The sequence below is a fragment of the Haliotis asinina genome, chromosome 9, assembly GCF_037392515.1.
Source record: "Haliotis asinina isolate JCU_RB_2024 chromosome 9, JCU_Hal_asi_v2, whole genome shotgun sequence".
Taxonomy (NCBI): domain Eukaryota; kingdom Metazoa; phylum Mollusca; class Gastropoda; order Lepetellida; family Haliotidae; genus Haliotis; species Haliotis asinina.
The window spans coordinates 55,045,107-55,621,822 of NC_090288.1; the positions used below are offsets into that span (position 1 = coordinate 55,045,107).

At 40.2% G+C, this 576,716-nt stretch overlaps 10 protein-coding genes across 14 annotated transcripts; 4 read left to right on the forward strand and 6 right to left on the reverse strand.

The window, feature by feature from the left end:
- Nucleotides 1-10,575: 10,575 nt before the first annotated feature.
- On the reverse strand, nucleotides 10,576-51,469 carry LOC137295718 (cytosolic 10-formyltetrahydrofolate dehydrogenase-like). Of its 3 annotated transcripts, none has more exons than XM_067827235.1 (25): nucleotides 51,369-51,469; nucleotides 39,126-39,267; nucleotides 37,696-37,930; nucleotides 36,986-37,151; nucleotides 36,474-36,575; nucleotides 36,049-36,138; nucleotides 35,345-35,479; nucleotides 34,678-34,806; nucleotides 34,440-34,525; nucleotides 34,015-34,162; nucleotides 33,490-33,609; nucleotides 33,081-33,143; nucleotides 31,602-31,666; nucleotides 30,210-30,360; nucleotides 29,650-29,720; nucleotides 28,409-28,514; nucleotides 26,987-27,074; nucleotides 25,884-25,977; nucleotides 25,228-25,327; nucleotides 24,495-24,593; nucleotides 23,893-24,058; nucleotides 23,589-23,694; nucleotides 23,045-23,244; nucleotides 21,945-22,012; nucleotides 10,576-14,654 (listed from the first exon to the last, which is right to left on the reverse strand). In XM_067827235.1, exons 1-24 carry the CDS (start codon nucleotides 51,411-51,413, stop codon nucleotides 21,954-21,956), a joined length of 2,766 nt encoding a protein of 921 aa, XP_067683336.1. In that variant the 5' UTR covers nucleotides 51,414-51,469; the 3' UTR covers nucleotides 10,576-14,654; nucleotides 21,945-21,953. The 3 variants fall into 3 exon arrangements, with proteins under 3 accessions (XP_067683336.1, XP_067683338.1, XP_067683337.1); XM_067827237.1 differs by lacking the exon at nucleotides 51,369-51,469 and adding an exon at nucleotides 43,151-43,289; XM_067827236.1 differs by having other exon boundaries at nucleotides 14,558-14,648.
- LOC137297331 (uncharacterized) lies at nucleotides 16,901-18,376 on the reverse strand. The gene has a single exon (XM_067829342.1). The coding sequence runs from the start codon at nucleotides 18,374-18,376 to the stop codon at nucleotides 16,901-16,903; it is 1,476 nt and encodes a 491-aa protein (XP_067685443.1).
- A 2,617-nt stretch (nucleotides 51,470-54,086) lies between the features above and the next one.
- Nucleotides 54,087-73,116, forward strand: LOC137295537 (N-fatty-acyl-amino acid synthase/hydrolase PM20D1-like). Its single transcript, XM_067826920.1, has 11 exons — nucleotides 54,087-54,354; nucleotides 59,848-60,080; nucleotides 60,563-60,649; nucleotides 61,217-61,353; nucleotides 62,568-62,687; nucleotides 63,360-63,435; nucleotides 64,576-64,637; nucleotides 65,145-65,223; nucleotides 66,899-66,970; nucleotides 67,739-67,904; nucleotides 68,473-73,116. The coding sequence occupies exons 1-11, from the start codon at nucleotides 54,087-54,089 to the stop codon at nucleotides 68,697-68,699; spliced, it is 1,527 nt and encodes a 508-aa protein (XP_067683021.1). The 3' UTR covers nucleotides 68,700-73,116.
- Nucleotides 73,117-75,374: 2,258 nt separating this feature from the next.
- LOC137295535 (stabilin-2-like) lies at nucleotides 75,375-283,924 on the reverse strand. The gene is made up of 43 exons (XM_067826919.1): nucleotides 283,419-283,924; nucleotides 255,819-255,904; nucleotides 254,570-254,639; nucleotides 253,987-254,082; nucleotides 239,928-240,047; nucleotides 236,595-236,791; nucleotides 235,790-235,920; nucleotides 235,134-235,194; nucleotides 234,276-234,440; nucleotides 233,558-233,704; nucleotides 232,699-232,842; nucleotides 231,302-231,364; nucleotides 230,887-231,051; nucleotides 227,024-227,104; nucleotides 226,198-226,353; nucleotides 225,759-225,818; nucleotides 224,881-224,973; nucleotides 223,979-224,065; nucleotides 218,898-219,009; nucleotides 169,202-169,382; nucleotides 160,906-160,999; nucleotides 157,247-157,399; nucleotides 156,231-156,326; nucleotides 155,524-155,667; nucleotides 104,867-105,012; nucleotides 94,367-94,484; nucleotides 93,661-93,753; nucleotides 93,135-93,230; nucleotides 91,939-92,031; nucleotides 89,991-90,119; nucleotides 88,708-88,836; nucleotides 87,890-88,057; nucleotides 87,719-87,761; nucleotides 86,707-86,859; nucleotides 86,120-86,298; nucleotides 85,236-85,371; nucleotides 84,192-84,319; nucleotides 83,461-83,577; nucleotides 82,808-82,942; nucleotides 82,099-82,197; nucleotides 79,365-79,406; nucleotides 78,459-78,590; nucleotides 75,375-75,917 (listed from the first exon to the last, which is right to left on the reverse strand). Exons 1-43 carry the CDS (start codon nucleotides 283,750-283,752, stop codon nucleotides 75,789-75,791), a joined length of 5,301 nt encoding a protein of 1,766 aa, XP_067683020.1. The 5' UTR covers nucleotides 283,753-283,924; the 3' UTR covers nucleotides 75,375-75,788.
- Nucleotides 175,696-176,787, forward strand: LOC137295538 (sex peptide receptor-related protein 2-like). Its single transcript, XM_067826921.1, has one exon. It carries the CDS (start codon nucleotides 175,696-175,698, stop codon nucleotides 176,785-176,787), a length of 1,092 nt encoding a protein of 363 aa, XP_067683022.1.
- Nucleotides 283,571-350,506, forward strand: LOC137295539 (cysteine-rich DPF motif domain-containing protein 1-like). 2 transcript variants are annotated; one of them, XM_067826922.1, is made up of 6 exons: nucleotides 283,571-283,868; nucleotides 288,319-288,448; nucleotides 294,679-294,787; nucleotides 295,313-295,396; nucleotides 313,303-313,362; nucleotides 348,744-350,506. In XM_067826922.1, exons 1-5 carry the CDS (start codon nucleotides 283,751-283,753, stop codon nucleotides 313,339-313,341), a joined length of 480 nt encoding a protein of 159 aa, XP_067683023.1. In that variant the 5' UTR covers nucleotides 283,571-283,750; the 3' UTR covers nucleotides 313,342-313,362; nucleotides 348,744-350,506. The 2 variants fall into 2 exon arrangements, with proteins under 2 accessions (XP_067683023.1, XP_067683024.1); XM_067826923.1 differs by lacking the exons at nucleotides 283,571-283,868; nucleotides 348,744-350,506 and adding an exon at nucleotides 326,598-326,645 and having other exon boundaries at nucleotides 288,316-288,448.
- Nucleotides 350,507-353,239: 2,733 nt separating this feature from the next.
- Nucleotides 353,240-394,039, reverse strand: LOC137296037 (YY1-associated factor 2-like). The gene is made up of 4 exons (XM_067827677.1): nucleotides 393,926-394,039; nucleotides 393,607-393,732; nucleotides 371,336-371,473; nucleotides 353,240-360,731 (listed from the first exon to the last, which is right to left on the reverse strand). Exons 1-4 carry the CDS (start codon nucleotides 393,949-393,951, stop codon nucleotides 360,506-360,508), a joined length of 516 nt encoding a protein of 171 aa, XP_067683778.1. The 5' UTR covers nucleotides 393,952-394,039; the 3' UTR covers nucleotides 353,240-360,505.
- Nucleotides 394,040-402,312: 8,273 nt separating this feature from the next.
- On the reverse strand, nucleotides 402,313-402,696 carry LOC137297332 (KH domain-containing protein 3-like). The gene has a single exon (XM_067829343.1). It carries the CDS (start codon nucleotides 402,694-402,696, stop codon nucleotides 402,313-402,315), a length of 384 nt encoding a protein of 127 aa, XP_067685444.1.
- Nucleotides 402,697-408,423: 5,727 nt separating this feature from the next.
- On the forward strand, nucleotides 408,424-410,338 carry LOC137297333 (DNA-directed RNA polymerase II subunit RPB1-like). The gene is made up of 2 exons (XM_067829344.1): nucleotides 408,424-408,476; nucleotides 409,390-410,338. Exons 1-2 carry the CDS (start codon nucleotides 408,424-408,426, stop codon nucleotides 410,336-410,338), a joined length of 1,002 nt encoding a protein of 333 aa, XP_067685445.1.
- A 57,478-nt stretch (nucleotides 410,339-467,816) lies between these two features.
- Nucleotides 467,817-540,866, reverse strand: LOC137296318 (cytochrome P450 7A1-like). Of its 2 annotated transcripts, none has more exons than XM_067828088.1 (5): nucleotides 474,130-474,434; nucleotides 472,173-472,397; nucleotides 470,396-471,330; nucleotides 470,063-470,241; nucleotides 467,817-469,302 (listed from the first exon to the last, which is right to left on the reverse strand). In XM_067828088.1, the coding sequence occupies exons 2-5, from the start codon at nucleotides 472,250-472,252 to the stop codon at nucleotides 469,000-469,002; spliced, it is 1,497 nt and encodes a 498-aa protein (XP_067684189.1). In that variant the 5' UTR covers nucleotides 472,253-472,397; nucleotides 474,130-474,434; the 3' UTR covers nucleotides 467,817-468,999. The 2 variants fall into 2 exon arrangements, with proteins under 2 accessions (XP_067684189.1, XP_067684190.1); XM_067828089.1 differs by lacking the exon at nucleotides 474,130-474,434 and adding an exon at nucleotides 540,685-540,866 and having other exon boundaries at nucleotides 467,818-469,302.
- Nucleotides 540,867-576,716: the final 35,850 nt, after the last annotated feature.

Consider the following 576,716-nt stretch of genomic DNA (forward strand, 5'->3'; position numbering starts at 1 on the left):
AGTACGCTAATGTGCCGTAACAGGTGAAGGATAGTAATGAGAAACACTTTTTTTCTGCTTTTCGGGGGGCTGTGGGGTAGCCTTGTGTTAAAAGCATTCGCTCGTCACGCCGAAGACCCGGGTTCGATTCCTCACAGGGGTGCAATGTGTGAAGCCCATTTCTGATGTCCCTGCAGCGATATAGCTGGAATATTGCTTAAAGCGGCGTAATCTAAACTAAACTCACCCACTCTACTTTCTAGAACAGTATCTGCTGTGAGGCGACGACATGTTCAAGATTATTACAGTTGAATCATCATGGTAGTATTACTTTAGGTAATAGGTGATGAGTTAGGTAATTATACACATGCAGTTATCAAACTGAGTATTCTTTCAAACTGAACTTGACCCGTGAAGGGCCGGGGTAGAATAGGCCTTCAGCAACCCATGCTTGCCAGAAAAGGCGACTCTGCTTGTCGTAAGAGGCGACTAACGGGATCGCGTAGTCATGTTCGCTGATTTGGTTGACACATGTCATCGGTTCTCAATTGTGCAGATCGATGCTCATGCTGTTGATCACTGGATTGTCTGGTTCAGAGTCGAATATTTACAGACTGCCGCCGTATAGCTGGGATATTGCTGAGAGCGACGTAAAACTCAACTCACTGAAACTGAACTTAGCGGTAGTGGCGTTCTGTATCCCTCCTCCGATTTGAACGATTCTCGACCTCTTTCATCTCATGCAGTCACAGCCTTGTGACGTCACTGTGCATTACTGTAGCATGTATTGATTACAGGGGGCAGATTGATCCTTAATAATTGCATTTCATTTTTACGTTGTTCGTTGAAGAGAGCACATCGTATGGCCCACGCGCCTCATGCAGACATCAACATCAACGCAAATGTTAAAAGCAGTCTCCATATCGGTTTCCTCATCAGATGTACTGTAATGTGGCAAATGTCTCGTAAAATTGAAACTCTATAATTAGCTTGCCCTTCAAAGTTTAGGGTTTAAACAAGAGTTTAAACAGATTCTCCAATCAGCGAAATACACCATCGTAAAATATTTACGACAAAGCCATGAATCCTAGCATTGGCAAGATATACTTCTACTGTTAGTGGCAGCGGGGTGGCCTAGTGGTTAAAGCGTTCGTTTCTCACACCGAAGACTCAGGTTCGATTTCCAACATGGGTACGTTGTGCAAAGCCAGGTTTTTGTGTCCCCCGCCGTGATATTGCCGGACTATTTTGGTATAAATGGAGGGAATCGGGGTCTTCAGCGCGACGAGTGGACGCCTGAACCATTAGGTACGCCACCGGTTCAGCATCATTAGTGCATTGGTTCATGTTAACCATAAGAGATTGTTACAATAGCTGTGTGCAGATTGTAGATTTTTGTGAAGATTTTTCCAAGGAACGACCAGTTTCATATTCACGAAAGTTTTGGTTGCTCTATGTTTTCAATCATTTTTAATAATGTGTTTAACGCCGCGTGGAACTTTCCCGTTGTTGTATCATGGCGAATCTGGCTGACAGGTTGGACAGATTAAATTGACAGACGTTTATGACGTACAGATACAGGGTTTACCAAAACTCTAACACCCTTGCCGTTAAATGAAGAATGGCTGAATACTAACTAGACTTTTCAGTTTATCTATATTTAGTTCTCACTGTTCAAAATGAAGGATTTTAGTAACATTCATTTCTGTCTCGTATTTGATTCTGACTAAATTTCGCTTTGTTGTTCTGTTTGTCTTCTATACTAGTGTTACCTGCAGATCCAGATGTGATATGATGGATTCGAGATAAATAATCACAGTGTCGGTAACAGTGGGGGTTTCAGTACCGGAATATCAAGTAAGTCACTGAGGCCAGATCCCGTTATTCAGGGCCTAATCATATATAAGTAGTAGGAGCTTTACTTATAAAGATGTGAAGGTCATTTTTCGGCTGTAATAGTCTTATCAGATGCAGTTGAAACCCCCTCCCACTTTATAACATGAGTGATTGAGTATAGGTTTACGATGCTTCGAACCTGGGTGACGCACGAGCGCTTTAACCACCAGGGCCGCGTTCCTCAAGGCGATGGTGGAGCTACGACAGTTTTAACTCCCATACTTTAACAATGACTTACGACTATCGTTGTGCTACGATCGCCTTTAGGAACGGGGCCCAGGCTACCCGACCGCTCCCTGATCATAACGGCTGTATTAAAACTGGCGGCCCAGGTTACAAGAGATATCAGCACATAACAAGTAATACACGGACCAAAGAGAAACGCAAATTTCGAAAAAAAATGAAATCTCATAGAAGTGCTCATCTTCATATCGTCTAATTGAAAACTTGACCAAAAAACACAGTTGCGTTTCTTTTGCTGGTACTTTTGCGTTGCCTTTAGCTCATATGTACCCCTAGATGATACCCCTAGATGTAAAAGACAAGGTCATATTACGTTAATATTGCATCCTTTCGTAGATAGGTTATTTTTGCATCTGTGTATATAGATTTTTCTACAACACCACAATGCTCGACGGTTGGTATGGACTAATGTCACGTGATTACATACATCTGGCCCGCCGCTCATTTTTGTCTCCTGAACCCATAATTCGCCCTTTTTTAGCGTAAATGTGCCGCGAACTAACCATTGTGGGAAATCTTTGGCAAGTGGCGTCATTAATTATTCAAACCAGTGAGGTCCTATCACAACAGCTGATTAGGTCATGTAGTAGAAAGGTGTTTTGCCACTAGGTGATAATCATGTTTCCATTTTCGTCTTTCAATCTACATTCGGCTATTTACACAGACAAACAGGAAAGGCAAGCCACCCTTCAGTTCTTGATACACTCTCGTTCAATACAACTTCACTTCGGATCGGCAACGGACCATTTGTCAAATCACTGCTCATAGTTTGCACCACGTGCAGCTTCTCAGAGAAGGACTATGCGTCCTTTATTCCAGTATAAACAAACGTGACGTTAGAACTCACTCACACAGCTTAGCGTGAGACATCGTAGAAAAACTGTACATTTTTATACCACATTTACTGAAACAATATAGAATATATACCACGCTAGTTAGGACTGGGACAACATGATAAAATTATGCATTGACATACCACATTAATTGAAACAACGTTGACAAAATATACCACACAAGCTCAGAGTGAGATATCACGATATGACCATACACTAATATTTCACATCAACAGTCATCGTCAATCCATGAGTCCCGACGGACCAGTGAACAACGTATTTATCTTACAGAACACCTCAATGTTAATTTTGAACTGTTTGATGCATGGGCGCCGGATCGTATACGTGCATTTCAGCCAACCAGTGTTACTCAAACAATGCGAATCTTGCATCCTGCTGTTTTTATCTTAGTAAAGTCAACGCGGTGTAATTCCCCTTTATAATATTCACAGGGACTACATCTGAACGTTTGGTCGAAATTTATTTATTTATTGGAATGCGAGACAAATCTAGTCATCGCTAGATTTTGCAGACGACACAGGAAAACCGATTTAGAGTTATCTCCCTTCCACCTTTTTGCATTCACAAAACATCGGCAATTTCCGTGCATCATGCGTGATTCAATGGTATTCTAGATAAAGAAATACCAGTACGAAGTACCGAATGAGTTGCCATTGGCAGCACTTTGAAATGTACATCGAAAGTAATGGAAGGGCGCTTAACCAATGAGATAACGACAGTCATGCGTGAGGTAAGATAAACACCAACGTAACAAGGGAGACAGGTACCGCATATACATCAGTGTAACAGACACAGATAACGGATATACTATTTATAAGGTATTTATCAGAGCACACTTTGAATATGCTTGTGAATTATGGGATGGTTGTACCGTAGAACAGAAAAAAAGCACTTTGAGAAACTTCAGTTAGAAGCTGCCAAATAGTTACGGATCTACCTAGATATATCTCACAGCAAATTCTTCTTTTTACTGTGGCAATGCTTGTGAAAATGTACATCACTTCCTGTTAACTGTACAACCTTCAAAGAGAGAAATTAATGTTAAATTTAAAAAAAGTATCGTAGAACGCGACTTTCCAATTACATTGTCATTGATGTTATTTGGAAGTCCTGGTATGACCTTTCAACATGAATATGTTAACTTTTTAAATGTGTGCAAACGTTTATTCATCAATCAAAACGTTTTGTGTGATCACAACAGTTGTGTCCCTTCCTCTCTATACCTTTCTTGTCTCCTCTTATTTGTATGATGTATATAATTGAAAATGTATGTATTTAAATAGGGAGCGGGTATATCATATTGGATAATTTGTCCCCAATCCCTTTCACATTTGTGAATAAAATACGTTTAAATCAAATCAACGGATATTCACCGACGTAACAGAGACACAGATAATGGATATACACCAGCGTAACAGAGACAGAGGGCGGATATACACCAATGTAACGGAGACAGAGCGGATATACACCAATGTAACAGAGACACAGACAGCGGATGTACACCAGTGTAACAGAGGCAGAGGGCGGATGTACATCAATGCAACACAGACAGAGAGCGGATATACACCAATGTAACAGAGACACAGCGGATATACACCAGTGTAGCAGAAACACAGAGCGGATATACACCAATGTAACAGAAACACAGAGCGGATATACACCAATGTAATAGAGACACGGCGGATATACACCAGTGTAACAGAGACACGGATAGCGGATATACACCAGTGTAACAGAGACACGGATAGCGGATATACACCAGTGTAACAGAGACAGAGAGCGGATATACATCAATGCAACAAAGACAGAGAGCGGATATACGCCAATGTGACAGAGACACAGCGGACATACACAAATGTAGCAGAGACACAGATGGCAGATTTACAACATTGTATCAAAGACACAGCGGATATGCACCAGGGCCCTTCTTCTCGAAACGTTCGTAGCCCTAAGAATTCTTAACTTTGGTCGTAGCCAATGTGTTAAGAATGGGCTTAAGAACTTCGTAAGGCTACGAACGTTTCGGGAATACCTGGCCTGAACACCACACTGAGACACTGTGCACATACCTCCAGCAGTACATATAAATCGTTATCACTAAAGACAGATACCACAACCAGTGCTGTTATGTCCACAGTGAATGAACAACCACATTCCTCATTCATCACCGACCCAACTGCATCAGGGGAGTTAACTCCGGGAGAATGGTCACTCTCCACATTAATCTGTTATGACAGCTTTTCCCAAAAGGCAGCTTCATTACGTCACTGGCAGGGTTAAGGGTTCGATCCCGACAAAACACAGGGGAGCTGAACGAGTTTTATGGCATGTTTTAAGAGTTGCAGCCTTGGAAATATTGACGAATACTAACCATCAACGCGTACGTGAGATTAGAGAGATCCCTTGATGAGACAAAATGCTGATACAACATTTAGGAATGGAAAGCAGACATGTATATTGTACCATGGGATTAACGAGGGTCCTCTTCTCGTGTTTATACAGTTATGCTATATTGTCTGAAGTATTTCAGTTAAGTAGTCATTGCAAAGATGGTCTTACAGTTGTAAGAAAGCAATTAGTACGTTTGACCTATACATTTTAAGCTGCTACTGATAACTCTGCCTTAAAGGGGCGGTGGGGTACCAAAGTTTCTAAAGCGTTAAAATTCGCTCGTGACACAGAAAACCCGGGTTCGATACCCACATGGGTACAATATTTGACGCCCATTTCCAGTGTCCCCCGGTGTGATGTTGTTGGAATATTGGTGAAAGTGGTGTAAAGTTAAACTCACTCACTATTCTGCTTCGGGGGTTCGAGGTGTCTGAGGCAACCAAATGATTATTGTGGTTGGATTAATCTAACTGTGAGAGGAACAGACTGCATTCATGCAGATCGTGGCAGATCGAATCCGGGTCTTTAGAGTGACGAGCTGGGTCTTCAGAGTGACTACAAGGCTACCCCACCGGTGCGGCATTGCAGTCTGGGGTGATAAGGGATGCCCCTAAAAGGTTGTCAGAAAGTTGATATGGGGAGGTGTGGCGGTACAGTACAGACATGTGTCCTCACCGAGTCTCACTCATATAACGCATGGACATTTTGTTACAGGAATGAGGTTTACGCCACTTTCAACAATATTTCCCCGAAGTCAGACCAAGCATCAATAAAGGCTATACAGAAATTGGCGTAATACACAGGCAGATTTGGTTCATAGTCACTCATTCTCAGGCAGATTTGGTTCATAGTCACTCATTCTCAGACAGATTTGGTTCATAGTCACTCATTCTCAGGCAGTTTTGGTTCATAGTCACTCATTCTCCGGCAGATTTGGTTCATAGTCACTCATTCTCAGGCAGATTTGGTTCATAGTCACTCATTCTCAGGCAGATTTGGTTCATAGTCACTCATTCTCAGGCAGAGTTGGTTCATAGTCACTCATTCTCAGACAGCTTTGGTTCATAGTCACTGATTCTCAGGCAGATTTGGTTCATAGTCACTCATTCTCAGGCAGAGTTGGTTCATAGTCAGTCATTCTCAGTTTAACGTGGACTATTGCTGTCGCCAACTTTTAGGCTTCCAAAAGATTGCACTATGTCGTACTGCTGCTTCAGAAGCGAATTTTGGTTCCATGGAGGCAGTTTTGCTATGTCAGTAGTGCGTATTCTTTGTATTTAAGCATGCTGTAAAATTTTATCCAACAGAAGTTTGGTTGTATTTAGTGTCATGAAAGAACCAAAATACATACGGGTTAAATTGCCCTGGTTAGCATGTCGATGGCGCACCAAGCAAACTCCAAACACACGTTTAGATTATATCGGTAGTAAAGGTAAATTAACATTACCGCTTTGCAGCTTTTCTTGTGGTGCATCATCGCACACACCAACATGATCACTTTTCTTGATTGACCTGTTCATCTAATCCCGGTATGTTAAAACATATAGTTTCGTTAACATTGATTTTTCTTACAATATGGAAATATATACTCGACATACGAAGAGGTTTTGTTTTAGCAAATAATCACACATTACTGTCATAACTCAAATTCTAGCATGCCAGTAATAGTCTTCTTTCGTGTACATTTGGTGCTCGGCAGTTGCTATATACGTGCCCCAAGCAAACACTCTGTATTTATTCATCTTGAAATAGCATTATTCATGACCAGGACTAACTTACGTCACCGCCACATTTGGAAATATGGACGAAACTCGCGTGTTTTGTTGTCTGGTATTGCTTAAATATCAACAATGTGGATCCAGCTTTGACAAGTGAAAAACGTTTTAGGTATTTAACGTCCTTTATGTATAATTAAGGTAAATTACATTGCGATAGTGTAAATTACATTGCATTGTAAATTACGTCGATGAATTATGAACGATGTTAGTTTTCTATGCACAATGGTTTCAATTCTTACAGTGTTAGGAATTGGAATTAGGTATCTAAATATGCTATTTGTTGAATGGATTGTGGTAGGGTTATCTTTCTGAATGCTGAAATAAACTTCTAATTGTGATAATTACAGTAAGTGACTTTCAGACAGTATCAATATGTTTGAGTTTTATTTCAAACTCTTCGGTGAAGGGGTTTGTGACTGAAATAATCCATCGAAAATATCAATTCATTCAGTTATGTGCATTCACAAATGCTGGTAAACACATCATTATCGTAACGTAAATTACTTCATTACCTCAGATATTCAGGTATGCTACGTGAGAGTAGCATACATTTGTATCTCAAAATGGAGATATACGAGTTGTGTCGTAGTTGTGTCGTTTTCAATAAAAGATAATTGTTACATACTGATTAAAAGTTTTCTTACTGAGATAAAATTTAATTGTTACCAAAAGTGGGTGTCATTACTGAAGTATGTTAACGATAGTAATTTACGCTACAGACGAACAATATCATTGTCTTGAACAACCAACAGAAATAGTTACAATTGTCGATTGTTTGTCATCAAGTAGCTTCGCAGTTTTGGACTCGGGTACACAACTTTCAACTAGTATTTCCATTTTTGATTAATATTGTTTGTTATGATATTATTATAAGGCTAAATACACAGTTTACAATGCTGATTATTTTATTTGTTGTCACATCAGATTCGCTTCAAAAGCTCGCTGAATTTGTGTATAATTTTGATCTACGAACGCCCGAGCGTATCACGCAATTCGATTTGAATGAAAAGATCGTAAGCATATAGGGATACTGTAACATAAAATACAACAGGAATTGGTGGTCATATATTTGTGGACAAACAGTGAGAAATCTGGTCGTGACCGAGTGTGAATATTTTGCAAAAAGTTAGTTCAGATGTGGTACTAACTGGAAACATGACTGCATTGCGGATTTCATTGACATGATTGTTTTCATAGTTGCATATAAGAATGGTCCCAGTTAACTGAGAATGGGTGAGTATGATACTCGTAGATTCGGATCTGGGGTCTTTTTCGTTAAAACTAAAGACTCATTTGACATTAACAAAATTTTGTATACGAGAATATGCAGCTTTTACTCTCATAACTGCTGTAAGTCTCCCAGATTGATTGATGCCAAACCCAAACAAATAATACACCAGCGAATCCTGATGTTAACCATTCCCCGTTATCGAGTGTACTGCATATTCTTTAGGTTGCGATACATATCGGTGGATATCGTAGAATCGTGAAGCTGTAGATCCACTAGACATACAATAACCATCCAAGGATTAAGACAATAACCCAAAAGTCGAACTTACAGTTAAGATCAAGACAGACTAGACATACGGTTGCACTCAGACTTAAAGCGGGCATTTTTTGCTGTTAAATGCTGCACTCAGCAATATTCCAGTTATATCTGGCGGTCCTCTGTAGATAATCGAGTCTGGACCAGTGATCAAGATCATGAGCATCGATCTAACCACGATGACGCGCCAACCAAGTCAGCTTGGGTTGCTAATGGATCTGAAGGGGCACTCGTCTCCAACTGTTCGGGGAGGTTCGTTGCATCTGCAATAGTTTATCTCAGTAGATACCTGGATCGACTGGTTCGCGATCTCTTTTGCGCCATCTCCGAGGACCGTTCAAAACGTATGGCTATATGATGTAATGATGATTCTTATAGCGAATCCTGACTTCCATCCTCAAATCTATGTACAAAGTAACATATGTCATATTTGGGATTTCACTTTTTTGGTAAAGTACAAATTCTAGTACTTTTTTTCGGTTGAGTCCCATTCGGGATTCGAACCCGCACCCTCAGAGTCAGGCACCTAATCGCCAGCACACAAAGTCAGCCTGTGTGCTGGCGATTAGGTGCCTGACTCTGAGGGTGCGGGTTCGAATCCCGAATGGGACTCAACCGAAAAAAAGTACTAGAATTTGTACTTTACCAAGAAAGTGAAATCCCAAATATGACATATGTTGCATTTGACCACTTTCTAAATGGCATCGTGTAATCATATGTACAAAGTGCCCCCGCCTCCCTCGTGCTGTTATCGAAATCAATGAGACAGAGTACACGTGTATAAACTGATGATCCTCAACATCCCCAGAACAAAATATGTAACATCACCGACCAGCCATAAATTGTTAACGGTCCCTATGCGCAGTTTACACAATAAGCCTATATATCTCCTCATTATTCAACAAAGATGACTCACACTCTCGTCTTGGAATTACTTGGGAAATTAGTTATCTTTGTGACCACTTGAAATACGGTGGTATTCACCAGCAAGGAATTACTCAAGTTTGGACACACAACAAAAAACAATACTGATACAGGTATGTTTATTTCGTGTATGTTTCGTAACATCACTTCACGCTTCCACCGTCACCTAAAGCTGAAGAGCCGATTGGCCACTTGCCATGCTGTTACGTATCTATTAACGCTGGTACTGGCAATAAAGAACATTGTACAAGTCAAGGATGGGTCATGCTGTAATCTCCATTACATAACCCTGACAGTGAGTCTGACAATAGCCTCCACGAACACTTCCAGTAGCCTGTCCTATCAGTATTACAGTCATCATCGTATTGTCATTATTCTTTGAGGAACATGCAGTTTTTGGATTATATGGTGCAGACTTATGTCACTCTGCAGTACATCCATCTCAGAACATATTCCTGCCAATACCCATAGATAGTTTTATAGTACCTAATTTCGAATTAATATTGCTTAATACCAACAAAAACGTGACACCTGGTCCACATCAAACCGAAGGGTCATGACTATAAAAGATCTTTTGTTTGCTACGACTGAGAGTAAATATTTTAAAATGGCAGTACGCCACTTTAACTTTATACTAGTCATGTCACCATGGGCACCAGAACATGGCTTTACATAATGCACCCATGTAAGCAATCGAACCTACGTGTGACCAAATAAGTACCTTGATCAATACAATTATGGTCAGTTTGACGCAGGTTCCATTCATTCACTACCTCACTATTTAGCTAAAAAATAATTCTTCAGTCTTTGTAATGTATATATCCATTTGAACTGAAATTTCCCATCCTCAGTGTATTTAATGATTCCTAAAGGTTATCCAAGATCTGCTTCCTGGACACATCTAACACACACAGGGACAAACATCAGTTTGTATCAAGGGAAAATCTGTAGTATAACAATAAAATTACAAAAATAGTCTTTATTGTATTTACAAAAACCTGCATGGTTACAATGCAGCAGGCAGAATGTAAGGTCTATATACAGATGAAAGAAAACACTTTCACATCAGTGCCACATTTCATTGCATAATCACATATACAATATCTATTACCTAGTTTAATTGTAATGTGCAGTGGGAATAACAGTTTTGAATGCATTTCATATTTGTAAATCAGTTATCTATTTTATGGTTGAACAACCATCTTTGATGTCACAGAGCAACATATTGTGCCATCAACAACAGATTCATACACAATGAAGTGATGTCCTCAAAGTCAATTAAATACACATATAAATGTATCTCCAGTGTAATAATGTATTTGACGCAAGATTACAGTCATCTCTCCCGATTATTTCAAATGAACCATATTTAATAATAAACATAAGCTTTTCTCTATTCAGCTGAACTGCTGATACCATTAACAGAAACCTGCTGCTCATTTCATGGTAAATGCAAGTAAGGCGTATACAACTTTTAGCAATGTTCAACCCACGACCTAATGAATAAACACTTGAACCACAGCCCCCCCCACCCTCGCTGGATAAATGTGCTTCAAAGGGATCATTTATAGTAGATGACTTTTTCGTAATGTTGAACATACACACTTGGTACTGACCTGGCCCCTTCCAACACAAACAATGGACTGAAGTATTCCCAGAAAACAACAGGTTGTAGATGGACACATTGTCTGCCTATTGTCTCATAATATACACCAGGACCCATCGTCCTAACATCAGTTGCCAGGACCAACCAACAATAATCCTTAGCAGACAATGAGTACATTTACAGGGAGGCTAACTATAGACAAGGCAATATTTAAATTGATTCTCACTCTGGGGAAAAGGTAAGCACTTCTGCAAGACTGTTGTTCTGGTAGAAATAATCTGTATTTTCTTGTCTAATTATCTCCATCACACTTCACATACACCATCACCAGCCTAATCGGCACAATAGTCACAAAGGCTCCTGAACAACACAGTGACAACTATATTGGCAACTACTTCGGCAGAGTGTAACAGTGTTTTTCAGATGTATTTTTATTAACCACTCTTCAATGAAAGGATCACCTCTCATAGCCATAATGCAATACAAAACACAAATGCAACATGACACTCCTCAACTGTCAAGACTGAGAGCATGTAAGCCTTTATTCCACACCTGGGCAATATAACATGTAACACGAATAATATTACAATAACACTTCGCAATGGTTCTGTGTACATTTTTCAACAATAGCATCTCCAGGTTCACAATACTATATAGCCTGTGAAACTATTACCCTTAGCAGTATGGATTTGATTATCACAATTACCTGGAACTAAATAATAACATGAGTACACAAAAAACCACACAACATAAGGAAGTTAAAGAATGCCCGATTCTTTCATATTAATATGATCAATCAGTTAAGTGATAGCAGATTAACTGTTGTAGTATACATAATTTGGTGTAAGTCAGCCTTTTTTTTGTCAGTGACATAGTGTGTTATGTTACATCATAAATCAGTTACTAAAATGTACAATGCTAATTACTGACAACATACGTATTGTTCTAACACATTAGTGAGGCAGGACCAAAACAAACAAAAATTAACAAACTCTACCATCCAGACGAAATAATGGGTACAATGTTTACTTCATAAATACACACACAAAAACTAAAATAGTAGGTAAGCATTTCCCATTTCTGGCTCAGCACTAAGTATGGTAACATTGTAACAAATACAGCACTTGTCATAATGAATAAAACATTCATTGTCATAACAAACAGCACTTTTCTCGTTATAAAACACATAAAACAAAAAGACACTATCAGCTTCCTACTTGGACGTCAAAGTTTATTTTAAAACCTTCTGTCTCGTGGTATCACAGACATAACACAAACTGATAAAGGTTTAAAACTCTGATACTTTTAACAACTTGTGTGGGTACTTCATAATATTTTAATGTTTTGGAATTAAAAAATCCAAAATGATCCTCCCAAATATTTATATTTATCAACAAAAATAAACAATATCTTGAGTATGAAAAGTACAGTTATCTTCAGTGGCAGATGGATTAATGATGTCATTTGATAGTGATGTCATGGTAATGATGACATCACAATGGACTGCAAAACATTGAGAAAGAATTTCATCTCAGTCAAGAGATCTCCACTGAAAGCCAGTTCAGATGATAGAAGAAAAAAAACAAAGGTTACAGAATGAAGTGAGACAACACTAGCAGATGCACCAAGTCTGCTAATGAGAAAATATATTTCATAATTTAGCTATTACATATCCAATCGACATACGTTGTCAAGGAGGCCCTCAGTTATCAAAAACAACAAAATCAACTTTCATAACAAGCCGACAGACAAAGCTCATCATTTCAATTATCTTACAAAACCATGTTTATACACATAATGCTCCAGATTATATCACTAAGTTTAATATACTAAGTTTTAATAAACTATCTACTCTTGTCTTAGTATACAACTACAAACTACTGAAGTATATTTACTTCATTTTACCCCTGAATCCAAGAGAGGGGTTGAAAAATGCATACATAAAATACAATGATGGTATTATTTTTAAGCCTGGTGTGGCTTTGAGCATGCTCAAAGACAATCTTTCCCTCACTAAAATTAACAAAAGCACGTGAGTATGCTTTCATGCAGCTTTCAGCAATATCACGGCAAGGGATACCAGAAATGATCTTAACACACATTGTGTGGGGGGAATCAAATCCGGGCCTTCAGTGTGATAAGCGGATGCCAGTAGGCTACAACACTGCCCCAATTAACAAAATACGATCATGAAATACTTAAGTTATCTAGTCAGTCAGTCAGTACTGTGATTCGGCCAAAACAATGACTCTCACACTGTAACCACCAAATCATGTTATCACCGAGCATACCATCACAGTAGTTGGTACAGATACCAAGCCCCATTAAGTAGTACTCCAGATGCAGTGGAGCAAGATGCTGGAAGCCACCATATGTTCAGTTCATCAACAGATGCTTGCAAATCAATGTTAAATGTTGTTCTTTTTTCTTCTCAAAATAGTGACAAATCAATAAAATATTGACCCTTAAACTTAAAAATATGAATATGAAAAAGTTCCAGTCTAACATCCTTCTACCAGCTGTGTAGAAATATAAATTAAATTTCTTCAACAGGATGTCAAGACAGTGTGTGGTATCCCTGATGCCCTCAGAACCTACCTGAATCTTTCTCTGTATTGGAATCATCCTAGCGGTATAGCTCTCTGTGTTTTCTATTTAACAACTTGACAAAAAAGTATTGTTTCTATTGCTGTTAAGTATATGTTAGCACAGGCTGATTATAGAGGGCATGACCACTTGAGGAAAAGGCTTCAGCAAACACAACATGTAATCTTTGTTTTTATCGATATGTGTATGCATTTAAAAAAGAGACAAGCACAGCAGACAGAGGGCCCTGTAAATATGGGTCCCAGACATGATCATTGTCAATGACAAATGAAATACTGTCTCCATGACAACACTTAATGAGGAGATATTGAGCAGCATATTTGGTTTTGGAATTATCTAAGTGACATCCTTACTCACAAGCAATGCAGTTCACAAGCTTATTTCTATAACGAAAGCTAGTAGTTAACATCGGAAATCATCTTGTACATAGTCAAGTTTCTACTACTCTCGATATATTAGAAATTACAAAAATAATGCCGAATTTGCACACAGAGAATTAAAAACTCAGACCTAGTTTTGATTTGGGTCGTTGACTGAAGCAGCGTCTTCACAAACACCAGAAATATGTCATGAAACTATTTCTCAAGTACCTCTATCATACAAGTCTTGCTTTCTGTATCTCTGAACTAAAGCCTGTATAAGTAAACAATCTGTGACAACCCAAGACTCCTGGACTCTAACTGTCTGTGATGCTGACCTCCATTACAGTTTCTTCAGGACTAAGCAGAGTGGCAGGCATATATAGTCTTTGGCAGAAGCAGATAACACAGCACTAGGAGGCGTTCACTGCACCATCACCACTTCACCAGGCACTCATGGACGTTCTGCAACTGAACAGAAAGAAAAATCTACAGGAATGTTTTTGGCAATACGAGTGGTAGGTAGGTAAGTGGCAAAAGCGCTTGTTGGTTACAAGTAAAATTCTGGTTTAATTCCAATCATTGGTGCAAAGTACTAATCCATTTCTGATGCCCCTCCATGTTCTGTGCTGTAAAATGAATAAACCATTAGAACATAGGAATCATTCTGTCAGATATTAAAGTTTTCTTGTACAGAATATTGCACTGGGTTTATCATTTATATGAATCTTGTCTTATGTCTCACTCATCAATATTTCAGCTATATGTGAGTGACCTGTGCAAACACTAACCTGGACAGACAAAGTGACTGAGTGCGCAAGTAAGGTTTCACCACTTTTAGCAATATTCCAGCAACAATTTGGAAACCAGAAAAGGGCTTCACACTTTGTTCCTTTGTGAGGAAACGAACCCTGGTCTTCAGCGTGACAGTGGCTTTAACCATTCGAACAAACCTGTAGAGGTTGCAGATTCTTTGAATAGAGTCCTCCTTGGGGTACTTATAACCATTTAAATGTTCTTTAAATTCTCGCGACAGTTGTAACTATATTTTTTCAATAAAATATATACAAAACAAAAACATCGTTTTTGTCTTGTGAGACCACCCCTACAGGGCCCCTGGCCCCGTGACAGCCAAGAGCAGGTAACTCTTCAGACTATAGCCTCCAGCAAAACACTTCCGTTCTGTAAGCAATACAGACAGAATGTGGGGAGGTGGGTGGCCTTACCCCAAGGAGGACTCTATTCAAAGAATCTGCAACCTCTACAGGTTTGTTCGATTCTTTTTCATAGAGATCCTCCTTGGGGTACTTATAAGCATAAGACAGACTCCTAAAGACTGATCTTAGGGAGAGGCAATTCTGTCTGCTCATAAACCTGACATAAGATGATAACCTTTATTACGTTTAACTGAAAGTAACAAGGAATCAAACTTACCTGGTCACGTGACCTTCTATGCCTTGCGGCGGGGGTGCGGACCAGGGTCAGGCTATTACACGGTCTAACCCTACATTTCTATGAGAAAGTCGTAGGGTGCTTATAAAAAATACCCCCCCCCCTTTTTTTTTCACAAAAAACGGGAGTCAAACCAGGCGTCCGATATATCAGGGTCCATTCTCGTGCACTGGCCAAGGTGCTAGGGAAGACCTGAAAACAGTCTAGACCGGTAAAGCAAAAAATACCACCACCATAATAGAGCCCACCACCGGGATAAAAGATGGAAAGTATACAGTAAGACACCACCACCAGTCTACTTGTTGCAGCTACAATGTCAAATGATCGTTCGTCAAATGATCGTTCGTCAAATGCAAGGGTAGCTCAATCAGCTAGGGCACTCGTGCCCTGCCCACTGGTGAGAACTGACTGGCCAAACCGAGCACGCTCGCTTGACAGTCTGTCTAACTGGTAATGACGGATGATCGTGCTCGGTCGGCTCCAAATAGCCGCGGAGCAGATCTCCTCAATGGGCAAGGCAGACGCATATGCCTTAGACGTCGCCACAGCCCTAACCGAATGAGCTTTCAAACCCTCAGGGGGCGTACGACCTTTCGAGGTGTATCCCATACAAATGGCAGAGACAAGCCACCTAGATATGGTCTGCTTGTTCGCCGGAAGGCCAGCCTTGCCGCCACCATAACAGCAGAACAATTGATCATTCTTCCGAATGTCTTTTGTTCGTTTGATATAAGCCTTAAGGGTCTTACGGACATCTAAGACGTGAGCACGTCGAAGAGAGGTACCAGGCGGCGAAGGCTGCGTGAAAGCGGGAAGCTCAATAGGCTCCGTAACGTGAAAGGTGCTATCTCTCTTAGGACGGTAAGTCTCTGGCAATCGAATGCTCACTCCGTCTTTGTGAAACACCGTTAATTCAGGGTTGGCGGACATAGCGTGTATGTCGTCTACCCGCCTGCCAGAGGTTACCGCCACAAGAAAAGCAGTCTTCCATGTCAACAGCTGGAGGGACAAAGCCGACAGGTTGTGAAAAAGAGGACCGGACAGCCAATCAAGAACGACTGGCAAGTCCCACGGGGGACTAATCCGCCGGACAGACGGACGGATTCTGTCCACGCCTGCAAGAAAGCGCTGAACTAGAGGGTGCTGCCCCAATAATGCACCATCGACAGGAATGTGGAAGGCAGAGATTGCCGTGGAGTAACCTCTAACTGTAGAAGCGGCCAGACCGGCTTCCAGTTTAGATTGCAGAAACTCCAACACAGATACTAGATCTGCAGAAAAGGGATCGAGAATCCCCCTGTCGACACACCAGTGAGCATAACAGGCCCATCTATCCTCATATTGAACGTTCGTCGAATCCCTCCACGAAGCCAGAATTGTGTCTGCAACTGGTGCAGGAATTCCTCTCGCATGGAGGCGACTCCGGACAGCAGCCAAGCCACCCACTGAATCCTGGGATTGGGGTGTGGCGCTCCGTTCTGGGATAGTAAGTCCGGTCGAAAGGGTAATAGTACAGGAGGCTGAGCCAGAAACCTGAGAATTACCGGAAACCCGCTTTGAGCCGACCAAAGCGGTGCCAGAAGCACAAGCAGCCAAGCCAGTTGTGCGGTCAGCTGCAAGAGGACTCTCGAGATCAGAGGAACTGGTGGGAACCGCACAGCACTCTGTCTGTCCAATCGAGCAGAAAGGCGTTGTTGGCTTATCGCTCTCGGATCTGGTATCCTTGAGCAAGACACAGGAATCTGATTCGTCGCCCCAGAGGCAAACAGATCTACCTGGAACGACCCGAACCACTGGGAAATAATCCCGAATATCCCCCGATGCAGCATCCACTTGTGTGGGGCTAGTATACGTCTCGATAGCGCATCTGCGCGGACGTTGTCTATGCCCGGGAGAAAAAAGGGGAGTACCCGAATGTCGAACTGGTCGCACCACAGCAAAAACTGCCACGCCTCCTGAAGGAGGGACGGAGACACTGTGCCGCCTTGCTTCAGGATATACGTCATAGCAGTCTGGTTGTCCATCTCTAGGCGAACCACTTGACCCCGCACTGACTCCACAAAGCTCCCGAACACCCGGCGGACTGCTCTCAATTCCAACACATTGATGTGTAGGGTAACTTCGTCCTCAGCCCAACGGCCCGAGACCGATAGTTCGCCCAGGACGCCCCCCCAGCCTGTGAGGGAGGCGTCCGTCTGAATCGAGAGGGAAGGTGTCGGTGTCTCTAAGGGGATCCCCCTGGACAGATTTCCGACTTCCGTCCACCACTGCAGGTGAGGAATCAACCAAGCGGGAGTCTCGAGAATAGTCTCGTAGCTCTCCGAATGGGACCACAACTGGGCTAATGCCTGTTGAATGGGTCGCATCCTCAACCTCGCACGCCAGACCACGTCCACTGTAGCCGCCATAGTGCCCAGCAAATGAAGCCAAGTTCTTGCTGTGGCTCTGGGGAACTCGAGAAACTGAAATACAGTTCTCTGAACTTTGACGATGCGGTCTGGGGCTAGGGAAACAATCCCCTGAGCCGTATTGAACCGTGCCCCCAAGAACACCAGATCCTGCATAGGGGTCAGGTCTGATTTCTTGAGATTGATGATCCAGCCGAGCTTCAACAGGATGTCCATCACTTGTTGTGTGGCATCGTGTGATAACAGGAGTCTGAGGGCCCTCAAAAGCCAATCGTCCAGGTATGGATGACAACATCTGCCCTGTGACCTGGCCAGCTGAGCCGGAATCAACATAAGTTTGGTGAACACCCTCGGCGCCGTGGAGATGCCGAAGGGTAGAACCCGAAACTGATAACACTTCCCGTCGAACGAAAACCGATGGTATTTCTTGAACTCGGAGTGTATCGGAACATGGAGGTAAGCGTCCTTGAGATCGATTGACGTGAGTCAATCCCCTGTCTCTGAGGAAGAGATCACTGACCGCAGTGTCTCCATCCTGAAGGACAGAACCTCTATGAACTTGTTCAGCCCTTTGAGATTCAAGATCGGTCTGAACCCTCCGTCCTTCTTGGTCACAAGGAAGTACGTGGAATAAAACCCGTCTTCTTGTTGACCTTCCGGAACCATCTCGATGGCAGCCTTGTCCAGTAACGTCTGGACCTCGGCACGGAGGACCTCTGCTTTTTCCCGGGAGAACGGCACCGGCGTGTGCCAAATCCCTGAGAAGCGTGGAGGGTCTCGCTTCCACTGTGGCATATGGCCATCCCTGACTGTGGACAGGACCCAGGGATTTGAAGTAACTGCCTGCAATTCCGAAAGGAATAGTGACAGCCTGCCGCCTACAGGGACTTCTGGCGCAAGGCAATGTACCCCCACCGTCGGCAGTTCTCCGCCTGCATGTGTGGGGGACACCAAAGGCTCTGGGCAAATGTTTAACGGGAAGCCGGGGCAGGCTTCCCTGTGCCCCGAAAAGGCTGCTGTTGCTGCGACTGCTGCAACGCAGGCCCCTTGCCTTTGCCTTTCGCCCTCTTGCTTCGTTTGTGCTGCAGCGAAGCAGTCCACTTAGCACCTTCCTTCGCTGGCGCCGAAGGGTAAGCTGAAGCAAGAGTGGGAGGCCGTTGGCGAGAGGAGGGTTGCTCTAACAAGGGCTTAGAGTCCTTGAAAGTGCTAACAGCCTCCGCGGCCTCCCGCACAACCTGTAGTGCCCCAGGGAAGAGGGAAGATCCCAAGCTGTAGGGCAGAGCCAGGAGTGCCTGCTGGGTAGCGGGAGAGTACCTGGCTACGGATAGCCATAGCCGACGCAACCCCATGACGGCCTCCATCATCTGGCTAGCACAGCACCTAATGCTGTCCCTCGCCAGATGAGAGTGCATGTCCGTAAGCTGCCGGCCCAACACTGCCGACGGAGAGTCGTCAGCAGCGCTCCCATGATCCAACAGCTGCCCCTGCAAAGCAGAAAGGTAATCTGAATGGACCACTACTCTCAGGTGCTGGGCCGCACACCTATATTGCTCCTCAAAGAACGATAGGCGGACCTTAGCACTGGAGCGGCCGTGGAGAAGGGCGGCGGCCGCTGGCCCTGCCTGGCCGAGGCCAGGGAAGAGGAGGAGGACCCCCCCAGGGTGACCGAGGCGTACACACACTCGTCCACCACCGGCGGTTCGAATAGCGAATCCTCATCCAGTTGATACTGGCGGCTAATCTCCGGGAGATCAAAGCACGACCGGGTACCCGAAAGGAGCGGATTCACTACCTCCCCGACCAGCGATGGGAGCAGGCGCAACCTCGCCTCGGCGACCTTTGTAGACGCGAACGCCTCCCCGGGGAGCCGAAACTCCAAGGGGTCGGGCTCCGACACAGGAATAGAAACCTGAGGTAAGACCTCGGCAATTTTCTCTCTAACCTGTCTGAGGGACGAACCGAACGAGTACGTGACCTCAGACTCGCACTCCTCCCCAGTCCCCTCCTCCTCGATATCCATCTCCTCACGCTCCTCAGACAGGGAACCTTCACCGTAAAGCGAACCTGTCGAGGGCGATACCGAGACGGAACTCGAAGGAGCAGAGAGACTAAGAAGGGCCGAGCCGCTAGGTTCGCCCCTGCCAGAGCCCGAACTAGGTCGCCTGGGCAACTGGGGCAAGCCCCCCACCGGAGGGTGACCCGAAACCCAGGAAATGGATAGGATGTCGATGCCCCCAGCGGCTGGGCAGCACTAGGCTGCCTGCCCACCGTGGCACTAGGCGCGCTGACCGCGGTCAAGCCGCCGACACCGGGCGTCGTTGACCCACTTGCTTCACGGGACAAGCTGGGGTCGACTGCCCTAGGCACATCCGCCTGAACGCCCGAAGCGCAGGACGGCTGCCCAGAGGGAGGAGCGTTCTCCGAGCCTAAGCCCGGGCCGCGGCCTCCCTCAACTGAACCACCATGGCTGCTCAATGAAGATCGGGCGTCCAGTTCCTTTCGGAAACCAGACAGCGCCGAATCTATCATTGATTGTACCGAAGACATCTGTTGCTGAAACAAGGCATTAATTGAATCAACAGAGATTAATGGTGCTTGCGAAGTAGGGGTAGGTGCTGAGGATACAACGGCAGAAGAAGGGGAAGGGTCCCTAGACACTCTGGCCTTCTTAACCGACCCCTCCGAAGAAGAAGCTGCGCCTTTCTTTTTGTGGGAGCGCTTAGATGGAGGGTCCTGAGCCCAGATATCCCCGCCCCCCCCCCCCCCCGCCTTCAGTAGGTTGGAATAGAACAAGAAGTCCGCGTGTCTAGACTTTCTGGTCTGAGGGGTAAACCCCGCGCGCACATCACAAGACTGATCGTCATGATGACATTCCACTAGGCATCTTAGACATACATCATGCAGGTCTTTAGCCGGAATGGAGGATTTGCATGTTGAGCAGGATTTAAACTGCAAGGCAACAAATAACCTCCTAGTGTTGCATAATAAACAACAATAAAACAAGACACGCATGGGCGCAAAGCTAAAACTAAAACTACATACATAGTTAAGGTAAAAGCTAAGTGTCACGACACCATAGTTTACGACATATTTTTTATAAAAATAGTAGTAAATATGGAGATAACATGAATAAAGTACATAAAAGCATAGCTACACAAGCTTACTTTTTTTAAAAAAGACCGCCATAAAACTAAAAAGTTTTGGCGGGAAAAAAGGTTTGCCTTCCACCATTACGCTAACCACGTGGCTACCAACAGGGACGGCAAAAGTTACAACAGTTTGACAAGTAAACTGTAAAAAATGATTCCTAATGCGCCCATGCGTCTAATAAAGAAACCATACATACAGTTTGAGCCTCTGAGGTACTCATCTTAGTACTTGTCTTTGTCTTTGGTAAGCAAGAATCTCTGTGAACGCTGAAGCACGTCTGCATAGGCGAGCGACAGAAAAGGAAGTGTTTTGCTGGAGGCTATAGTCTGAAGAGTTACCTGCTCTTGGCTGTCACGGGGCCAGGGGCCCTGTAGGGGTGGTCTCACAAGACAAAAACGATGTTTTTGTTTTGTATATATTTTATTGAAAAAATATAGTTACAACTGTCGCGAGAATTTAAAGAACATTTAAATGCTTATAAGTACCCCAAGGAGGATCTCTATGAAAAAGAATAGACTATCCCACCACTCCTAACCTGGCCAGACAATCCAGTGACTGAAGTCTTGAGGAACAACCTAGACTCTCGGAGTCAGATGACACACAGTGAACCAAGTCACCAAGCCCATCCATGAAATAACACTTGCCAGCTATCTTATGTTGTTTGAGGTCAGTTGAAACCCAGAATCCCAGCAGAAAGGAAGTTAGTCCACACATTCAAAGAGTTGACAGAAACAACATTTTGAATCCTTACCAAGATCACCTAGTGGTACTCCACTGTCACTGCCTTTGTCTTGAGGTATTCATTGAGTGCCTCTTGACCTACAACAAAGAGAAATATGTATACAGGCATGACATTATCTACATGCTCTTTGAATTATTGACCCGTGAAGGTCCCGGGGTAGAATAGGCCTTCAGCAACCCATGCTTGCCATAAAAGGTGACTATGCTTGTCGTAAGAGGCGACTAACGGGATCGGGTGGTCAGGCTCGCTGACTTGGTTGACACATGTCATCGGTTCCCCATTGCGCAGATCGATGCTCATGTTGTTGATCACTGGATTGTCTGGTCCAGACTCGATTATTTACAGACCGTCGCCATATAGCTGGAATATTGCTAAGTGTGACGTAAAACTTAACTCACTCACTCACTCAATTTGAATTATCAACATCAGGGGAGATAATCAGTCAGAACTGCACAACTACCATGTTGTTTTCAATACACATAATCGTTGTCTAAGGAACGTACAACATGAAATGTATTTGTGAGTTAAGTGTATCAAGTTACTTACAGGATGCAACATAAAACAGACAGTGTCACTCATGTATGCTTCATCAATAATTCCACTGACATCAGAACATCATTCCGGTTACATTTTGAGGTAGGAAAGAGACACAAGTCTTAAGAGGACCTGGGCCTTCTTTCACATTTCACAAAGCACTAAGGGGAACATAAGTCACTAAGTCAACATTCGTGCAGTGTTAAAGAACGGGAATGAAGGTTAACCTTAGTAAAGGTTGCCTCTGTGAAAGGACACCATGGTCCTGACCAACACAGTCAGGGTGAACCCTGACCCTAGCACAGTTGGCAGCTACACTTGGTGGCAATGATAGAACAGAGTTCAGCAACTGATATATATATATATCACTGCGAGGAGCTTGAAGTCTGTATGTGGCCACAGTGCTGAAAGAGTTACTTCCCCTTACCTAACATGAGGTGATTCCTCAGACAAGATTTATTGAATGAACTTCATTTCTTCTTTTGTATGAGTATAGTTCTTCAGAAACATATTTAATTCATAACCTGCAATTGCTGCAGTGTTAGATCAACAATAATCTGCAGGCAATATGTTACCCAAATCTTTCCCAAATCCGGACTGCTTGAAGCCCCCAAATGGAGCCGCCACATCAGTCTTGTTGTAGGTGTTCACGAAGACGGTGCCAGCCTGGATACTGTCGGCAACATGGAGAGCCTTGTTTATGTCCTTGGTGAACACACCTGAGGCCAAGCCATACTCAGTGTCATTGGCTCGACGGATCACACCTTCTACGTCCCTGGAAGACAGACATATGAGTGAGGAAACAAACCTAGGATTCAAACCCACAACTACAAGCTTCAGGGATACATGACATCAGAAGGTGAACTGGTCAGAAGGTTGATGTGGCAAAATGCAGTGGAGTATTACTGGATACTCCCCTGGGAGCTGAGAATGTAAAATATTCCAATGCATGAGGGTTAGCACTGAAATGAATCAGATTCCCTATAAATCACTACAGAAAATGAAGATATGTATCATATGTGATAAATAATACTAATACTACTAAAGATGACAACGATGATGGTTACAATGACGATAACGACGATGATTATGATTTATTGAAAGGACACTGATACTGACCCATCAGGGAAGGTGGAGATTATCATTATAGGGCCGAATGATTCTTCTTCAGCGATGAACATGTGATCCTCGACACCTGTAAACACTGTCGGCTCCAGAAACAGCCCTGTAACAGGTTGAAGTCACATGATTTCATTTCCCCCTATATGCACATTGGAAACAGATTGGGATGAACTTGGCATAAGAACTGTCAGTGCAAATTGTTGTTGTTGTTGTTGATGTTGTTATTGTTCAGAATATGGACAGAGCAAATATTCACTGAAACCAAGACACGTCTGGCTCCTATCTTCACCACACAACTCACCTGGCCTGTCAACCTGTTTGCCTCCATACACCAACTTGGCTCCCTCCTTCACCCCTGTGTCGATGTACTCCAGCAGCTTGTTGAAGTGAGCTCTGTGATTCTGGGGTCCATGGTCAGTAGATCTGTTCAGTGGGTCGCCAATCTTCATCTTCTTGATTTCTTCAATCTAGCAACAGATGATTTCCTCAAGGTTTCTTTCTACACAACACTATGTACACAATAATTAACATGTTCAGAAGTGAACTCATATCAGATTACTGTTATCAGATTGCTATTAGCAGTTCGCAGAGAAGTAACGAACCAGTACCACAATACAGAAGCAATAAAATCATCATAACATTACTGAAATATGCTGAGGGAAACAAATAAGGGATCACATAAAGCACAAGTGTTCCTCTATTTTTGTTCCAGGTTTCTTCACAAGCTTTGTATTGTACAGTATGTGAAGAAACCTGGAACAAAACCCATAATGGAACTCTCATGCTTTCATGAGATCCCTTATTTATTTCCCTCTGTATATGTGAAACATTCTTCAGCTGAAAGCAGGACGGTCCTGCTCAGCTGATTGTTACAATCCTCCAACAGCATCAAGCTCCACTCACCACTCGACGGACATATTCATCATGTATGGACTCTTCTACAAACAGTCGTCCAGCTGCAATGCAGTTCTCTCCCTTGTTGAAGAACACAGAGCTCAATCCCTAGAAACAACAATGTCAAGTTATATGTTAGCTTAGCCTTGTAATGAAGCTGAACTTTTCAACTTTCAAACAACATCTCCCAAGAGAATCAGATGCAGTGGCATCACACAGAAATGCTTTGCAAGTCACCTTAATGTTGTCAGTTAACAGTAAATCTTAATAGGAAGTAAAGAGTTACTTCCCCTTACTGAACATGAAGTAATTCCACAGACAAGGTTTTTTGAACAAAATTCATGTCTAAAGTATGAGTGTACTAGCAATATTCTAGAAATATCATGCCTGAAAAAACAAGGGATTTACACATTGCCCCAAAAACTGTTTTTTGGTATGAGAATCAAGTGCATTAACCACTAGGCTACCCCACAACCCCTCATAATTATCAAGAGACTTACCAAAATTGTTGAGTGAGAATGTATGATAAACAGAATACTACATTCAAATACTTATATCAATAGTGTGATGCATATAAAAGTCCTTCGCAGACCTATTAATCTGAAATTTAATTGGCTCATTTTGACATCAAAATACACATGGGTAAAATAAATTTATAATCCATATCCATTTTTTAACCTATAATACTTGGGTGAGACTAAAGCTGTGAACATCTACTTAATGACAACTGGATGCTGCCTACCATCCTGACGGCCTTGTCCATGTCGCAGTCATTGAAGATGATGAGGGGGGACTTGCCTCCCAGCTCCAGGGACACCTTCTTCAGGTTGGCCTTGGCACAGCTGTCAACAGATTCAAACTACAGTTGGATCTCAGTATCATGTTACACACTGACTCATGGTCAGGAGACTGTGTCTTTGGGACATGTGTACCAGAGTTTGACATGAGATTCAATGAAAATATGAATGTTTCATGGTAATTTAGGATTGATAGAGCTATCTCACTGCAATCTGCATTTTACACGCTCTGGGCCAGACAAACCATTACCATTCATACATTCCCAATAACTGTCCTGGTTAAACACCTAAACTAAAACTCAATGTCCAACAAATCTCAGACCAATACCAACATTTAGAAACTTTCTGATCAAAAAGGAGGAATCTAATGAAGTCAACATAGATGTATGCCAGATTTAACAATATTCCATCAATATATTGGTACAGGACATGAGTAAGAAGACCCAGCAAATTGTACGCTGGAGAGAATCAAACCCAACCCAACAACTAAATGCAGCTCTTGCTTTAGCCACTAGATTACCTCTAAAGAATTCTATGAAGAGACGCAAAGCCATCACACACATCACAAGTGTTACAATCTCCATGTAGTCTCCCATCTTACCTAGCCATGATTGTCTTGCCGATGGGTGTGGATCCAGTAAACCCAAGCTTCCTGACATCAGGGTGGTCCGACAGAGCCTGCCCCACCTTAGAACCTAGGACCAATTGGTGAGTGAGTGAGGCTGACTTCAAACATTTCCACCATATCACAACATGTCAGTCTAATGAAGGAGTAAGCTCAAACCAAAGACATATCAAGCTTTCACACAAAACATTTCAGTAATATTCGTGTGTATAGAAAAAAGTGGAATTGGGATTTTTAAACAGTTTACTGCATTTAATAAGGAAGCCTCAGCATTCAACACAAACTAAGTATAGTCTCTCTGTCGCTAAAAGTTCTAACAAGATCAACATGAACTGTGATGGGCTGAAGATTTTGGGATGGTAAGGTTTTGACAACCTCTGCATTAAATGCATGACTATTCATCAGTGAAAAATGTAATGGTCTGTTCATCAATGATCCCTATGGTACATGTCAGCTATTCTGGACCCAGTGTATATGTGACTTGTCTCATGAAAGATTTCAACTCCGATCAATCTGGCATCAGAGCTGTTGAACATCTTGTCATGAGGTCATGTTGTTCCTCCACACCCAAACAGGAGCAGACAACTCTTGGTCAACCCTGTCCCGTTAAAGTAGAGGTTCAGATATCTTGATCCAACTCTTGTCCAATCACTGACCCTACACTTAACAAGTTATGACATTTACTCTGTCCTTAATTTAAAAAAACAGAAAAAATAAGTAAAAAAAAAAAGAAGAAAAAAAAAGATGGAATCATATTTAATCATTTGTTAAAGCATTTTTTTCTTAAGTTTTCACATCAATCACAATAAATGAATACACAGAATTGTTAAGATAGTGGTCAAATGTAATTTGTTATGCTTGGCATTAAATGCTTTCATAAAAGTAGAGATTCTAGTACTCACCCAACGTCCCAGAACAAAATGTGTATACTTTTCGGTACACTTTCCTATTAAGCTACAGATTCTAGTACATATTTTAGGTTAAGCACTATCTACATAAGTTGCTTGGAATTTCAACATTTGACAGCAATCATTTCTGTGCATCACTGGGAATCTCTAGTTACACAGGACCACACCCACCTGCCCCCGGGACGATGTTGACGACTCCAGGAGGGAACCCAGCCTTCACCACCAGCTCTGCAAACTTCAATGCTGTCAGTGGTGTCACCTGAAAGTGAAACAATACTTTCATGTTTTCTGATGACTGAGTTGTCCATGTGAGTATGTCACATTCATTATAACAATGGCCACATTAATGATACTCACCTGTGCAGCCAAATCAATGACACTCACCTGAGGCACAAACCTACTGACATTTACCTGTGCTAAGTAATGAATGACGAATACCCATGCAGAAAACCTAACGAAGCCTCACCACTAGGGTGCTGTTAACCACAGGCAAACTGTAGCGCAAATATGGTTGCACAGCATAGAGAATATGACAAGTCTTGTTATATGCGAGCGAAGCAAGCAAAGGTTGGCTACGTACTTTCCTCCCTTCGGATCGATAAATATTTTTCATGTCAAAATGAAATATTGCCACCATCAAATGTACTCTCCCATTTCCTCACTTGGTTGTGCTCTCACATTTCTTACCCCATGTTTAGTAATTACTCATGTGAAATACGTTTTATTCAACATTTTAACCACCACTCGTGGTATTCAAGTCGTTCTTTGCCTCCATTACCCCTGCCAGCTTCCAGTTGAACGGAGTGATGGAACAAAATACAAGCCGAAATTAAAAAGAAATACCACATTGCCTAATTTTATCATGAACCTGTTGGAGTTTATTTGTCTTACTTGTCGTCGCTATTGTTAGAATTTTTGTAACATTTATTCTACATAAAACCACTTCTGGCGTAATGGGTGAATGAAGAAGGGGAGGCAACTGTATGTATTCCATATAGAGTAATACCCTCCTGTTTCTTCACTCCGTTGACACGGAAGCTGGAAGGGGGAATGGAGGTGAAGAACGGTCTGGTACACCATGAGTTACAATGAGCTTAAAATGTTGAATAAAAAATATTTCATGTGAGTAATTGTTCAGCATGGGGTTGGAAATGTGAGAGCACATCCCAGTGATAAAATGGGTGTATACTCTTGATGGTGGCAATGTTTTATTTGGACATGAAAAATATTTTTCGAATCGAAGCAAGGAAAGTATGTTGCCAACCTTTGCTCACTTTGCTCGCATGTAAGAAGACAGCCATTTTCTGTATGCTGTGCAACCCATTTGCGCTACAGTTAGCCTCTGTGTCACAGAAGCTCACTTGGAAAAATATGTAAAGGTACTCACCCGGCACCGATTAACTGAAGCTCACCTGGAGGTGTATCTAACAGTACAGACCTAGCACTGATTGGTTTAAGCTCACCTGGATGTATCTAATGAAGTGCACCTTGATGTGAATCAAACGATACTTATCTTCAATGGTCTCTTGACAACTGACATTGATCACTAATGTACTAATTCAGGCCAACAGGCATGCATCTAATGTAGCTCACCTGAGCAGGTTTCAGCACGACTGTGTTCCCTGCAGCCAGGCAGGCAGCCATCTTCCATGCCAGCATCATTAGTGGGTAGTTCCATGGCACCACGATACCACACACACTGTACACAAAGTCAGACCATGGGACAGTGAGTGAGTGAATGAGGTTATAAAAACAGAGGGACACCAAGCAGGGATTTCTACCTATGACAAACATGGGAAAATGACCCTTGGTCCAAAGTGTAACATAAAATCATCAGCAGGCGTGACTAGGGGGACATTGTTAAGGTGACATGAAATGGGTGTGAATATAACGTTCCAAGGTTCTTGCACTTATATTGTGACATATATTTGTGGCTGCACTTGACTGCCCCTTCCAGCTCTATCACATTAGTCTGTAAATAATCGAGACTGAACCAGACAATCCAGTGTTCATCATCATGAGCATCGATCCTTGCAATTGGGATACGATGACATGTCAACCGAGTCAGCGAATCTGACCACTCAGTTACTTCAGGCATCGGTTTCAAAGACTAATTCTAAACCAGATCTTAACAAGGCAGTGTTCACAAATAGCGTCTGACCCTTTGACAAATCTGGCAGATTCTCCAGTGGTCAGACAGAAATCACCAACCCACCAGCCCCAATGTCTGACTGAATATTTCACAATGTCTTTGTGTGAAGTTTTTATTTGTGGCATGTGACACTTGTTTGCTGTTTATAAATCTTATATTTGTTATCATATAATGTTAAAAATTTCAATGTCAGTTATAAGAAATGTTAAATCTAAAATGTTTGTTTAACTTAATTCTGTGGGTCCTGTGAATTTTCAGTGGGTCAGACAGACATCTGAAGCTTACAGGACCCAATGTCCTGTTACTTTGAAACACCATCGTGAACACTGACAAGGACAGAATTAGTCTTACATAATAGGCTTAAGTTCCTTCACAACTAACGCTTTCTAATCACTCAACATTATGATAAGACAGAAAAAGCTTCCTTAACTTCCTTAATCCTAGACCAACTAAAGAACAAAGGTCATGGAGTATTTACACTAAGGAATTAACTAAAGTTTCTATTTGTGTTAGGAACATTCAACCAAACAAAATCAGAGCCATCATTCAACACAATGAGGAATCAGATGTTTGGTAATGGGTACGACTGAATAATTCAGCTGATGACAGCTGCTAGATTTCTCAATCAAGTCCACAAAATCATTTGCAGTTATCTTTCTAGAGATATACACAACAAACTCACCCAATTGGCTCTCTCTTGGTGTAGGTAAGGTTCTTGCTGGGCCGGGCATGGTTGATGGGGATTGTGAGGCCCTGGGGGATACAACACAACAAAAGTCAGACGTGAGACACATCACCAGCAGTCAGTGGTTACCCCTATGTTTAAGCAATTGAGTTTGTTTTTGTTATGACCAAAGCAAATCATTCATGTCGGTGAGATTGATCTGGTAATTATGTTTTGTGCAACTGTTCCAATGACAAGAAACACTACCATTAAACATTCATGATGCCTGTCAAGTATTGCAGGTTTCAGGGTGAAAATAGTATGACTTTTGACATGAAAGGGTCCAAATCTGATCAATCTGGCATCAGAGTTGTTGAACATCTTGACATGATGCTATGTTGTTCCTCCACACCGAAACAGGAGCAGACAACTCTTGGTCTTGCATATTCAGGCAAAGCATGGAGCATAGCTATTCCCAACCCACTTCCTGTAAAGGAAGTCACACAATCCAAGTTTGGCATGATTCTTAACTGATGCTCAGTTAATGCTAATTAACTCTTCAATATCTGGAGATTTACCTGAATCTTGTCGCACCAACCAGCGAAGTAGCGGAATGTCTGTATGGACATGCCCACGTGGGTCTTCAGTGCAAGTGTGTACACAGCGCCAGAGTCAATGCTCTCGATAGTCGCCAGCTCTTCCTCGTGTTGTTCCATCAAGTCTGCCAGTCTGAAACAAGGGGGATATCCATGATAACACACATCAACAAACATTTCAAGAACCAATACTTGCCTTCTAACATGGGGTTCAGACTCACTGACCTGTTTGATTCATGTCACTGTATAATGACTGAGTATGATTTTATGCCGCTTTTAACAATATTCCAGCAACACAGCAGGGCACAAAAGAAATGGGCTTCATGCAATGTACCCATGATGTGTGGAATTGAACCCGGATCTTCAGCATGACGAGTGAAAACTTTAACCACTAGGCTACCCCACAGCCCATATTGTATAACAATTGTATTAACTATTGTATTGTGTAGGTGAATGCTCATGTTGTCATTTAGTTGAATGCAGATTAAACACACAACTAACATGAATGTCACAAATTATTGCTCTGATGGTACCAACTGATAGTTCACCAGTGTGTCAGTCATGGATGTCAGAAGTCAACAATATTACAATTACAACATGTAACGTTTTAGCACAGCAGCTCTACTGCAAAGAGTCAAATCTATTTGACAGTTTTCTTGTTCATGCTAGTCAAACATCTCCATCTTAATTTTGCCCTTATAAGAATGTTTGAGAAATGCCATAATGCCCAGAGTCACATTCTGAGCCTGTATTACGCATGGAAGTATGGGATATGTAAATGTTATTCTCATTGTTGGTGTAATATCACAATAACCTATCAGCTCATCAGTTGATTTTTCAGTTTTACACAGCATTTAGCATTAATCGAGCAATATCACAACGGAGGACACCAGAAGCATGATCAGAATCGTGCACACCCATGAGCAATACTGACAGCTGCCTCACCAAGTGAACCAAGATGGTGACCGTATATAATACCATTTGAGAAAAACAAAAAAAAAGAAGAAAAGCAACATTCATGGATGTCAACTTCTTTACTGTGTATAACACGATGGTCCTGAGCACATGCTTGCTCCTTCATCAGGTGCTGTAATGTCCTTCATCACCACTCAACCCTGTCCCTAATTTCCAACAATAAGACAAGAACGTATTCAGCTTGTCCTGGAATAACACGAGTTGGTCACGAATGGTCTCATGTAACCAATCGCTTGTGTCTGTTCAGGGCCAATGCAAAACCATTGGGCTACCCCATCATCACCACATTCATCTCAACAAGAAGAATAACACTGTATCTCTGTTGTGACCCAAGCTGAAACCCACAGGTCAAGTCTGTCTTTGCCTATGATACAAGTCAATTAAAGATCACCAACTGACCTGTACATGAGAGTTCCCCGATCCCGGGCATTCATTTTGCCCCAAGGTCCCTCCTCAAACGCTTCCTAGAACAGGCATTATCATAAAAATCAGTCATCTTATATGATATTGGGCAAAACACTCATTTGATTTCACACTTTATTCAAAGAACAAACTGTCCTCAGGCCAAAAATTCTCTAATCTTTGATGCCAACACTGCCGATTTCTCCTACTTCATTATTGGACACAAGCTGGGAATATACTCTTTTCTCCAACACGTTTTAGTAATGAAATCACAAATCTATTTTCAGACACAATTCGACATGTAAATATATGGCAAATATAATCTTCATCAACATTTATCATCTTCACAAGATCAGTATTCTGTGAAAACCTCTTTCCTTGTTAGACGTCATTTCATAAATGTCTTGTGCCCTGCATCGTGTCTTCTTATGCCCTGTTTGTTTCAGTGTCCTGCAGTAAATATTTTCGGCCTAATGTTCTGTTCTATGTACCTGCATTCGATATTCTACACTCAATGTTTAACATTCACGTTTTATGTCCTGTCCTCAATATTCTATGCTTTACGCTGTTTAATGTCCCACATTCAGTATCCAATGCTCCAGGCTTAATATCCTATGCCTTTTACTCTCTGTTCCATGTCCTACATTCAATATTCTATGCTCAGTATTCACATTCAATGGCCTCCACTCAGTATTCCACGAGTGAGTGAGTTTAGTTTTACGCCACATTTTTGCAATATTCCAGCAATATCACAACGAGGGACACCAGAAATTGGGCTTCACACATTGTACCCATGTGCGGAATCGAACCCGGGTCTTCGGCGTGACGAGTAAACTCTTTAACCACTAGACTACCCCACCGCACCCAGTATTCTATGACTCAGGCTCTCTTCAGTGTCCTACATTCAGTATTATACGCTCCATATGCCGTTCCTTATGCTCTCTGTTCCATGTCCCTAAATTCAGTAATTTATGCTGTATGTTAAGTATTCACATTCAATGTCCGGTACTCAATATTCTATGCCTCATGCTCTGTTTAATGTCCTATATTCAATATTCTATGCCTCATGCTCTGTTTAATGTCCTATATTCAATATTCTATGCCTCATGCTCTGTTTAATGTCCTATATTCAATATTCTATGCCTCATGCTCTGTTTAATGTCCTATATTCAATATTCTAAGCCTCATGCTCTGTTTAATGTCTTATATTCAATATTCTATGCCTCATGCTCTGTTTAATGTCCTATATTCAATATTCTATGCCTCATGCTCTGTTTAATGTCCTATATTCAATATTTTATGCTCCATGCTCAGTATGCCATTAGTTACACATTCTGTTTCATGTCCCTACATTTAATATTCTATGCTCTATGCCCATTATATTATGCCTAAAATTCTACAATCTTTGCCCCTTTGCAGTACATCCTGAGCCCTACTCTCAATGTCCTAGGCTCCATGCTCTGCTCAATGTCTCACCTTTGCTGCCTCCACAGCTCGGTTGACATCTTCCGTGGTGGACAGCGACACGTCACAGATTTCCTGTAACAAGGATACGGGACAACATAGAGGCAGACGCACAAAACATCCTCAACATAACTGGTCAATCCAAGAAAAGCTTCTGTTTTGACAACCACCCTGTGACATAGCATCAAACTAAACCACACATTCAGGTAAATACAGCAAGTAGCATGGCTGCCTGTGGTTTGATCACCTTGTCTTCAATTAAATAACTAGAAGCCTGCATAACTTCTCGGAACAGGGTTTGGTGTGCAAGTTCTTCAGCTAGCCTACCATTATCATGCATGTCATCCGTTTACCTATAACACTGTTACCGACAGCACTGAATCTGTAAGAGGTAACTCAGCAGAGATACTGTTCCACTCACAGACTCATCAGCTGGGTTGATGGACTTGTAGGTCTTGCCATCAGAGGAGTTGATGAACTCATTGTCTATAAACACCTGGTGCGGCATGCTTATGTCCATGTTGTTGATGTGCTTCTCCACCTGAAGATAAACATAAACTTGAAAAACAACTGAATAAATGCATGAACTCAAAAAAAGACATTTATGCTACATAAAAATACAACTGCTGCTTAACAGTGATGACCTCGAACAGAAGAAACAGGATCACTTGCTGGATCCAACAGTTTCTCAGGGGAGTGAATGCCACTGGTAGGCAATATTCTAGTAATATCACAGTTATCTGTGAATTACTATGTCTGGACAAGACATAGCTATGAATGACATGATGAGCACCACACCTTATCCCTCGTTTCAGGGTGATGGAGACACACCTATCCCAGTATCCCCACATGATGAGCACCACACCCTATCCCTCGTTTCAGGGTGATGGAGACACATCTATCCCAGTATCCCGACATGATCAGAGAGTAAGGCAGTGTCACTTACTGCATCAAATGTGAAGGGTTCCTTGTCCTCTATGCCTCGTCCCCGCTTGATGACGCAGGTGGTGAAGTCATCAAACACGGTGTTCATGTAGACATCCTCGGGCTGGAGTCGGATGTCGTTGCACTTTTCTCTCACCTCCTCCACTAGCCTGCATTGTGTATCAGCGTGAGTGGAATGAGGCATATTTAAAACAAATTCATCTTCATTCTTTCAGTGATACCAAATGTCATCTATTATGATTTCCAAAGTAATGTTCAACATGTCTTCGTCACTAAACAGCTAAACAAGGGCCATAACTTTGTACATTATCAATTGTCAAGGCTGATTTGTAAATTTTATCATCTTTGATGAGTTTTTCTATGATTCAATTCATTAATTTTTTCTACATTTTTAACAACTACTTCATAAAATAAATTACATCTAACCTGACAACATCCATGGATCCGGCTCCGGACTTGAAGAAATCTGTCTGGTCTTCGATGTCGATGTTCAAGATGCCATTCCACACATCCTACATATGACAATGTAATGTGAGCATCAAACATGGCCTTGATTTTTGCCTTAATTCATAAAATTAAACATATTACAAACATTTGTAATATTCATTTTTATGTTGGAATTCATTATATTACATGTACTTCATATTCAAGGGAGACAACTCACCTTCAGAGCTGTAACCATGTTTATCTCTTCCTGAGTGAGCTCCAGTTTTTCAGTAGACTGGTCATCCTTGCCAAACTTGGAGGCAGGGATCATCTTGCCACTTTCCAGCTGCACCTGGCTAACATTCACCTGACACACAAACAAGGAATTTAACTACAAATCCTGACAGGCAGCAGTGTTATGCAAATTCATGAACAGCTGACAATCAATAATAAGTACCAAACAATCAATAAAATATTTGCGTCTAGAAAGAGTTTCCAATGAATTTCATCTAAAACACATAGCAACAATCATTCTCAATCAACCACATTATTCTATTACTTATGTACTTCGGGTTCCACCAAACAAATCAACCCGCTTATTCGTTTATCATGTGTTTCAATGTTACATGACATTAAACTAGGTTCATGACTCAAATACACTACTGCAAAAGAGAAGATGGGGAACACTAACACTAGTTTCTTTCTCATCACTATATACAGCTCAGATACTATAGCAATATAAGAATTGGTTGTATCCAAACTAATTGGAGTAGGCAGTCAGACAGACATACAGATAGAAAAACAGACCAAAACATGCATTCTAACAGATTTATGAATGTAGTCCAAAAATTTCACACCAGTTCCTCACAATGAGATACCAGATTATGGTAGGATGTCAAACTGACCATTTTCCCATCGTTTCCGAAGAAGACCATTCCCTTCTTGTGGACTATAGCTGCCTTGCTGGCACCAGGTATGTCCACAGTTGTCCCCCTTGGTTCCATCTTCCTCCAGAGACGAGATCCATACAGGGTCACTTTCTGCACAGAAAACAACCATCAGCTAAGAAGATGTCTTACTTGAAGAAAATTACCAACGTTTATGGCATACTATTGCAGTAATGTTTATTTTCAGACTATGGACCCAAAGTGTAAAGAATTACGCCAAATTGTCCAAGACAGAAGAAACATCAGAGAGCATCCGATCCCCCAGTTCGATTGGCCAATCAAAATGTATTGAAATGATTGTCTGACCTTGACAAAGACACTTCTATTTGGAGATAATCCTATTGTGTTTACATTTTGGAAGTGATTATGGCTGGCTGAACACTGCTAAATGTCATTTAAAACCGAACACGTCAAAATTTTCCTCCATATCCCACCCAAAGACATCAAAGAAATCGCCGACGTCAAACGTAACAGTTTCAGGCGTGACAGACGACATGTTTGTTTACCTTTGTAAAGCTTAATGAGCGCAGTGAACCGGCTGTCAGAAGTGGTTATTGAAAATTTTCACTTCTAATTTTTGAGTAACAGCCAATCAAAAACAAATAAAACAATGTCATGGTAGAATTCCATATATTGGCTTAGTCTATCAGCAAAGAAGTTACCTCGCCATTGATTGTAGTCCAGGCACCTGGAACTTTGTCATTGCCACGGATGTAGTTGTGTATAGCTTCCGTGGACTGGTCCATGTTGATCTAAAATGGAGTATTTGGTATAAATACTACAAATTGTGTGGCAGGAACACACAGCATTATACATAAATACTACCCATTTTATGCCAGGAGCCCATGTATCCTTGAGCAAGAGACTTTCTTCTGACTCTGCTCATTCTGCAGTGAACAGGTACCTGGTAGGATGAGATTGTAATATTGATCTTGTAATGTCTCATGAGGCAGCTTGTATGTATACTTCCCAGGGAGGTGAGAATGAAATTCAAGAGTATACTGAGCCACTGTTCAGGGTAATTATGCATCACTTAAACTAAGGATACTGATTAGGCACATTAGAAATATGCACATTAGACTTCTACCTGCACTTTGTCTTTCTTGATCATGGGGTCATAGGTGGCGCCCTCTTCTGGCTGAGTTATCCTTGGGGCCTTCCCATCATTAATCAGTTGAACAGCTTCGCCCTGATTTCATACAAAAATATTAAAGCTTAAATCACATGTATTATTAAACATATATGATTAATCAAAGTGACGTAAAAAGAGAGGTACCAATAATTGCTGGAAACCTGCTGATACTGCTGAACCTGAATCCCTCACTTCATTAAATTATCAACATATGAAAACACCCCACCCTTCACCCAGCATCCAGCATCACAGCCAGCGTAACCCTTAAGCCACCATAACTATTGGTTACAACCTTGGTCATACACTGTCCATGGCCTGGACCCCAAAATCATAGCCCTCACCTTTACCCCACTATTGCTATTGGTTACAACCACGATCACTGACCCACCGTGGCCTTGACCCCAATATCACAGCTATGATCTTCACCCCACCATTACTATCAGTTACAACCTTGATCTTTCACCCACCATAGCCTTGACCCCCTCTGGGAAGAGGAAGCGGTTGTAAATCGAATCAATGGTGTCGTTCTCTTCCACATATGTCTGTTTCTGCAGCAAGATGGGTCCAGTGTCAAGGCCATCGTCTGCCCAGAAGACGGTAAAGCCAGCCCGCTTGTCACCAGACATTAGGGTCCTTTAAATTTATACAATAGAAATCATAAACATTTTAAAAAATTGCTGTAAGGAAATAACAAGACATGGATATTTGTCTAATTTGCATGTGTGGTTTGCTGTTTACCATCTCACTCAGCAATAATCCATTGATGTGGTGGCATGCATTGTTAAGGCCATTTACAACAATGTTCTGTAACTGAGTCTGGACCAGACAATCACATGATTGATACTGCGAGCAATGTTCCATGCTGTCAGTGTCCAATGACACACAACCATGTCACTGAGTCTGACCATCCAATACATCTGGACGCGAGTGATTGAGCAAGGGAGTTTAAATTTAATCTATGGATTTTTTTTCCCAAAATTCCAGCAACATCATGGCAGGGGACGCCAGTAATGCATTTCACACACTGTACCCATGTGGAGAATCAAACCCAGTCTCTAGCATGACTAGCAAACACTTTCACCAGACTACTGTCCCTCCGATGAACGAGCAAACACAACAAGGAAACGCCCCAAGCCCCTTCCACAGAGGTGCATCTATTGACCAACACTTTACCCACCAGTTGATGGCCGAGGCTCCCCGATGCAGTGGCAGAATGGAAGGATGGTAGATGATGGACTGGTTTTTGGGGAATGTGATTACGTCCATCGGGATGAATTGTGAGCAGAACGGCAGAACGTTGAGCTCAGCACCCACGGACTTGTACTCCTCCAGAACCTCGGGGATTGCCTTCTTCTTCAGCTGCCACCGCTTGTACTTGAAGACAGGGATCCCATCTTTCTCTGCCGCCAGGGCTGGGAACACATAGACATAGTCAGAGAGTATTCTGTTTACCTGAGGTGTTATACATAGAACAATACTGACCAGATGAATCTCATTTGAGTGTCATACAATTTCTTCAAAAATAAATAATGCATTATCTTGTACATGGGGCATTTCAGCAATAATTTAAAAACAGGGATGCGGGCAAGTAAAAAATTTTGTTTAATGGCAATACCAAATTGTTTAATGGCATCACCAAAGTGACCCTACTTGACGTGTCTAGTTCTATCCCAATCTGTACCTACCAAAAGTGTTTTGTTCCATCCTTTGCTGAGGAATCTGAACCTACGAGTAAGCTCTCATTCCACCCTTTGTTCCACAATCAGATTTACCATCAGATCTTACTGCAAGCGTTTCAACCTACTACAAGGGTCTCAACCTACCATGAGGGACTCAACCTAGCAATACGGTCTCAACCTGCCCCAAGGGTGTCAAAATACCACAATTGTCTCCATCCTACAACAAGGGTCTCAACCTGCAAGGGTCTCAACCTACAAGGGTTTCAACCTACCAAGAGAATTTTAACCTGCCATGAGGGTCTCAACATAACAAGAGGTTCTCAACCTGCCACAAGGGTTTCAACCTGTCACAAGGGTCTCAACCTACCATGTGGGTCTCAACCTACCACAAGGGTCTGAACCTGTCACGAGGGTCTCATCCTACCATGTGGCTCTGATCCTACCACGTGGGTCTCAACCTGCCACAAGGGTCTCAACCTGCAACAAGGGTCTCAACCTACCACAAGGGTCTCAACCTGCCCAGAGGTCTCAACCTTCCACGAGGGTCTCAACCTGCCACAAGGGTCTCATCCTACCACATGTGTCTCATCCTACCACGTGAGTTTCAACCTACCACAAGGGTCTCAACCTGCCACGAGGGTCTATTTCCTACCACAAGGGTCTCAACCTGCCAAGACTGTCTCAACCCAAAAGAGGGTCTCACGAGGGTCTGAACCTGCCACGAGGGTCTACACTTACCAAGAGGGTCTCAACGTACCATGAAGGTCTCAACCTGCCACAAGGGTCTCAACTTACCAAGACGGTTTCAACCTGCCAAGAGGGTCTCAACCTAAAATTAAGGTCTCAACCTACCATGAGGGTCTCAACCTACCACGAGGGTCTCAACCTGCCACGAGGGTCTCAACTTAGCAAGAGGATCTCGACCTACCGAGAGGGTCAGCTTTCCCATTGACGTCCGGGACAGTGAAGACACCCACCACATGGTGGCCATCTTTCTGTAACAGCCTAAAGACCTCCGCCCCGAACAGAGACTGACCAATCACAGCAATCTTCATCCTGCTAAACACGTGCTGAAACATACAATGAAACAAAATGAACTGCTAGACAAAAATGTGGGTTGAGAAGGCAATGCAAAACGTAATTTAGTAACAAAGCACCTCTGGAGGTGAAGAATGATACACTATTTCAGCTTCTATGTTTTACATCTGTCATCTTCAGCAAGATGATTTGACCAGAGAAAGACCATACCCGAAATAGCAGTATTGAGGGAGAAACAGCTATTGCAATAACGATAGTCTATTGCAACCAACTATTGCAATACTATTGATATAGTTTATTTGTCTCCTTGAATTGCCTCATTTGAAGTCATTTCCCAAATGAATGCATTCTTTACATGAAATAAAGAAAATAAGCTGCAGCTTTCAGCCTCTTTTAATAACTTACAAGAAACTTGAAACTCAGATCAAGTAAACTGTTAAAACGAACTCAATGGAACTGCAAGTCTGCACACAAAGATCCGATATTTAGTGCCATCGCATTTATCAACGGAAGTCAATAAGAAAACTATCAACAGTCACACTTACTATTGATGTATCGACAGTTTTACATGTCTACCATTGATTAAATGCTATCAGAGACTCAACAATGCAATCCATCAATACAGCCATAAAACATGAGAACGACACATTAAAGGTCAACACAGCAGGATCTCAAGATCTTCATGGACATTGTACAATATGTATGCATTGAAATGGTTGGTTGTGTGTCATTGGACACTGACAGCATGGAACATTGCTCACAATATCAATCACCAGATTGTCTGGTCCAGATTTAGTTACTTCATGTTCTGAATGAATGATGAAATTCATCTTACTAATCTGACCATGAAAAACTGACTATTCCAAAATTACACTTGAGACACTCCCTATACCAAGGCTTGGCCATTGTTTTCACAACTGATAAATTATGAATGAAAGTCAGCATGTTATCAAGAACATCCTCCCATGGACACTGATGACCTTGAAGCGGGACTATCAACAGGCAAACTAGTAAACACAAACTATCATTAAAATATTCACAGTTCACTATAAGTTATAAGGGAGGGAGGCAGAGACAGAGACAGCCAGGTGTGCAAGAGAAGATGGAGATCGTACAGCACACCTTAATGAATCAATAACTTTGTGAGCACTTGTGCATGTGCTCCTCAAACACCTGGCTGTCCCTTTCTCTGCATTCCTCCCTTGTAACAAATAGTGAACTGAGTCAGTATATTAATGAAAGTTTGTTAAACAACTTTTTCAGTTTTAGGACATACATTCTGCAAAAAGTCACAGAGCTGGTCTGATGTTTTGAATGTGATTGAGTGTTTTATGTTTATTATTTTTCAAGTTAGATTGCAATTCACTGGTAATCTCTTGAGCTACACAGGCTGTAGTTTGTCTGCTTACTCTCTGTTATTTATTAAAATGAATCAAATGGTTTGTCACTATCCAAATCAAGTTAAAGAAATGAGTTATTTATTGCCCTGTGTACAGAAGCGCACCACATATAAAAGCACAGTAATTCTTTATCAGTCCTTAATTTATCATACTGTAGGGCAAGGTCACATTGCTTGCAGTCACCATGCCCTAATCGCAAAATGCTACTCCTGAATTGCCTGGTCTAGACTTAACAAAAACATCAGCTAAAATGGATCTAACTTGAATACTGAAAAGAGTGAGTATAGTTTTATGCCACTTTTAGCAATATTCCACTTCAGCAATATCATGGTGGTGGGACACGGGACAGAATATTGAAAAGAAACCAATACATCTTTAGCAGGTACCACACTGATATCGCCTGTAGACCTGCTTCTACACACTGCATAATTCACACTGTTTACGCAACTACTCAGACACGCTTAATGCCCTACATTTTCAGCGTGTACTGCTTGTTGAGTAATATGGCAGGTCAACAGTTTATTTTCCGTGACAAATTTCAAAGTATATATCAAAGAGTCACTGTTATAATTAGCAATAAAACACAAGAATTACAATCCTTACAAAGAATCAGTTTCTTATCATCACAGATAAAGTCTTCACTAACATCAGATGAAAATTAGAATTATTGCTGTTGACATGGTCCCTCCCAGGTCACCGCTACTTAATTCCATGTTAGTCAGGAGATAAAGTTGTTTTGTCCCAAAGCTGTGTCTCCTAAACCCACTTGTTCTACAAGCATCAGCCATGATTACGGGGACGGTATCCATCAACAGTGTCATGTGATGGTGCAATGTCATGGAGTGCTTATCTTCAGATTATTTTAGTTTCAGATCTAGGTTATTTTAGACAGTTTGTTCCATGACGATAAACTAACCCTATAAGAAACAAGAAAATAACACTTTTACATTTTGTGGTAGGGTCTGGCCTGGCCAAGGGACAAAAGTTTGCACAGTGAGTAAGTGGGAGAGAAAGTGTGTGAGTAAATAAGTGGGTGGGAGAGAGAGTGAGTGAGTGAATGAAAAAGTGGGCGGGTGGGTGAGTGGGAGAGTGAGTCCGGAGGAAAAGTGAATAAGTGAGTAAATAAGTGGGTGGGTGAGTAAATAAGGGTAAATGAGTGAGAGAATGAGTGGCTGAGTCAGTGGGAGAGAAAGTGAGTGAGTTGTCCCATTTGAAATATTTCTAGGATATAAGAAAAATTGATGAAATGTGACAGCAGATCTGTCATAGTCTGCTGCGCACAGTTGCTTCCTTTAGACATGCAGCATGTGCTCTGCTCATATCTTCAGGCTTTCCAGCACCATTTCTTTGAGTAAGTTTGCTTTCTTCATGCCCAGAAGTGATCCCTGCTGCTATTCTCACAGTTGGCTAACAAGACCATAATTAATTGCGCGAGTAATACAGATCTCCCTTGACAAATATAATAGCACCTCTGACAGCTGATTGGCTAAATATTAAGCCAAAATATGTCTCTACACACAGATCTGAAACTGTCAGTGGGCACTGACAACGACAGCTTCACAACCATCACTATCTTCCTAGAAAACATGAATTCTTTGGGTGCTACGTTTCCAGAAAAGAGTTTATTTAAAGAATATTTCAGCAAACCATATTTGTTAAAGCAGGTGACAAACAGTATCAGGTGGTCGGGCCTGCTAACCTGCTCCATCCAAATTATCATTTCTAATGGTTGAGATCGATGTTCGTGATGTTAATCACTGGATTGTCTGATCCACACTCCAAAACTGACATCACACAGCTGGTCTATTGCCAACTGCAGAATTAAACACAAAACAAATATACACTGACATGACAAAACAAAATAATAACTGCCCACATGCAACTGTGTGCATACATGCCTGTGTGTGCTTGCATGTGTGACTGTTGACTAACTGCACCTGGTTTGACAGAAAACAGAATCAAAAGGCCAGACTGACTACTGGAGGCCAGTGTGGCAATAACAGTCAACCATGCAACTGTACTGTAACCCAATCCTCTTTAGTCACCCCAGATAACAAACGAGGCCACTTAACACACATTTTGACACAAAACTCCTACAGCTTTAAACTACTTTGTTCATATTTACAAACACTCTGCAAATAATTAAGTCACCACAACTGAAAGACATCACCAGCATCTATTCACAAATTGACATATAATCTGCAATCATCTAAGCAAATCACCTAATTCATAGTACATAGCTAGAATATCCAGACTATTAACTCACAGATTGAAACAGTCTCTTGCAACAAGCTGGGGACTATAGTTTGAATCCCTGGCAAAAAGTTGTCAAAAAGTATGGAGTTGAGCATGGCAAATTATTCTGCCACAAAACAATATAGAACATTACTATTCCTTCAGTTATCTGCACATAAACAATGATAACAATGGCACACAATTACAACAATGACACAACATAACCCAAAATAACATCAAATACAAAGAACCCCTGGCAGAGCAGTTTTTACAGACCCACCTCTCAAATACACCACAGCTCTCTGACTGACCAGGTAACTTGCTAGTATAAGTCGTAACTGCCTTGAACCAGTGTAAGACGGTAAGATGATAACGTCATCGCTCTCCCACCCACCTCACATTAATGCAACGGGGTGTATGCCTCGTCTTATCTGTACAGCTTGTCACGTGTCCCCTTTACCCATTGTGATTCTATATTTATTATTTTGATTCAGTGATTTAGTATTTATGAAAAACATTTCACTTGAACTTTACTCTAGACTAACAACAGGTCTCTGAAATGAACATATTTTACAGAAAGAAAAGTTCATATTAAAAAAAAAAATTACAATGAAAAGGAGCCTCTTTCTTTATTTTCAGAGCTGTGGAAATCTAGACTGCTCACATTTTCTACACTTGCATGGGCTTTCTTGAATATATTTTCTTCAGGGTATGTATGATCACTAACTTTATTCACACAGATTATTGCAACTGTGTCAGACACACCTGTGAATGCTTACACTGCTGAGATTGTATTCCAGTTTCTCTCTCCACACAGTATTTTGTCTTTTTAATGCTGCCTCCATATATCTCCACACACCTTGGCATATACATCACTGTTACATAGAAAACCATTTTCATACCACTGTTAGAGACTGAATATAAGGTCACATGATTGGTAAGTTACTATTGCAAGATCAGTTTCAGAAAAACTTTAAAACATGATTCTAAAATGACAGCAACAAAATGATTTTTAAACTGTCACTTCAAAATCAATTTTAAAATGACTTTAAAACTTTATTTGAAAATTACTGTTTCCATACGATTTTAAAATTACATTTCAAGATCAATTCTGAAATGACTGTAAAGCTTAATCAACACTATAAACTAGGTAGTACTTGCTATGACCCAAACACTTGGGTCACAATGACATAGATAATACACAGGCCTTGATGTGCATTTGTAACTCCCCTGTTCTCTAACGTTGATTTACAGCCACCACTGACATGCACTTTGGAATCAAACTGGACCCATTTCTACATTTGTTATTTAACAATATCATTAATTTCACCAAATGGATTATTGTATTTTGGAACAATTACCGAGTAGTTTTTACTCAGTCAAAATGTCCTCTCGTCAAATGGCATCACTAACATTTTTGCGAAATGAAGATTATGTTCCTACAGTGTTTGCATTAGGTTTTGTTAGAGTGCATGCGTTCTGAAATGAAATTATATATGTAGTCCAAACTTTTGCGCATTAAAATTTCATTTCAGTCAAGAATCATTTCAAAATTTCTTTTTTTTTAAATATGTTGTTGTTTTAGAGTAATTTTAAACTCAAGCATATCAGAATCTATGCATCTAAGACATGCACTCAAAGTAATAATTGCATGTTTTTGTTATTTTCTTGCATGAAAAAAGCTGATTTCTTCGTTAACATGAACACTGTTATTTATGGGTTCAAAAATCCGATCGCCCGACGCCTGGGACAGGTCAGTTTTCATTTCAGGCAATCAAATGATGATATCTCAAGTAGTCGGTGTAGTCTTATGGTTTCAAACTGCAAATAATCTTGGATTTCATTCATATCTGCTCATAATGAAGCTATTAAAGTTAACTTTAATAATAAAGTAGAGCTAGTAGACAGTGAAATTATCACTATTCGATAAATAGTCCAGTAAACATAACATCACGCATTGTGTCATAAAATCAGACCAAGTGGAAAATTAGTCAGGACAAGTTACTTTCTTGAAGTCACTTGCCCGGTGGCAAGTGGTTTTTCAAAATATTTTTGAATCCCTGCTACTGCTGGAGTATCAGTCATAGTCATACAGCTAGATACATTCTCCAGCAATGATCTCATAAAACATCTCCATCACAGGAGCAGGAATAATTCCTGGTGTCACACTACACGTCAGAAACTGGAATACAGGTGACAAGTGGGAACAGATTCAACAGGTTGGTACAGAGGTAATAGTGGAGAACACAAGAAACTGCTACACGAGATAAGTGGGACACAACAGTGAGGGAGTATGGTTTTAGGCCACTTTTATCAATTGTTACGGTTAATAAATTGCCGTGACATAGGGTATACGAAATCCCCTTTGAACCAGCAAAATATAACACAAACAAGATTCAAATATTCAATAATATATTGACCAAACAATGAGCTAGTTACAGTGAATCACAATACAGATTTCTAGGACGATGCAACTGTCACAAATATAAGGCAATGGGTCACAAATATGAAATATTAACTCAACAGAATGTTAGCATTTACAATGAGAGCTTGTTTACGAAGTCAGTGGTCATGCAGACTGTGTCAAATGATGGTGATGCACTGATGTAGATTAAGACAGACAATTACTGTAGACAGAAAGGCGAGGTAGATGTACACAATTCCGTTATATTAAGTGTAATTGTAAGTCTCTGTGTTAGTCCAAATGTGATTTTCCATGTCGCACAACACAACAACCAACCTTTATATGTATGACACACAGTCAAGAACATTTGAGCAAAATATGACTGTCTTCATTAACTTAGAACTTTCTTGAACAGGAAGTAAACAATAGCTTGCCAAGGAGAGGTAACTACTGATATGAAATGTGACCTACTAATATGAAATGTGACCTAACTCAAAACTCTAAACACTGTGACACATTGATAATCATCACTTTATCAAGGATAATACAAATTACTGAAAACAATCTTGTAACACAATATTCCAGAAATATCATGACATGACCCATGACACATGAGCTTCACCCATTGCACCCATGTTGGAAATCAAATCCAGGACCTTGATTTTTTAAGCTCTCTTAATGCTGAGAGCGCTGTAGGTTAATGTTAATGTATGGCACTTAGGACTATCTTAGCGCTAAGTGAGCCTCGAAAATCTCGGCCCAGGTCTTTGGCAAAGATGAGTGAAAGCTTAAACCACTAGGCTACCCCACTACTCCATGAACACAAACTGATACAGGTGATAATGAGGACACAGGTAAGAACCTGATACACAGGTGGTCAATGCAAGCATGAAGTTGTTTCACAGGTGTTAAGGTACTACACAGTAAGAATCTATTACATGGATATAAGGTGGACAAAGAAATTCACAGAATAACAGATATTGACTCTATAATCAACAGATACTTGCATGTGTAAGGGAAGTAACTCTCCACAATCTGATTCAATAAAACTCCCTCATATGGACTTATGATGACAGACTAATCACCTAAATGAGAGGAAATATGGAAGGTCTGAGAATTAGACAGTCGCATGGCTTGGGATCAAGACTGTACAATGAATGAGATGCCAATATGCACCATGCCCTTAAGACAGGTCAGAGGTGCATGGCATATTTGTATGTGTCTGTGTGTTGTTGTATGTCTGACACCTGCAAGTATTCCAGTGAATGATATTGTGTGAAAAGTTCCAATGACAAAATCAGTGATGCTGACAAGCTAATCCACAAGTATCTCAGCACTATCATGGGTTCCCTTGTGCCAATTCGATGGGGTATTGTTACCCCCATGGGGTATTGCTGGCTTGGTGACAGTTTGCTTTTTGTCATTAAAGGGGTGTAAAAACAAGCATTTACGAGATTGTCAGGTTTTCAGAAAGACATCTGGTGTCATGGGAGCAGTGGGGTAGCCTCGTGGTTAAAGCATTAGCTCATCACACCAAAGACCTAAGTTGGATTCCCCCAACATGGGTACAATGTAACCAGCTCATTTCTGGTGTTCCCCACAGTGGTATTGCTGGAATATTGCTAAACAATACTCATTTACTCTGGTGTCATGTTCACTGCTTTCTTTGATATTCAGGGCTCCAGATAAGGGCTGTATCACCATATGTGTGGATGAAAAATATGTATGATATGGTAGGAATAAAACAGAAAATCAGATATGCACTACATCAATGGTGTACAGTCTTAGGATCATTTATGGACGTATTTATCTGTTGTTTTATTGTCTATTGACCTGTTTATATAAGAGTAGCAATGTTGTGGAACACAGATGAAGTGCAACACAAGATTACTGACATGCCATTAAATCCTACTCAGTGCTCTAAACGGACTCTTCAGTTTTCCAGCACTACTATATAGAGATATCTGGAGCCCTGATATTGCTTGACTATTACTGTTTAAAAAATACACATCCCCATGAAGATCCAGGTTTGAATTGCTCTTCAGGAGCACAAGCTTGTCAGATAACTCCAGGGTCTGCTGGTCAGACTGATCTATGCACAATGGATATGATGACAAGCAATGGTCATTACATCAGCCTGTCTGGCCCTGACTACTTTTTAAAATATCACCTTCAGACAGCTAGAATATCATCATAAGAGGCAACTACAAGGGATTGCGTAGTTCAACTCACTGACTTAGTTGACACTAATGTTCTTTAAGAAGCATTTTAGTGTGTGAGCGAGTATGGCTTTCTGACTCCGTACCATTTCTTGGTTGGTACACAGATTGAAATATTTCGGCAAGTTCGTGCTTTTTAATATGGTCGGTTAGTCTTTTGGCAACAATTCACTCCATACACTTACAGGCAAAGGAAACGTTAGAGACTGGCCTAAAAATTTCAGAAGTCATCAGGGTCTAATGATTAGTAATGGTGTGATTACGGCTTGTTTGTAGGCACTGGGTACCTCACCACTGTTGAAGGAAATGTTGAAAATTCAAGCAAATGAGGCAAAGATGGTCTATGGTTGACTTGGTGAGCCATATTGGTATAACATCAAGTGATGATATCTTTGTCGTAGCTCAGTCTTAGCAATAGTCTTCTTGAGTTCCTGGTTTGTGATGGTGTTAAGTGTGTCCCCGCCAAACTGCAGATCATCTGTGTTGGAAAATCCCTGGTTACTTTCTAGGTCAGCGTGAATGCTGTCAATTTTGCTGGAGAAGAAGTTCACAAATCTTTCTTCCAGATCCTTTGCATTGCTGTGCACAGAAAGTGTGAATGTGGCATTATGTTTGAGCAGGTTATTGAGGAGCAGGTATAGCTGTCATGGATTGTACTAGTTATCCTGGATATTCTACGAAATGAAAGACTGTTTTGTGGATCTTAGTAATTTTTTTTGGTAAACATGATTCCTGGCTTTTGCATAAAGTAGACGAAGGACTTTGAGCCCAGTGTTGAGACAGATGACTACTGTACCTGTTATCCAGCAGGAATGTGGTTCACAGAATCTGTCAATAATATGTCATGGGATCCCCATTGCGTAGACAGATACTCAGGTTGCTGATCTCTGGATTGTGTGGTCCAGACTTGATTATTTACAGACTGCGACCATATATCTAGAACTTTGATGAGTGCACTGTTGAGTACCTGGATACTGAACTTGTGAAGTTATTCTCTTCAGCACATTTTCATTAGGTTTGAAAAGGGAACACTGTCCAAGAATTGCACTTGTGTGGTCCTTGATCAAAGATAACATCTTATTACATGAGAAAGCATGTATAAATGATTCGGACTACTCTATCCATGGCCAGTATGTGAATTAGTTCTTAGATTCCCATATTCTCCTGCCAGAATTTAATGCTCTTTCAACAAAAAATAGAATGACTAATTTTCAGCAATTAAATCACATGATGAATAGATGAACATTTAGACAGTTTGAATGTGTATCTTAATGTGAACAACACCTGGTTGACATAGCAGTAATATAAATGAAAATGAATAGATCTTTTAGGATGAAACTTTCTTTTTTGGTAAGGAACTGTCAGAATAATGATGCAAGGTTTATCCAAATTTAGAACTGACATGGTATATATTTGTTTTCACAATTTTCACAGAAATATAATTGCAGTTTGATATCATGTTGTCACAATATTTTCAAATCGAATTTGATTTGATGGCCAATTGTAAAACGTTTGTGACATACATGCCCCTGACCAATCAATATGCATCATTGTTTTGTCTAAAACAACAAAAAGAAATTTATTGAACAAGAATATTCCTTTCAATATGTGTGCATATACATTTCATAAATATGTAGGCTAAATTAAATCGCTGTTCATTAACCTGTTCATACAGAACTGCAATATTGGTCCCAATATTGAATATTGCACTTCATAGGAACTATGGTACATGTTCATATCTGTTTTCACAATTTTTTGTGGAAACAGAGTTAATGTTTGATATCCTACCATCAGTATATTTTAGTTCAGCATACCTACCCAAACACTTTAAATCTCTAAAATTAAAAAAAAAGTAGAAAAATTTCAAATCTTGATAAGCTTTCAAAATTCTTTTTTCATACATGATAAAGTCTGCTGTGACAAAAAAAGAACTAATCCATGCCATTTTTTCATAACTGAAAAAGAATTTTACTTTTCAAACAATAAATCCACTTTCATGATTATTTATTACCTATTGATCCAATGTTCAGAAAAGCAATCTGCCTATCTCTCTTACTCATGTACCAGGAGTGCTGAAGTAGCCAAGTGATTAAAGCATTTGCCAATCAGTCTGAAAACCTAGGTCTGATTACCCACATGGGTACAGCATGTAAAGCCCATTTCTGTTGTCACCAGCTTGGATATTGCTGAAACATTGCTAAAAGCATCATAAAACCAAATTCACTCCCTCATTCATTTGGGGGCTGAAGGATTTTTTGAGACTTTGAATTGAGACTCATTCATTATATGCTAACCACAAGTTGCTGCTAAATTCTTACACCAAACATTTAACACATTCAAATGTCACTTGTAGTAGTTATGAAACATCTGTGACATCACCACAGACAGGTCAAATCCAAGCTACTAGTTGGGGCAAATGAGTAACATTGCTTATGAAGCTTATGTTTGCAACTATATTTCTGTCGTGCATTGGGCTTCCCCTGCAGTGTAGGCATCTGGAAACTTGTGTTCTCTTTCCTAAAACCTGTCCATAGATTCTGCAGTTTTCTGTGTCATATTCTCACAGCACCTCTTCTGAACAGATTGACAATGGCACATATGTGTAATGTGTCAACATGTTTACTTACGATCAGATCTCCTGCCTCGGTACCCTACCCTGCACTTTTCCCTTGCAGCAAACAAATGCTGAATAACGGATGGTGCTCGATTTCAAGACAGAAGCACTCGGATTGTTTCATTATTATCGGAGGGGGGGTTGCTTTAATACAGCTACATATATCAATTACTTGACCTGAATGGCACTAATCTTCATACCATGTAGGTTCTAACATACAATATTGTGATCATAACTATTTATGCTCTATCAAATACGCAAATGCATTGACAGTAATATGAACGTTTGATGGCTACCCACCACAAACAAAAAGTTGACAATGCGGTATTGTGCACCAATTATTAGCCAATCATTAGACAGTGAGGAGACACACCTTCGTGACATAACCTTGACCTGTGACATTCATCACAGTTAAGCACGGATCCTGAAGTACTTGTGTAAAATATGTACAACATTGTGTCGACGCACATGGAATACATTGACAAGCGCCGTACTGAGACAAAACGCGCTATCTGTACAACACTGTGTGTATATACATTGTGACAGGGCGTTTCACTGCACATGTTTATAAATATGAAATTGCAAAAACAACAAAAATGAATATTTGTTCCGAAGTTTTTTACAGAAGAAATAGTCCCTATGTTGAATGGCAATATTATTACGCGTCGTGAATGGAGTATAAAAGTATCATTATCAAAGCAAATTAGTTTAGTTAGTGAATGTTCTTATCTTTTTTAAATATCTAGATCTATGTCGAGTTACACAGGTGAAGAGTTCTCAGAAGATGCGTAGATTCGAGTAACAAAACACATATACTACGTATTTTCTAATCTCGTCAGAAACATGTGCAATTTGTGTATCAGCTGCACTCACACTTGATAATACTCTACTTCCGTGTAAGGATAAAAAGACATAGTTTCCCTATAACGTGAGATTTCGGAATCGGACTTGCATCATCTCGCAACGTGGACGGTTTCATTATACCGCGGAAGGTTAACAGCTGACAATGTACCATACTGTTTAATATTATTAAGAAACATGCACTTTTGTGATCATAAAAAATAATATACAAACATACAACAGAATCGCTTCACAGATGCTAATACAAGGTGAGCTATCCACCGGTACGATTATAAAACAGCAGAAAAATAAACGCGTTTTTCGCACATCCATACTCATAGTCTGCAGGCCATGCCTGATCTGAGCCGAACTCGTGCTTGGACATTTATCAGTAAATGACCCGACAGTCACTATGACCTACCTGTGACGTGCTGAAGCATCTCACTAGTCGAGTTACACCGAACATAAGATAATCGTTTATCAGCACCGGGTCAGTCCTGTAGACAACGAGCGGATACACACAACACTGAGGCTGACCCAGGGGTCAAGGCCGCGCTATGCTGGGTTTGACATGGCGGGAAAATTGAAATTCCGCACACCGTGAACACGTGCGCAGGTGATGTCTGATAGAGATTGTATGATTCAAGATGATTGTACTTGTGTAATTAAGTTAAGTACACATGTTGTCCGTGCGTGCGTGCGTTCGTGTGCGGACAGACATTTTTTTATTAGAGCAAACGGCTGAGATACGATGTCGCAAGTTTACGGACATCCCACTGAAAGTATGCCACTGAAACCAATCTTGTTACAAACTTCAGACACAGTAACACTAAGTACATCTACCAATATTGATATAAGGTAAGCTACATTTACAAACAACATGTTTTTGAAAGATAAAAGTTTCGGAATGATGGAACTGCTGCCTCGATCAAGGGTATTAGTAGAGTGATAAGATAGCACGTGACAAAATTGTTTCTATATTATTGCAGCTGGTCAATAGCTGTCTTGTCCATACAACCTCTTTGGTGATTCTGGCACGCGATATATGCAAGTCTGACCACCGGCACTTTTAAATATCCTTCAACTTTGAAGATCCCGGTTAATACTGGTCTTCAGTAGTTCATGTTTGTCATAATCAGGTGGTTAGGCTTTACTGACATGTATCCCAGTAGCGGAGATCGATGTTCATGCTGTTGATCACTGGATTGTTTCGTCAAGACTACACCATTTACAGATTGACACCATATGGCTGGAATATTGCTGAATGCATCCTTAAATAACAGCAGCAGCAAAAACAAAATGATTCTTCATTTCTAAGCCATAATCATTCGCTAAAGGGTTTTCGAAAATCTGAATCACATGGAGATTTCTGTAGACTCCCAGTACTAGCCGACGTTAAAATGATTCAATACACATTCATCGATACAGTTGTATTATTATGGATTGCGGCAGGCTACACTTGTACGAGTAGACTATAGGTAAAAGGGTTCGTAAGGCCGTAGACTGGGATTCGATTCCCATATGGGTGTGAAGCCCATTTCCGGTGCCAGCAAATATTCCAGCAACATCACTGCGTGTGCGCTGGGGGCATCAGGAATGGGCTTTACGCATTGTAATCACGTGGGGAATCGAACCCGGGTCTTCAGCGCATTAACCCCTATTCCCTTCCCACCCTCTTTCTCTTTCGCGGAGCTTGAAACAGTATGCCTGCCCGAAGTATGAGGTCGTGAGCAATAGTCTAATCTTGGTTGTGTACACATACAAGTAAATAATCTACTCGTTACATTAAAAACAACAACTGTTCATTGTGGTAAACAGCCTCTGTCACAGAGAAAGCTCAATGTCTGGTTTATTGACACCCATTTGTCTGTCTGCCTGTCTGCTAAAGACAATATGCAATATCATTGACCACACGCAATTTGAACTTAACACGTATTAGGCCAAACGCCATAAACAAAATAAATTGATTTATGACAAGTGCAACCAAGTACTGTCTCTGACACATTATGTAACTAGACAGGTGTGATACTTGTACATATGACATGTTTTTATGTCTGTGGGTTGCAAACAAACTTTTCTCTGATGACTGGATCTGACGGAAACTGGTGCAAACTATTGTCCGTTTCAAGTCCTGCTTTGTACTTGAACGAATGACAGTTTCCAGCCACGCAGTAGTTCACCATCTCTACTGGGATGATTTTTGATTGGATCGAACGAAAATTCAGAGAACATGTATTTACAAAACCCAACATCTCTATATACATTCTTTATGGATAACAACTTCCTCTAGTGTATATGATTTTGTTTGACAAAGGTCTATGAATCCATTCCATAACGACGCATCAATTACATTAAAAAAAGTTATGATCCATAAAGAATCTTACTTTCCAGTGACTCACCATACTTCATCTTTCTGTGCACACAATGAGCCCTCAGCGTATCTGCAAATGAACCTTAGAATGTTGTAATTTACCAACTTACACCACGAGGGCAATATTTACTTATTTAATACGCGTGTAATGTATTGGGCATGATGAGCATCAAAATAAGTTAAATTTTATTTTACTTTTCTTTAAATAGAAATAATTGCCGTAGTTCAGTTAATCAGTGATGCTAATATAGCACTTCCTAAAACAATGGGCATAACTTACCCTAATGCTTGCTTTAAATTAAGCAGAACTTAGAACCCGTCGTTTGATCTGCGCTCTACCTTATTTACTGTTTGTTTGTACAATCATAAAGACATTAAAGTGACAACCATGCACAAATTACACCCCTTGTTATATCCTTTTTACTGAACCATTCTAATGAAAAAAGTTTGAAAACACTAATGGTTTCATCAAAGTTTTGCTTAGAGTGGAGGCAGATTTTGAATATTTATATATGAAAGTTCCATCACAACCCATAACGCTCTCTCAAAAAAACCATAACGCACAAACACATGTATTTACACATAAATCGTCAGTGGATTTGACTGTCAATATTTTACGGTGCTTCAGTCATTAAGCAGACCTGGTTTGACCGGATTTTTTTCTCATATGCGACACCGCGTTAACAGGCTTATCTGAAGCAGCCGTCATAAGTATCCGTCGAGTCAATTTCAGACCTTTGAACCCAGCTATTGTCATGTGATCTCAAAATGGCGGCCTCCACATGTCGTCTTGTGTTGACAATTTTATGCAGCGTTGTTTTCGTCTTGGCAGCTATAGTTATCATACGGACTTTCACGCTGTCCGTCCGGATGGACGATATTCAGATTTGTGATTCGAAAGATGATGATTTCATAGAAGCAACAGATGAAATAATTCAAAAATTTAGGACAGCTTTAAGGTTCAAAACAGTCTCATTAGAAGCGGGAATATACGACAGAGATGAACTGTTCAAAATGGTTGAATTTATCAAATCAGGTATTTGTGTTTTTGAATGAAAAGATATTACACCCCCACCCGAGTTCCCAACCCCAACCCCAACCAATCAAAATATATCCTTGTCACCTCTGTCTCATACCTATATCCTAGTTGCTGGAGAGACTCCGCCTTACCTTGACATATCCTTGTTACTTCTGTCGTACACTGACATCCATGTGGGAGAGACCCTGCTTTGCATTTGATATATCCTTGTATACAGTCAAATACAATGTAAAACACAACTTGGCAGATTGTGATACCTTTCGGTAAGCACTTACCAAAACAAGTGATAAAAAATGCCAATTCAGCCTATAAAATTGTGGAAAAAATGTGAGGAAAAAAAGCCCGTGAAATCGTAGTTCAAACAAATCACAAATTTTTTCCTAGCGCTGGGGGAAAAAGTGGTTTCAATAGCCCTGCTGCGCTGCGCTGTGCTCATAATGCACGTGCAGTGAATAGGTTCACGAAGCTTGAAGTTCGTGACTCTATCACAGAGAAAACTCAGTGTCTGGTTTATTGATACCTATGTCTGCCTGTCTGCTAATATGCAAGGCACAACTTCAGTCACTGACCACATGCAATTTGAAATTAACACCTGTCGGGCTTATAAGCCATAAACAATGAGCTGGCTAAACGTATCAGCAAATGAACCAGTGGCCAGTGAAAAGGTTCCCTTACATCTGAGTGCACACCCGCCGGCTCTGACTGGGTTTAGTATCGTGGCGAAGGAGGTAAACCTGAGTACAAAATATTGCACTTTTGATTTGCGATTATATGCTTATAAATTTGTTTATTTGATTTTTCTTGATCAGAAATGCTTTTTATATGTTGTGAATAGGTGATAACTGTGTTTTAATTATTGATTGCATGTGACCTTTAAGGGACCCTGTCTTACACTTACATATCTTTGTTACTGAAAAAAATCTAAAATTCTCTAAAAATGTCTCTAAAATTCACTCTCTACCTGCTTATTACTAAGGTTTTGCGCTCTTTTTGGGTTCCAGCACATGGCTGTTGCCCCCTACTTTGGGTAGGTTTACTAGGATTGGCGTTACAACTTTATATTATTGACTAATTAACCCTTCATTAGTCTCAGGTAGCTGTGACCCACTTTTTCACCTGTTCAACAGGTAGCACAGGCTGGAGTGAGTGGGGCTTACACACCGACAGACCCTCCAATCCCGGAGCTTCCGTCTTCACGGATACTTCGGGTTCGTGACACACTCCAAACCCTCCGTGTATCGAACTTTTGGGTACTGAACCCTCTGGATTTATGTGTGGACAAATCATTCAGGGTATTAACAGTCCATACTCGTATGGGTAGTTGCTCCACGGATGTCCGCAACTCAACCTATTATGGATCTGTTCTACACCCCCTACTGTGGGACTCGTAAGAGTCAGGAAAACCTTCATGCGGTCTTCAGGGGGTGCAAACCAATGTGTGCGGCTGATTCCCATTGCTCGGAATCTGATCCGGAATTCAAGGCCTACTTGGCCGCCATCCGGAGATCCGAACAGGCTACGGCTACCTCCCCAGCTTCCTCCACCTCCTCGAGGGTTTCTAACTTTCCATCTCCTCATACTCCCCTTTCAACTCTGGTCTTGGCAGGTGGGGACGAGATCGTTATTCGGGAGCAGTTAAAGGAGTTCGACCTTGAAAGTGAGCAGGAAGCACTTACGGACACCCTGATGAGCCGTTCACCAGTTTGGGCCCTTCTCATGCTCGGGGGACTTCCTGCAGCATCTCCCCTTCACCTACTCTGGACAGAGGAGGAGGAAAAAGAGATCCAAAAGGAGTAGGTCAAACGAAGTTTCTCTGACCGCTAGGGTACTTGACTCAGTGAAGACACTCGTCTCAAGCCTTCTAGACCAGCAGCTGGACCCTCCGAACCCCCCGCCAAGGTCCCTCTCCCCCATACGTGAATCTTCCCATTCACCCCGGAGAGTGGAACGGTTGGCTTCCCCCATCAGACAGCCTAACCCTCAGGATGAGGTGGATATATATAACACTTCCCTCATTCGCATCCTTCCGGAGGCTGAGGATGCTACCCCTCCACCTACGGGAGATCCAATAGCTCACCTAGCGGCTGTGGCGGAATTTTCAGGGTTACCTGTGGTGGAACTTGAGGACCACCCGTCTGCCGCCAAGAGGGTTAGGGTGGCTACCTTTAGTTGTGAGGATTCCCTCCATTCCCCTCAGAAGGCCCTCCTACCCATTGTCTTCTTCAGGAGGCGGGAAGTGACTTTCAATCGGAGGTGGCTGCAGTGGGACCTGGTCATCTCCTTCCTTCGTTATTCCTTATGGACAGACAACGTCACAAAATCCCCTTGGCTAACTCCCCAATACCACTAGACCCCCCATGTTGGACCAGGGCATCAATCGGATTGCTTCCAGGCAGGTACCTCATAAGGTTTCCGATGCACACTTGTCACACCTTGACAAGGAGGCATGGTCTATCTTACGTTCAACCAGTTACTTAGCCCACGCCTGTCAGGCCATGGCAACTTTTGCCAAGGAAGCAGGCATGGAAGACGGTGCAGAGTCTATATACCGTGTATTCGGATCCATGGCAGGAGGCATAACCCAAATCTGCCTGTCTGCAAGACATATTTCGGCAGACATCACTAATCTCCAACATGAGGGGTTCCCTGGAAGACCGATCTCCCGACGGAGATCAGGGATTGTCTCTGCCATGCCTCCCCTCTGCCTGAACTCTCTTTGCAGATTCCGGATGCCCTTTGTTCGAGGCAGGAATATCAGCAACAGGAGTTGACTAACAGACGCGCCTCGACCAGAGGGAGAGGTCGTTCGCAGCCACGGCAGTGGTCCAACCGAACCCCCAAAAGACGGAGTCTACTCCCCAAAAAACCGGACAGGACAAGTGTCCTTTCGGAATGGAGGAGGGAAGGAAGACCACAGGGGTTCCACTCCTTCCTCCACTCCCAGGAAGAAACTTGGTGGGCCCAAGCGCGGAGGCAAACCTCCCCGAATCCCGGAGCACAATTGACGGATGGGTCCCGCCAGTCCTTCCCCGTGCGATAGTAGATCCTTCCATAGGGCCTGTAGGGTGTCAGCTCTCAAAATGTGTACCCAACTGGGTTCAGCTCGGACTGGACAAGTTCGTATGTCAGATTCTTGTGTCGGGCTTCTACATCCCTGGCTCCTCCCCTCCACCTCTCATCTGCCATCCGGTCGAACATCTACCTGATCCGGACAGGTTCGAATTGATATTGGAACAGGTGGAAACTCTCATTGCCAAGGAGGCAGTGGAGGAACTCCCTCTCGAGAATCTGACTCCCGGCTATTACTCTCCGGTATTTCTCAGGCCCCAAAAGAACTCGGGAAAATGGCGGCTAATTCATGATTTGGAGGAGTTCAACTCCTCCTTCCTCGTACAGCCGCCATATTTTCGACTTTTGACACTCGAATCAGTCATGCAGTCGCTGGAGCCCTCAGACTACATTATATCCCTCAACTTCCAGGATGTGTACCATGCACATCCCAATCTATACACCCGATCACAGATACCTCCGTTTCATCCTGGGAGGTCTCCACTTTCAGTGGAAGGTCCTTCCTTTTTGGTCCACTTCCTTCACGAACACGGGGTCCTGTTTGTGATGTATTTGGACGATGGGTTCAATCACGACCATTCGCTGGCCACTCTGGAAGCACAACGGGACTTTGTAATTCTGCTCCAGCGGTTAGGATGGCTTGTAAACTTAGACTAGTCAGACCTAGTGCCGACAAAATCTTTACAGTTTCTTGGGGCCATCTTAGACACAGCTTGGTTCAGAGCCTTCATGCCACACGAACGAATGACAAGACTCCAGTCTCTGATGACCCAGGCTCTGAACGGACCTCTGTCCCTCCCTCAGTGGTAGAAGCTACTGGGTCTCCTGACGTCCACACAAGACCTAACGGTCAGGGGGCAACTCATTCTCCGACCTCTTCAGCTCTTCCTGAACCATCACATCAGGAAGGTGCACTGCACCCACCCCATCTTCTCCATTTCCTCAAATGGTGGAACCGAGATGAGAATGTATTCAGGGTTGTTTTTGGTTCTTGACCTGCAGCTAGTTATAAGAAATCGTTCACACGATGTGGTTTAAACATATTTATTTCATGTAGTCAGAAAATTAAAATCATGATGGTTTTTATACGTTTATGTCGCTTGCAGTTGGGATTCATGGCACTAAGTTTGCACTGTATGTTGATAAGGTAGAAGTTGTAGACACTTAGAAATACCTTGGAACTATACTGCACAGAAATGGCCATATGACTCATACCCAATCTTAATAATTAGTTACTTTCATTAGTCCCTTTCCGAAACTTTATCGGTACCATCAAATTCTTCAAGTATCAAATATCTTCGTTAATTAACTTAAAGCCATCAATCAACGAAACACTGACATATCTGACAGAATATCAAATAATATTTCCGACTTGTAGGCTCCAGAAGATACTTAAAACAAATTATTTCCGATTCTCTGCGTGTCCCATTTTTTGACAAACTGACCACTAGTATCCGAATGTCCATCCGCCTAATCATGTAGAATTACAAAGTCCTAGTTTATGTTACTTCAGAGAAATTGCCATTTCCCCACAGAAAAGTGAATCCATAAAAATTTGGTTACTTGGTCAATGCATTTTCCCAGTACATTGACCCTACCTAACTTGACTTCAATTTTTCCTTATATATTTATCAATGTTTTATAAACTTTTTAACTCTAAATGTCCTGGTTATACTAAACAAAACCTCAAATTACTATGTCTGGCTAAGTCGGATGTTCTCTGTAAGTACGCATTGCCTGATGTTTTTGACAGTCATCATCATGGTTCCTTTCTAATCTTGAATCAATCTTACAATCATGGATTGGTCATATGCAAATTTCCTATAAAGGAATTTGAAGTGCTCTCCCAAATTTGAACAATATCTGCTTCTCCCAGATGATATTTTCTATGATATTTTATTCTCCTAAAATTTAGAACATGTAACCTTAATGTTTCCATAGAAAGTGGGAGATGGCAAAATACCCCAAAACAACAAAGATTTTGTAGCTTTTGCGATTCACATTTTAATTGAATTTCTGTAATTATTTTAATGTAATTATTTTGCAGGCATACATAAATCATTAATAAAAGAACCATATTGTTCCTGGACAAATTTGTCAAGTTGCACCTGCTTTTCTCAAGTTAAATATCTACCCTTTAAAATGTATACAAGTTCATTAAGACTGTTGGCAAACACTTTAATTCATGTATCATTCGGTGGTGCATTATTTTGAGCAATATTAATGAGTGATGTTATTATCAGTGATGACACTGGTGACATAACTTCCCAAATAATGCTTGGTCCAGTGTTGTTAGAATGGATATTTAATTCCCAAGGGAATCGAGGATGGTGGATTAAACTTATGTCAGTAATGTAACTTACTTATTTGATTCTTGTGTCAGTAACTTAAATCATTCATTTCACACTGCTGTCTTTTCAGCCTTCCCTGTAGTACACTCGTCTCCGCTTGTGGAGTTTGAGGTCATCAACAACTATAGCCTGCTTTACTCTGTGAAAGGCATGGATGAGTCGCTAACGCCGTACATGTTAACAAGTCACCTAGATGTTGTGCCTGCTGAGCCAGAAAAGTGGGAGGTGCTGCCATTTTCTGCTGAGATCAAGGATGGATTCATTTATGGGCGTGGCACCATTGATGACAAACATGGAGTGATGGTTTGTTTGTTTCTTGCTTATCACTGCGCTAATCAATATTCCAGCAATAAGGTAGCTGAGTTTGGACCAGACAATCCAGTGAGTAACGTCATGAGCATCGATGACCCAGTTCAGTGAGTCTGACCACCTGATCCTGTTAGTCACCTCGTATGACAAGCATGGGTTGTTTGAGACTGGTTCTAACCCAGATCATCACGTGTGGAGTGGTGGTAATGACATCATAGAGGTGAAGGTCAAACTCGTCTACTGGCATATCCAGCAGACTATAGTTAACAATGTCGTTGCTCCAGTGATTGTGCATTGAAATGATTTTGCAATTGCTGATCACTAGTGTTCTTAACTTCTTGTGAGTAGTATATGTGACCCCCCTTCAGTACCAGCAGATGAATTTCTAACAAGTTCATCTGCTGTAACATAGTTAAGAGTTTATTTGTGAATATCAGTATTTTTTTACAGATTCAGATATGTATTTTGTTGTTAAGGCAATCCTTGAGGCGATGGAGTTCCTATTTATGAGAGGATTTCAGCCCGTGAGGTCCTTCTATGTCGGATTTGGTCATGACGAGGAGGTGAGTGTAAACAGAGACTTGCGGATTTGCAAAGTTCAAAATATCCCACATCCAGTCATTAGATGTCTTGGTAGTTTACCAGCAGGTGTTCCAAATGTGCAGGTAGCCTCTCACACCTTGGTATATGCTACAGGTAGCCAGTCACACCTGGGTATATGCTGCAGGTAGCCACTCACACCTAGGTATATGCTGCAGGTAGCCAGTCACACCTAGGTATATGCTGCAGGTAGCCACTCACACCTGGGTATATGCTACAGGTAGCCAGTCACACCTGGGTATATGCTGCAGGTAGCCACTCACACCTTGGTATATGCTGCAGGTAGCCACTCACACCTAGGTGTATGCTGCAGGTAGCCAGTCACACCTAGGTATATGCTGCAGGTAGCCTCTCACACCTTGGTATATGCTACAGGTAGCCAGTCACACCTGGGTACATGCTGCAGGTAGCCAGTCACACCTTGGTATATGCTGCAGGTAGCCACTCACACCTAGGTATATGCTGCAGGTAGCCAGTCACACCTGGGTATATGCTGCAGGTAGCCACTCACACCTTGGTATATTTTGCAGGTTGCTGGAACTGACGGAGCACTTGCCATTGCACAGCGTCTCACTCAGAAGGGTGTGACAAAACTGGAGTTCCTGTCTGATGAGGGCTTGTGTGTGCTGGATGGTATTGTCCCAGGGATGAAGACAACAACATCACTGTAGGTAATCAACTCACAAGTAAGGTCATTATGAAAATATGAGATGGTGGTGTTGTTCAGTCGCTTAAGCCTTCACACATCATGCCAAAGACCGTGTTCGATTCCCCACATGGGTGCAATGTGTGAAGAACATTTCTGGTGTTTTCCGCTTTTGACATTGCTGGAATATTGTCGAAAGCAGTGTAAAACTAAACTCACTCACCCCTTTATGAGAATCTTTTGTTGTGACTCCACTGACAGGATGATGTATGTCATAGTTTGATTCCTTCTTATCTGCAGTAGAGTTTTTACCATTTCTCATTCATCATCTAGCTAGTCGTCATATTGTCGCAATGCCTACAAAGTACACACGTGTAGCGTCCTCTTGACTGCACATTGAACACAGCCCTGCAACCACATGAAAATACTTTTTGTTTCCATAAAAAATGTATATATAGATGTTGGATTTTGTAGATACATGTCCTCTGAATTTGCGTTCGATTCAATCAAAAATCATCTCTGTAGAGATGGTGAACTACTGCGTGGCTGGAAACTGTCATTCGTCCAAGTACAAAGCAGAACTTGAAACTGACAAGAGTTTGCACCAGTTTCCGTCAGATCCAGTCATCCGAGAAAAATGGATGTACACGTAGTTTGTTTGCAACCCACAGACATAAAAAACATGTCATGTGTACAAGTATCACACCTGTCTAATTACATAATGTGGCAGAGACCAGACTCAGGTGCACGAGTCATAAATCAATTTATTTTGTTTATGGCGTATAGCCTGATAGGTGTTAAAATTGCGTGTGGTCAATGATTGAAGCTGTGTATTGCATATTCTTTTATGTAACAAGTAGATTATTTACTTGTTTGTGTACACAACCAAGACTAGACTACTGCTCACAACCTCATACTCTGTTGAAACCACTTTTTCCCCCAGCGCTGGGGTAAATCTAGTGAATAGTTTGAACTCCGATTTCGCAGGCTTTTTTTGCATCACGTTTTTTTCAACTTTATAGGTTGAATTGGCATTTTTGATGATTTGTTTTGGTAAGTGCATACCGAAAGGTATCAGAATCTGCAAAGTTGTACTTTACGTTGCATGTGACCTTTAAATTTAACCCAATACACTTTGACACAGAAGAAAATGTTGAAGTAGGGATCATTGGGAAAGGAATATTGCACTGTACGTGTGGTCTGAATGTCTCTTTTATTGTTTCTTCTGTTAACAGAATTGGGACATCAGAGAAAGGTCAGGTCATCTTGAGGTTAAGGGTCAAGGGCAGCGCTGGTCATTCGTCCATGCCACCCCGGGAGAGTTCCATTGGAATCCTAGCAAGAGCCGTGCAACGGTACTGTGAGCAATTGTTTCTGTAATCATTATAACATAGGTTTGAGCTTAATCTGTCCATAAGGACATGAATGCCATAATGGAGTTTGAAAATCGAAACTGTTACAATTTGTTACAGACTTATGGCCCTTGTGATGCATTTCCTATGGGGACAGATTTTCTCTGAAACTGTTATAGATAGGGAAACCAAATTTGATATGTGTTTTGAGGAAATGACTGCCGTAATGGAGTTTGAAAATGGAAACGTTTTTCTTGACACAGCATATGTTTTACCTAATGTGGACATATTTCTCAGTGTTTGGCACTGTGTGGCTCTTTACAATGAGTGCAGGTCAGGTATGTTGGTGGTCAAGGAGATTCCATAGATCTGTGTCGGCTTGGGAGAAGATGGACTCACGGTTAACCTTCTAGTACCTCACAGACAGGTTGTAATACATACTGATCCACTGACCATGGTGATAATATTTGCATTGAGCATGCACCTTGTGTATGGAAGTTAGAGCAGTGTAAGTAGCATATTTCCTCTAATAAACTTATTAATAAAGCAAACTCTCTAACCAGGAGTTTCATTGGAGACCAAAGCTTAGTTCTTGAACAGTTGCTACACCCCTATACTTATTAGAGGCCAGTGCTTTTTAGAAGAAATACAGTACTCAATATTATTGTGCTACAGGCTGGAGTCGATTGGACACCCCAGCATGTTTGGACATGGGCCAGAGAAGGACACGTTTGAACACCTGTCCTCACAGGTAACAACACATCCAGCACCTATAGTTCTCAGTGACCACCATCTTGATTCTTGGCCCTGAAAGTTTCTTAAAGGATGGAAATTAAATTACCAAGTTATAAGACATACAAATACATGTAGATAAGAAGTAAAAGAAAGTGTTAATTCTCATTAAGTACGTTTGATAAAAATATTGAACAAACCTTTCGAAAATACAGTCAAATCCTTTTCATTGCCGGCATCTTTAATATTATGCATAAGTCGAGGAATGTGCATCTAATGACAAGCTTGGGAGAAAGTAAAGCCAGTAACAATCTCCAACTGATGCTGCGATGCTGGATTCGTTCTGACAGAGGCCACACTCTCCAAACACCCTATGTGAATCTGAGGGTGAAGTTGACATCCCCCAAGCCAGATTACATGTACTTCCAGGTGATGTGACTATGTATGTGTCAATGACAACTTTGACAAAATGTGCCCCTTCATCTGATGCCGATATCAACAAATTATTGCTAGGTCCAAGGACCTGTCACAACGACTCGTCTGATGATGAAGGCAGAACACAGCCTGCTGTCAAACCACCACCATCGGTGTCGGAAACATTAAAGTTTTGTCAAGGACTGTAGTAATTTCTTGAGTCAGTCTCAGGTACAAGCAGTTATCATTTTTATCACTTGGCAAGTGTCCTTGAATTTGTGGATAAATGTAACAGTAATTCACAGACACAAAGTTTAACGTGAGAGTTTGCGTTTTCCTTTCAACAAGATTCAAGATGGTACCACGTATATCTGTCGATTGCTAATAGATTTTGTTCATGGATTCTAAGAGTTACATGTATTTCTTATTTCATTGTGCTAGTATTGAAATGTGTTTATATTCATATGCTATTTGTTTTCATTATCTACGTCACCTAATGTATTGGCATGCTATATTTTGATATGATGTGCTGAATAAGGGAATTGTTCAATGTTCCATATCTTTCTTTTCTACCTTATATGATATACATATATCTTGAATACATCAATAAGTCAAATTTATTACTTGGTCCCCAGCAACTTGTCTCATCAGGATTTAACTGTATGTCAGTCATGATAGCGAAACATAATTGAGAAAAAGTGCATTTTGATCATAATGTCTGTCAAACTGTAGTGTCTTATTGCAGATGTACTTCCCACATCGTGTAGTCATGTCCAACCTGTGGCTGTTCACCCCGCTTGTATCATGGTAGGTACATAACTTGTTTAGTAATGTGAATGTCAGATATGATCTTCTACCATGTAACTGTTCAGAGCTGTGTTCCTTTGCTACTCATGAATATGCTGACTCCAGGTTTTCATTCCCAGATTCTATCTGATTATAATTGTTTGACAGTGGGCACCAGAACCTATTTCATTATGGGTTTTCCTTCACAGTGAGATATATATGTGATAGATGCTTTAAAAAGCAGCATTGAACACTCACTCACACATTTACTGACTCATTTACTCATTCACTCACCCATACCCTCACGCACCCACAACTCACTCTCATTTACTCACTCACTCACCCACGTACTCGCATGCCTCCCCACCCACTCACTCACTCACCCACCATTCACTCACTCCACTGAGTATGTATAGAAGCTAGATAAGCTTTGAACATGCAAAAAGGAATATTTGGTGTTTTCTGGTCAAAGGGATGATTTGATTTGCCACAGTGGTTGAGCACTGTATGTTTCTGATTGTGTTTCAGGATTTTGTCGAGGAAGCCATCAACTAACGCTGTGTTACGGACAGTGACATCAGTCACAAGGTTCGATGCAGGGATCAAGGTCAGTTGGGACACCATGCATGTACATCACATATACAACTATTCATTTAAGACAGATGTAAATCAGTAAATCTTTTTCTAAGGATCATGTATAAAAGTAATTGTTTATGGTTAGGTTCGATTTGAGTTGATAACAAACAAACTATACACATCCCATCACCCGATACCCAGGACAAGTCAGTTTTAGTTTTGGGCAATCAAATAATGATATCTTACTTGTCGGTAGACTACTAGATAATTTCTGCTTATGGTTTCAAACTGCAAATAAACTTGGAGTTCATGTCACATCTGCTCCAAATGTAGCTATTAAATTACACAATGATAATAAGGAAGAGTTATCTTTCTTTGCTATCTGTCACTTCTCAATAAATAGTCCATTAAACATTACCATCAAATAATTTGTTGATTTATTCTTTCATAATTACATTATTATGATTATGTCATAAGAATCAGTGCAAGTTGAAGACAAGTCAGGAAAAGTCACTTTCGTAAAATCACTTGTCCTGTGGAAAGAGGCTTTTAAAAGAAATTTCATAAAAGAAATTGAACCCCTGCTATATATTGAAGTTGATCATGTCTGCCACAAAATTCCAGTTATACACTTTGTAGATATGACTATTGATCTTGATGTCCAGTATATCAGTATATCAATATTCCAGTATTGGAAATATATATTGATAGGTATGGTTGCCATAGTGTCGAATCTTCATGTCATATTGTCGAATCTTCATGTCATAGTGTCGAATCTTCATGCCATAGTATTGAGTGTTTATGCCATTGTGTGAGGTCTTCATGCTATGTCCAGTCTTCATGCCATAGTGTCGCGTCTTCATGTTGTAGTTTGTGTCAAGTCTTCATGTCAGTGTCAAGTCTTAATGTCACAGTGACAAGTCTTTGTGTCATTGTGTTGAGTGTTCGTGTCATAATGTCAAGTCTTCATGTTACAGTGTCAAGTCTTTGTGTCATTGTGTTGAGTGTTCATGTCATAATGTCAAGTCTTCATGTCACAGAGAAAAGTCTTTGTGTCATTGTGTTGAGTGTTCGTGTCATAATGTCAAGTCTTCATGTCACAGTGACAAGTCTTTGTGTCATTGTGTTGAGTCTTCATGTCATAATGTCAAGTCTTCATGTTACAGTGACAAGTCTTTGTGTCATTGTGTTGAGTGTTCGTGTCATAATGTCAAGTCTTCATGTTACAGTGTCAAGTCTTTGTGTCGTTGTGTTGAGTGTTCGTGTCATAATGTCAAGTCTTCATGTCACAGTGACAAGTCTTTGTGTCATTGTGTTGAGTGTTTGTGTCATAATGTCAAGTCTTCATGTCACAGTGACAAGTCTTAGTGTCATTGTGTTGAGTGTTTGTGTCATAATGTCAAGTCTTCATGTCACAGTGACAAGTCTTTGTGTCGTTGTGTTGAGTGTTGTGTCATAATGTCAAGTCTTCATGTTACAGTGTCAAGTCTTTGTGTCATGGCATTGAGTCTTCATGTCATAATGTCATGTCTTCATACGAGAATGTCAATTCTTCATATCATAGTATCAATTCTGCATGACATAGTGTCAAGTCTTCATATGAGATTGTGAAGTCTTCATGTCATGTCAGTTCTTCATGTCATAGTGGATGTTTTGCTCTTCAGTTTATTTCAAAATTTAACCATTGTGTTTTTTATATACTGCAGGACAATGTATTGCCTCCCGAGGCCGTCGCCATTGTCAATCACCGCATTCACCCAGCACAGACTGTCCAAGAGGTAGGACACACCTGCAGTTTTTTAACTCACCTGTAACTGCCCATTTCTGATTGACTGAGTGTTCTCCTATCATATCTATTGTTTTCTGTTGGGAATGCCCAACTGAGGGTACTGTGTGTTAGTACTTCTTTATCTCAAATAACTGAGTGACGTATGATGTACAGAGATTACTGATGTTTTGCAAATGCAAACCAATGGAAGCGAGATAACACTAAATTTGTTTTTGTTGTCTGTTAGATTCCATGTCAACTGAAAATGGAGTAAAGGTTAATTGCCTAATCTTGGTGCACCTGAGGCGATGGGGTAGCCTAGTGGTTAAGGCTCGTCATGCTTAGGATCTGGGTTCCATTCTCCACATGGGTACATCGTGTGAACCCCTTCTGTGGTGTCATATGCCTTGATACTGTTGGAATATTCCTATAGGCAATGTAAAACTAAACTCACACTCACTCACTCTGGTGCACCATATTATTATCAGATACCCATGCTTGACACAGTACAAAATTAAAATTGAGATGTTCGGTAAGGAATATACGTTGTTCACTGGCTCCCTCTGAACACAGAGGGCATCAGCCCATGCACCATCATGACCAGTGAACAACTTATATTATCTTCCTTAGTTTACAGATATGAGATGTGTGTTATTGTGACTGTGCTGTAGATGTATTGGTAACTGGAGAAGACATGCCCTCACTATCTGAAACTGACTGTTGCAGATGTGTCCACTCTATGTTAATCAGTTACACAATCCAACTCTGTTGTAAACAGGTGATAGACTATGACCGCTTTTTGATCAATGATGACCGAGTTCAGATTGAAGTGAAGTATGCACAAGAATCTCTTCCCATGTCACCATACGGGTCTGACGACTTCGGCTACCAGGTTATCAAAAACAGCATCCGTCAAGTGTGGAAGGACACAGTGGTAGCCCCAGGTATTGTACAGTGTGCAGTGTGCAGTGGCAGCCATAGGTAGAGAGGATAAAGTGTGGCAGGACACAATAGTAGCCATAGGTAGGGAAGGGGAAGTGTGTCAGTGTGAAAGACACCATGGCAGCCATGGGTAGAAAGGATAAAGTGTGGCAGGAGACCATAGTAGCCTCAGGGATGGAGGGAACAGTGTGGCAGGACACCATAGTAGCCCCAGGTATTGTACAGTGTGAAAGACACCATGGCAGCCATAGGTAGAAAGGATAAAGTGTGGCAGGACACCATAGTAGCCCCAGGAAGGGAGGGGAAGTGTCAGGACACTATAGTAACCACAGACAGAAAGGATAAAGTGCAGCAGGATACCATAGTAGCCCAAGATAGGGAGGGAACAGTGTGGCAGGACACCATAGTAGCCCCATTTAGGGAGGGAAAAGTGTGGCAGGACACCATAGAACATATCACAAACTAAATGGGGTAATCTTGACCACAACATGATGCCCGTATCATGTGATCCCACTTCAGTGTCCATGATCTGGAGCCTGAAAGTGTGATCTGCGTTTCCTTTACCTCCAGGTGTGATGATAGGCAACACAGACACTCGTCACTACGTCAACCTCACCCACAACATCTACAGGTTCTCACCCACATACATGTACCCTGATGACGTGGCACGCTTCCATGGCGACAATGAAAGGATATCAGTGAAGAACTATGAGCAGGCTATCAACTTCTTCTACCATCTGATCCAGAATGCAAACAAACCTGGGCTGAAGCCATCCCACAGTCACAGCGAACTGTAGCACGGTTACTTATGTCTGGAGCAAGGAGCTGCGAGTCTTGGTACAATCGTCATCGGGGTAAACAACCCAAGCTGCAGGAGGTAGTTGATGGTTTACAAACATATCGAGATCTCATCCTACCTGATACCCATTTACTGCTTAAAAATGTTTCAAAGAGTCACATGAGCTTCAGTCTTGTACACACAGAGACCGAAGTTTAAGCATTTAAAGTCATGTGATTTTAACCTGTCTGAGACCTTCACTCTCCTCCTTCAGATCAGACTTCATTTGCATGTTTTATCAGACCTTTCCTCACCTGTAACAGACCTTTCCTCCCCTGTAACAGACATAAATTCACCTGTAACAGACTATCACTCACTTGTAACCCTTGACCATGTGGTGTATCGGGCTTCCACCCAAATGTTGGTTATATATTTGAATGACCCTTTTTGAATGGCTCCCTTGATCCTCCATCAAGAGAATATAAAATTTTTGTCATTCTGGTCAAAAGTTTGAAAGACACATGGTGTCCAGAAATATGATGTTGTTAATTATATTCCAGTATAGTTTAACATTCCTACTGATCTACTGAAATAGACTGTGCCTACCTCTCGCATATATTTACATTTTACAAACTTCAGTGTTACACATGTATATTTATTCCAACATGCAGGTCTGTGATGTGATGATCCTGACTTCAGAAACCGAGACAATGGAAAATAGGATCATATGATTTATGTGTTTTTCAATGAGGCCTGTTACGTGTCCTCTGAACACAAGACGTAGCCAAGATTTCACATGTATAGTACTGGCTGCATATGGGAAGAGCACATGGCCAGGAGGAGGTAACTCTAGTAGCTTTTACTCTACCAGTAGGGGGAAAGTATCGAAGGCAGTATATGTCACATCATAGAGAGTGGAAGTGTAACAAAGTACACAGGTCGTTGTGTGAATTTGAGATAGAGCTGTTTCTCAATTCAGATGATGTCAGGGTGGTTGGGTAGCCTAGTGGTTGCGGCTTTAGCTCAACACACTGAACACCTAGGTTTGATTCCACACATGGGTATGTTGTGTGAAACCTTGTGTGACCCTCATAATATTTTTGGAATATTGCTAAAAGCGGCATAAAACCCATCTTACTCATTCACTCAGATGATGTCCTTAACTGACTCCATGACTAATGTTATCATCACAGTGAAGGATGAATAACAAAGAGCCAAGTTGTCAGACCCACAAGTCCTTAAACTGGGTCATATTTTTAGTTTATTAGTATGATGAACTGTTAATGTGTTTTTAAAGTTATTCTCATTTTTTTTCATCATGTTATTCTTCTTCTGAAGATGTATATCATCAAACTTTCTGTAAAATGGCCACAATATGACCATTCACAACGGACATACAGTGGTTATATGTTCCTGAAGTGCCACTGTAGCAGCAACTGACAGTCCGAAGTTTGAACAATAATTTTCCTTACGCATATGTGAGCTTTCAATGTTTTCATACTAATAATCAAATTGGTCATTCCATACACACTGATCTCATTCATATTTTGTATCATCGTAACTGGCACTGGGTTATGTCCCTTTGGTGTGCCTGGAACCTGTGATCAAAGGTTTGAATCCCATTGTGCTTTCATTGTGTTTGTAGGAAGGGTATCATCAAAATGGCTGGCTTTCCACTCAGATCAAGCTGACATGCTGTGATAGAGCTGACTGATAAACTGTTAAAGATATCCTCCATAATCTCAAGGATATATGCTCAGATAAATCTCGACTTGTACCTACTAGTAGTTGCATCCGCCACTTGGCCCGATAATTGGATTAACTCCCTTTGCTGGCTTATTATCCAATCGGGTGTCTAATTGGGTAGTTGCCAATCACGAGGTTTCTATCATAGTTGACATCTGCTTCAACTGTAAACAGTAACAATAGTGGCAGAAACAACTGACTTTGATAGGTTGTGTCCTCGTGCCCACATGAAAGAGTTCACTTTCCTTTCAAATCTGAGTAGCACAGTCTGCAAACCTTTGCTGTAGAACTTTAGATTTATTGGAACATATACCCTGGACATTATCGAGATAGCACTGTGCCAAACTCACTTGTACCTTAGCAGGGAGGTGGTTGTTTGGGTCACAGTCATTTACTTTGAGAACAAAATCAGCAATATGAACATTATGTTTCCAGTTTATACTACAACGGAACAGTTCCATTTTTAACATATCAATCTTTGAGTCAGTACACAGTGATGTGTAAGTTTATAGTCACACTCAGGATGTAGGTCTGAGTGAAGTTTACAGTATTATTGGTGTTGCCTGTTGTAATGCTGAAGTCAACAGATTTATCATACGTCCATTACTTTCATCAATGGAGGGGCGGTGAGGTAGTCTAGCGGTTAAAGCGTCTGTTCATCATGCCGAAAGTCTAGGTTTGATTCCCCACGTGGGTATATATGTAATATGTGAAGCCCATTTCTGGTGATATTTCTGGAATATTGCTAAAAGGGGTGTACAACCAACTTACTTACCACTCCTCAATGGGGATCTGAGTATACGTCCCCAGCAACCTTTGCTAGTCATGAAGATGACTTGATGGATTCCACGATTCCTTGACTGTTGATACCATGTCATCCACCTTTACTCCTTTGACTCCATTCTCAGAATTATAATTAGGAAATTTCCAATTTTCACATCTCTACCAGATTTTTGCACCTACTTCAATGTTACATCAGAAGGGATCTTTACAAATTGATTTTTGTCCATCCTTCAGTTGCTTTGGAAAAGGAATAACTAAATGTGCATGCTTAGCTTTTTCCACAAACTGCATATCATATGTTATTATAGCTTTGGGTATAACTGTTTGATTGGCACTTTAGAAGTTTGTATTTAACAGTAAGGCCAAACCAGTTTTATTTTTGGTATTGAAGATCCACCAATCGTACTTTTCAAAAAGATATATTTTTTTCTCTCAAAGAATAAACATCTAATGTTCTTACATGCCAAAAATGTAGACTTACAAGAAAATATTATTTAGATTGTTAATTCCCCATATACACTTTTATAAATGGTATTGCCAAAAGTGACATACTTGTGGAATTTAAAAGGAAAATTACTTATTACATCAAAATCTTTTTCTTGTTAACTCCATCCCGGGTTTAGGTTTTCTTAAGACTAAAATCCATAAAACAAGAAAAAAAAATTGGTCTGGCCTAAAGGCAAAACACTTTATGAATAATAACATCTCTATTCTATTGTGATACCAGTATATTAATTCTTATACCATAGTAAGACAGCAGCATACAGCACATCATAATAGAACAAAGATCTTGTACTTGTTAAAATATTTTGACTTTAAAACTTTTGCGTTGTTGTTTTTCTACATGTATGCATTCTGTCTGAACACATTTTCAGAGATTTAATGATTATATTGTTCTTTGTGTATATGTTTGTTTGCATCCTGGTACAAGGTCACAAATTATACTTATTCCCAGATACCAGTTTGTATTAAGTTGTGTATACATGCTTGTGTTCATTTGATGTACAGATTGGTCAAGATTTATCTTTAACAAAAGTAGGGGATGTTGGATTTACAAGATTGAGAAGATTAAAATTTTAACGCCAAGGAGGAAACAGATGAGGGAGAGAATTTGAGGGAAATGTGATATTTTATTTCATCCCTTTGGAAATGTTCATCTGTATGGATGTATGTGTTATGTATTATAATATCTCATACACATTTTTCTTGTGGTATGCTTGCAAAATTGAATATCCCCTACCTTTTTTAATGGTATACATGCAAGGTAACAATACTTTCAGGGTTCATTTGAGATAAATAGTATAAAACAAAATCATGAGATAAATATATTTTTATGCTTATTCTTCACATATTGCATACATGTTTTAAATTTGTTTCATTTAGTTTCTAGACCAGTTTGCAGTGTATGAAGTAAATCATAATTACATCAATTTTAAATGAAGTCCATAGTTTTTTAAAATTACAAATCATATCACCTGTTGCAAAGGAAGATTAACTAGACGGTCCAGGCTAACACTCTCTCAGCAGGATTTTGACAAAGATTTAATAAATTGTGTGAACGTGCTGTAGCTGCTAGCTATATTTCTTTGTTTTTTTTTGTAAATGAACAGTTGTTAATCACAAAACATAAATCTGGATGAAAATATATCAGTACATTGACTATTGCCTTGACATGCATTTATTCAGTTATTCAGATTCTTGTTTGTTGGTAATTTATGGAATAAAGGGAAAATAAAACATTTCTCAAAAATCCCACATTTTAATCCAGCTTTCTTCACCCCAAACAAATATATTGTATACATACTAAAAGCCAACTGTATACCATACTTGGAGATATTTATTTTCAGAATTCCAACAAATATTGGCACATTTCCATGATGCATTGAAATAAAGAAGCATACAAGTTTATTTGACATTTTGTTCAATTGAACACATAGAACGGCCAGCTGTTGAAGCAAGGTAACTGTTCGGTGACTGGTTAGAATTGATCTTCAGCAGTCCATGCTTGTCGGAACAGGTGACTAACAGGATCAGGTGGTCAGGTTCACTGACATAGTTGACACAGGTCATAATATCCCAATTGTGATCATGCTGCTTCATCACTGGACTGTCTGGTCAAGATTTATTATTTACAGACTGCTGCCATACAGCAGAAATATTGCTGAGTAAGTCACTGACTAACTCGATGTTCGGTGAGTGGTGGAACTAGGACATGGTATGTACCTGTAGTAGCACTTGGCATTTAAAGGCGTAAATGTGAAGGGAATAAATACAAGAATCGTATGTCCTTAACACACTGACTGACTCTCACAAGTTTACTGGTTTCAGTTCTGGTCCACCATCTCTTGGTGTTCTTTGCTCGGAGATGATTGCTTTTTGTGCCTGTTTTGCCAGCATGTGAAACTTGCTTTAAAATAACACTGATATAGCTACGAGATAACTTATAGTGGCAAATTTGAGCAGACATTGACACTGTGAGTATACTTGTGGTGGCAGTCAACATGTAAACTTCTTTAGAGTAGTGTAAAAATGGGATCAATACACATTCCAGAAACTGAAACAACATCTTATTGCTGTGATGAGGTATCAATAATCAAGAATATGTTCAGGTTTCAAATCCTGTTTCACTAAGGTTTTCTTTAACCAATCAAACTGAAGCATACACAGTCAGATTTGATACATCTGAATCAGTGACTCACTAGAATTGTTAATTGACTTGTATGAACAGCTCAATAACAGGCTTATAATTCACAAAACAAGATGGCTGCCTTGCTCACAAGGGAACTTGGAAAACATTCTAAAAAATACCACTTTTCTTCTTCTTGACAAACCAAATTTATCTTTATGGGAACCTTGAAAATCAGCTGAAAATAACTACATTTCTGCAATTTTAATTGTTGCCTTGTTATATCAAACACTGTACATGTAAAGTAAACTTCAAGCAATCACACATATGAATGTACATTTACTAATATTCTACTTAACATTTACAGAGGTGAGAGGGGCAGTTTAGTAGCCTAGTAGTTGAAGTACTTGCTAATAACACCATAAACCCAGGTTCGATTCCCACCAAGAGAACACTTTTTGAAGCTCATTTCTGGTGTCCCCTGCCATGAAATTGCTTGAATATTGCTAAAAGCGGATAAAACTAGAGGAGAGCCCATTGTGATGCAAATGGTTACAGTTTAAGTGGAACTAAGTTGTACAAGAATGGGTTTAGCGCTGAAAATCCTAGAAGCATAATCATGACAAACGGATTCAAACCCACAGTCATGTCACCACTGTACAGCACATTGTCAGCCTAGGCCACCGGGCCATCCACAACCAGGTTGTGCTAAGAAACTGACAGACACATCACAATTTTCTCAACAAAATCAGACCAGCTGACATCTGAGAAAACTTTATGAATCAAGAAAATTTTGTGTAAATCAAGAAAATTGATTTAATTGTATGAATCAAGTATAACTAATCATACCTTTGTCAACATGGGTGGTGGCTATGTACATGCCAAACAATACATGAATAAGATAGGCAGTGATCTCAGAATGTAGAGCTTAGCAAAAAAATATAAAATGATTTAACCTAAAAATTGAAAGCAATAATATACAATTAGAAAAGCACTACATACTTATCTGAACCTGCATGTTCTCCACAAAGCTACTGTACACACAGATAAACTACAAGTCAACAGGTGAAGCTTGGTTAAACAATAAACTGGAAACTCTTGAACTGAAACTGACATACTACAGACACAGAGTCAACAGCAAGTCAAGGATCATCCAAGAAACTTCTCATACATTCCACAAATATACCACTAAAGATTGCATAGGGATAGGAGAATATATTATTATAGACTGGCGATGAGGTCAATAGTTGTTTTTTTGACCAAAGCAATTTTTATTATTAAAAGCAATGTTGACCTCAGAACTTCACTGATGATCAATATTGCTTTTTGCAGGGTCATAAAATCATGTATTAACGATATTCACCAGTTTATAACTGTTCTATTACGTAATTACCAAAAAGCTTCTAATAACCAAATCATGTCCACTTAGTCAAGAAAAGTAATGTAATTTTCACTATAACTAATAACGTTATGTCAACAGTACTATGACATGTATGGGAATGCCATTGAACAAAGCAATTTCATTGGTTGAATCATGGTCCCCATCCAGGTCCCTTCAGATGTATTTTTAGTAAAGTCAGTCTGAGTTTTGGTTAGATCTGGGTTGGTGTCAATAGTGCTTTTCTATTGATGTCACGTGACCGCCTCTTTCTTGACCAATTAGACAGCCTGAAAAATATGCTTTCATAATGATTTGATAATTTGATCAGTTGTCATGAAAATAGCTTTTAATAATGGGATGGACCTGAAGCATGTGCAGCTTTGTTTTGTATTTTTATGAAAAAGACAGTTCATTAATTTGCTGTCACATTACATTACAGTTAGAAATATCTCAGTGTCCCTATCAAAATTTGAGTAGTATTATCTATAATTGCTACAGACAGTAAGTGCTATACAGTTGTTGGCTCCACGTTGTAATAATCAAAGTCTCTGTTCACATCTCTCTCCTCCGTCTCAGCTGTCGTCGCTGGTGCGGCTGCTGTAGAGGGGGTTGTGAAAGTTGATGTTGTCGGGGTGCTGGAACGTCCCTGAGTCGTCCTGCTGAGCCTGGAGGCGAGCAAACGATAAACTGCTGTCTGATCCCTGGGAGACGAGAACGGCATTATTATCTCGAACAAAACATGCTGTTGTTTAACGGTCTCCACAGACCTCAACTGCAAGAACCTTAATTCTGGCAACAATACTTGTGACAATACAAGGTTTCAAGAATTGCTGACTTGCATGACAGATCAAATAATCAGCCAATCACAAATCTTAAGGTACACATACTTCTTTATTTACAAATAGATCTAAGGACTTGCTGATCAAAATGTAGATTTCTTGAAGTTAACATTTATGACGAGAAAGTCCATTGTTCTAAAGGTGCTCACTTACAGTGTTCCCAGAAATTATTGAGAAAATCTTTGTTGTTTTTTTCTAATGATGCTAAGATTGGAAAAAGGGCTTTCACTACGCACTAAGCATACTAAATAAGGGAGACAACTCTTGAAGGCTTAGAAGGCAGCTCATTACGTCAAGAGTTATCTCCCTTGTCTGAGCAGATGGCTTCCTGTGTTCACATGGCAGAATTTACAGCAAGAGAGATAAGAAAGCTCATTCTAGATGATTTTGAAAGGGGTGAGGCTGATGCTAAAGTGTTAGCTTGTAGACATGGTATTCCTCTGTCTACAGTATACAGAACTTTGAAGAATATTCAAACAGGAACCGGGATAGAGCACAAAGCAGGGGCAGGTCGGCCTAGGAAATTCAGTGTTGTGGATCGCCGAAGACTTGGGCAGATTGTGAGTAGGGGCAAATTGAAAAGTGTTGAGAACATCAGAAATGAAATGATTAGCAGAGGAAGTCCTCAGGTATGCAATGAAACAGTTAGGCAGGAATTACAGAGACTTAATTGGGTGAAAAAACGTGGAATTCCCTCGCCGTTGATGAAAGATGCACAAAAGGAAAAACGTTTAAACAGGTGTCGGGCTCATGAAAATCAAGATTGGGATAATGTTTTCTTTTCGGATGAAAGTTCTGTTTGGCTTTTCCCTAATTGTGTGAAAATTTGGACCAAAGATACTGTCAAACCTATCTACCAGCGACCAAAACATAGCCCGAAGTTTCACATGTGGGGTGGCATATCGGCTCGCGGAGTGACGCCATTGTGTGTTTTCACGGGAAACTTGACAAAAGAAAGATACGTTGACATTCTAAATGGTCACCTTCTTCCTACAGCACAAACATTGTATGAAGATGATTGGATTTTCCAGCATGATAATGACCCAAAACACACTGCGCGCTACACAAAACAGTGGTTGTCAGGCGAAAATGTTCAAGTTTTAGACTGGCCCAGTTACAGCCCAGACCTAAACCCAATTGAGAATGTGTGGGGAGTCATGAAGGACAGAATAAACCCAAAGGGACTGAGAAATATTGAAGATATGAAGGCCGAGGTGGTCCAATATTGGGATACCCTGTCACACGATTACCTACAAACTTTGATGGGTAGTGTGCCTAGGCGTATTCAGGCATGCATTGCTGAGCGAGGAGGTCTAACAAAGTACTAAAACAAGACTGAGACTGTAAAAGGATGATGTTTTAACATGTTTATGTAAGTAAAACGCCAGAAGTTAATAAACGTAATATGTTACATGACGCAACATGATTCTCAATAATTTCTGGGAATACTATATATGAGGAAGGGATTTCTCATTAAATAAATGAATTTTTCTTCTAAGAAAATTAATTGTTTTTACAAGATGAATAACTCTTTTAAGAATACTGGTAAGTCATTTCAATAAAAAAACATGAAGGTTTATGTTTGAAAAATATACACCACATGATACTACAAAAACTGATTTGTTGAAGGAAACAGATGAGAAAATAAGGCCTCACTGATGAAAAAAGCTGTGCAATAACAAATAAGAGAGTGTCACTATCAAGGAAACTTATCATGATCAGTGTTAGAGCTGGTCTTTAGCAACCCATGCTTGTTGTAAGACGAAATAAAGGGATTGAGTGGTCAGGCACATCACTGTATGCCAATTGTGTTACTGTAGAACAATGCTCATGATGTTGATCATTGGATAGTCTGGTCTTGACTCGATAATTTACAGACTGCTACCATATAGCTGGAATATTGCTGACAGTGGTGTTAAAGAACAAACCAAACCAATCTATCGAGGAACATACATTTGTCATCAAGGTGATTGAATGATGACAAGAATGGTCGATCCCTAAATGCACTAAATGTAGAGGAATGCACTGAAAGGGTCAGTTTCACATAAGTTATTTTATGCTATGAAGTGTTCGAAATAGTTGCTGCCCAGTATCCCATGGCTGGTAAAAATCAAGTAGGTCCAGTGAATGTTACGAGTCACTAGCCCGACAGGATAATGACTTTTCATGGGGTCATGCAGACAATATCTTACTCTCATCTATTTTTGTAATCTTTTGGTTTGTTTCTACATTTAAATTTTGGGCTACTATACTGAATTATTTTGTGGGCTAGTAACTTTCAAGCATAGCTAAGTAGACTAGCTAGTAGAATTTGGAAACTATTTCACACACTGATTCTATTACTGTTGTAACTCCCATAGCTCAACATAGAGTTACACCAGTGGTTCACAGGACATGACTGACCTTTCTCAATCTCCTCCAGACATCCATGAACCCTGTGACCTTTGACCTGCGATACACTATTACAGCGATGATGATCGTGACGATGATGAGGAAGATGAGAACACCAATGACGACACCAACCACCTTGCCAGTCTGTAACAGATGACTTCTTCATTGCAGGCATGTCCTTTGTACAATACAAACAATGGTCAAACTGCCCTAAATAATGGCAGTGGCTGTCAGGAAATAAAAAATCAAGTTTAAAAATTGAACCCCAGCTAACAAGAATTTGATCCTTTAAAAACACTTGTGTGGACAGTGATTATGAATGTCATGACAAAGCCATCTCCCTTAACTTGTACCTGGTGTGTTAAGGGATATGGTTCTTGGGCATGTGAGTATGTTCAAAATTGCCTGTTCACTAAGCTTTGAATGGGTACCCATTGGGATAAGCAGTATTTACCTTCTAGCATCACACAGACAGTCTCACTACTGAACATTATTTTGCATGCATTTAATGATGCAGTTTAATGATGAAACCATGTCTACATTCAAATTTTGGGCTAGGGAATTAGTTTGTGGGCTAGGACCAGTAACTTTCAGGCACAGCTGGCCTGAGTGGCTAGCAAAACTTGGAAACTACAAATATACATATTTTGCACACTTCACACTGCAAATAAGTGGGCTTATCATTATTATTATCATATGACTCAAAGGATCTTAAAACTTGTTGCCCTGACAGTGAAGGAGGGACGTCTGTGTTGATGACAATGCTTGCTGTCATCACTGACAATGCCACGTGATCATCTTTCAGCCGTATCTTCATCACTCTGTTCTATAACAACCTACACTTAATGAATAGCAACACATGTCACCAATCATCACTTGCATTGGTGACCATTCTTAGATACAGGTACATATACTTACTCCTGCCTTGCCTGTGGTAGGACCTGTTTTCACTCCAGGTTTCTGTAAGCATGATATATATGTTATATACGCTAATTACATGGGGGGGTATATCATCCATCTACTGTAGGTTCATGTGTCGATACATGATATATATGTTACATACTCTAATTACATGGGGGGGTATATCATCCATCTACTGTAGGTTCATGTGTCGATACATGATATATATGTTATATACTCTAATTACATGGGGTATATCATCCATCTACTGTAAGTTCATGTGTCGATACATGATATATATGTTACATACTCTAATTACATGGGGGGGTATATCATCCATCTACTGTAGGTTCATGTGTCGATACATGATATATATGTTATATACTCTAATTACAAGGGGTATATCATCCATCTACTGTAAGTTCATGTGTCGATACATGATATATATGTTACATACTCTAATTACAAGGGGTATATCATCCATCTACTGTAAGTTCATGTGTTGATACATGATATATATGTTACATACTGTAATTACAAGGGGTATATCATCCATCTACTGTAGGTTCATGTGTCGATACATGATATATATGTTATATACTCTAATTACAAGGGGTATATCATCCATCTACTGTAAGTTCATGTGTTGATACATGATATATATGTTATATACTCTAATTACAAGGGGTATATCATCCATCTACTGTAAGTTCATGTGTTGATACATGATATATATGTTACATACTCTAATTACATGGGGGGGTATATCATCCATCTATTGTAAGTTCATGTGTTGATACATGATATATATGTTATATACTCTAATTACAAGGGGTATATCATCCATCTATTGTAAGTTCATGTGTTGATACATGATATATATGTTACATACTCTAATTACAAGGGGTATATCATCCATCTATTGTAAGTTCATGTGTTGATACATGATATATATGTTACATACTCTAATTACAAGGGGTATATCATCCATCTATTGTAAGTTCATGTGTTGATACATGATATATATGTTATATACTCTAATTACAAGGGGTATATCATCCATCTACTGTAAGTTCATGTGTTGATACATGATATATATGTTATATACTCTAATTACACGGGGTATATCATCCATCTATTGTAGGTTCATGTGTCGATACATGATATATATGTTATATACTCTAATTACATGGGGTATATCATCCATCTACTGTAGGTTCATGTGTTGATACATGATATATATGTTACATACTCTAATTACAAGGGGTATATCATCCATCTATTGTAAGTTCATGTGTTGATACATGATATATATGTTATATACTCTAATTACAAGGGGTATATCATCCATCTACTGTAAGTTCATGTGTTGATACATGATATATATGTTATATACTCTAATTACACGGGGTATATCATCCATCTATTGTAGGTTCATGTGTCGATACATGATATATATGTTATATACTCTAATTACATGGGGTATATCATCCATCTACTGTAGGTTCATGTGTTGATACATGATATATATGTTACATACTCTAATTACAAGGGGTATATCATCCATCTACTGTAAGTTCATGTGTTGATACATGATATATATGTTACATACTCTAATTACATGGGGTATATCATCCATCTACTGTAAGTTCATGTGTCGATACATGATATATATGTTACATACTCTAATTACATGGGGTATATCATCCATCTACTGTAAGTTCATGTGTTGATACATGATATATATGTTATATACTCTAATTACACGGGGTATATCATCCATCTACTGTAGGTTCATGTGTCGATACATGATATATATGTTACATACTCTAATTACATGGGGTATATCATCCATCTACTGTAAGTTCATGTGTTGATACATGATATATATGTTACATACTCTAATTACATGGGGTATATCATCCATCTACTGTAAGTTCATGTGTTGATACATGATATATATGTTATATACTCTAATTACACGGGGTATATCATCCATCTATTGTAAGTTCATGTGTTGATACATGATATATATGTTATATACTCTAATTACATGGGGTATATCATCCATCTATTGTAAGTTCATGTGTTGATACATGATATATATGTTATATACTCTGTTTATATGGGGTATATCATCCATATACTGTAAACTCATGTGTTTATAAAACATGATATATATTCTGTGTACCCTGTTTACACAGGGTATATCATCCTTGTTCTGTAAGTTGATCTGTTGATACAATATGATACATATGCTATACACTGTGTTTACATGAGGTATATCATCCACATACTGCATGTTCATCTACTGATACCACACGATATATATGTCAGTTATACTTACTATATGACCCTTTCACTGTTAGGTCGTCTGTTATCACAACATGATACATCTCCGACATGAACCACTTACATGAGATATATCACCATGGTTGTACCATCTAGGTCGTCTATTGATACAAAATGATATATCTGTGATATATGTCATCCCAAGACACATACCGGTAACTAAAGCTACTAGATAGAATCAGCTGTTCCTTAACCCCTTTTGAGTAGTATAACTCTAAAGGTAATGTTTCCTAACATAATGTATGTACAAGCACAAATAACATCAAGCAAGTCAGATTTCCATTCAGTAAAACTTCACTGCAAGCCCATTTTTTTCACTCTCCATAAAATGACAAGGATTTTTTCTGTATTGTAACTAAAAATGCACAACAATGATCTACTATACGTGTGAATAACTTACATTGTTTGCATCAGCCCACAGGGGGCGATGTATAAGGTGGATATAGCCATTCAGTGTCTGTATGTTGGGGTCAACAATCTTGATGCCATTCACTTGATACTGAAATCAGAAAACACCATGTTTCATTGCTCCTTGCCTTACAGTGCCGTTTCCATGAATATAGTTGTTATGGCAACATTAAAATGAATTACCAGTGTCTGAAAGGCAGATTTTAAGCTTTACTGTACTGGCAAACAAGGATTAGTTGAGCACCAACCTGACAAATGGCCTGTATTAGTATATATGAGTGCCACCCACTGCATGAAGGTGCCCTAGTTGAGAGTCTTATGGGCAAGGTGTGTGCAGCTATGCGCTGAATCAGTTACATATATCGTCATGCACAGCTTGTGCACTAGCCCACATCTGCTCTCCCATTCACAAATGAAGTGGGTCTGCTCATTGCCTTTCTCTGTACCAGTCCAACTTATCCTTGTTTGCTAGTAGCATAATGTTTATCAAATTAAACCTGTGTTAAATATACTTTTGTAGAACAATATCAAATATGAAGACACTTGACTGCCAGAAAAATTCACCTAAGCTTATTCACAGTGAAAATGAACTAGGAAAACGAGCATATGGTGCAGGCCACAGAGTACACAGGCCAGGGTGTAACTCTCTTGGCACACTTATATTGCAATCCAAGCATGTAGTTGACATACATACTACTTACATACGACCCATTCTGAGTGATGACGAGTGGCTGATCATCTAGTGAATCCAGTATTAGCGGGAGGGACACTGACGTGTTCAGGTACACACGTGTGTTGTTAACAACATGGTTATTCAGGTCCCGAAGGCTCAGCATCTGTAACAGAGGAAGCAAAACAAACGCTAAATATCAGGCAGGTAGATATAAGGAGATGGATGCAGACAGAGGCGCATAATTGATTAAGACGTGGAATACAAGTATCCAGAATTGAAGTGTCAGGGTTGATCGAGACGTTGACTGCTAAGTGTGATCAAGCTTAAGTCAGATACAGAGTTGGATCCAGATGTTGGATCCAGTATTGGGGTGCACAGGTGGATCGGTATTAGGTTCAGTGGTATGCTGTATTTAGAAGACACCATGGTGAGAAGAGGAACAATTTTTTTATGGATAGACAATCTTGTTTATGGACATGCATGCAACTGTGTAGCTACAATAAAGAAGTTGTCTGTCAGGACGAGGGGAAGGAGAGAGAGTGAGAGGGGGAGAATCCCCAAACCTCCCCCAAGCAACAACATGTTTGCATATATGCATGCTTATGTTCAGTTTATATGAACTGACAGAGGAGAGCTGGTGAAGAAAGTGATCTGAGCCCAACACGGTTATGAGATTCTTACATCAAGGTCCATGATAGAGTCGTCAACTGGCACAAAGACTGTGACAGACTTGAATCGATCCTTCAGCAGATCTGTCAAGTTCTGGGCCGATGGATCGGAGACAAGGAAGTCTAGACTCTGCAAAATATGGATGTTCGCAGGAATATCTCACATAAGACAACATATACAGAGGCCCATATAAGATGTGAATCTGGGTAAAATACAAAAAGAAAATTTTCAGTTACACAGTGAAAAATAATTGTTGCATAGAAATTATGCATTTAAAATATAAAATTTAAAATATAATTTTAAAGCATATGCCGAAGGAATAAATTCATTAGAACCACTTGCGTAATGAAAAAGACATTAATTGCTATCAAGCTGTAGTGTTAGTACAGGATGAGTGATGATTAATGAAATGATTTCAATCATATCTTAAGTTGGTTTTGATTACATATGACATAAGGCGGAACATACCTGCATAAAATCATACTCAATGACATATACTTAGCTGAGTACAAAGACCAAAATACCCACATATTTGAAAGCAGTTAGTAACAAATAATGAAATACCCACTCAACATTCCAAATACCCACGCTCAAAAAAATACAGAGGGTAGAGTACTCACATGAGCTGAATCTTATCAGGAGCTCTGATGTATATCTTACATCAGACAATAAGAGGCTATAAGGTATATGTTACTACACACACAGAAGAATAAATCTTTTAGAAGCAACCTAGTAACACTCACCTCAAAGAAGCGGAGAGTGAACGGGAGATAAGAGAGTGTGTCATAAGTATCTCTGTTGCACCACGTTCCGTTACCAACATAGCCGTTCAGACATTTGCACAATACGCTTCCGTTGGTTATATCTGTCACTGAAAATTGACAAAAATCATTAGACTCCATCATCGTTGACCCATGCAACATCACCAAACTGATATCTTCCACTGGCTTCAGTTATGTGGGATGTTTCAGCCATCGGCTAAAAGATGCCAGCCTGGAAAATCAGAACCTGCATGAATTAGTGACTGATCCTAATCTTGGCGGTCATGGCATACTTAACTAGCCAGCTGTGATGTCAACATGCCAAACAATATGTCCCATGAACTAGTTTAATTGTTAGCTGGAATTTGCATTTCATTTTAACTATTATGTAACTAGTGCAAGGAGAAGAACTAGAAAGAGAAATATTGGTCTCTCTTCTCCTAGAACGGTACCATGAACCAAATTTCTCAAATGTATATATACAAATGAAAACAAAAAAACTCTTGGTGATTTGTATTAGCTTAACAATTCTGTTTGTTTGTATGGTGATTATGACACATTAGGCACATGTTACACTGAGGCTTGACCCATTCCAGCATCATGCAGAAAATGTGACTCTCTCATTAATCAACAATCAGGTTTCCATAAACTGTTTTAACACTTCAAGAACTTGAAAAATCAATTGCTCCCTCAACAGACAAATGCTCCAAAATGGCAAGTTATGGGTATCAAGACCACCAGCTTCCTCTTTTGCTATGGTAGTTTTTATGAATGAAATACAGTTTTCCTTCTTCATGCATAAATTTCCATGTAATTTCACTGTGAGTGTCATTTTGTTCTCTGGTTAATGTTAAGTTACTGACACACTGAGTTGTTAACTTGTTTTTCCATGTGTGTATATGAACACAACTGAAAGTCTGAGGCATGAACAAAGACATCCACATATAGACACTGCTGGCCTATTTTTAAAACAATGTTTCTGTCTGAGAGTCAAATGTTCAGCTTGTCAATCAAAGTGTCACACACCTGCTGGTGGAGTGTAGATGCAATGAGCAAAGGGAGAGCACCCTCCATTGTCTTTTGCACATGCATTGATGGTATGGATACAGGTATGTCCATCGCCATGGTAACCAGGATAACAAGTACAGTTGATAGTCTTATACTGAAAAAGAATGACACATTATAATGGCATTATAAAGACTGTGATTCTTCAGTGACATTCTTCCTTCAAATCACACTATCAGTTACATTAATCTGCTCAAATCATACTACCCCTTACCACAATCTGCTTTCCATGAAAACTAAATGTGTCTGAGTAATTCTCTTAAATATAAAGCTTTGATGGGGTTAATATTTCACCCTAGTCAGTACACTTTTCATTTATCATGAAAATATTCCCTAGTATTTGTGGATATATTCAACAGTATTCATCAGTATTCATGAAAAAGATCTCCACTATTCATGGAAATATCATCAGTATTGATGGAAATATTGTTCACTCTTGTGGATGTATTCCCCAGTATTCTTGTAAATATTCCTCAGCATTCATGGAAATATTGTTCACTTTTCATGAAAATATTCCCCAGTTTTCATGGAAATATCCCCCAGTATTGATGGAAATACTGTCCAGTACTTGTGGATATGTTTCCCAGTATTCATTCAACGGTCCATATATATTCAAGGATCCCGTTTTAGAGCTATCTGTTTATCAAATATATCCATATATACATTTGTTACTGCAAGGTGCTATTGCAGTGATCAAAGATTCTACTGATGGAGTGTAGCTGGGAACACCTACAAGGTCAAGGACATAAATTGCTTCCTAGATGAAATATGGTAAACAAAGCAGAACCTGTTTTATAAGGCTACCTCAAGTTGTAGTCCTCACTGTTCAGCTTAGATCTACTTACATCATATTCACAGGAGGCGTATTCATGACACTTCCCGTTCTGGACGTCACAAGGGGAGTAGCATATATGTCCATCTCCTATGTATCCATTGTTACATCGACATGTGATCTTGTCATCGACTTTGGTGCACTGAGCGTTCTTGCTGCAGTTACCGTTTTGGAAGTCACAGCTGTTTATTGCTGAAACCAGAACAGATGCTTACTGTTAAAAAGTGGATATTGATGGTCAGTTCTGGGTTTTTGGGCTCTTATAGTGACTAGGTTATAACTACAAACCTCATTTTACTAAATAGCACCCGATCACCTGAGATTATCTCCACTGGTAAAATAGCAATAGGAAATCAGTGACAATAATTAGCACTTATCAAGCTTTAAGCAAAACAAAACAGTCATTGGTCAGCTCTGATGAACCCAATCTCGCCATCCACACTACCAAGCAGGCACAGAAATTACTGACAAACATTACAACCAGGTCCCTCCAGTCCCTCCAGACATGACCCACAGTTGTCCCCACAGAACTGCAGAAACATACTACCCCAAATCCCATCTCGCCATCCACACTACCAAGCAGGCACAGAAGTTACTTACAGACATTACAACCAGGTCCAGCCAGTCCTTCCAGACATGACCCACAGTCGTCCCCACGGAATTGTGGGAAGCATTTGCATTGCCCTGATCCTTCCACACCATCCATACACAGACCATTGCCGTGACAGGGGGTCTCTGGTCCACCAGGGCATTCTGGGTACAAGAAAATAAACCAATTCTATATTTGTGTTCAACCAAAGAAAAATAGAACTCCCCTATACAGTCACTGCTGTGTAACAGTATTAGGGTTGACTGATATGGTCTCATCCCAAAATGGAAATCTTTACCTTAAGGATCTATTTTGTAACATCCCATGCAATACTGATATCCTAAATACAACGGTACTGGGACTGTGAGAGTCGCTAGTAGTGGTCCTTCTCCTGACAGTCTAACAATGACATTATTGTGTGAGGTGAAATGTGTTCCAGGGTTTCCTAAATAACTGGGAAGTGAAGGAATCCTGATGGGCCCAAATAATGAGAATACTGTGGGTGTGGAAGTCGTTCAAAGCCACGCTTGTGGACAACTGTGGAAACAGATGGATTTGTGAACTGGAGCATTGTGTCATATTTATCTTTTAATTGCCTGAAAAGTGATTGCTGTTTGAGCTCTGATTCTAACATGTGGACTCAGGTTTCACCCCTGTCAAAATCACTGTCACTACAAGAACCTTTCTGAGTCAGCTTCAAACAGAGCCAGAATATCACAAGACACATTTTGCCTGTGAATTCTTGATCAGATGCCAGAAGTCACTGCTGCCACCCAATACCCATCAACAGATGCATATTTAACCTTCCTGGATCCTGTCAGAAGTGCTTGAAATAAGCTATCTCCCACTTCTTAGGCACTAAATTCATAACTAAATCTGACTCATCTACAATGATTGGTAAGTCTAGATTACCTCCAATCTAACAATGAGCATCATTCTCAGCTCCATTTGGGTCCTAGTTTTTATTAAGATATAAATTTAAAACTAAATGCTCGTCTAGGAAAGACAAGCAAGAGATGTCACCTGCACAATCTGTTCCAAAGTATCCTGAGCAGCAGGCTGGTGTCTGTGAACAGTAAGTCAGTGAGATGATTGAAATTGTACAAAGAGATTTTACATAACTTAGCACTTTGATTCTGAAAACACAACTTTCTCCCAAACTCTGTAACTGGCTTCCAGTGCACACGTACTCACCACCTTCACTGACTGACACATGCCGTGACAGCCGAGGTAGTTGAAGGTCTGGCCGTCAGACCCGCTCACACTGTAGGTACACTGGAACTTGATGAGCCCAGCCCCCTCCACTGGGGTGTAGCCTTGTGGACAGGTGATGTTTTGCACCCTACAGGATGCACAGGGACCCTGAAAACAGAACATGGCAATACTTGAACAAATAACACATGACTGTCCTGATAAGTGATGTTCTGTATTCTGCAGGATGCATGAGGACTCCAAAAACAAAACATACCTCTTTGCCACACCTGATTGTAACATGCATATGTAGGTTGGTTGGCTGATTAATTTCAACTTAGCAATATTCCAGGTATATAGCAAATATAATAAATAATCCAGTTTGAACCAGGCAATCCAGTGATCCACAGCATGAGCACCATTCTATGCAAGTCAGAGAACCTGACCACTCAAATAACAGTTATCGCCTCTTACAGCAAGTGTGGGTTACAGAAGACCAATTCTAACCCAGATCTTCAACGTTCCATAACAACTGGCTGTCACAACCTGCTATTCACCTGAGTATACCTTTGGTACAATATTGGTGTGCACCAATTAGATCCACCTTCACCCAGCTGTAAGACAAGCAGCAGGTGGCACCGACTGGTCAGAAAGTGGAACTGACCATTGTCAGCTGGATTTGCTGATGACTAATGCCAGTCAACCCAGTCTGTGAACCTCACTGCCCAGTCCAATATAGTTGGAGATCCATTCTAGAGTAAAGCCACACTGGCTGACATATATTGAGGAAAAGAAGATGGCTATTATCGCCATCCACATACCCGTGTGGTGTTCACCTTCTTGTCATCACAGCGGTTCAGCTCTGGGTGCAGGAGTTGGGTGATGCCTTGTACAACACCACCACTGGTCAGAAGGTCAGCCTCCACGATCAGGATCCCATTCACATACACCTGAAAGTCGTATACATTTGAACATGGATATAATGACCTACAAAGGACCAAGAAATTTAGTTTACTATATCCGCTGTTCGTTATTCACACCTGGATTGTAGAGATGTAGAGCTATATATATGCTGAGGATACAAATCTATATTCTTGTAAAAATAACATTAAAATTCTGAACTTATCATTCACAGACATTACCTACAACATGTCTAACAATCTCAACAATCTCAACAATATATAACTTAAGCACATTGCAGTTAAAACCTAAATGACCTAACTTAGATGCCAACTCATTTGTCTTACTCAGCAACATGGGACCATTTAAGGGAATGTTCTCACTTTTAGCCCCTTGAAACCATTTGTAGAGGGCATCTTCTACATTTTTGGCAGCTCTTAACTTTTTGTGGGCAGGGCCATAATCATTAGACACAAATTTTGCAAGAATAGATTCGCGATTCTTAATAATGGAACTGAGAGTGGATTTTGGAAAGCCATGTCGAAAGTGATGTTTGTCTTAGATTTTACACCTAAATCTACAGCTTGAATTATCTGAAGCTTGGTGTCAAAGGTGATAGCTTTATGTTTCCTGCCATAGTGAGGACAGTGAACTGAAGAACTGTATACCAGTTAAGCTTTTAAACATGACATGTTTGTTAATTAATTAATGACCATCAAACAGTGTTGATTTGGCACCTATAAGGTTGATGTATACCGCTAAGTGACTGAGCTAACACTGAGCGAGTTTGCTAATCACGGCGTCAACTGGGTTTAGGTGTACTAAATCAGTTTGCTATGGCTGTTAATTCGCTACTCATGAGTTCATTATTTGCTAATAATAGTTCTAGTACTATTGTTGGGTTTAGTTCCATCCAGGATTTTGACCCCTACCCTTATAGTGAGGCAGTTAAAGTCAGTTATCTTACTCACTCAGCCAGCACAGCTTCAACAAAAATGGAATGTCAGAAAACTGGTAGTCTAGACCACTGGAAGCTGTGACACAAAAGTACTAGAATCTGTACTTTACTGGTAAAGTGTTATCCAAATCAAACCCAGAATCATAGATTCCTGGCATTTACAAACTACAGTGTCTGTGATCACTTGGCAACCTTCATCCTGGGTCCAAACAAGGGCCAAACAAGTGTATTTGTTGTACCACACACCTGTTGGTCCTTGACAGTGAACTGTTGAGGGAAGTGCTGTCCAAGCAGGGTTTCCTCCCTTTGCCCATCAATGACAGCTGGCGTGAGAATCATCTTGGGGATCATGTAGTACTTGAGGAATTTAGTCGTCTGAAATGATAAGGTTGAAATGATTACAATAGTTTCTGTGATCTTGTCAATAACATACTGGTGTGTTGGATGCAAGACTAATCAATGTAATGTGTGAAAATTGTATTACTTAAACATGGTGTAAACACACACACTACACACAGCCCCTAAATACCATCTTTAGTCACCTTTGTAATCTCACAGTTCTAACTACAGCTTTCAGCAGTAATTGTATGCACATGGTCACCTGTGACAAGACCCTTAGAAATAGTTTGTGGTATAAAGGGAAATAACCTATTCTAGCCTAGAATATAAACAGGACAAAATGCATGAAATAAGAACAAATCTACAAGAAAAACAGCCATGGAATACTGAAGACCAATTCTACATGGCGATCAGTACTGGAGTTTTGAATAGGATAGTGAAGAAATTCTACATGACGATCAATATTGGAGCTTTGAATGGGATAGTGAGGACCAATTCTACATGGCGATCAGTACTGGAGCTTTGAATGGGATAGTGAAGACCAATTCTACATGATGATCAGTATGAAACCTCTGAATTGGATAGTGAATACCATTTCTATAAGAGGGAAAGGCCATGCGATACTGAAGACCAATTCTACATGGCAATCAGTACTGGAGCTTTGAATGGGATAATTAAGACCAATTCTACATGGCAATCAGTACTGGAGTTTGGAATGGGATGGTGAAGACCAGATTCTACATGGCGATCAGTACTGGAGCTTTGAATGGGATAATGAAGACCAATTCTACATGGCAATCAGTACTGGAGCTTTGAATGGGATAATGAAGACCAATTCTACATGGCGATCAGTACTGGAGCATTGAATGGGATAATGAAGACCAATTCTACATGGCAATCAGTACTGGAGCTTTGAATGGGATAGTGAAGACCAATTCTACATGGCGATCAGTATTGGAGCTTTGAATGGGATAGTGAAGACCAATTCTACATGGCGATCAGTACTGGAGCTTTGAATGGGATAGTGAAGACCAATTCTACATGGCGATCAGTACTGGAGCTTTGAATGAGATAGTGAAAACTAATTCTACATGGCGATCAGTATTGGAACTTTGAATGGGATAGTGAAGACCAATTCTACATGACGATCAGTACTGGAGCTTTGAATGGAATAGTGAAGACCAATTCTACATGGCGATCAGTATTGGAGCTTTGAATGAGATAGTGAAAACTAATTCTACATGGTGATCAGTATTGGAGCTTTGAATGGGATAGTGAAGACCAATTCTACATGGCGATCAGTACTGGAGCTTTGAATGGGATAATGAAGACCAATTCTACATGGCGATCAGTACTGGAGCATTGAATGGGATAGTGAAGACCAATTCTACATGGCGATCAGTATTGGAGCTTTGAATGAGATAGTGAAAACTAATTCTACATGGCGATCAGTATTGGAGCTTTGAATGGGATAGTGAAGACCAATTCTACATGACGATCAGTACTGGAGCTTTGAATGGAATAGTGAAGACCAATTCTACATGGCGATCAGTATTGGAGCTTTGAATGAGATAGTGAAAACTAATTCTACATGGTGATCAGTATTGGAGCTTTGAATGGGATAGTGAAGACCAATTCTACATGGCGATCAGTACTGGAGCTTTGAATGGAATAGTGAAGACCAATTCTACATGGCGATCAGTACTGGAGCTTTGAATGGGATAGTGAAGACCAATTCTGCAAGACGAAAAAGCCCTGGAACAAGGTAAAACATTAAAGGTAAGAAGGTATATATTTGAAGGTAACAGTGAACACATCACACCACAGACACTCTTGCTGTGCCCAGTCCACCTACCACAGTGCCCTCCATCTGCAGCAGCGCTGTGTTGGTGGGTGCCAGGACAGTGTACTGATCCATGTCCTCCAGCTCAGACACTAGACCAAATTCCTGCAAATCACAAAAGTTACAATGGTATTTAGTAAAAAGGTTTACATTCATTTGCCAAATCCCAATTATATTTTATCAAACTTGCAAAAAAGGCCTTTCTTGTTTGATTCTACACAGTCTTAGACAGTCTTCTTTCCATTTTGTAGTATGACCCTGGGTAGTGGAGTAGCACAGTGGGTGAGGTGCTTGATCATCACACATCCCTCAAGGAACTGTGTCAGGCCTACCATACAAACAGTCGAACAAGGGACCAAACTGTGCAGAATCGCAAGTCTGACACTGGGAACTATGAACATTGGGTTGATACTTAATACAATAGGATGTTGATATGCTACTTCCTGATATCAACTTTTCAAGATTAGACTCATGGTGACGAAAAACATTACTGACCAAAGTCTATTCGTCACCACATCACCGGAATCTTTGATGATATTTATGCCATTTTGGGATGCTGTGACTGTAAAACTCTTTGTGTGCCTGGCGACTGTTCTCGGGCACTGTTGTAGCTGATACATGTGGGTTTTTTTTTCCATTTCAAACGATTAGTTTTCCGTTACAGAGGGTTTGCTTCTGTTTAAAAGGACATTGTTGCATTTTTGGTGATTTTTGTTCTGACTTGGTGTGCAGAACATCAACAGTTCCGTTTTGAGGATTTGTCAACTGTCTGTATGGTAGGCCTAAGTGTGTAAAGCCCATTTCTGAAGTCCTCCACCATGCTGCAGCAGTATCCTCATTCACTCACTCCCTCATATAACTCACTCACTCACTCATATAATGCCCTCACTCACTCACTCATATAACACCCTCACTCACTCCCTCACTCAGTGTATTATGAAAGTGCACTTCCCCCTGAAATGGAAGGAAATGCACATTAGCCCCAGTTACTGCCATGTTATTGTGATACTTCAATAGCACACTCATTAAATGATAAATTTATTTATGCTTTTGATTTATTCTTGCAGCACATGAATCTGAACATTTCTAAGGATCTAGACCTATAAATGACAAAGACAAACTTCCCCAAACCTACTTGTTTTATGATAAAAGAGAGTTCTTTCATCATTCATACAAAAATATATTCAAATAATAAAATAACATCTTACTGTGAGGTACTGAAAAAACTTTGAATAGTCCGACTTCTGTGAGAAGAGTTCATCCAAATCAGGCTGGTCTGATTCTGGGAGGAAGGGTTCCAACACCTGAAACAGGCAAAACAATTGAGGAAATATGAAAGCAAAGTGAGTGTTTTGTTCCCCTTAGTATGAGTTCTTCCTTCTCTTTATAAATCTTTACACAAAGAAGTACAGCCAAATACTGACAACAGACTTAGCATCCAATGCAAATCGTGATGGCTGGCTGGTTGGATAGTTGTTGATTACTCTCAGACACACTTCCAGCTATTTGGCAGCAGTCTGAAAATAATCTGAAACAGACAAAGCAGTGATCAACAGCATGAGCATCGATCTATCCAACTGGGATACAATGACATGTGTCAATCAAGTAAGTGAGCCTTACCACCCAATGCCGTTAGCCTCCTCTAATGACTTGCATGGGTTGCTGAAGATCAGTTCTAACTTTGATCTTCAAAGGTGCAGATACTTTAGGAAAAGTTGCTGAGAGATACACTACCTTGTCCACAATATGGATGTAGCCATTCAGAGCCGGGATGTCACTCATGGACACCTTGGATGTTGATGTTTGTGAACTGAATATCAAGATTGTCTGAAATGGAGAACACACATGAAGCAGGCCTCTCAAAATAAATTTATCACAGAGATTAATCTAATATGGTATGACTCTCCCAGCACAATAATACACAATAAGCAAATATCGTGGTCCCACATGAAAAAAAAATAAATGATGATGTGCTGCTATTGATCAGATACTGTACGATCAGTAGATAATGATTACTGTACACTTCCACGATAACTGTGACTTGAAAGTTGGTCTGTAGGTATGGATGTATGTATTCGATAATTTCTTATTATCATATAACACGTATCCATTGGAAATAAAAACTTTAAATAAATAATATACAAAATCTAATATGGAATTGAAAAAAATATGCATTTTGTACTCAATTTCAGGGGAAAAGACTACAGTAAAACGGGATAAACACAATAATGGCAGCTCAACACAATAACATGACTCAACAGAATTGAAATGGGCTCAACACAGAGGCTCAATAATACAGGTTCCACGTAATTTGAGGGTCTCAATACAATAATAGAAGCTCATGTAAAATCTCATCACTGCTCTTTCTCCAGTTGGAAAGTTTAACAGGTTTTGTACCTTTCACTGTCAGTGAACTTTCTGCATGCCAACTGTGTCTCACCTGGTTCCTGGCAGCGATCCTGATGGAGTAGCCATCATACAGGGTGTTGAAGCTGTGATAGACCTGTGACAACTGAAGCAGGTTGTAGGTAGTGTAGGCGTTCTCCAGAGTGTGGAACCTGCATATAACAGACTCTTCCACATCAGGTACATCCTCACAGATCAGAGACGTTAGGGAGAAGACAGACCGGCTTCAAAGTGGCTAAGAACTCTCTGAATGACACATAAAAGGGACACACGCAAAGGGCAGGGGATTTTACTGATGATCTGATGAAGGAGTAAGAATAAACTTCAGAACGTCATGTTCCTCCTGAAGATGACCTCATCAATTTTTCCCCCCGTTAGGTGAAGAATTGACTTTAAATGTGCTGATCTGACATTAGGGATCATTCATAATTCATGGCCACAGCGGGTAATGACTGTTAAAGGATCTATGCATCTATACAACTGGAATAGCATGACATTTGTCTGCCAAGTCAAGTGAGTCTGACCATCCAAGCCTGTTCGTCGCCTATGACAGGCATGGATTCCTGAAGATTAGTTGGAATGAATCATTCCTTATAAAAGAATAATTTGAGACATAACTCTCCCTATCACTTTATCAGAATTGCTTGAAGTTATTTTACTGGATATGTCTTAACTGATTTACCAGACTAACACTCAGTCTCTGAATATATATAAGTTTGATAGTAACAAACAAACCCACTTAAATTGAAAAGGAGCCCCAGGGAGACCAGAGATTCAGAACCTGAACCTGAGGAAATCTAGACTTGCTTCATTTAGGACTTTAGCATTGCAGGGAGGGCTAGGCTGTACGGCAAATAATGTGGTTCAGAGGCTGTGAGACAGACTACTAAATCACCAGTAGATTGGGAGAAGACATGTGCTCAAGTCTTCATGTTAATCTATGCATAAAACTGGCAGAACAGTTTAAACAGATTAATTTTGTGATATCGCATTGCCAACCTTACATCGGGATTCTTTAGTGCACAATACTTTGGAAATATACTGTAAACTGTCTTATTTCCGTGCCTAAAAAACTTCGCGACTGATGGTCACTAAACCTTTTCACACGGTGAGGTGATCTTGTTACAGGGGCATCTCTGAATGTTTTTGAGCAATGACACCTGTATTGTTTTTGTGTTGTTGACTTACCTCCTGAATAAAGTGTATGATATATCTATAATTTATTGCATATTTTTATTCTCACATCATGAAATCTGACGCGAAGTTCCCCAAAATTTATCGCATGTTTTTATTCTCGCATCATGAAGTCCGATGCGAAGTTTGCGAAAATTAAATGGTCGCGAAAATTTGGCTGTTTACAGTATTGCAATGACTACAGTTTTAGTATCGTGATGAAGAGTATCGCTTGTTGCATGCCAATATTAGCATAATTGGATGTGAATGAGGGAGAAGCCATAATAATCCCTAATGATCTACTTGACCACAAACAACAGCAAACCTTGAATACTGAAACGTGACAACATTACTGTTTAACTCCATACATGATAACATTCAGTTTAACAAGGTCGTAAGGTCAACATATTCTTGTACAATAACAAACTGGAGTGTGCTTCTCACGCTTCCTTTCCCATAACAACAACATTTGAGGTCTTTGTTTGCTCCCCGATTTTACTTTTTGTAAATAAGACCTAGATGTCCAAGTTAATTTTGCTTGTCTCTATAGCAACATCAACATTCAAATTCAGATGATCTGTTAGTGTTTGAAATCATTTCACAAATATTGTCAGACATCAACTTTAAAGTGTACGTTTTCCATAGTAGGAATGGTACCACATCTGTCAGGATAATTAAGAGACACCCTACCTCATGGTCACAGAGCCAACAAAGATGCAGGGGCCCGTTTCACAAAACTCTCGCAAGCCTAAGATCTCGTAACTTTTCTCGTAGCTCTTGCACCTGGCATACTGTAACATAGGAGGTGCAAGTGCTACGAGAAAAGTTACGAGATCTTAGGCTTACGAGAGTTTTGTGAAACGGGGCCCTGGTGTAACTTTAGGTATTTATAGTTAGGCTTACTGTCATCACACTGATCATCACATTGATCATCTAATTATCCATTATTACATGAATACTAAAGCACTCATCCTCTGTTATGGTTGGGAAAGCTCATCTAGTGTGTATGATTTTGTTTGACAACAGTATATGAATCCATACTGAAACGACACATCAAGTACTAGAAAAGAAAAATCATACTTTCTTGTGACTCGCCATACTTCTAAAATGCCCATCAAACAGATCATCTTTCTGTACATAAAATGACCCCTGAGCGTATCAGCAAAAGAACCAGCCAATCGGAAGCCGTCATTACATTTGAGCGCACGTCCACCTGCTATGATTGGGTTCAGTCTCCCGAGGGCTTTGTTTCGAGGGAAGTAAGCCCAAGTACAAAATATTGTACTTTTGAATTGTGATTGCACACTTATAATTTTGTTTATTTGTTTTTTTACAAGCAGCAATGTATATTATATGTCATGAATAAGTGATAATTGTCTTTTAATTATGGTTGATATTTTTTGGGGTTGCATGTGACCTTTAAAGTGTTTGCTCATCATGCTGAAGACCTGGGTTCGATTCTCCACATAGGCACAATGTGTGAAGCCCATTCTGGTGTCCCTAATGTGATACTGCTGAAACGGACATAAAACAGATTGGTTAATTTAAGTCATTAAGAGGTATATAATCATGGCTACAGTGGAATGGACATATTGTGTTGGAAAATCAGAGGCATATAACCAAATTTTAATAGCTCTACACAGTCTGTTTTCAATCTAATTTAGAGCTGTTACAATATTGTTGTATACCTCTGATTTTCCAACACAGAATGGTTAGCACCAAACTCATTGACTAGCCATAAGTACTTCCAGATGCCTGTGAAGACTCCATCTCTTTCTATACATTGCAACATGTGTTATAACTCTCTATAAACACATGGTACAGATTTCAAACTTTCATACGACTCCCCCGACTATGAAGATTAATCATTTTTGGATTAATGGAGTGAACAAATTGTCACGGACAGGTTTAATTATATAACACTTAGCTCCTAATAACCAATCAAACAAACTAGCAATGTTTTAAATGATCCTTCAACTAGTTTTAAAACACTATAAAAACCATGCTTGGATCATAAGCTTCAGTTATTCCTCCTAACTGTGGTTGTAATCAGTCGTACGCCCCCATGCTGCGTATAATATTGGTTGCTCCATCATGGCTGTCAAAGTGGACAGGATATTGAAGTAATGATATCTGCGGACCAGGCAGCCCATCGTACACTCTTACAACACTGTCCATACAGACAATAACCTCCAAAACGTCTGCTTCTCCTACCCTCATTCACTTGGCTATCTAATAGCTCTCTCTGCAAGTGAACAAGGTCACATGATCACTTATCAGATTGCTAATAGACACTCCTTAAGTGGCACAGTAACATATCTGTTGCAATCACTGGGTTTGATTTATAGCTATGATGAAATTTGTGACCCTTAAATTAAATTAATCAATTTGTAATTTGTAATTTTTTATAACATTTATTAATCAATTTCTGGTGATTTATGCAAACATCAACTTTATTAAAACCATACAATGGAAAAATGAATCCAGAATGACAACAATTCAGTCTGGATCAGTCAATCCAGTGAGTGATATCAAGAGCAACAATGAAGCCCCATCGGAAAATGCAAAAAACCAAATCACTTTGACTGACCAACCCATCTAAGCTGACATTTACGGTCACTATAGATTGTAGCAGATTTATTCTAACCCTCAATCCCCAAAAGTCACAATAATATCCCAGTGTTAGGGGTTTTCGACAGTATAAGACAAAAATGTAATTTTTAACTTTGATATCATTTTAAGTTTTGATTTTGCTAACCTTGAGTGATAAAGGTATATTCATCTATTTCACAAAAAAAGTATCATGTGTTTCCAACAAAAATTGCATTCATAACATCGTATCGGGGAAACTGCAGTCGCTTGTCACATCCGGGTATTAACGATCGAGGGTAAATAATATTGTTGTTTATTTGCTCTTTACATAACTTAATTTCTTGATTTTGATTGTCAATAAAACATCTCACGACAGGAACTGGGCATCCGCCCTACCGATGAATCTGTTTGTGCACATACTTCCTCGATATAGCGCTAGCAAATGCAATCGTTGAAATCACCAGAGCGTCAAATTCACCTCGCTTTATTATACCACAGTTTCAATAATGATTCAATTCCAAAAGAAAAGCAAACATCACAAAGATTTGAGGTAACATGAAATAAAAGAAATTGGTGCATGTTAAATGCTCAGATAATCAATCTTGTCAGTTGTGTGTTCTGACGATACCAAAATACCTGTTAATGAAGACCATACTCAATGTTGAAATGTCATTTCCATGACATGATTAAATAACGCAATCTAATGACATGTCATTGACATTATCACAGAACATATCTGGTTATGAATATCATTTGTGACTTTACTTTAACGTCTCTTGTTAGTTTGTTTTTTTTGCATGTTTTCACAAGTAAACATCAATCTCTAAATTCATCCCAGGTTTACGTGATTTCTGATTCTTCTTGGTATAAGTTGTAATCCTGATACTACAGATAGTTTTGTATTTTTGCCTGTATAATGTATCATTGTTTTTATTGAATTGAGTAAGTGAGTTGTGTTTTACGCTATTTTTACCAACATAAAAGCAATATGACTCTGGTCAACACCTGAAATGGACTTCAACATACATGTATGTTTCCTTTGGAGCTAAGTACATGCTGCGTTCCTTTTCCTATCCAAATTAAATTATCTTGTATTTTGTCTGTAAAACTCATCATTGTTTCTTTTGGAAACACTAGATGCTTGTCCCATGCAGGGATCTGAATGACGGATGATCTGTTCAGAGGTAGGATGCCTTGTCCACATGACCATAGAGGTTAACCTCGTCAGCAAGCTGACAAGGCAAGGATGTCATCTGTGGGATGACTCCACGTCCTGACACATGCTTATAATACTTGCACTCCATATAATTATGTTTAAGACAGCCAATGTTTATAATTGTAGCATGTATCACTGATCTGGTGACTTCACATGTACTCTAATACTTGTTTTGAATGGTATCTACTTGAAATGAAGGATCTTTAGTTATACAAACTAAGTAGATGAAAACAGCTGACAAATAATACAGTCATCTTGTGCAGCTACTTCCAATACCAACAATGTTTTGAATGGTATCTACTTGAAATGAAGGATCTTTAGTTATACAAACTAAGTAGATGAAAACAGCTGACAAATAATACAGTCATCTTGTGCAGCTACTTCCAATACCAACAATGTTTTGAATGGTATCTACTTGAAATGAAGGATCTTTAGTTATACAAACTAAGTAGATGAAAACAGCTGACAAATAATACAGTCATCTTGTGCAGCTACTTCCAATACCAACAATGTTTTGAATGGTATCTACTTGAAATGAAGGATCTTTAGTTATACAAACTAAGTAGATGAAAACAGCTGACAAATAATACAGTCATCTTGTGCAGCTACTTCCAATACCAACAATGTTTTGAATGGTATCTACTTGAAATGAAGGATCTTTAGTTATACAAACTAAGTAGATGAAAACAGCTGACAAATAATACAGTCATCTTGTGCAGCTACTTCCAATACCAACAATGTTTTGAATGGTATCTACTTGAAATGAAGGATCTTTAGTTATACAAACTAAGTAGATGAAAACAGCTGACAAATAATACAGTCATCTTGTGCAGCTACTTCCAATACCAACAATGTTTTGAATGGTATCTACTTGAAATGAAGGATCTTTAGTTATACAAACTAAGTAGATGAAAACAGCTGACAAATAATACAGTCATCTTGTGCAGCTACTTCCAATACCAACAATGTTTTGAATGGTATCTACTTGAAATGAAGGATCTTTAGTTATACAAACTAAGTAGATGAAAACAGCTGACAAATAATACAGTCATCTTGTGCAGCTACTTCCAATACCAACAATGTTTTGAATGGTATCTACTTGAAATGAAGGATCTTTAGTTATACAAACTAAGTAGATGAAAACAGCTGACAAATAATACAGTCATCTTGTGCAGCTACTTCCAATACCAACAATGTTTTGAATGGTATCTACTTGAAATGAAGGATCTTTAGTTATACAAACTAAGTAGATGAAAACAGCTGACAAATAATACAGTCATCTTGTGCAGCTACTTCCAATACCAACAATGTTTTGAATGGTATCTACTTGAAATGAAGATTCTTTAGTTATACAAACTAAGTAGATGAAAACAGCTGACAAATAATACAGTCATCTTGTGCAGCTACTTCCTATACCAACAATGTTTTGAATGGTATCTACTTGAAATGAAGGATCTTTAGTTATACAAACTAAGTAGATGAAAACAGCTGACAAATAATACAGTCATCTTGTGCAGCTACTTCCAATACCAACAATGTTTTGAATGGTATCTACTTGAAATGAAGATTCTTTAGTTATACAAACTAAGTAGATGAAAACAGCTGACAAATAATACAGTCATCTTGTGCAGCTACTTCCTATACCAACAATGTTTTGAATGGTATCTACTTGAAATGAAGGATCTTTAGTTATACAAACTAAGTAGATGAAAACAGCTGACAAATAATACAGTCATCTTGCGCAGCTACTTCCAATACCAACAATGTTTTGAATGGTATCTACTTGAAATGAAGGATCTTTAGTTATACAAACTAAGTAGATGAAAACAGCTGACAAATAATACAGTCATCTTGTGCAGCTACTTCCAATACCAACAATGTTTTGAATGGTATCTACTTGAAATGAAGGATCTTTAGTTATACAAACTAAGTAGATGAAAACAGCTGACAAATAATACAGTCATCTTGTGCAGCTACTTCCAATACCAACAATGTTTTGAATGGTATCTACTTGAAATGAAGATTCTTTAGTTATACAAACTAAGTAGATGAAAACAGCTGACAAATAATACAGTCATCTTGCGCAGCTACTTCCAATACCAACAATGTTTTGAATGGTATCTACTTGAAATGAAGGATCTTTAGTTATACAAACTAAGTAGATGAAAACAGCTGACAAATAATACAGTCATCTTGTGCAGCTACTTCCAATACCAACAATGTTTTGAATGGTATCTACTTGAAATGAAGGATCTTTAGTTATACAAACTAAGTAGATGAAAACAGCTGACAAATAATACAGTCATCTTGTGCAGCTACTTCCAATACCAACAATGTTTTGAATGGTATCTACTTGAAATGAAGGATCTTTAGTTATACAAACTAAGTAGATGAAAACAGCTGACAAATAATACAGTCATCTTGTGCAGCTACTTCCAATACCAACAATGTTTTGAATGGTATCTACTTGAAATGAAGGATCTTTAGTTATACAAACTAAGTAGATGAAAACAGCTGACAAATAATACAGTCATCTTGTGCAGCTACTTCCAATACCAACAATGTTTTGAATGGTATCTACTTGAAATGAAGGATCTTTAGTTATACAAACTAAGTAGATGAAAACAGCTGACAAATAATACAGTCATCTTGTGCAGCTACTTCCAATACCAACAATGTTTTGAATGGTATCTACTTGAAATGAAGGATCTTTAGTTATACAAACTAAGTAGATGAAAACAGCTGACAAATAATACAGTCATCTTGTGCAGCTACTTCCAATACCAACAATGTTTTGAATGGTATCTACTTGAAATGAAGGATCTTTAGTTATACAAACTAAGTAGATGAAAACAGCTGACAAATAATACAGTCATCTTGTGCAGCTACTTCCAATACCAACAATGTTTTGAATGGTATCTACTTGAAATGAAGGATCTTTAGTTATACAAACTAAGTAGATGAAAACAGCTGACAAATAATACAGTCATCTTGTGCAGCTACTTCCAATACCAACAATGTTTTGAATGGTATCTACTTGAAATGAAGGATCTTTAGTTATACAAACTAAGTAGATGAAAACAGCTGACAAATAATACAGTCATCTTGCGCAGCTACTTCCAATACCAACAATGTTTTGAATGGTATCTACTTGAAATGAAGGATCTTTAGTTATACAAACTAAGTAGATGAAAACAGCTGACAAATAATACAGTCATCTTGTGCAGCTACTTCCAATACCAACAATGTTTTGAATGGTATCTACTTGAAATGAAGGATCTTTAGTTATACAAACTAAGTAGATGAAAACAGCTGACAAATAATACAGTCATCTTGCGCAGCTACTTCCAATACCAACAATGTTTTGAATGGTATCTACTTGAAATGAAGGATCTTTAGTTATACAAACTAAGTAGATGAAAACAGCTGACAAATAATACAGTCATCTTGTGCAGCTACTTCCAATACCAACAATGTTTTGAATGGTATCTACTTGAAATGAAGGATCTTTAGTTATACAAACTAAGTAGATGAAAACAGCTGACAAATAATACAGTCATCTTGCGCAGCTACTTCCAATACCAACAATGTTTTGAATGGTATCTACTTGAAATGAAGGATCTTTAGTTATACAAACTAAGTAGATGAAAACAGCTGACAAATAATACAGTCATCTTGTGCAGCTACTTCCAATACCAACAATGTTTTGAATGGTATCTACTTGAAATGAAGATTCTTTAGTTATACAAACTAAGTAGATGAAAACAGCTGACAAATAATACAGTCATCTTGTGCAGCTACTTCCAATACCAACAATGTTTTGAATGGTATCTACTTGAAATGAAGGATCTTTAGTTATACAAACTAAGTAGATGAAAACAGCTGACAAATAATACAGTCATCTTGCGCAGCTACTTCCAATACCAACAATGTTTTGAATGGTATCTACTTGAAATGAAGGATCTTTAGTTATACAAACTAAGTAGATGAAAACAGCTGACAAATAATACAGTCATCTTGCGCAGCTACTTCCAATACCAACAATGTTTTGAATGGTATCTACTTGAAATGAAGGATCTTTAGTTATACAAACTAAGTAGATGAAAACAGCTGACAAATAATACAGTCATCTTGTGCAGCTACTTCCAATACCAACAATGTTTTGAATGGTATCTACTTGAAATGAAGGATCTTTAGTTATACAAACTAAGTAGATGAAAACAGCTGACAAATAATACAGTCATCTTGTGCAGCTACTTCCAATACCAACAATGTTTTGAATGGTATCTACTTGAAATGAAGGATCTTTAGTTATACAAACTAAGTAGATGAAAACAGCTGACAAATAATACAGTCATCTTGCGCAGCTACTTCCAATACCAACAATGTTTTGAATGGTATCTACTTGAAATGAAGATTCTTTAGTTATACAAACTAAGTAGATGAAAACAGCTGACAAATAATACAGTCATCTTGCGCAGCTACTTCCTATACCAACAATGTTTTGAATGGTATCTACTTGAAATGAAGGATCTTTAGTTATACAAACTAAGTAGATGAAAACAGCTGACAAATAATACAGTCATCTTGCGCAGCTACTTCCAATACCAACAATGTTTTGAATGGTATCTACTTGAAATGAAGGATCTTTAGTTATACAAACTAAGTAGATGAAAACAGCTGACAAATAATACAGTCATCTTGTGCAGCTACTTCCAATACCAACAATGTTTTGAATGGTATCTACTTGAAATGAAGGATCTTTAGTTATACAAACTAAGTAGATGAAAACAGCTGACAAATAATACAGTCATCTTGTGCAGCTACTTCCAATACCAACAATGTTTTGCAAGGAATTTCTGTGAGACTGCAATTTCTAGATGACAGCTGTACCTATAGAACTGCAACATATGACCTAACTGCTAATTTCAATGAATTTATTACAGGATCATTCGGTTGACTTGAACTATAATTTCAGAAATATCTGGATTTAGGTGATATTATAAGTGATGCTAGAAACTTTTGTAAATATATAAGTAGAAATTGTCATTGATAGAAATGGCTAAATGGCAAGCAGAAAAATGATCAAATGTTGAAGTGGACAGATCTGAACAGTGGTCAGCCGAAGGGAACAGAGCTTTCAAGATTGTTTTGTACTAAAGTTAGAGTTATGCGCCCCTGATGTGTAAATAGACAGGGCAGGCTTGTTCACTGGAGACAACTTTAATATATGGGGCAGTTCCTTGAAGGCTGGCTGAACCACATAGAGAACATAACTGTTTGGCATTTTAGAAGTTGGTTAGTATCAAGAAAGTAAGCTACTTTCTGGACGAGAAATTCTTTATTATATATGTGACATTTCAGCAAAGATTCCAACACAGTTGTACAGCATGACCACAAAACAGTATAAGAACCTATGCCGAAACATTGTATCAGATATGACACAGAAATTGTTTTCTATAAAGTATCTTACTTTCTTTGGGACCAGAAAATGGTGATATTAGTCCTATTTGACCTGACATGATTTTTCGAAGTTTTGTACAACTAGCTCACCTTAACATGGTCAGGATATTTTCTGGGTCCTTGAAGTAACCCTCTGGGGACAAGGCGGTGAAATTAACCATTGCTTCATCGGCTGGGGCAAACACAGTGAAGTTCTCACTCTGATCTTGCAGGAAGTTGTCCTCAGGGTCAATGTTCTGAAAATGTAAAAGAAACTGCGAGTATGACAACTGATTCTTTACTTAGAAATGTTATCAGCTGAATCAGTGAGGTAATGTGAGTGAGCGTGAGAGAGAGTGAGTGTGAATGTTGTATCAACTAGGCCTTTGTATCAAGCAGTGAGTAGTTTTCATAAAAATAATGTGACACTTTTGTCCATGATGGAGGTGTCATTTAGTTTGTACATAAACAAAGTGTCATGGAGCTTGTACATGATTAAAGCCATTGCATTGTTGTCTGACAGTTGTGTAAAAACATGTTTTCAGAAATTAGTCACCAAGGTCCAATGAGAATGACAGTCTCTGATAATCATTTATGAATTCAAGTTCTGTCTCACGTGCATTTAAGCCCTCAAAACTGAGGTCTGACTTTCAGTTTTTGTTTATAAATCTGATGACTGCATCGTTGCCAAAATATGCATTGCCACAATGAAATTACAAATGGGGGAATGGGCAAAACATTTTTTTTAAAAGAATTTTTCCTGATCTCAGATACTGGTGAGTGGGTATGTGTTGTTGTAGTAAACAGTATTTCATTTGTTTTATTTTCACAAGATGTCAGCTTTCTCACTTACTCAGCCACCACAGTTTTCAGAAAACCAAAAATCTGACAACTGGTAGTCCCAAAAACATACTTATGCATCCCTCTGTACAAGTATTAATTAGGTGCCTTCATCTGACAAAATGGGTTCAAATCCTGTTTGGGACTCCCCCAACATGCTATAATCTGTACTTTTCAGAGGAAGTACAATCCCACATTTACCATGTCTTGCATTTGACAAATTTCTAAAAGGCATTGTTATTCATGCTGGAAGGTTTTACTGATGTATCAATATCATTTGATGTCAGAAGTTTTAGGTTAACTTATGGTTTATGCAAGTTGGACCACTGAATGAAGAAACATGTTTGTATCTTATTAAGCTGTCTGTACTTGGCTGAATAAGTTAATACCCAAATCTCAAAATATTTGAATACAGTTTTCTGTTATCCTTTGAATTTCTTGCTGCTCATAAATAAGTTTTGTCTTGAAACAGCGACCTTGTCTGACAATACAAGCTCTGGCTAATAGACTCCCTAGAGGAACTCGCAATAGCTCACAATGATAAGCATTCATTACAAACAATCAACAAAGTGTCAACCACTCTAGAAATTATGCTCCTCAAGAGTCAGTAAACTTCCCCCCTCAATTAGGCTGGAATCAATTACCAATCTGCATCACAGTAGCCTGATTGGGGATGCTAAACATTCAGGGCTATAATCGGGGACCAGTCCAAGAGAAGAGAGCAAGGCTGAGCTAGCCAAGTTCAGTATTCCCCTCACAGTCAGAAGATAATGCCTCGTATCACTCTGCTGGTCAATATTACTTGCTCTATTGTTAAGCGGATGGTGTCAGTGAAAATGTGCTCAAGTCAATCTGTGATTTCTCATCTGTGACAGTGTGTGATCAGTAATTGAAAATCACTGATTACTGTCATAGGAAGGTTTCCTCTTCAACAAAGACAGCAAGAACTTCCAGAATTTCAACTTTCGTTACAGAGTCAGGTAGGAATTCAGTGTGTATTCTTGATAACTTGTTTTACAACATCTGATAAAAGTTCTAAAAGTCACAGTGAACCTTGAAACTGTCATGGGTTATGAGCATGAAATAGTTTCATACAGGTCACACCCATGAAGAACCAGTTTAGAACTGGTCTTCAGTAACCCTTGCTTGTCGTGTGGGGACCTAATAGGTTCAGGTGATCGGATTGGTTAACACTTGTCATCATATCCCAGTTGTTTAGATCAGTGCTCATGATATTGACCATTTGATTGTCTGATTCAGACTTGTGTATTTACAGCCATATGGCTGGAATATTGGTGAGTGTAGCATTAAACAATGATCAAACATACAAATCCCACAACTTCTGGATAAACCCAGGTAAGTTTCAACACCGCGTGACTTGGCGTGCTTCTGTGACACATCCTCGTTCTGTCAGGAGTCTAGGGACTATTAGTGATATTGTTTAAGCACATACTACATTCTGCATTTTACATGAGGTAATTTGAGACAGCACTGAGTTTAGCTCAGTTGTACACAGTATTCATAGAATACACAGAATGCCCTATTATCTTCTTAATGACATATTTAATAAATTGACTTTGCTGGAAATATTTACATTCTTACCTCATATAAAATACTGCAAGAAACAAGTATGACAGGCTTGAGCAGACTGTAATATTGTACTAATTGTATTTTGTATGACTTTCATTTCTTGTCCAAGACTGTTAGGGAGACTCAATATTTAATGATGGCAGCACTGTTGGTTCAAGCAGTTGACTCAGGCAATGTGTCTACATTACAGGTGGAAACCACTCTATATTCATATACAAATACATGTTTTTAGAAATATTTCAAGGAAATATGGTGGAATTATAAAAAATGGAAACCTTAATGAAATTTCATACTTAAATGTAAAACAGTATCTTCATTTCAGACCTGGGTTTTTTTTTCTCTCACCACCACAAAGGAATTGTTGTACAAAAATGCTGAGAGTTAATGAGAACAAACCCTTTCAACAGACACACAGGAACAGGCAGTTTATGAAAGATCATCAAATTTTTTCTCTTAAAACAATTCTAGAATGTGAAATGAGCTCCATATTTTTGAGCTTTGAAGACTAAAAGTATGTACAAAATATGTTTGAAAAAACAACTGGAAAGTGTTCAAAACTCATAAAACATGTAACCATTTGGTGTACATTGTTTTCAAGACAAGAAATATTGGAAATCTGCATTTCTGTTAATATGCTTCTGTCCACACATCTCAACGGAAATGAAACATGAAAACGTGACAATCATATGGATGAACATACATACAAGCTGTGGATATATTTGTTTGTGTCTGAAAGTGATGAACACAAAAGGACATAGATGTTCTTCCAAGGATCATGAGTTACTCTGTATTAATGATTAAAGGAATGCTGTCTAGACAAGCAGGAAAGGTCCATGTTTGTCACTTCCAAGAAAAGAAACGCAGAGTTTGTTCAACTAAAGATAGCTTTAACTTTCTCATAGGTCCATCAGCTGATCAAGCTGTACTGAATTAGGATCAAGTTTGTTTCTTGGTATTTCTCAAGTGCTATCATTTGATGAAATGCAGGAAGGCACGTATACAATTACATATTACAAAGATGGGTTTCTGTGTTCATTCTGGTTGACAAAAAGTGTTATAAACCTCAGATTCACCTCACACTTAGTCAAATCACAAACATCCTCAATTTCCTCAAATTTCCACAACCTATGAATTACTTGCATCATGTTGTCATCCCTGTCCTCTACAGAGAAAAGCCTTTGTGTTTATTGATTCAGCAACTGTGGTCTTTTTTGTATCACATATTTAAAAAAATATATTTGCAAAACAGAACAGTTAGAGGGAAAAATGGATGGTTCTTGGAAAGATGAGTGAAGCAGAATTCAAGTTGTGCAAGATATATTGAGGGTGTATATTGAAAAATAAGATATTTACCCAACCAATATCAGTGAAGATATCCTGCCCCACTGATAGCACACATCATACATACATGCAGAGGCAGGTAAATCGCTTACCTGACTAAATGAGGAACAAATAGCACTAGTCATAATATCAGTTGCATCAGACGTCATTTTTATCACTTCTGCATCAGAATTGGAAACATCCTTCACATATCTCTCCAACTTTTTTGCAAAAATGTCCTTTGTATTTTGGTGATCTGAATAGAAATGATCTGTAAGGACAAAAGCACAAACTGGTGCTTTAGACGATGGCAATTTCTTGCCCTGTTCCAAATTTCACCTACATCATGGAATAAGCATCAATTCTTAATATAAAATTGTGATGAAAACCTGTTCTTTGTTATTACATCATACTGGAAGAAAATTCAGATGTTTCAAGGACAACTTGTTCGTAACATATGCTGAGGGGAAAAAATAAGGGATCACATGAACGCGTAAGTGTTCCTTACTTTTTTCCAGTTTATTCCATACTATGCAATACAAAACTTGTGAAGAAACCTGGAAAACAATAAAGGAACACCTGTGCTTTCATGTGATCCCTTATTTATTTCACTTAGTATATATGAAGTATGTCTTGTTTGATTTATATCTTCCAAGTCTGAACAACGAAACGCCACCAATCTGCTATCATTGAAGCCTACTGGAATCTTTTGGTCAAGGCTGTTATCTTGAGTGACATTTCATATCTATCTGTACCTCTGAGGGAGTAAATATTAATGAAACTTGACAGATGGAAACGGGTATACTGTTTTGACATGAATTCTCTACATGGTTACAATGACTGAGGCCCACATTTCATTCCTGTGATACTGGTGGAATATTGTAAAAATTGGCATTAAATTACTTTAAATCCTCCAGGTATCTACAGATTTCTGGAGAAATGTTTGGCCTTCAAATATTTGCATACTTCATAAAACAAATCCACCTCAAATGTTCAACATTCAAACAAATCATCCAAGCAGCCTTTTCATGAGATGTTTGCACTAAAACCTTTAACATTAATGGAACACATCCTCCGAGAAACATATGAGAAATGTAAAATCGAATTTATTAGCATTTTATATCCAACTCATGTTTACAGCTACCTAAAGATTCCAAGGGCATTACACCAACATATCCGAATGACGTGTTCTGCACATGACCAACATCGACCTTGACAATTTGTAAAAGCCAAAACCTTGCAGCTTTTTTCCATTTATAAACAAAAACCAGCCAAGTAACAGACGGAGTGCCTTAGCATTAATCTTGTAAATGACATTAGGAGAACGTGATGCCACTGTTACAACTTACAGGGAACTGTTCTGCGGGTCCTCTACTACGGGATCAATTCAATTGGTAGCACAAGGAAGAGGGGAAGAGGGCAGTCTGCAAGTTACTGGAGACACTCAAGACAAATTGGATACTAGCTAAAAGGTGATTACTAGTGAAGTGACCAATCAGGAGTTTCAGCACATTCCATGTACGCATAAGAGAATACACCCCATTGTCTAAGCATGGGAGAATACACCCCAGCATCTACGCATGAAAGAATACACCCCATGGGTGGTCTACACGTGAGAGAATACACACCATGGTCTACACATGAGAGAATACACGCCATGGTCTACACATGAAAGAATACACACCATGGTCAGTCTACACATGACAGAATATACCTCAAGGTCTACACATGACGAAATATATACATCATGGTATGGCATGAATTCAACGAATTCCTGCTTCAACACTAACCCCGGGGAAGCCCCCACAGACACCTGATGCACAAATATCACTGCAGTGTTGGTAAAGCACCTTCATCACAGATTGAACATTACACATGTTGGTCAGCACTGAGGGAGAGATATGCACTCTAGTAAAGCTATCACTATGGTCAGGAAAAACCAGGAGACCTTCTCAGTACAAACCTTAGATCTGAATCCACAAGAAGATATGCCCAGCAATGACAAAATACTCTTCATGTCTACTAATTAAGATGATGTCAAATGTTTTGGAGTGCATGTGTCAAAGTAAAAGGAGAGAAGGGTTATTGAAAGGTTTTTAAGTTCTGCTCCAGAAAGGAACACTGCCACCAAATTCAGTTGAAACCAAACTTGTTGGCAGGGAAGTACAAACAAACATTTTATTCAGAAATCCAAAAGCAATAACACATACCAGTACACCACCAGATCTATGTCAAGTTTGGTGATGGAATAGTGAACGGGATAAGTTCTGCTCAGTAAAAGATAAAGTACTACCAGTTTCAATCGAAATCAAACTTGCTGCCATGGAAACATGAAAAATATTTTATTCAGAATTCCAAAACTACCAAAAGGCAGTAGTACACCACCAGCCCTATCTATGCGCCATCTTTGGTTTAGAGATAGTGAACAGTTTTAAAGTTCTGGTCCAGAAAAGACAAATGTGCACAGACGGATGCACGGAGCACATGTTAACCCCCCTGCAAAACGCATTGTGGGGGATAAATATAAACCTAAAGTGTGCTTCTCACTATATGTTAGGTCATCTCTTGTTTTCCCAGAACAACCGCATTTGAAGTTTTTGTTTTGGAGGGACAGGTTTTACTTTTCGTTAGTAAGACTGCTTCCCAGGTTTTACTTTTCCTAACTTTATATGAACATTAACATTCAAATGATACATGAGTGTTTGAAATCAACTGAAAAATATCATTCAAGATTAAACTAACAAAGCTAACAAATGTTTTCCGAAGTGGAATTGGAACCGGAATTCTATCATCCATAGGCAGACGCTCTACTGCACAGCCTCCGTGGAGACAAAAGTGGTGGGGTTAAATTACCTACTTATAGTTAGAGTCATTAAATTGATTTTACGCGCGTTTCAGTCATTGTTATGTAGCTTCATTAAGTAATCATCTACATTGTAATTACCCATCATTGACGGTATATGTATTAGAGAAAACACTTCTCCTCGGTTTTGGTAGACAATGTAAAACCATCGGGGTCAGGAAATCCCTCCCCCTCCGGTTTAAAAATGTCTGCCAAAACCGAGGAGAAGTGTTTTCTCCTATACTAGTAGATTTCTAAATTGTCACTTGGCATGGAGTGCAATGAGTTGTGATATCATCAATCAGAAATCTCAAAGTTACCAGCAAACTTTAGTTGGTCACTGCAATCAAATTGTGGTCAGTTCTGTACCATGCAGCAGTTTTCAAATAACAATAATTTCCAGGGCATCCTTTCACAAAGCAACCTTTACTAAGGCTAACCTTTACTCTCATTCGTTAACATTGCACTGAGGTTACTTTACTGATTTATGATCACCTTGGTGTTTTGTGAAAGGAGGCCCTGAACCATTATAGCAACTGTTTGTGCAATTCACCAAGAACATAAGCACAATATATAACATAATCACACATTTTACAATTTAATAACCTCCACTAATATCCTATCTGAACGGCAATTCAGAAGTTGTATAGATGACGGAAAACCAAGTTCTAAGGATAGTCAACTTCTTTATTGCAATGGGTGTGACATTTCGGTGTAGGTACTAACATCGTTATTGAGCAAGTGATGTTTAGTATCTAAGACGAAATGTTGCACCCATTGCAATAAAGAAGTTGACTACCCATAGAACTTGGTTTTCCTCGACTAATATCATCTACAATAAAATAAATGGTCTTAAATTAAACTGTATCAAGCATAGCTTGAAATAAGTCAATTTGAAAGTTAGAACAAACATCCTGATGAAGCAGAATAGCACCTTTCCAGCCATTCTGGAACTATATGATTATAACAACTCCCATACCTGGCCAAAGACTCAGAGCAGGGCCATTAAGGCCTGTATATATTGGGGATATATGTTTATATACACTGTCTGACAGGACATATACTTCCGTGCACTGTTATAATGTCTGCCCATATCAGATATCAAGAATATGGCACTGAAATGTACAGCCTTTTATTCTGGTAGCAATAGAGTGTTTTGTATTTACAACAGAGACCATTAGTTTAGCCATCAACTATTTCAATGTTATGCAATTATGTAACAAGCTAAATGGACACATCTTGTCATCTCCATGTTTTAGATATTTAAAAAACAAATAATATGGATCAGGTTTGATTTGAAAATGGTTACAAAAAAACATCACATTGATGAAGCTGGAATTTGTTGGTTCTGTTAACACCAACTGAAGCCCCTAGTACTGGTACTTAAAAAAATTGGATACAATAGTCTGGTAAATTATTATGTTCTGGGAAATTAAATAACCAACCATCTCAATTTTTCTTTAAAAAAAGTCCCTTCAAAATATAATGCAAGTAACGAACAATGTTGTTTTTTAGCCTTGTCCAAATGTAAAATTGAGGTCAGAAATTTTTTGTCCCTGTAAGGCCTTACATTTTCATGGATTCAGGTCACTGCTCTGCAAAGCCTTAAATATAAAGTTCTGATAAAATGACATCAATTATTTGAATATTGCCAACAGTGACCATCTGTTGTATTGATGAAGTTATTTCCCTATAAGGTTTTTCATTTTGCATTGATGCATGAACCACTCTTACATCAATGTCACAAGGGACACCAGAAATGGTCTTCACACACTGTACCCATGTGGGGAAATGAACCCAAGTGTTCAGTGTGACAAGCAAATGCATTAACCACCTGGCTACCCCACTGCCCCAGAAATATTCAGTACATAAGAAAGAGAGGCAATCCCTTTGTGATACTCTTTGAACTGTCAGTAGAAGCCAACTGGTACGCTTCACTAGCCACCAAGTTTAGATGAGTGTTGCACCTTGTATCAGAGTGGACACACATGGTAATTGTTTTTCAGTGTGAGCAGCTGCACTAGACACACAATGAACTGTACATTACAAGGCTAAATAGTCAATCTCTTACTCCATGAATATTCTAACAGTTAACATCGTATGAGTTTACAAAGGAAAATCATCCATACAGCAACATTTATGTGCTCAGTAACACTGGTTGTCAACTAGTATTCATTTCACTTTGGGATTAACGTGGTGAATAGGATCAGTTTTTGGTTCCAAATGCTTCATTGTGACAGACAACTGAAATTTGTGTTGATAATGTGTGAAACTCCACAAACCATCGCTTACGAACGGCGAGCTGTCTGAGGTGCTCCAGCGAGTTTGAGGTGCTGGGATCAAGCCCACCTGGGAACCCAGTTTAAAAACCTTGGAGTCAGAGTTTTGTGTGCAGACTCTTTCAGTGTTCTCACAACCCCCAGTGTGCAGTACACAACTCTCTGCACTTAAAATAGCCGACACATATGTTGGTATATGACCAGATGGTGGTCACATGAATACATGCATATACCTACTTGCTGGTACAGCAATGTGCAGTAAAGTTGGACTACAGCCTTAGGACAATGTGTCCCAGCCCCTCCGGCTGTGAACTGGGTACCTCATTGTATGTTCCCTAGGGAGTTGAGATTGATAACAAAATGTGTCACTGAGACTGACATCCAATGATCAAGGCGAAAAATACCAGTTCTTTGAGCACGTACTAGTTGCTTGAATACATGCGCTTTATAAATGTCCTATTATAATAATAGTAACAATTTACAGAGACTGTTCAACACCTTGTCAGTGGATGCCCTTGCTTGGCACAAACAGCATATCTTAAAAGACATGATGGCATCACTCGCTGCTGTTACTGTTGTCTCTGCCATGTCTGTGGCTTTGACTCTGAGGTTCACCCATGGTATGACTCTGAACATGTCCAAGGTGTCCTGGAAAATGATGATTTCAAACTTCTCTGGAATAGGCCTCAGAAGAATTCCAGCCAACAAGTCTGATCTTGTCCTTTTTGATAAAGCCAATGAAGTTATTTATGTCATTGAATTTTCTGTCCCTTTTGACAGCAATGTGATTGGCAAGATTCAGGAAAAGCCTGATAAATATGTGCACCTAAACTTTGAAATGTCTCACTTGCATCCTAAGTACACTGTCATTAGGCTCCCTGTTGTTCTCAGTGAACTTGGTTTGGTACCTATAGAACTGTTCGCACAGATCAGGAGAGTGCCCAGGTTTTCCACTGGGAGCACAGCCCTTCTGACAATCTGGGTAATGCAGAAGGATGCAGTGTTGGGGAGCCTTCATATTCTCCAGAAAGTTCTTGGTAGGTTCAACTAGGCAGCATTTCCTGGGAGAAGTCCCATTTGCTGTCTGGGCTGTGTAAAGGGGGCAAGGGCCCTGAGTTGATGATAAGCCTTACCCACCTAACCGTACCTGGATCACCCAAACCCACTCTGCAGCATTTTCATCTTCAATCAGTAAAACATAATAATAATAGTAATAATAAAAATACAGTGAGTGCCATTGAAAAAATACTGTTTTAAAACGTGTATGGACAATGTCTCATGTACCGCCACTGTGTGGCACAATCATACCACTGAATACCACTGCTTGCATATCACAGGATAGTTTGGCAGCAGACCCCACTGTCAAAGCTGTTAATATATAATACAATTACACACATAAATACATCAAAAAACAATATAAGCTGTGCAGTGTCCTTGAGCTGTCCAAGTTAGTCCTGACCATGATTCCTGAATCATGTATGAATAAAGATGAGAGTAATGGACAAGCAGGGTTAATTGGTATGTTTTAAGATTCCCATGCCACTGCAGGAACTGTATAATAAAATGTTGTCCAAAACATGTCACTATTAATGAAATCAGGGCTACTGCTTCAAGAGAGTAAGTTTGGTTTTATGCTGCCTTCAGCAAGATTCCAGCAAAATCACATCAGGAAACAGAAAGCGGCTTAACATGAACACATGTGGGGAATCAAACCCTCGACCCCGTGTCATAAAACTCCTGTAAGCCTAAGATTCTGTAGGTTTTCTCATAGCCATTCTACCTCCTAGACTGTAACACAGGAGCTATGGATGCTACGAGAAACTTATGAGATCTTAGGCTTACAAATGAGTTGAGGTCCATGACCCTGGCCAAGGGACATAATCAGTGAAGGGTTAAATATTGCCTGAACACTTGAAAGGGTCCCTGGTCTTCAGCAGCGACCTTTAGGCTACCCCACTGACCCCAGTACTTCAAGTGTTCAGGCAATATTTAACCCTTCACTGATTATGTCCCTTGGCCAGGGTCATGGACCTCAACCCATTTGTATTTTGGATGAGTCTCTAAATATATCCCATAGCGAATGAACATTATGCTGGACAACGCACATGAAAAACTCCAATCATTATCATCTGAATACATACAATTTTGATAAGAAACAAATATTTCCTTATAAATATAAAAGAAGACTCAGAAAGGTATGAGATTCAGAACATGAATTTAGTGTTTTAGCATTCCAGGGAGAGCTGGACAGTAAGGGAAAACAAGACTTTGTCTATTCACTCATCCAACTCATCATGTTTTGCAGATATGTCTCAATGGCACATAATGTCCACTACAAAACTTCCTTGGGTGGCTCATTAGAATTTGGGAAGTTCAATATAGAACAAACCTTATGGGTAACAGATTCTAATTTTACTTTGTGAGTGCGATGTTTCAGTTCAGAATCTTGTACTATTGTCAAGCAGGAGGTGAGGTGAGGTGAGGTGAGGTGAGGTGAGGTGAGGTGAGGTGAGGCGAGGTGAGGTGAGATGAGGTGAGGTGAGGTGAGGTGAGGCGAGGTGAGGCGAGGTGAGGCGAGGTGAGGTGAGGTGAGGTGAGATAATTCTTTATTATCCCCAAGGAAATTTGTTTTGCATCATATGCAGTCTCCAGTTTTTTTCTTTTATAAAGCTGCCATACATAAATTTGCAAATGGTAATCATAAACCTATTGTTGAAAATAATCAGGATACACATACTTCAATTTAGTACACAAACACAGATATTGACTAGAATTTTGACAGTTGGAAGACAAGTCATTCAATGAATTTGTTGTTGATACACCTGGAACAAATGAAGATTGGGAAAAAGCTCGAACAAAGCAGAAATCTTGTCCTGCTTGACAAATGTGCCAAAATCTGTAGCAAAATGTCGTACTCACAAAATAAAAGAAGCTGTTATCCATAAAGTTTGTCCTATATTGTAAGACAAAAAAGATTCCATTCTCATGAGTTGAGTTGAGCTTCTGTATGAGAACAATTTGCTCTATTAATTACCCCAAAAAACATGTTTGTAGTCATGATGGGTGTGCTTGCTACCGAGAGGTATATATATAATATATCTTAAAGAACATTGCATGACTGGTGCTGGCTGACATTGGTAGATGCCAACCTCAATGTACACAGTAAGAACATTGTGCTCACAGCTTTCATGCAGACAATTAACTTACAATATTCACACAGCCCAGAGTGTGCGCACTTAATTCTAAAATTAATTACGATGAATAATCTGTCTGGAAGGGTAATTTTTTGTCTAGATTACAAAGTAAAGTGTAGACAGGGAGTTTGGAATGGTGCCATCTCACTTGGGGCTCTGTGATCTGTAGACCATTGACATGAACAGAATTACCAGGTACTGCGATGATACACAGCATGATATATTGGAGTGAGTGAGGTAGGGAGTAAGTGAGTGGTTTGGGTGAGTGAGTGAATGAGTGAGAGGTGTAATGTCCTACAGAGCAGTACATCAACATTGTCACTTGGCATGGGATTCATTGAAAGCATTGTGTTATGTATCTTGCATGAGGATTTCCACTTACAACAAATGAGTATGCATACAGTTCAGAATTTTCTTTAGCAAAGTCAAAAGAAGGTAATTTGGCCATGAATTATAACTTTTACTTCAAGTATTTTGATTCTCTAATATCACTCAATGATGATGATGATGATGATGATGATGATGATTTTATTTGGGAGTGTTTAGATTTGTATTAATTTCATGCAAGCATTTTTTAAGTATGAACATTGTCATGTTGAAATTCAAATTTACAGTGCTAGTGTGTTGTATATTTTAGAGATAAAAAACAGAACAAATATTTTGAAGGTGACTCAACCTTAATGGTGTGGGGTGAAATCATTGTGACCTGCTGAACAACTTAAATGTAATTCCACTGGACAAAGCCAGATTTACAAGACATTAATGAGTTTGACTTTTCATTGTAAATGGCAGATAGACAGTAGGGCCCTTTGGCCATTCGTCTAACAAAATGTGTAGTCATTTGATGTTTAATGACTCTAGCAAGTCCTGGTCAGTCTACGTCCCTGTTCACTGTTAAACTAATCATCTTACCACCAACTGATAACAGTTTGGGCATCTTTTCATAGAATAGACCCTAAGTGTTTTTATAGTATACATTTTATATCACCCAACAGTGCTGAGTGAGAACTGATAAATTGATGTAATATTTTATTGAAGTGAAGACCTTTGAGAAATCTGATTACATCCAGGTGCTGTTACTACAAAATGTCATTTTCTACATCCAAAGATGAAACAGGATGTTTGGGGAAAAACACATCTTTAAGATCTTTCATAAGTTACAACACAGGCTACCTTTGAAGATAGATCAATACCACTTGTGGGTAAAGGGAAAACTGACGTCCCAATCCATTGTATCTAACAAAGTTTGATATGTCAATAGTTACGACCAGTTTTCTGTGAAAAGTGTACTATTTCTACACCATGCCTATTCTCCAGGTCATAGGAGCAGGTTCCAGGTGCTGACCCTTTCTGGGGAAGGGAATCATTCTGAAAGACAGGGACAGTGCGTTAGCCTAGAGGTTAAAGTGTTCACTAGTCTTGCTGAAGACCTGGCTTTGATTCCCCACGTGGATACAATGTGTGAAGCTCACTTCTCGTGTAGCCTGCCATGATATTGCTGGAATATTGCTAAATGCAGCATAAAAACGCACTCACTCACTTTCCATGACAGTTGTAATCTGTTAGTCACTGCTTACAAAGAATTATTTTCCTGAAAAGTAGAGCCAGTTCTTATCTATTTCCACAACATTCTGTAGACCAAGCAAAACAAATTCTGTTTCAAAGCCTGCATCAGTATGGATTTTTTAAATCATTTCCAATACAATTTCTGTGACTAATGCCACGTCAATTAGTGATTGAATTCATGGTAATGATGATTGAGACTAAAATTAATTGCAGTGATGTGTAATTTGGAAGCTGGCTCAGGCTAATAAAATCATTGGTCAAACTTGATGCACTGTCTATAGCACAACCCCAATCACACTGATTACAAGAAACTCTCAACATCTGGCAGTCAGTAAGTTCCCAAAGGTTCACGGAAACACAAAATGCTAACCATAAGTATTCCAAGTATATATTTGCATCTTGTTCTTTTACCACATCTATTTAAATTAAATTACAAAATGTCTAATCAACCCATCTAGTAAGGGAAAGATATTCTGGCTTGTGATGGCTTGAGATGTTTTAGACAAAAATAAACAGTCCCAGAAAATGCCTGATAGAATATTGATGCTTCAGACAGTTGAAAAGAGAAATTGAATTTTCCAACACAATACTTTGTTGAAAGTTATGTTCTCACCCTAAGGAGATTAGTTCCAGTTAAAAAATGATTGGGTTTTCGAGCTTTAGTCAAAAATATATATCCACTCTTCAAACTAAAATCCTAGGGCCCAGAATATCAAATCCTTGGCCCCAAAGTAGTTTCTATTCACCTTGTTACATTAAGTTTGTCTCAAAAGGTATGTAGGAAGCCATGTAGACATGTTCCTAAGTTCACATACCAGGTTAAACGGCTCTACAGATACCAACAGTTGGCCCTTCAATGAACACATTACAGATCTGGGTGCAGTTGTATGACACAACCTTAGTACTAAGACTGAAATAAGTCTATGCTACGGTATGGGAGTTATGGTCACCTTAGTGCTGAGACTACCGTAAGTCTATACTAAGGTATGGGAGCTATGGTCATCTTCACGCTAAGACTGAAATAAGTCTATGCTACGGTATGGGAGCTACTGTCACCTTAGTGCTGAGACTACCGTAAGTCTATACTAAGGTATGGGAGTTATGGTCATCTTCACGCTAAGACTGAAATGAGTCAATGCTACGGTATGGAAGCTACTGTCAACTTAGTGCTGAGACTACCATAAGTCTATACTAAGGTATGGCAGTGATGGTCCACTTAGTGCTGAGACTACCGTAAGTCTATACTAAGGTATGGGAGCTACTGTCAACTTAGTGCTGAGACTACCGTAAGTCTATACTAAGGTATGGGAGCTACTGTCAACTTAGTGCTGAGACTACCATAAGTCTATACTAAGGTATGGCAGTGATGGTCCACTTAGTGCTCAGATCACTTTGTACAAAGGAACAATTACAGTGAATAACTCTCTTACGATCACACCATTCACGTCCTTGTTACCTTCGGGATAGCTACGACAAAGATTATTAATCATCAGATTAATAATAACCACAGGACAGCATTAATAATGTGAAGGAAGATAACCTTTGATTCATTAGGTGAGTAGTCTGTATCTCTCAAGTTAGACATTTTATCTCTGCTTTTTCTTCTTAGAGAAAATGGTGTTATGACCGGTCTCTTGATGACCTCTCTGGTCCTTTTTCTGACGTCATTTCCTGTCTCGAGATGTTACTTCCAGCCACATGACATCATTTCCGATCTAGTGACGTCAGTTCTGGTTTGTTGTCTTAGTCTAGTTTCATCAATTCCAGTTTATGACATCATCTGCTATGGCGCAACATCCAGTTGATGATGTCACTACCAGTTGCGTGACGTCCCTTCTGGTTCATAACTCCTTGATCAGAAGTTAGCTCAAAGCATCCCTTCCTAGTGACGTCACTGCAAGTAGCTTTTAATATATATGCTCTTCTCTAAGAGGATACAGAGGATACTCCCTAGTGTATTTATAGACCTCTGTGCATAGTTAGTAACATCAAGGGAGAATCAGTTTGGTACTTACATAGTAATCTTTTCACTGTATCTTCCTTCTTGACCATATAAGGTAGACTCGCACTCGACTTTGATCCAATACTTATACTTCAGATAGTCCCTCCCCTACCCCCACTTTTTTGTGGTTTATTAGGTGGAGGAGAGATGCTGTGCCACTACTACAGAGGCCAGGGACATAAGGCCCTCAATGGAAGAGGCTATGTCTCTTAAATAACAAGAGTCATCAGAAAATGACATATCGCCCAGCCCCCACATATCTGAAAGGACAAATCATCTGACAGTTACTTGATGTTTTCTTAGATTAAGTTTGAATCATTTCCATGGAAGTCATGAAAAATATAAATGATATATATCTGTAAACAGCAAAAGGCACCACTTTAAAATCTGTCTCTATATCTGCCAAGATCTGTTGAAAGATGTGAAATGGTTTTCTCGTTGTGCTCAGGAAAGAATCCTATCCCTCCATTTTGAGCTTAAGTCAGAATTGTTTCAATGGAAACTGGGAAAAATAGAAATGCCAAAACATTGTAAATAGAAAAAGGTACCACTTTGTCGTCTGTTTCAAATATCTGCCAAGCTTTGCTGTATTAAATGAAGCCCATGCCTCCATTTTGAGACTAAGTCTGAAACGTTTCAATGGAAACCGAGAAAATAAGAAATCATAAAAAAACTGTAAATTCCAAAAGGCACCACACTGGGGTCTACCACAAATATCTACAAAGTTTTACTGACAGATTTTAACAAGTTCTTGAGTTCTGCTCCGGAAACGAAGCCCATCCCTCCATTTTGAAACTAAGTCCGAAACGTTTCCATGGAAACCGAGAAAATAAGAAATCACAAAAACCTGTATATAGCAAAAGGCATCACTTCAGGCCCTGACTGATATTTCTACCAAGTTTTTCAGAAAAATGTTGAACGGTTTTTGAGTTGTGCTCCAGAAACGAACCCCACCCCACCATTAGACTAACACCAAAATGTTCCATGGAAATACAAAAACAAGAGTCATCAGGAGATGACATATCCCCCCGGCCCCACATATTTCAAAGGACAAATCATCTGACAGTTACTTGATGTTTTCTTAGATTAAATTTGTATCGTTTCCATGGAAGTCATGAAAAATATAAATTCCATATATCTGTAAACAGCAAAAGGCACCACTTCAAGATCTGTCTCATATATCTGCCAAGATCTGTTGAAAAATATCAAATGGTTTTCTCCGAAACGAATCCTATCACTCCATTTTGAGACTAAATGAGAATCATTTCCATGGAAACTGGGAAAATGATCTATCACAAAAAAATGTAAATTGCAAAAGGCACCATTTCACCTTCTGATTGGTATATCTGCCAAGTTTTGCAGAAAAATATAGAACGGATTTTAAGTTCAGCTCCAGAAATGAAACCCATCCCTAAAGTTCGAAGATGATTATGTCCTGATGGAGTGGGTCAGTGAAGGTTTACTAAACAACATCAGCTGTGTGTGTCTTCATATGAAGCATACATTCCTTTGTGGGGGCTAGAGTGAGAGAGTGAGGCCAGCATGAGTGAGCGATGCTGGAGTGAGTGATGCCAAGCATGTAGCGAGCCAATTTTTTCATGTTAGCCTGATAGGTTGCAGAGCTTTTTATTATATAGTATTGAGTGCTTGCACAAACTTTCTATCAACGATCATGTGTTAGCCTGCGTTTTTTCTACAATGGTAGCTATGCCCCTGAACGATAGAAATAGTGAGCAAAGCTTGAGTTTGTGTGAAAGTGTGACTGGATTGAGTGAGTAAATGAGACTTAGCCGAGTGAGCGAGGCTGGAGTGAATGAGTGAGGCTGGAGTTTGTCTGAAAGGAAGGCTGAAGTGAGTGAGTGTGCCTGGAGTTTGGGTGAAAGTGAGGCTGGAGTGAGTGAGTAATACTGGAGTTTGAGTGAAACTGAGGCTGGAGTTTTTTGTGTGAAAGTGAGGCCAGAGTGAGCGAGTGAGCGAGTGAGTGAGTGAGTGAGTGAGTGAGGCAGGAGTTTGTCTGAAAGTGAGGCTGGAGTGAATGAGCTCAAATGGGTAAGACAGTAATCTAAAAGTGAATGAATGGAGGAGATACATTGTAGCACATTGTTGAGGACATGCTTCTCTCACACCACAGACATATTACTGCTGACAAACCTCAAACCACAACAAAGAGCAATTATAGGGTTAGAACCATCAACAAGCCTGACCTGTCAGTTGCACATATCAGTGAGCCACACTCCAAGAATCATTTACTACAGTATGCCACATGTGAAATCACATTTAATTAACAAAAACCTTTCCTTCCTTCAGGTCATGATTGTACACTTTCATTCACATTAATAAATCACTTTAGTTCAATGCAAATCTATCATTCTAAATTGTTGGTGACAACACAATATTTCTTTGACATGGATTCCTCTACAGAGCTTGACACCTATTCCTACGGCTGGCATGGCTTTGTTTCGTATCAGACAACCTCCATCAGTTGTTAAAGCTGTGCATGGATGATAGCCCTCCTCATGTGCTGTTTTCTCCTTTGTTTTATACACATCAATATTAAACTATCATCAGTCCTGCTCCTGACTTATATCTCTTCACAGGACTTCAAAGAACAGTGAAACCATCATCAAGTGATTCATGCTACTATGTTCTTATTAAGAGAGACAGAAAAATGTCCTTTTGGAAAAAATATTATTGATTTCCCCAAAACACTGACGTAAAATATTTGTCTACAAGTTTCAAGACAAAAATTAACGTTTACAAAGCAAACTGTTGTCATGAAAAGAAATCACATCATACCAACTTTATCTGGGTGGAAGACATGTAATGATGAATATCTCTGAAGTTGGTCCCAAACATATAAATAGAAGATGCTAAATGACCTTCCAAGTAATACCGGTACCATTTTCACTCAAACAGTTGATGATTTGGTATCAAACCAACAAAAGCAAGTTTGATACTAAAGTTTTCATGAGTTTAACAAAAACAGTGTTTCAAAGACTATGACGATAAAAATATTACATTGCTGTATCTTCCACGGGCAAGCAATAATCACTTTTCAACTATACCTGCAACTGATACATACCAAGGTATAAAGAGAAACACAAACAAAATTTTGCTGCAACTGCCTAAAACTGATATTCAAAACTGGACGCATCAAAACACAGAAGATGACAAAAGGTTATGCCCACAGTGCCAAATAGTAGCATTCAATTTTGTTCTTTTTATATGTAATTCTTATTCAGCTTTAAGACTTAATTTTATCCATAGACATTTTCAAACCAATCCATCAAAAGAAAGGTTTGTACATCTAATGTCTTCTATTACCCAACTATATGGACAAGCTTTATGGATGAACTTCTTCAATCAAATGATGCGACATTTTGGTACAGGTTCCCGTACGGTTGTCAATTAGTATGATTCTCGTTTAACAACGATATCATACTAGCTTCACAATGATAAAAGAATCTGTATTGAAACGTTGCATCATCTGAATACAGAAGTTGTTTATCTGTTAAAGGTTGTCCATAGATTACTCTCCAACTTCTAATTAATGCCATTCAAAGAAGCTAATAGCCAACTTTTGAAATATCTTTTTCATGCTTTTAAACAATGAGAGCTACTAAAAACTCCCTTAAAATATTTCTTTCTGTTATAGAATATTCGTCATATTTTTGTTTAATACATATGTTCAGAGACCATATACCGATATATGGTCTTTGGAATGTTCTATAGTCCAGTGGTTTCTGTGATGGACACATTTACGACTTACCACAAATGACATGTTGAACAAACAGGACATGACTTACACTCAGTTGACTTTCATAAGTCAGGAACTTCTGCTTCCAGGAGTGATTATAGTGAAGTAAATCTGAAGTAAATTGAAGTAAAATCGATTTGGGGGTTGGGTCATGGCTGAATTATTTCAAATTTAAGAAATATATCTACAGTAATTTGCAGTTCGTTTTAACTGGGACTCAAGTAATGTCTGACATTTATGCTTTGGGAAATCAGAGGTTTAACCAAAGTGATGCAGATCCTAACATGACCAAGGGACATAACTGTGTTCAGCTGAGCCATATGCTATGCGAACTGACAACATACAAAGCAGTAAAAGGCAACCACAATGGATGACAACTTCTTTCTTATTGTATGTGACAATATTTCTGGGCTATTCCTTCCCCAACATCTAAAAGTCTCACAAAAGCCTCAACAATATACAAAGCAGGTCACTGTTTGTGGTACTTTCACTCAAGAATACTACAATTTCTGCTATAGTGATGAAAGCATCTAGGCTTATCATCTTTTATCTCTTGATCTCACCATTTATATCCACTGGACTTTCCCATTTCTTACAACATGTCACCCAACCTCTCTAATCTGATTTTAAAAAATCCTTTCAAAGAAATTCAGGACATCATATCAATCATCATGAAAAAATATCAGTGCCTCTTTAAACAAAAACAAAAAGATATTTCAAAAATATGACAGTCAGCAAGTATGAAGAGTGTAATTTCTACATCTTTCTCTAAATACTGAGGTGGAGCTGCCTGGTCGCTTGGCAGGGTGAGAAGGCCCACTATGACCTATCTTTCATAGCCCCAAGAACTAGGGACATTTTAATGATAATAGCTGAACCCAAAGTGGGCCCCTCAAGCAGGGCTCAGTCTCTCATTACCCCTCAATGAGCTGTCATTAGCCAGACCCTCACTTCTGACTTCACCCTCACAATGCTATCTAACCTCATCTGGCAAAGACCAGGGATTTGGGAATGTTATTAAAGTTACACCGCCAAACTTGCTGGAAAAGCTTTTGAAAGATAAGTTATCCAAACACTGAAGATATTGCAAATGAATCTTCAAGTCCATAGACAAGAATTGTACCTCATTCCTGTATGGATGATGTCTCTCCGAGGGCAGGATTAGTGCAATGGTTGTAATCCAACATGAAATCAACGGAGAGACATCTGAAGGTAGGGGTGGTAGGGTAGCCTACTGGTTAAAGTGTTCGCTCATCATGTCAAAATCCCAAGATTTGTTCCCAACATGGCCACAATGTGTGAATCACATTTCTGGTGTCCACCACAACGATATTCCTGGAATCTTGCTAACAGTGCCATAAAAACATACTCACTCACTACTCAATCTGAACACAGGCAGGCAAAACACAAAGCTTGATAACATCATCCTTGTACTGCTATGAACAACGTCTTTGAGTGACACTTAGAAGTTTTAAAGTCAGTATGGTTTATTCCACTTTTAATGATAGTCCCATAAATAATAATGGCAGGGAACTGCATGTAGGGAATTGAATCCTGATCTTTGGCACCATGCTCTGGTAAATATTGACCCCAAACGGCATGTTAAAACTACAGTTCATTTTTTGTCAATAAGCACATAAGTGTGCATTCCTAAACTAAACCAGCTCTCCACTGAAAAAACACTGATTATCCTGCAGCAAGACTTTCACAATAGCAATATTCTGTGGGTGTCTTGTTGTTTTCAACCCATATGTCAGGGATGGCATCACCATTTGGATTTAGTTCAATTCACTTATTTATATCTAATATATTTCAGGGAAACTAAATATATAATATTATTGTTATGGAACGACAAAGAGTCAGGATTTTCCAAGGTTTATTGCAACATTCCATGTTTGTGACATTGTAAAGATTTCGTCTGCTCATCGCATGTGGTGAGGCACTGCACATGTTCATCTCAGGGAGAGCTTCCAAACAAGGTTGTCATGGGGAGAAATCATTGCGCTGTACTGTAACATCTCCCTTTCTTTGAGATAACGTCTTATCATGGTTAACAATTAACTCATAACAAAGCAATAAAGATGGCTGTGACAAGTAAGCATTACTTATTACTTTGGTTTAACACCTTCGACCTATAAACCTGTGATTGATCACAACATGAATAACTAAAATTCAACAGTAAATCAGTTTACCTCTGTAAGGCTAAACAATTAACTTTTCACTGAACTTCAAATGCTCATTGATAAAGTCCCATGGAAATTCTTCCTGACTTATCATTTAAGGATAAGCAAACTTAAAGTCATTGATATCAGGACTTGGTTATTTCATAAATTAATCTCATGATGACGTAAGCCCTAAACATAGTCATTGAATCGTTGTGGCTTCCTCACAGTTTGGCCACTGGATGTCCTTAACACAGGTGGACTGGCAATTGCTGGTGATTCCAGATTTTCATACCGGACACTTGGTTCAGCACTCTGTGGATTGTCGAGGTTGGTTTTCTGTTCCTGAGAGATAGGAGGATACACTTTATACTCAGGAATGATGTCATCACTGCCTGGTGATACCAGCTGCAGGTGTCTGTGATTATGCCGGAAGTCACCTTTTGGAGTTCTGACCACAGATGATCTTGGGATTGAGGCACATTTTTGCTTATTCCAGCCTTTCTCCCAATTAACCTGGAGACGGACTTCGTCACCTGGTTTCAACTCTGGGAGAGATTTCATGTTGTGGCGTAGGTCAAAGAACTTCCTTGAACACTCCTTGTGAATTTCATCACCAGTTTGCACATCACGGAAATCTGGCCACTTAGGCTGCAACACCTTCTCTAACATCGGAAGGGTCCCGTGGAGTTGTCTCCCCATGATCAGCTGTGCTGGACTCCTCCTAGTTGACTGAATAGGAGTGCTCCTGTAGCTTACCAAAGCAAGGAATGGATCAGCTTGCTTCAGAGGGTGTTTTGCTATTTTCACTCCAGCTTCAGCCATCCCATTAGCTTGAGGGAAATGGGGCAAAGATGTGGTGTGTTTGAATCCATACTGATTCTTGAACTGCACAAACATGTGAGCTACATACTGTGGTCCGTTGTCTGTAACTAGCTCTTCTGGAATACCCCATCTTGAGAATATGCACTTGAGCTTGCCAATCTCACTTTTCGATGTAGTATCCCTTAGATACGCTACTTCAAGATATCGTGAAAAGTAGTCAATCACCACAAGGTAATGAAGTCCCTTGACTGTACACAGATCGGCCACAACTCTTTGCCATGGTCGATCGGGCAGAGAACTTGGAGGTAGTGGCTCTCTTCTCTGTGCTGATTGGTTTATCTGGCAAAATGTACAGGAGTATACTTTATCCTGAATGTGTTGGTTGAGTTCTGGCCACCACCCACTCAATCCGGCACGTTCACACTTTGTCAGTCCCTGGTGTCCCTCATGAATCCTATCAAGAATATCTGTCCTCATCGCTTCAGGGATCACAATCCTGTCTCTGTACAGTAGAATGTTTCTGGATACTGACAGTTCGCCTCTGACTGGATAGTATGCTCGTGCTGATATTCGAACATCTCTGTATGTTGCCGGCCAACCGTTCCTCGTTAGTGCCATGACAATTTGAAGAGTTTTGTCCTGTGTCGTGGCTTCCAAAATCTCTGTGAGTTTATGATCAGACATAGGTTTTGTCTCAATGATAGACTCTGTGTAGGCTTCTACTTCCTCTGCCAGGTTGTGGATTTCTGCTGCACTAGAACTTTCTGTGTAATTCAGTGGTGCCCGTGAAAGCATGTCTGCTACCACCATATTCTTCCCTGCTACGTGTTCTTCCACCGGGTTAAACCTCATCAGGCGCATGAGGAGACGAGTGCATCTAATTGGCGCTCTATCCAGATCTGACTTGTTGATCAAGGGTACTAGCGGCTTATGGTCTATCAGTAGTTGGAACAACTCCAGTGCATACAGATATCTTGCAAACTCCTCGCAAGCCCACACGCTCACTAGGCATTCCTTCTCAATCTGAGAGCAACTGGTCTCAGCAGTAGTTAAAGTCTGTGAACAGAATGCTACTGGCAAAAGTTTGTTACCATGCTGTTGTAGAAGCGTAGCCATAACTGCTTGCATCAACACTAACAACTGTAGCTTTCTCCAGATCATAGAACTGCAGGACCGCTGGACTTGTCAGCATTTCTTTCACTTTGGAGAATGATGCATCTTGGGCAGGACCCCATGTCCACACTGCATCCAATTTGAGTACATTACTCATGAAGAACTGATGAAAGGTCTGGCAAAAATCGTCCCAGATAGTTGATCATGCCCATAGCTTGCCTAAGTTCAGTGTTATCTGTTGGAGCTGGTAGGTCTCTAATAGCTTGTGTCTTGTGTCTTCCCTGGGTCATGTGACCAAAGTATCTGATGGACGTTTTCCAGATTTCGCACTTCTCTCGGTTCAACTTCAAGCCTGAGCATTTGACTCGTTCGAGAACACTGTTCAACCTCTTGTCGTGCCCCTCAACAGTCCTACTCCAGATCAAGACATCGTCCATTATGGCTTCCGAGCCCTCCAACCCATGTAGTACTTCGAGCATCTTCCTCTGAAAGATCTCTGGAGTAGACATAATTCCAAATGGAACACGTTTAAAGCAGAAATGACCAAAGGGAGTGATGAAGGTCATTAGGAGGCTGCTGTCTAGATCCAATTGGATTTGGTGAAATCCGCTTGATGCATCCAGTTTAGAGAAGAAACGTGTGCCGTTCAGTTTCGGAATGATGTCTTCAAAAGTTGGGAGAATGTACCTTTCACATTTGACAGCGACATTCAACTGCTTTATGTCAACGCATATTCATATCTTCTTGTTGCGTTTCACAACTGGTACCATTAGTGCACACCACTCTGTGGGCCATGTCACTTCCTCAATGATGCCATCTTTCACCATACGCCTCAATTCCTCTTCTTTAGGAGTGGGAACTGCACTCTTCTAGCTGTGGAAAAACTGTAGGGAACTGCATCCTTCTTCAAGGTAATCTTGACGGGCTCGCACTGCAGTAGTCCATTCTCACCAAAAACATCGGCATAAGTCTCTGAGACGTGTCATATATTGTTGAAGGTAACCAGTCCCATCGCAGAGGAGACACCCCTACTCAAGAGATTACTGCCGTGTCCTCTGACAACGCTCACACGAAAACTGTATTGCTCCCCATTTAGGAATGTGTCAGCGACGAATTCACCAAGGCATGCCAGTTCCCCCTTCGCTATCCAGTTGTCTTGGAGTGTTTTCCAGTTTTGGCTTAAGTGGAAAACTTTTGTATGTGTCTTCGTAAATCACTGAAGTATCTGTGCCCGAATCTATCTTGAATGTGACCTGCTTTCCTCTGATTGGTAAATTGATGTACCAAGCATCTATCTCCTCGCATGTGACAGATCCTAGGAAATAACTCTCGTTTTTCTGTTTTGTCAGTCACTTTGTTTACCCCTTTGGAGCGGCACATATTTTGAAAGTGTCCAATCTTCTGACATTTTAGGCATCGCTTGGGTCAGGCCAAGGACATTTGGCTCCGCCTGTGTGCTGTGTGTGGCCACAATTACCGCAGTTTGGTGGTGATTTATTATGTCCACGACAATGTGTGCCCTGTGACACACTTTGTCCCTTGTTACTTTGGTAAGCAGACCTGTTATGACGTTTGGGATGGGCCCCTCTAATTTCGTCTAAGTTTATGGTACTTCTGTCCGCGCCATGACTCTTTATCATTTCAGTGTTTCTAGCCATCTGGATTGCTGTTCCAAGATCCAGTTTAGCTTCCATTTGTAACCTCTGTGCTAAATCTTGGTCTAGAATTCCTGTGACAATTCAATCACGTATGTATTCGTCCTTTTTGCCACCTTAATCACAATATTCAGCAAGTTCATATAAGTGGCGAATAAATGTTTCAACAGATTCACCTGGTTGTTGTGATTTCTTGTTGAAACATGCCCTCTCGTGAATCGTGTTTCTCTTGGGGATGAAGTGATTATCAAACTGCTTCAGCACAAAATTAAAGCCTTTCTTTTTATCCTCTTCAGGAAACTGAAACGACTTCATGATATGTTCTGCCTCTCTCCCCATTGCATACACAAGTGAACTTACTTGTAATTCACCATCCTCATCTTTATATTTAGACAGCGTGAAAAAGCAAAGAATGCATTGTTTCCATTCGGGCAGTGGTCGCTAGAAGTTGAAGTTCTCCAGCGCCTTGAGTCCAGACATGATGTGCGAATTACTCACAGTTTATGGCACAATGCCACATACAAAGTTCGTTTGGGGCATCGGCGTGGCTCCCTACGATGATCAACACTTTTGACACCATGTTATGGAACGACATAGAATCAGGATTTTCCAAGGTTTATTGCAACGTTCCATGTTTGTGACATTGCAAAGATGTCGTCTGGTCTTCGCATGTGGTTAGGGAGAGCTTCCAAACGAGGTTGTCATGGGGAGTAATCATTGTGCTTTACTGTAACAATTATATCCTTTATAGAGCAATAATGTAAATTTGTGGATAACCCTGATCTGTGGATTGCAGTAGTTATCAAAGCAGTACTTTTGATGTACACACAATCCCATTCCTCACTGGCAAAAAATGTTCTGGATCTCTGCATTACATTGAAATACAATAAATCAAATTGTCAAGAAATAAGATAATAGCCCAAGGTCACTAATGGCACCAATACCAAATTTCATTCTTAATAAAGTGTCAAGTAAAAAAAGATACTGTTTGCACTAACCTTCTCACATTTCATCATCAGCTTGCCTAGGTGTCAATAACTACAGCAAGGGGCAGTCATACATAGTGATAAATTTTATCGACTTTGTAATCCACAAAAAAAAAAAGGTTACAGTCACATTTTGTGGGCACCCTAATGGCTGATGATTGTAAATAACTTCAGTAAACAAATATTTCATTCACAAGTGGAATACTTGCCATTTTCAGTTTGCTGAATCAACAAATAAAATGGTCAGTGAGATACAAAGTAAAATCATGGAATTAAAATATGATTTTTGGCACTCTTGCCTTACATCCACAAATCAAGGTCACATGGTAATATAGTAGATGAGTGAGATTTGCATTTGTATAACATGTTTCACAGTCTAATTAAAGTTTATTGTTAGTTATTTGCCTTACATAACCTTTTCAAACTGACATAAACAGACCTTTGGGGAAACTTTGTTTTAGCTTGTTTATTTGAAACACAATGAGAAATATGTTCAACCATTTGATATTGTGACCTGTAAATATTTAATCATGGACCTGACAGTCACATGATTAATATCACGAATAAGGTCTGACTCTATCATTCTACCCTGAAAACCCTACGGCAGACTGGCATTTTACAAGTAATGCTTACCAATGTTGTAATTTCCAAACGTCTCCAATCAATATTGCAGAGAACTGTAACCAGCTGACAAAACATTTCATTAACTCATAATATTATTGAAATTTGAAAAACAAAATACTCAACAATGAAGTATTAAAACAGAGTTGCATCAGAGCACGTTTCAGAAAAATAAAGCATGTGCTAATGTAATTAGGATTGATTTGATTTGATTTAAACATATTTTATTCATTAAGAAAGGGATTGGGCACAAGTTATCCAACTTAGAAAAGTCCTCTCCCGTAATTAGGATATTTTAACATACGACAGACACATATATTTCCTAAAACAAGAAGGCATTATTGTGTCTAAGAGAAGTATTTAAGTATTTTGAATCAAATTCTACATCATTCCATTGTTATCTGAGTATTTATCATGCATCAGGTATATTTTTATACTAACAATCAAATCTAATTTGTTGTTCAACTTTTGGTGTTTACTGTATTTTTTTTCGCTGAAAAAGACCTTAATTCACTTGCAGTCTTCCACATCAGAATCAATTAATTAGAATGTTGGTGGTTCTACAACATTAGATAAAAAGCATGGACATTTTTTCTTGTGTATTTTTCCATCCAGATGCATGCAGTCATGAATAAAACACCTTTCTAGTGACTTGTTTAAAATCATCTTTGTCCACTATTTGAAATTAATTGTGGCAACTGTTTGGAAGTGTTTCCCTAACAACTGCTTGAAAAGGAGTTTCTGTTAAGTGATTGAAAATGTATTTCTGTTAAATGACTGAAGTTCTCTGTTTACAAAGCAGCTGCGATACTGAACCCAGTCATAGCTGGTGGGTGTGCACTCAAGTGTGATAAAGCCGTGTCATTGGCCTCTGGTTCATTTGCAAATGCACTTAGCAAGCTCTTTGTTTATGGCTTATAAGCCTAATAGGTGTTAATGATTCAGTTAACGATTTCAAATTGCATGTGGTCAGTGACTAAAATTGTGCACTGCATATTGTTATTAGCAGACAGCCAGGCAGACACATAGGTGTCAATAAACCAGACATTGAGTTTTCTCTGTGACAGAGTCTGCTTATCATGATCAACATGTAATGAGTTGACTATTTACTTTTTTGAGTACACAACCAAGAATAGACTACTGTTCACAACCTCAAACTCCAGGCAGGCATACTGTTTCAACCTCCGCAAACCTATTCAATGTGCATGTGTTATGAGCGCAGCGCAGCAAAGTTGTTGAAACCACACTTTCCCCCAGTGCTGGGGAAAAATTTTCTTCATCACACTTATTTTGAACTTTTTAGGTTGAATTGGCATTTTTGATGATTTGTTTTGATAAGTGCAAAGAATCTGCAAAGTTGTGTTTTATGTTGCATGTGACCTTTAAGTTCTTCTGTGTAGTATAACAGACTCCTTAACAAGCATATTCCCGAGTTTCATAAAGTGTGAGCATTGTTGACATAACACCCAATGTTCATTCCATATTGTATCAAATATCAAACTGCATTATTGCTACAAACACACAACAAAGTGAGCTGAGGAAACTGTGTTTTGTAACAGTAACGTATATGTCCCCCCGGACTGAGGAATATCAAGCCCCACACAGAAGAAATATGACCTATATCGCACAAGACCTGGAGCTTCAACCAATCAATTTGCAAGTGCTTTATCACAAATAATCCAAGTCTTCAAATACCCCATCTGCAGATTAACTGCGACACAGAGGAGAGGCATCCAGATGTAACTCTGTATGGATCTGAAAATCAGTTTTAGATTGATCATTATGCATAAGGATTTGGGTTACAGATATCCTTGAAAGTGTTTATTTGCAGGTTGGCTTGGACTAAGCAACAGAGGTATATTTTTTGCTGCAATGAAAACAAGATGATGAATAAATCAAAGAGATTTAAATATGACAAGTTGTCTCCTTTCATTATGTCTGGATCCACATTTTATAAATTCCAATGGTTTACAGAATTAGAAAACACTGTTAAAATGTTTAAAGGATGATAGGTGGTGGAAATGTCTGCATAATGTATTCTTTTTTATGTTTTTTTCATTTTTGGACTCAATTTGCTATAATTAGTTTAAGAACCTGATGTAATGCTTTTCTTTTTGGTTTTTGTCATTTCAATGTGGAGTCTGTTTTTGGTATCAATGTGTCTACAGTTTGCTTAAATTTCCCCTATGTTCTATGATATGTGTACCATTAATCTAGCTATTACATACTTATAGCGTATTGTAAATTGATGCATAACTGGATGCACTTCTTAACTACTTCTTTACTGCTGCTGCTACAACGCTTTGGGTTCAGTAGTTAAGATCATTCGTGTACATACACCACACTGTTTACTAACTTATCTTCCAAATTTACATTTATACTACTCATCAAAAACAACTAAATTACATTCACTTATATATTCACTTATTTTAGTTAAACTTCCCTTTTTCCCTAAATGGTACTTGCTTCTCCTTAGCCGTCCTGAAAAAAAATTCTGATAAGAATTCTAAAAATGTTGAATTAAAACATCAGAAAATTCAGAAAATGACAAAAAAGGTCAGAACTTTGACTAACCAATAATCCTTGTGGCATGACTGATTTATTATAGAAACGGGTTTTCTTAACTTCAGAGAAATCAAGACAAGGTTTTTTTGTTATTATTTGAGACTTTTACTCTTTACCTTTGAGCCATGAAATTATAATTACAATATCACAATATCCTACCCTGTGTTGTGGTGTCAGGATATACGCATGATAGTCAAAATAAAAGGATAATTTCTACATGGCTTACAAAGAAGTATGCATCTTCATTTAAAAACAAAACAGAAAACAACTTGAACAATAATATATCACATATGTATCATCAAATATAATAAAAATGTATTTTGTGATGAATTTACACTAGGTATGTACTGTGATTTGAAACAAAACAATCTGAAAAATCATATATCTTATATATAAATCAGAGAATATGATAAAAATGTAGTTTGTGATTAATAATAATTAAGTATGTACTATAATTTGAAAACAAAACAATCTGAACATTGATACATCATATGATATGAGTGAGTGAGTTTAGTTTTAGGCCGCACTCCACAATATTCCAGCTACATGATGGCGGTCTGTTAATAATCAAGACCAGAAAATCCAGTGATCAAGAACATGAACATCACTCTGCACATTTGGGAGCCGATGAAGTATCAACCAAGTCAGCGAGCATGACCACCCGATCCCATTAGTCGCCTCTTACAACAAGCATAGTCGCCTTTTAAAGTTTTATAGCAAGCATGGGTTGCTCAAAGCCTATTCTAACCCAGACCTTCATGGATCTCATATGATACAATAAACATGTATTTTATGATTAACTTACATCAGGGACACACTTTCATTTGAAAACAAAACAAAATGAACATTGATATATCATAGAATATAACAAAAATGTATTTCATGATTAGCTTACATTAGGTCTACATTTTAATTTAAAAACGAAACAACCTGAATCATCATATATCATGCATATCATAGAATATGAAGAACATTTAGCTTGTGTTTAAGTTAAATCAGGTATAAAATTTCACTTAAAAACAAAACAGTCTGAACATTTATGAAATGTCACAAGTGCTGCTCGGTTTTGTTATATAACACATAATCCTGTCCTGACTGCTGGCCAAGGTTCCCGATATGAGGTGTGCACCATCAAGCCCACATTGTATATGCAGAGAAACAGTTAGGCAATAACAGCCATATTAACTCCCAGAATCATGAATAACACAGGAAGTACACCATGCCATTATCAAAACTGTTCATGTCAGTCTGTGATCATAAAACCACTTATTAAAGCAATATTTGCTTTGGAAGAACATATTTCTACGCTAGTCAAAACTTCATATTTTGTTGTGTCTTTATGATGTGCTTGTATGAGCTTGACGGCTATTGTAAAAGCAGTTTTTATAAAGCTGTTATAAATGTGAATAATCTCTACAGCAGCACTCATGGTGTGGGTGCTTGATGCCGTGCTAATTCAGGGACATGACCAGGGTGTGGAAACATTAATTGTAGCATTTAATCGCCCGCCTACACACAGGCACTTGAGAGCAACCATCAGTCTATCTATAGGTGGGTGAGTGAGTGGTTTAGTAGGTGTTGAGTGACTGAGCTTGCGTCTGAGTGAGTGGGTGAGTGAGTGGGTGAGTGGGTGTTGAGCAAATGGGCTTGCATGGGAAGGGTGAGTGATTGGATGGGTGAGTGAGTGAGTTGGTGGGTGGGTGAGTGAGTGAAAGGGTGAGTGATTGGATGGGTAGGTGATTGAGTGGGTGGGTGGGTGAGTGAGTGAAAGGGTGAGTGAGTGAAAGGGTGGGTGAGTGGGTGTTGAGTGATAGGCTTGCATGGGAGTGAGTGGGTTGGTGGATGGGCTTGCCTGGGTGGGCTTGAGTGAGTGAGTGAGTGAATGAGTTAGTGAGTCCCTCACCCACACACTGGCACTTGAAAGCCATCATCAGACTTGAAAGCCATCACACATGGGTGGGTGAGCAGGTGATTTTACACCGCTTCTATCAATACTCCAGCAATATCATGGTGGGGGACGCCAGAAATGGGCTGCACACATAGTACCCAAGTGGGAATTAATCCAGGTCTTCAGAGTGATGAGCAAACGATTTAATCACATGGCTACCTCACCATCCTTGCAGAAATCATGGACACAATATACATCTAAATCATAAGTTGTCAATGTCCAGAAGAGTTGCAAATTCTATTAATGAGCATATGTCATTTTGATATGTACTTTTCAGGACATTACGCATTGTGGAAGAACAAAATATCCTATTTCCAATACTGATAAGAGGCATGGCTTTAATTATCCCAGCTTAATCTTGTTTGTTATTAAGTGAACCACGATGTGGCCCTTGTATCTGTAAATGAACATGCAATTTAGTGATCATTGTCAGCGAGTAATTGGACGTAGCTGAATGGACAATTTCAGTACCATTTCCATTAACATTCATCATTATTTGTCTGCTCCTCCTGATGAGCCACACTAGCACTCGATGCATCACACACTGACCGCATTGCTGCATTCAAACCTCTCCTTTATCTCAGCCATGACACATCCATACAATAGGTAACTATTATCTTATGTAAGGTGGCACGTCTTGGGCTTGTCTGTGCTTCCCACGACACAAGGACATCATAGAAGTGGGGAATACAGTACAGGAAAGTGGAGAACAAACAAAAGAGGGGAATATTAAGCACTTAAGAAGAAAGGAATATACACTATAAGAAATGAAGGAAATACAAAGCATTTATGAGGAAGGCAATGTGCACTATGACAAAAGAAGGAGATGCATAGTATAACAAATAAGGAGATCATAACCATTTGAAAAGGGGAAAATATTCTTCATGATGAAAAAGGAGAAAATTACATGCTAAAAAAAGGGAATTTACAAAATAACAAAAGATCAGAATAAAAATCAGTTAAAAGGAGGGGAATATACAGTATGAATAGGAAGGCATGATCAGTTATGACAAAAATACAAGATACAAAAATGATCTAAAAGAAAGGAAACATGCAGTATGATAAAGAAAGGGAATGTACTGTATAGAAAACTGGCATATAAAACATTTAAAAGGAAGTGAATCGACAGTATGACAATAGACAAAATTTCTTATCATTAGCTATAAGGAGGCGGAAATAAAGTACGTTAAGTCAATATTTCATGCGGATATGAAGTATGACAAAATAGGTGAATATATGGCATAAGAATAAAGGGAATATACAGCATGACAATAGACAATATTAGGTATAAGGAGGAGATATAACAAAAGTATGAGAAAAGAGGGGAATATATGGGATAAAAAAGGAAGGGAATATACAGCATGATAATAGACAATATTAGGTATAAGGAGGAGATATAACAAAAGTATGAGAAAAGAGGGGACTATATGGGATAAAAAAGGAAGGGAATATACAGCATGACAATAGACAATATTAGGTATAAGGAGGAGATATAACAAAAGTATGAGAAAAGAGGGGACTATATGGGATAAAAAAGGAAGGGAATATACAGTATGATAATAGACAATATTAGGTATAAGGAGGAGATATAACAAAAGTATGAGAAAAGAGGGGACTATATGGGATAAAAAAGGAAGGGAATATACAGTATGATAATAGACAATATTAGGTATAAGGAGGAGATGTAACAAAAGTATGAGAAAAGAGGGGACTATATGGGATAAAAAAGGAAGGGAATATACAGTATGATAATAGACAATATTAGGTATAAGGAGGAGATATAACAAAAGTATGAGAAAAGAGGGGACTATATGGGATAAAAAAGGAAGGGAATATACAGTATGATAATAGACAATATTAGGTATAAGGAGGAGATGTAACAAAAGTATGAGAAAAGAGGGGACTATATGGGATAAAAAAGGAAGGGAATATACAGTATGATAATAGACAATATTAGGTATAAGGAATGGATATAAAGTATAACAAATGAAAGGAATATATGGCATAAAAAAGGAAAGGAATATACAGTATTCACGTAATCAATAATATCTGACACCTCTAATGGATCCACATATGGACCAAAGCGCCGCTGATGTACATTTTCCAGGGCAACCATTATAACTTGCCCTGAACCCAGGTGCCATTTCACAAAGTGCTGACGTGATCGTAATGCATTAACAAAGACTTGATCATAACTTCAATGCAAAAGCAAAAACATATGACAGCCTTAGTACTAATATGATCGTAACTCCCATGCATCAACAAAGACATATGACAGCCTTAGTACTAATATGATCGTAACTCCCATGCATCAACAAAGACATATGACAGCCTTAGTACTAATATGATTGTAACTCCCATGCATCAACAAAGACATATGACAGCCTTAGTACTAATATGATTGTAACTCCCATGCATCAACAAAGACATATGACAGCCTTAGTACTAACATGATTGTAACTCCCATGCATCAACAAAGACATATGACAGCCTTAGTACTAACATGATCGTAACTCCCATGCATCAACAAAGACATATGACAGCCTTAGTACTAACATGATCGTAACTCCCATGCATCAACAAAGACATATGACAGCCTTAGTACTAATATGATCGTAACACCCATGCATCAACAAAGACATATGACAGCCTTAGTACTAATATGATCGTAACTCCCATGCATCAACAAAGACATATGACAGCCTTAGTACTAATATGATTGTAACTCCCATGCATCAACAAAGACATATGACAGCCTTAGTACTAACATGATCGTAACTCCCATGCATCAACAAAGACATATGACAGTCTTAGTTCAATATTTTAACAATTTATATGAAAAACTGTGTAGAACTAGAATGATCATAACTCCCATTCTTTAACAAAGACAAAGACAAATAGCACTCACAGCACTAATATGACCGTAGCTCCCATGAGATTACAAAGACATTTGACAGTCTCAGTACTAGTAACACCCACACTTTCACAAAGACAATTGTAGCACTGATATCATAGTCACTCTTATGCTCTAATGAAGACTTATGATGATAATATTGTAGCAATAATATATGATCACATCTTCCATACTTTGACGAAGACTTATGGTGATAATACTGTAGCAATTATAAGATCACATCTCCCAAACTTTAACAAAGACTTATGGTGATAATACTGTCGCAAAAATATTATCGCATCTCCAATACTCTAATGAAAACTGATGATGATAATATTGTAGCAACAATATGATCACATCTTCCATATTTTATGAAGACTTATGTCAGTCATTGCACGAGTGCCATTGTGATACTCATGGATAAATATGGGCCCCTGACAGTCATAGAACAAGGATTGCTTTCAGGAACTGGAGGTTCTCCCCTCTTGGTGATTATTCACTTCAAGGTCAAACAGATTCTTAGGATGCAGAAAAACATAAAGAGGATTTAAAGCATTAATTACTCTTAACATTAACCCTTTGTCAGATATATATATGTATCAATACAAGATTGTATCTGACTGGAATCGAAAACAACAGTGTCTTCCACAAAAAGATATTCAAAGATGAAACGGTTGTGTAAAAGAGGCAGAACAGTTTCTCCTCAAGCTCTGTCACAGTCTTCTCAATAGAACCATAACTCAGTTTCCTATGTCATGGAGAGAACCAGAAAGACTGGGTACATAATCTCAGGAGAATGTAATCACAACCATTTGGAGAAACCTTCCAAATAATGGATGATCTGCTAGCAGATGCCAGGTGCAATGGCTTTAACCAACTTTTACAAAGATTAATCACAGTGATTTCTCTCGAAGTGACCAGATAAATGATTCCGTTCACCTGTGTGTCGCTTCATCGACAATGACATCTGTCACCCCTACTACACAACTGTGTGAGTAAATGACATCCTCACCATCACATTGATGCATGTGCAACACATATCTCAACACCATCAATCAAGCCTATTTCACATCACGTTAATGGAGCTTTGTCCATTTTTCTATTGACCTGTTCTCTCTTGCATGTCATGGGTTCAAATATGTTATATACGATGAAATCTGAATGCCATGATAAAACCTTTAAGGTGAAATCTTGTTTGAAAAAATTGCATTGTGGTCAGTGAATATTGTTTTAATCATATATTAATGGTCAGTATCAATCACTACTCAAGTCTAATCCAGTGGTTGAAAGAATGAGTATAAAAGTGATGTTGATGTTGAACTTTCAATTAGAAATTAACATTTTTTGCAATTGTGAAAACATTAAAATAAATCATTAAAATATACTACAGTCAGACTATATAAGTATATAAGGCAATAATTATGGATAGGGTAAGTCTTTAACACAAATGTTAGAGGCTGTATTATTATCAATGCTAATAATGTTCCCAAATCCTTACAAATACTTCCCTCTAACACTTCACTGCTGAATACCGCATAGACCTGATAGGTACCAAAAGTAGAAGACTAGTATAAAACTCCCAAATCTAGATATTTACTGACAAGACAAAAAACGACCTGTGACCTCATGTAGACAGCTTCTGGATTTAAGATCTCGAAGAGTAGGGGCTTCTAGTGACATCCACTAGGATAGTGTGAGGAGATTGTTCAAATCCCATTGTTCTGAATCTGACTTCTTGATAGTGATCCGCTGGACAATAAACACGGCCTAGACATGAGGCAAATATTGCTCTGATATACCTATGCACTTTCTTGGGTTGAAGCTTGATCAACAAGAACCCCCAATTCAAAGCTGGAAGAGTTTGCAAGATACCCGAATGGACTCTATCTGAAACATGGTACTTATTTCCATTTTAGGATCTTCAGATAAATACTCATCCTGATGAATATTTCTTGGGGACCAATCATTACCAGTAAGAAGAACTTTGGTCTGGGCTCAGATTGTTCAATTCAGTCTCAACCTTCTTCCCAAGAGCTGGTCTACAGCTGTAAAAACTGCTGAAAACTTATGTTCCACAACCTGATACCAATGTCCTACTGGGTGTATGTCATCAAGAGGAAGACTCCTGGCAAATTGTTAGTGATATCCTTCCCTGACAACATTGAGCATCCACTGATTGGTCATAAAGAGCTTTCGGTTTCTGAAAAAGCTGATAAGCAGGGTCTCAAAACACCTTCATAGGATATATGGACATCCACTGCACACAATATTGTCTGAGATGTTTGATGGCAGACAAGTTGATTTAGGCTAGGACCATTCTCTTTAGCATAAACCTCTCTTGGAATGAGACTTGGGTTTTGTTCCTGCTATTGTGGTGGGAAAATTCTCAGAACTTCTTCCGTGGGTCCCTGATGATGGAGATTACCCTGCTAAAGTCTGAGTTGCAATGAAGAATGTTCCTGTGATTTAAGGACTTCCAAAGTTTCCCACTGAAGAGCTCATTGGCAAAGAGTTACAAATACATCATGGCCCTTGTCTGTGATCAGATTGATTAAAGTCACTGATGCAGATTTTGATCCCTCCTAAACAGTGTAAACAGGCCCTGAGGACTTTCCAGTGATGACTGGGAATCTAATAATTCCTTTGTAATACTGTTTAGATTGCCATGGCTCATTTGAATAGTGTCTCCATCTTACTGGTTGATGGATCATCCAGAGCATCAGCTTCATTAGTTGAAGGCAGCATCTTCTGAATTCCCCAGACAAACCATTAGTGTTTAGACCCTTAACACATTTTAATAAGCCGAACTTCTTTCATGAGATCTCGATAGACAAATGTTTAGGTGTTTTAACTGCAAATCCTTTATCAAAGGAAGGTGATTTGACAGGTAAACATCTCTGTTATTGGGCAAACAAGAATCCTATGACTAAAGAGAAGAATGACCCTAACTGTCTTGATACTTCAGTGAAGACATCCCTCATTCAGATCCTCAAAGCACTTAGACTAGAAGGATGACTGCAGTAACCTGCTCAGAGTTCTGGTGTTGAAGCAAGGCACCTCTGGTCTTCTTCATCAGGCTGAGGTGGCAATAACTCTGGAAACATGGCATCCCAGCTCATCTGTAAATGTCTATCCAATTGAAATGAGGTCCGTTTCAATTCCATGTAAAATCTGGATCTTCTGAAGTGTCTGTAAAGAGCTGTTGTATATCTGTAAGAAGTGCATGTATTAATCCTGCTATCTTGGAATGTAGGCCTTACAGTATCTTGGCCAATAGAGCCTTGGCAGTCCAAGTTGTGTCAGGTTCTCACCTGCTCAAATACTGACTATGTTCTGTTATGAAAACAGTCCTTATGGTTCATATGGCCTGAGTGTTGACTATCCAAACATGTGTTTTATTCTCTCTGATCCTGCTGTCTCTGCCATGACGTCATCCAACAGAATGAACTGACCTCCTACGCACAGTATGATCTGTGTGGAGCATAAGATCATGACTTGAACTTGATGAAAACTTGAACCATCAATACACAAACAGTGCACAAAAAAAAGTCAAGATCCATGCCTTGTAAGGCTGTAACTATGCATTGAACTATCAATGGATTGCGATTGTTGAGTCTCTGATAGTGATGGTAGAAATGAAAAACTATTGATGGATCAATAGTATGTGTTACAATTGATAGTTTAGTAATTGACTTCCTTTGATAAATGCCTAGTGCAAAATACAAGATGTTTGGGTGCAGACTTGCAGCTTCATTGAGTTTATGCTTAAACTATTTATTTGATCTAGGTTTCAAGTTACTCACTTGCTTTTATTGCATAAAAACATTACATTCATTTGAGAAATAACTTTAAATAAGAGATATCAAGGAGATAAAAACATTGCAATAGTTGGTTGCAATAGATGATGCAGCACACAATCACTGTTGCAATAGTTGTTTTCCCCTCTGTCAACCATAATGCCTTGCATCTTAGGGTATACCTCAATTGACAGGAAGGACACCTTAACAGATACCGTAATACATAAGAGGAGATTACTATGTAGATACTGCTTGGGGGCCACTAATAGGAACACAACACAAAACAAAGGACTTTCAAAATTTTATTCGAGCTAAACCTGTGCATTCAGAAACAAAGTTTCAGAAAAAGGCAGTTGTGCGTTACAGGGATTTATTACCCTTTAGACATATTTGTTAAATTCTGACTGGTTAATAACAAACGGATACGAAAACAAGTAGGCAGATTTGCCAGGGTGTATGAACCATACACCATGTCAAATCTGTCACGTGACACACTTCACAGGTATTAAGGTATACAATTATGAGTACAAACTAAGTAACAAAATTGTTGCTACAATTTCTCATTTGCATGTGTCAATAAATGTACCCAAAAATAAACTGTCTCTTTATTTCACTTATCTTTTAACAAAACCTCAAATTTAATAATTATTTTCAGAAAATAAACCATCCTTAGTTATCTCCCTTTATGACCATTCAGGAAAAGCACAGTGAAACATTTTGCGTTTCATTCTGCTATTCAATAATGCAGGGATAACTTGAAATGATGCTGCATACACAAGATGAGTGTCATTGTAACGTTCCTCAACATGCTTTCTTTCTACCAGACTTCAAAGTTCAGGTTCCCCTACTTTTTTTTAAGAGTATATTGTCAGCCAATCAGCAGACAGTAGTTTGCTAATGAATGTGGCGTGTTGATTTTAAACAGATAGGCAAGACATATTAAGCAGACTTGTAAGCCAGTCAAGTACCATGGAACTGCCATTATCTTCCCACAGGGGTTATTCCAGTCATACAGTCTTACTTAACCTGTTCTAATATGGCTCTTTCATGGTGGGAGTGTTCTGAATATGTGATTGCAATCAGATTTAGTTGTGCAATAAGCGCCGACGTTTCAAAAAAGATCATTCCATAAGCTATGGGAAAACGAGACCCTCTTCCTCAGCACGATGCGCAAATGTTTCGTCAAGACAGAACCCAGTCATGTAATAACAGACCAATGGCATTTCAACCCTCGTCGTTGACAATGGAAATGCTAGCCATTAAATATATGTAAGTGTCACATCAACAAAAACATATTGTTATTTGATTCCTGCATTGTCTGTTGGGCTAGTTTCTGCTTTTTCAGTAAAACATGGAACACCGAATCCATCCTTCGCAGCCGCCATATTGGATCTAAACGGATGTAACACATGATCAGATTAGATAGAGAGGATATAATTCTTCTTGTGATTTTTCATTGATAGGGAATTGTACAAGAAACGGGAAATATTAGAACAGAGGTTACACGGGAAGATGTAAAAGAAGGCATAAACTTTGTGACAAGAGAATGTGGAATTGGTTGATGGTTATTTTATCATTATTTACAAAGCACAATGAGATTTTAGTTGAGAATAGTGACTCCACTCCATCTCGATATTCTAACATGTCCCTTGAACAAGGAGAATAACGTTCATCAATGTTGGCTCAGTACTGAAAGAAATAAACACCACCGACTTCATGATGAGCACAAATTTGTCACATCATGTCTTTTATTACGTCTAAGAACAGGCATAATATCATATTTAGCTATCTTACAAAAAACATGTTTCAAACGAACTAGCACACATCACTAAAAAAAACTGTCCCACAATACACTTCATCAAAGGCCAAAAAATCAAACAAAAAGCTCAGCAGCTTATTATACTTTATGTTATACTTAATCTCAAATGCTCGACCAAAACAAAAATGTGAAAAAATATATATATAGCCTAAAAAAGATCACAACAAAATGATAGGATAAATTGACAGCAAAACAAAAGAATCACAATGGTGGATAAAATTGCTCCCCCAGTGTTTGTTGAGCTGTGCTATTTTAACGATCGCTCCCAGTTTGCTTGCCTACACTTTGTATTTTCAAATTGCATTAAAGGGCTCTTTTGTCCACTCTTCAATTTAATTACCATGTCCTTTTGCCAAGAATTAGTAAAACATCACAGCACATGTTCCCTACTCAGCAATTTGTTTTTACTTCATGCTAAGAAAGTCACAAGAATACTACAATAAACCTTTCACTTCAAACATTGCACTGCTGTTACAATCCCCTACTGACCTTTAAATATTTTCTGTGTAATGTGCATCCTTAGTGAAAAATAGTGTTGTACTGGACCTATGATCTGAACAAGTTCGAATTCTGAATGTTGGATAGTCTCCAATCAGCTCAGTGTACTCTCAGCCAGTAGATTATCTGCTTAATTCTCCGTTATTAACTAGCCGATACACAGCATGTCATGGCTCAGCCTCTGTTTGGAATTAATGGTACGGAAGTTGTCAGGGTCGTCAGTAGTAATGAGAAAGTAATTGTTAGTTAGCTTTGGGGACCAGGGTTCAGGGGTCTGTGGTAAAGTTATGGTGACACAAAGTGCAGTGTCAGCCCCTCGTCTCTGCATCAGTGGGTTAGAGGGGGTGATCATTCATAAAGTGAGCACCATTTATCACAACAAGAAGAGGAAACACAGGAGTTTCCGCTCATCAATACCATCAGTGATCATTTCCTTGAAAGCAAATAGTCATTACTCAGAAACAAAACCTTTGTACACTTTTGACAAATGAGATTTTCTTCACTGTCTCCTGATACAATATTAATGGAATTAGTGATTTGGAGGTTAGACACAGTAAGTTTAGTTTTAAGCCGCACTCAGCAATATTCCAGCCATATGGCGTGTTAGAGATAGAGTGAATGGTGTTTGATGGTGTGGTAGAACAGTCAGTCATAGAACAATAGGATAGTCTTGGAGGACAAATTGTTTGTTTATGCAGCTGAAGGCCTTGGTTCAATTGCCTACATTATGCAATGTGTGAAGCCCCTTCCGTGTGTAACCCACCATGATATTGCTAGAGTAATATACTGGTGTAAGACATGTAAAACCATCCTTGCCCACTCAAGTCTAAAAGGTAAAACTATCATCACTCACTCAAGTCTAAAATGTAAAACTATCATCACTCACTCAAGTCTAAAACGCAAAACTATCAACACTCATTGTCTGAGTAGAGACAAGACAAACTGGTGGTTGAGAACATGAGCAAAGATCAGGTTATTGTGACACGCAACCTCACTGCTGGATCCAATAACATAAACTCTTACACGAAGCCAAACGAATCCTTCCTTTAGAAACCAATACAACATTTTGGCTCATATGGTGTCACATTATCTTGTCATAGTCATGTTGCTACACCACTATTTTCCCAGACAATGGGGATAATGAAAAGAAAATGACCCTGGTTCATTCTTATGCCATTAAATCTCAGCCCTTACAGTCTATACCTCCCCAGTCTTCAATTCTAAGCATAACACAGAGAGTGGGCGCTGACCAATTTGCAGTTTGGTTTCGTAATTAGACCGTTGGCGAGAAACATTATTCGCTCCACATCAGTGCCCCTTTAAGTTATAACATAATATAACAAAAACTGAACTGGTTTAAGTTTCTAAAAAAATAACTTGATCTTAAACTTTAAAAATCCAAGTCTTTTTTTCACAGGAGTTGATGGATATCTTGGATGATGTGTATTAGAAAATTCTTTTTTTTTTAACTTTTTCATTATGTTTCAAACATGGTACGGGGCCACAGCTGCATATTCATTTCTTTTCTTTCCCAGTCTTCACTGAACCAATTCATTCTTACATGAGTATCATCAAGCCACATACATTTTACATACTGCTGTAGGAATAAGTGATAGTTACACTGAAATAATACATACACTGAACAGTTCCTTCAACATAAGACCCAAACTGAGTATACTTTCTTTTGCCCTTGACTATATGATGATTTTACTGTTGTCTATGCTGGCTGCCCTGCAACCATGCATGCTCATGACTTGTACACATTAGTAACTCAATCAAGATGTCTAGGAACAGGCACTTTACTACAACACAATCAATGCAATATTATTGGTCCCTAATTTTCTGTGGGTGGCATAACACACTACATCATGGCATTAGGCACACATCTGACATATTTCAAAGGGCTAAGGTCAAATTCATCAAGAAACAATAAAATACATAATAAAACTTAAATATGATATTTCTATTGCATATTTGGTTGGTTATCTGTGATTGATTGATTGATTGGTTGGTTGGTTGGTTGGTTGGCTGGTTGGTTGGTTGGTTGGTTGGATCGTTAGATGGGTGGGTGGGTGGGTGGGTGGGTGAATGAGTGAGTGAGCCGAATGGAGTGAGTGAGTGAGTGAGTGAGTGAGTGTCCCTCCCTCATTGTAAGTTTTGAGGATTAAGAAAGTATGCATGGGTCCTTGAAAGAAACATAGTCTAGGATACAACTCCACCATCAGCTGTTCCTGGCATGCTGATATGATTCAGCATCTGAGACAAATGGCTTATCTTATCCCTCTATAAGCTTTAATGTGAAAACATGTGCACAGTTGATCCAAATGATGTTGTGGAAATTCTGAGACATCTGATGGTTCATCTGACCTTTGTAAATTAGGAAATAAATTAACAGTAAGTTGTTTACTCATTGCAGAGGTAACATATCTGCTTCTACAAAAAGTAACAGTCCACTCATTTGACTCATCATATTCCATCTGCATGCATCGATGTTCATCATATCGATCATTGGATTGTCTGATCAATATACAGTTACTCACATCATGTTTTTATATTTCATACATTATTTTTGGTGGGTTAAAACATTCTTTAATTACTGTTCTCTTATTTTCTGCATCTTTGATACACACATATCAAATTTGTTTAAGTATTTCTAAACACCGACATAGATAATTATTCTGTTTTCTTGTGTTTTGGGCAGTGGACATTGATCGTCTGCTTATCCAATCCCAACTTGCGTACATATTGCTGAGATAATCACAGACAATTTGGGTATATTGATACCACAGACTGCTATTAGCCTTGTTCATAGCTCTGACACTCTACATGACTCTCAAACTATTACCAGGCCGTGCCTATGGAAGGTGGTTGGAGCCAGACTTATATGCAACTTCCTACTTTCTGTTTTCATTGTTCCATCCTTAGTTCTGCTATCAGTTATTTTGCAACATCATCCAATACACATTGTTTAGAACAACACTCAAAATTGCCATTTCTATAATGAAAATTAGCAACCATAACTAATACAATTAAAACTGCCAGGAATGAAAGAATTTATAATGCTGGTGTTTTGTTTCTTTAATGGTTGATGCTGCATTCAGCAATATTCCAGCAACATAGCAATAGTCTGTAAATAATCCTGTCTGGACAGACTATCCAGTGATCAACGACGCAATCGGGATACAATGACATGTGTCATCAAGTCAGTGAATCTGACCACCCGATCCCATTAGTTCCCTCTTACAGCAAACATGGGGTGCTGAAGACCAATTCTATCCCAGATCTTTACGGGTAAAAAATAATAAATTCTAACCCGGATCTTCACGGGTAAATAATAAAATTGAACTAGACCAAATAGCAAAAAACAGCATCAAAACATACCTAGACTTACCTCTTGCTAGACACTCACTGACATGAAGCATGTGCGTTCATCAATGACGGCCTCCACTAGAGTGGCCATTTGTATGTTTCATCTCTAGCCTCATCAAACATGGTTGTATACTTTCATTTATTACTCGCCCATTGAAGATATCACTGTCTAATAACATTGTGTAATAACATCACGTGATGTTATTTGTATGAATGACAAAGTTATGACATCACATTGCTAATATCTGTGTCACAGTAGTATTAGACCTTGCTTGACTCTTGGAAAGCTGAGTGTCACCACACTCATCGAATACTCAGGAAAGAAGTACATAGCTTGTTACTATTTTGCTAATGTTGGGTGTGTAATAAATAAAATACTAAACTATGTCCCATGTAACACCATATTTATGAAACTCGTGAATGGTATTGGTATCTAACTTGCTTTCACTTGCTAACTCATTTCATAATATGGTATTACACAGGACATAGTTTAGTATTTTCTATTTGTCAGACATATAAGCAAACTGCCTAGTGCAGTGTCAAATGTCAAGTATTTAACAAACAGTTTTACCAAATTCATCCCCTTGAGTATTTTCAGTACAAACCAGGAAGGGCCTTGAATCTTTTAGAGACCAAACATTTTTTTCAGTAAGCATTTATATGTGCATGTAAAAGAAGAACTTGACTCATAAGCATCTGAAAAAAATCAACGGTTTATTTTTGGACAAACTAGTTACATTTTTCCAGTAAATCATCCTGAAGATATTCCTTGTAGCAATGTAGTGAGGTGTGGAACATGTAAAAGTAGTTACTTCATTGATCTTCATGTAATTTAAAGTTTTTACAAATGCTGAATGGACAGATTTAAACGTAGGATCAATAGTGTGAAACAGAACAGAAATACATTCTGGAACTGGTTTGACACAACACATGGCTATGCACCTCAGCTTTGTCTTTTCCAAGGCTACTTTTGTTTTCCAGTAATTTTACCTACACTGGTTAACAAACAGATATCGCCGCGTACCAGTTATCACCAACACCAGGCTGTAGTGCTTGTGCAGACAGTTTGACTATTTCTTTTCCATAGCATTTCACACACTGACACATCACAAAGTTATAGGCTACAAAAGTTAATATCTCTGAAACTATTATACATTGTAGACATTACAGATATGAATCCCTCAGAAGACAAGACCCAAACACGTCGGGGTGATGTCACGTGACCATTAGTGTGTTGACTTGATATTTAATAAATGATGAGAATTGAATGAAAATCATCCTGGCTATGTTGTGAATCTATGACATTAAACTTCAGTCCATAAGAAGTGCCATTACTGCCAACACGCAATCACGAAACTTTGAATTCTCCTACATTTCCATCTCCATGTTATGTACATGACAGATACCATGCAGATGAAACTGACAAAATAAAAATGTCAATTTTCTCCTTTATCTTTACGTTTTCCCAGAGAAAACAAACATTACCAAAATTGTAAACAACTACTCAAAAAGTTAATTTTGATAAGTTCAACCATGAGGCGACATCTCCATATTGCCATCAGTTTCATATCAGCATTTGTCAACATTCATAATGACAGCGAGGTATGTTCTTTCAAATTGTTTTTTTTTTTAAAAAACAATTTCCAATTTTGAAATTTCCTAAACATGTCAAGGTCTGAAACACAATAGTTTTATTACCAAATTTATGTAACGTTTGGTGAATAACATGAATGATTCAGAAAGGCAATAACTGGTCTTGTTAGTTGTTTGGGAGAGAACAACATACACTACCATGCTTCCTGCAGGCGCTTTTCAGAGAAACATGATCGGCCACAGTAAATGAGCTGGAAATGTTGGTGAATAGCTAATCTATCACCAAGATATATTATATTTTATTATGTTAAGAAACAATGGAGCAAATCATTGAAAAATGCTAAAACATGGTGATAACTGGTCGCTAGGGAAACTCATATCCATATCACTTAAAACGTTCTCTTATAGATTACTACAGTTATGAAATGAAGATATGGAGTTGTAAGAGTTAATTTTCATATATTTTGCACTTACATACTAAGGACTAAAAGTTGATACTAACACCCAACTAAAAAAAAGAGCCCCATAATAAAAAGATTCTTTGGAGACATGAAAAGGTGTATATACAGTCAGTGGCCAAAAGTCTGTTTGCACCGCAGATGTCACGGCTATTTATAGCAAGGTCTGGTCCCTTCTTTAAATTCACATATCTATGTAAGTAATAAAGGTACTCACCTCATATTTTCAGAATTTAGAGATATGACCCTGTTGTCTCAGGACATCTCTCAGTCGTCTTGGCAAACTGTCATATAGACGACGAATGTAAACAGGACTAAGACCATTCCAAATGTGATTCACCACACGGATGAGATCTCCTCTTGAGTTAATGTCACCTAATCTTGCTTTGAGTTGATTTTTAACGGTTTTCCACACATTTTCAATAATATTGAGATCTGGGCTTTGTGGGGGCCATGGCAAAGTCGGAATATGATTTGCCTGTTTCCAGCGGTTGGCCCGAATGGACACATGATAAGGAGCATTGTCTTCTTGGAAAATCCAGTTGCAGTTGTCAAAACGCCTGGCAACTACAGGCCCTAAATGGCTATCAAGAATGGCAATGTACTTATCGGTGTTCATGTTGCCATCAGCGACATTTAAAGTTCCCACACCATATGCCGACACACATCTCCAAAACATGACTGAAAACTTAGAAGTTCGTTCATGATCGACACGAATCCCCAAACAATCGGGTCGCAACCGCTCATCCAACACACATAAACTTTTCTGTCTTCCCCGATCTGGACTTGTGTCTCATCACTAAAAATGACATTTTCCCACTGATGTCTTCTCCAGTGCAATTTTCTCCTGCAAAATTGGTGTCTCTTCTCTCTATTAACATGAGAAATGGTGATTTTCTTGCTTACCACACGTCTACGATACCCCTCAGTGAACAGTCTTCTTCTGACTGACTTCTTCCTTTTACAAGACAAAAAAGTCGTCATTCACTTCTTGGCGATGATTTGAGAGGCCACCCGCTTTTCGGCAACGATTTCACTGAGCCACGCTCCCGAAAACGCTTTAAAGTTTTGTGAATTGTTCTAGGGTTTATACCGGTCAAATTAGCAATTTTGTAGCTTCATTGGTCTTGTTAATCCAACTCAACAATTAGATTTCTTTGATCAGGTGTCAATTCTCGGCTGCCAGGCAGCAAGATAGCAGACGACAAAGAAACAGAGGTAATTGTGCATTATGGGTGCAACACATATTTTGTGACCTGTGAAATTTGTACCCCAAATTGCATTACGATTGGTGGCTTATCAACATGGCGAGACGCTTTCAAAGTCAGCCTACAGCTCAAAACATGGGCAACGTAACATGAATTGCGAACAGATTTTTGGCCACTGACTGTATAGAGTTTGAAGGGGTCAACGAGTAAAGTGGGGGGACGTTGAAGAAAAGGTCAAGGTCACACAAATCAATCCCCCAATGTAGGCTGTCACTAAATTTGAAAACACTGGGTGCAACAGTTCATGAGATATTGTGTTAACAAGCATTTGAAGAGTGATCAAAGAGTCTGGGTGATCTTGAACATTAGGTCAAGGTCCCCTTAATCAACTTGTGCCTGCATAATCCCCCAATGTACACAGTCACCAAATCTGAAGACAGTGGGTACAACAGTTCATGAGATATCGCACTGACAAGAGTTTGAAAAGTGATTGACGAGTCGTAGTGATCATGGAAATAAGGTCAAGGTCACTCAAATCAACTGGTGTCTGCGTAATCCCCAGATGTAGGCAGTCAACATAATCTGAAGACACTAGGTGCAGCAGTTCATGAGATATCATGATAACAAGAATTAGGACATACCTACATATGTACAGACACTGCTGAATATACAGTCTCATGTTCCACACTGCAGCAGGGAACAAAAAACACACACAAAAAGAAACCCAGAGTCTATATGGGATCCAATTTAAACAAAAGTCACTAGTTAATGGTAAAAAATTTGCAAATTTTTGGTTGCCCTAGAACACATGTTGAAAGTAACTACTTTAAGTATCATCATTGGTGACGCCAGGTAGTTTTGTCCTCATTGGTCCAATGGTTCTCAGGACATGATGTTTCCAGGTGACGACAATGCCAAAGGGTATCTATCTGTGACATGAGCTCAACTGACTTTCATTCAGGTGATCTAAACAAGACCAATCATGAACATTTGTGGGATGATGCAAGAACCACTAGCTGTGAGTGACAGGCTATTGTTCAGTGTAAAATATATGTGACCAGTGTGGAGTTATGACAGTTATTGCCATTACAATACTAATTATTGTGAATGTACTCTCACCACCTCAGCATCGGTTTCAAGATTGTGCGAGCTCTGCACCAAGGTTAGTGAATTGAGACATCACTATGAACTATTTTACATGTCAAGCTTTGAATTTACATTAAATTAAAGACAGTTGATTCTTGTGGTGTTAGATTCGTTTACCATGAAGTGAGTGAGTGAGTGAGTGAGTGAGTGAGTGAGTGAGTGAGTGAGTGAGTGAGTGAGTGAGTGAGTGAGTCAGTGAGTCAGTCAGTCAGTCAGTCAGTCAGTCAGTCAGTCAGTCAGTCAGTCAGTGAATTAGTGACTGCCAGAACATGTTCAAGGTGCTAGAGTAAACCCTTGATCAATCCATGTCTACTTTCTGGAATTCTTTTTTTTTTTACCTAACTCTCTGGCAACTCAGTACAGCATGTTATCACACAACTTCATCCTCACACGGTACCCATTTGCAGCTGGGAGAACTGGGACTCATAGTCACAGTATTTTGTTCACATGATACAGCACGTTACTAGTTACACTTGGTGTCTGCACGTGTTCATGTGTCCACCATCTGGTCACCTACCATCAGATGAGTGGGCTGCCCATCTACCATTATGTGGCAAGAACATAGTTGTACTTGAAACTGATGGATAACAATAGTCACGGAATCGTGATAGTTGAAGCAACTGTTACACACCACATACCAATCCATTACCTGAAATAATGCTATTATTACAGACTTCCAGTTACTGCCATTTAATACAACATTCAGATTACCCAGCAGTGAGTCCACTACTCTCCCCAAGACTCTCCATTTAAAAAGTTAGTCCTACTTTCAAAACAATGCTATAATAACAGACTTCTCAACACATTCAAGGTCAAACTAAAGGCTGCATAATTTTACAACAAAATCATCTTGTCCTAGCTGGCATCTGTCTTAGTGGCTTATGTATTGGTGGCACTTGTCTGGGTGGCTTATGTCTGGGTGGCTTATGTCCGGGTGGCATTTCTATGGGTGGCTTATGTCCGGGTGGCATTTCTCTGGGTGGCTTATGTCCAGGTGGCATTTGTCTGGGTGGTTTATGTCTGGGTGTTTTATGTCCTGCTCCCCCATAACTGGAGTCATTACTTCCTGTCAATTCAAGACCTGTCATTTACTAAAGGCATGGGTGGGGCAGTGGAAATCAGGGGAGGGGCCTAAAACATACCATACTTACTTGGGTCATGTCATGATTATCTGGATAGATGCATTAAATATCGGAAATGTTAAAACAAAACATATTAAGTGATTTTTAATTTTCAGCAAGGGCTATGAAAAAATGCACAAGGACCCACCAAAGGTTATTTTAACACGTGAGAAGAATATGACAAAGGTGACTATTTTCATCACAGGGACATAAAACAATGCTTGGCCTCTTGTAATATTTTACCCATCCTCTACTCCTGTCTGAGAGTGTCCTCCAACATTGTATAACATACACAATCCCACATTCCCTCAGCTGAAGGAAACCTCCCTTCTCATTCCATCATCTCAACTCATACACAAGAACCCAACAGTAAAAGCCTTTTAGTGTGGACTGAAATATTGCCTAATCAGCATATACGCTGATAATATGTCACTTTGATCAAAATAAGATCAAAGTTTCCAGTAAAGTGTTTTCATTGGTACTGCAACATGATGTCATATTTGGGTTTGCCGTCTCTCAGATGTATGGTATAGCCAGACACATCTAATCTATACATGGGAGTAGAGACAGCTAAAAGCCACATCGGACACATTAAACCCTTTTCCTGCTAAAGGTTTCCTCTAAAAAGACACTGTGACATGAACAAGATAAGGGAAGTAATGAACTTGCTGAATATGAAAATATTTATGCAGTTAAATTTTACTTATGTGTTATCTAATGCTGCAAACAGCAATATTCCAGCTGTATGATGATGGTCTTCAAATAATGGAGTCTGGACCAGACAATCCAGTGATTGACCTGACGAGCAATGATCTCTGTAACTGGGATATGATGACGTGTGTCACCACATGAGCGAGTTAGTCCATAAAACCCAATTTGTCGCCTGTTAAGATAAGCATGTGTTGCTGAAAACAAATTCTGACAGGTCAAAAAGTAAACATCAGTATGGCAATTCACAAATAACAAAACACAAGTTGTAAATATTATGTATATTTTTCTACACTACTGACATTATACATGGGTGTAAATGCAAAACTATGCTGCATGTATACATAAAGGAGAGAAGAGTGTTTTGATAGAGAGTGGGAAAGGTAACATGGATTTGGTGTTGGGGGGAAGAAAACTAAGCAAGTTTATGTCAACATTTTGCTTAATAATATTTCTCCAGAGTATTTTCCTGGGTAAGACTACAGAATACCAGATAAAATCTGCCATGTTTGAAAGCATGAAAGTTTACATTTGGTTAGATTTAGGGGTAAGATATAAATTTAGGGTAAGGGTAAGGGTAAGGGTAAGGGTAAGGGTAAGGGTAAGGGTAAGGGTAAGGGTAAGGGTAAGGGTAAGGGTAAGAGTAAGGGTAAGGGTAAGGTTTAGGTTTAGGGTAAGGACAAGGTCAAAGTCGAGGTAAAGGTTTAGGTTTAGGGTAAGGGTAAGTTTTAGCCTTAAGGTTAGGGTGATGTGTCACTTAACAATATGACAGGTAGGTAGGTATCTGGTGTTTTGCAGGTGTACCATTTCCTGAAATACAAAATGAAGTCCTGGGTTCAACACTTGAACTTGTTCCACGTACAGTGGTCAGGAGGATGGATTACAAGTCTTACCTTCATGAGCCCTGCCAGGACCTTGAGTCGTGGATGGTCTTGGATTTCCTGAGCAATGCTGGAGTAGCAGGTGTAACCATCACCGCCATAGTCTTGCATGCACGAGCAGTTGTTGAGCCCTGGGCCCACAGAGATGCAAAACGCCTGTCAGAGAAACACACATAGATTGTACTCAGGATTTGGTAGAGATTATTTATCCAGGGTAAATACAATATGTATCACAATACCTCGCATGTTACAGTCTGCTATCTTTAGTTATTTTCTTTGAGAAAGTATATGTTGATAGCAAGTAACAGTGTAGATGTATATATAACCATCAAATTCTAGTGACAGTTGTTAATTTGAATGTCAGCAATGCATATCACATAAGAACAAAAATATCGATACATTTATCATCAGATAATGTATCATGATTCTCGCTATTCTGATATATTGTCAGAGCCCTATTTTTGGTATCAGGAGGACTCTGGGATTGGGTTTTTAGGATCACTTCCTGGGCTGATGCATTGTAGATCAATGCTCAAGATATCAGTCACTTAACTGTCTGCTCCAAACTATACATGTACTGCCATTATGTAGTACAGACTTTGCTGACTTCAGTATTACAACCTGAACCATTCCAGGGTTTCTCTGTACGAAAACTCTGTACCTCCCCTTGCATAAAGTGTTGTTTTCATATACCAAATGTTGATAGAGTTAGCCCTCACCTTGGCGTGACATCCTCCATTGTTGGACAAACAGCTGTTCGTGGGAATACAGACAGACCCATTACCGAAAAAGCCATCATTGCATATACAGTGGTACTGAAATACAAAATAACATCTATCTGCAAAATGGTTTACTTTTTATTCCAAAAGACATAAACAATATCTACAAAGATATTATCGTGACATATCTGCTTCAATACTCACCAGTCTTTCATCACCTATGAACATCTACAGAACTTTTCTGATGGAAAATACAAATTACAAACCGGTTGGCAAGGAAACAAATACAAATTATCTATTTGACCAAACAAATAAAACAGCCCTAACTAGCTTAACATTAATTCTCATCTCTAGCTACCACATCAGTGAAAGTACTGCCATTTTATTGCTATCTATATGATTTCTTCAGCCAGGAAGTCTACATCATAAAACTCTATTGTTCAATAGTCTTTGAAACTAGATTATTCACTCTGTCAAAAAGCAAAGACCTGTAAAATATACAGATGAATTGTGATGGATGTTGTGTTTATGCTTGCTCACAGATTTCAAAAGTTAAAATTAAATACATATGCAGGATCTGAGGTTATGAAAAGAATAAGACAGTTTTGGTCTGGAAAGAGAAATACAAACATTTGTCTTCTTCCAATTTTGATGTCTGTTTGCATGACCTAAACAGTGAAATGCCTGAAGATGTGAACTGCAAGCCAAAACAGAATTTCCATTGATTGAATGGTAGCAATAACAGCATATATACATATACACACATATACATATATATACATATATATACATCCATACATATATACATACATAGATAGATATAGATAGATAGATATATATCTATATGTAAATCCTTGTTTGAATACATATACATCCTGTAACGTACAACCAGTATATCAATCAACCTCATTCTTGGCATGGATGTTGCAAGTATAAATACTGTGTAGGCTTATTTCATCCTTCAGACAATATTACGAAGACTGCCCTGGTCATGAAGGTAGGTCATCTTTCCTTACATCTCCGACAGTGATAGTCCTACAGGTGGCGTTGCCTCCACAGTCTCCCTGGCGAATACATGGGTTTTCTTGTTGGCAGCTGAAGCCGTCTCCCACCCAGCCGTCATCACACTGACACCTGGGCATGTCGGGGCCCACTTTTGTGCATGATGCCTGTAACACAAAACATGTGTACTGTCACAGCTACAGGCTTTCATTTTAAAGTGGGCGCAGGGAACCAGCTACATGCATCATGAATGACAATAATTCATGAAAATTTGCTTTCTTATGATCTTGTTAAAAATATATCAGGAAATGGTATACATGTTAAGACTGACTCCAAATGCTATACACTTAACCCTGTACCCTACCTACCCAACAATGGTGTTCCCTTATTTGCTGTACTGAGTATACACACAATGATGTGTGCATGTATATGAGGGGGTTGTGGGGTGGTGGGTAATGGTGTTCCCTTATTTCTACTGAGTATATAACAGTGATGTGTGGATGTATAACACTCCTTGGATGTTGTACTGTGTATGAGGACCATATTAATGTGACAATGTGAGACAGTTACAACCCATAACGAATGACAATGCCCACTCAAAATCAAACAATGTCATGGTGTACATTGCTTCGATAATTTACTTTCCCTGAATGTTGTCTTTTGACCTTATCACCTTTTGTCTAAAGCCTCCCCAATCTGCCAAGAATCAATCAAGTCCACACAGACCTTGTTTTCAATTTATATTCGATGATTTCTCCCTTACAGCGTTTGGTCACTCCCCAGTCCGTGTCAAGCCACACGAAGGAAACATTAGTCATGTAAGGCCATTGATTACAAAGTCTTCGATTGGAATAATTTGATAGCTCTATCCATCTCTACAGTTACCTTCACCTGTTCCCATGGCGACACCAGACTCTATATTATCCTTACTTGAATATAGACTTTAGAAACATAAGTTGTTTACTATATGAAACACCATTTTCTGTAAATTATGTCTTAAACAAACATACCCTCTATTTGTGAAAATAACACAGTAACAGGTAGGCTTTGTTTGTGTTTCTTCGTAACTGTCATGGCAGTGGGGTAGTTGAGTGGTTAAAATGTTCACTCGTCACCTATGACACAGGTTCAATTCCTCAAATGGGTACAATGACTGAAGTCCATTTCTGGTGTCCCCTGCCATGATGTTGCTGGGATATTTCTGAGAGTGGCATAAACTCACTCTCACTCACTCCCTATTATATTCTGCCAGGAGACCAACTACCTCTGAGATGTAGAAATGTAACTGCTCTAAATACTGAAACTTGTACTTAATTCCTCAGCTATATCTGCTCCACAGGTGTTGTCAAGAGAAACAATAGATTGACAATTATTAATATTTTAACCAAAATTTCCATTCCTCTTCTTTTTCCATAAATACATGAACAAAAAAATGTTTTGAATGTTATTAACTATTAAAATATATAGCAGGCCTCAATTTAAGAGATGTTAACCTACTTGCACCAGGTGCAACCTAAGATAAAAACCTAGCTAGTTCCACTAGACAAATTGTGCTTGCGTTCACTGCTTTTATTGCGACATGCAATGAAAAAAATATGCTTTTGAATTATTTACATGTTATATTCAGAGTTTACCCACTAAAAAATTTACATGCTCCTGGAGCAAGTCAGACTTATAACTGGGCTGCAGTTTCCCTCAGTACTAGTAATAAAACACTAGATTCAGCCCTGAACAGCATTACAAATTTGTCTTAAAAACACTTTGTGTCATTTGTTGTAAAACAATAAACAATATTTCATTTATACCAACTTGACATATTGTTGTTTTCCACTTGAATGTCCAAATGACACAACTTGAAATTATGACCATTTCAAAGTATACAGCTTGTTATTGAAAATTTGTTCATGTCGAATGTGCTCCTGTAAGAGAACAACAGGAAAAACATGATGACTGCCCCACCTGTTAGCATAACAGACGCCACATTATGTAGACTCACATAGATAACATGACTTCATAAATCAAACTTGACAGATCCATAATCAGTTCTATTACTGCTTGACCAATATTCAATCAGTTTGTAATGAACCACTGTCTCCTGTTCCCTTAAAAACACAAACCTACATGTGACATATCTACAGTAACACAGATGGGTTTCATGATCCAGTATATATTGAACAGATATATAATTCCTTTAAAGAAGATTAATGTTGGGAGCAATGATCACTAGGAAACAAACTGACATTGTTATGAGACAGATTAGATAAATCAAACATGTTCAAGATGACATGATGATGATATATTATTCTTCTAAGCAATATTCATGGAAGCTAGAGAGCTGTTATCATGGAAGCTAGAGCAAAGCTGTTAGTATACCAGTTAAAGCACAGCTAGGTGGATGACTTTGCAGTTACAGCATAGCTGTAGCATTATATAGCTGTTATACATGGTAGTTAACATAGTGGTTAAGCAGAACTGTTGTTGTAGCTGTTATCACACCTCAGTTAAAAGATGGAATTACAGTATAGAAGTTGTAAGTGTCTCAGCACTACAACTGCTGAAAGACAGTGTTAAGCATGGATGTTGTAAGTGTTTCAGCACTACAACAGCTGAAAGACAGTGTTAAGTATGGAAGTTGTAAGTGTCTCAGCACTACAACTGCTGAAAGACAGTGTTAAGCATGGAAGTTGTAAGTGCCTCAGCACTACAACTGCTGAAAGACAGTGTTAAGGATGGATGTTGTAAGTGTCTCAGCACTACAACTGCTGAAAGACAGTGTTAAGCATGGAAGTTGTAAGTGCCTCAGCACTACAACTCCTGAAAGACAGTGTTAAGGATGGAAGTTGTAAGTGCCTCAGCACTACAACTGCTGAAAGACAGTGTTAAGGATGGATGTTGTAAGTGCCTCAGCACTACAACTGCTGAAAGACACTGTTAAGTATGGATGTTGAAAATGTCTCAGCACTACAACAGCAGAAAGACAGTGTTAAGTATGGATGTTGAAAATGTCTCAGCACTACAACAGCTGAAAGACAGTGTTAAGTATGGAAGTTGTAAGTGTCTCAGCACTACAACAGCTGAAAGACAGTGTTATGTATGGAAGTTGTAAGTGTCTCAGCACTACAACTGCTGAAAGACAGTGTTAAGTATGGAAGTTGTAAGTGTCTCAGCACTACAACTGCTGAAAGACAGTGTTAAGCATGGAAGTTGTAAGTGCCTCAGTACTACAACAGCTGAAAGACAGTGTTAAGAATGGAAGTTGTAAGTGCCTCAGCACTACAACAGCAGAAAGAGAGTGTTAAGTATGGATGTTGAAAATGTCTCAGCACTACAACAGCTGAAAGACAGTGTTAAGTATGGATGTTGTAAGTGCCTCAGCACTACAACTGCTGAAAGACAGTGTTAAGTATGGAAGTTGTAAGTGTCTCAGCACTACAACTGCTGAAAGACAGTGTTAAGTATGGATGTTGAAAATGTCTCAGCACTACAACAACTGAAAGACAGTGTTAAGGATGGAAGTTGTAAGTGTCTCAGCACTACAACAGCTGAAAGACAGTGTTAAGTATGGATGTTGTAAGTGTCTCAGCACTACAACTGCTGAAAGACAGTGTTAAGTCTAAATGTTATGAGTGTCTTCACTCTACAGCTGTTGAGAGACAGTGTTAAAGATTCTTACCTGCAAGTGACACCCTCCTCGATCTGGCTTGGAGCAGGGGTCTATCTCACGGCATCTCAATCCGTCTCCCTCATACCCTGGCTTGCACAGGCATCTGAAACCACATCACCATTATTGAGGTATTATACACTAGACTGTGGCATTAAACACTAGACAGAGACAATATACTCTAGACTGGCATTTTACACAAGACAGGGGCATCATACACTAGACAGGGGCATCATACACTAGACAGGGGCATCATACACTAGACAGGCACATTATACATTAAATATGAGCATCATACACTAAACATGGGCATTACACACTATACAGGGACATTATACACTAGACAGGGGCATTGCACACAAGACAGGGCCTTTAAACATTAGATGGGGCATTATACACTAGACATGGACATTATTCACTAGACAGAGGCATTATACAATAGACAGGGCCATTATAAACTAGACATGGGCATTATATACTACACTGTGGCATTATACACTAGATTGGGGTACTACACACTATCCTGTGGTATAAAGTTCATTATAGTTACAATACAAAGGCAATACACAACATAGGAGTTTACTGTTTCTCAAACCACTGAAGTGCTCCCTCACAAGCGCTACACTCTTGGCACATCCCATGTGCTCTGTGGTTCTGTTTTTCAGTACTTTGGTAGCTGAATATGAATGTGTCAAACAAAACACTTCGGCAAAAATAATTCTTCCAGAGGACTCACTTCTCCTCTGTCCATCACTTCCTTTACTACTGTATAATAGACAATTATTAACCTACAGACTTAGTTCCAGTTGCTTGTAGTGTTGACAGTAGGCATATGTTTCCTGGGACATGCCAAAGCTAGGGTGGCATGGCCAAGGAATTGAACCTGCTTACCTCCCCTCTTTGGGCTTCAGGACATGGAACCAATCCCCATGGCAATGAGAGAGTGATATTCTTTATGGCTGCAGTATCAAACCTCTATCTGTGTAGGTTTCACAACAATACCACTTACTGACTATTGATTTTGTTTTTGCTTTAAAAACCATGTTTTATGGACAATGAAAAGATGAACAGATTGATAGAAGTTATGAGTCCGTGGGTATAAACTGTACTTAAAGAATATGTTAATTTATTCTCTAGGTTAGTTTTTTTTACATTGCTTGACAAAAGGATTTTATGCAATATTGAGAAAGAAATATCACCATTAGAATTTTCTGGAATGAAAATACTGTCCAACTGAGAAAATGAAATGAATGGTGATCTAATGGCGACATGATCAAGACATTCAAGAAAAAGTGCACACTTTCACACAGTCACCTGGCTTGCAAAACCACATGAAACAAAATGAAGACAACTTTGGCGTCACATACACAGCATCAGACTGGACTTTTTTCACTTGAGAGATATTTCATAAATATTTCAGCATTTAGTTCAGTTGTGTTTTGATTGACAACATTGATTTTAGCTCCGTGAGCACATCTGAAATTCAGGTTTTCTTGTTGATGAAGAACTTTTGATTTGGAATAATATGACTGTAAATAGAATGTTTTCTTTCCTATTCAACATGTTCAAGATGAAATATCAAGCTCTGGTCCTGTCATCTTTCATTGTGTGTCTTATACAGAACAAAAAAAAGAACCTTCACATTTGTAGAAATGAAGTATATTAAAAATGGGTAGTACAAGGTAGCTGATATAGGCAAATACCATAACGGGTAGGCCCTAACCGACCCATCATATTCAACCGTGGTGAACCACATGGGGTGCATGTAGAAAGATCTTTTAGGGATGTTATGTGTCTCACCAACACTTATACAGCATTTGCTGTTGATTAGGAAAAAACAAAACAAAACATATCAACAATCTTTGAGCAAGAATCAATTCTCATGTACCACTTAACTTATGGACAATCTACTATGGTTGCTGCATGAGCCATGAGACTGAGTAGATGGACAATTCACAACTTGAGGTCACATGCACATCAAACAGTTACGACATCTCATCATCCCAAATCAGGAAGGCCAGGTGCTCCATCACATGCACACGACAAGGGATCACTGAACATTACTGAGATGCTCTTGGAAGAAGTCTTCATGACTTGAAATGTCAACCCCAAAATGTCCAGGGCCAGGTGGTGATGTGGATACAGCAATGGGGCACGTTGCCTAAATCTGTGTTCACAGGTGTTAGGCAGTCAATGAGACAACATTGCCTTCCTATGGTGAATGGGTATATGTGGGACATAAAGCAACACATGGTAGTTTCTTTTTTTCTTTAGTATATCATACCCTAATGAAATAATTTCATGTAAGCCCCAAACAATGCATAATTTCCAATCTATCAAGAGTGGAGTTGGATTCAGTTTTTTCATTTGATCTGTTTGGTCTAGCAGACAGGCTAGAGACAGATAGACATTAAGAGAATACTTAAACAATGAAATGAGATCACCCTTGAATGTTAACTTCTTTGGACTAAGAAGAAATGGCGAAATATTATGGATGTATGTATTAGAAAGAGCATAACAAATTTTCAAAAGGCGCCAAATATTTCCATGTATATGACATTTTTATACGCTTGTCTGAAAAAATTACAATAAATGGGAACATAATGCATACAGTTTGACTGGAGATTTAAAGAGAATGCCTTGCGTGTAATTTGTCAAAAACTACAGTAACGATAATTACGTGTTTGACACATAATTAAGGCTCTTCACACAAACACAGGCAACACAGTTTGTATTTACTTGTTCAAAGACTCTGACAATGAAACAATGAAACACAAAAAAATATCTAAAAATCGATTTTTAATCTTTTCACCATGAGAATCAAACTTGAACACATTAAGTCAAAAAGAAAGACCAAACAGTAAACTAGCCAACCACTGGTCATAATACACTCTGAATTCTGTTCCATAAACTGTCACTCGTATTTCACATTTTTCCCATGCAAAGAATGAGAGTTTTCTTGCAGTTATATGCAAAGCTAAAAATTATGTAAATATTAAGATTAAAACATTTTTACATCTCCAAAAATAGACGCCATGTGTATTGTAATAACATATTATCAGATATATTGTGAGAAATGAGTGAGTGAGTAAATCTAAATAAGAAAAGCATAAAAATAACCAATTCCAACTTCTTAGAAAAGTTCTGTACATCAAACACTTTATTAGATTTTATATTGAAATAAAAAGATTTATTGGGTATCATAGCAAAGAAAGCACCGCCTTGGCTCTGACAGAAACACAGCTCTGGAGGTTTATAATCCTCGTAGCTTATGCCCATCAACACTACTAGCCTGCTCCTCGAAACGCCTGGACAGTATCGCAAGACCGTGTGTGGCAATACGTCAAAGCTGCCTGACTTACAGAAATTAATGCAGATTAAGACGTATATATGATGGTATTCAGTTACAGTGATATTTTGTGTGATCTCTGTGACATCCTCATAATCACATTTCAGGGGGAATTCGGTGACAGCTAGAACTGCTTGGGAAACGCATAAGACTTCTGTTTGTTCAGGCTACAAGCTGACCACTGTACACCAGAGCTAAAGCTTGTGAAGGAGACAGCTTACGTCAATTCATTCTAAATGCAATGTCTGAGTGTTTTGCTGTAAATATTTTCTGGGTTGGAGTGGATATTGCTTCCTGTAAGTGTCATGTTTGTCATTAATGTCATGAATGTGTGATGTTCCAGACATTAAACATAATGACATTAAAACAGAAAAAAAAGGTTTTTGAAAGAAAATCTACTTTTATGCAAAAAATGAATATACACTTCTTGCATGGTTGGAAAAACAGGCAAGGGTCTTAAAAACTACAGTCTATTATTTATTAGCATTTAGAAAACACCTACTTCTGCCAGACCAATTTTAGTCATTGCTTAAGGAATATATATTTGGTCTGGCCTTAAACTCATGTCATAGTTTGAAATAGAAATTGAGCTCCAAAACATTTAAAGAAAAACTGCTAATGTTAAACTAAAATATCAGCCCCCTGTTCAAAATCAACTCGTTGCTCATCTAGTGGGGTAGCCTAGTAGTTCATGCATCCGCTTGCCTTGCCATAGACTTGGGCTGAAATCCCCAAATGGATACCATGTGTCACGACCATTTCTGGTGTCCCCTGCCATGGTATTGCCGGAATACTGCTAAAAGAGGTGTGAAACAAAACTTACTTATTACACCCCAAAGTCAAACCTCTCCAAATCTGTAAGTATTCTTGAAGAGTCTCTAGCACTTAGATTGAAAAATGTTCTTGTGTAGAATACACACATCTATTAGAGACACCTGTGCTTGTAGGATGTACTAGAGTCCAAAGATTGAAAATAATCAAAAATCAATCGAAAGAGGATTTAACATAATTATTGATTGTAAAAAATATATTTCCGATGAATCAGAATGTTGTTGTTTTGGTAAAGCACAACTGAATGAATTAAAAAAAACCCATTAAATTTGACAAATTTGGAAGGTACTCATGGCATAATGATATACAACAGAATAGTCAAGTAATGAGGAGATGACAAAAGCATTGTAAAATTTAAACACTTTTATTGTTTAATTACTATTCCAGTGTCTTTCACTGCATGACTATAGTTATAAAAAACATTATTAGGAAAAATGTGGGGAAATTCCCTTAAAGTTGGAGATTACATTAACAAGAGTCATCAGAAGATGACATATGCCCCTGGTCCCCACATATTTCAAAGGACAAATCATCTGACACTTACTTCATGTTCTTTTAGACTAAGTTTGAATTGGAAATCAAGAAAAATATAAATGCCATATATCTGTAAACAGATAGGCACCACCTCAAGATCCTCCACTTTGAGACGTAGTCCGCAGTCACTTTAGCAGTAATTCAGCCATGTGACTAAAAACGCAGTAAAAACAAGAAATTTATATATGATACATTACTGGTTGTAGAATATTTTTTGTCAATCTTTGCACTAATCAATCATCGAAGTATTGATGAAGGGTAATGTTTATGGGGTCACTGAAAGTGCATGTGAGCAACGATGAAATGTAACATATATCTTAATGTGGTTGCTTAACCCACACAACAATTTTCATTACATGATTTAAAAAAGTGCCACAGGAAATGCCATTAAGAATACAATCACCAAGTTAGTATCAATAACCCAAAACTTTTAGATTTATTGACGTTCCTGTTTTCTCCCAGACGGTCTCAGACATCGTTGTTTATTTCACAGGAAGAACTATCCGTTTGTAAACTTTTTAATCCTTTACATTATTACAGGAACTATAATGTGCCGAAATCCCATGACAGAAAACATGCTGGTTTCAGTGATAATGATTTGTAGATTAAACTTATGCTTTCTGAACTAATGCATAGTTCACACCCAGTGTTGACTTCATATTATGCTAAGAAACAGCTCAAAATGGATTGTGTAGCGTGTAAACTGACAAATGTGCATATATGTAGTACTACAACTGCACCACATCAACCACAAGTTTCTAGTAGTAGAGGATACAAATATTTTGTTTGTACCGGATGCTTGAGGCCAGGAGGCAATGCTTAAACATTCCATTAATACATTAATATTGAGGCTGAAAGAGCACCTTTAATGGCTGCTGTTACATGTAATGTCACATGATCAGGCTATTTGAACAATTGAATAGTGATTTAATCCTGGAAGACAGATGTCACACTTGATGAGCAGTTTTTAATCTTTGAACAAAGATGACACATTTATATGTCACTTTAATCCTTGAACAAAGAGGTCAAACTGGACAGTGATTTAATCCTTGAACAAAGAGGTCAAACTGGACAGTGATTTAATCTTTGAACAAAGAGGTCAAACTGGACAATGATTTAATCCTTGAACAAAGAGGTCAAACTGGACAGTGATTTAATCCTTGAACAAAGATGTCATGCTTAATTAGGGTTTTAATCCTTGAACAAAGATGCAAGAATTATGCCACCTTAATCCTTGAACAAATAGAAAAAACAAAAATAGCACCTCATTCTTGAACAAAATAGAGGCACACATGTAAAAAGTGCTCTATCCCTGGAAAAAATTGGTTAGGTGTTTTGGTTAGGTGGATCATCATCATCATCTGGATATTTGTCCTCTCTGAGAGGGATACATTCATTTCTTCAATATTCAGAGGTTTGTGATGTGTAGATCCTTGTGTTGGAAAGTCCTTGTGAACATGAAGGGTAACATAATTGTGTAGCATTTTTTCCAGATGTTTTAATGCAGTAATGCCCAAACAATTTTAATCAACTTATCCAAGTTATATGTTCATGTGCAATATGCCTGGTTGAGATGAATGCTATGTATGTCATATCAAGGCATGTATGCTTAATGTGTGAGAACAGCATATATGTCGTAACACCCTTTTTATATTCAAAGAAAAAAAACCAGCAATACTTTTTAACTGCAAGTAAGGTGCTTCTTATCAACTGACATATATTTCCATACCTGGCGAATAATTATGATATACTTCAATAATTCATTCAATAATACATTTTTATGCAAATTTCTATTTAGAAAATGGTGGAAAGCATCTCCAATAGGGCCTATGATGCAAAGATGACATTGATAGCAGTGAAAAACTAAGAAATGACATATCGTGGACTACAGATTATTGTGCAGGTCATGCGTCTATGAATCCATTATATGCCTTCAGTAAACATGTTTACACCTCCTAGCCACTCCCTGTTTGTGTCCTTAAGTATTACCCAACCCATACGGTATTATCAAGAGTACCATTCTTCGTCGAGGTGTGCATGACAGGCAGGTGCAAATGGATATAGGCTGATCTCAAGCAGGTGAAAATATCTGAAGACAAATAGAACTCATTTCCACCAATCAATGGATTCTGTAAATGCCAGTCGAACTGCTCTTGGTAAGTGGTTTGTTACTCATGAATTGTTTGTTACACAACATATTCAGAATTAGGGAGAAAATTTCATGCATAATTGTTATTTTTAGAGCTGCAGATAATATTCTTAGTTATGTACTTGCTCGTGATTATTTGAATTGGGCACCCTAATTTCACTTTGGGTCACCAAATATATTGTACCCATCTCACTCAAATACAGATGGGTATTTTTCATACTTTCCATTAACCAGAAAAATATGATAATAAAGTTTAAATGTTAGCCCAAGTGTTTGCTATTTATATTTGATCTGTAAAATGAGAAATGATCTGAAAAACTACAAGTTGCCAAGTTCATGTTTTGAAATTATACCTCTCAAAATACCTTAGTCATTTATCTATCCATTGGTACTCAGACTAAGATTTGATATTTTTGTGTTTATCTGCGTAAGATAAAATTTATTGAGTATTTACTAAAATTAATATACTTGTATGAAATAGGAATTGAGTTTTCACAAAAAGACTGCATAATTTGTGCAGATATGCAACTTATCTGTGTCTCTGCATGTTAGAAGATATTGTCTGATGAGCATAAAGAATTTTCTGGATTTCATCTTCTTGTCTTCTTTCATACAAAAAAAATTAAATTGTTTGATATAATCTATTTTAAAATTTGAAGTGTCTGTGTGTGGGATGGGTGGGTGGGGTGGTTGGGGTGTGTGTGTGTGTGTGTGTGTGTGTGTGTGTACATGAGCAGTTAAACGTTAAACATTGAAAAGGGACTGGTTGTACTCACTTGAATGTGTCTTCCTCTTGGTAGCACTGGGAGTAGGCATGACACACCTGGTTGTACTCACCTGAATGTGTCTTCCTCTTGGTAGCACTGGGAGTAGGCATGACACACCTGGTTGTACTCACCTGAACGTCGTTCCCTCTTGGCAGCACTAGGAGTAGGCATGACACACCTGGTTCTACTCACCTGAATGCGTCTCCATCTTGGTAGCACTGGGAGTAGGCATGACACACCTGGTTGTACTCACCTGAATGTAATTCCCTCTTGATAGCACTGGGAGTAGGCATGACACACCTGGTTATATTCACCTGAACGTCATTCCCTCTTGGTAGCCCTAGGAGTAGGCATGACACACCTAGTTGTACTCACCTGAACGTCATTTCCTCTTAGTAGCACTGGAAGTATATGACACACCTGGTTGTACTCACCTCAATGTCGTTCCCTCTTGGTAGCACTGGGAGTAGGCATGACACACCTGGTTGTACTCACCTGAATGTCAATCCCTCTTGGTAGCACTGGAGGTAGTCATGACACACCTGGTTGTACTCACCTGAGGGTGTATCCCTCTTGGTAACAGAGGGAGTAGGCATGACACACCTGGTTGTATTTACCAGAGGGTGTCTTCCTCTTGGTAACACTGGGAGTAGGCATGATGCAGTTGGTTGTACTCACCTGAATGTGTCTCCCTCTTGGTAGCACTGGGAGTAGGCATGACACAGTTGGTTGTAGGGGCCACACTTGGTGAGGTGGCGGTCACAGTTGTCCCCCACAAACCCCACAAAACAGGAGTTGCTCTTGCAGGTTCCTGTTCCCTGAGGCCCATCATCACACACTCCATGGAGGCAGGTGCACTCTGAAAAACACCTATAGTCAGTTCCCTGTATATCGGTCAGTTTGGGGCAGTGGGGCAGATCAAGAGATGTGACATGGGGTCACCTGTATCTCAAGCAAAGTGCCTCATGTATGCTGTAATACATGACACATTATGATTTGTTATTTACAGTCACTTGTCTGAGTTGAGGTGAATTTGGGTTTAACGCCATATTTACTTTTATTATCACTGTTTAAACACCAACAGCCATGTAGTGTGTGTGTTTGTGTGTGGCTTCCTGTACAAAAACACATTCATGCCTGATTGATAGTGCTAACCTACACAGATACCATGTCACAGTTTAACACACCAGGCATGGTAACAACATGTAACACATATTAATATCTTAGGGACAGTCTCCGAGCCAGGATAATGAAAAATAGTATATTTTAATCTCTTTGGGACATAAAACAAGTCCAAAAGGCAGGCTAAGAACAAGTAGTATATTTTATGATCATTGGGACATTAAACAAGCACCAAAGCCAGGGTAGGAGCAAGTAGCATATTTTAATGTCTTTGGCACATAAAACAGGTCCAAAGGCAGGGTAAGAACAAACATCATATTTTAATGTCTTTGGGACATTAAACAAGCTAAAAAATCTGGGTATCAACAAGTAGCAGATCTTAATGTCTTTGGCACATGAAAAACCCAAAGGCAGGGTACAAACAAGTAGCATATTTTAATGTCTTAGGGACAAGCTCCCATGTCAGGGTAACAACAATAGCATCAACAGTGTAACAACTGTCTCAGCTGTCTCCGTGCAGACGCTCCATCCTGTTCACCACTCACAAATGATATTTGAAATGACAAATTGTGGGGTGCATTATCCCCCGTAACACGACCACTACCAGCCAATAAACAAATGATTGACAAAGCAATATTTCAATATCACTTCCTAACGTATACTGCGTCCTTGGTTGTGTGTGCGTGACAGTGGTTCCCATGGGAGACTGGCTCAACCATGCTGCAATATAGATCTGTCCATGGAAGCTTCATTATTGATGATAGTGACAACATATTTTCACCTAAAACCAATCAAAAGATGCAACTTTATGATCAACTTGATATTTCTGATAATCGATGCAGACTGCTGTGAAAGGCTTGGACATTTATTTCAATGAATTAGATCTTAAATAACATATTTCTTTGACATGACTTGTAGGGCACTTAGCAGAGGAATATAACACTCGACACATTTTTCAAACATGATGTTGGCTTTGCATGTCAACTTCATCTTGCAAAATGTGTATTAGCTCAAGGTCTGTGTAGGGATAAAAAGTTTTCTGTGCCTTGCTGAATATGCATGTCAGATAGGTATAACTTTACCTCTGTGTACCAAACAATGTGTGCTGCCTTAACACAAGCAGGATGTCAGTCTCCTTATCCATCTGTCACCATGTTCATATGGTCGACTGGGGAGCTAGCTCATAGTCAAGATGAACAGATACTTTATACTTCTTCAGTTTGTTACATGACATAAGTATACATGAATGAGGTGAGCAGCATCCCAGCTCAACCCCAGGGCGATCCCAAATGAGTGGCATTATCTTGCAGACACTTCTGAATACCTTGGCTACTTATTTATGAAGAAATTTTCACCTAGCTACTCATTTCAAAAACATCTTCTGGTCCTAGCTTATCATTTCACACATTAATTGATGCCATCACTGATCAGGTCAGTAACTACTTACATCCCAATCTAGTTACCTTCAACATTACATGTGGCCCAAGATACTAATTTACAGAACTTCTCATTCAAAAACGACTCATGACCTCAACTCCTTATTTCAAAACTACTCATGACCTCAACTCCTTATTTCAAAACTACTCATGACCTTAGCTCTTCATTCAGTAAATACCGGTGATTACAGCTACTCTTTTCATGACTTCAACCCATGAAAGTACAGGTTAGAATATTGGCCTTCAGTAACCATGCTTGTCATCAGACCATCAGGTGGCCAGGCTCATAAACTTGGTTGACATATGTCATTGGTTCCCAAATGGGCAGATCGATACTCATGTTTACTATAGAGATTTTTTGGGTTGCATCTTCTTTTTAATTCTGGAGTACAATGTTTCAGGGCTTTTTCTAGCCCCATCATCAGGTAGAGCTATGTTGTACTCCAGAATGAAAAGGAAGATGTTCTATGTTCATCAAATAGCATTTTCTAAAATGTCAATCAGCTATATGATACCCATGCTGTTGATCACTGGATTGTCTGCTCCAAGACTTGACCTCCGCCATATAGATGGCATATTGTTGAATGTGGTGTAAAACTAAACTCACTCAACTCTCATGAGTTCAGCTTCTCAATAAAATTACTCATGACCTTGGCTACTCAATCAGAAACTATTTGTGAGTGTAGCTACTCATAACATTAGCTACTTTCCATGCACAACATAAGCCCCTCATATGGCTACTGTTTCAACGGCAAGTAGCTAAGATTCCATTGACCTGTGGTGGCACCCTTTGAATAAAGCAGCAGAGTGACCTTTTACAAAGTGACCTTGTAACATCCAGAACACAGGTGGCACTCGGAGTGTTCATTATTGTGTTAATCATCAGTTTTTCATCAGTTTTCTACTTCTATCAACTTGTCAAAGAATATATTCTTTCATGCTTTTGAAGTAGCATTCTAACTGATGTGCCGGATCAATATATAAACCTAACGCACACTTTACTGCTTCAAAAACGACATGATTGATTAAAGATTGATGCACATAATGAATCATTTTTATTGGATAAAAAGATTCGGAAACATTTATTCACTTCAGCAACTTTAAGGGTGTTGTAAAGATTAATTCTGCCCTCCATTCGGACAAGACTTCCCAATGTGTGTGGATGTAACTGATCTGATATTAGCTGGCTAGTGATGGATTGAGAAATAAGTGCTTTAGCGCATGTAAATTCCTGGAGTAGTCGATGTTGAGAGGACTGGAGTACTCAGCGCCACAGAACTCTGCAGGTTAAACAACAGCAAAATCTTAATTTAAAATATGTTGCCCTTTTGTAATACCTGCTGTAACTTAACACATAAATCCACTGTGAAGTTTTAATCCTTATACATAAACATGAACCTGCCTGTGGAAGTGAATATTCTGTTTTCCTAATGACTCTTCCAACAGTGACCATTGTGATTTGTTCTTCCTCAGCATGGGCTAGGTTTTCTTTGCGACACAATGGGACGAATATATCAAGATGTTGATTCAACTGTGATAAATAACATCAAATCAGTTTACAAAATTTACAAAATAAAATACAAATTTATAATAGATGCTTGTCTGAACAAGGTGGATTTAATTCTTTTTAATACATTAATTCAATATCCCTACACATCACATTAAGAAGGGGGGCACACATAAAATAAAAATGTTGCTGTGGCATTTTAATGGTAAAAGAGAATAATTTACACTATTTCTTCACCTTCAATAACTAAGTTGTAACACAATTCATAGTTTTAGGAAAAGGAATATGACATCAGCTGTATGTTCCCCAGCGAGCTGAGATCGACAATATGATGTGTCATTAGACTGACATCAATCATTAAAGGGAAAATATATCAGTGCCTTGAACAGAACTGAGGCAAAATGGAGACCTGTACACATAATCTATCAAATCTCCACCATTTACCTTAAAATATCGGTAGATTTTCAACTCTACCAGCAGCAGAGTGGGAATAAAGAATGCGCACTTCAGAGGGATACTGCTGACAGTTACCTACAAACCCATCTAACAAACTATTTACATTTACCGAAACAGCTAGTTTCACATTACACAACAAACTTTGTAAAAATAACAGAAACAAAATTATTTTTTACATTTATAAATGAATATAAATATCCTATGATAAACTACTAAAAATAATAATATCATTGACAATTCGTTTTGTAATTTCATCCACAAAATCTAATGAGTCAATAGAGATGGTATTTCATCACAAAGGCTGTCTACTCAGTTTGTTGTTTGTTTATTTGTTCTTTAGTAGTCCTTTATTCCAGTTAAATAAGCAATTCACATGTTAAAACATAAATAATTTATATCAGCTCCAACACTACCTACCACAGAGTATGATGGCACGAAACGCAATAGTAAATGAGTGAATTTAGTTTTATGCCACTTTTAGCAATATTCCAGCACTATCACACCATGACACCCATGTCATCGGCGTGATGAGCAAACATTTTAACCACTAGTCTACCTCACCACCCCATGATATATAATGAGCCACAGAGCCTACTCTGCAGTAACTTTCAATGACTGTTATGATCAAGAATGTTTTCCTGGACTGCCCATCTGACCATTGTGTCTGTATGACGGTAGAACTAAGGGTCCAGATTTGTTGAAATGGAATTACAAATTATATCTTATAACATCAAAATACATTTTCATATTATTACATTACAGCAAGGTGTATCAAGGAATATTTACATTATCATTTTTGATAAAGAATTAGCGAGGTTCTGGTAAGAAAATGTCTCAAAATGGGAGATGGGAGAAGTATAATTGTACATGTACATGAAGCATTCATTTCATGAATCTTTATTGACTAAGAGATCAGAGCTCTGACCCACTACTGCTACAAATATTGTATTACATTAAATAATTCAGTTTTTGTCAAAGACAATGTTTTTGAACTCATAAGGACATGTTTTTTTCTACTTACCATAGATATTTATCTGATTTCTAGTATCACTGAACATGTTTTTGAACTGAGGTAACTGAATATGTTTTTCAATTACAGGTAACTGTCTTTTCTAATTACAGGTAATGGACAGTGATGTGGAATGATAGAGGACAAAACGAACATTAAACCAGATTCACATTCATCATTCTGCTCTAGAAAAAAGATCTACAACTTACTCTCAATAACGCTGGCTGACCACTAGAAAAGTTTGACAAGTCTGAGGCTGCTCTACAAGTTTGCCACGTGACTGAAAATCAATGTAAACTGCACATTTGCAGTAGTTCTCAGCAAGTCATGCGACTGCTTGCCACAGATGGTCCCTTTATCTGGTGTAATCATACGCCACATCGTTGTCAATTATCAGCAATGTAAATTATCATTAAGTGAATGGAAGCATCTCGAGCTAGGGCCCTCTTGCCACTGTTGTTTGCCAAATGCCCTCTAATGCCTCCAGTACGAACACTGATTGGTGTTCCGCTAGACTCAATAAAGGGTACCCACTATAAAGGTTAGTTAGTCAGACGATGACACCTGCTACAATCTAATTTTATAATCTCACATCTTGCCACCCTTTTCTCTTTCGTGTTCATGAGACTCACATACTCCTCCCTCAAGATTATGACAAATGGTCCAATTAGAAATATTTGTCACTTGGCAGACTCCAAACCCTTTATTTGGCTTCATCGGCAGTGTCGGGCTCCGGTCGCTGTCAATCTCCTTAAGCATTAAGGGCTATCTCATCCAATAGGAACAAAGGTGTAATTCGCTGCTAATGCCAGGCCACCAATACTGCTCTCAACACAAAGCAGAGTCAGCCAGAAGGTCTCTGCCCACGAACAAAGCTGGACTCGTCATGAGCAGACCAATCTCCAAGCTGCCGACATCTATAACACAGTGGACAAGTTGACTTTCCCTCAGAGGCTCCTGGGAAGTTGTTACAGGCAGATCATGAAGAGGAGGAATTAAAGAGCATCACATCCCGGTATGGACTTGCAGAACTCACTATAAAAACACTCGGAAATAGTTTTTATTGTGGGAAATATTTTGCAGACACTGTGTAGACTTTGTGAGAATTTGATAGGAATTTTGTGTGCTAACACTGGGAGTTCCTGGGACATGGCCACTCTGCATGGACATTTTGGGACAACGAATGACATTGTTTCACCAGAGAGTGGCCACCATTAGAACTTATTGGAATTGGTGCCTTCTTCTTGGACAGTCTGGGACGGTACCTAACACTGGAATTTTATCACAGAGTCAACTTGCTGGGATAAGTTCCATATTACTGGACATTCTGGGACGGTACCTGACACTGGAATTTCATCAGAGAGTGGCCACAATTTCACCTAGCTAGGATAAGTTCTGTATTCTAGGACATTTTTGGACTTCCTCGTCCAGTACTTACAATTTGTAGTTCGCTGGACAAGGACAAGGTTTGCATCAACATTAAGTCAGACCTCTTTTGTTTGGACTTTGAAATGAAGGATTTACCAAACCATTAGATTCTTCCTTGATTCATGAACTGGACACTGTGAAATATGTGAGTTACAAAACTTATCATATCTGATTACTTTTGTTTGAAAGTTTCATTACATATTCAAGTTTAAGAATGAATGTCACAATGAATGCTTCAAGCCTTGATGAGACTAATCTGTTAACAAATCTGTCCCTCGAGACAAAATTTACTGAAAATCGTGACATCTTGCAAACACTGTTCTTGCCGATAGTGGTGTGTAGTGGTATCATTGGGATAGTGCTGACAGTGATTGTGTTGAGCAGGAAGACTATGTGTACATCTACCAACTGTTACCTGACGTCTTTGGCAGTTGCCGATCTCTTGTTCTTGCTCATAATGTCCGTGCAGATACTCCTTGAGAACGCCAAAAATCGTATAAGCATCTCGGAAGAAAGTGAAGAGATTTTACACCACTACTTAACAATTCTCATGAACACTTTCCATGTCGCATCGGTGTGGGTGACGGTGATGCTTGCTGTGGAACGTTACATAGCAATCTGCCATCCGCTCCGAGCCATGGCTATCTGCACCATTAAGAGGGCAAGGATCGTCATCATCAGCCTCTTTATTATAGCATTCTTGATTCGAATTCCAAAATTTTTCGATTTACAGTTTTTCTTCAGTAAAGAAGCTGGCATTTGGTCCTTGGGGTATCAGACAATGTACAACCAGGCCTGGTACTCACTGATTGTCGATGGATTCTTCGCTGCCATACTACCATTCACTGCTCTTCTTGTACTCAATGTTCGACTTATCGTAGAAATCCGCCGATCTAGTCGCTACCTCCGATACCATCTTGCAGCAGATTCGTCAATCCAGTCTGTCATATCCAGTGAGCAGCTTAAAATCACCCTGATGCTCATCAGTATCATTGTAGCCTTCTTCCTCTGCCAGAGTCCCTTTGTCGTGTACAATGCCATCAATGCTTTCATCAAGTTCCGCTTGTCAGCCAGCCCCCCATCATTTGAGTGGTATCAGTCGGTTACGAAGATCCTTGTTGCTCTCAAGTCATCATGTAACTTTGTCCTGTATTGCTGGTTCAGTGAGAAGTTCTGGAATACCTTCAAGAGGATCTTCTGTCTCCAGTACTGCTTGCCCAAGCAGATGCCAAAGGGTGCCCACGCCAACAGCCACAACAACATGCATCGTCCTTCCTACATGGTTACCCGGGAGACCACATGTTAGCTGGATTACAGTGTATAGTATAACATTAGTACTCATATCCCTGCCATAGAGATCCTTTGAATTATATGTAAAACAGTAGTACTAACACCCCTATATCTTGCCCTAGATATTCTTTGCATTATGTGTAAAACCATACCCGTTTGCCCAGGCCTAGAGATCATTTGTATCACATGTAATATTATACCCTATATCCGCCCAAGAGATCCTTTGCATTACATATACCCTGCTGAAGAGATCCTTTGTATTACATGTACCCTGCCCAAGAGATCCTTTGTATTATATGTACCCTGCCCACGACCTTTGTATTATATGTGAAAACAGTAGTACTAACACACCTATACCCTGCCCAAGAGATCCTCTGTATTACATGTAAAACAGTAGTACTGACACCCCCATACCCTTCCCAAGAGATCCTTTGTATAACATGTAAAACAGTAGTACTGACACCCCCATACCCTTCCCAAGAGATCCTTTGTATAACATGTAAAACAGTAGTACTGACACCCCTATACCCTTGCCCTAGAGAAACTCTGTATTATGTTAAAAACAGTAGTACTCATACCCCTATATTCTGCCTTAAAGACCCTTTGTATTTTGTATTTATACAAACATCCATGCTGATACTCATATTATCTCACCCTAGAGAGCCTTTGTATTATGTGTGAAAACAGAAGGACTTACATCCCAATGCCCTGCCCTAGAGAATATCTGTATCAAATGTAAAGACAGTAGTACTCATACCCCTATACCCTGCCATAGAGAATTTGTGTATTATGTACCGAGAACCCTTCCCTGGAGATCCTTTGTTGTATGAGTAAAAACACCAGTGCTGATACCAGTGAATCCTGGTCCTAGAGATCCTTTGTAGTATGAGTAAAAACACCAGTGCTGATACCTGTGAATCCTGGTCCTAGAGATCCTTTGTTGTATGAGTAAAAACACCAGTGCTGATACCTGTGAATCCTGGTCCTAGAGATCCTTTGTTGTATGAGTAAAAACACCAGTGCTGATACCTGTGAATCCTGGTCCTAGAGATCCTTTGCTGTATGAGTAAAAACACCAGTGCTGATACCTGTGAATTCTGGTCCTAGAGATCCTTTGTTGTATGAGTAAAAACACCAGTGCTGATACCTGTGAATCCTGGTCCTAGAGATCCTTTGCTGTATGAGTAAAAACACCAGTGCTGATACCAGTGAATCCTGGTCCTAGAGATCCTTTGTTGTATGAGTAAAAACACCAGTGCTGATACCTGTGAATCCTGGTCCTAGAGATCCTTTGTTGTATGAGTAAAAACACCAGTGCTGATACCAGTGAATCCTGGTCCTAGAGATCCTTTGTTGTATGAGTAAAAACACCAGTGCTGATACCAGTGAATCCTGGTCCTAGAGATCCTTTGTTGTATGAGTAAAAACACCAGTGCTGATACCTGTGAATCCTGGTCCTAGAGATCCTTTGTAGTATGAGTAAAAACACCAGTGCTGATACCAGTGAATCCTGGTCCTAGAGATCCTTTGTTGTATGAGTAAAAACACCAGTGCTGATACCTGTCAATCCTGGTCCTAGAGATCCTTTGTTGTATGAGTAAAAACACCAGTGCTGATACCAGTGAATCCTGGTCCTAGAGATCCTTTGTTGTATGAGTAAAAACACCAGTGCTGATACCTGTGAATCCTGGTCCTAGAGATCCTTTGTTGTATGAGTAAAAACACCAGTGCTGATACCAGTGAATCCTGGTCCTAGAGATCCTTTGTTGTATGAGTAAAAACACCAGTGCTGATGCCTGTGAATCCTGGTCCTAGAGATCCTTTGTAGTATGAGTAAAAACACCAGTGCTGATACCAGTGAATCCTGGTCCTAGAGATCCTTTGTAGTATGAGTAAAAACACCAGTGCTGATACCTGTGAATCCTGGTCCTAGAGATCCTTTGTTGTATGAGTAAAAACACCAGTGCTGATACCTGTGAATCCTGGTCCTAGAGATCCTTTGTTGTATGAGTAAAAACACCAGTGCTGATGCCTGTGAATCCTGGTCCTAGAGATCCTTTGTTGTATGAGTAAAAACACCAGTGCTGATACCTGTGAATCCTGGTCCTAGAGATCCTTTGTTGTATGAGTAAAAACACCAGTGCTGATACCTGTGAATCCTGGTCCTAGAGATCCTTTGTTGTATGAGTAAAAACACCAGTGCTGATGCCTGTGAATCCTGGTCCTAGAGATCCTTTGTTGTATGAGTAAAAACACCAGTGCTGATACCTGTGAATCCTGGTCCTAGAGATCCTTTGTTGTATGAGTAAAAACACCAGTGCTGATACCAGTGAATCCTGGTCCTAGAGATCCTTTGTAGTATTTATAGAGATGGTGTAAAACATCAGTGGTGTATTCATATGTGTATTCCCTGGTTCGAGAGAGTTTTGAAATATCCATAGAGATCTCCTGTAGTCTGTGTAAAACATCAATACTGAAACATATACCCTTGCCATTGAGATTCCGTGTAGCACATAAATGAGTAAAATTACATTTGTATATCATGGTCTTACAGACTATATGCATACAATGCTTTGTGCATAACCCTTGAAATCACATGTAGTGCATGATATAAATATTGCATCCACTGATATCTATCAAATTAATGCCTACAGGTATTCATCTATGTATAAGCGCTGTCTCATGTCTCAAGTAATTACTTGACACTATTATGACTGACCACTAAAGTACATCTAATATTAAGTATTCGTTGCATAAGTACTCATCGTCTTAGTATTGATTATTACAATACTTGAATTGATGGAATCAGTACTGATAGCTCAAGCATAGATCCCATAGATGAAATAAATATTAATTACAAAAGTATTGATGACATCAGTACTGGTAACACAAAAATTGATCACATCAGTACTGATAACACAAGTATTATTGACATCAGTATTCATAACTCAAGTATTACTGACATCAGTATTCATAACTCAAGTATTACTGACATCAATAGTCATAACTCAAGTATTACTGACATCAGTATTTATAACTCAAGTATTACTGACATCAGTATTCATAACTCAAGTATTATTGACATCAGTATTCATAACTCAAGTATTATTGACATCAGTACTGATAACACAAGTATATATTACATTAGTATGTATAACTCAAGTATCAATGACATCAGTTCTGACAGCAAAACATTCTGTAGAAAACCTAAAGGATGAAGCCTGCGAAAAAGAAGCATGAGAAAACACAAGTATGACTGTTCACATGTACAAGCCTAGTTAACACGATTCAATGTAATGAAGGGCAGCTACCCTGCCATCTGTCATGTTCACTTGATTTCAGTCCACTGATCACACCTTAAATAAACTATATTTTACCATATACAACAATGCTAACTACATGACGATTTACATCAAAATCCAAAACTGAAATGCAATCTAAGCCAAGACCAATCTTATTTCTTGTTTTACTGATCTGCCAGTCACATCATTTTTAAGAATAAAAGAAAAGAACTATTTACCCTGCTTACAAATAAAACCCTAATGTTATTATTGGCCAGTAAAGTAAACTTACAAGAATTGTTTTCTAGAGTGCATTTTGTCCCAATAAACTCTTCATAAAGTAAAATACTTTTAGTGTTTAGATGGAATATTACTTTGTCTGGTGATTTTATTTTATTTTATTCCGTCCTGCCTTCAGGTTTTCTGGGAATAAAAATCCATAAAACAAGAAATCCAATAAGTCTGGCCTAATTATCCATAATATATAATCTCAATTAAAGGACTGACATATTTTCTTAAATTTTCAATCAATTAAAGAAATATACTAGACTCTCCCTGCATGCATAGTGTAATGAAGTGCAGTTATCCTGAACCTTTATAGCTAAATAATTGCACAATACTACAAGACAAAACTTGACTACAGTATACATGGGGGTTCAGCAACTGCATTTCCTTCATAAGAGGGACAGTGGGGTAGCCTTGTGGTTAAAGCTTGCACTCATCATTCCAAAAAGCCAGGTTTTAGTCCCCATATGGGTACAATGTGTGATGCCAATTTGTGGTGTCCTCCACTATAATCTTGCTAGAATATTGCTAAAAATGATGTAAAAACAAACTCGGTCACTCACTCACTACCTTGTAAGATTTCAAACTTAATACTTACCAAAGATCAGTCAGGCACAAATTTAAAACAAAAACTAAAAATAACAACAAACGATCTTGTCTTACCTAAATGAACAATCATGGTTCAGGGCTAACTATCGTGATGTCCTATTATGATGCTTCTTACCAATAACACAAATGACAAAAAGTTTAAAGCTTGTTTAAGTTCACATTAAACATCTTCTCTTTATCATCTTAAATAATTTGTGATTCTTGAAAACTACACACGTAAATATGAACAATATTTTACTTCCAGTACAAATTTAGGTCACTACATCAAGATCAAGCAGACTAGTCAATTGACATTCAATGCATATATCGATGCACTGTTGACGTAGACCTTATGAGGCCAGCCAAATTATATTTCTTGGTTTACAGATCTACCGGTCATACTTTTTCAAAGATAAAACAATAACAAAAAAATGGCTGTAACAGTAAAAAACACTGCAGTGTCAATGTGTAATTGTGAATCAACCTGAGACAATTTTTCATCTAAAAATTTAAATGTAATTTTTCCACCCACTGATGTCAGCTGACTGAATAAAATGCAAACCCTTAAACCTGGTGCTGAGTTAGCTGCACAGTAGAAGACTGTCCTGAACAATGACAACTCATAAAGTTGGTTACCAAGGCCACGTTATTTAATCTCAGAGGGGACAGATTAGAAAGATATAGTTCAGTGATATGCAATGCAAAAACTATACTTCACACAGTCTAAGTAAACTTATCCTCAGTACTTTCCACTACACTCCACCACTAAGTCTAACAAAACCTTATGGGAGGTCGTGTCAGGTAACCTTTGAGACTAACCATTCAGAGCACAGCTTACCAAATCGTGAAAGTGGACATTCGCACATACCTTCTGAACGTTTTATCTTGACAAGGTTCGTACCCAAATGATTCCGAATGCTATTTAGCATACACTCGCTTCCGGGTGATGCACATGGCGTACGTACACCCATGACAACGGAGAGTAAACAGTCGCTGAAAATAGTGTTTTTTGCAATATTCAAGGATGTTGTCTTGCGGAAATATTAGCTAATGGTAACCATGTCAACAGAAACCCTAATGCGTATATACTGTAGGTCAAATAACGGTGTTCTATGCGGAGTTTGTTTGTGGCGATATCTGTGTCAGTGACCTGAATATTTTGAAAGTCCCTCCGATCCCTAAATAGTAGCCGTTGTCTTATTGGTTAAATCTATTTAACTGTCTCGCGTTTGATTGGATGGTCATTTGTCGCTCAAAGGTTACCTGACGCGACTTTCTACTAGGTTTTGTTAGACTCAGTGGTGGAGTGTAATGAAATACACTGAGACTAAGTTTACTTAGACTGCTTCACAGCATAGAGCATCTAAATGTTACCTGAAACAGCTAGTACAAGCACAAGTGATGATCTACCAGATAAGTTAACATAAAATGTTCTACTTCATCAAATCCTGACACATACATCAAAGAGACATTTTGAAAAAAGTTCAACAAAATGTGCTCATAGAAAGTGTTCATACAGTTAAACATTTAACTTAGTAAGATACTTAACCTGATAAGATCATGAAACTTATTTGTCATATAAAGGTGATGATGTTACCCCATAGATAAATACTCCACCAAAGCTTGCTAGAAATAATGTTTGTCCGGAGAATTCACTAACTTAAAATACCCATGTTCATCATAGTCATATACAGTTAGTTATGTCATGCCACACACAAACTCGGAAAAAAACTCGTAGAAAACTGCAACTGCAGAGCTACAATAATGGGATGTGCAAATTAAGTCAGCAGGCAGCAGTCACATTGTGCAGTTAGACCCACACAGTCTTCCTAATTTGATTGTCATTTCCTCTGTGATCCTAAACAAGATTATTATTTCTATGTCTGTATACATAATTAATGATGGCAAAAACGAACTTCCTACATAACCAATATGACCAAAATAATATCTTGTCTTTTAAAATCCATGATGTAATTACTCGAGTAATTAAATAACAGAATTAGGATTTGTTTCTGTAATTACTACAGAAAATTAAACAAAGTCCAATACAAACAGCCTGTGGAGTAATCATTTAGTTCCTATGCACCTCCAAATCTATAAATCTCAAAGCTTTTTTCTTCTTTCAGTCTGGTAAATATGCTAACAGATACGTAAAATATTACTCTAACTGAAAATACACTGATATATATTCATATTGATGGGTGGACAAATTGTTACATGAAAAATTGTCTCATCAGGTTCTGTTGTCATATATCGGTCATTGAACTTGATGAAAGCGCTTGAAGAAAACCAGACCAGGACATCCCTCTGTGTAAATTACAGTACACCCCTCCTTTGGAGAAGTTTCAAAAAATGTGTACAAGCCGTGCCTGTTACAGCACACATATGCTATAACCCATAAAGGATGATAACAGCGAAGGCCATAATCTCCCATCACAGGGAGACAATTACCCTCCGTTGATCTGTACATATTTCTGCCTCACAATTCCTTTAAGTTTGACTTACATTTTATAATTCAGCTAAATCATTGTGCCAGCTGTGTAAATGTTAGTAGCTAATGGGATATCAAGCTTGTCCTTAATTATTTACTTCTACTTGTTTCAATATTTTTCATGTACATAAAAACATGTACCATACTCATTTCTTACAACTATGAATTAATACTGTCAAGTGAAACAAATAACAAAAGAATGTTTTTCTAGCATTAAGCATTTTTCCAAGACAGATATTAGGTTTTGGCTAACCAAGAAGTAAAAGAGAAAGGTCTCAAAGTATTTTTATAAAATGTCTGATCTGCACATTGACTAGAAAGGTAATCAAAAAGCTCCTTACCTTAATGTTTTTCTTGTAAATAATTCTTTTAGGATAATATTGGTAAACACAGACTTCAAATTTCAAGACTTCAAGATTATAATTCTGATTTTAAAAAATGGACTTGCCTGGGTATGAAAAAAGAATAAATTAAAGTCTAGCATATTATCTCTGAATTATGCCTTTTCATGCTCTGGAAACTGGAAATTTACCGATAAAATCCTACCTTCAATAGGGGTACATTTTCATAATCTGTAATTCCCAGCTCCTATAAGACTTAAATGTTATACTGTGGGAAACAAATAAGGGCTCACTCACTCATTCACTCACTCACTCACACCTGTTCCGATGCATAGGTTAATGTTTTCAAGTTTTCAGGTACTGGCATTATGGGGTCCCGGGGTCAGATGTGTGAAGATGTGCGATCAGCTCACCAGATGGAGCCATTGAATCGAGAGCCTGATGACAATATGGGCGATGATGGCATTCAAGTCTACACATCGAGCTCCTACTCCCAGAGGGTGACACAGACCTGAACCATCACATGTCACAGTATTCAAGTGACCTGGCCAACATCTGTGGCAATACAGTGTGTTATGTGAGCATCTGAACATCCTAAGTGGCATCAAACGGCTTCATGATCACCTCTACTGACAGAACATTGAATCTCAAATCACATACTGATGATGGTAACTGCTCAATGTGTTGCATCCATGGTTGTCCCAAGTCCCTTCAACAAATGAGACCACTATAAATTACAGGGTCAGTAAACTGACTGACTACAGTACTGAAGAAACAGTTTTTTTTAAGCAGTCTTTACTTCAGTTGGTAAAACTTGTAAAAGATGTAGTACAAAATGACAGAAAGGCTGTTAAGAGGTTTGATGATTGCTTTAGTCTTGGACTGCAGGAACATCTGTTATTTATGATACAGAGTATATTTCTTTAACTCTTGTGAATTTTCTTTACTGTGAACAGTACTGATAAGAAATTACAATTGTATTTACAATGCTTAACCAAATAACATCCAAAATGACATGTCCGATTCTGAATATGTGTATCATGTTATTTTGCTGTCCCATACTTTTTCCTGCCCCCTCCCCTCCCCTTGGTTTTTCTCTCTTTCTCCCCAACAGTAACTGACCAATTCTTTGAGTTATCAGATTCCAATATTTAACAATAAAAATTGGCTGTATACTTCACATAAAGCTAAGCCTGAAAATTTACTGCACATTGGTCCATGGATAAGAACATAACACCCTGAACATCCTTCAGGCCTTTAATTTGGTTCATTTGGTTCAATATTTTCAAAAGTAATCCCATGTTGACTACGTGTCAGGCATTGAACCACTGTGTCCCATCACTGTAAGCCATCGATTCTCTGATTTATCATGGCACACTTCACACCTTGGTCAGACGAACAATCAGACATATGTTTATAAAAGTTGTTTATGAAATGTCTCTGAGATGATGCTAACATGGTTGAAAAAAAAACCTGAAAATATCACAATAGGCATTGACATTCTAGGCTTGTGGACTTGATTGCAACTTTTTATCACAGCCATGAATTCAAACAATGTAACCAGTGTTTCAATGTTAAATGTGTGTGAGTCCTAAACTGGAAATCATTTGTTACCTTGAACTTGACCTACCCACCTTGGTTAAGAATGACCTTGAACTTGACCCTGTTGGTCTGGCAAGACACACACAAGCCATGTTGTAAGAACCATACATAACGCCCTTTTGCCAAGTGTTACTTTCATACAGGTGGTGAGATCTATGGCCTATTGTCCCTGCTGCAGCAGGACCTGTGTGTTCTAGGATGAAGGATGAAGCATTAAACTCTTGTGTGACTGACAATGTCTTCTTGGGACCAAAATGTTTCACAACTCACAATCTGAGACATATTCAAGAGGATCAGAAGGGTCAAGAGGCTTGGGAGGCCCAAACCTAGATCTTTTAAGATATAAACAGTATACATATGATGCATTATCCTATTCATCAAAAAGAATATCCTGAGGCACCACCTGAAACCTGAAGGACTTATACATACCAATACTTCATTGTGTCATGTTATGTGATTGAGATAAACACTTGACTTAAATATCCTGAGAAGCTTGTGAAGTCCTTAAGAACTACAAGTATAATACTGACAAAGTGCTGCCTTAACATGTAAAATCCCTATCAAGACTGCCAGATTTGTGCTCTTTTAACCCGTGTACAACCATCCACCAAAGTTCATCGTTTGTGACGTTCATGAAAACGAGCTGCTCCATATGGTGATAAAGAACATACACTTGTGAATCGATAACTGAATCCGGGATGTTTCCATTCATCTCAGTGTCATCACCGTGTCCAACAGGAACACCTGTGTCTGGGTTGATGCAGCCATCTCAACTAGATTCCACTGCTCTCTTCTGATTCTCCAACATCCCCAACAGGTGGCGCTACTCGTCTCTTTCATCTACCAGAGTCTACCCACCGTGCGTGAGAGGCAGGAGAAGGCCCTGTGTTGGCACACATTATCCAGAAGGTCACAGAATTTTGTTTCACAAAACATCAACTTTGAGATGTCTGCACGTGTTATGATCAAGGTAATGGCACAGCAGTATGGGAAGTGGGTCGCTGTAGATACGTGTGGTTAATCTTCAGTGTACTGCTTCTCATCTAATGAGGAAATGAAGCCAGGTAATTACCAAGCATTACCTACAATCAAACATCGGCAGGGCAGGTACAGCCGTGCATGACAGGTTGCGGAACAGGTATGAGATAATCCACCCTCTTCATTTCATGTAGGGCATCTTTAAGTGAGAGTCATTATATCATTAAGTACCGTATTAGGTCTAAACTAATACTCATAACAACTTAAAGAACACCTGATTCTTACTTATGTCTATATTTTGTTTCTGTCATGGCTATGACAGATCTAAGAACACCTGATTCTAACATATCACAATATTTACTGCATTAAGGCCATGATAGATTTAAGGGTACAAGATTCTTACATGTTACCATATTTTTCTGTCAGGGCTATGAGAGATTAAAGGGCACCTGATTCTAACATATTACTATATTTTTATCTATCATGGCTATGACAGATTAAAGGGCATCTCATTCTTACATATTGCTATAATTATTGTGTTATGATATGACAGATAAGATATAGTACGATAAATGAGGTGTTTTTAACCTGACATGGATGTACATGTATATACCATGGAATGGAAACTGAATGTCATGACTTGTATCTTTCATGCTAGCTTTAGCATTCTGAAAATCGAATGATCTGGATATAATTACAAAATGTTCATTGTTTTGTGAAGTCATTGTTTGTGATGTCAAAAAGTTTCTGTTATGTCACTGAGAACATGTGATTTTACCATCACTGAAAGCTTCTCAGCATGTTTGCTGTGGTACCAGTTGTATAAAATGCACCGTAAGTTCAGGTACAAGGTCACTAAGATAAACAGATTGAGATGAGGAATTTTCATATACTTGAATTACCAAGAACTGATATTCTAGGGTGTGTGTGTCTGAGCAAAGATGTATATTAATGAATATGACTGAATAGAGAGCCATGTTCTGTAATATTTGAGCAGTTAAGGATCATCACATTCTCTTATATTAGTATGTGTTGTATTTGTATTTCGATTCCGTATTGTAAACCAAAAGTCACTGTGCTCTGTAATCTGATTGGTTGAAAAACATGATCAAATGGGATAAGATTCTCAGAAACTGCAAGACTATTCACTGCGTATTGACCTCGTAAACAATTGTTTTGTTGAGTCATCAACAGTGGTGACGTCATTCAAATCATATTGTGATGTAAAGTCAGAATGACGTCACAAATGAGCAACTCCAGACGCTACCATGGGAACCAGCTGAAACGGCCTGCTGATGACACTTCACTGCTGTACCAGTACTCGATGTAAACGAGTGCAGACAGTAAAACGCTTTGGTTTACTTTTGTGTTTACAATGTCGATAAACATCATGTGTTGGCCAATTTCCGGGTGTTATTGAGTATTTGAAGCATGGGAATGTTTCATTTGAAACCTTCAGCTGACACCGTCGGTTCCAAATGCATTCCCGTGCTTCAAATACTCAATAACACCCGGAAATTGACCAACACATGATGTTTATCTCCTAACTGATATACATGAGTGAGTGAGGTCATACAAAGTTATTCCGGATATATATCCATCAGCAGGGGGCACCAGAATTTAAACCAGAATCGAACCTGGGTCTTGTACATGACAAAAGAATGTGTTAACCACTATGCCATCCCACCCTCTTCATGGCAATGTAACCATAGTGATATGACAGAACTGGGTGGTCCTAATCATCTTTTGCGACTTACCAGAGGAAGTACGGTAGCAGCTGCTTGGCCTTACAAAGAAATTGGACACTGTCCAACAATATTTATCATAATTATGATAAGGTGCACATTCCACTAAGAAACAGATTCTTTGACAAATGTACTTAAAACCTAATTATTCTAAAGGACTCTTGAAGCATCCTTGGCATACATGATTCATGAGCCCTACATACAAGAGGCTAAATCATTATGCACTCTCTACAACATGGTGTGAACGAGAATGTTGTGGTTCTTGAAACTCTCCTGTCTTTTAGCAGCATTTACAAATTGTTATATATGACCAAATGCAAGATCTTTTATGGATAAATCTTCTTTTAATTCTTTGACACACAATGTTTCAGGGTCATTTCAGATTGCTTCATTAAGTGAACTGATGAAGTAGTCTGAGATGCCCCCTGAATGTGTGTGTCAAAGAATTAAAAGAAGATTTATGAGACTCTCCTGTTTTAAATTTGATAATTGTTCTAATATACCTTAAAAGGTCCTTTTTAAATCTTCATTTATTCAGAAATCAATGAAAATCATTTAACTTTAAAGCTGTAAAGATTCTGGGACAGAATATTTCCTAGCTATCCCACACTTGTTTCAGGTATTAGCACAGCCTGAAACAGAATCTGGATGTTCAAGATATTACTATAATTATCTTACTAACTAACCAAATATCAAAGACATTTTATGGAAAAGTCACCGAAGGAGTCATTGCTTGTTTAATTTTCATTAGAACAAATGTACACTGGAAGTAAGTTTTGTTTACCGGCTAGAGCATGGTCAATTATAATTTGGACTTTATACTTGCCATATGAATGTCAGTACTTGGATTTTCATATCATATTCTCCCAAAATCCAGATTTATATTTTGCCAACTTCAGCATATTGACATGGTTAACCATTCATTCAGTATCTTTTGGCAAGGACCAGCCTTATAGTTTTAAACATAAATCAAGAATGTTGCAACACTGTCAAAAATGCTGCTTTTATTTAAACAAAAATTGTGAGTGATTGTATGTTTAAATCTTTAATTTTGTTATCGCATTAGCATTACTGGAATGGTATGATGACATCTGATCATCAGAAAGCATAATTTGTTTTGCCATGAAGCCTTGTGACAACTGCAAGAGCCATGCCCCATGCATTTCTACTGTCAAAGACCAATAGTAGTTCTGGCACACAGTCCAAGGCTTACACCAACATTGCTAATTACTTCATTTGGAAAAGAAATTGCTCCAGCCAGATAACAGAATTCCTTGGAGAAAGTTTGTCTATCTGCTGGTCTTTGTACCAGCATGCTACTGGAAGTACCATGTTGCTACTTTTTTCACCTACATTTGTGTATCATCATCACCATCCTCATCGTCATCATTATGATTAATGACAGTACAAAGATATAACTTTGTCCAAATCTAATATCCATGAATTTGATGAAAACCTTAAAAATCTGATTCCAAAGTACATGGATAATATTTTGTCTTCACCATAAGACTGAGAGCTTATGAACAATATCTTACACATTAAAGTGATTCATCATGATGTTAATAATCTTTGTACTGAGATTCTGGGTTTGTAAGATTGGTGAACTTAGACCCCACAAATATATCACACTGTGTGACGTCATAAGGACAATGCATCATGTATCTATCAACAGGCATGCATTTTAAAACCTCAGTCTGTCTACCAGCATTTATTGAAAAAAAAAGCAAATGAAAGACTATTTTTGACATAAAGGCATAAATATTCAGTTTTAAATTTTCATCTGGCTGGTGTTCTTTTTGAGTTCATACAAAAATGTCCTTATCAATTATACAAGGTTGATTTCTTAGCATTTTGGTCCAGGTAAAACAATTATTTCAGATTTTCATCATCATCCTCACAACATATTCACAAGATATGTTGTACTAGTGCATCATATTTTTCCATTGTAATTCTTCACTGTATTTTTTCTTTGCAATTACTCTTGGGCATTTGCCATAATGGACAAAAAATCTGTGATGAAACAAGGCTTATGTTGTAAAAGATACATTTTCCATCTATAAGAAAAAAAAAAAAAAAGCCAATGAAAAAAAAATAGAAGAATAAAATCATCTGAAAACAAAGCATTTTCTGGTGTCTTTCTGATTGGTCCCCATGCCACTGTTGGTGATACTACTCGCCATATTTTACAGACACTCTATTACTTATATCATACTATTCAAGTTCTGATAGGGATAATGAAACTCATTTCTAGATAACACTTGACATATTATGAGAATCACTTGGGTGTTCATGGAAAAATAAAACAGTAGAGTAGTATACTTTCCTGTACATACAATAAGCTAGGTGTATCATTGACTAACATACTGAACAGCAAAAGAAACACAATTTAAAAAAAAAATCTCATGTTTTTGTTTTCTATTTAGAAACGTGCCAAAATGCCTGAGTTGCCTTTTCTTTGCTGTTCAGTGTAGGATTATCCCTATCATTACTTGAGCCGTATAGGTTGAACGTGTTTAGTGCTGTGATATTGGTTAGTTGTCTTACTTAGTCTACTGTTTGAGATTACTGTGAATTTCATGAATTCAGTGACTATTTTTTGCTTTGTAAAAACTAAAACTTGTGTAGTTATTTTAGAAATGTTTGTACATGAACTGTTGATAGGGATATTTGTCATTATTTAGTGATCCAGCTCACTTGCTAAGTCAATGGTCACAATATGTTGACTGTGTAGTGCGGAATATTTCAGTATTCTTAACGAAAGTTGGCCAGTGCATTTTCATGAGAGTGTTAACAGACTATGTTTTATCAACAAAAAAGCAGTTAATGAAACTCTGAGTGATATTTTGTTCAAGGTTCCAATTTTGAAAATCTAGAGTTATTTAAGATTGTACTCAGTGCAGTGACATAAAACTGAACATTAAAACCTCTTCCTCCCCACTGGTTCTGTTATCATCAATGTAAAGATGACTTCTACAAAGCCTAGTATGAGTTATAACTAGATTAGCACCACTTGGGTATGTTTATAACTTGTTATTTTGGAACTGATATTGACATGTGCAGCTGACTTGGGCCACCTATTGGCCTGTGAATAGGTCTAGATAAACCCCTGTACATATTATTTGTAACACTGAACTCCTTAAGCTCCATGTTTTTATCCATCAGTCACACAAAATAAATAAGGACATGCACAGTGGATTTTGGAATGAATGATTCAAATAATGACAACACTTGTAATGTGTTGATAGATTTTGAGATATTCAGATTCTGAGATTTTGATTGAAGTCCAGATGACAAGATAGTATTAATGAAAACATTATTTATCAAACTGCGCATGGAAGTGTTCTGAAGCAGCATTGGTCCATTCCTTGTCAACAACAAACAAATGAGACTCATGGTGCAGGTACAACCTGTTGCCTACCCCACGACAGCCATCAATGATCTATGTGAGACAGACTTATAAAAATTCATTAAACAATGTTATTTTATATGATTAAGAAAAGAACAGCTAAAACCCACTATTAACTGTAAATAATTTTGACAACAAGCATATTAATGTTAAAATGTACTTAAATATCAATAAGCCTGCTACTCCAATAAACACCCTACAACTAAAACTACAAGTATTTCCTTTCATCAGTGTATTTGCTTTGGGCACAAAAACTGAAACCTTTACAATACTGTTCATATTTGAGTAGTTGGAGTTAGTTTGATGTCAACAGACTTGTATGACGAGTTACAGAATTGCATGTTATACTTTTCCATGATTCAAAGATCATCACTAAGATCATGCAACCAACACATATGACATGTATCCAACCCTGACATATTTTCTCCTTGTTTTACTGTACAATTTAAACACTTTGTTCAACCTTGTTGTCACAAGCTTTGAATAACAGACTTACATCAAATGTCAATGAAAATATATACAATTATAGAATAGTTAACTGGCAGTTATATATATTGCATTCTAGGCTGCTGTTTCTGTAAATAAATCTGCAATATACACATAAAGAATATGAATTATAATGTACTTTCTCAGGGTTAGTATGGAGCACTTCACAAGATTACTTTCAGGTTGATGTGGGTGAATTTACTTTATTTGAAATTTCATTATGGCCTGAGACCAATTTTACTTCTTGGTTTTCAGGTTTTTACCCTCAGAAAACCTAAAGGCAGGAGGACTCCAAAAAATATCACCAATCAAGGCAAAACCTGCATGTGTTTCCATGTTAACTCTTTTGATTTGTTGATATCTCTTTTGATTTGTTGATATTAAAGGTCACATGCAACGTAAAACACGACTTTGCAGATTCTGGTACCTTTCGGTATGCACTTACCGAAACAAATCATAAAAAATGACAATTCAACCTATAAAGTTGAAAAAAACGCAATGAAAGAAAAGCCCGCGAAATTGGAGTTCAAACGTTTCACTAAATTCCCCCCAGTGCTGGGGGGAAAACTGGTTTTAGCAGCTGTGCTGCGCTGCGTTCATAACGCATGCGCAGTGAATAGAGTCGCGGAGCTTGAAACAGTATGCATGCCCAGAGTCTGAGGTCGTGAGCAGTAGTCTAATCTTGGTTGTGTACACAAACAAGTAAATAATCTACTCATTACGTAAAAAAAACTAGTTGATTGTGGTAAGCAGTCTCTGTCTCAGAGAAAGCTCAGTGTCTGGTTTATTCACACCTATATGTCTGCCTGTCTGTCTGTTAAAGACAACATGCAGTACACAGCTTGTTGTCATTGACCACATGCACTTTGAACTTAACACCTATCAGAATATACGACATAAAGAAAATAAATTGATTTATGACTCGTGCACCCGAGTCCCTTCTCGTCACGTCATGTTTTTTTTAATGAGTGGATCTGACGGAAACTGGTGCAAACGCTTGTCAGTTTCAAGTCCTGCTTTGTACTTGGACGAATGACTGATTCCAGCCATGCAGTAGTTTACCATCTGTACTGAGATGATTTTTTATTCGATCGAGCGCAAATTCAGAGAACATGTATTTTCAAAACCTAACATCTATATATACATTCTTCATGGATAACGACTTCTTTTAGTGTATATGATTTTTTCTTGACAACAGTATATGAATCCATACTGAAACGGCACAACAAGTACACAAAAAGAAGTTGTTATCCATAAGGAATCTTACTTTCTTGTGACTCGCCATACTTCTAAAATGCCCATCAAACAGATCATCTTTCTGTGCACACAATGAACCCTCAGCATATCAGCAAATGAAACAGTCAATCGGAAGCCGTCGTTACACTTAAGTGCACATCCACCTGCTACGACTGGGTTCGGTCTCCCAAGGGCTTCGTTTCAGGGGAAGTAAGCCCAAGTACAAAATATTGCACTTTTGAATCGCGATTGTACGCTTATAATTTTGTTTATTTGTGTTTTTAACAAGCAGCAATGTATATTATATGTCATGAATAAGTGATAAATGTGTTTTAATTATGTTTGATTTTTTGGTTGCATGTGACCTTTAACTAAAAACAAGTTGAGTGAGTTTAGGTTTCACACTGATTTCAAGAGTATTTCACTTATATCACAATAACATTAGGATTTTATTTTTCTAAGCAGGAACAATTAATTTTTTTCCTTATTCTTGAAAAATATGCCTGGGGGATCCATAAAACAAGAAATATTGGTCTTGCCTAATCACAAAATAGAAATCCATAAATAGGACTAAAAAAGCTTCTCTATATATGCCAAGTATTTTAAATCCTTCAGATGGTTTATCTCTGCACTATTGATGAAGGAGCAGAGAGTACTTGACATACAGAGAAAGTTATTGACATTGTTTTTACTTCTTTCTCATGTACATAACAAGAATTTATGGATATCAGTTCATCTATCTATACCCAAGATTGAGCTCAAAATAGTACAGGGTTTTGAAAAATATCTTTTTCAAGGAAAATCAATAATCTCATCTTCTTAACGTTACTTTAAGATACTATAATTCAGTTAGAATTGAAAACTACTAATTTGAAATTAATTGCATGATATACTTCTAGGTCTTCAGTCAAATCATCTAAATCTATCTGAAACACTCCTTGTTAAACACTCCTAGTTTTCCTGATCCATGAAGATCCAGGCTAGAATTGGCCTTCAGTAACCCATGCTTGTTGTAAGAGGCTAGTAACGGGATTGGGTGACTTGGTTGACACATGTAGTCGTATCACAGATTGATGATCATGATGTTGATCACTTGACTGTCTGGTCCGGACTTGATTATTTACAGTCTGCTGTCATATAGCTGGAATATTGCTGTCTTATTGTGGAGTATATGGAATATTGTGGATTTCAACAACAAAACAACAACGAACCTTGTTTTCCTTCTTTATCAATGTCATTCTGGACTACATAAAAGAATGTGCAAGTTAATGGCTTTAGTTCTGTTACATCATTTATTAACTGACCACACCCACCTTCTACATCAGAATTACAAATAGTATTTGTATCCTCCATGACTGTCGTTGTTAAAAGTGATCTTCTAAGAGGCGACTAATGGGATTGGTCATGCTTGATGAGTTAGCAATTGTTATAGCTCCAACATAACAGTCAAAATTTTCTTGTGTATATTACAAATTGTTTGCTGTAAACAGCAGTTGTCAAGAGACATATAATAGCCTTGTAATTGAAAAGGGTTGGATTCATAGATATCTGAAGCATTTGTTCGTTACACCTGAGAAACCAAATTAAACTTGCTTTGTACGCTTTTAGTAAGTTTCGTTTTGTTAACGTTTTATAGTATCGGAATCAAATTTAAAAATACTTTTTACATTATTGAAACATTGCATGTTTAATAAAAAGAGAACGGGGATACATAAATGTTTATAAGTATTAGAAGTGTTTTCCAGTGTCACAAAATACTCCAAGCAATATGAACCTTACAAAGTCAGCTTGCTATATCCCTGTAAAGTCACGACAAGAATCTAGATTTGTAACTATTTTTGTATGCTTAAATACATTCCTTACTGTGGTCATGTGATAATGTATTGTCCAATACAGCTGATATTGCTCATATCACATCTTGATAGTCAATATGAAATATCAATATGTTATCTTGTTTTGATGTACTATTGTAGCTTAGAGTTTGTCTTAGAAATAGTTTAGAAAGTCAGTAATTATTGTAGTTAATACATAGTTTAAACATATTTTGTGCTATGGACTTTGTCATTGTTGCTCAACTATTTGGTTAATGAAATGTTGTAAATGTACAAGAATGAAATTTTGATGTTTGTTGTGAGTTTCTGAAACATCTCACAGTCACTAAGTATGGGGAGAAGGTTTGGGTTGAGTTTCTGAAACATCTCACAGTCACTAAGTATGGGGAGAAGGTTTGTTGTGAGTTTCTGAAACATCTCACAGTCACTAAGTATGGGGAGAAGGTTTGGGTTGAGTTTCTGAAACATCTCACAGTCACTAAGTATGGGGAGAAGGTTTGGGTTGAGTTTCTGAAACATCTCACAGTCACTAAGTATGGGGAGAAGGTTTGGGTTGAGTTTCTGAAACATCTCACAGTCACTAAGTATGGGGAGAAGGTTTGGGTTCAGCAGCAAACTCACAGTTGCATCTGCTAGGCTTAACAAGGGTAACTAGTGGTGTGAGTGTGATAGACAAATAGCTGGTTATGTAATCACTAACAGTCCATATGTTAACTATTGTTATTACCCATAAGAGTGAGGTGGTCGTGAAAGAAACTTTCTGGTATTTGCACATGGAGATAGTGAATGTCAAAGCTGATTAGTAATTCACAGTTGCTTAACATCATAAAGCTATTTTTTGTGTGAAAAACATTATGACATCATCCATTGTTCAGTTGCCACAATTACATTACATCTTCTGAACAATAAGCATTTGCAAAGTTTCTCTGTTTGAAGGTTGACATTTAATAATTGCTCTTCATTTTCCACCTTGAAAAACACAATGACTTCTATAACAAAAATATTGTGGATTCTTGTAATATACTGTGTTTTTTTTAACTTGAAATACTCATAACTGAACATATTTCACATTTTTAAATGTCTTTTGATAACATGTTTAATGATACAAAAAGTCTTTCAAATGACAGTTTAAATAGAAAAGACTTTGCATTACCAGTAACCATTAGTGAATTTTTATTCACCTGGGATGATATTTTTCAGAGGTTATTGAAAATGAAATTATGGATTCACAGAGAGCCCTCTTTAACAACATGCTGTTTACATTTAAACTATGGATTCACAGAGAGCCCTCTTTAACAACATGCTGTTTACATTTAAATTATGGATTTCATCCAGCGTAGTTTATTTACATGACTGGGAGACACATAAAATATGTAGCAGCAATTCTTTATGTGCATAATACAAATGGCAAACATAACCTCCCCTGCAGATTTTGTCGACACAAGGTAATTATCTTGTCAAGTAGGCAGCACTTATTGAAACTGTTGCACGATAATGAACAGAACATTACAGTCTCTGATAGGGAAAAAACATATTTTAACCTCCCAAAGAACATGATATTTTTTTAATGCACACTAGTTGTTTCGAACATAATTTTCTCTTCACATTAAATTGTATACATTAAATAGTCTGCAGACTGGCATTCTGTAATCTGCATTGTTAATCTCTGTATTTGGAAATGTCTGTAAAGCTGGAATGGGATAGACAGGCTGGACATGAATATAGAGTCACACTGACAGACAAGTGAGCTGTTGACTATCAGCTGAAAACTGAATCCTACAACAGCTGTTAGCAATGGGTACAGCTATTGACCATCAGCTGTTTACTGAGCTGCAGATTACATCAGCTGTTTACTGAGCTGCAACATCAGTTGTTGACTGATCTGCAGATAACATCAGCTGTTTGCTGATCTGCAGCCTACACCAGCTATTTACTGTGCTGCAGCTTACAACAGCTGTTCACAAAGCTGCAGCCTACACAGGCTGTTCACAAAGCTGCAGACAACATCAGCTGTTTACCATGCAGCAATTTACACCAGCTGTTTACTACACAGCAGCCTACATCATCTGCTTACTGATCTGCAGCCTCCACACACCATTTGCAGAGCTGCAGCCAGTACAAGCTGTTTTCTGGGCTACAGCCTACAGAAACTGTTTTCTGAGCTGCAGCCTACAGAAACTGTTTACTAAGCTGCAGCCCTACAGAGACTGTTTACTAAGCTGCAGCCTACAGAGACTGTTTACTAAGCTGCAGCCTACAGAGACTGTTTACTAAGCTGCAGCCTACAGAAACTGTTTACTAAGCTGCAGCCTACAGAGACTGTTTACTAAGCTGCAGCCTACAGAGACTGTTTACTAAGCTGCAGCCTACAGAGACTGTTTACTAAGCTGCAGCCTACAGAAACTGTTTACTAAGCTGCAGCCTACAGAAACTGTTTACTAAGCTGCAGCCTACAGAGACTGTTTACTAAGCTGCAGCCTACAGAAACTGTTTACTAAGCTGCAGTCTACATCAGCTGCATACTGATCTGTAGCTTCCACAAGATGTTTGCTGATCTGCAGCTCACACAAGATGTTTGCTGATCTGCAGCTCACACAAGATGTTTGCTGATCTGCAGCTTCCACACACTGTTTACTAAGCTGCAGCCTACACAAGATGTTTACTAAGCCGCAGCTTAACTCAACTGTTAACTGTGCTGCAGCTTGCATTAGCTGTTTACTGAGTTGCAGATTACATCAGCTGTTTACTGAGCTGCAGCTTGCATCAGCTGTTTACTGAGCTGCACCCTGCACCATATGTCTACTGAGGTACTGCCTACATCAGCTGTTTAATTAGGTACTGCCTCTGACAGTTGTTTACTGAGGTACTGCCTACATCAGTTGATTACTGAGGTACTGCCTACATCAGCTGTTTACTGAGGTACTGCCTACATTGGCTGTTTATTGAGGTACTGCCTACATCAGCTGTTTACTGAGGTACTGCCTGCATTGGCTATTTACTGAGGTACTGCCTACATTAGCTGTTTATTGAGGTACTGCCTGCATCAGCTGTTTACTGAGGTACTGCCTGCATCGGCTGTTTACTGAGGTACTGCCTCCATCAGCTGTTTACTGAGGTACTGCCTACACTGGCTGTTTATTGGGGTACTGCCTACATCAGCTGTTTACTGAGGTACTGCCTACATAAGCTGTTGATATAAGCAGTATACTGAGTGGCAGCCTACATGAGCTGTTTATTGAGCCACAACAAACACCAGCTGTTTACTGAGCCAGAGCCTACATGAGCTGTTGACTGAGCTGCAGCCTACACAAGCTGTATACTGAGCAGTCTACATCAGCTGTTTATATAAGCAGTATAGTGCAGCCTACATAAACTGTTGACACAGGATGTACACAACCCAGGGATCTGTAGGTATATGACCAGATGGTGGCCACATGAATACATGCAAACACCTAGCTGTGGGTTCTGCTAAGTACAGTAAAGTTGGACTGTGACAATGTGTCCCAGTCCACTCAGCTGGGAATGGGTACCTCATAAGGATTTGAAAGCCGCAGTAACTCAGTGTACCAAGTGGCTGCATGAGTTGTATGATCCCAAGTCATTTGAGATTGATATAAGACATGCTTATTGACACAAGAAGCCAGTCATCATACATTTATTTTCTCTCTAGATTACATAAGCTAAGGTAGTCTGAGCGCTAAGGTGACCGTGATTCCCATACCTTCACATGGGGCTATGGAAGTCTGAGCACTAAGGTGACTGAAACTCCCATACCTTCACATGGGGCTAAGGTAGTTTGAGCACTAAGGTGACCGTGACTTCCATACCTTCACATGGGGCTAAGGTAGTCTGAGCACTAAGGTGACCGTGACTCCCATACCTTCACATGGGGCTAAGGTAGTCTTAGCGCTAAGGTGACTGAAACTCCCATGCCTTCACATGGGGCTAAGGTAGTTTGAGCACTAAGGTGACCGTGACTTCCATAGCTTCACATGGGGCTAAGGTAGTCTGAGCACTAAGGTGACCGTGACTCCCATACCTTCACATGGGGCTAAGGTAGTCTTAGCGCTAAGGTGACTGAAACTCCCATATCTTCACATGGGGCTAAGGTAGTTTGAGCTCTAAGGTGACCGTGACTCCCATACCTTCACATGGGGCTAAGGTAGTCTTAGCGCTAAGGTGACTGAAACTCCCATACCTTCACATGGGGCTAAGGTAGTTTGAGCACTAAGGTGGTTCTGTACAATGGCACCCAGTTGCTAAGTTTCAACATTGAGACATTAGCTAATAACTTTTTAACCTTAAATATTACAATACTAGGAAGACAAAATATCATCTTCATAATTGAGATGACACTTAGTGACTCTTATTTATGACAATATGCCAGTTTAAGAATGTTTACAAAAATAGTACCATGTTTTTCCTGTTACATATCTATTTTCTTTGTTGACTTGTTGTTGCTAGCATGTTGTTGTGCAGAAATAAATCTATGATACTCTTTTTGTCTTTCTGTAATGTTGGGGATTATTCTGGAGCTACAAGAGGTTATTACCTGTGCAATTACTGGCTGTGACAATGACAGATGACACTGTTCCTTAATGACCCCTCCCGAGGGAGACACCATCATTACTTGAAACCAATATGTGTTGATCTGTCAATAGTATAACGTCTTCCTCAAGACCTCAGTACTCAGGACAAGTGTTCCAGTCTCCCGGCAGACTTTGTACCTGATTTTAGAATGAAAACCAACGTGCTGAAACACTCAACCTGTGTGTTTGGTCTAAGTGGATTGAGTAAACACCATGTGACTGAGTGAATATTGATCTATATTTGGATCATCAGTATTCCAGCTTGGTAACAGTCTGTAAACAAACCCAAGTTTGAAACCAGGGGATGATAACATGAGCAACAAGCCATACAGTTCAGAGTGATCTTAGCTCTACGATTGATCATAACTCTCTTTCTTTAACATAATAGTAAGATGAATATACAATGCTGTTTAGGTGGTGGTCAAATGTAACATGTTATATTTGGAATTACAATTTCTTAGTAAAGTACGGATTCTAACAGTAATATTGGGTTAAGTCCCATCCAAGATTTGAACCTACGCCCTCAGAGTAAGGCACCTAATAAGTAGCAGACAGCTGCGGTGGCTGAGTGAGTCAGGTGACTTATGTTGTGTAACAGCGATTTGGACTCAACCCAACAAAAGTACTAAAATCTGTACTTCCAAATGTTAGCCATAAGATGGTTGTAGCTCTATGATCACGCTGCGCAAGTAGACCCAGACCTGGCTGCCTTTGTTAAAAAAAGACCTTCGTGCTAAAATTGTCGTAAGTCGGTGTTAAGGTATGGGAGTTACGATCACCCTAGTGCTAAAATCACTTCGTACAGTGACAACACATGGCTGATAAAGACTGATTCTTTTGCATATATCAATATGGCATGAAAACTTTGTTAATCAATGTTGAAGTGTCGAGTTACATTTGTTACAGGTCTTAGATTACTTTATGCAAGTGTAACCTTATGGCCACCAGTTCATCAAAAGTGATATCATGGTGCAATATGGACTTGCTGAAGGCCATTCTAGTCTGGAACACAAACTGGGGAAACCCACATGCGCCAGATGGTAACAACAGCAACAACTACACTGATTACATTTTTTAGTTTTTAAAAACACAAATCTCAATATCATTTCTGTGTTGAAACGGATCAACAGCAATCCATAACATTCAGAAGGGGCACCTCAGAGGCCTAGGACAATTGCCATCTGTGCAGTTGCCAGGTAAAAAAAAAACACAGTCACAGAATAAGTAAAACACACTGATAATGTATGTAAAACAAATTCCATACAAGAATGCGTGCAGGTACTGTTCACTATCACCTTTATGAAACAACTCACAGAATTAAGTCAAACTGTGACAGAATAAGCTTCCATTGTATACAAGGTAGTGTGTTGAAAAAATGAATGACAGTAGCTTACAATATAAGAGTGAGTGAGTGAGTGAGTGAGTGAGTGAGTGAGTGAGTTTAGTTGCATTTATTAGTATTCAAGCAATAACATGATGGGGACACTAGAAATGGGCTACCACATGGGAAACTGAATCTGGGTCTTCAGCATGACTAGTGAATGGTTTAACAGCTTGACACAGCACATTTTAACAATGACCCACTGCATTGCAGCCTTGTTGCATGACCATGCTATGATCTGTTGATAATGTCTTAAAATTTGCCCTGATGACAATCCATGGCATCACCACATCTGTAACTTTCACCTCAGCCCCCACAACAGTTTAGACTGTGAGGTCAAATAGATCACCATGTCATACCAAATATATCTGAGTTAAAAATTTGGCATGAAGAAAAATAAACATGATGAATTCAGTCAATGTAGGACTGCAGGTGTTTTCTGACACATATACCGTCAAAAGTGGATAATTACAATGTAGATAATCATTTAATGAAGCCACATAACAATAACTGAAGTGCATGTAAAATCAATTTAATGACAGTAACTATAAGTAGGTAATTCAACTTGACTTCCTTCATCGGCCCAGTGGCCATGTGGTAGAGCGTCTGCCTTCAAATCTGACTGTTGCAGTTCCAGTCTTGCTACGGGAAACATTTGCACTTTGAGCTTAATCTTGAACAATATTTTTAAATTGATTTCAAACACTCATATATCATTTGAATGTTGTTCTTACAGAGCTTGGAAATGATCATTGCACAAAGCAAAACCTGGGAAGAGGTCTCTCTAGTGAAAAGTAAAACCTGTCCCTGCAAAATAAAAACCTCAAATGTGGTTATTTTGGGAAAACAAGAGGTGACATAATATACAGTAACAGGCACACTTCAGGTTTATATCATAAGTAGATGGTTTCAGTTTATCATTGATATGGTCAGCATTAAATAACATTAACAATGTTCTGATAAATATTGCTAATACATCTCAATATGCTTTCAATTAATATAAGTACTTTTGCTTCATTGTCTTTGGCTACATGTAACAAATTACATTTTGTTCTCTAGTGCACGTACACTGAACTATTTGGTGGTCATGTTTATTTTGGTGGAACTGGGAGCGCCTACGAAAATTGGCTGAGATTACTTTTTCCCCGTGAGGAGATATTATCTGGGCTCAAAGTGAATGACAGTATTTCAGAGGTAAGTGCACCACACCTGACCTCATTTAGGAAACTGGTGCTGAAGGAAGACTTCTTGAGAAACAGAATTACCATCATCAGTGTAATTAGTGCTCAGGGCATTTGATCAACGGAGAAACCAAAGGTTGTGCTTCTTGCGACACTGTCTAGGCGCTGACTAATTCTCATCATCTGCAGACCTCTTGCAGACATTATGCACACCTTGTAAATAAGTAAACAGAAGTGAACTTTATAATATTTGTGAGTGAGTGAGAGTGAGTGAGTGAGTGAGTGAGTGAGTGAGTGAGTGAGTGCGTTTAGTTTTATGTCACAATCAGCAATATATAGTGGCAGTCTGTAAATAATTGAGTCCAGACCAAACAATCCAACCTCCTTATTCACCTATCACAACAAGCATGGGTTATTGAAGATCAGTTTTAACCAAGATCTTCATGAGTGTGTGTGTGAGTGAGAGAACTGAAAATCCTGGGACTGATTCCAAGATGACAGGTTTTGGGCAATGTGTAATAAAGGTCCTTTGTGTCAAAGAAGATCTGCATCATTCATCATTCTTCATTGTGATATTCTTTACTAACAGAGATATATTGCTAGTCCTTTTGAGAAAAACAGTTCCATGATAAAAGCAGTCCAAAAATAATACACAGAAATATGTCAAAACTAGACTTGCCTGGACGTAGATTTACATTCTGATTGGACAGAAAGGTCACACATGAATGGACCACTGAACATCAGTCTTGACACAGGTGTTCGCTGAAAGGGTAAGCATGTCCTGCCCGTTTGGTAACACCCCTACCATTACACTCATCATGATATAGTAAGCATTTGTGTTTGTGTTGATTGTAAGTAATAATTCAAGAATAGACTTGGCATTACTATGCACTATGCAAGGGTAGTCCATCTCACAGTGAGCCACATTTTCCTTTCCATCCTGCCCTTTCTGCAATACTAAAGTCCTAAATGAAGCAAGTCTAGATTTCCATAGGTTCTGAATTACCTCTCACTGCGGCTTCTTTTCAGTTAAACTTAAGTGTTCATTTCTATCAGGTTATATATTCAGAGGCAAGGTGCTAGTCAAGATGCAGGGACAAAAGAGCAGGTGCAAGGCCAACAGCACTGATAACACATCTCTCACAGTATGGTACTTCTATTCAGAGCACAAAGTCTCAAACCAAATTATGGAAGATACCAAAATGAAAAGATAATTTCACAATATCTAAATATCACATAAAATGCTTTAGGAGGTAGGAATAATGACTGTCCAATTGACTGGTGGATTACTGTTGAGAAGAGCAGGAATTATGGAGAAAAATTTGCACGACCACGTTCAAGTGACCTGAGGCCAGTTGTTTTATGAGAAAATATCTTAAGCTTCGGCAAGTCAGCTGAGAAGTTCTGACATGACATCTGATTATTATGTGGTCATAGTTCAGGTTCTAACGTTGGGTGTATAGGTGCTGTTGACCAAGTAGATCTATGGACCAGCTTGCTGTGTTGACCAAGTAGATCTATGGACCAGCTTGCTGTGTTGACCAAGTAGATCTATTGACAAGCTTGCTGTGTTGACCAGGTAGATCTATGGACCAGATTGTTGTATTGACCAGGCAGATCTATTGACAAGCTTGCTGTGTTGACCAGGTAGATCTATTGACAAACTTGCTGTGTTGACTACATAGATCTATGGACCAGCTTGCTGTGTTGACTACATAGATCTATGGACCAGCTTGCTGTGTTGACCAGGTAGATCTATTGACAAGCTTGCTGTGTTGACCAGGTAGATCTATTGACAAGCTTGCTGTGTTGACTACATAGATCTATGGACCAGTTTGTTGTATTGACCAGGCAGATCTATTGACCAGCTTGCTGTGTTGACCAGGTAGATCTATTGACAAGCTTGCTGTGTTGACTACATAGATCTATGGACCAGCTTGTTGTATTGACCAGGCAGATCTATTGACCAGCTTGCTGTGTTGACCAGGTAGATCTATTGACAAGCTTGCTGTGTTGACCAGGCAGATCTATGGACCAGCTTGCTGTGTTGACTACATAGATCTATGGACCAGCTTGCTGTGTTGACTACATAAATCTATGGACCAGCTTGCTGTGTTAACCATATAGATCTATGGACCAGCTTGCTGTGTTAACCATATAGATCTATGGAGCAGCTTGCTGTGTTGACTACATAGATCTATGGACCAGCTTGTTGTATTGACCAGGCAGATCTATGGACCAGCTTGCTGTGTTGACCAGGTAGATCTATTGACAAGCTTGCTGTGTTGACTACATAGATCTATGGACCAGCTTGCTGTGTTGACTACATAGATCTATTGACAAGCTTGCTGTGTTGACCAGGCAGATCTATGGACCAGCTTGCTGTGTTGACTACATAGATCTATGGACCAGCTTGCTGTGTTGACTACATAAATCTATGGACCAGCTTGCTGTGTTAACCATATAGATCTATGGACCAGCTTGCTGTGTTAACCATATAGATCTATGGACCAGCTTGCTGTGTTGACTACATAGATCTATGGACCAGCTTGTTGTATTGACCAGGCAGATCTATGGACCAGCTTGCTGTGTTGACCAGGTAGATCTATTGACAAGCTTGCTGTGTTGACCAAGTAGATCTATGGACCAGCTTGCTGTGTTGACTACATAGATCTATGGACCAGCTTGCTGTGTTGACTACATAAATCTATGGACCAGCTTGCTGTGTTAACCATATAGATCTATGGACCAGCTTGCTGTGTTGACTACATAGATCTATGGACCAGCTTGCTGTGTTAACCATATAGATCTATGGACCAGCTTCCTGTGTTAACCATATAGATCTATGGACCAGCTTGCTGTGTTGACTACATAGATCTATGGACCAGCTTGCTGTGTTAACCATATAGATCTATGGACCAGCTTGCTGTGTTGACTACATAAATCTATGGACCAGCTTGCTGTGTTAACCATATAGATCTATGGACCAGCTTCCTGTGTTAACCATATAGATCTATGGACCAGCTTGCTGTGTTGACTACATAGATCTATGGACCAGCTTGCTGTGTTAACCATATAGATCTATGGACCAGCTTGCTGTGTTAACCATATAGATCTATGGACCAGCTTGCTGTGTTGACTACATAGATCTATGGACCAGCTTGCTGTGTTGACCAGGCAGATCTATTGACCAGCTTGCTGTGTTGACTACATAGATCTATGGACCAGCTTGCTGTGTTGACCAGGTAGATCTATTGACCAGCTTGCTGTGTTGACCAGGTAGATCTATGGACCAGCTTGCTGTGTTGACTACATAGATCTATGGACCAGCTTGCTGTGTTGACTACATAGATCTATGGACCAGCTTGCTGTGTTGACCAGGTAGATCTATTGACAAGCTTGCTGTGTTGACCAGGTAGATCTATTGACAAGCTTGCTGTGTTGACTACATAGATCTATGGACCAGTTTGTTGTATTGACCAGGCAGATCTATTGACCAGCTTGCTGTGTTGACCAGGTAGATCTATTGACAAGCTTGCTGTGTTGACTACATAGATCTATGGACCAGCTTGTTGTATTGACCAGGCAGATCTATTGACCAGCTTGCTGTGTTGACCAGGTAGATCTATTGACAAGCTTGCTGTGTTGACCAGGCAGATCTATGGACCAGCTTGCTGTGTTGACTACATAGATCTATGGACCAGCTTGCTGTGTTGACTACATAAATCTATGGACCAGCTTGCTGTGTTAACCATATAGATCTATGGACCAGCTTGCTGTGTTAACCATATAGATCTATGGAGCAGCTTGCTGTGTTGACTACATAGATCTATGGACCAGCTTGTTGTATTGACCAGGCAGATCTATGGACCAGCTTGCTGTGTTGACCAGGTAGATCTATTGACAAGCTTGCTGTGTTGACTACATAGATCTATGGACCAGCTTGCTGTGTTGACTACATAGATCTATTGACAAGCTTGCTGTGTTGACCAGGCAGATCTATGGACCAGCTTGCTGTGTTGACTACATAGATCTATGGACCAGCTTGCTGTGTTGACTACATAAATCTATGGACCAGCTTGCTGTGTTAACCATATAGATCTATGGACCAGCTTGCTGTGTTAACCATATAGATCTATGGACCAGCTTGCTGTGTTGACTACATAGATCTATGGACCAGCTTGTTGTATTGACCAGGCAGATCTATGGACCAGCTTGCTGTGTTGACCAGGTAGATCTATTGACAAGCTTGCTGTGTTGACTACATAGATCTATGGACCAGCTTGCTGTGTTGACTACATAGATCTATGGACCAGCTTGCTGTGTTGACCAGGCAGATCTATTGACCAGCTTGCTGTGTTGACCAGGTAGATCTATGGACCAGCTTGCTGCATTGACTACATAGATCTATGGACCAGCTTGCTGTGTTGACCAGGCAGATCTATTGACAAGCTTGCTGTGTTGACCAGGTAGATCTATGGACCAGCTTGCTGTGTTGACCAGGCAGATCTATTGACCAGCTTGCTGTGTTGACTACATAGATCTATTGACCAGCTTGCTGTGTTGACCAGGCAGATCTATTGACCAGCTTGCTGTGTTGACTACATAGATCTATTGACCAGCTTGCTGTGTTGACCAGGCAGATCTATTGACCAGCTTGCTGCATTGACTACATAGATCTATGGACCAGCTTGCTGCATTGACTACATAGATCTATGGACCAGCTTGCTGTGTTGACCAGGCAGATCTATTGACCAGCTTGCTGTGTTGACCAGGTAGATCTATGGACCAGCTTGCTGCATTGACTACATAGATCTATGGACCAGCTTGCTGCATTGACTACATAGATCTATGGACCAGCTTGCTGTGTTGACCAGGCAGATCTATTGACCAGCTTGCTGCATTGACTACATAGATCTATTGACCAGCTTGCTGTGTTGACCAGGTAGATCTATGGACCAGCTTGCTGCATTGACTACATAGATCTATTGACCAGCTTGCTGCATTGACTACATAGATCTATAGACCAGCTTGCAGTTTGAAAATTTGCCGTCCCCGGGTCTGGAAGCACGGGGTCCGGATTAGCGAGTACAATTAAGGAATGTAAGTTTCGTTTCACATAAAGATTGTCCCTGAAGGCGGGGTTTCCAGATATGAGGGGGTCCGGGTAAATGGGGTTTGACTGTATACTCTTTCACCTTCTCCCTCCCTTTGCTGTGAAAAACTTTTTTCTACATTACAGTAATTTGGGAGTTCTGTTAAAAACACAAAAAAGGACAGAAAATAACATACATGTGTAATCTGAATACATACTCGAAACAAACTGTCACAGACAGTTGCAGACAAAATAGAATTGAATGAATTTTCCTCACAAACCTCGAAAAATGTTTCGTACATTCAGATTTCTTTGTGCATAGGCATTTCTGATTGCACAGTGCATTGACACTGTGTTTTTTCTTAAGGATCTATGCATCAATAAATGTCTGAGAGTAAACCAACAAAACAGATTGTGTCTGTACAGTGTATTGGTGTAGAGACAGTTATATGAACAATAATTTCTAAAGATTCTGAAAGGAACAGTTGCATAAGAAAAGAAATAATCATTTGAACAATATAAAATGAAATGACTTCTATCTACTGAAAACATCATATGCACAGCAAAAGTTCTACCAATATAGTAATAGCAACGGTTAATGTCCAATCCTCTCTGACAGACACTGTGTTTACTTTATATCTAGATTAATGGAAGGGGAATGATACAACCTAAGCCTCATGAGAGAGGTGTGGCAATAGCTAGGTCTCAGTGTGACAATAGCTAGGTCTCAGTGTGACAATAGCTAGGTCTTGGTGAGAGGGGTGTGACAATAGCAAGCCTTGGTGTGTGGGGTGTAACAAAAGCTAGGCCTCAGTATGAGGGGTGTGACAATAGCTAGGCCTCTGTGTGAGGGGTGTGACAATAGCTAGGCCTTGGTGAGAGGGGTGTGACAATAGCTAGGTCTTGGTGTGACAATAGCTAGGTCTTGGTGAGAGGGGTGTGACAATAGCAAGCCTTGGTGTGTGGGGTGTGACAATAGCTAAGTCTCTGTGTTAGGGGTGTGACAAAAGCTAGGCCTCAGTATGAGGGGTGTGACAATAGCTAGGCCTCTGTATGAGGGGTGTGACAAAAGCTAGGCCTCAGTATGAGGGGTGTGACAATAGCTAGGCCTCTGTGTGAGGGGTGTGACAAAAGCTAGGCCTCAGTATGAGGGGTGTGACAAAAGCTAGGCCTATGTGAGGGGTGTGACAATAGCTAGGCCTCTGTGTGAGGGGTGTGACAATAGCTAGGCCTTGGTATGAGGGGTGTGACAATAGCTAGGCCTCTGTATGAGGGGTGTGACAAAAGCTAGGCCTCAGTATGAGGGGTGTGACAATAGCTAGGCCTCTGTGTGAGGGGTGTGACAAAAGCTAGGCCTCAGTATGAGGGGTGTGACAAAAGCTAGGCCTATGTGAGGGGTGTGACAATAGCTAGGCCTCTGTGTGAGGGGTGTGACAATAGCTAGGCCTTGGTATGAGGCGTGTGACAAAAGCTAGGACTCAGTATGAGGGGTGTGACAATAGCAAGCCTTGGTGTGTGGAGTCTGACAAAAGCTAGGCCTCAGTATGAGGGGTGTGACAAAAGCTAGGCCTTTGTGTGAGGGGTGTGACAATAGCTAGGCCTCAGTATGAGGGGTGTGACAAAAGCTAGGCCTCAGTATGAGGGGTGTGACAAAAGCTAGGCCTTTGTGTTAAGGGTGTGACAATAGCTAGGCCTCTGTGTGAGGGGTGTGACAATAGCTAGGCCTTGGTATGAGGGGTGTGACAAAAGCTAGGACTCAGTATGAGGGGTCTAACAATAGCAAGCCTTGGTGTGTGGAGTCTGACAAAAGCTAGGCCTCAGTATGAGGGGTGTGACAAAAGCTAGGCCTCTGTGTGAGGGGTGTGACAATAGCTAGACCTTAGTATGACAGGTGTGACAAAAGCTAGGCCTCTGCATGAGGGGTGCAACAAAAGCCTTAGTGAGAGAGGGGTTGACAGTAACTAGGCCTCAGTGAGAGAGGGGCTGAGGATAGTTAGGCCTCAGTGAGAGAGGGGCTGACGATAGCTAGGCATCAGTTAGAGAGGGACTGACGATAGCTTGGCCTCAGTGAGAGAGGGTTTGACAAAAGCTAGGCCTCAGTGAAAGAGGGGTTGACAAAAGCTAGGCCTTAGTGAGAGAGGGGTTGACAATAGCTATTCTTCAGTGAGAGAGGGGTTGACAGTAGCCAGGCCTCATTAAAGAGGGGTTGACAGTAGCTAGGCCTTGTGAGAGAGTACAAAACCCTGTGTCAAGACAGTGTTATGTAGTCCTCATGAAGGAGGCTTGGCCAGAAGGAGGCTTGCCAAGAAATATAGATTTAACAACTAATTATGACGAATATTAAGGAGCAAAATGAGATTAACCGATGAAAATTACCGGCGATCAATTTTATTACACCGCAAGCAGCAGTTTGGCATTATCTTGCCATTGTTTCCACTATTTTTCATACATCTTTTTCCTTTTGCCATCATTCAAAACAGTTTCTGTGCAGTTAAAGAAAGTGTAGATTTTCTGCAGTTGCATCAAGAAATACAAGTGACTGGGTGAGTATATCCTACTCAACATTTGAAAGGGATCACTACCTGTAATGTACAGAACAGTAAACTTGGACAACCACTGTGACTACAAGTCCCAGTCCACCCACAGTGAATGGCTACCTCGTAAGGATGGAAAAGCCACATTGACTTGGTGCACCTTGTGGGCAGCATGAGTTGTATGGTCCCCAGGGAGCTGAAATTGAACATTTTATTTGCCATTGTGATGGACATCCAATGATCGAGGGAAAACAAAGCACTTTTGAACTGTTGTGCAAGATATCAATACAAATGTTAGTGTAATAAAAAAAATCACCAGAAATGACATTCTGTATGACATACACTTTACATATCAGGAGAATTGTTTTGCATATTAAGGATGAATAGGAATTTCCCTATGCAAAACTGAGTACAACATTTAGTATTCTGCAGTTCTTTACATTTTTCCACACACTGGTTAAAAAGAAGCTCAATTCTTAAAGAAAAGCCACATGTGGTTCTGAGAGCCATGGTGGCACCATGTCTTGGTGCGAAGTCTAATATATGTACGTGACAAATATTCCTTTAAAATAATATTTCAGTTGTTAAAATAATTTTGTAAAATATAAATAAGCAACATATGAGAGCCTACTAACTAACCCTATCCCAAAAAATCATGAACAAGCATTCCTGTAGAGTGAGTGAGTTAGTGAGTGGGTGGGTTGCTTCTAACTTTCACAAAATGTTTTAGTGTCACTTAATGTCAGAGAGTAAAAACAACCCGACAAGCTATGAGGTATTATCACATCCTTGCATGTGTGTGTCAGTTTGTACTAGCATGCACCTGCTCCATTCAGGCAGTGATTGTGTGACTGAGATCAGTTTTGCATTATTTTAGTAATATTCTTGCAGTATCATGGGATTCACTTATTGCACCCATGTAAAGTATCGAACCCAGGCCTTCAGAATAACAAGCAAATGCTTTAAACACTAGGCTACTCCACTGCCCCAGAGCACACTGACTCAAACCTGGCCAGTCTTGGTACTATATACCCATAATAGTAAATGACAGGCAGGATCACAACAAATATGATCTACAGACACCTTCTGGCATGACACATCTGGGATCGAACCCGATTCACAAACTGTTTTCTTATTTTTAGGGTCACAGATCAGTATTTACATAAAATACATTTATCATAAAAATAAAGTACTAAATTGCTGTTACTTTTGACACAGTAAATAACACTGACTGCATAGTAATTACTGTATTCACAGTATGATTAAGGAAAAAACATGTATGTGTTAAATGTGTTGCAGAGTTACAATGGTAGAGAAAAAGTACACCAAAACATCAGCAAGACTGACAACTTGACTGTAGTCAAAAAGAAATGATTTACTTCTAACACTCACACAAACTGATAAAGCAAGTTTTTTTTATGATGAAAGGTGATCCATTTACTACAAATCACAGAAAACACTTTTTAAAATCAGAATAGAAAAAAATGAAATGTTTTTTTTTTCTTTTGCTCCTCCAATCTGAGTATATTTTTCACACACAAAAATGGTATCTAATGAGGTATAGATTTTCTAGTGTAGAGCTTTGCCATAAGGCTCCACTAAGAGTAGTGTTAGAAACCATGACTGAACTTTACAAAACTGATGTTCACACGAGGGGCTGGCAATCACTATTAATCTAAAAATATAACTTGATGAAAATAGATTATAAACGTTCTGTTGTTGATATGAATTTTACTAAACAAGTGTCCAAAATAAACGATACCACTTGTTTGCAACGACATAAAATGAAAACAGAACAATAGACACGGTTAAGACTGGTGTTATTCTTTTGATAAATCATTTCTCAACATCTGTAAAAGAATTCATTTCAGTCACATTTGAACATTAAATTTGACATTACTTTAAAGATGGGTGGGGTAAAAAAATTAACATTTCCTTAGAGCACTAATCAGAGAAACAATATGAAATGTCAAGTGAAATGTCTCAAAGTCATGTCAGTAGTGGGTATGTCCACCGTCAGCCTCAATACACCCCAGAAAACACATGTGGACTGATGATGTCAAACTTCTGATCACATTGGCAGTGATGCATTGCCATTACACGAGGAGATATCATTCCAAGTCCTGAAGATTGACTGGAGGCACAAGGCGACGTCGGATTTGCCAATCGAGGCGGTCCCTTACGTGTTCGATGGGATTCATGTCCTGTGAACATGCGGGCCATGGCAAAACCTGTATGTTGGCATTGGTAAGGAAGTCTTCGTCATTCTTGCTGTGTGTGGCCTTGTATTGTCCTGTTGGAAAATGATTCGAGGAGGTTGTTGCTGAAGAAAGGATACCACAACAGGTCGTAAGATGTCATCACGATAACGTTGCGCATTCAGATTTCCACGAATTACTACAGTCTTGTCTTGATGTCACCACATATGCCACCCCAAACCATTAACCCTCCACCTCCAAACGGCTGGACTTGATGAAAACAGTTAGGTGCCAAACGTTCACCAACTCTTCGGTAAACAAGCTGCCATCATCGTTTCTGAAGATGAGGAATCTGCTTTAATCTGGGAACAGAACACGTGCCCAATCACGATGTTGCCAGCGTCGGACTCGCCTGGCCCACATCAATCTGTCGTGCCGATGTCAAGGCGCGAGGAGCCATCCGCAGTAGGGATGACGGGACCGGATACCAAACTGCTGTAGTCTCCTGTAGACAGTCTGTCAACTGATCCGGTGACCCAGTGCTGCAGCCGCCGTGGACATCGCTGTTGCGCTGTGGTTCCTCAGGTGAATTACCTGGATGTAACAATCTTCACCGAGTGTGGTTACTCGTGGTCTTCCACTCCTGGGCCTGTCTGATAAGTGACGTTACTGTGATCTGGTGATGGTGATGCGTGCGCAGCCCAACATTCTGGCGAAGTCAGCGTGAGTCGCTCCTTGTTGGATCACTCCAACATCTCTCTCTCTCTATGGCTGTCAAACGTAGCATGTCTCGTGTTCTTTTTGTTGCTGTGATATCAACGGGTAGACCCATCCATTGTATACAGTTTTTATGCACGTGCAGAACATGCTAGAGCAAGAAATGTCACTTTCATGAAATTTATGTTTTCCCCGGTAGTGGTAAAGTGTTCCTGGTATTTTCTATCAAATACGCTTTGTTTGGGATATGCAATATGGACTGGCACGTTTTTGCACAAAAAAAATCACTTAGTAATAAACTAATTTGAAAAAAAAGTTGGTATCGTTTCTTTATGACACTAGTTTAGAATTAAGTAATACTTGATTTCTAGGTCATAAAAGATTGTAAACAAGAGTGTTTAGATACAAGGAATGAATTCTAATAATCTACAGTTATAAGAAACTCAAGTTCATGTAATGAACTGGGAATGGTGAGGACTGACCTATACTGTGTCAAATATTTTTCAATTTATTATGAACATGTTCATTTTAGATATACTTCATTGTACATGTAGTTTGTGAGTGTTTTACACGCAGCAAATATCACATTTCATAAGAACACACACAATAAAAACTGAGTACAATTATCATATTTGTACAAAATGGTCGACATGGCAGCCATGTTGAATACAGAAACAGAATTGTTGAGCATGATACAGTGAGGTACAAAGTGAGTATTATTTAGAAATACTACAGTAATGACTAGGAAAGGGACACCAGAGGTGGGCTTCAAACATTGTAGCCATGTGGGAAATTGAATCCAGGTCCTCGTGTCAAGCGTATTCTTTTACCACGAGGCTACCTCTGTGCGCAAAAAGGCTATGAGTCCTGCCATAACATGACGGGTATAAAAGTAATCCCTACAGTTTCATCAATAGACCATACAATCACATAAGTGATATTTCGACCAAATCATCCACCAATCAATGGCAACCATGAAATCCTTAAATTCTAAATTTGTAATCTGCGATTAGGAAACAGTTGTCAATATGTTTGCCATCCATTGAAGAAGATGCTCTCACACCATGAGAACCTTCATGTCTAAAATGCAGGACATCTGTCTCCACACTTAAACACAAAGCTATTATCTAGGAAAATAGCTCCTACCCTACTATCGTCTTGACAACTAATTCTGGATATAGTAACGAGAACATGAGGCGTGAACTTAATGGATCGGAAGTGGTTGTGTGTCAGATTTGTAGAGAAGGCCAAATAATGATCCTTGTGAAGATGCTACATCTCCTATCTCTGAGTGGTTGAGATGCTCCTAATGACTTATCTGATCTGAACAATGATCAACACAGTCGGCAGAGATGTACAGGAGTGAAATGCAGCGTTAGCTGGTCAACATGTACTGTGCGCTGCACAGTTTGCAGAATTAGACCCACCTACTGAGTGTCATAATGGGGGAGATATCAAAATATGTTGTCATAGAAGCTACCCACGATTCCTGAATACTTTGAAAGTTCAACCATAAATTTCAGCAACACTACCATTTCTGTTGCTAAGGAGGCAGGTTGGTTGCTACAGAGACAGGTAGGTTGCTATGAAGGACAAGTAGTCCACTATAGATGTACACGAATAGCTCAAAGACATTTAAATAATCATTTGACAGTCAGAACAATGCCACAGAAACAAATCTCTCAAGTTGGAATTGTCTTTTTAATACATCAGTATGACTGCATGTTCCTGGTGTGATCTGGATTAAAACTGGGATGAAACTACTACTTTGGGAAACAGGCGATTCATGGGATTGTATGGTCACTTTCACTAAATATGATGTCATACACTGTGCACAAGACATGGTGTCATACACTGTACACAAGACATGTCATACACTGTACACAATGCATGATGTCACACACTGTACACAATGCGTGATGTCATAAACTGTATGCAAGGCATGATATCATACACTGTACACAAGGCATGATGTCAAACACTGTATGCAAGGCATTATGTCATACACTGTAAGCAATACATGTCATACACTGTACACAAGACATGTCAAACACTGTATGCAAGGGATTGTGTCATACATTGTATGCAAGGCATGGTGTCATACGCTGTACACAAGGCATTGTCATGCACTGTATGCAAAACATGTCATACACTGTATGCAAGGCATGGTGTCATACACTGTACGCAAGATATGATCTCATGCACTGTACGCAAGGCATGGTGTCATACACTGTACACAAGGCATGGTGTCATGCACTGTACACAAAGCATGATGTCATACACTGTACACAAGGCATGATGTCATACACTGTACACAAGGCATGATGTCATGGACTATACACAAGAAATGATCTCATACACTGTACACAAGGCATTATGTCAATAACCCTTCATAAAATCCATTTTTTACAGCCAAAAATGACAACAGATAAATGACAAACTAAAGATACTGATGAAAACTGAAATGTACTCTTAATCTGAATTTACACATAAATAACTTGTGGAATGAACTATTAAAGAGTTTCCAAGTCAGCTCCCAACACACTGTCGGAGACCTAATCCCCATGCTCCCCTCACCACAACTCTGACCTTCAGTGCAAGAGGTGGCTAATGAAGACACTGTAAGGAGTTGTCAGCTGCTATCAGTGTCTACAGCCTCCTCATTGATCCCCTCCTGATCGCTAATCTAAACTCCTCACATTGCCTCCTATTAACATGCTGCCCTAAAGGCTTTGACAGCAGGTGTCAATAACAATGTCTAGTAAATAAAGGCTCACGCAATTGATCAAGACAGGTAAACGACATTCCCCAACTGTTTCTTCCCTGGAGGACTTGGAGGTTTCAAGCTGTGATGGATTATTGTCTTTTTCATCTAACAATCAAATCAATGCGTGGTAACAATCACGAGTTGTTCAATGCCGTCTAATTTCTCTCCATCTGCGCAAGACAGTGATGAAAAATCCATTCTTCATAATCTGCATCATAATGGAAGCTATGGGCATCAGATTGACGACCATATTGGCACATAAAGTGTCGTGACCCTTGGAACATAATCGACAGACACTAAACATTTCATGATGAATCAATACAATCACACTGCATATGAAACAGCAGACAAGGCCCACTTTCCATGCGACCTCCATCCAAAAAATATTGACAAAAAATATCTTGGACATTTCTGGTTCAAACAGTTCACTGAAATGATTTCCAATTAATTTCATTTTTTTTAAATTTTGTGCCACTAATTATTAATAAAATGTTTCTAACAAACAGAGAGAATATCTTTAGATTGAAATAATCTAAGGTAACATTGCGAAATGGAAAGTGAAGTAGTCCAACTGAAAAGTAAATTCTCTGAATAAAATGTTTCCATATTCATCGACCTCTTGAATCAAACAATTACTCTAATGAACATCATCCACTGAATGTTTCTAATTCCTAAATATTTCATCAATAATTATCTTTTGTCCAAAATGCTTTCTAGTCATTTAGGATTGCAAAAATATTTAATTATCATTTCAACATAACTTCTGGCACCTATCTGTTGTGATACAGCAAACATATCTAGAATGATCTTAAAGGGAGAGAAAATAATTTTTCATTTTTCCTCTCAGTGTGGATTTGTTTTTGGTTTTGACAAATGATTTTATCAGAAGCATCTACTTTAAAATGCTGAGATCACTTTGTTAAGAGCATTTCATAGACATGTCATTATATTCCAAGAAGACTGGAGCCATTATGATATGATAACATCCTGACCGGTATCTATAATGTAATAACAATGATACATTGACAACACAGTGCCTATTTGAAGACATTAGAAGTGGATTAAACAAAACAAAAGGGAAACTGGCATGAACAGGCAGAGCAACAAATATTCCCTTTGCACATCATATTATGTCAGTAATTACACACAGGAGGCAAATGATTCAATTCTGCCCTGTCAAATAAAATGATGTGCTTGTGCATTAAATGACAACATGTCCAAAATGACCAATTAAATCTGAGGGTTGTCACAGGAGCACAAATAAAAACAAAAAGATCAGTTTGTTTGTTGTTTATAATGGCACTCAGCAATAAATGAGCTAAATGGAGGCAGTTTGTAAATAATCCACTGTGGACCAGACAATCCAGTGATCAACATCATGAGCATCAGTCCACTGTTGGGATGCAATGACATGTGTCAATCAAGTCAGTAAGCCTGTCCAGATAAACCGGTTTGACACCTCTTACAAAAAGCAGGGGCTGCTGTTAATCGCCTCTTACGACTGGCATGGGTTGCTGAAAACCAATTCTAACCTAGATCTTCATGCATCAGCAAGGTAAGTAAACCAACAACACACAAAAGGAGGATGGGTGAAGGACAGGAGAGATCTTTTGTGTTCATAATCGAGTGAGTGAGTGAGTGAGTGAGTAAGTGAGTGAGTGAGTGTGCTTGGTTTAATGCCAATAAGGAATTTCTATTTTACATGGCAGCTGTCAAACTTGGCATTTGACCAATCTGGCAAGCTGTCAACACTGGCACAAAATCTCAGTAAATGAGGTAGTCCTCTACGTAACATTGGAGCTACAATCTTCTGCGTGATGTAGCAGCTACAATATTATGCACAGCATAGGAGCTACAACCTTATATACAGCCTAGGAGCTACAATCTTCCACACTGTGTAGGAGCTGCAATCTTCCACATTGTGTAGGAGCTGCAATCTTATACACAGCATAAGAGCTACAATCTTATGCACTGCATAGGAGCTACAATCTTCCACATTGTGTGAGCTACAATCTTCCACACTGTGCAGGAGCTACAATCTTCAACAATTGTGTAGGAGTTACAATCTTCCACTATGCGTAGGAGCTACAATCTTCCACAAGGTCTAGGAGCTACTATCTTATACACAGCCTAGGAGCTATAATCTTCCACATTGTGTAGGAGCTATAATCTTCCACATTGTGTAAGAGCTACAATCTTCCACATTGTGCAGGAGCTAAAATCTTCCACACTGTGTAGGAACTACAATCTTCCATAAGGTCTAGGAGCTACTATCTTATACACAGCCTAGGAGCTACAATCTTCCACACTGTGTAGGAGCTGCAATCTTCCACATTGTGTAGGAGCTGCAATCTTATACACAGCATAAGAGCTACAATCTTATGCACTGCATAGGAGCTACAATCTTCCACATTGTGTGAGCTACAATCTTCCACACTGTGCAGGAGCTACAATCTTCAACAATTGTGTAGGAGTTACAATCTTCCACTATGTGTAGGAGCTACAATCTTCCACAAGGTCTAGGAGCTACTATCTTATACACAGCCTAGGAGCTATAATCTTCCACATTGTGTAGGAGATATAATCTTCCACATTGTGTAAGAGCTACAATCTTCCACATTGTGCAGGAGCTAAAATCTTCCACACTGTGTAGGAACTACAATCTTCCATAAGGTCTAGGAGCTACTATCTTATACACAGCCTAGGAGCTACAATCTTCCACACTGTGTAGGAGCTACAATCTTCCACACTGTGTAGGAACTACAATCTTCCACATTGTGTAGGAACTATAATCTTCCACACTGTAGGAGTTACAATCTTCCACACTGTGCAGGAGCTACAATCTTCCACTCTGTGCAGGAGCTAAAATGTTCCACACTGTGTAGGAGTTACAATCTTCCACACTGTGTAGGAGCTACAATCTTCCACATTGTGTAGGAACTACAATCTTCCACATTGTGCAGGAGCTACAATCTTCCACACTGTAGGAGTTACAATCTTCCACTCTGTGCAGGAGCTACAATCTTCCACACTGTAGGAGCTACTATTTTATACACAGCCTAGGAGCTACAATCTTCCACACTGTGTAGGAGTTATAATCTTCCACACTGTGTAGGAGCTACAATCTTCCACACTGTGTAGGAGCTACAATCTTCCACACTCTGCAGGAGCTATAATGTTCCAAACTGTGCAGGAGCTACAATCTTCTACATAGCCTAGAAGGTACAATCTTCCACACTGTGTAGGAATTTCAATAGTATATACTGTGTAGGTGTTGTAATTGATTATATAGTACAATGGCACTATACAGACAGAAATTAGGTTTAATGACATTATATAAACTTTTCCTCTTTTCTTGACATCTAAAAAGTGTTGATCATGTCATGCTCTTACTTTGTGTACAGTTGGGACCAAAGGTGTCAATTCCAGCACAGTTCTGACACGCCAGGCCACTGAAGTTTTTGTCACATCGACAAGTTCCGTTGCCATACCGACTGTCGAAACACTGAAACAGAACCATGAGAAACTGTTTTTATACAACTGTGTTAAACAAACATCACATCTGTTTATTGTTTAGCTGCTTACTTTAGGAATGCATGTCAGTGAAGGAAGTTTTTGCTGGACTGAGAGAATAAAATTGTATATAATAAACAGTATGTTGCTCTGTCATTGCTCCAACAATAAGGTGACAAAGTTCTAGATGTCTTAATACTGTTCAGTAAAAGTATACAAAGGAACAATTACAATTATTGTTAGTAATTGTTAGTAATCTTACCTTTGGATTATGGTTGCCTTAATCTGTGGTTTCCACATACACGTATAGAAAATGAAATGAAAAGTAAAACAGTCAGTCACAGCTATTCCTATTGGTGCAATCCTAACCTAACCTACAGAGTTACCTCCCTTGACATTATGCTACCCATTGTTTGCTTGAGCAACCTTACAAAAGGTGGGGAAGTAAGGGCGGGACATAAACCCATAATCCAGAGGTAAGTTTACTAACAATTACTAACAATAATTGTAATTGTTCGTCATTGTAGCGTGAACATTCCCTCTGGGATATGGTTGCCTGAATCCCACATAAGGATGGGGGGCTGGCTGTAGAAGACTGACCTACATGTCATAGGATCACACCAATAGACTCTTTTATTCTCGTTTGGATAGCTATGACTAAGCTTATTAATCATAAGATCAATAAAAAACATGGGAATGGATTAACAATGTAAGGGGAGTTAATCTCTAACCTACTAGGTGAGTAGACTTTACAACCCAAATTGGATATCTATATATAATTCATAACTGTAGGAAAGGAAGAAGTTATCTCCGGTCTCCTCATGTCACTTTCAGTTCAATATCTTATGCCACTTCCAGTCCCATGACGTCACTTCAGGTTAGCATTCCTACTGCTTGAACTATTACGCCACTTCCAGTTAATAAAGGCAACTGATGACATCAGTACCAGTCATGTGATGTCACTTCCAGTTAATAAAGGCAACTGATGACATCAGTACCAGTCATGTGATGTCGCTTCCAGTTCATAAAGGCAACTGATGACATCAGTACCAGTCATGTGATGTCACTTCCAGTTCATAAAGGCAACTGATGACATCAGTACCAGTCATGTGATGTCACTTCCAGTTCATAAAGGCAACTGATGACATCAGTACCAGTCATGTGATGTCACTTCCAGTTCATAAAGGCAACTGATGACATCAGTACCAGTCATGTGATGTCACTTCCAGTTCATAAAGGCAACTGATGACATCAGTACCAGTCATGTGATGTCACTTCCAGTTCATAAAGGCAACTGATGACATCAGTACCAGTCATGTGATGTCACTTCCAGTTCATAAAGGCAACTGATGACATCAGTACCAGTCATGTGATGTCACTTCCAGTTCATAAAGGCAACTGATGACATCAGTACCAGTCATGTGATGTCACTTCCAGTTCATAAAGGCAACTGATGACATCAGTACCAGTCATGTGATGTCACTTCCAGTTAATTACTCCATTTATCTGCTCTCTGAAGTAAATTCCGGTTTATGATGTCATTTCAGTTATATAGATCAAATCTCAGATTCATAACATCACCTTGGTAAATGATGTCACTTCCAATTGCTAATTCAATTTGCTCTAATCCAATGAGAATAGAGACTACTCACTAATATATTTAATCCACTTCAGTGCATAGTTAGTATCACCAAGGGGGATAAGCAACTCGAGTCTTACCAGGTAAACTGTAACGCTATCTTTCTTCCTTGACCTTGAACATATGAGAAAAACTGGCACTCAACATTGATCCAGTCAGAAGAAACTACTATCCCCCATTTGATGCACATGGCGGAGGATAGATGCTGCGCTGCTAGTATGCGACCCAGGGACTTAAGCGACTTAAGTGGAGGAAACATGTAAGCAATGAGATTCTCCTAAGATACTGATAGAATGTCCACTGCCCATGCAGATGGATCTGGAACCGGACTCACAAGGGTTGGAAGCCTGTTATTCTTTGAAGTAGCAAACAGATCTACTGACAGAGTCTCCCAAGTGTCCGAAATAAACTTGAATGCTTCCGTATTGAGTGTTCATTCTGTCGACACAATCCTGTCTTGTCTGGATAGCGAGTCCGCCAAAATGTTTATTTTGCCTGGATTGTGACGTGCTCTGATAACACATTCCATCATGTCCGCTATTCTGAATAACTCCTGGGTGATCTGAAGAAGCTGATAAGAACTCGTTCCTCCTTAGTTGTTTATGTAGGCCACCTGTGCACTGTTGTCGGTAACTAACATGATACTTTTCCGGTGCAGATTCCAGGACCAAGGGGAAAGAGCTAACATTTCGAGAAGCGTATCTTGCTCTCTTCCACAGTCCAAAGACCCAGAACCCGATGAGTTCATATGAGCGGCCGAGCCCGTGGTGGAAGTGTCTGACATCCGGAGGGAGATGATGAAACTGGACTCCTGAAAGGACGTTGCTGTTAGTTGTCCACCATAACAGTTCCTGACACTATATTAGAGGGAATAATCGTATCTTCCAGTAATATCCAGGAATGCATCAACACTACCTCCTCTGCTACAAAGTGATTGATTTTTCAAGAATTGATACTATTGTTCTTGAGGAGCATAAATTCATCCCGACTTGGCATCTAGAATGGCTCAGAGATACTTGATCCTTTATGGGACTTCACAGGATGTATTAGAAGGTCCAGATGTGTAAACACATGCAGAATGATCTTGGTCTGTTGGATCAACATCTGACTTACTGTATTTCTTGCAATGAAATTGTCTAGATGTCCTTAAATGGCAATCCGACGCTGATGAAGAAATGCTAGGATGGGATTTATGAGGCCTGTGAAGAGCTAAGGAGTCAACAATATCCTTAACGGTAACATTTAAAGCTGCAACCTCTGGATGTTCACCATAAAAACGTAGATACTTCTGTGAGCAAGGATGGATTTACTTAAGCACAGAGATAAACTTTGAATCCTGTTGAATCAACGTTCCCAGGTTCCTCAAGGATTCCACCTTGAACTTGGGTGGTTTCCTTAAAAAGTTCTTGTCTATCATCATCCTCATCTCGACTGTGTCCCTCTTGGGAATCAGAAAAACTAGGGAATAGAATCCGCAAGACCTGTCTGCTGGCGGAATCTCTGCTATGGCCCTCTTGTCTAACAGTTGTTGAATGGCAAGCATTGTTCCCTGCAGACGATCCCTTGGTAGATGAAAACAATTCTTACTGACTTTTTAAGTTACTGAAATAATTTGTACCACGGTAGAATAAATCCTTTCTCCACTACTGACAGGATCCAGCTGTCCGACATGATCTGTCTCCAACTGTTTATAAACTAAGCAAGTTGCATCCCTACAGGAGATAGAGTTACTGGTAGAATGAAATTGAAGTCTGTTTCCAAATCCAGAGGCATTTCCAAATCGTAAGGCTGATTAAACTGGATTGATGGATCTGCGTCTGTACTTCTTGGTCCCCTACCTCTACCCACGGTGGAAGGTTGTCTCTGAGCCAATGCTGATGAAGAAGCAATATGAGCCCTGGTGGAGGGACTGTGCTTGGACAAACTCCAGGAATAACTTCCACTTCTCCTTCAACAACCATTCTGGTACAGAATCCTCTGCCGTAGTATCCATAGGCTGGACTGTTAGTAATCATTACATAGTCGGGGTGAGAAAGAGGATAAATAGAGACGCTCTCTGAATCTGGTAAGTCTAGTACATTGGGTATAACTGCACGCTTGTCTGTGCCAACGTACACCATGGAGCCCATGGATAAACTGCTAGGACAGTGGCCAACTGACACTTGATCCTTGTTACCGTAAGCTAGTGTGGAAGACATGGCTTGCTGGCTAGCAGCTAGCAGGGAGGGAGAATTCATGGGAGAGTCAGACCCATTATCTGTTTGAAGCATATTTCCCACCTGGGATAAGGTTTGCATGCTTTGAGTGACTGGGAAGCTGACTCCTGGGGACAACAGACTGGGCTTGTATTGCCTGGCTGGGAAACAAAGCCTGTCTGGGATCAACCAGGTTGACCCCGTCCCCATCATGCGAAGCCCATGGCTTCTCCCCTTGTAGGGAACAGCTTTCTGATAAGGTAAGAAGGTGGAAAACAAAGCCTGTCTAGGATCAATAGGTTGACAGCGTCCCTGTCACATGAAGCCCCTGGCTTCTCCCATTGTGGGGAACAGCTTTCTGATCCGATCTGAAGGTGATATCCTGCTATCCCTCATTGACTGACTCACTGAGGCTTGAAGCTCAAATTTGAAGGATGAAAATAATTCTGCTATCGTCGACAAATTCAAATGCGTGGGATCCGATTTTGACTTAGATTTAGATTCAGATTTTGATTCCGACCTCTGTGAAGAAGCAGGAGCACCCGGGGACTTAGATTTCTTAGAAATGCCTGTCTCAAATGAAGGGGAATTTTTACCCTTCTTAGATAGAGATCTAGCTCTGTCCATGTTTAACCATTCTGTCTCTAATAAATCTGACCGCAGAAGACAGCAACCTTGTAAAGTACAGGGAGTACAAGAAATACAAGCATAAGGGAATGAGCGTCTGCATAAACTTTTGACACTGAACACACTTACTGGCCATGACTGAAACACAAAAATAAGGCAGGACAAAAGGTGGGAAAATGTAGAAAACTGGACAAACTAAAATGCATATAATAATTTACATACAAATTTTATATGATCAGATCAATATCAACACTATTAACCTAATTCTTGTGATTGATGAGTGGTGAAAAAACAGTAGACGAAACTCCCAAAGGGTCACTGTGATCAAACCCTCTCCCACCATGCCCTCCCTTTACACAGCTTCTGTGAGCTCCCTACAGGATCACCGTGCCCACCTCTCTTCCACCATGCCCTTCCTTTACACGGCCTCTGTGAGCTCCCTACAGGATCACCGTGCCCACCTCTCTTCCACCATTCCCTGGGTCCCCAGTGTAACTCACCTTGCCCCTCCCATTACATGGCTTCTGGAAGCCCGCTGGACAAGCCTGACAGTCTTCACCATAGAAACCCGAGCAGCATCGCTTCCTCTGTGAGTCACAGAAACAGGAATTACTCTCAGTTCATTAGAGCATTTTAAAAAATCTTACATTCAGAACCAGACAAACCTATGAATGATGTAAAATGGAAACAGTGAATAATTGTTATTCAGCTGTCAGGTGCTCATGAAACTTGTTTGTTTGACTGTAAATGATGGTGATACAATCCAACAAAAAACATCATCTGCATGCCACTTGTAAGCAGTGAAAAGGAATGGAAGAAAATAGCTACCCAGTGGGATAAGTCATATGACTATTAACCTTCTTGTGCTTCACAGGCAGCCAGTTAATGACTCCTCCTCAACTGTTCGAGGTAGGATCAATGTTTTATCATTGTTAGGAATTAATTGTCAGGTAAGAATCGACCATGGAGAAGAATTCAGTCATAACTGTATTACCATAAGTCATCTGTTTTGGCCTGAAGTGTAAGAGTAATGGGTGACACTATTCAATGGGGGAAGACAACCCACTTCTAGCAATATTCCAGTAATACCACAGTGGGGGACATCAGAAACATAGTACCCATGTGAGGAATCAAACCCAGGTCTTTGGCAGGATGGGCTAATGCTCTAACCACTAAGTTACCCCATTGCAATTTGAATAGTGTATGCTACATCAAGATAAGAATGTTTCCTTTTTTGCAAATGCAGGGACATCACCACTATACGTGAAGCACAGCTACATTTTTTTCTGTTATTACACAAAGATGGTATAACTTTATACTAATTGCTGGATATTGCTATACATTATACTGATCCTGTACAGACACACTGTATTTGTTGCAGCGTTAATTTTCATATCCTCACCACATATGTCCTGTTGCACATGCGAGCACATCCACCTGGTACATGCACTCCTCCGAAATCCTTCCAGTAGTGACAGCCAGTTATAACAGTTTTCTGAAAAGGTAGAGCATGAAGATTATCTGAATGTCTTCACAGATTCCATGAATATAATAGTACACCAATAACAGAATCATCATCACCATCATACACAACAAAAGCATGCAATGGTTACAGTTCAAGGCAGTGTAGCTATCTTGTACGCATCGTAAGCAAACGAGAGTTTCAAAGTAAACCCTACATTACAATAGACCTAAATATGAGATAAAAAATTACTACAACAGATCCACTCATGGAGTAATACTATTGACCTAAACATGTTACACCCAGTATTTCGCAGTGATTTCCCCATGTTATACCCTGTACTCACCAGTGATATACCTATTTTATACCCAGTACTCACCAGTGATATATCCATGCTATACCTGGTACTCACCATGATTTATTTATGTTATACCCAATACTCACCAGTGATTTAGCCATGCTATGCTATACCAAGTACTCATCACTCACTTATCCATGTTATCCCCAGTACTCACCAGTGATTTATCCACGTTATACCCAGTACTTCTCCATGACTTATCTATGTTATACCCAATACTCACCAGTGATTTCTCTATGTTATCCCCAGTACTCACCAGTGATTTATCCATATCATATCCAGTACTTACCCATGATTTATCTAAGTTACACGCAGTACTCATCAGTGATTTATCCATGTTATACCCTGAACTCACCAGTGATTTATCCATGTTATCCCCAGTACTCACCAGTGATGTATTTATGTGATACCCAGTACTCATCAGTGACAGTGAAGTATCTATGTTATACCTAGTACTCACCAATGGTGTATCTGTAGGGAGAGGACATTTCAGGTCACCATAACAGGCACCACAGGAACCCTGAAAGAATAAAATGACATGACATCCTCTCTGTATTGGGGGTGGCAGGGTAGCTTAGTAGTTAAAGCATTTGTGTGCTGAGCCAAAGGCCTTGGTTTGATTCCCAGGATGGGTAAAATGTGTGAAGCCCTTTCTGGTGTCCGTTGTTGTGATATCACCGGAACATTGCTAAAAGCAGCATAAGAACGCACTCAGTCACTGTATAGGCTGACACAGGCTTGTGCATAAAAATCACCAGCATCACCCATAGTAGACACATATTCTAGTGCTTTTCTGGAGCTGTGTCCATGACAAGTGTCTGTGAGAACCAAGGTAGAAATCATCAGGATGACTTTAGTCATGTTTATCATGTCTGGTCAAAGTGTGGCTATCTACGTACCCGAATAATACGGTGGATTTTGACATCACAGCGTTTAGGTAGTATATCCCCCATGTCAGCCGGCACAAGGAGACTCTCGATGTGGTAGTAGATGCCGTTCTTGCAGGTGATGTCAGTCTGTGAGATGTTCACGTCACCGTTCAGTTGTATCAGACCCTAGGTACATCAGAGGCATCACCATCATCAGTAAAACAAAATATTCTGGCTCTTGACAAATGAGACAGTCGAAACATGCCTATACTATCCACAGTGATGATTACAACTGGGATCTTCAGTTTGAGCCAACAACCAATAGATCCTGACATCCAGCTGATCCTAACAAGCAGCAGATCACCTTGGCAACCATGAGTTCACCCTAGGAACCATGAGTTCATCCTAGCAACCATGAGTTCATCCTGACAACCATAAGTTCATCCTCACATCTATGAGTTCATCCTAGCAGCCAGAGTTCATCCTAGTTCGTTATAGCAACCATGAGTTCATCCCAGTTCATCCTAGCATTTATGAGTTCATCCTAGCAACCATGAGTTTATCCTGGAAATCATGAGTTCATCCTAGCAACCATGAGTTCATCCTAGTACCCACGAGTTCATCCTAGTACCCACGAGTTCATCTTGGCAGATCCTCGAAAGTAAACCTGAAACACTTCCATGTCCATTTACAGCTGAATATCACTATTTTCCAAGTCATATCTGATTAAGTCTGAGGAGAATACATGGTCTGGCAATCCAGTTCATGGCCATCCCAAGGTCTGAACCCTCACTCAAGAAACGAATAAAATCTGACAAACTGACAACAGTGTATTGGCTGTAGTGCTTGGACTTACGGTGGGCCTGACGCTGATACTGACTGCAGAGTTAGACTGGGAGATGATTCGCCTTTTGGTGATCAAGTCCGCAACATGGATCTAAAACATGGGATCATCTAAGTTCAAGCCATCAGTCGAGAACACATTGCCACATTTGATAATAACAGTCGTGAAACACAATATATCAAAAATGAAACAAAGACGTAAAATGCCAAATTTTGAGTACATTATAGAAGATATACAGACAACATACTATGCTGAACCTTTTATGCATCTTGTCTCATATGCATACTCAAAATTGCAAAACGTTTCACAAAATATTGGTCATCAAATCACTATCTCTTCTGTTAATCCAGTGTTACACATGTTACAGTCAATCTGTCAAACAAGCAGTCACATGACTAAATGATGGTTTGACAGATTGACTGTAACATATATAATGTACTGCCATTAGATTCTCATGCACCTATTATTACAAGTGTGTATTTTCTGTACATTTTGTTAGTAATTCAGTTAAAATTATTATTGGGTCACAATGTTTAGTGTTTTGAAAAATAATTATAATGGGTGACATTTCAGGTTTTCTGGGAATTATCTGCCCTTGACTTCCTATTTGTTTACTTCCGGGAGTTTATTCTGTGGTGTTGGCGATGGCCGTAGGTGCTTGTACTTTCAGGAAATGACTGAAAGTATATATAAAGGCTAGTTGCTGTGTTGTGAGTGACAGAGACTGACACGTTCACATTCATTCACTGGAGTATATCATCATCAATCTGCAAGTGCCTGAAACTGTTGTCAGACCGCTCAACTGTTTCTTTCTCACACTAAGACTTTGGTGAGTTTGCAATATACATTTTGTGACCCATTGCCTTAGATTTTGTCTCACTTGTATTGTATTTGAAATTGATATTGTGATATTGACTTGTGACTTTGTATAACTTGCTCTCATTGCCTTAATACAGTATCTGAATATTTTAAAATTTGTCTTTGTTCTGTTTTGCTAGTTCACAGGGGGTTTCTTACACCTTTTGGTACACCAAATTCTTAACCGTAACACTATTTCATTCCAACCTGAATGTACAACTGCCTGTAAATTGACTTTCACTATATTTGTGAATCATGTTTGTACCTACATGTTATGCACTGAACTACCAGTATGACTTTCATGTTTGTAGATTCAAAAATATATAATTGAAAAAGCCAAACACACTGGCATACTGGCAATGCATATAGGTATTTAGTTTCAGATACAATATTTCTGAGTTTACCCATACATATTTTAGAAATTAACATGCACACACATCTCAGAAAGTGTTCATGTATGATACTATTGAGGGGTTACAGATTGTGATGGGTTTCTAAATGAAGTACATTGGAAATTATGCAAGTGATCATTTAATGCATTATTCATAATGGATACTCATTGCCAAACAAATATAATTTTATAAATTGAAGTTGAAATACAAGTTTTGTGTGTTCACAAAATATAGTTGTGGAGTGGAGTCCTGTGCAAACAGCCCATGTCACAAATCAGTTGAAATAGAGCATTGTTGGTCACAGAGACTCCTGGGGTGGGTGTCTGGCAGACTGACTCCTGAGAGGGTTTAGGACATCAGTACGTGATACAAAGTATGTGATACATGCTGCCTCACTTTTGACAGGTGAGTCTGTTCACTCAGCAATTAATGGGTACCAAGTGGGAGAAGTCATATGGATGTTAACATCATAGCACCCCTTGGGTATCTTGGATTAGCTGGTAGCTGGGTAATAATAATGTCTTAGCACTTTGAGCATGTATAAGTGCATGGATACAGACACCTTTTAAATGTCCAGTATTATGGGGGCATGGTGGATGAGCTGTCTGAGGAGCCACACTAGTAAGCAAAAGGTGCTTGGATTAATCCCCAGTTGTGACTGGGTGTAATAAGAGTCATCAGAAGATGACATCCCCCGATCCCCACATATTTGGACAAATCATTTGACAGTTACTTGATGTTTTTGTAGACTAAGTTTCAATCCTTTCCATGGAAATAATGAAAAATGTAAATGCCAAATTTCTGTAAGCATCAAAAGGCACCACTTCAAGATTTGTCTCATATATCTGCCAAGATCTGTTGAAAGATATGAAATCGTTTTCAAGTTGTGCTCAGGAAATGAAGCCCATCCCTCCCTTTTGAGACTAAGTTAGACACGTTTCTATGGAAACCTAGAAAAAAATAAATCATAAAAACCTGTAAATAGCAAAAGGCACCTCTTTAGGTCCTGGCTGGTAAATCTATCAAGATTTGCAGAAAAATATTGAACGGTTTTTGACTTCCGCTCCAGAAATGAAGCCTATCCCTCCATTTTGAGACTAAGTCTGAAACATTTCCATGGAAACCAAGAAAATAATTAATCACAAAAACCTGTAAATAGCAAAAGGCACCACATTAGGTTCTGATTTATATATCTACCATGTTTTCCAGAAAAATAGTGAACGTTTTTTGAGTTCTGCTCCATAAACTAAGCAGATGCCACTGTTAGACTAAAACGTCACATGGAAAAACAATAAATATAAATGCCCAAAATCTGTAAATAGCAAACGGCACAACCACAGGTTTAGATTATTATATTCATCAATTTGGTCTAAAAATATTGAATTTATTTTTAATTATGCTCCAGAAACAAAATGATTACAGATGGACAGATGAATGGACAGATGGACTAACAAGGAGGCGACTATGTCAACCCAGCATGCAAAACCATGAAGAAAACATTACTTTCAGTGTTGTCGCAACTCCCAGTGTGCAGAACACAACCCTGTGCACTTAAAAGAACCCACTGACACAATGGTAGGTGACAAGATGGTGGACACATGAACATTTTCAGACACCTAGTTGCGGAAATAGTATTGTAGCCTGTGCAATAACTTAACATCAAAACATGTAATACAGCTTGCAAGAGTGCAGTAACACCACACTTTCAACAAGGGTTGTTTAATCTCTGTGGGCCATTAGGTCTGTCCATTGTATTGATCCTGCTTATCACACAGTTCTAAATGATCTTTCATTGCTGAAGACTGTATGAACTAATGATACAGCGTCTATGGATGCATGGAACATCTCTGGGCTGTTTGTGTGCTGGAGACTCACAGAAGTCAGCATGCAGTGGTACTATGGAACAGATTAACAGCAATGTTGATGAGCAATGCCATTCAGTGTGTTCTGGGGCCCCTTTCACAAAACTCTTGTAAGCATAAGGTCTCGTGACTTTTCTCGTTGCATTCCTACTTCCTATGTTACAGTATAGGCAGTACAATTGCTATGAGAAAAGTTTCGACATCTTAGGCTTACAAGAGATTTGTGAAACAGGGCCCTGGCCAACTACATGATAACTGGGTCCCTTCCAACAAATTGACCAAAGCAATACAAGTGTTGCAAATCTACGTGAAAGTATGGGTGTTATGATCATCATAGGGCAACAATCACTTTAAGGAAGCTGGACCAGGATCAGTTAATCCCTAAAATCAGGCTCTACTAATTCCAAGTCACTGAGTCTGACCACCCATTCTGTAAGTCACCTCTTACAACAAGCATAGTCGCTTTTTATAGCAAGCTTGGGTTGCTGAAGGCCTATTCTACCCCGGGACCTTCAGAGGTCACTTGAGCCTGAACCACCATGTAAACAAAGTAATGTTCTTGTCATTGTGGTCTCCGAATATCACTGAATATTGCGGCGTAAACCCTTACCCACTAACACACTCATTTTGCTGTGGAAAGACAATTCAGTGGTCTCCCCATCTGTGAAAATAAGCAAGGAAAGAAAGAGATTTTATGGATGCTTCATTCTTAATTTGTTCACACCTCAGACGTTAGAATTAAGTAGGACATGTTTTGCTTTACCGTTCCAGGGAAGACATGGTTTTCAATGATTTTCTTCAGTACAGGAAATCCATCATAAGACATGAGGTACTCCACAGTCCCATCCTCTAGATCGTCCCACACACGGTTGTTCGGGACAAACACTGTCACATTGTCAGCCTCAAACTGACTCTCCAAACCCAGCCGCTGAAAACAAAAGCACACATACAGAATGATTTGAATGTGATGCTGTACATTGTAGCAGATTTGTATATCAACTTGATTGTGACTTTGTACATTGTAATACATAGACTGTATAAAATGTGAATGCTCACTTCAGGATTAGGCTGTACATTGTTTAAAGATGACATGGCATGTATAAAATTACAACATGTACATATTAAAATGAATGTAAGCCTGTACACTGTACAACAGATCATATCACATGTACACCCACCTGAATGTGAGACTGGAATCGGCGGTACCGACCCTCCTGGTTGATCATATCCAGCACACTTTTCTGACAACAGGAAAATCCATGAAGTCAACTACATGAACATACAAGTTATCTTTTTAGGTGTTACTCTGTACTTATGCCCTTGACAATGGAGAAAACACACTCAGTAATGTCATGAGCTGTGTCTAATGAAAGTGCAATTTTGTAATACGCAGTCAACCTCAAATGTTATCTTGTGATGCCGTCAGTCATCTCTCAGCCACAATAGTGAATGAGTATTGTTTTATTTCAGCAATATCAGGGTAAAGGCATCTGAAACAGGATTCACACACTCTGCCCATGTGGGAAATCAAAACACAGTTCTTTAAGCTACTCAGCCATCCCTCAAGCACAAGAAACTTGGGATCAACACTACCCAGCTATTTCCAACTGTGTTTAAGATATGCAGCAATTATCCATGTAACTTGATATCAAATACAGTATGCCATTTTTCGCATTAAATAAAGTCAAGTCTCAATAATCCAACATCGTCCGTTGCACAGAAAACTGTCGGCATAACGAGGATGTCGGACAAATTGACTGAGACTGAACCATGTTTATTCAATTTGCTACCAACAAAAGCGTCCAATAAACCTGATTGTCAGATAAACGGAGGTCGGATTAATGGGACTTGACTGTAATTTAATTTTAGCTAAAAAACACCATGATACGGCTGAAAGGCTGCTGATGTGACTTTCAATTTGAACCCACTCACTCACTATTAGAAATATAATTCTGTGAAAATGGCAAATATTTTATAACAGAAATACTGGTCCCACATCAAATTCATACCGAGACAGTAAGATCATATAATTGCTGATGGCCTCTTCCACTGAAATATGACAGAGTAAGAAGGAATTATTTGAAAATTTTGTGATATTGTACTGTAGTGTGTGTATGGTGTAAACAGAAGTGACTAAACCATTTCCACATGAAGAAATTTCCGCTAGAGTTGATCGCGCAGTTGTAACTATATTGTAAGTATGTATTTATGCATTGGTTTCAGCAGTATTACAGGTGTATGATGTTGTTTGTTAACAAATCTAGTTGGGACCAGACAATCCAGTGATACAATGGCAGATCATGTTTTTACAAATTACTATGAAATATTGATGTTACAAGGTGGTCATGGAAAAGGTGCCCCACAGGTGGCCCCTGTCATAAACACGTTAGGTCAAGTCAGTTGTTCATCTGAGATAATTCAGGAACGTATGGTATAAGTCAAAATAGGGAATTGCATTGGACATAATTTTTGTCACCAATTTGATGGTTTTAATCTGACTGCTGATCTGTGTGATGTAACATTACTAAACAGTATGGTTTGTGTTTGTGGGTCCATGCAGGTGCTCTACTGATACCTCAGGGTCAGACACTATCTCTGGTTCCATGGTGATGAGGGAGTTGGTCACATGGATCATTCCATTGGCGCACACCAGATCTCCCTTCAGGATCTTGGACTTGTACGATTGGCCTCGGAGTCGGTACTTGAACACCTCACTTCTCTGTGCCCAGAAGAACATAAGATTTCATCAAAACCATAATACTGGTGAACTATGTATATGTACTGCATAAAATACAGGATCATCTGCTAAGCCATGTGACATCTGTCAGAAGATAACCAAGTCTGTAACAGTTAGTGAATGAGTTTGTTTGGGTTTACGCCACTTTTAGCAATATTTCAGCAATATCAGGGAGGGGGACACCAGAAATGGGCTTCACACATTGGATTCATGTGGGGAATTGAACCCAGGTCTTCAGCATGAACCAACATTTTAACCACTAGACTACCTCACTGCCTCTAGTCTGAAACGTGTTTAACAATATGAGCGTATATCTATGACATGTGGGTGCCAAGATATACCATAAACCAAGTCACTGACCCTGATCCCTGGATCCATTAAGTCACATTAATACTTCTTCCATAAAGAAGTGAGGTTTTCTGCCTTGCACCTGCAAGAGCTGTAGGCAGCTGTATGCTAATACAGGTACCACTACTCATGTATCACTGACAGAAAACAGAACTTAATGTGAAAATCAGACGATTTAGTTAAATAAGCAAAAATGATTAGGAGAACAGTTTGCACCATGACACCTTTACATCAATTTCAGCACCTAGATAGGGTTTTGAATGTTCTTCCTGAAGATGATTCCAACCCAGATACCACAGGTGCTCTAAAACGAAAGGCTTATGTAAGGGCTGACAATGATGATACTGACCGCCCTGAGGCTGAGTGTTAGGGCGACCCCCTGCAGGGTGATGTAGTCTGTGTGGTTCTGCAGGTCGTCCAGGGACAGCTGACCTACGATCATGTGCTGGCGGATTATCTGTCGGACCTTGTCTCTGTTCGCCAGGAAGGACTCAAACTGAAACACAGTGAAACACTTATAAAATCTCATGATCACAGCTTTATTGAGTGAGAATGGTTTTATGCCGCTTTTAGCAATATCATGGTGGGGACACCAGAAATGCGCTTCACATATTGTACTCATGTGAGAATCGAACCTTGTCTTTGGCATGACAAGTGAACACTTTAACCACTAGGCCACATATCTCCCCATAAGCACCTCTACATCATATATGACACTGCTGGCCGTAGTCATAAGCTATCTTTGTTTAATTGTTTAAATGTTTCTTAGTTGTTTAATGACACATTAAGCTCTATTTCAGCTCTATGAAGTCAGCATACTCTGTCTATTAAGTCAACCTATAAGATGCAGCTCTCAACTAATATTCTTCCTTCCCACAAGCAGAATTCTGTGCAAGATGAATTTGGAAATGAGCTTATCAGTTATGTCTGACCAGCCTCTACAATATGGACCATTGCTCACATTATGAATCAGAGGATTGTCTGCACCAGGTTCAGTTAGTTACAGGCCGCCATTACACAGCTGACAACTTGATGAGCATGGCTTCAATATAAATGAACAAACTTACTGTAGAAGTTTTGAAGACATTCTTGAAGCCCTGGCTCGCCGGGACAAAGATTGTGAAAGGGCCCTGATTGGTGAGAGCATCTTTGTATCCAGTGTTTAACATCTCCATCGCAAATGTCAGCTGGTTTTTCAAGTCAGGGTCATTCCTATTTAGATCCTCAAGACGCTGTAAGAAACATTTAAAACAAGGTTTTACTTGGTTTATACGTATCTGTGCATGTGAGAAAGGTGTGAGAATGATTTTATGCTGCATTTAGCCATATCCCAGCAATATTTCAGCAATATCACAGCAGAGGACACCAGAAATTGGCTTCCCACCTGGTACCCATGTTGGGAATCCTCTCTAAATCTAAAAAGTAATGTTAATTATTGTGGCAGTTTTCCACAACAATTTCCCCAAATAACATGTTAATTTCTGTTTAGAAAATACAGTGGAAGCTGTCTAAACTGGCACTCACCTGGACTGAAGAAATAATCCAGTTTAGACAATGTGCTGGATTATGGACCTTATGATACATGTGCCAGCCATGGATGGGACTGAGATTATATGCCGGTGTTGACAACTGGCTGGATTGGATGCCAGTTTTGACAGCGTCCACTGTATTCAACATATGGACATTGCAAATCATCATGTCTGCTGATTTATGTAAAACTTAATATTTTAATTGACAAAGTTTGTCATATGCACAACGTTGCCCTGATTTGCAGTGTCTGACTGTGCACATTAGGCAGAACAGAACAATTCTTCCTGTAACCAAGAATCATGGTTGCATACAATACACAAGTATTGTCATAAATATGACACCTAATGCAGTTTTCATTCAAAACATTTCATTCATCTTGTCTGTAGTGGGATTACCTGCATAATGTTTCCATAACACTCCTGGCCGTCTCCCACGAAGCCCTCGTTACAGGTACACCTGAAGCAGATCAAACACTTATCACCTGACAAGTGTCAAACCATTGGTTCCATGCAGAGTTGAAGAAGCACGTACCCATGGGTTTTCTGGCTTTCTTAAGTTTCTCACATATGAGCATGATTATTGCTGTATGAGACCCACAAAGATCTGGGAGTGAACCCTGATCTTCAGCAATCCATACTTGTAGTAACGGGCAACTAATGGGATTGGGCGGTCAGGTTCGCTGACTTGGTTGACACATGCCATTGTATCCCGATTGTGTATGTTGATGATCCAGACAAATAATTACATACTGCCACCATAGAGCTGGAATATTGCTGAGTGTGATGTAAAACAACAAACCAAAAAATTAACCAATGAGTATTGTTTTACGCCGCTTTTTGGCAATATTCCATCAATGTCAAGGCAGGGGACACCAGAAAAAGTTACTTGGTTAGGTTACAGTGAATGCTGGAAAGCAAAAGGACTTCCCAACACTAGAATCAATGGCAATAAAATATCCAGTTTGTCCTCTGTAAAGAAAATAATAACCATTAAAATCTCTCCAAATTGATGCGTTTCCTGTCTGGTGTTTTCCATCTCTGCTGCTACTTACTCAATAGCATTGGGGCTGACTGTGGTACAGGTGGCATTCTTGTGGCAGCTTACAGATGAGCAGATGTCAATCAGGGAACACCCATAGCCGGGGATGTAATTCTCAAACCCCGCCATGCAGTCACATGCACTCTGCAAGAAACAGCCATTGTATCATACAACATAATCAGGCTTATGTCAGGCTACAACCCTGCTTGTTGTGTACATGCAGACGAATACTACAGTCCATTTGAGTCAAAATCTCCCCAATGAATTGCACTCCTAAGTCAAAAACAAATAATCGCAAATGACTCAAACTATTGCCAAAGTAAATAGGAAAAACACATCAACTCTGCAGAATTTTGTTATAATTTTTTTAAACAAAATATAGTTGTTTAACAAACAATTATTATTTTCATTCAATACTGCAAGATTTGTGACAAGGGTGTACCAACAGCTCAGGTAACAGCCAGGTAAGCGAGAGGCACATGCGATGTTGATTTCATCAGTAGGGGATGGTATCAAAAGTCCTCACACTGAGCTGAATCGGGCGTGGTGTCGCTGCTGTCAGAGCCATCAGAGTGCACTTGTATGATAACAGGACCAACAGTCGCCTGTTGTAAACCACTTTGAAGCCAGTACTGATGCTCCACAGCATTTTCAACTTTCTCAACTAATTTTTCCCACGTGTCTTGTGAAATCATAGCCATGGATACATGGACTAGATTTTGGACATCTGTCAGAATGCAATTCATTCTGACCCAAGTGGACTGTACAGGCTACCCACCTTCACCTAACTAAGAAGACGAGGATAGGAGGACACTTACCCTGTTTGGTCCCATGTACATGCAGACAGACTTGAGGACCACACAGCCACCATTGTCCACCTGACAAGGGTTGATGGGCTCGCAATAGACCCCGTCCCCAGAGTATCCCGACATACATTCGCACCGATGTTCAGCAGGACCAGTAGGGATACACGTAGCATAAACGTGGCAGGGCGAATCCAAGCAATTGTCGATGGCTGTCGGAGACATTAAACAAACTCTTAGTATGTCCATGAAGCATTTCAGTATCATTAATCATTAATAAACACAAGCAGTTGTCACTAAGATGAAAACATAAACCCCCAGTGCAAATTATCACATCAAACTCAAAAAAACTTTAATGAAAGGGAGGTCACAGTTTAAGATGTCAACAAAAAAAATGACCAGTCAACCTCTCATGATATCTTGTTCTCTAGCTTCAAATACAAGTATTTCCAAGATTCACTTTGACCTTAACATGAATGTCATTGTGTATGATATATGCAAAAATAGTAAAAAAGAAATTGCTTTCGAAAAAACATTCAAGAGAAGTCTTGAAAGTCTGTGAGAGAATTCTAGTGAATTGCATATGAGATATCTTGCTGATGAGCTTAACATGCGGGTTAACATACTGAAATGTATCACCATGACTTTGAAAATTAAGCAGAGGTCATCAAAACTGACTGGGCCCTGAGCCTTTCCTCGATGAAGCTTGGTGTCAAATATACAGAAAATATAGTGAAGGTTCTTGAGATAACTTGCTGAAGGGAAAACGTGAAAGTCCCCTTGTGACCTTGAAATGAAGGTCAAGGTCACCAAACCTGACTGAGAACTTTTCCATACTGTGATGAACCTAGACACCAAATATGAAAAGAATTCAATTAATAGAGTAAGTCAGATGGCGGGCTTTGCATGCTGGCGATTAGATGCGTCACTCTTAAAGGGGCACTGATTCGGAGCAGTTTCCGTGGACTGGTGTAAACTTTTGTTATTGTTTTTCTCCCGTGAGTACCCGGATGATATCCCAGAATTCGTGACTGGTTCGTGACCTCTGCTGCGCAGTCCGTAAGTGCAATTGATAGTTTAATTATAGACAGATCAACTTAGGTGAAGTCATTTTTACTTCATTACAAATGTATTATGAAAACAAATGAAACACTTTGAAGGTTAATCATCTGCCAGTGGTAGAAATGGTAAAAAACTATTAGGACGGAAAAATAACGAAGCCGATGTACGTCTCTATATTTTGTCTCATAACCCTAATTAGTTTATTGTCATATTTGTATGATTTTGAAAATTAATAAAAGAACATGCGATCTGCTTATAGTCATAGTAAATTTCTAACATAACAGCAACATTTATACATTGTATACATTGCCAATGTGTATCCTATTTCACACACATACGTGATCTAGTGTGTGTTTTCTGTCATACAGATTCTGCTGAATGCTACAACAAATAAATTAAAACAAAATGCACATAATGAATGTAAAACAGACTAATTTTATAGCAACAATGTCAGGCTACTACCTTGTTCAGGAATGTATCCATCAATATCCACGTAAAAGAATTCGCATTCCATTCATCTGCAGCTGGTAAATAATCCTGCTCTGTGTCGCGCGTCTTACAACTGTCTCATTTGCGAAAAAGTAACACATCGTTTCACGTCTTTCGTTGGTGAAAACCTGATAAACCTCTCATTGGTCTCCCAAGATAGCACACCTGGCAACTAATTGTATGATGTCCACTATTCTAAGTAAGTTAGTTAACCAATAATGAGCAATCAATCAATCAACGCATGGGTGGTTAATTCTTTGAAGGGAGAATGTTGTTTTTGCACTCACACTTTACAACAGGGTGTAGTCATCTACACACACTGCCCTTTGACAAATCCGCTAGAAGATAAAAGTAATTAATCAATCAGTGTGTTATCGGTTAATCCTTTGATCGATGTTTGTTTTTGTAACTCAGCTGATAAACCCTCATGCATCACTTACATGTTACATAACATACAATACATTTGCCATTACAGACCTTAATTTATAATGTTGAGTATTTACTGCAGACAGGAGAAATGCCAAATGGGAACCTTTGTTGAGTAACCGAAGTGTTGTTACTACTAATTATACCTGTTATAAATTCATTAATTGACCATTCAGAGAATGATGACAAATAACACGTGTAGGTTTACACCATCTAACGCGAGTTACAGCAAGGAAGATGTAATCTCTGTGTCGCATGCAGCCTGAAAACACTTATGGCCCGAAACTGTTTTGAGGATACCAACGGAATTTCGTTACATAAGGAATACACACAGGCATTTGCTGTGTACTTGGGTAAATAGGTGAAATAAGGGGTTTTTTACGTAAGAAAATTTTCAGATTTCTCTACCAAAGGCAAAGTCATCATTTTTTGTTTACGAATTCAAATAAATCAACTGTGTGTTTTATTATCATAAATAATAAACCATTGTAGCTACCATAGCTACCAAAATTTACGTATGATATTTGCTATCACAGCTGAACCAAGACTCAAAACTACCTAAATATAAAGCTTTGCAATCTTCCATACTGAAACAAATGGCTTGCTACGTGCCTGTAGACATCATATTTTCATGTAACATGATTAAATATCAAGGTTAAAAACACAGAAATAGGATCAAATTGGATCAGTAACAATACCATCCAAGCATCCGAAAAGAACTACACTGCTGGGATATTTGGTTACGATCAGACAAGGAATACCATGGATATTTTTAAACAAATGGCATATGATGGGCATCCGGCCTCCTGGCTGTTCAGGTGAAGAAATTCTGCTAATATGGACAGGAGCCCAGTTCCTTTGTCCGTCACGGTCGAAGGAGCGAGCGCTGACCAATTTCCGGTTTGGCTTCGTAATTAGACCGTTGGCGAGAAACATTATTCGCTCCGCATCAGTGCCCCTTTAAAGTGTGTCTTCAAATCCTGAATCAGACTCAAATGCGAGGCAAGTGCTGTGTCTTCCTAAAGGGAAACATGGGAAGCAAACATGTGACTTTTCTTCCAGAGATTCATGATTGATTCATGTTTCAAGCCACACTCAGACATATACCAGCCATATGATGGTCGTCTGTAAAGGATAAAATTTGGCTTCTATGAGCAGTCAGAAGTCACGGAGCCTGACTGCCCAATCCATTTGGTAAACTCTTCAATAAGTTGGCCACCCATTCCTGTCTTGAATCCTGACAGACAATAATAAATGTTCATTGCATTGGGATTTCTTTCATATTCTGTTGAAGAAAATGTATTTTTGAAAATCAAAATCATTTTATAGTTATTGCCTGATGACACATAAACCTTGAGTTGAGTTACTTACGAGAACAGGTATTATTGTCGGCTTCCTCATATCCATGGTCACAAACACAGGTGGTGTTGCCGTCAATCTCCTGACATCGGCTGTTATTGTCACACGTCATGTTTTCACAACCGATAATAGCTGAGGAAGAAAACATCCACTCAGATCAGCTTCGGTCTCATCATTAGCAATTATTACAAACCCTAGCTTTGGTGAAGATGGTTATCAAGTTCCATATTGCATATACAGTACATACCCTTCCATTATCAGAATGGTTAATTTGCTAAATATCAGCCATTTTGAAAAATGTCTTCCATCACTGCCAATGAGCCAGTATATTTCAAAATATTTTTTATAATCAGTAATATTTGTTGATCAGTAAACTAACTGTGTGTCAGCTATTTTTCATGATATTATCTCTCATGTTACAGTTATTACAGACACGGTATTTGTTGTGGTCAAACGCTTAAATTATATTTAGATAAACATCATGTGGTCAGGTGGAAGTCACATGACTGGAAATATAGAGATACCCTGGGGACAGATGCATGTGCTATTCTGTAGTTTGAGGCTCACAGTGTGTGCTGATAGTTCAGTGATGCAATATGGAGAAGCGACAGGAAACAGTGTACACAGATAGCACTGAACAAATGTTTGCAGTGTTGGATCAGCAGGAGTTAACAAATACAGACGCAGCAGTGACAGTGTCCATCACACTATGCAGACATGGTTTTACAAGGTACCCAGCATTCAACTGTCTCTAGTTTTTCATCTACCCTGTAATGTAGGATGACATATTACCTACAAATGTTCGTTAGGTTCTAGTGAATCAAACCAGGGATTGGGAAAGAGAACTTTGACAAAGGGCCATTTTCAGGATTATTAGCCATTTACTGAATTAAGGCCACTGCCCTTGCATCAATAGTAGACTTCCAAATTTTATGGGCCATTTTACAAATTATAAATTATTATTATGCCGTTCCCATTCCCTGCAAACAGATAGTCAGACTTTTATGTATACTCAGTAGTAGTATAGGGAATGACAGTTCTAAAACACTTTCAAGAAAAGTCTCTACAAAGCCTTATTTACTAAATAAGGCTTTGGTTGGGACCTTAGTTCTTGCTACTATTACCCCTACTACTTAACGTGCCGACAAATAGATCTGCCACAGGGCTTGTTTTTCAAGCCACGCTTTGGCTTCCTCCGGGGGTACTCGCGCTATTTTAGCTAGCTTATCTACTGCGCTAGCTCCTTTCCAGTACCCACGCGGGCTGTAGTAAATAGCCTCAAATTTTTTCATGTCCATACGCGTATGTGTTTATCCCATCAATAGCTATCCAACGTTTCGTGTCCATAGGCGACAGGGACGTCTTGTTTATAGTCAGTCCGTATATCTTATGTCCATCACTTCTAAGTGTGTTCATTTTATGCCTAAAGGTACGGGTCTTGAACAGGGCTTCCTTGAATCTGGCGTGTTTGATGTGTTGTTTCACCACATACTTCTTAACCCCCTTAGCCTTCCGGATCTCACTATTGTCGGCTTTCAGTATGGAGTACATCTTAGGTCTCAAACCTATGTACTCGGCTATGGGCGTGCCAGCACACTCGTCCTTCATCTTACCTAGGACCTTTTTATTTACCGTACTGTGTATGGTATGGGTCTTAGGGTAGTCGCTGGTGTCGTATAAATCGAGGTGTGTTTTCATGTCCTCGTACACGTCCTCGGTTCGAATCTCCATCAGCAGGGAATCCGTGTCAGTGTACAGCACTTCACACCTGTCACCGTACTGTTTCTTGAGCTCGTTGTAGTAAAAGTCGTACATCAGGTGTTTGGATAAATCGAGGATGCTCATCCCCACGTAAACAGGCCGGTTGAATTTTATGTGGCTCTTCTTCATGTGTAGGGCAACCAGGTTGTCTGTGAATATCTTACTACGGTTGAATGCCGGACTGGCTATCAATCTCCTGAGCTTGTCTTCCTCACTCGACCGAACCAGCTTCACGGTCACGCGTTTCCTCAGGTTCTCCATAGTCTTACCAAACACCGAGTTGTTCATGAGCTTGTAGAGATTTTTCTCAAAATCACTGGTGGCTTTTTTTCGTAGGTCTGTGTTCATTCTGATGTAGGGCTCCATCCATGGGCTCTGGTCGAACATGAGCACCCTGTGTATTTTGGTCAGCCTCATACCCAACGACAGGTACAGCTGTAGGTTGCGATAGTGAACGATGTACTTGGTCTTATTCATTAAGTTAGGCACGAGTTTTTCAACGTCTGTCACACGCCCACCTAACAAGTTATGTTGGTACTCAGACATCCAGTCTGGGTTAACCCTCATACGTTCGGGGGCCAGGGGGTAGCTGTTGTGCGATGTGTGTAATTCCTTGGTATACTCTAAGTCAACCTCGAGGATATACCCTTTGTTCGAATCTGGTGCAACCCCCATAACATCAACGTGGGGTACCCATTCGAATCCCCCTGTAGGTAGATACTGGCTCATGGCCCAGCCGTACAGGTTGTTTGCGTCGAGGTAGAGAATGTGATTGGTTGGCTTGTTAGGATCGTAGCCTTTCACGTATTGATTATTTGCTTTCGCGTATCGTTTGGATGCCATGGAAATCCCACCTCGCAAGCCTTTCTCAATGAATGGGTGCATGTCGTAATCTGTGAGCAATTCCAAATTAACTCCGGTTTTTTTAAGCAAGGCGTCCCACGACAGACCTGGGCTGGTGTAATACCATGCGGGGTCGAGTTTATACTGCTTGAAACACGTCCGCCTAAACGTCTCAAACACGTCGGCTAACAGCAGTACATCTGTCCTCAAGTACAGGTCGTGATAATCACCCAGGTTCTTACAACCCAGTTTATTCCATACGTTAGTCGCGTGCGAGTAATCATCTCGTGAGACGGACGCCTCATTCAGCTTGCTATAAAAGCAGTCAATAGGGGGTAGTCTGGTCTCGGTGAACTTGACCCAACTATCCATGTACTCATAGGGGTACACACCCTTCCTCATAAGCAGGGGTCTAGTCTCGGCGTCTGTGTATCGATCGGTGATAGGGAAGGTATTGTTGGCCTTGACCAGACTGTCGAGTGACGACAGGAGGAACTGAAACGAGTCAATGAACCTAAGTCCGTTTAAGCTGAAGGAGATGTATCTCTCCATGTTGTTGGGGATGCACGTTATATTACCATCGATTTTCGCGATGGCCTGCATGATCAAGTGTGAGTCATACCCTCTCAAGTTGTGAAAGACAACGGGGATGTTTATTGTCTTAGGGTTGATTTTAAGCTTGAGGTTGCACGCGCTGTGAGCGGCGCCTCTATACTTACCAGTTATGTGGCAGTGATCTCTCACCGAATCACCGTTAAGTGGTGAGTCACACACGTGACAGTTAGTGCTACGCTTGTGAGCTAACTTGTCGTCTTGGGTCAGACGCATGGGAGCGATTTTATACAATGCATTCCTAATAATTTTTTCTTCCTCCTGCAAACACTTTAGAAACCTTTCAGCCGCGTCAGGGCCCCTATACACTACCGGAGCTTTCGTTTCCCCGTCACAACGGACGACAATGTATCCAAACCCACAGGCTTTATGCTCTTGTGTCTTGTGGGTGAAGGGAGCCTCGCCGGCGGCACCACTGGGGGAATCCCCACCCACAACCAAGGCTTCGAAGTCGGCGTATATGATATAAGGCACAGACATTTGGTTCTTGTGGTTACTGAATTTTAGGATTTTGTTATCTTCCTTAGGCATGTCGACTCGTATGGCCGTCTGCCCCACACCTTGGCAATCCTCCCGGTGGGATTCTAATAAATCAGCTCGACTGAAACCGTGTAGGCATCGTACACAAAAGTGTTTTTCCCCATCGTGTTTCGACTGGTCGTGCAACAACCGGCTGAGATGTTTTATCCATGTGTAGTGATACTTGTCACCTCGTTGGATCATGAATATATTGATAATTTGGCGATCCTTCACCGGGCTGACCCTATGTACCATTGTTTTGTTACCTTCGTGCCCAAAGACATTTATAGCCATATTATTCTGTTTTTCTACTTTAGTGATCTGGGATATGGGGGTGGGTTCATCTATACCATCCCAGTTGAGCCCATCATCCTGAGGATAATTAGAAGGCCTGTTCGGATTAGTGTCAGCTGGAAATAAGGCTGACCTGATAGCTAACCTCAGGCAATCGTTTCCTCTATTCTTAACGTTTACTATGGCATGTTTGTTCCTATAGTAGGGAGGCAAGGCTAGGTATGACCCGCCTCTGAACGGCACGTAGTTAGCTATGTCTAGATAGACATTATCGATTTTATCTACAGCCCACCCGGACCCCAAGTGTGTGTAGCGTTCTAGGTATTCTCGTATCTGCTGAAAACTGGTATCGATTGATGCGTCAATGGTCTCTGTATGTGTGACAACCTCTTGTTGACCTCGGAAGTAAGGCTGAACATACTCAGTGGCCCCTGTGGGGCCCCCAACCTGCTTATCGAGCGACATTTTCACTGTGATCTGAAACTTGATACTTCCTAGGTTATTTAGTTCCTGGTTGACCTTATCAGCTATCAGAGGCTTGATATCTGTAATGTCTATGTTTCTATCAACATGCATGCGCCAACCTCTCAAATAGTTGCCTACAGCGCGCTCAGTGCGCACGAACTGTAGGTCAATAGCTCTATTCTGTCGTAATAATTCTACAAGCTGTGGTTTTCTCATACGGGAATACCCGCCTAAACCCAAATCGTGTGCCTCGGCTTTCAGTTGTTTTACAGTGGGACGTGCTACGGGGGGATGTGATAACAATTCGACTAACCCGGCTCTCCCCAGGTTTGAATAACCCGTGTATCCAAGCTGTTTTGCTTGAGCTTTTAATTGTTTTACTGTAGGAGGGGCTTCTAAACCTAGTAATCTCAACAATGCTGACTTCCGCATTCTAGAATACCCGATCACACCTCTCTGTTTTGCGACCCGCTTGAGCTCGCGCGCAGTAGTCATAGTGTTTACACCTAACATAACCAATGTCTAATTGGGTCACAGTAAAGGGAGGTAACCCCATTTATTTGGAGTCTATCTTGAGCAGTCGCCTACGTTCTTTTATGTAGACTTTTTTATTCTCGTAGATGAGTTGATGTCTGACTACGTTCGCTCCGTTAGCTTTACATAGACAGTAGTGTCCTTTAACCCCGATACCACACACAGAACACGTGTAGTTAGGACTTCCCATATGGAAACAACAGAACCCCTGATTCCTGCATTTCCTACCACAGGCCTCGGTCTTCCCCATAAGTATGTATTCGCATCGGTATGGAGCGGGTCTCATGTTTACTTATATAGGTATTTTAATTTAATTGCTTAGCAACCAATGCAGTAGCTGCTATACCCAACACTATGAAGCCCAGTTCACGATTCATTTGTCCCTTGGATGGTGTGTAGTACTGAGCGAGTGTGGGTTTATTGAGCGGTTCCAATCGTTTACCAGTTAGTAGGTAGTATTCTTTCATTGCTTCATCGACATCGTTGAATGTTTGAACGGCATGGTTTTCACGCTGGAGTTGTTCGTTAATAAAATCGATCCTCTGGAGGCGTTTTTTAGCGTACTCGGCCTGTGCCTTTTGTAAGTTCTCAGTAGCGAGATTGTGCCGCTTCCTTTCTTCCTGTATTTCAGCCGTGTGATCATCTCGTAGTTTTGAGAAGAGGAAATTACTCCCGGAAAATGCCAGGGCATTCACTAACGCCCCACCGATCATCATAGCTATCGTGGCCATCCTATATTTATTTCATTATATTATCAGGTATTATCCCTTGTTTTACTAGGATGTCTTTTGTGGCCATCGCCATACCAAGGTTCATTATGAGCATACCCATATCCTGCAGGTTGAAATCTAGCTTGATAGTTGGTTGTTTAAGCACCATTTTAGTCAACCGAGCGTACCCTACTGCTAGACTGGCGACCACTGTGACGTGGTATGCGTCGTTGACGAACGTTTTCCCCTCAGACATTATGTATATATAAAAATATTTTAAATTATAACATGATATGCGGGTCGACAGTGGGGGTTACCACCTCACTGTTGGGGGGTACCCCCACGTTTACCTCACGTCCCTCACGTGTATATAACCACGAGATAGCCAAGGCAGCAGTTACGCCTACAGCCAACAACAGTCGGGGGTTGGTCACTGTAATAATTTTATGTTGGTTACACCACCGTTTTTTACCGGCAGCTACTCTCTTGGATTCTTCTGTCTGGTTACTGTTGGGGTCACTTCCCCCACTGGTTCCCTGGTCTCCTGTGAAGGAGTCACTTCCCTCACTGTTGGGGGTGTGGGGGGTACCACCACTGGGGTTTCCTCCTCCTCCCTGGCATCCATCTATACTATTATTATTATTTTTTCTCTCAAATTGACAATGCTTTGCTGTGATAATCGCCGCCGTCACTGGAGCCAACAACATACCATATTTGTGGTACAGCCCGCAGCTGATAGAGCTCACGGCGTGTTCGATAAAAGGGTCTTTCTCGAGGTCTTCCCACAGGTAAAGTCGGCGCTCTGGTGGAATGGGAAGGAAGTATGACACAATACCGGTGTATATCTGGGTCATAGCCGATCCTATTGTCTTTGTCATTTCTGCTCCGAGCCGGGACTCGTATCTAGCGTACAGCTTATCGATTTCTTCGGCTGACATTTTGTGAATTTTATCAGGAGTGTAGTCTCCAAAGTAATGTTTGGCTTTGCCGCCAACAGCCAACGCCACCAGTTTCTCTTGCTTATCATCAGTGGGGGAACCCTCCACCAACAATTGTTCGAGCAATTCCTCACACTCCATCTTATAATATAACAAGTAAGATTTAGTTTTAACTATATAATACCCGATGCAGACAAAACACAGAGAAATGAAGGTTAAGTTGCACACGACAAACACTTCAAATATCATAGCTATATGCTTAGCTTTTGCTTAGCTTTGCTTAGCTTTGCTTAGCTTTAGCACACCCTATATGCTACTGGTTGGTCGGTTTTTAGAACGAGCTTAGCGTGTTTAGTTTCAGCGAGCTGTTTCTTCACCCGTTCCCGTTCTAATTTGCTCATCACATCGTTCTCTCTCAAACACTCCTCGAACGAATCCCTGTCCTTGCAGTGAAATAAGGCCACCCATCGCGTCTGCTCCCTGAGGTCTTTCAACACCGAGTTGAACTTCTGCGTTAGCACCCAGACGCTGTGATTTGCATGCCGGCCGGAGAAGGCCAGGTACGATAGCATGTCTCTCTTTTTTGTTATCTCGCGATTAGCGCTGCAGTCGTCCAGTATGAACAGCGTCGGTTCCCCTTTAAATTTCTCGTGAAGAGCTTTCAACCAGTCCTGCAGGCGTGTTCCAGGGTCGATTTTATGTACGTCCGGGTCCGTCATCACCCAAGGTCGCGCGTACGTTTTATTCATGCTCAGAGTAGGGCACATGATAACGATGTTATCGAACACATCCTTGTAGTAACCCTCCAACATATCCAACACGAAAACGGTCTTCCCACAGCCAGTCTGCCCGCACACTATGGCGCAGTGTGGGTCAGTGGGCAGTTGTGGGTACCCCTGGGGGGTGTGGGGGTCTCCCCCACTAGTAGATGGCTTGCACGAATCTCCCATTGTCTATATTAAGTTGCGCGTCCATAATAACGTACAGATATAATTTCAACTTACCAGCGGGTTGAGCCTTCTTAGTAATCTGGATGGTTATCCCTTCGCTGCCGTTATCTATACGGCGCCCGCTACCGTGCAGTTTATCATCATCCGTGGATCGTATGTCCAACCATAGGGCGTACTTGGTGGTCAGGTATTCACCGATCTGCACGGAGCCGAGGTCCAGGTCCTTTGTTATATAATGTGAGGTCCCCACTGGTAGCTTTTTTATCTCATCCCACTGCTGGTGTGGTCTCATACCATGACTGAACAGCTGGTTGGGCACGCCCTCGATGGTCACTTCCACCTTTTCAATCTCGGGGTTGAAAAACTTCTCGCTGTCCCTCCGGAATGGCTCGTAATCCTCCACGGGGACGACCAGGATACCTTTCATCGATCGCGCCGGCACGTTCAGGTTGATATTCCACACAGTGTCGCTCTTATCTCGCACGACTGATCTATGCCTCAGTACGCGATCGTACAGGATAGCCATCTTCCCAGAGTACTGGCTTCGAACCTGCCTGGCCAGCTCCGGGCTAGTGACCATGTCGAACTCCAGAGAGATGTTGTCTATGGTATAACTGGCCTCATCACCGTTCGGCGTACGCACTACTTTGCTATAGTCGTTAAACGTGAGCTCGTATTCGAGCCTATCACCCAGCGCGGCCTGGTAAAACGGCGCGTGTCCCGTGAGCAACTCGAAGTCGAGCGGCACGCAGAATCGATTCCCGTATGCTCGAGCGATGGCCTTTTCACCGTCCGATAGCTTGTCTAGCTGGTCTGGCGTGAAGGCATACCCTATACGCGACCGGGTTGATTTGCTGATACCCTGGTACACATCATTGACTCGTTCTCCCTCGCTTTTCCAGAGATCCCCGTAGCAGTGAAACACGTCGCTGTCGTCGATACTCAGCACCTCGTTACCGCTGATCTTGACAGTCGTTTTCTTGATGATGGCTCGACCCACGTTCCGCACTAGCTCGCGTTTGTCGTTGTCGGAGGTCAACGTGATATTGAACGCCAGTCGAACAGTGCCTGGTACAATGAGGTCATTCTCACCAAGGTTTGGAAATCTAACCAGCAGAGTTTGATTCTGGTCTATCTTGCTGGGATTGTTGGTGATGGTCACCGACTGTCGCACGGCTCTGGCTCCTAATGGCTCTCTCAATCTTCTGAAAGGATCTAATTTTCTACCGTACATTGTTATATAAATGAAATATATTTTTAATACTAATGGATGAAGACATAGATATGATGGAGATGTCGGGCGATAGTGCCCAGGCATTCGATGATGACCAGGAGACCTCATTCAGTACGGGCCTACAGTCGGCTGTCGACGTAGTTGAGACCTCATTATCGAAGCAAAGGGCCGAACTCATTAAGGGCGCAGTCGACGATTATTACAACAAAGTTGAAAAGAAAGACAACATCAAGGCGCCGGGAAGGTACTATTCCGATTTTACCATCATCGATGGCGCGCTGCGTTTGAAGTCTCACCCGGATGCCGATCTCATGATAAAAAGCCAGAGAGAACCGCTTGCCTTATCAACACTGAAAAAGCGATATGGGCCTGACTTTATCCGCGATAAACTAGGCTTCATAGATTACGGTGGTGCGCGACCTAAGATTCCTCCGGAGTTAGTTCAAAGTCTGGAAGGCATCAGGGACGCCCCATCGGATCAAAACATGACTTATGATATTAAAAAGGTGTTGGCCGACTACGAGAACGAGCCCTTCCCGGGGCTCAAAAGTACCTTTCGGGAACTGCGGGGGTTGGACCTGTTAATGCAAACCATTCGTGGTCATCTCTGGAAAAGCACGGCCAAAATGAGTGAGATAGACGACCACATCGCTTATGAAAGGAAAAAACTCGGTGAAACTGAGGACGAGGCTCGGAAAGCCCCCATCGAGAAACGAATACGTGATTTGGAAGAGGAAAAGAAGGTCTGGCTGGAGACAGCATCCTCCTTCAAAGAAAAGCTTCGATCCCAGGTCAGCCGTATACGGGAAACCATCAATCAAGTCCTCCACCGAGACACCACGTTAGCAGACAGGATTCGGATATTGTTCCGGGAGCAAGGGATCACCATCGCCAGCATTCTGACTGCATTGGGTTTCATCATATCAACCCTGGTGGTGTCACTGACAGGGGGTACCCCTGTGGGGCCTGCCGGTGGGGGAACTCCAAGTGGCGGTGGGGGTGTTAAAGACTGGATAAAAAAACTCAGGGAACGCCTAGCTAAACTGGCTGGTAAAGCCGCCGAAGCCCTTCCCGGCATCCTGGGTAGCATCGTCTCGTGGTTGTTGAGTGCTCTGGCTAAAACTGCCACGTGGTTCAGTCAAAACCTGTGGGCAGCCATCGTCGCCGTGGCTGGTCTGGTGTACGTAGCGGCTAAGAAATTTTTAACCAAATAAGTCCCAAAGCTACCCCACCAACCGCCAGGGCCGTTTTATTATCAATATGCTGCTGATAGGGGGGTACCCCCACATGCATATGGGGGTGTGTGGGGGGCACATGAACTTTAGACTCCGGGGGTGGCGCCACTATACCCGTTTCACGTGGTGGAATGTGGGGGATATAGGGGGGGTTAATATCGGGGTTGATACCCAACTTTTGATCCGCCGTGGCTATGACTATTTTGTTGTTATAACCCACCACTTTTTTTACTCTCAGTTGCATATCACTCGGAGCCATGTACAGCCCCACGCCGAACACGTAATTGACTTTCGATCTGGCGTATTCTAACACGTTTTGGTAACGGTCGATGGCCCGCGGGAGATCAACTGGAGAATTGATAGCATCCTCAACGTTGGAAACGAACTGTGTCTGAGCGTCGTAAGCAGTTCCCTTACCGATGATGTTGGAACGCGTCATCGACTGCGCACCCAACAGCGCCCACACGTACGTTCGAATCGAGTCGTTCAACCTGACTACCCCGGCACGAGTGAATCCTTTCGACGTGTCCAGCATGAACATTTTCCACCCCTCTGAGGTTGACTGCTCCACTTTCTGGACTGTGAAAGCAACCCCACCTTTAAAGTTCATACGATCATCCCTCCATTCATTACTCGACAAAGCAAAGTCCTGGCGTAGTATATCTCGTTTCAGTAAATCATCACTGACTTCTTTCACTGGTCGCCCCCCATCATAAGGAATACCCAACCCGTGGTTCGGGCCCGGCAAATGCCAATCCGTCTTCGGGTTTATTTCGAATTCATTGCAAATACGTTCGTAGGCCCGTCTTTTGTACCCGTTGTTTATTGCTTTCCACCCACTGTCTTGTGGGAGGGGGACGCTGATCTCTTTAAGGATACGTCTGACCTGGTAGTACACGTGGAATTTGAACACAGACTGACTCAGCGGTCCACGCCGAGTGTCGGTCAATGTCACACCACACCCCGTTGTAGCGCACCACACGGCAAAGTTTAATTGATTCTGCCAGAACTGCATAGGGTTGTTGAACCAAGCGTGGACTGCCTCAATGTTAGTCACCGAAAGCTTATACTGATCGAACACATCTAAAAACTGGGCATTGAAATACAACCCAGGAGCAACCACGATCTTCATGGGGGAGAAATCTACATCCAGTTTAGGGTAAAACACACCAGGGGAATACATTTTAAAAACTATTATATAATGAGCATATATACTCTAACATGTACATAACACTTCCAGGAATAACGAGCGGTGAGGCCGTTCAGCTGACGCACGCGATCGATAACACGTCAGGTCAACTCGAAGTCGCACTCTGCGATATCACCTACCTACCGCAATGGACTAACATTAACGCCAGCAACAATAAGCTGTTCGTCAGTGGGGCTCGCAGTCAGATAACTGACGGCTACTACAGCGTGTGCTCTCTAAACGACAAGGTCTTCAAACCCCTGGGAGCCGAACTCAAGATGAACGACTCAAACGGTACAGTGGTGTTAATCAACAACGGAAGAACCTCCTTGAGGCTCGGCCGACCATTAGCGAGGATACTCGGTATGTCTCCTGACGAGATAAAACCAACAACAACCGTCACAGGCACGAAGTTACCCGACCTAGTACCGTACCGAGAGCTGTACATTCATCTCGGTCAGGTGAGCACAACGTACAACATTCAAGGAGGTCACCCTTCCACTATACTGAGAGCAGTGCCGGTGAAAACTGAGAAATACAACGACGGTAGAACCGAGTCGTTTTCACCACGGCAGTATAAGAGATTAACCCAGGGCAACATATCTGAGCTGATAATATCGGTGTTAGATATAAATCATAATCCTGTAAATATAGGATACCTCAGCTTAACGCTTCATGTAAAATGACCAGCGCACAAGGGCCCGGAGTGAAAAAATGCGCCAATATCGGGATCTCCGACCTCGGAGACACACGCGGTTTCGACGCTCCCGGAGTAGATGGTAAATCGTACGCCTTGCAACTGAAAAACAACATTTACAAACGCGTTGAAGTCTCCGGTGGAACCCTAAGTGATATAGTAGATACCACAAGAGCAACAGTCAACACTAAGTACGCCCTTGTCAACACCGGTGATAACTGGATGATATACCCATCGTTCGGGGGTAAACTGTTCGACTTAGACGATGTTGAGAGCACTACCGTCACCCGAAACAAGCCATATATACTCGTCTTCACCGAAGATGACAAGTGGGTGTTGTTACCCGATAAAGACGACTGGTTTATCAATATTAGACTCGTCTCTCCCTACGTGTTCACGGATAACAAAGACAACCACCTAAACAAAGTCGTGAACAATGGAACCATGCTCGTGGCTTACGTCCCAACTCAGAGACGTAGCGTAGTCGTCAGCCCAGTCAACACTGTGGCAGCCCACATGCTATCGAGTAAACCGACCATACAAAACGTGAAATTGCAGTTGGTGTCTGAATTCGAAGGCGTGGCCACTCTACTAGAGAGTCTACCGGCAAACTCAACACTGATCATCAAAGTCTACCTAGGGGAACCATCGGGGAATGATGTCGAGATCGTGAATGGGATCAAACTCGGGTGGGTGAAACGACACCAGTATCAAGTTTGCAACGTTTACGTGCGGGTGGGTTCCGACTCCAACACCAGTCTGGAGGGGGTCAACGTGATCGTGGAAAACAAGATATCACTAACCAATATCTTCCTGCCTGCCAACATACACTTCATGGGTATGAAGTTCGCCCCTGAATTATTATCAAAAAACCAGTTGGAAATTATATCGTAATAATATAATAATGACCAGTCATCATCCCAACACTACGCTTAACGACCTAGGAGATACGGAGGGATTCGATCAGCCTGGTGAGGAAGACGCCTTATATATCCTGCATTTCAAAGACAACGTGTACAGACGGGTGTCGTTATCAGATTTTAAAGAGCCCAAATGGCTGATCAACTTAACACTCACCTCACCTTATATCACAATAGACACAGAAAAGTGGCGTATCTCTAAGATTAGGAACAACGGTATCTGGCCCGGGGATTTCATTCCGGAGATGGGATTAGTACCCATGATATCTACTGATATCGAAAAAAATGGGTTGAGGACTATAGTAAAAAATAAATTAACATTTAGCAATAATCCTTATATCGAAGATCTTGTTAATAGAAGATTCTCCCCTTTCACACTCATCATAGAAGTCTTCTTTTGGGTTTTAGGCAATGAAAGCCCCCCAAGAGTATGCCAAATTTTACCCGGGGTGTCAATCCACTGATATGACGAACACATACACCAATATTGTCGTATTATTATACAACAGGATACCCCCACGGGTCCTATAACCAGCTTAATAAGCCTCAGTGGGGTTTTTATTACAACAGGAAAGTCTATTAGATTCTCACCTATTACCCTGACTAGTTGTATAGAACTTGTAGACTTCAAATTCATTGATAGAATATTAACTGAACCCCAATTAAAATATCTTCCAAAATATATATTATAGGATGGGTCTGTACCCAGTCGTAGAGGAAGTAGCGAAGACGCTGGAAACCGTAGATGGGTTCCGCTTGAGGCAGTTATGTGATGTGAAACGCCAACTAGAACAAGACCGTGACACGCGGAAAGCACTATGTAAGAAGTACAATAGAGCTTACGTACGGCACAGTGTTACCTCCTACCAACACACAGTAAACGTGACATATGTAGTAGGGGTAATAATAGCAAGAGCTAAGGTCCCAATCAAAGCCTTATTTACTAAATAAGGCTTTGTAGAGACTTTTCTTGAAAGTGTTTTAGAACTGTCATTCCCTATACTACTTCAGTTCCACAAGAAACACAAGCCCTGTTAAACTGTGATACTGTGTGTTCCTCGGAAATTTTGTGGCCGCTACACTATCTTGGAAGTTATATGTCCGTTTCCAGCTGAATATCTGTATCAATGTCCTTGCAGCTAAATGGTGTCTCTGGAGGAATTTACTTACCAATATCACAGTAGTCTCCCTTGAATCCGCTAAAGCAATCACATGACCCATCTCCGTACACTCCACTGTTACATGTTCCATTGCTACACTGGCACTCTGTAACACATATGATAACAGGAAGCTACATTGACATTACAGCCGACATCAACTGTAACTGGCTCAAATTACTATTTGTGGGATGTAGTAATTGAAAATGTGAAACACTAAGACAAGAAAGACAGCAGTTTTGGCACTTAGTTTGGTAAGATTGCATTTTCTTTCCAAAGGGCACACAAAAAAGAGCAGATGAAAATTTATAAGAATCATGCTAATAAAAACTGTCCACATGTCTACCAGCTTTGGCTAAATTTGGGGCCACAAAACACTCACTCACTCACTCTTTCACTCACTCGAGTTCTTCCTAAAAGGATGTTCTTCCTACCTTCAGTACATTTGGGATCCACAGAAAGTACTGTTACAGCTCACACTCACTCACACACTCATTCTCTCAAGCTTTTCCTACCTTCAGTACATTTGGGATCCACAGAAAGTACTGTTACAGCTCACACTCACTCACACACTCACTCTCTCGAGTTTTTCCTACCTTCAGTACAGTTGGGGCCATAGAAAGTACTGTTGGCACACAGCTCACACACTGTGCCAGTGAAATTCTCCTGAAAAGAAATAATTCATGGAATGTTATACATTGACCTAGAATGTATAAATACTTCACCCCAGGATTAAGGCCACACAACAGTCATATATATAAGAAACATGCCTGATATGACCAACCATAGATGTTAACACTCACCGTCAACATGCCTGATATCACTCACCTTAAACGTCAACTTTCATCATCAACAAGCCTGATTTGACCCACCTTAGATGTCAACATTCACCAACAACATGTCTGATATCACTCACCTTAAATGTCAACATTCACCATCAACAAGCCTGATTTGACCCACCTTAAATGTCAACTTTCACCATCAACAAGCCTGATTTGACCCACCTTAGATGTCAACATTCACCATCAACATGCCTGATACCACACACCTTAAATGTCAACTTTCACCATCAACAAGCCTGATTTGACCCACCTTAGATGTCAACATTCACCATCAACATGCCTGATACCACACACCTTAAATGTCAACATTCACCATCAACAAGCCTGATTTGACCCACCTTAGATGTCAACATTCACCATCAACATGCCTGATACCACACACCTTAAATGTCAACTTTCACCATCAACAAGCCTGATTTGACCCACCTTAGATGTCAACATTCACCATCAACATGCCTGATACCACACACCTTAAATGTCAACTTTCACCATCAACAAGCCTGATTTGACCCACCTTAGATGTCAACATTCACCAACAACATGCCTGATACCACACACCTTAAATGTCAACTTTCACCATCAACAAGCCTGATTTGACCCACCCTAGATGTCAACATTCACCATCAACATGCCTGATACCACACACCTTAAATGTCAACTTTCACCATCAACAAGCCTGATTTGACCCACCCTAGATGTCAACATTCACCATCAACATGCCTGATACCACACACCTGAGATGACGGAATTCAGTCCAATATTGATGTTACTTACTGATCTATAATTTTTACATGTGACAAACTAATCATCAGCACATTTAGTGGTCTTCACGTTCTTCTTACAAGTTCTACTCCCTTACATTATGTGAAAAATAGAACATGCATAATTTTACTCTTGGCATTATTGTGCAAGTCCCAGCAGAACGCACAAATACACAAACGTAAACACACATGTGCACATGCATGCACACATAGCGTTCAGATGTCTCAGCGTTCTCACTTACATCACAGTCACATGTGCCGATCCCGTCGAAGCCCTCGCTGCACAGACCGTGACCACTGCATACATTGTCTACACCACCTGGGCACTCTGGAAGCAAGAGATCATTATATCAATATCCTTGCTGACTGTACATCATGGCTGCCTGTCTGTAGTGACCTTCTGAGGTTCAGCTGGTTGGTTGGATTGTTGCCTAAAGCCAGACCCAGCAACATTAGAGTTATATGGCAGCAATCTGGACCAGAAAATCCAGTGATCAACAGCACAAGCATCTATCTACACAAGTGGCATATGATGACATGTGTCAATCAAGTCAGCAAGCTTTATCTCCCAATCCAGTTAGTCGCCTCTTATGACAAGCATAGGTTACTGAGAACCAATTCTATCCTGGATCTTCACAGGTCTCTGCATCAACTGATGAGGGGCAGATAGAACTATAGATATATTGTCCGTGGGCCTACTCCATTACAGAAAAAGATACCTCCATTTGTCACTGATACAGAGTGAATCATATTTCAAAATGTACAATTATCCATAACTTATCAAATACTATAGTCCCAACTATATTTCCTATAACTCTCGTGGAAAATATAGCAATAATTAAATCATAGGATTAAACATCTATAATTAAACTTTCATCTTTAAATTAAACATTTACGATAAATATTTTGACCATAATTCAGAATAAAATGTCTAATCATTTTGCAGTATAATCTGCAAACATAGATTGGCTTTATTGCAAAAAAGGATATATACATCTACAACTTACTATACAACAGGATATTATAGTATATAAAAATGGATTCTTTAGTTACTCCACTTGAAATGCTGATGGAGATGGGATTTTGAGGTCAATACTTCAAGCCGATGAGAATGAAGTCTGTACCAGCTTGATCAGAGGCTCGGGCCAAAGTATTGCACTCACATTGGCATCAGCTGAGTGAGTAGTGTACTGTAATGAGACACCTAATGACAAGTACACACATACCTTGTCACTACACTGTGTTACTACTGTAACTCACCACAGTTCACGGATTGTCAATGGTCCAGACCAACATGTGTGGTTTTTCAAGGGTCTGGACCACTATGCATGGTTTGTCAAGGGTCTGACCACTGTTCGTGGTTTGACAATGGTCTGGACCACTACATGTGGTTTGTCAAAGGTCTGGACCACAATGTATGGTCTGTCAAGGTTTTGGACCACTGTGTATGGTTTATCAAGGGTCTGGACCACTATGTATGTTTTTTTCAAGGGTCTGGATCTCTATGTATGGTCTATCAAGGGTCCTACCACTGTGTGGTTTGCCTAGGGTCTGGACCGCTACATGTGGTTTGTCAAAGGTCTCAACCAGTATATATGGTCTGTCAAGGGTCTGGACCACTATGTATGGTTTATCAAGGGTCTGGACCACTATGTATGGTCTGTCAAGGGTCTGGACCACTATTTATGGTCTGTCAAGGTTCTGGATCTTTATGTATGGTTTATCAAGGGTCTAGACCTTTATGTATGGTCTGTTAAGGGACTGGACCAATATGTATGGTCTGTCAAGGTTTTGCATGGATCTCTATGTATGGTTTATCAAGGGTCTGGACCACTATGTATGGTTTGTGAAGGATGTGGACCACTATGTATGGTCTGTGAAGGGTCTATACCTCTATGTATGCTCTGTCAAGGTTCTGGACCACTATGTATGGTCTTTCAAGGGTCTGGACCACTATGTATAGTCTGTCAAGGGTCTGAACCACTATGTATGGTATATCAAGGGTCTGGATCACTAAGTATGGTCTGTCAAGGGTCTGGATCAGTAGGTATGGTCTGTCAAGGGTCTGGATCACCCAGTATGGTTTTTAAAGGGTCTGGATCACTAAGTACGGTCTGTCAAGGGTCTGGATCACTAAGTACGGTCTGTCAAGGGTCTGGATCACTATGTATGGTCTGTCAAGGTCAGGGCACTGTTCCAAAAGTGATCATAGAGCCATGAAAATCGTAACTCCCATACTTTAACATAGATTTACTTACTTGTAGCAATGTTTCAACTATAAATGCTTATAGTTTATACACTCGAAATGGACTTTACACATCGTACCCATGTGGGGCATTGAATCCAAGTTTTTGGTGTGATGAGCCCTCTGTCCCGACTTCAGAGAAGAGTGGGCAAGTGATTTAGTGCCCCAAACGTTACTGTTATAACATGACATGTCAGCTTCAAGTGGGAGAGAAGCCCAAAGTGGTGCAGACGAACTGGGATTTGAAGTTTTGAACAATAGGTTTCTGTACTTCCAAAATGACATAACTCTGTACTGTGAATTGTGGTACCTTCGCCTATTCACATGTTCAAGAAAAGTGGTATGATTTCTGTATCAATACAGTTTGTAGTAGAGCTTCATGCTGGTTCATTCTATCATATACTTCTATGACTGATGATCATCTTCTATCCTGTCTCATAACAGAGACAGTCACAGGGCCAGAGGGGTAGCCTAGTGGTTAAAGCGTTCACTCGTCACCCCAAAGACCAGAGTTCAATTCCAGACATGGGTACAAAATGTGAAGTCCATTTCTGATGTTCCCCGCTGTGATATTGCTAGAATATTGCAAATATTACCAGACAGACATACAAAAGCCAATCATACAAAAACATACAGCTTTGTGAATATGTTAATTTTTTGTGCAGATCCACTATCAATTCAAACTTAAAAGTTTAGAGAAACAAGCATTCAAATGAAAAGGCAAACATACAATAAATTTACGCTTCACATTTTATCATGAGGCTTGCAGCGCCTTCAAGTAACAAGCGGCGCAATAATGAGAGCAATAAGAAATGATTTCTCATTATATATTTCACAACAATTAACAATACTGTGTTCCTGTACATTTCCAACCTCCTTCTACAATAGGAAGCCAAGCAGTTGTCTCACACTTGAGTATTAAGTCAGGAACAGTGAGATCCCGGTTCAGCTTGTTAGGTGTCACCAGCACCAGATGGTAATCTGAGCACAGCATGGCCTGGTCACACTCACGTGTGGAACAATGTTTCAACATGTTGCTGAGTAATTTCTGTCACAATGTTGCAGCCATGACACTGCTTTTCTTACAAATATGGCATATAGTACGACCATGTCACATGATATGAACATACTCAACTGAAATAAAAACTTGCTACTTGCTAATTTGAATCACGCATTAAAAGTTGTTTTGTTTTTTTTTCGTTTGATTGCGATTCAATGCTACAGTCAGCAATATTCCAACAATATAACAGCAGTCTGTAAAGTATTGAGTCTGGACCAGAAAATCCAGTGATCAACAGCATAAGCACCATGATGCAGGTAGTTATCTTTTATTATAGCTAAAATACATGGAATTATCATGATACGGACCTCCTATTATCAGAAATTTGGGGGCCGCTGCAAATGATATTGGACCGCTCAACCTTAATGACGGGCCAATGTTCTGTCATCCACACAGGGAGACAAGTATGGGGCAATGGGCAGATATACTGACGACTGATTCTGTCACAGAATCCACAGACATTTATGGGATACAGAAGAATACACACAGGGAGACAAGTATAGGGCAAAGGGCAGATATACTGGCGACTGATTCTGTCACTGAATCCACAGACATCTATGGGATACAGAAGAATACATACAGGGAGACAAGTACGGGGCAAAGGGCAGATATACTGACGACTGATTCTGTCATCCACACAGGGGGACAAGTATGGGGCAAAGGGCAGATATACTGACGACCGATTCCGTCATCCACACAGGGAGACAAGTATGGGGCAAAGGGCAGATATACTGATGACCGATTCTGTCACTGAATCCACAGACATCTATAGGATACAGAAGAATACACACAGGGAGGCAAGTATAGGGTAAAGGGCAGATATACTGACGACTGATTCTGTCACAGAATCCACAGACATCTATGGGATACAGAAGAATACACACAGGGAGACAAGTGTGGGGCAAAGGGCAGATATACTGACGACTGATTCTGTCACTGAATCCATAGACATCTATGGGATACAGAAGAATACACACAGGGAGACAAGTATGGGGTAAAGGGCAGATATACTGACGACTGATTCTGTCATCCACACAGGGAGACAAGTATGGGGCAAAGGGCAGACATACTGACGACCGATTCCGTCATCCACACAGGGAGACAAGTATGGGGCAAAGGGCAGATATACTGATGACCGATTCTGTCACAGAATCCACAGACATCTATGGGATACAGAAGAATACACACAGGGAGACAAGTATGGGGTAAAGGGCAGATATACTGACGACTGATTCTGTCACAGAATCCACAGACATCTATGGGATACAGAAGAATACACATAGGGAGACAAGTATGGGGCAAAAGGCAGATATACTGACGACTGATTCTGTCACTGAATCCACAGACATCTATGGGATACAGAAGAATACACACAGGGAGACAAGTATGGGGCAAAAGGCAGATATACTGACAACTGATTCCGTCACTGAATCCACAGACATCTATGGGATACAGAAGAATACACACAGGGAGACAAGTATGGGGCAAAGGGCAGATATACTGACGACCAATTCTGTCACTGAATCCACAGACATCTATGGGATACAGAAGAATCCACACAGGGAGACAAGTATCGGGCAAATGGCAGATATACTGACGACTGATTCTGTCACTGAATCCACAGACATCTATGGGATACAGAAGAATACACACAGGGAGACAAGTATGGGGCAAAGGGCAGATATACTGACGACTGATTCTGTCACTGAATCCACAGACATTTATGGGATACAGAAGAATCCACACAGGGAGACAAGTATGGGGCAAAGGGCAGATATACTGACGACTGATTCTGTCACTAAATCCATAGACATCTATGGGATACAGAAGAATACACACAGGGAGACAAGTATGGGGCAAAGGGCAGATATACTGACGACTGATTCTGTCATCCACACAGGGAGACAAGTATGGGGCAAAGGGCAGATATACTGACGACTGATTCTGTCACTGAATCCATAGACATCTATGGGATACAGAAGAATACACACAGGGAGACAAGTATGGGGCAAAGGGCAGATATACTGACGACTGATTCTGTCACTGAATCCACAGACATCTATGGGATACAGAAGAATCCACACAGGGAGACAATTATGGGGCAAAGGGCAGATATACTGACGACTGATTCCGTCACAGAATCCACAGACATTTATGGGATACAGAAGAATCCACACAGGGAGACAAGTATGGGGCAAAGGGCAGATATACTGACGACTGATTCTGTCACTGAATCCACAGACATCTATGGGATACAGAAGAATACACACAGGGAGACAAGTATGGGGCAAAGGGCAGATATACTGACGACTGATTCTGTCACTGAATCCACAGACATTTATGGGATACAGAAGAATCCACACAGGGAGACAAGTATGGGGCAAAGGGCAGATATACTGACGACTGATTCTGTCACTAAATCCATAGACATCTATGGGATACAGAAGAATACACACAGGGAGACAAGTATGGGGCAAAGGGCAGATATACTGACGACTCATTCTGTCATCCACACAGGGAGACAATTATGGGGCAAAGGGCAGATATACTGACGACTGATTCTGTCACTGAATCCACAGACATCTATGGGATACAGAAGAATCCCCACAGGGAGACAAGTATGGGGCAAAGGGCAGATATACTGACGACTCATTCTGTCATCCACACAGGGAGACAAGTATGGGGCAAAAGGCAGATATACTGACGACTGAATCTGTCACTGAATCCACAGACATCTATGGGATACAGAAGAATACACACAGGGAGACAAGTATGGGGCAAAGGGCAGATATACTGACGACTGATTCTGTCATCCACACAGGGAGACAAGTATGGGGCAAAGGGCAGATATCCTGACGACTGATTCTGTCACTGAATCCACAGACATCTATGGGATACAGAAGAATACATACAGGGAGACAAGTACGGGGCAAAGGGCAGATATACTGACGACTGATTCTGTCATCCACACAGGGAGACAAGTATGGGGCAAAGGGCAGATATACTGACGACCGATTCCGTCATCCACACAGGGAGACAAGTATGGGGCAAAGGGCAGATATACTGATGACCGATTCTGTCACTGAATCCACAGACATCTATGGGATACAGAAGAATACACACAGGGAGAAAAGTATAGGGCAAAGGGCAGATATACTGACGACTGATTCTGTCATCCACACAGGGAGACAAGTATGGGGCAAAGGGCAGATATACTGACGACTGATTCTGTCACTGAATCCACAGACATCTATGGGATACAGAAGAATACATACAGGCAGACAAGTACGGGGCAAAGGGCAGATATACTGACGACCGATTCCGTCATCCACACAGGGAGACAAGTATGGGGCAAAGGGCAGATATACTGATGACCGATTCTGTCACTGAATCCACAGACATCTATGGGATACAGAAGAATACACACAGGGAGACAAGTATGGGGCAAAGGGCAGATATACTGACGACTGATTCTGTCACAGAATCCACATACATCTATGGGATACAGAAGAATACACACAGGGAGACAAGTATGGGGCAAAGGGCAGATATACTGAAGACTGATTCTGTCACTGAATCCATAGACATCTATGGGATACAGAAGAATACACACAGGGAGACAAGTATGGGGTAAAGGGCAGATATACTGACGACTGATTCTGTCATCCAAACAGGGAGACAAGTATGGGGCAAAGGGCAGATATACTGATGACCGATTCTGTCACTGAATCCACAGACATCTATGGGATACAGAAGAATACACACAGGGAGACAAGTATGGGGTAAAGGGCAGATATACTGACGACTGATTCTGTCACAGAATGCACAGACATCTATGGGATACAGAAGAATACACATAGGGAGACAAGTATGGGGCAAAAGGCAGATATACTGACGACCAATTCTGTCACTGAATCCACAGACATCTATGGGATACAGAAGAATACACACAGGGAGACAAGTATGGGGCAAAGGGCAGATATACTGACGACTGATTCTGTCACTGAATCCACAGACATCTATGGGATACAGAAGAATACACACAGGGAGACAAGTATGGGGCAAAGGGCACATATACTGACGACTGATTCTGTCACTGAATCCACAGACATCTATGGGATACAGAAGAATCCACACAAGGAGACAAGTATGGGCAAAAGGCAGATATACTGACGACTGATTCTGTCACTGAATCCACAGACATCTATGGGATACAGAAGAATACATACAGGCAGACAAGTACGGGGCAAAGGGCAGATATACTGACGACCGATTCCGTCATCCACACAGGGAGACAAGTATGGGGCAAAGGGCAGATATACTGATGACCGATTCTGTCACTGAATCCACAGACATCTATGGGATACAGAAGAATACACACAGGGAGACAAGTATGGGGCAAAGGGCAGATATACTGACGACTGATTCTGTCACAGAATCCACATACATCTATGGGATACAGAAGAATACACACAGGGAGACAAGTATGGGGCAAAGGGCAGATATACTGAAGACTGATTCTGTCACTGAATCCATAGACATCTATGGGATACAGAAGAATACACACAGGGAGACAAGTATGGGGTAAAGGGCAGATATACTGACGACTGATTCTGTCATCCACACAGGGAGACAAGTATGGGGCAAAGGGCAGATATACTGATGACCGATTCTGTCACTGAATCCACAGACATCTATGGGATACAGAAGAATACACACAGGGAGACAAGTATGGGGTAAAGGGCAGATATACTGACGACTGATTCTGTCACAGAATGCACAGACATCTATGGGATACAGAAGAATACACATAGGGAGACAAGTATGGGGCAAAAGGCAGATATACTGACGACCAATTCTGTCACTGAATCCACAGACATCTATGGGATACAGAAGAATCCACACAGGGAGACAAGTATGGGGCAAAGGGCAGATATACTGACGACTGATTCTGTCACTGAATCCACAGACATCTATGGGATACAGAAGAATACACACAGGGAGACAAGTATGGGGCAAAGGGCACATATACTGACGACTGATTCTGTCACTGAATCCACAGACATCTATGGGATACAGAAGAATCCACACAAGGAGACAAGTATGGGCAAAAGGCAGATATACTGACGACTGATTCTGTCACTGAATCCACAGACATCTATGGGATACAGAAGAATACACACAGGGAGACAAGTATGGGGCAAAGGGCAGATATACTGACGACTGATTCCGTCACTGAATCCACAGACATCTATGGGATACAGAAGAATCCACACAGGGAGACAAGTATGGGGCAAAGGGCAGATATACTGACGACTGATTCTGTCATTGAATCCACAGACATCTATGGGATACAGAAGAATCCACACAAGGAGACAAGTATGGGGCAAAGGGCAGATATACTGATGATCGATTCTGTCACTGAATCCACATAGGGAGACAAGTATGGGGTAAAGGGCAAATATACTGACGACTGATTCTGTGACTGAATCCACAGACATCTATGGGATACAGAACAATCCACACAGGGAGACAAGTATGGGGTAAAGGGCAGATATACTGACGACTGATTCTGTCACTGAATCCACAGACATCTATGGGATACAGAAGAATCCACACAGGGAGACAAGTATGGGGCAAAGGGCAGATAAGCTGATGACTGATTCTGTCACTGAATCCACAGACATCTATGGGATACAGAAGAATACACACAGGGAGACAAGTATGGGGCAAAGGGTAGATAAGCTGATGACTGATTCTGTCACTGAATCCACAGACATCCATGGGATACAGAAGAATCCACACAGGGAGACAAGTATGGGGCAAAGGGCAGATATACTGACGACTGATTCTGTCACTGAATCCACAGACATCTATGGGATACAGAAGAATCCACACAGGGAGACAATTATGGGGCAAAGTGCAGATATACTGACGACTGACTCCGTCACTGAATCCACAGACATTTATGGGATACAGAAGAATCCACACAGGGAGACAAGTATGGGGCAAAGGGCAGATATACTGACGACTGATTCTGTCACTGAATCCACAGACATCTATGGGATACAGAAGAATCCACACAGGGAGACAATTATGGGGCAAAGTGCAGATATACTGACGACTGATTCCGTCACTGAATCCACAGACATTTATGGGATACAGAAGAATCCACACAGGGAGACAAGTATCGGGCAAAGGGCAGATATACTGACGACTGATTCTGTCACTGAATCCACAGACATCCATGGGATACAGAAGAATACACACAGGGAGACAAGTATGGGGCAAAGGGCAGATATACTGACGACTGATTCTGTCACTGAATCCACAGACATCTATGGGATACAGAAGAATACACACAGGGAGACAAGCATGGGGCAAAGGGCAGATATACTGACGACTGATTCTGTCACTGAATCCACAGACATCTATGGGATACAGAAGAATACACACAGGGAGACAAGTATGGGGCAAAGGGCAGATATACTGACGACTGATTCTGTCACTGAATCCACAGACATCTATGGGATACAGAAGAATCCACACAGGGAGACAATTATGGGGCAAAGTGCAGATATACTGACGACTGATTCCGTCACTGAATCCACAGACATCTATGGGATACAGAAGAATCCACACAGGGAGACAATTATGGGGCAAAGTGCAGATATACTGACGACTGATTCCGTCACTGAATCCACAGACATCTATGGGATACAGAAGAATCCACACAGGGAGACAAGCATGGGGCAAAGGGCAGATATACTGACGACTGATTCTGTCACTGAATCCACAGACATCTATGGGATACAGAAGAATCCACACAGGAAGACAAGTATCGGGCAAAGTGCAGATATACTGACGACTGATTCTGTCACTGAATCCACAGACATTTATGGGATACAGAAGAATCCACACAGGGAGACAAGTATGGGGCAAAGGGCAGATATACTGACGACTGATTCTGTCACTGAATCCACAGACATCTATGGGATACAGAAGAATCCACACAGGGAGACAAGTATGGGGCAAAGGGCAGATATACTGACGACCAATTCTGTCACTGAATCCACAGACATCTATGGGATACAGAAGAATCCACACAGGGAGACAAGTATGGGGCAAAGGGCAGATATACTGACGACTGATTCTGTCACTGAATCCACAGACATCTATGGGATACAGAAGAATCCACACAGGGAGACAAGTATGGGGCAAAGGGCAGATATACTGACGACTGATTCTGTCACTGAATCCACAGACATTTATGGGATACAGAAGAATCCACACAGGGAGACAAGTATGGGGCAAAGGGCAGATATACTGACGACCAATTCTGTCACTGAATCCACAGACATCTATGGGATACAGAAGAATCCACACAGGAAGACAAGTATCGGGCAAAGTGCAGATATACTGACGACTGATTCTGTCACTGAATCCACAGACATTTATGGGATACAGAAGAATCCACACAGGGAGACAAGTATGGGGCAAAGGGCAGATATACTGACGACTGATTCTGTCACTGAATCCACAGACATCCATGGGATACAGAAGAATCCACACAGGGAGACAAGTATGGGGCAAAGTGCAGATATACTGACGACTGATTCTGTCACTGAATCCACAGACATCCATGGGATACAGAAGAATACACACAGGGAGACAAGTATGGGGCAAAGGGCAGATATACTGACGACTGATTCTGTCACTGAATCCACAGACATCCATGGGATACAGAAGAATACACACAGGGAGACAAGTATGGGGCAAAGGGCAGATATACTGACGACTGATTCTGTCATCCACACAGGGAGACAAGTATGGGGCAAAGGGCAGATATACTGACGACTGATTCTGTCACTGAATCCATAGACATCTATGGGATACAGAAGAATACACACAGGGAGACAAGTATGGGGCAAAGGGCAGATATACTGACAACTGATTCTGTCATCCACGCATGGAGACAAGTATGGGGCAAAGGGCAGATATACTGACGACTGATTCTGTCATTGAATCCACAGACATCTATGGGATACAGAAGAATACACACAGGGAGACAAGTATGGGGCAAAGGGCAGATATACTGACGACTGATTCTGTCACTGAATCCACAGACATTTATGGGATACAGAAGAATCCACACAGGGAGAAAAGTATAGGGTAAAGGGCAGATATACTGACGACTGATTCTGTCACAGAATCCACAGACATCTATGGGATACAGAAGAATACACACAGGGAGAAAAGTATAGGGTAAAGGGCAGATATACTGACGACTGATTCTGTCACAGAATCCACATACATCTATGGGATACAGAAGAATCCACACAGGGAGACAAGTATGGGGCAAAGGGCAGATAAGCTGATGACTGATTCTGTCACTGAATCCACAGACATCTATGGGATACAGAAGAATACACACAGGGAGACAAGTATGGGGCAAAGGGTAGATAAGCTGATGACTGATTCTGTCACTGAATCCACAGACATCCATGGGATACAGAAGAATACACACAGGGAGACAAGTATGGGGCAAAGGGCAGATATACTGACGACTGATTCTGTCACTGAATCCACAGACATCTATGGGATACAGAAGAATCCACACAGGGAGACAATTATGGGGCAAAGTGCAGATATACTGACGACTGATTCCGTCACTGAATCCACAGACATTTATGGGATACAGAAGAATCCACACAGGGAGACAAGTATGGGGCAAAGGGCAGATATACTGACGACTGATTCTGTCACTGAATCCACAGACATCTATGGGATACAGAAGAATCCACACAGGGAGACAATTATGGGGCAAAGTGCAGACATACTGACGACTGATTCCGTCACTGAATCCACAGACATTTATGGGATACAGAAGAATCCACACAGGGAGACAAGTATGGGGCAAAGGGCAGATATACTGACGACTGATTCTGTCACTGAATCCACAGACATCTATGGGATACAGAAGAATCCACACAGGGAGACAAGTATGGGGCAAAGGGCAGATATACTGACGACTGATTCCGTCACTGAATCCACAGACATCTATGGGATACAGAAGAATCCACACAGGGAGACAAGTATGGGGCAAAGTGCAGATATACTGACGACTGATTCTGTCACTGAATCCACAGACATCTATGGGATACAGAAGAATACACACAGGGAGACAAGTATGGGGCAAAGGGCAGATATACTGACGACTGATTCTGTCATTGAATCCACAGACATCTATGGGATACAGAAGAATACACACAGGGAGACAAGTATGGGGCAAAGGGCAGATATACTGACGACTGATTCTGTCACTGAATCCACAGACATTTATGGGATACAGAAGAATCCACACAGGGAGACAAGTATGGGGCAAAGGGCAGATATACTGACGACTGATTCTGTCACTAAATCCACAGACATCTATGGGATACAGAAGAATACACACAGGGAGACAAGTATGGGGCAAAGGGCAGATATACTGACGACTCATTCTGTCATCCACACAGGGAGACAATCATGGGGCAAAGGGCAGATATACTGACGACTGATTCTGTCACTGAATCCATAGACATCTATGGGATACAGAAGAATACACACAGGGAGACAAGTATGGGGCAAAGGGCAGATATACTGACGACTGATTCTGTCATCCACACAGGGAGACAAGTATGGGGCAAAAGGCAGATATACTGACGACTGAATCTGTCACTGAATCCACAGACATCTATGGGATACAGAAGAATACACACAGGGAGACAAGTATGGGGCAAAGGGCAGATATACTGACGACTGATACTGTCATCCACACAGGGAGACAAGTATGGGGCAAAGGGCAGATATACTGACGACTGATTCTGTCACTGAATCCACAGACATCTATGGGATACAGAAGAATACATACAGGGAGACAAGTACGGGGCAAAGGGCAGATATACTGACGACTGATTCTGTCATCCACACAGGGAGACAAGTATGGGGCAAAGGGCAGATATACTGACGACCGATTCCGTCATCCACACAGGGAGACAAGTATGGGGCAAAGGGCAGATATACTGATGACCGATTCTGTCACTGAATCCACAGACATCTATGGGATACAGAAGAATACACACAGGGAGAAAAGTATAGGGCAAAGGGCAGATATACTGACGACTGATTCTGTCATCCACACAGGGAGACAAGTATGGGGCAAAGGGCAGATATACTGACGACTGATTCTGTCACTGAATCCACAGACATCTATGGGATACAGAAGAATACATACAGGCAGACAAGTACGGGGCAAAGGGCAGATATACTGACGACTGATTCTGTCATCCACACAGGGAGACAAGTATGGGGCAAAGGGCAGATATACTGACGACCGATTCCGTCATCCACACAGGGAGACAAGTATGGGGCAAAGGGCAGATATACTGATGACCGATTCTGTCACTGAATCCACAGACATCTATGGGATACAGAAGAATACACACAGGGAGACAAGTATGGGGCAAAGGGCAGATATACTGACGACTGATTCTGTCACAGAATCCACATACATCTATGGGATACAGAAGAATACACACAGGGAGACAAGTATGGGGCAAAGGGCAGATATACTGAAGACTGATTCTGTCACTGAATCCATAGACATCTATGGGATACAGAAGAAAACACACAGGGAGACAAGTATGGGGTAAAGGGCAGATATACTGACGACTGATTCTGTCATCCACACAGGGAGACAAGTATGGGGCAAAGGGCAGATATACTGATGACCGATTCTGTCACTGAATCCACAGACATCTATGGGATACAGAAGAATACACACAGGGAGACAAGTATGGGGTAAAGGGCAGATATACTGACGACTGATTCTGTCACAGAATGCACAGACATCTATGGGATACAGAAGAATACACATAGGGAGACAAGTATGGGGCAAAAGGCAGATATACTGACGACCAATTCTGTCACTGAATCCACAGACATCTATGGGATACAGAAGAATCCACACAGGGAGACAAGTATGGGGCAAAGGGCAGATATACTGACGACTGATTCTGTCACTGAATCCACAGACATCTATGGGATACAGAAGAATACACACAGGGAGACAAGTATGGGGCAAAGGGCAGATATACTGACGACTGATTCTGTCACTGAATCCACAGACATCTATGGGATACAGAAGAATCCACACAAGGAGACAAGTATGGGCAAAAGGCAGATATACTGACGACTGATTCTGTCACTGAATCCACAGACATCTATGGGATACAGAAGAATACACACAGGGAGACAAGTATGGGCAAAAGGCAGATATACTGACGACTGATTCTGTCACTGAATCCACAGACATCTATGGGATACAGAAGAATACACACAGGGAGACAAGTATGGGGCAAAGGGCAGATATACTGACGACTGATTCTGTCATTGAATCCACAGACATCTATGGGATACAGAAGAATCCACACAAGGAGACAAGTATGGGGCAAAGGGCAGATATACTGATGATCGATTCTGTCACTGAATCCACAGACATCTATGGGATACAGAAGAATACACACAGGGAGACAAGTATGGGGCAAAGGGTAGATAAGCTGATGACTGATTCTGTCACTGAATCCACAGACATCCATGGGATACAGAAGAATACACACAGGGAGACAAGTATGGGGCAAAGGGCAGATATACTGACGACTGATTCTGTCACTGAATCCACAGACATCTATGGGATACAGAAGAATCCACACAGGGAGACAATTATGGGGCAAAGTGCAGATATACTGACGACTGACTCCGTCACTGAATCCACAGACATTTATGGGATACAGAAGAATCCACACAGGGAGACAAGTATGGGGCAAAGGGCAGATATACTGACGACTGATTCTGTCACTGAATCCACAGACATCTATGGGATACAGAAGAATCCACACAGGGAGACAATTATGGGGCAAAGTGCAGATATACTGACGACTGATTCCGTCACTGAATCCACAGACATTTATGGGATACAGAAGAATACACACAGGGAGACAATTATGGGGCAAAGTGCAGATATACTGACGACTGATTCCGTCACTGAATCCACAGACATTTATGGGATACAGAAGAATCCACACAGGGAGACAAGTATGGGGCAAAGGGCAGATATACTGACGACTGATTCTGTCACTGAATCCACAGACATCTATGGGATACAGAAGAATCCACACAGGAAGACAAGTATCGGGCAAAGGGCAGATATACTGACGACTGATTCCGTCATTGAATCCACAGACATCTATGGGATACAGAAGAATACACACAGGGACACAAGTATGGGGCAAAGGGCAGATATACTGACGACTGATTCTGTCACTGAATCCACAGACATCTATGGGATACAGAAGAATACACACAGGGACACAAGTATGGGGCAAAGGGCAGATATACTGACGACTGATTCTGTCATCCACACAGGGAGACAAGTATGGGGCAAAGGGCAGATATACTGACGACTGATTCTGTCACTGAATCCATAGACATCTATGGGATACAGAAGAATACACACAGGGAGACAAGTATGGGGCAAAGGGCAGATATACTGACAACTGATTCTGTCATCCACGCATGGAGACAAGTATGGGGCAAAGGGCAGATATACTGACGACTGATTCTGTCATTGAATCCACAGACATCTATGGGATACAGAAGAATACACACAGGGAGACAAGTATGGGGCAAAGGGCAGATATACTGACGACTGATTCTGTCACTGAATCCACAGACATTTATGGGATACAGAAGAATCCACACAGGGAGAAAAGTATAGGGTAAAGGGCAGATATACTGACGACTGATTCTGTCACAGAATCCACAGACATCTATGGGATACAGAAGAATACACACAGGGAGAAAAGTATAGGGTAAAGGGCAGATATACTGACGACTGATTCTGTCACAGAATCCACATACATCTATGGGATACAGAAGAATCCACACAGGGAGACAAGTATGGGGCAAAGGGCAGATAAGCTGATGACTGATTCTGTCACTGAATCCACAGACATCTATGGGATACAGAAGAATACACACAGGGAGACAAGTATGGGGCAAAGGGTAGATAAGCTGATGACTGATTCTGTCACTGAATCCACAGACATCCATGGGATACAGAAGAATACACACAGGGAGACAAGTATGGGGCAAAGGGCAGATATACTGACGACTGATTCTGTCACTGAATCCACAGACATCTATGGGATACAGAAGAATCCACACAGGGAGACAATTATGGGGCAAAGTGCAGATATACTGACGACTGATTCCGTCACTGAATCCACAGACATTTATGGGATACAGAAGAATCCACACAGGGAGACAAGTATGGGGCAAAGGGCAGATATACTGACGACTGATTCTGTCACTGAATCCACAGACATCTATGGGATACAGAAGAATCCACACAGGGAGACAAGTATGGGGCAAAGGGCAGATATACTGACGACTGATTCTGTCACTGAATCCACAGACATCTATGGGATACAGAAGAATACACACAGGAAGACAAGTATGGGGCAAAAGGCAGATATACTGACGACTGATTCTGTCACTGAATCCACAGACATTTATGGGATACAGAAGAATCCACACAAGGAGACAAGTATGGGGCAAAGGGCAGATATACTGACGACTGATTCTGTCATCCACACAGGGAGACAAGTATGGGGCAAAAGGCAGATATACTGACGACTGATTCTGTCATCCACACAGGGAGACAAGTATGGGGCAAAAGGCAGATATACTGACGACTGATTCTGTCATCCACACAGGGAGACAAGTATGGGGCAAAAGGCAGATATACTGACGACTGATTCTGTCATCCACACAGGGAGACAAGTATGGGGCAAAAGGCAGATATACTGACGACTGATTCTGTCACTGAATCCACAGACATCTATGGGATACAGAAGAATCCACACAGGGAGACAAGTATGGGGCAAAGGGCAGATATACTGACGACTGATTCTGTCATCCACACAGGGAGACAAGTATGGGGCAAAAGGCAGATATACTGACGACTGATTCTGTCATCCACACAGGGAGACAAGTATGGGGCAAAAGGCAGATATACTGACGACTGATTCTGTCACTGAATCCACAGACATCTATGGGATACAGAAGAATCCACACAGGAAGACAAGTATCGGGCAAAGGGCAGATATACTGACGACTGATTCCGTCATTGAATCCACAGACATCTATGGGATACAGAAGAATACACACAGGGAGACAAGTATGGGGCAAAGGGCAGATATACTGACGACTGATTCTGTCACTGAATCCACAGACATTTATGGGATACAGAAGAATCCACACAGGGAGACAAGTATGGGGCAAAGGGCAGATATACTGACGACTGATTCTGTCACTGAATCCACAGACATCTATGGGATACAGAAGAATACACACAGGGAGACAAGTATGGGGCAAAGGGCAGATATACTGACGACTGATTCTGTCATTGAATCCACAGACATCTATGGGATACAGAAGAATACACACAGGGAGACAAGTATGGGGCAAAGGGCAGATATACTGACGACTGATTCTGTCACTGAATCCACAGACATTTATGGGATACAGAAGAATCCACACAGGGAGACAAGTATGGGGCAAAGGGCAGATATACTGACGACTGATTCTGTCACTAAATCCACAGACATCTATGGGATACAGAAGAATACACACAGGGAGACAAGTATGGGGCAAAGGGCAGATATACTGACGACTCATTCTGTCATCCACACAGGGAGACAATCATGGGGCAAAGGGCAGATATACTGACGACTGATTCTGTCACTGAATCCACAGACATCTATGGGATACAGAAGAATCCACACAGGAAGACAAGTATCGGGCAAAGGGCAGATATACTGACGACTGATTCCGTCATTGAATCCACAGACATCTATGGGATACAGAAGAATACACACAGGGACACAAGTATGGGGCAAAGGGCAGATATACTGACGACTGATTCTGTCACTGAATCCACAGACATCTATGGGATACAGAAGAATACACACAGGGACACAAGTATGGGGCAAAGGGCAGATATACTGACGACTGATTCTGTCATCCACACAGGGAGACAAGTATGGGGCAAAGGGCAGATATACTGACGACTGATTCTGTCACTGAATCCATAGACATCTATGGGATACAGAAGAATACACACAGGGAGACAAGTATGGGGCAAAGGGCAGATATACTGACAACTGATTCTGTCATCCACGCATGGAGACAAGTATGGGGCAAAGGGCAGATATACTGACGACTGATTCTGTCATTGAATCCACAGACATCTATGGGATACAGAAGAATACACACAGGGAGACAAGTATGGGGCAAAGGGCAGATATACTGACGACTGATTCTGTCACTGAATCCACAGACATTTATGGGATACAGAAGAATCCACACAGGGAGAAAAGTATAGGGTAAAGGGCAGATATACTGACGACTGATTCTGTCACAGAATCCACAGACATCTATGGGATACAGAAGAATACACACAGGGAGAAAAGTATAGGGTAAAGGGCAGATATACTGACGACTGATTCTGTCACAGAATCCACATACATCTATGGGATACAGAAGAATCCACACAGGGAGACAAGTATGGGGCAAAGGGCAGATAAGCTGATGACTGATTCTGTCACTGAATCCACAGACATCTATGGGATACAGAAGAATACACACAGGGAGACAAGTATGGGGCAAAGGGTAGATAAGCTGATGACTGATTCTGTCACTGAATCCACAGACATCCATGGGATACAGAAGAATACACACAGGGAGACAAGTATGGGGCAAAGGGCAGATATACTGACGACTGATTCTGTCACTGAATCCACAGACATCTATGGGATACAGAAGAATCCACACAGGGAGACAATTATGGGGCAAAGTGCAGATATACTGACGACTGATTCCGTCACTGAATCCACAGACATTTATGGGATACAGAAGAATCCACACAGGGAGACAAGTATGGGGCAAAGGGCAGATATACTGACGACTGATTCTGTCACTGAATCCACAGACATCTATGGGATACAGAAGAATCCACACAGGGAGACAAGTATGGGGCAAAGGGCAGATATACTGACGACTGATTCTGTCACTGAATCCACAGACATCTATGGGATACAGAAGAATACACACAGGAAGACAAGTATGGGGCAAAAGGCAGATATACTGACGACTGATTCTGTCACTGAATCCACAGACATTTATGGGATACAGAAGAATCCACACAAGGAGACAAGTATGGGGCAAAGGGCAGATATACTGACGACTGATTCTGTCATCCACACAGGGAGACAAGTATGGGGCAAAAGGCAGATATACTGACGACTGATTCTGTCATCCACACAGGGAGACAAGTATGGGGCAAAAGGCAGATATACTGACGACTGATTCTGTCATCCACACAGGGAGACAAGTATGGGGCAAAAGGCAGATATACTGACGACTGATTCTGTCATCCACACAGGGAGACAAGTATGGGGCAAAAGGCAGATATACTGACGACTGATTCTGTCACTGAATCCACAGACATCTATGGGATACAGAAGAATCCACACAGGGAGACAAGTATGGGGCAAAGGGCAGATATACTGACGACTGATTCTGTCATCCACACAGGGAGACAAGTATGGGGCAAAAGGCAGATATACTGACGACTGATTCTGTCATCCACACAGGGAGACAAGTATGGGGCAAAAGGCAGATATACTGACGACTGATTCTGTCACTGAATCCACAGACATCTATGGGATACAGAAGAATCCACACAGGAAGACAAGTATCGGGCAAAGGGCAGATATACTGACGACTGATTCCGTCATTGAATCCACAGACATCTATGGGATACAGAAGAATACACACAGGGAGACAAGTATGGGGCAAAGGGCAGATATACTGACGACTGATTCTGTCACTGAATCCACAGACATTTATGGGATACAGAAGAATCCACACAGGGAGACAAGTATGGGGCAAAGGGCAGATATACTGACGACTGATTCTGTCACTGAATCCACAGACATCTATGGGATACAGAAGAATACACACAGGGAGACAAGTATGGGGCAAAGGGCAGATATACTGACGACTGATTCTGTCATTGAATCCACAGACATCTATGGGATACAGAAGAATACACACAGGGAGACAAGTATGGGGCAAAGGGCAGATATACTGACGACTGATTCTGTCACTGAATCCACAGACATTTATGGGATACAGAAGAATCCACACAGGGAGACAAGTATGGGGCAAAGGGCAGATATACTGACGACTGATTCTGTCACTAAATCCACAGACATCTATGGGATACAGAAGAATACACACAGGGAGACAAGTATGGGGCAAAGGGCAGATATACTGACGACTCATTCTGTCATCCACACAGGGAGACAATCATGGGGCAAAGGGCAGATATACTGACGACTGATTCTGTCACTGAATCCATAGACATCTATGGGATACAGAAGAATACACACAGGGAGACAAGTATGGGGCAAAGGGCAGATATACTGACGACTGATTCTGTCATCCACACAGGGAGACAAGTATGGGGCAAAAGGCAGATATACTGACGACTGATTCTGTCACTGAATCCACAGACATCTATGGGATACAGAAGAATACACACAGGGAGACAAGTATGGGGCAAAGGGCAGATATACTGACGACTGATTCTGTCATCCACACAGGGAGACAAGTATGGGGCAAAGGGCAGATATATTGACGACTGATTCTGTCACTGAATCCACAGACATCTATGGGATACAGAAGAATACATACAGGGAGACAAGTACGGGGCAAAGGGCAGATATACTGACGACTGATTCTGTCATCCACACAGGGAGACAAGTATGGGGCAAAGGGCAGATATACTGACGACCGATTCCGTCATCCACACAGGGAGACAAGTATGGGGCAAAGGGCAGATATACTGATGACCGATTCTGTCACTGAATCCACAGACATCTATGGGATACAGAAGAATACACACAGGGAGAAAAGTATAGGGTAAAGGGCAGATATACTGACGACTGATTCTGTCACAGAATCCACATACATCTATGGGATACAGAAGAATACACACAGGGAGACAAGTATGGGGCAAAGGGCAGATATACTGACGACTGATTCTGTCACTGAATCCATAGACATCTATGGGATACAGAAGAATACACACAGGGAGACAAGTATGGGGTAAAGGGCAGATATACTGACGACTGATTCTGTCATCCACACAGGGAGACAAGTATGGGGCAAAGGGCAGATATACTGACGACCGATTCCGTCATCCACACAGGGAGACAAGTATGGGGCAAAGGGCAGATATACTGATGACCGATTCTGTCACTGAATCCACAGACATCTATGGGATACAGAAGAATACACACAGGGAGACAAGTATGGGGTAAAGGGCAGATATACTGACGACTGATTCTGTCACAGAATCCACAGACATCTATGGGATACAGAAGAATACACATAGGGAGACAAGTATGGGGCAAAAGGCAGATATACTGACGACTGATTCTGTCACTGAATCCACAGACATCTATGGGATACAGAAGAATCCACACAGGGAGACAAGTATGGGGCAAAGGGCAGATATACTGACGACCAATTCTGTCACTGAATCCACAGACATCTATGGGATACAGAAGAATACACACAGGGAGACAAGTATGGGGCAAAGGGCAGATATACTGACGACTGATTCTGTCACAGAATCCACAGACATCTATGGGATACAGAAGAATACACACAGGGAGACAAGTATGGGGCAAAAGGCAGATATACTGACAACTGATTCCGTCACTGAATCCACAGACATTTATGGGATACAGAAGAATCCACACAGGGAGACAAGCATGGGGCAAAAGGCAGATATACTGACGACTGATTCTGTCACTGAATCCACAGACATCTATGGGATACAGAAGAATACACACAGGGAGACAAGTATGGGGCAAAGGGCAGATATACTGACGACTGATTCTGTCACTGAATCCACAGACATCTATGGGATACAGAAGAATCCACACAAGGAGACAAGTATGGGCAAAAGGCAGATATACTGACGACTGATTCTGTCACTGAATCCACAGACATCTATGGGATACAGAAGAATACACACAGGGAGACAAGTATGGGGCAAAGGGCAGATATACTGACGACTGATTCCGTCACTGAATCCACAGACATCTATGGGATACAGAAGAATCCACACAGGGAGACAAGTATGGGGCAAAGGGCAGATATACTGACGACTGATTCTGTCATTGAATCCACAGACATCTATGGGATACAGAAGAATCCACACAAGGAGACAAGTATGGGGCAAAGGGCAGATATACTGATGACCGATTCTGTCACTGAATCCACAGACATCTATGGGATACAGAAGAATCCACATAGGGAGACAAGTATGGGGTAAAGGGCAAACATACTGACGACTGATTCTGTGACTGAATCCACAGACATCTATGGGATACAGAAGAATCCACACAGGGAGACAAGTATGGGGTAAAGGGCAGATATACTGACGACTGATTCTGTCACTGAATCCACAGACATCTATGGGATACAGAAGAATCCACACAGGGAGACAAGTATGGGGCAAAGGGCAGATAAGCTGATGACTGATTCTGTCACTGAATCCACAGACATCTATGGGATACAGAAGAATACACACAGGGAGACAAGTATGGGGCAAAGGGTAGATAAGCTGATGACTGATTCTGTCACTGAATCCACAGACATCCATGGGATACAGAAGAATACACACAGGGAGACAAGTATGGGGCAAAGGGCAGATATACTGACGACTGATTCTGTCACTGAATCCACAGACATCTATGGGATACAGAAGAATACACACAGGGAGACAAGTATGGGCAAAAGGCAGATATACTGACAACTGATTCCGTCACTGAATCCACAGACATTTATGGGATACAGAAGAATCCACACAGGGAGACAAGCATGGGGCAAAAGGCAGATATACTGACGACTGATTCTGTCACTGAATCCACAGACATCTATGGGATACAGAAGAATACACACAGGGAGACAAGTATGGGGCAAAGGGCAGATATACTGACGACTGATTCTGTCACTGAATCCACAGACATCTATGGGATACAGAAGAATCCACACAAGGAGACAAGTATGGGCAAAAGGCAGTTATACTGACGACTGATTCTGTCACTGAATCCACAGACATCTATGGGATACAGAAGAATCCACACAGGGAGACAAGTATGGGGCAAAGGGCAGATATACTGACGACTGATTCTGTCACTGAATCCACAGACATCTATGGGATACAGAAGAATCCACACAGGGAGACAAGTATGGGGCAAAGGGCAGATATACTGACGACTGATTCGGTCATTGAATCCACAGACATCTATGGGATACAGAAGAATCCACACAAGGAGACAAGTATGGGGCAAAGGGCAGATATACTGATGACCGATTTTGTCACTGAATCCACAGACATCTATGGGATACAGAAGAATCCACATAGGGAGACAAGTATGGGGTAAAGGGCAAATATACTGACGACTGATTCTGTCACTGAATCCACAGACATCTATGGGATACAGAAGAATCCACACAGGGAGACAAGTATGGGGTAAAGGGCAGATATACTGACGACTGATTCTGTCACTGAATCCACAGACATCTATGGGATACAGAAGAATCCACACAGGGAGACAAGTATGGGGCAAAGGGCAGATAAGCTGATGACTGATTCTGTCACTGAATCCACAGACATCTATGGGATACAGAAGAATACACACAGGGAGACAAGTATGGGGCAAAGGGTAGATAAGCTGATGACTGATTCTGTCACTGAATCCACAGACATCCATGGGATACAGAAGAATACACACAGGGAGACAAGTATGGGGCAAAGGGCAGATATACTGACGACTGATTCTGTCACTGAATCCACAGACATCTATGGGATACAGAAGAATCCACACAGGGAGACAATTATGGGGCAAAGTGCAGATATACTGACGACTGATTCCGTCACTGAATCCACAGACATTTATGGGATACAGAAGAATCCACACAGGGAGACAAGTATGGGGCAAAGGGCAGATATACTGACGACTGATTCTGTCACTGAATCCACAGACATCTATGGGATACAGAAGAATCCACACAGGGAGACAAGTATCGGGCAAAGGGCAGATATACTGACGACTGATTCTGTCACTGAATCCACAGACATCTATGGGATACAGAAGAATACACACAGGGAGACAAGTATGGGGCAAAGGGCAGATATACTGACGACTGATTCTGTCATCCACACAGGGAGACAAGTATGGGGCAAAGGGCAGATATACTGACGACTGATTCTGTCACTGAATCCACAGACATCTATGGGATACAGAAGAATACACACAGGGAGACAAGTATGGGGCAAAGGGCAGATATACTGACGACTGATTCTGTCATCCACACAGGGAGACAAGTATGGGGCAAAGGGCAGATATACTGACGACTGATTCTGTCATTGAATCCACAGACATCTATGGGATACAGAAGAATCCCCACAGGGAGACAAGTATGGGGCAAAGGGCAGATATACTGACGACTGATTCTGTCATCCACACAGGGAGACAAGTATGGGGCAAAGGGCAGATATACTGACGACTGATTCTGTCACTGAATCCACAGACATCTATGGGATACAGAAGAATACACACAGGGAGACAAGTATGGGGCAAAGGGCAGATATACTGACGACTGATTCTGTCATCCACACAAGGAGACAAGTATGGGGCAAAGGGCAGATATACTGACGACTGATTCTGTCACTGAATCCACAGACAGCTATGGGATACAGAAGGATCCACACAGGGAGACAAGTATGGGGCAAAGGGCAGATATACTGACGACCGATTCTGTCATGGAATCCACAGACTTCTATGGGATACAGAAGAATCTGCACAGTAAGGCAAGGGAGACAAGTATGAGGTGGTGACAAGTATGAGATAAGTCAGTATCATTTCCATGGAAATTGGGAAAATGATAAATCACAAAAATCTGTTAATAGCAAAAGGCTCCACTTTAGAGTCTCCCCTACATATCTGCCAAGTTTTGCAGAAAGATAGTTAGAAGCTTTTGAGTTGTGCTCCATAAACGAAGCCCATCCCTCCATTTTGAAACTTACGTCTGTAACGTTTCCATGGAAACTCAGAAAATTATACATCATAAAAATCTGTAAAAAGCGAAAGGCACCATGCTGGGGTCTGCCACATGCATGTACCAAGTTTTGCTGACAGATGTTAGGAACTTTGCTCCAGATGTGCTCCAGAAACAAAACACACCTCTCACTTTTGATACAAAGTCCAAATTGTTTCCATGAAAACCGAGAAACTAAGAAATCACAAAACCCTGTAAATAGCAAAAAGCACCATTTTAGCTTCTGATTGGTATATTTACCAAGTTTTGCAGAAACAGATTTTGAAAATGGATTTTGAGTTCTGCTCCGGAAACAAAGCCCCATGCCTCCATTTTGAGACAAAGTCAGAAACGTTTCCATTGAAACCGAGAACATAATATATCACAAAAACCTGTAAATACCAAAAGGCACCACTTTGGGGTCTGCAACACATATCTACCAAGTTTTGCACAAATATATTGAATGGTTTTTCAGTTCTGCTCCGGAAACAAAGCCCATCCCTCACTTTTGAGACTATGTCCGAAACATTTCCATAGAAACCGTGAAAGTAATAAATCACAAGAACCTGCAAATAGCAAAAGGCACCACTTTAGGTTCTGATTAATATATCTACCAAGTTTTGAGGAAAAATATAGAACAGTGTTTGAGTTCTGCTCCGGAAACGAGGCCCACCCCACCATTAGACTAACACCAAAATGTTCCATGGAAAAACAAAAAAAATAAATAGCAAAAGGTACAACTACAGGTTGAAATTATTATATCTATCAAGTTTGGTCTAAAATTATTGAATGGTTTCTGAGTAATGCTCCTGAAACAAAATGATTACGGACAGACAGACAGACAGACGGACGAATGGACAGATGGGCAGAGACGAGGCATCGACTATATCCCCCCCCGCATTATATGCCGTGGGGGGATAATAATATGTCTAAATCAATGCTATTTCACATTACAAAGTAATGACCTTACTTTTAGTTATTATTCAAGATACTGTTATAACATGAATGCATCACAACACCATGAAGGTAACTATCAAATGATTTTGGCTATTAAGTGCACTTTTATAAATTAAAATATATTTTCATAATTGCATATGCCATACATGCATATGCAAATATACTACTAGAAAATTTTGTGGCAAAATCAGTGCATCTCAAACAGCCATACATTATTTTCTCCTCCACAGCGATGAATATTTTTATGCCATACTGCATGCTTTTCTTGCTTCATGCCCTCCACCTACAGTTACCTCCCCTGCTAAAAGCTAAGCCATCAACTGTACACCACTAGTTAAAGAAAAGTGACTGTCATTTACAACAATGTTATCATAACAGGACCATCAATACTGCGAGAAAACTAATTACGTATACCCATATTCTTACGTTGAGGGAATAATTGAATAATTATGAATATGTTGTGGTGTTTCTGATTTGTTTGAGTTAAGTAAGTTTATAGCAACATGACGTTGATTTATAAAGAATGAAGTCCAGACGAGGGAATAATCCACTGATTAAAATCATGAGCATCTGTCTCCACAATTGGAATATGATGCCACCAAGTCAGTGAACATGACCACCCTATCACACAAGTCACCTCTTACAACAAACATGAGGCCATAAGTGACTGTCATTTACAAGAGACATGTACAGCACACTGAAGAGTCAACACAGGGAGACAACTATCAGGAACAGAGGATATATCCTATCTCAGAGGAGTAAGTTTGCTTTACACTGCTTTCAGCAATATTCCAGCAATATCAAAACAGGGGTCACAAGAAATGGGCTTCACACAATGTACCCATGTTGGTAATTGAACCTGGATCTTTGGCATAATTAGAGGACACTTTAACCACTTGGCTACCCCATTGCCCTTCCACACAGAAACCAGCATGGACCATAGAGAAGATATTGCTCTGATTCCCAACACGGAGACATGCATACACCAGAGTGAGCACTGTTAGAGCTGAACGGTAATTATAGACTATCATAACTAAACAAGCAAAATATACTTTCAGAGATTAAGATAACTGTAAGATGGACAGGATATGGGTGAAATGGTGCAAGTGCAGCAATCTTTGTCTTTGATGTAAGTTATTATTGCTACTATGCTAATATTCGTATGGTGCCAATATCCAGTTCAGCTGTTCAAAGGCTCTTCATATTTTTTGGCTTGATCATTGATGTCCATCTCAATGGCACATCATATTTACAACCTCAACTCCCTGGGGGCCATACAACAAGTTAGGACCTTACCTTCACACTGTGGTCCCCAGTGTCCAGGGCAGCACCTGACGGAGATTGCCGTGCGATAACACAGGTGGTGACAGCCAGCCAGTTGTACGATCTTGGACCCGCCAAGCGTCACAATGTAAGTACATTCAGGCACCCCTCTCCCCGTGCTCAGTTTTGTAGCATTGTACGGACACTCCACATCCTTGTTACGGACACAAGCCGTGCACTGTGTTGTAAAATTAGATGTGAAAGTACGGTTGCAGAAACGCTCTGACGATCCATCAGACATAACAGCAAATATCGTAGTGGCTAGTATTACAACATAGGTTATTCCAATATTTGCTAACAATCCCATGACTGAGGAACAGACAACATTCAACAGTCCTGCAAATCACAACCAAAGTCTGAGATGTAGACACCAGTCAAGTCACTCCTTCCAACCTCCTGACAATGGTATCTGGGAGAAATCCAGTAAGTAACACTATCCTGTAGACTCTGAGTGTGTACTAGGGGCTCTTAAGGACAGGAAGGAAGTCTAGTTTATACACCTCGTATGACATAATTAAGGCCGTAGCTGCAAATTGTTTGACTGTTTCAGCAAGTACCCAGGAAGTTAGTCTCCTGACATGATGTTGTCTGTCCCTGCCATCTTGTTAGGTTGCACGATCCCTTAATCCATTCCTTTCTACAATGTACAGGGCTTCCTCTCTAATGTGTAGAGCTTCCTGTAGATGATACAAATCTCATTTCTGCACTGGCCCACCCATCTCGATAATGCAGTGTAGTCTATCTCAATAATATTATGGTAAATATGTTGGATTTATGGGACAGAAATTCTAGCGTCTTATACGAATAAAAATTGACAAGGGACACAACAAAATTGATTAGCATGTCCACTGGGATGCACAAAATGTCCCAACACTATTTGTACAAATTTTGATCAAATAACAATAAGTTATCACTGGGTCTGCTACTAACCAGGTTATTGTATTATTTGCAATTTAATTTGTTTTTTAATTAATAACAGTAACTGAATTAAAGCAACATTACAACATCATATTAATACTAATATTTTAGTGTCTGGAAACCCCATTTTATAGTCCAGGACCCATGAAAACTAACAGTATGAGTCTCAGGGACCCTTAAATACAGGACTCAATGTAAATCCCCGAAATATGCTTTCATATCTTCATTCTGGAGTCTGTTCACATAGACATTTGCTTACTTATTGGTGAAATATAATTATTCCATTATTTTCAGGGTTGACTATTTGGAGTCAGAGAGATTTGATAAAATTGTGCATTTGAAATATAACTCAGAATCACGTGGGTTAACGATGAATGTCATGCAGGCAACAAAAAATGTCTTGTGGTTTAATGTGGCCGAGAATTAAACTAGCGAACTTAACTCACCAAGCAAACACACTATCCACAATACCATGGGGGCTGTCCAAGTAAAAGCTGCAACACAATTCTCTTATATGGGAACATGAGTAATATCAAGTACATGCAGTTGATGACACATAAACGACATCACAGGTCTATCACTATCTCATATATTTATGACAGTGTGATGACCAGAGAAGCAGAGGATGACAGCATGAGCATCAATCCACATTATCCAGGTATACTGGATCACTATGATGACACACAAATGCATTAGGGGCTGTGGGGTAGCCTAGCGGTTAAAGCATTTGCTCATCTCGCTGAAAACCCTAGGTGTGACAGAACACCACCTGTCAATTCACACATTTAAACCACCAGACTTCCACTAGTTGAGCTGGGAATCCTGTCTGAGATCATTGTCAAGCAAGTATCTTGCAAGAAGCTGTATCGAGTCTTCTTGTATCGTTGTCAAGCAGGATACTTGCTTCACAATGATACAAGAACCTGTATTGAAACATCACATCACAGTTTGTCCTTATCTGATTCACCAACTTCTAAACATGCCATTCAAAGAAGTTATAATTATGATCATGTGACTATGGGATTACACAATACAATATGTTATTCTTTCATGATTAAAAAGTTGTATTGTCTTTGAAGAGTTGGACATAATTGTACAGTCACCTGTTTGAAATAAAATACATGGTTAAGTTATTGAAAAACTCGAAATTGTAGCCTTTGACTTCAAGAATATATTGCCATTTCTTACACATTTGATCTGAGGAATGAACATAACTAGCATCTGAGTAGGGTAGGGTAACAGGGTGTGGGGTACCCGGGTAGAAAATTTGGACCCGTCCCATCCCTACACAGTGCCAATCTTTCCATTAACCAATACTACTACGGGATAGTTTAGAATGGAAATAATCTTGGACCTTTTCAAGGTCACATCTATGCAATTGTCGAGTACAATTGCAAACAGTGTAAATATTATATCTTTTACTGGCATTTAGAAGTTGTAACACATGTCCAAGACATTTTATGGATTTTAGTTTCTTTATTCTTTCTCACACAATGAATGTCATGTAATCAGCACGAAATGCTGTGTGGGTATAAATAAAGACGCTTAAAGAAGCAAAGAGAAGTTTAATTCCATAAGATATCTTGAAGAGTGTAAATATGGTTCTGACTTTGTCGATAAACTGGGCTGCAGTCCTGCTGAAGGATTATACCACTGCTTCTTATACTTCATCTCCCTAACCTTGGTGTTACATGTGACTTCTCTGTGCTGAGGTTTAAGAAACAGGTCATGCTTCCTGTGATTACTAGTTACTTTGGCTTAGCTTGGTCACTTCAGCATAAAACTAAACAATCATTGAAGTAGGCCTGGAAAATTTCTGTTTATGTTTAACAGTGTGTTTTTCTTTTTAATGTTACAAGATCCAGATTGATAATGAAACCTTTTATGAATTCGGTAAAGTTTCCTAGTGATTCCTATTCACTTAAAAATATAAAAAATATAATTAAAAAAAAGAGAAGCATTTAATTCAATTTCAATCAAAAACAACATGAACTAATATTGTAAATCTTTGTACAGGCAAAATCATACTAATCAACACAATGACAAAAATGTGAATTAAATCTTTGAATTGTATAATGAATGATATCTTGTGATTCACTGAATCAAACATGCTCAGACTGAGAGATTGAGTGAAAATGGAACTATGAATTGCCACTGATCTTCATGGATGCTAAAACTACAAGCTAGAATATGTGAGGTAAGTGATGTGAAGAAATGATCATGAAATTTTATTGACTGGCTGTTTCTTGAGATTTAATTCCAACCTATTGCAAATGGAGCGTATGATGAAAGCAATGTAAACATAATCTAGAATAAAATATCTCTCCAGTTAAACAAAACCAATATGAATAAGTTATGATCATGATTTGTGCAGTGTTATCTGTGAAACAAGAAATATATATTTATATTTGAAATTTATGCTTTCACATATTCCATCAAATTAGTGGGTGGGGGGGTTGGTGGGTTGGGTAGTGGTGGTGGAGCTGTGCGCACCCCAGTTTGTTATCAAAGTTGATTAAATGATTATTGAAACCAAGCATAATTGAAGTGTGTTTTGCTTCTTTCTCAAGAGAAGTTGCACCCCAACCTCTACCTCCTCTACCCCACCCCACTATCTCAAAAAGCTGTATCTGGCTCTGAATTAATTTTAATGTGTACTTTCAATGTTTTGGTGATCAAGTATTAAGTTTCTGACATAAACAGAAACATTGTAAACCAAAAGTTACTGTGTTCTGTAATCTGATTGGTTGAAAAACATGATTAAATGGTATTAGATTCCCAGCAACTGAAAGACTATTCACCGCGTATTGACACGTAATCAATTGTTTTGTTGTGTCATCAACAGTGGTGACGTCATTCAAATCATATTGTGACGTAAAGTTAGAATGACGTCACAAATGAGCAACTCCAGATGCTACCATGAGAACTAGCTGAAACGGCCAGCTGATTCACTGCTGTGTCCGTATTCGATGTAAACGAGTGCAGACACTAAAACCCCTTTGGTTTACTTTTGTGTTTACAATGTCGATAAACATCATGTGTTGGCCAATTTCCGGGTGTTATTGAGTATTTGAAGCACGGGAATATTTCATTTGAAACCTCCGGCTGACGCCGTCGGTTCCAAATGCATTCCCGTGCTTCAAATACTCAATAACACCCGGAAATTGACCAACACATGATGTTTATCTCCTAATTGATTAAACTTTTAAATACATAAAATAATGACCTGCACATCCCTCGGCAAAAGAAAAAAAAAACACAGTACATTTTTCCTGCAATGTTAGGCATATTTATTTTAAGTAAAAAGGGCAAACCGTAAACTAAAACATATTCCTTTACCTTTTGCAAATATGATACATAATTAAATCATAATTAACAGGATGTCCATTCTTTATTCACACTGAGCCTAAAATTGGGATGTCACCTGTTTTAGATCCATTTTATGTTTAGGCTGTTCTGTAAAATCAGTTAAATTTTAAAGATCATACAGAAATTACTGCCTTTTGGTGTTTCCCATTTCATATAGCAATTCCTGAATTTATGCCAGTTACAATTTGATTACTAAAGGGTTCATTTTAAACAAAACAAAATACAGTAGATCTATGCTTACTTTTAAAAAAGTGAACGGTAACAGGACCCATTGTATTGACGGTGTATGATAACAACGGACATGATATAATCTATGTTGTTATCTCACACATCACTGATTCCTTTACTTTGATGAAACAAGTAGCAGTCTGTTCTTGTGTAAACAGCTCAAGTAAGTACTTCTAAATGAACGGTTTCGTATCTATGCTAGACTATGATAAGTGATTTTGTTTAATCACACACTTTCTCAGCATAAGAATAACTCTATCTTGAAAACGAGAATACTTGTATGGATCTCAAATAAAAAGATTGAACCTTTTATGCGAAACTACACGTAATGCTATCTCTACATGTTTTTCGACAACAGCAGACGGAACTTCGGAGATGGAAGACTCCAAGTCTAAAGAGGAAGAAAAGGAATTTGTTTGTTCAAAGTGCAACTTCAAGGCAAAATATAACTACCATGGTGCCAAACCCCCGTTTCTGAAATCTCTGATGTAAGTGTCTTGCTATTTTCTTTCGCCGTCCGTGGCGTTTGTTATAGTTTATGCATGCACACAGTTTTCGCGCACACTTTTCAGACTGGGATATAGTGAGAAAGGCTCGTTCATAAATCTGGACACACGTGTATAGCGTCTGTCAGCAACACGCTGAGTAATTATTTTGACAAACCATCGGATAATCTAGTAATCTAAGTGGGACACGATTTAAAGTCCAAACACCACTTTGCTTATGCATCATTAGTTCAGTCTGTCAGCTTAGTTTTAGATTGCATCTTCTCCCCCTCTCTCTCTCTCTTTCCCTCACACACACATACACACACACACACATACACACACAGAGACACACACACACACACACACACTCGAATAACTTATTGCATGATGCATTAATAAATTGCTGCAACATACGATTATCATTTAGTTGTTAAATATGATCTCACTCAAGTTTTATGATGTTGATTATGGCTGAGACGGGTTATAGCTAAAACGGCACCACAGCAGAATGGCACCAAAATCGTTTGGTGAAAACGGCACCAAATTGGCGAAAACGGCTACTGATTAAAGGGCTAAAACGTCACCATATATCAAACATTGTTATATTGACTCTATTGACTTTATTATTATGTTGACTTTATTGTTAAATTGTTTGCAATGTTTAGATGTTTATTTCAAGTTATCAAGCATTCTTTTGGGGTGTTTGGTGGTCCTGAAAAGGACCGTTGAGATAGATTTTTTTTTAACTCAATGGATGGGCCCATGAATTGCCGCACATCTCGTCAGGAGATGGAGAGATCACCATCCTTGAAATGTCGTCCAACTGAAAGTAGAAGAAATGTAACATTGCACAAGAGCAAAGTTTTTAAAAAAATATTTATGGTTATGTATTACTATAGTTTTTACACAGTCATATAGCAAACATGTACCTGAAAGTCCAAAGACCATGGTTCTTTAGGACAAAGAAGCTCCCTCGTTCTTTTGGCCATCCTCCCTAAAGTGGCTTGGTTCTGACGACCACCAGGCTTGTCTTTTGGATTGACGTGGTTTTGCTGAGCGTCCTCAACAATGCTGGCTCCCGACATATAGATATTGTTGACGGCTTTTTCCTTCACCTGCAGAATATAACAATTGCACAATGACACAACCATTAATACACTAATCTCAGTTTCACAGTTTCGGAATAATTACACAGGTAAGAAGCTCGGACAATCATTAAATAAACACGATAATTACCTCCACTCTCACTCTGTTCGCTGTCAACTGACCAGGCTGGGGTGGGTGACAATGACAGTGTTTTCCCTCTTCAAACGAATCTCCGAACTGGATTACCGAGGCAGGACACGTTGTTGTTTTGTTTTTGACACTGCAACGCCAGTATGTTCGGTTGGTCGTTGATTTCTGTAACAAAAAATATCATATTATTTCAAACATATTTTAAATATTAATAATCAACTATTACATTTGCATTTGCATACACATGTATTTAGGAAGATGTGTCTGTACTTACCCGAATGACATATGTGAATCCATATCAATCCACAAGCTTCTTTTTTCCTTTCTGGGAGCCAGTGTCCACGACTGTAAAGACGTGCTCTGGAATATCAGCTGTAGAGGGGTCGAGGATGGTGGTTTCAATCATAGTTTGTTCACGGTCATCATGGTCGTCTGGAGGTTGCACTGACGCTGATGATATATTAATGTCAGATATATCAGGAGCCCTTACTGATGGCCCTTACATAGCTTCTTCTGGGGGATTTGGATAAAAGTTGACAGTGTCCAGCATGTTGTCAAAGGAATTCCCTTCACACTGAACACATACAAAGGGGAAATCTTCTTCATTTGCGCATATCTCACAGTAGCGTGATGCAGATATACCGGTGCCACAAACTCTGTGAGTCCATAACTCACACTGGTCGCAAGACACAGCATGTTGATTTCTTCGGACAGTCTTATCGCATACAACACAGTGGTGAGACATTGTGATGAATGATGTGTATCGGGTACATGTCTATGTTTTAAATACAGTTTGTAGGGTGTGATGTTACATTGTCAGCAGAGTAGACACATTTATTATCTAAACATACTACACGCAGTTTGGGTATGAGAAGCACTTTCCAATCATTGTTGGCAGAGTAGACGCATTTATTATCTAAACATAATGCAAGAAGCTTGGGTATGAGAAGCACTTTCCAGTCATTGTCGGCAGAGTAGACGCATTTATTATCTAAACATAATGCAAGCAGCTTGGGAAACACTTTCCAATGCTTGCAGTATTGGTGAGTGTTAGTGTTGAATGTTGATATACTTACCTGATATATTCCTGATATATTTTTTATTTATATTTAGGTAATATATATGTTTTCCCAAAGTCTATTTGCGAAACACTAAATGTTTATCCAAAGTTCACAATACAATAAAGTCATCATATCAATGTTCATCCTTTTTAAAATTGTATATGGTGATGTTTTCGCCATAACATTTGTAGCCGATTTCGCCAAGGGAAGGTTCCGTTCTGTCCAAACGGTGATGTTTTCGCCAGGTGCCATTTTGCTGTGGTGACGTTTTAGCCTGCACCCGCTGAGACGATTCCAAATTCATCCTGCCTCTTTTAACCTACCTTACCTTTGCTACTTGTATCCTTCTTGGGATCTCAAGAACTGGACACAGACTGGTAATGTTATACCCTCACAGAGCCCTTAATAAAATTAAAATGACTGAAGCTGTATTGGCTAGCGACCAGTTATCGCTGTGTACCAGTTATCGCCAACACCTGGCTGTAGCGCTTGCGCAGACAGCTTTACTTGTACTTCCATAGTATTTCACATATTGACACGTCCAAAAAACGATAGGTTACAAGAGTTAAAATTACTGTGACTATTTTACGTTTTAGACATTACAAATATGAATCCCTCGGAAGATGAGACCAAATCAAGTAGCAGTATGTCACGTGACCATTAGTGTGTTGACATGAAATTTCATAAAGGATGAGAATTGAATAAATATCATCCTGGCTGTGTTGTGAATCTATGACTGTACAACTCAGTCATAAAAAGTGCAGATTTTCATTTGTCAGAACATACCCATAATGCCAACACTCAATCACCTAACTTTGAATTGACACAAATTTCCATCTCCGTTTTATGGACTCGACAGATTATATGAAGACGCTGCTGACAAAATATAACTCTCACTTTTCACCTTTATCTTTTCGTTTTCCCCCCGAGAGAAAACAAACATTGCAAAAATTGCAAACTACTTCTCGAAATGTCAACTTTGCTAAGTTCAACTCCTCGGTGACATCTCCATATTCCCATCAGCTTATATCAGCATCCATCAACATTCACAATCAGAACGAGTTTTGCTCTTTTAAATTTCTTTATTTTTAAACAAATTCCAGTTATGAAATTTCTTCAGTATGTGAAGGTTTGAAACACAATAGTTTTATTACCACGTTTTTGTCAAATTATGTGAATAACATAAAAAAGTTCAGTAATGGCGATAACTGGTCTTGTTAGTTGTTGGGAAAGCACAATTTACACTACTGCGCTTCCTGTTGACTGCATTTCGGAGAAACACGATCGGCAACTCTAAACAAGCAGAAATCATCGGTGAATAGCTGATCTATCATCAAGACAAATTTTATGTATTCTGTTAAGAAATAATGGAGCGAATCTTTAAGAAACACTTAGAAATGGCGATAACTGGTTGCTAGGAGGTATCTTTATTAAAAAAATCTCTTCTGATCCCACACAAAGTCATCACTGCCTCCAGAGCTGTCATGCTCAGCTGGGGTTAGAACTTGAAGATTTTGTCAAGAAACATCCAGACAAAGGCTCTGAAGACCTTGTGCACCCTGTATCCAAACTGTACGAAACTTGGGTCCTATCATATACTTATAGGCATTTTGTTCCAGGATAATCATCACAACTTAAACATGCGCTCACTAAATTTAGGTGTAACTACTTTAAAGTCGAAGCGGTACAATTTGCCCGAACTGTAAGTGCTATAGATATCCAGTGTCCATTCTGTAATCTGTTGCAAGAGGATGAGTACCATGTACTACTTATGTGCCCGCAATACACAGAAATTAGAGAAAAATATCTGCCTAATTTCTTTTATAACCAACCGTTGAGACAAAAATTCTGTATGCTGCTCCGCACAGAAGATGCTGACCTATTGTTTAAGGTAGCTCTTGTGCTGTACCACATACTTAGGTTAAGAGAAAGTAATGTAAATTACAAATGAGTGTCTATGGATTTATCATGTAACTACAACATACGTAATTACAAGTAGCAGATATGTGCATTGTTAGAATTTTTACAGGTGTACTATTGGCCTTAGGGCCACATATAGAAATATACAATCTGTCTGTTCCAGGATAGGTCACTTTATTTGTTAGATAAGTTTTTGATGTCAAGAAAAATCCATACTTTGTATTCTGAGCAGCAGACATTGTTTGGTAAGTATTTCCTAGAAGTAAGTGTGGTGACATTCCTACAAAGTTGCTTGTTGATCTTTTTTTCAGGGCTGCAACAATTATTTAACCAAACTTTGATCTGAATTGATTTTTGATACTAGACCCGCAATTCAATTATTTTCAGTTCAATTCTTCATACAAGTAAAAACTTGTGGTGTTCTGATTAATTTAAATAATCGATGATAGGTTGCAGTGAGAAAAAAATTGATCAGATGTTTTCATAATTGAACACAAACAATTTTGGAACTACTGTTTTAGTTCTGGAAACACTTGATGGAACATATCTTCGAAGTTATCAGCTCCTTAAGCAGAGTTTATTTCTAAGAAAACTCACTTCACAAACTGAAAAGTCATGACTGAATATTTCTCAAAGACTCTTTGAAGTTTAAGTTCATGATATATTAGTCATCACTTTAAACAGGGAGACTCTAACAAGGGGAGCAGTCACTCCTCGAAAAGCCCCTTAACATATGATGTGTGTTGTTACGTGTCTAGTGCAGTCAGTATGGTGGAAGTTTAGTATTTAAGATAGAGCCTGGTTTATTTTCAACAGCTGATTAAATTCACTGAGTGTTGTTACAACTGAAAACCTACATGCAGAAGATAGGTTAACTATTTTGTCACTTCAGTTTAGGTCAAATAATTGTAAGTGTCAGTATTAGTACAGTAAATTTGTAGTAAAGTTTCAAGTTGGTATGTTATAGCGCACTGACTTCCATTCTCAGTAGTGCAAAGATAGGCTAAATTGTGTCGATAAAAACTTCTTTCACACATTAGTTCTTTTTAGAAGGGAAAGACACCTTTAGTCAAAAGGTGTTTGCAAGTAGTAGTGATAGTTTCACAATAAAAAAAAATTTCTTAGGGTGTATTTGAGGTGTGCAAAAAATATGACAAGTCTCAGGTCTGATATGATCTGCCATTGATGCTATCGATGCTTGAGTGCTAGAGTTCTATAACTTCTTTCTTCCTTGTTGATCTTAGTATTTTACAAAACTGAAAGGAGTTTACAGTGTTTTTTGATAGTTTTAAAGTTTTTGTTTTAATTTAAGAGGTGTGTGATAGTGTCAGTTAACATTTTGTTAATGTCCATGCCATTGCCCACATGCAATAAGATATCTGAATTAATTATAGTTGTAAACAAATTGTCTCAGAGTAGATTTGTTTTGAAATAGGACAGCTGACTTTAACATGTGTGTTCTAGCAATAGTTTTGTGTTCTTTAGCATGTTTGGGGAGGGATGGCTGTGATGTAGCATTTATTCTTTCATTCATTCACATATAATTCTTGCTCTTAATTCTTACTTGAAGTCAGTCAGTCAGTTAGTCAGTCAGTGTAAAATCCCTTGATTGCTTGATGGTAATGAGGCAATTATCAAGTGTGACATTTAAAACAATTCCTAACGCTTGTAAAAAAGTCAGATTTCATTTAACTCTCAGAGTCGGATTTGTTGTTTTGAAATCCATTGCCAACTTGGCGATGTGTGCCGACAACAGTTGTCATAAATATAAGCCCGGTGTCAACCAATCATGTTTCATGGTATTTCAGTACCCAAAACTGCTTGAGTCAATCATAAGTACGTTCTGACTATGTGGAAATAATTAAAACTGGTATTCAGATGTTGAATCAAAATAGTGATAATGAAACCAAGGCATCAGATTCGATTTCTGATGAATCAAGCCGAATCGTTGCAGCCCAAGTATTTATAATAATCACATCTGATTGCCATTTCTGTCTTCTGTTTGACAAACAGCTTGTTGGAAGAGGCATATGTGATGAAGGATCCGTTTAGCACTGATGGAGGTCTTATCACCTTGGGAGCAGAGTGCTCTCTGTGTAACAAGCCTGTCTGCATTGCTGCTGTAAGTTAGAGGAGTAGATGCTTAAGATTAAAAATTTATTTTTATTCTAACATTTGTCTGAGAACCACAGTAATGTTGAATGTTTGTGGAATTTCTGCATATTCATGATGTTATGATTGTGTTGTGTACTGAAATGGTCGAAGCAGGTTCTTGTCTTGATATGGTGACCTGTGAAGATCCAGGATAGAAGTAGTCTGTAGTAACCCATGCTTGTCGTTAGACCCAACTAACGGGATCAGGTGGTCAGGCTCTCTGACTTGATTGACACATGTCATCGTATCCCATTTGCATAGATTGGTGCTCATGATGTTGATCACTGGAATGTCTAGTCCAGACTTGATTATTTACAGACCGCTGCAATACAGCTGATCTTTTGCAACCAACTGTCTCAATATGCCTTGAACTAAAGTTTGTAAATTTGCATCTTAAAGTAAAACCTGCATCAGTCTTAGCATTCCTTCACAACTTGATTCACTCAGTTGTAATGAATTAAATATTCTGTATTTTTCTGGATCACTTATACAGGATTGCAGTTTATTCTTCACAAAGAGGTTCTGTTTGGGTTGTGTGACTGACCATCTAGAGGAATTTCCCAAAGAAATAAGACAAGTAAGTGACCATGTTTGTATGTCACATGGCCATTGTGTTACTTGTTTGATGACAGTGTTTGAACCTACACTGGCAAATTGCTCTCACTTTAACAAAGGAGATCATCTATGTACTGTTATCCTTCCATAATTATCTACCCTTGACGGTCTGGGTAGAAGAGGCCTTCAGCAACCCATGCTTGCCATAACAGGGACAATACTTGTCATAAGAGGCGACTGATGGGTTCGAGTGGTCAGACTTGCTGATTTGGTGATTCACAGACTGCCATCAAATAGCTGGAATATTGCTGAGTGCAGCGTAAAACTAAACTCACTCACTTATTATCAGTTAATTCAGTTGATTGTAACCCACAGACATTTGATAAGATTATGCCAAATATGTTTGAGTTATCTGTATTTTTCACGAAGTAGTATACTTATTACTGAGGTCTTGATTTTCAAATGGAGGTGGTCACTCTATTATTGACCATTGTGGAAAACCCCTGAATACATGTTCTTTTTCTTAAGATGTCAGTCTAAAAAGGAGGGGACATACATTTATGAACTGAAAACTGAAAACAGACTAATGTGGAAGTTACTCGACAAATCAGCAAGTGCTCAGATTATCTTAAGAAAAACTGACACAATTTATTTGATGTGACTGTTGTTCTCAAATGCACAAATCGTGGTTGATGTGTAACAGGGATAAAATAGAAAATAAGTACACCCTGCAAAATTCTCAAAGAATATATGATCAACCAGTTGGAAAAGAGTTGGGTGGAATCCTTTTTTGTGTCCTTCATCAGATTAGGGGAGTCAGAACCAGTAAATTTGAAATATATTTACAATCCAATGATTATGCAAGTGCAGGAGGTATCTATGCTGTTTTGACAGATAAATTGCTGTTACGTCTAAACTGATTTCCAACTGTGCCACTAAGGCTGAGCATGTGACTGTCAGTTATAACAAGGTTAGTAATAATTATAATATCTTGATGATCATAATCAGTTAATCTACATGTTTTGTGAATAACTTAAGTCAATATGGTAGTTAGTATAGTACTAAGACATTTACTCTCTGTAAAATTCAATATCATATTTAACTCATTAAAGTGTTTGGTCAAATGCATTAGGTGCCTTTCTTATAATTACCAAGTAATTAATTTTTCTGGAGTGGGCCTTCATATTGTTGCTTACATGTGTCAGGTGTTGGAATTTAAGAATATGTATATCCACGATTGTCATTTCACTGTCGGGGTTCAATTTTTTTTTTAAAGAGCCACTTGCCTCAGGGCCTCAGGGCAAGTGACTTAAAAAGTAACTTGTCCTGACTAATTTTCCACTTGCCCTGATTTCATGACATAATCAAGAGTTATGAATAGCAAAGTGAGATAACTCTACTTTATCATTATTGCAAAATTTATTAGCTTCATTTTGAGCAGATATGAAATGAAATCCATGTCTATTTGCAGTTTGAAACCATAACTGAAAACTATCTAGTAGCCCACGGACAAGTAAGATATCATTACTTGATTGTCCGAAAAGAAAACTGACTAGCATCAGGCCATGGATTTTTTAACCCCTGACTATGTGGAAAATAATGCCTAAATCTACTTAGAAATAAAGATACACTTTGTGTCTTTTTGTTTCCCTAACATATATCAAACTGTCCATTAGACATGTTCATGAGTACATTTTCAAATAGACAAAGTAACTGCTTAGGAAGAGTGTGTGAAAAGAGAAGTGATGACAATTCACATACAAAATAGTACTTGGAGTTATCCCCCCTTGACCATGCTGGCTTTGTTGTGAAACTTTCTTCATTTTGTGTTGATATTTGATGTACGTTGGATTTCTTTTCATAGTCTGTGTGTAAAATCCTCTGTAGCCTTAAAAATCATTAATAATCTAAACGTCTAATTTCTAATTGAAATATGCACCTTAAACACTACATATGTGTTATACCACAATAACATCTGTCAATCATGCCTAATAGTGAACAATCAGCACAAATTTAAAATGGTCCAGTTAGATAAGCTTGTAGTACTATGTCTTGATGGAACTCCTTTGTGTTTCGATATCAAGTGTAGATCAAGATATAGTGTACATGTACTTAAAAAATACATTGAATGACCTAGGAGAAGAAATAGGTGTGAAAAATATATACAGTGTGTATCAAATGAAAATTTGATTCGTCTTAGAAGAGTTGTTTCCCTTTGACCATAGTTAACACAAAACTCTGTTGTGGTAATGCTGTCATGTGGTAGTGGATGCAGCATATATTTCTTAGTATAGATGATGGAGATCCTATTGCTAAAAGTGATCTTCACCACTTTATATATTACAACTAAATCATAATGACTCAGGCAGGGTAAGGTTTACTGTATGTAGGGAAATGTGCTCCTTGTATATTTCCATTTTGCATTCACCATCCCATCCTTGATATCGTCAGCATATACATTCCAATAAATCCCCACTATACCTGGGATGCATCTACGGCTTGACCCCATAATTTTATTACTTCCTTGTCTGGCTTTTTATTCAATCAGGTGTTTACACTCAAAACCAATCACAACTCACTTCCACTTCTTAAATTAAGATAAGATAAGTCTCTATTATCCAGATACAAATTTGGTTTACATTCATAAGATTAAGAACTCTGAAGCATTTAATGGTCATAAAAAATATTGCACTATCGTATTAAAAGACAATAGTAATGTGAAGATTAACAACAGCGATGTACATTATTAACATAAATACTAAACATTGAAAGGTTAGTCTTTACACATAAGAGCAATGTGTGCAGTAGATTAGAGAAAACTTCTCTACCTTTTTACTTAATTATCTGAGCGATTAAACTTGGCAACACAAATCATGCAGAGGTACTCCGAAAGAGGTGAAAGAACTTCTTGCATATATGTTTTTAAAGTTTCTGACTTGTCAGTTTGTGTTTGTGATTTCCCCAAAATCTGAATCGCACTGTGAAACAAACCTTCACAGCTGCGACTGCTGTCTTTGTTGACACTTGCAAGCTTGGTTGTAATGAGGGCTTAGCTAATTGGCTTCTGTGAGAATACGGAGCTAGCAAAGCGAGTTAATAAACTTATAGGGCTGAGCCATGGATGCATCTAGGGTATAGCGAAGATCATCAGAACTTATACCCTGGAGATAACGAGGATGACACCATCCTCATGAAAGTGGGCGTAAGTGTTGCCACCATGGTGCAGTGACTTGCTGTCATCCAGGTCAGTGAGTCTGATCATTGTATTGCCTAACCAGGGTATGAAAACTCCCATATAATTCAGGCTGACAACCACAGGGCTGGTTAATTGTAAAACTTTCCAGCTCTGACCAAGACATACCAGCCTGCAAATAACATGGGTTTGACAAGCGGTATAGTTTATCATCCAATTGGAAATCATTTATTTTTAAGAATGAATTAATCATGATTTGTGAGACATTTATGTTGGAGACATCCTCTAATCAAGAATCCCAATGTGTAGACCAGCACAGGTTGTTAGAGACCTACTATAACCAGGAATCACAGTGTGAAAAGAAGCAGAGGTTTTTGGAGACCTACTGTAACCAGGAATCCCAATGGTCAGACTTGCACAGGTTGTTGGGGACCTAAACCAACCCGGACTCTTAACGGTGAGACCAGCACAGGTTGTTAGAGATCTGCTCCAACCCATACCCTCAATGGTGAGACCAGCACAGGTTGTTAGGGATCTGCTCCAACCCATACTCTCAACGGTGAGACCACAAGGTTGTTAGGGATCTGCTCCAACCCATACTCTCAATGATGAGACAGGCACAGGTTGTTAGGGATCTGCTCCAACCCATACTCTCAATGGTGAGACCAGCACAGGTTGTTAGGGACCTGCTCCAACCCATACTCTCAACGGTTAGACCAGCACAGGTTGTTGGGAACCAGTGCTAACTCAGATTCCCAATGTTGAGACTAGTAGAGGTTATTGAAGGTTATTGTCTTGTAACCAGGAACCTCAATGGAAAAAAAACAGAACATGTTGCAGAGGTGTTGCTTTGACCAGAAACCCCAATGTGGCAAATACCTGCAATAGCTGGAACAAGTGTAGGTAAAGATCTGGATGCATGTGAATGAAAGCTGAAAACAAATCAAAATAGCTGGGGACTTTTTGTTGGCTTTCATTCACAACATGCCGTTGTAAATGCATGGACCACAGGACCTGATGTTTTGTTGTGCAACACATCCTGTTACAACATCAGATGTGAATCTCATGCAGGCGAGAAATGATCAAAAACCAGGTAATGTACCAATTGATGTGATCATCATGTAATTTAACAGGGCTGTGTTACAAAAGGCTGTAGCTTAATGGAAATTGTTCCATTAGGAGTGAACTTCTCAAAGGATATGTTTTAGATAAAGCACATATACCTGTCGATTATCTTAACTGTAATCTGAAAACAGGCTGGCAATGTCACATCACAGTTGCATGATCTTGGGGTTTTGATGTGTTGACATTTCTTGTTGGATGCATGCATATAAGGGGTTATAATGAAATAGTTGATGTGTTCGAGAATTCCTGCTGTTATTATTGCTTGGTTTGGTATGGTATGATTGTGAACAAGGAAATTTGAAGTGTTCATGGTGTTCACTGGTAATGCTGAAGACCTGCATTTGCTTCCCCACGTGTACAGAGTGTGAAACCCATTTCTGAGTATATCACTCACTCACTCCATTTCGCTTCGCTTCACTTCACTTCACTTCACTTCACTTCACTTCACTTCACTTCACTTCACTTCACTTCACTTCACACACTCACTCACTCACTCACTCACTCACTCACTCTGGGTACATGGAAGATTTTATCCATGACAATATTGAAGGTAAACTCTTCTGTGCGCTTTTCTTTTTCATTTCTACAAATTGTAACCTAAATTTGGCCAAAATGTGTTTAGTTAAAAGACATTATTTTTAATTTTTATAATAAGTTTTGCTATTTCATTGTTTTGGGTTGTTTGATCTCATGCACCTACAAAAACATTCATCAAATGTCACACAGACAGTTGGAACTGACATTTTTTGCATGCAATCATATTGAAATAACATCTGAAGAAGTTAAACTTAAATGACTTCACTGTATTTTTAACAGACATTCCCACCCACTATTTCATACAGGAATCTGATCTTATAGTACTCAGCACTTAAATTGCAGATTTATCACAAAGGTCAAACTAAAGGAGAAGAATTTGATTATGTCTTTTCACAAGTTTAGCCTTACCTTCCGTTTGACAATACTTTCATCGTGTGAAAATAACAAGGAAACAAAGAGAGAATTAACTTTGATATTATTGTAACAGTGATTCATTTGTTTGGGAGGCTCATTTGTCATCCACATGGCCAATACAGGAAAAGTGATTGTGTGTGCCGCACTAGCAATATGTTACGGGTCACATGCAAATAAATAATAATTAAATCACAGTTATAACTTATTCATGATATATAAAATGCATTGTTGATTAAGAAAAAACAAATAAACACAATTTTAGGCATATAATCGCAAATCAAAAGTGCAATATTTTGCACTTGGGTGTACCTCCTTCAAAACGAAGAGCTGTGAAACTGAACCCAGTCAGAGCTGGTCGGTGTGCACACAAGTGTAACAAAGCTTTCTCATTGGCCACTGGTTCATTTGCCGATACGCTCCGCCAGCTCTTTATTTATGGCATATAAGCCCAATAGATGTTAATTGCTAACAGAGATAGTTGTGCATTGCATATTGTCATTAGCAGGCATATGAGTTTCAATAAACCAGACATTGAGTTTTCTCTGTGATAGAGTTCACAATCAACATGGGTTTTTCACAGCTATTCACAGCACATGCGTTATGAGCACAGCACAGCATAGCTGTTGAAATCACTTTTTCAACGCTGGGGGAAAATTAGTGAATTGTTTGAATTCAGATTTTGCAGGCTTTTTCTTCATCGCATTTTTTTTTCAAAATTTATGGGTTGAATTGGTATTTTGGATGATTTGTTTCAGTAAGTGCATACTGAAAGGTATCAGATTCTGCAAAGTTGTGTTTTATGTTGCATGTGACCTTTAATCATTGAATGGTGGTATTCTACTCACATATGTTATCTCTGAAGGTCCAGATCAGAACTCATCTTCAGTAACCCATGCTTTTCGTCAGAGGTAACTATCAGGATTGGGTGGTCTGGCACGCTGACATGGTTGACACACATCATTGTGTTGCTTATATTGATGCTCATGCTGTTGATCACTAGATTGTCTGGTCCAGACTCTTATTTACAGACCAGAACCATATAGCTTGAATATTGCTGAGTGCAGCATTAAAATTAACAAAACTTCCAACCAAAATCCCATATAAGTGCATGGACATATGTCAGTAATAGATAATTAGTTTCCTGCTGCCTGAGGTAAAACTGTCAAATAGTTTCACTTGAGTATTTGTAAGGAATTTAAACAAATCAGGGAACAATATTGTTCTATATTAATCTTAGTCAATATTTTTTCTTCATTTTCTGGATTCTTCTCCTGAAAGATGTAGATAATATATTATGATTATTGTAATTGTGTGTTATTTTGGAAACATTAGTTATAAAAAAAATCTTGCTGTTTCTACTTGTTCTTGCTTAATTTGATGCCTTTTATGACTCATTTCTGGAGTGCAATAAATCAAAGGCCACAATAAATAAATTCATAAGGGTGTTGTTTTAAACAATCTGTTTTCTTGTGTACATTTCAGTCAGTGGATAAAATTTGAATTTTGTTTCAATGTTTTATAGTACTACATATATGGCACCTCAAAATTAATTTCCTACCTGTGAAGATCCAAGTTAGAAATGGTCTTCAGTAACCCATGCTTGTGGTAAGAGGTGATTATCGGTGTCAGGTAGTAAGGCTTGTTGCCTAGGTCGATACAGTTGTATAGATTGATGTTCATGATAATAATCACTTGATTATTTGGTCCAGGCTTAATTATTTACACTAAATTTCAGACAGGTGCTACATAGCCAAAATATTACAGTGCTTGAACATGTGTAGCAATTTTGATCATGTGTAAGTGTTTTTGAAGTAAAATTTGATGTACCAGTATTGTTTGATGATGAACAAGTGGAAATTAAAATCAAATAATTATTTTATCATGGCCTTGAATGGACATACATGACCATGAAATGCTTTCCAATTTATATATAGAACATATACTATATATTCAGGACTACGTGCTAACCTACATTCAGTGATCTGACTAACTCAGATATCAATTGGGTTTATTTAATGATGCATGGTGGTGTCCCTTTGTAGATTTGCATGCTGAGGAACAATTAGAGCCAAACACTGTCCCAGACACTAGCTATATGCAGCCTTGTGGAGTACGATATGAATCGAGTTGTTATGAAATAAGCTGATATGGCATATGAGTGCGACAATGCACAGCGTCCACAAACCTGCATCTTGGGTTAGAACTGGTCCTCAGTAACCCATGCTTGTAAAAGGTGCCTTAGTGGAATCAGGCAGTCAAGCTTGCTGACTAGGTTGGCACATGTCATCATGTCCAAAGTATGTAGATTGATTCTCATGATGTTGATCACTGGATTGTCTAGTCCAGACTAAATTATTTATATACCGCGGTCATATAGCTTGAACATGTTGAGTGAGGTGTTAAACAAAAACAAACCAAATGCAACAACCACCTTACCTAAACTAGTCTTAAGTGCAGGGATATTCAATTATAAATGTAATCTCAAGTCATTTTAGTGTTGGTTATGAAAATGAGAAGGGTTTTTAAATGACTTGATACAAACTGTGATTTGTTTTAAGATAAGTACATGAAATGGTTCAGTCAGTGCACCATGGTGTTCAATATATCAGGTATCCCGAGATACCAGATATGGGAAGAAATGTTTTAATTTTGCAATTACACTTTTAACTCTTTATCTTAAGTAATGACACCTAAAATGATACGAGAGGGAAAATAACTAGTCGTATTACCCACTGGGTTGAAAATAACTAAATGCTTTGATAATAATAAAAGCCAAAATGCCTAAAGATTGTGTATGAACAAGAGTAACTATCTCTGTACTGCGGGAGCAGTGGGGGGTTGCGTGATGGTTAAAGCACATCACGAACATCAGTTCCCCTCATGGGTACATGTATGAAGCCCATGTCTGGTGTTATCTGCCCATGGTAGTGCTGGAATAATACTAAAAGCAGTGGAAAACTAAACTCACTCGCTCACTCTTCACAGTGTGCTGTATGTGGATGTCAGTGCTGTCATCATTTGAACTTTCTTGTGACTTAAGACTGAAATAAGGTCACACCAGACTGAGTGAGTGAGTTGAGTTTTATGCCACAGTCAGCAATATTTCAGCTATATGGCGGTGGTCTGTAAATAAACGAGTCAGACCAGACAATCCAGTGATCAACAGCATGAGCATCAATCTGCGCAATCTGGAACCGATGACGTGTCAACGAGTCACAAGTCAGTGAGTCTGACCACTCGATCCCATTAGTGGCCTCTTACGACAAACATAGTCTCCTTTAGGTCACACCAGAAATTTAGTGTCATGGCTTTTGTATTTTTATAAGTGGTGGTTATATGATCAGTGAATTTATATATTTTCTAAAGAAAAAACAGAGGGATACAGTAATCAGCTGGTCTGTCTGTCATCCATTTTCCAGTTCCAGATCACAACTCCTAAACTGTGGAATATTTCAAGGTGGAACTTGCTTTACAGAACAGAATGGAGATCAATCCCACTGCTGATTATTTTACATTCAGTATACTGAACAGTATTATATATTATCTTTCTGAACTGAATGTATACAAGGGTGATGAATCAACAGTATTTACAGATGACTGTTGTTATTAAGGAGAGCTAAAGGGTAAAGAAATGATAAAGAAGTCAAAGAAATTATAAAGAAATCAATACACTGTCATGTGTGTCATGTTGATTTCACAAAACTTCACTTTTGCTCACTCACCCATGTGTCATGGTATCCGAATCCTGATCATAGGCTGATCCAGAGGGTGGTTGTGTGTGTGGTGTGTTTGAATTCTGTGGTTGTCCTGAAATCACTATATGATGAAATCAGTCACCTTGTCTTTAAACAACACCTTTTTCGCTTAGGTGGTGCTGAGCGCTGGTCTTCAATCAGGGAGCCCCTGGCTGGAGAGAATACCAGGATGAGTGACAACTTGTTGGCAACTTGACTCATTAGCATTTCTGAGGACTCAATCCTGATCCTCACTGAATTGCATGTTACATGTGCTGTCAACATAGGCATAAGACATTGTTCTGAATATGCCTTTGGTCACCAGCAGTCAGTGGGTACCCGTTAGGATGAGATGGCAATCTGACTCCTATTCATCTAGCACCTCACAGCTGGGGTTGAATACTATCCAAGGAGCTGAAAATAGAGTGAGTGAGTAAGTGAGTGAGTTTTACGCCTTGTTTAGAAATATTCCAGCAATATCATGGTAGGGGGCACCAGAAATCGAACCAGTGTCTGAATGTATAAACAGCATGACAGGAGTTTGAAAGTTGAATGGGATTTGGCATATCATCAGTGGATTTATTATTATTGACAGCTGAAGTCTAGAAATTGTTGCTGCAAAGGTTGTTCAAAATCTTTGGTGATGTACTCCTAATGGAGTTGAAAATAGAAATCAGTTACACATGGATCCTTTGACTTGTGTAATTATAATGTCATGCCACACACATTTGATAATTTGGGTTATCATAAATGGAATTATCATTAAAAGCTTAAGACTAGAAATTGATGCAGCAAACGGTCTTGAACAGCTTTGGTTGTATACTCCTTAGGGAGTTGAAAGTGAAAATCAGTTACACATGGATCCATTGACAGGTGTAATAATAATTATATAGTGCCATGTGTATTTATTAGGTGAATGGGATTTGGCTTATTATAAATGGACGTATTATCATTACCAGCTGAGGACTGAACATCATCCCAGCAAACAAGCCAAGCCAGTGCCACCTAATGTATAGTGCAAGAAGCAGTGAGTGTTCGTAGGCCAAAGTACAGGTGTACATGGGCCACATTTGAGTGAGAAATCAGTGAGAACAGGCTAAATGTGTGAGATGACGGACTTCACCTCTTGTACGTGGGGGAGTGAGTAGGTAAACAATGCATTTCCTCAGGGTCTTTATTAAGGAAGAAAAACAGAAAGAAAAACATGTTAAAAGCGAAAATGGAAACGTTTTGGGACTGAGCCCTCCATCAGTGTTATTCCAAATAAATGGAAATGTATGGGGGACATGTGGGCATGGTATTGAAAAATGAGGAAGAATTTTAGAGATTTTTAGTTTTCTGAGACATATAAGCTACTGTCAAGACTGGGCTGAGTAGACATTTTATTCAAGATGTCAGACCATATGTCACATTTATATTTTGTTTTGTCTCATTTAGATTCATTACTAATTTTTTTTGTTTGAAATCTGTCATGGTTACCATATAAAATGTAGTTATTCAAATCATGTTTTTCATAAGATCCATTATTGCTTCCGTCTTCTATTTTGCACCATTAAAATGTTTTACACAAAGCAACAGCAGAGAACGTATCTATTACACAAATACTTTTTTCATCAAAACAGATTTCTGTCAGCATTAATAGATCATTCATAAGCTTGCCAATAGTAAACATGCTTTTTTAGCGGTGCAATGAGTTGCCTCCCTTTTTGTGTCAGGATGTGCTGGTTCACACTCCAGCTTGTGATTTCCATTACTTTACCAAAATGGTAAGTTCTCATCCCCGAAGTGAATGAAATATTTCCAAAGTGGCATCAAACCCCATCTTGCATGCTGTTAGATTGGTACTGATGGTTCGGTACAATTTGTAAGACTAAACATCATGATGCATGTCTTCATTTCTAGGTGTTATTCTCCACTTACTTACTCCAGTCACACACAGTAGAACCTCACTGTCTCACTAATATTAGCCTCACTCACTCACTTATTCCAACATCACTCACTCCAACCTCATTCACTTATTCAAACCTTACTCCAGCCTTTCTCCACCTCACTCAACTCCAGACTCACTCACTCCACTCCAGCCTCACTCACTCCACCTCACTTACTCAATCCTCACTCACTCCACCTCACTCACTCAACTCCAGCCTCACTCACTGCACTCCAGCCACACACACTTACTCCATTACAGCCTCACTCACTCCACTCAAGCCTCACTCCACTCAAGCCTCACTCACTCCACCTCACACACTTATTCCACTCCAGTCTCACTTGCTCCACCTCACTTACTCCAGCCTCACCCCACCTCATTTAGTCCAGCCTCACTCACACCACCTCACTCACTCACTCCACTCCAGCCTGACACACATCATGAATCAATTTTTCAGGCTTAAAACAGTACATTTGTTTCAGCAGGAATAGTCATCAGTGAAGCAGATTTCAACTTTTTCAGAATTCGAATCCCAAACAGGTCTTTTTGTGATGGTAACCTGTTAATATTGAAATGGGGTTTTGCCTCTTATCACTAGCCCTTGTGTGTGAACTCCCACTTGGAACAACATGCTAAACAAACATGTGGGAGTTGATGGGTTGCATGTGCTGCAGCCCAATGCATGTGGTAGTCCGACAAGGCAGAGGCACTTGTTTCTGTAATGGCTTTATACCGATGAATCCATTAAGGCTGCCTTGTCATATGCTGAGAAGTCAATAATGTTGAAAAGATCAAGATAATTTTGTCTGGTTTATTTGTTTTATCAAATTGGTAGATTCAGAAAAATATTTGTATTGCTGTCCACTGTCACAAAGGAGAGAGAGAGGAATATTGCTAGGTAGCCTAAGTGTTAAAGTGTTCACTGTTCTACTTTGACAAAATGTTAGGAATAGTAACCATGGTATTTAAATATGTTCAGGTTAAATTCTTTTCAGTTTTCAGTTGGTGTGAATGGTTTGAAATTTAAGGGAAGTAGTGGCACTTTACATGTTAGCATATAAAATTAATGCTGTATGCAATGATGACCTATATCCAAGGTGTATAGGGGGCATTAGTGACCTATATCCCAAGTGTATTTAAGGCAATGATGACCTCTATCCAAGGGATATTGGAAGCAATGGTGCCCTATACCCCAAGGTGTATAAGGGGCATTGGTGACCTATACCCCAAGGTGTATAGGGGGCATTGGTGACCTATAGCACCTATATTGTACTGAAGGCAATGAAGACCTATATCCCAAAGTATATTAGGGGATGGGGGCTAGGATGGAAAATTGGTGACCTATATCCAAGGTGTATTGGGGGCATTGGTGACCTATGTCCCAACGTATATTGGGGGGGTGACCTATATCCAAAGGTATATTGCAGGATTGGTGACCTATATCCGAGGTTTATTGGGGGCATTGGTGACCTATATCCCAAGTGAACTGGAGGCAATGATGACCTTTATCCAAAGGTATATTTGGGGGCAATTATGACCTGTGTTCCAAGGTATAGTGGAAGCATTGGTGACCTATATCCCAGGTGTACTGGGGGCATTGTGACCTATATCACAAGGTATTTTGGAGGCATGGTGACCTATTTCACTGAATTCGTTTGTGAGACACTGTGTCCAATGGTGTATTGACGGCATTGGTCACTAGATGTCCCATAGTTGTCTTGTGTTTTATGATGACAAGATGTAGAATTAATTTCGTAGGGCTGCTGTACTGTCCTGGGGACATTGATGAAGATATATTGTATGTTACGTTAGAGTGTAACCTTATGCCCTGATTTGTATTGGGGCATTGCGACTGAATGTTCTCGGGTAAAGTGGCCTCGTAGTGCTTGGATGATCCATTGCTAGATGTTATTGTTTTCAGCCCAGTTTTGTAGTGAGATTGCTGATGCATGGTCCAGTTGACATCTGCCATGATGTCCATCTTTGTCTGAAGAATTTACTAGCAAAATGAGTAATCCACATAATTGTGACTACCTTAAAGTACTCCAAGACAAAATTCTCTCCTCTCCCCCCCGAAATCCCCCTACTCATCTTTAGCTTAAGATTGAAGGTTTATTTTTTGCTTGTTATCTTGTTTTGATACAAGAGTGTCCTTAGCAATTGCAGAAGTGTTCGAGATGTTTGATGAAATGATGTGTTTTGTACATGTTCCGGTAACACAAATGACAAATGAATAAATATATGCTCATTGGCATTGTATCAAAATGTCACATAATGTATGAATAAAAAATGTATGCTGAATTGCATTGTATAAGTATATCAAATGAAAATGAATGTGCAATAAATAATGTGAAAATGTACTCAGAATATACTCTCTGGCCTTGTTGAATGTTGAAATTACTGTTTTTCCTTACGGGGGATGGGAGGGTTTGCCCTACAATGCTCTTTTGGGAGGTGCAGGGAGAGGGATTTTGTCAGGTTTCCACTATAAAGTATCCATTAAGTTTTCATTCAGGACGTCTTTTGAGTGTAGTCTGGACTAGAAATCTGTGGTCTGATGCCCAGAAATGATGTTTCTTGCAAGAACTTTTGGGCACTTAGCATCATGAATGCGTCAATATATATTTTATACTTCGTCAGCAGTTTTGCAGCTGTTGTTATAAATGTGATCAATATTGGATGGTTTTCATAGGAAACTAAGCCTTACTTATCCAGTTCCTGCCCTGTGAGGATTCCAGGGCTAGGGTAATATTTGTGCTTTTGTCACAATGCTGCTCACAAGATGAGACTGACATTGTTATCAGGTAGTCATGCATGTAACCGATAATGCTATGGTTGTCTGATATCTTGGATTGGTGCTGATGACTTCAGTCAGTGGATCACTAGTTTCACATTTCAAAATTAGATCACGCTTCTCAAAAGAGGCAACAAATAGGACTGGTTGGTCATGCTCGCTGACTTGGTAGACGCATATCATTGTATCCCAGTTGCGCAGATAAATGCTCATGCTGTTGATCACTGGATTTCCTGGTCTAGACTTGATTATTTCCAGACTAGATATTACTAGAATATTGCTGAGTGTGGCATAAAGCTAAACTTGCTCACTCACTCACTCAAAACTAGATTATTTATGAGCTGGTGTGAGTAGACAGGCATAATCTGGATTTTCTTTTCATGTTAAAGAACTTTATCCTGAACAATGTTAAAAGTACAGGTTTATTAACTCCTTTACTATCTGATGGATTTATGGCAGAAGGGGATTCATTCTCCAACTCACCTCAGCACTATATTGCTGTACCGTAGCTGTTATAACGTAAAATGATTTACAATAGTTCTAACATTGCTGTGTGAAACAAGGCCATGTCATAAGACAAGTGCATCTTTCAGTACGTGTATGTGTAATTGTTAAGCTTTTTTGTTTCCATGTTTAACAATTATTTACAGTGTGATTAGTACTTCTTTAGGCTGTGTAATGGCAAATCAGTTGTATTGCAATATGTTTCAGTTCAGGCACCCGTATTGCGATAAATATTGCAGTGTATTGGGAACTTAAGTGTTAAACAGTAACTGACACTAACTGAACATGTCAATCCTATTCTTTACATTATTAGTCCTTTAAAGGATGATTAAACTCATATTCTTAATAAAGACTTATGGTTAGTCTTAAGCAGAACTCAAATTGATTCTTAAAAAACGTGTGGTTAATTAATACTGAGTGATTAAAAGTTGCCAAAAAGTGATATGCTTCACTCTTGCCTGATAAAGAAAAACAAAGACTGGCCACGTAACGCAGGGCACTGCCCTTTCTAAAAATTGTGTCATCATGGTCTGGCAGTTTGAGAATCAGTTAGATTATCAAGTTAAAAAGATCAAAACTACTTCCTACTCATATTTAAAGATGTTTTTGAATCTGTGAACAAAAAGATTTTGCATGACACAATTTGTAACAGAACTACAAGAACGACTTATAACATTACATGACAACAAGCAATTTTGTCAGAATGGTCTATGAAAACAAGTTGTATCTCGGAAAATAAGCGAAACAGGAGACAAAATTAAAAGGCAGTATATTATGAAAACATAGCACTTTCATGTTTCAAAACAACTATGGCGAATGCAGGTTTAGACAAACCTATAAACAAAACAGTCTACCGTCGGAAATGTGGATGAATACTACAGCAACCCATATAGGTATGCCTTATATTATGTCACAGAGGTGCATCCCTCTGATTGGTTGAAATTTTGTTTGCAGGAGAGAATTGTGCACTGTTGTCAAATAGGTCATTTTAAGGTAATTAAATGTCGAAATGAGTAGTTTTAATGACGGGGTTTCATTTATAATAATGTCAATAAATGACTGAGTATGTAAGAGCTTTAAACATACATGTTATGGTTCTGACCGCAGCAATTTCAAAATTAGGTTATATAGTGATGGATTCTATCTTCTTTTTTAAACAATTTATTGCATTACAGTATGCCGTTTTGTAATTGAATAACAAAGAAAACGTTTGTTGTGAATGAAAGTGTGTAGATCTTAATTTAAACCATGCAGATAATCACAAAATATGATCTTTAGCCAAAATGCTGGTTCTCAGAAAAATACTGCAATACGGATCTTTTGTGCATCCATGCACATTGTCTTTTTCAGAGCATAGCTCTAAAACCGTTCAATGTTTCTTCAACAAAGTTGGCACATAGACAGACCAAGTAGTGTACTGGTGCCTTTTAGTAGTTCTAGATTTTTTTGCATTTCCATGGCAACAAGTTTGACTTTGTTGTTGTGATGGATATTGTTGACTTTGTCTTCTCATACATAACCAATTTGTTTTGCATTTTTTTTCCACCTACCCAGAATGGAGGGTTAACAACATATATGTGTGAGACAAAACAAAGGAGATAGTGTTCTGCATTATTATAGCCTGTCAGAAGAAGTGATTGGATTTGAGTCCTAGTAATTTCTTTTCTTTCATTGCCTTAACTTCTGCTTCTTGTTATATGGCATAATATCTTTATGTGAAGGAAGACTAACAAAAATCACCCGTTGAGAAGATCCAGGTTAGAGCTGGTTCCCAGCAACCCATGTTTGTAGAGAGGATTGTTTAGTTGGCTCTGCCGCATTATCTTGATGGTCTGGTTTGTTGCTTACACTATCAGTCACTGGATTGTTTGGTCTGCTATTCCTTATCACTCTCCCTATGATAACTTGAATAGAACTGTATACAGTACTAACCAATATAATAAAATCACGAATCAGATGTTGACTGCACAGTAGTGTAAGGGGTAACTACTGTGGTCAGCTTTGCAGGTATTATGAGAGTGCTTAGAGTGACCTCTTGACCAGAGGCTGTTGCTCACAGATCAGTCACAGGATTATCTGGTCAAGAGCTTACTATTTAAAGGCTGCTGTCATATAGCTGGCGTTTACCTGTGTCTAGTGGTAAATGAGAAACTGGTGATAAAACTAGAAAGACTGAAAAATGGGTGTGTTGAGGGTAGCCCTCTGGGTATGACTCAAACTATTTAGTCATATTGCCTTGTCAGAGTATTATGAGTGGAAGACCACCCTCAGCAGTCAATCTCTTCAGCTTTACATGTATGTGTCGGTTAAATACCTTTCATTAATTAGTAATTACAGTAGTAAATCTGTTTCAATGGTGCTGTCATAAAGTTTTATAGCCAAGGTTCTTTTATGCCCCTGTTTTGAAAATATTGTTATATAGAGTTTTTCATATGATCCACTTAATTTGCAGAAAAAATGCATGAAAAACTTTCATTCACTACACACGACTAGACCACCAGGGGCTGATGCCTGTATGGTCATTAACCCAGAACTCATTAATTTCGTCAATTTAGAATTGAAAGTTTTCATGCAAAAAAATTCTAAAACAACATTAACTTAATGTGAACGTAATTTAGATGCAGTATGTGCTTGCAATGCCTGTGCAACTGTCATATAAATCTTATATTGCATGTGATCAAAGCATATTTACCTGAATTGCATAGATAATCTGGCTTGAAAAGTCACAGTTGGTATTTACAGCTTTATATTGCCTCTACAGAGAGGCCCATAACAGACTGGGACACATGAGTAAGACGGGTACATTCTCTCATTTCAAAGCAACTTGATATAATGTGTCCTAGTTTCACGCTGATCCCTAGACGCTTTCTGTATGATGAAATATTTTCACCCCATAGAATAGTTAAATATATTAAAAACACAATTTAGGAACTAATATGAGTTCTATTTTGCTTACGTCGTTATCAATTAAATCATTTGCATAATCATGCAACTGTCAAAAAAATGTGTTGAAAATTTTATCTGTGTGTCATCTTAGGTCAAAGTAAAATACTTCTGTTTTGGTTGTTATATAAATGCATTGATATTACTAGTGAAACCCATTTCTGGTGTCCCCTGCTGTGATACTGCTGGAATATTGCTAAAAGTGGTGTTAAATCAAATTCATTTGCTTGCTCACTCACTCAACAACCCACCCACCAGCTTACTCGCTCATTCATTCACTCACTCACTCACTCACTCACTCTGTATTTAATGCCAACAGTAGTTAGTATTACTTTCAGTGTCTGAGTGGAATATGATAACAAACAGTAACCATTTCTGGTGTCTTCCACTGTGATATTGCTGGAATATTTTTGAAAGTGGTGTAAAACTATACTCAATCATTTACTCACTCACCCTTGTGGATATATTCAAGCTTGATGACATTAGAATTTATGTCACCTGTACAGAATTAAGAGGTTGTTTATCCAGAAAAATTGTCCTCACTCAGTCAGTATCTCACTCACTCACTCACTCTCACTCACTCACTCACTCACTCACTCATCCTACCTCACTTGTGTCAAGCTTGTCTGTAATCACATGACGCCAGTAAGTACATTACACATCCTGTTATTATTTCAGACTAGTTAAGATGTAAGAAATATCTATATTTATGTTTAATACAGATATTCATGCTGATAATGCTTTGTTGACTTTCTAGGAAATATGTAGACGTGATAAAGAGAAGAAACAAGTCTGACGTGGATGCCATCTTGAATATGTAAGTATGCTGCATTTAAACATTTGGAGGGCTCTGAAATATCTCTAATAGGACCAGTTTCTGATACCAAAAACGTGGTTTAAGTCTAATGTCATTTATTTATAATGTATCCTTTGTATTTGCCAATAAATATACTCATACTTGAAGTAGCTGGGGGGTTGTAATGATTAGTAACTGTTTGTCTGGTAGTTAAAATGCTGGCTCGTAACACTCACAGTTGTTTCTTAAATGGTTAGAACCAATCAATCAAACACTGTGGCTTTTTATTCTTTTTTAGGATCTAGGATTATTTCACTTTTCACATGTCATTTTTTAATTCTTATATGTGATCTATGAAATTTTTACTTTTCGCATAAGATATGTTTATTCTTTTTCGTTATGATTTTTTACTTTTCACAAATGATATTTTATATTCTTTTTCATGATCACGATTAGTTTCAAATTTATGTCAAAGCAATAAATTTGGCTCACCATGATGCCATGTCCAGGCATAAACTGTATGTGTGAATTGCCTTTTTTTTCAGTTTTACTACCTTGATAGGTAGTTGCATTCTTATTCATGAAAACATTTATTGATAGGAGCTAAATTGTTTTGACATGGCCTGCTGAGGTACATGAAAATTTAAGCACATATTCCTTCAAAACAACATTCCTGTTTATTTCCAAAAACAATTTCGCAACGGTACTTTGTTGAGTGATTGACAAGAGTTTAGTGACTTGTTCTCAATTTACCTCTGACAAGGAAACGTGACCGGCAACTACACGACCTTGCCATTGGCTAACCTCGCCCACAGTTCCTGTAAATATTTTTCCCGCGAAAGAGCCATGCGCCTGTGGAGTAAACAGAAAACCAGAAGCTACAGACACTTTGGAATCCCACCTGCTGCCCAGGTTGAAAGTTGATTGGAAATACTGCAACCATTCCCTGATTGTTTTGTCCATTTTGTCATTTGAAAAAACTCTGCAGAAAACTTATGGTGTATTACTATGTTGCTATTGTAAACACCAGTTTAAAATTGTCCATTTCTTGTATACCTTATGTTACTGTAGATCAGCTGATCTCATTGATAAGCTGAGGTAATAACTTGATGTTTAAAGGTCACATGCAACCAAAAAATCAAACATAATTAAAACACATTTATCACTTATTCATGACATGTAATATACATTGCTGCTTTTAAAAAAACAAATAAACAAAATTATAAGCGTGCAATCGCAATTCAAAAGTGCAATATTTTGTACTTGGGCTTACTTCCCCCGAAACAAAGCCCTTGGGAGACCGAACCCAGCCATAGCAATGGTGGATGTGCACTCAAGTGTAACGATGGCTTCCGATTGGCTGTTTCATTTGCTGATATGCTGAGGGTTCATTATGTGTACAGAAAGATGATCTGTTTGATGGGGATTTTAGAAGTATGGCAAGTCACAAGAAAGTAAGATTCTTCATGGATGACAACTTCTTTTTGTGTACTTGATGCGTCGTTTCAGTATGGATTCATATACTGTTGTCAAACAAAATCATATACACTAAAAGAAGTCGTTATCCATGAAGAATGTGTACAGAGATGTTAGGTTTTGAAAATACATGTTCTCTGAATTTGCACTCGATCCAATCAAAAATCATGTCAGTAGAGATGGTAACTACTGTGTGGCTGGAATCTGTCATTCGTCCAAGTACAAAGCAGGACTTGAAACTGACAAGAGTTTGCACCAGTTTCCGTCAGATCCAATCATCCAAAAAAAATGAATGTAGTTTGTTTGCAACCCACAGACATAAAAACATGTCATGTGTATCACACCTGCCTAATTACATAATGTGGCAGAGATGGGACTCGGGTGCACGAGTCATAAATCAATTTATTTTCTTTATGTCGTATAGTCTGATAGGTGTTAAGTTCAAATTGCACGCGGTCAATTATTGAAGCTGTGTACTGCATGTTGTTTTTAGCAGACAGGCAGGCAGACATATAGGTGTGAATAAACCAGACACTCTCCCTGAGACAGAGACTGCTTACCACAATCAACAAGTTTTTTTACGTAAAGAGTAGATTATTTACTTGTTTGTGTACACAACCAAGATTAGACTACTGCTCATGACCTCAGACTCTGGGCATGCATACTGTTACAAGCTCTGCGAACCTATTCACTGCACATGCGTTATGGGCGCAGCGCAGTACAGCTGTTGAAACCAGTTTTCCCCCCAGCGCTGGGGGGAATTTTGTGAAACGTTTGAACTCCGATTTCGCGGGCTTTTTTTTCATCACTTATTTTTTCAACTTTATAGGTTGAATTGGCATTTTTTATGATTTGTTTCGGTAAGTGCATACAGAAAGGTACCAGAATCTGCAAAGTTGTGTTTTACGTTGCATGTGACCTTTAAAATCATTATCAAAATTGTGTGTTTGGTAGATAAGCCAAACCAACAACCTTCGCTCATCTTTGACAGGGTCAACAAATCCATGATGAATTACGCAAGTTAATCATGTTGTTACACAGTGTCGTACTAGAACATGTTCATTGCCAATCCGTGTATATCTTTGCAATCTAGTTCAGTATTTCTACTCAAAATGTCAAAAAGAATGTTTATATTAGCTGCTGATATTTATAATATCAGCCCACATTATTCACAGCATTTACTATCACACTGCGTCTACTCATCCCTCAAAAATACGAGTGCTTGACCGAAAATGGATGCGTAGACATATTTTATTGTGCTAAATTTAATAATCATCGTTTTACATATTGCTGACTTGGCATAAAACAGTTTTCATTCTTCCACTGTAGGGTGAATCACATCTGTAATATTGAATATTGTTCATATCGCCTAGCCCACTCAGCCACCGCGACTTCCACAAAAATGAAAGTCGGACAACTGGTTATCTAGACCGCATACTTTGTGCACCCCTCTGATAAGTGTAAATTTTTCATTTTTTGTGGAAGTCGCGGTGGCTGAGCGGGCTAGATGGCTGACTTTGTGTGCATGCAATTACATGCCTGACTCTGAGGGTGTGGGTTCGAATCCCAGATGGGACTCAACCAAAAAAAAGCACTAGACTTTGTACTTTACTAAGAAAGTGAAATCCCAAATATGACATATGTTGCATTTGACCACTTTCTGAATGGCATCATGTAATCATAGCTTTCAGCCATGGGAGCCGTGCCAATTCACACTTATCAGAGGGGTGCACAAAGTATGCAGTCTAGACTACCAGTTGTCCGACTTACATTTTTGTGGAAGTTGCGGTGGCTGAGCGGGCTAGGCGGCTGACATTGTGTGCTGGCGATTAGGTGCCTGACTCTGAGGGTGTGCGTTCAAATCCCAGATGGGACTCAACCAAAAATAGTACTAGAATTTGTGCTTTACATAGAAAGTGAAATCCCAAATATGACATATGTTGCATTTGACTATAATGTCAGCTAGGCATTAACCAGCTTCCTCTCACTCACTGAAGTATAACTATGTCATTGTGGAATTATATTTTAATTTTCTTGTTGCTTTAAGAATTTTTAAATTCTGTATGATATCATGCCAGAATCAATGTCCTTAAAGTTATTTTAAGTGTAATACTGTTTCTGTTGAACTAGCTCAGTGCTTGAACCTGCTCTCCAAAGTTGAGTTGCCTTGTGTGCAGAATCTCATTGAGTTTAAAGTCTTTCCTTGAAATTGTGAAGGAATATCTCAAATTCTTTTTTATCAGCTCTAATTTCTAGCAGTGATTGGCTGAACTAATGCGAATGAGCAGCACTGGTATAGAATATCAAGAGCCAGACAAAACATCCACCTTGGCTCTGACCTGCTACAACCTCCGAACCCCAACATAAACCTGTAATTTACCTGTCTGCCCTTGGGATCATCTCACAAAGTCTTTTTCACAGCATTTATCCTTCTTTAAGCTCTAAAAAATGTATTTATGTTAGCAATCAGAAGATTAAGTTTGGGCTAACTGGTAAGGAAATATTTCAATGTTGTTTTGGTTGTTGTCAGTGGTATTGACAGTTTTTTAGCAAGCAACATGTTAACCATGGTGTTTTGAGAACACCCCCAAGTAGGTGAGAAACAGTATTTAGTCTTTAACTTAATCATCTTCATCAATGTCAAATTTTAAACACCTACATGGAGAATACTTTATTACAACTTGTTAAGATAAGATCTCAATCAGACCTTGCCGTGTAGAATTTTGACACTTGAATGAAAAGATCTGTTATCAAAGTCTCATTATTTCCCCATGTAAATCATGCATATCAGAACTGGTAATGGAGACTGGCCTCGGGTGATACTGAGAAACATTGATGACGTTGATTGAATGTTGGAAAAAGATTCCAATTTCTACCTGAAACGGTCAGGTTTCATGGGCCAGTATGGTCAGATTGATTTTTATTATATCAGTTCCAGGGTACACCTTCATATTCAATGTATTAACATGTAAAGAAAATGAGAAACAATATTGATGTCATTTTAGAAAGACATTTCTGGTTTGAGCTGCAGTATCTTGATCCTTGAGGCTTTACCTCATTGTATCAATGAGGTAAATGTAAGCTGAAAATCATTTGGTTTATTTCATCACAATAATAAAATTAACAACCTTTTGGATGACACCGTCTTGTTTAGAAGTTTTTAGATTCTAAACAGTGTTTGAATCAACTCAGCATGACCAGCGGTCAGTTACGTCATATGAAAAATGGAGGTAAAATTTTCTTTCTCATTGCATGATGGAAACCTTTGAAAATCTAGACCCTGCTCTATGGATATGCTCTTGGAACTGTCCCAGACTCGTGACTATAGCTTCAAAGGGGGCACCTGTTGCTGAGATGCACCAGGTCCTGCCTCCATGATTTGAGGCTTTGATTTCCCTGTTTCAGCACCACACTTTCTCCCATGTGTTCCATCAAAGTGGTTTAAGTCTCAGGCCTATGTCAGGCCTGTGTCAATAATGAGCTGACATGTCTTGATATACTCCTGTACATCTGTATATAGATGAATACTGCCCAAACCAACTCACTAACTCTGGCATCAGATGTAGGTGTTTTTCTGATGGATCCAGAATAAGTACAACCTTCATGTTCATACCATTTCCAGCTTGTGTTTATTTGATTCTTTGAAAAATATGAGTTCATTTGCAATTTCTCTTGAATTTTTTTGTAGTTAACGTAAAAAAAACACCCTGTCTTATTTAAAATGAGCAAAATTACTCTCAAGACAAATCATTTCTCAGAGCGATCAAATATACTGATGTTAACAATTCCTGTAACCTAAATATAAAGCGTACAGGACCTTTGATATTTTATGAAACTGTCGACATTCACAACAGAAATGCGTTTTTGTTTCTAACAGTGAGGTGAGAGAAGCTAATAAATCACATCACTGGTTGAAACTAAAGCCAGAGCAAGTGTATAGGGTATTTGGCTTATTATTGCTTGAATGGGATTAGCAAGCATGTATTTGTTCCTCAGCCAACTGGAACTGTGACTTTTCTTATCACAAGATGGACAACAAAAGGAGAATTTAAGATTGCTGATATTTTCGTTGATAGTGACAATTTAAAGCTTGTAGGAGCTGGGAACGGGTCACTAAACCAACAGATTGCAATTGTTCATTAGGAAGATAGTATTTCACAAACCTTGAGGTGCATATGCCTTTCAACATGTTTACAGCCCCATCCCATGTTTGGGTTTTGTTCGACTTGAATCAGAAGTAAGGTGATTCCAATGTATTTTAAGAATTGCTATATTCTCACGGAAGATGTAGATTTGTTAGATTTGCATATCATGAGCACTCCTGGACTAAGAGAATGAACTGCACTTTGCCAGAAATCAGTGAGAGGGTCGTCCAAGATCTCAGAGATGTTTGCCACTTTCAAATTTAATATGTTTTAAGACTTTACAAGAGGTGCTGTTTGGTCTGGGTTTGAAATACACACTGGTTTATATTTGCTTTGCATTGAACACTTTCAGATACTTCACCTTCCACAAAACCTCTCCCCCTACTGTACACATAATGGAATCATTGTCGAGTCAATGCTATCATAGATGACATATTTGATTGAGAGTGTTTAAGTGAGTCGGACAGATTTGGCTACATGCTACTCCACAAAATCTGCTCTCCATGAATCATAACTCCAAAATATTTTTGTCTAAAATCTAACAAATAAGCCCACCTGGTTTCCCCTGGTTATTTGTTCAGCCCCAGAATAGCTACTGACTAGAGTGGGTAGTGATTTAACCAGGCTCGATCACCATATCAATAATTGTATGAGGGAGTGTTTGTTAACTTTGTGATATCATTCCAATCCAGACCTTACTTGCTCCATACAACACTGATGCTATGCAACAGTGGGAAGAACAATGACACACTGGCTGTAGGTCTGCTCCGCCTAAATTTGTCATTCTCACTTGTCCCAAAAATCAATCAAAACATTCTATAAATATTGATTAGCAATAGTATTAAACCTGTTCCCTGTTTCCTCTCTCCTCCTGGCATGCTATAAGCCATATATGCCTACTTGCCTCATTGATAGGTGAGTAAATAACATCTATATTCACTGAGCGCGTGATACAAAGAATAGCAATACGCGGCTACAGTTCTAGACACTTACAATTATATATACTGCTGTGGCAATACACCTCACACAGAAATAGCACCCATGTAGGACTGGTATTTAGACTAACACTTTGGTAATTATTGTTAAAATAGATCATTCTATACCCTTACCTTTTCTTTTATATGCTAACAATATTTTCACATTTTCAAGTAATTGAGTTGTTAAAGGTAAACAGATCATAATATTTAACTTTTAGAGAAATGGGTTTAATGTTTGCCGTGTGTTCTGATTATGGATATCAGCACTGTGTAAATATGTGCATGGCACTTACAAGAGATCATTAGGCAAATGTTTAAGGTAGTGCTTTGTTGGAACTGAATGGTTTCTGTGCCAAAAGATAAGATATGATGTACTGTTGATTCCATCAACACAGACATTACCGCCAGCTATTTGGTAATCACGTTATTGTTAGTGCTGAAATGAACTTAACCAAAAATATGATGATGCTGTAATTTCACAAGTTCACCTTTCAGAAATACATTTCTTAAACCAGGGTCATTATTTACTGTTGTCAGTTCTAAAATTCTTGTTGTTCACTACCATTCTCTACTACCAGTATACAGGTTTGACATCAGTATAGTCAAAGTCCTTTTTTGTTTATGTTCAGAATAGCATCATAACGAGGTAGAAAAAAAGAAATCTTACACACAATTTAAATAATTAGTTACACCAACAATTTCTTATGTCCTGTATGTTTATTCAGGTAAATTTTATGGACTACTTCCCTTAACCATTTATGCTGAGGGTCGGTGGGATAGTCTAGTGGTTAAAGCTTTGGTTTATTACGCTGAACTACTGGGTGTGATTCCCCACAAGCGTACAATGTGCCAAGCCCATTTCTCTGTGTCCCTGACTGGATATTACTGGAATATTGCTAGAAGCAGCGTAAAGCTATACTCACTCACTCATTCATGCTGCAAATAAATTAAGTGTTGTTTGCTGAAGACAATGATTCTCTTAGATTGGATGAGTCAAAACTAGGATTCTCCCTTGTTGAGTAGGATGTGCCGACTGTATATCAATCCACACACTAATTTTCACTTCTACCTTTTGACAGAGGACAATCTACGCTATAGTTTGTCAGAGTTTATAAATCACTGTCGGCTAAGGTGGGGAGAAATTCTAACTGAATCATGATGCTTTTCCCATCTCCTGAATTTAACTTCCATAAAATTTTATCCCATCCAAATCATAAAAAAAAGAAGATTTTTCACATCCATTGCAATGATTACATAAGTGTTTATGTCATCAGCCACATGATCAAAGCATCCATTTGTGTGTTTGCCAGGACCTCAGTAAAAACAGGAAAATGTGGGGAAATTTAGGCTAAAATAGTGAATTGGTTAGTTAAACAGGCAAAGTGATGTCTATTTTCTCAACCTCCATGGAGGCCAAACAAGCTGGCTTGATTGACATGCCATGCACCTCTGAAGTCCTTCATGAAGCAGGACATCCCTGTCTGCAGGCTCATCCTCAACACTACTTAAAATAGGCTCTTTGTTTACATGAAGGAACATCAAGCTTTGCTCTAAGTAACCAGTTTACTCTTGGAGGTTTTTGTGGTTTTAAACAATTTAATTGTTATCCTTATAGAGAAGCCTGATGTCAGTGTTAAAGTTTGAAAGAAATAAGTAAGAGCGAGTGAGTGAGTGTTTGAGAGAAATCTTTTTACTCTAAAGTGGTTGGGTAATTTTATCTATGACTGTAATATATGTGACTGTTATAGCATTACCAGTCCACATTGTTGCTGGCATGTCAACTTAAAAGCATCACTTTGTGTTGATGTATTGTTTAATCACAAGCTTGTTTATTCTGAATGTGCATGGATAGAATTAGCCCTGTAGGCCTTTAATGTAATGCTAATTGGGTAATAAATTGTTAATTTAGTATTGATAATCAGAAATTTGTGGCAGAGCACAGAAATATTACATGGGATTCAATAACTGAAAAAAGCAGACCTCATGAAGTGAAACCAAAGCAGGATATATTTATTTACCCCTAACAACTCCTAATTCTTGTTTGATGGTTCAATGTGACGTGATTAAAAAGTTGTCTTAGAAGCTGGTTAAATATTTTGATGTAATGTACTTTCAGTGTGGAGGGTGTTCAATAAAAGAAAGGCATGCAACTTCCCTGAAGCTGGAGTGTAAACTCCCGGCACCTCCGTCAGCTTGTTGGTGTCGCCACTCATGCTTCAGCACATGGGCAATGTTAACATTGAGTCACAGTCCTGTAATGGGCTACCAGCTCAACTGAAAACACAGACATCATCTGACCCGTGGTCGGAGTGAGCCCTTGGAATTATCAATATTGTCAAAGAGAATTCCTGTGCTAAATAAATTTCATTTGGAGGTGTTTAACAAGCCAGGATATCCCAATGCGAATGACCCATGTGTGTACTGTTGTCATTGGATTATCCACATCTTGGGGATTCCATGTTAGAATTGGTCCTTTGCAAATTTTGATGGACGCCAGGGGTAACTAATAGGATTGAGTGGCTAGGCAGTGATTTGGTAATAACGTGCCATGTTCCAGGTCTGTATTGCCCATAATACCAGTCACAAGATTGTCTGGTCCAGACTGGATTATTTACATGCCAATATCATATTGCTGGAGTTTTTCTGAGGGTTTTATTAAACACCAAACATTTGTCCACTTAATTGTGATGAGGTTTGTTTTGTGTTGGTAATGGTCTGATCAGGGATATATGTGGATAGTATGAGCATTGTGAGGGTGAAGAATCTTGTTGGATAAAAATCCACATGTCAACCAAGTCGGTGGGTCTGACCACCCAATCCCATGAGTCGCCTCTTACGACAAGCATGAGTTACTGAAGACCAATTCTAACACGGATCACAAAAATGAGGGCTGGTGTGTGTGCTAAAGCTTCCTTACCAGAATGTTTTGGAAGACAGACTCTTAAGGTCTTGGTCTTTGTCTTAAGTTGCAACATAAATAATAGATTTTATCACCATATTGATTTGGCCATGTCATCTGCCACCAGCTTTTGTTGTTGTTCTAATGATCAATATGCAAGTCATTGAAAGTTAACATTGCTTAATATTACAAAAATAGGAAGTACACATGATTACATTGCTGACCATTTGATATCCTTTCAAATGATGTTAGGAACTGTAAATGCTTTCATATTGCTATAGCATATCATGCACAGCTTTGCAGACAGACCATAATAATCTGAAGGAATTGAGTGTATTTTAACCATGTTGGGCTGGCTTGCATTTTTCAGTCTTCTGAAAAAATTCATGATTGTTTGTGATAAGATTTTTCATTTTATCAGAAACTCCTCTAAATATATGCAGGTGTAAACTCGATTGTTAAGAACCTCAGTGTGTACTGGTTAGATGCATAGTTGTTGAAACAAACAGCCTGATATGAAGTGTATGTACAGAAAACAAGCAGTGTATATCCGGCGTATATCCCAGCAGTAAGTATTCTCATCAGAACCACCACACAAGCCAAAACAGCAATTCAGAGGAGGAATTAAATGTCATCATATTATTGGCAATCCCAGTATAACACAATCCATTTGTAACAATATTTGGAATCCATCTAATGTTTTCATTAAACATTCAAAGTTTCAAATATAGAACAGGCCAGTCAACAAATATTTACTATCTTTCAGAGGGGAAATGAGCAGATGTTTCTCAGTGTTGCACAATGTTGTATCATGCCTCCTCTTTGCTTTGCGAGGAGAAGTGTGTTCTTAATGTTTGTGCAGAAAATGTGAGTGTTTGCTTGGACACCACTCTCACCAGCCCCCTCATTAGCACTTTACTGATGATTGTAAATGTTCTGCCATGTCTTTACTATTTAAAATGTGTGTATTCTTGTGTAAAAACAGTGCATGTAGAATGGACGATTTATCTTCTATAATTACTTACTTATGAGTGATTATAAATATTTTGTTGTTGTTATGGTTTGTGTCTTCAGTGTATTTGGTGAGAAGTTTTAGGTATACATGATTCAAAGGATCTAATCACAGAGCTGTAGATAACCTTTTGGGTCATCATGTACTCTTTTCATCTGAATTAGGTATCCTAATTTTACTTTGAGTAAAAATATAAATTGTACCTGAATATTTTACCATTTTCCATTAATTGTGAAAATATAAAAAATTTTAGGTGTTGGTTTGTCTGTTTATCATTTGATTTGTAATATGTGAAACAATAACAAAGAAAACAAACTGCCAAGTTCATGTGCTGAAATAGAACCAATGTTCCTCAGTTACTTTATCTATCCTCAGTAACTTCCATCTGTAGCGCATGGGTCTGCTTACTCCAAATTCTAGTAGGTTTTGCTGACAAGAACGAGACATTTTAGTATGCACACATGAAAGATCAAATATATTGAGTACTTACAAAAATTCAAGCATACTGTGTAATAAATTTAATGGGAATTTTGTATTCATATAAATATTTGCATAATTTATGTAGACATGCAGCTTATATGTACCACTGTAAGCAAGTTTTCTAGCATGTACCTAGTTTCCACTGGGAAGAGTTTTGTCCCTTAACTGCGCCACAATCCACTGACTCTGTGTTACAGATTGAAGGTGTAATCCTCCATTTGTCCATGTCATGTCCATAAATAGTACAATTTTTAATTATCAAGTAAATATGTTTAAAATTGGGACTGAAAAATCCTATGGCTATTACTAGTAAAATATGGTACATGTGAGGTTAGTTGTAGGCCTAAACATACATGTGCAATCTTTTGGTGGTAATATAAGGGTAACGCTATTTTTCAGGGCATTATCATTTGCAGAAGCCCGAGGTCTTTCATTAACTGCCCGACGAAGGAGGGCAGTTGAAAAGAGCGAGGGCTTCTGCAAATGATAATGCCCTGAAAAATAGCGTTACCGTTATTATAGCTAAAATGAATAGAATTTTTAATACAATAAGAATAAAAACAGCGGCATCGGTTTAGAAGCATTTACTGCCAACAACAAAGCGACGAAGGTCACTGACACACATTTTGCAAATATAGAAACGTCATAGAACAACACAGATGACGTCACTATTGAGAGTGACGACATTCGACCTTGACCTTTGCTAATACTACCAGCCGCCATTGTTTTCAGTCATCAACAACGTTAGACTTCAAGTTGATATTTTCATTGCTGTGTGTTGACATTTATGGTACAATTGTTGTGGTTGGCACAGGCAGGAAAGTGCATAATGGCACAGGCACATGTGACGAATGTGAGCCAGATATATGGTCAATAATGAACCCAAGTTTATTCGAGCCGTAGGTGATTGAACTTCAACAGCTGAGCTACTTATGACGTCACCTAACAACGGGCTTGATAATGGCCCGTCGTCAAGCATTTTGCGGGCGTTATCAAGTTACAGTGGACTGCTCATTTCTGATAACGAGCGGTCGTTTTCATGATAATTCTATCCATTTTAGCTATAATATAAGGTTTAAGTTTGTTCTCACCATAATTTCTCTGTAAACGTCTTCTCAGAAAATGAGACACTGAACTTTGGCCTGATTCTCATGATAGGCATCCTCGATATCTCCAGGGTATACGTTCCGATAAGTCTCCACTATACCCTGGACGCATCTACAGCTCTGCCCAATAAATTTATTACCTCCCTTTGCTGGCTCCGCCTTCTCACAGTAGCCAGTCAGCTAGGCCGCCGTTATAACCGAGCTTGCCAGTGTCAGCAAAGGTAGCGGTCGCAACTGCGAAGGTTTGCTGGCAGTGCGACTCAGATTTTAGGGAAATAATACAAGCAAATTGACAGGTGCGAAACTTTAAAACAACACATGCACAAACTCCTTCTACCTCTTGCCAAGTATAATCGGTTAGATAATTAAAAAAACAAAAGTGAGTTGTGATTGGTTCGCTCAACTTCCCAGCATAGACACCTGATTGGATCAAAAGACAGTCAAGGGAGGTAATAAATTTATCTGGCAGAGCTGTGGATGCGTCCAGGGTATAGTGGAGACTTATCGGAACGTATACTCTGGAGATATCGAGGATGCATGATAGGATGACAGAAATCCTGTGATAGGATTCTATGATACAATGACAGCAACCCTGTGATAGGAACCTGCAATAGGATGACAGCAATGCTATGATAGGATCCTATGATAGGATGACAGCAACCCTATGATAGGATGACAGCAACCTTGTGAAAGGATCCTATGATAGGGTGACAGCAACCCTATGATAGGATCCTATGATAGGATGATAGCAACCCTGTGAAAGGATCCTATGATAGGATGACAGCAGCCATATGATAGGATGACAGCAGCTCTATGATAGGATCCTATCATAGGATTACAGCAATTCTGTGATAGGATTGGACAGCAGCTTTTATTACGTTTTGGTCCTTGTTGCCATTTTAAACTTGTGACCATGTGTTCAGGTGAACCACAGTACCTACTTCCAGCTCCCAAGTCTCCCATATTACAGCACATTCTTCAATATTTTTTCCAGAGAGCAATATCTCGTGGTTTTTCTCTTCAGCCATTTTAAATCATCAGTGTTTGTCATGCAACTTGAGTGTAAGGTTTGGCGTTAACTTTATAAGGCTCCTAGTTACACAACCCCTTGTCTTGTTCCTAAGCTCTAGATACAGATACTTTACTTGTGCTATGTTTCAGCCTGTTCACTGTCGTATCAAAGCAGGGACGACGTGCTTGGTGTAGTATATAAAAGACAGGTATGGTTGTCTTAATCTGTGTGGTAATTATAGCCTGTGACTTGTTGATTCAAGATCACACAGCTCAACAGTAATCCAATGTAATCATTATTAAAATCCCCCTGCATGCCTTATCACCCCCATGGCTAGCCCCTGCCTAATGTGCCAACATGGCTTGTTCGCTTTGTACTTTTTTCCAAGGTTTTTTCAGGTAAGCATTTTTGAGTGGTTGTGGAGATGAAGTGGTCGCTGTTTAACAGTTGACCATGTTTGGAAAGGTAACAAGAACATGTGGATTTGGGAAACGGAATATATGCCAAAGAGACGATGTTAGGGCTCATGTGTGGTTTCTATGAGTGAGTGAGTGAGTGAGTGAGTGAGTGGCATTATGTCACTTTTAGTAATATTCCATCAATATCCCGACAGGAGACTCTAGAACTCCGTTTCACACCTTGTACCCATGAGGGAAAACGAGCAAACCCTTCAACCAATCTCCTAGTTGCCCCCCTCTGATTTAATAACCAACTTGTAACATGGTTCAGTTTCACTTGGTAAAATGCACATTCAGAATAACCAGTGAAATGAAGACTGATAAAGGGATCACAGTGGTTTAGTGAGAGTGGAAGTGTGTTTGTGATAAACTATTGAATATCCAAGGAAGTGCTAAGTTAGCTGAAAGTTCAGAGTCCAGTGCTGGCATTTGAACCACTGACTTTCTGATCCAAGCTTAGACACATGTTTTAAGGCCAACCAGCATGTTTTAGACCCACCTGCATGTTTTAGGCCCACCTGCATGTTTTCAGGTCAGCCAGAATGTTTTTAGACCAACCAGCATGACCAAGGGTCAGTTATGTCATATCTAAAATGGAGGTAAAATTATCTTTCCCATTGCATGATGGCTACTGGGCCTAGATTTTCCACAGTCTTGAGTCCAACCATTTATTTGAAGAAATACGGTAGTCCATGGTCCCTTACATAGCTTTCATGACATGTGAGATAGACAGGGGATTTCTAATAAGGCAGGCATGTTATCACATTTAAGACAACCACTCTAGGATGTGTGCAACTATGTTATATAAACCATTCTTGTGAAGATTATTAGGCAACATTAGGTAGCTTATGAGGGCTTGAGATTTATAGCTTCTTGTCTGTTTTTGTGTACAATCAAATCACAGAAATCAAAGTACTTGAAATACTGGAAACTAATTAGAGATAGCAAAGTCCAGACCAAAGTGACTGCTCTACCTGAGGAGATTTACATTTGATTTACCTTTAGTATTATACATAGAATGATATGAAATGGAGACCTTAACAGTGCATGAACATTTATTTGCACATGTGTGAACTGCCCTATATCAACACTCATATAATTCTGCTATCTCTTTTGAAATTCCACGTTTTATATTTTATGATCCTATATAGTCTGGTGTTTAAACTAAGTTCTCATGCACCAGGCATGCAAGGGGTAAGAAGACTGTCATGTCACAAGTTTGACAAGACCAACTTTACTAGATTCACAGAGACCATGAGGTATGCCCACTGGTCATGACCTTTAGGATCAGCTGGTTCTGTGTTTGAATCTCAGATTCACCTTCAGTGTATGTGAGAATAAAACAAATGTGATTTGTGATCAGACTTATTATTTCTTTCCCAGATTTGAAAAACTAACTTCTTGGAAGGATGCTGTGTAGGAGTTTTGCAGAAAGTGAAAATTGTAATTCAAACCAGTTGGAAGAAAATCATAATTGGTGAAGTTTTGTCATACCTGTGTAAACTTTTTTTTCAGAGTTTATAGTATCATATTTTAAAAGAGAACAAACTACCAGTGTAATTTAAAGTTGTGATTGGTTTCTTTACAGCAGAAAAAGAGGAGTGAATAGGCATAATGTTCAGTTTCAGTAAATGTTATGGGGTAGAACTGAATGAAATGTGTAGAACACATAGCCACCTATTTATGACAGAAAGGTATTTCAGGTGATATCTTGTGGCATTTATAGTCTCACCTGTACTCTTGTAGCATTATATAATGCAGAGCTGACAAATTAGCAGGGAGACTTACCGGTGACTCGTAAAACAAACAATTGCACTTATTTATGGATTGTTAATTTGATTTCAAATCAGGATCAGTCATCTCATGACAGAACCTTTATAGCTGCTATGTAAGAGTTGTTTTTGATGAAAGCAACGTTCTGAATCAAGAGGATCTGTGGTAGGATAAGACATAGAGCCGAAGATATACCCGGGCTTATTCACATTCATCGACTGTTTGCAATAAGTATTCCTTTGAAACGACACGGATTAAAATTCCTGAACGCCTTAGCTGTTACTTCTGTGTAGAGTAGCAGTGGTAATCGGTGTCATATGAATCAGACATTACCATTTTTTCATGGCAATCAAATTCATCTTTATATAAGTTTTTCATCTCATTTCTTCAAATAAGGCATATGATGGTCTTAATATGATGGGGCCTGGGTGAGTTATCAGTAATTGAAATCAGAAATTACAAACGGTAATAGTCCCTAGAATTAGACTGGAGATTTTTTATCAATGCTTTTCGCATTTGGACTCCCCTCCGCAAGACACCTTAAAGCAAAGGCTTTTAAGATTTGTTTGGACTCAGTGAAGCAGTTGTATGGAGAGCATCATTTCACGCTTTCCCATCTCCACTTCAGAAGCATGATCTGACATTGAGAATGTTTCATAAAACATAAAAATCATTTTAAAAGTATGTGTGTATTGTAATTGTACAGTCCAGAGATATATCACTTTCAGAAGTAGGAACTATATAAGCTTGATTTCATCTTTATTTCACTTCGTACCATCACCAACATGTACCAACGTTGCAAACTTTGGTCACACCTAATTTCCCAAATATGTTTTCATGTTTGTATGTCAATAAATAGTTGGCCATTTTGTAGATATACTACATGAAGATTAAAATTAATAACTCTCTTACTTAAATGTACAATAGGTTAAATGTCGTCTCTCACATGCTGATTTTTCATTACTATTGCGTCTACAGAGGGTCTTATTTCAATAGAAAACATAAAATTTTAATATCAGAACTTCGAAAGGAGTTTAATGTGATTTTAAATTGTGATTGCCTTTTTCAAATCCAGACAAACGACATTGTTGTCATCAAGCATGGAAAGTAATTTTTTGATAAATCATTAATGTATATTTATGTTGTTTATAACCTTTCAGAACGCTGTCATTGAAGTCAAAGAGAACAGGTATATGTTTTAAGGATGACTTCACTCAACATTTTAACTTTTTACTGCTTTTTTGTTTTCAAACAATTCAGAAACCATTATATTTGAATCCATTAATATTGATGAGCTGTGTCACAGAGATATACTTGATAAAAGTCTAAACTATTTGTAAATTCCATTTTCAATATATGTCCTCCCTCTTTATGTGCCATCTCAACGTAGGATATGATTCAATCTCATAATTTGAGGATTGTATGTGTTATTTATGATGAATGGTATTTGTGTGCTTGAAGTTAATTCATATGATTGCAAGACGCCTCCTACTGCTTCCATCTCGAGTTGTAGCGTGACACGATCGTGTGCCTCAATCATTGACTGAATTATCACATGTTTGTATGTGCCTCACTCAATGGTGGCTCAAGAAACTGTTGAAAAAGAAGCCCCTTCTACACAATAGGCCCAACCATCCAGGGGACCAGTCAGTGTCATAAAAGAATTCAGGGTCTGCCTTATCTGCCAATTGATGATCCCTTTAAACGTGTGTGCCTACCACTCTGTATGATGACAAATTGGGGAAGTCCTGCCCATTGTCGTAGAAAAGATGAGATAAACTCCTCATAGATTGAACACTTCACAGGGGAGTAGTGATCTCTGATGGGAAATTCATGTCGTACATAGTTACAACTGATGCAAACAATAGACCAGACATTCTTCTGTATTAAATGCTTTTTTGGTTGACCTTCCATGTTGTAAACTGGACATAGAGGCTCATAAGGTCTTCGCGTGTCAGTGACAACAGATCTTCATGTTTGTCTGCCTTGTTTCAGCATTTAACCCCAATTTGTCACTTGAGTATTCCTGTGCTGCCCCCTGGTGTGAAATTCAGGAAGGTTGGCACACGACTCTGACAAGAGTTTGACGTTATCTGCCATGCAATGAAATCATCTTACATTTCAGACACCACTGACTTAATCACATTGATCAGACACTCCACAATTTAATTTACTCTGCTTGTAAAAACTGACACCAAGCGTGCCAACTTAACTTTGTTGTGACTATCTTATTTGTCTCATATTAACTGCACACTCTCATATTTATCAGCTGATTAATTGGACATATTAATTATCATGATGTAGATATGGTCCCCTGCTAAGCTGTTTGGTGCTCTTTGCATTCTCTGCATTCATAGACAGTTGTTTTTCAAATGATTTTTAAAGTATGAGAAACTGATGTTGTGATTTTTAAATAGTCCTCATTACAGGGGCAGAAATATTTGTAATTGTCACAGTTTCAAGTTTATCATACATATTTTCTTACATTTAAGGCCTAATACGTGTTTATTTGCTCCACCAAGAATGTGACCTAAAATTCAATGTTGGTGGTAAAAAATTTCAATTTTAAGATAAGTAGTGCTATTTGTGAATGAAAGATTTTAGGATAGCTGGATACCCTAAGTTAACTGATTGATTTTTTAATTTTTTGTTTGAGAAGAGATTCCATATACATTAATCACCACTGCTGTCAAAAAGCAATGACATAATCTATGGGATTTTGTTATCATTTATCAGCTGTAGCAGAGAGAATATTTTGTGAAAGTCATTAACATTATTCTAAATTTCAGCATGTCTTATTTTTTTTTTTTTCGCTGAAAAAAAATGTTATGCCATAATAATATTGCAGGTGATGCTCCTGAAAGAGTGAGTGAGTGAGTTTAGTTTTACACCGCACTCAGCAGTATTCCAGCTATATGGCAGCGGTCTGTAAATAATCGAGTCTGGACCAGACAATCCAGTGATCAACAACATGAGCATCGATCTGCGCAATTGGGAACCGATGACAAGTGTCAACCAAGTCAGCAAACCTGTCGCCTCTTACGACAAACATAGTCGCCTTTTATGGCAAGCATGGGTTGCTGAAGGCCTATTATACCCCAGGACCTTCACGGGTCTGCTTCTGAAAGATTCACAAGGGGACACTTATACCATTATTTTACACAAATGTGCCTAGTGTGTGTGCAAATGTATGAAATGCACACAGAGAATGTAACCTAGAGCCTCAGGGGCACGAATATTTTCATTGTCCATAATTCTCAAGGAGAAATGTTGAGGTCCAGTAATTAGGGAATATTAACATAACTGTACACTTCACCTGCTCATTCCTCAGTGGGATCCTCAAGCATCTTTGAAATTAATATTTGAGGGTCCTCAGGACTTTTAGTTATGTAGGGCAGTGTGACTGAGTATTGTTTTATGTTGCTTTTTTGCAGTTTCATGGGGCTTCACTCATTGTACCCTTGTGTGAATCAAACCTGGTCCAAGGGTTGATCAGGGAATGCTATAACCAGTCTACTCCACCATTGTGTAAGTCAGGGTAAAACCCTGCATCAACTTTTCAGAGCAGTATAACTAGTGATTCTTCATTGCATGTATCAAGTGAAGTATTGTGTATTTTGCCACCTACAAATGGAAAAAGAAAAAATAAGCAATTTTTCACAGCCTAAACCTATTCTGACATGAAGTACAAGCAAACTTTTATGTACTTTGCAACAAATAAAAGGGAAAAAAAGACTGATAGAATCTGATGAAATTTGAGATTAATGTTTATTTGATCAGTTGCTATTAGTCTGTGTAGACCATAGCAACAGACATGTCCATCGATCAACAATAACTGGCAGTCCCACAAAAATACTCCAAACGTCATTTATTAACATGTGCAGCCTACCCCGTAGATAGTCTTGTACTAACTTTAGTTAACTAAGGCAAACAACATATGGATTTATTGACAGTCTCTACTCTATAAATGTAAAGATGAGCTATTTTTGGTTTCTAATCTATTTCATATTGAAGTTGTATGCTACCCTAAGAGCTACCCAGACTTTGAGAAAGGAGATCAATGTCTGTATCGACTCAATTTTTGTTGCCTCAAGGACACAGTGTGTAAACTTTGTTCTGCTTTCTTAATTGATAAGAAAATATGCAGACTATGCTCTTTTTGTTTCTGTATTTATCTGTCAATGAGCTGTTGCCTTTTATGCTAACAGTTAGTGGGAGTTAGATGTCTGGTATATAGCACAAACTGTCTTTGAATTCAGTCTCAAGTACTCAGATATTTTATCATTGATCATTCTGTGTCCTTAAAAAGTTGAAAGAACTAAAGTTTCAAAGTAACATTCTTTAAACAAACACTGTTAAATGTGGGATTCAAACCCATGTTCATGGCTTTCAAGAAGATCCTAAATAGGAATTGGTATTTTGGGAAATATTTCAAAAGTCAAATGTTGCCCAGAATGAATTTATTCGTTTGTATTTAAGAACCCTTCTATTTATAGTCAACAAATCAGGGAAGGTAGACTTTTCAAGCTTTGTTCACAAATTTGATCATTACTGTTTAGTAAACAGACTTTGTGTAAATAATAAGTATGCAAATTTCCTATGATATCACACAGCAGTATGATTTATAATGGAAATTCATTAGCCAAAATTAATAATCAAATTAGAAAGGCCATTTTATGATCATTCTAGATACCACAGATGTGATACTTCAAGCTAATGTCTAAATATGACCAAGTCTGTGAGCCAGTATGAATTCTGTACCGTATGAGTTGTCTCTTATACTCCTGTGGATATTGTCAGTATCCTCTCTTGTCCCTGTTTAGTATATTGAGACATAGGTAATCAAGTGTTCTTTCTTAAAAAACTCAGCTGTTAATGTTGTTCAAGTCTGCTACCTGTTGTCAAGTGTATTTTCATACTACCTGTATTGATGTGCTTATGGATAATAGTATCTTTGTAGGTTTTGTGCAGGAGTTATGAATGAAGCATACATAAGCTTTACAGTCAGGGGGGTTGATGAGGAATTCGGTTACCCCATTGATGGGGATCTTTCTGTCAGTAAGAATATGTTTACTGAACTATTTCCTGTTCTGCCCGGAAAGAAGGAAGGTCGGTGGTTCATCTCCATGATACTAAAAGACTTTGAGAAATGGTACTTGTTACCACCACTGAATTCCGCTAGTCTTGACTGTGACATTAAACCCTGGTTGTCCTCAGCTCATTGTCCATGGAAGCATTCAGAATAGTATATCCATTGTCCGGAGTTTGGGGCAAGGTGGGACTTTCCTAAGTACTTGAGGATTTCTCCTAAGCTGTTTGAATCTAGGGCCCTACAAGTTTCATGTATTTACCTTTGACACCCTTTGTTTTTTCATGCTTACTTTGGAACAGTGTCCAAGCATGAAAGAGTGAATGAGTGAGAGAGTGTGGTTTTACACCACTTTCGGCTATATTTCAGGACTGTCATCACAGAGGATACCAGAAATGGGCCCCTCACACAGTACCCATGAGGGGAATTGTGGATGACGGCCAGATGCTTCAGCTGAGAGTACCAATCACAACTTCACTTCTTAAATTATCTAACCAATTATAAACTTAGCAACACAAATGATACAGGTACTTTGAAAGAGGTAGAAGGAGTTCTTTCATATATTTTTTTAAAGTTTCAGACCTGTTAATTTGTCTGTATGATTTCCTCCCAAATCTGAGTTGCACTGCGAACAAACCTTCGTGGCTGCGAGTGCTATATTTGTTGACACAGGCAAGCCTTGTTGTATTGGTGGCTTAACTGACTGGCTACTGTGAGGATATGGAAGCCAGCACTGGGATGTAATAAATTTTAAATAAATGATGACATATACCCTGGAGGTTATTGAGGATGTGATGAAAGTTGAGTTATACCAAACTGAGAGCCTTGGGATAGCCTAGTGGTTTAAGTGTTTCCTCGTAACGCTGAAGACCCAGGTTCAGTCACTTCACGTGTGAAACTGATTTTGGTGTACCCTGCTGTGATATTGATGGAATATTGCTAAAAGTGGTATAAGATGATATTCCCTGTAGCAAGCATTACTCTTACAGCTTCCTTTTTGTATTGGATCATCTCATAATATTTGTTGACTCCATGCTTTGGCTATATGTAGTTCTTTCATAAATTCATTTCACTTGTCACACCAAAACCCTCCAATCACTTTGATAAAATATTACACTGTGTAAAGCCCAGTTCTGATGTCTCCTGTCCTAATATTGCTGAAAGCAAAGACTTACAAAGCCTAAAAGCTGTATACACAAATTATGTTAATGTCTATGAAACAGCTTGTTTATTGCTAAACAACATTTCAACAGCCCTTGATATTTCACTTGCACCGGGTGTCTGTGGTGTGCACACTGGTCTCATGCTGTTCAGAAGACTGGACCATTGAGTTTCAACTAAAGGTCACCAACAAAGTATGCTGGGGTAATATAAAAGTGTGGCAATGACTGAGACACTCCCACTCAGTTTACTAGGGGTTAAGGAACAACTCAACGAGAAGCCATGCACATCATTGGAGGACCACATTGAATCAATGGATTGTTATGATATATGATAGGCATATAACTGCTTTTATTTTACAACAATGTTGCTATTAGCTGTATCACTGACGTTATACATAGTTGACCATTGTAAACCCAACACCTTTCAAGTGAGTGTTAACAGTAGATAACTCAGATCCATTGAAAGGCAAGGTTGTGTGTAACAGTAATACATGTCTACATGTTGTATATCATCATTATTCTAATTGAAATACAGCGTGTATTTCAGGCTTTTGAAGTTCTTCATAATAACTTCGCACCTTCGTATTTCCATCATAATTGTTTGGAATGGTGAGTGGATTATAAGTCACTGGGCCACAGGCTGTTCTGAATGATATTTGTAGATTCTTTATTCAGACTGTTCATTATTCCATAACTTTATTGAGACACCAGATACAAGGGAAATGTTTGTGGTTACCAGCTTGGGCCTAGGAAATAACCATGTTATAATGACACTGTTATGTAATGTGTAACACATAGCTGTCCTTGTTATGTGTTGACAATCCAAGACACTGTGCTCCACCCACTCTATCACAACCTTATACAAAGTCACAGTACTTTTGAGCAAATGACTATATTACCCACCCAGGACCACAGACGAAGTTTTGCCTGATAGTAACACATGGGCAGAAATTCTGTTTGGACACATCTGTGACCAGATTTCAGAACATCAGGATATATGTCTTTGGTAACACAACATCAAAGCTACACATTCAGACATACTTGTAAAACTACATGTACATGTTTTTCACATCTGCAACTTACTTGGTGTCTTTTCCATATGAATAAAAAATGCCTTTTAGTAAGTGGTCAAAAGTAGCATAGTGAGTGAGGGAGTTTTAGTTTTACATCGCTTTTAGCAATATTCCAGCAATATCGCAAGAAGGGACACCAGAAATGTGCTTCACACATTGTAACCCAGGTAGGGAATGAAACCCAGGGCTTCAGGGTGACATGCGAATACTTGAAACACAAGGCTACCCCACTGCCACCAAAGGTAGCATAGGTTTCTCATTAAAGTACAGATTTTGGTGCTGATGCTGTTGAGTCCCATGCAGGATTCAAACTAACCCTCAGAGTATGAGAGTGAGACACTGTTTGCACAAAGACAGCCTTCACTGTTTACATACATGCACAGTGGTTGTTGAAGCGACTACCCAGTTTACATGCACAAACAATGGATCTCAACACATTATTATTTTCCTTCCATCAAAGAAATTAACCACAGTAACTGTAATGTTTTCATTGTTTCATACCACTACATTTTAGCAGTTTTTCAGAAGTGCTGAGCAATGTTTCTGTAGTGCTTTAAAACTGCAGTGTTTCAGCTGAGTGTTTGTAAGTTGGCATTATTGAAATATTGCTTAGTTTGGCATTGCACAATAACAAAGCAAGCAAACAGCAATTTTCAGGATTGATCATGGGTGTGTAGGTAGGTAGGTAGGTAGGTAGGTAGGTAGGTAGGTAGGTAGGTAGGAAGGTAGGTAGGTAGGTAGGTAGGTAGGTAGGTAGGTAGGAAGGTAGGTAGGTAGGTAGGTAGGTAGGTAGGTAGGTAGGTAGGTAGGTAGGTAGGTAGGTAGGTAGGTAGGTAGGTGCAGATAAGCCTTGGCCATATCAGTATGATACCCATAGTGGGTATTTCTATTTTCAAGTGGGTATCTATAAGTACTTTTAAGTACCCACCATGTTTATTGTTTATTCCTTTATAAAGTAAGATAAAAATCCTCCCCAAAGCTAATACAGTGTTATCCACTTTGAGAAATAATATGTGCCTCAGTCTAGATCCGTTTGGTATATTAGGATTGCCTCAAAGGCAATACTGACGGTCCTCAGACTTCCCCCATACACCCACTGTGGTTATCTTCACTTGTTTTCGCTGAGTTATGACATTTTTTATGAACACTATGAAAACGTGTCTTCGAAAAATTGACCAACTTTTGAGGGCGATAACTCTGAAACTATTCAAGATGTTGACTTGCAAATTAAGCATTCCAGGGTATGGGCTTTCTAACCTTTAAGACAGGTACTGTCAAAACGCAAAAATCGATGAAAATTTCAGTTTTTTAAAAATAGTGGAAAATATATCATGGTGGCCAACTTCCGCTATGCATTGAAACGATGGGGAATGGGGTTGTCTACATTGAGTAAAAATTAGGTCCATTTAGCTCTTATAGTTTTGGAGATATTAAGGGTGCAAGATCTTCACATTTTGAGTTGTCTGCCCTTACCAGAAGGCGGAGGTTGGGATTTTTTGTTCATTGTATTCCTTTCAGCATACAGACTATCATCCCTGAAAGTTTCATTGAATTTGTGCCAGTGGTTAGGTCAGGAGAGCTGGTACAAAAATCATGCAAATAATAATAATATTCAGATAATAACAATAATAAAGTCTGGAAGACCTAGTCAGGTGACATACCAGCCATGTTATCACACTAACACATTTGTTTTTTTGTTTTTCAAAAAATTCCCTTTGTGTTGTTTTGCTTTCAAACCCTGAATTCCTAATGTTACAAGTTCATTTAAAATATCACCTGCAATGGATTGAAATACAACACATGCCTATTAATACATCTAGTAGTCCTCTAATGAAGTGTTTTTCTGTTGCAAGCATAAAAAGTACATATTTTACTTTAAAGGTCACATGCAACCAAAAAATCTGACATAATTAAGACACAGAGATCACTTATTCATGATATATATAATGCATTGCAGAGCTGGTGGGTGTGCACTCAAGTGTGACAGAGTCTTTTCATTGGCCACTGGTTCATTTGCCAATACGCTTAGCCAGCTCTTTTTTTTATGGCATGTAAGTCTGATAGGTGTTAATTTCAAATTACATGTGGTCAGTAATTGAAGTTGTGCATTGCATATTGTCATTAGCAGACAGGCAGGCTGACATGTACATGTCAATAAACACAATCAACATGTTTTGTTTTTTTTTTATGTAACAAGTATATTTACTTGTTTGTGTACACAACCAAGATTAGACTACTGCTCATGACTTCACACTCCATTTCAAGCTCCACGAACCTATTCACTGCGCATGCGTTATGAGCGCAGCGCAGCATAGCTGTTGAAACCACTTTTTCCCCCAGCACTGGGGGGAAAATTAGTGAATCATTTGAAATCTTAATTCGTGGGGGGCTTTTCTTTCATCGCGTTTTATTTCAACTTTATAGGTTGAATTGTCATTTTTGATGGAAAAATTTTACATTCGATGGGCTTGAATTGATATGATACGCAACATGATTTTGATGTATTGGGTAAATTGGTTTAGTTTGACAAAGCGTAACCATAAATATTTAGTGTTTTTTCATATGCTGGTATTTATTTTTCTTGCATATTTCAACTTTTCTATTGCATAATTTACACAGCTTATCTCTCTCTCTCTATCTCTCTTTCTCTCTCTCTCTTTCTCTCTTTCTCTCTCTCTGATGAAAGTGCTGGTATTTTTTCCCTTAATCATTGTACATTAATCTCAATGGTGCATTGTATTATCAATCAGAACTCCCTGTGGATCAAACAATTTAATAGCACTGCATTTCAATACAAACATGCTTTCCATTGAAATAGAGAGTAACATTTAACATAGAAATGCTAAAAATTGCTTTTTCAAAGATTAATCAATTAAGCCCTTAGTCTCCAGATAGTCACTCTGATAGGACTCTTTCAGTGTTGTCACAAGCCCTAGTGTACAGTACACAACCCTGTGCACTTAGAAGAACCGACGAATCCGTTGGTATATGACCAGATGGTGGCCACATGAACAGGTGCATACACCTAGTTGCGGGTACAGCAACGTGCAGTAGACTTGGACAAAGTGCTGTGACTATGTGTCGTAGTCCACCCAGCTGCCAATTGGGTAACTCGTTAGAACGAGAGAGCCACAATAAACTCGATGCGCCAAGTGGCAGCAAGAGTTGTATACTCCCCAGGGAGTTGAGATTGAAATGCGATGTGCTGTTGAGATCGACATCCAGTGATCGAGGGAAAAGTACCAGCGCCTTGAGCATGCACTAGTGGGTGGATATGTGCGCTATCTATCTATCTATCTGTCTGTCTGTCTGTCTGTCTGTCTGTCTGTCTGTCTGTCTGTCTATCTATCTATCTCTCTGTCTATCTATCTATCTATCTATCTATCTATGTAATGCTGACATGCAGTTACATCAATATGTTGCTATATGACACAGAAATGAGTAATTTACAGTGTATTCAAGTCATAGCTGCATTAAAATTATGCCTTGTTACTAGTAGACAATGTTGTGTGTAAAAGTTTGCTCAGTAGGTGATGGACAGGCAAATTCGCTTGATCAATCTCACTCACTCACTCACTCACTCACTCACTCATTCAGTGTAAAGTAACATCCTTAGTCCCATATCTCCAGGCTCCTGTCCTACACAAAGCTGTTCCTGGTTCATACTTGCTTGATCTCGCTCACTCACTCATCATACCGGCCACATGACAACAAGGCTCTCCACTATGTCCCCAACCTCAACTCACAACTGCCCCCAGCCCCTAGCCCCTAGAAGGCATATATGAAGACAGTTTTCTCCAATGTCCACCCCTGAACCCCACCCAACCCCCATATGCTTACTGGGGTAGCCTCATGGTTTAAGCATTCACCTGTCATGCTGAAGAGCTGTGTCCACTTGGGTACAATGTGTGAAGCCGATTCCTGTTATCCCCTGCTGTAATATTGCTAGAATATTGTTAAAAGCTTCATAAGATTAAAACTCACTCATTCACCACACAGTTACCCAACCACACCAGAGGTTCCTCCCAAAACTGCTGGACCACCAGCTCTCCTGATATATCTTTGAGACAGTAATGCCATAATGCATATATTCTGCACAAGCACATGCTTCAATATTTATGTATCATTTATCTTTTATCTAGCAAATGCCATAACAGTATGACATTATATCACTGATGATACATAGTAGACCCAGTGTACAACCACTATGCTCCGCCCAGGTCAATATGACATTAGACTTGACGAGTGTGGATTTGCAGGATTGGTGTACTGCCAGTATATGTAATTTCCCACAATTCATGTTTGTAGGGGAACACGAGTGTGGGCGGTATTGACTCTTCGCACCTAACCAAACCACCACGCTTAACGTCAATTGACACATCCTTTCAATTAACATTTTCTAACAGTTATTTAACTAGATTCTATTTTGAACTGGCTTCCAAGTCTACAACATTGTTGGCAGTGTTTTTCTGTGATACGGTTAAGCTTGTTTTTTGACATTATTGCCATTAAGTTTCTGTTTTTATTGAGGCTTTTGTACAATCTGTATGCACATAATGTAATGACTTAAATACATTCCCAGCAAATTAACATGTTCTCATTCAGTTGACATTTCCATTTGAAATAACATCGCCAGGTCTTCTGTATACGATGTACAACAAACAGGATATACAGATTATTAGGATGTGTCAGGAAAAGTGGTAAATTCTGTGAATCCTTTTCACCTTAGTGTTTCCAAATTGAGACATAAATGCTCATTTTTAAAATGTTACACTACTATGCATACGGTACATTCATCCCTGTGCCATGTGAAGCAAAACAAACAGGCTGTTGATCGTTTGTGTAAACACAGTTGCCAGGGAATTAGTTCTTTGAAGTATTTTAGAAAAATGAGTTGAACAGTGCAGTGCAGCATTTTTAATGCATCAGTAACAATGATTATGGTTTATTCTGGGAATTAGATGGAATCTATGATATTATTTCATAACAGCTGATCAAACTGTACTCTTACATATAACATGGATAGGTTGAAACAGCATGTTTTTGTCAAGGTCATCGTGACCTCGGATATCAATTTGTCATTATCATGTGGAGCCTAACTTGTTTGGTTTGGTGGTTGTTCAACACCGCATGCAGTAATATTCCAGCTGTTAGGGGACAGTCTGTAAATAATCGCTTCTGGACCAGACTATCCAGTGATTAACAACACGAGCATCAATCAACACAACTGGGATACGGTAACATGTCAGCCAAGTCGGCAAGCCTGATCCCATTGGTCGCCTCTTACGACAAGCATGGTTTGTGAAGACCAATTCTAACCCAGATCTTCACAGGTCAACTAGTATTTCTAATCTGGATGTTATTATGTTTAGCCATTAGCCATAATCAGCAAAGGTAGTTGTAAAACTTCTGGAAACGTACAGTTTGAGAGAGTGAGTTTAGTTTTACGCCACACTCAGCAAAATTCAGCTATATCGCAGCAGTCTGTAAATAATCGGGTCTGGGTCAGACAATCCAGTGACCAGCAACATGAGCATCGATCTGTGCAATTGGGAACCGATGACATGTCAACCAAGTTGGTGAGCCCGACCACCCGATCCTGTTAGTCGCCTCTTACAACAAGCATAGTCGCCATTAATGACCAGCATGGGTTGCTGAAGGCCTATTCTACCCCGGGACCTTCATAGGTGTACAGTTTGACTTATAGACTCAGTTGTCCACTGGTTATTAGGATATTCTGTCCTCTTTCATCTATTTCCCAACTTGTAGAGGCTGATGTGTGTAAACTGGTGTGCACAAGTGTGTATATGCTCTTCAATAAATAAAACAACAATAATAATCTCACAGTTTGGGTGTTAAATCAATGACATTGTAGACAAGAACATTTGATATTGATACAAAATTACTGACATTGTTGGGTGTAATAATGCCAGTTGAGCCCCCTACTCAAGAAACAGTAGTCAGCCATGGGGTGTGGCCTATTACTTTTCGCTTTATGTAAGTCTGAATACAAACATGATTGATTTGTTATCAAGTCGAATGTCATGGAATCACTTGCAATTTTATGTCCAATATTATCTCCAACATCAAAGGAATGTGTGTAAGCCCCAGTTCATGCAACATGGTGAAAGCAGTTCCGATGAATGTGTATACTTATGTTATATAGGTGTGCCATACCTTTTTTCTTTATGCCATGCGCAAATTTTGGGTCCAGTACTTTAAGTTAAATGAAAAGAATCATCTGAGTGTTGTTTGACAATTCTGAAATAGGTTCATTTGTAATCTAGTGGTTAAAGCATTTGCTGTTCATGTTGAAGAGCTGGGTTTGAATCCCCACATGGGTACAATGTGTGAATCCCATTTCTGTTGTCCCCTTGCCTCTATATTGCTGGAATATTGCTAAAGACAGCATAAAACAATACTCACCCACTTATTTCATTTTTGACTGATTTAGTTTATCAAATATGCTAAATATATTAAATATGTGATAATTATAGGAAAATATAGGGCGCTTATGTCCAAGTGACAACATTTACAGTATGTTTTCTTTTTAAAAACTAATATTTATGTCATATTTTTTGTAGTGGGTTGAAGGATAATCTCCATGAGTAGTATAAATCAAATCAGTGTCATGGTATAAGTGTTCATATCACCTGGAACACCTCCTACTGACATCCTTGGCACCAATTGGTTGAACTGATGTTTGCTCAGCCTATCTCCATTCTTTGATTCTGTCAGTGTTGTATCATAAACTACTTCTAACCGAGACAGTGGAGCATTGTTGTGGTGTTTCACATACCTAAAGATATAAACACAATAAATTAGTATAGGGGATCTGGGGGCCTTGGAATCTGTTCAGGAGGTCTTTTGCCAATCAGCAAATAGTACTCAAGGGTGTAGGGTCCTCCACTTTGTTTCCCCCCTTGGGAGCAATCTTCGCCCTCTCCTGACTCTTTAAGAACTCTTGAAAGGTGCTACAAGATAACTGGATGATTTGTGTAACTGAGCTGATGAGCTGCTACATCTTCCAGGTTTCCAGAATACCTTGTAACACTTAGCTTCTTGTCAAACTGTATGGTGGCACTTGGAATTTGGACTTGACGCTTTTCAAGTGGTTAATAGTTCAGCAAACATCATAAAATTGTTTTTAAAAATGGCTGATAGCAATGTAGATTTATCTGTTTTCAGTTGTGAGTGTTGGCAAGCAAGTGTTGAGTTGCAGTGTTTTTTAACAGGTCCTTTGGACAATGAATGTTCAGGACGTTTTATCCACATGCCTACGTTTGGTCACGCTACTCATACCTGTCTTTTAATTTAAATGCCAGACATTCCATGTGAGCAGTTTCTGGTCTCTCCTTTGACCCATCAAAGTGATCCTTCGCTCAGACCTGCATATATCACTTCAGCTCCTTGTTTATGTCCTGTGTCTAACCCCCACGTACACTTACTGGATCAACAATGTGTGCTGCCCATTTCTGGTGTCCCCCACTGTGAAGTTGCTAGAATATTGCTCAAAGGAGTGAATGCTGGGCAAAAGACCTCCTGAGTGGTTCCAAATCACTCACTCACTCACTCACTCACTCACTCACTCACTCACTCACTCACTCACTCACTCACTCACTCACTCACTCACTCACTCACTCTTTGACCTGTTTTCCCATTATGGCCACTTTCCCCATCTTGATCCACCTCTCCTATCTCTCACTACTCCAGCCATTGACCATACATGGGGGTTAAAAAATCCCATCACCCCATGTCCAGGTCAAGTCAGTTCTCATTTTGGGCAATCAAATAATGGTATCTTACTTGTCTGTAGGCTACTAGATAATTTCTTCTTAAGGTTTGAATCTGCAAATAAACTTTGAGTTAATTTCATATTTGCTCAAATGTAGCTATTAAATTTCACAATGATAATAAAGTAGAGTTATCTTCCTTTGCTATTTATCACTTGTCAATAGATAGTCACTAGACGTGAACAGCAAATGCAATGTTGATTTATTCTTTCATGATTACAAATCAGGAAAGGTGGAAAATTAGTCAGGAAAAGGTATTTTTTGTAAAGTCACTTGCCATGTGGCTAGTGGCTTTTTTAAATGAACCCAGCTTTTTTTTTAAAAGAAAAATGACATCCAGCTTTACACTTTCCCACTGTAAGAGCCTTCTCTCCTGTACCCTGTCCCACTGTTTCAAACTGGATCCAGCACACCATACACACTCTCTATCTGGACCGTGCCCCACTAAACACACAAAGCTGTCCCCAAGTCTTTGTGGCAGTGTCAACTTTGTGTTGTATATATTTGTAAATATAGAAACCATGTACACCTCTTCCCCACAATCTGTTCCCTGTCAGTGCATCCTCTATACCCCTTCCTCAGTATGCTGTCCTCCTCTACCCATTCCACCCCATCATGCTATCCTCCACCCACCCCATCACACTCACCATGGTCTCCACCCTCCAACACCCTATGGTTGGCTCTTCCTCTCATTAGGCCACCTGCATTTATTTGCCTACTTCCATTGTACATATCCACACCCTTCTACCCATCTATCAACATCTGCACACAATCGTTTCACAGCAACACCCATCCAAACCTGGTCATCACAACCTTTACCTTACACATTTCTATTCACAACATATTCTTCAACTGAACACACTTTCTCCTCCATACATGCTACTTGCCCTATTACATACATAAGTAGTCTACACTGTTCCCTTCTGTTGGATTACCTGGCCGATTTATCTCAGGGACAGTGCCTGAATGTGTGTCTGTGTTGGTGATGGGAAGATTTATATACACCAGTAAATTACACCATTACTTCTCTTCTGACATGGAGCCACTCAAGGAAGACATACACTATCTAGTTGAATAAATCTGTCATAATGTTTAGGACAGAACAACCTCCCAAGGTGCCCGAGTATGTACTGTATCAGACAATCTATTCCAAATATGTTATTATTGGACTGCTGGAGAGATATTTGAGCAGGTAAATAACATGTTTTTCAGTGGTGCTGGATCATATTGAACATTCAGCTAAAACTTCAATTGACTTTTTCCCTTTTACTGTAAATAGTTTTAACGCACCATGAGCATGCATGAGTGGGTGGACACTGGTGCTTTACAAATATCCACCATTATTATTATTAATATGTTTTGCAGATTACAATTGAAATGCAGCAGAGAGGGTTTGGGTGATCCTGGCACAGTCAGGCTGGTAAAACTCATCATCAGCTCAGGGCTCTCGCCCCCTTTACATGCAGCCCAGACAGCAAATGGGACTTTTCCCAGGAAACACTGCCTAGTCGAACCCGCCAAGAACTCTCCAGAGAATATGGAGGCTCCCCAACATTGCAGCCTTCTGCATTACCCACATTGTCAGAAGGGCTGTGCTCCCGGTGGAGAACCCGGATCTGCGCCAAGAGATCAGGAGGTACCAAACCAAGGGCACCGAGAACAATGGGGAGCCTGACGACAGTGTACTTGGGATACAGGCGAGACATTTCAAAGGCAAGGTCCGCATATTTATCATGCTTTTCCTGAATCTTGCCGATCACATTGCTGTCAAAAGGGACAGAAAATTCTATGATATAAATAATTTCATTAGTTTTATCAAAAAGGACAAGATCAGGTTTGCTGGCTGGACTTCGTCTCAGGCTGTATATTGGCTTATTCCAGAGAAGCTTAAAAGCATCATTTTCCAGGACGCCCTGGACAAGTTCAGGGTCGTACCATGGGTGGACCTCGGGGTCAAAGCCACAGGCATGGCGGAGACGATGGTTAAAGCAGCGAGCCATGCCATCATGTCTTTTAAGATATGCTGTGTGTGCCAAGGAAGGGCATCCTCTGACAAGGTGTTGGACAATCTCTGTGAATTCATTGCAAAGATGACATTTCATCATTTTGATTAAGAATCACATTTTGACGATTGCGAGAGGGAAGTGACTGGTCCTGAGCAGCAAAAAGGAAGCCCTCAGTTTCACATTTAAGACCAGCCGACTTCATCCAGGTGAAGGAGTTGGTTGGATTGCTGTTCTGTTCCACACACTGCATGTACACTCGATGCAATCGCTTCTCTGACAGCTTCTCCACAAAGGACTGAGTCTGGGCAGACTTGGTGAAAGACTTCACCTGGTTTACTCCTATCCAGCAGTACATCGCCATCAACAAAATCAACTTCAAATTTCAGATTGTGTCAAACAACCTTGGCAAGCTTAAAATAGCTGTGGAATTCCTTGCTTTCATCATGTGTCTTGACATGCGTCACCAGAGGATCATCCGATAAATAAATATGCGCAAAAGTACACAATATAATTCTATCATGAAGAGCCTACACATTAATGAAACCCCGACCTCCAGAATTGATTGGCATATATAAACGATTAAGAGAGGAATGAGGGTGGTGTGCACTGTTATCAGACATGATCTTTCTGGTCAGGCGGTCAAGACTCTGGATGTTTTGTTTTGTCCAATGAACTACACAATAGGAATAGGAGAGGACTGGCACAGCAAAAGTATTGGTGGCTTTGACCTTGATTTGAGCATTTAGCTTGGAGCTCCAGATTTTCTTTAAACGAGATTTATACTTGGCCCGAAGTTTATCTTAAATCTGGGCATTCTGGAGCTAGTCTTGAACTTGCATTCCAAGATAGATGTAGGCCTGATCTTCCACAAGATGCACAATAACTCCTCACCTTTGTAACCTGACCGATCCATCATTGGTTACCATGCCACGTTTCAAATGAAGAGTATTACATTTGTTGAGTCCAAATGTCATGCCAGTATTACTAGAAAAGGACTTGACAAGGAGAAATTGTTCTTTCAAATTAGTATCTCCTTTGGCAAGGAGCTTGATGTCATCCATGTAGAGGAGATTATTATTATTACCCTTTTGTTTTCTGATGAATTGTGAATGTGTATTTGAATACATTGAAAGTAACAAATACCTTTCTATAACTATGTGATAAATGCTAAAATAGGCAAAACCATTGGATTGAAACCATGGATTATTTTCCATTCCTTGAAACTGATATCGTTGGGTAATCATTAATGATCATAGATCTGAAGCAGTCAAGGATGTAAATGGCAGCTTAGCTCAAGGACCAACCAATGAAATCTTGGTTTTCAGCAATCATGCTTGCCAGGGTGATAGTGTGGTCAGGCTTGCTGACGTGGTTGATACATGTCACCATATCCCAGTTGTGTAGATTAATGCTCATGTTGTTGATCACTGGATTGCCAGTGATTACTTACAGACCAATGCCATATACCTGTATTATAAACAACAAACAAAACCTCAGAGATCAGTCTTTGGTGTAGTGCTCTATTGAGTTGCGTACAAACTGTCTTAGCAATATCATCCACCATTATCCATAACTTGAATCATAGTATTGCTCCAATAGTTAGTTAGTTTTATTCACTTTCAACAGGTAGTTGATTAGTTTAACAAGATAAAAGGGTGTGATGATTGATACAGAGCAGGGCCTGTACAAGGTCTTCCGACATAGTACAGGTTATGATTCTAACACGTAAGCTAGTGGTTAAAACAATTGCTCGTCACACCAAGGACCCGGGTTCGATTCCCCTCATGCGTAATATATGGTGTCTACGCCATGAGTTTACAGGAATATAGCTACAGATGCTTAACATCATTAACCCATTCACACATTCACACATTCTCTACTGTGAGACATTTTGGAGTTTACATATACCATTTTGGAAAAGTTGGGGATACTGGATTGACAACATTGATAAAATGCAAATGATGAAGCCAAGGAGGAAACAGATGATGAAGAGAAATTGAGGGAAAATGTGACACTTAGTTTCATTCCTTTAGATATGTTTCATCTGTTTGGATATATGTTACTTTTCCTCATATGCATTGGCAATGGCTAGCGGTATGCTCGCATAATGGAATATCCCCTATTTTTTTTAATGGTATATATTCATCCTGTCTCAGCATGGGAAGTCAAGCACTCCATTAGAAACAATCATTACCTAAAAACAACAGCATCAGCTAAGACGTTAACCCCAGCCCTTGTTTTTTTACAGTAAAATGATATTTAACATGATTTTCTGATCCAAAACACATACACAAGAATAACTACCAGGACATGCAAATGATCTGAACTGAACTTATCCTGAACTTATCTCTATGCTTGTACTGCAGTCTACAATTGTAATATAATTATTTAACATGAATATTTAACTATAATGAAATTAGATTTTAAAATCTCAGATTGTAATGCTTTGACTGGCTCTTGATTACCCAATACATTTCACTGGATTGTCTAGTCCAGAGGTTTTTACACACCATCCATATTGCTGAGTATGACATTAAAAAGACCAATAAATCAATGCATAGCTCAGGTGATAGCGTTTGAAGTATTTTATTGAATTTTTTATAAATGAATTAACTTACTATGACGAGCAGAAAGATACAACATAGCATAGTTTCTGTTCTCTCCAGTGGAGGTCTAGACGGTATCATAACAAATAATACGCACTCTTGTTTGTCAGCTGATAGGCCTTTATCAACCATGGTTTAATGGTATTTATTCCCGGGTGCCATTTTTCTCTCAATACAAATGTGTGATATGATCTCAGCGGTGGTTAGATATTACTTGATATCAAGATGTAGTACAGATCAGTCACATTGTATCAGCTGACTTAATCAGTAACAATTGACACACGGGCTAAGTGAGACATGTGACAGGTTGTTTACACGTGATTGTGTGTTTCAGGTGTGCTCATGGTGCCGTGCCGGACAAAGACGACCATCACAGGTGGGGGATCTATCTTTACGACGCAAACATTGACAGGGACCGACACTGGTGGGCATCACTCCAGGAGTCCAAATCCCGCAGGGAGGGGGTCATTGGTCTCAATTCGACTCTTTTAATGCTTCAGTGTGTGTTCCCACAGGTCATGTGACATTGTCTGCTACCTATCTACAGTAATAACTTATGAACTTCACTAAAGAGGCTAGTGTGGAAACATGACTACAGACTTGTTCTCCTAGCTCCTCAAACAAACAGCTGTGTTAAGTGCCTGTTTTAAATGCTGTTAAGTAACATATAGGCTTATCATTGAGAGACAATCAAACGTAACCTTACGTTTGATCACCAAAGTCACCTGACCTATGGGTTAATGCTAAAGACTGTGAATCACCTCTCTATTGGGGTGGTAGCGCGACAAAATACTTGTTTCATGATCCATTACACACAAACTTCGGGACAGAGACGAAAAGAAAAGAAGACGATAGATTGTATTTTGATAGTTTGTCTGCTCACTCGGTATCTCTGAGGTATCAGTGTCGACTAATTCGGTAAGAATTTCTCAAATTCGTACTTAATTATATGTGCCTCTGACGGGCCAACACAACCAAGTGAGGAAATGTCCTTTACAAAGAATGGCATGTCTTGAAACATCACCTGGTTTGTCAAAGTTCAGAAGTGGTGATATTGTGCACATGATTTTGACGTGCATAACAGCAATACTTCAGCCACCCGCTCACGGCATCTGACCCCTGATTACAACAGGGATTCCCGAAATTGCTCTCCCAGTTTAGCCTTACATCCATCACAGGTGTGTATTGGCCTCGACCATTTGAGTGCCCATACCGTAAATATACCGCTACAAGTTCCTTTAGGCTGGACAGTCGCAGAGCCATGTGAAAATCGAAATAGTTCTAAAGCGTGAAGAGAGAGAGTTCTAGAGAATGAAAGTTGGTGGTCCATACTGAGACAAAATAAAGGCATGAAATATATTTTTGCATGTCATTATCTTATGTTTTTTACAAGAGGGACATATATTTTGAGTAATCTGAAGCGATGTATTGTGTCCTTACATACTGTGTCTTTAATGTATTATTTATATGAAATTTGTAGATGTATATGATCTGTGTTGTAAGGTGATCTGTGAAAGGTACAGACCATAAAATCAGGAATGATCAAATATGTGTGTGACAGAAACTAATGAAGTTTGATGTGACTTTTTCATACACATATTGTACAATATCATAAAACTCTGGAACCCTTGCCTTTATCCAAATGCTGTTTGATTCTCAAATTTTGAATTGGGACTGAGTAATGGAGGCATTTATGAGCCAATGTAATTGCTGCATAAGAATAGCATGGTGTCCAAATTAGAATACAGTCCTAGCAACCTGTGAAGCTCAGAATATTGATCATTAGTTTATTTGGTTATCATTTGATTATCTAAAGGCTTACTAATCACAGAAGGGCTTGGAGCAGCAATATAGAGGCGACTGATGGGATCGGGTGGTCAGACTCGCTGACTTGGTTGACACATGTCATCGGTTCCCAATTCCGCAGATCGATGCTCATGTTGTTGATCACTGGATTTTCTGGTCCAGACTTGATTATTTACAGACCGCCGTCATATAGCTGGAATATTGCTGAGTGCGGCGTAAAACTAAACTCACCCACCTCACTACAAACTGAAATAATGGAGATTTGAATTATTAAAATAACAAAAATTGGCATCAAGTTCCCATTTTTAAATAATCAAACAGTGTAGTGCCAGAGTTGATATGATCAAAACTATCCAAGGATCGACACCACCACCGTGGCACTAAATGCAGGGACCAAGTTTTTACTTCAAGACAGCTGTATCCTCAACACTTCAAAGTTCAGCACAACAATGTGCTGTACCACTATTTGTGCTTTATTGAAAATACAAATCATTTCACTGGCTGTAGTTGGAACATATTTTAGAGACTGTACAGTAAAAACAACCCAGCCAAGCATAAAAGCCAGACATACGTGGTCATATATATGAAAGCGATCAGCCAACTGGTTACTCTCTGCCTGTGTGCCTATTGTACTCTGTTCTTAACTGGCATTTAAACTGCCCCCTAGCATTACAGGTGAAACTTCACCCTTTATTCATACCCCTGGGCTGATTGGAGGTGCCTCTTTGAAATGTAGCACAGAAGCAATTTGTCAATTGGTAAAGATTCAGAGCATTCAAATAAAATATGATGTATTAAAGTACCATTAAGTCAAGTTAGGCTCAGTGGGATGGAAATATGCTGGTTGATCTGACTTAATGTCACCAACACATCAAATCAACTTGGGTATTTCACATTTAAACTAGTGTTATTGCTCAATTAAGACGTTTTCTTGCATTCTTCAGGAAACTCCCATGAGAATAGGCTTTGAGGCTGCCCACTTGGTTTGGTGTCATGAAAAAGGAAAAACATCACTGAAGATTGCAAATTAATATTTGGAATTTTTACACAAAATTACTTGCTACAAAATTGTATTGATAATATGTGTTGTTTCTTTACTTAGGGACTGGTAATTTTGCATAAGGGCTTTCTTTTCTTGGAAATTGAAATTAAAAAGAAATGTCACTAAGATATGAATTGAGAAAACAATATTCCTTATTCATTACTTCTTTGAGTGAAAAATTATTCATTGTATTTTATGTTTTCTAGAGAGGAAGTAAGCAGTCATTAATCAGTCTTGCCTTAAGCCAGTTTACATTACCAGCAGACTGAGACACCTCGCCACATGGGTACTCTTCTTAGTGAGTTGGTGTTTTCAATGCTGCTTTGCGAAGTATTCCACTTTTATCATTGTTTTGTCTCCTTGATGTGGATTCCAAATCTGAATTGATGCAGGTTTAGGCGTTTGAAACTATTAAGAAATCCCCAAGTACAGGTATGTTACAGACTGGTTTGCCATGTAGATCTGTGCTCATGCTGTTGGTCACTGGATCATATTGTTCACACTCGTGTAGATCCACGGTTTTAAGCAACCCATGCTTGCCATGAAATGTGACTATGCTTGTCGTAAAAGGTGACTAACGAGATTGGGTGGTCAGGCTCGCTGATTTAGGGGACACGTCCTCGGTTCCGAGTTGTGCACATTGATGCTCATGCTGTTGATCACTGTATTGTCTGGTCTAGACTCTATTATGTATAGACTGCTGCCATATAGTTGGAATATTGCCGAGTGTGGCATAAAACTCAACTCATTCACTCATTACAGACCATTGCCATATACCTGGAACATAGCGGAGTGCAGCATAAAACTCATTCATTCATGTACCCAAGCAAAAGTGCAATGGGCTGCTGTAGCTGTTATGTTATAGATGTAGTTTCTGAACTGAAGGGTCTTCGGCTGGTTCTTGAAAGTGTCAAAAGAAGACAATAGTGTGGAATGAATGACAGAAGGTTCAAGAGAAACACAGCTCCACAACGAAAGAATCTTTGAGAAGAGATTTAAGGGTTCTCTGTGAGACTTTTAGAAGAGATAACACTAGTAACACTGGTAAATTTGGTCCAATAGGCAGTCACACAAGGCGCTAATTAAAACTGGATCACAGATGCAAATGGGCATTAGAAACCGAAAAGTGTATTGAGTTCTGGCATTAAGAATATGCAGTGTATGAAATCAGGCTCCACCAACCACCCAAGAGGGGGCTAGATTTCTGATGGATGGTCTAAATTTACAGGTAGCCAACCCAATGGTCTGGTAAAAATTGTAGAAAAAATGTTTCGGCACTATTCTTTGGATTGCCTACTCTGGTTAAATCCATTTTCGGCTGGTAACATTTTGAAGTTACGAGCTGTGATACCTGGCTGCTGTTTTTGCGAAAGCTTACTTCATACACTGGAATATGTAAAGAACAGTTGGCTTCCTCCATCTTCATGTGCAAAATATGCATTATGCCCGAAAACACACCTTAAATTCCCAAATCATCATCGAACTTATATCATGGTCTGATGTGGAAGACAAGAGAGTATAAGGTATTTCGCAGGATTCATTGTGGTCGATGTGACTAATGTCTACAATGTAAATGAAACCTATGAACATGGTATAGTAGTGACAAACCAAGAAACAATCAGATTTGCCAGAATTTAACATGCTGACCACCACCAAGAGTATACTTGTAATGTCAATTCTGGTCAAATTTATACAGTTATCTAGACGGAATTGTCTTCTAGCATTCTTTGTTACTGCCAGATGTTTGTTTCTTGTGCCCATTTGCCAACATGTAAAACATGTTTCAAAATTCCTCTGATATGGCTACAAGAAAATCTGTAGTGGCAAATTAGAGCAGAAATGACACAAGTATACTTGTAGCAGCAGTCAGCATGTTAAACATAAGAACATAGGTATTCAAGACATCTAAGGGATGAACCTCTTCATCAAAGACTGATGCTCCATGCTCCAAAATACACAAGAAGAAAGAACAAGCAACAAACCTATTTGTTCTCGTTTATTTACAATGACAAATGCTCACTGACATCTTATACAAAATGAACTTCCATCACACATAAGTTGTTCATAAAACAACCAGTCAACAAGACCAAGCAGATATCATTCCCATCATTTAAAAACAAATAAATATGCTCATAAATAGAAGCCACATCTATGTTTATCATAAGCAGCGCTCACACAGTAGAAGCGGCAAAAGTAGTCGAGACAACTGAGGGAACAGTGTCATCAGGTTTTTACCTACTATTATTATTCATTGGCCATGCCGAAGAGACCAAAGCTCATAACCAGAAAACCTAAAAATTATCGCCAAGGTCTTATTGAGGAAACAGATACTTCGAGGTAAGGGTGTAAGTGGTGAGGGGAGCAGAAAGGTACTGCACGTTAATCTCAATCAGGTCTCTACACAGTACAAGGTCCAGAACTTGTTTTGTTTTTTTTCCAAAGAATGGTCTGTTTCCTTTGCATGCACAATGCTGTTTGAACAATGTGTAGGATCAGTAATGGCTACTAGTTTACCTATGACAACGGAGTCCAAACTTACGTTTGTGTGGATTATGCTACATCATGAAAATGCGAAACAATACTTTATCTGGTCTTCTGAAGCTTGACTAGGAGTGCAGATACATTCATACCCCATGCCCCAGTATATCCCTAACTTATCAAATGTCAGTCCTGTACATCTGTATTTGTAGACTAATGCTTACTGGGCCTTCCAAACAAAACGAAACCCCTTCAATCAAAAGGTCATGGCAGTGAAGAGTACAGATTTGTTTGTGAAATGGTTGATAATTACATGTATGTTTATATTCCAGCTGGATGACTGGCGAGTTCATAAATGTGACTTGGTCAGACCAATAGGCAATACTATGAACAATGATCCACACCAGGCTCAGCAATATTCCAGCTGGATTAATATGGTGTGTTGATACCAGATTTAGACAGACCAATGAGTGATTTCATGAACAATAATGATCCATAATAATGATCCAAACTGCTTTCAACATTATTCCAGTAATTTCACACTAGGGTACTACAGAAATGGGCTCCACACTTTGTACATATGTTGGGAATCTCTCCTGGGCATTTAGCAGGATAATTGAAAGCACTAACCACTGAGCTACCCCCAACCTCCCGGCCATCTACATGCCTGTAGTAACGAGTGCAGCAAGTATCAGCATATCCATCAGCAACATCTGGTTACATGTGACAATGGCATTAAGACTGATTTAAGTTTGGTATTCAATTCAGCACACCACAATATTTCCAGCAATATGACAACTGTCTACAAATAACTGGGTTTGGACAATCCACCGATAGATAACAGGTGCATCAATCCATGCCGTGGGATACATTGATATGCATTAATCAAGATGGGTAACCTGGATCTTGGATCTTCAGCAGGAAACCTGTAAGAGTATATTCACATCTAATATTTAACAGAATGAGATCCTTTCAGTACAATTCTCCAGCATATCACACAGTGATTCTAGCCACTTGAAGAAATGTTTCTAAAATGTACAGATTACACACCAAAGAACAGAAGTAAAATCTTGTTCATCTCAAAGGCAATATTTCATTAACCTGTTTCAAAATGAAACCTGTGCCTGTCTGACCTTAGCTTCAGATTATAGTCAAACAAACATCTAAATTAACTTGGGGTTTATCCATAAAACAAGGTAAAAGTGTTCTTGGGGACTTCTAACACCTTCTCCATACATTTGTTGACTATCATCTGGAAGTGATAGTAACATTTTGAAAATAATCTGAATGACCAAATTATGACACACAACAGAATAATCAAGGGTCAAATACCTGTAAAATATATTTTACCATCTATTTTTGCCTGTTTCTTTAGTCATGAAAACAGCCTCCAGTCTCTTTAATGCTGATCAACATAAAGAAATCAGCTAGTCCCTCCATGACAAAATGTAGTTGCAGGCGAGACTACAGTATCGGAAAGGACCTATCAGGACAAATAAATGCAAGAACAGGAGAATGTAGACTTTGAAGAGACACGATACAATCAACAAGAGTGACTTCATTACATGATCACCTGTTCAGCAAGCCATACAAAATGCAGCAAAAAGCACTATACTTGTCCTTAAAGGGGAGCTACACCCAAGATACTAGTACATGGCATTCCCAGCATATGATTCATATGTTATAAGAAGTGCAATTACATTTGTCCTTAGAAGGTAAGGTTCAGGGTAAACGGCAGTCATTGCCAATGTCTTTGAAGTTCTCGAGAGAACTTAAAGGATAGCTATCTAGACTCCGGTTAAGAGGCAGTCCCAGCCAGTTTGTTTTAAGTACCAAAGAAACTAACATCTCTTGTCCTTAAAGGAAGCTGGCTGGACAGTTGATCAATGAACCTCTGACAGTACTATGCTTGAGTGCATATAAAGTTTTTATGATGCTGCAGGTCATATCTCAACTTCAATCTAAGCACTAATTACTTGTTTTAAGACTTGACAGTAACAGCTATGGACATGACAATGGGAGGAGTGAGGACATCACATAAAGCTGCATGATGAAATGAATATTCCTCTTATATTCCATTGGGTTGGAATGATTTGTATGCACACTGACACTTGATGCACAATGTTACAAACATGTACAGTATTTGCCGTATTACACTCCATGCTTCAGATAGCAACCCTACTGAGTAAACACAATATAATTCAATGGGCATATTTCAGTTTTCTTTCAGAAGTGCAAGTGCAGAAAGGGTTATAAAATATTATACTCTATCAAATGTTTGCATTTTACTGATATTTGGACAGAGATTTTGTTCATTATTGTGAGACACCTGAAAAAAAACAACAACAAAAAAAACCCCAATTTATGTCTAGTTTATGCCCTTCATTATTTTTGAGGTACCAAAGTGCTTATTACGACAAATACAGTCCGTTGAAATCTTCTTAACGGGTATCAACAAGTTATTTATTCTAACATCATTCCTCTGGGTTGTTACATCGGCCATTTGTCAAGTCAAACTGTTATTCTTTGCATAAAAATATATTCCCAAGGCCACAATAAAAAGATTTAGATTTTCATTCAAAAGTTGGGGTTGGCACTTTATTGTTTTCATCCACTTGGGGTATTTGGAACAATATCTGAGGTGTTTGGTAACAACATGGGGAGAAAATCCAATAAAAAATTCATTATGGCCTCATATAACAATAGTTCATTAAAACTAGCATCACCTTGGCATATACTAAGGGTTGCAGTGATACAGAAGGTCGGGTACTGCAAACCATAGTAGTCAGTACAAGGGTACAGTAAGAACAATATACAGTAATATGGAGATACAAAGGTTCAACAGACAGCGCCAAACAGGCACTCACTTCAAGGAATGAAGATGGTCCAATCAGCTACCTCCCCATGCTTATTATCTTTGAAAAACACTCCAAGAATTCAGTCACAGAATAAGAATCAAAGTTTTTGCAAGTTTAGTAATACAGAACATGAGTATGTAACAATACAAGAAACAGTATCAACTGACCTGGCTGCCCGCCTTGTCAGTTGGTTTTCGCTAAAGTGGCCATTAATTAGTCCTGCTGCCTGACAACATGATCTGTATCAAGTGATAGCATCGCTTCGGACACTCACTGAACACAGCATAACATATATTTGTGTTAACGACATATGACTTTGATTAAATTCCTACGAGCTGAAAACAAATCCTCAGGCCAAGCCTAGAGGGATGCATCAATACCTTTCTCCTATTATCCATAACGTCTGTTTAAGTGATACAAGGTCAACCTCCCAAGGCACGTCTACATAATCTGAGTATATCTCGTCTTACATTATACGACAAATGACTTACATATGTATATATATAGGAACATCCTTCACAATTGTCAATGGAGAATATCAGAGATCAAGACTTTTTTGCATGATATTTATTTTCAAGTGAAAACACTGAAAGAATTCTTGATACCTAAACTTATCTTCTGCTGTACAAGTTACCCTGACATAGTTGCGTAAATCTGCCAGCGAGTCAAATAAGCCCACAATAAATTTGGCAATTCCTAACATATGAGTTTAGTAAAGCTTATAGTAATATTTGCAGACATGTCGGCATTGTCAACCACATTATTGATAATGTGTTTTTCTCTTTATACAAAACTATATTTACCTTTGGAGATATTTTTTTATTACTTTCAAGCTGTACTGATATATGAAAAACACTTACTATGTTAATATCATCTCACAGTATAAGTATGGTAACTGAAACTTTCTTAAAAGAAACATGGTTCATGATATCACCAATCTGAAGAAATATTGTGCTTAATATCACCTTGCTGTAGCAATGTGGTTGATGTCGCTGCAATCACCTACATTAGAAACAGTAGATGATATCATCTAGCTGTAGAAATATGGTACTTGATATAACCTAGTTGCAGACAGAATTTTTCGTATCACACACATAGAGATATGGTTTTTGATATAACTTATTGGAAATAAGATTGCTGATATGACCTAGCTGAAGAAATATGGTCATTGATATTACCTAGTTGGTATAAGGCAATTGATATCTCCTAGTTGTGGAAATGTGTACTTGATATCACCCACTGATATTATTATTTTATGAGCATCTGTTTTTGTTGTGCCTTAGGCTAGTGACTGGAATGACACTGACAAGATGATGGCGTACATCCATGTACAGTAGAAACCAAGCATCAGACCATCAGAGAAACACGAGGCACACATACACAAACAATCTGATACACAAGATTTGCTGAAACTGATCACTTCATCAGCAGCTGAACAACATGGCAATATGCTAGTCTTGCCCATCAACATTAACAGACCTGTAAAAATTATTTGTTGATTACCATCCTGTCACACATTCAATTCATTTTCCATTTTTTAAATTTTGAACTTACATTCACGAGCCAAAATGACAATTCTGTCAAGTTTGGTTTTTAAGACATAAAGTGAATTGAAGGCATTTTTTTCAGGAGAGGAGGGTGATAATCTAAATAATTTCCCCAGCTGTATTTGATCTATGTACAAATAGCTAATAACTAAACTCCCATTGAAGCAGATAGAGTAACTCCGCAATACCAGGTACACTCCATCTAAAACTGTTACACAGCTACAAGTACAAATGGATAAAAATTGCACATTTGTAATATGAAGGGGCTCTCGTCTTGAAAGACAATTTGGAAACATTTACTCTCATATTTCCCAGGACGCATTTGATGATGTGACATTTGTGAGAAACACACTTCTCTGGGTGCATGGAACAGCTTAGAGTACAATCCTTACTCCAGGCATGATATATGAAATATTGATCTAAAATGCAGCCAAAAACATGGCAATAGTACAGCAACAAGTCAATAGAAGACATCAAAAACCAGCCTGATGCTACATAAGTTTGGATTCCTAAGATAGCTTGTTGAAAGACATTACAACCTCTATTCCATCGCATGAAATATATCCTTTTATTTGACCTGAAACTTTACTTTTTTCATCAACCTTTAACAAATGTACTTTCTGCACATAGAAGTCCGAGATGATTTTACAATATTCGACAAATATGCTCTACTTCGTTGAGAATGGTTCCCACAATCACATATATTTTTGTTTTGGCTATCAAAATGCAGAGTTATCATCAAGTTCCAGAATTTGTTTTTAGGAAGATATAAAATCATGTCTAAAACTACTATCCCATGTCATGTTGTAAAAGCATATTTGCAAGTCCCAAAAAATAAGTAAAACAGCATGAACAGATGTACATGTTGCCGGTTTACACATTACAGTGAGACTTCACCATTACCTTGATTTAAAAACTATCATAAAAGCAATGAAAATGACACACCAAACTCAACCTGTTTCCAGTAAACATCAAACTTTTATCCTTACCATACCCCTTTCTGGAGAACATGGTTTAACAAGTTTATTATAGATGATACTGATGTTCAGTTGATGTCATGGATAGATTATGGGATAATGACACTATATTTGTGACAAAGATGGTGAGGTTTCTGAGAGGTAACTGCCAAATGATCCCGATGGTGAATCTTGCAGAGGCAAATGAGACAAACATGACTATGTATCCAGTAACTTGCTGGTCTCTCAGATCAAAGTTGTCTTTCACAAGGAGTATGAATTGATGATGTTATTGAGTTTGAAGCAGAGATGATCAGATAAATATTTCCACATGCAGTGTTGAAACCTGCCTATAAAACTCAGTTCCTTGCAAAACAACAGTAGTGCAGTCTTGAAGGCTCCAGACCTACTTAAGTTTTGATAAATCCATGTGAATCCAATTTCAGCAAATTTCTGCTGCCTGTTTGATCATCCAATGAATCTGTTCCCTGACTGGTCACATGGCCTTGTTGTTGTCCACTGAAACTACAACACATTTACTTCATGTTCCAGTAAAAAACTGGGAAGACTTTCGTGGTTCACAGCCCACAAATTTGAAGATGGCACTCAGGATGTGCAATGCTAAGACTGACAATTCAAATATTGGAAAATATTGTCAGTGACCTCATTCACATTGTCAAAGAAAACAGATACATTGTCAACCTCTTCTGCAAATGATGTTCCAAAACAGTTGTGGTTCAACAGATGTGACCAGTGGTGCTGAAGTGCTCAACACAATCCTAGTTCTCATCATGATCTGTTGTTTCCGCTAATGATGTTCCATATACTGCCTGTTAACTATATAACATCCTTTTATTATCCAATCCTACAATCAGACACTCCTGTACTTTCATTCTTCCCTTTTCTGGGTGGTACAGGCTGCCTGTAAAGACCTAATGATTCAGCATACAACTCCATGTTGATTCAAGGTTCAAAATGGTCCGCTGTTTCAGTGAATGAAGATCAAATGTTTTCAACACCATGCTGATTTCCAGAATTCACTGGACATCTCTTTCAGCCAATGATGTTGCTGCAATTGTGAGTTTAACACCACCTACAAGCACTCAGTCAACAAATTTGAGCCAATGATGATACTGCATTTCTGTGTTCAACACCATCTACAAGCACTCATTGATCAACCCTTTCAGCCAATGATGTTACTGCTTTTCTATGTTCAACACCAAGTACAAGCACTCACTGGTCAACTCTTTCAGACAAAGAAGTGTTCTAACACTTCCATTTTTCATATCAATCAAGTAATAAAGTTCTCAAACAAAGCACAGGTCATCAATATTAGCCAAAGGAATCGATCTTCAGCTGCCATGAGCCAATCAAATCACTGATCCATTCCCAAACAATAGCCAATGAGATCAGTTGTTGCCATTTTCAGTTGGTGAGTCTTCGTCATTGGCATCGTGACTTGTGCTAGAAGAGTTAGTGTCACTGCTCGCATCCGAGCTATGGTTAGTATTTTCAGAGGAAGAAATATGTCCGTTCATTTTTGGCTGGTAGTCTGTGATGATGACTGTCACATTGTTCACCGTCACTGGGATGTGCTGGGCACTACTTCGATCAATGTTCCTTAACCTTGGAGGTCTGGAAGAAAGACATCATCATCAACATTCAATATATAACAGGGTTAGAAATGAAATTTCATGAAATTCGTCCTAAACATGTACTACAGAACAGCTGTCTACCGACAAGCAACACTGAAAGTCTTCATGGTGGTGTCAAACCTTTCTTAATTCTAGTTCAGAACTGGGAGTGAGTGAGTGAGTTTAGTTTTACTCCACACTCAGCAATATTTCAGCCATATGGTGGCGGTCTGTAAATAATTGAGTCTGAACCAGACACTCCAGTAATCAACAGTATGAGCACTGATTTGTGCAACTGGGAATATGTCTCAACCAAGTCGGAGAGCCTGACCATTTGATCCCGTTTGTCGTCTCTCACAACAAGCATGGGTTACTATTGAAGGGCAATATTCTCACCCGGACTTTCACGGGTTCTCAACTGAACTTGTAACATGTGTTCATTTCAATCACTGATTCAGTGGCCCAGTATTGCTGAGTCTATTAACAAGTTTGTTCATAATCATTTACTTTGGTTATACTTAGAATATATATAAATATATCAACACCTTTAAAAGTTTAGAATAGTTATTGTGAAATATAAAAACTTAATCAAGAGTGTTGATAAATCTCAAATAAAATACATATACACATTAAGAGATTCTATTTGTCAATTGAAATCATTCATCCTTCTTTCTCAGTCCATTATTCACCACACTCAGTGTCATCAGTGTAAAAACAACAGCTTATCAAAGAGATAAGTGATGTCATTTGCAAAGCATTGTGATGTAATTTCAATGAAGGATATATACTTGTTTGATCTCATCTAAGCAATATCTTTTGTGAGAACCAGGGCCTTTAATCTCAAAACATTTGCAGCCCTAAGAATGGGCTTAAGAAGTTTGTAGTACTACGAATGTTTTGAGAAATAGGGCCCTGTTTAGGTTAATAAAACTATCCACAAAAATGTGGAAAGACTTCAATCCAGTAGTGGTTTGGAAAATTGATAGTTAGATTATTGAAGAAAGATGTCAAAATGCTGGATGGCTTATTTTAACATGAAAATGGACACCAATTTCACAGGAAAGTCAGTTGCTCGATGGGTTATCCTCAGTCGAGAGCATCTTGAGAAAATTTCAGACTTATAATATCTATCTAAGAAACTATTAACGTTAGAAAGTAAATTATTAACTTTAAGAATTTACATTAAAAAATGTATCATTACAGTATCTGCAACAAAATATTATCAGTACATCATTCCCTCATTCTGACATACTTAGCAAATTACAATTTAAAATGGCTTGGATGCGGTCTATCATTCACTAAAATGGTGATTCTCGTGTGCTCTCTTTCCACATAACGGTCCCATGGAATCATCCAGGACATGGGTAAATACTAGTGGTGACTATTGACAGGGAACCAACTACTGTGATAGTGATGGTCTATTGCAATAGTTTGTTTGTTCCTCCCTGAATTGTCTTACTTCAGGTCATTTCCCAAATGAATGTATAGTTTATATGTAATAACAAAAAATAGAAGTAGGCTCATTTAGTAACTGACAAGAAACTTGAAACCCAGATTAAGTAAACAGTCAAACATAAACTCAATACAGCTGCAAGTTCACATTCAAACATCCTGAGTCCCTTTGCACTAACAGATCTTAGTCCTAAGCCAATCGTAAACCCTTAAAATCCCAATCTTATCGTGGCGTTATGATCGGCATACTGTTCCACTAACCAATCTTACGCAAGCCGATCGTAAAGTTAAGATCCAAAGTTGATCCTGGCTAACTTAGGATTGCTAAAATAAATTGTAAAGAGTAAAAAATGGCAACTTTCCTTACTGTACGTGATGAAGAAGAGCATGTATAATACTACATTAAATGTGTTAATCTCCTAAGTAAGTACTTTTGAAATAATCAAAAACATTCAAAGAACGAAAACACATGCCCTATATCCATGTATGATATGATATTGAACAAGGCTAAATGTAGATACTGATATTAGTTTCATGAAAAACAATGCCTGAACGATACGCAAAACATACATGATAATAGTGAAATCATAGTGAAAGAGTAATCAGAATGAAAAAGCGAATGTTTTTACTATTGTTCAACCGACCGTCACCTCAAAGAAATTGCCTAATATGTGCAACAATGTTCACATATGACATCAGTACCTCTGACCAATTTCTTACAAAATGGCGGCTTTGCTGACAAGGGTAAACAGGATTTTGTGAGCCTCTTCCCTTGATTCAAAGATCGTTTGTACATAAATATGAGATGTAAGTAATCAGAATGAATCTGACTATCTGTGTATCGTTACATGTTTTTATCGTTTTCATTGTACGTAAGAGGAGACACCAGAAATGACGATAATTACCGTTGTCATTCTGCGCGATTTTGCATCTGTCATGGCGTCACACAGCATAGAAACTTTGCCAATTTCTTATGAATTATGAAATCACTGCATTGCATACATTTTTAATTTCCTATATCTTGCTACAATGCTCTTTCAATGCATATTCTAAAGGTATTGAGCCATCATGGGTGGATGCAGGAATTTTGAAAGGAGAGGGTTCAGGGGGTTCGAACCCTTTGAGCCCCTCACTGGCTCTGCCAATACAGAACCCTCTGAAACAAGTCTTTCAAACACAGCATTTGTTTTCACACTCAGTATCTTTCATTTTGTTTTATCCAGACAGGTGGTACTGGTGACAAAGGCCACTTGTAATTTAATTTTAAAATGTACAGTCAATTCTGTGATGCATTTGTTGCAGCTGAATATGACATATGCTTGATGTAATAGGTGTCTCAATACCAGTCTTCTTGAAATGTGATTTTGTAAACAGTAAAACACTATCCACTATATGGCACAAAAGCGCACTTCGCCATCTGTGTAAGTGTATTTTCACAAACATCCCAACTAATTCAAGGTTCATCTGCAGCGTTTCAGATTTATCATTAGTGGTTTCATGAAAAATCAATATCAGTGATCATTAATATGTTATTTCTGAAATTCAATACTAGACTATGCAAAAAAGTGTCTCGATTTTGGCTTGGGACCGGCTACAATCGGCTTAAGGTCGGTTAGCAGAACAGGTTCACTTTTGGCAAAGCCACCTGTACAACTGGAGTAAGATTGGTCTTAGCTAAGATCGGTTAGTGGAACGAGACCCTGATCTTTGTGCTGCACATTTTCAATGAAAGTCAATTGCTAAACTATCGACAGTCACACATACTATAGATGCATCGATAGTTTCCCCTTCCATTATCAATTAATTGCTACTGGAGACTCAGCAATTATAATCCATCAATAACACAATGCATCAATACAGCCCTAGTAAATACAACACCGGTGAGTTTCTACACTTTTCACAACTACAAATCACATCAGGATAAGAGTGATAGCCTTAGCTCCAAATATATCCCTAACATATGTTCTCAAAAATTTTCTTATATATTCAGTATCAATTATTTCATTGGGGTATCAATATATTTTCGCTCCCATGGATTGTCTATTGTGTATTTCTGCACCAGTGTGAATATTTTAAGATTTATTCATCTTGTGCACTGTTTCATGCAACTTCTAATTTGTATATGTACCTCAAAATTGGACATGTCACATGTACTCAAAACAGCTACGTACGCATCAAATAAACAAGCTACTGTATTTCATTCATGCATTATTCATTCCAGTGTAGCCAGCATGTAGTCAGTGAAAATATGGTTAAGAAAATAACATGAAGTTCAAAAGGATATGTTGGGTAACGAACTGATTGATAGTTGTCTTAATGTTGTTTTTACATATTTTATGCAAATATGCAGTTAGTCTGCACCTCTTGATGCCATATATTTGTCTGTTACATTAATAAGATGTATTGCAGATTTAAAGATGGATAACTGTTGTACTTGTTGACGAGGGTAAGATATGTGCTGCTCTTTGAACAGCCACCTCAATGAAGTGGAGTCTTACAGTCTGTGTTCTTATAAAGGTATACTCATATACTGAACAGCAAAGTAATGCAACTCTGGCTTTTTGTCAAGTTTTTTAATAGAAAACATAAACATGAACACTTACTTACTTGAGATTTCATTTTTTTTAAAACTGGTGTTTCTTTAGCTATTCAGTATATATTGAACATAGCCACTTATAAGTGATTTTTTTAAAAATTCAGAATTTTCTTAAGTACCACATAACCTTCCTGTCTTTATTGTTCTGTAAGCTCATGCTTAAAGTTGAAAGAATTAACTTGATATGAACCCTTATCAACACTACTTAAACATATACTCTTTAGTGGACAAAATTGGAAACCTGCTGGACTTAAAATGTCTCAATTCATGTGCCCCTCACAGCTTGAAACTCCATACATGAAACCTGTACCAATGCATATTCATGCACACACGATCCTAACATTTTAGACAATTAAATGCTGTCATTCTAATGAATTATCTTGTAAATGATTTACAAGGATGACATGGCTGCCACAGAGGCCATATTTGAAATCCTGAATTCACAATGGTAATGAATTATCTTGTAAACAATTCTCAAGGATGTTATGGCTGCCTCAAAGGCCATTTTTGCAATCTCAAGTTCACAATGGTATGAACTTGTAAATGATTCTCAAGGGTCTTATGGCCGCCTCAAAGGCCATTTTTTAAATTCCCAGTTCACAATGGTATGAACTTGTAAATGATTCTCAAGGACATGGCTTCCTCGAAGGCCATTTCTGATATCCGGAGTTCACAATGGTATGACCTTGCAAATGATTCTCACGCGTGCCTAAAAGGCCATTTTTCAAATCCAAGTTCATAATGGTATGACTTTGTAAGTGATCCAAAGGCCGTTTTAGAAAATCCTGACTTCACAAATGTAATGAATGATCTTAGAAATGATTCACAATGATGATATGGCTACCACTAGGGCCATTTTTAAAATCCTGAGTTCACTATGGTAATATCTGATCTTTAAATGATTGGCTGACTGGCTGCCTGAAAGGCCATAATTTTGAATTCCCAAGTTGACAAGGACAGACAATGAAGGATAGATGGACTGAAGATGACTGACGACAACACCACGACATACTCACCTTCAGTCCAGGTGAGCTACAACATAGTTCAGCCAAATTTTACATTGGGAGATCAAGTTTTGAGTTCTAAATATGCATGACGATCATCTTTTCACATAATTTTATGAAAAGTTATGAACAACTTCTTTGTCTGGTTTTTCATGAAAGTAAATGATATAACTACATTGTTTGGTGATTTCCACTGAAGGACAACAGCACCATTTCTTTATTTCAACACAACCATAAGATGAGTTTATTTCTATGATAGGACAAGAACACCATTAAATTATTCCCTTACAAATATTTTCCATGCAACAGATTTATATTGTTGTAAGAACCATAGAAAATTTCTAATTTAGGGCACCAACACTATTAGATTATTTCTATGCAAGCACAACCACACTATTAGATTATTTCTATGCAAGCACAACCACACTATTAGATTATTTCTATGCTAGTACAATCACTCTATTAGATTATTCCATAACTACATAACTGTCCAGAAACTGTTCATGGTAAAGAAATCATACGCAATATGCTGTGTCTTACATTTCATCAAAATTATCACACACAGAATTTTTTAAAATGGTATACCAGTTTAATAAATTACAGCATTTACTCCTACACATTAAATTTCCCTTTATCCATCTGACTTTTCTTTATTGCATCAATTTTAATTTGTTACATGCTGGATGGAGTTCTATCCAATAAATCTGTGTAGGAGTAAGTCATTCTTCACACTTCATCCAATCAGGAAACTTTGTTAATCTCTTGTCATTTACACTTATGCACCATCAAACAGTTCAATCTTGGCCCATAAAGTTTTTCTTCTGACAAAGGCACAAACTAATTGTCATCTAACCGGGCCATATTTCTGAGCCTGGAGCAGCAGCTGGACACCATGCTGGATTACAAATTGAAGCAGTCAATATATTTCCGTGAGTATTAACAGTGACAAGATTAGCCTGTTTGTGGACTGGGCACAACAGCAGACACACTGCTAGGGTGGGCTGGATAAACAGTAAGGGGGATCTCAAGGTAGTCATACCTTAGATTAGCACAACCCTGTCAAGAGTGCCCACAATCACCCTGGGCCCCCTCAGCCAATACATGTTGGTGGCTTTTGTCAGCCTATTCACAGTCCTCAACCCAGCGTTAATTCACCTTTCAATAGCCGGTCAGGTAATTGGTTCGCTATTGCAGATCACCATGTATTGAAAGCTGAGGACCTTGTCCTGTCGAACACCTTTGTGTGATTATCCTTACTCCTACTATGTCCTTCCACAGATGTTCAGACTGGGTTCTGTCTAGTAATGATGTATAGACTCGCCACCCACCTTGGCTGCTCATATTGCTGTCAAGGGTATTCAAAAGACATGTTGAGAGGTCAAAAGAATGCTTGCCGTTCCAGTCAAATCATTGAATGAGCATGTTATTCACTGACTGCTTCTGTCTGTACTTAATCAATATCTATGGTCAATTAGATTCGGAGTGACACCTCAACTGGACTTACAAGATCTGGTGTTTTAAGCAAACAACAAAGGATTCCTGTTCCACAAGAGAAATGTAAATAGAGACATGATCGTGTCCGATCTTTCCAACTACCCACTCAGTACTGTCTAGTGGCATTTTTATATGGATCATTGAAATGTTTCAAAAACACTTTCTGTAAACATCAACATAAACTTACACAAAACAATCTGTAATTCAAGATAAATGTCTTCTGAAAAAGTACTTTTTTGTATCAGTTACAATAATGTTTTGGAAACTCAAAATACAAATATGGTATGCTATCATGGATAAAAGCAGAAAACTCAAGACAGTGGGTGTTTTAGAGAAATGTTCTTTCTTTTTGTCATAATTTGTAAAAATTATAACTTTGCAGAAATCTTTTTCAAATCATTACATACACCTGACATCAATATGCAAGCAGTAAAACAAAAGCCTGGCTACTTCTAGGGTCAGGAAAAACTATTCCATTATGGGACATAGCCAATTTTCAAATATAGCAAAAAACATTCTTGATTAGTAAATGTGGATTGAGAGACACTCGGTACACAAAAATTGTAAAACAGATATAGTGCAATCATTGCTACTTAGCCATATTTTTTCAAAACTTGTTGACAAATATCCTCACTTAAAATCATAAGGTCTGAAAATACAGAAATGACAAAAGTAGACAAGGGTACTTTGCAGGAGCAATAGGTTTTAGTTAGACACCTGCAGGTATTGAGAATTTTTTATGAAAATGTCTCTAGTCTGAAAATCTCTTTACTTCATTAACCTCTTTCTTTTCTTCCCTGAAACTTGACGCAGAAGTTATAATAAAATGCTTGTCGTAACTGGCCTGATGCAGACAGTACACCAGGAGCAGAAGGCACCTTTAACTCATAACTGACAAACCAAATTTGTACAAGATCCTTGAAGAACCACTTAACCATTCGGTCAATACAAGCTGATGACGGCAGACACCCCATTTAGACACCTTTCCCCCCTGCTAGCTATTTGCTCTCACAAGCAAGAGCTTTGCAAGTGTTTACACTCCATATTGTCCGGTAAACTTCTTTTTGCTCATTAATTTGTGCATTTTCCAACTAAAGGGTTTTCAACAGAAGTTTAACCACCTTTTGTCCACAGTGTTATAAAGACATGAAAGGCCGCCATGTTGGACAAAGTTTGTAAGTCTATATTATATCTGTGTAAGTACTCTTTTCTGAAAGAAACTAAGGATTTACGTACACAATCACGCTCAACATAAGGGTGGAGACACTGCATATTTTCTATCATATCAGATGCAATAATTGTAGCCAAGGAAGGAATTGCTTTTGTACAAACATACTAAACAAACTCATCTGAAGGATTAATAAAAACTCACTAGAGAATAGGGACAAAATGGCTGTAACACATTCAAATGACTTTAGGAATTTCTTCAACCTTCATAACAATTGTTTCGAATCAAATACTTTCTTTCAATAAGCTTTCACTTAGCCCTATAATTTGAATTTTTTTTTTTACATCAAAGACATCAATGTTGTTTTAAAAGCACTTTTAGTATTTATGTAATGGAGTCTAGACTTGAATCATTACTTTTCTAAATGTTTGATTTTGCTTCGCCATTTAGTTGCAAATTATTTTTGTCACAATTTAAATAAATATTTCACAATCAATATCTGTGTCCCTTTGAAGAATAGCAGTTCTTTTCAGATTAGAAACTAAAAAATGATATACAAAGAAACTTATCTGCAACACATTCTTAGATCGTCTGTTAGGAATGAAAGAGTATTTTTTCAGTCAATTGAAGAATGTTGGGAGTTATCTGATCAGGAAATCAACGCTGGATCTAAGAACAACTACACCAGTATCAATCAGCAGTGTGGGTTTTTTGGGCAAAAGTTGAAAATAGCATATAACAGTCCTAACAAGGTCGGACATTAATAAACACTGACAGCAGATTCCTTTGACTGTTTTTTAGAGCCTTTGTTTTGACAACATTTGTTTTTTCTCCAAGACTATAAATAAGAAACAGACTGCAATTCAGGTACCAACATCTGCCTAAGATATCATTCTGCCAAAATTCACATTTCACTGGGAGATGACTAAAACCGAAAACATATCAGCATCACTTTCAAGACAAGGAGGTCACGGCTTACTAGGTCTCCAGTATGCATTGACATTCACGCTGTCAACCATTAGTCTGCCTGGTTGAAGCCTTATTACTTTACCAGTCACTAAGACATCCCATAGTTGTGATAATGCTCAGGTCCAAACACACCACTTTTCTACAGCCATTCCAAACACACATAATCTCCATACATCCCAACACCTATCACTTCCATACACTCCAACGCACATCACTTCCATACACCACAATAAACATCACTTCCATACACCCCAACATATCACTTCCATACACCACAATAAACATCACTTCCATACACTCCAACATATCACTTCCATACACCACAATAAATATCACTTCCATACACCCCAACATATCACTTCCATACACCACAATAAATATTACTTCCATACACCAAAAACATATCACTTCCATACACCACAATAAACATCACTTTGATACACCCCAACATATCACTTCCATACACCACAATAAATATCACTTCCATACACCAAAAACATATCACTTCCATACACCACAATAAATATCACTTCCATACACTCCAACATATCACTTCCATACACCACAATAAATATCACTTCCATACACCAAAAACATATCACTTCCATACACCACAATAAATATTACTTCCATACACCAAAAACATATCACTTCCATACACCACAATAAACATCACTTTGATACACCCCAACATATCACTTCCATACACCACAATAAATATCACTTCCATACACCAAAAACATACCACTTCCATACACCACAATAAATATCACTTCCATACACTCCAACATATCACTTCCATACACCACAATAAATATCACTTCCATACACCAAAAACATATCACTTCCATACACCACAATAAACATCACTTCCATACACCCCAACATATCACTTCCATACACCACAATAAACATCACTTCCATACACCCCAACATATCACTTCCATACACCACAATAAACATCACTTCCATACACCCCAACATACCACTTCCATACACCACAATAAACATCACTTCCATACACCCCAACATACCACTTCCATACACCACAATAAACATCACTTCCATACACCCCAACATACCACTTCCATACACCACAATAAACATCACTTCCATACACCCCAACATATCACTTCCATACACTCCCAACAAACATCACTTCCATACACCACAATAAACATCACTTCAATACACCACAATAAATATCACTTCCATACACCCCAACATATCACTTCCATACACCCCAACATACCACTTCCATACACCACAATAAACATCACTTCCATACACCCCAACATACCACTTCCATACACCCCAATAAACATCACTTCCATACACCCCAACATATCACTTCCATACACTCCCAACAAACATCACTTCCATACACCCCAACATACCACTTCCATACACCACAATAAACATCACTTCCATACACCCCAACATACCACTTCCATACACCACAATAAACATCACTTCCATACACCCCAACATACCACTTCCATACACCACAATAAACATCACTTCCATACACCCCAACATATCACTTCCATACACTCCCAACAAACATCACTTCCATACACCACAATAAACATCACTTCCATACACCACAATAAACATCACTTCCATACACCCCAACATACCACTTCCATACACCACAATAAACATCACTTCCATACACCCCAACATACCACTTCCATACACCACAATAAACATCACTTCCATACACCCCAACATATCACTTCCATACACTCCCAACACACATCACTTCCATAAACCACAATAAACATCACTTCCATACATCCCAACACACATCACTTCCATAAACCACAATAAACATCACTTCCATACATCCCAACACACATCACTTCTATACACCCCCATCAAGCAACACATCATAACTTCTTGGTAAGTCTTGACCATACCTGTTGCCATCTTTAGAATGTGAACCAAGTTTTTCTTTTTTAGCTGGATTATGAGATTTTTCCTTCTTTGGTGGTGCTGGTGGAGCAAACTGTTGAGCCACTTGTTGTGCTACCAGCTGAGAGTTGAGCCTTGGCTTCCTGCAAAAACAAACATGACAGTCCAGTTCAACATGCTCAGAAATGGTAGCTGATCTTGTATACATAACTGATGATTGTTAGTATTAGTCCAACCCAATAAGATCCAGGTTAGAATTGATCTTCAGTAACCCATGCTTGTTTTAAAAGGCAACTAATGGGATCAAGCGGTCAGGCTCGCTGACTTGGTTGATGCATGTCATCATATCCTATATTGAGTGGATCAGTGCTCATGCTGTTGATCACTGGTTCCGTTTTGAATATTTACAGAACGCCAAAATATATCGGGAATATTGATGAGTGTAGTGTGAAACTAAACTCACCCCTTCACTCATTTTGGTCCATGCTGATAACTCAACCCTGCTCTAGGTATCATGAATAACATACTAGGCTGCAGTAAAACTCTCCACAAAGTTGCTGCTGTGTAGATATAACAGTCATACCCTGCAGATACAATGCTGCTGTTTAACAACTGCCATACTCTCTCGATACAAAGTTGCTGCGGTGTAGATACAACAGTCATACCCTGCAGATACAATGCTGCTGTTTAACAACTGCCATACTCTCTCAATACAAAGTTGCTGCTGTGTAGATACAAGAGTCATACCCTCCCAGAGACAATGCTGCTGTTTAACAACTGCCATACTCTCTCGATACAAAGTTGCTGCTGTGTAGATACAACAGTCATACCCTGCAGAGACAATGCTGCTGTTTAGCAACTGTCATACTCTCTTGATACAAAGTTGCTGCTGAGAAAGTCGTACCCTGCAGATACAATGTTGCTGTTGTTTAAAAGAAATATCAAGATACACTGTACCTGAACAATAGAGCACAACCAAATGTCACATCCAACAAATGAAAACTGTAAACAATGCTTATAATGGAATGGCATAGTTAGAACCGGTGCCTAATATATATACACTGCTATTTGATGAAGTATTTATCATCCACATTGGCATTTTTAACTGGTAACCTATTTCCCTCAAATGGAGCAAACTTTGAAACTTTCAGTTAAGAAAATTAAAAGCAACAGGATCAATTAAAAATGAATACTGAAACATTGCAAAATTTCCATAATCTATAAAACATCATAGCAGTCTTTTTAAATTTCATCAAAAAGTGAATTCAACACTTATCAGTTCTGTAATCTGAATAGTGAGAAGCCCAGTGACCACCTGTTGTCTAGAAGCTTCATTCCTTACGTGTTCTTGTACAGAGAGATACAGTTTCCCCCTGTAGACCAGACACCTACACACACTGCTCAGATTTATCAGCTTTATTGGTTTTCACATTTATTCCATCCACTAACAAAACAGCTCATTGCAGAACGTATTTTACCTACAATCAAACTCTCTTAAATGTTTCAACAAAAGTATGTACATCTCCAGGCTTCTAAGTGGAGCCCTAAGTTTTGTCAAATGAAGATAAGCCTGATACAGGTCAACTGAGGATGAAGATAACGCAGCAAACAGCTGGTGATTCTAGCAAGTGGTACGGGAGGAAGACATAGTGCTACATGGTATGCACATTTACATGACAGTGAGTATATTACAGAAACAACATTGTATACACATCTTACATAACAGTGAGCATATCACAGAAACAACAGTGTATATGCTTTGTAAAACAGTGTGTACATCAGTAACAACACTGTATACATATCTTACATAACAGTGAGCATATCACAGAAACAACACTGAATATGATGTGTAAAACAGTTTGTACATCAGAAAAATCAGAAACACTCTACACATATCTTACATAACAATGTGTATATCAGCAACAACACTGTATATGCTGTGTAAAACAAGGTGTACATTAGAAACAACACTATATACACATCTTAAATAAAAATGTGTATATCAGCAACAACACTATCTACACATTGTACATAACAGTCTGTGCGGAAAACCTAGGATACAGCGCAATATGGACTGCAACCAAAAGAAATGTGGGTTGCGTCCTGTGGACTCAAAATATTTGAAAACGGTGCATTCAATAAATACTAGTGGGGCCTAAGTAAATATAATGCAATAAGTATTGTTATTGTTTGCCAAAAATCTCTTCAGGGAACCAGTTTTAATCCACATGCAATTATATCCCTGGTTGGTTGTCGTAACAAGTTCACCAAATGTTTCTAAAATATCTTTCAGTTGGTCACTTTCGGTTTTGGTTTCATGTTCATGATCGTGAACGATCATGTCTCAGGAAAAAAATTGTGCTTATTAAAAGAATTTATTTACATACAAATTAAACATATAGATTTAGCTGAAAACTTTGAACACCCAAATCGAAAAGGGACCTACATAAAATTAACCTGGTGGGGCACTTGGACCATCCAATCAAGAGTTAGGTCCCAAATATATTTAACCATGTAGGACATTGGCACACCAAAACCAATTATTAGGTTTATCTCTGAGTCTGTTCATGATACACAACAACCTGTACATCAGGAAAAACACTGTACATACATGTTTTATGCAACTTTTGTATATCTTGTTAGCATTGTTTATATGCCGTAAGCAACAAATCTGTTTCTCATCAAGATGTTGACTGTCCATCCAAAAGATATATTTTAAATTACTAATGATACAAAAGAAGGTCCAGATGCAACATTATAACTTTGCTTTGAGAGTTTCCTTGAACTGGTCAGTCTTTAACAAGATAGAAACCAGATCAGACCGGTCAGCCTTGGCCCAGGGCCAGAGAGAAACCAGATTACACCAGCTTGGATGGTCAGTCTGTGACCAGGGTCCAGGAAACAAGCCACATTGCACCACCTTGGGAATACTTGAGTGCTGCATTTTCACACCAGCCAAATTTATCTAATTTCTCAAACTAAATGTCACATTCTGTAAAACTCTGAACACATATTGTCTGCTAATCTTGTTAATCTCCTTACATTGGTGTTGCTTTCAGTTAATCAGTCCAGAGAAAGAACAGACATACTAAGATGTGTCTAGTGTTGGAAATTAAGGCGGTTCTGGTGTCCTCAAGGTTTGACCCTGACATCTTAAAATGTAGCAACATCTAAATGCCACTTAAAGAAGTACCACTTTAAGTGTTAAGTTTTACTATTTGTGTTTTGACAATATTGTCTTGCAGTCTTAAATCAGACCCATGAAGATCAAGATTGTTTTCTAGTAACCCATGCCTCTCGTAAGAGTTTAGTAATGGGATCGTATGGCCAGGCCCGCTGGCTTGTTTGACATGTCATCATATTCCAACTGCATACATTGCTCATGATGTTGATCACTGGCTTGTCTAGACTTCACTGTTTACAGATGACAGCCATATAGCTGAAATATTGCAGTTGTCTCCCTTTAATAATACTGCAGGAATACTACGTTAAGCACCATATGACCATACTCTCACTTTCAGTGACTGATGCCAAAAACCGGTCAGCAGGTGGTTGGCGGTGCTGGAAGCAGATGCGACCCACATCCTGTATACAGCTTCTGGCAATGACCTGGTAACAGCGCGATGACTACACTGGCAAGGTGTGGAGCAACTCAAATGTCAAATGATCCTGTACAGTGAAGGTTACCTGCACTAGAGATACACAACACAGCCATGTTTGTTGTGACTAGCCACCAGATGAGCTGCTGTTTTGTTGAAATCATATGACTGATGATTACTCGCTGGCCACGTTGTCTGGTCTGTATCATACATTGGCAATGACCTATTTATGCATCTGGTCTTAAGAAGGCCAGTCATGTAATTCAACCACACTGACACACCTAAATGTACAAGTCTCTGCAACCATTTCCAAAGTTTCAATGACGTAGCATCATACTATGTCTCAACCTTGAACAATGCCAGCTCTGCGTTATATTACAGTATTCAGTGTACCAGCACAATATCCAAACTATGTAACATCATACTACGTTCCCACCACATACCATCACATCATGTCCAAACCTTGTACCATCACAGGCTGTCCCAACCAAGTACCATCACAGGCTGTCCCAACCAAGTACCATCACAGGCTGTCCCAACCAAGTACCATCACATTGTCACCAACTGTGTACTACACTAGCTCTGCTTTATGGTCCTACAGTATTCACAGTTCATTACCAGGATATGTAAGCAACTATTAAACATACATATCCAAGTCATCAGTTTTCCATCATAGACAATGTCACACTTCTCAGGCAATCAGTATGGGCACCACAAGTCCCCAAACACTTTTCCAAAGTCATTAACTCTATGCCTCATCTCATATCACTTTGGACAAATCTTATTGCCACAAGCGCTGAATGTAGCAATCAAGGTGACATTTTCATACCTATATCCACGCATGGTGCACACATTATCATCAGATTAAGACAACAGCCTGACATTCTAGCTTCTTCTCTCAAACAGCTTCATTCCACCCACAGACTAGATAACTGATGTGTTATCACCTGACAGTGTCTTCACCATCATGACTAAACAATATGCTGGGGAGCAGTATATATACATTGTCGAAATAAAAATACCAACACATTTTCATTTTCCCCCATTATGTGTACCGTAGTGTCCTAAATTAGGGACCTTAACAGGGATAAACCTGGCTCAGAAAACATGTGAGATAAGATCTCACATGGGATCAAAAGCATGAGATTTTTTAAAGTGTTATGAGATTTAACTGTTCATGATCGTTCAGAAGAAAAAGATAACGAGACAAATAAAACATTGTCATAATCAATTTCAAGTCAAGCAATCCTGAATTGCAATGAATTAAAAGTCTGTAGATCTACTAGCATCACCATTGGTGTCTGCATTCTGGTTGTCATCAAGGTCAACGACTTAACTCTTTCAACACCAGTCAACCAGCGGCATAAACTGCCATGACACCGAGTTCCTAGCAACTCTGAGGTCATAGATGAAGTTTATGTTTATCAAGAGAAAATATCAACTTATAAATCATTATTGCTACTGCATATCATACACCAGTTGAAAGGACTAATCTTACTGTTTGTAAATCTGAAAGTTATTTTTATCATATGTTTCACGTAATACGACTACAACTTAAATAAGTTAATTTGTAATGAAAATGCAGGCATAGACATTTATATGTCTAGATGAACCACGGAGGAACAAAAACCTGGAGCGTTTTTTTCTGTTTGTAACAAGTCATGACATCCCCTTCACTTTTTCTTTCATATGTTCATTTATACACGATCAGAAAATTATTCTAGAAAGATTTCAGAAGTAATATGTATGGTCGTGTATTTCCCGATATCAGTGGCAATTCGCTTGGTAACGTGATACAACAGCGTGAAAAACCTCCGTTTTAAAATCTTTGTCTGATAATGAAGAACATGTGAGGCGATTCGTTTGATGGCGGGTATCATTCGAAAGCTCTGAACATCAACAAAATGACGATATCCTTGCCTAGAGTATTTTCATAGTTGTAAGAAGCGCGTTTATTGGATAAACATTGGTTTCTATTGACGCTTTTTAGCCTCAGCCTGCAGTAAGGATCGTGATCGGTCAAATTCAGACAAGTGACCTAAGTCAGCCAATCAGATAACAGCAATGGATACTGTTCCCCCCCCCACAAACGAGAAAGAATGACATGACACGATCGCACAATAACGTTTGAAATAGTAAGTTATAATGTTCTTAGACAATTTTTATGATTACTGTTGTTGCTTTTATTCTTCAGTTTATGTGATTTGTTTAATTATATCCTCTACGCATTGTTGATTTGCTCACTGAGAACTCGGATGTGGACCCGTTGCCGAAGCATGTGTGTGAGAATAGTTTTTTTTTAAAAATAACATTGCGGAAAAAGAAAATAGTTTTCAATTCTAACCTTGTCGATAAATATGGCTATCTTAAATGTAATAAGTGTTGACCGGCATTATGAAGAGTGATAGATTTGATAAATGAATCATATGTTAGTTAGGTTCCGAAAAGTATAAATCATTTTGATGCAACTACTGACTGGTCGTTTTTTCGACCTACAGCTCCTGGGGACTGGCGATGTCTTGGCCAATTTTTCGGCCTACGGTGTTGAATGGGTCAAGTTGTTTCTTCGTTTTCATTCGTAGTCTTTAAGAATTTAAAGATTTTTATATCGAATAAGATGGTTTCGTTAGAAGCTGCCCTTTGTGTGACGTTGCAGAACACAACTTCCAAATGCGAACTCTGTACACCGTCGCACTGTGCATAAACAACACAGTACTGCGGGGTTCAGAGTTTGCCATACTCCTTGCAGCGCAGCTCATTTTGTGCAGCACTGTGTAACGATGTTCGGTGTTCCATACCAGAAGTTATGTTTCGAAGATTAAAAATAGGTAGAAAGCAACGGGAATATCTTTGACAGGACAAAATAACGACAAATCCTTTCTCAGTAAAACAGATTTAAAAACTTCCTATCATACAGGTAAGCAGGATGCGATTTTAAATCGCTGCAGGTAGATTTGAGTGCGATTTTAAAGCAACTGGTGCGAGAAAATCGCGATATCGCGGCCCAAGTCAATCCCTGCCTTAAGATGATAAAGTATCATAACTAAGATCTCTTTAATATCTCTTACATACAACACAAGGGTTGTGCGAAAGACAACAGCAAATAATTCTTCCATATAAATGTTTTTTTAAATATGAGGACAACTTAAATTTTTTCCAGTTTAGTCACACTCAATCAGCCTAGTCACACATTGGTCCAGTCCTATTCATGCTTGTCTCACAACCACAGGCAAGGGAAACTTGGGAGTTTATTCTCTCCCAGGGTTCTAAAGGGACATCATTCAATACATGCTAATTGGGATCCCTCCACTCTTCACAGTTATCATTTAAAGGTGAAGTGTTGTCTGTAAACAAAGCTGTCACAGAACTCAAGTGATCGCAACTCCCAAAATTTAACACAGACTTATGATAGTTGTAGTGCTATGATCCCTAGGTTCCAATTCACAAAGCTGTCATGAACAAGAAGGTGATCACTTTGTGGAACATGGCCCTGCTCTGCTAGGTGACTGTCCTTATAAATAACATGGATTACCACCAGTGACAAGCTCAGGCCATAACTTCACATGGAAATAAGCCCAACTGACACGGTGTTCAACATGCTGGAGCATACACAAGTCAACATTAACTGGTGGTCAAGGTGAACAAAATCGAAACTGGTGACATTTCACTTTCACCATCAACAAAGACAGAAAAAGGGATCAGTATTTTCTCGTCTCCCCCAAATCTTGGGTATGATGAGGTGGGTGGGTAAGTGAGTGAGCAAGTGAGCAAGCAAGCAGATTCAGTCATTCACAATCATGTCAATTCTGATTTCTTTTCTCATTCCAACAAGAACTTAACCTTCACACAGAAAACAGACCCACATGGACATGGACAGTTGGTCAAAGGGTTCCTGGTTTAACATTAAGAGTTTTCCATGAATACTTATTTTGTATAGCAATCTTAATTTAAAACAGACACCAGTAAATTCAGTATTCCAACAAAATGCCATTTTTCATCTTCGATCTCATTCTCACAATGTAGGTAATTTTATGCAGCTGACTTGTTAAGCCTGCTAGGACTTTTGACACCATGAAAACATCAGTGTACACTCCAAGGTGATACACTTCAAAGTGATTCAGCTTTAAGGTTGTTCCTTTTGACAGGTTTATTGACTACGTCTGTCTTCCTGTCCTGAAACCAGAATTTATATAGGCCTACAATGTAATGGAAACAAACGGCCATCATAATAAACTGCCTCTGCTCAATATAAGTTTACCTTCAGCTGTGTCAATGCTCCCAGCTTGTTTAGTTTGGGATATTACTATAATCCCCTCATTGTATGGCCCAGTTTGTTAAATTGATATTGCCAACTTCAGGCGAAAAATTAACATATGCCATCTTCATCAAAATACAGCAACATGTGAGTTTATTGTTCAGAAAAAGACTATTTTTATCAAATGACCTAATCATTTCCTCCTTGTAGCAAAGGAAAGGGATAATCATATATTATACTTTGATCACATGAGAGACTTTGATGTTAAAATGACAAACATGCTGGCGTCCATTGTTCAATCAGGCGAAAGATTTCAATGTGGGTCATTTTGGCTCAGTCAGACATAGTGGCTATAACAAGGTCATTAACACATGGTCTTTTCACCAGCTCATGCATGACCACCGCCGCACCTCCCCAGAACAACGCCAACAACCTGCAGTTGATGGCTCTTACTGCAGATTGTAATGTCAAAGCCGTTACTTTTTCTCTCGGTGGGTCCGCGGCCCTCTTCCCCTGCTGCTTAATGTAGTCCATCAAGACTCGCACCCCAGAAGCCATCATGGAAAAGAGACTTGTGAACATTAAATCAGTGAAATATATTGACGTTCTAGAAGCGAAGAAGATGAACATGAGCATAACGAGAAGAGGGCACAGCTACATCTTTCATCACTACAACATACAGCCCGATCTTAACCAAGAGACTTGCTGATTTTTTCCCCGAGATTATCACTATACCTATATTGAAGAATTTAATTACCGCAAATACCTCCATCCAGCTCTTTGGAAATAAAGACGCTGATTTTGCTATGAAGATTACATTTTAACATACACGTTGGACCACATCTAAAATCTAATTTGTTTTCAGGATAACTGTGTGGTGATTACTTAGGTTTTTACAGAGACCACCAGAAAAGACTTGGGAGATTGTAAAGTAGATGCTATAATCAAATTCAATTAGCTCTAATATTTGAAGCTGCACGAGGGCACCAACCTCACTTCCAAAATGTGCTTTCAACATCCCTTCTCTCTTGAGGGCTTCACAAGGGTGGTGGTAAAAGTGCTGACTCACTAACAGGCAGAAGATACACTTTGGTGAATAGAGTCAAAAAAGTTATTTTATGTTTCATAAAAACAAATGACCATACACAAAGCGGACTGCTTGTGAAGACCTCATGTACATGAAAATTTGTGAAAATGTTGGTGTGCTTGTGAGGAGGTTGAGATAACTGCTGCCTAAGCAATGTCTCACCACAGAGATAGGTACCAGACCATGGCTCCACATATTGTATCTATGTGAGAGTCTAACCTCATCTTCAGTGTTAGGAGCTATGCTGAAACAAACAGGCTATCATCATGTGTGTCTTGGAAGATCACTGGCCTGAATATTGCTCATAGAAAATAGTACATATTAACACACACAATCAAAAGTAATATCAACCAGTCTCCAATTCTGAAGTTTCAGGTTTGTCAGAGACGTTGCTGATAAGACTGCAGTACTCCCAGATAACTGCTAATACTCTCATTCAGGATCCCTTACCTAATAGTTGATGGTCATGTTATATCTGGAGTTCTGCAGTGTGGCTATAAACATTTCACAAAGAACATCTACAGCTCATATAACATAAACTCAGGTGTATATTTATTACCTCATTTCCGCCCACTATTGTTGCTATAGATATTCATGGACTTGTATCATCTACTTATGATCTATATCATATGAAGTAGCAAAAGAAATAAAAAATTAATCAGTACAATTTGACATTTTCTGACTTCTTTATGATGTGCAAAACTAGTAACAAGCTAGGAAGCCTTACATCATTGGTAATAGAAGCAATAAATAGAGCATTATTTCTCAGTTCTATATCATAACATTGAATAAAACCTCAAATTACAATGCTAAAATAATACACCATTACTGAATTGAAGAAAATTATAACTTTTTAAAAAAAAACTAAGTTTGAAAAATGATTCTTGCAATGCTTGAAAATGTTATTGATGCACTTACACATTTCCCAGGTTTTATATCGCAACAAATAACTCTAGACTATGTCTAGAAATGAAGGTTTGTCAATGAAGCTTGTTTCTCTCTAATCCAACTCCACACATACTCATGAAGATACTGAGATGGCCCCTTAATCATGTTAATGTTCGTGTAAAAAGGCAAGTAGAGGAAATCACCACTTCCGCCCATCCCTGTCTGGGCAGCCTCTGACTTAATTCCCTTACCCCTGAACAGACACCTCCTGCCCCCCATGGTACCCCATCCCATCTGGCCTACCCCCAGATCTGATAGTGAACATGTGTATGATTAGATTACACTCTGACCTCATCAGACAGTCATAATACATTTGCAGAGGGACACGCAATAGTCACTCTTTCAATATAGTGGCCTTGAGGGAACGTGTCAATAGTGTAATAAATAATCACAAACAGTGATTTCAACCCTTGCTCACATGTCACGGAAGTAGTGACTGACATGATAATGGGATGGTTTGGGATGTTGACGAGATGATGCAGATATGTCTTTTAACAATATATTCACAGAATCTGACTAAGGCATCTTATTGACTAATATTTCTGTTTTATCATCTACAAAATTCAGATGAAAAACAATCTTTCAGTAATTTCAGTAATTTCCCCAGTAGATTCATTAGGGTAGACAATTCAAATGTATGTGACTACATGTAGCAACAAAAATCTGATATTTCATAAAATTGTAACTAATCGAACAGAGCATGGGATGTAGTTAAAGCAAACATTTTACAAGCCAAATGCTTCTTTGACAGAAACTATTAACGGTGCTCATTGGAGACTTGGAAACTATTCAAACTAAATTCCTCAATCACATTCACATTCACAACCTCACTTTCCACAGACATCTACAACTTGACCACCTTCATCTACCGCAAAAGAGTTGGGCCAAAATTAGGCATATTATGTCTGGACCATCCATGGTATAATCCCTCACCAATCTACCCCTGGACCATCCATGGTATAATCCCTCACCAATCTACCGCTGGACCATCCATGGCATAATCCCTCACCAATCTACCACTGGACCATCCATGGCATAATCCCTCACCAATCTATTGCTGGACCATCCATGGCATAATCCCTCACCAATCTACCACTGGACCATCCATGGCATAATCCCTCACCAATCTACTGCTGGACCATCCATGGCATAATCCCTCACCAACCTACAATTGGACCAACCATGGTATAATCTCTCACCAATCTACTGCTGAACCATCCATGGTACTATCTCTCAGCAATCTACCGCTGGACCATCCATTGTATAATCTCTCACCAACCTACAATTGGGCCATACATGTTCCAATCTTTCCATTATCTATCACTGGACCAGCCTAGTCTACCCCTCCAGCAGTTATCCCAAAGTATTTTTATATATAATTTTCATTTACTTCCACCCTGAACTAGCTTTGACCATACTTGTTTACCCCAACAGAGACTGCTTGCCTTCTACTATCCATACAGGCCCACCTCTCTTAAAGCATTTGGCAGTAAATGTCGAGAGCCCTTTGAAGTTACGACCACAGACAACACATTCCCACCTCCCAGCCCAGCACGACATTCATGCTAGTATCATATGGTCATACTATCACTACATGTATTTTTGTGTCAAACAGCACATCCAACTCAGTTTGGGCTCTCTATCTCACAGTTTAATACCTAGAGCATTATTTTCACCGATGAAGATCTTTTAATGTCCCTTTACATCATGGTAAGTGAGTGTTAGGGCATGAACCAAGGATGTTGCTGAACACATTGTAGATGTCTGACTGATGTCTGCTGTCACAACACTGACGACAGTAGTGACTATTAACATATCCGACCTCCACACGACACACCACTCTACGCAAGAAGCACACATCATTTCCTTGTTCACAGCGCTCATATCATACATCAGGGTGACCTGAGGATCCCACGCAACACATGGTGTACTATAACATGAATACTGACAGGTAACACTATATACATGGAAAAAACAATAGCACTGCTTACTTCATGTTTGACGTATAACATACATTCCAAAACACTCTATCCTGTAGTTTGGGGGAATATATGAGATTTACTACTACTGACATTCAAAACCAATTCTGAAGTAGGATATTCTCTATCTGTTCCATGGGGAAATAAATTTGACAACACTTTTATATCTGCTTGCCCTGCTTCACTCCTCAGTACTGACTGACAGCCATTTAACTGGAAACATTTTCAGTGTGAGAGATGCATTTAATACTGCTGTGTACAAAATTCACACTCAATCGAGCTGATAGGGTAGCCAAGTCATAAAGTGTTCACTTGACACACCCTAGATCCATATTCAATTCCCCAAATGGGTGCAATGTGTGAAGTCCAGTGATTCCTTCTATGATATTGCTGGAATTTTGATGCATATAACTAAGTCACTCACACTAACCAAATCACAGGAAATCTGCTTTACATTGGAGGAACACCCAACAGGTAAGTTTGCAACGTTTAATAGAAGACCCAGGTTCAACTCAACACATAGGTACAATGTGTAAAGCCCATTTCTAGTGTCCCTGCCATGTCGTTACTAGAATATTCCTAAAAGTGATTTAAAACTAAAGTCTTACACTCCTAACTCATGGTCATTGGTTTCTGGTATGCCCAAAGGAGGTAAGTCATGGCGATTCCCAGCACCTAGGTCAACTGGGTATCGTGTCTCTGGAGGACTGTCAGTGTTCTTGACCTTTTCATACTTCAGCATGTTTCATGGTATCTCAGACATGTATCAAAACTAGATCACTGCCACATGTACATATTTGCTAATATATTGCGATATATTGCAATAACGATGACTGATATGTACAGATAGATATTTGATACATGATGAGATAAGCTACATAAATGTAACAGCATATAAGAAACAGTTCCACTGGCAGATGTAACTAGACAGTCATGAGTGGTGAATCGGTGCCTTGGTTAGCTGGAGGCTTACCATGGGGGAACATGGAGAGTAGCCTGTTACATGGTTGTATATTCCTTTGTAACAATAACCTCATATTGGTATATTTTATGACGGAGTGTTAATTCCTTATCATATACTACTTAAGATTCTAAAGATTGTTTGGATGAAACAAATAGTCTCTGTAAACAGAATATGTTTATTTGTACTGACATTTGATGCATACACACGGCAGAATTGGGAATACCTTGATAAATTAATGTTATCCACTGATGACCATTGTGTCCACGGTGTGCTCCACTGATGCCTGGATGTGCTTCCTATATGCCTTGATGTGCTTCCCTGATACCTGGGATATGCTCCACTGATACCTTGGAGGTACCCCACAGCTGGGGGGTGCTCCACTGATCCCCAGGGGTGCTCCACAGCTGAGTGGGGGGAGGGGGTGATCTGTTGATGTCTGAAGACTAATGATCCAAGTGATGCCATCTCACTGATGTGCAGCCATAATGCTAGAGAATGCTCCTCCGATGCCTAAAAGTACACCTCAGATAATGTCCTCAAGTGTTCTACTTCACAGATGCCTAAATAGTATACTTATGCTTCATCTTAACATTACATAAAATCTTACAACATTAGTTCTGAAAGAAAATATTTTTCTCCTTCCAAGTACTGATGTTAAAAAGGTACTTGCAATGATTTGACAAGACTTTTGCTTCCAGATGAAAGTAGGTATCTTCACTTCTGTGGTCTAGACAGAGATGAAAATTCCCTGGCCTGCATATTTCAATTTACAACACCGCACAGTGGGTGGGAGGGGTTTCTCTCCATAATCAGACAGAAAATAAATTTGTTTGGACAAACTGCCACGCAATATTAAAAGAGGTCTCCCTGAGCTACCACCTGCTGAGTTATTTGCAATTCACAAACAATCTTCCAATTCATCATCTTGTCTCTCAGCCCAGCATCAACCAGAATGCTTGACATTTCATTAAAATTAACCCACTGCAAAATGTTATGAAATATAATCCTATCAAATTGAGAACACCAAAAACATGATACTTATTACATCTTTTATGAAGTCAATAAACACTGATTTTGGTTGCTCTGTTTTTTTCAATATCATAAAAAAAACTCTTGGGATTAAACTTGTCAAACCCTAGTCCACTTATCTAATTTAAGGTTACAGGAAGTGAACTAATCATGAACTAAATCCCCTTTTCCGATCCCCACTATGACAAGTCTCCTTCACAGTAGCTGCAGACAAATGTGGGGCGAACAAATCACAAGATAGATCAAACAAGTGGTACAGGAACATCTGGAAGCACACAACCTTTCCCACCCACAACTCAACATGAACTGACCAACATCACAGACCAGGTGATACCATGTTGGAACTGTAGGTTGGGCAAGACATGTGCAGGCCACAAGCCATGCCTGACCTGTTGTATGGGGTGCTGCAATGTGGCTGACTATCCCAGGAAATGTGATCTTCCTCTGATGCTGATTACTGTCTCTCCTGTTGTGTCTGTCAGCTGCCATTAAGGTGAAGGAGACATTTAGCCATGCTGTAGAGTTCAGTGGGTGTGATCCCACCACAACAGGGGGAGGCTACCCACATCAAGGTGTTCCCATGTCACACGGTACACACAGAGAGGTTCCTCGGACAAAGCCCCATAACTGTTCCATTTCTCCAGAATACAACCATTAAGAGGATCAATTGAGAAAATAATCTGATTTAGCATTTTGTTTTATATGACATCTTAAATTTGCAAACTGTAATAGTCAAGTTACATCACAATGATCTATAATTAATCCATGTATGGGGCAAACAAACCGATGTCTCCATATTAGTCATGTTACCATTCAATAGCTCAGTATTCCTTCATGAATTCAATTCTTGATTCATGGTTTAGAAATCTAATAGTTACAAATGTTTTATACAAAGTGTTTTTTTCTTGGAACTAGTATGTCGTTTATCCAAGTGGGGTATGCAAAATGACAAAAAGGAATATATCCAAGACATAAGATTGTGTAACTTGTGCTATTTTTCCAAGGCCCTACACAACACTGTCATGAGTCTATAAGTGACATTGTTCACAATGTGTTGCTTTTTCAGCTTTAAAGAAAATATTCAAATGTTTCAACTTAATCATGTACATGACATGATTGTTATTTTAATTTCTTGATGTTTGAAGAAGTATCTATGAACAAATATTTGTATTCACTACCATACAGTTGTAAAACATATCAAATTAACCTCATAGTGTATTCATTGCAGCCTCACTAAATATAAGCAACAGCCTACACTGTTTGGGTACAATAACACACAATTCACTCGGTGAGTCCAGCTACATGGTCCAACAACTCTGCCTTGTACAAAACACCTTGTCTTCTTGAAAGATTAATTCAAACCTAATTCCACCAATTTCCAAATTTCTGAAATAATTACACATTCATAAAATAAACTAATATTTTTGTTATTCTAATCATGTCGATTTTCAGACAAAGGTAGTAGTGAATCAAGCAGGATCTACAATATTTGCACAACTTAGTAGGTAAGTCTTAGGACAATTCAAATCAATAACTTTTAACAAAAGTTTGAGCTGGGGACCTTTGACTTTCAACCTTAAGTAGATAATTTCAAACACTGGTAAACATAATAAACAGTTTCAAAACATTCAGATATAGTAGAAGTCAATATGGCATGAATCTGGGTTAAAACAATCTGTTGACTATGGTAGCTGAAACCATTTATTATATTACTGATTTTGGGTTTTACCATTTCATTTCTGCATAAACTTTTCATGACCAAATTCTTTAAAGCCCCTACTTCAATAATCAGGAACCACACATATTCTTAAACAATATCCACCAATCAAAATGTGTTCTACATAATACAAGCATCTGATTGGTTAACATTTCACCAGGTACTACTGACCACTGGTCAAGATAACCTTCCATGAAATGTATGGCTTCAAGTGGTTCGGTTCATATAACCACACAGGGCATGTGTCAAAATCCCATCAGCAAAATATCCCTGCATGAACATATACACCATGTTAAAAGAAGTATTAAAACATGGTCTCTGTTATTATTTTCCCTTCAGCCTAGCCCTCCCTGCAATACTAAAGCCCCAAATGAAACAAGGTTTCCCAGGTTCTCTCATCTCCCTTGGGCTCCTTTTCAATTTATGGCCAGACCGATTTTATTTCTTTTTTTTTATGGATTTGGGGACTCAGGAAACCTTAAGGCAGGAAGGAATTTTTTTTTAAAAAAATCACCAGCTAAAGTTATATTACTTTTAAATACAAAAAGTATTTTACTTTCAACAATTTATGAAGTGTAGATGGGGCAAAAGACCATGTAAAAATATTTTCTTGTAAGTTTATATTTTTGCCCAATAAAAACATTAGAATTATATTTTTTTTTATTATTTCTCGTATTCTTGAAAAAATATGACAAGCAGATCCGTAAAACAAGAAATAAAATTGGTCTGGTCTAATTATGCTAATTTTTTACAATCAAAATTATGTATACTCACAAGCACGAGAAACGCAAGTCAAGCATAAAGGATGCATGTATATAATTTTCAATATTAAATGCAAGAAATACAAACAGTCAGATAGACAAAAAATTGAGTGAAGACATGTCATTGGCAACCAAGAAAGCTGATATTATTAAGTTTTCAAAAGGTAAAGTGGTTGACAATAACGGATCTCGCTAGTGCTGACCGGACATGTGTCGATCTTGTTGAATGGTGGTGTTCTATTGGACGTTCCAAGGAAGGTCATCTCTGAGTTGTGTGTAGTGTTGAATCAATTCAGGCGGGAGTAAATCATGGTTATGTTTATGTCAAAATGACAGACAATATTTTGGACAGACACTCCAGTTTCCAAACATCCAATAACCTGGTTTCTTTCAATTTGAGTTAAACATGGCATTGCTGAACAAAGAGGGACAGACCCAACTTTTGTGCAGCTTTATGCCCAGCAGTGGTCAAGATAATTTGTGCATGTTCGATTTCACGAGAAGTATGTGCATGATTTCCACATGTTCATTGATATGGTGCACTTTGGTGATTTCTTGGTGTATTTTTACTATTTTATTCATTTTTTTCCAAAATGCCAATCAAATTATTGATAATTCCATCAGGCTTCACTATATGTGAAAAAACACATAACAATTTAGGGTTCTGACTTTGCTTCTTTCTGAAAAACTTGCGTTTCTTCTGCATGTAAGTATATATTCAAAGAATAAATGATAGTCATCTGTAGGCTAGCTAGGCTCCTGGGTGCAATGTTAGGTGAAATGGGTTGGATGGCCTGTTCAAGACTATTGCACCTACATGAAGACGTGCATGTGTGGTTCTTGTACCTGACTAAGGCCAGTTCTATTGTGCTAGCCCATAGAGATACATTGCTTAGAGATACCCAACAAAGGCTCAGACAGACTTATGTCAGGCATGAGTCTACCAGTCTTAGTTTCATTATTTTAATGCACAAGCACAAGGCTGGGTAACAACAAGTAACATCTGTGGTGGGACTCAAGGAGGGTCAGATTCAGACAACACTTGCTCCTGGCAGACTCCCTATCCACTAGACCACATCAGTCATGAACGTGAACAGATTATATATGTATGATCACTAGCGATTCAAAGCAAACGTAAAGTTAAGCTACAAGCTAGCAGAGCTATAATTTTAATGTACACATACAGAAATTTTCTCTATGTGTTAACAATAAGGACAACCATTCAGTGCTGGGAATGTTTGTTTAGTTAAAGAAAAATAATTGTTTTGTTAAAGATGTAATATTTATCTATTTTGAACATCACTGTTACAGCTTATACCTGATCGTTGTTTCTTCAGTATTTTGGGTCCATCAAAACCTTCACCAGTAGTGTTCTAACACCTGAACATGTAGAACTTAAAACATTCTGTAAAACTGAGCCCAGACCAAGTGTGCCTAACAAAAGCGCTGATTTTGCTGCTTCTACAGGTAATGGAAATGGTTGTTTGTGTGTTTGCTTGGCCATGCTTGCTGAAGGAAGCTCATTCTCATGCATATTTACATTGCAATATTGTCACATCCAAATTGAACAGCCATTTGTCAATAAAGTCTCAGGCAATTCTGACACTGGAATATACACCACATGCATACTGAGACATGTCTGTTATAATACCAACATGACAAGTCTTACTTACACAATCCTTCACAAATGACAATTACGAATACATCTCAAATTATCATACATTTCTCCATGTGAAAGCATTTCAACAAGACCATCGCTTTAAAGTCACAAATTTCTGGCAGGTAGGGACAAAACATGCTTTCCCTATATGAAAGCATGCAATGTCTTCACAGAATGTGAGTTGTGTTTTATGCCGATATGACAATGAGGGGACACCAGATATGGGCTTCATAAATTGTACCCATGTGGCGGATTGAAAATGGGAATTTAGTGTCACAAGTGGACATTGTAATATGGCCATTTATATCATTTTCAGTGCTAATTTGCTTATGAGTAGTTATTAGATGCACTTTATTTCATACAAAAAATGCCATAATCCTTGCTATACCACCCCTCATTAATTAAGTGATGTTGTAAAGACGAATACTAACTACTTCATGTTTCTGTCAATAAAGTACTTGACTTTGAAACCTACATCCTTCAGTGTGATGAAATGAAAACCTTTTCCTTGAACGAATGCTACTGAAATATATGACCAGCCATCACACATATCAGATGAAACCATCAGACACATATATATGACCTGGGAGAGTCACAAACCATGTCTGCGACTTATTTCCAGCAATTATGCTGGGGTGGGTAGGAAGAGGAAGACTTAAAAAATACACATAAAGTAGTATACAAGTTATTATTGGTTCAAAGTTCATCTAGGGCACTGGGGATTGCAGTCCAAAAGGTGGGAATCTAGACAGAGAAGGAGCAGAAATTGGAATGATGGAGTTCAGTTTTTACACGTTTTACATGTTTGAACATTATTCCAGCAACATCATCGGGGAGAACACCATTGTACCCCAAGGGGAGCATCAAAGATTCAAACTGATATTTAGCTTTATGGGACAAGCACTTCAATCACTTGGCTACCCAACTATCCATGAAGAAATTGGAAATCCTCCAAGAAACACCAAATGTTAAGGCAAGATGATGGTCGCAAAACTGTCACTGCGGTCCAACAACTTATTCCTGCAGAAGAGATCGGCTATGTCTTTAACTGCTTTGGGCAGCTCAGATATTTGAGATACTGTCCTTGGACTTATCTAGACATTTTCAAAACATGATATACATCTATGAATCTGTAGAAAATTCCCATAAAAGAACCAATATTTGAATCAAAATATTCTCAATTCATATTCTATAGCAATAACTTGAACTGAATTCATTCATGCCAGGTGACTTGTATTTCAGTGAACAATTATTCAACAAAGTAACATAAAATCCAGAATTGCCTAAGTTTTGGAAACATTCTAGACCAGCAATCTGTCTTTCAGTCCCAGAACCGTATCAATTCCCCTTCCTTCCAATGATAGAATCCTAAATGAGGCAAGTCTATCTTTTACCAGGTTCTGAATCTTACTCACTTTGGGCTCCTTTTCAATTTATTCGGAATTGTACCAAACTTATATATATTCAGAAACTATGTGTTAGAAGCTCTAGTTTTGAAAGTGATCCCCTTTTAATAACGACACATTCATAATTTTTTACAAAAGGGGTAAACCGAGACTGTGAAAGGTTTCACCTTATCTTTCATTTTTACAGACAATACATGTGTCACATCAATATATTTATCAATATATTCACAGACATTGGTCATACAGGCAAAGAGCAGATTCATCTGTATTGATTTTCATCAGCACAAGAATTGTCAAACCTGATAAGCAATCAGCAAAATAAGGACTTATAAGCCTATTGATCGGAGCATGTTCAAAGGACTGATTTTCTTCGGCTGTCCAAGGCAGTTATTTATGATGAAGTTTTTAGTCGGGGCCTTGTCACAAGCAAGATCAGAACCTCACTCAAAGTTTTAACAGCTCCCAGTAAATATCAGGCAAAATCTGAGCTAAATATACATGAATACTTCAACCTGGGGATTATGTATTATTAATAAAGTAAATATATCCAAGATCGAATGGACTGGCTTTCGAACTGTCAAGCAGCCACAAATTGTGAGAGTGGTGTCCCCTTTCTATCACCATGGTGACATACAATGGTTTAACACTGTGAAGTTCAGAGTGAGGGTTGATTTAAAGGACATTTAGTTTTGTCTTATGTGGAATATGAAGGCAGTCTCAGAGTAAACACGAAATAAACCAAAATATTCCAGAAACTCAATTTCATACTAATGCCAGTGTTCACGAATACTGTCTGACCATCTGACAAATCCGGCAGATTCGGCAACGGCCAGATGGAAGTCTACAGCCAACCAGACCCAGTGTCCGACAATCTATTTCACTATGACTTTGACTGAGATTGTCACATGCTCAGTTTGTTTGCTGTTTATAAATTTTACACTTCTTTTAAGTTCTTAATAATTTCAGTGCTGGTCATAAGAAATGTTAAATGTGAGATTCTTGGGAGGCACTGAAATGTGTGTATAATTTTTATTCTGCAGGTCCTGTGAATTTTCAGTTGGTCAGACAGACTTTTCAAACTTACAGGACCCAATGTCCTGTTACTTTGAAACACTATTCATGAACACTGTAATGCTTCACGTAAAGTCACTTTCTGGTGTACATGAATCAAAAAGAACAGCAAACAAATGACAAATCCCCTTTACATTGATGGAAACCAAATATTAATGTTTGATTTGCCCTTTCAGACAACATGATAGCCAACCACAAGTAATTTGGTCCAGATCATCCACTGATTGTGTAAACAGCAATGAATTCTGTCATGGTTCCACATGATACAATGCGTCTGTGGCCTTGTGGTTATGTGCACCAGGAAAGCGGAAGGTTGCAGGGTCGATCCCCAGCAGCATCATACCAAGTCACATACGTAATCTGGCCATGTGACTCACTGAGTCAATCAGCATAGTTTGTTTAAAACTAATCCTAACTCAATCTTGGTGCATCAGAGAAATAAATAATCACATATTAGCAACAGTGGTATGTAACTGATGTGGCAAACAGAAATCTCAAATGTTTTTTGAACAGAAGCATGGAGAACAAAGGGATATCAGTAATGACAAATTACAAGCCAAAACAGTATAGATCTTGAATTCTGATTGGCTGAAATAAGTCTAACTAATATATTAAGCCAGTAATACTGCTTGTTTGTAAAAGACAGCATTTCAAGCCACAAGGCATCCTGATCAGATAAGGAAACACCATAGAAAATGTTGAATCCAAACAGTTTGGCTGCAGAAATGTTGAGAGGTTGAATTCTGTAAATTGGTTTGATGTAATGTAAATGATGCATAGAACAGACATGCCATGATGGATATCATGTACACAGCAAGGCTGTTAAAACAAGGTCATCTGCTGAGAATATGCAACAACTTTTTAAGCAGCACGTTTTGAACAAAATGCACTTGTATCAGCAATCCAGCCAGTAACAAAAGGTTTGTGATGTCACAAATGAAAGGTCAGGATTTATCAAAGTTTTATTTGTGCCGATACTGTCAAAAATGGATTGGGTCTACTTGTTTTGGATGAATTATCCATGATTGCTCAACAAGGGTTCAAATGTCATGAATCATCTTTGATTGCCTAGATCTATCCCTTGTGCTATCCAGGAAGGATATCTATTCTATCTTATATCTTGTGCTATCTCAGATATTACATATACATCTTTGTTCTCAACATACAACCACTCAAAGAAATGAATCGCTTCATCACCATACAGTGTTAGCTGGTATCAGAGATCAAATGTCACTAGTGACATTGGTTTAAGAAACATGTTACTTAACAGATGAGTGGAGAAAACAATCAAATCAAGCATGCCATATTTGAATTGTACCTTAACATGTGCTAACACAACAAATGTTCATATATGTGTGTGACATTATTGCTTTATTTAAACAGCCTGAATGTTTTGGAAATGATAGATATATATACCAAAATAATATGCTTCAGAAAAATACAAAAATGTTTTATAATCCCTTTTGAAATGTGAGAAATCTTAATAAAATCTTACACTAAGGGCAAACAATGCCATAGTTGTAAAATCTATATGTAGGTCAGGTTAGTCAGAAGATGTGGGTAAGTAGGTCACACTGTCTAGATCAGCTGGTAAGATGTTATAGGCAATATAGTGCCTACCTGATGTAAACAATGGTAAACAAGCGTATGGTACTCTTTCTGTACAACTTCCTAAAACGCAGTAGACTCGAAATGTCGTGCATTCTCACTGGGTAGGTGTTGGGAAGGTTTGTGATACAGACACTGTTTATGTTAACGACAAGCTGCACGCGACTGTCGTAATATCGTCTAACACCTTACCTGGTAGAAGTGCCTTTCCTGACATCGCACATTTCACACTTATAGGCTTCGGGGGAGTTTTTGTACGTGCAAACACTGCAGTCCCAGAATCCTTCGTCTGGGGCTGACTTAGACTGGCGTTTTGATCTGCAAGACCATGGGACATTGTTTATAATGATTGTCAACAGACGCAAGTTATTTTCATTCGCGAGGTCAACCATAGTTTATGTATAGGGAACAAAACCAACGCGATGCGAGAGTGTTATCACTGTTTTAGTGACTTTAGAAATACTCTTCGACGTTGTAATTTGGCAGAAGTATAATTGAAGATCTGGGCTACCTGCTTGAGCTCCGTTTTTCCTCCATGGAGGCTTCGATTTGCTTATTTCAAACAAAATTTCTTTCAGTGTACAACCAAGCCGTCTCAGTTCCGTCCAAGATGGCGGACAGAGTCGGCACGTGACCGCTTTCAACCAATCAACATCTTATTTACAGGCCTGACGGCAACGTCATATAGCGCGAAATACCATTTTGCAAACGGACACCTGCTTGCCACGTTCTGGCTTAAGTCTGATTTTCCGTTTACACAAAAGTGCTTTCCATAAAAGTACCTGCTAAAGCGACAATGTTTATATAGAGGGAATATATACTCCAAATTGTTGAGAACACACAAATATTCATCTCAAAGGCTACTCATCAGGGATCGTACCACAATATTTTCCACCATTGTATGTATATTCTAAACATGTAGATTTTTTTAACATCTGCATAAAATGATACATTTATTTTTTAAAGTATCGAGAAAGATGTAAAAAATGCTGAAGATGATTTTTGATAATCTCAAATGCTGTGTCATCGACAATCAATAAAAACCTTGGTCGTCACATATTTTGACTCGTCCCCTGTCCGTGGCATCGATATCATTCATACTTGTAGACATAATATCTGCAATGTTAAGAAATATAAAAAGTTTACGTGTGTTAACAGTAAGTGTTTTTCTCGTCGTCATGTATAACACATACATTACGGGATCAATAAATTATTATTTTCCCTCTCTCCAGCATAAAATGTCACCAGAACCTGCTTCACAAAGATCAAAGAGTGACATAATACATGTTAGGTGGGATATGTTACCGAAAATATCGCTCGCTACGCAAATATGATGTACCCTTTCACCGCCACACGTACATGTTCACAAACATAGTTTGACGACAGCGCGCAACGACACATTATTTGATTATTTCATATGAAAAAAAATGTACTGGAATTTAAACCATTCAACATTCGAGGTCATTTAATTTCACAACCGTAATAATCGAGGCCGTACAAACCCGAAGGTGTGCTGTATCTGTCAAGGCTGGAGTTGTTTATCAAAGTAAACAAGCAAACACCATCGGTGACAAGTTAATACGAATGAGGTGTGGCCTACCTGTATATTGTAGTGTTTGTGTATATCACACCTGTGTCAATGACTCTGACACCGATAAGGTTGCGTAACTGCGTTCGGCACCTCCGTATCGCTCAGTACCACACTCCTGTCTGTACAAGATACAAAATATACAAGAAATTTTCTGACCGTCGGTTATTACTTCGACATAAAAAGTTAAGATGAAAGAAAATGTAACAACCCAGGTAATTATATAGTTCATGGACACAGTTGTGAACTAACAGTAGAAGCAACGGGATAGCATAACAGCTCAGAAGTCAGGACCTTCTTTACAACCACTCTATACGTCATTGCACGGACGTTATGTGTACACCGTGCATTATTAACACCGTTCATATCAGTGCGCGAGCGTAATGCACAGACCGTCCGCTAGCATTATCATTGCAAGCATGTTATGCATTGACCGTGCACTATTAATACCAATGCGTGGCTATTATGTATTGCTACAGGGAGGTTACAGGTATGCCACAATGACGCACCGTTGCTAAGAAAATGTTTTTTGTTTAACGTTGCACTCATCAGCACTCAAGCTATGTGACGTCAGTCTGTGAGTCAGCATAAACAGACAGTCCGGTGATCAACAACATGAGCATCGATTTACGCAACTGGGGTACTGTGACATGTGTCAACCATGTAAGCACATCTGACCACACGGTCCCATTAGTCTTCTCTTACGACAATTGACTGCTGAAGACTAAGGACATTCAAGGATTCGTTGCCAGGTCATCGTTGTGAGAAGGTTTTATAGATCATTATCATGTAACGCAACGTATAATGGTAACATATCAAACATTTTTACACATCGATGCACTGTTGATATGTATGGATCATTACTAGACGCGGCCCGTGAAGGTCCCGGGGTAGAATAGGCCTTAAGCAACCCACGCTTGCCATAAAAGGCGACTCTGCTTGTCTGAAAGGCGACAAACGGGATCGGGTGGTCAAGCTCGCTAACTTGGTTGACACATATTGTCGGTTCCCAATTGCTCAGATCGATGCTCATGCTGTTGATCTCTGGATTGTCTGGTCCAGACACGATTATTTAGAGACCGCCGCCATATAGGTGGAATATTGCTGGGTGCACTCACTCACTCACTCATTACTAGAGGCATTATTACCAGAACACTTGTATAGATCGTAATTGTCATATTGTTTTCGGCACGTTTTAAAGTTTATTTCAATGTATTATTTCATGGTCAGACCATTATCACGTGTCACTGCACGGATGTTTCGCAAAGACCAGTGTTACGCATCGTTGGACGAACGTTGTTTACAGACCAGTATCTCTCATTTCCTCTGTGGCCTTGTAGACATCTGTTCGCAGAACAAAAGTGGTTCAATTCCAGGGGCGCGTCATGTAGAAAATTACTGTAAAATACTACTTGTTTTTGCGCTGCCTGCATGGTGATCGGCATATAGGTTATAAAGGAATGACAACGGCAGGGAGGTAGGATAATGTGTCTGAATGAGATTTCCATGCATAAACTAAGGAATGGTATTTCATCTGGCTGGGGCGATAAAACCAGTCTTATCCCAGAGAGGGCGGTGGGGTAACTTAATGTGTTAAGCGGTCACACCGAAGGCTCGGACGATTCCCACATGGATACACTGTGTGAAGTCCATTTCTGGCTCCCCCCTACCTGTTATTGCTGGAATATTTCTAAAAGCGGCGTAAAACGCAATTCACTCACTCGTTCACTTTATCCCGGAATAGTACACCACAGGCATTCATCAACGTCATTCAATAAACGCACAAATCTGGAGCACGATGATAAGCTCTGTTTCCTCCCACACTATCTACACCAGTATATGGTGTCAAGAACGCCGTGTATATACCAGTTTTTGCAAGCACTGCATTATTGTTTTGGAAAAATACATACAACACATATTCTGAAATAAAACAACGATGCACAAACATTGCAATATAAATAAGGACGTAATGCATTGACTATTGCTAACCAAATAACCAAATAACCAGCTGATATATGGGGGATATGTATTTCTGGGGGATTTCGGGCGGGCCGACATCATACCGATGTCACAGAGTTAGAACATACACAATACGTCAGTGCAGCATATACATACATGGGTTATCTATGATGTTATCTGTGATACTTATCTGTGGTAGTGTCTCGTTGGACATAGTGCTGGAGGCTATACCTTTTAGCTGACTTTTTTCTGTGTGGCACCTTTTAGTACTGTATATCATGTGACATTCAAATAAACTCTTATCTTATCTTATCTTATCTTATCTTAACGTATCTTATCATATCTAAAGAACACAAGGACGTTACACAAGATTAGCCACGCAGTATACGCCCTGTTTCATTTGGTTTCGGGGTGGTTGGGTAGCTTAATGGTTAAAGCGTCCGCTCGTCACGCTGAAGGCCTGGGTTCGATACCCATCATGGGTACAGTGTGTATAACCCATTTCTGGCGTTCCCCACCGTGATATTGCTGCTAAAAGCGGCTTAATACCATACTCACTCACTCACTCACTCACACTCACACTCACACTCACACTCACACTCACACTCACACTCACACTCACACACTCACACACTCACACACTCACACTCATCTGGTTATCATGTAGGGAGTCATGGCTGCATACTAATAGATAAATCAACTCTACGACTTAGGATGGACCATACTATTAATGTTTTACACACGGCAGTCCGCCCACCCCGGCCCAAAAAGGCATCAGTTGTCCTAAAGAGGTTTTGTTCGTTGTTTACTCAGCTCTCAGCAATATTCCAGATACATGTCGGTAAATAATCAAACCTGGACCAGACAATCCAGTGATCAATAATATGAGCATTGACCTATGGAATGGCATACGATGACCTGTCAGCGAAGTCAGCGAGTCTCTCCACCCGATCCTATCAGTCGGCTCCTACAAATGTGGGCTGCTGAAGATTAATTTTTACCTGGAACTTCACGGGTCTCTGCAGAGGTAATGCAATGCTACAACACCTCAGTGCCATGACCAACGCGAGGAGGGATCAATTACCATGGCAACCTTCCTTAGCAGTATCTCGAGGATGAGGTTCACATCCAGTCAGATAACCATGCAAATATCAATAATTGCTCCGATGCTCTACTGTGGGATACACGTGCTTGTTTGCTATCACTTTTATTTGAACAAAGAACCACCTTGTGTGTAATCATGTATTGTCATATACATAAAGACTTGAGTGCTTGAACTGTATGTTTTACCTATACAACGTTTTAGCTTAATACGGGTTATATGACCCTTCGTTTTTCGCTGGAACCCACGACCATGGAGTTTATAAAAGACCAAACCTGAGATTCGACCACGGACCAACGGGCCAACGGGCCTCTTCAGCCATAATGTCGAGCGAGTTCCATTTCACGTCACGACTTTTGGCAATATTCTTCTAATACTACGAAGGGGGCCACCCGAAATGAGCTTCAAGCATTGTACCCATGTGAGTCACGAACATGGACCTCCGACGTGACAAGCGAACGCTACCCCACTACCCATTATTATGTCGACTTTCTGTTGCCATCTTAATGCTTAACTGTGGCTGAGGGTTGACTGACCCCTTGCAAGTGCTAGGTAAATAAACACGCATGATTTGCACACGATGAGAATTGGGATGAGTTGAATCAGGTCACAAGCAAATGTGACACATATATCATTAGATAGGACAGTCCTTTGTTTTGCCGTCATCACATTCTGAGCGAGTGACTGACGGATCATATCATCCCCTGCATGTGCACATCTGCAGCCGAAAACATATACTCACCGTGGATTGACTCATCCAAACACATTCCAAATCGTACGTGGCCATTGCCAACCTTGACCCCCGCCGCTCGCGAGTCTACTCACGTGTAACGATGAGAGGTACAGACTGGGACACTGATGAACTGGGAACTGACCATGCATTTGGGGATGATTACCGGCCATGGACTTAGATTTGGAAAAGGTTAACATACATTCATGGAAATCATTCGTCCAAATTTTAGACACCTTGAAGTTTAGCAAATTAATTTTAATTAATTAATTTTAGAACGACATTAACCAAACATGATATTTGTACATGTATATTGTATATTGTACATTGTACCGTCAACAGAAGGCTAATGGCATGAACAAACTGTAAACTTGAACTATTTGGACTGTTTTATTAATTATTTTCATTCGATCTTTTAAAGAGAGGATGAGTGAGTTAGAGGGTGAGTGGGTGAGTGACTGAGAGGGTGAGTGGGTGAGTGAGAGGGTGAGTGAGTGACTGAGAGGGTGAGTGAGAGAGCTAGTGACTGAGAGGGTGAGTAGTGGGTGAGTGAGAGGGTGAGCGAGTGACTGAGAGGGTAAGTGAGAGGGTGAGTGACTGAGAGGGTGAGTGGGTGAGTAGATGAGTGAGTCGTTTGGGTTTCATGACGTATATCATTTAGCCCGCAGAAAATGAGTCATATTTCCAAAACGGATATATCTTAAAATTAAGAAGTAAAACCCTAACGGAGCCTAGTAAAGCCTTCGCTCGTCATGTCGAAGACCTGGGTTCGATTCCCTACATGGGTACAATGTGTGAAGCCCCTCACTGGCCTCCTCAGCTGTGATATTTCTGGAATATTGCTAAAGCGGCGTAAAACTAGACTCACTCTTGACCAGAACATCCGTCCGTGTAACTCCAGTCTGAAAGACGGACTGAAATCTCTTGCCTAGGCGAGACGTGCTTACAGTAAACGGACGCTCGGCGTCTTGTACTGCCCTTTCGCACGCCACGATATAACTGCAAACGTCGCCCTGATCTATATGAAAACCTTTCAAATGGTCGTTAAATCATAAATACTATAAGTCACATTTTTCTGTGGATATTTGATGTAAATTCAGCTCCCATGATAACACCTCCGCTAATATACATTCTGCTTCTTTGTGCATAGTTAATACCCATTCAGTTCCGTATCTCTATTTTGATGTATTACACTGTTAAAAGTTTATGAAGTATTCCTAATATCTTGTAACGGCCAGCTTTCTCTCTTTTTGACTCTTTGGGCCAGATGTGCTCTTTTGAAAAAGTTAATTTAAAAGAATTTTAGAGATATGATTTAAAGCTAAAACTTGTTTATGTGCGACCCAAGAAATGAAAATGACATTGTGTCTTTTGGTTCTCCACTGTAAAACTGAACTGATTTATCTGTTATAATTGCTTTTGCCTCAGGCGATCCTCCTACATAAAATTTGCACGCGTCACATGTCTAATGGATGTGCCACCCGTAACTATGGTGACATACAGGTTGAGAAGGTTGTGTGGGTGTGTAGCTCGATGCTTTCGTAAAAGGAGATTGTTCCATATTTTTTTAGATTTATTTCACATATACCACAACGGGGGACTCCAAGAGGGGTGTGGAGTAGAACCACCTCTTCAGCAAGATGAGTGACCGATTTAACAAGTAGACCACCTCACTGTCGTAGATAACTAAAACGGTGTTGCTTTAACTATATGCCAGCTTCCAGCTGTTGTCAGTCTGTCGCTGTAACGTGTTTGGCGAAAGTGGAGTTCGGTGTAGTAAATGTGGTTGTACACCATGTTTTGGAAACCATACTTCTGATGCACGTTTTCAGGAGCTAGCGGTTATTTAAAGATCAATACACAAGAGAATCCATTTTCAATAAAAATGATTTTCTAACGTACCGAAGACATACCTGATGTCTATTTCGATCAACGTTCGAAAAAAACCTCGGCCCATAAGCCCGGAGCCGACTGAAAACCACTTGGACACACAGCTTTTTGTTGTCTCCATGGCCTAATGGTCGACATTTTTTTATCCCCAATATTTAAGAGTATTATTTCCATATTAAAGTATAGGGTTTACACATTCTGATCAGGATTCACAATGTTTTACGGTTCTCGGTCCTTGAGACCTGCAACTTTTCAGGGTTAAGGAAAAACGCTGATTTTGATCCTCGAAGTTCAACACAAATCCTGGACATCCTCGATATACAGCTCAATATTGCCGACATACTTCAACACATATACCGGATATGCTCCATAAACAGCTCAATAGGGCTGATATAGTTCAACACATATACAGAAAATTCTCAATACACACTTCTATATGGTGAACATATTTCAATACATATACTGGAAATTCTCAATATACAGCTCTTTATGGTGAACATATTTCAATACATATACTGGAAATTCTCAATGTACAGCTCTTCATGGTTGACATATTTCAGGATATATCCCGGACATCCTCCTATATAGGTGAATATGGTTGATATATTTCAACATATATTCTGCACATTTTGATATACAACTCGATATGGTTGACAGTTCAACACATATTCTGGACATCCTCGATATACAGCTCAATGTGGTTGACAGTTCAACACATATTCTGGACATCCTCGATATACAGCTCAATGTGGTTGGCATGGTTCAACAAATGTTCTAGACATTCTCGATAAACAGCTCAATATGGCTGACATACATGTAGTTCAACACATATTCTGGCATCCTCGATATACAGCTCAATACGGTTCACATAGGTCATATAGATGTTTTTGACATCCTCGATATACAGCTCAATATGGTTAACATATTTCAACACGCATTAATGGCATTCTGCGATACGGCTCAATATGGTTGACATAGTTCAACACATATTCTGTACATTCTCATATACAGCTCAACATGGCTGACATATTTCAACAAATATCCTGGACATCCTCTATAAACAGTCCATAATGTTTGGTATAGTTCATTACATATTCTGGACATTCTGTATACAGCTCAATGTGGTTGATCTAGTTCAGCTGTGGTGTTCATGTCTCTGAGCTTCACCCATACATCTGTGGTGCTCATGCCCCTGAGCTTCACCCATACATTGTGGTGGTCATGACCCGGAACGTCACCCATACATCTGTGGTGTTCATGTCCCTGCGCTTCACCCATACATCTATGGTGTTCATGTCCCTGCGCTTCACCCATACATCTGTGGTGTTCATGTCCCTGAGCTTCACCCATACATCTATGGTATTCATGTCTCTGAGCTTCACCCATACATTGTGGTGGTCATGACCCGGAACGTCACCCATACATCTGTGGTGTTCATGTCCCTGAGCTTCACCCATACATCTGTGGTGTTCATGTCCCTGAGCTTCACCCATACATCTGTGGTGTTCATGTCCCTGAGCTTCACCCATACATCTATGGTGCTCATGCCCCTGAGCTTCACCCATACATCTATGGTGCTCATGCCCCTGAGCTTCACCCATACATCTATGGTGTTCATGTCCCTGAGCTTCACCCATACATTGTGGTGTTCATGTCCCTGAGCTTCACCCATACATCTATGGTGTTCATGTCCCTGAGCTTCACCCATACATCTGTGGTGGTCATGACCCGGAACGTCACCCATACATCTATGGTGTTCATGTTCCTGCGCTTCACCCATACATCTGTGGTGTTCATGTCCCTGAGCTTCACCCATACATCTATGGTATTCATGTCCCTGAGCTTCACCCATACATCTATGGTATTCATGTCCCTGAGCTTCACCCATACATCTATGGTGGTCATGACCCGGAACGTCACCCATACATCTATGGTGTTCATGTTCCTGCGCTTCACCCATACATCTGTGGTGTTCATGTCCCTGAGCTTCACCCACACATCTATGGTGTTCATGTCCCTGAGCTTCACCCATACATTGTGGTGTTCCTGACCCCCATGAGTGTAACCACCTTTCTAGCCTCATAACGGTCTGAGAGTTACACTGACAGGAAAGTTATTTCATATATAGTTCGATCTATTCATCTATAGCAAAATGTTCTTTTGCAAAATAGACAAATATATTCAACACGTTTACGAAACAATAAACCAATATATTCCGAACTAAAAAAACCCTGTTGCTCATTATGTACTTGTATGGTTAAGTAAAAGACGTGAGTTTATCGTGACATACTCCGTATTCATGTCTCGTGGTGTCACGTGGCCAGTAACGCCCATCTATATAAAGGAACTGCTTTGATAACGAGTCGACCAGAGCATGCGACTTCACGTTTTCTACGAACATTTTCTGACATCAATTAAGATAGAACAAAAAAGTGTCATGTAATAGGCAAAGACCTTTGTAGGTGTTGAATTGGCCATTAAAGCGACGTGCTCAAGTCAACAGTAGAGAAATTAGCCGGGTAATTGTTGGAGGCTCAGATAGGATGCAGTTTGTCTCCCTCAAAGTCCCCTATACACCACCAAGCTAAGTGGAGGGGTTGGATGTGGCCACCCTGTCTGAGTCTGTGTCTCAGTAAAGCTGCTCGTATTCTCAGAGGGGCGGTGGTGGTAGTCAGCTTGTTAAAGTCTCTCGTCATGCTAGACACGCTAGTTCGATTCCCTACATGGGAACAGTCCATGTCTGGTGCTACCAACCTCTGATATTGTTGAAATAGACAGAAAAGGTCTTCACATAAACATTGAGTGAAAGGAGGAACTCTCTGGGAATAAAATGCATTTCATGTTTATTTTCAGTTAACATGCATTTTTCTTGTATACGATTATTCGTTCACTGGTCCTTCTGTTGCTCTTTACTCTGTGTATTCACTCCTCGTGTTTGGTTTCGCAGTCTAATTGTTAACCCGAAAACCCGGGTTCGACACTCACATAGTACAATGTGTGACGCCTTATTTCGGTGTCACCCGTAGTGATATTGCTAAAATATACCCAAAAGCAGTACAGAATCTCACTCACACACTCAATCACTCACTCACTCACAATACAGTCATGTGACTACCCCCCCAGCCCCCGCTTTAACAAATGCATCAATAAGATGCGAAGGTGAATGTGAGAAGGAACCACTGGTTTGACTCACCAAAGATACACTTTGCCTCTTCGCGAGTACCCACCAGTGTATCCTGGAATCGGCAAGGTACGTAACTCTACTCACCGAACAGCAGGTCCTTAGCCCGGAAGGCCATCTGTGCCTGGATGGTATTCATCTTTTTAGCTTAACATATGATGTTCCTCTATTGAATGTATCATGCGAAGCCTCTACTGTTATACATTAGTTCTGCCTTTATAGACAATTCCAGGCACGCATTCAGTCGCCACAGACTATCTACATGTGCATAGAGCTCCGCCTTTAATAGTCCTGCTTAATATAACCCAGGCTGTCCTAACTAAATGAAAGGGATTTCAGCTCACACACAGGAATTGCATATGTCTTCGAATTATTTTGTTATGGGATATGTCATAATAGCCCACTTCCGGTTTCTTTGCGGTGCTTTTTCTGTTGAATTTCCGAATAAGCGATACACCCATTGTATCAAGACGGTATATTCGTTTATTTGTTTTCAAATGTCAGTGGGTGAGTTGTATTCAAGTCGCGTTTAACAGTTTTCAACAAATACCACTGCCAGCGAGTCCTTCCATAGCGCCCCTTTAAATTAACACCGTCAAAATGTGCTTACAAGCTTCAAATGCTTATGCAATATTGAGACGGGCTACCTGATGTAGTTATCAAACACCTCATATTTGAGGCGTTTGGGGAAAGGCGGAAACACATGATCTTGGATGAGAACCTCTATTGGCACTGATATGTTCGAAGATTTGTCTGCACACCCTACCTATGTTCCTGGGCTCCAGCAAATTGGTGAAGGTATAAGACTTCCGGCATCACTTCCGGTTTATCTCCAGCGTGAAGCTGACACGATGTGACGTCATGCTGGGATGCTGTTAAATTGAATCAACCTCCCTCACTCACCCAAAACCCACTTAAGCATCCACCCACTCACTCACTCACTCAGATCACACCCATCCACCCACTCACTCCCTCCTCCCACATGACAATCGTTGTTCGAGACTAGTCCGCTGTCAATGGCTTCCAAATATACATCACGATTGATTGTAATTGTTCTACCATTTAGTTAATAGCAATGTAATATCCCTCGTAACCGTGTGGAAAAACATTTGTCATTGTCTAAGCGCGGACATTATTCTTCATAATCTTTATCTATTCCTTATATTCTAGTTATGCACCTCACAAGGCTGAGCGGTTCTGTGGGCGGAGGAGAGGTATATATATTATGCCGAGATAATTAGGAGGTGACGTACTATCTAAATTCAAATTATATTTCTTGTTGTGTACAACCCACTGTTCGTCTGAAGGCATGCGTCGTCAAATTGTATTGCGAATTAGTCGTGCGGAAATGCCTACTATTCATCCTGACGATGTTACATTTCAGAGGCAACTAATTCTACCTTGCCGTTGCGTCACTAAGAGGCTGAAAACATTCACCGAAGAGCAGTCTACTTTGTGTCGTTTAATGGCGAGTCACGTGCGCTTCAATTGTCTGAAATATTGTTCATACGCGAACTTTTATTAAAGTGAAATAAAAACATACATTTACAAAATAAGCGTAATCTTTGGTGAATAGAAATTCTTGCAAATGTGAAAATAATTTGAGTAGATATAGACTACTTTTGATAGACTGAGCCACAGCCATTGACACAACTCGTGGCGACCTCTATGGTCAGGTGAGCTATTTCAATGCCGACGGCAATAACAACATCTACACCGGCATACGTAACATTCCTACTGAAACATCTGAATAACGCCGAGGAGAAAGGGTTGTCGGTCTGGTGCCCTTGACAATAGTAGACAGCTCTGAAGGTAATAGTCACTAAAGTGCTTGAATATTGTAATGTTATTCGTGGTATCGAGAAATAGGCGCGCTCATTTAGTCCGTCTCGGAGATAATACGAGTCTAACGAAAGGTACAGGCGACATCTTGACCTAGCGGTCGCCCACGACGATAGCGTCATGAATATTCCAGGCTGCATGGTTATAGGGTTGCTCCTTGGTCCAGTGGAAAGAGCAGTTTGGGGTTCGATCCCAGGTGTAAACCAAAAGAAGCTGACAGATGTCGGCACTGAGAGGATAAAGCAAGGACTGGTTGGAGCCTGTAAACCGTGTCTCAGCGTATCCGCATCATACTGTACGGAAGATATGTTAGTGGATTAGCACAATATAACCGAAATACGTACACGCACGCACGCACGCACGCACGCACACGCACATCTTCTACATAAGTCCAAAAGTCTTGGACGCAATATGAAACCATATTTCAGCGTATGAGTTCGATTGTTAGTAAAGTTTTACACCAGAAATGGACTTCACGCACTGTACCCACGTGGGGAATCGACGATCGGACGCTCCAACTAACACCCCCACCTTCCACCCCACCCCCTGTTGACAACAGCTGTTGAATAGTAAACCTAGTCAGTAAAGACTGGTTGGGAGGAATGAGTTAGTGAACGAAAGAATTTTTACGTCGCTATAAATCTGTGAGTGAGTTAGTGAGTGAGTATGATTTTACGCCGCTAATAGTAATATTCACGCTGTATCACGCCGGGCTTCACGGCACCCGTGTGGATAATCGAACCCTGGTCTTCGGTGTGACGAGCGAGCGCTTTGACTACTAGAGTACCCTACATCCCCATGTCTCAATAAGCCATGTTCCAGCAAGATTCCGGTGGTGTATCTGACATTGTACCTGCGTGGAAATCCAAACCGGGACCTGCGGCAAAAGTGAACGCTGCATGTACCCACCGACTGAATATACATCAATACTAGTACACATATACAAGCATGAGGGCAAGGTAACATGTTGGGTATTGAAAACGTCTGTCTGTGATTCACCGATCTACAAAGCGTTCGTGCAGAAAAAGACAGGCGTAAGTCTATTTTTACCTTATAGGGTCCTAGCGTTAAGAAAGCTTGTGAATTGGTGCCAACATATGGAAACGTATAAGAGCCACAGCTTAAAACAATAGCACCTACAAAAATATTTACATCTGCGTAGAAAATACATTTCAGAAGCTAGAACAGACTCACATATATATAGAAAATACTTACATTTTCGTACAAATTGCTTACGTAGTAGAAAATACTACGTTGACTTTACTTACGTCTTCGTACAAATACGTAGATTTACGTGAAAAATGCTTAAATCTAGATGGTACTTACATCTGCGTACAAAATACTTAGATTTAGTTGGAAATGCTTACATCTACGTAGATAATACAAATCCATCGACAATACTCACACTTGGGAGGAAATTATTTCTCTCTGTGTGATGGTTCAACTTTATTTCCAGGTAGATAAAAAAGGTATATTTTAGACTTTGGCCCTTATAGGATTCCATACAAATATGACTGTGCGTTTGTGTTTGGAGCAAGGGGCAGTCTGTAAGGTACATGCCCTCCGTATCAAAACCGTTTGTTTTAGTAGACATTCTCCATGTGAACCCGTCGATAAACACTCCAATTTCTGACCTAATTTGAATAGCAGTGAAAGGTCTTGCCAAGATGTGCTGTCAAACGATTACATAACAACAAACATCCCAACTGCCAAACCAATTGGTACTTAATAATTCAATTCAGTCTCGTCACATCCACCATAGATGTAAGGCTCAAAGGCCATATACCGTCAGAGCTGAGTGCACGTTAAGTGGGGCCCAATACTTGTGCTTTACCCGCTCAGGCTAAACAGCACGGAGCAATCAGCACGTGAGAGAATTCGACTAGACGGGATTTGCGCCGTTTGAGTGGTTGTCGGGAGTGCTGATTTAAAGTTGTGGGTATGGAGGGGTAATAGTCTTGTAAGGGGTAAATTTAACACATCTACACATGGTCTGCTCCTAAATCTTACCTTGAGATTATCTAGAAACGCTTTGATGAGGACACTTGTGCTTTATGCGTTACGAAGGGAGGACTTCTGACGGAACAAGAGGGATACAGATGTTCATATAGACACAAATACACACTCGATGAAGGTTTCTATAAGTTTTTTTAATTGAATAACCCTTTTAATGTTTAATATTTCAGCCAGCCAATTTATTATAGACATTCATGTGTGACTACACACATACGAAACCCAATAGCACTGGTCTTCACGTTACCTTAAATGGGTATTTGGCTCCGAGGATATTTGATGAAGTGAGTTAGTTTTAGCGACGTTTCATGCCTTTGCAGTTTGACTTAAAATTTGTTACGAATATATCATCCTCTTGTTGTTTCAACACCGTAAATGTTTAATGATGTTGATCAACAGGATCCCCAACTGCAACAATAATATGTTGGCTGCTTCTATCCGTGTATCATAATCGGAGTGAGTGAGATAAGTTATACCCATGTGGGGAATCGAACTGGGGTCTTCGGCGTGACGAGCGAACGCTTTAACCACTAGACTACTCCACCGCCCCACAATCGGTGGATCAAACCAAGATCAACAGTGTGATGTGATTATGTTCACATCACCGCCTTTCGAAATCAATCGAGGCTATTTCTGTTTAATAATGACGTTGTCCTTGAAATCATTTTTTCCAAGGCTGTCAGTAGATGTGTGTGGACATAAAAATGTCAGAGGTGAAACGAGCTACCCAGGTGTGTCGTGTTGTTCGAGGTCAGGGGTCAGGGGTCACATTCTCGTGTCGACATGGTCACTTGTCACGGAACCACGAGTGAAGGATAATCCGTCATATGTGCTAGTCTGAATGATGAAGTCACAAATGGTGCCACCAGATAGTGTCACATGTCACACCATGTCAAATAATACCAGGGAACGTTCAAGCCAGAAGCAAAATATTGAAATGTTCAGCGTCCATGTTTTGAATAGTAGGTCTACCACTGATGTATAGCACATTGCTGACATATTTGGGTGGCATCCTGGAAGGGGGAGGGACAACAGCACCGACTACCAGCTGCATCATTCAATAGCCTTGAACACGCCATCAATACACAAGGCATTCAATGTCCTAGAGTTACCTTACATTACTCCTCTGCTGTGCAACTTCAATGCGCCTGTCTACCACACCTGAAATATATATCCACTTTTATATAGCTGTTATAATCACTGACTTGCGTGCACTATATGATATGATGCATTTGGTACCTGAGCGTGAACCACGATGACCACACACTTCCCAATAGTTCGCTCAGATATTCAGACACTCAGGTGCTCCCAAGTTCCCCATAATGCCCTTGCAGCTCACTATTATATCCAGACTGATCCCCAAAATATCCTTGACGTTCCCCAAAATACCCTTGACGTTCCCCAAAATATCCTTGACGTTCCCCCAAATACCCTTGACGTTCCCCAAAATACCCTTGTAAGCTCCCCATAATATCTTTGCAGTTTCCGGTAATGTCTTGCAGTACCTATAGTTTCTAAATCTGACCTTACAGTTCTTTGTAATGCCTTGTAGTAATGTCTGTACTGCTGGTGGACCCACCCATAACCTTGAAGGACCTATTGCTAATTATATCTCGCGTATCGATAACACTCCTTTGTAATAATTTGCACAATGTGCAAATCCTTTGCAGTACACTACAAGACCCAAGCAGTACACCACAAGAACCATCCGGCACACCACAAAACTCCTCCAGTACACTACAAGACCCATCCAGTATACCTACGACCCACCCAGTACACTACACAACCCATCCAGTACACCACAAGACCCATCCAGTATACCTACGACCCACTCAGTACACTACACGACCCATTCAGTACACCACAAGACCCATCCAGTACACTACACGACCAATCCAGTACACCACAAGACCCATCCGGTACACTGCACGACCCATCCAGTACACCACAAGACCCATCCAGTACACTACACGACCCATCCAGTACACTACACGACCCATCCAGTACAGCACAAGACCCATCCAGTACAGCACAAGACCCATCCAGTACAGCACAAGACCTATCCAGTACAGCACAAGACCCATCCAGTACACTACACGACCCATCCAGTACACCACAAGACCCATCCAGTATACCTACGACCCATCCAGTAGACTACAAGACCCATCCAGTAAACTACGCTATCCATCCAGTACACTACAAGACCCATCCAGTAGACTACAAGACCCATCCAGTACACTACAAGACCCATCCAGTACACCACAAGACCCATCCAGTAGACTACAAGACCTATCCAGTACAGCACAAGACCCATCCAGTACACTACAAGACCCATCCAGTACACTACAAGACCCATCCAGTACACCACAAGACCCATCCAGTAGACTACAAGACCCATCCAGTAAACTACGCTATCCATCCAGTACACTACAAGACATATCCAATACACCTAAGACCCTTGTCGAACGTATCAACACCCAGACAGGCTACACCAACACCGTTACAACATTCCGACAACACCCTTGCCTCATCTCCCCTTGCAGTACCCCATACTACTGCAGTGACCCTGTTTTTCAGATCAGATTTGAACTTTGTTGTGGTCATGAGCATCTTGAGTGATAGTGGAGGGTTGTTCCAAAGATGGGGAGTTGCGATGAAGAACACTCTATCATCCATTCCTGTCAATACCCACAGATACCTGCACACACTACCCACAAGGCCATATCATATAGGTGGTCTGTTAGTTGACCTATCAGTTCTATCAGTTGCATTATGGGAACATCTGTTTGGAATTCTCTGTTCAGATGTAGTGGCCTATATCTCTTATATCGCCGCGGATCCAGAATACTGCCTTCATCGCACTGATGTAGAAGATACGGAAGACAGTTCAAGATTTATGACTTGAAACTGAATGTTCTGACTATTGGGAAGCCATTAGGCCATTCTGTCCGACATTGCTCGCATGGGTTCTCACAGTAAATTTCTCATTAAGCCTACTTTCACCAGCAATGATCACAGCACAGACATAAGCCCTGGTTTCAAATATTGATGACAACGTTTTCCTTCACCGTCAAAAGTAGGGCATAGCGACATACATATGATTGTTGTCAGTGACACCAGCTAATGTTCTCAGCCAATTAACCTCAAAATACCTTTTTAGGCTCATGATCATAATAACATCCCCGTTTTGTGGTATGCTATTGACAATAGTGACAGGTGGTATTCGTGACGTAATCATCAGGACACTGGATATTGGACACTACTGGAATGGTGTGTGAGATACATGTTGTAAATCACGTAGACACTTGTTTATAGTTTAAATATATTAACCTCTGACCTTGTAAAATTCCTCAGATGCTGCAATGTGTTGAAACAAGTCATATGTAACTACATAACAACAAATATTGAACCGAGGATCCAACGACTCAGAATAGTCATTTTTTAAGAAGGTACGCATTCCGATTGCAGAGGACACTTTAGCCTGTCATACAGACCCTGAAGTAAATACATCAAAGCCCAGGCAAGTCTAGAGAATGTGGCAAGTCTAGATTTACAAAGATCAGGCTGAAAATAAGGAAAGTCTCTTGGCCATATTTCAATAAATTTTGGTGTCTTTTTTTTTCCTATGATTTACTTTTTCTGTAAATTATGCTGATTGCTGAGACTAGATCTTAGTCTAAGGACACGTCAGTGAGCAGGATCAAACGATACTGAGTAAGATAACCTCTTGTCGAGGAGCGTTCGATGCATCAGGTAACAAATACCTTGGGTCCACTCCACAAAGCGAACCAAGCGGTACGACTATCTCAGTTCTCATAAAAGCAATGCACAGACTTAAGGCCTTCATAGAGCTACTTACGCTTTGCGAAGCGGGCCCTGTGAAGTACAAAAATGTTGAATTTACTCATACAGGTTTCAGGTAACACCTGTTTTGTGACACAGTAGAACTATATGGTCCCCGTTGTTGCCTGTGAGGTGTCTGTTGCCCATGGCCTTGATGTAAATGTTTCTCTGGATACCAACATGGCGTGCTCTACGTACAGACTACATGCTGCGCCAACTTCCACAGTCAGTCTCTTTCAACAGTCAGTCTTCAGTCTTCTAACTGAACCTCACCATAATCGTCAGTGGTCAATATTGCCATTCAATCTCTCGTCACTACTCAGTCTTCCCACTCAAAGTATTCTCACTGGTATGTTTACCAGCACAACCTCCTCAAAGTAACCACTCCTCCCACTACTCAATCTCCCGTCACTACTCAGTCTCCCCACTCAACCTCCTCACAGTAACCATTCCTCCCACTACTCAATCTCCCGTCACTACTCAGTCTCCCCACTCAACCTCCTCACAGTAACCATTCCTCCCACTACTCAATCTCCCGTCACTACTCAGTCTCCCCACTCAACCTCCTCACAGTAACCATTCCTCCCACTACTCAATCTCCCGTCACTACTCAGTCTCCCCACCCAACCTCCTCACAGTAACCATTCCTCCCACTACTCAATCACCCGTCACTACTCAGTTTCCCCACTCAACCTCCTCACAGTAACCATTCCTCCCACTACTCAATCTCCCGTCACTACTCAGTCTCCCCACTCAACCTCCTCACAGTAACCATTCCTCCCACTACTCAATCTCCCGTCACTACTCAGTCTCCCCACCCAACCTCCTAACAGTAACCATTCCTCCCACTACTCAATCTCCCGTCACTACTCAGTCTCCCCACTCAACCTCCTCACAGTAACCAGACGTCCCGCTACTCAACCTAGTAACAGTAACCGTTCTTCCTGCTACTAAACCTCCTCACAGTAACCGTTCTTCCCGCTACTAAACCTCCTCACTGTAACCAGACGTCCCGCTACTAAACCTCCTCACAGTAACCAGACGTTCCCTACTAAACCTCCTCACAGTAACCGGATGTCCCGCTACTAAACCTCATCACAGTAACCGGATGTCCCGCTACTAAACTCCTCACAGTAACCAGACGTTCCCTACTAAACCTCCTCACAGTAACCGGATGTCCCGCTACTAACCTTCTCACAGTAACCAGACTTCCCGCTACTAAACCTCCTCACAGTAACCAGACTTCCCGCTACTAAACTCCTCACAGTAACCAGACGTTCCCTACTAAACCTCCTCACAGTAACCGGATGTCCCGCTACTAAACCTCCTCACAGTTACCAGACTTCCCGCTACTAAACTCCTCACAGTAGCCAGACGTTCCCTACTAAACCTCCTCACAGTAACCGGATGTCCCGCTACTAACCTCCTCACAGTAACCAGACTTCCCACTACTAAACCTCCTCACAGTAACCAGACGTCCCGCTACTCAACCTAGTAACAGTAACCGTTCTTCCTGCTACTAAACCTCCTCACAGTAACCGTTCTTCCCGCTACTAAACCTCCTCACTGTAACCAGACGTCCCGCTACTAAACCTCCTCACAGTAACCAGACGTTCCCTACTAAACCTCCTCACAGTAACCGGATGTCCCGCTACTAAACCTCATCACAGTAACCGGATGTCCCGCTACTAAACCTCCTCACAGTAACCAGACTTCCCGCTACTAAACTCCTCACAGTAACCAGACGTTCCCTACTAAACCTCCTCACAGTAACCGGATGTCCCGCTACTAACCTCCTCACAGTAACCAGACGTCCCGCTACTAAACCTCCTCACAGTTACCAGACTTCCCGCTACTAACCTCCTCACAGTTACCAGACTTCCCGCTACTAACCTCCTCACAGTAACCAGACTTCCCGCTACTAACCTCCTCACAGTAACCAGACTTCCCGCTACTAACCTCCTCACAGTTACCAGACTTCCCGCTACTAACCTCCTCACAGTTACCAGACTTCCCGCTACTAACCTCCTCACAGTAACCAGACTTCCCGCTACTAACCTCCTCACAGTAACCAGACTTCCCGCTACTAACCTCCTCACAGTAATCTAGGGTCAGTAACTCATCTTATCCTCACTGCTCAGTCAAGTCAATCTTCCCACTCAATCTCCCACAATAGCAATTCGTCACATTAAATCTCTCGTATAAGTATCCCCACCATATGCAGTTCTTTCAGCTCAGTGTCCCTTCAGTAACTGGCCGTCTAACTCGACCATATTCAAATACGATTGGTTCAAGTTTGGGTTAAAATCAACTTATCACAAGTTTAGAGCTTAATCTGAGAACATTGTCTTTATATGACCCTCTCTTGTAAACTTAGACAATACAGTTTTACATCAGGAAGAACTTTTCTGTCCACGCTTCCGAGGCCCGTCATTCGGATATGGTGATTTGAACATATACTTTTGAGCAGCTAAATTTTAAGGTGCAAAGCTCTATTTCAATCTGTCACTTATTTACACCTTTACCCTCCCATGCCTGTACGTGCAAATGTCTAACACTAGTAGGCCGGTCTCCTTACGATACAGAAATTGAGGTGTGTGATCTTATTCTCAAACACACAGTGGGTGAACAAAACTACAAAACGGTTCTTTTACAAGCAATTTTCTCAAGAGTGTTTCTTGCTACCCCCAAATTATATTCAAACACAGCAAACGGCTTGTTGAGGTTGAAAGTACATGCTGATGACGAGCGTCTATTGACTCTCGCTAGCTCCTGTCTGCCCCATCGAGTGACGGTGGGATATCTTGGGGCCTCCAGGTAGGTAAACGCATACCTATGTAGGATGTGCGCAGGGTATGTAATTGTCCTAATTATGCCGAGGAATTCAAGGCTACACAGGTAAGTATAGGCGGCCTACAAGTAGGTCAAAACCCTAGATTAAAAACGAAAACTCCTGTAAACACTGGAAGACTAGTGTTTGCGCTGAGCACTTGTTGTGTGATTCCGCGGCGATCGCATCCCGCACATTTTTGTGTCGCATTAGTTTTTTCAGCTCTGTCAATCTGTTGGCTGAGATTGATTCACGAACGCAATTGTTTTAATTTTTTTTGGCTTGAAATTTTGATATTCCCTGCAGGTGCGCTGTTCATTGTGGGACGCGTTGTCATTGTGGTGAAAGTGTCATATGTTCCAGTCTCCTCCATCGAAACAGATGCATTCGTTGAACACGGCATTTCATCTGTTTTTCCTCTCACTCTCTCTATATATTAAGACCAAGTTCTGTTCTATGTACTCCCACTCGCCCTCCACACTAAGACCAAGGTCTACTCTTGGTACTACCACTCGCCCTCCACACTAAGACCAAGATCTACTCTTAGAACTTCCACTCGCTCTCCACACTAAGACCATGATCTACTCTTGGTACCTCCATTCGCCCTCCACACTAAGACCAAGGTCTACTCTAAATACTTCCACTTCCCCTCCACACTAAGACCATGATCTACTCTTGATACTTCCACTCGCTCTCCACACTAAGACCAACATCTACTCTTGGTACTTCCACTCGCTCTCCACACTAAGACCAACATCTACTCTTGGTACTTCCACTCGCTCTCCACACTAAGACCATGATCTACTCTTGGTACTTCCACTCCCCCTCCACACTAAGACCATGATCTACTCTTGATACTTCCACTCCCCCTCCACACTAAGACCATGATCTACTCTTGATACTTCCACTCGCCCTCCACACTAAGACCAAGATCTACTCTTGGTACTTCCACTCGCTCTCCACACTAAGACCAACATCTACTCTTGGTACTTCCACTCGCTCTCCACACTAAGACCAACATCTACTCTTGGTACTTCCACTCGCTCTCCACACTAAGACCATGATCTACTCTTGGTACCTCCATTCGCCCTCCACACTAAGACCAAGGTCTACTCTAAATACTTCCACTTCCCCTCCACACTAAGACCATGATCTACTCTTGATACTTCCACTCCCCCTCCACACTAAGACCATGATCTACTCTTGGTACTTCCACTCGCCCTCCACACTAAGACCAAGATCTACTCTTGGTACTTCCACTCGCTCTCCACACTAAGACCATGATCTACTCTTGATACTTCCACTCCCCCTCCACACTAAGACCATGATCTACTCTTGGTACTTCCACTCGCCCTCCACACTAAGACCAAGATCTACTCTTGGTACTTCCACTCGCTCTCCACACTAAGACCATGATCTACTCTTGATACTTCCACTCCCCCTCCACACTAAGACCATGATCTACTCTTGATACTTCCACTCGCCCTCCACACTAAGACCAAGATCTACTCTTGGTACTTCCACTCGCCCTCCACACTAAGACCAAGATCTACTCTTGGTACTTCCACTCGCTCTCCACACTAAGACCATGATCTACTCTTGATACTTCCACTCCCCCTCCACACTAAGACCATGATCTACTCTTGATACTTCCACTCGCCCTCCACACTAAGACCAAGATCTACTCTTGGTACTTCCACTCGCTCTCCACACTAAGACCATGATCTACTCTTGGTACTTCCACTCGCCCTCCACACTAAGACCAACATCTACTCTTGGTACATCCACTCGCCGTCCACACTAAGACCAAAGTCTACTCAATGTACTTCCACTCGCACTCCACACTAAGACCAAAGTCTACTCTATGTACAGTCACTCGCAGTCCACACTAGGAGCAACGTCCACTTTACTCTCAAACTCCTTACGTCAACAAACTACTATACACAGAACTACCGTCTTCACTGAGCACAGTGGTGTCTCACTTTAACATGATAGAACCATATCAACTGATTGTAATTACAATGCAACAATCATACTAATGTTACTAGTCAGTATTGACCCCAATCATCTGTGTTTTATGACCAAAAGGACATGATTAAAGTTGACGTAACCTCACCTTACAGATCCACCCTCCACCATGCAGGGTATTTTATCGCTATTCTGATGTGGAAAATACACTAGACCAGCTCTCTACGTCTAGAATATGATATGAATAAGATTTTAACATAAAACTTTAGGAATATGCGAAAAGATTTGTTATGGGAAGTTACTGATATGTGGAGTCATAAAGACATCATGTCACAAAGGAAGCAACTGGGTTGAGGATATTTATCATGAAATTCATGCAAAATACACCGGATAATAGACGGTGGGAAAGATCACAGTACTTGAAAAAAGACCAAGCTCATTTCTCTGTGAAGGCTTCAATTTAATATCCCAGACGTATGGGTCTCTTGTAACACGTACCTTCAATGTAAACAGTGTGTCTTATGGCCAAGGTTTGAAACATATTTAAAATATTTTTGGAAAGAGGAATTGCCTCTACGAGTGTTAATAAATGCTGCAATAGAGTATTTCACCCGTCAATATAACAGATGTTGTAAAGCTAATGAGACACCTAGGAGCACATGTCACGATAGCGTGAAATTCCTACACGCCGAAAAAAGGCATACTTTTAAATTTGTTTTAATAAATGCGTGTGATCTCATAAGCTTTGCGACATACACTTCAGAGTTTGCATAATTAGGACGCGAATGAGACTGTCGAGTGTCTAGAATAACAAGAATTTATTTTTAGAAAGCGTAAACATTAATATCACCCGATTTATTGACAGCAGGTCAAACACTTTCCAAATGACTACAATCTGAACGTGTGCATTCCCTCGGCGGGACGGTAGAGCCTCTGTAGCAGAATGTATTGCAGCATGGTCGGACGACCTTTACACATTGCCGCTCTGTATTTAATTGATGTTTTCAAGAGCTCATGCAAATATTTACATCTGTCATAATGTCGTTTCCTTGGAGAGCATTAGTTAAAACATCTTAAATAAATCTCAATCCATTTATAAGTAGGGTACAAGTTAATAGAGACCTACCGGTTAGATGGTTACAGGTGCGGGGAAATGCATTGGTCATTTACACAATATTACACTACAAACACCGCGCATAATGTCTTTAATGCAAACACTCTTTAACTTAGCTGTAGCTGAAGGATTTACATCTCCCACCCCCCTTGCTGTCTGTAGTCTACAACTCTTCTACTACACACCTGCCCATGACGGAACAAACAGAGACGAGAACAGCATCACGAGATCTTCTGTCACTCTTCTCTGAAGGAGGGACAAAAACACATGTGCATTTTTGCCTCCGACGTCGAAGAGTTGACGGTGAGTCTGGCAAGAACTGGTACGTATTGTGACAGGCGCCCACCACCAAGCCTCAAACCTTTACATGCTATTCGTGGACAGCCCGTTCTGTTTGGGCTTGCGTTGTTGTACTTTATATGATTAATTTGCTCTTGTTGTATAAAGAAGGGGAAGTAAGCGTTATATTTCTCGATCAAACACAACCTTTGTGTCGTAAACTACGGCCAAAGAAGCTTAAACTCTCGAGCCCCGAGGCAAAAATGCAACCGACAGTTGAAGGTAGGTTTCGGGCTATTAAAGCGAATTGACTAGCAACAGCTTTAAATGGTGGAAAGGGTAAATACTACAGAGAATAAGAAAGGGAAGTGTTAGTATCTCAGCGGGTAACGTAACGCTTCAAGGGAAAGTGTTGTCGAGCTTGTATACCAACACACTAGCAAAAGTATACCTGGAGATTATTGGCGGGGCCCTACGCCCAGCCGTTACACCAACACATCGCCGGTGTGGTCCAAAACGTCCTCGACGAAGAATATACATGCCAGAGGTTATTTTCTAATAAACACCGACTTCAGAGAAAACAAAATAAATATAAAATCATTTCAGCATTATAAATTAGAAACGCAATGCTGTTATTACTATAATGTTTGAAAATGTGAACATACTTAAAAATAGGTTGTGATTAATAGTAAATAGATACATCAGTATTATGACAAAACCCGTCCACCTGTATCACTTTGTACTTTATATAGCCGCCGATAAGTTTTAAAACTTAGCTAATAAAGAACTGAACTGAATTGACACACCATCTAATGTCATCACTACAAACGATCTGACATGTATGAAACACGATATGTCTTAAAATACCGCTCAAAATATGTTAAGGACGACCCACTTCTTCGAAACCACTATAGTTGATCTGTCATGCTATGTGAGAATTAACAATGGTAGCATGAACAAAATCCTTATTTGCGTTGAGTAACATGCATTAACAGATTTAACTATGAAACGGTCGGGTTCTTGAACTGAAGATAACGTGGTAAATTCATTAATGAGACAAGATATTCACTAAAATTCCATTGTAAGAAATCATCCATAGAGTTTATGCAAAAATGATGCCTCATCCATCATACAGTACATAGATAAGACAGCAATGTAATTACATCGACATGCCACCAACCAAGACTGAACGCCCCTCTCCCTTCAAATCCCACTCTCCCACCCCGATATAGAAACCGTTAGGAGAACAAAACCTTGAACTCTGACGAAAGCGGGGATTGTGTAGACCAGCATATAGCCCCTATATGACATGTATAAAGTTATAAGGGGAACCTTCTTGTCATTTTAAGCCCAGTGAGTGAGTGAGTGAGTGAGTGAGTGAGTGAGTGAGTGAGTGAGTGATAGGTTTGTCACAGAAAAAGATCACAAGAGACAACTGCAACCACATAAACGTGACTTACGAAGCATAAACACAAATGACTCGGGTCCGACGTAACAGATATAGGACATGAGTCACAAGCAGCTAAATGGTCACAAGGTCTGCACAGTGAGGTCAGTATTAGGAAAATGCAGTGTCATGATGGATGTATTGTTTCATCTTCATCTTTTCCCTGAGACCGTCAGGGAGCCTCGTGGACCATGACGAGGTGTAAAGGACACGACGCATGACGGGGTTTAAAGGACACGAACAGCTTTCTCCGTCACAGCTCAGGTATTCGCCTAGGTCTCGAAAATTTTGATTGGTCAGTGAATCATCTTTCTATGCGCTAATTTGATGCTTTTATGGTTATTGTCGGTGAACAGAGCGGTTGCAGTTTACGTAAGGCATGACCTTGTTGAAATAGCCTCAAAACCATCACCGGTAGAGGGACTTGACAACACCTTGTGATACAGGAACCTGTAGCCTACAAGTTTAATATGCACCGTTCCCTAGAAGACGTCCCCAAACCACAGTTCATTTTAACATTTAATGAAGATTTAACGATGTGGTTTGTGAAACAATTTATTTTGTTGATTGCAAATATTATAACCAAATACAGGAAGCAATATCACATTCTCAATTTGATATTTTACCTTCAAGACAGTTTTATCGGGTGGTTACCCCCTTAAGAACGCGCCACATGTGCTACAAGGCGGATGCAGTGTTTGATGAAAGCAGCGCGTCGCGTAAATCTCTAAAGCAGATCGTTGTAACTTAAGACAGTTGGAATCTCACAGACAGTTACTGACACTCAACACTTAAATGCTCCTAAAACGCTACAAAGGACGTAAGAGACAATACTATTTGGATAAACAGATGATTGCATTGGGATATGGACACCTAACGTGATCGAGAATCCACGAAACTGATGTTTTTTGCCAATAATAATCGGGTTACGGTAGGGAATATGTGGGTGAAGATTCCTGCAGTGAGCATAGAGGTGAAGGTTGTTGCGGAGACTATTATGTGGTCTCTGGTTGTTGTAAGATGATTGTTGTTGCAAGGAATAGTAACTGAAGGTTGTTGCAAGGAATAGTAACTGAAGGTTGTTGCAAGGAAGGTTGTTGCAAGGAATAGTAACTGAAGGTTGTTGCAAGGTATAGTAACTGAAGGTTGTTGCAAGGTATAGTAACTGAAGGTTGTTGCAAGGAATAGTAACTGAAGGATGTTGCAAGGAATAGTAACTGAAGGTTGTTGCAAGGAATAGTAACTGAAGGTTGTTGCAAGGAAAAGTAACTGAAGGTTGTTCCAAGGAATAGCAACTGAAGGTTGTTGCAAGGAATAGTAACTGAAGGATGTCGCAAGGAATATTAAGTGAAGATTGTTGCATGGAATAATAAGCGAAGGCTTTTGCAAGGAATATTTAGGTGAATGTTGTTGCAAGGAGTATTTAGGTGAAGGTTGTTGCAATGAATACTTAGGTGAATGTTCTTGTAAGGAATAATAGGTGAATGGTTGTAGGAAATATTTTGGTGGTGGTTGTGGCAATGAATATTTAGGTGAGTGTTGTTGCAAAGAATAGTAGGTAGAGGTTGTTGTAAGGAATAGTAGGTGAATGTTGTTGTAAGGAATATTAGGTGAATGTTGTTGCAAGAACACAAATACATCCTGCTGCAGGCTACAGTTATCATCATGAGGATTACAAGGATGTTGTATCGTCGGGTTAAATTATTTCAGAGGACACAGTTCACTGGACCCCGAGGAACTTTATACGACAGAACTCGATACTGGGACAGTAGCATCTGCGGACTAGCCCTTTGATACATACTTTGTAACCATTAAATCCAATCAATAGGTGACGTTTCACTACTTAGGCAGGTGTGAGTGGGGAGACATTCCGACCCCAGGGATACACAATAGGTAGTATGTAATTCCCGTGCCCCAGTGGCTGGGGTGATGCAGAAGAAAGCTACATCACCTGTAACCTGTCTATGGCGGGTGCTAATAGACCAACCCCTCACCTGAAGCCACTGAGCAGGGCACAATATTCTTAATATGACACAACATTCAATTAGTTTTGGCTTATATATCACCCTTTTTAGAACCCATGGTAATTTAACCTCCGGCTTGGCATTGTTAGCGACATATATTACACCAATTCATTCGTGGATTAACTGGCTTATTTGCTCTTTGAGGGATCTCCCCTCTGTGTGTTATCACCCCCAAACGGCTCACATCCTTCAGGCTCGGTTTGAGAGCCAAGAAAGCTATACAGTCTCACCTGAAATAGAGTTTATGAAGCGAGAAAAATCCTTTTGCTGTTTTTATAAGCACATATGCTTGAAAGCCGTGTTTCTTTTAAAACGACTTAAGCTAATAGGGAGCTACCACTGGGAGCCGAGATACACGTAATACCTTTAGGGAAGCAAGAGTGCGATTAGGCAACGCCTGTGAACATCTCCTTGACGCAGACCACCACAGAGGTTGACGAACCCTTTCAACATCTGTATGACAACTGTAAGAGTCACAAGAATAAAATCTCCGAGAGAACATTCTGTAATTTCTGAATTGAATTCCCTTCATTTGAAGCGGTAATGTGGCTGTGGTGACAATGATCTCCCGCTGGTGGGGTGTTGTTGTTGGACAATAGTATTGTGATGTCGGTCCGGACCTCCCGGAATTCAGAAGGGGAAATGATGTTTACCCCAATCCTACATTCAGAAGTCATTCACACCGTTCCTTATTCAAAATGACTTTATTGGTTTTTAATGGAACGGGACACATGCGAGTCGTGTCTGCCATGGGCGCATTTGGTGTTTGGCATTCCACCCCCATTTCTGTTCGTTCTCGAGTTGTTGTTTGTCTGAAAAGGGATCAGGGCTTACAAACTCTATTCGGAATGAGACTTATCCTGGGATAAAGGCTTTTGAAAAACATAAGGGTCACCACGCGCCCTTGGTTGCTAATCACTTGGCACTGTAGACAGTTTCTCTGTCGTGTTGCCGCAACACAGACACACGTGTACAATAAAAGACGTTCTTTGTGAAGGTATGGGAGGACAATCAGTTTCTGTCCGAGTTTGTACAATAGTAAACATTGTACCACTGAGCGTTAGTCTTAAATCTGTTACCCACCTAGTAGCTTGAAACTTAGCTCTGTTTTGGTAAACATCGAAATATAAAAAATGCATTGTTCAATATACGGGGCATCAACATGAAATACGTTGTAAGGGTCCGACTATTCACACTTATAGAAATTAAAAATATTTGGGTTCTTTTGCCGTTAGACATACATGCTGTGTTGAAATGATACTCTTTTACGATGAAGTATGAGGGTATCCAAATCTCGCGACTTGGAAAGAAAGTTGAATCTGAAGCTAAAGCATTCAGTTTGTCATTACGTTCCAGGCAGTTATGTGTGGGATCCGGAGCTTTACATGTGACATTATCAACGTTATTGTTGTGAATGTTATCTTTAACTTCGACGAACCGATTTACAAAAACTATATTCAGTACCCGTAATCGTCTTTGCGCCCCTACAACGCCTAACAACAGCCCATGGACAGTGTCCGTAGTCGTCCTTGCTCCCTAACACCGCCTGACAACAGCCCATGGACAGTAGTCACCCTTGCGCCCTAACATCGCCTGACAACAGCCCATGGACAGTAGTCACCCTTGCGCCCTAACATCGCATGACAACAGCCTATGGACAGTGTCCGTAGTCACCCTTGCGCCCTAAGCAAGAAGTTTGTGGTGCATGTTTGATTTGATAATGATGCCTCTATAGTGTCTTTCATGATGGAATATTATTTAGTAATGGAAATGAATATTTCTGCTATTGATTTGGAGTACCAAACTCCAAGGAAAACCTTGTAAATATTCGGGCGTAGACTATATCCAATCTAGCCATGGTTCAATATCTTTATAATGATTTATAGAAGCTTAAACCAGGTCGTCGACTCTCAAGACGTGGTGTGCCAAAATTGAATTTGATATTTTCAATCTTGAACAGGAACGACTTTTCATAAATTCTCTGTTGCAATGGATGCGGCGTTTCTGTGTAGACGCTAACAACAATCAACGCGACACAAAGAAGTAATTGCAATCCCGTCAATTAAAAAATAGACAATATACTATATTTTTTTTATTTGGGTCTTCCAAACTAACGCCCATACAACTCCCGTGGAGTTTCTTGCAAGCTTTGGAGATTCGGCCGTTGTAAATTATATCAATAAAATATACTGTTTTCTTAAGATGAAGAATGTCTCGATCAATCTTGCGTTCGTAAGCAAAACACTATCTGTAGAAGGAAACAAGATGAATGAGGATGAAGGATACAGGTAACTACATGTGGCAGGACTATCAGAGCGACCCTCTTACCTGCCTCTACCGCCGGCGTTGACGATATAAAACAATGAAAACAGCGGGACCAAGAGAATCCCCCTGCGAAACACCTATAACAGTTTAACATGGGTCTGATGAATGTCCACCTATAAAATCGGATTAGAAAGGATTTATTTCGGACAATTTAAATTTGTGAGATCTGGGGTGGACTGACTCAGTATAGACCTCATATAATGGTCGAGGTGCTAGAATAATACGACACTTTCCGACTTAGTGCGCTCAATCGCCTTAGCTTATGGCACAGCGGGATAAAGAGTTATTGTGATAGGGGAGAAAGACAGACAATACCTCCTCGTCAACTAAACGATGAGGGTGTGAAGTGGGGCTTCACGCAGGCGGTTGGTCTGACACAGGGTTATTGACTTGAAATGGCAATCTGTACACCGTCTATCAGCACACAAAGAACCATGGCATACAATGAATAGATTCGTAATTGAAACATAGTTAAAGACTGGTTCCTTTACGGAATAATTATTTATAAGAAATTGTCGTCTTAGACGTGTTGATGCTCTCAGTTCTGGCTGACAGGTGTGAAAGTCAGTCTTAAGTCATGACAGATTTCCGAAGAAGGGTGAATACCTAATCGTATTGAGAAATAATGCATTACAGTTAATGAAATTGATTCCTGGAAACAGGGTTAGAGTTGTGAATGAACTGGCTCAATGGGCCTCTCCTCGCTATTATACACGTTTAACAGCCAGAGATGCCAATACGTTTTCATCACTGTCAGATGCCGGCTACTTTGTATTAGCTAACAAAACTCTGTAGATAGAGCCGTGGTGGCATCTCGTTTGAGAGGACCGTTTCGGAAAACACGAAGACAGCAACAGATGGTCTTTAAGGATGCAGTTACAAACCAAGAGTATATACATCAGTGAGTGAGTGAGTGAGTGAGTAAGTAAGTGAGTGAGTGAGTGAGTGAGTGAGTGATAGGTTTATGGATATCAAAGGAGAGGATAGAATCTGGAGATGTAATACTACCGCTATAGAAGACGAACAGCGTTTTCTTAAACTGTGCAATTGTGAAATGATCGACTCTATTGAATTGTTCAAATGTTTTTGTAATTCAAAATGTTGCGGGTTTTTTTATATAAAGCCAAGTTGATAAGAAAATTGTATATATGAAATGTACTAAAGGCATGTGGCCTCCTCATTACTGTGAGTGAGTGAGTTCTATAACCAGGTACTTTAACCACCAGTTTCCATGACAACCCATATTAGACTGCAACCTGGTTACCGAGATCGTGATCCTGTGTCCGACAGGTTTGGGATTCCTTATATCACATGACAAATATTGGCATACATACTGGACGATCATGCCCCCGGAGTCGACAGGTGGAGTTTACAACGTTTAGCGGACGACAGTACTACCATGGTATGATTCACGGTGACATTAAACATTGATGAAGCGAATTTTACTTAAATGCGAATGATGGATTTGAAGACGAACAAAGACCGATTTATTGCAAGAAAGAGCAAATCTCCTGAAAGGCGAGACTTCGACGAGGAAGAAAATCGCTGGGGAATATATCCAATATGGTTATGATCGACGAAGGACCAAGTCTAGTACTAAACACCCGGTACCAATGTTTTCCCAGGTGATAAATTCCCAGTTCTGAGTAACTAGATAATGACACTCCAGCTGCAACAATATTAGGTGGAGTTTTACCAGAATTAAACATGCTGGAACAGCCACTCCACTGAATCTAGTACCCCTTAAAATACAAATTTTACATAAACCTATTCTTCGAAAATAACAACCTCACAGAATTTCTGGTGGATATTTACGATGTCCTAACTAATATTGCCCACGAGAGACTTTCAGATAAATAAGAACACCAGTCAGAAAAAGTGTTCCTCTTGGGTATCGATAAAAGCGCAAAGTTCTTTATCCTCTCTCTGTCTCTGTCTCTCCCTCTCTCCCTGTCTGTCTCCGTGAAATCTCTCTGTGTGTCTCTCTCGGTATCAAACTGAAACTTGGTAGACAATCTGTGTTTGGTGGACACATTTCTTTAGTTGTGTGGACTTTCTTATTTTAAAAAACGTGTCAAATTGTTAAACTCGGTTTGAGATTTGAGTGAAAAGTTAGGTTTGTTTCGAGAAATCGGAGCCAGGTAACATATCTAAATTTCTGCAGCTCAATCCGAGTAAACAAAGAAATGTGCTTTGTCATAGCATCCGAAAAAATACAGTTTAATGTGGGTTCATATATAATACACGATACTTAACCTTTTCCCGGGTGTATATAGGAAACTGTCGTGTTCACCATCACCTATAAGTGTCATCTCGATGCTGACAGATTTGCTGCCTAGTAACAGCAGTAACTGTTACATGGCATTCTCATCTGTTAGAACAAAAAACATCACGGGCCTTGTTTATTTACATAACTCACATATCTTGTACAAACCCCACGCATTTAATCCAAGTATCCATTACATCCAGTGTGGGGATACAGTCACATCCGTTTTTCTCTGGGTAGCCAAACAATTCAGTTAAATGACGAAATTTAAGTGTTGGCGTACACACCTTATGAAGCAAGAAAGATTACCACGGAGTTAGTTCATTACGTCATCAATACGAGGTTTTCTCGAATCACCGCCAGCTGTTCCCTTATTACGACGAGAGGTTTGTCTCCATTAAGCCAATCAAGAGAAGTGCTGTGTTGGGTTATATCCTCCTCGGTGTCCGGGATAGTCAGACAGATAGGTCGTATACATTATGTGATGTGACTTGCTTTACTCCGGGAGCGTAAACGGTTGTATTGTACCATCGTCAATGTGTAAATGTGATAGTGTTTATTTTTCTTCCCCGTTTGTTCTTTTTTTAATATTTTTGTCAAGTCCGCTCTTTAGTCTGTCATATAACCACATGGCAGTGGTCTGTAAACAATGGACTTTGGACCAGATAATCTGGTGACTGATGTCATGGCAACCATGTTGGCGAAGAGTTCGACTCCGTATGTCGCCTCTAGTCTGTTTGCTGAAGACAGGGGTCGTGATTTAGGACTAGAAAATACAAACAGATACTGACCATCAACACATCTTGAGTACAGGACACGATGACAAGCCATCACCAAATCCTTCATTCTGCTAACAGGATTATGCGCAAGCAGAATGTTTATTAATAATTTTTCAAATATATCTCCAAAAAGAGCTATTTTAAAAGCAAGGTAATATTATGAGTCTGAGAGGTTTTTTTTCTTCTTCAATCACTTCTCCACATAAGGATCTTCGTGGCCAACATTCTTCTTTCAGGCTGAAGCATTATAACATATTTTGAAGCATTATAAGGTACATTTTAACGTTATAGTATATTGGTCTTTAACGTTTTCTTATTCATAGCCTCGGTATTTCCAAAAGTGGTGTCAATAGTTTAAATAATGAACTAACCAGGCCATTCCATAGGAGACAGTTACATCATGGCCACTCATATTAAATGGGGTGCCAGTTCAATCCTGACAATTCGCTTCCCTCTCACTTCCCGCAAATATACATGCATGCACACTCGCACAAACACGGGTGGACACGCATGCAGACACATAAATATCAACATGCACATATAAATATATGACTCATCGTCTAAACTATCAGTGTGTTTTCTAGGGATTATTTATGCATGACATAGGGGAACTCAGTGTTGAGTATCTGGTCTAGTTAATAGGGAGGTGACACATTAATAAAATACTGTTCTTTTATCTCTTTTTCTTCTTAGAAACAGGAACGAGAGTGGAACCTCTACCACGATCATGCATTCCCGACACTCTCCACAACGAGCACACATTTCTAAAAAGTCCATAAAAAGGACTGAAAACTATCAAATGTCTTTAGACTTTTCATCTTGTTCTTCTATTTATATGAAATGTGACGATGTTGACGCAAAGATTACATCTCACAGCGCGTGTTATGTCCCATGACACAGTGGCGTCTATCTGCGAAATGATTGCGATGTGTTGTCAAGGATGTGTTTAAATGCAATCCTAGCCAGATGTTAACTGTTTATACCATATAGCATTACTTTTCGCGGTTACCTGAATCACATGGTTCAAATGCCTCTTCACTGACTGTGCTTGCTGTTTCTTATTTTTTTCAAACGATGCATTCAGGAGACAAAAGAACAGACATGGAATAAAGCAGAATATTGCTGACTACTTCCCAGGGTTAACAACGGGAAATCGAGCTATCGAGTTGGGCTTGAGGGGCGCTGAGTTACTTTGAGTGAGTGAGTGAGTGAGTGAGTGAGTGAGTGAGTGAGTGAGTGAGTGAGTGAGTGAGTGAGTGAGTGAGTGAGTGAGTGAGTGAGTGAGTGAGTGAGTGTACACCACTTTTAGCAATGTTCCAGCAATATTTCGGCGGGGTACATGCACCAGAAACTGGCTTCACACATTGTAGCCTTGTGCGGACTCGAACCCGGGTCCTCAACGTGACTATCGAACGCCTTAACCACTTACTTACCCACCACCCCACTTCACATGATAACTGATAGAGACGGTATTTCTCAGATGCTCTGCTAAATGTTACAAAGACATGTACATTATATCTACATGTATGTTATCACGGACCTGTTTCTATGGAAAGTTTCGAACACGCCTCGAACTGATACATTTTGAAATGGATCACACAACTGAAATGAATGACTGAAAAAGAGCACAGGTGGAGGGAATTGCTAAATATGTCGTCTTTATTATAGTGCATCGTAAAATTAGCTTTTTTATGGTTGTGATTTCATTCGTGACTGGGTTTTGTGACTGAGTCTTTTATACCACTCAAAATTAATTAAGGTTGCAAGTGATTGCTGACATGAACGTCTCATCTGAATCTTGGGTGGTAGTGTCAGTTTCGTCTATTCAAGAAATACTCATTACCTTTGAAGTTTGGATTTATCGAGCAAATACCAACACATCGCTAAATAAAGCGGGGATATCACACCTGGACTACCCGTAATTACCTAGGGGGCGTGTCAAAAATCATATGGTCGTTTTAATTCGGTCTGAAGTATTCGCGTGATGTATTCCTTTATATCGATGGTGTATTTTTAGTCCTTTCAACTTTTGAGACTTTTGTTATTTTCTCGTGTAATTTATTTTCTGACAGTGTACGCTTTGTGAATTATGTTTCATTGTTGTCGTAAGCATGTGTTCGTCAACCTGTGCCAAGGACAGGTAGGACTTCTTTGGGTTTAGTATATCATGTGTCCGGCAGTGTCATGCGTCCGACAGCTTCACGTGTCCGACAGCTTCACATGTCCGGCTGCTTCATGTGTCCGACAGCTTCACGTGTCCGACAGCTTCGTGTGTACGGCTGCAGCACGTGTCCGACAACTTCGCGTTTTCGACTACATCACGTGTCCGATAGCTTCACGTGTCCGGCTGCATCACGTGTCTGGCAGCATCTCGGGCCTGTCTGTTCTAGGACAGGGATCGTTTAAGTCTAACCTACTGAACAATGAGTGAATAAATTAGTTTAGTTTCACGCCGCACTCAACAATAATCCAGCTATGTGGTAGCGGTTTGTAAATGATCGATCATGGGCCAAACAATCCAGTGATCAACAACATGAGCATCGATCTACGAAACTGGTATACGAGGGAATCTAAGTGCCTCTTAAGACGAGCACCTAATGTGTACAGCAATATCGTGAACAGGTCAGTTAATGTACACACACATGTACACAGCCATTCTTGCAGTAGTGACTTTGATATATGCATACTGAATCAATGTCTTTTCTCAGGTAAACATTGCTGTGAGAAATATATACTAGTATGTCCAGCCCAAACAGTGTCAGCTACTAGTTTATCTGATTCTCGCAAAGTCAAGAACTAATTTGTGTGATTCTCGCTCAGTTAATTAGACGTATATGATTTAATTATTGCAATTACTTATTTAACTTATTTATTATTTAAATAACAAACAAAACACAACCAACAGTGAGTAACTTATTGCATCTAACAGTCACAGGTGATTAGATATTAATGAATTTCGGCGATATTTCTGTTTCTGTCATAGAGTAGCTATAAATATAACAACGAGTGCCTTGTATTTTTTACTACAAAGCGATGTCAGTTTTAGCAGTTTCAATTTGAAATTTGGTCGGATCAGTCCGACAAACAAGCGATCAATTTATGATGGATCAATAAGTTTCTATCTCATACTGAATAAATATGTATTGCACCAGTGTGGATTTAATAACACCATTTGGGTTATATATTGAAAGTTATTGTCCCTTTATGTTTTTCTTCCCACTCGCTCCCCCGTTCCCCCACCCTCCACTGTCTGTGTTCTTCCTTCACATAAACGTCCGCCCAACGACGGCGGGGTCCGTACCAACTACATCGTCCCATCCTCGTGGCCTACTTGAAAACAGAACACCTGGGACAGGTTGAATCTTGTCCATTGCAGTGGTCACGTGTCGTACAGTGGACATTGTGAAGCAGCTGATTCGTACCTGTCTCGCTCAGATACCTGCCCCACCCCCCGCCTACACAGCATGTGACTCCGATACAGTGGGAACGAAACGCGTGGCTCTATATTAAAGTGTCAGCGTTTATCATTTCTGCTTCACTGGTCATCCACGTAGTAAATACCTGAAACGTTCACGTAAATTAATTATCTAAGATAACAAATATATCTGTTAAGCGCTTCAGCCCGTCTTCAACCCTTGACGATCGAGAGTACGTCACGTAAACCTTATTTACTTACTGGTTGTGTGTCATCTTCTCTTCAATACATGTGTATCGCTGCTGCATTGTCCTTGTTGTCAGTGATATAGATATACACTTCCGGTCAGTCAAGCATGGCCATATTTGTAGCGTAACACAGGGACGGGTGAATTTCCCGTTAATGCTACTTACTTGGAGAAAACACGGCCGCACTATTGCAGAGTTGTAGTTAACTTTTCTGAATAAAAGGGGTGGGGGTGGGGGCACTATCAACGTTAAAAGAATCTCACGTCAATACTTTGATGCATAAAATGTAACCTGTGAATGCATGTTAGTGCGGCCCGGTCTACCTACGGCCCTGTATTTACTAACAGCTATAGTCTCCGAAGTGAGCATATTTTACAGAAAACGTTTGTATAATTAAAATATAATATAATTTAAAGGAGCCCAAGGGCATGCTTCTATTTTCCTGCAAATATCGTAATCTAGACTTGTCATTATGTCATAGCACATATACCCACGATCACTGGACGTCAGTGTCAGCGGTACGTCGTATAAACAATCTGAACCCTCTGAGGAGCATACAGCTTTTGCAGGCACTAGACACTAGGCGCAGCGAGTTCGTGATGGATTTATAAAATTGAAAATTCAGGTGGGAAGGGGGGGAGGGGAGAGAGAGAGAGAGAGAGAGAGAGAGAGAGGGAGAGAGAGAGAGATGGTGGTTCTTGTAAGGATCAATCGCTACAATGTTGCTACTCTTTGCCAGTTTGCGGGCTTATCTATACCCCGGAAAACATTTGTTTTTGTCGGAGTTTTTATTTTCAACCTTTTCAATATTTCCTCAATTACATAAATTTGTTTTGCTTCTGTAGTGCGGTGTTTAACAACAAACCAAGTTATTATGGCAGGTGAAGCCTACGTTGTTTGTACAAATGAAATAGAAATACGGCGAGAGGATTAACTAAAAGTAGAACGTGACATTAAATATACACGCTGTACCACGGGTATCAACTTGATACAGATGGGATCTACTGAGGTTACTTTTCCGGGTAGATATCTAAGATAGAGTAAAAGTTCCATGAAATACCGAACACATCCAGTGTTGTGCCACTCCTATTCTCATCACTGACTGTGAAACACATTCAGTGGCAGAGATCCTTTCTGTCAAAAATATACAGAATAAAGAAGAAAACTAATTGATTGGGATGTCCCGATTTGTTTTGTTCTAGTCTCTCCATCTGTAAGTTCGAGGTGAAAGGATGTCCCGTTTGTTTTGTTTTAATCTCTACATCTGTATGTTCCAGGCGAAAGGATGTCCCGATCTGTTTTGTTCTATTTGTTTTGTTCTTATCTCGCCATACAGTAAGTCTCAGGCGATGAGCCTGTAATTAATTAACATGATTAAAATACCAAATTATAAAAGTTTGACAACAAACGTAGGAAAAGCTTAATACGCCACGTGGAACCAGCTGTGTTAAGAAAATAATGAGAAAATATTTGTCGAGTTTGACAAATGGAACGTTTGTCAAGTGAAATAAACTTCTCGATGCGAACATAAAGACAGACAAAAGACACGGGTCTCTGGACTGTGTGGGTTAGATGGTCCTTCACAGGGGAGGGACAAAGAGGGTGTGGAGGAGAATCCCCCATCAATTAGCGTGGACGGTACACTGCTTATATGTGTACAGCCGATTATTACTAAACTGTAACCTCTTACTTAGTACAGCCGAATTGATGTTATCATTGTACCTGCGCGTTAACAAAGACTTTCGATGTTTACCGGTAGCGTGTGGGCGAGGGAGACTTGAATCGGATTAGCAGTAATTAGTTTGTCCCCGTACCTTATTACGCTACGACAATGAAAGAAACTTGCAGAGTCAGTCCAAGCATAGGTCCTCGTGACTTCTTCTCTCACTGTGTGACCAGATCCTCGCTTTGTCCTCGAGTTTTTATTTCACAAAACAGGAAAAAGTTCATATGTCGCTTCCTTTATCTGTGACATATGCGCTAAAATGAACACAGTATTTCCATCGGCTGACTGGCTTTTCATGTCGTTATTGACCCGTGCCAAGACGGCGTGTACTTAATTCTCCAGTTTATTTCTTTTGTGACGACTATAAGAAAGGCAAATGCAAATAAAGATGTTCAAGACTGAAATCCGTATTTTACTTACAAAAGCATGTAAAACGAACACTTGCAACCCATATGGACCTGACAACTGCTAATATGTTAATGTTCTTTTAAAAAATTATGGGATTTGTGTCGGAATTTTAAAATCAATTCACAGCTAGTGAACTGGAAGATAGCAATGATTTATTAGGTAACTCTTCTACGTGTCGGAAACCATGGTGTTGTAAAGCGCCTGCAGAAGTAAGCCAAGCTCATCGTCGGGCGCTTTCAATCGCCTTGTCACTTCTCGAGCTTTTAGGCAATTGAGTGAAGGTTCATTTTCCCTGGAACACTGGCATTTAGTGGCATCAGTAAATCGAATAAGTAATGACTGAAAAGAGCGATTTGTCATATGACATACGTTTGGTTATTTTTTTCTGTCTAAGATTATATCGAAAATAGTTTCGCGTATTTGCCCAATCAGTCCGATCGATAATAGTTTTCGTGTATTGGTCCGATCGACCGAATGAAACCCTCAAATGCAAATCAAACAATTTCTTTTGTTTCAGATAATTTCCATGTGAATATCTGGATGGGTTTTTATGTGTGTCCAATATACCATTGTGTATGAATGTGGGTGAAGGAACGGAGTCACTCTCTGACAGTACAATCTGCGCTCCCTTCTACCACTCCCGTGCATATCGCTCTATCACAATGTATCAACTCCTATCATATATACGGTAAACATCGCACCCTTTCTTGAGAGCAGAACCCAGGTATTTGACGTTACAGGCGAAAGCGTGAACCATCCAGCTACCCCACCGACCACTTGAGACTCCCCGATAACCCATTTCGCACCGCAGGACTGGTACTTGGTAACCCCAGTGTTTCTCACGATCCAACTCTGCGGTTTTCGATCCCATTAGAAGATCTGTAACAAACGGAGGGACATTATTTACACGTCACGAGATGTTTTTAAAAAGAATATGCCATGGGGTGTGAATATTTTGCAATTCAGATTTTCTTAAAACCTTCATAATCTGTCACTATTGATACAAGAATGGGTCAAACACAAATAAGTGAAATTAACAAGATTCTGCGTCGTAAGAATAGACATAGAACTCGAATTTGACATTAAAATACTTCTTTAAACTCACTTTAACATCAGCTGACGGACAAAAAATTGAATGTATTGCGTTTTACTCTTTCTCACAAAACAAACATTTGCCCAGCATGTGAAATTTGGTTTACACAACTGAATAGGCGCGACTTTTTGAATGAATGGAATATTTCGTTTCGGAAACGTCTTTACCTTTTTAAGAATATATATCTTGTGGGTTTGCAAAACATCCATCACTGGTAAGTTAAGTGCATAATACAGAAATGTGAGTGATATATATGTCAAATACGGACGTATAGCATCTCTGGGATGGACTGTACTACTACCTATAGTAAACCTGTTTTCAACGACTTCATGACCGAAGATAGCATATTAACGACATTGCGGGGGTGTCTTAAAGGTGAAGAATCACGACTGCTGATCGATCAGTACAGAAAGGTTTGGGTTTATAGCCGATCCATCATTACAGAACTACGGTGGACTCTGTAGAATCCGACACTCACTGGGACCGGGGAAATGTCGGATTATACAGAGTGGCGGATAATTCAATGTTTAAATGATATTAATGTAGAAGAACGTTGCCTGGACCCCCAAAATATGTTGGAATTCACAGATTGTCGGATAATTCAGATGTCGGATTATGCAGAGTTTACTGAATGTTGTTTCTGACGGACAAATGTTGGTGAAAGGATACGTTTATATTTTTTAGTTCTAATTTTCTGTAGGGCTGCGTGTTTACACTCTAACTGAAGGATATTCTGATTTAAATGTTGCTGGCTATTGTGCAGACAATTCTATATTTACGTTCAGATTGACGTTGATCTCATGCTGATACATCTGTAAAATAAGTTTAAAAACTCTGAAGGATTTTCAACATAGTCGCGAGTCATTATACTTGATACAGAGCATCAGGGGCTTGTGATGTGAGGACGGGCGAATATATATCCCCATGGATCATGACGTTAGAGCATATATTTCCGGGCATGTCCGGTTTGTAACCGAACACGAATATTGTAAAGTTAATGCAGGTGACGACTTTGGAAAATTGAAAATATATGTTGCATAACTGGAAAAAAGCATGTCGCCTTTATCAGGTGTATATGCATGGAGGACATGCGATGTGTGTGTATGGGGCGTGGAGACTGGGAAGGGTGTGTGTTTGAGTCTGTGTATGTGTGTGTGTGTGTGTGTGAGAGAGAGAGAGAGAAAAGGAGAGACGTGCGTGTGAGAGAGAGTATGCCGTTTGAATGCTTATAAGAACGGTAGAGTATGTCGTTTGTATGTCTATATCAATGGGACAGTTTGTCTTTAGTATGTTTACAGAATTGGGGGTGTATGTCGTTTGTATGCTCACAGAAATTGGGACTATATGTCGTTGTAATGGAGACTGCGTCTTTCATACACTCGATTTCGTGCAGAGAACTAAACATATGGTGCTTGGACTGCAACAGTGTATGAGATTGCAAACACCGCATGATCACGATTTCAAGGCATAAACATCAGTGTGATTTGTTTCCTTTTGAATAATGATACTACATTATATCCCGCTTTAAAGGAAAGATGCGGGTGTTGAAACGAGGGTGGAGTTGTAGTTGACAGGGATGATTCGGGAGGTGACGTTAGAAGCGGTACAGCAGTACCACAGTCATATTACGAGACACTAGGGAGAAGACTGGGAACAAGCTGGTGGAGTCTAACTCCGCCCCGAGTCGCGCTCTACTCATGGCATTGTTTATTTATTTATGTTTGCTGTTAATTTGTTTATTTATAAATCAACCACAGACTAAAAGAAGGCTTATCTCTCAGAGAGGCTAGGGGAGTGACGGGCAAAGGTTGCATTTACCCAGAGTAACAAGCAAACATGCACGAATCTGCTACCTGTCTGTCACCTGCTCGCTAGCTGACCTGCTCTGCCCATTTCAACGCTTACACAAGCGGGTTACCTGTGTTAATCCGAGGAGGGCAAGCAAGGGGAACTCTCAACATCCCTAGCACAAACATTGGACAAGCATCGCACCTCTAATGATAGGTTCCAATAGCAAGGTAGTTGGCCCTTGCTCCCTGCATTCAGCAGGGGCTTGACAAGCATGAAACACTGGCTTCTGAAATCCTTACCGAGAGAGTGAAGGTGTCAGACAAGAGATGCGACGCTGTCGGCACGATCAAAGACACCAGGTAAACACAACGACAGGTAAAAATCACGTAGCCTAACTTATGTGACTGGCCGAGGATGATAGAGGTTCGCTGGATACATGGGCGGTGTTCCCATCTTGAATCCTCCAGCTGAAGCTCCAGTGGATGGTGTTAAGTGGTGATTTAATTAGAGCAAGCTGTGTTCGTGATGTTAACAAATGATAACAATAGTAAGAATAACAGCACTAATAAAATATTGAGACTTGCAGACCTAATAGACTCTTGAATTTTGAAAAAAATAAATAAAAACATAAATGAAAATGAAAAACAATTAACTACATTATGCGTACACACACACACACACACACACACACACACATACACACACACACACACTCATGGATGGGTACATAGGTATTATGTATGTATCTGTGTGGGGAGTGGAGTGGGGTAGGTGGGTACCTTTGTTCTTATTGATAAATGTCCACACGTATCCTAAATCAGTCACGGAGACCTTATACTTCTCCTTTAATGGAAGAGTTTAGAGAGTCTGCTGATGGTGTCGGCCCAAACGCTGCAGATTTTGGCTGTCCGTTAAACTGTCCCTATGTAACAGCAGGCATACGAGTCGCTTGATTACAACTGATTGTCTGAGCAGTCAAATTGGACATTTTCTGACGTAGCGGTAGACACTTATGGGGTTTTTGTATTAGAAGACAAGTGAGATGGCGTTCCGTGAGAGTAGACAGGTGAAATGGCGTCTTATGATAGTAAACAGGTAAAATTGTATCCAATAAAAGTAAACGGGTATGGTGGTGTCCTGAGATAGTAAACAGGTGATACGGCGTCAAATGGCAGTAGACGCATGTAGTGGCGTCCTGTGATAGTAGACAAGTATCGATGGAATGTGTGATAGTAAACATGTGAAAAGACTTTCTGTGATAATAGACAGGTGTACACGAACCCTGTGATGGTAGACAGGTGTAGATGGATCCTGTGATAGTATACATGTGTAGACGGATCTTGTGACAGTAGACAGTTGTAGACGGATCTTGTGATAGTTGACAGCACTGAAGTTACAGTGGGAGATTGAAACAGATGGCATCCAATTTACTGTATATCCAAGTATGCTAAAATGAATACATTTGTAACTTTGAAAGTTTATTTTTTAAGTCAAGAGAACGATTTATATTTAATTCCAGGAATGATTACCTGCAATTTCAGCCATCACTATTTCAAATAGCCAAATAAGGAAGTACTAAAAGACTCCTTCCATTCTCTCATGACCAAATATGGCATCTTAGCCTTGCCCTTGATAAAAAAAAGTAAAGAAAAAAAAAGAAAAAAGGTTGCACATCATCTGATAATTGAAACTAGGTTTTCCACCTCCCCCGCAATGTGGTGCACGCGACACAGTCTGATACACGCGCTAGATGAAGGGTGTCGCGTCGCACGCACACACACGCACACGCACGTGCCTGTGATCATATCCGTGTCCCGAGTTTGCCACTGAGTGCAACAGCAAAGACAGGGAGGATTGCCCGTACAAATTATTAATTAGGTCATATCGTATTCATTAATGAGTCCGTCCATGGAGACTAGTATTTAAGCCACGAACCTAACTAGTCGCACACGGAAACAGAACCACGCGTTTGATTCATCCGGAATTTCATTCAGTTGTTGAAAAATGCGTGTTGAATGTCACGGACTTGTTTCATAACCGAATACACTTTGCAAACAGGGATATAATGACATGTGAAATTTCACGAAATTGTTTTGAAACACTCATACAGACTGAAGAAAACACGTTGAAAAAAGATAAAACCGACAAAAAGTGACATTACAAAATGTGTTAGTATACTGTACAAATGCATCGTCTTTAATATAAAGAATGGTCACGTTGTACAGAGAACGTGACGAAAATGACCGTCTACCACCGTGCTATATGTGAGAAGTGACAATACTTTGACAAGCAAAGTGACGCAGTACCATCTAAATGGTTATCACTTTAATGGCGTATTATGTTTCTCAGCAAGACAATTAAATGAAATGTGTCACATTTTGGCTCTAGTTGAAACTTCATAGAATTATTACATTCGACATATATTACCTTTATTGCGTTCCCACGTGACGTATAACATTATCACGTCATTTGAAACGTTTGGGAACTTTGCATTCACCATTAATATGTATTTAAGATCAGCTTTGAAAATATCACAGACTGAAAATACGTCAGTGTGTTTATGAATGGTAAGACAGAGCTACATAACATTGCAAAACAGGTAGGTCGGCGCATTTCATCTCATGAACTGTGTACGCGTTCTTGTATAATTAAAGCGGTATGTCATTCGTACTTGTTACCTAAGGGCTGATTTTATAAATGCCAGTTTACGAGCAGTTTTATTTATAATGAAGTCATGTGTATTTTGCATATAAAGCAACAAACACCTTTTACAACTGACCTACATTACTCAGTTCCGTTAATTTTCGTTCTTGGTGACAAGCCTGTGATGACGATCTCACCTGATCCAGCGTTAATCCTCGACCAGCGTTGCGTCACCAATCATGATCCTATATTGGAACCCGAATTCGTCCCGATCATGATTTTTGTTAGACTGAGAGTTGAAGCCTTCCCCAACATTTAGTTGACATGTCTTGATGTAGGTGAAATACTGACCAATGTGCTGCAAAACTACTCACTCACTCACTCACTCACTCACTCACTCACTCACTCACTCACTCACTCACTCACTCACTCACTCACTCACTCACTCACTCACTCACTCACTCACTCACTCACTCACTCACTCACTCACTCACTCACTCACTCACTCACTCACTCACTGTTTGCGACATTACCTTATTATGACATCTGTACTACGGGTGCCAGCAGTCATTTCTATAGCTGATCCAAACAAAATGTTTTCAATATATCACCAAAGAAATAAGTTATTGTCAACACTAGCTGTCTCTCGTCAACTAACTGCTGGGTTTTTGTTTACGACCAGCCAGAAACCGACGGAGGTAGACGTTTCTCCATATTCTGGAGATCCGCGCAAGAGGTCACAGGTTCGCCACTGGACAAACGGTCAGATAATTACACACAGACAGGATCTGCAGCACCGCTAACGCATACAGTGTTCTTCCTGGAGTTAAAGACTTTGACTAATTGTTGACATTTGGAATGAGAGTCCCAGTGTGACAGATACCTCCCCTTCTCTGTCAACTTAAACTTCACCCTGCCGCCATAGCTTGATCCGGGCAGTCAAGATATAAAAGGCGCAGTTGTGATCATGTTTTAATTTGGATTTGAATTTAGAAATAATGCACAAATAAAATTTCACCAAAGATAGTTTTACAATTGGGACGGGGATATGATGGTTTTGGCATTTAGTTTTAACGAGGAGATGTAACGTCCTGTTTACTCTCGAATAAGTAATATAATTAGTGAATGAGTGAGTGAGTGAGTTGGGTTTTACGCCGTTTTTAGCAATAGCCCAGCAATATCACGGCTGAGGACACCAGAAATGGGCTTCACGCACTGATTTAAGTTAGCACGGTCTCTTGTTTTGTCTTGTCTCTTGTCTCTAAGTTTTCAATGTATTTTTATGATGGCCACTTTCTTCAAAGAGGGTATCTAATAGTCAGACGTAGCAGTCAGATGTTGCAATTGTCCAGCTATGTCTCGGTTATCTGTAAATAGTCGAGTCTGGACCAGACAATTTAGTGATCAACAGCATGCACATTTATCGACGCAGTTGGGTTTATGAACTTAAAGAATACCAGAGTCTTTGATATTACAATAGTTTACCTTTTATAATGCTACAGTACATCTGCCACGGTGTGATTTCTGTTGAATATTTTATGTAGTTGCACGTTAAACTACATAATATTAAGTATTATTACTCGCCCGTAGTATCCTCTGTTTCTTCGTCGAATATCTGGTGTCAGTTCAGGCAAAATACGGTTTTAACTAACAAAGTACACGAAAGAGTAAATAGTAAAACTAAATGATAACATGTTTAAAATAGTATTAAAGAAGCACTATATGTGATAAATGAGCATAATTTATGATAATTTGTAATTTAAATGTATGAATCGAGGCTGAGCTGATAAATAATTACATATTACAATATTCCCAGGAGGACACGTCTTCCGGTTCCGGTATTTCGTAAATGCAGAGATGGACAGAATAAAGTAGCCCTAAAGATTAGCACATCATGATTTCAGATTGTTTGTTTAAAGACCTAATAAGTCATCATACAGAATTGAAAATACACAGATTAGTTCCTGCTATTCCGATGTCAACACACAAACTAGTTGTATTATTTATGCAAAACACCTGTACGTGGTATACCGACTATCATACCGCCTCTCACGACGTCTGCGCGTAGTCATGTCGCCGTGCCACCCCAAACACAGGCGTTGTTTCAGGTGAGCTAATTACGCGCTACAGACAGAAGTAACACTACACGCGCGCCGGGTCATGTGGTTTTGATGAAGATCAAAGACAGTGACCACTTCCGGTTGCTCTAATGGTCAGCCTTTTGAATCTAAATGATGGGAAACAAAGTCTCGTTTCGACAATGTCAACAAGTAAATCCGGATATCTAGGAAAGGTTAATCTGTTTGCAAGATGATATCTTCCGTCGATCAGAATGATGTTAGCGCTCCAGTGTGTAACGGAGTAACTCTCAAGTGTCTGACGCGCTTGAGAGAATGCGAAATAGCGAACTAAATGAATTCGGAAACGAATAAGTTGTACTGTAGGTCAATTAGTCCACGCTAATCCTTGTACACCAGTACAGCTTAAAAAACTAATCAGTGAAACAATAAAACGAGAATTCCTAATACAATTTCCGGTTCAGACTGAAGCATGTTAATTTGTCTAGGTCGGGGAGACATCGTGTCTTGTATTGTGACACAAATTGCCAAGTCATCAGTTTCCTGCAACCGTGCAACCATTCATGCCAAGCATACATAACCGCACCTCTCCAAGGCCGTTCACTAATCTGCAGATCGATAATCAATGCCAATACCCTCCCACGCTAACGACTTGATGCGTGTTCATTATTGATAAACGCATCGTTCTTACGTGTATTTCAAAGGCAAACTTGAAAGTTTCCAGACATGTACCGTGTAGCTCAGCGGCATAATTACTTCCCGGAAGTAATGGTAGAGTTTATTTTTCCATGCAAGTCTCGCCATTATTGGCCTGGTTACCAGTGTTATGTAAGTCTGCCCTGATTTTACCATACTTATAACGCTCTCTAATACGGAAATACATGTACAGCAATAGAATTACGACAATGCCTGCTGTGGCCCCAGCGATATCGAACAGTATTGTTTAATGGAATAAATCAGGTTTTACATGGCCGGGAAATTTCCAAATGCCATGCAGGATTAGATGCATGTATGTAAACTGGCATTTTGTTTAGTGCGGACAACTGATGATGCGTATATACGCACATTATATTGTTCTGCAATTTAGGACAAGTTCCTATAAAGCGGACACCAGGTAATCCGTGTGTATCCTTAGACGAATTATGTACCTCACAGTTTTCTATGTTCCGTTGGCTGGATTTCTTTAATACAGATACTTAGCATATACGAATGCATTATTAAATTCAGCGTATTCATTGTTTGGGTGGATATATTTCATGTAATATTGTGATATTCCAGGCAAATGTTGGATCAGGTTAAAATATGGGCATAGTCAATTATATATAGTGAACCTCGCTAATTTGGACACCTCCTCCTTGTGCAGCACGAATTCCATATTTGGTAAGAATGACTTTTTTATTGAAAAAGTCAGCCTTTCAATAATGAAACAAGGTAATTTTATCCGTTACAGTGTCTTTTGAAATACTAATTTTCGCAACCAAGCAAAACTTGGAACACGCCAGGATGATCAAAGTTCCATTGTCAGCAGATGTATACATATCGGCACCGCAGCCGCTAGGTGTTGTTATGTTTCACTACCAGGAATAGAACAGACAGAACAAGGCACTGATCCACCCACCAACCACAGCGCCGTGCCTATACCGTACGCTGATGTAAAACTATAAAAAATACAATCACGTTAATGAGTGGCTGGGTGAGCTGCCTTCAACAATATTCCAGCAATACCACGACGGGGGGACACTAGAAATGGGCTTCATACGATGTATCCATGTACTGAATCGAACCCTGGTCTTCGGCAAGACGAGCGAACGCTTTACCCACTGGACTAACTCACTGTCCCCGAGAGTGAGTGAGTTAGTTTTGTTTTACGCCATACCCAGCAATATTCTGCATGGCGGCGGTCTGTAAATAATCGAGTCTGGGTTGCTGAAGTCCTATTCTACCCCGGGACCTTCACGGGTGCTGCCCCCGAGGCGTCCCCAATGTACATCGTTTAAACGAGTCGAGGAGTCAGACTCAGGGATGTAAATGAGTCCGAACGTACCTCAACAGTGTTGCTAATTCTCACTCATGATGTCAATCATTTGATTGTCTAGGCTATTCTTCATTCTTCACAGGCTGCCGTTTATATGGAATTTTGCCGACAAATGTGGTTAAAGATTCACGCTTGAGACGATGTCAGCTGTGTAAAGATATTCATTTCATTATGTTATCAAGTTGAATATTCATGTGAGTGAATGACCTAAGTTATCTACTTGTATATACCTATTAAGAATGAATACCTACATGGCCTGTGGTGGTACACGTGTCGGCATGAGGCGTGCATACCCACCAGCAAACCAGGCGTGTCTCATCACCGTCACACCAACAACCAGAAGCGTCAGTACATTTCTGTTTTTATTTCTTTTTTAAAACGTTTCTTTAAAGTTCGCATCAACAAAAATATTCATAATGACGTAAACCAAACTTGCAGTTAATGGCGTTCCCTCGGTACGCTTATTCATATCCAGTACCTTGCAGTCAGAGGAATACAGGACGCCCAGGAGGTTTAAATGTTTAAAGCGCTGGCTCCAAACATACTAAGTAATTAGTACATTGTTCTTCAGGCTGACTATCCCATAGGAATCAATCTCACAGTGTTGTCGTTCTTGTGTGGCGTATTCAAAGCCGTATTCACCAGGCAAATCATGCCAAGCATGTAATATATACTGACGAGGTTTTCTGAAATAAATGCTAGTGGGTGTTATAAGAATTGAACATCGCTAATTATCTCCCTTGGGGGAGGTACGCTCCAGGTAAACGTATTTCAACGACATACAATGGCACAATGTGACGTTTGCTAAAATAGTTAATATGCGGAATATACAACATGCATTTTGGGAGAAGTAGGTGATTTTCTTCGTTATTGAGACTTATCATCTTGAGATAGATTATTCCCTCTTCCTTACGTTTTTACATGGGAGTAGTGTATGTATTTATGTACATCGTTTATAAACACCCGCCTCTGCATACATCTCAGATAGAAGTCTTTACACAAAGATGGACTGTGGAGGTCTGTGTGACATCAGCCTGTATACAACATAGGTGTGGAGGTCTGTGCGATATCAGTCAGTATATCAAAATAGGGTGTGGAGGTCGGTGTGATATAACTCTGGTACGGCAACACAGAGTGTGGAGGTCTGTGTGATATGACTCTGGTGCGGCAACACAGGGTGTGGAGGTCTGTGTGATATCTGTCTGTACAAAACATAGGGGAGGAGGTGTGATGTCAGTCAGTACACCAAAACAGGGTGTCGATGTCTGTGCGATATCAGTCTGGTACACCAACACAGGTGTGGAGGTCTGTGTGGTATCTGTCTGAATAACAACATAAGGTGGAGGTCTGTGTGATATCAGTCGGTACAGAATTACAGGGCGGTATATATAGGTGGTATATAGACGTATCTATCTTTGGACACACTACCTCTCAGAAGAATCACTGTGTTATAATATGGTGCTTGCATGCTTGACTTCAGTTCCTAGTGATAACACAGAATATATTTTCTTGAGGGTCATTGAAATTCCATTTTCCCAAAGGTGCCTATACCTGATGAAGGCAGCCTCCATTCGGACCACTGACCACGTCGTGCGGCGTGGTCAACGACATCGTGGCAAGTGCAGCTTCAGCAACACACAGAGCTGTGGCCGATGTTGCAGATTGACGCACGTCAGTTGATGACGTGTCGTGATGCACAGCAATGAATGTAACAGTCGAAATTGATTTGGGTTCTGCTGTTACAGGGGGGTGTAGTGAAATAAAACAATTAAGGGATGTTTTTCTCTGGATCGGTTGTCGCTAATGTGATGTGTGAATATTGAATGACTTGAGCCATCTGTGGCATTTTGCGTCACGTGAGCTTGAGCATGCCATTCAGCGCTTGTCAATGAATCTGCACACGGCACGCTAACATCGTGGTGAATGAGAATTCGTTATTAGTTTACAACATAGTCAGCACATTACCGAATTTCGACGCAAAAGCAAAACGGTTTGTCGATCGCACACGCCAGATGACGCTCGTGTAAGACCTTGTGTAAGACCTCGTAGTACACCCGGTCACGTGCCTTCCACGGTCACCAGCCTAGATAGCCACAGTGTCCTCTCGATCACCTTGTGATGATCCTGCTGTCCTGTGTCCTCTCGGTCTCCATGTGATAACCCTGCTGTCCTCTGTCCTCCCAATCTCCACTTGAAGATCCTGTTGTCCTGTGTCCTCCCGATGTCCTTGTGGTGATCCTGTTGTCCCGTGTCCTTCCGGTCTCCTTGTGATGATCCTGTTGTCATGTGTCCTCCCGATCTCCATGTGATGATCCTGTTGACCTGTGTCCTCCTAATCGCCATGTGATGATCCTGCTGTCCTGTGTCCTCCCCATCTCTATGTGGTGATCACGTTGTCCTGTGTTCTCCCCATCTTCACTTGATGATCCTGTGCCCCTGTGTCTTCCCAAATTCTTCTTGACGATTCTGTTGTCCTGTGTCCTCCCGATCTCCATGTTATGATCCTGTTGACCTGTGTCCTCCCAATCGCCATGTGATGATCCTGCTGTTCTGTGTCCTCCCAATCTCTATGTGGTGATCACGTTGTCCTGTGTTCTCCCGATCTTCACTTGATGATCCTGTGCCCCTGTGTCTTCCCAAATTCTTCTTGATGATTCTGTTGTCCTTTGTCCTCCCAATCTCCATGTGATGATCCCGTTGTCCTGTGTCCTCCCGCTTGCCGTGAGATGGCCATGCTGTCCTGTGTCCTTCCAATCTCCATCCTGTTGCCCCGTGTCCTCCTGATTGCCGTGAGATGGTCATGTTGTCCTGTGTCCTCCCAATCCCCACGTGATGATCCTGTTGTCCTATGTCCTCCCAATCTCCATGTGATGATCCTGTTGTCCTGTGTCCTCCCAATCTCCATGTGATGACCCTGTTGTCCTTTGTCCTCCCGATCTCCATGTGATGACCCTGTTGACCTGTGTCCTCCCAATCTCCATGTGATGACCCTGTTGTCCTGTGTCCTCCCGATCTCCGCGTGAGGATACTGTTTCCTTGTAGGCCGATGTCAAGCGAATCTCGTCTCATGAATATATCTCCAGCATTTGTGAAATTGAAGTGTGGGGAAACAGAATAAAAGAATGCATAAAACTATTTTAAAATACTTATTTAACCTTTTTTCCGGCAGTGCGCAGTTGTCAAGTGTGTATCCTTTTAGTGATCAGTAAATTCTGAACAAATTTGGGGGTAAACTCTGCTCCCATTCCCGACTCAAACACACACGAACGCACGCACAAAAATATAGGGCGCAAACTACATCAACCGATCTAGGCTACCTACATGCAGAAAAATTTCAACAGTTTAAAAATTCTGTTTTGAGTCTGACCCCTAAATCTGCAGTTACCACTTTTCAAAGGTTTCCTCCCTACTATCATATTTCTGTTTTATTTGCAATTCCAGTTTTTAAATACTATCTATGTTGGTTGAATGCATACCATTTGTCCACTTTCCGCAATGTATATGCTGTGATTTCATAGCGAGGCTTGCCAGGCGACACTAACAGGTGTTAAATAAACAGGCAAAGCCGAAATGTACGTGACAATTCGAATCTTGGTCAAGCAGTAACTCCCCAGCGCGAAATATTTACAAAGAAAGTAAAATAAGACGCATGCATAGTGAAAAAATAAACAAATTGCTGTGTAAAACTTGATAATTTCATTATTTGCAAGCAGCTCCATTTATTAATAAGTATTTCGTCGAAGTGTAGGGTTACAAGAGAAAATATGGCGTAATAAGGCATCGTCAGTACCATATTCATACGCACATAAACTGGCGAGGCTGAGGTAATAGAAAAATAACATTGTGAGAGGCATACCGCTTGTTTTGTAGAGGTTTGTTGGGCGTTTCTAGCTATCACACATTTATTGCATGCGTCTATTCAGACGTTCGGGGGGACTATGTTGACAAGTGGAAGGGGGTGGAGGGGTACACACACACAGACATATTACATTAGTTGACAATATGGCGCTCCTTGAATCAGAAAGCAGATTTCACTTGGAATTTACACAGAAGACGGGTTTTCATTTGTATGAAATTTGGTAACTTCAAGTCGGAGCTGTGATCTGCAAACACTGGATGTCTCCAGCCCGCCCCGGTATATCAGCTGATTGTCGGGGAGGTACGAAACTTGCAACATGTGTGTCAGTACACAACAGTACTGTGCCATATTTACCCTTTAGACAAGAAACATGTATTTCAAATTCTCTAGTGTATGATACTTTAGAGAAGCCTTTATTTGAGGCGAGTCGTGTGACAGGTGCTTGTTCCGGTGCCCCGCGGACAAGGCTGGACCGCGTCCATTGGACATCATGAATACCGTCGAGGTGTAATCACGAAGGGTGGTGATCTTATTATAAGGACATATAATTGGCTAAATATGGCACCATGTTTCTGTAAAACAGACATTGAAATCAACTTAAAAGGCGTGTTTTGTAATGGCTGGTATTTACAAAAGGTACCGCAATGTCTGGTTATTTTTCATTCCCTGCTTTTTTTTGTTGGCCTTACTAAACATAAAAGCGGATTGGAGGTACCCTGTATTATCATCGTGACTTGACATCGTCTTGACATCGTCTTGACATCGTCTGGCCCATTCTTTGATCCCGAGACTCAAACCAACCGGTATAATCTTCCCTCTCAAATAGAGTCCCCCCCCTCAAAACACCACAAAGTATCTGAACACCACAGAACGACAGATAGCGGGCTCATTTGGCAGACAGATATTTTCGTCATGGGTGCGCCTGATGTGACAGATGTTTATCACAATTGTTAAAGTAAACAAATTATTATTATGTAGTTTAACAGTAGATCTGTACATGTGTGAAAGAAATTGGCTAGACTACAAGGACGGTAGAGCAGAGCTCCTGTTGGACTCGGCACACGTACACCAGGGAAATATACAAGAGGACATCCCATAATTTCATACGTTCATCCTTGGATACCGGGCACATGAAAGCATGAACGCACGTTTGATGGGAACAACACAAGGTGGCTGATAGGTGCTGACGCCCTGATCAGATATCAGATATCCACCGTTTGTTGATCAAACCTTGTATTCAAATGTGTATTTTCCATTGCCTGGTACTTTACTTTGCTGATACTAAATGATCTCTTCAAAACAGTACAATTTACTACATTGTAAAAATGAAATACGTTATTGTAACAGATAATTGTGTGAGTTTGTGCGTGCACATTTTTACTACACTTGATTACATGACTGTGTATATTACGCTACTTCGGGCTTGGGAAACACTAGAATTCCAATACTCGTTTTGGTAAAGTCAACCTGACACATCTGGAGGTATAATAATTCGCGGTATTCTTCAGAAATATGCACTGATCACAACCGTCGTCCTGGAAAGCTACATTTGTCGAATGACACCAATAGTTTTAGCTGTGACGTCATGCAAGAGTAGCGTCACTGCGACCTTATGTCAATGTGCGACCGAATGACGTCGAGATGACACAAACAATAGACTGGCGAGCGTGATATTTGAAATAGTGCAAACACTTATATGTGTGTTATTCCTTTGGGTAACAGAGCACGCCAATGCTTAATAGAGTGGGTGAGTTTATTTTTACGCCGTGTTTAGCACCTTTCCAGCAACATCACGGGACACCAAATATAGGCCCCAAACATCGCACTCAGTGAGGAATCGAACCCGGATATTTTTCGTGACGAATGAACTCTTTAAACACTGGGCTATCACCTTATGTACTTATTAGAACGTATGTTATCAGACTAGGCCCTACAATACACCACAGTTTTTCGCTACGATATTTTATTGCAATAGCCACAAAATACTCTTGAATATTGTTCGAGAAGTTCGTAACGTTTTATCCTAACATTCTTGGCACCGGTTTGGTGTCCGAGTGGACGTTTAACAGTGTAATGAAGGTGATAGTATAGACCATCATCAGACATAGTGGTACTTATGGTTAAGAGGTGTTGAGAGTTTGGCTGCATGAATGGAATATTTCCTGATATACGACCAGATAATGTCTGATGGGTCTTAAACACCGACACACTCTCCAGGTCAAGGATATATTTCATTTTCCGTGACCTAATTAGAGGCCGTTAGCCTGATGTCGAAGTAGGATATCTACACCTCCGATACGCTTGGCCTCACGTTAGAGGGATTGCTTATCGAAGCTTCCACAGACAAAGACATATTTCATTAACCAGGAGAGTTTGCCATATATATATGATGGAGAGCTAAACTCGTGATTAGCAACTCCAAACTGCGGGGATATCACAAGGAGGAAGTTTATCTGTAATAAATTGATATGATAAAAAATTGTATCTGAGAGAGACACGAATCTTATCTGTGAACTGGCTATCAAAATTGTGAAAGCTCGGTAGCAAGAGTGAAGCATTTCCCTCGGCCGAGCTCAGTATATGGGCAGTAATGGGAGGGGGATATGGTGATGAAGATTTAGAGAAGAATGAATGAGGGACGAGGAATGATTGATTTACTGTGTCCGAATTGATCCCCAGGAGACAGATAATCCGTAAATGCGAGCTGCAAAAATGTAATTCTATATATTGGACTCAGCGATTTTGTTATATGAAGACCCGTGAAGGTCCCGGGGTAGAATAGGCCTTCAGCAACCCGTGCTTTCCATAACAGCCGACTATGCTTGTCCTACGAGGCGATTAACGGGATCGGGTGGTCAGGCTCGCTGACTTGGCTGACACAAATCATCGGTTCCCAATTGCGCAGATCGATGCTCATGCTGTTGATCGCTAGATTGTCTGCTCCAGACTCGCTTATTTACAGACCGTCGCCATATAGCTGGAATATTGCATAGTGCGGCTCACTCAAACTCACTCACTCACTGTTATGTAAACATATAGCGAAACGTTGATTCTTGATTGCGGTATGAGCTCAGAAAGACTGTTGTTTGAACAAAGTCACAGACACGTACAGAATTTTGTGACGTCATGATCAAGGAATGACGTCATCTGAAACTGTTTTCGTCAATGATTTAACATATGATCCCTTTGCAAACGCAAATAATGCAAATACGGTTACATTATACTTAAAACTAAGCAATCAAGCAGAAACAGACGATCACACATCACTATCACGTGAGCAAAGTATCGTCCTACCAAGTAAAGACATTTTGTGTAAGTGTGTAGATTCCTGGAGACAAGGTATGCAGCACATTATATCCGTCTATCCCGAATGTCCGTGGATGTTATAGATTCAACTACATATGACCTTGATCCCATGTTCATATGTACGTTATTCCAATCAGTTGCAAGTTCTCGGTCAAATACATCTTAACCTCAGGATGATCTGAATTTTATTCCAGATGGTCGAAAGTATTGACCCACGCGTCATATTATATTGCCTACACCTCATCATGACATGTCTAGATGATCTCACGAACTGGGTAAGATCATATGATCTTGACACGATGTCGATATATATGTTTACCCAGATTGTGTTACGGACTGAGCCAGATCATATGACCTTGACCTCATGTTGGTATGTACGTTTTATCACGGAGTAGGTAATATCATTTGACCTTGACCTTATGTTGATATGCACATTACTAGTATTCAAGATGGTCACACGGGGTGGGTAATGTCATATGACCTTCACCTCATGTTGATATGTATGTTATTCACGATGATCACACTGACTGGGTAGTATCACATAACCTTGACCTCATGTTGATATTCACGATATTCAATATAATTTGACGGACTGGGTGATATATGATTTTGAAACGACTGAGAAAACAGTACAAAGGATGAACAAGTGAACACTGCCACGATATAGCTACAACATATTATTACATAATCTGTTTCGGTCTAGTATAATTTCGCTTTTTGTCGTGTCAGTCACAGTTTACTGTACGTACACTATCCTCGACATAGATATAGCGCGCTCTACCGCATCACGCTACAAACATAACAAAAACGCAACTTCTATTGAACATACTCTGCGCAAAAGGTTCGTTAATGAAACTTTGATAAGACAATAAATACGTTGAAGGCACGCACATGACGGCGGGTTTCTTGTGATAAGCTGTTCTAACGAATCAACCAGCAACGAAGGCATCGTCATAGTTGCTGAAGGCTTCCTGCGTCGCCTGTCAGACCTTATACCTGAACAGCCAAGGCGGAACGGCGGCAGATACAGGTTGTAGCGTATCGGCACACCAAGATCTATTCACCGTAAGCGGCTTTTAAAGTGCTCTTAACTGCTGCATCTGTAAGGATTTCAAAGCAAGTCTCAAAGTCCGGTCTTAAAAGTAAACAAGATGTATTCATGATGATAGTAATATCAAAAACATGACATATTTGTAAACATATTTTAATTTTGTGTTAAGTGCGTCTGTAATATGTTCAATGACACCACTAATGTTGAAGTGTGGTCTGGCGTCTCGGCACCCAGCTATGGATTGGAGGACGCTAATAAACAAATAACGCCGACGCCAGTTTTTAAGATGAGTGCCAAGGTAAGATAGAATACTCTTGTCTCAAATAAGTCAATTTTTCAACGATGTTAACATCCCCCTGCCCTGAGTATCATTTGCTAACCTATGATATTGACTTTATCAATAGCTGCCATAATCTTACGCGGATATTCCTCTTGCTATTTGTCTAAACGTAGTCGCAGTCGTAAGTCGTAACGTCGGGACACCGGACTGTGACACATTTCTGAAAATAAACAGCGATGCTACAGACAGATGTCGGACTTGAAGTTCTCCTAGGCACGTACGACGTTGTAATGTTTATAAATACACAGTGAGATTTGGTCGCAGAATTATGTCGTGTTTCCGAGTAATGTGAAAAAAACTGGGTCGGCTGTCATAAAGTAATAGTGCCCCGTGTCTCGACACCTCTCGGCTTTGCAAACGTGAGCTCCGCGAGATTTTCTCATTCTGTATTGAGAGACATGAACAGTTGTTATTTTCAAATGTTTGCAGATATTGATGTAACAAACATATTAATGTCACATATTAATGTCACATATTAATGTCACATATTAATGTGACAAACTATGGATGTAATTCCTTAAGAATTCTGTGTCATCAACGTCATATACTGTCCAAAGTAAACTATTTTAGGGGCATTCTAGAAGTTGTAAATAATGGGAACGACAGTGGTATAAGTATCTGTAACAAAATGTCGCTATTGAACAAAAACGTTGATCATCCATAAAGACTCGCTATTCCTGTTCAAAGTATAACTGCATGTACTTCATGCCTTAGCATGGTACATTGCTGTAAAATTCGTTTATAAAAGTGCCCACGAAGGATTGGTGGATAAAATGAACTGTTTTCGTATAACGAACTACGTATTATAACGAATTCGTTCCAGCTTTGATTTTGATGTTATCGTAATTTACGCATTTTTAGGTGTATGGAATCCGTAGTCTGACCAGTGTACATTCTCAACTCCCTGGGGATTGTACACGGTATGAGGGTATGTGCTCGCGAAAGACAACATACTGTTCATTGATGAATGAGTAATTGAACCTACTGGTTGAATGGGTAATATGCTCCAAGGTTGCAATAATAATCAAATTTTGATTTTGTATGGCTTGCCTTTGTTCAGTACCTAATTTTAGAGGTTTTGTTCAGCTGAGGTAGTTTTGTGTTACTGTGTAATAGTATTGTGAAATGGCGAACCTGGTAAGGGTCTTCCAATGGCATTTCAAAGTGATACACAGATAGAAGAATGTTTTAGGGGTCTCAGTTTATTTATTATGAGGAAGACAACTATTCGGAGTATATAAGTACGTCCGGTAAACATTCATCTTGCTGTGGCTTTTGATGTAAATCCATTTTTATTTATTAGGGGAATAACTAGAGTTGGGTTGTTTGTTCGCTGTTTAAAGCTGCAATGAGCAATATGGTGGCGATCTGTAAATAATCGATTCTGGGCCAGACAACACAGTGATCAGCAGCATGAGCATCGATCTACGCAATTGGGATACTATGACATGTATCAACCAAGTTAGCGAGCCTGACCACCTGATCCCGTTAGTCGTCGTTTACGAAGAGCATGGGTTACTGAAGATCACTTCTAATCCGGATCTTCATGGGCTCAGTCATAATAGTGAAGACGGAGAGAGGCTTCCGTTCTTACGAGAGTCCGGATAGTAAAGGTTTCGCTGTACAACTGTTGTCAACAGGTGGGCGTTTCCCATGACATTATAGACGATGGGCGGGCCGTTTGAAGCAGACTGTAGGAAAAAAAACACAAGGTCCACAGTTGTCAAGTATGTCGATGTGATATTGACAGTAGCACTCCGTCAGACTACGTCAGGTAAACAAGACCAAATAAATGCATTGAGGGATACCGTGATTAATCATTAGCCTATTTATATATTGATAGATATTATTGCTTCAACTAGCGTAAACTACTAAAAGAAATGTCAAAATCTAATGTCAGTGTAAATAGACAATGATGATATATCGTTAATCCGCCGTGAGTCAGTGTCCGCCCGTTACATAAGCTGTATAGACAAACATTACACGTGGAGCCATACTTACACCGACAAAATACTTAGCATGATCTCAGTACACGTGCACCGATGGCGGTAGAGTAAGAGGCGTTAACTTCATGCATTACTCAAATACCGTATTTACTCTAATCGACCCCTGTCTGCACAAAGCAACGTGCCATTGACATGTCGTTCCAACATACACATGTTACAGTAAGCATACAGTGTAGCCACTGCATGGGGTAATGTTACAGGGATGCTCCATACTGTGAAATGAAACACGGCTTCAGTGTTGATGTCAAAGAGTGAGTGAGTGAGCACAGTTTTACGCCGCTCTCAGCAATATTCCAGCTATATTGCGGCGGTCTCTAAGTAATCGTGTCTGGATCAGACAATCCAGAGATGAACAGCATGAGCATCGGCCTTGGCATTTGGGAACCGATGATAGATCAAGTCTACGAACCTGACACCCGATCCCGTTAGTCGCCTCTTACGACAAGTATGGGTCACTGAAGATCAGTTCTAATCGGGATCTTCACGAGTGGTTGTATTCTCAAAGAGTATGTTTTGGCGTCAGTTAGAGTCTGGCGAGTATTGGACAGCACGCCTCTAATAAAGGAAATACAGTACGATGTAAACAGGCCAAGAAGAGATACGGCAGTGCACTAGTATTCCCAAACATATCCCTATGAACAAATGCAGATCACCCAATTTCCTCACACAAGAACACAGTATGAAATATGCTACTGTGGCATAAAGTAGGTGATGTGGCAAGGGTGGAATAGCTGGGTTACTGCAGCCCGCAAGTGTCACGTGGTGCACACGTGGGTAATATATGTGTGGCATATGGTGGACGGAGGACTACTATCTATGTGGCATATGATGGGTGGAGGCTACTGCCTATGTGACATATGATAAGCGGAGGGCAAATGTCTGTGTATGTCATAGGGCTACTATGTATGTCATAGGGTTATTAGCGTCATACGGATACTAATGTCTAGGGCTACTATGTATGTCATATTGTGGGTGGAGGCTACTATATATGTAGCCTAATATCTATGTTTGACATTGTGGTTGGAGGTCGACCATCTATATGTCATATTGTGGGTAGAGGCTACTATCTATATGTCATATTGTGGATGGAGGACTACTATCTATGTGCGATAGTGTGGGTGGAGGGTTACTATCTATGTGTCCTATGGTGGACAGAGGCTACTGTTTATGTGTCACATAGAGGGTAAAGGCTACTATCTATGTGTCATATTGTGACTAGAGGCTACTACCTATGTGTTTCATTGTGGATGGATGGCTACTATCTATGTGTCATATTGTGGGGAGAGGCTACTATCTATGTGTCATATGTGGGTGGAGGTCTACTATCTATGTGTCATTTTGTTGTTAGAGGCTACTATCTATGGGGAATATGGTGGGTGACTATCTATGTGGGGTATGCTGGGTTGAGGGCTATTATCAGTGAGGTATATGGAGGGTAGGGAAGTACTATTTATGGGGAATATGGTGGGTGACTATCTGTGTGGGGTATGCTGGGTGGAGGGCTAGTATGTATGTGGAAGATGATTGTTGAGGGTTACTATCAATGTGCCATATGGTGGTCGAGGGCTACTATATACGTGGCATATAATGAATGGAGGGCTACTATCTAGTTGGCATGTGGCAGGTGTCGGTTACTCTCATTGTGTCATATGGTGGTTGGAGGATACTATCAATGTGAAATATGGGTAGTGGAGGGCTACTCTCTATGTAAATATGGTGAGTCTACGGCTGCTATTTATGCAGCATGTAGGGGTTGAAGGGCTATCATGAATATTTTCACTATCATTCAGAGTCGTTTTCCAGTGGTTGTGATTCATGTAACGAACATCTGGGTCAACTATATCGTAACGTCTTTTATCAACGAAATTATCTTCTATAGCAGGTTCCAGATAACAGCCACTCACCCGATACTGCAGCAGTACATGTATACAAGATATACACTGACAAAACATACGAGACACACAAGGCACACTTTCCATTCCACATACACAAGGCACACAGGCGCCACACACCCTTATGTCATCTTACACGACACACCACACAAGGGCCTCACACTTTATGTCCTGTAAACTACACTTCAAACAAGCGCCTCTCACTTTAATGTCATGTTGAAGAGACACAAACCACAAAGCACCACACACTTTAATGTCATGCACACTACACGCCAGACAAGCGCCACACAGTTTAATGTCATGTACAAAAGACACACCCCACAAAAGTGCCACACACTTAAATGTCATGTACGCTACATATGACACAAGTGTCACAAACTTTAATGTCATGTACAACAGACACACCAAACACCGGCTGACCCAAAAGGGTGGTTCGCGGGTTTCACACACTCTTCACACAACACACACACACACACGAGGCAGATCACATACAGACAAACTAGACACTCCACACCACACGTAGCACATAGGCACAGCATAGACACAACGCAACTAACAAAGTGCACACATCACTTTCACCATTTATACCACAATCCTCACACTACGCACTGAGCATACAGCAGGAAGAGCAACTCTAAATACACACGCACGCGGGCGCAGACACACACACATGCGCGCACGCACACACGTGCACCTGCATGTAACTGAACCTTACAGTTGTCAACAAGTCCGTTCATACCAGTGAAAAGTCATGCATTGATACAAGCATATACTTCATCTATGCTTTGATGACGTGGGAGGTACGGTTTGAATATCACCTGGCTCTGAATCAAGTGGGTGTTCTATTACAACACTTACACGGACAGGCCATCTTCTACCTACTTGTCAATGGATCAATTGTTTTTAGATCGTACAGTTTATGTAAAATTGTGCATTATCTATGTCACAAACGTTCAGTAATTCTAAACGCGCGATCACGTTTACCTAACATATCTAGGTTTCAGGTTGCATTCCCACATCATTTAATAGACAAATTCCCATCAACTCGGTTTAATGCGAAATGAATTACATTATTTCACTTTGATATGACATCGGCGTGTAGAAAGTACTCTGAACACTTCAGCAGACACTATAGTGGACATGTACCCTTCCTTTCAACACCAGCTGTTGTGAACGTGAGCTTCACCCGTGACTAGCCAAGCACTTCACTTCTCTTCCCCAACGTTCCCCGCTTTCTACAGACAGTTGAACTCATCTCTTATATATCCTTTATATATCTGACAATGTCGACACAACGGACTCGTGTCTCGTGCTCATAAGACGTATTTAATGACACACGAGCATCTTTTGCTTTCACGGCACGAGCCGACGATTGTCCCGATGAAACCTACTATAACCGGGGGGCATCCAGAAGCTGCTACCTTGTCGAAGTCATTGCTGACTCATACATAATATATTTTCGTAATTGTAGCAGGCAAACATACCTTAAAACCAATTTAACCAGTGGTAAAGTTGGTACACACGTACGAATATGGCGCACCTGTCGTTTTTTAACAAGCACTAGAAAATGTTCCATCTTCATGACGGAGATCTGTAAATATTCGAGCCTGGGCCAGATAATCCGGTGTTTGGTATAATGAGCATCAATATAAGCAGCTGGGATCCTCTGACATGTAAACGAAGTGATCCTGATAAACTGATCCTGTTAGTCGCTACGACAAGCAGGGGACAGTTCTAAACTGGTTCTCCGCGGTATCTGTCTACCATATCAATTAATATTACAGATACAGATAAGGACTCCGGACAATGAGTGCGTGAAGATCCGGGTTAGACTTGGTCTTCAGCAGCTCTTCATGTCGTAAGAGGCGACTAACGGGATCGGGTGGTAGGGCTCGCTGACTTGGTTGAGACATGTCATCGTATACCATTTAAGTAGACCGATGCTCGTGTTGTTGATCACTGGATTGTCTGGTCCAGACTCGACTGTTTACAGACAGGCGACATGTAGCTTGAAAACTGCAGCGTGCGGCGCTAAACAGCAATCAAATCAAGCCGAAATATTGGTGTTGCTGACAACAGGCCTTTTTGTGACACATTTTGTCTTATTGCCGTCTACCGTTAGCCGTGGTATATCTGTCACTGTTGACAACAGGCCGTTGTGGCATGTATGTCACATTTCCGTCGATAATTAGCCGTGGTATATCTGCCATATTGCTGACAACATACTGCCTTCTACAGTTAGCCGTGGTATATCTGCCATATTGCTGACAACATACTACCTTCTGCAGTTAGCCGTGGTATATCTGCCATATTGCTGACAACAGGCCGTTGTGAAATGCGTGTCATGTTAATGTCTAACAGTTAGTTTGTCTGCCGTTTCGCTGTAGTGAAATATGTTGCCTTTTGCAATTAGCCGTGGTATATATGTCAACATCTTTCGTGTGTACTGCTAAAATAATCATGCACTCTCTCTCTCTCTGTGCCTCTCTGTGTGTCTCTCTGTCTCTGTGTGTGTTCATGTGTATGTATGTATGTATGTATGTATGTATGTATGTATGTATGTATGTATGTATGTATGTATGTATGTATGTATGTATGTATGTATGTATGTATGTATGACGCAATACTGGCTTTCCGAGTCGACGTGATAACATCTTATTTTTAATTATTATTTTTTTTGCAAATAAGATTTGCAAGTAAGTTTGTAGGTTTTGCTAATTTTGATATGGAATAGACATATGTATCAGTTGTAATATTCAAATCTTACCTTATATAATTTATGTAAGAACACATTTGACTAACAAATCGTGTCTATATCAGGTCACGCACTGACTCTAAATATCAGTCAACATTTCTGTTTGGTTATGTGGACTTCGAGTTCAGACAAGTCAAAGACTCATTGATTCTTCAGAATGATATAGGATAGAACATGAAATCTCTCTCATATCGTGATTGTTTGATACGTGCTCTTTATGGACACCATCAGCAATACTCCAGCTTTCTGGTGACACTCTGTAAAATATCCAGTCTGGACCAGATAATCTACTGGCTAACATTGGAATTCCTTTCTTGAAGGTTTAACAGATACATTATTCAAACACATGTATTACACGCGCGGATATAGAAAACCAGTCCCACAGGAGACAGTGGGCATAGATCTAGAGTCACATAGAAACATGCAGAAATCCAAAGAGACGGACGGACAACACACACACGCAAGCACGCAAGCACGCGCGCACACACACACCAACAGATGAAATGAAACAGACACACACTCCTGGCCTCTCTCTCTCACACACACACGCGCACGCGCATGCACGCTCGTGACAGTGGACGGGGTGTGTGGTATATATATGATAAACGTGAAGCAAGTCTTTGTTTGATAGCGAACAATAAATACCAAAAGATAGTGAACCTAATTTTGTGATTGGTCCGGTCCCCCATGCTATCTCACTGTGCTACACGTACCTGATGTCTTTCTGTCCACGAGATGGACGCTGCAGGTTCTACCGCAACACCCCCCCCCCCCCCCCCCACTCCCAACCCCCCGCGCCAACACACACTCACACAAACAGACACACACAGACACACACACACACACCTCCCCTCCACCTCAACACACACCTACACATACAAGATGAAATGTGTAAAGTGATCACACAGCCCACAGAACCTCTGATACTTAGTGCTGACAGGGATGTGGACATATCACCCCTCCTCATGACGTTACTATTCATTTGATACTGTCGACAATAAAATCGTGTCCGCAACAAACGAGGGTCGGTTTTGTGGCCCACGTTCTGTACACTGGGGTTGTTCCTGTCAATCACCATGCATCAAGGTGTCAGTACAACACGAAGTATCTGTCAGACGAATAACCGACCTTCAGAATCCGACACATCTAACGACAAGGGCAACTGGAAGCCTCCTCACATCAACTCTGTCGCTACGGGTACAAGCTCCAGATGTCATCGTTTCCTTTGATTCCTCTGAACATCGTTTGAGGATCGATGGTGCATTACTCAAAACAGACAGGAGCTACACGCGGTCTCTGTGCAACTCCTAGCTGGAGCCTTACATGATGGATTTAATATACTCCGTCAATGTTTAGCTTGCTTTCACAACGGGGCTGACATAGACAGGTATTTTTGGGGTCGTTGACGATAGCACCTCCGACGAAGCTGCTGTTGCTGACCTCGGTGTGAACGCTAACGATTATTCTTATTTATTTACAGTAGCTGCAGACGTTTGATTGAATACTTTACTCACTAACACTGACCATATGCCTAGCCGTGTTCTCTGCTGATTAGAGTCACTGTGACAACAACACCTATGAAGATCTGAGTTAGATTTGATCTTCAGCAGCCATTGCTTGTCGTTAGAGGCGACTAACGGGATCGGGTGGTTGACACATGTCATCGTATCCTAATTGCGTAGATCGATGTTCATGCTGTTGATCACTGGGTTCTCTGGTTCAGAATCGAGTATTTACAGATCGCCACTATGTTATAGCTGGATTATTGCTTAGTGCGGCCTTAAGCAACAACCAACCAACCAACCAACCAACCAACCAACCAACATTAGTTATTCCCATATAAAGAAAACATGGACTAGCATCGAAGGCAAACATCAAACTGAATGAAACATTGTGTTCCTCATAATAAAGAAACCGATGGCCCAAAACTCGCTTCCTTACGTGTATCCCGTCGATGTCCCATTTAAAGACCCTCACCGGATTCGCCTTTTCACAATACCATTACACACCAATACAAAACTACCACAAATGAAGAAAGCCTCTAAAACGAGGGCATAGATCTCCTTAAAGGTCTAATAAAAGACGACTAACGGGATCAGGCGGTCAGGATCGCTGACTTGGTTGACATATGTCATCGTAACCAGACTGCGTAGATCGATGCTCATGCTGTTGATCACTGGATTCACGGTCTGTCCAGACTCTATTATTTTCGACCCTCCGCCATATAGCCAGAATATTGACAGCGGCGTTAAACAACCAGCCAGCCAGGCAGCCAGTCAACCAACCAACCAGCCAGCTCATCTACCAACTAACCATCACCAGTTTCTTTCCAGTGGATCTAGCAGTCAGACCCTTTCTAAATTGACTGACCTTGCTAGGAAGGAATAAATTAAGAGGCTGACCCTTAGGTATTCTGCCATTCCTCGTCCTCTTCCTCGCTTTTTTCAGTAAACGCAGTAACCGGATATTTTTAAATTGTTTCTCCTCTTCTTCGTGTTGTTATGGAAACAAGGGGGACAGATCTCCATTTGGCTTCGATATTCTCATTTTGTCGTGTCTGTCCGTTAAAGCTACAGATAAAGGGGGAGGGTGGCAACAAAGCAGTTTGCTTCCTTTTTCAGATTTTCTGTGTCTACCACGGTAGTGTGAAATGAAAATGACAGGCGTAGTGCCCCTGACTCTTGAATCTTCTGTGCCCGCCAAGACACTGTGTCTGACTGTATCCGGGAAATAGTTTCAACTTTCTGTGCCTGTCAAGGACGTGTATCGGGGAAATAGTTTCAACCGTTAGTGCCTGTCAAGGAAGTGCGTCAAGGTAGTAGTTCCAACCTTATGTCACAGTCACGGGATAGAGATAGTGGCCATAGACGAGGAAAATGACAACCGGGGAGGATGGTGGCACCCAACCAACCTTGATTTGTGTTGAACCACCTGTGGCTGACAAGGCTACAGTACAGTGAAGGTTGAATCCTACACAATTTGGCCTTTCCATCATTGCCCCTTTGTGTGGCCCCTGTAGGGAGTCTGTGAGGTAGAAGCGAGCCCTATGATGATAGGGGTATTACGTCGACCTCGCTCTGTTATCACACACATGTAGCCCATGATTCAGAAGAGGCTGGGGGACCGTTATGCCTGCCGTGTAATATCCCATCAAAATGTATTTCAGGGAACTTTTTCTGCATCAAGTCACAAGGAACAGATTTACGCCCTGTTGTCACAATGAAGGTTAAGCTTGAAAGCAGTTCTTCCTGGAACGTATACGGGACCACGGTTCAATGGAAAGAATTACACCACGTGAATGGTTATGCATGATAAGAAACACCACCTGGACGTTCGTGTGTTTGCAGCTCGATTTAAGTGAATTAAATAAGCATCAACAAATTGAAAAATGTGGCTACGCTTTAACTCCACTTAACACACGCACGTACAACATCCTACCTGCGTTTTGCACTCTAAGCGTCACGACTTCTAAAGACCAAATGCCACGCCTTTCTTTCAAGAGTTTTGTGAATATAACTCATAGCTGGTGACCTATATTATACCACATTTAACTGACAACGTTACTTTTCGTGGGAAAAGAATCAACGCAAACTACAGTCTCTATCTTCATAGACATTTTTCACAGATATTATAATTGCTGATCAACAACGATTCTACGCCTATCTCTGCCTGTATGCTAATTATGGCTAGTGACAAGATTACAAATTCTGCTCTAGTATTCTTATCGTTGCAGACATCGGTATCTAGTTTAGCCCGTCTCATGGACTGCCGCCAATTTATGACACAGGGTGACCTTGACCTTAACACACAGCTAACGCCATCTAGTGGTTGTATCAGTCACGCCACCGAGGCCATGCTAATTGCCATCTACCACTTTTCTTTGTCTTTCGCTTACATGGGATCTTCAATGTAAACCGACAGAGACATTTCGACAACGGCAGAAACGTCATTCGAGGGTCGTGCATGCGCGAGAAAAGACCCGCCTTTTTTGATCGTCTGCTTTCCAGACGTAGCATGTCTAGTTGATATCGTTAGTACCGTTGGACGAGGCCTCCGCGGGGCAGACGTAGTCAAAAGCTATTTTAGTCCAACTTACTCTGTTGCTGTTCTTTCAAGAGATAAGTTTTCAGACACAGTGTTGGTAAAGAGTCTACGTAAATTATCAACACTTTCCTGAGAAATTATCTCCCTTTTATTGATTTAAATTCTAACACCTGCATACGGTACATGCTTGCTGTCGTTATACAGGTTCGTTACACAGTTGATTTGCTCGTATTGGGTGTTAGCGGTGTCTTGTCCCAATGGAAGTTTCTTCAAGATGGTTGAACGATTTGTCGAGAAGTGTATCAGCTGTTTCCCAATAACCTCCGCTAATAAACTGTTGCCTCTTTAAAGATGATCTCAACCATCTCCACTTCCTAAAGGATATGAGCCGTGATACTTGCTGATATTAGTTAATTAGGACACAGACCAAGCTCATGTTGTCTAATTCGGCCATGTTTGATTGATGAACCTTGAGGTCTTTCTACCGGAAATGCTCCGACAATCGGCACTTCCGAATGTAATTTTACGACATTACGTAAAAGGACCGAGCTCACCTTCGGTCACGGGGGTGGGCAGCGTAGACCGTTACTTGATTAAGTGTATTTATCGCGCTGCGTGTGTTTTATCCCACACAATAAAACAGCCGTTAATAGAGACGGCAGTACGGCCCCGTCCATCTTTAGAGGAACATGTGGCGGCAAGTGGCGTTAGAACCCTCTGACGACCCCCGCTGTATCTATTTTTCAAACTGTAATCTTTGCTTACATTAGTAAGTCGTCATCCAAAGCTTGTTTTGTACTTTTCAATATGTAAATCTTTGAACATAACAAACTTATGATTTCAAATGGAGGAGACACGAGTTTAAGACTCAAATGAAGGAGATATTTAAATTATTATTTTGAAAATTATACCATAAGCTCTTCAATGAAGGGACAAAATCCATCTTTAATCTGAGTTATGATGTCCATGTTTAATCTAAGGAAAACCCTGAACATGGTATAGGTTATTTGGCAACTTGAGGAAATTTTATTTCCCATACTTGATGCCAATTCATTTTCAGTTATCTGAAAAATAACTTTAGATCAAAAGTCTTTTCAAAGATATTTTGCATAAAGGCCGAAACAGCTGAAGTGATTTGAGTTCTCTCTGTGTTGAGGCCAAGTAATAAATATGGTTCTACGTGCTAGTATGGTGTGTGGATACGATCATGGGAGGGGGGTGGGAGAGGGGAAGGGGTCATGGAGGCAGTGGCGATGTCTGACAAACAGCTGTTGCGAGAGTAGGACGTCGAGGACAGCTGGGAGACGATAACCACAGTAGAGATAAAGCACACTCTTCACTTAGATCAGTTTTAAAAAAGAAAACCCCAAGAGCTGTATAAGGCACCCGACAATTTCTTCTAAAAATATTTACGGACAGTTTACTTCTTGATTCGCCGTTAATGATTTGACACATACTTACAAGTTTCAGAACCACTTCTTGTACAAATGATGAGGCATCGACAAGCTGTATATTATGTATTAGTAACTTGAACATACTGATCAAGCTATAGTTTGTACATGCTGTAGTAATATGATATACTTTCAGTAATGGGAGACCATCTAGATACTGCACGTCAGTCATGTGATACCGTCTACCTATTGTACGTCAGTCATGTGATACCTTCTACCTATTGTACGTCAGTCATGTGAGAACATCTAGATACTGTACGTCAGCCATGCGATACTTTGTGCCAGATGTACGTCACTCATATGATACCTTCTAGTTAATGTACGTCAGTCATGCTAATTTATATATTCTAGCTAATGTACGACAGTCATGTGATACGTTCTAGCCAATGCATGTCAGTCATGCCATACTTTCGAAATAATGTACGTCAGTCATGTCATACCTTCTAGTTATTGGCCAGTCATTAAATAACTTCTAGCTAATATACGTCAGTGTTTGGGTACATTTTAGCTAATGCACGTCAGCCATGCAATATATCTTAGCTAACATACGTCAGTTATGTGATATGTTTTAGCTAATGTACGTCATCATGTTATATATTCCAGCTAATGCACGTCAGCCATGCAGTATATCCTAGTTCATTTACGTCAACCGCGTGGTACGTTCTAGCTAATGTACGTTAGTCATGCTATATATCCTAGCTAATGTACATCAGACATGGAATATGTCTTAGCTAATGTACGTCAGTAATGCTATATATCCTAGCTAATGTACATCAGACATGGAATATATCCTGGATAATGTACGTCAGCAATGCTATATATCCTAGCTAATGCACGTTAGTCATGCTATATATCCTAGCTAATGTACATCAGACATGGAATATGTCTTAGCTAATGTACGTCAGTAATGCTATATATCCTAGCTAATGTACATCAGACATGGAATATATCCTGGATAATGTACGTCAGTAATGCTATATATCCTAGCTAATGTACGTTAGTCATGCTATATATCCTAGCTAATGTACATCAGACATGGAATATATCCTAGCTAATGCACGTCAGTAATGCTATATATCCTAGCTAATGTACATCAGACATGGAATATATCCTGGATAATGTACGTCAGTAATGCTATATATCCTAGCTAATGTACGTTAGTCATGCTATATATCCTAGCTAATGTACATCAGACATGGAATATGTCTTAGCTAATGTACGTCAGTAATGCTATATATCCTAGCTAATGTACATCAGACATGGAATATATCCTGGATAATGTACGTCAGTAATGCTATATATCCTAGCTAATGTACGTTAGTCATGCTATATATCCTAGCTAATGTACATCAGACATGGAATATATCCTAGCTAATGCACGTCAGTAATGCTATATATCCTAGCTAATGTACATCAGACATGGAATATATCCTGGATAATGTACGTCAGTAATGCTATATATCCTAGCTAATGTACGTTAGTCATGCTATATATCCTAGCTAATGTACATCAGACATGGAATATGTCTTAGCTAATGTACGTCAGTAATGCTATATATCCTAGCTAATGTACATCAGACATGGAATATATCCTGGATAATGTACGTCAGCAATGCTATATATCCTAGCTAATGCACGTTAGTCATGCTATATATCCTAGTTAATGTACATCAGACATGGAATATGTCTTAGCTAATGTACGTCAGTAATGCTATATATCCTAGCTAATGTACATCAGACATGGAATATATCCTGGATAATGTACGTCAGCAATGCTATATATCCTAGCTAATGCACGTTAGTCATGCTATACATCCAAGTTAATGTACATCAGACATGGAATATGTCCTAGCTAATGCACATCTGACATGCAGTATACGTTACCTAATGTTCGCCATTATGTGTAATAGCGATTTGCTAATGTATATCAGGCGTTTTATACGTTCTAGCTGACGTTATTCATGTGATACCATCTGCCTAATGTACGTCAGTCATGAGATATTCTTTAATTGAGACACGTCAAATATTAATATTGGGATATCTACTATCTGACGTTAGTGGATTATAAGATTCCTAGCCAGCATAGTATGGAAGGTCTAAGCACATGAGCCAGCCTGAACATGTCTAGCTATTACGTCACTGTTTCTAATCACATACAACACTGACGAACCTTACGGACGGATTCATGTAATATTCTGCTGACACATTCCACTTTCTGCTTCAGAAAAATAAAAACACAATATTTCATACAAACACGATGTTGACTATAGCAGAAATAATGGAAATGTTCTCAAAATGAATAATTTCACAGCGAAAAGAAATTCTCATGTGATGTTCAAACAGAGAATATTTAAACGCTTAGCATAATGGGCTTTAAAACGTTTTAAGACCTGTGATCAAATAAACTGTTTCAAAACCAAATCAGTTCCCAAATGTTGCATAAAATCGAGAAATAAACTTTCTCCCTTTTGTCCCACCAGTGCAGGGGGTCGCACCACGTGACCACACAAATCTTAATCGCATCAGTTCCTGTGAGACCGTTCCTAGTTATAGAAAAGAACATTGTGTTAGGTACACAGACAGCCACCGTTAATCTTAGCTCATATAGTCAAGCAGTAAGCGACACAACTCCAACTTTAAGCCAATACAGCGGCCTGTTCGCCCGCCGCATACAATAGAAACCAATAGATTCGCACGTTATCGTGGCGTCCTTTATGCGATTAAGTGGAAATAACTGTAGAGGCTACTCTTGAAACGAACAGTCCGTTTGTTTCACCAATATATCAATCTAACCATGTACATTTCAGGAAATTAATATTTTTTCAATATCGCTCAGTTATACATTTCCACAACATTATCAGAGTCGGCTTTGTAGTTTAATCTTTATTTTAGTTAATCCAGAGGACGGCTGCGTTGCCCGTTCTCTGGTAGAGAAAGAGGCGGGCACTGCCTGCCATTCATATACAAAACATCCTTCATTTCTTCCACTTGTAGGATTATAACTCTCAGAATCATCAGCTCCCTATTTTTATAATAAATCCAAATCCGATTTCATTTGACACATTTCTAAGCCTATTACTTCATTCAAAAGAATTAAGAAGCGTGTTTTAATGTCCTTCCTTTGATAGCGTTTCATTAGTTGGAATATGAAGTGTTTGTGATGTTTATTGTGAACCACGCTCTCTACAGGGTGGAAATGTTCGCGTGCTGTTCGGGGTGCTGTTGCACCACAGGTTTGTCAGCACTGACGCCGAGGGCAAATAGGAACTGTGGAAACTGCGTAAACATTACGTAGAAAGAAGAGTATTCTTGGTACTGCCCCTCCGACCGTGCATGGCATCAGTTAAGGTAGAGCTAACAAATAAATTTCTGAACAGATTTATCTTTAAGAATACGTTTTTCTTTTTGATGGTATTTCGTTACAGAGAAAGACGAAGAAAGTCAAAAACACACTGGAAATGTGAAATCTAAATACGTGAACGTTATCAAACACATACCGAGGTGGATGATCTATTCCTCAATTAGAGTGTTGCCTAGCATCTTCAAGTACACCGGAATGACGGGTATGATCTTCAACAGCAGATCAGTGACGCCCGATGACTGTTTATCGTGTTTTCTGCCGACATTGTTTACGTCCCAGAAAGGATCATCCTGGGTCAACGACTTGGTCCGAAGGCTACCTGACCTATGCTTTTTGGACATATTCTGCTCATACGCTCCAACATTTATGTGTTGAAATACATGAACTTGTACTCTGTTTTACAGGTATATAACTCTCGTTTTCCTACTTCGTTAATTGTGCAGATCACATGGATTACACAGCACTCCTATCCTACTTCGGCATTTGACAACTGGGTGAAGAAAATAGTTGTATTACACATGCAATCAAAGTCCTATATTTTCCATCGGTTTCTGAAATTTATAACTTTTACGCAAGTACAATCTACAATTAGTTTCTGCAAATGTGACGCAAAAGGATCAAACGTCCGTTCAGCGAGAGGTGTACAGCAGATTATTAGGGATAGTTAATTTGATCAAAGTGTGAGAATTTCTCCCCAAGCGTGACATTTACGGAGAACAGTAACTGTGATGGTATAAGTTCCACTAATTTTTAAAATGTGCGCGTTACTGAATTTTATAATATCTAAATTTGGGATACCAAAGTTATCGCATGAATTAAAAAAGTTTCTTTTAAATTACAGAAGAGTGACACGAGAATCAGAATCGCTAATGTATGTTGTTTCTCACCTCGGCAGAGTTACTTCAGTTCCGATTCTTCATAAAAAAGAAGGGTAACATAAACAATTAAAATAGTCTTCGATCGTCCTTCTGGATAAATTTAACATTTTACATGCGCAATTAAAACGTGTCAAGAACGTCCTTTTCCAACGACAAGCGGGCCTTTAGCGGTACAGGGACCGCCCCACCAGTCGAAACATAAATACTGGGAATTTTACACTACATACAGGATACCTGTTTGGCACGCACTGAATAATACAAATTTCGGGTGTGATTTTTGATTTGCCAATTACTGAATAACTATGTACTATAGTAGCTGGTTTATGCTATGTTCTTGTGATTTAAAAAAATACCCCAGTAAACATGAGTCTAATTTTAGCATTATAAACCTTATTCCCTGCAATTTACGGGCCCCTCAGAAACATATCCTATTCTATAGAGTACTACTCCTGAACAGCGGGTCTAGCTACAGGGCTAAATACAGCCAGTTGTGCGCTAGTAGATCTGTCGTGTTGTTCACGTTAACCAGATAATCCCATCGTTGTCTGTACGTAAGCTGGAATGCGCTGACTGTATCAAGTGTTGTTATCAGCTAATCACGGACAGGTAGATGTGGTTCTAGTATACATGAGGTGTAATTACAGGTAGATAATGCAGGAGAGAGACGCATGACGAATGTCTATGACAAGAAATGACGTCGACGCTCTAAAAGATAAATATTCACAAGCCCTATGCTCGCTCAAACCTAGCGTTTCCGCCGAGATCAAGGGGAGCAGCACTAACAGCACGTCGTAATAACCTCATCGTATGTAATAAAAGTTACTCAAAGAAAAAACATTAGCAGTCATTTCTCAATAAATTATTTATTATTGTTCAGCACCAGATGAAGAAGAAGTGAGACGAAAGATAAATAAATTTATATATATACAAAATAAATTACATGTTACATTATACATATGGTATTATGACAGAGGATGTTCAACGTTCATGAAAATCGATAGAAAAAACATTTTCAAAAATGCACATTATTGTTGACATACGAAATATCGGTTCTACCATCTGTCACTTGTAAACATTACCACAACGTCAGTGATCACAAAATCAGTATAACATTTTGAATGTTTTGATATAGGGTAAACATAATCAATTTCAATAAATAAAAATATGTTAATGAATGTTTTGCGGATTATGTAAAAATGAAGTAAACAAGTGATAATTAAAGATATGGTAATGAAACTATCTGGACGCAAGAAAGTCACGTGCTTTGTTCGTTCGTATTTTCAGGAATCGGCAGTCGCGCATTGCATCAACAAAAACATGAAACACAATAACAAATAGGGAAATTAATAAACAAACTTGACACAATTTGTCAAGACTCCTAGCAATGCATTTCATATGGTAGTTTTATACATTAACTATTAAATATTTTTACGTGACAAATTCATATTTTGGTATTTATATAGTTTGTCAAACTCAGTGAAACAAGCCTTCGGCCCGATTCCTGGTAGGTGATCTAGTAAGTCTGTACAGTCATAGAAGGGGGAGGGGGGGACTCAAGTCTCTACCACGCTAAAACAAGGGCGTGGTTATCACTTCGCCTGACAACAGCAGACTAGATGGGCTATAGTATACCACTTTGGTCCTCGCCACACACAACCAGCACATTCATCACGTGTCCATTTTCGAAAACGAGGCATCTCTGGTAGACGCTGTCTCTTTGGTCAACCACAGCCTTGTCCATTTTCACTTTTGCACTTTTACCCGTAAGATACTGTACAATAAATGCAGCTCGAGCAACTCTGTCTGTTACAGTCTTTTGTTCATGCAGACAGAAGGGTAGAAAAAGTCAAAAAAATCTCAGCGACATTTTCTCCGCGTTGATTGCCTGCGCTATGGCGCTCTTTATACTGAGATTCATGCTGAACATTCAGTCGGTTCATTCACAAAAATACTTTTGACTCACATGTGTTCAATAAATTAGGAATATAATACAGGTGTCTTTGAATAACGCATTGCTTTGTTGGTATTAGCATGATCTCTTTGAAACCAAATCGAGTTCATGGGAGTTTTCCAGAAGTCTGTAACGAACTTGAACGTCGTGCACGGGAGGCAATATTTCATGGCCATAGAAGTTCACATCGGGGATAGTGCTTTCGCCGTCTAATAGTTCCATCTCAAAGCTGTTGATAAGATTCATCAAAAACCACTTGGTTTGAAGAAGGGAATACTTTTTTCCTGGACACAGGGATCCGAAGGCGATGATTGGGTGCTTCAGCTCTTGGCCGTTCTTGTAGAATTTGGCATCGACAAAACGGTCGTATTTGAATTCCTGTAGACAAAGACATAAAGACTTGTTAGAAGAGCCTTGCATGACACGGGGTTTGTACACATGCGCGTTCCTTGTCCCCCCTCGCCTTCCCCCAAGCGTTCATGTTTATCAAACTCCTGCCCCGACCCAACAAGCCCCTAGGCATTGCGGACCCCTAAACAAAACATTGGTTAAGGTGAAAGTTCGTTGGGAGCTGCGCAACTATAATTACACCGAGTATCAACATCGCGCTGCAAATATTGAGTTTTGCGTGACTTTCCCTCAGAATTTAAACACTTCCCCTCTTCTGAAACTCGCTGGACCAAAACAATATCACGTGCAATAATACAATATAACGTTTTTCCTGCATGGCACTTCCGGTAAGTTAGAAATTTCGTGTAATTTTTTTAACATTTCTGCCTATGCTCGAAATCCGTGTTGGTTCAGCAAGCAAACGCTTTTTAATAACAAACTCTCGGAAGTATTACTGAGGCTATTCTTAACAAGAGTTTCTTTCTAAATAGTTCGTCGCCACTTTATTTACCTTTAAAATCAATTTCAAAGAGGCAAAAAGTTTAACTACACAGACCCAAATAATTTTCAATTTATTCGAAAACAAGCTAAACATGTAATTCCATTTCCTTAGGGGCGTGCAATACGAATTTGAAACCCGACAACAAAGCTCTCCAAGCATTTTCCCACTTCATATTTCAAGTTTGATACATGACGATACAAATGTGAAGAATAAATGTGCAATTACTGAGGACAGTGCTATACATACCTCAGGATCTTCGTAGATTTCGGGATCCATGTGGATTGCAGGTGGGTAGATGGCAACACGGTCCCCCTGTCGACAGCGGTACGTACCCCCAGATTCCAAGGTAAAGTCCGCATCTTCAGCAATATATCTGACCATGAACACCCCACTAGTGATGCGGAGAGTCTCTTTGATAAAACTGTCTGTAATTATAAAAAAATACGTTCATCAATTAAAGGTAAAATGAATTGAAATCACTGTTTTAACAAAGTGGATTTTTAACAGAAATGTGCTTTACACACTCTTCTATAACTATCCGTTCATGAAGTTAATTTTTTTATCGAAAATTATATTTACCTAGTAGAGGCAGCTTGTCGAATTCCTCCATGAGAATCTCCACCTTTTGTCCCGTTGTCAGAACTCGTTTGTCTTCCACGAACTCTCTGATTTCTTCGGCAAGGGCTGCATAAGCTTTCTTGTTCTCCAGTAGTTTGTAGAGGCACCAGAATGCCAGTCGGAAGGTGTTGTAGTTTACGTGGAGGAACACGAGGTTGTGGCCGATGATGTCCTGCTCACTCTGAGCGTTATCCTTCATGAAACCTGTGGCGAATTTGATGTACTCCGACACTCCCTCCCTCATCAACATATCCTCGGAGCTGGGTTGCTGGCACAGAACCTGTAAGGCTTTGGTTGCCTTTGGGAACAGTTTGGCGGGAAGGCCAAGCCACATATAATTGAAGTATTTGTGAAAAACGTCAAAACTTTTGTGAAACACTTGAGGCTCGAATTCCGCTTGTGCTTGTCCGTGTCCAAATATGGTATAGAATAGGGCTGCAAAGATGGTTTTGGAAGTAAGCGTCCTCAGGCCATCGTGTCCCCACTGTTCGCCCACCGTCTTCACAACGTTGCCGTTGACATCCAGGTTGGTGACTTTGTCGAAAGCATTCCGTAAATTGTCCGAGAAACTCTTCATCCCGCCATGGAGGTGGCGCCCATTGACTTTTTTACCAGCCTCGCTCAACATTTTGCGTGCATCGACAAGTTCGAAGCTAAACACATTATGGTTCACTTGTCTCTGAATAGGGTCGAAGTCAAATCGGCGTTCCTTGGTCAAGTTTTCGTATGAATGGGGGTCCATAACGATGGTGACATGTTGGTTGAGCAGCCGGATGGTGAAAATATCCCCGTAGGTTTTCTTGCATTTGTGGAGGAATTTGACGGCGTGCTGAGCAAACTCAGGGCCTGACCCCAGGAGAAAATTGCCGGGAACCAAGGGCGGCTCACCCTCTCGTCTGTAACATAGAAAAAAGCCCATAAAATCAATCGCTTTAAACAACCGGTGGAAGCTTAGCACGAAGTAACCCCCAAAACCTATAGGAAAACGTCAACGATATAAAAGCGCATCTTTTTAAATATAGAATTAAAATGTAAATGTATCTTTGACAGTTAGGGTTTACGATTCCATCTGTGCGGTGCGTGAGACAATGAGAGGGGTAGGGGTGGTCTGAGAGCTGTTGTTACAACGTTCGGCTGAGCCGCACTGTCGTAACGGAGTGAAGCGACTGTATATGGTCCGTGTCCCCAGTAACGGAGCGCTCAAGACGGCGGGGACAAACACGGATAGGAGAAGGGATACTTTAACATTACGTCCTAGATCCAGTTCATATCACATAGTAATAAATTAAAGCGGACAAATACTTCAAAATTTACCGAATGTACATTTATTATTACAAACATAATGCACATGTAAACAAATGCATTTATAGCCAGTGTTTCAGTGATCGTTAACTACCTGGTATAAGACTGTCGCGAATTCCCTCATCGATAAAAAAATGCGGTATCGCAGTTTCATCGAGCTAGCCAAGCAATTTATAATCCACTGAAAAAAATTCAGCTGCTCGTACGTGACTTTTGGAGAAATGTGAAACACTCTTGGATAATGATAATAAATACTGTCCTTGTCACAATTACAGTCAAATTAATCATAAAATTACGTTCGCTTATTAAATAATTAGCAAAAGAATTATCTTAAATTTAAGTTACAAACTCATTCGGAAAAGGGTAATACAATATATAAGAATGAAATCCGTTATTCACCATTTGTCACACAAATCAAGCTGTAATTTCAACCTACCTTCTCCTGTAGAGAAATCTGAAGTATGCGGCGGTCATTCCCACAACTAGGGCGGCCAAGTATACTGATAATGCGGCCATTGCTTCTATCTCTTTTACACAATGATGCGGTAGGGAAACTCAGTGTAACAAGTCACAGGTAGCTGAAGCAGTAACTGTCACAGAGCGATCCGTGAATCCGAATATTCAGTAGTCGATACGTGTACTCCAGATAGATAAATTCACGCTGAAATAAACAAATCGGAACGAGTATGTTATAATGTTATAGATTACACAGAAGCGATGACATTGCAAAATTAAGCTTGTCAGGTGACTTTTAAGACAGATCATCAGACTGCCTCCTATATTAAACAGTTCACGTAAATGAAATCTATTTTCAAAGATGTGTGCTTGGAATAGACATTCGAGACAGCACCTGTGACAGTCCTGATATGTAGTATGTCATCTGATACCCCACAATGCGTCACATTGGCCGAGAGTATGGCCGGCTTTCAACTTATGTCTTAAACTTGTTAGGTCATAATACAACAGTAATTATGTGTTTATTACGGAGTAGCGATAGACAAACGGCGGCGAAATTTTTAATTTCCGTGTGTCCACACGAATACGAGGGCCTTGCCTAGCAGGTGCTGAACAGGTGCCCGAACGAGTACATGGAAACTTTGTACCACCTGTTAAAAGAGCCGTGAATACGGCAACATTGACTACAGCGAGGAAACAGTTTCCCATCTAGTACGCGGATCACGTCTGATACTGCTTATCAGGACAAGTGTTGACGTCGAGAGCCGATATCTCCTGTAGAATACCGCATGTGGGTGGAGAGCCTATATGATCACTCCTGGTATATATCGATCCGACACAACATGCACACAATTCATAAATAGTGTCTCACCAGCGTTTTGCTCATCCACGTGCTGACACAAACAGCCGAAATAGGATTCCACTCATTGGGAAGCCCGCGGTTTATTCTAGGTCTCCAAGAAAACCTGGGCCAAAGTTGACATAAGAAACGGAACGCATTGATTATGTTAACAGTGCTGGATAAGACGTCCGTTACAGGCACTGCGACATATATAGGGGCCCTGATTGTAACGGTAGAATCTGGCCTCTAACAAATCGCGCTAACATTGTACAACAGGAAAGGGAATGACATTTATGATATCAACTTTCTTTTTTTCGTCAGATGACAGGACCTTGAAAGCAAGCGCTTCGTCCCGCCGGCGTAGACGGAAGTACACCTGAGATAGGTGACAGTGTCTACGAGCCATGACTCACTGAAAACTGACAACCTTATTGAGCTGACAACGATGTAGCAGACGACATGTAGCACGTGGAGCAGACGACATCTGCGGTAACAGACGATAAAATTTGTACAATTTCAAAATATCCCGCGAAATGCCCACCCAGTTGTTCCCGGATCCTTCAACTGGTCGAGCGGTATTACCCACTCACACTCTTTTCGTGTACACAGTTACAAGAAATATCGTTACACCTTTACATCATGGTATAAACATAGCAATAGCGTGTGACCGCGTCGGAAAGCCCATAACGAATACCCAACCTCATGAAATACGCTTCACACCGGAGAACGTGCTTGTCAACAGATACATATGAATGGAATCACTTCGATCGGACCGTCCAACTGGCTATCGCTGAATCACGGAAGATGACACTAACAATTTGCCACATCTAGAGATCTAAATTGATTAAATTGCCACACACATGTTACAAGATAGGATAACAGTTTTAAACGCTGACATTCTCCCTGTACCACAACTGTCAAAGCGAAACCCGAGAACACGTGTGTACAATGAACAGGTTACTAGCCGACGTGTTTCGCTGACGGGTAAAAACGAGTAAACTGTGTCCCAATCGGCCTGTGATAGTCCATGGAAGACAAACGTACCAAATAGTACCATTGTCAAAGCCCAACTACACAGATTAAGTAATATACTTACTTTTTACAGCTGGGTTGAGGCTAGAAAGTCGCAGTGGATGTGAAGCAGCTTTCTGTGTCAACTCCATATTTATACGTTAGCGGGCGGAGCCAAGTGTCAATCAAACTCGAGGGGTTTGCCAATCAGCTCGCCTCGCTTTTCTCATTTTGGCCAATGTGAAGAGCAAGTCACCGTATACCCGAATTATACCATTTATTATCTCGGTTTTTAGGTAGTTTGGACCCTAATCTCATATATGTTTTTTAATACAGCAAACACTGTTTACATGGGCGGTGTCTCACTGCGGGATGCAGATATCTCGTACCCTGTAACAATCGGAAGTAATTAATGGATCCGGTGATTTCATGATTCGTCAGAAACTATTAAAACAAAGGTAAATCAAATTACGTTTTATTTTTAGATAGACTTAACATGGAAGCGCATGATGATTGCTATTGTCTGTATTAATCTGGGAGTAGCGACGGCGGGAGCGTGGTAGTATTAACCTTCATGGTACAGTCAATTATTTAATCAAGTACCTAAATATACCAAACTGAGGATTTCAAGTACTCAACCGGAAAAGGGGGAGGATACAGAATACGGCTTCTTAGGAAGGAAGGGACGCACAGTGTTAAACATACCAGGAGCCTTCAGCTGAAATCCACGAGCTGTCAAAATATTGATAATCACAATAAAAGTACTTTCGTTCGAGTATTAAACACATTCAAATCCTAAGATCGCGCCCCGGGCGTCTGTGTGTTAGCTCATGGTGATCATGGGAGCCTTTAAATGGTGTTTACCAGTTTATGTGCCGTAAAGTCTGTACATACACATATATAAAGACTACATCTTACTATAGTTATAACTATAATCCAATATATACACTAACATATATGGAATAATCTAAAATTTCAATGTTCAGCATATCAACACATTAAAATATATATTAAAGTTTCTTGATTCACTCAATGGATTTTATCGTGTACTATAATCATGACAATAGACTTATTTTCTTGAAATACCCTTAAGTGAACTTTGGAACCGGTGGGTACAGATGTAGCATTATATAAAATAGTCAGCTTTGGTGTATATTTGGAGTTGGAAATTGGGCAATTAAGTCAATAATGTGTATAGTTTGTCTTTATATGGAAACAGTTTACTCTGGCGGAAAGACAGATCAATTCAGAGTATTTAACAGAGCAAAGTCCACGTAAAGTTAATGATCATCATTCGCCCCATCTTCCCGCAATATTTGTCACGATAATTCAATATAACCTTTTATTAAGTCGGAGCAGTTAAATGCATACAAATACACTATATGCATAACACATTTTAAATACACGGTCAAATTAATTTAGTTTTACAACACAATCATCTGTAACACATTAGTTTGAAGTTTTTCAAAAAATAACGACGGAATAACGAGGTCTGGTGTAAACTAACGCCTACAGCAGTGGGTATGTTAAAGTCCGCTGAGCACGTGAGGCATATCAGAGACCGGATCTCTATGGTTTAATCCCACTTGTGTTTTCCGGAAACTGTGGTTAAGCTTATCATCGACATACAGCGCATCTGTAGACTAACAAATTAATCAAACACCAACGGACACGCTTTAACAGAAAAAACAGCACGCATTTTACTCTTTAAGTGATTTTGTATAAGTTTAATGGTTTCAAAAAGTATTGGAGCTATAGAGAGAAAAACACTCGTCAGTTATTAAGTTCTATTTCACACAAGCACATTTGTTCCCTGATAAGCGAAGATCAACTATATTTGTTTTAAGTTTCTTTTTTCTACTTCCGGTGACTTTTAACAGATTTTATGACATGGAAGTAGCGATAGTTTTGTCGGAATTAATATCACAGGTGTTGACGAACTGCGCCTTTTTCCGCCATTTGTTGGGCAAGTGCTTAGATTACGCTAATATGATAGGCATCGTCACAATAATTAACTATGGTAATCTGGTCCAAACAGTGAATCGGAAGTGGTGTCTGTTCTGGCTCATCCTCACATGATGAAGCAAGTTGGAGACGATAACAAAACACGTTAACAACGATATATTACTGATAACACGAAACAAAAATCATATCGGATAACGAAGATTCATATGTGTGCATCAACATGTGTCGAGTTCAAGTCCGAGTTAAGTCCTTAACACTCTATAAAAGTCCCAAGGAATTAGTGATAAAATTATTCCCAAAACAAAATCAAGACAACATAGACATTAGTGAACTAATTTATTCTCACGAGACACGTATGAAATTAGGAATTCAACTATAAATCTCACTAGAACTTCATTTTTAAGACATGTGCGACATGAAAGACGTAAAAAGGCAAATAAGTGTTATGTAACGCAAATCTTTATTTCGGTGTTCACATGTGGAAACAGAAGAGACAAAATTAGTTTTACTGAGCCACGGCCGGACAAAACCAATTCTATCAATGACTATGTTGTTCTTTTGAGGAATATTAAAATGTCAAATATTAAATGATTGCCATTTCTCTGCGATCATGTCCGCCGCAAGCTACTGTTCTCACGTTCGTGTGATGGGTAGCTGACAGTTTCCTTTTATGGAGTTATAGTACTATATTTCGGATGTTGATCATTATCTATCAACAGTTGTATGAATGAAACGGGGCATTGTATCTATATATGGTAATTGAGAGTCGGGAAATGACATACAGCCCAGTGTGGAATCAGTGACATTAGCTTGCACCAACTGATGTAATTTGACTATAATGATCATGAACCGCGAGGCTCTCTCTCATATGACGGGGGCATGTAAGTTTGAAAAGTGGCTTCAGAGTCGTTTTATGACTTGAAATTATGACCATTTTAACAAAACGTATAAATTTACTCTGAAAGTTGAAGATCCAATTTGTTTATTGTCTGGGTTGTTGAGATTTATGTGTGTGAAGAGAAACCTTTTGGAATTGTCAGGTTGTCTGATGCATTTCCTATGTGTGAGAATAGACATGAGCTAGACAAGGACCGTTTCACTAGACAAGGACAGTGTCACTAGACAAGGACCGTTTCACTAGACAACGATCAGTGTCACAGCTAGATGAAGAGTATGTCATCACTAGACAAGAGCCAGAGGGTTTCACTACTAGACCTGGGATTTCATTAGTAAACAACGAGGGTGTCACTGCTAGACAAGGAGAGTATCACTACTCAAACAAGGGATTTCACTACCAGACAATGAGGTTTCACAAAAAGACAAAGAGGCTACATTTATAGATAACATGGTTTCATTACAATACAAGCGGGAGTTTCACTGCCAGACAAATGGAGACTCGCTATTAGACAAAGATAGTCTTACGACTAGACAATCAGAGTTTCACTATAATACACAGTTTCACTACTAGACAAAGGGAGTTTCACTATTTGACAAGAGAGTTTCATTACTAGACAATGTCAATTTCACTATTATACAAAGAGAGTTTCACTCTTATGCTAAGAGTTTCACTACTAAACAACGAGAGTTTCACTATTATACAAAGAGAGTTTCACTATTATACAAAGAGAGTTTCACTACTAGACAAAGGGAGTTTCACTGTTAGACAAGAGAGTTTCACTTCGAGATTGTCACATTACCATTACTGACTTGAATGTGAATAATTCAAATTTAATGATGCGTTTGCTACACAAGTATATTGGTTGAAAGGTTCAGAATTCAAAGTTGAGAACGGTAGAAACATTACCTGTATAGATGGAAATCGGCGCTGTTCCATTTCTAATCGCACAATCACACACCCGACAGAAATCAAATAAATTATGTTTACATTAGATTATATCAGAAAACAAAGTTCCACCACTTGTGGAGAAAAGTAAATTCACACAAACGCCCAAGCCCCGCCAGCTATACACTATCGACAGATTAGGAGGCAAACGCTGTTTTGTTGTCTGTGACGCTACAATATCGTACTGTCGGGGACTTAGCGCATCCACCCTCTTAAGAGGCCACCCGGGAGCAAAAACACTTCGTCTTTTTTTGTAATAAAATTAATATAGCAGCTGACGAGTACCTCTTTATGTGTGAGTTTAGACCTAATTGTCAAAGTAGAATTGGGACGTATTTGAGAAGTTCTTAAAACGTATGGCAGGCGAGCCCAACCAAAGCTCTCCAGTTGATGTGTGTCTCTCTAGAGACACAATGTGTTAGGGCTCAGGGAAGGAAATACTCACTGTTCCTGTTCTCAAAGCATCAGACACAGACGAGTAAAACAGTTCATTTTTTAAAATACAGAACTTCTCTGGTGAATTTTTAAGATGAAGATGTTTTCCTAATGAACAATATTCGGGCGTTTTTCTTGTGTGAACCCACTGTGTATATATAACCAGCTCATTGTTGGTAAGATTGATAAATATGATAAACGTTTCTAAAACGTTTCTAAAATTTGTGCGTAATGTTTCCTCTTTAAACAGCCCTATAACGCCCAGGCACATATCGTGGGCCGGTCATAAGCTTCAAAAGTATTTCTTAAGAAAAAACACAAAGCAAAAAGTCTGATTAAGAAACTTTACAGCTTATCTGATAACAGCTTCGTCACCTTCCAAAATACCTACAGGAAACTGAATAACAACCCAAGCATTACCGATTTTATATACTTGAGTAGTGAAAGTTGATCTTAACAAATGAGTTCCCCAAACAAATAAACTGAGACCGGATAGGTTTTGGCAAAGTCTTCATAATGGTTCGTTGGAACTGATGCCGTATATTAGGAAGTCTGAACACACTCACCCACACGAAAAAATACTCGAATGCAATCCTTCAGGTAATGTTATGACACACGTTACAATACATAACATGCCTCGTGTAGGACGTGTAGGTTGGGGTGCATGAACAAATGTAGTATAGAAATATCCTTGGCTACAAAGGCAACACACCTAACCGTACCCACTGTACATTCAAAGCTCTATCCACTCGGAGTAGGAGTAAAACGACAGACCAATAGAGCTTCATCAATAGCTTAATGTGATTAATGAAGGTGTTTCGGCCGAACATTGTCCTGCCCCGGGCTGCTATGTGCCGACAAGCCCGCGCTTGGTCGGAAGCAGCCATAGAGCTATGGAGGGCTCTCCCACTCGCGTCAGTGAATCGCATTGTAACTAATTCAGAGTTCTATCGTTATGGAAATGAAAGTGGATTTGATAGTACATATTAAACCATGAAGCGGGAGGAAGGGGGGTCGCTCCTCTGTGGGGATGAGTCAGTAAGGTTCAGGGTGAGGACGGGACGCTGGGATATAGAAGGGGGCGAGGGAGGGGGCGGGCGTAAGATCAATAGCTCATCATCGGATATGATTTGACCAGTTCCTAATGATTCACTGACTGACCAGGGAGGGGCGCGAACCCGACTCACCACCTCCCCTCCCAGTAGCACGGGGGATGTAGGCGGTTTAGAAACACTTTAGTGGAGTTAATTGGCGTACCCTTATGTAGGAAATAGGCTCTCATCACGAACATATTAGTTTCACATATGTGTGTGTGTGCGTGAGAGAGAGAATCTCTGTGAGTATGCACGTGTGTGTGCGGTGTGTGTGTGAGAGAGAAAGAGAGAGAGAGAGAGAATCTGTGAGTATGCACGTGTGTGCGCGCGCGCCGTGTTTGGGAAGGGAGGAGTGGGGAAGTGTTGGTACCTGCAGCGTCCGTCTCGTGGACAGGTAAATACACTGTTTGACGTCAGATAAGTGTACCACAGTGGGGTATAAGGGGGGCTCCCCACAAATTCAGACTCATTACCTTTGGTATTTATTGTTCGCTATCAAACAAAGACTTGCTTCACACTTGTCAAACTATATACCACACACCCCGTCCACTGTCGCGGTAACAACGTCAGTTCTAAGGATCTCAAGTGAATACAAGTTCAGACTTAAACATTCTTTTCCTTGCTGCTTACTTAGATACAGATCGAAGTAAATCTCAAGTATTTCCAAGTTTTGATCCCCGTTTTCACATGTCTCAAATATACAACAACAATTAACTTGAAGTATTTTTTTAAATATCTTGAGGGGTTTTTAAAACTGAAATTTAGAACCCTGCACGTTCAAAACGCGGAAAGATCTCACTCGAGCTGTCTGTTGGTGGGATAGGTGTCATGTGGAAGCACACATGTCGTTTCACAGAGCTGGAACCAGTCAATCTCCCTTTTGAAAGTTAGACAATCTGAGGTATTTGGCAAGGATAACAAGTTTATCCGATGTAATGTCGGGGATTTCTGGTCCCTGCTACTGTGGTATTTCAGATAAGGATTCAAACACGGAGACATTCAAATAATAAGTAACTTTGTGTCATGTCTAACGCGTGACAGTTATCTGTTCTTTACGGTTGCTAAGATGGCGTGAGTAATTTAAGACTTAATGGAATATTTATCCAATAGAATTACCGTTGTATACATTATTGTTAGTAGGCTGAGGTAGACTGGGTTTTCTCGAATAGTGGACATTCTCCAGTGGTGAAATTATTGAACAGAGCAGTTGGCACTCTACTGTGATAGACAATCGCGAATGATTATTCTCGAGTGGTGGACATTCTCATTTGGTGGACAATCGCAAATGGTTATGCTCCATCGGTGAACATTGACAAGCAGTACATATTCTGGACTGACTGACATTCTCGAGAAGTCTAATGACGATATTAGTTTGTAATTAGATAATCTACTAAGAGAACGTCCTCAAACAGCTGTCATGGTAATATGTTTTTTATCAAGAATGTGATATAACAAGAAGCTTCTTTCTCGTCGTATTTCACCCGAATACACCCGTGTATAATAGCTTTACATATCAAGCATGATATCGATCATGGTGTTTAAATCTAACAGTCCAAGGATTGCTACAAATATGCAAAATAGAAAACTTTCACATGTTCTTGAAATAAAATACGTATTTAAATTAAAGCTACTCACAAAATCACATGGCAAACACAGCCAGTCACTCACAATATAATGCGTTTTGACAGTGAACGTGTTTCGATTGTCCTGTCATAAAAAACATCATCTTTTTAAAAATTACAACGTGGCTGTTTAGCTACAATCATCCAAAGCAGACTCCCGACAATCTCGAGGGCAGCTACTGGCCACTTATTCCTAGCCGAGTCTTAATCCACGGAATCCCGACCTCTCGTGACGAGTCGCCCAACTCAGGCCGTTAATACCTCTAACGCTGCCAGATTCCATGACAAACAGTATGGGATCTTCGCTGTTGTTTTATGATATTGACGAAGGCCACTCGTCAGGTCCCGTCTCAGTCTGTGGCAACTTGGTGGTGGTATGGTATGAACAGCGACACCTGCAGGCGATACTTGGCAAAGAACATAAGAAGTTCTATTGACCCCTTACTCATGAAAGTTTTTTTTTATTGAACTTATAATTTTCATTACACATTCTGTTTGAAAACATGATTCACATGTCTTCTGTGATATAAAAGTTGTGTCGTTGATTAAGACATTAATTTCAAAGTTGAAAAAAAAAATCATACTGCGTTTTAACGATCATTTACACCATATAATATTTACTAATGAAGTCTGGGTTGGTTAAGATGTAACTGGGTGATGAAATCCGACCAGGAAGAGACAAAGTTTCAAAATATATGATGGACTTCTGCTTCAACACACAAATAATGTTGTAATACAACAGTTGTGAATAACACCGACTTTCATTTATGAAAACAAGACCCAAACAAAGACCGATGACATGACGACAAGCGTAATACAGCACGTAATTCTCCTCCACGCAAATCTCTGCAGTCGTGCCTTATGTATCATAACTCGATTTGTTTTGATATACCGTGTCGGTAGTAGCGCTGACGTAGTGGCACAAGCACAGAGCTAGTATAACCCGCCCGGAGAGTTTCCCGAACCAGGCGCTCATTCATATCAATCTGTTGGGTGTAGTCGATTCTGAGCGAATTACTAACCATGAAGCCACGAGCAGCGACACGCGAGGAGGCTTCAAAGTTGAACCTGGTCTGTCTCTCAGTCCCTGAAACCCTATTTTCCCCTACTGCCAAGCCCTCTGTGCAATGCTTAGAGGAGCCTTAAATGAAGCAAGTCTAGATTTCCTCAGGTTTTGAATCTCTGATCTCCTTCGGTCTCCTTTTCTCTTTTTATGAGTTAAAATAAAGATTGTATTATCAAAATTATATATGTTCAGAGGTTAAGCATTAGCCTACGTTTGAGCCCATCGAGGAGTCAAGACCAAAATTAGATAGGAAACAAAATAAACCCCAAAACATGTGAGTGAGTGAGTTTAGTTTTACGCCGCTTTTAATAATGTTTATGCAATATCACGGCGGCGGACACCAGAAATGGGCGCGATACCCATGTGGGGAATCGGACCCGGGTCTTCGGTCTCACGAGCGAACGCTCTGTCCACAGAGGCAACTAGTAAGTGTGTTTATTGTTTCTATTTGATGAAAATGAATAAACTATATATATATAGCTTCACAAATAACTATATTCTCTGAAGTCTTCCCGAAATGTATAACAAAACCTTGTTACTTTGGATCTCTTACAACTGAAACACCAGGTTCAGGTAAAATAGAACGCCTATATACACACGGTGAAACCTGTTGTGTATCAAAGCATCATTACGGACACTCGGTAATTCGTTGATACACCTGTCCGCATTTAGTAATGTGAATGCCAGCTTGGACGTAGTAAATCCCCTCAGAAAACAAAACTCTTATTTGTTGCTAGGGTAGGATAGAACAATATGGCTCCACCTGGAACAGAATATATAGCTCCATAGAAAGTTGTGGGTTAACGGTGTAAGAAACAGAGACAGAACAGAAGAACCAATTTTAACAGAAGAACCAATTTTATATATATATAAAAAAAACACGTCAGCAATTCTGAAACGAGTGCGACCGGCCGTGTTAGCCTCGCAGCAAAGTTCTATTTTGGTTTCCTTGCCTCCCGAACAAGCTGAATTATACGCGCGAAAGAATGACGTCACAGCGTTAGTAAACGTCCACGTCTTGTTTCAATATTTAGTTACATGTTCATCATAGGCGGTGGAGTACATTGTTTGAAAATTAATCTTAATCGACAGACTAATTTATCTCGTGTATCAATGAATTGGGCTCTAAGCGGAATGAATGAACGATTATTACACACTGATAACAGCCGATGACGTAATAGCATCGACTGATTGTTCTTTTGTATCAATATTGGTTCATAATTCATTTAGCAACTAGCCGGGCCTTGCATTGTAAATTATAAAGGCGGTATACGAAGAGCGTATCTCGATGGGCGCCACAGGCGATAACACATCAATTAATGTATACAATGTCATATCCCGCAGTTAACTAAAGAGTGTATTGCTTCCAACATATGTGTGGAAATCTACGAAATGTGGGTCTCACTGGTTTGAGAAGTGTTCACCGGGCACGTGAAGATCCGGGTTAGAATCGATCTTTGGCAACCTACGCTTGTCGTAAGACGCGACTAATGGGATCGGGTGGCCAGACGTGCCGACATAGTTGGCACGTCATCGTATCCAAATTGCTTAGATCGATTCTCATATTGTTGATCACTGGATTGTCTGGTCTGGAATCGATTATTCACAGACCGACGCCATATTGCTGGAATATTGCTGATTGTGACGTTAGACAACAACCAAACCCCTGCACGCCTGAACGTTTGCGCCGCTTTTAGCGATGTTCAAGCAATGTCTTTTCGAAGGGCTTCATATACAGAACCTGTGCTGGGAACAGAACCCGACCGAATATATGATATTGTTGGTCACACTGCTGTGATAGGGATAAAACAATACTCACTCACTTGTAACTTCTAATGCAGTTATCCTCCAGAAAAACATCATTACTATATTAGAGTGAGTGAGTCGGGTTTTACACTACTTTCAGCAATATTCCAGCAATATGACGGAGGGGTACACCAGAAATGGGCTTCACACATTTTTTACCTATGTGGGGAAGTGAACCGGGATCTTGGGCTTGACATGCGTGACGGGCGGACGCTTTAACCACTAAACCACCGTACCGCCCCTTACCATATTTGCGAAAAGACACGTTGTCTGGGAAATTATGAAACTTTGACTTTCTCCCTATTAGTGCGCCGTGGTGTATGTAAAACAAAGACTAGTGTTTTCTTGTCAGATTAGCCCCAAACCTATTTTGTTCAATAACCGTGCTGGGAGTGCCATTTTCTCTTCCTCGCTCTTAAGGATGGACAGTGCAAGGCAATAAACGTCATATTTCGACAGCAGCAATACCCCATCAAACACAAGTCAGGTAAAAACAATTGTGACAAACTCCGATCCACCTTTAATAGCCACCATAACAAGAGCGAAGAGTCAATGACACTGATGAAGGTACTGCGTATCTGGAAATGTGAGACTGTTCCATATAGTTACGCAGGTATTTAAAAAAAACAAAACGAAAATATGATTCTTACACCCACGCACTGGTTGACGAGCCCGCCATTACACCAGGTTGGGCGTCATATCGGTGACTAGCACCAAAAAACCATGGAGGCTATTGGACACCACAACATGTGTTTGCGCAAACATTAACACACATCAGTACATACTGTGTAAGAAATATGAACACTATTTAATCTAGCGGAAGAACGATTTCCTTAACGTCTTCCCACCCCTTGTACTGTTACTAAACTTGTACTGTTAACTTTCATGCGTTTATACCATCCAGTGATTAGCTGTCCAATCCCCTAAGCCAATACTGCTGCATTCTTGTATTGAAAAAACCGCAATCGCAACGATCGAATGTGGTTGACAAAGTTTCTCAATACATATTTCAATCGTATATCGATCTCAGTAGCGTCTGGATTGCCACGCGGTGCGAGTCTACTCACAAGGAACCTTCTTTTCTTTTTTTACGTAATTTAATTTAACTTTATGATATTCGCAAATACATCTGAAACTGAACCTCCTGTCTGTGTCGGGGATATCACTGATATACGGCATGTCTAATAGCCGTGAACCACGTGGAAGTCATCGCAAGAACAATCGAGTCCAGCGTTGCTGTATGTCAGTAGACGGGCCAAATATCCAAGAAAGAAACGGCGTAGCGTAGCAATTAAGAAACACACACGAACATTCCTAATGTGTGTAAACTTCAATAGAGGGGCAGTCTGTTGGAAACCGTTGTAGAGGTTCCATACGATCTTTTCAGCGTTTAATTCGACGACTGAAATTAATCTAGTTCCCTACAATGGTCTACTGGCGGTATTATTGTACAAATATACACTCCATGATAGATCAGAAGAGAAATTAATGTGTAAATGCTTTTGAAGTTAATTTTTCTCAACAGCCTGACGTATTTTGGGCGGAGAGAAACACCAGCGTTAGTGTTGGAGCAATGTTTGAAGCGGGCTGTATAACTCAAACGGCCACACACAAGCTCCAAGTCACAATGTGACGGCGTGATATCGCGAAGAAGTCATACTGTACAGCATCTGGTTGTAGTAGCTAAGGCCCGCGCCCGATCAACTTAAATCCGATTACGAAGACCGAGGGAGGGTGAAAAGGCAACAAAGAGACGAAACAGGCTTGACTCGAGATGTGTTCTGTTTGACGACGGAATAGGTCCCAGGGGTGGACCAAGCACATGGGACGACGCGGGCGAATCGCGCTGGGACATGACTGTTATCTCTCTCCTCAAAGAGGTGGGGGACATGGCATCGGTCATTAGTTCCGACTTATGGGCAGGTATTAATTCGCCAATTCGTTGTGGCGTTTGATGTCCTTGTTACGCGAGCGAGAACAGGAATTTTAGCGGTCTTTGAGGAAATATTTGAAACGGATATTACTTGGTGCTGTATGGGAAGCTAAAAGACATGGGTTATGTGGCACAAGGCTTGTTGAAGAAGTGTACATTTAATGAGATCTCGTTCTCTTCTCGCGGAAACGTTGGAGATTCGCACGTATTTTTCTTTTTTATTATGTTGGCACGTGGAGGTGCACGCGCTCGAGGTGAGAGTGATTGAGTGAATGAATAAGTGAGTGAGTGTGATTGCGTTTGCGTTTGCGTTCGGCATAATGATTGTTTTTCAAGGACAAATTTATTTGGACAGAAACGTACAAACGTTTCATGAGTCATTCATGAGTCATTCAATATATACTTTTTTCCTAAAATACATGTTCTTGATTATCGGTTGGTATGCTTCACCACGAATTAAGACACGATTCTCTCATTACATTTTGTATACATGCTGTTTATGGTTTAACATAGCACTGGACATAAAAAGGCTACTATGCTTGTCGTAAGAGGCGACTGACGGCATTGAGTGGTCAGGCTCGCTGACTTTGTTGACACATGTCATCGGTTCCCAATTGCGCAGATCTATGCTCATGTTGTTGGTCACTGGATTTTCTAGCCTAGGCTCGATTACTTACAGACCGCCGCTATATAGCTGGAATATTGCTGAGTGCAGCGTAAAACTAAACTCACTCACTCACTCACTCACACTACACTGAGAACATTCCAACTGTTTGGTATTGAAGATATATTTCACAAATTTAATTTTTGTCCAGCCATGTTTGTGGTATTTGTACAATGAGTTATGACGCTGTCGGTTATTGAAAACGGTCCGTGAACGTACAGCACTGGGCAGTCAGAAAATTCATATACTTGTCATTATTAAGCTCCACCTATCGATAAGTTATAATACAACCACTTCAACCCCAATGCTACCCCATCGCCACACAGTTATGAGTTTCAGTACATAGGTCTGACGTCATATTTAAAACAGGCCGACGTAATATCAGACGATGGTTACATAATACAAATATAGTTGTTTAGATTGGTACAGCGCTTGTACCACAACCCCACTGTTATTTCGTGCTACCATTTCCAGCCAACTGTTCTGTATTTTCTGATTAACTAGGTATTAAAATTAGAAACACATACAGAACAGCAAAAGGAACACAAGTTTCGACAAAAATGAAATCTTATCAAGTATATGTGTATAAAAACTTGAGAGAAAAAAACCCAAAACCCTCACACTACACCCCCTCTAGTTGCGTTTCTTCTGATGTTCAGTATATACGTCCCTGTCAGCAAAGGTTCGGATTATGGAGGTGTTTTCAAAGTGTTTGTGTTAGTGTTGTTTTTCTTTGGTAGTGAGGCAGGAAGGTGAGGCGCTCGCCAAACGAGGTCTTCTTCAGCAAGAATTATGACTGCCCCCAGAGTGGCTGTGGAAGTAAAGCTCCCCTTTCCAGGAAATCACCGGTTACGCTATTTTGTAGGTAATCTGAGCGGTATTAGAGGGGATAGAACTGACAGGTAAGAGCCAAATTCCCAGGTGACAATGTCCTCCTACCTAACAACCCAAACGACCCAGGCGCAAAAATGCTTGGCGATCAGCTAGAGAGGGCACATGCGAGTCCGAGAACACGAGTGTCGTTTACAAATTAATGACTCGGGGTATTGAAGTGAACAAAAACTCTCTTCACGATCAAGGTTCAAGATTACAGTTGGCGTTGGGAGAGGGTGATTCGAGGGGGACATATCTGCTCGGGCCAATCGTCAAAAGTAACTGCTTTTTATGTCACATTTATTGTCGTCACCCGTGGGATTGTTTACGGGAGCTAATTAGAGGGAGAAACTAAAGAGATGACGGATAGTTTTTCACGAGGCGTTATCTTTGTATATCACCGTTTTAGGTTTCGTGTTTGGGATTCGGGTGAATTTGAGCGGCTGATCTCCCCAGTCAAAGGGCTAAGTAGGCAGGGATCTTGTAAGCCTGGTAATGTATTAGCTAACCTAGGTCACACCAACACAGCCGCTGTCTCAATCCGTAGTCGTTAGTTCTCAATTTATGGAAAAGACAAATTCAAGATGCATTAGTTTCAGGTCTTAACAGTGCCGGGAGAGCTTAAAGTCTCAGATGAACAGAAGGGAGGGGTGTTTTTCCACGTTTTTGAAATATCACCACAATCTCCCGTTATCAGTTCTCACATGAAGGTAGATAGGACAGTCTTCGGACACTGATATCAACCAAACACAGTTATGGAATATGAATAACTGAGATATGTAAAATAGGAATACAATGATATAGTACTATAAAGGCATCAGATAGAGACGATTTCACAACAAATCAATTTAACCAGGGAGTTTCTCGTGGTACTGAAGATTTGCATAAGGTACAGAGTGAGTGAATTTTGTTTTGTGTCTCTTTTAGCAATATTCGAGCTATATCACCGTAGGGGACACCAGAAATGGGTTTCACACATTGTACCCATGTTGGGAATCGAACTTGGGACTTCGGTGGGACGAACGTACGCTTCAATCACGGAGCTACCCACCGCCCCTGGACATGAAAAGCTATGACACATTGTCTCCTTGTACCACTTTTCCTCGCCATTCTCGCCACAAACTACTGATCATATATTCAAATCCAGATAACGTCCAAGAATCGGCACCCTGCTACTTGAGTTTCGCCATAGCGCCAGTAGAGGGAACCGACTGAAGTATAACTGAAAAACCGAGTAATGTGGCTCACCCGCCCATCCCCTTTACAACAGAACCCCCTATTTCACCTCCTCTCCCCACTCTCTCCATCACTCTCTTCTACTCTTCTCCTCTCCTTGATCAGACATGAGCAATGGAGCAAGTGAGGGCGCATACGTTTTGAAAATAAGTTGTCAATTTGCAAATACGAGTCCAAAAGACATCGTGACATTTTTAACCAATGTGGGATTCAAACCAAACCCTCTGGAACCATTGCACCAGCCACTGAACTAAGTAACGCCAACCCAAGTAAGCATGAACCAGAACCCACTTCACATACGTCCCCCCACACGGTCTATAGTTCAGCCTCGGGTGTCTCCAGCATGGGACTGGCGTCGTGTGTGGTCGATTATTGATCACCAGATCAATAATTAAATTCAGACAAAATCTATAAAGTGTACTTTTTGGATCCGATCAATGTGTTTGTCTGTGTGTTGGCATTGTCTGAAAGCGCAGGTTCGGTGTGACGGCTAGACGTTCCGCTCCGGCGATGGTCAAAATCTCAACTGCTCATTCCCTTTTAGTTGCATGCGTCGAAGCATCATTGTCAACATCATCGACGTCAACAACGTATGCATCAAGTGTATTCAAGGTAAACCAATAGCGGTGCGTACTTGAACACACTGTCGGTGACGTTGCTGGTCGATTACGCCCTCGCTGCTGTTTACACGTTGTCATGGGGTACCCTCTGACGGATTGGGGCTTACGAACGTAATGGATGAAGACGTAAGGGTCATCAATACAGGTGAAATAAGTGAGCATACCAATGACACCCATCAACACGGGTACCACCGTTAAGAGACGGGTACCACCAGACAAGGGATCACTCCTCACAAAGCAATCGGATATAACCATTTCAGTTAGTAGACACGTTGGTACCACCAGGAAGGGGTCATCCCTTAAAAGAGACACATTGGTAGCACTACTATGGGGCCATCGCCAGAAAGACAGAAAGGCGCATGGGTACCATCGAAAAGGGAACCAATTCCTAGAAAGACACGGGTACCACCAAGATATGATCACCCTTTAAGAAGTCATATGGTTACCACCAGAAAGGGGCAATACCCAGAAAGACACGGGTACAGGCAATATGAAGTGACCCCTTAAAAAGAAAGATTGGCAATATAATGGCTGGGGGCCAAAACCTCAAGGTATGTCAATTCGCTGTGCAATGTTTTGTCATTTAGTCGGGCCAGGATCAATGACTCTGTTGTACAGCTTTGCCCAGACAATACTCCTGCACCTGTCTTCATCAAAATGGTAAAGACCAACGGCCAGCATCACTGTGGGTTTCCACTCTTATTAGATGACACACCGTCAAATAATGCTCAAAGTAGTGTAACACCTAATTCACTCACTCCACCATCTGTCCGTCGGCTGTTAACTTTGTGACAAGGAGAAAGTTGGTTGGTGGGTGCATCGATGACTACCTGAACGGTTTGCTTGTAAAACTACATGATAATTCCCAGCCAGGCGTTTATCAAGTATGCACGTGTTTAAGTAGCACATGGTACCCACTTCCTTGTGTAGCATAAATCTGATTACTAGATAGCTTTTGTTCCATATCTACTGGTACTTCCTCTTCGCTATACCTACTACCACGTGTTACACGGGAATATGCCAATATACTGCATGGTCTGACACAGAGCGACAAGGTTACACCATACGGGGGCTTTCTCAGGAAACCAAACTCTATAACTTAGTTGAGAAAACATGATAATGGCCAAATCAAGATTGGTTGGAATTACAAAAATACTAACTGGACAAGCTTGAACATTTACTATGAAGACAACATATGGTAATAAGTAAAGTGAACTATAACACATTACAACATGCTGCAGGAAAGCTGACGGAGAACACTTGTAGAAAGAGAGATCTACATTGCAAAAGAGAGGCATAAACATTCAGACAGTGAAAACGACACACTCGAGCAGAGAGACAAGCTGAGAGTGGAAGTTACAATGACAAGAAAGGAAGAGGCAGTCATACACACACACACACACACACACACACACACACACACACACACACACACACACACATACAGAGAGAGAGAGGGGGGGTTGGAAGTCGGACAGAAAGACACATAGTGAGGCAAAGAGAAAGTAGGACACAAACAATGGAAGGCACTGACAGCAATAGAAGTGTACAACGCGGAAAAAGAGACATTGAGACAGAGGGACACATACAATGTGAAAAACTGAAAAACAGAGAGAAAGAAAGACGGAGAGACAATACAAACACATTGATATGAATGAGGGGGGGGGGGGGAGATATATAAAAAGCAGAAAATGAGAGGATTGCACGGAGAAAGACATGCACTTGCGGATGTGGATGCCTAATGTGATGAGGCTGTCCCACAGTGCCATTGGTGAGAAAGATTCTTTAAGTTTGTCAGACAAAGCGAAAACCTCAGTAGAACTAACCCTCCAATAGGTTATGAGTACTGTCCATGAGACATCTTACTGCTTCGTCATACGTCGTCTAAAATGCATGAAATAAACGGTAGAAATCAATGTCCATCACTTTTGTCTTTTTCTAACAAATAGTCTGGTCTCCTTGACACCGACATTAAGTAAATTTATTGCGAATAACAAAGATAGTGTTTTTGATCGATATCATATTTTTAATTTTCATGCATAAATGCGAATGTTGCCTTATTTGGAGACATGTTGTGTCATCAGCCATCTGTACGACCGTTATCTTATATCACCTGCCTTACTAGTTACCTATTTATAACACCTTACGGACACACAAAACACTATTTATTTCTACCCAGCACGTGTGTATTATCGACGATAAATTTTCAATATTCAGCGTAATTATACGCCAATCTAATCTTTAATTATCAACCGACCAATGTAGCAGTGGTCTATAAATAGCTATGACGTGTAGCACGCGTCTCAACATGTCTTGTTAGATAGTGGTCGCCTCAACATCTGTCAGTCACAAAGTAGGCGTGGCCAGTGGTAGATTGTGAATGAACTTGGCTTGGGTATTGCACTATCAAGTTGTAACCAATAAGAGATTTCAGGCTTTGAGTATGAATGAATGGAACATTCTCTATGATGAAATGTGTATCAGTAATGTCATAATAGAACCTCTCTAAGACTATTAAGTCACAGTTATATTAAAGCTTAAGAAATATGTAGGCGTTTGAAAAGGAAGCTTTTTATCAATTATTTAAATGTTTTACAATCTGAATTGTTTAATTACTTTTTAAAAATTTTCTGATATTGACTTCCGGGAATGATTGAGTATTTGGGAGTGGTCGGCGGTGTTGTAACAGTGACGTGGGCAGTGACCACCATCATCTATAAGAATATGACTGATCTCACGACAAGTATCGATCGTGGACGGGGATTCCCCACTTGCATTCACGGTATGGAACGTGCTTAAGTTGTGACTGACACGTAGTAACATCCACCCAGGGTTTAAAGTCAAAGGACGTCATCCAAACAGGGTTAACAGTCAGATGACGTCACCCGACCAGTGTTAACAGTCAAATGACGTCATCCACCCAGGTTTAAAAGATGACACAAAGGGTTAACAGTCAGACGACATCGTCCACCCTGGGTTAACAGTCAGATGACACAAAGGGTTAACAGTCAGATGACGTCATCCACCCACGTTTAACAGGCAGATGACGGCATCCACCTAGTCTTAACAAATGATACAAAGGGTTAACAGTCAGATGACGTCATCCACCCAGGTTTAACAGTCAGATGACGATATCCACCTAGGTTTAACGCTGAGATGACGTCATCAAAAAAGGCCATATGGGGTGTTTACCTATGTAAAAAGGGTCATCTGCCGTCATTTTAACGGGGTGAAGTGTTAGCTGACGACATCTACCCATGGTAAAACGGCACATGATGACATCTATCTGTAGTTAACATATCACACATAACGACATCCCGTCGTGGTTGAGGGCCACATAACGACATCCCGTCGTGGTTGAGGGCCACATGACGACATGCATTCGTGGTTGAGGGCCACATAACGACATACATTCGTGGTTGAGGGCCACATAACGACATGCATTCGTGGTTGAGGGCCACATGACGACATGGATTCGTGGTTGAGGGCCACATAACGACATGCATTCGTGGTTGAGGGCCACATAACGACATGCATTCGTGGTTGAGGGCCACATAATGACATGCATTCGTGGTTGAGGGCCACATAACGACATGCATTCGTGGTTGAGGGCCACATAACGACATGGATTCGTGGTTGAGGGCCACATAACGACATGCATTCGTGGTTGAGGGCCACATGGCGACATGGATTCGTGGTTGAGGGCCACATAACGACACCCCGTCGTGTTTGAGGGACACATAACGACTTGGACTCGGGGTTGAGTGATGCTTCATATATACAATGTCCCTGCTGAACGCCGCGGAACGACGTATATGACGGCGGTCTGTGAATAATCGAGAATCGATCAGATAATCCAGTGACTGAAGATTCTAAACAATGATTTACGCCGTCCTCCCGCGATCAAGAATGTGAATGTGAATTTGGAACTGATCATATTAGTCCAGGTAGTGAGGATAAATTCAAAACCCACGATAACGAGGGGATGATTTAGCAGAATATGTAGTACAGTAGGTGTCTAAGGTATTCTTCACACCTTATCCCAATGCTCAGTACTGGGTTTAAAGTGAAATTCGTCAATCTAGAAACATCGCCAGGTACAGTCGGAATGTTTACCTACAGTTAAAGAGACATTAATTAAACGCGCCAAAAATAGCCAAAGTACCGGGCAGTACATTAGTCACGACTATCCGATTGAGGGCCCACGACGTAATACAACACCTTAAAAAACACCCGGAAGCGGGAGTTTCCGGTTACACGGAGTATTGACTTTAGGGCCTTAAATGAGTAAGTGATTCGTAACTGTCACAGTCAATTCTAATTCATATTAAATCGCGATACAACGAAGTGTGGAGTCAATTATTCCTTGTTGTACCAACGAGTTGCTTGCTCAGTAGAGAGTAGACATTGTTAGCCTACAGTCTGACCAGTCTAGGAAGTATACGGTGCTTAATGCTTGTATCTATCAACAGGCTTACAAATACACAACCAGTGTGTCCTAACAACAACGCTCTGTCCCACGTTGCTAAGGTAAACATAACTGACCAGTCCCGCCCTTAGGGTGAGTGAGGGATTGAGTGACAGATATTAAGGCGTGGTAATAGAGCGGTGTGAGATTGTGAATCGCGTATTATTTCAAACTAACACAGCCGGATACTCATCTTCTCAAATTCATGCTGAGTAACATTTAAACATCCCGTCGTCATAGTAACACGTAAATAAAAAAAAACATCATCAAGCGTCTTCTTCATCTTCATCCTCATCCCCCTGTGATGTACGTAGTTTCGAAAAGTAAAAATATTTCACCAACCAACATTACGCGCTGAAACAATTTTACGTCATATTACTGCAGCACAATAGGTACATATTTTTAATGGATCAGACAGGCAATCCTATACTGTGCCACGCCCCAATTTAAATGATCATGTCATATATAGGTCGCCCAAATCGTTTGCTCAAATTAGATTACGAATGCATGTGTAATAAGCCAGCTCGTGCTGTCACTAATTGTTCTCGTCACATGTTTCCGACCATGGTATAATTACATGTCTTGACCTACATAGTGAGAGCTAAATATAGCAATGATCAGCCATGGACACCTGGCGGGTGTGACATCACCTTCTTCAATACAGACTCGTGACATCCATTCAGCGATAGCATGGCCTGGTTTATCTATAACGGGAACGTAACTCGTGATGGGAACTGACCAACCACTCTGGTCAGAACGTGGTAAGGATATCCTTCATCGATTATCTCTCTGGATTTGAATATTCTTGGAAATAAGGACATCGACACTCAAACAAAACACGTACACAGGATACGTACTTCCTTCGTAACATCCTGGTCTTGTGTCATAATGACTTTCACGATAGTGAGTGAGTGAGTGAGTGAGTGGAAACGGTGACGTATACATAATCGCATCTGGACTCGATAATAAAGTGGCTTTCACAACGAGCATGGATCCATGTGTTCACAATAAAATGACAATCAAACGTGATCTGAATTCCGTAGGCATTGCCTTTTATGACGGTTTGTCACGGATCTGAATCCTCCAGGGTAACAAATCGAGTCAGAGTGTACTAGTGATTGAAAGCATGAGCACCGAACGGTACCTAGCCTAGTTCAGCTTATTTACAGGGAACGACCACCCTATCACCTTGTTAGTGCTTGAAGGAATAAATGCGGTGGTGGCAGCTGCCTGACGGAATAGTTGTAGTGTGAGGAGTTGGTTGAGTTGATGACAGGGAGGATAAGGTAGGCGTGTGGATGTTGCGCCTGGTCAGGTAGGGGTTGAGTTGATGCTAGGGGAGGTGAGGTTGATGTTGAGTTGATGCTAGGGGTGGTGCAGAAAGTGTTGAGTTGATGCAAGGGGAGGGAAGGTTGATGTTGAGTTGATGCTAGGGGTGGTGCGGAAAGTGTTGAGTAGATGCTAGGGGAGGGGAGGCAGGTGTTGAGCTGATGTTAGGGTTGGTGCGGAAAGTGTTTAGTTGACGCTAGGGGATGTGAGGTTGATGGTGAGTTGATGCTAGGGGAGGGGAGGTTGATGTTGAGTAGATGCTAGGGGAGGTGAGGTAGGTGATGAGTAGATGCTAGGGGAGGGGAGGTAGGTGTTGAAGAGATGCTAGAGGAGAGGAGGTAGATGGTGAGTTGATGCTAGGGGAGGGGAGGTTGATGTTGAGTTGATGCTAGGGGAGGGGAGGTAGGTGTTGAGTGGATGCTAGGGGAGGTTGATGGTGAGTTGATGCTAGGGGAGGTGAGGTTGATGGTGAGTTGATGCCAGGGGATGTGAGACAGGTGTTGAGCTGATGTTAGGGGTGGTGCGGAAAGTGTTGAGTTCATGCCAGGGGAGGTGAGGTTGATGGTGAGTAGATGCTAGGAAAGGGGAGGTTGATGTTGAGTAGATGCTAGGGGAGGGGAGGTAGGTGTGGAGTAGATGTAAGGGAGGGGAGGTAGGTGTTGAGTAGATGCTAAGGGAGGCGAGGTTGATGGTGAGTTGATGCTAGGGGAGGTAGGTGTTGAGTAGATGCTAGGGGAGGGGAGGTTGATGATGAGTAAATGCTAGGGGAGGTGAGGCTGATGGTGAGTTGAAGCTAGGGGAGGGGAGGTTGATGTTGAGTTGATGCTAGGGGAGGGGAGGTTGATGTTGAGTAGATGCTAAGGGAGGTGAGGTTGATGGTGAGTTGAAGCTAGGGGAGGGGAGGTTGATGTTGAGTAGATGCTAGTGGAGAGGAGGTAGGTGTTGAGTAGATGCTAGGGAAGAGGAGGTAGGTGTTGAGTAGATGCTAGGGGAGGGGAGGTTGATGGGGAGTAGATGCTAGGGGAGGGGAGGTTAATGTTGAGTAGATGCTAGAGGAGGTGAGGTAGGTGTTGAGTAGATGCTAGGGGAGGTGAGGTAGGTGTTGAGTTGATGCTAGGGGAGGAGAGGTAGGAGTTGAGTAGATACAAGGGGAAGGAAAGTTGATAGTGAGTTGATTCTAAGGGAGTGGAGGTTGATGTTGAGTTGATGCTAGAGGAGGGGAGGTTGAAGGTGAGTTGATGTTAGGGGAGGTGGGGGGGGGGAGGTGTGATGTTCAGGTGATGCTAGAGGAGATGAGGTAGGTGTTGAGTAGATGCTAGGGGAGGTGAGGTAGGTGTTGAGTAGATGCTAAAAGAGGGGAGGTAGGTGTTGAGTAGATGCTAGGGGAAAGGAGGTTGATGGTGAGTTGAAGCTAGGGGAGGTGAGGTTGATGTTGAGTAGATGCTAGAGTTGGTGAGGTAGGTGTTGAGTAGATGGTAGGGGAGGCGAGGTTGATGGTGAGTTGATGCTAGGGGAGAGGAGGTAGGTGTTGAGTAGATGCTAGGGGAGGGGAGGTTGATGTTGAGTAGATGCTAGGGGAGGGGAGGTTGATGGTGAGTTGATGCTAAGGGAGGGGAGGTTAATGTTGTGTAGATGCTAGAGGAGGTGAGGTAGGTGTTGAGTAGGTGCTAAGGGAGGAGAGGTTAATGTTGAGTAGATGCTAGGGGAGGGGAGGTAGGTGTTGAGTAGATGCTAGGGGAGGGGAGGTAGGTGTTGAGTTGATGCTAGGGGAGGGGATGTTGATGGTGAGTTGATGCTAAAGGAGTGGAGGTTGATGTTGAGTTGATGCTAGAGGAGGGGAGGTTGATGGTGAGTTGATGCTAGGGGAGGTGGGGGGGTGATGTTCAGGTGATGCTAGAGGAGATGAGGTAGGTGTTGAGTAGATGCTAGGGGAGGTGAGGTAGGTGTTGAGTAGATGCTAAAGGAGGGGAGGTAGGTGTTGAGTAGATGCTAGGGGAAGGAAAGTTGATGGTGAGTTGAAGCTAGGGGAGGTGAGGTTGATGGTGAGTAGATGCTAGTGGAGGTGAGGCAGGTGTTGAGTAGATGGTAGGGGAGGGGAGGTAGGTGTCGAGTAGATGCTAGGGGAGGTGAGGTAGGTGTTGAGTAGATGCTAGGTGAGGTTGATGGTGATTTGATGCTAGATGAGGTGAGGTGGGTGTTGAGTAGATGCTAGGAAAGGGGAGGTTGATGGTGAGTTGATGCTAGAGGAGGTGAGGTAGGTGTTGAGTAGATGCTTGGAAAGGGGAGGTTGATGGTGAGTTGGTGCTAGAGGAGGTGAGGTAGGTGTTGAGTAGATGCTTGGAAAGGGGAGGTTGATGTTGAGTAGATGCTAGAGGAGGAAAGGTAGGTGTTGAGTAGATGCTAGGGTAAGGAAGGTTGATGGTGAGTTGATGCTAGGGGTGGTGCTAGACACTGGCTCTGCGTGCAAACGTGAGTGTATGGATGGATGCATGCTGATATGCAAGAATCGGATGCTCTTTGACGTTCAGTATTCTGCATACATCCTCCATCCACAAAATTCAAGATCTGCCATAGTAACGTACACTATTAAGGTCGGGATGAAACGAGCTTTCTACAATTGTTTAGAAGGTGCCGAGACAAGATGACTGTGTCTGTGCATGGTTATATTGCTGAGAGAAGCCCACAAACGGTCTGTAAGATGAAATGACACTTTGATGTCTGGGCAGAATGGGGGCAAACAACCGTCCAGTTTTCCAGGTAGAAGTGACAGGAATCCGAACAATCTACGCTACGTGGAAGTTAAGCCATACAAAGCTAAACACAGCTACACGCTATGAATATTCAATTGACTCTTCATTTAAAAGTCGAATCAAAGGAAGGTGTGAAAGTAGCATTCTTGACATATTCAGCGCTCTTCGCGCTAACGGCGTGATGCAAGGTACAAAAATGTCGCGTGTCGTCACTCGACAGACACCTACAATATTATATATATTATAGCAGTTCTTTGATCTTGTCGTTGGGAGAACGCGCGGCTTCAGTCACGCGGGACTTCATTTCCTGAATGGAATACGCATGTCCTCTGTGTTCGTGTGAGCATTTTCCACGCTTGGAGTTTGTAAAAGACGATACCATGTAAATAAATCTCAGATAAGACTCATGAATGAACATAATCGCCTATAACCATGTTAATCTATCACCCTGGTCAACATTCCGGAGGTAGGTTGGGCCAAAAGTCTCCTTTATTGAACAAGCTGTGACTTTCGAGAGGGTCTCTTCGCGCTCTTTAACGGTGTAATCTGCATTCTCCAGGTAGGTAAGCAGTTATTGTTGGTGGATTGACCTGTCGGTGTCTAATAACGTGGAAGTGAGATTCAATAAACAGATTAAAGTCCCGATAAAGTCCCTGTGATCAAAGACAGCAGCCCGGGGATACCAGGGACATTACCAGGGGTGGGGGTGGGGGTGGGGGTGGGGGTGGGGGTGGGGGTGGGGTCTGTTATAACCATACCAATGTGTATTGTTCATGTTATAAATACTTGAATAAATATGGGGAAGGAAACGACCCCCCAGTATAGGTGGCTGCATGCAGGAAGAGGGGAGGGGAACCTCGGCCTCTGCAGCAAGATTGTTATAGAGGCCAGATGTGGTACTCCAGGAACGATGCCGTCTTGGGAATTCAGGTGTATCTGGAGCTATTTAGGCGTTTTCTTTCCTTTCTATAACTGTCACCCTTTGTAAATTATAATATTTAAAGTCAGTCATAATACGTCTGCAATAAAAGTGAGAGTTGTACATTCCCGACACTTCATTTCATTTTATTGCGGGAAAGCATGAACCCCGCTTCCGGGTAGGATGACACGCATAGTTTGGAGATTTCAGCGTCATGAATATTCCTCAAGCCGACACTTTCTTTCCTCGAATGAATGAGATCTCTTCCACTGAAGTGACTGAAGTATCGTTTTACGCCGCTTTCAGCAATCTCACGACCGACAACAAAAGTGGGCTTCACACATTGTACCCACGTTTTTGGAATAAAATTAGTTTGCCAGGTGATATAAAACACAAAAATGACTGTGTTTTGTCTACGCCGCTTTTAGCAACATTCTTGCAACATCGCGGGGGGGGGGGGGGATCCCAGAAGTGGGCTTCACACATTGTACCCATGTGGGTAACTAAACCCAGGTCTGCGGCGTGACGAGCTAACACTTTAACCACTATGCCACTCAACCGACTCTAGGAAACAAAAGAATCACGGCAATCCTGCTAGTTAATGTGGCGCAATATTCAAAGAACAAGACAGATTAGATGGATATAGGTATATTTCACAACATGGTTTCAGTAGCGAGACACCGCTGTGACACCTAGTTGACTGTCGGGTTAGGTGAGCGATTTAGGGGACCACGTGTGCTGCCCAATATTGATTCCGTCAAATTTACCAGTCGTGAAATATGGTGTGAATGGCGCGAGGATTTATTCGTATCAACGTGTGAGACGATTTGTCTAATTGTGAAGAATGTTGCTTGGTATGGGATAGAACCATATTGACAATGCACATGTCATCTTACACGCAGTGTAGTGTTAAACGACACAGACAAATTACTAATAACTCAAGCGTAGTGATATAGTTTCTAGGAAGCCGTCAATGTCATGACATGTGTTAAAGTGTTCCCCAAGGTGTGCTATTATTGTGTCAGAGTGTCGATAGTGTGTTTCAAATATGTACCACTTATGCATGGGAGGAAATGTGCCAACGTGTTCCAAAAACACGTCTCATGCCATGTGTTAACGTGTCACTCCAAAACGGTATATACCGTGTTTCAATTTGTCCCACAAAACACGTTATGTAATGTGTCAATGTGTCCAAAACACGTTACATGTCATGTGTCAATTTGTCCAACAAACATATTACATGTCACGTGTTAATATGTCTCACACATAAGTTACATGTTACATACCATGTATCAATGTCCCCAAACACGTTACATGCCATGTGTCGCTATTTCCCAAAAAGAAGTTACATCCCATGTGTCAATGTGTCCCCCTAACACCTTACATGACATGCGTCAATATGTCCACAGCACGTTGTGCTATGTGTCAATGTATCCCACGAACACTTTACATGCCATGTGTTGATGTGTGAAGAGAAGTTACATGTCATGTGTCAATGTGTCCAAAACACGTTACATGCCATGTGTCAGTATGTCTCACAAACATGTTACGTGTCAATATGTCCCAAGTTATTACATCATGTGTCAGTATGTTCCACAAAACTCGTTGTGTCATTCTGTCTCAAAAGGCCTACTAGGTGTACGTCCACGTGCCAGTGCGAGCTTTACATTATGAAGTGAGAACATGAGTGACTTAAAACGTTTTAAAGATTTCAAATGACTCCAAATCAGATACATGCTACTTGTCAGTGTGTCCCCAGGTCAGGGACACGTCACCTGTATCAGAACTTGTATGTCTTCTCTTTAAACACTTGACACAAAAACGTTTCTTTTGTTGTTCAGTACATATACTAATTATGCATGTTTTGATATGGATCACACTTCAGTCCTTTCGCACGAGTCCCATTGTGACGTTCCTACCAGAGACGCCAAGTTGTTGCAAGTTTGTTCTTCTTGACTATATAGTCAACCTACCAACAAAGATCAGTTTCTCGCGCCCACAAAGTAATTAGGACAACTCTAATATGAAAGTCTTGAGTCCGGTGATTTGCAGCTTGACCATCGAAAGACGCATTTGGGAAACAGTGACGAGTCAACCAAGTCAGCAGGCTTTGCAAGCTAATGTCGGCCGTCACCCTGTACATAGATCTATGTTACTGCTGATCAGTTCTACCACTTATCTTCATGGAAAGAGACAGCATGGGTAGCTGAAGAACAATCCCAACACGGATCTTCATGGAGAAAGACATGCATGGGCTGTTGAAGAACAATCCCAACAAGGACCTTCATGGAGAAAGACATGCATGGGTTGTTGAAGACCCATTCTAACACGGATCTTCATGGAGAAAGACATGCATGGGTTGTTGAAGACCCATTCTAACACGGATCTTCATGGAGAAAGACATGCATGGGTTGTTGAAGACCCATTCAAACACGGATCTTCATGGAGAAAGACATGCATGGGTTGTTGAAGACCCATTCTAACACGGATCTGCCGATCTTCCTAGGTTTCATGATATGGTTGTCAAACATATGTTTTTTTATAAATACACTGTAAGATCAATAAACAAACGCGACGTAACTGTTTGCACGATGGCAAACAATCTCTGCTGAAAACAGATACAATATACATGAATTTACGTGCATGTTACACAAAACACCTGTCAATCAGTACCCGGCATGGAAATATGTTACCTGCATTTCATTTCTTACTCGGGTGTTGTATTAAATGTCTCATGACACGTTGTCGAGGAGCTATATTTACTGTTGACTGTCTACCTTCTTCGTACAAGAAGTAGAATCCGTACATTAAAAGTCAAATACGTGGCATTCCTTTCGTAAAGTCTAGTATACCGCTTTGTGTAGGCACGGTACTTTTAATCTTTTAAAAGTTTCATCAACATTCCTGAAGTGTAGCAATCATAAACAAACAACATTTATTTTTTCAATTTGAAAGGCAGCTGGTAATGTTTAAATGAGGTGATATTGTTGAGATGTCGTGACGGACAACGGTGTCGCGACGTGTTAAGCTGTCTCAGACGGATCAATGGCTGAGCCAATCTGAAGCGATCTCCTCTTGGCACAAGTGATATTAAACTCGCGTCGCTTTAATAATTCCCTTTAAAGATTTACGCTTGCATCCACACCTACACCGAGGCAGGCTTTATTATCGCTGAAATCTACTCCTTTTAAACGCTTACCACGCGTAACTTGCACCATTCACGGCTATTTATATACATACGACGATTATAAATAGAATTTTTAACTTTGATGCTCCGTAACTGTGACGTCACGTCAAAATAAAAACATTCCGCGTGGAAACAAAAGTCCACAGTATGTGTTATCGTCGATTGGCATATATACGTTGAATTCGGTGTCCTACCATGGCTTGTTGACTTTGTAGGTGTGAATTGTAGCCCGTCTATATCCGGCAAATTCAAGCAATTCTAGCCATTAACTAAAGCAATTTTATCATGTCTAAGTACCCGCTATAAGGCATCCTTCGTTATAGCGTGTCTGCTTTTTTGCTAGACCGTTAAGTGGCTAAATGGCTGGTGACAGGATGTGGGACACCTGTCATGTCAAGGTCGGGGTCAGAGGTCAGGGATCAATACCGACATCCGTACTCTTCAATATACCCACATTTAAAATCGCATAGACATTTGTTTGCATAAACGGGCCTTGCGTTGGTGGGAAGATGAATGAAACCCCGACAATCCTGAAACCCCATCTCTTCGCCGCTCACTGTTCGAAGAAGAGAGGTGGATTTGGGTTTAACGTTGGTTTCAGTGCTAAAGCCATATGAATACATGTGCGTGTTCATGTGCTCGTGCGTGCGTGTGCTTGTAGGCTGTATATTGCTACAGATAGTGCCAAGTGGGATGAGATAGTTTAAAATGGATACCCCTCAGTTAGAACATGTGTGTCCGCTGAATCGTGTGCTTATGTACTAAATTGACTGAAAATATGAAGTTGAAATGAACACGTCGCTCCTGCTGATACGGTTTCAGTGTAGACGTACTTTCAGAATGATGATTAAGCGCGAGATTTCAAAGTGAGTGAGTTTAGTTTTACGCTGCGCTCAGCAATATTCCAGCTATGTGGCGGCGGTCTTTAAATAATCGGGTCTCGACCAGACAATCCGGGGCTGAACAGCATGAGCATCCATCTACGCAATAGGAAATTTCAAAGTGTGATATTAGTTAATTCAAAAACACATGCTTTGGATGTAGTTGGAATTCTTCAATTGTTTTTGTTTGTTGCAAGGCCTTCTTGGGAGCTTGGACCGTGAAGAACAGGGTTAGGATTTGTAATTTTACTATGCATAAACCGATAATTGTGGCTCAGGGCGACTAACAGGGTTGGTGGTGAGCCTCGCTTGGTTGGTGATTGTCATTGGATCCGAGTTGAGTATATATATACATGCTTGTGTTTGTAATCACTTGGTTATCTGGTCTAGACTCAGTTATTTAACTGACTGTGGCAAGTGTTTTGCTTATCATTATTAGTGTTGCTGTTGAATACCACAGAGCAGTTTAAAGGTTGGTAGTTCTGTCGTGGGTTATGCTGTTTACTGGGTTTCTGGTCACGGTTATGAAAAGTAGGTTAAAAGTGTTTTCACAATTCTCGCCCTGTTGTCATGGAAACAAAAATAAGACGTCTTACTGGTCACGTTTGCTTCGTCCCGAGAAACAAGTCACCTCCGAAAATGACGTGAATGTTTTAAAAGAACTTGTGCCAAAGCGTTTTTCTCCCGTGCAACGAACGCCGATGTTCTGTCTTCGCGACAGTGCAGTGCCGAATGTTCCTTAAACACATAGAACACACTGTCAGTTATTACAACGTGATATACATCCTGATGCCAAAAAAATAATTTCAATGAAAAAATAACACGCATAAAGGTCATTTGCAGTCTGAATTACTAGGTTGTCTAACCCAAATGGTTCGAAATGGGTTGTTTAACATATTATATAACATATTAACATATTAGTAGGTACCGCACTCCATACAGATGGAATATTGCTGTGTTAAACTACAAAGCAGGTGAAACAGGTAAACAGTTCATCGTGTGATACTACCGTAGTTATTATGTTAAACTACAAAGCAAGTGAAACAGGTAAACAGTTCATCGTATAATACTACCGTAGTTATTATGTTAAACTACAAAGCAGGTGAAACAGGTAAACAGTTCATCGTATAATACTACCGTAGTTATTATGTTAAACTACAAAGCAGGTGAAACAGGTAAACTGTTCATCGTATAATACTACCGTGATGTTATTGATGATGTGAATATAAGATATTACCTTCAAGAATGAGAGAGTTTCCTATTTCTACTAATCATGGACACTTTTATCAGATCACGTAAGTATTCATCATTTCTATGATGTGAACGACAATGACTGACTCAAGTATACTAGCGTCTTTAAGAAAGAGTACACCACCCCTAAACTGCGTGACCCTTAGGAACTTGCACTTGCACATGTGCTGCACATAAGACCTCATTGCACTGACCAACCCTCACACTGTCAGCCCCTAGTTTACACAGATGAAAGAATATTACTGGGCGATGAGGTAGTCTTGTTGTAAGAGTGTTAGGTTGTTACGCCACAGTCCAGGTTCAAGTATAATGTTGTATTGGGAGGGTACAATGGGTGAAGATAACACCAATGGCCCGGAGATATTGTTAAGATATTTCTTAAAGGCACGGTAAGTCATACTCGGTCACTAACACAGAACATCGCCGAGATAGACTTGTAGTTGTCGATGACACTAATCGACATACACTCACTCACTTAGAATCGGAGGAAGGAGTGATGATGGTTCTACGCAACATTTAGCAACATTCCAGCAATATTATATCTGGGGACACCAGAAATGGGATTCAAGCATTGTAACCATATAGGGGATCGAACCCGGGTGTTCAGCGTGACCACTAGCACACCCCAAGGAGGAGACCGAGAACAGTGTTGGTGGTAGACAAGCGTCTAGTTTCTGAAAATATACAATTCTGATAAAAGTTCATTTAAACTGAATAGGAGCTCAGCTTGAAGATTGAAGACAATCTAGACTCGCTTCATTTACGGGTCTTCATTACAGAACGGTATTTATAACCTTCGAGGGCAAACATATCGCGGTTTATAGTTTTCATACGATGCCCTAGGGCAAAATATCACTTTGTCATGATAACGTGACGTCATGAACAATGGCATGCTGTCACGGTTCTTCTGTGACGTTGCTTTCTATCTGCAACGAAGGCGGGTAGCCAGCCCGTGTTTGAAAGTAGATTTGGGTATAATTTCCTCAATTTAACGACTTTGGTAATAAACGGATTATTATATTCATGCCCATGAATACTATGTTTACGACACTCGTGCCTAAATACCAGTATAGCCCTAGCTCTCGTTCGGGAAATACCAACATTAGGCACTGATGTCGTAAACATAGTATAACATGGGCATGATCATAATATCCTCTGTGTGTGGTTGTGGGACTGCGGGACGGATCACGTGACGGGGTATGACTTCCTCTCCCACGGTCCACCATCAAAACGTGAGGACAAAACCATCCTCCTTAGTCAGTGGAAGTACATGTCCAGTACATGGCCATTGATGCGGTTACTGGACATACGACGGCCAGTGTATGCTATTCACTGCCTCGACTGCCACACTCCCAGGGTCAGCTTCTATCGTACATTCGCCAGGTTGCAGGAAACGGCTTCTCGGAAGCAATGACGAGCCCATGCGGAACACTTTCATTCACAGTGTCGGGGGTCATCAGTTGTCACGAACACGATCTGGGCTTACAAACTCACTAGGACAAAGATAAATTGTGTTGAAACCTGTAAATAATGTGTGCGTGTGTATATATTGTATGCATGTAGTGTGTTTTGGTGATAGACTAATAACTAGTCTCTGAAATGAACATGTTGTACTGAAAAAAGTTCATAGTAAAAAAATATGTTATAATGAGATGGAGGCCTGAGAGTTCTTTCATTTCCTGAAGCTATGGGAATCTAGACTTTCACTAGACATGCATGGGCTTTCTTGGATATATTTGTTTCTGCACGACAGACCATTTTTGACTGAACGTTTATAATATGTCATTCTGTTTCACGGCGGCCATTGTGACGAAAACCTGTGGATGACGTCAAGAACAGGCGTATTACATGTGAATGTAACTTTGTATTACATGTGAATATGAGGTGAATGAATTTGTGTTACACGTGAATGTGGGGTGAATGAATGTGTTCGTATTTCATGAATAGGCAACGTCAATAACAATGTCTTACATGTGAATAAGGTCTTACTATACATGTGAATAACGTTCAACATTTGAATTTGTCAATCACTGAACATGTGAGGGTGTATGTGATATGACATGATCCTAATCCGTTCTACGCTTGAGGGGTATGTCACACAATGAACCTCCACCCAGAATGTCGGTCGTTCCATCCAGATCAGATACCTGCTGATCGGTAAATTAGATATTAGGACGTCGTTGGAACCCTATTAATCCAAAACGTCTACATTCCGAACTTATATTCAAGACACCGCATAGACAAATGTAGACGAACACTTGGTCTGAATGCATATAACTTTGATTGTAACAAATTGGGCCATTTAAATTGAAAAGGAGAGCTAGGGAGAACAGAGGGACAAGTGAACACTTTAACCACTCGGGTACCCGTTCATCCTCAGTGGTACCCCTGCATCCTCATCGCCATTCATTCTTTATGCTTCATCACGCACTGACCTTGATATATCTAGACTTGTTCCATTAAGGGTTCAAGCATTACAGGGAGGGCTAGGCTGTAGGGAGAATTATGTGGTTAGGGGACTGTAGCACAGACTACGACTGTGTTATCTACCCATGTTAGATGATTACGCTGGACTGTCCATATTGTCCTTTTCTACACGATTCCCGTTCTGGGGTGCAGAGAAATGTGGATTTTTTAATTTGATGTTTAACGCTACACTCAGCAATATTCCACCTATAAGGCGGCGGTGTGTAAATAATCGGGTCTCGACCAGACAATCCAGTGATTAACACCATGTGCACTGTACTACGCAACTGGGATTTGATGGCATGTGTCAACCAAGTCACCCGATCCTGTGGATAAAATTTGATTGCTTCTATTCCTTGAATAATTAGCACTTATTTTTAACAAATTTCAGTTAAAAGCATCGAGCTTTAGCATTCATAGAATCAAGACTCCCTATTGTACGTACAATCTCCGTGTAGGTGTTTGTCTGAACGATCTTGTAAACTATGTCAAGGCAACTATGAAACGCCAATATGTTGTCAAAGACACCTGTTTCATTGATCGAATTTTATATGAAAATCAAATTAATTTGCAGTGCCGGTGACGTATAACATGATCGATTGTTGTGCGAAGCTGTTAATGAAATTCTGATTGTGAAATAGAAAACTGTCGCAGTTTTCTAGCAGTGAATGAATGAACAGCAGGTTATGAATGATAGCATGTTGTGACGTGCCACAGACCAACGCACGTGGAATGTAAACTAAACCAATCAGGTGGCGATCTCTTTAACCAATCAGATCTCCGATGTCTATGTCCGGTGTTTATGTGAAGGTGTGTTCCTGAATGAAACTATGGCGAGGAAATACGTTTATTGCATCAGAGCAGGAAATATGTGCGGGTCCGCGCATGCCTACACCGATAGCGGCCACATACGGCGTTGGGTAGGATGAACCGGTGGCTGACTCTTCACACACAACTGTGTGGGGATCTGATTAAAATCCCCACGGTGGACAGTGGCACGTGATAGTTCGCATTCTTTTGCATAACTTGTTAAGACATGTGAGTTTGTTATCTAGCTATAGAATGACCTGTTGCGTGTGCAGTTTGAAGCACTGTGTGTGGTAGTTAGTTAGTTAGTTAGTTAGTTTGTGTGTGTGTGTGTGTGTGTGTGTGTGTGTGTGAGTGAGAGAGAGAGAGAGAGAGAGAGAGAGAGAGAGAGAGAGAGAGAGAAATATCACTCGCAAAGTCTGACCACTCAATCCACTTGGATCCCCAAAGATGGAGTGAGTTTAGTTTTAAGCTGCTTTTAGCAGCGTCCCAGCAATATCATTGCGGGGGACGACAGAAATGGGTTTCACACATTGTACCCATGTGGGGACTCGAACCTAGGCCTTTGGCGTGACTAGCAAACACGTTAACTACTAGACTACCCCATCGAAGCACTGCAAACTGTGGCAGCTTAAGACGAATTGTCATGCTCAGACCTCAGACAGTGGTATGAACTGACTGAGAACCAAATCAAATGGCACCGAAGTAAACACTGCCGTGGAACTATTACGAAACGTGTCACTTGATCGCATTGTCTTTCAATGCGACTTTGACACTATACAAACCAAAAATATGTTGCGTCAGAAATTAGGATACATTGCGTAAAGCGGCTATTTGATCTCAGAAACTTATAAATATAATTTAGACGTGTGTTAAGTAAAATATTGCAACACCCACGTGTTACAACATGAGGGCAAAAAGTCATATACTCTGTACATTTAATAACGCCATATGTTGTGTGCTATAGCTATGTGATATAGCGATGCCATATAGCCTGTGATATAGCTATGAGATACAGCCATGTGATATAGCTATGCGATACGGCCATGTGTCTACCATCAATCTTGAAATGCTCGCATGAATACTTTTCGTGTGAGATCTCTTTTAGATGGACATTCTACATGCATGAGGAAGCTGTTAGGTTGTAAATGTATAGGTGTATCGCTGTATTAAACACTCTGAACGTTCGGAAAGCCCACATACACCATCACCGGACACTGCCTTCAACACCAAATCTTTACACATAATAGTTCTATGAAAACCTTGCAAGGATCTTTATCTGACAACCAGTATCCCTGTCGTTTTGTGGGAAGCGGGTCAAGTATCATTTCTATTCACAACGTTCGCGAAACATTTCGGAGACATCGGTATTATCGCTGTTACAAATCGATTGTCCATTACCATTTTCATATACAGAAGTGAAAATAGATCAATTTGTGAACACATTTTCGCTCGACTTGCCCATTAGCGACGCCGACTTAAACAGAAGCCGTTTAGGCCAAAGATACTGGATTAGTGGTGATTATCAAATGCCATGAAGACGAACTAATGCTTCAGCCAGTATGTATTTGTGAGAAGATTTCAGCTGAATATGACACACACACCTGTACATACACACATGAAGGCACATACATACAGCCTGCTAAAAATATCCTTAGTTTATACAGCTTTATACTGAACTAGTTTGTTGCTTAACGCCGCAATCAGCAATGTGCTAGCAGTATGGTTTTGGTTTGCAAATCCAGTGATCAACACTATGAATTTGTGCTACGACGACATATGTCGACCAAGTCTGAGACCCCGACCCCGTTAGTCGCTCTTCACGTCAAACATGTGTTCATGAAGACCAGTTCTAACCAGGACCTTATAATGAGGCTGACACATTCACAGACCTTCGAGTAACACCTGCAACGGACGCGGAGAGTTCAACATCATGCGCCGGATTGTCTGCCAAGCACATCACAACATCATGCGTCGGATTGTCTGACAAGCACATCACAACATCATGCGTCGGATTGTCTGACAAGCACATCACAACATCATGCGTCGGATTGTCTGACAAGAAAATCACAACATCATGCGTCGGATTGTCTGACAAGCACATCACAACATCAAATGAATAATAACCCATCCAAATCCTCCCACACAAACTAGGTAACTTCAGCATAAGGAATCTGTTGGAAAGAGATCACATTCCCAGCCATAAGTCTTTCATCAGCTGAAATGAAGACTGTTCAAGAAACATACAACCACTAACGGTGTAAGCGATCCAAACGGTCTCTCTAAATTTAATTATGCGTATAACACAATCAGTAATATGTACTATCTATCAATTCTATTCTCAATAGTCATTTTAAAAGATCCCATTTTGTACAAACTGAAAATTGCTATAAGGTTGTACACCATGTCCAGCGTGAGTGATTCCTCTAAGAAATAAGTCTAGAACAACCTTTTCCGATCGCTAGAGTTAGTAACGATTTCGGGTTTAACTGGTTTTATCAAGAGTTGTCTACCATTATGTTGTGACAAAGCTTTCCTTCTGTTGGTATCAGTTAACCCCCAATTCTCATGGTTGATCCTTGGCATACGTGATACTCTATTTCTGTGCTGTATTCATCCGTGAAGGCCCGGGTTAGAATTGATCTTCAGTAACCCATGGTTGTCGTAAGAGGCAACTAACGGGATCGGGTGGTCAGACTTGGTTGATTTGGTTAACACAAGACTGATGCTCATGGTGTTGATCACTTGTTTGTCTGGTCTAGACTCGATCATTTACAGACCACCTCCACATAATCTGGAACATCGCTGAGTGCGGCGTAAAACTATATCCACTCACAGACTCTTACTTACATATACGTATCTATTACTGTAAAAATGATGCTGGACATATTTTTTTTGGTCTTTTTAATACTCCCCATTTCGTATTCCGCCTTTTTAGGATTTAAAGTTAAAGAATCCTTTCAGATTTGCTACACTAAAAATAAATATTACTGGTGGCGTATATCTGTCTTTTGTATTGCTTTAAATGTTAAAGAAGCTTCAAAAAGAGGACATCTTATGTTACATTTGTAGTGAATATCACAGTTTTTCTGATCGAGCACGCGATCTGGCTCTCCTTTCGTCTATTAATGATTCACTGCGCACTAAGTCAGTCGGGAAATACGTTTCCACAACGCAGAGTAATTAGTACCCATGGTTCATCAACAAATACACACACACATATAGACTTCACGTCAACGATCGATCAGCGCCGGCCGGTTTCCCTTGTCCAGCCTAGTGATCACAAAGACTCCAACCCGGAAATGCTGCACACTACGAGATCACAGCGACTGTCTCTATGGAATATAAACAAATACTACTTGCTAATCGCCCACGATTCATTAGACCCTGGAATTCCACTATAGTCCCGACTTGAGTTTCATACAGCTTGTCTGGAATGCTAAATGCTGTATTGAGCTGATTCCATTCGCCGCGTTAGCGATATGGTCAACTCTTGTGTGACGATAATGTGATCCATTGCTGTAACACAAACACGATGTGTGATACTCTTGGCAACTCTACGTGGCGTGTGATTAGAGTATATACGCGTATATGAAAATGAAATCTCGGCCAGTGTTAGAATAGTGAGTAATCCATGCGAGGATCTCACGACACAGATGCAATAAGCCCGCCTCCTTTCCCCCTCACCGTCGCTTAAGTCGTAATGCTGCATGTACCAGCTGAGTCCTTTGTGAAACAATTAAGGCCCAACACCACTGTTCAATGACTGAGTGAACTGGTTTCACGCCTTGCAGATATGACATTGTTTCTGTTATGACAGTTATGTGACGGTCTGTACGGTGACATTGTGAACTGTGTGACAGGCTGTACGGTGTGGCGGTATGAACTGTCGCGGTGTGACAGACTGTGCGGTATGATGATCTGAACTGTGTGACAGTATGGCAGACTGTGCGGTATGATGATGTGAGCTGCGTGACAGACTGAAGTATGGTCATCTGAACTGTGTGACGGTGTGACAGACTGTAGGGTATGATGATCTGAACTGTGTGACAGTATGGTAGACTGTGCGGTATGATGATGTGAGCTGTGTGACGGTGTGACAGACAGTACGATATGATGATGTGAACTGTGTGACGGTGTGACAGACTGTACGGTATGATGATGTGAACTGTGTGACAGACTGTACGATATGATCATCTGAACTGTGTGACGGTGTGACAGACAGTACGATATGATGATCTGAACTGTGTGACGGTCTGACAGACAGTACGATATGATGATGTGAACTGTGTGACGGTGTGACAGACTGTACGGTATGATGATCTGAACTGTGTGACGGTGTGACAGACAGTACGATATGATGATCTGAACTGTGTGACGGTGTGACAGACTGTACGGTATGATGATGTGAACTGTGTGACAGACTGTACGATATGATCATCTGAACTGTGTGACGGTGTGACAGACAGTACGATATGATCATCTGAACTGTGTGACAGTGTGACAGACTGTACGATATGATGATCTGAACTGTGTGACGGTGTGACAGACTGTACGATATGATCATCTGAACTGTGTGACGGTGTGACAGACAGTACGATATGATGATCTGAACTGTGTGACGGTGTGACAGACTGTACGGTATGATGATGTGAACTGTGTGACGGTGTGACAGACAGTACGATATGATCATCTGAACTGTGTGACGGTGTGACAGACTGTAGGGTATGATGATCTGAACTGTGTGACGGTGTGACAGACTGTAGGGTATGATGATCTGAACTGTGTGACGGTGTGACAGACTGTAGGGTATGATGATCTGAACTGTGTGACGGTGTGACAGACTGTAGGGTATGATGATCTGAACTGTGTGAAGGTCTGAATGGTGATGGCCTGAATGGTGTGACCATGTGACCTGTGTAACTGTCTACCTGGTGTGGCAGAATGTACGGTGTGGTGGTCTGAATGATGTGATGGTCTGAGAAATGTAACAGTCTGTACGGTGTGACAGACTGTACGGTGTGATGATCTGAACTGTGTGCTGAGGCTCCGTTCACAAAGCAACCTTTACTAAGGTTAACCTTAACTCACATTCTTTAATGGGTTGAAGGTAACCTTAGTGCAGTGGTAAAGAATGGAAGTTAAGGTTAACCGTAAAGGTTGCTTCGTGAAAGGAGGCACTGGTCTGAAAAATATAACGGTCTATACGCCGTGGCAGACCCTATGGCGTGATGGTCTTAACTGTGTAACAGTCTGAATGGTGTGACAGGCTCTCTAGTGTGATGGTATGAACTGTGTGATGGTGGGTATGGTGAAGAACTGAAAGGTGTGGCGGTCTGAATATGGCGTGATAGCGTGACAGTCGATACGGCGTGGCAGTCTGTACATCGTGACAGTCTGCAAAGCATGACGCCCTACACGACATGACAGTCTGTACAACGCGATGGCCTGTATAGTGTGACGGTCTGTACAACGTGACGGCCTGTATATTGTGACGGTCTGTACAACGTGACGGCCTGTATGTTGTGACGGTCTTTACGGCCTGACATTTGTCTACGGCGTGGCGGCCTGTATATTGTGACGGTCTGACAACGTGACGGTCTGTACAACGTGACGGCCTGTATGTTGTGACGGTCTGTACAACGTGACGGCCTGTATGTTGTGACGGTCTTTACGGCCTGACATTTGTCTACGGCGTGGCGGCCTACGACGTGAATGACTATACGGCTTCTCGACCTGTACAGTGTCTGGATGACTGGATGATCTGCGCAGTGCGATGCCATCCATGTATGACGTACAGTCATGTACGGTGTCAGAGACTGTACACGCTGTGACGAAGTGTGCGGTGTGCCAGAGTTTTACGACGTTACATGAGTTGTACTGAGGACATTGGGGAACAATTTAAACATTGGTGGATCACGTAAACATTGGTGGATCACGTGAACATTGGTGGATCACGTGAACATTGGTGGATCATATGAACATCGCATCAGCACGCCAGGCAAAGACACACATGAGGCGGGACTGTCAAACCACCAACACACTGCAAATACACACAGCTGTGTCATCACCATCGTCATATACATCGAGTAGAAAAACTCGTGGCATATTTCATAATCCACGGACAACCTTTAGGTCGCCCTAAAGATAATGTTAGCACACAGCCATGGTCATGAATAGAAAGAGAAAGCTACAGTAAAGAATTTATAAATATGGTTCCATAGTTTATATGTCATTGACAACTGTGTCACTACGGATAGTTTTGTGAAGACATCGCAGTTAAACTAAGGGTACTCGTATTTCAAATCTCTGTTTAGCATACTGCAGATACAGCTAAACTACACTTTATATATTAAAAACCCACTTAGCAGGAAAGTGGGAGAAATTCGTGATATACCAGCCACACTACACCTGTTATGGGAACTATATATTACAACATTACTTCAGGTATATAATACTTTGCTACTTGGGGCGAAAAGGCTTTGACTTTCTGACGCAAATCAAAACCGTAGGTTGATCTTATTTTTTTCAGATAAATGGGGTGATTGATTTCCAGATCACAGCTCACCACCTTCCTTGAAAGGTTAAACCTTAAAGTGAACCTTGGTTCACTTGTGAGCGATCAGTGAGTGAGTGAGTGAGTTTCACGCCGCTTTTAGCAACATTCCAACAACATCATGGTGGTGGACACCAGAATTGACCTTCACTTAATGTGGCCACGTGGGGAATCGAAGCCGGACGTTCAGCGCGAGGAACGAATGCTTTAACCACTGGGCTACCCATCCACCGCTCATGCGCGACAAAGGATCATCTGACGGAGCCGTAGAGGTGCAGTGTGCTGATTCAACGTCAAAATAACTGTGAAGAATAGGGGAAACGCGGCTCGGGCATGGCCAAAGGATATAACCAAATTCAGTCATTTGGTCTCAACCTCGTTGGTGTGGGTTTGATTTTGCTACATTAAGACAGGATCTGGATGGTCTGAGGAGAGTGTGTGTGTGAAATAACGTGTATTGTCACATCGGTAGTATTTCAGCCATATCGCGAAACTAGTGTTGACAAGAAACCCATTCTGACATATTTATATTTCTACATGAACAGTTTCAAATTGTCGCACGGTAATAAAGGACAAGCCATACTTTGGCAGCAGGATTACGCTAAAATACGAAATGAATTTAAAATGAAACAATACCTGGAATGTCATAGTTAGACATAGTCTAAACTTGTCTCGTCACGTGATCAGTCGAAATGGAGCGTCTATGGCGTCACCTAGACCAGCCAATCAACGTTTCAAACGCACAGGAAACGACAATCATAATGAACGCATAATTTCAGATTTATTCGACAAATTCCCGCAAAAACTGAGCGTTTCTTTGGAAAAGCTAAGCTATAACGTCACCTTGTGACAAGCTCGTTGGCAGTGGCCGTCTTTGTGACATTTGCACGGCTGACGGAGCACGTGTTATCTCTCGTGTCATGTTGAGGCAATTATAAGCAACTGCAGCAGGAATGATTGTAGCGATAGGCATGTGTAATCCTCAGTCTCAGTAATGGAGGACTTCCTTCTGGTGTGTACGGACCTGTCTCCAGACACGTCTTCCACTGGCCTTTACAGCATGTGTGATAATACAGCAACGTCACTTACTTCCACATATAGAACATATACTGACTTGTCTCTATATGCATTGAATAATAACATAATATAACATAATAGTATGTATATATAGTAGATACCGCATTGTCTTTATATGGTTTGTATAATACTAAATTCGATATATAGTACACAATGCCTTGTCGCTATATGCATTGAACAACACTAAATTCGATATATAGTACCTATTGCCTTGTCGCTATATGCATTGAACAACACTAAATTCGATATAAAGTTCATACTGACTTGTCTTTACATGCACTGAGTTTAATACTAAGTTAGATATATAGTACACACCGCATTGTTTTACATGCATTGACTAGTACTAAGTTCGATATTATTACATGCTGTTTTGATTGGATCAGTGTAAATATTAGTCTGTCTGACAATCTCTGAACCACATTATTTGCCATACAGCCTAGCCCTCCCTGCAATGCTAAAGCCCTAAATGAAGCAAGTCTAGATTTCCTCAGGTTTGGGTTCTGAATCTCTGGTCTCCCTGGGGCTCCTTTTCAATTTAATTGGGTTTGTTTGCTGCAGTCAAAATTATATATTCAGAGCATAACCATTTGTTTCTTTGTTTATTTGTAAATGTGGGGATGACGTGCCACAATATTGATACTTGTCACATACTGCCATGTATTCTGTTTTGTCAGCTACGTTTGTGTATGAGACGTGCCCTATATAACACATCACCTCGTTCGTTTCTCTAGGACTATACGAGATGATTCCTCTTTTCAATGACACCTGCAATATATTGTAGAGAAGAAGCGCAGCTACCCGTATCCCCTGGCGTTCCACTAAGTCTTTAAATTAATAATCAATAGTTTAAATAATTTCTTAAAAAATATAGACATCTCTCTAACAGACTAGCGTCCCTAGATGTACGGTCCGCTTTTCCAGATTTGCATCTTGAAATGCAGGAGTCATTATACATCAATGAACAAGGCCATCCCGACACCACTGCAGAAGATTCCAGACTGGCTGGTATCATCTGCTGCGGGAGCGCCGGAAGGTGGGACAATGCGCCCCATTGTTACCTGGCGATTGATCTTATTACTGACATGGCAAGGTATTATGATTCACAGTGACAGAAGCATCACACGTCGCGCGAAGGGAGAGAGGGGCGACGTAAGTGAAATTGACAGTGAGCGAGGGGGTTGTTCGGATTGGCTCAGGGAGAGAAATATGGAGATTATCTTCATTTGTCATGCACCTTTATATATAGCATCAAAAGGGGTGTGCTTTCAGCGCAGTCGATATATACTAAGGGACACAATTAAAGAATCACAGGAAATTTCACGCATTCCTCTAATATATTGCAGTTTTCATTATCAGCTTTGAATAGCGCTGTGGTGATGAAAACTGGAAAATATTAAAGGAACGCTTGAATACTCCTGTGATCCCTTGTTTATCTCTCCCAGTATAGATGAATTAAAATCTGCCATATGCGTTTTTAATTATTGTGAGGATAAAACAGAATGACTGTCCATTCTTAGGCGTGGGAGAATGACTTTCTCGACTTTCCGACTTCAGATGGTTCTTGGCTGGTTAATGTTCGATGTTTGACAGATTCTGCATCAGGTTGTTATTGAAATCATTGGCTAAGGTTCATTGGCTTGAGGCCGTTATGTACCATGGCCAACTTGAACAAAGCTGTCTATAGTCTGTGATGTTCGTATCGCCCACAATCCAACAGATATGGTTGCAATCGGGAAATTAGACCTGTATACACCTGTCTCTCAGTGGAATCGGGAACCTCGACATGTGTATATCTGTCTGTCATTGCAATCGGGAACGTAGATCTGTATATATCTGTCACTGCAATTGGCTAATTAGTCCTGCATACACCTGTATCATTGCCATCGGGAACTTACACCTGTATATATCTGTCACTGCAATTCACTAATTAGAGTGAGTGAGTAAGTTAATATTTAACGTCAGATCGGCAATATCTCAGCCATATCGTAACGAATGACTAATTAGACCTGCATACACCTGTCGGTCATTGCAACTGGGAACTTAGACCTGCATATACCTGTCGGTCATTGCAATCGGGACTTAGAATACCTTTCAACAGAAGTCTGTATACAGTCCCCACCCCCTCCCTCTGTCTGTATCTGTCTTTCAATGGTAAGTTGTTTTCACAAGTTTCACAGAATGTATATACCAGCATATAAACAGGAGCTTTTAAAGAACGCCCTAGTTGATTTTACATAATTGATTTTCAATTACAAATGCCTTAAATTAACGTTATCATTTAAAACTACTTTACTGGAGCTTTATCACTCAATGAATATGCTTCCATATTCTAATACAAATTGGCACGGGAACGTAGTGTCTGTGAATGGGTACTGTCTGTTTCTCGGTAATGTCTGTCCTAAGGGCATAATTTCTATGCGTTTCGCGTAGCCATTAAATTCTGTACATGGACCGGTCGGTCGGGGAAACAAAAACTTGAAAAACAACTTATCAAAGACAAAATTATCCGAACAATGTTATTGATTAACATGAATTGTAATTCTTCTTACATTTTCTCGACTTGTGGCAGCGACTGATTTAAACGTTTTACATTGATACAGATTTTATATAACGAGTTTTAGGTTCGAATCGACTGGAGTGGAAAAAAAGATTTGAGGAAGTCGTTAAATAAAATGAGTAAAGTCGGTCTGGCAATGAGAAACACAACAAAATAAAAATACTGCTCTAATCTGTCACGTTGTACAGGATTAACGTAAGTAATACTGAAGAATCAGGTGGTTCTTAATAAATTATGAGTAGTATATGTCACACATGGCTGTTTGCTGCACATAGTTTCATCTAGGAGAGGCTCACCTTCTAGGCTAGCATTCCTGCATTCATAAGGGCTTAAAGGATTATTTCTTTTCAAATAACGACAATTAAAATCAAAAGCAATTTTGAGGAAATTCCATTTAGTGAGGTAAGAGGTAAAAACCAATAGATCAGGGCCCATCCGTATATGTGTGAGTAGTGTTTCTAAAAGCGGTAACCCTTGAGTCATGATGTTTAATATCATATTTTGATGTGTTTATGATTATTTATGACACGTGTTACTGGCAAGGGAAGGAAGATTCACACACGTGAGCTACTGGCTGGCTTTGACACTGATTGATGAACGCAAAACACCTTTAATGTCAATGTACATCGTATGAATGAACTATTCCCGGTAATAGGACCTCGACCAATCACAGCGTGGAACCAGTGAAGCGACGCCAGGTCTTTGAGTTTCAGCCGAACAATTGATCTACCTATACAACATGCTGGATGTTCAGTTGGAAGGTTTCTCGCCATAACACTCCATTTTGTTTTGAAATCTCAAAACGCATTTTCAAATATTTGGTTCATAAGATTAAAACCAATAGATTTTTGCAGTAAACAATGGTATATTTCAATAATATTGCTGGCGTGGGCGTTGAGTAGCCTCTATTGACTACACTTAGGGTTGATATCGTTTTTACAATATACAGAAAAATATATGAATATACATTCAGATCGATAGATTTCATCAATACTGTCTGAAGTTTGAGCGAAGGATGTACAAAAATAGCCTTTCTAATAAAGCAGCGGAAAGCATTTTTCAAATGAAGCTAGTTTTCGTTTATTTCCAAAACATATCCTTGGAAGAATATCATTAAGGGGGTTGTTTTTCCCAGGTATATAGATCAATGAAGGCGAAGAGTTAAACAATAATTGCTTGTACAGAGCTGAAGTGTTTGAACTACCCAAGAACACATGTATCGAACTGAAGGTGTCCGTCCAACACACGGAGGAATGAGCTAAAAGTGTGTGATCGGTTGCCCAACAAACAGAGCGCTGGGATAGAGGGAGGGAGAGGCGGTGGGGACAGAGCGAGGGAGGGAGGGGGTGGGGACTGAGCGAGGGAGGGGGTGGGGTGGCTAAAGGAGGCTGTTGCGGAACAAACTCACTCACTCTAGTGTTTAGGACATACTTCAGTTTTACAGTGCCAGCTAACTTAAACAGCAAACCGCATATTAGAATAGATGCAGAATTTAAAAAAAATAATATCCCAGCATTATATCCTGACTACCTGCCCCCAAAGAACGCAAAACATAAACCAGGGCTACAACAAGTATCATCAGTCGACGATGTTGTACACGTCGCGGTCGGTGTTCGAACCACCGACCTGTTGGTTTAATGACCAACGCTCTGTCTGCAATACCATTAAAGTAACTGGTAATCAGAAAATGCACCATACGTCCGATGAGGGACTGGCTGACTGAGTCTGGTTTTACGCCGCTTTCACCAATATGACAGCTACATCACGGCGGGGAACATCTGAAACGGTATCACACGTTGTACTCATGTGGGGATTCACACCCCAGGTCTTCGGCGTGACGACCCAGCGTTTTAACCACTAGGCTACTCCACTGCCCCTCCAATGAAGGGGCAACACGTGACCTTGAAGCGTTGTAACAAAGAATAATGAAGTGATCTATAAATAACTCTCATGCATGAATGTTTTTTTTGTCTCCAAATGTCCACAGACTTCACTAGCAGTTACATCGATAAACATCTATGAGTGAGTGAGTGAGTTTTGAGTGTACGACACTTTTAGCAGTATTCAAGCAATATCGCGAATGGATCAACAGAGACAGGGTGTACCCATGAGCGGAATCGAACCCGGGCCTTCGGCGTGACAAGCGGACTCTTTAACCATTAGGCCACTCCATCTGGCCCACACATCTTTGAACCTGCAGACTCATGAAGAGTAGCTGGAGGGTCTTGATCAAATATACCAGTAAAACAACCACCCACTTTCGTCTTTCTGAAGGGAACGGTTTTGTTTATCAGTGAACTTATCAAACATAAAAATGACTACAAAACATCGACACAGAGAACATTGTTTAGTAAAACATTACATTGCATACATTACAATGCGCATGCGCAGGATTATGTATGCAGTATCTGCTGTGGTCTGCTGTGGTCAGCTGTGAATATCAGTCGCGTGAACCGGACGTTCTGTTTATGCCTTGTGTAGGTGTGTGATGAAGAGTTGGAAAACTCCAATGTTTTTTTGTATATTCAGCCAGTGATGAATCCCTTTTGATTGATGGGCATTGGACGATCCCTCTTGATTGTTATTCCTGCAAAGTCAACGCGACATTTTGTTGATAGTTACCGCATCTTATGACGCACGATGCCCTTTAACGAACGAAAGGACAAGACGACATCGATGACATACTATCATACGCAATAAGACGTCCGTGGAGGAAGACTATTGATGGCACTACGGCCATCACAGAAACAGGATGTCTCTGTCTTCACTTACTTTCAAATAATCTCTTAAAATAAGGAAATCGGTAGATAATTTTAGCTACAAAGAGAATATAGATAGACATCTCATTGCTCGAGGCCTTGTAGAAAGCAATAAATTACTATATTAGTCCTGTGAGAAGGTGTTTGTTTCTATATATCAATCTGACAGGTGACAGTAACGTCCCCGTCCCCAGTGTGGTGGTTCTATTGCCGTCATCGCACACTCACTCCTTTCACATCGTGTGAGTGAGGGGGTGAAGTGTGACGCAGCGTAAACACGATGGCAGTTGTAGTTATAGAGGAACCTATTAAACTGTTTGCCATAATGCTGAGTCTTTATGGACGTAACAAAGTATTTCTGCTTACACAGCATACAGACTCAACATAAAACTGACCAAAATATTTCCATTATCGCAAAGGACGGTGGGGTAGTCTAGTGGTTAAAGAGTTGGCTTGTCACGCCGTCCACCCACTCAATCACTCACTCTATGATCCTAAGAGTCTGTTGAACGATCCCTACTGTGCCAGAAGATCGTGTTTATCTGTAACGTATTGACATCAACGTATTATCAAGTATCACGTATGAGTGGCTGCACCTACAGTACTAGTGCCGCCATGTTGCTGGAATATTGCTGGCTGCGTCGTAAAACTAAACTCACTCACCCACGCACACCCACAGCGACACCTGTAACAATCACGCGCAAAGACAAGTCGGGTGTTCACCTGAACACATACAGGAAAATCCCCGTTTAATCAAAATAGAGAATTGTACCGGATATCATTTTGGTCACTGATGCAGCGAATCTGAAAGAAAACATGTCTTCCCCGAAACCTTTCGAAAAATTTGGAAGTCAGGTTTTCAACTAGAATGCATAAACATAAACGCTTACTTTTAGTGGGATTTCATTTTTCGAAATTTGCGTTTGTTTTGCTGTTCAGTATATTTATCTTTTAATGAGTGCTTGTGGTTATACGCTGTTTTAAGCATAAGTCCACCCACATCACAGCAGGGACAACTTAAATGGAATTTACACGTTGTACTCATGTGGGGAGTCGAACCTAGGTCTTCGGCGTGACGAGCGAACGTATAAAACCATTTGGCCACCCCGCCGCCATAGACGCAATGATGTCGGACTTCACAGTGCTCGTCAGGTATGCAAAATTCTTTTCCTCGCTAATTGATTTCAGAGAAGTGCGATTATGTTTTAATGGATACATGGCTTTAAATCATCCACCAGTTGATCTGAACCATGTGGGGCTGGATCTGAGTCGCTGTGGTTTTGGAAGGAATCTATATCAGAAGGTGCTTAAAATAAAATTAATAAGTCTGCAAACAACTACACAAAAACCACCATGGGCATCTTCGCTTTGAGGTAGATTTCATACCCAGCCATGTGTAAAGGAAGACGCTGTGCACCGGATCCCACACGAACACTTACCTTACAGGGAATGTGCTGAACACATTATACACTACAAGACTAGCATTGAAAGGCACGTGGTAGTTATATCATATTAAGCTCATTATTACGTCACTGTCTGATGAGAACGTTTCTTAATGCAGTTAAGTACTATGCCAGCGTTGATTTTGCAATTTCGGGTGAAGAATTGTGGAACAAACGGTGGAAAATCCTGTCCGTTTTGTGTGTGTGGTCTATCTTGGGAGACTAACGACATCATCACAATTACCAAGGCCTTACCGGCATCCTATCGCCATAGCGTCATACCTGTAACACCTTACAAAAAGCCACGAACCAGGTATCGTATTGCGCTTAAACAATATTCGGCCTAATCGCGCGTTTCGTAGGATGCAATAATGAAAACGTGGGACAGCGAGCTATAATCTTAAGAGAGTTTAATAGTTAGCTGTTGGATAGGGCATAAAATGAAAGTGAATCGTCTCACATCAAAGTCACTACAGGGCACACGAGATAAGCATGGATGCACATTGCCAGTGTTGATGGTAGACTGCACAGAAGGTGTGAACTTGCACCACAGGAGGGCGCTGTAAGTTGAAACAAAGCTTCACGGACCACACGGGAGTCTTTGGGCATTTGGAGGACGTTGATGAGGACCGCCATTTTGGGATGATGGCCCCATGGCCAGAAAACCCTTTCAACAGCAGGGTATCTCGCTTTACTTTATGGCTAAGACAGTCCGGGTGACTTTGGTAATATGCTTTTAAAACTTTATCTTATGCATCATTGCTGAGATACGTAAGATGTTACAGTTGTAAGCCAGTTGGGAGTCAGATAGACCCTGTCAAAATGTGATAAGACGCATTTCAGAATGTTTGCTGGTTGTCTTACGTCAGCAGTATTCCAGCTATACTGCTTTTGCTTGTAAATAATCGATCCTGGAACAGACAAACGGGCGAATGATGTTATGAGCATAATTGAGTGCCGTTGGGGTATACTCTTATGATATGGACCACGTGATAATCTTACCCCATCGGTTCAGTTGACAGTATCGGTTGCTAGTGTTCTTAACGAGGACTGGTGGAGATTTGGGTTAGAACTGGTCTTCAGTAACACATGCTTGTTGTCATAAGCGGCTAATAGGATCGGGTGGTCAAGCTCTTTCACCTTCCTGACGTATGTCATCGTGTCTCGTGATCGAGACGTCGAAGATCAAGGATGATAATGCCAGTCACCGGATTGCCCGGACCATACTAGATTATTTTCAGACCCCGTCTTATAGCTGGAAAACTGCTGGCTGCAGCGTTAAACAGACAGACAGACAGACAGACAGACAGACAGACAGACAATACCGTCTAAGCCATCACGTGTACCACACTCGGAAATGAAAGAGCACGTGTATGCTGGTACACCGCACATGATACAAAGGGGAAAACTTGGATTCGAACCATGAACTCAGAATATCAAAATGCGGGACTTCGGACAACTGACTTATCTGTTCCCCAGCATATACGGAGCTCTACAGGATCATTCAGAAACTCCAAGAGGCTGGATTCGCCCGGAAATGATAATGTTAAACAGCATAACGCATATGTCAAGTGAACAAAGTATCTGTTTCGAAAAACAAATAATGTAGGTGTTTTTACGATCGATACTCAACGGATATTACGTAACAGTAAACAAAAGCAGCTAAAGTTCAAGTATCTCTTGATAAGCATTGCGTAACAATCGAACAGACCCGGGCGGAAATCTTAGTAATAGCGAATATTTCCGAAAGGCGCAACCGATGATTTATGTCGTTCAGAGTCTGAAAAACTGGTTTTATTGCGGCGCGCCATGCGTCGTTCCTCCCCAACAGGGTGTAACAAGCTTTATCATTGACGTAACCGGCCTGCACTCATCCGCAGTGTAAGTAACAACGCCACCCCGACCCCCGGGACCCACCCTAGGGACTCACGATGTTCAAGGGTCGGGATCTTCCGGGTCACGCGACGTACGGTATCTCATCGTGAGACGCGCGCCCCGAAAATTCAGCGTGTTTTGCATACTTCCCAGCTCTCCGGGTGAGTTTCAAGTGTCGTGTCCTAGGTGCCTATCTTGGTTAAAGTGGAAGGACCTGGTCAACATGACACGCCAGTGATAGGGGTGGGGGCTGGGGGGAAAGGGGCATGTATGCGATTACAAGGAAATGGGGGTGGCAGCATTTAGGATATTTCAATAAAATTACCGAGGTAGAAAAAAGACAACCAAAATGCGGAAAAAAGGATTGTATGCACGCATATAGATTTAAGTGTGACATAAGTAAGCTAGTGAACGAATGTGGTTTTATGCCGTTTATAGCGCTATTACTGCAATAGTTCGTAGTTGTACCCTGGTGTGCGGCGTGACGATCACACGCTTTAACTTCTAGGCTACCCCACCACCCCTGGGGCATTGGGAACATATCTTAAGCGGACTATTGACATTTTAACACTATCACTGGAATATCGAACTATTGTACACACTAGTAGATCATACTACTGGTGTAATGAAATTTATTTTGTTCCAGTTATTATTATTTAATGTTTACATACCCATGTGGGGAATAGAACCCGGGTCCTCAGTGTGACGAGCGTACACACCTTAACCACTAGGCTACCAATATGAATTAGTAGGTTTTACGCCGATTTAGCGGTAGTTCAGATTGTGCCTGTTTCGTCGTGCCTGTTCCTTCTGGGAGGAACGCCCTGAGTAATGCAGGTGTTGGACGTTGTCAGTGACAGGAAACACACCAGCACGGTGCCGTCAAACCGATCAGCGTTCGAAATGAACGCCGGCCTGGAATCGGTTGTTGTTGTATCGGGCAGGCAGTTTCAACTATCTGCAGGCCCTTGTGGCTTTCAGTAAATTATCTGTTCTTTTTTCTCAACTAGAATCTTTCACATGATATTTTGCTGTATTTCCTGGTATTTCAGCGCTTTGCGCATAGGAATGTCAACGCCAGTCTTTAACAATTATAAACTTCTTTCTGCGCCAATACTTCGCGCGAATTGATTTTGTAGAAACAGTATGAAACTGTATAAAGTGTAGTCTATTTTGTGTTATTGGTATGACAAAATGGGCGTGCAGACTCCATTCGGGGCCTGTAGATTTTACAACCTGCAGGACCTGATGGCCAACTGACAAGTTAAAGTATTGCAAACACATGAAAAATAAAATTTACCAAGTGTCGAAACCTTTTTGAAACAATGGGATGAAGAATAACGGGACCAGCTAGTCGTCCTCATTTTAGATAAACCCACATAGCTGACTGGCCAAGGACATCTCGATAAACTTGTTTGTTAAATTTATCTGGAAGGAAATCCATGGTGTGTGTCCAGGAGAGCAGGCCGCACCGACAACCTCTCCATCATCAATCACAAGCAGACGTACGTGTAACATCATCAGCGTCTTCATGTAGCCCCTCTCCACCCCACCGCCCACGCACACCTCATCGTCGGTGATATATGGAGGTAATGATTATGTCCAAGACCACCTTGAAGTTATGTCAAGTCACATGCTGATATAAACAATGAGTGGGAGGGGTCAGTGACCCCATGACCTCTCCCACACCTCAGATGTGTATTATCGTTTGATTATCTTAATCACGATGTTTCGGTGACACTCGTCCCTCGACTCCGAATCTCCCACCCCCCTTCACTCCCCCGACCATCCCATCCTCTTCCCTAAACCCCATCATAGCAACTTGTCTTTCCTACCGTCACCCTACCAACTCGTCCCTCCAATACCGATTCATCCCATCCCACCTCCTAGTACCCCTACCCTACCAGCTCGTCCCTCTCATATCAATTCGTCCCCCCTTGCCCCCATTGAGATGGTATGAGACACGTGTTGTGAAGATTATTGCAACCTCATCCACTAGTACACGTGTCCATGGCCGCATACAATCAGTACAGTAATCTTATTGATAATGTTAGGCCTCTTAAGCAAGTGTTGTTTCTCATCAAAGATCGGTTGTTCTTGTTCCGCAGTTTGAAAGATATTTTGTATTCCGTATTTTCATGTAAACCTGTCGTTCTAACAAGCAATAGCGTTAGTATGTTTATATTCTTCCATTAATGATGACCTATACCTTCTATATTATATTTCAATAACACCAGTCCGCGTGTAAAGCGCGTAACTACATACGCAGTCCGTACCAAGTGTTGGGTGATCAGTACCTAACTAACTGATCCAAGCACAACTGAATCCTCAGTTATATCTTTCCTGTGGGTTACATAAGTCACACTGCCTGTGCAAAAAAAGGGTAACAGCTACTTAACCATTTCATACTGTCGGGTACCCATTCACTGCAGGGGTTAACAAGGGCCTATTTCGAGCAAAGTCACTTGTCTGAGAGCAGGGCAAAAGCTTTTAAAAAATCAGTCATGTTGCCGTGCAACCATTAACCTACTCTCCGGGACCTACTAGTAAGTTTCTTAGTACGCTGGGTTCAGTAGCGAATATTGGCCAGGGTAGTTCAAAATGAAAAACAGTTTTATATTTAACGTGATGACAAGCATTTCCTTTACGACCCTAATCCGACAGATTGTACAAAAGGAGGTCTCAATCAACGACATTAACTCGTCCTTGGGACCTATCTTGTGTTGACACTAAACCCGTGACCAATCACCCACACAATTTGGACCAATCAGCGTTTAAAGTGGATTTCGGAGTTTCATGACAAACAAGTAAGTGACGGGCGCACCTGAGGTAAGCACTGTACAGGGGTATGTTTGGGAATGAAGTAGCTGGCATATTACATTTTCAAGCAATCAGGGCTACCGTTGATTTTGAAATTATATCAAGCGTTTCCGTTCTGTATCGACATGCTGGTCTCTTATCAATTGTCGTGACGATAACTGTTTTGGAGTGTGTTGGGGATGTCCTACCTCCCATGGATACAGAAAGTGGGACAGAGAAATTGCGAGCATGTTGGTATTCGACCAACAGACACATCTTAGCCACGAGGCCACCCAGTTCTCTCAGAGGTAGCGGTCGAAATCGATCAAAATGATGAGTAGGTTGATGGTGTCTCAGAATTGCTTTTAATCACGTGAACGATACTCAGAATTACTTAAGTATATTCCATCTAAGCAGTGTCATCACCAACCTCAGTATGCATCACCACTCTAAGTAAGTGGAGTAGCCTAGGGGTAAAGTGTTCGCACGTCATGCCGAACACCTGGGGTCGATTCTCAACATGGGTTCACATTTCTGGTGTCCCCCGCCCTGATATTGCTGAAATATTGCTAAAAGTGAAGTAAAACTGGTACTTCGAAAATCTAGGCCCAGATCGTGTACTGTTTAACCCGAGTTCCGGTGCATGCCCCAAAACGTCATCCGATGTTCAGTCGTAAACACCCGTGTTCGTAAACCCGACCGGCTGCGAGTGCCGGAAGAGGATTACATTGCCGCTAAAACCGGTTGTTCTGCACACTTGCGCCATTGTCGGATATACAGAAACTTGTCAAAGCAGCGCTTGCTCTACACTGTTCACACGGTAGTCGGTATTCACGCGTGAAAATTCGAGTCAATTGATTCATCAATGGTTTTCCGTGGTCTCGTGGATAGAGCTTCTGACCGGAGGGCTTGAAATCCGAGTTCGCGTCATACCAAGACATAAAAAAGATAATTTATGTTACCCTGCCTGTCGCTGTGCGTTAAAGAGATAAAGCTGGATTGGTGTCAGTATACTCTGTCTTGCGTCCAGCTCGGATTGTATGGGCCAGATTCGATTATTTACCCTGACTATATAGCTGGAACAGTGCTGAGTCCGGCGAACAACTAAACTCACTCACTCATCACGGCAGGTCATAAAAGTTACGCTCACACATCGTACCCCTGTGAGTATGGTTTAACGCCCCCTTTAGCAATACTGAAGGGGAGCACTGGTAATGGGCTTCATACATTGTACCCATGCGGGGGGATCGAGCACGAGTCTTAGGTCAAACAGTTAACCAATAGTATACTCCCACATGTACAAAGATATGCGTGACGAACAAAGATTAATCTCTAAACAACATACGCTATAAATAATTTAATTAGGGATAATTAATACGTAATTTTATGAATGGTGATCTGATACTGACAGTAATGGGAGGTCCGTAAGTACTGACAAACTTATAATAACAAAAATGATTTAGACTGCACAAGTGATCACCGCGTTGTTTCAAGCATTTCGTCATTAGCATTATGGGGTGTCTTTTAGCAAGCTTCTTAACCGACATCATCTCGGAATTATGGAGCTGGCCACCTTTACATGACGACGACTACATGCTTACAAACACATAGTAACACTACAGAATTACGCCTTGCATTTCCGGGACAATTATTTACACATGTCAAGACCACGTCTACACCAAAACAACGTGCATAGTCAGCCTGCTGATGTAAATGTGCGCACCCGTCACGTGGGAGAAAAACCGGTCCATTTGCTGCTGACACTTCACTGGAATCAGCGTGTCTGACGTTATATCGAACAAACATCACACGAGGACGTCATCGCTGACGACTCCGTCGATGATGACTGCAGTAGGCCTGCTTCTGACATGAGGCGTTGATGTTCAGGTAGGTGCGACAGTTCCGCGTCAAACAGGTTCGCCGACTACGATACGCATGTAAGGTTTCAAACGCATGGTGAATGAATCATTGAATTTGGTTGTTACTTTTTTAGCAACAACCCATTACAAAGCACAAGCATGTCCTCGATCAACGCCCCATGAGTGTGAGCAGACGTTACACCAACCATTCATTATCTGGGGCTATCACAAAGTTTAGATCCCTTCATACTTGAATGTCACTGTAGCCGACAGAACCATAAGTCAGATGTTTATACAGGCGGACGGTACAAGATACCTTGCATTCACAGCCGGTCAATCCATAAAGAGGTTTCAGCACGGAGACGTGTGAGTGAATGAGTTTGGTTTTACACCGCCTTTAGCAATATCTCAGCAATATCACAACGAGGGACCAGAAATGGGCTTCACACTGTACCGATGCGGGGAATAAAACCCGGTTTTGGGGTGACGAGCGAACGCTTTAACCACTAGGCTAACCCGTCGCCCCTATACATAGTAACTGAAGTAACGAAATCCCCTAACTTATCACTATGTACAACTGCTGCAAGGCTTGTGTCTTAATGTGATCCACTTTCTCTTGACAAGTCTAGAACGTTTTAGAGATTCAAGTATTTAGCACTACTTCTTAATTAACACATCAAGCAGACAGAGTGTGGGGGAATGTGGAAGGCATGATCTAGAATCAGGTACATACACGACGTAATAGTCACGTCATGTTGACAGTGTGCACACCAGCTGACGACAGAGCACGTGGTAAGGTCACCACGCCTCCAAGATAAAGAAAACGTCCTTCGTTTTCTATAAACCTACATATCTGTATGTGAATGGAACCTATAGATTTGACAGATTCATTTGCATAATAATTGTCTTGTTAGTTCAAGAGGAGTATAAACAGAGGTGTTCATTCGCGGCTACATAAACATGTGGGCACTATGAGTCAGGTGTCGTGTCTGCCATATGGCTCATCTAATAAGGGCCCCTACGTAATGACGAAAACGTCCACTTTCAAACTTCGCCGAAACTAAATTCCAATGTCATTGTTTATTCGTTAAATAAAAAATTGCGTTGGAGTTTGTCACATATTTCCGAAAATCGTATTAGCATTATTCAATATTTGGCAATATGTTGTTTTTTTAAATAATTAGTATTTCAGTTAGCGCTCCACGATTCCTTTTTACAGTTAATCACTGTTACATTTCTTTCACTACACGATCCAGACCATATATTTTTCTTCAGGCATATACGAGGACTGCTGGAATTAACCAAGGTGTACTCCTGAGTGAGTTGTTTTACGCCGCGTTTACCAATATCCTAGGAATATCCCACTCACTGGACTGTCTGGGAAAGACTCTGTTATTTACAGACAGTCGCCATATAGCTGGAATGCTACTGAATGCGGCGTAAAAGTATAGCCACTCACTCACTATTTACGTTTTATAGTTATTACATCTCTGGTTTGTTTGTCTGTTTGCTACTACGCTACAGTGTATAGCATCCCAGCAGCATTACGATAGACTGAACATCATCTGGACCAGATAATCCAGTGACTAACATCATGAACATCTTTCTTCGCAAATGAGATACGATGGCATTTATGAACGAACTTAGCAGGCATGTTGTTACTATATACTTTGTCACTTGTTTGGGCAGGTATGAGTCGCTGAAGATCCATTCCAACCCGGATATTCACACCACGATGTACGTGATTCGTTCATGACATCAAACACCAAAACTATCCTGGTGCCGTGTGAAAGGATAGACTGTCGTTAGGACTGGGATGACGTCCAATGACTGGGCAACTTTGCAACTGATGCAATAATGTCCACGTGATCAATCGTCGTTGCAACAACCGTCCGCTGTGCATTTCCGGTTTCTTATTGGAAAACCAGAATGCAAGGAGCGGTTTCTTCGAACACATTTCGTATCTAAGGAAAACTTTATTTCTATGTCCTTTTTTCACTTTCTGCGTCACCATGATAATTAATTACGACATCGCATGTTTACATCCATGGAGGCCGGCGCCTCTGCAGGTTTCCATATCACATGTACGTCTCTGCCTCCTGTTTGATCAGATAACAAATATTATAAACATTTCCCAGAAGCAGAAAACTGTAGTAATTTCATTTTCTCCCTGATTTACAGAGGGGACATTATGTAAATTACCGGGTTGGATGACGTCACACAACAAGTCCGCACCAAAACACATAACGGCGCTGCGTACACGCCTCAGATACACACAGGAACCAAGCCCCGCACACAACCACCCCCACAATCTCAGGGAGACAACTGTTGTCAAATATGCACCTCCTGACACAACGGATCTTCCGTCTTCATGCACGTACACAGTCATGCATCGATTACCCACGTGCACGCAGTCACGCACTGCAAACACGAATACAAGGAAGTGCGCAAATACGCTCCACGATGTTACACCTGTATCTCCAGACACTTCCTCCTTGAAAATTCTATTTCACGCATTCTTAATTTGTAATTTGAGAATGGGTTTGCAGCTTAAGGAAATTCAGCAGTATTCCAGCAACATGGCGGCGGTCTGTAATAACCCAGTGATCAACAGCATGAGCATCGATCAACGGAATTGTGAATCGATGACGTGTCAACCAAGTCAGCGAGCGTGACCACCCGATCCCGTTGGTCGCTAGCGATCCGGTGATCAACAGCATGAGCATCGATCTACGTAATTGGGAATCGATGACGTGTCAACCAAGTCAGCGAGCGTGACCATCCGATCCCGTTGGTCGCCTCTCACGACAAGCATGGGTTACTGAAGACCAACTCTAGCCCGGATCTTCGCGGATGCTAAAGTATATGAACATAATGCAATATTCCAGCAATAACACGGCAGTAGATATAAAGTTCTCTCATGGAGGGGACACCAGAAATGGACTTTACATTGCACCTGTATGGGGAATGGAACATAGGTCTTCGACGAACGCTTTAACCACTTAGCTATCCTCTCACCCCTTATAATGCTTTAAACATCACATGAACTGTTGTTAGTTGTTTAACGTCAAACAGGCAATATTCTGTTTCACTTCCGGTTTCAACAGAATGACAATCAGAACGAGGCGTTAATGCAGCTGGTCACCTGACAAACACCCCAGGAACATATGGAACAAGTCCTGCCAGGGAAGTGCCCAGTGGACATCATGGGTCACTGATACGTCAGTTCTTCAAATGTTCACCACATGTCTACCACGAAACGTTCTCAAAGATTTGTAACCCTTGATCAAACATTATTTGAGTCGTACGAAGTCTTAGGTTCTGTTTGGTCTTTATAACGCCAAACGCTGCAATATTGCCGCCATACCAACCATACAAGCCAATGATTGACACCATGAGTATCGAAATTAGCGAGTCCGATCATCCGATTGCGTTAGTCACATGATTGCTCAACTCAAGGTTCTAATTCGGACCTTCACGGATCACGGTCACCATTAGGGAAGGTTGACTGTGGGAATCAGAACTTTCCTGTCTTGGATGATAGATTTTCTTACTCTGAATCTTAGGTAAATATGAGATCCGTGTGACTCGTATCATGTGTTTCTAGCTCGGGTTGGTAATTCAGAGTAAGGGAATCATTTATTTAATTATCCATATTCCTTTAACTTCAGTTAACCATTAGAGTTAAACCCTACTTTCAAATTTCTACCATTCTGAGACGACTCTCAATGCGGTTGTGCATTTTGAAATATGGCCCCCGTAACGTCACAAGTGTATGCATACACACACCATTTTCTACAACGTCAACTCAACTTTTCAAAATCTATTTATCCTCAAAAACGAAACATGTTTGGTTACACGAAGTATATGAAAAACTTTGCCCCATTTTTCACAAGCAGCGAGTCTTTGGTGGTCCGCTATGGGTGGCCACCATTCCTGACCGGAAATGACCTCTGTTCCTGGCTTTGCTGCCGGTCAGGTATTTGAATGGTCAATTTCCCGGGCCTCAGAATCTCGATGTTAGTTTTTTCGCCTATCTAATGGAAGAAGTGTTGTTTTATCACAGACTCTTTTCGCCTAGGTTTCCGGAACGTAATAAAACACAGTGTTGTCGCTCCGAAACCGTGCGACAAACTAGCAAGGAAAGCACGCGAAAGCATTAATCCTTATTTTTCTTTTGGTACTAGCGACGGAACGGTAGGTCGTTCGAGAGGGGATGTCGTGGGGGATGTCGGGGTGGGAGGCGGGAGGGGGAGGTCGCTCGTGGAGCAATCGGTCTGCCAAGTCAATCTGTGACGTAAACGAAAATGTAGACAAGCACTTGGTCTCTGAATATATATGTTTTGATAGAAACAAACAATTCCGTTTAAACTTGAAAAGGGGCCTCAGTGAGATGGGCAATTCTGGACGTGAGGAAATCTCGACTTGCTTCATTCAGTCTTTTAACACGGCAGGGAGAGCAGGGCGGGAGGGAACATATTGCGACTCAGGAACTGTGAGATAGTCCACCGTCGATATAACACCACATCCACGAATACTCCTTTCAGTCGTCACATAATATATTTTGTAGAATTTTCACCCCAATAATCTCAGTAATATCGCTTTAAAAACAATGTTTCAACCAAACCTCTAAGCTATAAATCTGTTATCCATGCTGTAGATGTTTTGGGTCATCCAACAAGCCATTTCGATAAATATTTAAATTTTATGGAACTCTGAGTTATTGAAGTAATAAAATGCATCGTTTACAAGTCGACTTGCAGCAGTAAAACAGACCCTACATAAATGTGTTCTATAAATGTTCTCCAACCAAGAGTTGTACTGCGTTTGTAGGTTTTCTCTGCTCGCTAGCCAGGGTAGCTAGCGGCACTCGGTCGTCACACAAGGCGACAGAGCCGGGAGTTGAGAGCCTGGGGAGGGAGACGTTCTTTGAAGCATAATGCCATCAGCGTTCTGCATCTCCCAGCTCGTGTGATGGCTGCAGAATGTTGAGTGGAGTAATATGTTTATGTTTGTAAACCGATCGACGTTATACGTACGTGTCATTTTATAAACATACCAATATGATTGGGAACACATTTTCAACAAAACAGGAAAATAATATTTGCTTCGAGGTTCTTTCATCAGTCCCACACATACGCCAGAGAATGGACCCAGAGACAGGGAGAGGTGTACATGCATGCGTACATTCATAGGAACGAACAGTCACCAGTTTACACAAACACTTATACAATAAATGAGTTTTGTATTGCTCAAAGATGATCCTGTATTGTAACCGTGAGCACAAAGACACTGGAGGTCTAAACAACAACACTTAGCAGGTACCCAGTTAGAACAATGGCAGCTCCTTCACAAAATCAGACCTCGTTAACCCATATAAACTGTCCATGACCAGATTAACGACAAGGCCAAATCACAACTAGTGTCAAAAAGATTGTTAACTAAAACAGCTACAATTTTTCGTTTGACATATATGTATCTCTAATACCAAATGGGTGTTGCCTAACTCATACGCGAATTACGACATTTTCGAAACAATGCCAATTCAGTAAGGTAAAGAAGTTACTGTTTAATGAGTCAACTCCGTTTAAAGTTAATCTTTATAAGACGGAGCATTCGTTATGTCGAAGTCACTTAGAACAAAATGTTTGCTTTCTTTGGTTGATTAAATTTAGACGTGATAATTAATAACATTGCCAATACGTTATTTGTTAAAGACGTCGTTGACCCCCAAATATATTTTATATCCGAAAACTCTGCCTGTGGACTAATTCTCAAGAACGACCGTTATAACCCGTATGTATACATGAAGCAGACGTGCGTGATGACGTCACACATTGACCCGCGCTTTTCCTGTTTAGCAGATGTGAAACCCACATCGCGTTAGGCACGGTAGTGTTAATCTGATTCTGATGGGATGTTTTGATAAATACATCTTTAGATGTTAACGATTATTGGCCCTATTCTGTAGCATTAGGCTGACTAAAAGACAGATTTTCAGATAAACACAATCTGACTTGTGTGTAAGAGCAGAGACCATATAACAGATAACTATTATATGGTCTCTGGTAAGAGTTATTGCGAGCGTTGCAAACGTGGCCTGACGTATTTCATTAAAACGTTTCAAACATTTCTATTGGGACATCAAGTTGGATTGCTGTAAGTCTAATATTCTGAAAACAATAATCTCATGTATCCACGTGGCGAAAAGAATATATTAGGGTGTATATGTATTTTGTGGATGTTCAGTTGTTTATTTGGAAACCTAATATAATTTTGAACTATCTTCGGAAAATATAATTCTACGTGAGCCTGAAACAACCATATATATATATATTATAAGATTTGCACCTTCTATCCCTTCCAATGTCTTAATGCCCATAAGTCATTGGTATGTAACTTTGGAAATATTGGTATGTTCGTTCTAAAATTAATTATTTCAAAGTACATTAATACCATAATATCATGTTTTGATAAATGGGAATTTATCTTAAGAGGGCTAGTTACATTTTAACGTCAGTTGCAACAGTGATGATCTGGGTTAGAAATGGTCTTCAGTAACCCAGACTTGTAAGAGGCAACTAAAGGGTTCGGATGGTGACGCTCGCTGACTTGATACATGTCATCGGTTCCCAACTGCGCAGATCGATGCTCATGATGTTGATCACTGGATTGTCTGGTCCAGATTTGATAATTACAGACCGCCGCCATATAGCTGGAATATTGCTGAGCCTGGCGTTAAAGAACAAATAAAACAGAACAAAACCACCAGTGGCAGCCAGTCTCTAGTATTAGCAATATCGAACTATGACATACATAACTACAGAGACAACGAAATATTTTTAGTTCCGGATATTTACTGCATATTTCAGTCAAAAAGCATATAACTACGGACGGATATGACGAACAAGCACCTGTTGTCCCTCTGAGTTCGTTAAAACTGTACTTAGCACTGTAGCTCCTATTTCAGGTCCACTTTAGAATAAAACCCAGCCTGGCGTGTTCGATGGTGTGGAGGATGTATTTTCCCGGGAAGTGAGGTTGAAAAGCAGTTGTGTCCTGTCCAAATACACCACACCATCAAAGACCATTGTGAGTGAGCGAGTTTAATTTTTAATCCATTTTTAGCAATACTCAAGAAATATCACGACGGGAGACACCAGGAATGGGTTTGACACATGTGGGGAATCGAACCCGGGTCTTCGGGGTGACGAGCCAACACTATAACCACTGGGCTAGTACACTGACGCACTTATGACATATACTGACCCATGATGTTTATTCCGCCAGACTGTCACAGCAGTGACCGAACGTATGATTCATGCGACTATAGAATTATGTCAAGGTGAAGTGAGTGAGTGAGTGAGTTTAGTTTTACGCCGTACTCAGCAATATTCGAGCTGTATGGCGGCGGTCTGTTTATAATCGAGTCTGGACCAGACAATCCTCTGATCAACAACATGAGCATCGATCTGCGCAACTGGGAACCGGTGATGTGTGTCAAGCGAGCCTGACTACCGATCCCTTTAGTCGCCTCTTACGACAAGCATAGGCGCCTTTTACGGCAAGCATGGGTTGCCGAAGACGTATTCTACCCCGGTCCTTCCAGGGTCGTGTCATTGTGAAACGTACAAGGACAGTATCGTAATAACTATTGACAGTACTACTTGTTTTACTCCTAAAATAACGAAAGCTATGTACTGGGAACTACCACTTAGCCTGTTTCACAAACAATATACATGTACGTCGATTCATTGTTCCGAGGGAGGTCATATTACACCATTCAATGTCAAGGTCACTTGTCTTCGCCCACGCAAACATCTTCCCGTTGCTGGTGTGCGCGTGGAGCATGTCGGGTAATTAATGAACGTGCCGGCTAAACGCTGGACGTATTTCAGGGTCATTTCTTGCTAAGCTGTCGATGACCCCACGTTCATAACTCGTCATTCTTCGCATGAGCTTCAATGTCCTTGTGTCCATAGCTCGCCGAACGCGGTCGAAAATATGTAGAGTAACCGGCATCACATATCATTTGCGTGATTTTCTTGCGTCACATTAATCAATGAACAGCGTATTGATATCGCTTGTGAAGACGTTTTTAGACAAATGTACGTTGGAAACAACAAAAACAACATTAGGGTACAAAAAGACGGCATGGAGTTACAGTTTTGTATGTTTAAAGCTGCAGTGTCCAGCTATATCATAGAAGTCTGTACAATCCGTTGGTTGATATCATGAGCATCGATCTGCGCAACTGGGTTACGATGACATGTGTCAACCAAGTCAGTGGGCATAACCGCTTGCTCCTTATCAAAAGATAGGTTGCTGAAGATAAGTTCTAACCGGGAAAATTTTGGAAACACGCTCAAACAACGTTTACAATTAAGTCAAAGGGCTTCTGAATTTAGTTCGCTACATCCGTAGTTCGTTATATGAATTCCGATTCAAATGGAAAGCACACAGTCTTCACCAACATATCTGTTCATTATATGGGCAGTATATTGTAGAGAATCTCACACAAGTGTCAATTCATATCAAAATGTCACCATGAGTTGATAAAGTTACAAATCTCAAAGGCTTGCCGAGGATATTTTTACTTTTATCAGTTGACATATTTGATTTCAGAACACACGAGGGTCTATTTATCATAAAAATATCATTCTTAATTAATTTCAACTAAAAACGTACATATCTTGCAGTCCAACGATGTCATGGAATATTGACGTCATCAGGTTTTTGACGTCATAGCATTATGAGTCATCCGAAAGATGATGTTAGGAAAATATACCTGTGGAACAGAGTTCAGGATGAAAATCATGCTTGTTTTAAAGCCGTTTACAGTAATAATCTATCCAAACAAAGGTTTTGCTATACACCCCGGCGTGGCGGTTACATAAAAGAGGGCACCCCATGTGATTCGGGTGATAGGCGACCGCCGCTTTGTGGCTCATGATGCTAATCACTGTTGAAACAATTCGATACGACTGATGCGATTTACGACGCTTTCAGCAAACATTCCAGCAATATCAAGAGAGTAGGTCCTGTACAAAGAGTGTAGGTCCAGTATAAAGAGGGTAGGTCCAATATGGGATCACCCCCTTAACGGCCATTGTGAGTGAGTGAGTTTATATTTACTCCACTTTTAGAACCATTCTACCAATATCACTTCGGGAGGCACCATAAACGGGCTTCACTCATTGTACCCATGAGAATCGAACATGGACCTTAGGTGTGTCAAGTAAACACAACAACCATGCGGCTAGCCCACCACCTTTCAACTGTTCAGCACGTGCTTATTTGTGTTCATACATTCAAGCTACGCTTCCAGACTGGCATGGACGAGACAGAGCGCAAGGAACAGCTTGGTAGTTAGTGTGTATTCCTAAGCGTAATATAATCTAAAGGACGACAAAAATCCAACGTTTGCATGTTTAAGCTTCACGTTAGACCCAACAACAACAAAGTAAATGGCACAGCTTTTATGAAATAGACAAAGTGACACATATTTAAGTGCAAACTAAACGGATAAATAAACTCCACAAAGACCATCAGGAAAAGCAGCTGGTGTACGCGTCATTATGGACGTCAAGGACTGGAAGTCACACCACGTGTGTAAGCCTGGACACGGGTTGGATAAAACCATTATGACCTCATGTATTGCGTTTTATATTAAACGAATGCAGAGGGGTTTTTTATGTGACACTGTTAGTAGGTAATAACTCACCCAAATACATTGTTTCATTAAAAAAACGTGGAATATGGACACATAGAATAACAACTTGGCTAATTATCAATTAAAATATATGTATCAGAATAATATTGACACATTTAACACAAAAAGATGAGTTTTAAAGTTGATTTTGCAACGTATGAATGCTGTGTAAACTCCTATAACGGGTTTTTCACGTCAGTCTACCCATTGAGTTGATGCTCGTTTGTAAAATGCATGTAAATTTATGTAAAAACATATACGCGCGATCGTGCACAGTGTCTATAACGGCGCTGTATAAATTTCATGTTTTATGTCGCATCATTGTCTAAAGCGCGTATTCGCTATTTCATACAACGTATTTGCGCCATTTCTTTAAACGTGTATTCCCCATTATATAAATCTGTTTACATGAAATTCTGGGTTATATCCAGACGAAGACGGGTGTAAAAGTAACTATCCTGTAAACACGGCACTATATATGTATCCAGTATAAAGTCAATATAACGGTTTTTTTACGAAGTCTGGGCTACAAAGGTTTGGGAGTTGCCACTTCTGTGTTTCTCAAACACGTCCAGCAAGCCTGTCAGCAAGTTTCCACATACAATGAGCATGACAGGAAGTCGCCTTACACCGCCGATGCCACACCCTCCCAGCGCGTGCGGTCTTGGGTTCTCGCCCACGTAAATCACGTCAAATTTGCTTTTAAATTATTGCGTATCTAATTAGGAATTGGTTTTAAAACCTTAATGGATTTCTTGTTAAAAAACCTTGAGAGTATGTGTGAAGGTCATTTATTCACCGGCTCGTTTCAATACGAGCCGCCGCTATATTGAATTGGTATGTTCGGATGGGTAATCATAGCTCGCTTTTAACATGATTCTAATCATACGGCAGAAAGGAGCGTGCTACACTGAAAACATCTTACGCATATTAGAATGTTTATTATAAAAATGGCCAAATCTCGAGTATACCGCTAACAAACGGGGAACATATCGACAAGTCTGAGACCAATTTGTTGAAATTTGAGCCCCTATATTTGACGGTTGGCGCGAGGAAGGTCTTGCTGTGAAACACGTTCAGAAAGGCGGGGCCCTCGTTCTTTCAATCAGAGCAAACTAGCATGTTTGAAAGCCTTGTATGTAAACACGTATAGCGTTTAATGAGCTGAGCCACTATGAGCATTCCACAGATATTATGATATTAACGCACGGATAGTGACGTCTGTTAGTGCCTCATCAAATCTGTTATTGACACTGGTGACAGAGCTGCAGGAAGATCTGTGTTTCCTCTACGTACCGAGCTGATCACGGCAGCCCAGCAAGTCAGACTGACGCTTTTGAGTACGTATAGACCTGTATATAATGGCGTAGGTGATGTCCACTGTACGATATCGGACATCATTGACCGTTCAACTATTTCCTGTGTGGTGCAGGGTCTGCTCTTTATGCATCATTTCCTTGCAACACTAAACACCGTCGTGAATGGAGTATGTGTCAATTCTAGGGAATTGAACATGGCACTGATTTTATAGTGACAATTTGTAACTTCACATTTTTTTTTGTTTTTGGTTCTGATTCGGTATGTTTTATAAATGAATAAATTCTGACCCTCTCTTTAAATCGAATGAATGACATTGTATGAGTGTCTATTATGTTGTGCTTTTAGCAATATTCCAGCAATATTACTGCAGTGGACACCAGAAATGGGCTTCACACACTGTCCCATGTATGGAATCGAACCCTGTGCGACGAGCGGGCGCTTTAACCACCAAGCTAATGTATGAAGGGCTGCATTTGAATGTATTGCAGCGAGGGTGCAGCAGTACTGGTATCTATGTTTCTAGCGCTGAATTTACAAATTTATTTACCACAAAAACGAATTACTATTTACATTCGTAGAAAAAAAGACAACATTTGTGTTTTAAGCGAAATCGTTACAAGATATGAGGAGATAGTGAAAGTGGATTACCGTTAAATAAAAAGATGACAAATTACGCACAGATAAAAGAAGCAATGACAGGTTGATGGTAACCGATAACGTTATGTTTAAGGCATCACTGAGAACATGAACGACGCAAACCAGTGATTGATAACATAAGCAATCCCCAGGATAAGATGACGAGACATTAACTACGCCAACAGGACTGAGAACATATTTATGGTGTTTACTATTTGTTATCTACAACTTCATGTTTTGTTTCAGCAGGATTATTCCAGGTATTGTTTCGTAAGAGAGGGAAGTATATTTTCATAGATGCCTTTCTTCCTGTACAGGCTTTTTCATTTAATGATTATATACAAAATTTGGTTTGGATAGTAACATATTATCATCATTGGTGTTTTCATCAAGTGTGTCCCAGAACAGAGGTAGTAATCTGTGACGTGACGCACCTGTGTTTGAAACCGGCATACTTTCGCGGACAGCTTATGTTTACAGTGTAGAAAAGGTGGCGTGTGGTTGCTCTACATGCAGATGCTCGCACTAAAGATGCTGAAACACCGTCGGACACGCCCAATCTTTCATGAACGATCACACACACACACACATCCTATATCAGGACAGATGCGCCACTGATACTGCACGACTATCCAATGTGCAGTAATGATATGAACATTTAGGGTGTGGTCAGGTGGTTTTGCTCATAAGACAAGACTGTATATAAAAACATGAACAGAATGCATAACAATCATATCCGTATTCATGTGAGTCCACGGATCACGTCAAGTTCATAAGCGAGGAAGTAGACTTGGTGCAGGAAATTACAAATCAGCAAGTTAGATACTACTCACGGGATCCGGGCTGTGGTCAAGAAGCCCCCGACCATAAGGCAGCGGAGTTGAAGAGAAATCACCTCATGGCGAAATAGACATTTTAGTGATAACAAAAACAGGATCAGGTGATATCTGATGGACAGGCATGAAGAAGCCGGTCAAAAACAAAGCGACTTGAGTTGAGTCTGCACATTCTGCGTCGCTCTGCACGAGGTTTTCCTGATGCACGAGACATTCCATTACTTTTCTTTTCATCACCTATTGGCTATTATTGATCACCTGAGAACTCTTTAACCTGAGATGAACATTTGGTGCAAAGAGGTTCGATTTGTAAAACGGTGTCCGGTACCAACAATGATTGCCTAGAAGCGACAAGCAGAAAACGGTGTCGTATTAAAAGAGTACCTATGATCAAGTATCCTGCATAAACATGTAATTTGTTTGCTTGTTGCTCGACGCTGCACCCAGCAATATTAAGCTTATACGAGTGCCACAAACTCATAAACGTTTGGTTCATTTTTTTAGACGTGAATGTTACTCTCTCTTTTTAACAACAATCAATCAATATCACACATTCACTTTCTTCCGATAGAAGAAATTGAACCCGGACCGTAAAAATACTGAGTCAGTTCAAAGCACAAATTAAACTTCAAAGCTCGTCACACCGGAGGTCCGGGTTTGATTCCCACATGGGTACACTGTGTGAAGCCAATTTCTGCTGTCCCTTTCCGTGATATTGCTGGAATATTGCTAAAAGCTGCGTAAAATTAAACTCACTCACTCACACACTCAAAGCGCAAACAATTGTCAGTTGTTGTTCTAAGGCTCCTGAACACTGAGCGCAAGGGGGATAACTCTCACGCGTGCGTCTGATCCCCAACAGAGGGTAGTTGAGCAGCTCTTGACAATATAACAGCATTCCTGGCGTCTACTTAAAGCTGTCTATAGCCAGAAATATTATCACCCTGAAGTAGACAGTGATACCTATAAAATTCAAATATATTGCATTCTTTTCAGCTGAGCCTAGCTGTCTAATATACAACAACTGGGACGGGCGAAAGGGGGTTAGGCTCTAGAAGCTCAATGATCCTTACTTAACCCGCGAGACATGACAAATAAGATCCATTAAAAACCTTTGAATACTACAAGTAACACGATCAGCTTAAAGGGATATTAAAAGTCTAACTATGTATATATTCCCTACCTCTCAGCATTATGTAAGAAAGAGGGGTAAAAAATGATTTATCAAATTACAATTTTGATGGGGTACCTTTACCCGTATACGTCACATCAGTGCCCGTGGGTTAAACTTAATATCATAAATGCCTTTCCTTCTAAGAGGCTGATTTAGTGATTTTAAAATGGGCTTTGGTTTTAAAGCCTTAAACAGGAATTGTTGATTCCTGTGTATTAACTATGTGCCCTTTCAATTAGAACATACTACAGCGACAGGCAAGAGGGATATTTAATTCCCTTTTTCAAGTGGTTGTCTACAAAACAAGCGCCGAGAGGTATTGCACAAGTTTCTCCAGACGGCTTCTTTTTCTTCGCCGAATTTATTTGAATGGACATGTATATATGTAAACGTTTTAATTGTTTGGGATTTTGAAGGCGTGCCCTTGTCACGGAACCTTGTAACAGGTTGTGTCACGTCACTTTAGTGTAGTTCTCCTTATCGCTTTACAAAAGTTGTCTGGGAAAGGGCTTCATTCATTCATTCGTTCGTTCAAATGGACAAGTATGTGTTTTTGACTTCTCTTCGTTGTCCAGAGTTGAAATATGTGTGTTTTACTATAGCGTTTTGAGGACAGTGTCTCAGTGCATACGAACACGTATTGAGGACAATGTCTGAATCTATACGAACACATATTGAGGACAATGTCTGAATCTATACGAACACGTATTGAGGACAATGTCTGAATCTATACGAACACGTATTGAGGACAATGTCTGAATCTATACGAACACGTATTGAGGACAATGTCTGAATCTATACGAACACGTATTGAGGACAATGTCTGAATCTATACGAACACGTATTGAGGACAATGTCTGAATCTATACGAACACGTATTGAGGACAATGTCTGAATCTATACGAACACGTATTGAGGACAATGTCTGAATCTATACGAACACGTATTGAGGACAATGTCTGAATCTATACGAACACGTATTGAGGACAATGTCTGAATCTATACGAACACCTATTGAGGACAATGTCTGAATCTATACGAACACGTATTGAGGACAATGTCTGAATCTATACGAACACGTATTGAGGACAATGTCTGAATCTATACGAACACGTATTGAGGACAATGTCTGAATCTATACGAACACGTATTGAGGACAATGTCTGAATCTATACGAACACATATTGAGGACAATGTCTGAATCTATACGAACACGTATTGAGGACAATGTCTGAATCTATACGAACACGTATTGAGGACAATGTCTAAGTCTATACATACACATATTTAGGACAATGTCTGAATCTATACGAACACGTATTGAGGACAATGTCTGAATCTATACGAACACGTATTGAGGACAATGTCTGAATCTATACGAACACGTATTGAGGACAATGTCTGAATCTATACGAACACGTATTGAGGACAATGTCTGAATCTATACGAACACGTATTGAGGACAATGTCTGAATCTATACGAACACGTATTGAGGACAATGTCTAAGTCTATACATACACATATTTAGGACAATGTCTGAATCTATACGAACACATATTGAGGACAATGTCTGAATCTATACGAACACGTATTGAGGACAATGTCTGAATCTATACGAACACGTATTGAGGACAATGTCTAAGTCTATACATACACATATTTAGGACAATGTCTGAATCTATACGAACACATATTGAGGACAATGTCTGAATCTATACGAACACGTATTGAGGACAATGTCTGAATCTATACGAACACGTATTGAGGACAATGTCTGAATCTATACATACACATATTTAGGACAATGTCTGAATCTATACGAACACGTATTGAGGACAATGTCTGAATCTATACGAACACATATTGAGGACAATGTCTGAATCTATACATACACATATTTAGGACAATGTCTGAATCTATACGAACACGTATTGAGGACAATGTCTGAATCTATACGAACACGTATCAAGGACAATGTCTAAGTCTGTACATACACATATTTAGGACGATGTCTCGGTGTATACGAGAGTTCGTAGCCGAGAGGTTAAAGCGTTCACCAACAAGATTTTCCAGGGATTTGTTCTTACAGTTTCCACAACCTTATTGCTTTTCACGAGTCAAAGCTCGTAGTCTCTAACGTTGTATTTTGTCTCAGATCTCAAATCCGCACCAATGTTTTCAATAGAGACTCCAATAATAACCTATGAGGAAATATACCTTAATAAAGATGCTTCTCACTGCAGCCATACGAGATTATGCTTCATGACTGCGTTCATTATTTCACCAATGTAGGGGCATGTTTTAATGATTTTTATTATCTCAACATGTCGAGAGCATGATTTATGAAAGTTTCATCATGTCAGCATTATGAAGACATATGTTATGAGCAAAGTCTCCCAACTCTCATTTTTGATGAGAGACTCAACCCCTACTCATTCATAAGGAAATATGCTTGAGTATAGTTCAGTCTAGTGCCTCCAAATACTGAAAGTTCTCATGAACTCAGGCACGTGGTATATTTGAAAGATAAAACGTGCACGCTACTGCCCTTTGTTTTATTTCGTAAAAATGCAGGTTTCGAATCAAATAAAACCCGAGTACAGCGTTTCAACTGAATTCTGAAATGACTTTTGCATTCTTCAGTGATTTATGACTGTGTACCCACTTTCAGCGACGACCATCAGTAACTGAATGCGATGCACGAGCTTTACTTGGAATAGTTAGCCCCCCTATGAAGAAATTTCAATTGTCAATTTCACACGTGCAGCACAACTCTCTTGTGTCAATGACCAACCCTACACTTCAGTTTTGCGAAAGCATTGAAAGCAACATGTTTGCAAATTTCAGTTTACGATAATCTGGAAAGATCAGTATATAAGTGTTCCACTTGTCAGATATGAGCGCAGTGGTCGATAATGACGATTACGTTATCGAGTTGAAAATCATCAAACGAATGCTACCAGGTATATGCAGATTCGAATCTAAGTGAAGGAACTGTCTCTTTTCAAGAAGCAACATTTACAAAGGTAACTTAACTCCTATTCTCTAATTATGCACTAAGGTTAGCTTAGAGTCTTACGATCACCTTAGTGCTTTGTGAAAGGAGGCCCAGGGAAGCGCTAAGACGATCGTAAGTCACTAAGGTAACCTTAGTGTTATGTGAAAGAAAACGAGTTATGGTTACCTTTTGTAAAGGTTATTTTGTGAAAGGAGACCAGATCCCTTAACGCAAAGAATATATTTCATGTTTCACATTTTGCCGCCGTTAGTGTAACCTAATCCTAACCCTATATCGAACACTCGCCCTACAAATAAAATATATTTTGAATATTCTGTACATTCTTTTTCAAATCTCGAGGCAAGCGTTAGAGGCAGAAGTTTTGCCAATGTTAATTAGCATTATATCACTAGATGCGTCTCAATGAGGTAAGCAACATTACCTCACCTCCTATCTCAGTGTACGACATCAGGTAAAATACCCCTGACCCAGTCACATCGAAAGCTCCGTTTGATAACTGACGTCACCTTGCATCAATACCGTATCAGTGGGCAGTCATTTGTTTCATAAATACAATGTCTCAGTCAAAGAACTATGTCTCAATCTCTATACAAACACGTATCAAGGAGAATGTCTCAATCCATTCTAACACGTATTAAATATAGAGACAATGTCCCAGTCTGTTCTAACTCATATTAAGGACAGTGTCTCAATCCATTCTAACATGTATCAAGAACATTGTCTCAGTCGATACTAACATGTATTAAGGACAATGTCTCAATCCATTCTAACACGTATTAAATGTAGAGACAATGTCTCAGTCTGTTGTAACACGTATTAAGGACAATGTCTCTGTTCTAACACGTATCGAGGACAATGTCTCAGTCGATACTAACATGTATTAAGGACAATGTCTCAATCCATTCTAACACGTATTAAATATAGAGACAATGTCTCAGTCTGTTGTAACACGTATTAAGGACAATGTCTCTGTTCTAACACGTATCGAGGACAATGTCTCAGTCGATACTAACATGTATTAAGGACAATGTCTCAATCCATTCTAACACGTATTAAATATAGAGACAATGTCTCAGTCTGTTGTAACACGTATTAAGGACAATGTCTCTGTTCTAACACGTATCGAGGACAATGTCTCTGTCTATACTAACACGTATTAAGGACAATGTCTCAATCCATTCTAACACGTATTAAATATAGAGACAATGTCTCAGTCTGTTGTAACACGTATTAAGGACAATGTCTCTGTTCTAACACGTATCGAGGACAATGTCTCAGTCTGTTGTAACACGTATTAAGGACAATGTCTCTGTTCTAACACGTATCGAGGACAATGTCTCAGTCGATACTAACATGTATTAAGGACAATGTCTCAATCCATTCTAACACGTATTAAATATAGAGACAATGTCTCAGTCTGTTGTAACACGTATTAAGGACAATGTCTCTGTTCTAACACGTATCGAGGACAATGTCTCAGTCGATACTAACATGTATTAAGGACAATGTCTCAATCCATTCTAACACGTATTAAATATAGAGACAATGTCTCAGTCTGTTGTAACACGTATTAAGGACAATGTCTCTGTTCTAACACGTATCGAGGACAATGTCTCAGTCGATACTAACATGTATTAAGGACAATGTCTCAATCCATTCTAACACGTATTAAATATAGAGACAATGTCTCAGTCTGTTGTAACACGTATTAAGGACAATGTCTCTGTTCTAACACGTATCGAGGACAATGTCTCTGTCTATACTAACACGTATTAAGGACAATGTCTCAATCCATTCTAACACGTATTAAATATAGAGACAATGTCTCAGTCTGTTGTAACACGTATTAAGGACAATGTCTCTGTTCTAACACGTATCGAGGACAATGTCTCAGTCTGTTGTAACACGTATTAAGGACAATGTCTCTGTTCTAACACGTATCGAGGACAATGTCTCAGTCTATACTAACACGTATTAAGGACAATGTCTCAATCCATTCTAACACGTATTAAATATAGAGACAATGTCCCAGTCTGTTCTAACTCATATTAAGGACAGTGTCTCAATCCATTCTAACACGTATTAAATATAGAGACAATGTCTCAGTCTGTTGTAACACGTATTAAGGACAATGTCTCTGTTCTAACACGTATCGAGGACAATGTCTCAATCTATACTAACACGTATTAAGGACAATGTCTCAATCCATTCTAACACGTATTAAATATAGAGACAATGTCTCAGTCTATACTAACACGTATTAAGGACAATGTCTCTGTTCTAACACGTATTAAGGACAATGTCTCAATCCATTCTAACACGTATTAAATATAGAGACAATGTCTCAGTCTATACTAACACGTATTAAGGACAATGTCTCTGTTCTAACACGTATTAAGGACAATGTCTCAATCCATTCTAACACGTATTAAATATAGAGACAATGTCTCAGTCTATACTAACACGTATTAAGGACAATGTCTCTGTTCTAACACGTATTAAGGACAATGTCTCAATCCATTCTAACACGTATTAAATATAGAGACAATGTCTCAGTCTATACTAACACGTATTAAGGACAATGTCTCTGTTCTAACACGTATCGAGGACAATGTCTCAGTCTATACTAACACGTATTAAGGACAATGTCTCAATCCATTCTAACACGTATTAAATATAGAGACAATGTCTCAGTCTGTTGTAACACGTATGAAGGACAATGTCTCTGTTCTAACACGTATCGAGGACAATGTCTCTGTTCTAACACGTATCGAGGACAATGTCTCTGTCTATACTAACACGTATTAAGGACAATGTCTCAATCCATTCTAACACGTATTAAATATAGAGACAATGTCTCAGTCTGTTGTAACACGTATTAAGGACAATGTCTCTGTTCTAACACGTATCGAGGACAATGTCTCAGTCTGTTCTAACACGTATCGAGGACAATGTCTCAGTCTGTTGTAACACGTATCGAGGACAATGTCTCAGTCTGTTGTAACACGTATTAAGGACAATGTCTCTGTTCTAACACGTATCGAGGACAATGTCTCAGTCTGTTCTAACACGTATCGAGGACAATGTCTCAGTCTGTTGTAACACGTATCGAGGACAATGTCTCAGTCTGTTCTAACACGTATTAAGGACAATGTCTCTGTTCTAACACGTATCGAGGACAATGTCTCAGTCTGTTGTAACTCGTATCGAGGACAATGTCTCAGTCTGTTGTAACACGTATCGAGGACAATGTCTCAGTCTGTTGTAACACGTATTAAGGACAATGTCTCAGTCTGTTCTAACACGTATCGAGGACAATGTCTCAGTCTGTTCTAACACGTATCGAGGACAATGTCTCAGTCTGTTGTAACACGTATCGAGGACAATGTCTCAGTCTGTTGTAACACGTATCGAGGACAATGTCTCAGTCTGTTCTAACACGTATCGAGGACAATGTCTCAGTCTGTTGTAACACGTATCGAGGACAATGTCTCAGTCTGTTGTAACACGTATTAAGGACAATGTCTCTGTTCTAACACGTATCGAGGACAATGTCTCAGTCGATACTAACACGTATTAAGGACAATGTCTCAGTCTGTTCTAACACGTATCGAGGACAATGTCTCAGTCTGTTCTAACACGTATCGAGGACAATGTCTCAGTCTGTTGTAACACGTATCGAGGACAATGTCTCAGTCTGTTGTAACACGTATTAAGGACAATGTCTCTGTTGTAACACGTATCGAGGACAATGTCTCAGTCTGTTGTAACACGTATCGAGGACAATGTCTCAGTCTGTTCTAACACGTATTAAGGACAATGTCTCTGTTCTAACACGTATCGAGGACAATGTCTCAGTCTGTTCTAACACGTATCGAGGACAATGTCTCAGTCTGTTGTAACACGTATCGAGGACAATGTCTCAGTCTGTTGTAACACGTATTAAGGACAATGTCTCAGTCTGTTCTAACACGTATCGAGGACAATGTCTCAGTCTGTTGTAACACGTATCGAGGACAATGTCTCAGTCTGTTGTAACACGTATCGAGGACAATGTCTCAGTCTGTTCTAACACGTATCGAGGACAATGTCTCAGTCTGTTGTAACACGTATCGAGGACAATGTCTCAGTCTGTTGTAACACGTATTAAGGACAATGTCTCTGTTCTAACACGTATCGAGGACAATGTCTCAGTCGATACTAACACGTATCGAGGACAATGTCTCAGTCTGTTCTAACACGTATCGAGGACAATGTCTCAGTCTGTTCTAACACGTATCGAGGACAATGTCTCAGTCTGTTGTAACACGTATCGAGGACAATGTCTCAGTCTGTTGTAACACGTATTAAGGACAATGTCTCTGTTGTAACACGTATCGAGGACAATGTCTCAGTCTGTTGTAACACGTATCGAGGACAATGTCTCAGTCTGTTCTAACACGTATTAAGGACAATGTCTCTGTTCTAACACGTATCGAGGACAATGTCTCAGTCTGTTCTAACACGTATCGAGGACAATGTCTCAGTCTGTTGTAACACGTATCGAGGACAATGTCTCAGTCTGTTGTAACACGTATTAAGGACAATGTCTCTGTTCTAACACGTATCGAGGACAATGTCTCAGTCGATACTAACATACGTGCACCAAACAGTGAAGCACCATGCCTCTTTAAGGTGGTCCTTTTCTCTCTGATTAAAAACGGGTCATCAGTTAGAAAGGGTTGTGTTACAATCCACCCCCATAACACCCGTAAGTTCTCTAGTTATCCACAGTGACTAATGTATTTCCGGAGGTAATCAGTATCTGAGTACATTGTAAGACTTTCCTCGACCAGTAACAAGGTGACGTCACCGATGCCTTATATCAACAGGAAGTACCAATACTTCCTTCAGGTGCAACAGCACCCACATCGACTCTTATAGTAATTAAGTAGAAGTTGAAGGATATTATGTTTAACTTTTCAGCTTCTTTTAAAGTGTTACTCATTTTGTAAAAGTCACAGAGTGCAACAAGACCGACTCAGTTGCATACCCTAGCTGGTAGAGCATCCATATATGCAGCTTGGCCTATAGACACTTGTGTGGGAGGAAGAGTGAGTGAGTATGGTTTTACTCCGCTTTTAGCAATGTTCCAGCAACATGAAGGCGGGGACACCAGAAATGGGCTTCACACAGTACCCATGTGGGGAATCGAACCCGGACCGTGACCGGTGAACGCTTAAACCAACACGCTACGTATACCCCACCGTGTGATGAAGATAATACCTGTAACAGTATCATAGAACGTATTATCAGGTTCTCATCCGTCAAATGTTGTTGTCTTGAACTCCCCTTGATCGTACTCAGAAACAAACATGAAATCTTTAAAAGTTTTTCGTGATAACTGGATGATGCTTTTATGCTTGGTAAGAGGAGTACGAATAAATAAATTATTCTATATTTACCGTATCTTAAACTAATTCACCTATTCCTCTCGTAAAAGACAGCTATTCACAAAATACGTGACGTGTTGTATCTCGGGCATCAGGTGCTATTCCTTGTGCGCACTTGGTTATATTGTTGCGGTGCATATCTCAGCCTCACAAAAATAACGTATTACATAACCTCAATTGTTTCAATTTCTTTAAATAAGACTTCGCGTCAACTGCAGTTAAAATTGAATGTAAATGTAAAGTGTATAACATTGGCGTAAGAGTAAATGTGAAGTGCATTACGCAGGTGTAACAGGGAATGCAAAGTGTATGATACAGGTGTAACAGAGAATGCTAAGTGGATGACACAGGTGTAACAGAGAATGCAAAGTGTATGATACTGGTGTAACAGAGAATGCTTAGTGTATGACACAGGCGTAACAGAGAATGCTTAGTGAATGACACAGGTGTAACGGATAATGCTTAGTGTATGATACAGGTGTAACAGATAATGCTTAGTGTGTGATACAGGTGTAACAGAGAATGCTAAGTGTATGGTACAGATGTAACAGAGAATGCTGAGTGTATGACACTGGTGTAACAGAGAATGCTTTGTGAATGACACAGGTGTAACAGAGAATGGTTAGTGTATGATACAGGTGTAACAGAGAATGCTTAGTGTATGACAAAGGTGTAACAGAGAATGTAAAGAGTGTATGACAAAGGTGTAACAGAGAATGCAAAGTGTATGATACAGGTGTAACAGAGAATGCAAAGTGTATGATACAGGTGTAACAGAGAATGCTTAGTGAATGACACAGGTGTAACAGAGAATGCTTAGTGTATGACACAGGTGTAACAGAGAATGCTAAATGAATGACAAAGGTGTATAAAACAAGTGCATGAGTGTATGTAAGGTTTCTAACACACGTAATAGAGAATGTAAAGGTTCACGTATTATATTAAAAGTAAAGCGTATACCACAGGGGCTTGAGTGTTTGCAAATTGTACATGTATATCGCAGGTAATGTAAAGTAATATTACAGTTGAACATGCCAAATGTTTGATACAGGAGTAAGTATACATACCAACTGTCTGTTACAGGTGTAAGTGTACACAACAACTGTCTGATGTAGGTGTGAGTGTACATGCAAGGTGCCTGATATAGATGTACGTGTACATGCCCCCTGTCTGATCCTGGTGTAAGTGTGCACGCCAAATGTCTGATACAGGTATGACATGCCAACTGCCCGATACAGGTGTAAGTGTACACGCCAGTTGTCTGATACAGGTGTAAGTGTACACGCCAGCTGTATGATACAGGTGTAAGTGTACACGCCTACCGTCTGATACAGGTGTAAGGGTGAACGGAAAGTGTACAAGGTCAATAAAAGAGTGCTGAGGTTTGCCATATAGGACCAAGACGTCCTATACAAATGTGTCCTGCATCCTATCGTTGCTGAACATCCCGCCATTGTATTTCTTTAATCCTCCACAGATTTACTAAATCACAGTGACGACAGTGTCAGTTTAAACCCCTCTAACATACCGGTACGACCACGGCTTCAGTGCCATCCACTGCTTGACAGTCACAACAGTCCAAACTTTAAATCATGGCCGAGGATTAAATATGTGTAAAATCTGTTGTTGTGTCACTCACTGTCACATAAATTGCAGCATGAAATAGACACCTGAGCTATATTTTGAACATAAGCTTCAAAAACCATTACCTCCAGTGACGGGAGGTAAATATGCGTATCAACTGAGTTTAATGCGGTACATATGTCATGAATTGAGTACAGACCTACAATCTCGCGTCATATAACGTCAAACCAAAAGTTTTGAAAAAGGTACACCAACTTCACATACCTTTCGAGGACGTTCCTACAGTGGGTCCAAGTGAACAACGCACTTTAACTTACGCCAAGGTGCGATTTCTTTACCGTTTGTAAAATTTGGAAACCGAAATTATCTTATGCGTTTACTGTCGGTGTATTTAGCGACGATCACACCCTGCTGGTTCAACATCGTCGTTGTTTACGTGCCAAGTTGACTCCTTCATAAACCAGCAGCAAGTCAACGCTTATGTGAAAGAATGTGGTCAAATTCTTTATCCATATACAGTTACTTCCCTTTGATTACATAACATTACATAATTAAAGTAATCATTTCTTTTTGTGCGTCGGTTAATATCTATTCGTCAACGCCCAAAAAATTACAGTGTCTTTAACTGTTTGACGAAGGCTAGGACTCGACTACTGCAAGTCAAACATGAGACGTCGCAGGACCGGGTGGAACAATCACACAACACTGTTAGTGACGGTGTTACTAACCAGTTGGTGGGGAGATAGTACCGGAATTCCAATAATGGCGCAGAGCGTCACGCCTGACGTCATCATGTTTCGCTGGATCTTTTCGACTAATTTTCTGCTGAGGGTTATCTGGCGAAAATATTTACTCGGTGTCATATCAACTGTAGCCTAATTGCCCGCACAACCAAGGTTAGAAATGCCACTACTTTCAGGAATGCACAATGGGCCGAATCGCCTGCGTATATGAAGATGGTCATCCCCTAACAACTACTTGCAAAGTCTCTGTGACGTCAGGTTGAGCTCGGAAACAAACCATCTAACCTGCTAACAGGGAGCGTGAGAATAGCCGGGTGTATGTTCCTGAAACCACCCTATAAACAAGAATGGAAACAATGAATTAATTGACTCATTCGTTGATGACAACATCCAAAGCCGGGTTTTAACTGTAATGATTTTCCCCAAGTCTTTCATTTTTCTAATTCTGTAAAACTGAAAATAAAGAGGAAAAGATATTGGCACACCAGTCCTTCTATAACACAGGGGACTCGTGAAGAATCGGTTTAGAATTTATCTTCCGTAATCCATGCTTGTTACAGGCGACTGAAGGGATCAGGTGGTCAAGCCCGCTGATTTGGTTGACATCGTATCCCAATTGCGTAGATCGATGCTCATATTGTTGATCACTGGATTGTGTGGTCCAAACTCGATTATTTCCAGACCGCTGCCATATAGCTGGAATATTGCGGCGTAATAAAACAGCACCCACATAAAACAGCAACAGGAAAGGCGCCCATACGCCCTTTAAACACGTCTCGAAGGTACAGGGAAGAACATGTATGCAATAAACTCGGAACGCACACCCAAACCATATGTTCTAAGTGACAATAGCATGGTGCCACGGAGTTGAAGGCAATGCTGATCAGATCGGGACTGTGTTCGAGATCTAGCACGCCCCCTAAGAAATCATATAATAAAGATGGACCTTCAGGATCCTACGAATCAAATCTATTTATTTCTAACTTGCATTGGCCAATGTATTAGATACATTGACTATCTCTGGATTAAATAAGTATTCTTATTTTTTTATTTTTACTATCGTGCTAGGGTATGTAATATTAATATGTTAAAATGAACATGGGCATTGCTGTGTCTCCATTTCTGCAGCTGCCCATTGAAACTTGCTCATAACATCGTTCTGTATTAACACTGCGCCTAGATCAAACGATAATACGTGAAACTATGTCAACACATAGGTTATGTGTAATGCAATGCTAATGTTTGCAACTGAACAACACATGATTGATTAAGAAAGCTTCCTTAATTTTGGTGGAAACTTGACCATAAATATACGATTGCTCTCCTTTTACCATTTCTGCTAGATCAGTATCAATACAGCTGCACATATAACATTGCTCCTACATCGTTATCTGCGCAGCTGTCCAGTTAACATTGCTTCTAGATCTGTCTTTACACAGCTGTCCAATTGACATTGCTATCGTTCTGTATGGAGCTTTCCATTTAACATTGCTCCTACATCCGTCTCTATACAGCTGTCCATTTAACATTGCTCCAACACCTTTTTCAAAACAGCTGTCCATTTAACATTACTCCCACATCGTTTTCAAAACAGCTGTCCATTTAACATTGCTCCCACATCCGTCTCTATACAGCTGTACATTTAACATTGCTCCTACATCGTTTTCAAAACAGCTGATCATTTAACATTGCTCCTACATCCGTCTTTAGACAGCTGTCCATTTAACATTGCTCCCACATCCGTCTCTATACAGCTGTACATTTAACATTGCTCCTACATCCGTCTCTATACAGCTGTCCATTTAACATTGCTCCTACATCCGTCTCTAGACAGCTGTCCATTTAACATTGCTCCTATATCCGTCTCTACACAGCTGTCCATTTACTATTGCTCCTACATCCGTCTCTATACAGATGTCCATTTAACATTGCTCTTACATCCGTCTCTATACAGCTGTACATTTAACATTCTTCCTACATCGTTTCCAAAACAGCTGATCATTTAACATTGCTCCTACATCCGTCTCTATACAGCTGTCCATTTAACAATGCTACCACATCCGTCTCTATACAGCTGTACATTTACCATTGCTCCTACATCCGTCTCTAGACAGCTGTCCATTTACTATTGCTCCCACATCCGTCTCTATACAGCTGTCCATTTAACATTGCTCCTACATCCGTCTCTAGACAGCTGTCCATTTAACATTGCCCCTACATCCGTCTCTATACAGCTGTACATTTAACATTGCTACCACATTCGTTTCTTTACAGCTGTCCATTTAACATCGTTTCCAAAACAACTGTCCATTTAACATTGCTCCCACATCCGTCTCTATACAGCTGTACATTTAACATTGCTCCTACATCCGTCTCTATACAGCTGTCCATTTAACATTGCTCCCACATCCGTCTCTATACAGCTGTACATTTAACATTGCTCCTACATCCGCCTCTATACAGCTGTCCATTTAACATTGCTCCCACATCGTTTTCAGAACAGTTGTCCATTTAACATTGCTCCCACATCCGTCTCTAGACAGCTGTCCATTTAACATTGCTCCTACATCCGTCTCTAGACAGCTGTACATTTAACATTGCTCCCACATCCGTCTCTATACAGCTGTACATTTAACATTGCTCTTACATCGTATCCAAAACAGCTGATCGTTTAACATTGCTCCTACATCCGTCTTTAGACAGCTGTGCATTTAACATTGCTCCTACATCAGTCTCTATACAGCTGTCCATTTAACATTGCTCCCACATCCGTCTCTATACAGCTGTCCATTTAACATTGCTCCTACATCCGTCTCTATACAGCTGTCCATTTAACATTGCCCCTACATCCGTCTCTATACAGCTGTACATTTAACATTGCTACCACATTCGTTTCTTTACAGCTGTCCATTTAACATCGTTTCCAAAACAACTGTCCATTTATCATTGCTCCCACATCCGTCTCTATACAGCTGTACATTTAACATTGCTCCTACATCCGTCTCTATACAGCTGTCCATTTAACATTGCTCCCACATCCGTCTCTATACAGCTGTCCATTTAACATTGCTCCCACATCCGCCTCTATACAGCTGTCCATTTAACATTGCTCCCACATCGTTTTCAGAACAGTTGTCCATTTAACATTGCTCCCACATCCGTCTCTAGACAGCTGTCCATTTAACATTGCTCCTACATCCGTCTCTAGACAGCTGTCCATTTGACATTGCTCCTACATCCGTGTCTATATAGATGTCCATTTAACATTGCTCCTACATCGTTTCCAAAACAGCTGATCGTCTAACATTGCTCCTACATCCGTCTCTATACAGCTGTGCATTTAACATTGCTCCTACATCAGTCTCTATACAGCTGTCCATTTAACATTGCTCCCACATCCGTCTCTATACAGCTGTCCATTTAACATTTCTTCTACAACGTTCTCTATACAGCTGTGAATCAACATTTCTCCTACATCGTTTTCAAAACAACTGTCCATTTACCATTCCTCCTACATCCGTCTCTACACAGCTTTCCATTCACCATTGCTGGCAGGTGGTTCAGTTACAATAATTTATAGGCTGGCCATTTTAATAAACCGCGCTCCACATAAATGAAGCTGGAACCTATTTAAAACATAGTTTGTGCGCAGTTGAATCATGCAACCTGATATAAAGACCGTCGGTGTCGTTGTTAAAGTGGAACATCATTACAACACTGGCACTTTGCAGGGATGTTAGTAAGTGAAAGATTGTCAGACAGCCCTGTGTAAAAGCAATCTGTTTGACAGGAGTAGAGCGGATTACCTTATATCCAGTTTACCCAGGACACCATGGTGAAAACACGACTGCGGTAAATACCGTCTCGGCTGAAATATAAATCATGCAAATGCTTTGTTTATGATACCTTCTTTGCATGTTGATGTTCCAAATATTGTGGCACATTTCACTCATATGCATGTGTTATATAATGTAGGGTTCAACAAGTGACAGCAGGGCATGACGACTGAAGTGCAATCCCAGGTGAAAAATATCACCAAATATACCAAAGGAATATAAGAAATTGGCTAATTAGTGCAGTTCCAGTTTCAGTGAATGAGAGTGAGTGAGTGAGTTGGTGGGTGGGTTGGTGAGTGAGTGAGTGGGGTTTACATTATGCTTACATCCATGAGGCAAGCGGCAAACATTAGCTTCACACATGTTGAGAACTAGTGCGATGAGCCAACATGTTTAACCTCTTATCCCTCCCACAGCCCAAGCAACATTCGTGAAGATCCAGGTTAGAATCGATCTTCAGCAAACACATGCTTGTCGTAAGAGGCGACTGGTGGGATCGGGTGGTCAGCCTCACTAACATGGTTGACACGTGTTATGGTAACCCAGTTTTCCGTGAAGACCCGGGTTAGAACAGATCTTCAGTAACCCGTCTTTGTTGTTAAATTCGAATAACGCTTGGTCTCACTGACTTGATAGACACATGTCCTCGTATCCGAAATTACGTAGACTGATGTTCGTGCTGTTGATCACAGGACTGTTCGGTCCAGATTCGATTATTCACAGACCTCCGCGATATAGCGGGACTATTGCTGGAGTGCGGCATTAAGCAACATACATTTGTTGTGTACCAGACTGAACAAGCATTCTGGGACTAACATAACATAACATACACCATATATTGTTTTCACAGAACTGTACACTAAACCTGTGTACGAATCACCGGATAGCTAGGAAGCACATGTTTCGGTTCCTTCATCACCAGAAGGGAAGATAGCCAGCCACATGACAGCTCACCATAGGTTCCAAACAAGTTTCACGGTGGACTGACACACTGTCCTCCACACAGAAACAATCAGCATAGCATTCTCGACCGTGGAGATAGTCTGGCGCCTAATCCTTCGTCTGAGCAGGCGGAATAAATGATCTCATTGGTTTGCGTGACATCTGCACAAAGCGTGACACTACTAGCGGCCGTCAGCTCGTCATGAAAACCATACTGTTGTACACTAGCCGAGGTCCCATAGAGGAAACATTACACCTGAGTCGGAATACATGTAACCCATATTGTTCTACATTAGCCGAGGTCCTATAGGGAAAGCAACTATGAGTCGGAATACATGTAAACCATATTGTTCTACCCCAGCCGAGGTCCTATAGGAAAGACAGCTATGAGTCGGAATACATGTAAACCATGTTGTTCTACACTAGCCGAGGTCCTATAGGGAAAACAGTTGCCTCTGAGTCGGAATACATGTAAACCCATATTGTTCTACACTAGCCGAGGTCCTATAGGGAAAACAGCTATGAGTCGGAATACATGTAACCCATATTGTTCTACACTAGCCGAGCTCCTATAGGGAAAACAGTTGCCTCTGAGTCGGAATACATGTAAACCCATATTGTTCTACACTAGCCGAGGTCCTATAGGAAAGACAGCTATGAGTCGGAATACATGTAAACCATGTTGTTCTACATTAGCCGAGGTCCTATAGGGAAAGCAACTATGAGTCGGAATACATGTAAACCATATTGTTCTACCCCAGCCGAGGTCCTATAGGAAAGACAGCTATGAGTCGGAATACATGTAAACCATGTTGTTCTACACTAGCCGAGGTCCTATAGGGAAAACAGTTGCCTCTGAGTCGGAATACATGTAAACCCATATTGTTCTACACTAGCCGAGGTCCTATAGGAAAGACAGCTATGAGTCGGAATACATGTAAACCATGTTGTTCTACATTAGCCGAGGTCCTATAGGGAAAGCAACTATGAGTCGGAATACATGTAAACCATATTGTTCTACCCCAGCCGAGGTCCTATAGGAAAGACAGCTATGAGTCGGAATACATGTAAACCATGTTGTTCTACACTAGCCGAGGTCCTATAGGGAAAACAGTTGCCTCTGAGTCGGAATACATGTAAACCCATATTGTTCTACACTAGCCGAGGTCCTATAGGGAAAACAGCTATGAGTCGGAATACATGTAACCCATATTGTTCTACACTAGCCGAGCTCCTATAGGGAAAACAGTTGCCTCTGAGTCGGAATACATGTAAACCCATATTGTTCTACACTAGCCGAGGTCCTATAGGGAAAACAGCTATGAGTCGGAATACATGTAACCCATATTGTTCTACACTAGCCGAGGTCCTATAGGGAAAACAGTTGCCTCTGAGTCGGAATACATGTAAACCCATATTGTTCTACACTAGCCGAGGTCCTATAGGGAAAACAGCTATGAGTCGGAATACATGTAAACCATATTGTTCTACACTAGCCGAGGTCCTATAGGGAAAACAGCTATGAGTCAGAATACATGTAAACCATATTGTTCTACACTAGCCGAGGTCCTATAGGGAAAACAGTTGCCTCTGAGTCGGAATACATGTAAACCCACATTGTTCTACACTAGCCGAGGTCCTAGGGAAAACAGTTACCTCTGAGTCGGAATACATGTAAACCATATTGTTCTACACTAGCCGAGGTCCTATAGGGAAAACAGTTACCTCTGAGTCGGAATACATGTAAACCCATATTGTTCTACACTAGCCGAGGTCCTAGGGAAAACAGTTACCTCTGAGTCGAAATACATGTAAACCATATTGTTCTACACTAGCGGAGGTCCTATAGGGAAAACGGTTGCCTCTGAGTCGGAATACGTGTAAAGTAGTTACATCTGAATTAGAATACATGGAAACATTTACTTTTTCAAGTACGGCACAGGTTACAAGCAATATATGGAAACCTTTTTTTGTTCTAAGAAGGATGGATACAACATGTCTTTGGATAACGGAGATGAAACCTTGTCAGAGGTACCACACATACAGATCTCCCTTTCAGTATCTTAAGAAATGCTATTATTCTTATAATCCTTTTGTTGGTTACTTCCATTTTCGGATATTTTAAACTTTTTAGAAGCACTGCCGTTCAAATGCAACGAAGCGAATCCCTCGTTGATAAGCAATAACACAGTGCGAGCATTATAAGAGGAACTATTTCGTCGAGCTGCATTCTGACAAATGAGGGTATTACTACGCCGTGCCTCTCATATACAAACACAGCACAACATTTAATAACTATAAACTTCCTCTTCCAATAGATCAGAGCATAGGTTGAAAGATTTACAACTGTGTAACATAATTCAGTCAAAATTCCATATCGAGAAAAAGTGAAAAGAGAATACGGCAATTAATCTTCTTTGGCATTAGCAATATGTGAATATGATCTCCAATGGTGTTCTTTTAACATTAAGTAGGAAAGTGATCAGCGTCCATTTGACCAGCAGATCCAAAAGCAGTGGCAGTTGTGGTTCTACTAATAAGGCCGGTGCTAAGTGGCAATAGCGAGATTTTCCCCCTGATGAGACAGAGTCGCCACCACGGCTCTCTATCATAGAGGTAACCATCACATATTAACAAGCATATCAAAATTTTGCCGTTTTAGTGTATTGATGTGAGGTAGCCTTGGTGCAATAGCTCGCTTCAGACACCAAACTGTCTTATCTAGTTGATGGATCTGCCGCTAGGGGTCACTGTACGCCAAGGGAGACAAATATGGCGACGGGCATCCACTTCTCTGACAGTGGCATAATGCCAAAAATCTCACTAACCTCATTTTGAAATATAGGACCAATAACAAGAATGCAAGTTTCAATAGTTCCCTTCATAAATTCATCAGTGTAATTAGATCAAGCGCTGGAAGATAAGGATGTCACTGAGGGGCACGAGGCTCTGTATTTACACACTGAATAGTGGCTTACTGATGTATGTGTAATAATTACAGCCAACGATTTTATACTAGTACTTGGAAATCTTTGAAGTAATAGTTTCAAAATGTATGTTTATGAAACTAACTTTACTCTTTTTCCTGATGACGTGTATAAAAGCTGGTGAAAATACATTACATATTTTATGAGCCTGTTTCCTTCGCATTTCAATACTTTTGAGGAAAATAGGAGATGTGTCTACACACCCACAATTTAGGCACAATTTATATATATGTTCAGTGAACTGCATGAGGACCATGCATCAAATTGCTGATGTGCAATGTTTTAGTGTAAAGCTTTAAGAATTCTCAAATTTTCACCGAGTTTCATCATTAACGTTCTCGGCTTTGCGAATTTGTTTTACAATACATTAGTTCATGTGTCAACTGTCCCTGTCAAAGTGTGGAACATTTTGCAGTTAAGAACAGTTGACTACATTTACGCTAGCGACTCTAAACTTTTGATGGGTATATATAATACAGGCCCCCAGGTCTTTGTCTTTTTGGCATGGAGCATCGGCACAACAGGCCATGTTACTGGCTGTATGTTTGTCTTAAGGGAGGAGGTTGTGGTGGAACAGGTATCGTCAGGGCCACCACTCGTCCAAAACTGGGAATTTGGGGCAAAGCAGGAGCACCCCAACGCCACTACTGTCACCGACAGGGAGTACAGGGGCAAAATGTGCACCTCCAAATTCAACAAAGACAGATGTTTGATTCCGAGAGGGGATTATAGACCAAGGCAGGAACACGTATAATGCCATGTGCTTGTTTCCGAGAACAAGTTTCCTGAGCAAAACAAGGACCGTATCCAGTCGCAAACCAATCACTTGCAGATTATGTAAATCAAAATCAATAAATATTTTTACGTGTTTTAAAATAGATAGTTCTAACCTTTCCATCATCCAGACATGTAATACACAAAGGCAATGTTCCCCGGTGCATTGTCACGTATACTATCGTATTTCTTAGACTAAACAATAAACCAGTTTTTTCGTGATTGGAGTGTCTAGTGTAGCAGCCACCCACACACCACCTCGTATTACAAGGTAGAAACCATTTCGAAATCACAAGACTCCATTAACCTGCGTAATAGCCAGTACGTTTGGTTTGTTTATCCATATTTTTTCAGAAATTATCTGCGATGTATTGTGATTCACATCGTGTCGCATGGATGACGTGAGATGCTATCTGTCTGCCGGATGTTTTACAACTGTAGACGGGCGTCTGGGCAGGTCTTGTGATTCTGTGGGTAGTGTAGTGAGTAGTTTGATACCGTGTTGTGAGTTGCATGAAGTATGGTTGAATGTTGTGTGGAGCGTGGCGTGGCGTGGCGTGGCGTGGCGTGGCGTGGCGTGGCGTGGCGTGGCGTGGCGTGGCGTGCGTACAAATTAAATCTTGCATCTTTTCTGGAATAGTGTATGGTTGGATGTTAGCTGGTGTACTGTATAACGGAGTTCTGAATACGTCACGCTTTCCGTTAACGCACATGACTGAATCACGTTTGAATGGGTTGTTGTCTTCGTCAAGGCACATGACTGAATCAGTTACCATCTTCGTAACGGCACATGACTGAATCGGGTACGTGGCTAAACAGCATTATCCTATGTGTCATGGCGTATCGCTGACCAGGTTATCCTATGTGGCATGGCGTATTGCTCAATGGGATATCCTTTGTGAAATGGCGTATGGTTCAGTGATTTTATGGCATTTTAAGTGAGCATGACTGAATTATCTACTGTGTTTTTGCTTGGGAAAGTCGCCTCTCCAAACACCCCCTTCCCACATCACCGCATCCAATCTGACACTGCTTCACCACATCCCCGCTTCCAACTGACACTGCTTCATCACATCATCGTAGCCCATCTGACACTGCCTCACCACATCCCCGCATCCCATCTGACACTGCATCGTCATACCACCGCATCCCATCTGACACTGTCTCACCACATCACCGCTTCCAATCTGACACTGCCTCACCGCATCCCATCTGACACTGCCTCACCACATCACCGCTTCCAATCTGACACCATCTCACCACATCACCGCTTCCAATCTGCCACCATCTCACCACATCACCGCTTCCAATCTGACACCATCTCACCACATCACCGCATCCCATCTGACACTGCCTCACCACATCCCTGCTTCCAATCTGACACCATCTCACCACATCACCGCTTCCAGTCTGACAGTGCCTCACCACATCACCGCATCAAATCTGACTTTTGCCGCACCACATCACTCTCATTCTGCTCTGCTCCACTCAGCTCTGCTCCACAACTCTCCGCTCCACACCACACTTCTCCGCTCCAAACTACTCTGCTCCGCTCCATACCTCTCCTCTCTACCCTCCTCGCTCCACTCCACTCTGCTCCACACCTATCCCCTCTGCTCTGCTCCGCTCTGCTCTACTCCACACCTCCCCTTCCGCGCTATTCCACACCTGTCCGCTCTGCTCTGCTCTGCTCTACTCCACACGACTCCAAACGACTCTGCTCTGCTTTGGTCTGCTCCGCTCTAATCTGCTCTGCTCCACTCCACATCTCACCCCTCCGCGCCTCTCCACACCTGCTCTGCTCTGCTCCACACCTCTCCGTTCTGCTTTCATCTGTCAAGACCGAAACTGGATCAAGGCCTTGAGGAAAGTTTCCCCTTTGAAGGAAGGCACCCAACGTTCTGGCATTGCTAAATCACCGCGCTTTTTCATGTAGTTGCGTCCTTTACCCTGTACTGGCTACACTGTAAGTATTAGGACGTTTCTGCTGACTTAAGACAAATTACTTCCGTGAACATGTTTTCCGGTTGTTTACACGTTTTGGAAACAAAATGTCCTTTCTTTTATGTCTGAATAAAATTTCCGCATAGAAATAATCGTCACCTTACCTATAAAAGAGCTACGTGAACTGATTCACGTATGTGTTGAAAGTGTATAACCTTTCAGGAAAATAACGAACCTTTTGTTTTCAAAGCAGAGTAGGGAAGCTGTGTGCAGTTTACCTGAAGAAGCCCGCACTCATTGTGATAGCAGCACTGTCACAGCCGGAGCATTGGGGGTCATGAGGCAGTAGGTAGAGGCGGCAAAGTAGAGGTTGTAGTAGTAGTAGTAGTAGTAGTAGCAGCAGCAGCAGCAGCAGCAGCAGCAGCAGCAGCAGCAGCAGTATTTTCCTAGCTGTAGTGTTTTCTAGCTGACGGTGTAACAGATTAGAAACAGGACCTATAACCGTAGAAGACGTTGACACCAGATGCGATAGGACACAGTCGTGATAGCCAGGAGACACATACCAGGTTACCCTGCTGACTACAAGAGTATTGGTGCCCAATACCTACTGACCAAACATGGGAACAATGGATTCTTGTTTTGAAAAATGATTTAATTCGTCTGGTAACCTTTATGTCGACAGTTAAAAAAATCTGTCGAAAAAAACACCAGTCTGCTGAAAAACGTAGCAGTGGCCCAGTCTGGCCTGGTTCATACATAAATGGTCCATCACTAGCCCCAGAAGCTAGCAACATTTCCGCGTTGGGCGTCCCGACCCGCCATTATTCATCCCACAGCTACAGGAAACGGAAGCAGCTAGTTTGACCTTTGACCACAAACATGGCGTCGGAGTGTTAAGCTGTTAAGTTTTTCACAGACTGTCATTAATTTCTCGGCGATGTGTTAATAGTTTTTGTCTCGGCTTTTGGTGCCCGTCCATTGTGACAGCCACACAAAATAGTCTAAAAATAAACCATTTGAACTATTAATAGGCTTATTTCATTCAGAAACTGTGTCATTCCAGAAATATGCACCTCGGGACCGCCTGCAGTCTGGCACGCCAGCGAATAATGGGGACATGTCCGCTGATGACAATTTAATTGTGGACAAATTTGAAATAAAAACAGTCTTGTTCACGAGCACGATAAAAGCCGCTGACAAGGAAATATACCAGGCATCATAGATGTTGATATATGGTCGGGTCTCGTCATGTGGTTATACAAACCATCGTGCCATCCTCAAAGCTTACTTGGCATATATATTTCTTTATCATTCACAGGATTTTTTAAATATGTCAAGACGTAGTTGCCAGTTGTCGTGACAGTTCTTCACGATGCATATTTTAACCAAACATGGTGTCATTTTGTTGTAGACAATATGCACAGGTTTTGTCAGGAAACGTGTCAAAACAGATTTCTAACTTCAGTGCTTATATTTGCCGAGTTTCTCGGCATTAAGAAAGTTAAAGGAATTATTGATTCTGTTATACAAAACTGACTCCACTGACTATAACGTGACTAGATATAATTCATATGTTTTCAAAATGAAAGGCCACAAGCAAGATCTGCAAGCAGTTATTACTCTTTGAGATGGAGGACGTCCGCGAAGGTGTGGGTGATTGCATGAGTGGGCTAAACTGCGCTTTGAACAACATTCTTGCATTCTTGTTGCATTATGGTCCGCTTGAAGTGGGCCGAAATGATGCTGGGACACGGGGGTGGGGGTGATGGGCGCGGTTTGGTATGGTGCTGGGAAACCTGGAAACCTGAAGCAAACTAGGATCCGAACCAACAATCAATAGACTTTTCTCTGTAAAGGCAACTCTGTACAATGAGTTCATAGCCTTAGACTACTGGGTCCCCTTACGGTGTATGTGATCTTGAAATGGACGGTGTGATTTAACATTAAATGAACATGGCATACAGATGTTGTCGTATTTTCCTCTGAATGAAAGGCATAGTCTGGGTGCGATTTCATAGCGTAGTAATACATATGATTTTCAGTCCTCAAGATTATGACAGCCTGAAGATATCTGGAATGCATTTGTACAATGTATTGATGTATGTACTTGCGATGGAATGGCTTACAAAAGCATGTAAATCGTCTTCTGTTGATGGCTGATACAGGCGGGTTTGATTACACCATTTACCTTCTGTTCGCCCGAGGAATATACACCTACATACATTTATTTAAAACTATCATTCCTGATGAAATTGTATCTTATGAATTCGAATTGTGTCGCCGTCGGCTGCGACGGGAATATTCTGACGGGTGATCGTCGCCAAACAAACCCGTCGCAGTTGTCACACAAGAGGACATCTGAGGACGAGTTACCACCCCTTCTTGGGTTTCCACCCCAAGGCTTTTTCCATATGTGATCACAGTGGGCGTGATGCATTGTAGGACCGCAACACTACGGCCATGGTTAGGCCTTGTCATGAGTTGTCGTATCATGCATTGGTGTTGCCACGCTGGACATGCACTGCATCCGGGAAAGTACAACCCATTCTCTGACTGCAATATTTGTGTAATTCTCGCACATACTGCCCTTGTAACGTCTAACGCTCTTATGAAAAACATCGCGAACTGATAAACTTTGATCTGAAAGATGTGAAACTAGTTATTATATAGCTGATATTCACACAACCCTGTTAAAATCTGCTGAATAAAAACTAGCAAATATGAAAAGTGCATTCCTATATATACGCTGTATTGCAAGCACAAAAGGTGAAGACCCGTGAAGGTCCCGGGGTAGAATAGGCCTTCAGCAACCCATGCTTGCCATAAAAGGCGACTCAGCTTGTCGTAAGAGGCGACTAACGGGATCGGGTGGTCAGGCTCGCTGACTTGGTTGACACATGTCATCGGTTCCCAATTGCGCAGACGCAAGACGCACTCACTCACTCACTCACAAAGGGTGAAGGAAAATGGAGATTATTTTACTACATAAACACCGCATCCTCTATCACAACCAAAAGTAGGTAACATGAAGACTGTTTTCAAGCAGACCTATTGCTACGTATTTGCGAAAGACGTGAAAATCATACATCAAAATATTTTCATACCTCATTCTTTATTTAAAATTCATACTTCCATCCCAAAGTATCAATTATTTTATCCCGGTTTCCAGGAGCCGTTAGGCTTATTCTGAAATAGTAATATTGAAATCCAACTTTGATGAATCGCGACTTTGAGATTCAGGAAGTTTTGTTTTTCATACATTTTCTACTTCTATTTCATCGACTTCTAATGTGTCACCCCTATCCATGGTTCCTTAGCTCGAGGTTGAAGCAATAAGCACTATCTCGCCGATCTGGAGGGAGCTCGGAAATTGGTTTCTTATACCTTCATTGTATTGGGATCGAATTATCTTCAGACGTTTATTGAACGAAATATAATGACAGGCGTATAATGCTTTTCGATATTCATTTTAAGTAGCATTCCGTTCAAGCTATTGTCTACCTGGAAGAATAGTATGGATAGTGTGATACATACTCACATCTTCAAAACGCCGTTTTGGCTGACAAATGGTTCTCATCCAAAACTGCACTTGTTTGTTTTTATCAGCCTAACAACAACTTTCACATTTAAAATGATTCATTAAATATTCGAGGAAGTACGGAGGTTTCAAATAATAATTTTCCAAATATTTTTACTTGTGTTCTGTGTACATAAATATCATTGTGTAAATTATGTAGACGATATTTCACATTGTATATGCAGTGACGATGTTGAATGTCTCTGTGGGTAACAAGGTCTTCTCAGGCTGTCTTAAAACATTACCGTTTCAATTTTCAATGTAATTATATATAAATCATTGTGTGATATCGTCACTGAAGTGAGACCATTCTTTACTGTGTGCCGTCCAATTTGTGTCTCCGTCTAGACGTCTTTATTGCTGCCATCTGCGGGACTGGAACGTTGTCTTGGTGTATTATGGACAATTATTATTGTTTTGACGTACATCATACCCAATTAGCAGACCGACAAAGAAACAGTTTGTGAAACGAAATCTGCTGAAAATAAGAGTACAGGGTGTCGTTTGTTTCACATAATCCCAATATATCATTTTTGTTGTTGGTGGTAGTGGTGGTGGTGGTGGTAGTGTGTGTGTGTGTGTGCGTGCGTGCGTGCGTGCGTGCGTGCGTGCGTGCGTGCGTGCGTGCGTGCGTGCGTGCGTGCGTGCGTGCGTGCGTGCGTGCGTGCGTGTGTGTGTGTGTGTGTTGTCCAATTTGATTGTCTACTTTGTTTACTTCCGGCCGTCACATGGAATTGTGTGATATATGCAGTTAGTGTGCGAGGGTGTATGGGGTGGGTAGGACGTGCTTACACTTTGGGAAAACAACGGGTGTCAGTCCTGTTTTACAGTGATTCATTCACATAACCTTCACCCCTATGTTGTCTGGACTCTTGTTTCATCAGATAATCGAGACTGGTTTAAGTTCTATATTTACACAAGCAAACTAAAACGAAGCACGCACTGCAATCCCTGTTGCAAATTCTTCCGCAGTGCTTTAAGAGTGATCTCCATTCAAACTACTTCAGTTACAACTACAACAGCAATAACAGCTACTACTACTTCAACAACAACGTCTACTACTACTACTACTGCTGCTGCTGCAGCTACTACTACTACTACTACCGGATGCTGGTGTCCCCAGGCTCCCAGTGGAGACAACAAAGGTGAATAATTGTGTTAGTGAGGGCTCAGGCAGACGACGTCAGCAACGACGACTGACGTATCTGCACGATGGCTTCTGCTCAGCCTGTGTGAGATCTTTTGTTACACAACATTGTCTTACACCAGCTCATGTTTTTGTATGGCTTGTCTCGCGCTTCAGTATAGCCTTGATTTCAAAATACTCGGTGATCGCGTGAGCACTGTTAAGCGTCCATCTACCCTCAGATTTTGTTTGAATTTCTTTTCTAAATAAATACCGACATGGTTTCACATCAACGCGCTAGAAGTTAACATAAGTAAAGCAAATTACCTGTAGATAACATTTGAACAAGCTGAAAGTGAGAAAAGAAAAAAATCAAAATTACCATGCAAAAATTGTTAGAAAAACAAACTTGGCTTTTTTCCCAGATTTGTTAAAATGTTCAGAAAGTTCTCTGATAAGACTGGTAGATCGTGGAGTCAGTGGATTTTTACATTCGGGGATAGGGTAGTAAATGGGGGTCTGGCAATCTCTGACAGCTTATATTTCCCACACAACTAATTTTAAGCGGGTGAGGGTAACAAAGACGTCTCAGATGTCATCCAACTTATTATTGTCTTCGATTTCTTGTTCCATCATTCGGGTAATTTCTCCAATCATGGGGCACGCGATCGAGCGAGATTTGGTACGAGATTACGCTTCTCAACACCGTGGGAACAGAAAGTTAGCGAGAGTTAAGGTTGTAGATCGGTCACGCTTAATTTACGCCGCTCAGAACCCGTGACGACGTCTTTTGAAGGATACCATTTGTCACACGGCAGGTCAGGAGTAGAGCTAATGATAGAGTGAAATATTAGTCTTGTTTACAAGTTATCGGCAGGGACAACTTAGTTCTTTAGCTACGAGACGACAACGCTCTAGAAACATAGCACGATGATCCCTGTGGAGCAGCCATTGTTGTCCGGACAGGTATGGGGCGTACATGAAGCGAAGGGTCGGTATTCATACGTTCGTGAGACTATGAAGCAGAAAAATATTTGTATACAGATTATAATTTTCTCCTTATATCAAAAAAGCCTTGACAATATAGTCGCGAAACATAAACGTTCCATATTTTCCTAATTGGTTCAAATGACGAGAGATGGCCAGAGCAAATTGGTTGACTTGTGTGATTCAGACGCTGGACGATTACTGTTGTGATGAGGTGATAATTAGCTACAGACGTAGGATGGCACTTGAAAAGTCAGCAGGCTGAAATAGCAGTCTCTCAGGTACTTAGCCCTACCCCACGCCCGACTGTGGGGGATCCGCTTTTGTCCACATCCGTAGGGGGCAAATTAGGTATTGGACGCGGCGCGTTAGTGAGTAAATTGTGCTAGGAGGTTTTCGTGGGTGGGCCTTGACAGCGCATCCCGATGCTCACCAGGAAAAGTCATGAAATTTCCACAAAGAGTTTAATTTAACTTTTGTACTTGATGAAGTTCCATTGTGGTTTTAAGCATCCTGTGTTTTTCCGGTGTATGTTATCTTGTTAATTATCCCGAAAGATCGACCAGTGCATGACAAGCCTGTTTGTTAACTTGAACAGATGTGTCTGAGCGGACGGGGGTAGCACACAGACAATACCCACAGATGTCAAATTACCACTCCGCCCACGACTGTTACAGGGTATTTGGAAACGCCAATATACACCGTCATCAGCCGAGTCGATCACAGGTGCATCTCGTCTAAATAAAAATATCAATCGTGTATCTGACAAATGATTTTCAGTTTTCTTCACATTGAAATGCCGAGATAAATGATTATCCTGTTTTGTCATGTGATCACTGATCCGTGATGTATTCTATACAACAAACGTGCAGTTTATGTCAATGCAATTCACACTTTACAGGCAAACTAAATTGGGACAAGTGTGTTTTTTTTATCAGTTGTACAGGTGCATACAGAATAAAAAATACAAATATGCAATTGATGTGCAATAAAAGAAAATTGAATTACAAGTACAATTAAATGACGGATTCTTTACATATTTCGTCAATTACATTTGATGGTAAAGTTGTACCTTTAAGTAATGATAATAATAATGGTCATTTATAAAGAGACTGTTTCCACGCACTTGTGCATGCTCAAATCGGTAACGCTTATATCAGCTTGTCTGATATCGTAACATTATTTTACATGAATTATATCAACTATACTGAACAGCAAAAGAAACGCAAGTTTCGCTACATAAAAATCTCATAAAAGTAAGTCTCCTATTTAAACACTTCACAAAAAGCCAGAGATGCGTTTCTTTTGCTGTTCACTATAGTTGGCCTGTGGCACAAAACATGTTGCGTAACTAAGTGCAAGTCTATAATACTTCGAATCATCCGAAAACAAAAACCTTTCCTGCGAAAATCCCAGAAACCTTCACCATGTGCCGACCCGATTTCCTCAACGTCGGAGATCATGCCTTAAGAAAACAATGCTTGTGGAGAGAAGTATTATCACGATATCTAATAAGCGGTTGTTTCTGATAAATTCTATCTTTTTTTCCGACATATTTTCGAGTAAAATAACACCACAAAGTCTTCCTATCAGATGCGACATTGACACCAAAGAAACATTTACACGGGATGAAATGCATTCCGAACAAAACCCAACACTGTACAACCACCGCGCTCTGGCTGCAAGAATAAAAACGTATATAGTTCCCGTCAAGACAGATGGCACTTTGCGGTAAGTATCCACCCAAGGGGGACAACCCATGACCAACAACAACAGGCCTTCTGAAACAAGCAGTGGACTATGACAGACCGTGTCGTGGAGGCAACTGCGAGCTATTCTAGTGGTTCCTCGTCGTAACGAGATTCCAGAACTCCGACATAAGACATTTTCTACAAAAGAAAAGGTCCCGAAACCCCCATTACGTGGCAGAAAATGAGAGTTTCCCTGTTTATATGGCAAGTATTTCGTCCTTGGTCGTGTTAACACGTCTGGAGCCGGTCTGCATCACCAATACATAAACCGCGGGGAGAAACAGCCAGCAGGGCATCATCCATCACAGAGAGAACAGACAGCTGGGAATCCATCACAGAGAGAACAGACAACAGGGAATCCATCACAGACAGCATAAAAAGGAGAGAAACCATCAAAGAGAGTACAGACAGCAGGGAATCTACCAGACAGAGGACAGACAACAGGGCATCCATTACAGAGGACAGACAGCGGGGGATCCACCACAGAGACTACAGACAGCAGGGAATCCATCACAGACAGTACAAAAAAGGAGAAAATCCATCACAGATGACAGACAGCAGGACATCCATCACAGAGAGTACAGACAACAGGGAATCCACCAGACAGAGGACAGACAGCAAGGCATCCATCACAGAGGACAGACAGCGGGGCATCCACCACAGAGACTACAGACAGCAGGGAATCCATCACAGACAGTACAAAAAGGAGAAAATCCATCACAGAGTACAGACAGCGGGACATCCATCACAGAGAGTACAGACAACAGGGAATCCACCAGAGAGAGGACAGACAACAGGGAATCCATCACAGAGAGCACAATCAGGAGAGAATCCACCACTGACAATACAACCAAGAAGGAATCCATCCCAGACAGCAGGAAGTCCTCCAGAGAGAGGACAGACAACAGGGCATCCATCACAGAGGACAGACAGCAGGACATCCATCACAGACAGTACAAAAGTGAGAGAACAGACAACAAGGAATCCATCACAGACAGCAGGGAATCCATCACAAACAATACATCCAGGAAGGAATCCATCACAGACAGTGCAGCCAAGAAGGAATCCATAACAGACAGCAGGGAATCTAGCATACACAGTAGAGAGCTTTCAGTCATGTCAGACTTCTTCAGTCATTACATGCAGTGCACTAAGTTTAGAGTTATATTAGCCAGTGGAGTCTTCAGACATCACAGACAGTGCGAACAGTATACACAATATTCATGCTTCAAAGATTCAGTATAGACAGCTTATGATCATCACAGACAGTACGAACAGTACACACAGTATTCATGCTTCAAAGAGTCAGTATAGACAGCTTATGATCATCACAGACAGTACGAACAGTACACACAGTATTCATGCTTCAAAGAGTCAGTACAGACAGCTTATGATCATCACAGACAGTACGAACAGTACACACAGTGTTCATGCTTCAAAGAGTCAGTATAGACAGCTTATGGTCATCACAGGCAGTGCGAACAGACTAAATTATACACCTCGAGTACTACACCTCAAGTGCATGGTCTCGTTTCACATCTCGAGTACTGTATCTTCTCAGTCGTAATTTTTTTTATAATCTCGTTTACTATATACGTATACTAAGTTCAAAACTCGAGTGATACATCTTCTCCGTTTACACCTCGAATAATACATCTTCTCGGTTTACACTTCAAGTTATAATCTTCTCGGTTTACACTTCAAGTTTTAATCTTCTCGGTTTACACTTCAAGTTATAATCTTCTCGGTTGACACTTCCAGTTATTATCTTCTCAGTTTACACTTCAAGATATAATCTTCTCGGTTTACACTTCAAGTTATAATCTTCTCGGTTTACACTTCAAGTTATAATCTTCTCCGTTTACGCTTCAAGTTATAATCTTCTCGGTTTACACTTCAAGTTATAATCTTCTCAGTTTACACTTCAAGTTATAATCTTCTCCGTTTACGCTTCAAGTTATAATCTTCTTGGTTTACACTTCAAGTTATAATCTTCTCGGTTTACACTTCAAGTTATAATCTTCTCAGTTTACGCTTGAAGGTATAATCTTCTCGGTTTACACTTGAAGTTATAATCTTCTCGGTTTACACTTCAAGTCATAATCTTCTCGGTTTACACTTCAAGTTATAATCTTCTCAGTTTACGCTTCAAGTTTTAATCTTCTCAGTTTACACTTCAAGTTATAATCTTCTCAGTTTACACTTCAAGTTATAATCTTCTCCATTTACGCTTCAAGTTATAATCTTCTTGGTTTACACTTCAAGTTATAATCTTCTCGGTTTACGCTTCAAGTTATAATCTTCTCGGTTTACGCTTCAAGTTATAATCTTCTCGGTTTACACTTCAAGTTATAATCTTCTCGGTTTACACTTCAAGTTATAATCTTCTCAGTTTACACTTCAAGTTATAATCTTCTCCGTTTACGCTTCAAGTTATAATCTTCTTGGTTTACACTTCAAGTTATAATCTTCTCGGTTTACACTTCAAGTTTTAATCTCCTCGGTTTACGCTTCAAGTCATAATCTTCTCGGTTTACGCTTCAAGTCATAATCTTCTCGGTTTACGCTTCAAGTTTTAATCTTCTCGGTTTACGCTTCAAGTCATAATCTTCTCGGTTTACGCTTCAAGTCATAATCTTCTCGGTTTACACTTCAAGTCATAATCTTCTCGGTTTACACTTCAAGTTATAATCTTCTCAGTTTACGCTTCAAGTTATAATCTTCTCGGTTTACGCTTCAAGTTATAATCTTCTCGGTTTACACTTCAAGTTATAATCTTCTCGGTTTACGCTTCAAGTTATAATCTTCTCGGTTTACATTTCAAGTTATAATCTTCTCGGTTTACGCTTGAAGTTATAATCTTCTCGGTTTACACTTCAAGTTATAATCTTCTCAGTTTACGCTTCAAGTTATAATCTTCTCGGTTTACACTTCAAGTTATAATCTTCTCAGTTTACACTTCAAGTTATAATCTTCTCCGTTTACGCTTCAAGTTATAATCTTCTTGGTTTACACTTCAAGTTATAATCTTCTCGGTTTACACTTCAAGTTTTAATCTCCTCGGTTTACGCTTCAAGTCATAATCTTCTCGGTTTACGCTTCAAGTCATAATCTTCTCGGTTTACGCTTCAAGTTTTAATCTTCTCGGTTTACGCTTCAAGTCATAATCTTCTCGGTTTACGCTTCAAGTCATAATCTTCTCGGTTTACACTTCAAGTCATAATCTTCTCGGTTTACACTTCAAGTTATAATCTTCTCAGTTTACGCTTCAAGTTATAATCTTCTCGGTTTACGCTTCAAGTTATAATCTTCTCGGTTTACACTTCAAGTTATAATCTTCTCGGTTTACACTTCAAGTTATAATCTTCTCGGTTTACATTTCAAGTTATAATCTTCTCGGTTTACGCTTGAAGTTATAATCTTCTCGGTTTACACTTCAAGTTTTAATCTTCTCAGTTTACGCTTCAAGTTATAATCTTCTCGGTTTACACTTCAAGTTATAATCTTCTCGGTTTACACTTCAAGTTACAATCTTCTCAGTTTACGCTTGAAGTTATAATCTTCTCGGTTTACGCTTGAAGTTATAATCTTCTCGGTTTACATTCAAGTTTTAATCTTCTCGGTTTACGCTTCTAGCCCATAATCTTCTCGGTTTACACTTCAAGTTTTAATCTTCTCAGTTTACGCTTCAAGTTATAATCTTCTCGGTTTACACTTCAAGTTATAATCTTCTCGGTTTACACTTCAAGTTATAATCTTCTCGGTTTACGCTTCAAGTTTTAATCTTCTCGGTTTACGCTTCAAGTTATAATCTTCTCGGTTTACACTTCAAGTTTTAATCTCCTCGGTTTACGCTTCAAGTTATAATCTTCTTGGTTTACACTTCAAGTCATAATCTTCTCGGTTTACGCTTCAAGTTTTAATCTTCTCGGTTTACGCTTCAAGTCATAATCTTCTCGGTTTACACTTCAAGTCATAATCTTCTCGGTTTACACTTCGAGTAATATATTTTCTCAGTTTAAAAGTCTAGGAGTACACCTCAGTGTTCACTTCGAGTTATCCATCCTTTCAGTTTACACTTAGAGTTCAGGGGTTTGAATGCGTCATCAGAGCAAATCAAAGTAAACCTGCGTTGTCATGGCTCATACAGATTAACGACAACATGTATTTCAAAGGACTTTTTCCTCAAAGTTACACCCCTGTCTATTTTATGACCGCGCATTGATAATTTTTACCTCGATACATTCAGGTGTGTCACGTGTTATATGACGGATGACTCCCCCCGCCCCCAACAACAGACACTGTTGACTATTCTACAGGTGTGTTGCACATTGTGTACAAAAGTCAGTTTGCAACGCCCGTTAATGAAGGCCATACACCGTTAGATAACGCAACCAGAGATGCTACCCCACCCGTGCGGAGGAAGTGATGACGTTCATGTCGCCTCTCACGTAGACGACGTCCTCTAGTTTGTCCTTATGTTTAATATTTTCGGTTAGGAAAAATGTAATTTTTCAAGTTGGTCCATGAAACGATCACAAGTGAGTGAGTTTAGTTTTACGACGCTATTAGCAATACTCCAAGACTACCACGACACCACCACATACGGGCTTCCAACATTGTACGATGCATTGCAATTGTTGAGTCTCCGATAACAATAAATCGATTGTAGGAATGAAAAACTATCGATGCACCGATAGTAAGTGTGACTATCGATAGTTTAGTAAATAACTCCCTTTGACAAATGCACAGTGCACGCATTATAAAGGCAGCATCAGCTTCATTGAGTTAATGTTTACTCAAGTCAACAGTTTACTTGATCTGGGTTTCAAGTTTGTTATCAGTTACTAAAAGAGGATGAAACTACTTCAGCTTGTTTCTATACATTTATTTAGAAAATGACTTCACATGAGAAGAGTCCAGGAGAGAATACTATAGCAATAGTATTGCAATAGTTGGTTGCAAACAGATAATCGTTATCGCAGCAGCAGTTTCTCGTAGATAGTAAACCCTACTCATCCGTGTAGACTTTTGATGGGCAGTCTATTATCAGCGTAAGCCCTATTAAGCCACCTCTTACCCACCTCCCCTTAAAGTGATTAATCCAATATTATGCTTTGTGTAATATCCATCTTGGGATTCGAATCTAGGCGCTCTAACCACCCACCCTGAAGTTAAACACGCATGTGCATACGCTCGCATGCACGAACTCGTACACATGTAAGTGCACACACAAGTTGGGATATACGTTTCCTTAATATTGATTAATGATTAGTGTTTTCAAAATATCTTGTTTTTATCAAATTTGTAGACCACATCCGCATGTTTGCATACACTCTTGAGAGCGCCATGAGAGGGTCAAGGAAATGTCTACCGAGTGCAGCGCTGATTATCTTAACGTGTGCATTTCTGGTTGCCCTTGGCACGTGTAAATAAATAGATTTGAACAAAACAGGATATTAAAGAAACCCCTAAAATGGAATGTTTTGCAATGGGACTTCCCTTTGACTATTTTTAGAACCGTGATGACGTCATAAGTCATGCAGGATCGTACAGGGAAATCCGGAAAATTGTCCTTGAGCACTGCGTGAACCCATTGTGCCCCTCCCTCAACTTCCACATACCGAATGTGCTTAGGGGACCATCTTGCATCACCACACTGCGGGCACTCGATCACATGCAGTTGACGCTTATCTAGTAGACGCTCATTGAAAGGGTGCAACCAGTTAAGATCTGTCGACCTCGTGGCTGCACGCATTCAGACCCCACGCGAGCATGTGACCGGAAGTAGCCAGGTTTGCGGTTTTCTGGGATTGCTAGTATCCTCATTGTGTTGACAATAACAGGAACTACGCTAGCTGTTGGCATCACATACCGTAGACAGAACAAGAAGTGGAGCTCAACCGCATACCTCCATGTGAAGATATTTTCTTGAATGAGTTCTCAAACATGCTTCGGTGTATGAATGACATTTTTGCAGAAGGCATTCCTCTGTCTTGGGGACGGGTTTATTTATTGCCCGGTTTGATAGACTTGACACTTTATCGATACACTAACGTCATTGGCATATCAGCAATAGATATACCACACAGGAGGTACGGAAATATTTCCATTGATAACTGAGCTCTGTATGAAATTTTATTAGCTTCATT

Excerpts from the sequence above, each read along its gene's own strand:
- LOC137297331 (XM_067829342.1), bottom strand. The coding sequence starts at position 18,376 with ATGTTGATTCCGGCTCAGCTGGCCAGGTCACAGGGCAGATGTTGTCAT.
- LOC137295718 (XM_067827235.1), bottom strand. The coding sequence starts at position 51,413 with ATGTTCGGTGTAACTCGACTAGTGAGATGCTTCAGCACGTCACAG. Across the intron at positions 37,152-37,695 it reads GGAGCCTCGGCCATCAACTG|GACCCTAATGTCTGGTGACA; the intron begins GTGGGTAAAGTG and ends ATAAATTTAAAG. Across the intron at positions 33,610-34,014 it reads AACCCTTCACATTTGATGCA|GTGGAGAAGCACATCAACAA; the intron begins GTAAGTGACACT and ends GTTTATCTTCAG.
- LOC137295537 (XM_067826920.1), top strand. The coding sequence starts at position 54,087 with ATGGCGGCCTCCACATGTCGTCTTGTGTTGACAATTTTATGCAGCGTT. Across the intron at positions 66,971-67,738 it reads CAGCACAGACTGTCCAAGAG|GTGATAGACTATGACCGCTT; the intron begins GTAGGACACACC and ends TGTTGTAAACAG. Across the intron at positions 67,905-68,472 it reads GGACACAGTGGTAGCCCCAG|GTGTGATGATAGGCAACACA; the intron begins GTATTGTACAGT and ends CTTTACCTCCAG.
- LOC137295538 (XM_067826921.1), top strand. The coding sequence starts at position 175,696 with ATGAATGTCACAATGAATGCTTCAAGCCTTGATGAGACTAATCTGTTA.
- LOC137295539 (XM_067826922.1), top strand. The coding sequence starts at position 283,751 with ATGACTGAGGAACAGACAACATTCAACAGTCCTGCAAATCACAACCAA. Across the intron at positions 283,869-288,318 it reads TGGTATCTGGGAGAAATCCA|CAGACGGAACTTCGGAGATG; the intron begins GTAAGTAACACT and ends TTTCGACAACAG. Across the intron at positions 288,449-294,678 it reads CCGTTTCTGAAATCTCTGAT|CTTGTTGGAAGAGGCATATG; the intron begins GTAAGTGTCTTG and ends TTTGACAAACAG.
- LOC137295535 (XM_067826919.1), bottom strand. The coding sequence starts at position 283,752 with ATGGGATTGTTAGCAAATATTGGAATAACCTATGTTGTAATACTAGCC. Across the intron at positions 86,860-87,718 it reads CTTTGGAACAGATTGTGCAG|AATGCCCTGGTGGACCAGAG; the intron begins GTGACATCTCTT and ends TCTTGTACCCAG. Across the intron at positions 78,591-79,364 it reads CTACCACAGGCAAGGCAGGA|ACTGGCAAGGTGGTTGGTGT; the intron begins GTAAGTATATGT and ends CATCTGTTACAG.
- LOC137296037 (XM_067827677.1), bottom strand. The coding sequence starts at position 393,951 with ATGGAGGAAAAACGGAGCTCAAGCAG. Across the intron at positions 393,733-393,925 it reads GAAAAACGGAGCTCAAGCAG|ATCAAAACGCCAGTCTAAGT; the intron begins GTAGCCCAGATC and ends ATGGTCTTGCAG. Across the intron at positions 360,732-371,335 it reads CATTCTAAAGATGGCAACAG|ACCTCCAAGGTTAAGGAACA; the intron begins GTATGGTCAAGA and ends TCTTTCTTCCAG.
- LOC137297332 (XM_067829343.1), bottom strand. The coding sequence starts at position 402,696 with ATGAACACCATAGATGTGTGGGTGAAGCTCAGGGACATGAACACCACA.
- LOC137297333 (XM_067829344.1), top strand. The coding sequence starts at position 408,424 with ATGTCAGAGGTGAAACGAGCTACCCAGGTGTGTCGTGTTGTTCGAGGT. Across the intron at positions 408,477-409,389 it reads CGTGTTGTTCGAGGTCAGGG|TACACTACAAGACCCAAGCA; the intron begins GTCAGGGGTCAC and ends AATCCTTTGCAG.
- LOC137296318 (XM_067828088.1), bottom strand. The coding sequence starts at position 472,252 with ATGGCCGCATTATCAGTATACTTGGCCGCCCTAGTTGTGGGAATGACC. Across the intron at positions 470,242-470,395 it reads CGACAAGCTGCCTCTACTAG|ACAGTTTTATCAAAGAGACT; the intron begins GTAAATATAATT and ends TTATAATTACAG. Across the intron at positions 469,303-470,062 it reads AAATCTACGAAGATCCTGAG|GAATTCAAATACGACCGTTT; the intron begins GTATGTATAGCA and ends CTTTGTCTACAG.